This window comes from Bacillus rossius, chromosome 7, assembly GCF_032445375.1.
Source record: "Bacillus rossius redtenbacheri isolate Brsri chromosome 7, Brsri_v3, whole genome shotgun sequence".
Classification (NCBI taxonomy): domain Eukaryota; kingdom Metazoa; phylum Arthropoda; class Insecta; order Phasmatodea; family Bacillidae; genus Bacillus; species Bacillus rossius.
Genome location: NC_086335.1, coordinates 68518152 through 69094820, shown reverse-complemented (window position 1 = coordinate 69094820; position 576669 = coordinate 68518152). Strand labels below are relative to the sequence as shown.

Below are 576669 nucleotides of genomic sequence, written 5' to 3'. Positions count from 1 at the left end.
TCAGCGACGTGTTCACGACTGAACTTTTTACGTTCTTCCAACGACTCTTTGCCACGAGGAAGACTGATTCATAGAGACCTGAAAAATTCGCGGATTCATTTCGTGATAGTCTAGAATCAAAAACGTTTGCCCTTTTTACTGCGTGAGTGATTCGGCCACAGTTTTTCTGAACGACACTCGGCTAATGGAAAATTTTTCAACGAAAGAAGTATCGAATGAGTAAACGTCCCAGTTTGACGGGCGACACGAGTCAGTAGCCGATGAGCAGATGTAATTTTCCCGGCGTGCGTAGAGGATCGTGGAGTCTAACCTAAAGGTCATCGAAATCGCGAATTTTTCCGGTCTCTACTGATTTGAAACATGATTTGAAGTTATACTTATTTAGGCGCGTTATGAAGAAATGACGAGAGGGATTTTTTTTTTACGATGCGCTCGCACCATGCAACGAAATTTTCACAGGAGGAAAAAAAATCTACATACAATAAAAATAATAAATTATGCATGTGCTTTTAAATATTAAACTTTAGTGACTGATATTGAATACTGGTCCATATCATATGAAAATATTTATTTATTACGAATATTATTGATAGAAATTGTGTTTATAAACATTTCCAAGTGTATTTATATAAGTAAGGTTATGTTCCCGTATTTATAATTTATTTTCATATTAAATCATTACATCATTATTTAATAAATAATAAAAATTAAAAAAAAATAGAAAAAAAACGTTATGCATAATTATTGATTTTCATTATAAATTAAAATTATCTAGAAAATTGTACTAAATGAAATAATTAATTTTATACACATGTTTATGTTAATATAGAATACTAAGTATTTATTTTAAAAAAATAATATGAATTTGAATGAATATATAGGCCTACTTTAACAGCCGTATTTATAATATCAGTCCAGTCCTTTTATTATTTTATTTCAATTAATTATTTGCATTTAAAATTAAAGTTAGTCTTTTATCACGCCAAGAAAGTGTAACTTCTAACGCGCGCAGATACTTAAATACACGCTCCCCATTTTTTTTTGTCACACGACATTGCCGATTCATCCTGTATCTCATACAGAAGATCTAAATAACTGACCAAGAATAATGAATACACAAATGCACAGAAAACCAGCCAAAATCAGTCGTTGTTAAACGTTGAATGTATAGACAAACATAAAGAATTTTGTGGAAGAAATTGCTGTGATGTTGTTCTAATTCTCTCACGGAATTCTCTGTGCTGTCTGTTCATTTAATGTGTGCTGACATTGACTTATTTCCTGCGTGTTTGTGTGTTCAACTAACGTACATTTTGAATAAAGACTACCTCATGTAGCCGTTACCACGATGTGTCTTATAGAAAATTATTATATAGTTTTTCGTTTCAAGGTCCTTAGATCACAAAACTAAGGACAACTCAATTTTTTTTATAGATTCGACAACTAGCATGATCACTTCCTAACTGATACGTATAATAAAGTAATGGAAAAATCTTGATCGAGTACGTTATTGGGCAAAATCCGACCAAAAGGGTATAAACGGGGAATGTTTTTTTTTGAAAACAGAAAAATTCACCATAACAACCATAATATGACAAATATCGCATCCGTTTGAAAGTATCATAGCTCATAAGAGTTATAACAAAAAAAAAATTGTGAAAATAAATTTTTGATACGACCAACTACAAGGGCTGCATGAAACAGGGGTTGGAGGACAAAAAATATTCGTAACTCCCTTAGTAGGCACACTATCGAAATTGTTAAAGCTTTTTTTTTTCTTATAATTTTTATTTAAAACTTTTGTCTGAAACAATTCTTGATAAGACGAATCCTTACTGCGATGGGTTGAAAACAAAACAGGGGTAGGATTAAAAACAAAAACAAAATATTTCGGCACAGCCTAAAGGTGTAGGTAGATTTCTAAGTACCTATTTCTTCTGGAAATATTGTGGAAACTTCTATAAACTCCTGGGACATTTTAAGAACTTAATGTAGTCTACATAACATCCTCTATGTTTGCCAATATTAAAAAAAAAAGATTTATTTAACATTTTCTCATATTCCATGCTGCGGACATAATTTTAATGTTTTGAACTTAATGCATCCATAATTAAATGTCAGAATGAATTTCATATTATTCCAACTAAGGTAGTTATGCAATTATTTTTGAACTCAAACACTATTTTTCATCCATTTTACTAATACGTGTTCGTAGAAATTTTTTTTGGACAAAGGTTTAAGGTGATATTAAGATAGTTATTAATAAATTCCAACGAATTTTATACTAAGTAAGATGTTTTTTTTTTTTAAATTTCACCTCTGTTTTTACGGCAATAGTTAATTTCATAAAAAAAAATGTTTCAGTCAAAGGTTTAAGATGAAGTTTAGGTGTTCCACAATAAATTATAATTAGAGACCCGTGAATTTCACGGATTCAATGACCTCCAGGATAGACTCCAATATCCTCTACACACTCGGGCAAATGCCAACTGTTCATTGGCTGATGACTTGTGAGTCGTCTCGACTGGGTGGCCTGTGATTCGACACTTCTATGAGTGAGGGTCTCTAATTGGCCCTCAGTCCTCCAGATTAACAGTGAACCTATGTCAGAAGCAGCACTAAGGTATAATTATTTGAATTTTAGCATAACACGAAATGAATCCGCGAAATTCACGGGTCTCTAATTAAAATGGATTTTATAGTGTTATAGAATTTACTTTAGAGAAAACTATTCAACAATATTTGAAAAAAAAAAAAAAACATTAATTCGATAGAGTAGGTATATGGTATGGAATTTTTAGTTATTTTCTAATTTCACCACAGATTTTTTCAACCCCTTTCAGTAGGCCTAATGATTTGACTTAACACAAATTGTTTCAAACGAAAGTTTTAGGTAAAAATTTATAAGATTTGCAAACAATTTGAACGGATTTGATAGTGTACCTACTAAGGGAGTTTGTGAATTTGTTTTTAATTATACTGCTAATTTTTTTCAACTCCATGCAGCAATAATTTGTCTTATCGAAAATTGTTTAAGACAAAAGTTTTAGATAAATATTATAATATCTACAAAAAAATTTGAAAGAATTTGATGGTGTGCCTAAGAAGGGAGTTATGATTATTTTGTCCTCCAACCCCTGTGTTTTTTTTCAAACTCTTGCAGTAATGGCTGGTCGTATCATAAATGTATTCAAACAAAATATTATGGTATTACTCCTACGAGTTATCATTCTTTCAAACGGATGTGATATTTTACATATTATGGGAGTTACAGCGATTTTTCTGTTTTTCAAAAAACCTCCCCCATTTCTACCCCTTTGGTAGGATATTGCCCATTAGAGATTTTCCACTACAGTACTTTATTTTATGCATCTGCTTGGAAATTATTTGTGAAAAATTGCGACAGATATCGTGTCTATAAAATTGTGATGTGTGTATGTACGTGTGTGTGTGAGTGTGTGTGAATGTGTGTATGTACAAACAAACTAGCTTATAACCCGAGGCTTCGCTCGTGGCAACTTCAGGATACTGCTGATAATGCACCACGGTCACATATATTTGTGAATAATTACAATATTTTAAACTAAAAAAAAAACCACTTTGAATATCAGATACAGTGCACTCCCGATTATCCGCGAAATTAGTGGCAGGGCCACCGCGGATAGTGAAAATCGCGGATGATCCGCAAAAGAGCCGAAAATGGGAAACAAAAAAGGAAACATTTATTTCAACTTAAAAGTCTAAACATTTATGTACAGTAAAAGTTACAATCAACAGTACAAAATTTTAAATGATGCTAAAATTTTAGTATTTTACTGAATTATTAACATACAATACATTTCAGTAATGTGAACATAAAAGTGCTCAACAATACGACTAGAAACAAAGCGCGACAGACAAAAATAGCAACGCATGCCAGCCTACTGCGTGAGTTCCGAGAAGGCCTGTGGCGTTTTACTGTATACTGCACACAATACACTCGTCAGTAGAGTTCAAATTTGCTCACTTTTAATAAAATACAGATTTACATATGTGCTGTATTTTTTCGTAGCATGCGCGAATAATAGGGAGTTTACTGTATATCTAAAATTTAATTCATAACGTAACTATCTATATAAGGTTGCAAATTGTAATGTAAAAAGTACCTTGAGATTCGACAGTGTCCCGCCTGAGGCAGGGTCCGCATGGATGAAATGGGACTGGCGGCTGCCCTACCCGAGGTGAGATTAGACGGGGTGTGAATTAGTGCGGGATACGGGAGTACCCCGAGAAACTCAAGTGAACGTCATCTATTGACGAAGTTATAAACTAAACTGTTATTAGCGCCTTTAGTTCACTAGCAGCCGCGAGCTTTACTAAGCGGATGGGTTTCGCCACAGGAGATGGATGAGAAGGTGCCAGGCTTACTATATGACCGTGTGGCGGACATGAAGAAAAGACACAAACTCACTGTTTAAGTATACCTCCTATGGTTTTTTTTTAAAATTATTATTGAACTGAATATACACAATTTTCATCCCATATAGGGACGGAATTTCATAATTATACGTAGTTTTTTTATCACTCTCCGGGCCATAAACTATCTATGTACATATATGCAAACAATCATGTCGATCCTTTGCTCCGTTGCTACGTGGAGGAAGGATAAACAGACAAACACACCTACTAGGGATAGGGATTACGCCTGAAGCTGGGCCGGGGAGTGGACCCAGGACAGCAGGGGCCCGCCCGGGTCCCCGGTCCACCCGGTCCACCCGGTCCACTCTCTAAACCACGCACCAAGCGCCCCGTCGCTCTCAGCCGGTGTTGTGTTGCTGTTTACGGCCGAGCCGCGTCCACATTATACACTCGCCACACTCGCCACACTCGCCGCGATTAAATCAAATTAAATATTACTTTTATATAGGGGCAGAGAGGTCGTAAAGCAGCGGCCGGCGAGTTAACACGCGGATTATTACACCGCGCCAGGGGTGCCAACTGCGTGGCTGCCAGGGGTGCCAACTGCTTGGCTGCCAGGGGTGCCAACTGCTTGGCTGCCAGGGGTGCCAACTGCGTGGCTACCAGGGGTGCCAACTGCTTGGCTGCCAGGGGTGCCAACTGCGTGGCTACCAGGGGTGCCAACTGCTTGGCCACCAGGGGTGCCAACTGCGTGGCTACCAGGGGTGCCAACTGCTTGGCTGTCAGGGGTACCAACTGCTTGGCTGTCAGGGGTACCAACTGCTTGGCTGCGAGCAAGAGGTCAAGACCAGTTTTCACGTCCCACGCTCTGAAAATACATTTTTTGTGGCAACCCCGAAAACATCCAGTCAATGTATAGGTAGAACACACCATGTGTTTAAGTTCTCGCCAGTGACGCGTGACCACCCTATACCTCGGCAACGAGCAGACTCGCGTGTTCTCGTGTCCTTCATGTTGCAAGTCACTAGGTCACGAAAATTAACGTAGAATTCTTAAATGCCAGTTTTATTATGTATTTTATAACTTGAGAATACATTTTACTATTAATATTCCAAGGTAGTTTCACTATCATAAAGTTTCATTTGGCAGACCAATACGTTTGGCATGTATCATAATGTTCAAGAAAATGACTATATACGTGTTATATGTTGCTACACGAGGGTCCACCATCTTTGTATCATATTTCCGTTCATCTGCTTCCGTTCCATTTACAAGAAATTGCTCCTACCCAATGCCGTATACTAAGAGCTAAGATGTTAACACATAAAAAAAAAAAAAAAAAATCCTAGCCACCTCGTAAACACAATTTTGTTTTTGAAACCATAACATATCTGGTGGGCTCTGTAGTGACCATTTATTTTTGTGATGGCCACAAAACTATTTTTGTTTCCAGTCCGAGGGCTATACGTCTAATGACGTGTGTTTTGTCTAAATATACATAAGTATAATTTTTAAATTTAATATTTTACTTCAAGGTATACTTTACTAGTTTTGGTACATTGTATTTTTATTAATTTACTTTCTTTGTTTATAAATAATATCGGACTGTGCCTATTTTCTCTCAAAAATATTGTCATTTTCAACGAGAATATTTTTGTATTTTTTATAATTATTATTAAATAGAGCAGGGGTGCCACCAACGCAGGAATGGCGTACCGGAAGTGTACGAGAAGTACTTTTGTGTAAAATTCTATTCGCAATAAGTCATTATATTTAACTATTATTATAACCTATACATTTACTAGCAACCATAAATAAATAAAAAATATTACACAAACAAAAAGTTCTTCTATTTTAACAAAATAAACTTTGAAGTTATACTTCTAATGCGACTCCCAACAAGGTTGCGTTAAACGTTTAACGCTCCTGTGGAGGGGGAATAGAAAGAGAGAGAGAGCGAGAGTGAATGCTATTGTCAATTTTCTCCTTGGGGCGAACCCGTCCGCTTAGTCAAATAAACAGCTTTTATCGTTGAATGATTTCATGATTTATTTCATGAAAATCTGCTCTCATAAAAAAGTTAGTTTTATAGACATTCAATAGGCCTCTCTCTCTCTCTCTCTCTCTCACACACTCTCTCTGAAAATCAATCTATGAATCGTTACAAATTTATTTCCTTTATTTTTTTTAGTTTGATTTGATACAATATGATTTCACTAAAAATCAATTTTCATTTCCACGTTACGAAGTTTCACTTCTTCCGCGCGGAGGGACTCCACGCACTATTTTTGCATGCAATTAAAAACTATTTTTTAATGATGCCAAAGAAGTGTAACTTCTCACGCGCGTACCTAAGTACACGCACCCATTTTTTTTATCAACTTTTAATTCCAGAAACATTTCCTTTCTAAATATTATGACTTACACTTTTGGAACGCAGAGTACATACAGGTCGACCGTCCTGAAAACATCTGACACCAGAAGTGCAGTTATAATCTCGGCGATAAAGAAGCAGCGCAGGGCTAGAGTTATGTGCGCGGTCCTTACCGCTTCAAGGAGCCAGCAACAGTAAATCGCCTTTCAAAAGGAAACCAGTGGGACTCTTAAGAACACACTCTGAAACTGTTATTCAAGCCATAACACCGGATAATCGCGGTCTCGTTTACAGAAGACACGAGTTCATGATTCTGTTTTCTGGAACTGCGAGGGTCAACGAAACCATTATGAGTTCAGGATACAGCAACCGGTTCAATAAAAATGTTTATCAGCCAAACTTACAGTTCACTAATTAGACGCTAAATAGAATCCAACCGCACACCCTTGATTCAGCTTGAGATAATTTAGTACATTAAAGAACACATAGTGTGAATATTCTGTGAATTAGTTATCCGATACACATTTACAACATTTAAAAAAAAAATCAGCTTGCAATTTTATGAGTTCGAAGAAAAGCTTATAACTTTTCAAATATTATAATCGTTTCTTTCCATCAATTAGTGAAAAATTTGGTAAAATAAATGTATAACTGTATACATGCTTGCACATAGTGACTTTATGTAAGCTTTTGGACATACGCCATTGCTAAGCACATGTATGTCTGTAGAAGAAAACTAAAAAATACCCAAAAGACAAAAACACAAAATGAAACAAAACAATTGCTGTTGTTAACAGGATATAAACACCACATAATATTCCATAACAGGAATATGGTCAACAAACAAAGAAAAAACAAAGAAAAATGGACTAAGAGACCTAAAAAAAAAAAAACACAAATGGGTACGTGTTGGTTTGTGTGGGTAGTTGTGATCATCTGAAGAATGGATGGATATGAGAATTTGTGTTCCTGAGTATGGGCTATGTAGTGTATGGGTGGTAAGGGGTTTTTATTCTTTGTCTTTGTGTATTTTATTTAACATTAAAAAAAATAAAGTTAATAAGCAGCAGTTCAGGTAAGGCGGACGAGACCACCCGTGTACACTGTATCTTTCAGCCTGACGGAAATCCCCTCATTAAGGATTTTTTTTTTTTTAATTATTACCGGGCTCTAACAACGTGGATTTATTTCCAGGCCTGCCAATAATTTGGATAAGTATTTCAAAACAGAAGTTATAGCAGCAAGTTGTAGGGTAGGTCTCGCCTTTCAAGGCCGGATTACAAGAGCCCGCTGCCGTCGTCCGTCCGTCGTCCGTGCATCGGTCACGAGACCTGGAGCCAATCCGAGGGACTGACAACTTTCATCCGCCGGCCCGCCAAAAGATTGGCCAACTCATACTTCTGACGGGCGGACGGATGGATCGTATCTGTGGTTTCAGCTGCGACAGTCACTTGTCACCGCAATGCCTGCAGGTAGCCCAGGTGTCTTGTGTGAAAACAGCCTAAGATGTGCATCAAGTTCTGTCCCTGCCCGAACACGCCCGAACATTCACCTTCGGCCAACCTCGGGATTTGTTTTATTTTTTGGGCAGGAGAAATGAATTCAAATATTAAAAGTGGTCGGTTAGGTTAGCTACATTAAAAGACTTTAAAGCACTATGGACGGTTAGTTAGGTTAGTATAGCTACATTAAAACAAACAGAGAAATAAGTATAAATATATATAAAAATAAACCCGAGGTTGGCCGGAGGTGAATATTCGGGCGTATTCGGGCAGGGACAGAACTTGATGTACATCTTAGGCTTCACTTTGTGTGATATCATCGCGGTTCTTAAATCTAACGTCAAAACATATCAATCACGACTCTGAATTTTTTTCAGAGGATATGCTGTTAAGTACATACAAGAACAAGTCATAAATAGTAAACTACGTCGAAATAAGTCTCCGAGAGGGGGAAAAAACACGGATTGTTGGTAGCAATTACTTGGGAAAATATTTAGACCTGCAGAGGAAGTCAAGTTGCGAAAGGCTCTGGCTGGCTGCGCGGCGCGGACGTAAGGACGACGGACGGAGGCGACGGGCATTGTTATTCCGCCTTATGTACACTGAGCGGCGGCGGAGCGCAGTTGGCACCACTTCTCACGGCGCGGGCCGCGGGTTCGAGTCCCCGCCAACACACGAGCTTGAAGTAGCGAACCGCAACTCTTGTCGCGCGGACTGTAGAGCTGTGAAAATTGGGGGGAAATGAATTATGTCAACCTTGGCTCGATGGTGATGAACAACATCCAAGGAGTAAAGATTGTGTTGTGTATTGTCTCGGTGTACGCAGGTTACCGCTGTTTACCACCGCTTACCGCCGCTTACCACCGCTTACCACCGGCAACCACCGGCTACCACCGGTTAGCACCGGTTACCACCGGTTACTGCAGGTTACCGCTGGTTACTACCTCTTACCACCGGTAACCACCGCTTACCGCCAGTTACTGCCGGTTACCACCAGTTACCGACTGTTACAGCCGCTTAACCACCGGTAACCACCGCTTACCGCCAGTTACTGCCGGTTACCACCAGTTACCGACTGTTACAGCCGCTTAACCACCGGTAACCAGCGCTTACCGCCAGTTACTGCTGGTTACCGCGGGTTACCGACTGTTACCGCAGGTTACCGCTGCTTACCGCTGGTTACCGGTGGTTACAGCTGGTTTCCCGGAAGCACTACGAGGTCTGGGGCGTGGCTTGCAGCGCCTGGTCGCTGTAGCGGCAAGCTCTCCGGCCTGCGTGTCGCGAGGAGCAGTTAGCGACCAGGTCGCGTGTCGCTGCCTGCAGTCCGTCACCGCAGCCCGAGGAGTCACCAGCTCTGCGCTACTCTGCGCTACTCTGCGCTACTCTGCGCTACTCTGCAGCGTCACTGTGAGTTGTTTTTATATTTTATTTTACGTGATAACATCTTATAAATCGATGAACGCCGGCTGCACGCACGAAAAAGGCATGACTAATTGTCACGTTCCGCCTGAGCCGAGCGTGCAAGCGAGAGCGCGGAACAAGCGATAGAGAGGCACGATCGGCCTAAGCGTTCGGCTTGTGACGCATCCGTCTCTCTTCCACTCACGTTATCACGTAAAATTATCTTCCGTGAACCGACTTTACAGACAACCACCTCCCCCTTTTTTTTGTAAATGTAACAGAAATATTCATGTAAAATTACAGATATTTTATAATTTGTACTTTTACGTGAAAACAACTGAATGACTTCAAAACAGTGTTCGCAGTAATACTGGGTTCACATTATTACCCTGGCTATTTGTGCGTTGTGTAGTCCTAATACCTCCATTAGTTAAAGTTATTTGTAAGTGGTTCTCTGAATAGATTTTCACGATTTTTTTTATCTATAGCATTAGCCATTTAAAAAAAAAATCAAGATGAAGGTAATAACCTCCTTTAAGGTGAGGTCTCATACGCCATGATGCCTTCTTTTTCATTTTCTCGCAAATTAATACATATAGTTAAGGGTTATTTATGTAAATTTTACACTATACTTCACTTGAATTTGTTGATATATTGGAAATATTAAAAAAAACTATATTTACAAAGTGAGATATAATTGCAGTAGAATGTCGCGCATAACAATTACAGCCCCCCCCCCCCCCCCCCCCCCCGTGTGACGTTTTACATACATTATATAAGACTAAGAAAATATCTGATGCAAATATTTGGGACTGATCAAAAGAAAAAAATATATATATAGAGTTAGATTTACAGAAATATACCTTAAATTACAGTAATGACAAGAAAATAACAATTATGAGCAAACCTTTCAGTAGTAGCCAGTGATGTGTAACATCTAACCTGGATAACGAGCAAACTCATATGTTCTCATGTTGCAAAAACACTTACAATACAAAACTCGGAGACGAAATTTAACGTAGAATTCCTTAAAATATTGCCCAGCGTGATAAATATACGCAAAATTGGGTTTTCGACTACACTTCTTGATGCTACTCACTCGTAGTTTCCGCACCCGCCGCTAGAATTCGTTGTCGGAGCAGCTACGTCAACCATCGAATCATTTGATTAGCAGACCGAGTTTATAAACTATACAATGAAACGGCTCCGATAAAAGCGAGAAAAAATTAAAATTAAAAACAACTAAACACTAGCTTTGTATCTGAGTTTATACTTGGAATCTTATTAAAATACTGCCCAGTTTGTTGAAATTAGTTAGACCAGTGGTTTTCAAACGGTGGTTCGCGACCCACCAGCGGGGTCGCGGAAGGGTTACGGATGTGTCGCGACTCGATCCTAAAACTATCACAAACCATCGAAAAAACCATCAGAAAAGATAAGAAAAATCTAAACAATTCGAATGGTGTGCAAACACATATCTAGCGTTAAATAAATAACTGTTTTGCTACAAAGTACTTATATTTTGTCAAACCAGTTTCAAATCAGAACACAAATTGTTTATCAATAATAAATCGGTATCTTAAAAAAAGAATGCATATATAGGTATATATATGCAATATTTGATGGTAAATTTTATTCACATAAGGAAGGGATACGATACAAATAAGGTTTTTTACTCCACCATAGACCATGGAAAGGTGGGTCGCCAGCTGAAAAAGTCTGCGAACCACTGCGTTAAACAGTTAATACCATGAAGTTTCCCTTTGGCTTTGCGAACTCCAGTTCGCGCCGTCCGCCACAGATGGCAGCACCGTGGTCGCACACTCGGGGAGTCGCCGAGAGCTGAGCTGTTGCACGTGACGGGCAGCCTTCTTTTCACAGACGAGAGAGCCAAACGTCCGATCGTGCATCTTCGGTTAGTTTTTGTTCACTGTAAATAAATATGGCGGTGTTGATAAAAGGATACTAATGGTCAATTAGGTTAGGTTAGCTACATTATAAATACTTTAAAATATTGTGGACGGTTGATTTGGTTAGGACAGCTACATTAAAGATACGGAAAAAAATTATGAACTTCGGGGAACTTCGGGTTTTGGCTCTCTCGTCAGTGAACAGAAGGCTGCCCACGGTGAGACGGCAGTGACAAGGGAGCCCGTGTGTGTATGCGCGGCGCCAGGAGCGGAGAGTGGAGGTACTGGCGGCGATGGCTGTCCTGCGCCGGCTCGCGCTGCTGCTACTGGCGGCGCGCGCGGTCCTGTGCCCGGACCCCTCGCTGCTGGACGAGGCCAGGGAGCTCAGCGAGCTGCCATTGGACAAGCTGCTGCACGTGAAGCAGGCCTTCTGCCCCGCGCCGCCCGCCCAAGGTCAGCCCCCCCCCCCCCCCCCACAAGTCCGGCAGTGGCTGGCGGGTGTCTTCGGGATTTCAAGTGTATCTCCCAGTCAAAGGGGAGGCCGGAGATATAAATTGAAATTCTTGAAAACTTCGGTTACACATGACTTTTAAAAATAACTTAAGTGTAACAAAATCAACACACAGTGGATATATCACTTTAAAAAATTGCAAAACCAAAACTTAAAAAAAAAAAAAAAAAAAAAAAATTGAATTGACATCACATGGTATGTGCCGACTGGAGTAGATTTTGCGTGGCACCGCCAACTATGGTTTGTTTATTTATCCAGTCCTAGGGGTTATGGTTGGGGTGGGGGGAGTGACTCCCACAGGACCGCTGCTAGTCACTGGCAGTTCCCCCTCTCCCGGGGTAAGGAGGGGGGGGGGGGGGTTCATGACTCGATGGTTTTCGGGTGGCATGGAACACACAACCTCCCAGCTAAGGGGGCAGTACGCTCAATTAACGTGACTCTTTTATATATCTGTCTCGTAAATTTGAACGTCAAGCAACTAAGAATAATTATCGTTAGTAACGTCGGTAAATAAAAATGCTTGACGAATATTGTAAAGTTGATGCGTTACGGTATTTTGGGGCAAAGCCTCGCATCTGCTGTGGCTGGACATGAGAATAGAGAGAGCAGTGTAATTGCAATGGGCGGACTGGAGCCTGGAGCGGACCCCTGGAGCCCAGGTCCTCGAGGTCCTAGCTGCAGACCTTCAACACCCCCCACCTAGCGGGGGAACCACACATAACTTAGGAACACACAACTTAGAACAGTCATAACTTAGAAACTAGTAACTTAGAAACACGCAACACAGATCCACACAACTTAGAAACGTCATAACTTAGAAAATCACAACTTAGAACTATCACAACTTAGAAACATACAACTTAGAATTGTCATAACTTAGAAACACGTAACTTAGAGACACGCAACGCGGAACCACACAACTTATAAACGTCATAACTTAGAAAGTAATAACTTAGAACTATCACAAATTAGAAACACACAACTTAGAATAAGCATAACTTAGAAGATTCCTTCTTGTGTGTTTCTGAGTTGTGTGTTTCTAAGTTGTGACAGCACCCCACCTGGCGGCACAGTGCAGACACCGGACGAGGCTGCGCTGTGCTAAGGCTCTCCCCTCCCCAGCAGGCACGGGCCATGCTCGCCGACCTGCCCTGGGTCTACGCCACTGGCACAGCTCAGACGAGACACACGGAGCCGGGCTCGCGATGACGGGTGCACACGGCATGACGGTGCTGATGGAAGATCACTGCAGGCTGCCTGACGGGCAGACTGCAACAAAAACAAATACAAATACTTTTTTGGCATCAGTGCAGCGCGTGCACAAAAAAAAATACACAAGGGACGTAACATTCTGCAGGATTATAAATTCAGTTAAATGTCACCGTGGCAACATATTTTAAAAATTAATTCAATAGCGATGTCTGTAAACCTTAATACTTGTAGCTACAGCGACGATTTAAACTGCCTTAATACTACCGAGTATAAAGTTTAGATTATGTCGGCATAAAGAATGTCACATTTGAATGAACTGGTTTAATGGCGTTGGTAGTTTCCCGTTTGAAATTTTTATTGCATTTACCGAAGCGGTTTAGTAAGCCATAAAAACAGAAGGAGTGGTTAAGAATCTGTCGTTACTCTCGCCTTAGTTTACACTGTCCGAAATTATGGACGGAAAAAAAAAATATTCTATAGATTAAAATGACGCTTTCCCCTAACCAAAATTGTTAAGTAATGGTTATGAGGACTGAAAACCTGTTTTGAATGCTTGTGGGTTAACTCGGAGAGCAGTTGAGATACTGGTCGCAGTGCAGTAAACCTAAACCTAGGTCTGACTGCAGGGAGAACAGGTCGTCTGGTCCAGTGTGTGTTACTACTGGGAAGCGGTTTTGGCATTCCGTTTCAAAATCTCAAATTATATTTACCTGCTACCTCGCTATGGACGACTTGACGCATTTAATTTCTTAAATTGTGGTCTTTTCGTCTCGCTGTCATTAGACATGTTGACACTAAATGATAATTTTCATGTAAATTGGGGAGAGATTCATCTGCAGTGAGCAACCATCCTAGCATTTGCCTGGAAAAATTTCGAGAAATCATAGAAAACGGGAAAACAGAATGGCCGGAGTTTTATTTGAACATGGGAGCTCTCATGAGCGAGACTGAAGTTTTATATTATAAATAAGCATTAAATTCATACGTTTCATGGTGAAGTGTCAACAAAATCCACAGTGTTCATTTCCAGTGCTTCAAGTGCAGTGTTACGACAAAAAATTTCTACAATAGTTTACAAAGAATTAGGGGCTGTGAAGTAAATGAGGTTTGCGAGTATAACAGAAAAATAGTACTGTAGCAGGTTTAATTAAGGAAAGAGAGAATAGACCCCAGTACCAGCAACATAATGATCCTAAGCCACAGTAGTTCCACGTGTGTTGCTGATGGCTGTATTGACAACCTGAAAGGCCGAGGGTTCCTGCAGCCACGTGTAGGGTGAGAGTGCGTGCAGGGTGTGAGAGTGTGTGAGAGTGTGTGAGAGTGCGTGTGTGCTGTCCCAGGTGACGGCTCGGAGACCCCGGCTGCAGACAGCCACCGCCCAGAGGCCATGGCTCTGACGGGGGCGAAGGGGGGAGACTGGTCGGCGCGCGGCGCCCGAGGCAAGGCCGGCACGCCCTCTTTGTTTCAGGTGAGGAGCTGGTCCCTGCTGGTCCCTGCTGGTCCCTGCTGGTCCCTGCTGGTCCCTGCTGGTCCCTGCTGGTCCCTGCTGGTCCCTGCTGGTCCGTGCTGGTCCCTGCTGGTCCCTGCTGGTCCCTGCTGGTCCCTGCTGGTCCCTGCTGGTCCCTGCTGGTCCCTGCTGGTCCCTGCTGGTCCTTGCTGGTCCCTGCTGGTCCCTGCTGGTCCCTGCTGGTCCCTGCTGGTCCCTGCTGGTCCCTGCTGGTCCCTGCTGGTCCCTGCTGGTCCGTGCTGGTCCCTGCTGGTCCCTGCTGGTCCTTGCTGGTCCCTGCTGGTCCGTGCTGGTCCCTGCTGGTCCCTGCTGGTCCCTGCTGGTCCCTGCTGGTCCCTGCTGGTCCCTGCTGGTCCTTGCTGGTCCCTGCTGGTCCGTGCTGGTCCCTGCTGGTCCCTGCTGGTCCCTGCTGGTCCCTGCTGGTCCCTGCTGGTCCCTGCTGGTCCCTGCTGGTCCCTGCTGGTCCCTGCTGGTCCCTGCTGGTCCCTGCTGGTCCCTGCTGGTCCCTGCTGGTCCTTGCTGGTCCCTGCTGGTCCGTGCTGGTCCCTGCTGGTCCCTGCTGGTCCCTGCTGGTCCCTGCTGGTCCCTGCTGGTCCCTGCTGGTCCCTCAGTTGGTCCTTCATCTGGTCCCTGCTGGTCCCTCGTCCTTCATCTGGTCCCTGGTCCCTGTGCAACCTTTGATTATTGGCACCTTTATTTAAAAAGATTTGTAAAAGGGTTTCCTCGACACTAAAATGTTATACGAGTCAAAATATTCATATTAATAAGATGACATTTCAGTTTGTTCACAAATCACATTTATAGTTTAGCTCTGACTGCGGATGACTCTCCGATGTTGGTATGCAGGTAATCCAGGCCGTGTGGACTGTCTGGAGACAGCCCCCGGCATGGTGAGGTGACGTCATTGTGCTGTGCGCAGGACGCGGTGTGTTGACGTCATTGCTCTGTGCGCAGGGCACTGTGACCACGCTGGCGTTCCTCGCGTTCGGCGGCTACATCCTGTGCCTGGCCGTGTCTGCGGCGCGCGCCAACAGCGCCGCCTCGCGTGAGTACCGGCTGCTGGGCCCTGCGGTGTTGCCACGTGTACCTCCACTTCCCCACCCCGGCCCGCCAGAACACCCCAGTCCCGTCACTACTAGACTGTTGGCCAAGTGCCAGACAGTGCTACTTGTAATTCATGTTGTACATAATGACCAATTGTGTCGTAATTTAAATGTCATTTCATGCTAAAAAAAACTGCAATTAAAAAAAATCAATCTAATAAATTTTTTATTGTGTAAAATAACTATAGAGAAAAAATACAAGAATAATAAGAATGACCACGGAACCAGAATTTTGTCATTGCTACCTGGCAACACTGGGGCCGAGCTCAGCAAGGAGCGCTGTCTGGTCCAGGATGCACCGTATTCCTCTACTCATATACGTACCGAGGGTGAAACTCTGCGTTCACAGTAGCGGCTCTAGCGATAGTGATAAACAGATGAACTTATATAATAATTATGTTCTCATTCACATTTTTCTGCCTCGTACACGTGTCCTACAAACGAATCCACCGTGTTTACGCGAACCTGAGCTGCCCCCCCTCCCCCCGAAAAACGTGTGAGTGGGATGACGAGCGAGATTGGGACATCTCGTCGCTCTGTTGGCACCAGTGTCTCTGAGTCACGCTCACGTAGCGAGGGTGCCGGGCTCGATACCAACACCACGACACGACTTGACGAGTCGCGTCCGAGTGGCTCCGAGTCCACCATCCACATGGAGCTCCCGTAGCCTCTCGCCTCCGCCCTTGTGCCAGGACGTCTCACGAACAGCGAGGCCATCAGAGACAACACACAAACACACGAGCAAGGGAGATGGCCGTAGAGACCTGAACAATTCGCGGATTCATTTCGTGTTATGCTAAAATTCAAATAATTATTCCTTAGTGCTGCTTCTACCATTGGTTCACTGTTAATCTGGAGGACTGAGGGCCAATTAGAGACTCTCACTCATAGAAGTGTCGAATCACAGGCCACCCAGTCGAGACGACTCACAAGTCAGCAGCCAATGAACAGTTGGCATTTGCCCGAGTGTGTAGAGGATATTGGAGTCCATCCTGAAGGTCACTGGACCCGCGAATTTTTCCGGTCTCTAGAGATGGGGCATCACGCGGAATCATTTTGTGATACGCAACAGTTCATATGATTACACCGTTGCGCTCCTTGTACTGTTGGTTCGCCGTCTTCTGGTGGACTCCGGGCCGACAGAGACCCTCAGTAAAAATTCGCGGGTTCAATGACCTCCAGGATAGACTCCCAATATCCTCTACACACTCGGGCAAATGCCACCTGTTCATTGGCTGCTGACTTGTGAGTCGTCTCGACTGGGTGGCCTGTGGTGATTCGACGCTTCTATGAGTGATGGGTCTCTAATTGGTCCTCAGTCCTCCAGATTAACAGTTAACCAATGGCAGAAGCCGCACTAAGGTATAATTATTTGAATTTTAGCATAACACGAAATGAATCCGCGAATTTTGCAGGTCTCTATGTATGGCACGTGTGTATCAGTCGGTGGTGTGAAGCGAATAAGATGTTAGCGAGGTAATTCAAACTTTAATAAGAATTAAATAATGTGAAATATTAATGACACGATTTTTTTTATCATAGCTGGGTGTGTGTTAAGGAACCAAAAACTATTTACAAAATTTAAGTTTAGGAATTATTACTGTAGAATTTTTTTTCCTATATACGGTTTCATGATTACATATACAGCAATATGCAGGTAGTTTAACATTGACATTTATTTGACTCCATCATTAAATTAAATAATTATGAAATAAGCCACCGATAGTTTTAAATGCCTGATCAAAATGTTACCGGTTCCGGTAACTTTCTTCATTGTCTAGTTAGCTGTTACCCACGTGAGTTTATTTTCTTTGAAGAAGTATTTATTTTTATGTTTAATTAGAAAATACTCATTTTTATTGGTTTTTGCCATTTTGTTATAGTAATGTCGCTGGGCTGCTAAAATGAAACTGAAATCGTTTGCTAAATGTACGCCAAGTGTTGAGTGGGTTTAACTTACTGATTTGTCAGTGCACAGGTGGAATATTGAGTGGCTGCTCACGTTTGGCGTGGCTGACGTACACGAGGTTGCTGGTGCGTGTCTGTGCAGGCGGGCTGGGGGCAGGAAGGCGGCGGCGGCGGCGGGACGCCTCGCCGGGGGCGGAGCACATGCTGGCGGCGCTGCACACGCTGGCCGAGGGCTACGCCGCCTACCACGCCGCCCCCGCGCCCTGACGCCGCCCCCGGCAGCGCGACTTCAACCATCGCCGGGGAACTCGAGCCGCTCTCACAACTAATGATTAGGGACCGGAAAAATCCGCGATTTCATTTCGCGATAGGCTAAAAATACAAATAGTTATACCTCAGTGCAGCCTCTGTTATTGCCTCACAACTCACCTGGATGACTCTGGGCCAATGAGAAACACCCGACCAAAGCTGTATCGAATCACATGCTGCTGCGTTGGGACGTCTCACAAAACAGCAGCCAATGAGAAGGGTCACATTTGACCGAGTGTTTGTAGAACTATGGAGTTCATCCTGCAGTTCATTGAACCCGCGAATTTTTCCGGTCCCTACTAATGATGAACACATTCATTTATTTCCTCTTTCCATTTTCATTCATTTGACTACATTTCACTCAATTACACAGGAAATGTATCACTCAACAAAAGAAAGCTTGTGTGTGAGTGCATCTAGTCACTTTAATCTACGTGCGGTGTTATGACTAATGTAAACAATTAAAAAATGTAATAATTGGAAAATAAATAAATAAAAATAACAAGCAATTTTACATTAATTCTTATAAGGATAAAAGTTAAAAAGAGCAATTAATTTAAATACGTGTTGAAGAATAACATTGTTTGAGAAATATTCTATACATAAAACAGTCAAAAATTATTTTTTTAAAGGAGAAGAACGGTACATAAGTCACAACAGTATGTTATACCTTACTTAAATACTAAAGAAATCTCTTCATCAGTTAACTTATTCAGCCAAAGATTGAAATATATTTTTGTTTGTACCTCAGTGCGTAGTTCGTGCCTGACATTTATTTATCCCTCGATAGTGTTCTGTTTAGTTTTTACGAACATATCTTAGCAGTTATTTTCTTCTGCTCTTAATGCAGACGCAAACTGAAACCTTGCCATACAACCGAATAAATGATTTGTATACTTATTTGGACCAACATTAATTGGTGGTTCTATCATGCTTGACAATTATAAAGGGAACTCTTACACCGTGTTAAATAATCACAGAGGTAAAAATAATTTACAAGTTGCGTATATATTTATTTTTTCCCTCTCCGTAATTGCCACATCCTCCATGGGCCGTATCCTAGGCTTTGTTATCGCAAGCATTCACCATGCTACATGGTGTAAGCTGCTTGTTACAGGCTGATCTCCATGGGCCATGGTTCCCGACAGAAAGTATCTTCACAGTTGTTTTACACTCAGAAAACTTTTCTGTTCACGAAATTTTCCATCGTATCCTAATGACTAATTTAATAAGTACTGTTGTGAAGACAGAGATGTGTAAATTTATTAATTGTAAACAAAAAAAATTTGGTAACAATCAATATTTCTAGTGACATATTTGAACAAATGGTTAATTGGGAAATAACGTAGGCCAACTGAATTTTTTCAAAATGGGCAAAATTCAACAATATAAAAATGTATGTAGATACTATAAGAATTTTTAAATTGTATAAAAATGATTGTGAAATTCTGCTTAGAGAAATCGAGAATTTTCACGCAATTGAAGCCAATGTTTTTGCTGTTTTCCAATATTATTTATTGTGTCCTTATCTAAAACTAGCAGAATATCCGGCTAGTTAAAAAAAAAAATTAAAATATGTAGGACTTTTATTTCAAGAATAACTTAGGCATAAGATAAAAAAAAAACATATGTGTGCCGTTTGGTAGCTTTATAAATACCCGTGTGAATACGTCGACGTGAAAATAAAGGCTACTGTTTCTTGCTGTGCATGTAAACTCGGAGCTTTGTTGACGAAAACACCGCACAACGGACGCCAAGCAGCTCAGACAAAGCACACACAACAACCGTTACGAACGTCTCGAGACTAAAAAAAATTACTCGTACTCCTGATAGTTCAAAGTGTGTAGGACGAATTAAGCTATCACTTTCCCTTACAGCCACCATATAGTTACTTAAAAATTACACACCCACAGTAGTGTTGCTAGATTCACGTTTGGCTTGAGTGTATTATTTTTGTTTGTTTTGCATTTAACTCATCTTCATTATGCAAGCACACGGGGTGTTCCGTAGAGACGGCTAAAGTGTATAGAGCTATAATAATTACCGCCGTGTATACACCGAAAACATACAATAAGTCAGAAAGGTGTCGCGTTTATTTTTTTTTTTTTTACTCCGCCAGGTACTCACAGCCGCCTCGTGACGTAAAGAAGGCGCGGGAGGGGGTTGTAAATCACAGTTTCAGCGAGGGGTCGTTACAAGGCCCCACAGAGGGCATAACTAAACAGCTGACCCGCAGCGCCAGAGAGCATGATGCGGTGATTTGTGGGCGCAATGAAACACAACGTGGGCTTCTATCTCCCGGTCGGGAGTCAAGCACCGCCATCGCAGGTTCCTGTCTGCCATGCTTCTTCATCTGAGGACACGGGCATTACTGCGTCATTGGTAGTTCACTACGTTCTTGCGCGTAGGCATTGTATCAAGCTACACTATCTCTGCAATCTACACTAGTCCTGCAATCTACACTATTTCTGCAATCGACACTATCCCTGCAATCTACACTATTTCTGCAATCTACACTATCCCTGCAATCTACACTATATCTGCAATCTACACTAGCCCTGCAATCTACACTATTTCTGCAATCTACGCTATCCCTGCAATCTACACTATATCTGCAATCTACACTATATCTGCAATCTACACTATCTCTGCAATCTACACTATCTCTGAAATCTACACTATCTCTGCAATATAAACTACCTCTGCAATCTACACTAACCCTGAAATCTACACTATTTCTGCATTCTACACTATCTCTGCAATCTATACTATCTCTGCAATCTACACTATCTCTGCAATCTACACTATCTCTGCAATATACACTATCCCAGCAAACTAAATTATCTCTACAATCTACACTATCTCTGCAATCTACATTATCTCTCCAATCTACACTATATCTGCAATCTACAATATCTCTGCAACCTACAATATCTCTTCAATCTACGCTATCTCTGCAATGGGTGTGTCCAAAGCATTGTATTAAATAAACCAGTGTCATGTTGCCGAACGATGCTTAATTTGTTGCTCAAAATTACGCAGTTCAGCAAATACGTATTGTGTTCCTTTCGTTTCGTTCGTGTGAGTATGGCATAACCCAATCAAGTTTAATAAAACTGATGACGTAGTTTTGTAATCGGACTTTTGTCACCTTGGAAGCTAAGGAATTACCGAATCACTCCTGTTTTATTTTCCCAGTGTGTGTTTACAATGTGTATGGGTTAGAAATTGTTGAGATAAATATAATATAGGCTAATTATGTTTCTGCCTTATTTATCATAAAGTTTACTTTTTCAACATAAAATTATATTTCACATTGTAATTTAATTATGTACTAGATATAATACACTGATGCCAAAATCCGACTATTTACAAACTTTTTTTTAAGCAATATGTTTCGATATTAAACCCAAATCAAGTGCTAGAGCAGCACTCAATAACTCATGAATGATTACTAAATTGCAAACAATTTTTTTGTTCCAATACAAAAATCTAATTTCAACCTAACAGACAAATCCCTGAGGAATTCACACACATGCATAGGTAAATCCGTGTACACTTATGCAAATAATTTTTTTATAGTAGTGGTAACAATGAAATGTGAGAACCTGAACTTCCGAGTCACAAAATGTTTCTTTTGGGTGTGAAATTATTATGAAAACAATATTTTTGACACTATGTCAAGATGAAGGTAGACTTCCGAATAAACGGCATGCCACATTTTTTATACTTTTGGAATAAATAATGAAATACTAAAAATTACATTAATTTACAAATATTCTAGATTTTTTCACATGATCAGTTTATATATATATAGTTTTGTATACATTAATTCATTCCAGTTCTCATGAAAGTCTTCGTTACTCATTACCTCCAGTGAAGTCTTAAAAGTGAATATTTTAAATAACTGTAAGCATTAAAGAGTAAAATATAGTTTGAATAATATTTAGTTGTTATCAAAGTTAATTATTTTTTATATATGACAGTTGAACATTACTGTGAAGATTCGGGCAGTTGTTTAACATGTACTGGCAGGCTATAAGACAGCGCTTATCTGTCATCAGTGTAGCGTGGAGATAAGAAGGAATAAATACGTGAAATTAGAAACACAGATTCTTCGGGGAGGGGGGGGGGGGGAGGAAGGAGGGTGTGTATGTTTACACATACAAGTGAATTTTTCCAAAACTCAATTTTTTTAAAATTTTATGTTTTTAGCGATTTTCGACCACATTTACCCACTTATTTCAATTTATAATCATTACCAAATTACCATACGTGAAATGAGAAGTTTAATATTTACAACTCAATTTATAATTAAATTAAGTAAACTTTTAAACTATTTTTTGACTCACCATGTTCTTCGGTATTAAAGTGCATCGGGAAATCTTACAAGAACGTCTGTCTGGCTTCCGTTTGAAAACAGAATTATTTATTTATCTTAATATATATAAATCCAGTGTCCTGATGTTTGTTTCCAGTGAACTCTTCACCAAGTCAACCGATTTAGATGAAAATTGGCATTTATGTGTAATTTTTTCCAACTTGAGAGAAAGGATAGTTTTTATTTCGATTAATGGTCTTAATAATTTATAATTAATAATAAACTGATTATCAATGTTGATTGGTGTAATTAATCGTAAGTTTCATGATGGCGCCTTTAATCAGTTATGTACAGACAACTGTTGTACTGTCTGACATAAATATCTCATAGATGGCGCTACGTTTCAATTCAAATTTTATTTTTCTCCATGTTGTGCACATTTTCGTTGATAAATGTACTACGTAACCTCGCTTTTTTGTATTATTTTTGATTTTATTCTCACGTGTTTACAATTATTTATATCTATATTCAGCTGTCAATCAACAGATATAATAATAAAACAAATAATATTAGCTAGAGAATCAGAGTTCATCAAATTTGCAAGTATTAATTAATTATACCTTTCCTGCAAATTTTATAATCTATAGAATTTAAAACTTTATGTTAATCTGTTGAACTATTTCAGCGTATGTATTTCATGAACTAGGGTCCTTAACTATCTTAACTATTATTCAGCATATAGTCTCTATGGACTATTATCTGAACTCAGGTGTAGTCAGGTTTAATAATATTATAAATAATAAATATTAACAGTAGTTCTCTCTCTGGATATTAATTATTATGATTATTAATACACTATCGAGTATAAACTCTTTGGTTAAATTTAAATATGTATCTGGGTGCCACCCTTATGTAGTGTAGTACATAAGAGAAAAAAATATGAAATAATTTCACACTTTAAATCTATAATGGGCATGAGATTGGCAACATGTAATTTGAGATCATTAAGAAAACAAACATATACACAAAGAAATAATAACAAGGTAACATATGATTAAAACAAATAATCTTTAATCAAATAAAATATAGTTAATTAATGGTTGTACCAGTGGTATACTATTATGTTTTCTTAAATAACTGGAGGTATGTTGCACACATGATAAAACACAACAAAAGTTCATACAGTTCAAACTAATTATGTCTGTTGCTCTTAATTCAGAATCGAAAATTAGTGTAAAAAAAATAATAATGTTTATTATCTTCGTAATTTAAGTTAATTTTAGTATACCGCGGCTGAATTCAGTGTATAGTTGCGGTAGAGCATCATGAGAGCTCCGTCTCATTTCACCTCTGGGTGTAAGAACTAATTAAAGTGTAGATCAGGATACGTAATTGGCTTTAACAAATATTTATATCAATAGGTCTTTAATGTGTTCAGCACAAAATCAATGTTTATATGTCCGTCGGCAATATTAAAATACGTGTATGCAGAAAACAGTTCATTCAGGATAGCATCATGAGTCGGTATTTTACTCACGGTAATTCACTCCTAATTAAACGTCATATAGGACGTGCCCTATTTAAATAACATGTAATTTATACTCAAACGACGATTTAAAACATCCTAGTAATAGGATGATCTACTTAGGTCGTAGATATTTCTGATTTTTAAGGGGATTGAAACCCGGGCTATCTAGCCAACGCCGTCGTTATTCCAAGACTTTTTTTTGTTAATTTTAGTAATTACGCTTATCTTAAGTAACATTGCCTCTCATTGGCCGAGACACAAAGATCGTTGACTTGATTACCTCATAAAAACAAAATACAGACACTTAACAATACAACTTAATATGCTAAAATGTCTTAAATTTAAAACTTGATTTTCCAACAATGAAAGTTATGAAAGTTTTGTTATGCAAATTATGTATAAAAAGTTCAATTTGCCGTTTAAGTCAATTGCTCCCTAGAGGGGTCTTGCTAATTGAGGTTCAAAGTCACTTGGGCTACACCATAGAGTATGGTAGTCGTAGATATGTCCAAATACACAACAATAGAGCAAAACATAAAAATGTCAACAAATAATAATAATAATAATTAAAAAATGTTATTTATAATAAAAACAAAACACTTTCTGTGCGTGGGACAGTCATGTAACAGCACACTGTGTTAAATTTTGTCTTTTAAATCCTTTCTAAATCACTCAGCCACAGCAACGCGTGGCCGGGTCTGCTAGTCTTTAAAATTAAAATAAAAAACTGAGTCATGACAATTCAGTGTAAGTCTAATCATGTAGGCTAACAATGAAATCCAGAGACTTATCAGTTACTGACTGTATCAATGCGAAAGTGTTCGCAAGCTAACACGTGCTGATCGCTGGCCATAGAGCAGAGTGTACAAAGAGCTGCGCGCCACAGAGCTACCAGCTCTCAGACGCGGAGAGCAGCGACATTCAACTGTTTACGCCTGCACCGGAAGCGAGTGGCGCCGCCCCTGCGCTGCGTCTGGACGGCAGGTTCACACGAGCTCTCGAGTGGCGGGCTTCGACACGGCGCCGCGTGTTTGCAGTGCGTGTGGACCAGGCGACCTGCCTGCACAACTACAGCGCGACAACAAGGAAGATCTCACTGCCAGCAGACTGTCACGTGATGAGCGGTGTCAGGAAGTGGAGGGGGTTAGTAATGGAGCCGCTGTCCGGCTGATTACACCTTCGCGCTCGGCTGTCTCGCAGTCCGTATTACACGAACCGATCTACGTAATGGCTTCTACGTCGAGATTTAGATCACGTATTAAATCTGGCACGCCAGTGCGGGGACAAGCACGTGAGATTGTTTACAATGTCGCAACACATCTCAGTAAACAAAAACAGTTGTATAAATTGACGTACAATGTCTCTGAAACAACAAGTGCTGCAACAGGTGTCTCAGTATCAACAGTTATTATGCAACGTCTCACTGACGAGGAAATATAGTACACTCACTGGTGTTTCATATAAGCACTTTTTTTTTAAATAGTGACGACTTGTGAATTTTCACATGTTTAGTTGTAAGTTACTAAAAATATTGGATTACTGTAGCTATATCTTCAAACTTGTAGCTGACACAAGTAACTTACTACTAATTTTATACCTAGCTCTCGTTTTAGGTAGGTTACCTTTACAACACATTGTCCGTGTTCAGTTCTTCCTCTAGTGAGATAAAACCATGTAAGTGAACTAGAATTTTAAACTATGTTATGCATCAATCAAAAAATTATAACTGTTACCTGACTTGATGTAAGTTTTGAACATACGCCATTGCTAAGAACTTTTTCTGTTGAAGAAAAACTAAAAAATAAAAAAAAATAAAAAAAAATAAAACCCCAAAAAGACAAAAAACACGAAATTAAGCAAAAAATTGCTGTTGTCAACAGTTGACAACAGCAATTTTTTGCTTAATTTTGTGTTTTTTTGTCTTTTATTTATTTATTTTATTAACGCAAGCACCTCCCTGACGGATAGGCAACCAGCGCAGTGGCACCGGCGGACCGCTCAGGAGTTAGGCAACCAGCCACACCAACATCTGCAATGCAGATTCTGATTGGTCGTGACGCATTGCAGGCCGCGGTAGCAGGGAACGACACAAGTCACTGCAGAAAGAAGTGAGAAAAGTGTAATTTGAAATTGTTATTAGGGATTTCTGAGCCCCTATTCTGTTGTCCCGCGCGCATACACACGCGTGCAAGTCTTGTAATTCTTATTGAAGCTTATAAAGAGTTGTTTTTCTCTTGGGCTGTTTGCACGTCTATAAGTATTGTTATTAAGAAGTGCATTAATTAAATGTATCCTGATATCATTTTTTTTTAATCTCAGGTTTTATGTGTGTTCACCTTTAAATGCACGATCCGTGCTGAATATTTAAATTAAGCTCCTCCCCGTTACACCTTGATATCTTGTCCTGGCAGTTGATAGCCATGTCCAGGATCCTCTTAGTTAAGGCTTTGTAAAGGCTTTCAACCCTAACGTCAGAGATAGACTCGACAGAGAACCAGACGCATCGCGACGTCAGCACGGATCAGTCAGACGCCAAGAAGATCACGTGACGCCAGCGGGCTGCTTGGTGTCTCTGTCTGACGGGGAGGAGATCAACACAAGACTGAGCGGCGCCGGAGCGTGCCACGAGGTGCCACGAGCATGACCTGGCCTCGGACGAGTCCTGCAGGGAGGCTGGCAGACGAGGATCCAAGCCCTGCGACGAGGCAGAAGCAGTCGCCGGCGAGCCAAGCGCGGCTCCGGAAGGGGGGGCGGTGGGGGCGATAGCCCCTCCCGAGACCAATTTTATTGATAAGTGTATATTCATGTTTACTTAAATATTTAATTACATATGTTAAACTTTTATCTCATCAAAAGTTGCATGGAGCTACTAAGGTTCTGTATTTGAAACCCGTAATTTGTAAATAAATTTACGAGGCCAATATCTGACCACTTTCATTTTTTTTGCAACTACGACCTTTCTTTTGTGCGATGGCCCCTCCCGGAAAGTGATCCTGAAGCAGGCCCGAAACACCACGTGTCGACCAGCGACCACACCAGGGGAGAGGCGGCACAGGGGGCGGAGTGCAGCCGCCCAGCTGAAGAGGAGCAGCAGGTTCCGGGGGGACACTCGGGGCCTCCGGAGACCAGGGAGGTGTGGCCGAAGTCGCTGCTCCCGGTGAACTAGGGCTGAACCAGGGACGATGACGTCATCAGTGGCGGCGCATGGGCCGGGAAGGACTGCTGCGGCAATGCAAGGCAACTGACTACGTGTACCAGCAGTGGGGGTTTTAGTAAAAGAGTCCTATATTAAAAGTTAAATTTTGCAGTGAAAGAAATAACGGAAATATTTATCGTCTTTATTGGTGGGGAAGTTAATGTGGTACACCTTTCCGTACACTTAACCACTTTTATGCAATTACATAAAATAGTGGAATATTAAAAATTAAGCATGATATAAGCAGTTGTTGACTAAATATTAAGAGAACAAATTAAAATTTTAACTACTACTAAATACTACAAAAGAGTAAACCATAACTAATTTAATATGGTAAATCAATTTGAAGAAACAAATGACGTTTTGTTGAAAAGTAAGCTTTGGGCCCGTTAATCAATTAGCACAGTTTTTAGTAAAACATTATTTTTTTTACACCTATGTGTAGGGATGAGGGCATATATTTACACATAAATATAATGTTATTTGTTAAGCTGTAAACTGATTTAAATAGTATAATCCTAAGTGTTTAGATATCATCACACATAATTTTGTTTGTAAAATATATTGTTTGTGAATGCCTCCCTTAAGAATAGATACACGCAATTTTTTTGGCGAAATGTATTTTAATGACAAGGTTTAATTTTGAAATTTTATCCCGTTTCACAGGGTGCTGTTCACATGGATGGCTGTAATATATTTGTAACCCGAGCATGGAATGAGAATATACTCAGCATAATTAGCCTTGATACCTTTATTTCAGTTCATAAAAGAAAAGAGATACAAACCCGACCCTTCAGGTTCATCATGTTAATACCTAAGTGTTGATTGTCCGCCAATACGCAGACAACACTTACATTTGGGAAACTTTCTTCTTTATTAGGCGGTATTCAAAACACTTTGTTGCTGGTACACAACGTGAAGGAGAACCAAAAACAAGTGTATAAAAACAGCACTCATTCGGTAAACTTTCGTTAACACTTATTATTTACGTGCAAATCAATAAAACTTAAAAAAAGGTGTGAAAATGTCTGCGTATGCGTACCTGTGTGTGATGTTTACGTATCTGTGTTCGCGCTTAGTATGTATGTATACTTTTGATTAGATAACACGTAAATGCAATATTTTGGTTTAACTATGACGATAAAAGCAATTTTTCCCCCATCGGATGGATGAGTTGTGTAGTTTTGACAGCTCCGTAGAACTTACATCTTGAGAGACCTCTAAAAAAATGTACTCGCCAAAGATGTGTAACATATATGTAACCTCTGTAATGACCAAATAACACTTGTAATACTAAACTCGGGCACAGAATTTAACGTAGAATTCTTTATGCCGAGCATAATGAATGTACGCGTAGTGATTTTTCAACTAGATTTCATGGTACAGTTATCTTATTCAAAACTAACAAAATATTTTTGCAAAACTCCGTTCCCCCGGAGAAACCCCCGGAATGGCCACCGCATGGGGAGCCCAGGAAAAGAAACGGGCTCCCCATTTGGAAGCCACCTGGAAGGTTTTTTTCTGTTCCACCCACCGTTTCTTTGGTAGCCTGACTTGTTACAAGGGATTGTATTCCTACCAGAGAAAATGCCACCATTTCGTCTGGGCAATCCGCCTTGGAGGAGCCGGGGCGCGAACCCGGGTCCTACAAGTCACAAGGCAGGCGCTCTACCCCAGAACCAGAGTGGTAGAGCGACTATCGGCAGTCTTCTTAACACTGACATGATGTTATTCCACGAGTATACTGTAGTTGTGTTTGTCATTAACACGTGCTTACTTCTGGCAGTTAATTTGGGAAGTAATTATGTACCTATGTAGTGTATTGAACAAATGTGAGCGAGGTTTTCAGTATCGCCAATGATGTGTAAACTTCTAACATCGGTAACGAGCGAACTCATTTTTTCTCATCTTGCAAATCATTTTGTAATACGAAACTCTGACACATTTTTAAAAATATAAACGGACAAATAAAATAATAGATTTTTAAATACTAATATTTCTGGATGCGAATCACACGTATACTTTCACCGGCCGCCGCTAGAATTCGCTGCCTGTAACGTAAACGTTGCTTGCCACCATCAGACGCCGATAGCAATTAGCATTTTAGACAAGGAATTTTATTAATATAGAGCCCGGCTTGTTAAAATTAACAAATTCGTTAATACTATAAAGTTTCTCCGCACGTTTGAATTTATACTTCTATGAAGTTACTAAAATCTTGTCCTAAAACAACAATGTGTTTGTAAGTGGGTTTTTTTTTTTACTTAAAAGACTGTAATCAGTCTGTAAATACTTTATACCATCAAACCTTAACTTTATTGAACTGATTAACCATTATTATTATATTTAAAAAATAAAAGTAATTTTTTTTCAGTGACGTGATTTGAACCATGCCCCATGAGGTTGTAAAACAAAACGGTACTAAATATAAATTTTCATCCTAATCGTTACAACCGTTTCCGAGATGCCATTGTACAAATATGCATACAATAATTGCTCGTTTAATAGTATTTGATAATATGAGTCATGAAGTAAATGAATTATAGAACAAATATCCACATACATCCGACTCCTCAGTGGCGCAATTGGTTAGCGCACGGTACTTATAAGACAGAGACCAAGCTATGCTGGGGCTGTGAGTTCGATCCTCACCTGGGGAATGTGTATTTTTAAGCACCCGTTAATAATAATTACTACCTAAATGCACTACATTTTAACAGCATCGTGCTTATGACAAAAACATTTTTTTTGGCTCATTTAAATAATATCCCTCCCTTTTTTCCCACAATAATTTTTATTTATTTATTAAGCACTGATCAGCAGCATCGTTACAAAAAGAACACGTTTTTGCAAAACCAAGTACTAGTGATAAAACACACTTTTCCAATGAATAAAGCGTGATTAATGCATTCCTTTAAAGGCCCGCGAGGAAAAAAATAATTACACCTCTTTCACTAAACTGAACGGAAACATTCTTTTCTTCAACAATATAGGCAAATTAATTTTGTTAAATATCTGGAGTGAAAGAGGCGTCTTCGCAAGAGAGAGGATCTGACTATGGAGCACGTACATTTGTTGCAATCCAAGCTCAACGACTGCGCATTCCATTGTCACTTGCGTTCATCCAAGCCAATGCTTGAACGACCTTATCTGTTTCCCCCAATCCTATGTCTGGCATTCCACTTTTTTTGTGAGTGTTAGCAGTCCTGTTCTACCGTTTTGTCTGTTTGGGCGCGTAATTAACAACTAACTTAAAATTTAAATGCAAATAATTAATTTAAATAAAATAATAATAGAACTGGATCGATATTTCGGATGGTAAATTAAGTATTCAATATCAAAATAAACATGTTTATAATATTAATTATATAATTTAGTAATATTATTGTGATAAATTTGAATTAATTATTATGCTAAATTTTACTCTAATTTATAAATTTTAATTTTTTATTAAATAAAAATGTAATCATTTATAATACAGATTATACATACAGGAACATAACCTCACTTTATAAACTTTTCCAAGCGTATTTATATAACACAATTTATATCACCAGTAATACAATATATCTTTTTAAAATTATGTGGGCCAGTATTCAATTTAAAACCACATATGTAATTTTTATTTGAGAAATCCCACATATTGTAGCCATTACCATGGTGCGATTTCCGGAATTTTTTTCATATGTTTTCGTTTCATGGACCATAAACCCCAAAACCATCGTCAAATCAAAAGTTATTTTGTATAAAACACATTTATTTTTTACAAATCACTTCCAAACTATACATACAATCCCAGTAGTGGAAAATTTCGGTCGAGTTCATTAATGGGCAATATCCTTCCAAGAAGGGGTAGAAATTGCGAAGGTTTTTTGAAAAACAGAAAAATCGCTTTAACTCCCATAATATGGAAAATATAACATCCTTTTGAACGTACTATAACTCGTAGGAATAATAACAAAATCTTTCGTCTGGTTAAAATTTTGATACGACTAACCATAACTGCAAGGGGTTGAAAACGCCAGGGTTGGTGAGCAAAAAAAAAAAATCTGAACTCCAATCGTACGAATTATCTAAAACCTTTGGCAGAAACAATTTTTGATGAATCAAACTATTATCGTAAAAAAAAAAGTGTTGAAATTATTAAAAATATGAATAGTACTTCCTTGGTATCACATTCGTCGGGATTTACTTTTAACCATATTGTTATTCCTTAAACCTTTGTCCAAAAATAATTTTTATACGATCATGTATTAGTGCAAGGGATGAAAAATAGTGTTTGAATATCAAATAATTACATAACTATCTTAGTAGGCATAATATGAAATTCGTTAAGACATTCAATGTATCTACGCCTGTAGGCTGTGCAGAAAGGGATTGTTTTGGTATGTAACCTATTTTTCTTCCTGCAAAAATTTATTTGCATGGTTCGCGCGCATTGTAAAAAATTACTCTCATAATTTTTTTCATAACACGCAAGTATAACTGTAAAAAAATACACTCCTCCACAAATGCTCTAGAAATGTTCCATGATTAGAAAACGAGAAGTGGAGCATGCTGAAAATAGTTCCGGTGTGCACTTTGAATGCAAGACAATACCACATCTCTGTTGCCATGCACATCCGACTGGGTGCGAGCTACTGCTCACAGGACTCGGCTTCGATACCCCTGATTGTTATGCAACTGACGGAGCTCTCCTGCCAGGGAGCTGGTATAGCTCCACACATCCAGGGGTTCACGTCAACACCGATCAGCCGGAGGCATGCTTTCTGCGCGTGCAACCAAACCTTTCTTCTGCTGCTCGCCCATTCGTCGACCGTCTCGGCGCGAAAGGAAACCTCGCAGTACTGCGCAGTCGCATGACTGCCAGGATGGCATAGATCTCGCCAGTGAGGCGTGGATTGCGATGTATTTTGAAAACAAAATATGTAAAACAACGATCATTTCTTGAAGAAAAAAAAATTGGTTGTCTGTAAAGTCGGTTTACGGACGATAGTTTAACGTGACAACGTCATAACAAAACATTGATGAAATGATTTCATACTTTTATGAATAAAATTGAATAATGTTTAGTGAATTACCACTATTTTGTATGGATACAAAGAAGGAGTGAAATGAAATCTACAATTTAATTGATAAATGTACTTTTATTTGCACTCATTAATTCAAATATGTTTATTACTTTAACGAAAAGATTATTTTAACTATAACTTTTATACATGTCTGCTATTTAACTTCTTCCAATCTGTGTTATTCTGTTAAGGATAGGACGATGATAGGAAAAGTAGGAAACGAATGGGGGTGTTTTCAAGTTTAATGTTCCTGGAAAAAGTCAAATCGATGGTTGTTCCAATCGAGTGGAAGAGAGAGATAGATGCGGCGCAAGCGTACAGTGAGCGTATAACGGGACAATGAGTCATCCTTTTTCGTGCGTGCAGCCGGCGGTCATCGATTTATTAGACGTTGGCACGTCAAGAAATGGGGTCACGTGATGCGGCTTCCAGCGTGTTATTGAAAGTGAGATGAAGCAGGTGTCGAGGGCACTAGTGTCCGTGTGTGTTCCCGTGTGTGTGTGTGCGGCAGGGGTCAGGCACTGCGCGCCGGGGGACAGCTGACCCCTGTCCGGCTGTCCAGGCCCGGGGCAGTGCTGACGTCAGCGGACATGCCGCAGGCCGAGAGAGGGTCGTCACCACAACGTCGAACGTACAATAACGCCGAATGCCAAATTGACCGCAACGCCGACAGCTACAAAACTGCTGTGTACCACAACGCCGAAATATAGTAACGCCGACGCGAAAAATGTTTCTGTGGGGAAGGGGGGGGGGGGGCACAGGAGCAAAATGAACAACAACTGAATGAATTTGTGTGTGTTTCTTAAATATATCTTAACGCCGAATTACCACAACCTAACCTAACCTAGGCAAGCCTAACATAACCTAACCTTACCTAACCTAACCTTTGTGGCAGTCCTGCAATGACGTTTTTCGGCGTTAATGTATTTCGGCGTTGTGGTATTTCGGCTTTGTGGTACACAGCAGTTTTCTAGCTGTCAGCGTTGTAGTCAATTTGGCATTCGGCGTTATGGTTTTCGGCGTTATTGTACGTTCGGCGTTGTGGTATTTCGGCGTCGTGGTGCGTCCCCGCCTAGAGACCCCCGGAGAATGCCACAGCCGGATTGGAGGAGGGAAAGGAGTAATCAGAGTGTTTTTCCTGCTCGCGAGAATAAGGCCGCGTAACGGCGCGCCAAGTGCATGACGCAGACAGTAGCCCAGCTTCAGCGCCCCTCGACTGGCGACGACGGCTTCCTCAAGGGAGGGGGGGGGGGGGGAGAGGGAATTACACAAAGGTGGGCGGGAACAGCACCATTGCTGCAAAGTTAGTGCATTCTCACAGGAAGAAAAGCCAACCGCGCCACGAGCGAAGCTTGCTTGTACACTGTATTATATTTTTGTAAATGGAAAAGAAATATCCATGTAAAAATTACAGATATTTATAAACTTGTACAATCAGTATCACTACTAAAAAAAAAATAGTTTTCGTATTAATACTGGGTTGGGATTCTTACCACGGAATCTGAGATTTTGCGTTGTCACAGTACTTTCAATAGTTAAAATTATGTGTAAACCTTTCCCTGATTATCTTTCCAGTATTAACTGCGCACACTAACAAGCACAATAAAACGAAATAAGAGTCAAATTATCGAATATTCGATTAAATCCCACGTCTCGTCACCGAGGTCAAAACCAAACGGAAAATCGAGAATTTGTGCTCGGAAACACACATAGTGCTCGGAAACACACAGAGTGCTCGGAAACACACAGAGTGCTCTGAAACACAATAGTGCTCGGAAACACACAGAGTGCTCTGAAACACAACAACAGTGCTCGGAAACACACAGAGCGCTCTGAAACACAACAACAGTGCTCGGAAACACACAGAGCGCTCTGGAACACAAACAACGGTGCTCGGAAACATCTGAAGCAAGGACTGAGTGCTCCCGGGAAAGCACGCAGGGTCGGGGTCTCCCGGGATGACAGTGCAGTGTGTTACCACTGCGCCCTGCTCCCGGCCTGACCCCGGCCGGCTGGTCGCCAGGACCGTTATCCGGGCTGGACCACAGCCTCCCTGCTCCCCCTCCCCCCGTGCAGGGGCTCAGCAAGGTCGCGGCCGACTTCTGAGGCCGTCATGCGCTCCTCGGTACCACGTGGTCGAGTACCAGCACACCAGCTCCCGGCCGTACCGTCTGCACAGCTCCGAGGGCTGTCTGTTTGCGAACAGCTTCTGAGGAATACGCTCACGCTGAGGGCGATTGTTCGTATTTAAACTGTATTTTCAGGAGAGTGAAAGGTATTATCTTTGAAAGATTTGTGCAATGGGAGTGCATGACTTGACGTAAGCTTTTGGACATACGCCATTGCTAAGCACATGTATGTCTGTAGAAGAAAACTACAAAAAACACAAATTAAGCAAAAATTACTGTTGTCAACAGGATATATACACCACATAATATTCCATAAGAGGGATATGGTCAACAAACAAAGAAAAACAAAGAAAATTGGACTAAGAGAACGAAAAAACGAAAAAAAAAAAAACAACCACAAATGATGAATCAAACCCCAAAAAATCAGCACAACAGTTGAAACGAGACAAGTCACAACAAAAAAAAAACGAAAAGACGAAACAAACACAATAGTTATACGTCGCTTGTTTCTGTTTCGTGTTTCGTTGTGTCGTTCAGGTCATCTGTGCTTTGTGTCATCTTCGGGTTCCTCTGTTTGCCGCTGGGTTGTCCGAGGTTGTTGTTCGTCTGTAACTACCGTTGTTGTCGTCGTCGTCGACCCACTTGACTAATTCCTCCCGTGGGATTCTAGGTGCTGTCTGTACGTTTAGGATTTCCATTCCAACTGTAAAAAAATGGATGTAAATCATGTTAAAGTAAAAGTAATTTATTAAAAAAACATTCGTTGTCTGTAAAGTAGGTTTACGGACGATAGTTTAACGTGACAACGTCATAACAAAACATTGATGAAATGATTGCATACTTTTATGAATAATATTGAATCATTTTTATTGAATTATCACTATTTTGTATGGATACAAAGAAGAAGTGAAATGAAATCTACAATTTAATTGATAAATTTAATTTTATTTGCACTCATTAATTAAAATATGTTTATTACTTTAACGAAGAGATTATTTTAACTGTAACTTTTATACATGTTTGTTATTTAACTTCTTCCAATCTGTGTTATTCTGTTAAGGATAGGACGATGATAGGAAAAGTAGGAAACGAACGGGAGTGTTTCAAGTTTAATGTGCCTCGAAAAAGTCAAATCGATGGTTGTTCCAATCGAGTGGAAGAGAGATAGATGCGGCGCAAGCGTACCATGAGCGTAACGGGACACGGCGTAACGGGACAAGGTGCGTTACGGGACACTTTTTCGTACGTGCAGCCGGCGTTCATCGATTTATTAGACGTTTTCACGTAAAAATGATCTCGTTGGCTGAATTTGGCTCGGCGTGCTCGTGTTCCGTGTGTTGAGGCGCAGTGCAGCCGGCGACCAGACTCGTGTGCCCGGGAGGTAACTGTGACTGTTGCGGTAGGTAACCAGGGGGACCCCGGCCGGGGCGGGAAGTGTGTCGCCATTGGCCCGCCTGGAGGGGGGGGGGGGGCAGTGCAACTGGGGCTCGCCGTTAGTCCGCGATGATGGCCGCAGCAAACAGCGCGGCGCGGCGCCAACACTTCGGGACAACATCGTCGACCCTGCGGCCAGTTAGCAGTTACCCTCACACACCCTCCCGCTGCTCCACATAGCGACATACTCACGCGACTCCTTCCGTCCGTTCACGTGTTTCAACCTGTTTCATCTGCAGTCAGGGAGCTTTACTCCACGCTGTTCGAACTGCACGCGCGGCTGCTGTCTGGAGCGGATGTGAGTGTTTACACTCACCGCCAGGAGCGCTTGCGTCCCGGGCCATCGATTCCAGTCCCGGAGAAGACAACAAAGCGGACCACGAGTCCAAGTGCCCAACCCCCCCGCATGGTAGACTCTTTTCTACTCCGTCCAACTCTTCATCCAGACCATCCTCTGTCTCCTGTATCCTCCTACACTTAATGCATACCCGTTGCATCCCGCATGAAAGTGCCCAGGGTTTTCCCTGTGTCTATGCAGATTTTACCTGGCCCAACTTAACTAGTAGTTTAGACTAGAGATAAGAGTGAAGGGATTTAGTCATGGCATCAATCGCTGCCATGGCTGGCCAATCGCCTCCTAGCACACGATGCATGCGACACTCTCCCTGCATGGCTAATCCCAGCATGACTAGGCGTATAGGCTTCGGCCTGAGACGCACTTAGTCTCCCTCCCTAACCCGGACCCCTCCCAAACACACTTAGCTTTAGTTATGGTTAGGAAAAAAAATTGTACGCGCGACTTGCACTGCACTGTGGCAAACGAAGAATATTTCGGAAGCGACAACAAAATAGTATTACAGTGTACATGAAGTGGCTTACGAGTTACATCGAATTATTTTCTGTAACTCATAGCTTAAATTGTTTCAATATTGTGGCGAACAGAAACCGCATATTTACGAAGATATTCTTAAATATCGAGTGTGTGTACTTACTTTAACAATAAAAGTATTCTTCAAATGTTTGGGTTAACGTTTTTTCCTTTGTTTATTGATGGCTCTACACTGTTAAAAATTCTCACCTTCGCTTTACGCAGAACACTGGTTACAAATTTTCCAGGGATTTTTAGTGTATTTACAGACACTGAGATCGCTCTCTTTGAATATTAATCAAAAAGGATATTCTTTGGTATACTAACATACCTTTCAAAAACTTGTTAAGAACGATCTTTTCGTGTGTTTACTTTTGTTGAGAACGATACACACAACTCGGAAATCAAAATACGGTTTAGTTTCTACGAATATTCCGTTATTTGAAATTACGAAGAACTCTTGTTTTATTGACGTGACAACGTCTAATAAATCGATGAACGCCGGCTGCACGTACGAAAAATGGTCCCGTTACGCACATTTTCCCGTTTCGCTGTGTCCCGTTACGCTCATTTTATATTTCTCTTTGCTAACCTGAACCTCCTAGCATTGCGACCGAGTCCGTAGCGTAATTCTGTTTTCATGCATTTCAATGTAACATTTTCATTGCTCTTTGCTAACCCGTTCCTCCTAGCATTGCTGCAGAGTCCGTGGCGCAAATATATTATTTTTGACTGCATTTTGGTGTTGGGTAAGCTATTTTCCTTCACATCATCCTTGAAACACTCCCATTCGTTTCCTACTTTTCCTATCATCGTCCTATCCTTAACAGAATAACACAGATTGGAAGAAGTTAAATAGCAAACATGTATAAAAGTCATAGCTAAAATAATCTCTTCGTTAAAGTAATAAACATATTTGAATTAATGAGTGCAAATAAAAGTAAATTTATCAATGAAATTGTAGATTTCATTTCACTCCTTCTTTGTATCCATACAAAATAGCTAGTGATAATTCAATAAAAATGACTCAATTTTATTCATAAAAGTATGCAATCATTTAATCAATGTTTTGTTATGACGTTGTCACGTTAAACTATCGTCCGTAAACCGACGTTACAGACAACCAATTATTCAGGTTGATTCTTCGTCGAAAAGTACGTAATTTTACTGTAATTTCTAAAAACATGGGTTAACCAGGATGGTGTCAGGAGGACTGTGGCAGAAACACATACACGCGCGGTTTTCTGGTGCCTGTGATGGATTGTCGGTCTGGACTGTGTGTTCTCGTATGTCTGAAGTACCACTATGATTAATATAAATGTTTGCTCCAGGATAGTTTACGAAATACTCCAACATACATTTTATTACAATTACTGTAGGAAGATAGGAAGAAATGTAGTTTACACGTTGTAGATTCTGTAAAAGAAAATCTCATCGAACTAAATACTAGCTATTGGGTCCTTGCTAGACTGTCGTTGCTAAAGGGATCGGCGATACATTAATGCCACACCCATCAGTGTCAGAGATGTTGACAGGAAAGAAAAATTACAATATTAGTTTTTTGGGAAAAGAATTAAAATATGTTTTTTTCTTGTAGCAATAATATTAGATAGTAAGTTTCAGATTAACATTAAATTAAGTATAATTATAATCCGGATGGATAGAATATTATCTGGGATATCGATCAAATAAAAAATCGAATGCATCAACTCGACTTCAGCATGTCAAAACACACATTATAGTACGCTCTTAGTGGCCTCAACTCGCATGAAGTATCGACCTCCCTAGAGCCCGAGTCACGTCAGTCGAGGCGACACAAGACGGATGCCCGTCTGGTCCTTGTGCCCTGGAAGAGTGCTGGACATGATTTCCCCTGTGCATTCCTCGCAGCCAGCAGCGACGGCATCCCTGCCCCTGAGCGTTTGTGGTGACGCTACTACCCCGTCCGCCTTGACTACTTCGCTTCAAGTAGTCGGCGCAGCTGTCCGCGCTGGGCTTCACACGGCGCACTGTGGGCGAGTATCAAAATTGTGACGAACGTTTTTTGGTCCTACTTTTTTTTTTCGCCTTAGTACATATATTTTAAAAGAAAAAAATTGGTTGTCTGCAAAGTCGGTTTAACGTGACAACGTCATAACAAAACGTTGATGAAATGATTGCATACTTTTATGAATAACATTGAATCATTTTTATTGAATTATCACTATTTCGTATGGATCCAAAGAAGGAGTGAAATGAAATCTACAATTTAATTGATAAATTTACTTTTATTTGCACTCATTAATTCAAATATGTTTATTACTTTAACGAAGAGATTATTTTAACTGTAACTTTTATACATGTTTGCTATTTAACTTCTTCCAATCTGTGTTATTCTGTTAAGGATAGGACGATGATAGGAAAAGTAGGAAACGAATGGGAGTGTTTCAAGTTGAATATGCCTCGAAAAAGTCAAATCGATTGTTGTTCCAATCGAGTGGAAGAGAGATAGATGCGGCGCAAGCGTACAATGAGCGTAACGGGTCACAGCGTAACGGGACATTTTTTCGTGCGTGCAGCCAGCGTTCATCGATTTATTAGACGTTGTCACGTGAAAAAAAAACACAGAACTTTAGAGTAATATGTAAATATATTTTCTGCTCCTGGTGCCGGTGCGTAGTGGCAGTGACGGTGTCCGCCATCTTGTATTGTGATGACACGGTGGCCATATTTGATGACCTTGCCTTTGACATTTACTCGCAGATCTTTTACCTTGACCTTGAACCCGGCAGCTACGTGGATACCGACATCTTGTGGTTTTCGTCTGCTGGAGGTCGCCATCTTGTTTGAGTCTGCTCGAGACCACCATCTTTGATTTCACCATATTGTTTAATTCTGTTCTGCTGGAGGTCGCCTTCTTGCATTCCATCAACTTTGTTTCTGGTTTTTGTTCTTAGAGAGCGTCATCATCGCTCAGTCTCATGGACATAAGGTCGATGTTCCATTACATGCCAATGTTGTTATGGTCCTTATCGACATATTATTTTAAAAATCAAAATACATTAGAAGTACTGTGTTTCATACCATCACCGCTCGGACCTCTGGGTTGGAAGACACACGCCTTTGACTGCATGGCCATTGAGACAATTACTAGACTGAGAATTAAATAAGGTATAAAAAACACTCATATTCGGTCTTAAAATTTTTTTATGAATTCGAAGAAATAATAGTATCGCCTGTTCGAAACCGAGCCACAATAACTATTTCTTCAATACATGCCACCAGGAGCGCTAGTGTCACATAGTGCACACATCACCTTCTAGCGGGTGCCGCCGCCATCTTGTTTTCAGTACTTGCTACCAGGAGCATCAGTGTCATGTAATACACACGTCGTCTGCCAAAGTGTGGTGCCACCATGTTAAATTAATTATTATCCTCTATAGTGTAGTAGTATTTATTGCCTGGGTACCCGCCATCTTGTAGGCCATCTTGTCGGCCATCTTGGAAATCTATATTTATTAAGCCAGAAATTCGGAAAAAATTCCAAAATTCGCCGAGAATATCGGCAATATATTAAGTGATTGATTCGATCGATTTCAGTGCTTGTTCGATCCTTACTCGATCCAAAAAAAGATTATTCTAGGTAAAAAAAAAATTATTCAATTTAAAGTGGTGAGAAATTCTAAAAGCAGCTTAGGTTCCTAGTTCATCAGCCTCCAGTAAGCCGATGATATATTGATTGACATCTTTAAAATTCGTAATAATTAAACTAGAAATTTTGAAAAAAATTTAAAATTTTTTTTAAATATGGTCTATTCATGTAGGATTGACTTGATAGATTTACGCCCTTGCCGTGATTCTCGTTCACTGATAAGTGTAATTAAAGTTTAAAATAAAATTTAAATTATGTTTCCTATTACCTTTAGTGGAGTTTATTAAACATCCTCTCTACGAAAAACTACTCTATACAAGAAAACTGCCTGACGAAATAATGTTGTCGCTGTGCCTAGCATGAAGGTATAATTTTTCGATACTTGGAATACCTTGTTTGTAGCCAGCTACCCTTAGTTCCTTAAATATGGAGGGAACTTCATCGATGTGCGAGTATTTTGCTCCACGAACCGATGCCACCAACATTGTCAGACGATCGACCAATATATTCGGGTCTTCTTATGACTTGCAATCAATTTCTTCTGCTGCTGCTTCCATCTTACATGCAAGTTAATTATTTTTAAGATCTCTGAAGTTTTCCTTTTTAACATCAGCCTCGTCATCACCCCAGTGACCATCATAGGCTTGATCAGAATAATTAGATTTAACGCATCGTTTACATTGTTTTGGTCTCAGGGCTCCATAACAGCCATCGTTATTGCCAGGTTTATGTGTTTCATCACAGTGTTTGTTCTTGTCACTGTCAGAGTCACTGTTGCCATCATCGTAGAAGTCGTTGACTTCACCTGGATTACTGTAAGAATTTGAAATCGATGATGTCGAAGCTTCTTCATCGTCTAAAAGCTTCCTTTTTAAGTGTACATCATTTTTTCGAAAGTATGTAGGGTCCACTTGTGCCGGAAATGAGGTATTTCGACACTTTTTTATTTTACTTTTTTACTATGATTTTACATTATTTTTGGAAATTTTATTTTCCATATAAATTGGTTACAAAAGGGTGATTTACACTTTGTTGGGCTGGTGTACTCTACTTTGTTAAACTTTGCTGCAGTGGCCCGAGGCACCTTTTCTCAGGGGCCAATCTGATCTTTTGCAAGTCTAAAGACGACGTTAGCAGCCCGGATGACATTTCTCCCGCTTGCAGTCACGCCCGGGGCCTGTAACATAATTTCCCTGCATGACTAAATTTGCACACAACAGCTCTGGACGAGTGGTTACCACTTCTCAGAGCCCAGCTTACAGAAGCTCTTCCAGTCACGCATACGTCTTAGGTTCACTCATAGAAAGTCATGTTAGGGTGCGTTTTCCCATGCAGAGTGGTGTCGTTTAGTCCCCCCTTCTCCCCCCCCCCCCTAGCGAGTGGCGTCGAAAGTTCATGAACCCAGCAGGGCGATTTGCCTGAGTCAAGGCCGTTCAGCCTCCCGTTCTGCGGTGTGATTTGGAGACACCCATGCAATATAACGAGCTCCTTTAGAACTAACCACCTCGTGGCTGACAGAGAAAAGCCCCCAGCGCTCCCTGTGCACTTGAGATGGATACTTCCATTCCCCCTCTCAGTTAGGCCGCCAGAGCGCAGCACTGGCTACAGCATAAGAACACAGGCATCACCAGCTCGACCTGGCTAGAGTCGATAGGCGATTGTTTTCGGAGTTGCCCTCTAGATAGCGCAGTTATTGCGCGAACTTTGAGTTAACCACTCGGGTTGTGTTTTGTTTCTCGGTCCGCCTCCTTCGGGCACCTTCGGATATCTTCGGTACACCCCCGCACCCCTTCCTTTGTTCCAAGGCTGAACCCTGTTTTTAATTAAGACAATATCCGCGCGCCCCAGGACTTCTGCGCGCGACCTCTTCCTGGCTGGTCTACGGTAATCGTCCACGCGGGTTCCGGCGGAGATCGTCGCATTATGTAGTCAATATGCTACCAGGGATGAGATCCCTAGATTAGATAGTATAATAAATCCAGCCAGTAGTAAAAAGTAGAGTTATCTTTTCAGTTCTTCTTCTTCTATGTAAATTAAATTATGAAATTTTTCTACATCTACCGCTGCGAGATTCGGCCAGCCAAGACGTGGCACCGTCCAGAGTGACGGCAATCAACCACCCTGCTTTAGTGAGTTTTTTTTCTACTTCGCTAAATTAGCACCCCCAACCACACCCTTTTTAGGCCTTTTTGTCTGCAAACAGGTCTTATTCGCCAGAATGGATTTCTGTTGCAGGCAAGGTCCCAGAATCTATGCCATGAATCCAAGAATGCAAGATTCCGAGAAACGGTTTGGAGATATACTCCTACAGCCAGCCCCGGAGCTCTGCTAGTTTTTCTCGGGAGTCTTCCCAGCACCGTTTTTCCTGCGATGACCTAGGGATGACTGCTATGGTCCTCTAAGGCTTATTTCCTCACCTTTTGATCCATCCCCCACACAAATTGTCAACGATACGTGAGTGAAAACAAACTTAAAAGTGTCAGCTTACTGACCGATAGGAAGATGTGAACTTAAGTAACAGGAACTTACAAATTTATATTTTCTTCAAGACCAAATAATTTATTGTTTAGTTTGGGTAATGTCTTATGATTGAAACTAAAATAACTAATTTCACATTTTCACATTTATAAAATTAATAAAATGTATTTAATTTAATAATTTTATTTTGCTAACATGTAATATGGTTTCGGCCCTGTCCGTAGCATTATCTCTTTATATATGTGTGATCTGTCCTTTGAGTACTATTTTTGAAATTTAATCTTATGCAAGAAAAGAAAATTCTAAGGAATAAACCAAGATGCCTATAGAGATGTTTGTAGTATCTCTTTAACAAAAAACGATCCTCTTTCCCTCTCCTGTTTTAAAGGGAAAATCTAAATTAGTTTGTCTGGTCCCTCATTGCTCCCTCTGATGTTATATTTACTTAGTTTTTGTGCTCATACACTTCCAGTTCTTAATCAGTCACTTGGGCAATTATATTTTATATTGTAGCACAAGAGTCAGTTACAAAGTGGTAGCAGAGCGTGGTTTAGTTCGCATATACGCGACGGTTATGTATATCAGCATACCTTGGTGATTATTATAAGAAAAATCAAATTTTAAATTTTCATTAGTTTTGGTCTATCGGTAACCTTATTGTATGAAGAATTGTAAGTTGTCTCTGAGGCACATATTTTGCTTTGAAGTATAAAGTTAATTTTTAGTCCGTATTAGAGGCCATCTAGTGAGGCCATAATTCAGCGCGTGGCCCTGAACTCAGCCGGGCGCCTCCCCGTCATCACGTCTCATAGCGGAGCTTATCACGAAGTACGTGCCTGCGCGCTCGTGCGATACCTCCCTCCCCATCCCCTTCTGCCTTCCCCAAGGGCATGAATGTTCTCTCACTTTTATCAGTGATGCTATATCCATTAATTTAAGTAATCCTTAAACCGTTATATTCCATCATGACAAACTCTTTGTGGTGGCTTCGAACAGACATAAATAAGATGGCAACCTCCAGCAGACTAAAACAAAATAACATAATTCAGGATGGCAACCTGATTCAAGGTCAAGGTCAAGATCAAAGATCCAAGATGGCTACCGCGACTTCACAATTCAAGATGGCGAAAACCACCACCACACACCGGCACCAGGCACAGGAAATATATTTACATACTTACTCTTGTAACACCGTACCATGGAACAGTGTTACTTTAAAATAGGAATGAGTATATAATACTGTGTAAATATTGTCACAGATAATATTTTTCAAAAGTCTGAAAACAGTTTTATCGTTTAGCTAAGCATAAAAAGAGATTATAATATAAAAGACCAATTATCGCGAACAAGGAAGAAATGGAAAGTAATATTGCGTACTAATTACGTAATTCCAATTTGTGTCGGCAGGCCGTCAGGGAGACACGTGATCACGTGAAGATGGGTGCCGCCTGGCGGTCTCCCCGGGAACTACTCGCGGCCACGCTCCCCACGCGCTGTCTGCTGGCGGCTCTGGGCCTCTCGCCCGCACGAGGCTCACTTCCGCACTCCTGCTACAACCTGCTCTTCACCGCCGCCGTCGTGCTCAGCTGCGGCAAGGCCACCGTGGACAGGATCAACACGCAGAGCAGCGACCCTCTGGTGAAGCACTCCTTCATCGCGTGCACCTTGTGCTTCTATTCCACGGCGGTCGCCTACCTGCTGGTGCCCCTGCTCAGAGGTCACCAGGTCACCGAGTGCGTCTTCGCGCGGCTGGCCGAGGTGGACCGGCTCCTGGTGAAGCAACCCGCCAGGCTCTACCGGAGAATGATGATCATGCAAGCACTAGTCATTATAGGTATTCTTGTTATAAATTTTTCTTTATTGTATACAGACATGTTAATAAGTAAGATAAACCCTTTTTTCACTTCTCTGACCGTTAAAACAATACACTTATCATCAGCGATTTGCTCAGCTGCCGCATATTACATCACTCTTCTTATCATTCTGGCGTGGAATCGATACAAGATTCTGAACAGAGAACTGTGCCTTTTGTTTGAAAATGGCGATACAAAAATATTTAGTTTAACACCCAAAATAAACCCTTTATTCCTACGAGAAATAGCTCCAGTCACGAATAGAAATATGACAACGCAAAAAAAATTAGTTAATCTTAGAAAAGTTCATTACACTATATCTGAAGTTGTAAATTTGGTAAAATCATTGTATGGTGTGCCAATACTGCTTCAAGTAATTTCTAATTTCATCTTAGTCACGGTATTATTATTTTTCCTATTAAAATTCGCAGGTAAACACGAGAATACATATTTGCTTTATGTATCCTTTGTGCTTTGGTGTCTGGTCATTTTGCTCGCGCAAGCGTGCCTGACGCGTGCTTGCAACGCCGTGGCGACTGAAGCCAAGCGCACCGCCTCGTGTCTGCTGAAGGCCTCGCTGTGGGGCGCTCTCGGAACAGAAGAGCTGAAGGAAGTACAGTTGTTCCTGCAGGACGTGTCCTGCAACCAGGTTCAGTTCACGGCTTGCGACTACATTACCCTGGATTCTCGTTTCATGACTTCTTTCATTGGCACGATCGTCACGTATCTGATTATTCTGTTACAGTTTAGTAATTAAAATACTATGTGTGTAGCAATCCGTATTCGTGTTAGCAATTAGATGTGTGTTATTGTATGTTTGAAAATGATAACCTATGTTCAGTGATTCAATGAAAACAAATTTTGTCCTGGACTTATAATGTTTAACATTACTCAAATACTAAATAATATAAATACCTCGCTTTGTTTTTGTTATACAATATTAAGCAAGTTCAAAACCAAATTATGAGGATAATATGACGTAATTTGAATACCCCCTAACTTTCTTGGATATGTCCCTTATTGTGTCGTTAGTTGCTGTTTTAGCATTGCCGTAGACTTTGGTTTAGGCAATCCGCCAAGTACCCAGAATAAGTGTCATAGTAATGAAAAAAAAGGCTCCAATATCAACAACGGATATGAAGTCACAAGAGGCCTGTCATTGTCGCGAACATCCAGTAGTTCGTAGTAGAATGTTCCAGGCTGTCTCGACTGCTACTCAGGACGGGTATATAAGAGCCTTATTCGCAGAGCCGAGTTCAGTCGTCCGCCAGAAGAAGATCGATTCGATGCCACCCAGACGCTCTGACTCGCTGTATGACGTCATGCATTTACGATTGGTTACGACGTTACGAGGTACCCGTTCACAGAAGCCAGGTACGAGGGACTCGTTCACGGAGGAAACACGAGTGGACGCATTTTACACTCCACGTAAGGATTGATCGCACATGAACATGTGCGTGTGTCATAAAAGTGTTACCAAGGAAACTGTTGTGTGAAATGCATGTGCTTACGTTTACGTCTGCGTATAAGCTCTAACCCACACAGCGGAATCACCGTAAAAGCTGGGACATGTCAACCACGGAGAAGACTTCCCCCTGGGGTTTACGGACTTGGTATCAACTCGTTGCGGACAACTATTAATAGTTGGGCAACAGTTAAAGAAGTTAGAGGCAGGGCAATGTTGTTAGAGTCAGGGCTGTTAGAAGCAGTTTATTAGGGATAAATACGATATAACAATATAACAATCAATGGGTAGTGCTTCGGTAGTTCAGTTTGCAAAATGGCTCCCCAAACATTCTGGGTAAGCACTGGGAGCACACGTTACCGAGTGGTGACGCCAGTAACAGACTCGTTGCTGAACTCGCCGGCGAGTAGCCCAGGCGTCGCACGAGTAGCTTACAACTACTCCAGCGAGTGGGGGCTCGCTGCCTGTGGGACTGCATTGCAGGCAAGCGGCGGCGTGGTTTTATATGCCACATGTTAATTCTTGCGGTGGTCAGACCAGACTCTCAGATACACTGCCTTAGTAACATATTTTACGAGTAACACGATTTGATTAATAACTTATGTAATATCACTTTTATCGCACTGAATAAAATTTTGCACGGTTGCGAGTGTGTAATCTTTTATTGTGGACAATATATACCAGAGACTGGAATAATTATTTTACTGTTATGTATGACTAATTGTAAATAGTATAAGTTTTGTGTGTTAAAACATAATTAAAATAATTATTTGATTGTTTTCAACCCAAGCTGATAATGTTTGATATCTACCAGCTGCTTGGGATTCGATGTTTGAGAAAAATCTGAAAGTTTTGTGCTTTTGAATTCCGTGTATGCGCTATTCACCGTGAGTGTAAATGTTTTACTGGTAATGCATTAATGAAAACATATTGTGTGTTACAGTACATTTCGCATCATGCGAGCCTAACAAGTGTTGGGCAGCATTGAGTTAATGCGAAGCAAGATCCTTACTGTTTTATTCATGCTTGTTATTGAGAGTTTAATGCTGCTTGCTTTATTGAATAAAATTGTGTATGTGGCTCAACGCATCTTCACTTTGTTTATGAGTTATCACCAAACTCACACAGTTTTCGAAATGTAATAATGTAATAATGTATATAAGTAAATAACATCACAACATCTGACAAGTAATTGGTGCTTTGTAGTAAATCATCCCTGGCCATAACCCAGTCATAAAAAGGTCACAAGATAAATAAGATAAAAAAGATTATGAACACTCAGTTTTGTAAACAAGTGGTTCTGTGATCCGATTTTAATAAAAATTTTTATATTGGTGTGATATCTTCTGTACGCATGATTGTTAAGGCTTACTTTCCTGCCAAACGCCTTGGTTAAGGTCTTTTAGAGGTCACCAATGAACTTCGGACTTCAGGCGGTCCGCAGATTGCGTGAGCTATCTCCTCACTCCCGGATCAGTCACGTGCCAGTCAACAGCCAATGAGGAAGCTGAAGTGTATTCGGCCCATAGAGATGCTATTTCACGAGTCTCTGGTGCTGTGAAAATGAATGAACTTTTATTTTGTTTAAATTAGAAACCAACAAAAAACGAATGGACAACACAAGTAAATTAAAAAAATTAGATTAAAAGCCACTCACTTAGCTGAGTTAGTAATTCAACAGTAAATGAATATAGAGGTGGAACACAGTAGCAAGTGCCCAACTCCTGTTGCGCCTAAAAAAGTGACAAATTCTCTTTACCAGTTATCAAGGAAGTATACCAAACATGCTAATGATAAGGGGTGGTTTATAATTCTTGAAATAATAAGTATAGGTACACATTTGATTATGTAGGTACCTTAAAAATGGTTCTAAAACTTAGTAAATCATTATTTTTTTTTATAAATTTAAAATCAGAAAACATGTCTACACACAATATATAAAATAATCTAGAACATGCCTTAATTTCTTATTAGAAGTTCGGAATAAACATACTACAATATCAAGTAATTAAAATGATTTGGGTACACTATGAGCACAGAAAAATAACTTTTTCTTCGAATTCAAAAATGACCCTAGCAGTAAAATACTCATTGAGCAACTGGCAGAGATGAAAACGCAACATACAGCTACCAAAACTGTATAATTAAGATTTGGATAACAAATAATTGCATTTTAATATAAAAAAATAGGAAAAATTACAACAAAACAATTTTCATTGTGTTTGAAATTATTTTTAAAATAATTAAATTAAACCAAAAACGTAATGTTTGCAAAGCAATGTTCAGCTATTACTTCAAAGACATAGATGAGTCTTAGTAAGCTCCTTAAGGCATAAGTCTTATTTTGATTTCAGCTTTTGCCAAATATTGTAGGTTGAATTCTGACATACTCTATAGATTTAAAATTTTGTTGTCACAAGAGCCTCTATTGTAATATACATGTTTTTTTTTGTTCTACGCTAAACCCATCTATCATAGGTATGTATAATAGACAGTTAAAATTTGTTCATTTTCCGATGCCAAGTTCAGAAGTGGGTCATCATTTCGAATGTGTTGCAAATTGTTGGGTCAACTCTTATCCTTCTACGTATCTGACTTCAGGTTCGTTCAGGAAGTTTAGTCCATTTCCTAATGTACATTAGATGGCAACGTGTTTCGAGTCCACTTTGCTAACGAATAAGAATAAACCCCTGGATACTTATTGCCGCTAGTGATCAATCATTTGACACCGAATTGGAGTGGAAGCTATCGTCATCAAAAGGAACAAATTTGTTAAAGTTCCATATTCATAATAAATTATGCCAAGAATGATTTGGAGCGATACGCGCTGTTCTTCGAATTCGAATGGATCAACTAGACTTGAGGATTCTGAATTACGCATTATGTATTGCCTTCCTTGCCCGAAGTATCGCCCTCCCTAGAGCCCGAGTCCCGTCAGTCGAGGCGACACAAGACGGATGTCCGCCTGGTCCTTGTGCCCTGGAAGAGTGCTGGACATGATTTCCCCTGTGCATTCCTCGCGGCCAGCAGTGACGGCGCCGGTGTGGACACTTCCCTGCAGGTTGTCACGGCAGGAGCCAGCAGCGGAGCAGTTGAGCCACCCAATTGTATGTGTCACTTAGTGGTTTTTATCTCGGATTATTTATAAAAATAATTAAATAACTAGATAAAATATTTTTTTCAAATAATGCTTCTATTACAAATTTGACTCTTAAAACGTAATAAGTTAACTACGATTCGATTAACGTTACGTTATCATTTTTATGTTTAGCAAAATTTAAATATTAGGTATAAATAAAATATCAAATAGTGTGGAGATGGAAGGAAATTTTGCGTAACTACGTTAGTCACAAAAGGTTTTTTTTCCGTATTCCCAGTTGTGTGGGCAGGCCGTCAGGGAAACACGTGAACACGTGAAGATGGGTGCCGCCTGGCGGTCGCCCCGGGAACTACACACGGCCACGCTCCCCACGCGCTGTCTGCTGGCGGCTCTGGGCCTCTCGCCCGCACGAGGCTCACTTCCGCACTCCTGCTACAACCTGCTCTTCACCGCCGCCGTCGTGCTCAGCTGCGGCAAGGCCACCGTGGACAGGATCAACACGCAGAGCAGCGACCCTCTGGTGAAGCACTCCTTCATCGCGTGCACCTTGTGCTTCTACTCCACGGCGGTCGCCTACCTGCTGGTGCCCCTGCTCAGAGGTCACCAGGTCACCGAGCGCGTCTTCGCGCGGCTGGCCGAGGTGGACCGGCTCCTGGTGAAGCAACCCGCCAGGCTCTACCGGAGAATGATGATCATGCAAGCACTAGTCATTATAGGTATTCTTGCTGTACATGTATATTTATGTTGCTCTGATATTACTATAAGTGAGGGTGATAAATTTTTCTTTCCTTTAACATTATTAACGATGCATTTATGTGCACTTATTTTATCAGCTGCGCTATATTACATCATTCTTCTTATTTTAATGGTATGGCATCGATACAAGTTAATAAACAAAGAACTGTGCCGTTTGTTTGAAAATGGCGATACAAAATTTTCAAGTTTAACACCCAAAATAAACCCTTTTTTCAGACGGGATACTACAGTAGTAAATATTATAAATGTTGAAATTTCACGGCTACTAGAATTACGTCATCATAGAAAACTTTATTACTATTTAATTGAGGTTTGGGATTATGTAAAATCCTTGTATGGCCTGCCAATATTGTTTCAAGTTAATTGTAATTTTATTGTAATCACAGTGTACCTATATTTAACACTGAAAAACAAATTAGGAAATGAGAATACGTATGTGCTTTATTTTTCCATTTTGTTTCGGTGTTTGGTTATTTTGCTCGCGCAAGCGTGCCTGACGCGTGCTTGCAACGCCGTGGCGACTGAAGCCAAGCGCACCGCCTCGTGTCTGCTGAAGGCCTCGCTGTGGGGCGCTCTCGGAACAGAAGAGCTGAAGGAAGTACAGTTGTTCCTGCAGGACGTGTCCTGCAACCAGGTTCAGTTCACGGCCTGCGACTACATTACCCTGGATTCTCGTTTCATGACTTCTTTCATTGGCACGATAGTCACGTATCTGATTATTCTGTTACAGTTTAGCAATTAAAATAAAACAGTGTGTGGAAATCTGTGTTCATGTTAGCAAATAGGTGTGTGTTATGTATGTTTGAAAATGATAATCTATGTTTAGTGATTCAATGAAAACAAATTTTGTCCTGGACTAATATTGTTTTACATTACTTAAATACTAAATAATATAATTACCTCGCTTTTTGTTGGTTATACAAAATTATCAAGTACAAAACCAAATTATGAGGATAATATGAAGTAATTTGATCACCCCCTAACTTGCTTAAATGTGTACCTTACTGTGTCGTTAGTTGCTTTTTAGCATTGCTGAAGCCTTAGGTGTAAGCAAAGCACGGCGCCCTGTAAGCCTGTGTTATAGGCACACCGCCGTGTACCAAATTAAAAAGTGTCACAGTAATAATAAAAAAAAGGATCGAATATTAACAACGGATATTAAGTCATAGGAAGATCGCCATTGTCGCGAGCATCCAGAAGTTCGCAGTAGAATATTCCAGGTTGTCTCGACTGCTGCTCAGGACGGGTACATAAGGGCCTGATTCGCAGAGCCGAGGCCTGTCGCTCGCCGGAATGCCGTCACGACGCTACGAAACACTGTATGACGTCATTCTTTTTCGATTGGTTACGGCGTTATGAGGTACCTGTTCACGGAAGAACACGAGCGGGAGCATGATACACTCCACGTACGGTTTGCCGCACATGAACATGGGCGTGTGTCATAAAGGTGTTGCAGAGGAAACTGCTGTGCGAAATGAGTGTGCTTACATTCACGTCTGCGTAGAAGCTCGACCCTACACAGCGGTATCACCGTAAAAGCTGGGATAAGACAACCACAGAGAAGACTACCCCGGGGGTGTGCGGTGATGGGAATAACTCGTTGCGGACAACTATTAATAGTTGGGCAACGGTTGAAGAATTTAGAGGCAGGGCTGTGCAACAACAGTTTATTAGGGTTAAATACGATTTAACAATATAACAATCAATGGGTTGTGCTTCGGTAGTTCAGGTTGCAAAATGGATCTCCAAGCATTCTGGGTAAGCACTGCGAGCACACGTTACCGAGTGGTGACGCCGGTAACACACTCGTTGCTGAACTCGCCGGCGAGTAGCCCAGGCGTCGCACGAGTAGCTTACAACTACTCCAGCGAGTGGTGGATCGCTGCCTGAGGAACTGCACTGCAGGCAAGCGGCGGCGTGGTTTCATATGCTACATATTAATTCTTGCGCTGGTAAATCCAGACTCTCAGATACATTGCCTTAGTAACATATTTCACGAGTAACACATTTTGATTATTAACTTATGTTATTTCACTTTTTACGCTTTATAAAATTATGCATGGTTGTGAGTGTGTAATCTTTTTTTTTTGACAATATATATCAGAGACTGGAATAAATATTTTAATGTAATGTGTGACTAATTGTAAATAATATAAGTTTTGTGTTTTAAAACATAATTAAAATAAATATTTGATTGTTTTAAATCCAAGCTGTTAATGTTTGATAACTACCAGCTGCTTGGGATTCAATGTTTAAGAATAATCTGAATGTTTGTGTTTTTGAATTCCGTGTATGCGCTATTCACCGTGTGTATAAATGTTTTACTGGTAATGAATTAATGGAAACATATTGTGTGTTACAGTACCATTCGCATCATGCGAACCTAACAAGTGTTGGGCAGCATTGAGTCAATGCGAAGCAAGATCCTTACTGTTTTATTCATGCTTGTTATTGGGAGTTTAATGCTGCTTACTTTATTGAATAAAATTGTTTTTGTGGCTCAACGCATCTTCACTTTGTTTATGAGTTAGCACCAAACTCACTCAGTTTTCGGAATGGACAAAGAGATAAATACCTGAGATAATGTATATAAGTAAATAACATCACAACATCTGATAAGTAATTGGTGCTTTGTAGTAAATTATCCCTGGCAATAACCCAGAAATAAAATAGTCCCAAAATAAATAAGATTAAAAAAGATTATGAACACTCAGTTTGGTAAACAAGTGTTTCTATGATCCGATTTAAATTTAAATTTCATATTGGTGTGACAGCTTCTATTTGCATGATTGTGTTGTGAAGTTGAAGCTAACTTTGTCTCTGGAGATAGTGAAATTTAATAATTTTGTTTTGTTTAAATTAGGCACAAAAACACAAACTGCTGGACAACACAAGTCAATTAAAAAATTACGAAAAAAAGCCACTGTCTTAGCTTACTTAGTAAGTGAACAGAACATGAATATAGAGGTGGAACATTGTAGCTCCTGCCGCGCCTAAAGAAGTGACACATTCTCTTTACCAATCATCAAGGAAGTATACCAAAAATGCTAATGACAAGTGGTGGTTTATAATTCTTGTAATAGTAAGTATAGGTACACAGTAGAACATGTAGGTACCATAAAAATGGTTTTAAAACTAATTAATTCGTTCTTCTTTTGAATTTAATTATCAAAAAATATGTCTACTCACAATATAGAAAATAAATCTGGAACATACCGTAATTTCATATTAGAAGTTCGAAATTCACATTCTACGGTATAAAGTTATTAAACAAAGTTTTGCCTACACTATGAGCACAGAAAAATAATCTTTTTCTTCGAACTCAACAAGGTCCCTAGAAGACAAATGCCCATCGAGCAACTGGCCGAGATGAAAAAACAAGATACATCCAACAAACCTGTAAAATATAGATTTGTATAACAAATAATTGCATTGTAATAGCAAAGAACAGAAAAAATTGCAATCAAACTTTTATTTTATTTGAAATCAATATAAAATAATTAAATTAAAACAAAAACTTAATGTTTTCCCACTATTATAAATATTCACCTTAAAATTACGAATGCACTAGCTGCAAATTATCCAATTATATTCTTAACTTTACAGATACCTTCATAAATTTGCTGTTTTTACTTACATAAAAAAATAACAAAATTTTTAAACACCAATTGAAATACAAAAAAAAAAGTGTCTTTAATAGCACGTTTATCCGTGTTAATAACTGAACAAAGAATCTTGAAGTAGAAATTCTACGAAGTTCCAGATGTCTGGGTCTACCAAGAACCCTTTTATCATTTAATGTACAGTCGTTTTGTAAAATTCGTAAGAATACTGTAATTTCAAACAGAGAGGGATATAGGACTATTATTAACACGTATGAAGTGTGTGACTTGTGTGCTTGTTGCTTGTTGCTCGATCCAGAGCGTGGTGGTTCGCCGTTGCCTTCCGCTCGGTCCAGTACTGAACCCAGAGAGGAAATGTTCCACAAGTGTAAAATTCCAGACTCTTCCGGGAAACGAAACCGTCTCATTTGTTCCACTAACTACAAGGATTGACATTTAAACCAGACGGAAAATAGAGCATGGCCCAATTAAGATGATAGAAGGTTAGGTTGTATATAAGATTGCAGGAGAAGTAATACATATGAAGACAGACTATAAACGAAGACTAGCAGGAAGGGGAAGAGGGTGACAGTGATTAATTACCTAATTTTCAAATACTTTGTGTGGGGCAGAAATTACATGCTCCTCCTGCAAATCTAAAATTATAATAATAATAATTACAGAATGGCGACATGGATACTGCAACCCGAGAGAATCAACCTTGAAGTAGAATATACAAGCGGACCTATAGTTAAAGACTTCAAGATTAATTAACGGCCAAATCTGTTATACACACAGATGGTTCAGTTTAAGAAGAGAAATTGCAAGTTTTGCCAAAAAGGAGTTGTAATTATCTGCTAATCCAAAAGTAAAATATCATTTGCATAAACAATTATTATATATGAGACACTAAAATTTAGATAAGCTCCATAAGTTTACATGAAAAAAAAGATAGGTGTATAGCATGAGTCATCATTCGACCGAATAACTTCGGCTGAAGGATCATCACGAAAAAAAGTTGAAAACAGAATATGATATGGTATAAAGTTCTTCCTAACTTTAGTACATGTCTTTGAAGTTGGAGCAGAATTGCCAATTCATTGCAAATTAAATACAAAACAAAAAATAAGACGGAACACTTAATGTCTAGCTAAAGTTAAAATAGGCATTTTTAAAAAACCATTCAATGTTTGCTGTAGTAAATGATTTTATTGAAATAAATAGGGTTAACATCACGTCAGAAAATGTATGAACAAAAATACATTACTCACTATTATCACAGCTAAATCATTTGACGATTCAAACAAGTTTTACAATGATTATACCACATTTTTTAAATCAAGCAACATATACAAACAAAGAAAACAATCTTATATATATATATATATATATATATATATATCTATACATATATATATATATCTATATATATATATATATATATATATATATATATATATATATATATATATATATATATATATATATATATAATTTTCAAACAAAGCAAAGTTCAGGTATTATTCAAGGACGTAGACGAGCCTTATGAAGCTCTTTAACCTTAAGTCTTATTTTGATTCAGCTTTTGCAGAATATTGCTAATTGAATTCTGACTCACTATATAGATTTAAAATTATGTAATCACAAAAGCCTGTATTCATATATACATGTTAATTTTTGTTTTACGCTAAACACAATTATCATAAGTATGTATAATAGACAGTCAACGTTTGTTCATTTGCCGATGCCAAGTTCACAAGCGCGTCATCGTTTTGAATGTGTTGCAAATTGTTGGGTCAACTCTTTTCATTGTATATATCTGACTTCAGGTTCGTTCAGGAAGTTATGTCCTGTTCTTAATGTACATTAGATGACTACTTGTTTCGAGACCACTCTGCTAATGAATAAACCCTTGGATACTTATTGCCGCTAGTGATCAATCATTTGACACCGAATTAGATTGGATGCTATCGTCATCAAAAGGAACAAAATTGTTAAAATTCCATATTCACAATAAATAAGGCCTATGAATGATTTGGAGCGATACGCGCAGTTCTTATATATCAAATGGATCAACAAGACTTGATAATGGTGAAATACACATTATGTGTTGCCTTCCTTGCCCGAAGTATCGACCTCCCTAGAGCCCGAGTCCCGTCAGTCGAGGCGACACAAGACGGATGTCCGCCTGGTCCTTGTGCCCTGGAAGAGTGCTGGACATGATTTCCCCTGTGCATTCCTCGCGGCCAGCAGTGACGGCGCCGGTGTGGACACTTCCCTGCAGGTTGTCACGGCAGGAGCCAGCAGCGGAGCAGTTGAGCCACCCAATTGTATGTAAGTCACTTAGGGTTTTTTGTCTCGGATTATTTTTAAAACCAATTAAATAACCAGAAGTAAATATTTTTTTTAAATAATGCTTCTATTACAAATTGTACTCTTAAACGTAATAAGTTAACTACGATTCGATTAACGATACGTTATCATTTTTATGTTTAGCAATATTTTAAATATTACCTATAAATAAAGTATCAAATAGTGAGGACATGGAGGGTTATTTTTCGTAACTACGTTAGTCACAAAAAGTTTTTACCGTATTCCAAGTTGTGTCGGCAGGCCATCAGGGAAACACGTGAACCCATGAAGATGGGTGCCGCCTGGCGGTCTCCCCGGGAACTACTCGCGGCCACGCTCCCCACGCGCTGTCTGCTGGCGGCTCTGGGACTCTCGCCCGCACGAGGCTCACTCCCGCACTCCTGCTACAACCTGCTCTTCACCGCCGCCGTCGTGCTCAGCTGCGGCAAGGCCACCGTGGACAGGATCAACACGCAGAGCAGCGACCCTCTGGTGAAGCACTCCTTCATCGCGTGCACCTTGTGCTTCTACTCCACGGCGGTCGCCTACCTGCTGGTGCCCCTGCTCAGAGGTCACCAGGTCACCGAGCGCGTCTTCGCGCGGCTGGCCGAGGTGGACCGGCTCCTGGTGAAGCAACCCGCCAGGCTCTACCGGAGAATGATGATCATGCAAGCACTAGTCATTATAGGTATTCTTGTTATAAATTTTTCTTTATTGTATACAGACATGTTAATAAGTAAGATAAACCCTTTTTTCACTTCTCTGACCGTTAAAACAATACACTTATCATCAGCGATTTGCTCAGCTGCCGCATATTACATCACTCTTCTTATCATACTGGCGTGGAATCGATACAAGATTCTGAACAGAGAACTGTGCCTTTTGTTTGAAAATGGCGATACAAAAATATTTAGTTTAACACCCAAAATAAACCCTTTATTCCTACGAGAAATAGCTCCAGTCACGAATAGAAATATGACAACGCAAAAAAAATTAGTTAATCTTAGAAAAGTTCATTACACTATATCTGAAGTTGTAAATTTGGTAAAATCATTGTATGGTGTGCCAATACTGCTTCAAGTAATTTCTAATTTCATCTTAGTCACGGTATTATTATTTTTCCTATTAAAATTCGCAGGTAAACACGAGAATACATATTTGCTTTATGTATCCTTTGTGCTTTGGTGTCTGTTTATTTTGCTCGCGCAAGCGTGCCTGACGCGTGCTTGCAACGCCGTGGCGACTGAAGCCAAGCGCACCGCCTCGTGTCTGCTGAAGGCCTCGCTGTGGGGCGCTCTCGGAACAGAAGAGCTGAAGGAAGTACAGTTGTTCCTGCAGGACGTGTCCTGCAACCAGGTTCAGTTCACGGCTTGCGACTACATTACCCTGGATTCTCGTTTCATGACTTCTTTCATTGGCACGATCGTCACGTATCTGATTATTCTGTTACAGTTTAGTAATTAAAATACTATGTGTGTAGCAATCCGTATTCGTGTTAGCAATTAGATGTGTGTTATTGTATGTTTGAAAATGATAACCTATGTTCAGTGATTCAATGAAAACAAATTTTGTCCTGGACTAATAATGTTTAACATTACTCAAATACTAAATAATATAAATACCTCGCTTTGTTTTTGTTATACAATATTAAGCAAGTTCAAAACCAAATTATGAGGATAATATGACGTAATTTGAATACCCCCTAACTTTCTTGGATATGTCCCTTATTGTGTCGTTAGTTGCTGTTTTAGCATTGCCGTAGACTTTGGTTTAGGCAATCCGCCAAGTACCCAGAATAAGTGTCATAGTAATGAAAAAAAAGGCTCCAATATCAACAACGGATATGAAGTCACAAGAGGCCTGTCATTGTCGCGAACATCCAGTAGTTCGTAGTAGAATGTTCCAGGCTGTCTCGACTGCTACTCAGGACGGGTATATAAGAGCCTTATTCGCAGAGCCGAGTTCAGTCGTCCGCCAGAAGAAGATCGATTCGATGCCACCCAGACGCTCTGACTCGCTGTATGACGTCATGCATTTACGATTGGTTACGACGTTACGAGGTACCCGTTCACAGAAGCCAGGTACGAGGGACTCGTTCACGGAGGAAACACGAGTGGACGCATTTTACACTCTACGTAAGGATTGATCGCACATGAACATGTGCGTGTGTCATAAAAGTGTTACCAAGGAAACTGTTGTGTGAAATGCATGTGCTTACGTTTACGTCTGCGTATAAGCTCTAACCCACACAGCGGAATCACCGTAAAAGCTGGGACATGTCAACCACGGAGAAGACTTCCCCCTGGGGTTTACGGACTTGGTATCAACTCGTTGCGGACAACTATTAATAGTTGGGCAACAGTTAAAGAAGTTAGAGGCAGGGCAATGCTGTTAGAGTCAGGGCTGTTAGAAGCAGTTTATTAGGGATAAATACGATATAACAATATAACAATCAATGGGTAGTGCTTCGGTAGTTCAGTTTGCAAAATGGCTCCCCAAACATTCTGGGTAAGCACTGGGAGCACACGTTACCGAGTGGTGACGCCAGTAACATACTCGTTGCTGAACTCGCCGGCGAGTAGCCCAGGCGTCGCACGAGTAGCTTACAACTACTCCAGCGAGTGGGGGCTCGCTGCCTGTGGGACTGCATTGCAGGCAAGCGGCGGCGTGGTTTTATATGCCACATGTTAATTCTTGCGGTGGTCAGACCAGACTCTCAGATACACTGCCTTAGTAACATATTTTACGAGTAACACGATTTGATTAATAACTTATGTAATATCACTTTTATCGCACTGAATAAAATTTTGCACGGTTGCGAGTGTGTAATCTTTTATTGTGGACAATATATACCAGAGACTGGAATAATTATTTTACTGTTATGTATGACTAATTGTAAATAATATAAGTTTTGTGTGTTAAAACATAATTAAAATAATTATTTGATTGTTTTCAACCCAAGCTGATAATGTTTGATATCTACCAGCTGCTTGGGATTCGATGTTTGAGAAAAATCTGAAAGTTTTGTGCTTTTGAATTCCGTGTATGCGCTATTCACCGTGAGTGTAAATGTTTTACTGGTAATGCATTAATGAAAACATATTGTGTGTTACAGTACATTTCGCATCATGCGAGCCTAACAAGTGTTGGGCAGCATTGAGTTAATGCGAAGCAAGATCCTTACTGTTTTATTCATGCTTGTTATTGAGAGTTTAATGCTGCTTGCTTTATTGAATAAAATTGTGTATGTGGCTCAACGCATCTTCACTTTGTTTATGAGTTATCACCAAACTCACACAGTTTTCGAAATGTAATAATGTAATAATGTATATAAGTAAATAACATCACAACATCTGACAAGTAATTGGTGCTTTGTAGTAAATCATCCCTGGCCATAACCCAGTCATAAAAAGGTCACAAGATAAATAAGATAAAAAAGATTATGAACACTCAGTTTTGTAAACAAGTGGTTCTGTGATCCGATTTTAATAAAAAATTTTATATTGGTGTGATATCTTCTGTACTCATGATTGTTAAGGCTTACTTTCCTGCCAAACGCCTTGGTTAAGGTCTTTTAGAGGTCACCAATGAACTTCGGACTTCAGGCGGTCCGCAGATTGCGTGAGCTATCTCCTCACTCCCGGATCAGTCACGTGCCAGTCAACAGCCAATGAGGAAGCTGAAGTGTATTCGGCCCATAGAGATGCTATTTCACGAGTCTCTGGTGCTGTGAAAATGAATGAACTTTTATTTTGTTTAAATTAGAAACCAACAAAAAACGAATGGACAACACAAGTAAATTAAAAAAATTAGATTAAAAGCCACTCACTTAGCTGAGTTAGTAATTCAACAGTAAATGAATATAGAGGTGGAACACAGTAGCAAGTGCCCAACTCCTGTTGCGCCTAAAAAAGTGACAAATTCTCTTTACCAGTTATCAAGGAAGTATACCAAACATGCTAATGATAAGGGGTGGTTTATAATTCTTGAAATAATAAGTATAGGTACACATTTGATTATGTAGGTACCTTAAAAATGGTTCTAAAACTTAGTAAATCATTATTTTTTTTTATAAATTTAAAATCAGAAAACATGTCTACACACAATATATAAAATAATCTAGAACATGCCTTAATTTCTTATTAGAAGTTCGGAATAAACATACTACAATATCAAGTAATTAAAATGATTTGGGTACACTATGAGCACAGAAAAATAACTTTTTCTTCGAATTCAAAAATGACCCTAGCAGTAAAATACTCATTGAGCAACTGGCAGAGATGAAAACGCAACATACAGCTACCAAAACTGTATAATTAAGATTTGGATAACAAATAATTGCATTTTAATATAAAAAAATAGGAAAAATTACAACAAAACAATTTTCATTGTGTTTGAAATTATTTTTAAAATAATTAAATTAAACCAAAAACGTAATGTTTGCAAAGCAATGTTCAGCTATTACTTCAAAGACATAGATGAGTCTTAGTAAGCTCCTTAAGGCATAAGTCTTATTTTGATTTCAGCTTTTGCCAAATATTGTAGGTTGAATTCTGACATACTCTATAGATTTAAAATTTTGTTGTCACAAGAGCCTCTATTGTAATATACATGTTTTTTTTTGTTCTACGCTAAACCCATCTATCATAGGTATGTATAATAGACAGTTAAAATTTGTTCATTTTCCGATGCCAAGTTCAGAAGTGGGTCATCATTTCGAATGTGTTGCAAATTGTTGGGTCAACTCTTATCCTTCTACGTATCTGACTTCAGGTTCGTTCAGGAAGTTTAGTCCATTTCCTAATGTACATTAGATGGCAACGTGTTTCGAGTCCACTTTGCTAACGAATAAGAATAAACCCCTGGATACTTATTGCCGCTAGTGATCAATCATTTGACACCGAATTGGAGTGGAAGCTATCGTCATCAAAAGGAACAAATTTGTTAAAGTTCCATATTCATAATAAATTATGCCAAGAATGATTTGGAGCGATACGCGCTGTTCTTCGAATTCGAATGGATCAACTAGACTTGAGGATTCTGAATTACGCATTATGTATTGCCTTCCTTGCCCGAAGTATCGACCTCCCTAGAGCCCGAGTCCCGTCAGTCGAGGCGACACAAGACGGATGTCCGCCTGGTCCTTGTGCCCTGGAAGAGTGCTGGACATGATTTCCCCTGTGCATTCCTCGCGGCCAGCAGTGACGGCGCCGGTGTGGACACTTCCCTGCAGGTTGTCACGGCAGGAGCCAGCAGCGGAGCAGTTGAGCCACCCAATTGTATGTGTCACTTAGTGGTTTTTATCTCGGATTATTTATAAAAATAATTAAATAACTAGATAAAATATTTTTTTCAAATAATGCTTCTATTACAAATTTGACTCTTAAAACGTAATAAGTTAACTACGATTCGATTAACGTTACGTTATCATTTTTATGTTTAGCAAAATTTAAATATTAGGTATAAATAAAATATCAAATAGTGTGGAGATGGAAGGAAATTTTGCGTAACTACGTTAGTCACAAAAGGTTTTTTTTCCGTATTCCCAGTTGTGTGGGCAGGCCGTCAGGGAAACACGTGAACACGTGAAGATGGGTGCCGCCTGGCGGTCGCCCCGGGAACTACACACGGCCACGCTCCCCACGCGCTGTCTGCTGGCGGCTCTGGGCCTCTCGCCCGCACGAGGCTCACTCCCGCACTCCTGCTACAACCTGCTCTTCACCGCCGCCGTCGTGCTCAGCTGCGGCAAGGCCACCGTGGACAGGATCAACACGCAGAGCAGCGACCCTCTGGTGAAGCACTCCTTCATCGCGTGCACCTTGTGCTTCTACTCCACGGCGGTCGCCTACCTGCTGGTGCCCCTGCTCAGAGGTCACCAGGTCACCGAGCGCGTCTTCGCGCGGCTGGCCGAGGTGGACCGGCTCCTGGTGAAGCAACCCGCCAGGCTCTACCGGAGAATGATGATCATGCAAGCACTAGTCATTATAGGTATTCTTGCTGTACATGTATATTTATGTTGCTCTGATATTACTATAAGTGAGGGTGATAAATTTTTCTTTCCTTTAACATTATTAACGATGCATTTATGTGCACTTATTTTATCAGCTGCGCTATATTACATCATTCTTCTTATTTTAATGGTATGGCATCGATACAAGTTAATAAACAAAGAACTGTGCCGTTTGTTTGAAAATGGCGATACAAAATTTTCAAGTTTAACACCCAAAATAAACCCTTTTTTCAGACGGGATACTACAGTAGTAAATATTATAAATGTTGAAATTTCACGGCTACTAGAATTACGTCATCATAGAAAACTTTATTACTATTTAATTGAGGTTTGGGATTATGTAAAATCCTTGTATGGCCTGCCAATATTGTTTCAAGTTAATTGTAATTTTATTGTAATCACAGTATTCCTGTATTTAACACTGAAAAACAAATTAGGAAATGAGAATACGTATGTGCTTTATTTTTCCATTTTGTTTCGGTGTTTGGTTATTTTGCTGGCGCAAGCGTGCCTGACGCGTGCTTGCAACGCCGTGGCGACTGAAGCCAAGCGCACCGCCTCGTGTCTGCTGAAGGCCTCGCTGTGGGGCGCTCTCGGAACAGAAGAGCTGAAGGAAGTACAGTTGTTCCTGCAGGACGTGTCCTGCAACCAGGTTCAGTTCACGGCTTGCGACTACATTACCCTGGATTCTCGTTTCATGACTTCTTTCATTGGCACGATAGTCACGTATCTGATTATTCTGTTACAGTTTAGCAATTAAAATACAACAGTGTGTGGAAATCTGTATTCATGTTAGCAATTTTAAGTGTTTGACTGTAAATATCTAAAGTGTTAATATTTAAGTTTGATGGCTAAATTATAATTAGTAAAAATAATTCAGATTTGACTAAAGTCATTTATTACATTTGTTTTTAAAAATGTTTAAAAAGTAATCAAACATTTTATCTTGCAATCTTTAATTGGTTAAAAAATTAACTTAGTAATGTATCGATAAACTGTGTAACATTTGTAAAAACATACTGTGGTCTAAGGGCTGTCAAGTAATTGGAGCTTGACTTTTTTTTTAAACTAAAAAAGGCAATAATTATTACACATTTAGATAAATATTGATAAATAGATTTTAATATAAAATTACAAAAAAAATATCTGAGCCTATTGTAATCCAATCACATTAGTTTTGCCGCTTACACAATAATATAACGAAAGCTAGAACCTTCGAAATACGACAGGCTGGTTTGTTAACTTCAGGTGACCTAAAGATTTGAATTTATTTTATTGTGGCCTTAACGTCTCGTCAACATCTGTGCACTCGTACAGCCATTTTATTAGCGTAGAGTACACTCGCACAACCAGCTTATGCATTACTTCTCACAATCAATGTAGCTGTGTTAGCAATATATTATGAAAGCTACTATTTAGCGGGCGGGCCCAAATATGCTTCAAAAAACTAGGTCACTCTCTCAGCAACTGGAGTTTCTCCCCCGTGCAGAGCACAGGGGGTGCGGGGAGAAGGAGCACGGAGCACACCTCCACTATCGTCGCCCAGCCAGGCCACCAGGAGCGCCACCATGCCCTAGCACGAGTCGGACATCTACAGTGGACTCAGTCTCTGGGACTGGTGAGCCCAAAGTACACGATACTTCGGGAATCGGACTTGGCCCAGTCGCCGAGGTGGGACCCGGAGCGCAGTGCTGCGGAGAGCGACTCGGCGAAGAAGGTCATCGTCGGCGATTTGATCCGTCAACTCGCGGACCGAGTTGGGGACTCGTCGGGCGAGTCTTATGTGGAAGGTCGCTCTACTGTTTCGGGAACGCGTGGAAGGTGGACAGGTAGCACCCGAGGTCTGGAAATTCTCGCCGTTGATGTGTCACTTTTTTTCACTCGCTGAGCGAGTACGAGATAGTTGAGCGGAGAACGTGAAAGAAATACTCTTGGCTTACGTGTGTGTGACTGCGGTGGTCTTGGCATGTCATGGCAGTGTGATGATATACCCGACTTTGACTTTGTTCCCGACAGTGACTTCCAAACCCGACGGCAACTATCATTGACTTTGTGTACGAGTGTTGAGGTTGTTAAGCCCCCTGGTTTGAGTGCGACAGGGGCGGACTTGCATGACGTGGACGAAGAGGGCTGTGGCCTGTTCTTCGCTGTCGCAGTCGTCGGGGCAACTCGTTCCTGTCCGGGAGCGCGCCACTGAAGTCCGGCTGGAGCGCTGTTGGGGAAGCAGAGCGCTAGTCGGCAGGCGAGCTGGTGGAAGAGACAACTCGTCGAGCGAGCCCGGGACAGGACGCCAGTTTTCACCCCACACACTCGAGGGGTTTCATTTAAAGTTGGTAGAAGTTTTGCGGGTAAAAATATTAAATTTGAGGCGTTGTACCCGAAGTCTAAATGTTTGAGGATGTTTGTAATGCTGTAAATAGTTGGTTCAGTTAAATGTCATCTTTGTCCTCAAGTAATTTTAGCATTTGTTTGCCTCATATATGTTGTTCTTAAAATATTACTCGCTTGGCCTAGTTTCATTTAATGTATGCGAGTTTTCTATTCATGCCAATCTTGCTATTGTACATATTGAAGTCAATAATAATTTAAACATAATTATTCTTTTGGTTTATTTTTCAGAATAATAAGATTTCACTATATGTTACAGTTGATGTACGACTTGTTGGTAATAATCAAAATGTTTTTGTTGATAGACACATGATGTGCGTGTCCTTGAACAAGTCAAGAAACAAAGGACATGCACACAATACCAACTGAGTGCTTGAGATTTATCTGTTTGTCTTTGTAAAACATTTATTCGCAGATAATAAATTGTGAGTATCTCGCAAGCCAATTCTTTGGTTTTGCTCATAAACAACCCTTTCATGTTTCCCTTCCCGGGGGGCGACACAGCTAATGCGCAAACATTTTGAGTTATATATTTTTAGTCGCAAATATTACATTCTCCATTTCACTTTCCTACGGAATCTTGCTTCTTGGGCGTATTTTGTGAATTTAAATTCGAGTGTTATTTTGGTATTTAGCAGAGTGAACTCTGATATTTAATTATTTATTTTATACTGAAGTAACAATTACTTTAATTATTGTATTTTTGTAAAATATATTTATCTGTTTAAAAAGAATATCTCTTGAGATTATGAAATTATTATTGGCAGTTACCTTAGCAGCATACATGTTTGTATTTAATATATGTGTAAATTTATATATTTGTATTATTTTAATTGAATTCAAAGAGTTTTTTTAAATCTTAATGGCAGCATAGCGTTATTTTTTGGCTAGACCGAAAAAAAGGAAAATTACTTTATTTAAGTAAACATTCAGTTGAGTCATTATTTAGCATCTGCCGGAAAAAAGTATAATTTCAGATTTTTAGTATGGCAGCACCTGCTCTCAGCTTCACTTGCACACAGTCACAGGAGGAATCAGGCATCACTCTAAAACACTAAATCCCTGTCTGTATACTTATAGGTCTAGCAGTATAAACAATCACTCTTGTTCGTACAACACTGACGTCTTTTTGTGAAATGCATAAAAAAAATAATGCTTCTTAAGGACAAGCAAGCACGATAGTCTTATCAACAATCATTAACGTGGAAACGTAGAATTACTTTTGTAAATTTTGCAATAACGTAATTCTAAATGTGCAACACGTTTAATTTCATGTAGCAGAAAATATTTTGTCATCTAGTTTTCCCAAAATGTAAAGGTAATGGATCGGGGATGGTGAAGGGGATGCAACCAGCCAAGGACGGGTTGGTGGCGTTGGAACGGGCAACCAATGACCTTCTCTGCAATGGGATAGCGATCAGCAGGGGCGCGAATCTGTGGGATTGTCAAGATAAAAGGGGGGCGGGGTGCCTAGAACGAGAGGTTTGTGCGTGGGTTTTAACCGACACAAGTCATCTCTGGACACGTTGCTCTCGATATATTGTATATTCGGGGAATTAGCAGAAAACTTTTAAATGCACGGAAAGTTTTCACACGTAAAACGTAGTTTTGAAGTTTACATCGATCCACCCTGGTTCGCTCGCAGTCGCGCTCTTGCGAGCGCAAGAGAGGGGCGAGAGGGCGAGAGGCAAGAGGCGAGAGGTGAGAGGCGAGAGGGCGAGAGGCTAGAGACGAGAGGGCGAGAGGGCGAGAGGTGAGAGGCTAGAGGCGACAGGACGAGAGGTGAGAGGGCGAGATGCGAGAGGGCGAGATGCGAGAGGGCGAGAGGTGAGAGGGCGAGAGGCTAGAGGCGAGAGGCGAGAGGGTGAGAGGGCGAGATGCGAGAGGTGAGAGGGCGAGAGGCTAGAGGCGAGAGGCGAGAGGGTGAGAGGGCGAGAGGCGAGAGGTGAGAGGGCGAGAGGCTAGAGACGAGAGGGCGAGAGGTGAGAGGCTAGAGGCGACAGGACGAGAGGTGAGAGGGCGAGATGCGAGAGGGCGAGATGTGAGAGGGCGAGAGGTGAGAGGGCGAGAGGTGAGAGGGCGAGAGGCTAGAGGCGAGAGGCGAGAGGGTGAGAGGGCGAGATGCGAGAGGGTGAGAGGGCGAGAGGTGAGAGGCTAGAGGCGAAATGCGAGGGGCGAGAGGGGCGAGAGGTGCGAGGGGCGAGATGCGAGAGGGCGAGAAAGGTGAGAGGGCGAGAGGGCGAGAGGGCGAGAGGGCGAGAGGTGAGAGGCTAGAGGCGACAGGACGAGAGGTGAGAGGGCGAGATGCGAGAGGGTGAGATGCGAGAGGGCGAGATGCGAGAGGGCGAGATGCGAGAGGGCGAGATGCGAGAGGGTGAGAGGGGATAGAGGGCGAGATGCGAGAGGGCGAGATGCGAGAGGGCGAGATGCGAGAGGGCGAGATGCGAGAGGGCGAGATGCGAGAGGGTGAGAGGGCGAGAGGGCGAGATGCGAGAGGGCGAGATGCGAGAGGGCGAGATGCGAGAGGGTGAGAGGGGATAGAGGGCGAGATGCGAGAGGGCGAGATGCGAGAGGGCGAGATGCGAGAGGGCGAGATGCGAGAGGGCGAGAGGGCGAGAGGGCGAGATGCGAGAGGGCGAGAGGGAAAGTGCGCGCACGGCGCAGGCGCGACAAGGCGTGACGTCACAGCCGCCGCGCACCGCAGGAGAAAGTGCGACACACATGCACAACCCCGAGCAGAGCTGTCCGTGGGCGACGCTACCTCGACAATGGCTGGTGACTCGCGAGAGCACGCCGGAAGTATCCGCACATTCCTGCACCGACAGCTAGGCCTGCCTCGCGACAACAAAGGAGACGTGGAGCACTCGCCACGCCCCTGATCGCCCCGAGCCAGTCACAAACAAGCAGAGTGAGTGGTTGCCCAATCATCTGTCACCCGCCAAAGGATGTGACCATTGTTATTTGTTCTGGAAAATGCCTGAAGTTCGCGTGGAGCACTGCGGGCCAATGAAACACACCAGTCTGAACAGTGACAACTGCACGACCATCAAGCTGACGCGTCTCAGCGGTCAGGGACAACAAGCACGTGACTGCGGTACACCCTGGAGGCCCCTGGAGTTGCCTGTTCGCGACAGGACGAGGCGCCACGTGGTTAGGAGCCGCGCCGGAACAGTCCTCTGGTCCGCCAGCCACTCGAAGAAGAGGCTGTATAAGTTTCCCTTTGTCCTTTCCCCATAGACTCGTCTGATGCAACCGGGGTGGATATCTCATCTGTATTTTCCCGGCATTAACCTGGAGTGATTCCAATGGACCACGGAAGACCAGGATATCGATGGTCGACCCCGGGACCGGGGTGCCAGTGTGTTACCACTGCGCCTCCCGGTGTGTAGCGGCGGAGGGGACAAGCACATGCGCTTGTAGAGCAGGGCGGCGTCCGGCCGAGGAACTGGGAGTACCCGGAGGAAACCCCGCCGACCCATGGCCGCCGTGTTTACCTGCGAGGAACACAGTCTTCGCTCCCTGTTGTTTGATCTGGAGGGTGTTAGACCAGCGGCTGGGACCACCGACCCAGCATGGTCACCGTCTCAGCCCCGCGGACCCCGGATCTCCGCGGCGGGAGGAGAGCGCTGACCCCTGGAGCCCGCGGCCGGCCGCTGACCGCTACAGCCGGGGGGCTCGCTGACACAGCACAAGTCCGCCAGGACAGTCACGCTCCCTGGGGCCTCGTGCGTCAACACGCTTCCTGTCTCTCGAGGGTCGGGCATGTCACCGCAACACCGTCTGCGTGAAGTGGCGTGTATGGGACGCCATTCGTTCTGGGAGCTTCGGGTGTCGAGTCGACCCTGATGACTGGTGACGCGACACTTCCAAAGGGCGGCATATGAGGGGGCGAGCAGGGAAGTAGGCAATACATGAAACTGTATTTAATTAGTTGGGATATCCTTTCCGGACCTGTTTTCCGACTCGTAATGCATATACACTAGCTGACGCCCGGCATGTATTGCCATACCTCTTTCCTTTTTTTTTATAATTTGTTTGAAGTAGGCACACATCTACAAAGCATATATAGGTGTGTGTGTGTGTGTGTCTATAAATCTCAATACATTTCTCTTTATATCTTTATCTATCCATATCACTCACTGTAGCTCTCTCTTTGTATCTGTGTTTCTCTCTATAGGCATCTCCCTACCTATAGCTCTCTACATCTTTCTATACATCTCTCACTAAATCTACATATATGTCTGCAGTGTGCACACACTTTGTTTAGCGATAGAGAGAGTAATTAGACTTTCGGTCAAATGACTTTCGGTCTAGTGACTTGCGGCTAAGTGTCGCGGCCCGCACCGGCTGTGCCCCGTCGAGGCAATCCGCGTCTTCCTCGCCGCAGCCGTCACGTGTGGCCGTCGACTCCAGCCCCGAAGAGGGTCGCCTCTCCGGCATGGGGCTGCAGCGAGGTACCTGCCGCAGGCGCCCGGGGCCGCGTGCTCAGCGGCCGCCCGTCTGGCCTCTGCCGGGGAGACGGTGGTCTGTCGTACTCCGCACGCCTCCTTCACGTCTGCTTGCTGTCTCCGTCAGGCTGAGGAACCTCACACAGCTCTTGCGTTGGCCAGTGAGACAGCAGCTGTTGCATTGCACAACAATTTCAAACAAAACATTTTTTTTTCGTGATAAATAGTTATTGATCATGATTTATCACGAATAGATTTTGGATCGGTATAATTTACAAAACTGCGTAACTTCTTCGTATAGTAATGGTTGGAAAAATTATTATTTTTTTACATTACGTAGTTATTTTCGTACTACTCACGGACGTATAGAAATGCACCAGCTACCCCACATAAGATAACCAGACTTAGCCTTTGAGGTAATGCGTTTTACATACAAAAATTAGTTTTGGTTACGACTATTCTAAGTTGTGTGATTTGACGTTGTGTGTTTCTGAGTTGTGATACCTTAATTCACGTGTTTATCAGTTATTATGTTTCTAGGTTGTGTGGTTTGGCATTGTATGTTTCTAAATTACTTGTTTCTAAGCTATGGAAGTTCTAAGTCGTGTGTTTCTAAGTTGTTGCAGTTATATGATGTGTGTTTCTAAGTTGAAATACTTCCAAGTTGTGTGTTTCTAAGTAATGATGTTTCTGAGTTGCCAGTTCAGCATTGTGAGTTTCTAAGTTATGACAACTCTAAGGTGTTTGTTTCTAAGTTATTTTTTCTAAGTTACGAAGTTACTAAGTTGCGTGTTTCTGGATTATGTGTTTCTAAGTTATGTATTTCTAAGTTATTATCGTTATATCTTATGACAGTTCTAAGTTATGAGGATTTTTTCGAGAATGCTAAGTTATGACTGTTCTAAGTTGTGTGTTTCTAAGTTTTGTGTGGATCCCTCTTTGACCAACCAGCAGTTCTAACCACATAGCCACATGAAACTGCCTACTAAACAATGTCAAATGGATATCATTCCATCGTCGAACTTAACTGCTATGCGCCTATCGCTGTACGTTTATTTCCTGTTATTGGTTTTAACTTCTTGCTGGTCACCACATTGAGGTCTACCAAACGTTACTCAGATTTTTTGTCGACAACTTTTCATTTCATAACTGCCCTGCAACATTGGTGAATGATGTCTCATTGTAAAAAGTATTTGAGAAAAATTGCCTTACTTTAGTTCTCTTTATTCGTTTCATTACTAAAAAGGTCTAAAAGGAGTTTGTTAGTATTTAAAAAAAATTAATCCGTCGCAATTTTAAGGTAGTGTGAAAGTAGTTGCTAGCAGTTTCCTGGAACGAGCTACACAGCGCGAGTGTGTATGCATCGCAAGAGACACGTCGTGTGATTGGAGCCAGTTAGCACCGACACTGAGGGTGCAGCGACGTGATTGGAGCAGGGACGATTGCACTGGAGGTTGAAGCAGGAGTTCTCTGCCGGTAACCGAACTCCAAACCCCTTTCGCGAGAGACTAGTGATATGATCTTTTTTTATTATTTTTAATGTTTGCGTCGGTATTTGTTTTACCATTGAGCCGAGATTCCTCTAGAAATAATATATAGCATATTTATACTAAGTTCTAAGGCACTAAATTAGCCCGGGCGCAACGCAAAAGTAAAGCTTAAGTCATGACTTCACACCAGATATTTACACTAATGAATGGGTGCCAAAACATTTTTATCGCTTATTTACAATTGTATGGGCCAATACGAAAGTGCCATTTTGAAAGTTTGAACTTAAACAAAATATGTTTGGCGCTATTAATTTTTGTAGGTATTTGATCTTGGGAGAGAATAAACGTATTGTAATTTGCTTTTGTTTTTAAAAAAAGGGAGTTTCTGTAAAGTCGGTTTACGGACGATAATTTTACGTGGTAACGTCATAAGAAAACATTGATGAAAAATTGCATACTTTTTAATTTTCAAATATTATTTACAGTTTTTGGTAAATTTAATTTAAATCATTTGTTTTAATATAATCATGAACAATTAGTTAAAAAGCCCGCCTTAACCTGTTTGATATTATAGAAGCTTTTCTCGCACGGTGGTTGGCCGGTTCTTGCACGCTCGGCTCAGGCGGAACGTGACAATTTTTCGTGCGTGCAGCCGGCGTTCATCTATTTATAAGACGTTATCACGTAAAAAAAAAAGGACATGTTACTTTATGTTTGAGTTGATATTAGTTAAGTGGCGCGGATTGCATGCTGACATAATGTTGCTTATTAATTGAAACATGATTGGAGGGGCCACAGCCCACTCCACCCGGGCCGTGTGACAGCAAGGCAGAGGAGGCCAGACCTGCGCCGCTGAGCACGCGGCCCGCGCGGATAACTGCACCTACCCCCCTCCAACGCGGCGGTAGGCCGCTCAAGTAGGCCAGCGGTTATATAGCAAGTTCAAGGCACCGGCATCTTCATTTCTACTCTGGCGGCGAGACGTCAGACCACGCAGCGAGCAGCACCCGGAGGAAACCCTATCACTCGCAAGGTAAGTGCGACGCATCGCCCTCTGTGGTCCGGAATGTGAATTAGGCGTGTGGCAACGTCGGAGACGTGAGTAAGCAAACTGAGTGCTTCAAACATGTTACATATTTATTTTTTATTAGCATAACTAATAATAAATATGTAATATATGTCACCACCTTGCACCGGAAGGCTAGCCCTGGGACGTATGTACACTTCTTATAGCCAAGGGCGGATTCGAGTGCTGGCCAGGGGAGGGCCAAATTAAATTTTCTAACGCAATTTTAGTACATCTAGTACATTTTTATTTGTGGTTGAAAAGAAAGTCCTGTTATCGATAGCACTGCAGTAAAATAGTACTTTAGTAAGTTTGGAAAACTATAATGAGGAAATTGGAAGAGAAAAAAATGGAAAATTATTCAGGGTTCGGTATCCGCCAGTGCGCTTACATCTGATCTAACATGACACGCCCGAGTTGTACGCCGCTGAACATAGGCTTCGAAAACACTACTTCTTTTGAAAACAAATAGCTTTACTAAGAACTTTTTTTTATATTTTAATAAATTAGGGTGCCAGTTATAACGAGCGCAATGTTGTCTGTTGCGGAACTCCTGGAAGGCCTCTCTCTAGCTTGGAGGGAAGGTTAAGAACCGCGCGGTTATTGGACAGTCCGTCGCTTCAAACGACCAGCTGGTTTGAACCTAGTTTACGAAGGATGCATTCACCTTGACTGCTGGATCCGGAATCCAAGATCAGATCATCAGTTTAGTTCACGGAGATCACATCTTGTCTTCACTGACCATAACACAGACCTGCGTGCTGTCCTGTTCTTGTGACGCGTAAAGTGTCATTGCGTTAACAGCCATTCCGTTTCTCACCAGATGCGTCACTGTTTCTTACCGTGAGCCCACGAAGATTTTTTGGTGAGCAAATAAAAACTTCATTTTTGGAATGTTTTGCTAACTTACTTTGAAGCTGAATATGTGTAGCGAAATGTTGAAATGCCACTCACTGAGAAAAAATTTCACAGTGATCCTAGGCTGCTACTGAAATTTAGGTCTACAATGGGTGAACTGTTTCTTTATGACTTTCCGTGCCTATAAGTGTGACGTAAAAGCCTGCCTTCGCAAAACCTCTACAGTTCAGGGACTGCAGTAGTTGAGTTAATGCCTCGGCCGACAAGCATAAATAAAAAAAGTCTAAAACGTATACGACTTGTAAAGTGACGAAAAACATAGGCCCTATGCAAATTTAAGTTCCTATTTTGCTGTAAAACAAAACCTTAACTTTCATGCGGGAAAAGTGACCATGTTTATGATATTTAATTTTTATGTTAGTAAGTAAAGGTCTGCGGGCAACAGGCATTTATAGCGCGACCTGGTGTCACACTTAGAGCGCTCACTCGCTCTTACAGTCGTGGAGTGCGAGGAATACAGTGGTATGAGTTGAATTACTGTGAAGAGTTCAGTGATTTGAAGTAGAGTGGTTCTGGTCGGAGGTATATGGTTTATTACTATGAAGCCCTGCTTTCTCTTAGTGGTTATAGATGTGTCATGATTTGAAGATGTTTCGGCGAAGTCTTGCGTAATAGTTCATTGATCATTGGCTGCAAGGGGCCCGCCTCGTCAGGGGTGTATGTGTGTTAGTGATGCGGGATGATAAGCGCGACGCTCGCTGGTGATTCTAGCGCGGTGTCGCCTCTGGACTGGCGCGCAGTCTTCTCCCAGTGCACAGGACAACTGTGAAATTTGATCGGTGACCGTAACATAATTGGGCTGAGAAATTACGATAGAGGTGAAATGCAAGTCCCTTAAGTGCTTTCAAGAATCAGCACCGGTTGCTCTATGCCTAAAGATTACTCTGAAAACACGCCTAAAAATGCAGTTGTAAGACATAATTCGGAAACAAAAACTACTTGCCGGCCCTCAGCGAATTCTTAAATGCTTTTCGTAGACAGACCCAACTCGGGTATGTTGAGCAGTTTTGAAATCACGTTTTTTTTGACGTGACAACGTCTAATAAATCGATGAACGCCAGCTGCACGCACGAAATAGTGTCCCGTTACGCACATTGTTCCGTTACGATGTGTCCCGTTATGCTCATTGTTCCGTTACGCTGTGTCCCGTTACGCTCATTGTACGCTTGCGCCGCATCTATCTCTCTTCCACTCGATTGGCCTATGCGTCCGAGGAGAATAAAGCGGCAGCACACAACTTACATCTACACGTGAACTGTTTCGTCGACTGGTTATAAAGTGAAATGAAAAGTTAATGTGGTTTTCATTGCTTATTACAACAACAATTTCGGCAATAAAGGTTAATTATTCTTGCATTTAAAAATCTGATTAATATTATAATTTCAAGTATTTATTCTTTTATTATTAAAATAAAAATGATTCAATTTTATTAATAAAAGTATGCAATCATTTCATCAATGTTTTGTTTTGACGTTGTCACGTTAAACTCTCGTCCGTAAACCGACTTTACAGACAACCAATTTTTTTTTCTCCTGAAGCTATGCGTGGGCGGGGAACTTAACCCTTAAGGAGGAGACGACGGCGAGCGCTTGGCAACACCGCAGCGAGCCGCTAGCCGCGTGTCGTCACGGAGTTCCGCGTCTGTCGTGCATCGAGCTCTCTCAGTCCCGCGCTGGAAACAAGGTCACGCTCTTGAGGTCGACAGTCGCGCCCCTGGCGGCCGCATCGGGAACTCTTCCCCGCAATTGGCTGCCCTGAACGAGGCGGCACGGGGCTTCCAGGAGGTTCGCGCCCCACTTCCCGGTCAACTTGCGGGGCGAGCGAGATACAGAGTGCCACTCGATGCTTACAGCTAACACTCTCATTTCCTTCGGGAATCCGAGAACTGTGCGGGGTTTTAGAGGCGACCTAACAACCCGAATGCCGTTAAATATTTAAAAGTAAATGTTTGCAACCTTGATTATTTTTTTTATTTTGGTCATTCGTTGTTAGGAATATTAACCGTATTATGTTTATTTTTAATACAGAACAGCCAAAACACTGTGTTAAAATTGTTTAAACTACTGAAAACTCCATAGCCATAAAATCTGTTGCTTTGCAGCCATACTTATTTCATTGTTACCAAACTAATTCAACATCGGCATCAATTATTCCTAAGTATATGTTGCCATTATGATGAATACGCCACTCCGTTCATACACAATTCCATTAATTCTGAGCCATGAATGTTCGTAAAAATATTATTATTTTATTCGTGTTTAAGAATTTTATATTATTTCCCCCTCATATTGAAAACTTAATTTTTGATGTTGGCATCTCTCAACCGCGCAGTTTTTTTAGTGGCCATGTTCCGCCCTTACAGTTGTGCCTCCCTGAGTCTACTGGCGGACCGCGCATGATATAAGCTTTAACTCGATTCTTACAATCTAAATTTTCGGTTGGGTAATTTTTTTTAACAGTTTTATGTATTTTGGTTTAAAAATTATTTTTTTATTTTTTGGTCTCGTATTTTGAATTAAAAGAAATAGTTCACATCTTCACTCAGTAAATTTCTGGTCAATAACTTTTATGTACGCTTTACTCCCGAAAATATAACTGTTTAAGGCTATGTTCATAAACAAAAGAAAAAGGTAACTAGCGGACGGAACGAAACAAAGCGATTAATCGCGACTTGACATGTTAATGCAGGAATCGGAGGAGTTGCCGGGTGTGGGAGAGAGAGAGTGACACCCCCCTCTGCACGGTAATGAGAGTGGTGCGGCGCACCGCCGGGTCTGAAACGAGGAGCACGCTGGCCCGTCTCGGAGACTTGAACGAACAAGTAGCACAGGAAACTCGGGGCGCCTTCCTGAAGACGACCCAGGCGGATGCCTGCGAGCCGACACTCCCGTTATAACGGCCTCGCGACGAGAAGAAAAAAAGGATCGAAAGGAAAGCTCCAGGCAGCTCCGTGGCGACAAAAAATAACGCGTTTAAAAATTCCAGCGGTACATTTTTGGTATCGGCCTTCTTCGACGAAAAAAAAATTGGTTGTCTGTAAAGTCGGTTTATGGACGATAGTTTAACGTGACGTCATAACAAAACATTGATGAAATGATTGCATACTTTTATAAATAAAATTGAATAATTTTTATTGAATTATCACTATTTTGTATGGATAGAAAGAAGGAGTGAAATGAAATCTACAATTTAATTGATAAATTTACTTTTATTTGCACTCATTAATTAAAATATGTTTATTACTTTAACGAAGAGATTATTTTAACTATAACTTTTACACATGTTTGCTGTTTAACTTCTTCCAATCTGTGTTATTCTGTTAAGGATGGGACGATGACAGGAAAAGTAGGAAACGAATGGGAGTGTTTCAAGTTTGATGTGCCTCGAAAAAGTCAAATCGATGGTTGTTCCAATCGAGTGGAAGAGAGATAGATGCAGCGCAAGCGTATAATGAGCGTAACGGGACAATGTGCGTAACGGGACAATGAGTCATCCTTTTTCGTGCGTGCAGCCGGCGTTCATCGATTTATTAGACGTTGTCATGTTAAAAACTCGCGAGGAAGAACCGTGAAACGTACTGATTAAAATCAGTCCTCGCAAAAAAAAAAATCTGTATTTACAAATGTTTTCAAGCATACGTATTTAAAATTGTATTGCTGATCAACTTCCTGTTTTCATTACCGTCGTACGGTCAAGAAACACAGGATAATCAGGTTCGCTCGGAATAGCTGCTTGATGATGCAGTCCCACGACTATTACCACAGCTGTTACCACAACTACTACCACATCTATTACCAGCACACGCTGGTCTACCGTCATCGTTGTCAGCAACCCCAGGGCGAGTGACAGACTGGGAAATCGACCCTCGCAGCTCACCCCTGTGTGTGTGGCGCTAGTGCATTAAGGATGGGTTGGTCAAATATGAGATAGTAATTGATTGTAGCAGTTGTTAAGTTTTAATTCAAGGGATGATAATCTGAAATTATTTTGCCAAATATAATGATTTTAATTTTAATTTTAGCATCACTCATTGAATTTATAGTGTAGAAATATTTACTTTAAGGCTAGTTTAAGTGAAGGAAAGGGGATGGGTTTTTAACTTTAGTTATCTGCGCAGGGAACAAGCTTCGCAGTGAACAGTTTTTTTTTTAGTTATTATGAAGTCTATATCATTTATATCAGTGTTAGGAATGTTGTGAAGTACAAGATGTTGACACGTCTCAAAAGTGCGGGAACAATGAACACGTGACTAACGATAGTGTGCACAGGACTGCAGTAGCTCAGTCACCGAGTGACAGGCACTCTACTCGCCGACCCAAGGACTGCAGTAGCTCAGTCACCGAGTGACAGGCACTCTACTCGCCGACCCGAGGACTGGAGTAGCTCAGTCACCGAGTGGCAGGCACTCTACTCGCCGACCCAAGGACTGCAGTAGCTCAGTCACCGAGTGGCAGGCACTCTACTCGCCGACCAAAGGACTGCAGTAGCTCAGTCACCGAGTGGCAGGCACTCTACTCGCCGCCCCGAGGACTGCAGTAGCTCAGTCACCGAGTGACAGGCACTCTACTCGCCGACCCAAGGACTGCAGTAGCTCAGTCACCGAGTGGCAGGCACTCTACTCGCCGACCCAAGGACTGCAGTAGCTCAGTCACCGAGTGGCAGGCACTCTACTCGCCGCCCCGAGGACTGCAGTAGCTCAGTCACCGAGTGGCAGGCACTCTACTCGCCGCCCCGAGGACTGGAGTAGCTCAGTCACCGAGTGGCAGGCACTCTACTCGCCGACACAAGGACTGCAGTAGCTCAGTCACCGAGTGGCAGGCACTCTACTCGCCGACCCGAGGACTGCAGTAGCTCAGTCACCGAGTGACAGGCACTCTACTCGCCGACCCAAGGACTGCAGTAGCTCAGTCACCGAGTGGCAGGCACTCTACTCGCCGCCCCGAGGACTGCAGTAGCTCAGTCACCGAGTGGCAGGCACAATACTCGCCGACCCGAGGACTGCAGTAGCTCAGTCACCGAGTGGCAGGCACTCTACTCGCCGACCCAAGGACTGCAGTAGCTCAGTCACCGAGTGACAGGCACTCTACTCGCCGACCCGAGGACTGCAGTAGCTCAGTCACCGAGTGGCAGGCACTCTACTCGCCGCCCCGAGGACTGCAGTAGCTCAGTCACCGAGTGGCAGGCACAATACTCGCCGACCCAAGGACTGCAGTAGCTCAGTCACCGAGTGGCAGGCACTCTACTCGCCGACCCAAGGACTGCAGTAGCTCAGTCACCGAGTGGCAGGCACTCTACTCGCCGCCCCGAGGACTGCAGTAGCTCAGTCACCGAGTGGCAGGCACAATACTCGCCGACCCGAGGACTGCAGTAGCTCAGTCACCGAGTGGCAGGCACTCTACTCGCCGACCCAAGGACTGCAGTAGCTCAGTCACCGAGTGACAGGCACTCTACTCGCCGACCCGAGGACTGCAGTAGCTCAGTCACCGAGTGGCAGGCACTCTACTCGCCGCCCCGAGGACTGCAGTAGCTCAGTCACCGAGTGGCAGGCACAATACTCGCCGACCCAAGGACTGCAGTAGCTCAGTCACCGAGTGGCAGGCACTCTACTCGCCGACCCAAGGACTGCAGTAGCTCAGTCACCGAGTGGCAGGCACTCTACTCGCCGCCCCGAGGACTGCAGTAGCTCAGTCACCGAGTGGCAGGCACAATACTCGCCGACCCGAGGACTGCAGTAGCTCAGTCACCGAGTGGCAGGCACTCTACTCGCCGACCCAAGGACTGCAGTAGCTCAGTCACCGAGTGACAGGCACTCTACTCGCCGACCCGAGGACTGCAGTAGCTCAGTCACCGAGTGGCAGGCACTCTACTCGCCGCCCCGAGGACTGCAGTAGCTCAGTCACCGAGTGGCAGGCACAATACTCGCCGACCCAAGGACTGCAGTAGCTCAGTCACCGAGTGGCAGGCACTCTACTCGCCGACCCAAGGACTGCAGTAGCTCAGTCACCGAGTGGCAGGCACTCTACTCTCCGCCCCGAGGACTGCAGTAGCTCAGTCACCGAGTGGCAGGCACTCTACTCGCCGCCCCGAGGACTGCAGTAGCTCAGTCACCGAGTGGCAGGCACTCTACTCGCCGACCCGAGGACTGCAGTAGCTCAGTCACCGAGTGACAGGCACTCTACTCGCCGACCCGAGGACTGCAGTAGCTCAGTCACCGAGTGGCAGGCACTCTACTCGCCGCCCCGAGGACTGCAGTAGCTCAGTCACCGAGTGGCAGGCACAATACTCGCCGACCCGAGGACTGCAGTAGCTCAGTCACCGAGTGGCAGGCACTCTACTCGCCGACCCAAGGACTGCAGTAGCTCAGTCACCGAGTGACAGGCACTCTACTCGCCGACCCGAGGACTGCAGTAGCTCAGTCACCGAGTGGCAGGCACTCTACTCGCCGCCCCGAGGACTGCAGTAGCTCAGTCACCGAGTGGCAGGCACAATACTCGCCGACCCAAGGACTGCAGTAGCTCAGTCACCGAGTGGCAGGCACTCTACTCGCCGACCCAAGGACTGCAGTAGCTCAGTCACCGAGTGGCAGGCACTCTACTCGCCGCCCCGAGGACTGCAGTAGCTCAGTCACCGAGTGGCAGGCACAATACTCGCCGACCCGAGGACTGCAGTAGCTCAGTCACCGAGTGGCAGGCACTCTACTCGCCGACCCAAGGACTGCAGTAGCTCAGTCACCGAGTGACAGGCACTCTACTCGCCGACCCGAGGACTGCAGTAGCTCAGTCACCGAGTGGCAGGCACTCTACTCGCCGCCCCGAGGACTGCAGTAGCTCAGTCACCGAGTGGCAGGCACAATACTCGCCGACCCGAGGACTGCAGTAGCTCAGTCACCGAGTGGCAGGCACTCTACTCGCCGACCCGAGGACTGCAGTAGCTCAGTCACCGAGTGGCAGGCACTCTACTCGCCGACCCAAGGACTGCAGTAGCTCAGTCACCGAGTGGCAGGCACTCTACTCGTCGACCCAAGGACTGCAGTAGCTCAGTCACCGAGTGACAGGCACTCTACTCGCCGACCCAAGGACTGCAGTAGCTCAGTCACCGAGTGGCAGGCACTCTACTCGCCGACCCGAGGACTGCAGTAGCTCAGTCACCGAGTGGCAGGCACAATACTCGCCGACCCAAGGACTGCAGTAGCTCAGTCACCGAGTGGCAGGCACTCTACTCGCCGACCCAAGGACTGCAGTAGCTCAGTCACCGAGTGGCAGGCACTCTACTCGCCGACCCGAGGACTGCAGTAGCTCAGTCACCGAGTGGCAGGCACTCTACTCGCCGACCCAAGGACTGCAGTAGCTCAGTCACCGAGTGGCAGGCACTCTACTCGCCGACCCGAGGACTGCAGTAGCTCAGTCACCGAGTGGCAGGCACAATACTCGCCGACCCAAGGACTGCAGTAGCTCAGTCACCGAGTGGCAGGCACAATACTCGCCGACCCGAGGACTGCAGTAGCTCAGTCACCGAGTGGCAGGCACTCTACTCGCCGACCCAAGGACTGCAGTAGCTCAGTCACCGAGTGGCAGGCACTCTACTCGCCGACCCAAGGACTGCAGTAGCTCAGTCACCGAGTGGCAGGCACTCTACTCGCCGCCCCGAGGACTGCAGTAGCTCAGTCACCGAGTGGCAGGCACTCTACTCGCCGCCCCGAGGACTGCAGTAGCTCAGTCACCGAGTGGCAGGCACAATACTCGCCGACCCGAGGACTGCAGTAGCTCAGTCACCGAGTGGCAGGCACTCTACTCGCCGACCCAAGGACTGCAGTAGCTCAGTCACCGAGTGGCAGGCACTCTACTCGCCGACCCAAGGACTGCAGTAGCTCAGTCACCGAGTGGCAGGCACTCTACTCGCCGACCCAAGGACTGCAGTAGCTCAGTCACCGAGTGGCAGGCACTCTACTCGCCGCCCCGAGGACTGCAGTAGCTCAGTCACCGAGTGGCAGGCACTCTACTCGCCGCCCCGAGGACTGCAGTAGCTCAGTCACCGAGTGGCAGGCACAATACTCGCCGACCCGAGGACTGCAGTAGCTCAGTCACCGAGTGGCAGGCACTCTACTCGCCGACCCAAGGACTGCAGTAGCTCAGTCACCGAGTGACAGGCACTCTACTCGCCGACCCGAGGACTGCAGTAGCTCAGTCACCGAGTGGCAGGCACTCTACTCGCCGCCCCGAGGACTGCAGTAGCTCAGTCACCGAGTGGCAGGCACAATACTCGCCGACCCGAGGACTGCAGTAGCTCAGTCACCGAGTGGCAGGCACTCTACTCGCCGACCCGAGGACTGCAGTAGCTCAGTCACCGAGTGGCAGGCACTCTACTCGCCGACCCAAGGACTGCAGTAGCTCAGTCACCGAGTGGCAGGCACTCTACTCGTCGACCCAAGGACTGCAGTAGCTCAGTCACCGAGTGACAGGCACTCTACTCGCCGACCCAAGGACTGCAGTAGCTCAGTCACCGAGTGGCAGGCACTCTACTCGCCGACCCGAGGACTGCAGTAGCTCAGTCACCGAGTGGCAGGCACAATACTCGCCGACCCAAGGACTGCAGTAGCTCAGTCACCGAGTGGCAGGCACTCTACTCGCCGACCCAAGGACTGCAGTAGCTCAGTCACCGAGTGGCAGGCACTCTACTCGCCGACCCGAGGACTGCAGTAGCTCAGTCACCGAGTGGCAGGCACTCTACTCGCCGACCCAAGGACTGCAGTAGCTCAGTCACCGAGTGGCAGGCACTCTACTCGCCGACCCGAGGACTGCAGTAGCTCAGTCACCGAGTGGCAGGCACAATACTCGCCGACCCAAGGACTGCAGTAGCTCTGTCACCGAGTGGCAGGCACAATACTCGCCGACCCGAGGACTGCAGTAGCTCAGTCACCGAGTGGCAGGCACTCTACTCGCCGACCCAAGGACTGCAGTAGCTCAGTCACCGAGTGGCAGGCACTCTACTCGCCGACCCAAGGACTGCAGTAGCTCAGTCACCGAGTGGCAGGCACTCTACTCGCCGCCCCGAGGACTGCAGTAGCTCAGTCACCGAGTGGCAGGCACTCTACTCGCCGCCCCGAGGACTGCAGTAGCTCAGTCACCGAGTGGCAGGCACAATACTCGCCGACCCGAGGACTGCAGTAGCTCAGTCACCGAGTGGCAGGCACTCTACTCGCCGACCCAAGGACTGCAGTAGCTCAGTCACCGAGTGGCAGGCACTCTACTCGCCGACCCAAGGACTGCAGTATCTCAGTCACCGAGTGGCAGGCACTCTACTCGCCGACCCAAGGACTGCAGTAGCTCAGTCACCGAGTGGCAGGCACTCTACTCGCCGCCCCGAGGACTGCAGTAGCTCAGTCACCGAGTGGCAGGCACTCTACTCGCCGCCCCGAGGACTGCAGTAGCTCAGTCACCGAGTGGCAGGCACTCTACTCGCCGACCCGAGGACTGCAGTAGCTCAGTCACCGAGTGGCAGGCACTCTACTCGCCGCCCCGAGGACTGCAGTAGCTCAGTCACCGAGTGGCAGGCACTCTACTCGCCGACCCGAGGACTGCAGTAGCTCAGTCACCGAGTGGCAGGCACTCTACTCGCCGACCCAAGGACTGCAGTAGCTCAGTCACCGAGTGGCAGGCACTCTACTCGTCGACCCAAGGACTGCAGTAGCTCAGTCACCGAGTGACAGGCACTCTACTCGCCGACCCAAGGACTGCAGTAGCTCAGTCACCGAGTGGCAGGCACTCTACTCGCCGACCCGAGGACTGCAGTAGCTCAGTCACCGAGTGGCAGGCACAATACTCGCCGACCCAAGGACTGCAGTAGCTCAGTCACCGAGTGGCAGGCACTCTACTCGCCGACCCAAGGACTGCAGTAGCTCAGTCACCGAGTGGCAGGCACTCTACTCGCCGACCCGAGGACTGCAGTAGCTCAGTCACCGAGTGGCAGGCACTCTACTCGCCGACCCAAGGACTGCAGTAGCTCAGTCACCGAGTGGCAGGCACTCTACTCGCCGACCCGAGGACTGCAGTAGCTCAGTCACCGAGTGGCAGGCACAATACTCGCCGACCCGAGGACTGCAGTAGCTCAGTCACCGAGTGGCAGGCACAATACTCGCCGACCCGAGGACTGCAGTAGCTCAGTCACCGAGTGGCAGGCACTCTACTCGCCGACCCAAGGACTGCAGTAGCTCAGTCACCGAGTGGCAGGCACTCTACTCGCCGACCCAAGGACTGCAGTAGCTCAGTCACCGAGTGGCAGGCACTCTACTCGCCGCCCCGAGGACTGCAGTAGCTCAGTCACCGAGTGGCAGGCACTCTACTCGCCGCCCCGAGGACTGCAGTAGCTCAGTCACCGAGTGGCAGGCACAATACTCGCCGACCCGAGGACTGCAGTAGCTCAGTCACCGAGTGGCAGGCACTCTACTCGCCGACCCAAGGACTGCAGTAGCTCAGTCACCGAGTGGCAGGCACTCTACTCGCCGACCCAAGGACTGCAGTAGCTCAGTCACCGAGTGGCAGGCACTCTACTCGCCGACCCAAGGACTGCAGTAGCTCAGTCACCGAGTGGCAGGCACTCTACTCGCCGCCCCGAGGACTGCAGTAGCTCAGTCACCGAGTGGCAGGCACTCTACTCGCCGCCCCGAGGACTGCAGTAGCTCAGTCACCGAGTGGCAGGCACTCTACTCGCCGACCCGAGGACTGCAGTAGCTCAGTCACCGAGTGGCAGGCACTCTACTCGCCGCCCCGAGGACTGCAGTAGCTCAGTCACCGAGTGGCAGGCACTCTACTCGCCGACCCGAGGACTGCAGTAGCTCAGTCACCGAGTGGCAGGCACTCTACTCGCCGCCCAGAGGACTGCAGTAGCTCAGTCACCGAGTGGCAGGCACTCTACTCGCCGACCCGAGGACTGCAGTAGCTCAGTCACCGAGTGGCAGGCACTCTACTCGCCGCCCCGAGGACTGCAGTAGCTCAGTCACCGAGTGGCAGGCACTCTACTCGCCGACCCAAGGACTGCAGTAGCTCAGTCACCGAGTGGCAGGCACTCTACTCGCCGCCCCGAGGACTGGAGTAGCTCAGTCACCGAGTGGCAGGCACTCTACTCGCCGACCCAAGGACTGCAGTAGCTCAGTCACCGAGTGGCAGGCACTCTACTCGCCGACCCGAGGACTGCAGTAGCTCAGTCACCGAGTGACAGGCACTCTACTCGCCGACCCAAGGACTGCAGTAGCTCAGTCACCGAGTGGCAGGCACTCTACTCGCCGACCCGGGCGGCTGGAAGGCACGCATGTGGGTCGGCGGCGGGAAAGTGTGCCGTGTGACGTCACCAGGTGTGAACGACCTCCGCGCCGGTTTGTGGGTCAGTGGCTCCGGACACGCAGCGGCGGTCGCTTCCTCCAGACCCGGAGGCGGCCTCTCGACCGCCGACACCGTCACCGGGACGGAGGTCCGGCAGGTACACGCGGATGTCTCACTCGTCAAGACGTTTAGAAAGAGATGCGAATAGTGGTCGGAATGCGCCGCAGTATTAGTCCACCCGCCTCACAGCGGCGTTGTGCGGGAGAGGGAGGTACAGGCCTTGGCCCTGTATCTCTATTCACTCACTGGCGGCTGACTTCCTGGAAGCTTGTTTCACGAGAAGCTTGTGTCACGATATGACAAATGTCTCAACCGTATTGGCGATTATGTAGAAAAATAAGTTAAGACCCTGTTGTACTTTTGATGATAAAATTATTATATCATGTAATTTTTTTAAACAACTCATTGGAGGTTGAAAAAAAAAAGAAAAGCCCTCGTATATATATATGTATATATGAGAATTTTAATTTTTCGATATATATTTCGTTAATAATAAATCAAAGAGTCTGTTATATTAATCATTTGAAAACTAAGCAGTGTCATATAACAGTAACTTGCGTGTCGTTGGACATGACGTGTGGTGAGTGTGCTCGAGAGTGGTAGACAAGGAGGGGGGGGGGGGGGGTACCTAGCAGCGGTGTGAGAGGTTACCTGTGGGCAGAGAGAGGCGAGGAGGGAGCCGGTGGAATGCCGACCACCGTTACCCCTGGCCGTGTAGCGGTAGGCTGCCAGAGACCCGGAGGACACCCGCGGACATGCCCCACTGGGTGTCTCTCCGGGACCGCTCCGTGGTCACAGTCCCTCCGAACCGAACCACGGGTTCACCGGGTGTTTTGAGGGGTCCCAGCGTGATGTGGCAGATCGGGGAAGGCGCCAGCAGTGCTGAGAACACAGCCAACTGTCTGGTCAGCTGAGTGCGGTACAGGGGCTGAGGCGGCGACCATGCTGGGTTGATGGCCCCAGCCGCTTGTCATTGCCGGAGCCCTAACACCCTCCCGATCAACAACAGGTAGCGATCCCTAGCAGTTCTGTGATTTAAAAAGCTCTGGAATGTTTTAAAAAGAGAACAGGAAGATACTCCCACACTGCCCTTCAAGGGCGCATATCGGGAGGGGAACGTTGAGAAATGCCGGCCGCAAGGTCGGAATACATCTGTCCCTCCGAGCACGGCTCACTGGGCGCTTGTCGTCTTCGTGCTCGACCACGTCTGCGAGTAAACCAGCCACTCGAAATATACCACTTACCGTGCAAACATAGTCACTGTGCTGGAAAACCAATTTAAAAAAAAGGGGTTTGTCTGTAAAGTCGGTTTACGGACGATAATTTTACGTTTTAACGTCGTACGAAAACATTGATGAAAAATTGCATACTTTTTTTAATTTTCAAATATTATTTACAGTTTTTTGCAAATTTAATCAAAATAATTTGTTTAAATATAATCCCGAACAATTAGTTAAAAAAAAATCCCTCTTAACCTGTTTGATATTATAGAAGATTTTCTCGCACGGTGTTTGGCCGGTTCTTGCACGCTCGGCTCAGGCGGAACGTGACCATTTTTTGTGCGTGCAGCCGTCGTTCATCGATTTATAAGATGTTATCACGTCGACAGATTATTTATTTTATAAGTTGTGACATGCACACTAAACAGCCAACAGGTTTTTGTGGCGTGCGAACAAGCAACAACAATCACACACACAGACACATTATCCAGGGTCCACCTGTAGGCAGTCACCACGTACTGGCAAGGCACTACGCACACGCAGGCACTGCTGACAAAACAGGCCCCAAAAAACACATAAGCACAACAAAACTCTGCTACATATTAATCAAACAAGGGGGGAAAAAAAGAATTTAAATCACGAAACCGAATTGACGAACATGAAATAATAAAAGAAGTTCAACATTACAAAAAAAAAACATTTAAAACGTTTACTAATTATAATGTGATATACAGCAGTATTGAAACTCCATGAAGTTGTTTCGTCACCTCGAGGATCACGTTAATGAAGTAGCTACTCACTTGCACTTATTCAGTGTACGCTGTTCTATTTAATAACAAGCTAAGAAGTCTTCGGACAGCGCCACACTGCCGTCCAGGGGGAGGGGCAGGGGGTCTGCGCATGCGCGCGGGGTTCCGGGGGGAAACTCCCGGGGAAAGCGGAGCTTGTCTCGCGCGATGTGGGTCGCTTCGACCGCCTTCGAGGCCTGCTCGGTGTTGCCACTGGCGGGCAGTAGAGCTCTACCTCAGACACCTACTCTACTATCTACTCTACTAGTGTCGCTCAGCTCCGACCTCGAAGACGTACACCGGTCTCAGGGAAGCACTTCGCACCCCGAGTCGGCCGGACGTTGTCAACCCTCATTCTGTTGCGATGAACCCGCGGCCGTCGAATACAGACTCCACCTGAGTAACTCACACGTGTTTTTGTAGCTACATGTAAACATGTCTACGCTGAAACAGTTACAGTTACTAGCTCGGGGCGCGCAGGCAATTTGCACATCTACAAAGAACCCTAAAAGAGAGGGAGAGAGAGATAGAGAGACCTCACCTGGAATGTAATGAGCACCAGAGACGGTAGGCAGAGCAGAGAGTGATAAATGAACGTCACACGAACCTGACAGGATAACGTGGGCAAGGGACGGTCAGTTGCGGACCTGGAAGGTCACTGAAAGTTGTTTTTGGACGCTGCAGGGGGAGGCCTTTGTTCCGAAAATTTATCAGTGTTGCTACATGTATATGAAACCAGGGGGAATAGGGAAAAAGACTTGGAGATTAGAATGGTGAGGAAGTACTTGGAAAAGTCAGGTAAACCACCAAATATTTCTGTATTTTTTTTTCTTGTTACAGGAAAATTCAACCGAAAATACCATTTTCCGACAACTTTCGGGTACCTTAAAAACTGCTTAAACGTTTGTTGATCACTTAATTTAGTTGACTTTCCTTTTCCTGAAACCTTGGTGATTTTTACTGTGAACACAAAGGATTCAGGAAGCGTACATGCAAGTTCGATAGCCTAAATTCGAAAGCTTTAGGGGAAATCTATAGCAACTGTACCTATACAAACACGTGTATCTAATGGCGTTAATTTTGTTAAGGTGACACGTTAGAAAGGACATACGTCTTTTCCTCAAAAAAAAAAAGCGACGCCAAGTGAGCCGCGGGATAGTGTCGAGGGAAACTTGTCGACGCAGACCTGGGAGAGATGCAGACGCGAGGTAGCTTGTAGCGAGTGTCTGCATCGAGGCGGAGCGAGTGTCGCTGGGGAAGAACGGGGAAGGGCGGGGGAGGCTCAGATGGCGGCAGGCAGAGGACACAGCGGCCCCGGAACAAGGCGAGGAGAGAGCTGGTCCTCGGGAGAGAGAGAGAGAGAGAGAGAGAGAGACAATGGCGACAACCGGCGAGCGGCGAGCCGGCCATGCGAGACCTGGCACGTGTGTCTGCACTCGGAGGCGAGGACAGGCCGCGTCACGAGTGGCTGGGGCTTCCTCGTTCACACTCACACATGCACCCTCGTTCACACTCACACATACATGCCCATTGACACATGCGCACTTATTCACATTTACACATATATGTACATAAACACATGTACACTTATTCACATTTACACATATATGCATATTTAAATATATATATATATATGCATAAACACATATATTTGTATTTACACACGTACACATATATACATACAGTCTACGCATATTTAAACATATACTCGTATATACATTTAAACACATTTACACAAATTCATACAAATATACAAACTTACACATATACACAAAATATGTATCCTACATTAGTTACCTTATAATATTTCGTGTTCTTGCACATGATTGTAGATAAATTCATCATATAACCATATTTCATTGGTTTTTAAAAGGATTTTTCTACTAAAACTGAAAGGCGAAGTGTTCAGTCAGCCTAGTGTGCATTGGCCTGCAGGAAGTGAGGCAGGAGGTGTCTGGCCGGCAGGAAGTGAGGCAGGCCTGCAGGAAGTGAGGCAGGAGGTGTCTGCCCGCAGGATGACGACGAGGCGGCAGGCGGCGGGCTGGGCGCTGACGGCGCTGGTGGTGTGCTCTCTGGGGGCGCCGGCGCTGAGCTACCCGGGCCCCGGCTCGGAGCAGCTGGCGCAGCCGCGCAAGTTCGCCGAGAAGCCCAACAACCTGAAGAAGGTGGCCGTGGACCGCAACGACCTGGACGACGTGTCCAGCAACCAGGTGCAGGTGCGTGCCTCCCTCGTGCCTCACGTCTCGAGGTCCAGCAACCAGGTGCAGGTGCGTGCCTCCCGTAGCTTCTGAGCCTCACGCCTCGGGAGCACTGTGCAGCCGTCCTCGAGGTTCGACCTCAGGTCCTGCCAGCTCGCGCTGCAGCAACTCCTTCACGTGTCAAATATAATAAAATATAGGAAATTTTAAAAAAGTCGCCACCACTAGTGGCGGTCCCATGCGGGCGTGGGGGGCGTGCGTACCTCCCCTTACCCCTCACGATCTTATCCCATAATCCCTTCCAAATTGTAGAGTTAACACAATGTAATCAATCTATTCCATTCAGAACATCACCTTTGAAGTCGGTACGATGTTTTGTGTGCAAAAATGTATTATTTTACATTTTTTTAAGTACTTCTGTACTGCGCGTGATTTATATAATAATTAATTGGTACTGTAAAAAAATATCAGATAAATAGATAGTTTCAATAATGACTTTTCAAAACGTTAGAAATTCGTTAAAATAGTCGTTTAAGGAACTGGTATTGTTATCCCTAAATTTCATACTCTCCATTAAACTAGGAAGTATTACAAAAATGCATGGAAAATAAGGGTGTGATCTCCAATTAGTTTCATAGTATTGAATACATTTAAAACTGAATAGTGTAAACTTAAAATGCATTTATGAGTATAAATAAATTTCACCCTTTGATGTAATGAAATCTGCATCATTCATGTGAACGCAGTACAGTAGTTCACTATGACCTGAGCGAAATATATGCCGTGATTCTTAAATCAATAGGTCAGCCTGCGTGCCAATCGAATCTAGCAGGTTGGGTTCTCAGCTGGGCCTGAGACTCTTCCAGACGTGCGAACCTCTCCCCCCTCCAAAGGTAATTCAGGGCAATGTCTGTATTGTCTCTTCATCCGCACTGTGGAGATGCGTCATCATGACATCTCCTGGGTGCAGACCTCGCTCTGGGCAGAACACTGAGTGCCATGGACGAGATAAGCACGGCCTTGTGCACTGGCTTGCCGGGAGCAAACCTGTGTCTCAAAGTGCGCTACAGTAGATTGTCCCAGCGGCACTTGGTAGAGAGGCTCTAGAAGGTAGATTGCTCTACGGACTCGGCTGGTGACTGTTGCAGCAGCAGGAAGGCTTCTCGTGGAGCAACATGCTGGCTATGGTCATGGGACTGCTCTTCAACCCTCACCAAGGCCCCAACAAGTCCGACGGCATCGATACTGACACGGTACGTCTTCCAACCCTTCGCAGCACTTGGTTGAACCACGATGTGTTTGTGGCACAAGTGCCCGTCGTCCAATGTAGAAACCGCTTGGTCAGCGGGTTTCTGGGATGTCGGTCCTAGGTTAAGTTAGGAAAAGCATGATGACTTTCTTAGTGAAGAAAGAACAATATAAGTTGGTGAACTGTATGGCACAGCTCCGGTGCTAGCCCGGACAGCTGGCAGAGGTTGGACAGTCCTCCACCGGACCACGGGTTCACTGGGTTCCAGTGTGATGTGGGAGATCGGGGAAGGCCCCAGCAGTGCTGATAGGACACAGCCAACTGTCTGGTCAGCTGAGTGCGGTAGAGGGGCTGAGGCGGCGACTATGCTGGGTTGGTGGTCCCAGCCGCTGGTCTGATATCCTCCCGGTCAACAGCAGGGAGCGATCCCTCACAGTTCTGTTAACTAAAAGCTCTGGAATGTATTAAAAAGGAACTGGGATGTTACTCCCACCCTACCCTATTAGGGCACACATGTGGGAGGGGAACGCGAGGATGCCGGCCGTAAGGTCGGAACAATCTGTATGGCAAGATTCATTAAAATGAGTTTGAGGACCAAGCAACAGTGTTTTTGTGAGATCCTCGAGTCTCTGACGGGTCTAATGCCGCCGTAATGTGGTCACCGCAGGGGGCAGCACCGTCGCCGTGGGCCAACTTCATCTCGATGGGCCTGAAGATCCTTACCGCGATCCTGGGAGGCGGCAACGGCAGCGGCGATGGCATCGACAAGGTGGACAACGGCAACTCGCCCATGCAGGTACGAGCCCTGCAGCCCAGGGGAGACCACGCGCCATCCCCAGCACCTGTACAGACGTGCCCTCTTCTTGTCGCACTGTCGCTTGGCCCAGGGTCCGCTGTCTGAACCACCCGGTGCTGCAACTCGGGAGCTCCCCGGGGTTAGCTCACGTGCAAATATTACCGTTACCATTACTTTCGCTTCGAGTGACGCGATTCACACTACCTGTGAAACTGTTGCCAGCACCTTCTAGGTGATTGAAAGATTTTTGACCCGCAACAAAACAATGTTTCGAGTATATCTTTGGAATCTTGATACCCAAATGAGTATAATTTGCTGATTTCAAACCAACATTTTATTTTAATATTTAGCTAGTTAAAAAACTCAACAGTCATTTATTTCACCCAAACAAGCTTTATCTTGGTCTGTTTTAAAGATTTTATCCACAAACTTTGGCACCTGAAAATCTCACTGCGAGTGACATTGTTGGTTTTTAATGAACCACGAACCAGACATAGTAAATTGATTGTACTAAGAAAAAATAACTGAATAACTCCAGCCATTCTGCTATGATGAAAATCAGTAAATATCTAAATATAGATTTTTTTTTTAGATAAAACACACAGGAAAGGGAAAAATTTTCTCCAAATATGTTGCACATGTAAGTGGTTCTTCTACTAACATTTTAAATCTCCTGGATCAGGTCATGTCTTCGAAAGTTAATTTTATCTTCCACTTCTAACAATTGCTTGCATTCGCAAAACTTGGCTACTTACTTAGTTTATCTTATTTTATAATTGAGCCTTGCCAAAAATTCAGCGCAAGATTTTCATTTCTAAATCTTGGGAAATTCCTGAAGCTACCATTAGTATAGAAATGCACATGTATATACTAACAACTGAAAATTCAGATGTATTTTTTTTTCATACGTCTTAGTACATACAATAAAAATAATATGAAAATGACTGTTGTATGGTTAAGAAAATAATACAATTAATATTCTGTTCTTGTTCATTTTTGGAAACGAAATAAACATGACGATACGATTACAACTAGATTCAAACATGAAATACAGCAGTCACTTTCTTACCTGCAGCATCTGCACTAATATCGCCCACTAGCCTTAAATTTGTTATTAACATTCTGGGACCTCGAGGCTAGCCTTGGGTGTGCACAAAATTCATCCATAGATGTTTAAGTTTCCTGAGTTAAATTAAATTTCAATAAATAGGTGGGCAATGTTAGGCACAGGTATCTTATGAGCTTAAGACATAACAGCACAGGAATTAGCATAGAACCTAAATATACTAGCGAATTAGTTTCTTCCATCCTTGACATTTCTCACTGTATATTGTGGCACTTTTGAGACACCTGGTGGTGATTCCTGTACACATTGCGTTTGTTTGGTTGGTACAGCAATCCAGTGGCTCTCGCCCCATCCCGCATGTAAGGCTGATAAACCCTCTGCATTTTGCCCGGTACTGAACTTCGCATAGTGGATATTAAATGTGGCACTTTAAATGTATGCATATTGATGGAATGTACATACTTTTTTAAATTCAGATGAAGTAATTACATTCAGACTGGAATGAGATAGTTTTCTCTGCCTATTAAGGATTTTGAATTAATTAACATTTTAGTACCAACAATAGAAAAAATATCACATTAAGGGAGACCAGGAAATTTCATGAGTTTGTTTGATAATGAAATAAACTTCGAATAATCACCTTGTTTTATGGTTTCTTTGTGACTGGGTAGTGGCATATATGCCCTTACATCCCGCGTTGTAACACAGGTCCATGGTAGACTACGATCTTCCGCTTTCAGGATCAGAACTTCGTTCGACATCCCACATTTTCCAGCTGGATATGGCTTTTGCGGAACCGGGCAGTTTGCATAAATAAATGTACACGTTATATTGAACGAACTACATCGTATATGACAGAAAATGTTACCGCAATAGGAAACTCAAAATCTCTTGCGTGTGGGGCAGTGGCCCTCCATTAACAAGGCTCGACGGGGAAAAACATATGTTCCGAGTTCAAAGTGAAAAAGAAATTTGTGCACAGCATTCTAAACTTCAGTGAATACTAATTCCATAGAAAATTGTTCGTTCCTCAACTTAAAATTTAAAAACACTAGCAGGTCATTTCAGAATTTTACATTTCACTTAATCCTCTAGAAAATTAACTACAGTAGTAACGGCTGTGTTAAGAAATATGGAGGAGAAAATGGAAAAAAAAAAATCGCACGCTGTGTTATTGTCTTCGTTATGGAATAGAGTAGTCTTATTCCCATTTTCTGCCAATCACGACATGCAGTTCTTTTTTTTTTTTTATAAATGAAAGTCCAGTGATACAATAAATAACTACAAAATTTTGTAATGCCTAGCCTGTTACTAAATAAAAATATTTCTTACTCTGAAGTTACACTAATACCGCGAGTGCTCGGGCTGGAAAGTAGGTAGACGGTACGCATGCGCCGACTGCACGGTTGTCTCACTTGCTCTCACACAGAGGCTGGGTGAGGAAATTATTTAATCCTGTCGATCCTAATCAGGATAATGAGATAAAAATTTTAAATTAGCGTATTTTCACCGGTCCTCGATAAGTGTACGAAGTTTAGATTAAATCTGTCCGTTTAAAGTGGGTCAAAATCGAGTGCAAAGGAGTCGGTTACAAACATACAGGTGAAGCTAATATAAAGCATGTAAAAATATTTCTTACTCTGAAGTTTTTTTCCTTTTCAAACGAACTGGTGAAGTTCCCAGGTGGAGCTGTGAAACTGCTGACGAGATGACGGGTGGAGCGGCAACTACGGGGGTGGGGCACCGGGTGGGACCAGAATGCTTGGTTGTGGGCCGCACTGTAGACTAGTTCTCCCTCGCACAGGGCATCCTGGCTGCGGTTCTGTCGGCGATGCTCGGCACCAAAGACCCCGACCAGGTGTCCACCATGGCCAAGCAGGCCGGCGAGGTGAGTGGAGGTCACCGGTGCAGTCGGCACGCAGTCAGGGGGAGGACACATCCTCTCAACCCGATCCAACCATGGGGCTTCTCCATCATACGGGAGGACTCATTTCATTATTTCGTCCTGTGAGGTCTCACTACGTAGTCCTACGATGTCATCAGCATGGAAGGAGACACTTCTCTCCCTGCATCTCTCACGCTCTCACTCTGTATCAGTCCAAGAATGTGGTTCTTTGAATTTCTGCATGGAAAAATATCTTGTCCTACACCTTTCAGCAAAGTCAAAATATAGAGCTTTTTTTGTCCTCTGATGTACACAGTATGGAAGAACGCTCTTTTCTAACCTCTTATTTTTCCTTCTGCCCCCTTAATCCTAGTCCAATTATTGGGACTCCTTCATTCTTGATCAAATCTGGTACTGGAGGCTTTCTGTTTCCCAGGAGGTGTTGGTTTTGCCCTCTAAGTTGGAGTGCTTGCTACTTCAAGCTGTGAAAAACGTGCTATTCAGACATGCACCTCGCTTAACAATGGCATTTTGAATATCCGTAGAGTCATTTTTTAAAAGCTCAGCCACATCATAAAATACTGTATGCTGTTTGTGCACTTGTCATTTTCACAATTTTGTGCTGAGGATAGTGGAGTTATATCATGCAATTTTAAATAAAAGATCATTTATTATCGGGATTGTAGAAATAAATCATCAAATCTATTTAAGAACTGTATGAAGTAGCATGTACTTTTCCTTGTAGGGACATAACTGCATGGCTTTGTAAATAAGGCATGGACATATATTAAGAGCTAATTACTTCAAACTCTTTTTGAAAAACGTATAAGGCACTGCTTCATTCATCTTTGCAATATAAAAAGCCATGCAGGAATGGAACTTTGTAGATACAAAATAATAAAAAATGATCAAAAATGTTATCTTGCTTTTGCAAATATGTTCTTATATATTATATCATAACTTAACTTTAAGCTTTCTCACAAGAAGTTACCAAATCTAGGTTAAAACTTTGGAATGAATGGAAGTTAAACTTTTAGCAGAAAACTGTTTTTTTTTTCTCTTGACCAAGAAGAAATGTCAATGTTAGAACTGAATGTTTCATTAACTGTTTGAAGCATGATTAATACATTAGAATGAAGTCAGTTAAATTTTAGATAAAAATCTGCTACAGTTTGAGTTTTACCTTAAAAGACTTATTACCACAAACATGAAAGTTATTTCAGGAAACGACTGCATCCTAAACTTAATAAGTTTGTCTCTAAAAATATTGTATATTTTTCTCTGCCATGAAGGCAACTCATAGAAGATAATTGTTTTATTTGCTGGTGTCCTTTGACTAATTACAGTGAAACTTGTTTTAGAATATTACTTTAAGCTCAAATAGCTGTCTGAAATGTAAATGAAATCTGTTATGACCTTATACATTTCATTAAGTTACCATTCAAACTTTACTTTACAGCATTTATTAATTTTTTTTGGCATGGTGGGAAAATATAGCTGATGTTTTTTTACGGCTGTATGGAGAATCTCGCTCGTTTTGTAGTAAAACTGCCATTGTTTTCTCATTGGTCCTGCAGTTAAGTGCCGATCATGGTCTGGGGCGGCTCCAATGAGACTTCTCAGGAGGGGCTTTGCGCTCTAAGAAAGATACAGTTTCAAAACATGACCATGAAAAAGGCAGAGATTGGCCTCTGAATATTTACACATTTATGGTTTCAAATACTGAACATTAAGAGTTTCACACAACTTTTGATGAAAGAAAAGTTTAACTCACGAATTTAAGTATTAAGGTCAATATAAAAATATCATCCAAAATATAAATTTTAAAAAAAATTCAGTCTCGGGAGGGTCTATCCCTTCTCCCCCAATCCTTCTGGAACATGCTTGTCACAGTCATAAAGGAAACATTACCTCACAGAGCCGATCATAGAGAATATTGCAGCAAGGCTACATCTACGGGTCTTCCATTGGATAAATTAGTGCTGTCACAGCAAGTTAAGTATTAAAGTTAAACCCAAACTTACAGAAAGCTTAAAAATGCAAACATGTTTCACGATCTCCAAGCTTCGTGCCGTAAGTCTTTCATGTAACCCTGCAAGCTTGCCGACATGCCGACATGTTGTGTGGGAACGACATCAGTGGAAGTTAACAAAATCAGGCCAAATGTTTTTTTTTTTTTTTTTTTTAATAAATCGAAGTGCTGTTATATAGCGTAGATACTTGGACGATATCGAAAGTGGATGGAAGCATATTTGAAGCGATACTTGGCTACTGAGTAGAATATAAAGAGTTAAATGAGTCGATAGGGTAAGGATTGACGAGGCTATGCGGAGAGTTAGAGAAGAACCAGTTACAAGTTATTTTTTGAAAGTTAGCTGTACTGGTCATTGCTTGAGCAGTAAGTGTTTACCGAACATGGAAAGAGGAAAAAGGAAGGGAGAGATGTCAAATGTTTCGGATAACGCCGAGGAGAGGGAAAGCGCTGCAGTGTAGAGGCAGGAGTGTCCCAAAGCGAGAGAGACCTGGTCGATGATGCAGATATCGTGCATCGAGGCCAGGCGGAGCTACGTGTAGGTCTACTCGGGGTAGACCGCGCACCGCACAATACCGCAGGCGGGGGCTTTATTTAGTCTGCGCAGTGAATTCTCACGCCTCATCGCGACAGTGTCTGTCGTCGGACCAGGAGCTTCTGGGCGTCGCTGGTGTTTGGGCGGGGCTCGCAGCAGCCGCACCAATAATAAACTCGCGCCCCGCCCCGCCTCTAACCCCCCCTCCCCCTCCCCCTCTACCAGACCCCACCGTGGCAGCTGCACAATGTCGATCCTTGTGCTTCGTCACTTCCGATATCCATTCCCGCGCACCGGCCGTCAGCAGCCACGCACGCTCCAGGGGAACATCCACCTCCGTGTCCTGAAAGAAAAAACCCTTCTCAACCGACCTTTCCCGCCCGACACCGCACTTGCACATGCCAGTCGTACATCGAGTCAAATTTTTATTTGTTGTATCTATTCACCGCTTCATCCCGCTGAGCATTTTGCTCCGGGAGAAATGTGTCAACAAATTCACATACAATAACATTTTACATAATCATGCTGAAGCTCTTTCCAAACTATCAAATTTCTTTCCAACCTATCAGATTTGAACTTAAATAAGCAAAAATTTAAACAAAAAGTTACGCAACTCTCCAAATCCTTTGGTTGGTATACAAATACATCAATACCTTCATAACTCGCAGATCTTTCATTGCTGTTCCCTTCTTCACATATTCACTAGTTTTTTTTTTGTCAACCTCCACCTCCTTTAAACGTCCACGTTAGCAGCCAAACACTTATAAACTTCAAACATTCGACTTAGTAATAGTTGAAACCAAGATGACGGCTTTAGGTATGTAGTTGACGGGAGACCTAAGATGCACATGAAGTTTGGACCCTGCCCGTAACTTACCCGAACAATTCACCTTCGGCCAACCTCGGGTTTATTTTCATTTTAATGTAGCTATACTAACCTAACTAACCGTCCATAGTGTTTTAAAGTGTTTTAATGTAGCTAACCTAACCGACTACTCTTAATATTTTAATTCATTTTTTCCCGCGCAAAAATTAAACAAATCCCGAAGTTGGCAGAAGGTGAATTATTCGGGCGTGTTCGGGCAGGGTCCAAACTTTATGTGCATCTTAGGTCTCCCGTAGTGGGGAGTGTTCGTCAACAAGCACTGCAAGTGACAGCTGGGGAGCGGGCAGCACGGGGGCCCAGTGACACGCGGTGACTCTGTGTGCCTGCCTTGTGACAGTTCATCAACATCGTGGTGAACCTGCTGGACGCGCTGAAGACGTCCTTCAGCCACCGCTCGCTGGCCGCCAGGAACATCGGGCGCAAGGACTCCGTGGCCGAGGCGACCGTAGCCGGGCTGTCCTTGTTCAAGGTGACGTCACACACCCCTACCCCCTCCCCTCCTCCTCGTGTCCCTTGTGTAGAGTCGGCGACCAGGTACAGCCTTTGGCGCGACTTCTGGGTCAGCGTCACTTCAGTACCCAGTGAATCGTGGCTCTTCTCATGTTTACCTGGTCGAACAATCGACAAACCATTAAAAAAAGAAGCTAGTCTTCAAGTACTCCCAAGTTACATGTAAACATCTAACCTCGGAAACGATCAAATTCACGTGTGATCGTGAAGCGAATAAACTTGTAATACAAACCTCGGACACCAAATTCAACGTAGATTGCTTTAGAAACAAATGCCGAGCGTGATAAATGTATATTACGAGTATTCATTTTAGAAAAAAAATCTAAAAATAACTTTTCCTTTTTTAAAAAAAAATTGCTATAATTCTATTTTTAACAAGATGGTGCTATCGTTTTTGAAGTTATAATTATTTTTTAGGCACGTTGACGGTAAAATATTAGTATGAACAAAAAATGCAATGAAATAAGTGCGTATTACACAACAGAAATCAGACATATTGAAAGTTTAATGGGCATGATTGCAGAAACTGCTACAGCCACGAGCCGAAGTTGTCAATACGGCGGACCCCACGGGAGATGTACAAAGCATAATAGTGTGCCAAAGTTAACTTTATGGTAGTGAATGAATCCTGGAATACATTTTTTAAACTTGAATAGTCAGAACAAAATATAATGGACAACTTTAAATATACCTTTAATTTATTAGCCAGAAAATCTGTGTTGGGACAAACATGGCATCAAAATTATTTAAGAAATTTCTCTGTCGAGCCATAACATGCCATAGTAGTTAGAGACAGTGATGATGGATCCTGATGGACAGAAAGACTTGGTGTATAGTGCTCACAGCTTCACGTGGTCAACACGATGGATTCACGCCACTAGGGCAGCGTCAATGTCAGTTTCTCAAAGTGGCCACGCAGGGCAGAGTAACCAAGCTTTTTTGAAAGTGTTCGTCTCTCGGCGAGGCGACTCTATGGCGGCTGTGGCGCGTGCTTGCAGGGCTACGTGCGCACGCTGAAGACTGACGACGACAGCTGCATGCAGAAGTACATGTGCGAGGCGAACAGGGAGTGTTCCGACGACACGCAGGGCGCCATCTTCTGCCAGCTCGGCTCGTGAGTACAAGCGCGTCTCCACACAGCCAGGCTCCCTGCCTGCCAGGGGTGGTTTCCATAATCACCACCATTCTATAGTTTAGAGTTGTGATTTGAAATGAATTTATTATTAATTATGGTTGATTGTTCATAAAAAGATATTGTTCATTCAACAAGTGTTCACTGCCTTATCTGATATACAGTCTGTGTGTTTCAAAGACTCCTGCGTGTTGCACGCATGTGGACCAGCGCATGGGCAGGTTCGCTAGGAACAGCTGTCACAGCAAGTATGTACAGTGACGGGAGCACTCTGGTCCGCAGGTACGCGGCCAGCTTCATGTTCGAGCGGTCCAGCTCGCTGCCCTTCGACACGTACTACGAGGCTGGCCGGCGGGGGCGCAGCGGCGACGACTGCCGCCAGCTGTACCTCGCGTGCAACGAGGTGTAGCGGCGCTACTCCCCCCCTCCTCCGCCGCGGCCAGGGACTAGGCCCGCTTGTACCCCCGACTGCCCGCCGGAACACACCCGCGGGTGCACTCGGCGCCCGCCTTCCTGCAGGTCGCAGAGTCCGCGGGTCGTTCCGGCGCCTGGTTACTGCCCGTGCACACGTCCACACTCCCTGGGTACACTGTCACTGCCCGTACACACTCCCTGGGTACACTGTCACTGCCCGTACACACACACCTGGGTACACTGTCACTGCCCGTACACACTCCCTGAGTACACTGTCGCTGCCCGTACACACATTCACACTCCCTGGGTACACTGTCACTGCCCGTGCACGCGTCCACACTCCCTGGGTAAACTGTCACTGCCCGTTCACACATACCTGGGTACACTGTCACTGCCCATCCACACATACCTGGGTACACTGTCACTGCCCATCCACACATACCTGAGTACACTGTCACTGCCCATCCACACATACCTGGGTACACTGTCACTGCCCGTCCACACATCCCAGGGTACACTGTCACTGCCCGTGCACACATGCCTGGGTACACTGTCACTGCCCGTGCACACTCCCTGGGTACACTGTCACTGCCCGTACACACATCCACACTCCCTGGGTACACTGTCACTGCCCATCCACACATACCTGGGTACACTGTTGCAATTGGGGACATTACTCATTCCATTCCATAGCTTAATATCGTATAAAAAAAGCATTCGTGGTTTGTGGTGGTGTTAAAGAGAGAGAAAGAAAAAAAATTGTTCTGTATCGCGATTTCGAAAGCAAGGAAAAAGTTCGGTCTACTCTCACAGTGTGTCTACTGTCAAGTACCGCGCGGAAGTGATCAGCGAGCAATGGAGCAGAGTACTGGCTTGCATCCACCTTCGTCACGGGAATCATAACAGTGTACCTTCACAGCACTACACAAAGTACCAGGTTATCAATTTTCACAATCATCACGCATAGCATGAATCTGTTTAAACGTGGGTACCGCAGCAGAGAGAAAGCTGGATGTGAACGATAGTATTGAAATGAATAAAGCCTGAATTACTCTGTCCGTGTTTTGAGGCAGTATTTTTTTTTGTTCAAAGACAATACTTGTTCCCTGCTAGTTTCTGGCCAAAAAACTGTTACATAGACTGTAAAACTCAATATTTAATTTAATTTTAATAAACAATTGACATAAGATATTAGAGTTCCGTTATTGCTTTACGTGTACATTCTTTTAGTATTATTTATTTCTTAATTTATTAGTTTTTAATTTATTTTTAATGTAGTCACTATTATTCATTTAGGTGTTAACTGTTTACTTTACATCAGTTGCCAGTGGAAATATACTCATTACTTACTAGCATTTGACTGTACATACGAAACTGAACAAATCTTTCTTGCCCAGTAGGTACAGGCGCAAGACAGGTTACTTCTTTTAGGGCTTTGTATGCAAGCATATAGTGTTTCCACAGCTCAGAGCAATTTTTATTTTTTGCCAGCAATAAAAAGTAAATGCCTTACTTATATTTTTTTTCTGATTGACATAAATCAAAATAAATCATGAAAAAATATGGGGCTACGAATATTTTTTTAAGGGAAAAAATAACATCGTGTAATATGACCGCAAGAAACAGCATTGAAAATACAATCAATACAACTCAGGAATTGACAGTTTTTTAAAAAAATTAAATAAAAATGCATACGAATTATGTTTTTGTGCCGTTTTACTCAGCATACCGTTTGTGAATTATGTTAATCAAACTACTGTAGAGATACTAACATTACTAAAATCAAACTACTTGTTTCACCGGTAAATAATTGCAACGTTCTTGATGGACTGACTGCCTTACAAGAGAGTTACATGCTCAAAGACAGTGACGCCTATTCGCGGAAAAGTTTCCTCTGACGATAGCTAGTCTACTAACAAGCTTTTACGTTCTCGTCTTTAAGTAGATATATTTTATTTGTAATATTACGACTACGAGTGTTGTGTTTACGTATGTGTCGTGCGAGAGTGAATGACGATGCAAGAGAGAAATACAATGTTGTTAGGGAGTTTATTTTCTCAGTTGTACCAAAATAATTGTGGAATTTAAAGTGGAAAAATAATATTTCATTGGTGTGTATATACATTAAAGTTTAAGTTTGTAAACAGCAAATGGAATAAACTTTTAAAAACAAATAACGATGTTTTAATAATGTTCCTGTGGGAGAACCTTATGAAATGTGCCCAGGTGTTCAATACATCCCATCCCATTTCAACGTTGAAGATATTGTTTCAACACAACAAATATTCGTTTCACCTAGTTTAAAACATATTTTTAATTGTATTTCTTAGCGGAGGTTTAAGTACTGGCTTAAGTCAAGTATATGTTAGATTTGGAAAAATTAAACAAGTTGTTCGAAAAATTATATTTAACAATACACTAGATAATATAAAAAAAGAGATGAATATAACAAACATTATAATTTAATGTACACGAAATATTTACTAACACATAAATTAATTTTAATATTGTGCAAATGAAAAATTATTTCTGATGTAATATATAAGTACATGAAAAAATAAAAGGAATACTTTTGAAAAAAAAATATTGAAGTTATACTTTTTTAGGCACGTTATGGGATAATGATTTTTATGAAAATGAATTTTTACAATGCGTGCGCAGCATACAGCAAAATTTGACAAACTGAAGAAAGGTTACATACAAGTATAAACTATATATATGCATTTAAATAATAGTTTAACGATTGATATTGAATACTGGTCCGTATAATTAAAAACACTTATTTATTGTGAATATTCGTGATATAAATTGTGTTTATAAACTTTTTTAAGTGTATTTATGTGTATAAACGAGGTAATGTTCCCGTATGTTAAATTTATTAGCATTTTAAATTATTATTAAATAAATAATTAATATTAATAAATTATAAGAAAAAGGCATGTAGCATATTTTTGTTTTTCATTATTATTTAAATTTTATCCCAATTATTTGACTAAATTAAATTATTAATTTAATACTAGTATTTATATTTATATTGAATACAGAGTATTTATTTAAATTTTTAATTGGAATGAATTTATACTTTATCATTCATATTAACAATATCACTCCAGTCCTTTAATTATTTAATTTTTATTAATTACTAACTCATGCCTGGCGTGCATTGCAATGTCACTTTGTATCTTTTTTTTTTAAGTTTTTAAGTTTGTAAATCTCTCTGTAACTCAATATATCTCTTAAATATTCATCCCTCCCAGTTGCTCCCACATAAACAAGTCTCATAGAAGTGATATCCAGCTGAGAGCAATATGGATGAAGAAATAAATCTAAGAATAATATTTCATGAAGCACACAGCATTGTGATTTATTCACTGAACTTTGACTCCTAGTGTACAACTCTCCATGGCAAGTGGGTTATTATTCATTCATTATGAAATATTTCTCGACAAAGAAAGCCCTTCTTTAACTAATGAACCCAAGGAAAATATTCATGCGGTTTAAAATTACCCTAGAAATGGAAGCCATAACGCATATTTATGACTCTAGGCTGGGTGCGTAATTCACAGTAAATATTCAAACTAATTTTTCCAAAAAGATGGCAGGTTATGATATATGGTCCTATCAAGCCCAAAGATACTAAAAACACACGAATTTTAGTATGCCAGGTAGCTTTATGTCCAAGAATTGTTGTCTTCGTGCCAATATCCCACGTATGCCGACAGCACGAAGTCAAAATCGAGACAAAAAAAATTGAAGAGTATTTTATCTGGATCATTTCTAACTAAGGTATCTCCAGAGTATTAGTAAACTATCTCGGTTATCGTGTTCAAGTAATGAAGGTATGTATTCCACAACCCAAAACAATAACCAATTAGCATTGCTTGAAAATGACATTATAGTTTTTGCCAGATATAATTTTAGGGACGTAGAAGGTTAATTTGTCCAGAGATAATACAAAAACATGCAAAAATGTTCTGTTGTGCACTCAGCTGAATCTCAGTTTATTTTCAAATCATGTGAATAAAGATTCTGCCACGTTAGCAAACGACTCTACAAATCAGATATGATGTAAAAAAATATTTCTGACTATTGAGTAGATTAGCATAAATGGTATACAGAAAAAAATATATATATTGAGTATACATAGAATATATAAAGGTAAAGGTAAAAGTACACAAACTGTATGTGTTTTTTTCAAATTACACGAAAAATAAATGTAAAAATACACTCACGCCGGATGTACAAATTTCCACAAAATTTTAGTGCACCTCATACGCATAAATTAACCTCTTCCGACATGCATATATCTGATAGTGAGGGCTACGATTGAGAATGGTACTGTGCATTTTACTTTTTTACTTTATTCCGTCTCTAAAGTCATCATACTCAGCTATCAGACGAACACACTCAACAATGCGCTCCCAGTCAGTGCTCGCTTAATGCTCTACTGAAGAGACGTCAGCAGCATCACTATGGAATTATGAGCTCTACATTTTTTTTCCTAACCTAACTAAAAACTAAGTGTGTTTGGGAGGGGTCTGGGTAGGGAAAGACTCTTAAGTGCGTCTAAGGCCGAAGCCTATACGCTCTAATCATGCAGGTTATGAACCTTGCAGGAGAGGTAGCATGCATCATATGCTAGGAGGGGGATTGGCCAGCCATGGCTGCAATTGGCGCCATGACCAACTCCCCTCGCTGACTATTCTAAGTTAAAACTATATAAGTTGGGGCCCAGGTAAAAACTGCATAGGCACAGGGAAAACCCTGGGCACTGACATGCGGGATGCAAGAAAATCATGGATTAATTACAAGCAGGTTGGTTACAACAGAAGGATGGTTCCGGAAGAAGAGTTTGACAGAGTAGGAAGACTACTGAGCAAAAGGGCGGGAGCTTGGACGTTTTGTCCGCATTGGATTTGGTGGCACTGGTTGTTTGTCACACTTTACTTCAGTTTATACTGTCGACGAGTATTTTCCCGCTAGAGGCAGGGTCCGCATGGAGGAAGTGTAGCCGGACAGACATGTCGTTCCTGCCAGATTAATCTTATAGCTTATAGAAAAATTTATTATAGGTTATATATATATTGCTTAAAACTACTCTGGATATAATCCTTTTTCAAGGTTTGCAAGAGTAGTATGTTTTAATTGTAGTACACAAATTTTAATAGACACACACAAGATTATGTATATATTATATTATACAGTTTATATTATATAATAAAATAAATCAGTTCCTTTAATCTGACTTATTCAAGTTTCCAGGGTATAGCTTTTACGTCATCATTTTATTCTTTTTTTTAGAGAGATCTTGTTTGTATTGCTTGTTCAATATTCCTTATACATTTCCTTTCAAATACAAGAATTAAATTCAAATCCGACTGTTCGATTACGCATGCACAAGAAGAACAGCAAAGTGTGAGGGAAGATGAGATTACGGAATGAACTGGTGGGGGAAACAGGAGCACTCCGAGAAAACCCACACGCCCACGGCAACGCCCGCCACGTTTCCTACTTGCGAAAACGGGACTGGACCACACAGGGTATCGAACCCCGGTCGCTCCGGTGACAGGCGAGGGTTCTAACCACCCGACCACCACGGCTCTAACAGTTAACAATATGCATATTGTAAGTAATTTAATCTCAATTGAGTTACGTGAGAACTAGGAGAGCCCCGTGACATAGACCTTACGTGCATGAGACAGAGTGGTGCTGGTGCACTTTAGGAAAAAAAAACCAGCAGAAACAAAGATGGCGGACATTACATCTTCTAAGATGGCGGACATTACATCAGGAAAAAGTAATGATCGCGACTGTGACGTCGTTCAAGATGGCGGCACGACGGAGGTTGTGACGGTAGAGTGGAAGAAAGCGGCTGTGGTGTCGGGATCCAAGATGGCGGTGGAGTGGAAGAAAGTGGCTGTGATGTCGGGATCCAAGATGGCGGTAGAGCGGAAGAAAGCGGCTGTGGTGTCGGGATCCAAGATGGCGGTGGAGCGGAAGAAAGCGGCTGTGGTGTCGGGATCCAAGATGGCGGTGGAGCGGAAGAAAGCGGCTGTGGTGTCGGGATCCAAGATGGCGGTGGAGCGGAAGAAAGCGGCTGTGATGTCGGGATCCAAGATGGCGGCCCCCAGGGCTCGCCCCTGAGGCGCGGACACCGCTAGGCCGGCTAGCGGGGCTCCGTCACGCCCGGGAGGCGGGGAGACGCCCCGCCGGCTCCAGGCGTCGCGCCACTCCGCCGCTGGAGGCCGCTGCAGACATGTCCTTCCTGCCGGCCGTGTTCGGCGAGCGAGCTGCCACCTCGACGGCGCCCACCCTGGACAGGCTGGACTACCCGGTGGGGCCCGGCGGGTACCGGCCGCCTCCCAGGCTGCTGCGGCGAGGGGACCACGGGTGAGTCTCCAGCTCACGGGGACAAACCTCGCAGCTGTTGCAGTTTGGTGTCTCACGTTGCATTACTATGGCGTCTTGATACAGCATTTTGTGTTCTGCAATTTGCTACAAGTTAATACGTATTTTCAGTTCAATGTGGCGTTTCGTTTAAAGTCCATACCGGTGAAATTCTAGTATGTAACGAACGGTCTGAGCGCGGAACATACCTCGGCCAAATTTGGTGAGCCAAAAAAAGCTCTCAGCCGTCCCGCACGGTTAAGACACCGCAAGTATCAGGCAGTCATGATAAGCAAGGAGGTAGCTAAGTGCCTAATACTCTCTGTTACTTGGGAATCGCCGGCTAATGGCGGCGGTCGCTTTTCGTCGCCAGGCTTAACACGTTCGTCTGTCACCGGGTGTACATCATACTTTAACACGACAAACCCTAGGGTGCAGTGTGGCCAGGAACGTGAATCAATTTCCGGCACACCCGTCACGTGACGTGGCTCGCGGCGACACACCGCTGCCACTCCGCTCTTGTATCAGGCGAACATGTCGCGGCAGGAGGTTGGTTCGTTTCCCTCCGCGCCAGAGCGATATTCTGGCGCGTGCGCAGTAGCTGCTTACTGCTTACGTGCAAGGAACAGTTTTATTATTGTACGAATGCAATATTTATGCTGCACGTCCACCAGTAGTAAGAGGTGAAGTAGAAAGTAACCAGTCAAGTAGATTGTTAGAAGTGCAAATTGCTAACACAGAACTTCAACCCAAGGCCTTGTCACTATAATGATTGAAAGTAAGCATAAAATAATTACTTTGTTTCTACACGGTTTTAAAGATTATTTAAGGGAATTTTATTAAAAAAAATTTTTAACGACTAAATTAAAAAAAAAGTGCATTTGAATCACTAATAGATATTTGTAAGTTGTTGAAAGGTTACCTATCATCAGTTTCTTAGATGATAACCTAGTCCAGAAAGCAATGAAAATAATCTCTTCGTTAAAGTAATAAACATATTTGAATTAATGAGTGCAAATAAAAGTAAATTTATCAATTAAATTGTAGATTTCATTTCACTTCTTCTTTGTATCCATACAAAATAGTGATAATTCAATAAAAATGATTATATTTTATTCATAAAAGTATGCAATAATTTCATCAATGTTTTTTTTATGACGTAGCGTTAAACTATCGTCCGTAAACCGACTTTACAGACAACCAATTTATTTTATTGAGGACTTTACAAAATATCCTGTCTACGTTCCGCCGCTGCCTAATGATTTGCCCGGGCTTGCGACACGGAATTGAAGAGGACGTGTTAAACCAAAGTGTGGAAGAATTGGACTTGGGGTCGCACCGAAGGTGCACATATTGAACATTTGTAAGAAAAAACTAGGTTAGTTTACATTCAATTTGATGTATTATTTGTTGTAAATAGTCTAAATTAAACTTTTATAATATGCCGTTGAAACTGGGACATTAATTTATGGACAGCCTGTATTTTCCGCGTCAAATTACTGCGTTACTTTTAATAATGTTAAAAATATGTTTGATTACCGTTTTTAAACAAACGCACGTGTCAATATATATATATATATATATATATATATATATATATGATTTTGACAGTTCTCATGCACAGGAGACAAGAATCAGTTTATAATTTCTTAAGTATATGCTCTCTACGCTTATATTAAATACACGTGGCTTCACTAAGTTGGAACTCAGGTTTTGTGTCTTTTAATGATTTTATGATTATTACTTTTAATAAGTCTTTGGAAGTAAAGAATAATGCATTGCCAAGCTATAAGAGCTCAGAAGATTAAATTCTATTGGGTGGCCTTGGTAATAATAATATGATACGAAATATAATTTTTATTAAGAATATTTGCTTTATACTAACAACAGATAAGATGTATTATTTGTCTGGCACAGCAATTAGCAACAAAAAAAAATGTTTGTAATGCTTAATGAAATATTCTTAGGAATTGCAATAAAACATAAATAATTACGTGAAAATGTAAAAAAATGGCATGTCAAGCTCTTTATTATATAACTCTATATAGCATCTACATATACTACGTTCCTTTGCAAATTCAGTCTACATTCTGCTATTTGCTTAGTCAGGGTAAACTTTTTTTTACGAATTTCTTCATGGTCGCACATTATAAGTCAATTATATATGTTTTCGCAGCTGGATAATGCATACAATTAATTTGAATTCGCATTTTAAAACAAATTATTGATTATATTGGGTACGAATCAATTAACCTTAAACTCAAACTGGTGGGTTAAGTCGAGTGTGTAGCAACAAGCCTCGTGCTGGCAGCTGCCTTGCTGAAGCTGCTGTTTAGTTGCTGGCACACCACTTCACTTGCTTATAATAGATAGAATACAAAATAAGAATTGTGTTGTTAACAAAGGGGTAGAATGAAGACAGAGGGCACCATATGCAGAGTGCAGTCTCGCAGCCCCTGCGAGCGCTGTCACCCGAGACGCCGCGGTGTGTTGCGTGTTGCAGCTCGTCGGGCGGCAAGGGGAAGGGCGGCATGTCCAAGTCCGCGCTGTCGGCCATGACAGTGATGTCGTTCATGTTCTTCCTGCAGATGCTGGAGGTGAGTGCGCGTCTGGTGCGTGTATCGGCCCAAACACTCGCTTGTCTCGACACACACACACGTCTCACCCCTCTCCCGGCCTTCGCGTCAAAGTATCCGCGGTGTATCTGCTCGAAAGTCGAGAGAGTTTGTTTGACGTCAACCACGAAAGTCTGCAATCTTCTTTAAGAAATACAAATTTGTGTCTTTTTTTTTTGACGTGACGTCTAATAAATCGATGAACGCCGGCTGCACGCACGAAAAAGGATGACTCATTGTCCCGTTACGCTCTTTGTACGCTTGCGCCGCATCTATCTCTCTTCCACTCGATTGGAAACAACCATCGATTTGACTTTTTCGAGGCACATTAAACTTGAAACACTCCCATTCGTTTCCTACTTTTTCCTATCATCGTCCTATCCTTAACAGAATAACACAGTTTGGAAGAATTTTAAATAGCAAACACGTATAAAAGTTATAATTAAAATAATCTCTTCGTTAAAGTAATAAACATATTTGAATTAATGATTCAATTTTATTCACCAAAGTATGCAATCATTTCATCAATGTTTTGTTATGACGTTGTCACGTTAAACTATCGTCCGTAAACAGACTTTACAGACAACCAATTTTTTCTGTGTGACTAATATCCCTGTGACGGACATGAGCTAACGGGTGCTTGGGAGGGGCGCACCCAGTGTGCAGCTACTCGCGTCAGGAGCAGCGCCCCTCCTCGCCGACATCTGCACGCGCCACTGGCCAAGCGAGGCGCTCCTGAGTGTCCTGCCCCCGCAGGACACACTCGGCTGGCCAGGATCCTTGCACGAGTCCTGTTGCAGCCTCACGTCCTGACACGCTTCCTTGTGGTGCTTCAACCCTTTCCACTAAAGTGGACAATTTAGGCCTATATCTCAATTATACACGGAGTGTATTCTTGTCAACATTATGGTTGTTTTCTCCGTGTGCTCCTGATTATTCTTGTCAATATTTTGATGGTTTTCTCCAAGCGCTTCCGATTATTCTTGACAATATTTTGATGGTTTATCAAACATTGCATATGGGCTAAGGCGTACCTGCATTATAGTGGACTTCATAATTTATTGCTATGAAATAAATTTTATTAATTATTATAAAATAGTTGTACAGTAATATTACAATTATAGCGTATTATTATTACAAGAGTGTGACTGAAAGGGTTAAGAGGTTTGTGGTGCTATCTTGCGGCAAAAAAAATGTAATGATAGTCGTCTGGTTAGCCAGGCAACTGCGGGCTATACCATTTTATGTTCATCAGTTATTGAAAAAATAATTAACAAGAACGTGATAAAACTATAAACTGTCTCAAAAGAGATAATGTAATATGTGTGTATGCAAACAGTTGACTGCCAATGCACCATGTTGTATTATTGTCGAAACATTTCTGGATATCCTTTAAATGCCAATTTTTTCACTGAATGCAACCCATTGACAGTAAATGACGACACATACTGTGGTATGGTCTTACGGCATAGCAGATCGGGGAGGGAATGATTTCATGAAAATGATTACCCTCACCCCTTATCAAGATCCCAAAGTAAAGCCAATGTTGGTATATTGCTCCATACTTTTTTTTTCACCCTAACCAGCAGACAGTATAAAAACTCTTCTTAACTCTTATTTTTTAGATTGTGCTACTGAGACACACATTCGTCTATGGCATATATTTTCTCCGAAACTTAAATTGCTATGAATGATTAAGACCAATTTATTGGCTAAAATAGAGTCCTAGTTTGCCATAATCTTAGATTATTTTCTAATGCTCCAAACAACTTCTTGATCTGTAATACTTTTAATATCTTCATTAGTATTTTTTTACCCTCCTAAGTAACCACACCTTTGACATCTGAAATTGGCACAGATATAACTTTTCTAAGCAACATGAGAGCAATACATCCGTATATGTGGGGGATACTCTATGTGGCTTCTTTGCCAGTGTCACATTGCTACACCTAGGGAGTGGCCACATCTGCATGATTACATCCCTCCAGCTAATTGTTGCGCCATGTTGATTAGACGCCCAAAACATTGGATGAGGTGTACTATAGTGCAGAAACAGTTTGAAATGACTTTGTTTTAATGAAAGTGACGGTCTTTAATTTTGGAGATTCTAATTCATACTTACTGACCGTTATCAGACATTATAAAACACCATTATTGCAATATTTTGGGCGGAACAGTATGGCGATAGTGATGTTGAAAAGTGGCTTCAACTACTTCTCAGCATGCCGTATCCCAACAATTCCTAACTCAATGGCTATACCACCCACGAGCGTGGGCTATGAGCTCTCTTAAATAGAGGGATTGTGGCTTTGAGGTGATAAAAACAGAAGACAACCATCTTGGTTTCAACAGATTTTAGGCCAAAATTTTCTATCGTTCGAGATTTTCAGAATTTGTCTTCATTAGTATACATTTTAATGGCATACCTGAATACGATAGTGACTGGCTGCTAATAAACAATTTCTCTTATGAAGCCATTAGCATTTAGTGTTGAATTTATTTCTGGAAATGACAATTGTTATAATAATGCCAATAGACTGTTATATTCTACTTAATATGTGCCCGAGTGTAGACAAATTTTCAGTATTAAACGATGATAAATTGTTATGGCACAAAAACAGTTGAAATCAATACGGTACCTTTAGGACCCGCACACACCGGGGTCGTGAAGAGATGACGAGCGGCGAAGTGTCGTGTTGCAGATGAGCATGGAGAAGCTGGAGGAGAAGATGATGACGACGACCACGATGGCGCCCGCCGCCGCCGCCCCCGCCCCCAGCATCATGATCATGTCGCGGCAGCAGCGGGACGCGCCCGCCCCCGACGACACATACGTAAGGCCCTGGTTCCACCTGCAGGTCCCGCCATGTCGAGCCACCCGACTCATGACACCACGTTAAACATGTTTCGTGATCGGTCTCTAGCGAAACTTACAGAATAGTGAATTCGTATTTTTTTATTTCAACCTTTTAAAAAAAAAAGTTCAAGTAACTAATTTAGAAGTGAGAAATAAGGCAAGTTATTAATACAAATATTAATATCTTGAATATGTACCAAAATTTGCAGACAGAGTTTTACTAAAAATAAATTTATATTTTAACTGATATGTCTGTATACTTAAATGTGAACAATTAACAACCACATAAAAGTTTTAACACGAGTTTGAAAAAGCGAGATTGAAATGCATTCGGAATTAAACATACTAAATCACATTATAACACATAACGAACTGACCAATCCTAACATGGCTTCAGGTAGAGTGTTTCTCACATTCTGATAATTAACTTTATACCGGCTCACGGCATGCCCTTGCCAGAAACATGTTCATTGTGTTAGGTATCGCGGTGACGATGGGAGACAATTCAAGTTTTTTTTTCATTTAGGCCTATAATGCTATTTTCTTATCTGTATATAATTTTAAATATGCTCAAAAATATAATTTCCAATGCAGTTGAATTAAATTATTAAGAGTTTCTTTTTCACATTAGACATGGGTGGTATTAATTCTTCATGCATTTTAATGTTTAATCCGAGATGTAATTGATACATGTGTGATGTACTTCGCACAATCAACTGAAATGTGTAGAGATCTCTTAAGACTGCATTCAAAGGTTAGTGTAGTCAGACTGTTGCTTCAACACTCGCCCTCTTGCCAACTGATGTGTGTCTCAGGGGTTGGAGAGCCTGGAGGAAGTGCTGGCAGAACCGCCAGGCGAGGACAATGCCTCTGGTGGAGATGCATCCAACTACTCGGACTGGGACGACGAAGAAGTCGCGCCGTATAGAGACGCACACACCACACACGACGAGGACTCAGCACTGTCCGAGAAGATGGAAGCAGTTCATAGAGATATGAGGCCATCCAACGATATACAGATAGGAAATGGTGAAATATTAGAGCTGTCAATACACACGAACTCAGAACACGAAGATTTGAGTATGTCTAACAAAATAAACACTGCACATAGTGAACACTCAATACTCTCAAAAAATATGGATGCAGAACATGAGGTATATTTGAAGCCACCCAACATAGCTAAAGTTGGTGGAGAAGACTCAACACTGTCAAAGAAGATGAACAAAGAACATGAGAAACATTTGATGTCACCCAACGATATAGACGTGAAACATGGCGAGGCTTCAACTCTGTCCAAGAACGCAGAACATGAGAAAGACTTGAAGCCATCTAACAACATAGATATAGACCACAGTGAAGACCCAATGTTGTCCAAGAAGATGGATGAAAATCATGAGGAAGACATGGATCAAGCAAATGAAGACTTCGAGCTACAGTTGGAGGCCAGGTAACTAGCATTGTGTGATTATTGTAAACTGAATTACATTGCGCAGTTTCAGCTGTCTTTGTTAACTGCTAGTAGAAAAAAATATGGCGACAACCTTCATCAAAATTATAACTTTATAACTATCATCAATTTGAACCAGCTTAATAGGATTGCATAACAGTACCTAGAATGATGTTTTGAGAATTATCTTTCCCTGTACTTTCAGAAACCTGATACAGCTTTCTCTTGTTGACTGTTCGTCATACTAATGAATGCAATTTATTTTCTAAGTGATTCTGTTTTTGATGTGTAAACAGGTTAGCTCTCTGTATACGGCATTTGGTAGGAATAATTTCGTGAATGGAACGGAATTCGAAAGAACGGAAATGTGTAACTATGCTGCCGAAGTCATTTATCAATTAAATGTACCTTTTTATGGAGTTCTTAAGGTGAAATTTGAAGACTTCTGAGGGCTCTCATTCAATAGATGGCAAAGGTCTTTTAAGGATATTAAGAAGGCATACGAACCCTGGGTAGATAGGAATGTATTTATTTTTGAAGAGGGGAGGCTAAAGGGTAATCAATAAAATCTGAATTATTTTGAGATGTTAAAGTTCCTTCCCTTGAGTTTTTTCACTGGCTAGTCGGCCTGTTGTAGTGTACAGTGTACAGTGTTTGGGGCGAGCTGGAAGTAACGGCGGGTGGTGTGTCCAGCCCGGTGGAGCAGTCGGCGGCCATCTTGCCCTGCTCGGGGCTGCTGGTGTGTGCAGCGCGCCGGGCGGCGGGACGCGCGGTGGCAGACCTGCTCAGGTGCGTGTTCTAGGGCTCACACCACACAGCACGGTCACACGTCGCTCCATGTCTTACACCAGACGTGTCACGTACTTTTGCAATTTATTTTATCAACATCCAAACCTTTATTGTTAAATTCAGAGTGCTTTATCATTTACCGTCATTTTGGTTTATCCTCAAACAATGCTGAATGCATTATTAGTACAACATGCATTATCGCCTCATAAAAAGGACATTATAGTAATTAACTTATCCACTTACTACATGGTTTTTTTCCAATGTCGATATTTCTGATGTAATAATCCATCTTTCAGTATTCTTAAGAATAACCAAAATAACATTTTTATTTAATGCAAATAGGAACATGAGAGAATATAGGTACGTTCTATATTAGTTCTATAATAGTTCACATATTACTGAATAATTTATCATTTTCAATACAAAAATGCCCTCAATGAAAAATGTAAATGAGAATGGCTTTTCCTTTCATGTTCTTTGGATTCCTCTGCACATGCTATTCCACATACGTGGTCTCTCATCATTGCACAATCCTAACATCCCTGATACCTTCTTTCCGTAAGATGAATTTCCTGGTGGAACTGTTCTCCATGTTCCTTACTCACCTCTCATAAATTTGGTCTAAATAAATCAATATGGGAAAACAAATAAGGCCTTTTTGACAGACAGTCTGCACCCAAGCACACTAACTCTGTATCAAATTGTCAACTAGTTCCTTGTAATTTTCTATTATTTTGTTGCCCAGAAAATATTGCACTTCCTTTCGAAAAGCTTCAAAATATTAGGTTCATCAAGAGTCATTACATCTAAGTTCTTTAGATTGTAGCATCGTACGAATATGAGGTCCGGTAAAGATTCCACCTTTTATTTTTGCATCATATAACTTGGGACACATTTGTCTGATGAAAGTTAGAGCCTCAGAGTTGCTGTTAAAAACTTTGATGAATTTTTTGATTAGTCCAAGTTTGATATAGAGTGGAAGTAACAATCTTCTTAGTAGACACAAGAGGTTCATGTTTTACATCTCTCCTGGTGTAATGCTGATCGTCTGCCCTACTATCTCATAAGCAGGGGAAACAAGAATACTTTATGTAGTCACCTTGAAGCCCCAGAAGAAAACCCCAACATCTTGAAATCACCCCAAATATCCCACTTGTGGAATCCATACTTGAGTTTTTCCAAGACCAGCTGGTGTTTTCATGTGTTTCTTTCAGCTGAGTAGTATGAGCTACTGGGATGAAGGAAACTTGTTCTCATTGTGTAGACTTGTAACTGAGCTGTCTATAAACAGGCACCACTGGTCTGATTCATAAGCAATCTCTTTGTGTTAAAGAGAGCATTAACATTGCTGCAGAAACATAGATGTTCAGACATTTCATAGAATAGGAAAAAACCTTGGGCCATAAATGCATTTTATTATTTCCGTCCTTCGGCAAGCAAGTTATTTTCCTTAAAACGGGATGCAAGGAGTTCAGCCTTTGATTTGGTTGGTTCCAATGTTATTATTAGGTCATCCAACTTTTTTTTGAGTGAATAACTGTGGTTTCTTTCCATTGCTATCATCACTATTGGAGAACTGTCATCACTAGATTTTTGTACTTCAAATTCAGTATTAGAATGATCTGGTGGCAATGGAACCGGCAGCTCCTCAGAGTGTGGTACCAGATCAATTGATGGATGGAATGCTAGGATATGGAATGTTTTTTCTATTTTTGGTATTTTTGTAATGTGACAAGTAAACCATACATAAGTAACAGTTGTGATGGTTCGCTGGATCTATCCATATTCGAGGAACTGCAAACGGCATAGATTTTTTTGTTCCATGTAAACAACCCTCTAATTTAGACCTACAGCTAATGCAAGACACATGAGGAGCTAATGCAAGACACATGAGGAGCCCATGCAACATTTTTACCTCCAATTCGTACACCAAAATAAGCTTTGTAACCATCATAGAATTTTGTCCCAAGCACAATTGTATGTTTCACCTGTTTAGATCAGATGTAATGTCCAAACATAACAAAATGTGTCTGCAGGCAATTTACAATGTCTGGATGACATATTTAATTTAAAGACAACTACCAATCGTTTTTATAACCACAAAAATGCAACAGTATTTCACAAACAAGAGGAAGACTTGTATAAAATAGCTATATACACCGATATATTTGGATAGGACTGTTAAAGATGTCTTTACACTGATTTTACAAATGAGAAACACCACTGCCATCTACTGCTGATTGCTTTCTACTACGATTGTCAGGGGAAAAAAAGCTGTAAATTCAAAACTAATACTAAATTATTAAAATCCTATTATAATTTTTTATTTTGAAAGTATTGACATTTGAAAAGAAAAAAAACTAATGGTATATTCGTGTTCAGCTCGTTGATTTTATCCAATAAACACTAAAAAAAAAAAAGAACAATTTTTTGTTACATAGTGTTATGATATGAAAAAAATACACAAAAATTGGGGTTGATTGTGTCGGAGCACGGCCGCAAGTTTTTAACATGAATACATCTTGTGAATGGGTAGTAGTTTCAATCAACGGTCGACGATGTTGGAGACGAGTCTCATCAGAGGCATCGATGTTCATGGGATTATCACTAGCACTCAAATCACCATCAGCAATACCTGCACTCGTACTAGCCCGGACGACATCCACCATCTTAGCTTTCTTCCTCTACCTTGTTACACCCCTCGTGCCTCAAAATAGAATTATTTGGAATTAATTAAAAAGGAGCCTTGGAAACATGTTGGATAAAAAAGTTAAATAAATTGATTTACCAGAGGCGACACGAGGTGGGGAACAAACAAAATTTAGGAACTTCCTGTAACAAGCAAGGAGGAAGTTGGGGGATCGTTAAAATCAATAAATAAAAACTACACGATTAACTTGATCTATAGTTTCCCTGTTTTATTTGCCCTGATGAATTTTCTTGTTTCCATTATTTTACATACAATAGGTTTTAACAATTTTCAAAGATTAACAAAAGAAAAACGAAAATGGGCCGGCCCGCGCTTACTTAAACCAATTTACATTCTTAGTTTGAAATATAAACATTTGTATTATGAGTTTCACACCCAAAGTTGGATGGATCCGATGATTACATTGATAATTAGTTCTATTCGTTTTACATTTTCTTGAGAAAAACACTGGTCGCTGGTGGGTTGGTCATCCGCTTAAGATAGTTCGTAGCTAGGTAAGGGGGAAATGTTGAATTTACATTACCACCCGGGGTCTTCAAAACGATCACGTCGGGTAGTAGAAATGTTTCTTCTAATGTGACCCACGGAACAGGAAAAGGGGGGGGGGGGGCCACGAGATGGGAGCATCAGTCTCTCCCTGTCATCGACCCTGTCTGCAACAGTCCAAATCAAACCTGATTAGAACTTGTATACAGGCAGTCTATGGGGCAGAAAATGCCCAAAAAAAAATTTTAAGGAAAAAAAAGGGGGGGGGGGGGGTCGCGAATTATCACTCACCAAAACAGGGGAGTTGCCCAACATGCTGCAGTCGTGGAGTCAGCCAGGATCTGGAGCTCGCGAATTGCGCGGCAGGACGCGGATGATTTCTTCATAATAATGATTAAAAGAAAAAAAATTTTGAAGGCAAATAATTAGACTATGCAGACAGACTAATCTACTAGGATTGACTTGAGGGATAGCATCCCTTATGCAAAGCGACTACATAGTCGTTAGCGGTCGGATGAAGTCTTGCCGATTCGCCGATACTCGATGGAGATCTGTCTGCAGACGCGACGCGAGTAGATCTGTGTCGCGGCCAACCGCGTCTCGTAATTAAAAGTGCCCGCCGGCTCTTACAGGGGGAGGGAGGTCTGGGCCGCCGAACGATTCCGAACTTGCCCGAATGCGGGCGAGAAAAAAAACTCTAGCAGGAGTCTTGAAGTTGGCATCACTGGGCGACAGTAGAGAACTCTGTCGGAGGGGTCTGAGTTGAAAACAATCGACTCGCGCCTGGCGTCCATATAACTCAAGGGTAAGCAGGTGCTGCTCTCTGGCGCCCTAGATGGTAGGTTAGCGGAGAAGTTCGCGACTTGGTCGCTAGGTAGCGCTTGTGATCAGTTTTGGCACACTCGCTTTTGCGAGAAGACCTTGAGAACGGTCACTGTTGCCCAGGGGGTTACGACCGGTCATTGGTCTTACTTGGAACTGAGAAGGGGGGGGGGGGGGGGTAAAATGCAACGCTGATGGGAATCTACGTCCCGTCGTGGCTGCAGAGGAGCGAACATAACACTAACACGTGATGAAAAAAGCCAATCTCAGCTCGTCTCTGCGAACTGGTCGCCTGCAAGCTACAGGCTTGTTTATGCAGTTAGGGTCACGAAGAGAAATGATATTACAGGCTTGAGGCGTGACTGAAGGCGGGGGAAATGGTAAGCTGTCTGCCAGTCAGGGATTAGGCCAGCAAAATATCCGATACGCCGATGGGAAAGGGGCTTCAGAGCACTGAGACAAAGTTTAACTCAGAGGAGTACACCAGACTAACAAATTAAAATCACACTCTAGTAGAGCAAATAAAATTTCCACACAAAAATTTAAAATCATAATAAAAATTTAAAATATATCGTGTCGAATTTACTAATTAACGGCACAACCTGCAGGGTCTGGTCCGTTCAGCATCTTTTTGTGATCGTCACAGGCTCTTCTTTCTTCTAATCGTTGTTTCTTGCCATTCCTATTGTGTAAATTCGCCATATGCCTAGACAATGTTGACATTTTTTCCACACTATTCTCCGTAATTTGGTCTTACAGTTGTTACATCATAAACTTTTTAAAAACTCTTCTAATGTATTTTAAATAGTTCACTATTCTCTGCACAATATTAATTTCATTTGATTCAAATTGGTTGACGGGAGAATCCAATATCTGTTCTCAAAGTAGATGAGTCCACCCGGAATCACATTCCAGAAATTTGCCTGGCACTCGTAGCGACCTGCAACATTCCACTTTTCAAACTGGCATCCCGATTTATAAGACATATTCACGTCAAAAACTATTTACGAATTCAGGATGTAACGGTTTTACAATAAATTATTGTACATATATTTTGAGTAACTGATGTACTGGCTGAGCAGTAACGGGAACAAGGCTTGTCTAGTAACTGGACTGGGGTGTGTGTTGTTTGCGCGGACAGTGGCGCCATGGTGTGGCTGAGCGGGGACGACGAGAACTACGCGAGGAAGCTCGCCCTGGCCGCGGAGAGCGCGCGGGAGTCGGGCGGCTGCTCGAGGCACATCCAGGACTGCCAACATGGCGGCGAGAGCACCTGGCTGCCGCTGGCGGCCTCCGTCATCGAGAGCTTCACGTAGACAGTCGACATGCTTATGCATACCAAAAAGTGTGATTCTACACTCCAACAAGTGGTTATACATTTCGTCTTTTGACATTTCAAGTAACCGCAGATAATATCAACATTGTTCATACACTAGTAATTATTTTGAATTTTCATTTCGTACTCAAATGAATATAACATTCACTAGAGCATTACCTGAAACACTGATTCATAATTTTATCACGAAAGAAAATACGTAAAAATAGTTATTTAGTCCTAGCCGATGAACAAGTTGAAAATTGATGTTGAAAATATCATTCATAGAAATATAATGAGATGAATGCATGACAAGTTCGTTAAGGTACGTGTTTTTTTATGAGCTGACAGAATGATGGGCTGCGTTATGTTTAGGACTTCTATAAAAGTACTTCTCCGAGCTGAATCTACTTTCATAGCTCAAATTTAAAACTGTGAAAAACTGCCAGACTCTAAACATTCTCTACGATCTATCATGGTCTCCACATATTAACTGACAACAGCTATATAACGACTTTTTATTTAACGCAGTAAATTGTAAAAGCGCGAAGGACAGGTTTGCATGTTCCACAAAATAACGATAAAAAAATTGTTACTATTACAAAATTACGTAAACACAGATAAATAATTAACATATTCGAGTTAATAGCAATAAAATACACTTGCTGTATGTTGCATAACGTAATGTATCTTGTGTCAAAATGTGAGTTCCAATTAAATTTGAGAATCAAAATGTATGTAGCATTCGTTTAAGGGTGTTCAAGGGAGTCGGACATGTCATTAAAGGCAATGTTATGTGAGATATTAGTCATATATATGTAACAAGTATGTGTTAAGAGCATGTTTAATAACATTTCGAAACCAAAACTACTTCTATTAAACTTTTTAATTTAAGTTTTAATGTCCAAAATACATTCATACATATCGATATACTTATATTTCTTTTTAGTAATGTTTAAAGATATATTTATTGTAAATTTTTTCAACATTATCCTCTGAAGATTTAATTTGGTTAGAGCCAGAAGATTATTTTTTTTTATTCTATTAAGAATTATGGTCATTTGAACAGAAAAAAAATGGTTGCAGTTTACTTAGAAAATGAAATTATAATAGGGGTATTATTGAATCATATTACCAGAGGATACAGCCATGTCTGTTCACTTTACGCTGATACATGATTTGTATATATACGATGAAAAATACAGCTGTGGTGTAAGAATACATGGAGACGTGTGTCGCTCTCGCGCGAGTAACCGACTTCGTGTTTCGTTCCTGCGCAACCTTCGTCCCCGCGTGTCCGTCCACTGGCGCTCGTGGTGGCATTGCTTGGAACTACGTCCGGGAGCTCCCACCAGCCGCACCGCGTTACTGCGCGTTCGTCAAACACTACTATCGCGCGCATTTTGTGTTTTCTTTAGTGAAGTGCATTTGTTAGTCGTTGAAAATATTCTTCCGTGCGCCATGCCGAGGTCTAAACCACCTCCGAGCCGCTCTCACAAAAAAAAAAAAAAAAAAAAAAAAAAGCAAGAAAGCAAGGATCAAAAGGAATTTTTGGCTGGAGAAAAAAAGCTAAGGATACCGAATCTGAAAAACTTTCACATATTTTCATTGCGTGTATTTAGTTGTGTCTATTGGTATATCCTTAGACAATGTGTAGTTTTAAATGAATGTGTGCATTCCCACACTCTGTACTCATTATTTTTTATTTTCAGAAATATATAATCACCTACATCCAGCCCACAGTGGGGCTGTACACAATTTCTCTTTCAGTCGCCTCTACTTGGACCCTTGTGTCCTATTCCTTTGGTACCGCCCTCATGAAGTGATATCGGGACCTTGTCTCCGGGTTAGAACCTTTCGGCAGAAATTAACTTTTATCTACCTTTAAAATTCTAGCAGGAAAATGTCATAAACAATTATTAGATTTGTGACCTTGTAAACAGCGTCATGTAATGGTGGACTGTATCTGCTTTCGTGTGATTCTTCAGATGTTAAAGATTATTCATTCATTTTGCTTTCAAAAATTGCTTGCTTTAATTTTAAGTATACAGTGTAATTTCTTAAGTTTTAATTTCACAAGGAAGGTTATTTATGATCGTATTATATTTTTTGTGTTTGGAGTTATTTTAGGTATTGAGTTGATCGGGAGATTGAAATGTATTCAAAGTTTATAGTATTTCTTTTATTCTTAATTAACTGCACATATTATTTAAGTAAATGTAGGTGTGGGTTTTAAGTATAGTAAAAGGTTTCAATAACTATGACTTAATAAGTTTTTATTAAATAAAAATATAAATTAAGTATGAGACTTGTTTTATTGACGAAATGTAACATTGCAAAACCCAGCAGGTCTTTTAGTTTTTTAAGGTATACTAATATGTTTTATCTTATACAGAAGATTTGCTGATCATGTCAATCAAGGTCATGTTAATTAATATTTGCTTTACATTTTTACTTAAAATGTGTATTTACACTATTTACTAAATTTTTCGTATTTGGTTAGGAGAATGTTTATGGATAAATATTTTACAACATACAATTTAAATGATTTTTTTTTTTATGTGAAACGGCCCTCGTGTCGAAATGTGCCGAAATACCTAATTTCCGGCACATATGGATTTGTGTTATATTAGCGATGTTATAAAAGCTATGTGTCGTTTCTGCAATGTTGGTGCATGTGCTAGTGAAAGAATAGACGACAGGCAGGTGTGCACCGCGACTAGCCGGCGCTAAGACATTCTGAGGCCTACTGCATGTATTGTTATGATGGGCAGTTGAACCAGTGAACTCTGGGGACACACACGGGGAGACAGTAATTTCATCCATATTTTGTAACAACCAATGTATTTGTGTATGAAAAGTGTTTTGTCTCTCCATTTTCTCCCTCTGTGATTGGAGGAGTTGCGCCATCTTCCTCAATTTAATATTTAAATTAATATACTAATCATTTTAATTGGTTGTGCTAAAAAAATAACTGAAATAATTTTTTTCACATATTTAAAAATTGCGTTCTCTGTTTTGCAAATATTGTTTGATGTTTTTCTGCGATCTAATTATTCCAGGTTTCATTGCCAGTGGCCATTGTACTTTGTTGATGGTGTTTCCAGGATTTGGTATTTTATATGTTATTTTTGATGAATACTACCAGACAGCAAACAAGACAAAACACTAAGATGTGTTCATTATATTTGTTATTAATTTATACACTGATGATAAGAGTATTTTGTTTTATGATTAAAATTTGATATAGTATTTTGTTTTATGATTAAAATTTGATATAGATTATATTTTTCGTTTTTTTTTGTCTATTCAGTTGGAATGAATTTTGTGTGTTTAATTTTTTGATGAACGTTAACAGTCTTATGATTTATTTTGAGAATTATTTTACTGGCTCTCGTCCTTGAATACTTAACCATCAGTTCTCCTAGCTTGGATTAAGCTCTCAGTTATTCTTGAAATGTCATTTTAAAAATAAATAATACTTAGTTCTTTATCTGAATTCTGGTCAAATGAGTAACTTTCCGAGTGAATTGGTAATAATCATTACGATTTAAAAGGCACTTGAATTTAAGAATAGTTCTACTGAAGTAGTTCTAATATTTATCTATACGACTGTAACACTGCTTGGTCTGAATCATTATTAGTTAAAAAAAAAATTGTGTTGTACAATTAGGGATATCATATAATTTGACAAAGTACTTATAGTTAAGAAAATAAATTAATATTAAATTGCTAAAAACAGAAACACTCATTAAAAATCGTGCCAAAATCGTTTACATGAATCAGCCTACATAAATTTCGGGGAATACCTATATATTTTTCTAGTTTTCATTTGCTAGAAATAATATATATATATATATATATATATAATTTCGATTTTGTTTATTACTTTAGTCAGAGGAGACGTCAGACGATTTCCATAGTTTCAACAACGTGTGTATACACATAGTATACATACATACATACATACATATACATACTTTCAACAGAAAAATCGTAAATTTACAGAAATTTACCTAATTGTTATAATAATTTGTCAGTATATTCACGGAAATTTCAAGATAAATATTTACCAATATTTTCCATAATATAACAGGATTTTTTTTAAACAGCATACCTAAACCATAGTCGATCATCATTATATACTTTATCAACTTATATATATATAATTTATAGAAATGGGGCTTGTAGCTGATTATTTAGTGGGAAAATGCACGAGTTTGTGTGTTTTTCCATGATGAGGCTTCTACAACAATGGTACAATGGCCGATTGCCATCACGATGCTGCTATAACAATGGACGATGGCCTGGCTTGGTGTGGAATTTAGACGATTTTTTTATTGCGACGTCAAGAATAAGAAAAAATTCAACTTTTTGGAATTTTTCCGCCGGTCACGGGACGAGATCTATTTCGTGTGAAAATTTCGAGTTTCTAGCGTTTCGGGAAGTGGGTTAGAATTTTTATAGGTCACTTCAGTGAGTCGCACAAGGGGTTGGGTTGTAAATATATTTGGATTAAAAAATTAATGCATATAGGCCATACAAATTTTAAAGTATTAGCGTCACACCGCTCACCGAGTCTCAAACCAACGCAGGTTCTGCTCATCGCCGGAATTCGGTTACGTCTTCTGCTTTGTTTCAGAACATAAGGGATAACAGTAAAAATATTTCCATTGTATAAATATTTGTCAACAAAATCTGAATCAAATCATAGCTACCTTATGCTTGCAGGTTCCGTGATGTGTGTAATGTAGACAGTGCTAAGAGTTTTCTGTTGAGATAAATCAAGAAAGTGTTAATAATTTGATACAGAAATAACATAATGGTGATCTGAGTAATTTAAGTATTGAATCAATTTTATTTCTTCTTATATAATGGAACGGTTTTATCTACCATGTCTTTTCAGATAAATACGCCAGTCTTAAAAGAAATATGCACTGCATATGCATCGTGTCTTTGAGTTATAAAATGCAATACCTTATACCAAAATATTTTAGAACTATAAAATTTGTTTCCGCAATCATTGTTCAATCTAGAAACATATTGATATACTTTAACGTTGAATACAGACAAAAAGCTAAGAGAGTTTACACCTATATAAGTATAGCTGAGTACATGTGATAGATATATATAAGTATCGGCATGTGTATGAAGCAACAAGAAAGATAATCGAGAAAGGATATTAAATGGCAGCCATATTATTCGCTGTGAAAGTACGCCGTTGCTTAGCATGAACACGCGAAGCTACGCTCCGTGCTGGCACAAAAAGCCTGGCGGACACCAGGCGAATACGACCCGGCGAGGAGTGAGTTCTGGTTGTGATATCCCAGCTGTTTCTTCCGCCCCCTCCATCCTACCTTTGAATATATGTACTGTAAAGAAGCGCCAGCCAAGGTTAAAATTTCTAATACGGTTTGAGGTAGTTGGTTAATTCACCGCCGCAATCGCCACCATCTCTAGGGCATCGACTTGTGGTGGTCCCTAGCGGACAAGTGTCGAACTCTTCAAACACCCCTTCCCCCTCCCGTGGAACGACCTTGAGCTGCAGTGAATGATGGGTGGGGGGTGCGGGGGAATGACAGCGGGCGACAGTGCTGCGCTCTAACGTGTAAATAACAACCTAAAACGATACAGGGCGTTACGGCAGCGCACTGCAGCGGTGAAGTTCCCAAGCTGCACATCATACGCTCCTGAAAAACGTAAGAGTAAATCCTATCCACTCGCGACTTCTATACAGTATATATATTCAAAGATCCTACCTGCTGCCAGCCTACAAACGGTTAGCTAAACCCCCGCTTGGAGCGACAGGGGCGACATTCTTACGCGCATCGACCTCCCGCTGTTCAGGAGCCGAGTGACACAACCTCCCCCTTCGAAGGCCCTCAGGCGACTGAGCGCTCAGCGGTGAGACCCAGACTCTTATACAGAGTGCTATTAGGGTGTTTAGAGATCAGTTTTTATGCTATTTTGAGTGATGTATCAGTTTGAAGTCATTCGGAAGTGGGGACGGTTTTTTTGGACCACTGGAACACCCTTAAGGAACCGAGCAGACAATGAAAGCTGGTATCTGAATACATATTAGGTCTCCCATAGATTTAACCGATAAGATCGAAGATCCAGAGATCCCCAGATATCCCAATACAATATTGAACTTCCCACCTATCTTCTCTATCCCATTCCTTTTCAGAGTTTACTATGGTGGTGTCAGAACCTCGGACCACTACAGTACGGGGTCAAGACTGATTTTAGAATCCATACATACATACACACTTACACACACATATATGTATATATATAAATAATATGTTATGGGTAATGCCAGCCAGCGTTCGGCAGACCTAGGTGTACACGGGTAAACGTCGAACTCAAATTTATTTGAGTGAATATTCGGACTATAGTCAACAAACTTGGATAATTCTAAGTTAAGTTAACCCGGGATGAAATTAGGTTGACTTATTTTAGCATTATTCGTAACACACATATACACTGTATTAATGATACATTAAATAAATTATTAATTTCCGATCAGTCTGCAATCTAATTCGAGACCTCCGGCACTGACTGAGTGGTAGGGGGAGGAGAGTGAGGGGGGGGGGAGGGCCGGGTAGTGGTAGGAGAGGGGGGGGGGGGGGCTGAGCATACTCAGAGCGAGAAATCTCGCTCCTACATTCTTCGCAGGACGGCTCTGTTGAGCGACAGCGATGAAGAAAAGAAATCCTCGGGAACCAGGCACTCGTTAATAAGTATTTTCCTTTGTTTATCGCGAGGGGCGTTATTATTAATGAATTATAAATAAAATTTCGTGCCCGGGGCCACACTACAAAATATTAGAGACCGGAATAATTCGTCGTCCATTGTAGTCCGGCCTCCACTAGGTACCGGTCGCCCGGGCAAGCGCGCATCGCCTCCCACTATCTGAATGAAGGCTGTGATCAGACAGGAGGGATCTCGCAGCCCGCCCTCTGCGCGCTCCTTTGTTCCCGCACGTCACACCTGAGCGCCAGCGTCAGAATAACAATAACAAAACAAATTGTAAAGAGGGGTTAAGCCCGAGAATTGGGCAAGGCCCAATGTGCAGGGCGTTAAATGGATGCAAAAAATATGTATTGGACAGGTAAAACCCACTTAATGGCCCCCCGCCCACCCGGAGACACGTACGGTGTGCAGAAGAGCTCCAGAAAAGAAACTACGCTATTTGGAAACAGCTCGCGATACCAGACAATCATCTGCTCACGAAGAGCACTTGAGAATGCGCTGAGGGTGGATGAGTAATTCTGAGTCAGAAGAACCAGTGGGTGTCGCACTTATCATCCCGCCTCGCTGACGTTAACACACCTATGACTGGTCGGGGCCCCTGGAACTTCATAAATGCAAAAACCAAAACATTTCTGAGTTCAATTCAAAATCATTTGCATGGACGTGGGGCAGTTTGCAGAAGTTGATTTAACATCAACGTAAATATTACACAGTTACGAATGCGACAGACCAGACCGCAATGCCAGGTTCGGAGCTGGCTGGCAGCCCCGCACGGTCACTGACGTCACGCGCCATCAATTGACGTAAGGAATTACAAGCGTGCCTGGCCGGATGCCCACCCCTACCCCCCGCCCCCTCCTTCCGCTCCCCGCGGATTGTCATGGCTCGGCGCTGCTATCTACCGTTGAGCGGCCTTGGAAATTCCGCGGGGCCGCCGCGCGGAGCGGCGTGAATTTACGCCGCCCTTCTGGATTGTTCGGGCGTCGGGTCGGCGCGGGATGGCGCGACTCGTCACGGCCGCTCTCGTCGGTTCGAGAAAGCACGCCCAGGTACTTAAGCAGCGAATCCTCCGGCCCTCCGCGGGAGTTCGACAACGGAGTCCCGCGTGGGAGTGTCGCGTTGAGTACCGAGTTCCGCGACAGTTGCGGAGTTCCGAGCGGTTTCCGAGCGAAGGGAAGTGCGACATCGGCGAAGAGGGTGAGAGACCCCCCCCCCCTTCCCCCCTGAGAGTGGCGCGACGTCCCGGAGTTCGACTGGATCGTGAGAGTGCGGCGACCGAGTAGCGCGACACTGCTTAATAATTTGAAGTTCATACAAATTATCTTGCATATAAATATCGTAACTTCAGAATTAGAATTACGTGAATATGATTGTTACGTGAAAGTTCTCAAGACAATTGAAACCTTCGGAAATATTTTCGCAACTAAATTTGCCGACGAAAGCTTTTGCAAAATAAAATGGGAAGCCTCTCGCAGATATGAGGTAGATGACGTTGCTTCTTTACCAGCTGAGTTTGTTACGGCCACTTTTATGGTGTTTTACCACCTCAAATTATTTAAATGAAACAGTTTCGCTACAAAGGCAGAATTCTTTAAAATAATGCTGAACTTGAGAATACACAAAAAATAAATTGTTTTGAACTACATTTCTTGGCGCGAATCGCACGTAGTTTGCGCAACCACCGCTAGAATTCGCTTTAGAAGAAGCGGCTACGTCGACTAGTTTGCAGAGTGAAAATTGAAAACTATATTAACTAAACGGCTCCGATAAAAGCGACAAAAATACTTCAATGACTAGTGAATGTTATTAAAATAACTGTGAAGTATCCCTTTAACTTTGTGGATTACAAGCAACGCTTTTGCGAATTTTTCCGTTTTCCACGCGACTCCTGTTTCCAATTCACGAAATCATTGCAATGTCCGAGAGGTGAAGACGTTGCACGTCAGTAGTTGTGACCTGGGTCACTCTTGCCCGCTGGCCGTTGGGTGAAATGCGTCAGCGAGGCGGGATGATAAGCGCGATGCTCGCTGGTGCTTCTAGCGCGGTGTCTCCTCTGGACTGGCGCGCAGTCTTCTCGTCGTGCACAGGATAACTGTGAGATCTGAGCGGTGACCGTAACATTATATGGCCGATAAATGAAGATAAAGGTGTAATGCAAGTCCCTTAAGTGCTTTTAATAATCTGTATCTGTGGTTTTACGCCTAAAAAATTACTCTGAAAATATGCGTTTTAGCAATTTTAAGTGTTCTAAAAATACAGTTTGAAAACTTAATCCGAAATCAAAAAGTACTTTTTTGGCCCTCAGCGAACTCTTAAACGCTTTTCGTAAGCAGACCCCAACTCGGATATCTCAAGTAGTTTTGAAATCGCGTTGTTTTTTTCTCCTGAAGCTCTGCGCACCGCGCGCGCGCGCGCGTGTGTGTGTGTGTGTGTGTGTGTGTGTGTGTCCGGGTGGGCGGGGGCCTTAAAAGGAAGAACGTAGCGCGGAGTCGCGAGAGTGTGTGACGGCTCGCGTCAAATGGGCCACGTTGGAGCGAGTCCGCACGCGCTGAATCAGTTTCAGTTGCGCTGCTGAGACGGGGGGAGACGTTCCACAGGTGAGTGAATCTTTGCGGTCACGCCACAGCGCGTTTAAGCTAACGGGAAGCCTACGATTCACTCGTCTTTCTGGACATACCCGAATACTCACGTTGGCAAGCCTTTTTTTTTTCACAGACGAGAGAGCCAAGCCCGAAGTTCCCCGAAGTTCATGCTCTCTTTTTTTTTTCGTTCTATCTCATTGTATAAACCGGTGTGGCATTAAATTTTGCGGTCGATTAGGATAGGTTAGCTACATTATAAATACTTTAAAACATTGTGGATGGTTGGTATAGCTGCATTAAAAATACTGCAAAATCATTTTATGGTTGCTTAGCAAATAACTTTTTAATATGTAGCTATCCAGGGCTAGGAAACCGTTTACATGATTTCACAGTATCTTTAATGTAGCTATCCTAACCAAATCAACCGTCTACAATGTTTTAAAGTAGGTATTTATAATGTAGCTAACCTAACCTAATTGACCATTAGTTATCATGAGTTACAATGAACAAAAAAAAACCGAAGATGCACGATCGGGCGTTTGGCTCTCTCGTTTGTTGAAAGAAGGCTTGCCAACGTGAGTATTCGGGTATGTCCAGAAGGATGAGTGAATCGTAGGCTTCCCACAGTGCGTTTAAGCTAACACTAACGCGTTCCAATCATTCTCTCTCTTTTTTTTTTCTGAAGTGAAAACTTCTTTAGCCGCGTTGAGCTTTTTTTTTTTTGTAGGGGGCAAAACTTAAAGGGTTCCGACATGCTCGTGACGTGTTGCGCCAGACTGGCGAATCGCAGCGGCCTGTGTACATGTATACTCATATATACACTAATACATCGTATATACTCGACTGTATCATGTGCGTGTTGGACTCTGTTTGTATGGGTAAAATCTTGTGAGCTCGCATCACCGACATGCTGTAGTAGCAGTAAGTGAAGTTAAAATTGATTGCGTTGAGCGATTTTCTTTTGTTCAGTTATTTACGAAGTGAATGTTTATTTTATTTGTGAGTTAAGTTCATAGATTTTTTAATGTTAAAACTTAAATTTATTCTAATTCGAAGTTATTTTTGGTACGTGCAAAACTTACGGGTTCGCGTCACCGACATGCTAGTGACGTTTATATATATACATACACACACACACAGATATGGATATATAGAACGCTCCACACTCGACGGCCAAAGACGAAAATTACTCGCTAACGCGTGAAAAAATAGAAAAAGAGAACAAACGGTTTCGTCTCACTCGCACACTCTAATAAAGACAGATAGGTCCGAGAATAGCCGAAGACCCTTCGTTTGTGTTCAGTTCACACGTACGCTCGCATGCACACTAGCCCCACTTTTACAATTACGCTTTACTACTTTCTCTCCAATATTTCTCGCTCATGTTTGCAAATACGAAGATGGACCTGAGAACCTTTTTTTATGTATTTTTTAAATTCTCCGCAACATTTGTTTGAAACGTTTTTCGCTTAAACGCCTAAATTAGGAGAAAAACTGAGTCGAACCAATTTTTAACAACCCTTTTCTCTAAAAACTTCACGTCCGATTAAAAATAATAATAATAACACCATTCGATTCAGCATCCTCGAATTACCCTTATTTCAAGTTTTCAGGTCTGCTGGTGAAAAGTGCTTACTTTGCCTCTTGTTGACTGGCCTACGCTCGCGTAATGGAGGAGCCTTAAATTCCAACGACCCTCCGCGGTGCATTGCTGAACAAACTGCAAGTCTCTCGCGCAGTTTCGCTGTGGGAATAGCGCGTTACAAGTTAACATTTCCTTCTGGTTTAGAGACACTGAACTATTTTTAAGTTTACTATAACAAAAATTAAAGTAAATACATACTCAGTATTAAATAATACAACAAACACGTGTATAAAACTAATTATTTAATTTGGTAAAATAATCGAGATGAATTTTAATTAATAATAAAAAGCAATAAATAATTTATAATATGCACAAATTAAACGTACATACAGTAACATACACTTGAAAAAGTTTATAAACACTATTTCTATCACTAATATTCACAATAAATTAAGATTTTTTTTTATTTTCGTACACGTGAGGTCCACCGTCTTCCTGTGAAAATTTTCTTTGCAGGTGCGCAAGCATCGTAAAAATTCACTCACTTTTTTTTCATAACGCGCCTAAAGAATAACAACTTCAAAAGATCAAGCACCATTTGACTAGTTCCCCCCCCCCCCTTTTTTTTCCATTTAAGAGTAACTCAAAATCACTTTTTTTATGACCAAACTTCGTCAATACTAGCGATAACTACACTACTAAAAATTAAAAAAAAAATAGTTGTCTGTAAAGTTGGTTTACGATAGTTTAACGTGACAACGTCATAACAAAACATTGATGAAATGATTGCATACTTTTATTAATAAAATTGAATAATTTTTATTTTAATAATAAAAGAATAAATACTTGAAATTATACTAGTAATCATATTTTTAAAATGCAAGAATAATTAACCTTTATTGCCGAAATTGTTGTTGTAATAAGCAATGAAAACCACATTAACTTTTCACTTCACTTTATAAACAGTCGACGTAACAGTTCACGTGTAGATGTAAGTTGTGTGCTGCCGCTGTCTTTCTTCTCCTCGGACGCATAGGCCAATCGAGTGGAAGAGCGATAGATGCGGCGCAAGCGTACAATGAGCGTAATGGTACACAGCGTAACGGAACACTTTTTCGTTCGTGCAGCCGGCGCGGCGTTCGTCGATTTATTAGACGTTGTCACGTCAAAAATAGTTTAGACTGTATCGGTACGAAGCCGCAAATTTTTTAACGTGAGTACGTCGTGTAAATGGGAAGTTCAAAACTAGGCAAGGTGACGTCCGCCATTTTGGCTTTCAGAGTCTGCACCGGTGAATATCACAAGCTGTCCTTTCTTTAATCGCCGTTTCTTGCAATTACGATCGTATATATTCGCTGTGTGCCCCGACATTGTAATTTTTGGTACAATTTATTTCGTAATTTATTTTCTCACAGTTTTACCAATAAATTTTATTTTTAACCTTTCAAGCGTGGTTTGTGTTCTAATAACTCTTTATGCTGCTGGCCCCTAGTTGTGGTAGCCACTGTAATAAAACCTCCTTGCTCTATAGTATATGGTGTTCAACTCTCTCTAATTATTGGTGTGTTCTCACGGGGTTCTTGGCGCCTACCCTCTTCGCAGTAAATATCAGGAACGCTGCTACTGGATGGTCTGCCCAGACTGATAGTCCAGCTAGCACGTCACTGCCCTGTGTTACTGACCAGAGAGTAATTATAAAAAGAAAATTTGGTATTGTTGTGTGACTAGTAGAAATTTGCATATAAATGAAATAATAATAACTGAAAAACATATGATTTTAATGGGTTCTTGAATATGGGTGTGAAGTTACTGTTAACCTGTGATTAAGCGAGAACAACCAAGGTGTCAAACCTAGGTGTCGGTAATTGGATGCAAATGACGTCACTGGAACACATTGAATACCATGCCGGGTCTAGCTATACGTTGTCGGAGGCTTGAGGCTCTCTTCACAGGACCTCCAGGTGGTCTGCTGCTACACTGGAACACTGGATGCTGTAAGCTGTAATTAGCGAACTACAGAAGGTCTGAGGTAGCCGGGTATCTGCTGAAGACTCGACTTCCCTCTCGTCCTAGAAAGTCTGGTTTAATCTGGATCGGTCTCACCAATCGTCGTGGCCGATCGCACCTGGCGCTGACCTCAGTTGTCTGGAACCACTACGGGACGAAAACGGGACCGACGCGGAAGTTGGCACTCGAAGTCGCCGATACTCCCTATCTAGGACTTATTTAGTCCAGATACAATTCTCTCAACTCGTAGAGCGGAGAATTCTAAGTAGGACACGATCGCGGATGACGCGAATCTTCTATTTCTCGGGCGGCAACCAAGGCTTTGGTTCGCCCCAGCCCGAGAAACGTCTTCCCGCTGCAAGATGGCGATGGCGTCTCCCTTCTTCCTCCTTATAACTATTTACTTTTAGTCCCTAGCAACCAAGGGGCTATCGATATCAGCAAACAGAATAAACTGCATAGTGAAATAAAAACTTGGATGTTAGAGTGTAAGAGTATCGAACTAAGACCAAATGAATAAAGTTTCCAAAGAATAATTCTTAGAAGACCCTGAAGTTGAAAGTGTGTTGTCTATGGCAATAAGATGTGTTATATCTGTTATACCTTGGTTGTCCTCTTGTGCCGTTTCATGTTTTGGCACTCGTAAAATAGTAAAATTATTTTTGTTTTCTGTACCTAATAATTATTTTATATTGAGTCTTATAATGTTTACTTGTGTTTAATTACATTTTAAACCTAATTTAGTTTTTTTAATTTAATTTTATTAATGATATTTACTTTAAATTTTTTTATTATATTCCATTAAGCACACAATTCTATTTTTCGTTTGGCTTCAGTCAAAACCTTCCATTTGTTCGCCGGATGTTCTGTGCTAGCCTAAGAGTTTTTAGTAACGCCCGCCTGTCCGCCGTGTCCCGGCGTGCTGTCCACGTGATTGTCAGCAGTTGCTTGCAGTTTCTCCTCGCTCCTTCACGTGATTTCATATCAAAAATCTGTACTCTAGACCATTTTTTTTCCTAGAGCTTTTTTTTTAGTACCGTCCACGCAACCTGGTGGCAGTTCGGTAAGCTTCCGATGCTCCATTGTTTTAGAATTACTTACCCGCTTCGTCCGTTGTTCTCGGCATTCGCCAAGATGGCTCCAGTCAGTGATGGTGGTTGATTAATGTACTTTTTCGCACCATAGTTTTTTTTGGTAGACATCTCACGTAGAAGTGATGTTTTTATTTGGTTTTAAAAGATGACGTAAAGTCAGTGTAAATTGCTTCAGCCTCCGATTTCGGTAAGTCACGAGAAAGCATGAGAGAGAGTGAGAGTATTTTTTTTGTTGTTGCCTTTTTTATTTAATTTTTGTTTCTCTGCAACCTTATGTTGCAGGAGGTTTAACGTTTTGGATCCTCTTCAAGTTCTTTACGTTTTGGGTTATTCTTTAACCTACCTTCAAACATTATGAATTGAATCTACGTCCTATCGGCCCGGGAAGCATGGTTCTGCGCCGGCTGCTGTACAAGTTTTCGTCTTGAACATGTCACGGATATTTATCATCTTCAGCTAAGTCCGTTCCTTTTTTAAAATGAATTTTTATAATTGCTTGTCGTCCAAACGTTTCGTCACCTAACGCTTACAAAAGAAAAAGACTTTCGTCGACTAATGTTGGGCAAAAGATTTTAATTACCTAATGTTTCCAAAAAAGGACTTTAATTACTTAAATGAAGTATTTTTGTAATATGTTTTGTTTTGTTCCTGAATAAGTTTTTAATCTACATTGAAAGTTATAGACTCAATTAGTAAAATCCTAATTATGGATATAACATGATATTTAAATTTATTATAAAAACTAAATAACTAATATAAAGTAATTTTTAACATTATTAGCCTGTAATTTGGGTGCACCCTAGGTTTACTATTGATAACAAATATTCCATTTTAATGATAATTTTATGACTTTTGTTTACCTCTTCAGATGAGTCATTGTTTTTTTTGTTTAGCTCTAAATGTATTTTCTAACTAAATATATCACCACTTATAGATGAAGATACGTATGTTGTTGTCATTTACTAAACTAAGTTCCTCTGGACTTAAGTAATAATAATTAATGAGGTGTATTCTGTTGTGAAGCTGGTTTACCCTGACACGTTTCCAGTCAAGCATTTTACTTACATAAACAAATAATTTTATAATATCAATATTTATTTCATTATAATTTGGTAGCAGTAACAAGTCAAATCAAAATCAAATAAACTAATAATAAAAAACAACCAGTTGTCACACTCTTTACAATCAAAACAATTAAATACATAATATTCGCTCATGAAATATACAATTAATGTTATAATAATAAAAATAATAATCATATAACTGTAAACAGTTGTACTGGTTACAGTGTAGTTCTTTATTTTTATGTGCAAAATTTATTTTATCTCGTTCAGTTTGGCTAACGCGTGTGTCAAATATCAGCTGTCAAATTATATGAGGCAACCGGACACGATCGTTCTAGAAACTTGCCTAATACTCGTGCAGACTTATAAGTATACCAAATCTGTTTATAATGGCGCATGAAAAGCCATGAATATCTCTCTCTCTCTCTCTCTCTCTCTCTCTCTCTCTCTCTCTCTCTCTCTCTCTATATATATATATATATATATATATATATATGTCAAGCCCGGTTTATTTTTATAATGTTTAAAAATCCATCGTTATATTTTATTTTAACTTTGAGACTGGTATCCCGATTTATATAAGACGTGGTATTGAAGTCTAAAAAGCGAATTTTGCCGAATGTGATGTTTATGCTACAGGCCTTACCTAACCTACCGCTAACCACATAAAAACAACAAAAAAATCCGCCTCTTTCGTTTTTTCTCGTAACGGTTTTCCCCGTAAAAAAACTCTTCTCTCGTCCAGATCACATTCTAAAACAAATCGTGAGGCAAATATTTTACTGAACCACCATACGAAAGCTTTTTTGAACATATTAACCTAAATAAGTGTATATACAACGATATTTAACTAAATGAAATACAAAATGACTTTCATTGTATTTTAGCGCGAACATCAAATACTTTTCCTAATTTATATCTATAGAAGTATTGGTTTTAACGTTTAATTATTTATTTCTAGTTAAGTTAGTTTTTTAGCACTTATAATTTATATATATTTTTGCCCTTTTAGCTAAGTAAATTTTTATGTTAAGTTATAATTTTTTTTATATGTAGCGATTTATCTGGAAACAGGCTAAGAAAAGGAAGTAACTGTTAAGTTGGCAATACCTCACGTGATCCGAAAGCTACGAAAACTTTGTGGTTTGTTACAAATCGTGTTGTAGGGTATTTAGTATGCTTAAAAATATTATTTACATAAAATTTTAGCTTGAGATTTTTAATACTCATATATTACTTGGCTACCTGAGTTATAGGCACGAGTTATTATAAAAGAAGGGGGGTTTGAACTATTTTCGTGCCGTGTGCGCTGACGTCAATTTGGTCACGTGTGTTCACGCGTGCTTCCGGAGAAGCCTAAGATGTACATCAAGTTCCGTCCCTGCCCGAACACGCCCGAATATTCACCTTCGGCCAACCTCGGGATTTGTTTTATTTTTGCGCAGGAAAAATGAATTCAAATATTAAAAGTGGTCGGTTAGGTTAGCTACATTAAAACACTTTAAAACACTATGGACGGTTAGTTAGGTTAGTATAGCTACATTAAAATAAACAGAGAAATATAAATGAACCCGACGTTGGCCGAAGGTGAATATTCGGGCGTGTTCGGGCAGGGACAGAACTTGATGTACATCTTAGGCTACAAGAGTCTAGAGGCAGCACCGCTACTTCCTGCAACTGGCTGCAAATGCCGCACCGCTCACGCTCGTTCCGGGGCCGGCGGCGCGATTCCGCAACGGGAAGCCTTTTCACTGACGAGAGAGCAAAACGTCCGATCGTGCATTTTCGTTTTTTTTTTTTTTTTGTTCATCGTAAATAAATATGGAGGTGTTGATAAAAGGAAAGACCATAAACAAGGCAATGGTATTTATTTGTAATTGTTTTTAGAGGAAAATACCTAATTGAAGAAACTTACTTCGTGGATTTATATATTTTTCATACCGTATAAATTCTAGGAAGTCTTTGTCTTCCACAAATATTCTCGGGGCGCCCCATATTCCCTTGCAATTTTACGCAACTTGTAATTTTCATGTGAGGACATGATAACTAATAGTCAATTAGGTTAGGTTAGCTACATTATAAATACTTTAAAACATTGTGGACGGTTGATTTGGTTAGGATAGCTACATTTAAGATACTGTGAAATCATGCAAACGGTTTCCTAGCGCTGGATAGCTACATATTAAAAAGTTATTCGCTAAGAAACCATAAAATGATTTTACAGTATTTTTAATGTAGCTATACTTACCTAATATAACCAACCATACACTAAACAGTCTATGGTGGCTTTTTTTTTACTGGAGAGAAAAAACGCGCGCGTAAAAATAAAAAAATAAAAACATCCAGGGGGTAGGCGCTCCCGATCGGCCAACTTCGGAAAGGCTCGGCATTTGCAGCCAGTTGCAGGAAGTAGCGGTGCTGCCGCTAGACTCTTGTCTTAGGCTTGCCGTGCTTTCGTACGTTGGCGTGTTGGTGGGCCGGAGGGCGGAGGGTGAAGTTGACAGATAGCCAATGGCCGCCGCGGATGACGCGTTCGCTGCTTCGCGATTATAAGTGTGCGTTACGTTTCGGGATGGCAAACTGGACGGTTTTTTTCACCCCGAAGTGACGAGCCTTCAGAATCGGCGAGAGCGTTGACTTGCGTCCTACAGAACTGGGTGCAGTTGGTGCTACATCAGTGTGCTTGCTGCCCTGGAAAGCAAACACGCAAACACCCGGAAGAAGAAAACTTCTAGAAGCCACGAACTCGAAAGTAAGTGTTGGCCGGCCATTTCATATACAAACCCCCCCCCCCCCCCCCCTAGTGCTTTGCCTGATCGTGTCTGTTCCGAAGTATTTGTGATTTCACAAGTACACTGAAGAGAAAATCGACACGGTTTTTTTGTCTTGGTTTCGCTACGCCGTCGTGGAGTGTATTTAAAATTCCCCCCGGAAATGGACTTGAACGTAATGATCAGCAAAGAAAAGCCGCCATTTTCCGGACCTGTTTAACGGTATTTTTTTTAAATAAACATTTTCTTTTGCACACGCGAAAGTTCAAATGACTTGATTTAAAAAAAAAATCATGTATTTGTCTCCGCCTGGGCGTAATTAATTAATTCTTAATGTCTAGTATTTTAACAGGTTGCCGTAATGCTTGGTGTTTTTTTTTATATTTTCTGTAGTCATATTTTAGACGCAAGTTTATAATGGGTTTAAGTCTTATTAAAAAGTGTGTGTTTCAGAACTATTCAAAGCCATTTGCATTTTTTTTGCTGTAAGAGAAGTTATTTGTTTTATAGTAAATGTTAAAAATATAATTTTCAATTTTTTAAAATGCTGTTGCTTATCCGTACACCCAATTTTGTCTGCTGAGATTTTTTAACATAAATATCGATTTCAGGTATAGGTTTGCTGGCACCCTAGAATACTCTAGAGATAATTTTTTTTATTTGTGCGGCAGTTAGAAAAAAATCGGTTGATGTGTGCGACGCCATTGCGTAATGTAGATTCCCTCAAAGCGCTGCAGATTTTAGCACTGCCTCAGAGAAAGGGCAATGGTAAAAGAAGGTTTTCTTTACATTATCCTTGAGTTAAATACGAATAAATTAAATTTAAATAACGTCCTATGTACTAAGCATGATTTGCCTACACATTCTGGATGCAAGCCATACAAATATCCTGCTTCCGTCAACAAAAAACGTATTTGGAATGATTAAATGTGCATTACTCAATAACGTTCTATTACTGAAGCAGTTTTAGATGAAATTTGGATCAGAGGTAGGCCGTAATCTGGATTTAAGTAAAGGCTATGATATCGTTACGAAATTTCACTCCTAAGGGGCAAGTAATTATAAACATAAAGGGGCGTGGTCATAATTATTTCATAACATTCAATTCCTTTTAGGCTATCTTGGAAATTTGCTATTTTGTGAATCAAGGCGTAGGTACTCTTCATCTCTTTATAAGACAAGAATTCATTGAATTACAAATATGACATTTCATTTACAAAGATAACCCATGTTAGCCCAGGCCACAAAAAAAAAGTTACAACACTCATTACTCGCCAGACATGTGTAACATCTAACCTTGGTTAACGAGCCAATTCATATGTTCTCACGTTGAAAATAAACTTATAATATGAAACAATTACTCAAAATTTAATTCTTTAATTTTATGCCGAGTGTGGTAAAAATGTAAAAGCCATTTCCCCGTTTTAAAACTTGACTATAATTACTGTTAACAAGATGATAATAACCTTGCCTAACTGAAACGAACCTAATCCCAACCACCCAACCCAGTTTATGTTAGGTAAATATATATTTTTTATATTCCTACAGTTTTTCTCAAAGTCAATACATCTGATGCGCTTCGGGTGGTTTCGTAACAGCTACGATGCTGTTCTTCCGCACGGTGTGAGCAAGTGTGTAGTGGCTTCATTGTGGTATTCAATTCCGTGCGAAAATTTACTCACATACCACCAAGGACGGGGAGAAAAAAATTATTAAAAATAGCGCAACTACAGAAAGCACAGTAGTTTTCCTGAAAAAAAAGACCATTACGTAAGACATAAGTAATAAAAACATGCAAATTAATGTCAATCGAAAAGAAAAAAAAATCTGACTTGCGTCAAAAAACAGAATAAAAATAAATGTATGTTTAATTGTAGGTTATTGTGTCAATCTTGGTAATAAACATAAAAACATATTTATACGTGGGTCCGACCTATTTTCAAGATTTATGAGACTTCCCGGCAGAAAAAAACACCCTGATTACGCATTTCCGATCATTTCACTGCCGTTCCATTCACGAGACTACTTCTACCAAATGCCGTATACCGAGAGCTGAAATGTTTACACATCAAATTCGAAAGCAAAAAAATTGGTTGTCTGAAAAGTCGGTTTACGGACGATAGTTTAACGTGACGTCATAACAAAACATTGATGAAATGATTGCATACTTTTATGAATAAAATTGAATCATTTTTATTGAATTATCACTATTTTGTATGGATAAAAAGAAGGAGTGAAATTAAATCCACAATTTAATTGATAAATTTACTTTTATTTGCACTCATTAATTCAAATATGTTTATTACTTTAACAAAAAGATTATTTTAACTATAACTTTTATACATGTTTGCTATTTAACTTCTTCCAATCTGTGTTATTCTGTTAAGAATAGGACGATGTTAGGAAAAGTAGGAAACGAATGGGAGTGTTTCAAGTTTAATGTGCCTCGATAAATCAAATCGATGGTTGTTCCAATCGAGTGGAAGAGAGATAGATGCGGCGCAAGCGTACAATGAGCGTAACGAGACAATGTGCGTAACGGGACACTTTTTCGTGCGTGCAGCCGGCGTTCATCGATTTATTAGACGTCACGTCAAAAAAAAATTAGCCTACTGTAAATGTTTACGTTAGCATTATTGAATTCCGTAACAAGACGAACATAAATGGTTTACTTTACTCGGTACAAGACGAATATATATATATATATAAGTATATTTTTTTTTTTTACTTTTCCCGGATTCTATATGGCGAGGATAAAGCGAGTATCAGGTGTTATCATAGATACAGACGTGCATATATGATGCTGAGAGCAACAGAACGCCGCATAAATGAACATAAATCAAACGCAGTCAATTATGGGTACCACAGCGAATTATTCATTAAATTAAAATAAAATTAAAATTAAAATAAAATTAAAATTAATATAAAAAAAAAAAAAAAATTAAATAAAAATTAAAATAAAATAAAAATTTAAAGTAAAATAAAATTAAAATTAAAATAAAACATTTTTATTTAAAAACAAATTTGCACCAACGCTGTCGCCAAGCTACAGGCGTAGAGAGAGTGAGTGAGTGAATCCCATGCATGAGTGGTGGGGGTAAGTACCTGCGTACGCAGAGCATGTTCGCGAAGCATGACCTCACGAGAAGCAATGCAGTGGAAGCATTTAGCTGGGGGCTTTGTTCTACGAGGACGCATGGCACGCAGCGTGTCGGTGACACGTCTGGACGCATGTACGCACTCGTGAAACGCAAAGACCCCCGAACAGCTAAAACATGCGAGTAGCCGCGCTTCCGTGTAACCATCGCCGAGCGATTCATGCGCTCTACGCTTGTCACGCCCATGCAAGGTCCTGGTGCATGTGTGAGTGTGTGAATATCGACTGCATGAATGCTCAACTTTTTAAAGAAAGATTCACATAGTTGATTACGCGACGCGCGACGTCACACGATGCTAGTGCGCTGACGCACGTTGTCTTGCGTATTTTTTAGTTAAATATACGTAAAAAGGAAGAAATTTAAGTGTTGTATATGTTTTTTTTTTTTTTTTTTTACATTTTCCGTGGTACCCAACGTTGTCGGTTTAGACTTACGTTTAAATATTCTTTTTTAAAAAAATAAAGTTAAGTACAATTCAAAGGGAATATTATGTATATTATGCTTAACTACACTAATAGTTAACTTAAAAAATATGTATTATTTTACTTATTTGAAAAATTGGGTTGTTTACCCTCTCTATAAGACGGACTACGGACTGACTTAAATTTTTTTTTGTTTGGTAAAATAAAAATGATTTAAAATTCTTGGTAGTGTAGTACTGTAGCAGGAAATATATCCTTTAAAATGTGTCCTACACTCGGGTATCCTGCGAAACTTCGCGTCACACTCGATGCAGAAGGGGTGAAGTGTCGTGAAATTCTCTCAACGAGTATGTCGACGAAACAAGCGGTGAAAGGGTGTGAAAAAAAAATAATAATTGCGCTGTCATGGCGCGGGATTGAATAGATTCCGGTGGGTGGTCCAATTTATCTCCCCTCGATGGTATTCATCCATTTCGGTCTCCGTCTCGTGTCTCAACGTCTCGCGACGCGTCTTGATACTTCTGCGACAGGCTGTATCCTTAGAAGCGGAGTCTGTAGGCATGGTCCTCTGGCATATCTTCACCTCCGACCAGCAGCCGTCGTCCTAGCTGTTTCACTGTGGACACACTTATTATAAAAAAAAATGGAAGTAAAACCGTTTGATGTGTAATACTTCAGCTCGCCTTACACGGCATTTTGTGGGAATAATTTACTGAACGTAAAGAAAAATACGTACCCACGGTACTGCTTTATGTGGCTGGCGGCGCGAACTGAAAGTTCACAAAGCCAAAGGTAAACTTCATTTCATTAACTGTTTGATGAATTTTTAACAAGATAGGGGCGGTATTTTTTATGAAATTCCTTGTAGAAAATCAGGTTCTTAGCCGTGATTTATTATTTATTTTTTTTCTTTTATAGGAACCTTTTTATTATACAGTTTAATCTTTTCGTTCTGAAAATCGAATGATTGAATAGTGAGGTAGCAGCTCCTGCAACGAATTCTAGCGGCGGGTGCGGAAACTACGTGTGATCAGCGTCAATGAATGTAGTTGAAAAAAATAAATTGGCGTGAATTTATCAGGCTCGACATTATTTTGAAGAATTCTACGTTAAATTTCGTTTACGAGTTTAGATTTATATAGTGTTTTTGCAACATGTGAACACATGAATTTGCTTGTTACCAAGGTTAGATGTTACACATTTCTGAGGAGAACTGAAAAAAACTCTCTCCCCCCTTTTTTTTTAGATTTAATCTTTTACTATTACACCAACAATTCTCTCGTGATTAATGGCTTTCTAGAAGTGTTATGGATTTAGTTTATAGCATATTTTATTTCGATTAGTCTAACCATTACTGCAAGGGGTTTAAAAATTACTGGGTAGAATTTAAAAAAAATATATATATAACTCCATTAGTAGGTACACTATCAAATTCGTTCAAATTGTTTGTAAATCTTATAATTTTTTATTTAAAACTTTTGTCTGAAAATTAAAAAAAAATACGAACCATTGTTCCAGGGTGGTTAAAAAATAAAGTTGTAGAATTTTAAAAAAAGTCATAAATTACTTACCGTGTACACTGTTAAATCCGTTCTGTTTAATTGTAAAACCTTAAATTATCTACAGTTTTCGTCTGAAATATTTTTTATGTGACCAATCAATGTTACTAGGTGTAGAATAAACAAGGGTTGGAGGAAAAAAAATCGTAACTCCCTTCGTAGACACAACATTGAATTCGTTCAGATATTTTGTAGAGAACAGTTAAAAAAAAAAAGTTGAATACAAAGTTAGGCATAGAACTGTGAAGTGTACATTTTCTCTTTCTTTACTACCTGATGACTGACTTATTTAATTTGGTTACGTTTGTATAAAACTGCTGATAAAAAATTTATTTATATGTTTCTGTGAAAGTGTAACTCGTTGGAAAATTTTCCGATTTAGCAGAAGCTTTTCCAGTGAGTTACAGTAAAAATATTTCCACAAATAATTTTTTTTTTAACTGTTATCTCTAGTTGTAAGTCAGATGGAGGCGATGTCCTCCGAAAGTAGATCTACGATAGAACAAACGGGGCGGGGGCACCTTCAGGCACAGACACACATCGCTAAGGGGCTCCGAGCACGAATCAGGTTATAGGATTGAACATTACATCACAGCTGGATACCTCCCCCTCCCCCCCCCCCCTTGCTCGACCCTGACACGAGCCACTCTCTCCGGAGAATGATCGAATTACATCGAAGCTTTGAGTATATATACTGTATAGAAGTCGCGAGTGGATAGGATTTACTCTACGTTTTTCAGGAGCGTATGATGAGCAGCTTGGGAACTACCACCGCTGCAGGGCGCTGCCGTAACGCCCTGTATCGTCTCAGGTTGTTGTTTACACGTTAGAGCGCAGCACTGTCGCCCGCTGTCATTCCCCGCACCCCCCACCCACTGCAGCTCAAGGTCGTTCAACGGGAGGGGGAAGGGGTGTATGAAGAGTTCGACACTTGTCCGCTAAGGACCACCACAAGTCGATGCCCTAGAGATGGTGGCGATTGCGGCGGTGAATTAACCAACTACCTCAAAACCGTATTAGAAAATTTTTAACCTGGGCTGGCGACTTCTATACAGTATATATATTCAAAGGTCGAAGCTGCTGAGGTCTATGGAACAGGTGGAGGGGTGAAGGTGAATGAAGGTGTTGGAGGGGGGGGGGGGGGGTAAGGGAGCGTGAGAGGGTGCACGATGAAGTTATAAAGAAATCATAAACGATGCAACGCGGGTCCGTAGCGATGTGACCTTCGGCATGAACCTTCTTGTCCCGACGAGGCCCGACGAGGTACTATCTCCCCTCTTCCCATAGGCCGAGCCCACTCCACGATGAATAAAAGCATAACGACAATTTGTTTCGGACCGAAGCCCGGCCTAGCCTCAACAACCTCCACCTCCTGGGACTGAACCCGTCAGGGTGTTCCCAGGAGCACTAACTTTTCTTCTTTTCCTCCGGATGTCACCGGATGTACGATGGCATCTGGATGTTTGGCCTTTTGATGTTAACATATGCCGTGATTCGGATGGTTTTATACCATTTCTTTAGCCTCAACCAGAAAACAACTTAAACCTTTCTGTTTGAGCCGCCGTGCCCGCAGCCAGAATATAGCTTTGTCCAGTTGGTTATGAATCCTTGGCAATTGCATCAATGCTTTGTTAAAACACGACGGCTGTTGGTAAAAACACTACTGTCACTCCGCGTGGGGAGTAACATGACGACAATGATTTCCCTTCAAGCCGCGGTGGGGGGGTGGAGGGCATTAAGGCAACCTTGCTCACGGGCTACTTGGTCTCTTGTCTCACCACGCAGTCGCATGAATGAGCCGTCACCACGTGGCGCGCCTGATGCCACCTCTCGGTTGCCCGTGTGAACGAATAAGCCTCAAGAGGGGAAGTAGTTCGACCACGGCCATCACCAGCCTATTGGAACAAACGTTCCACTTTAAAAATAGCACACGTGCAGAAATTCTGAGCGTATCTGGTTTTGTACTTTAAAATGCAGCATCCACGTCAACAAAAAAAAAATGAGACAAAACAATTTGCTCTCACACCTTATCACCCGCAAACCTTCCCTCGTGACATCCTGTTGAAGTAAGGCACCGGAAGTGGCGTGTGGACAGCCGAGTCGCAGGAACATGCGCACGAAGCAAGGAACTATGTTGTTAGGAACACTAACCGCATTACGTTTAATGTAAATTTATTTATTTTTTCACTGCGTAACAACCAAAAACATTACTACCATAAAAATGATTTATCTTTTGTTACCTACAAATATTACAATCATGCATAGCAGCAAATTTATTAGTGCTGAAAATTTTAACGTCAGTTTCTATTGCAGAAAAAAAATAATTGCACACGAGCACATGCTTATTTAATTGATAAAAAAATAATTTAATTTCAGCATAAATTATCCCAAAGTATATAATATTTTGCCGTTCTAATCAAAACGCCACTACGTTAATACACAATTCCATAAATTCTTACCTAAGGATGTTCGTAAATATTATTATTTTTTATTTATGTTATTACTTTTAAGAATTGTTTTATGTTTCCCTCAAATTCTAAACTTAAATTTCGATGTTGGTATTTCTCAACCGCGCAGTTCCTTTGGTGGTCATGTTCCGCCCGTGCAGTTGCGTTGTGTGTGTTGTGTTTGTGTTTATTATTTTGTTTTGGTTGTTGTCAGTGTTGTGTGTTTTGTGTTGTTTTTGTTTTTCATGTGTTATTTAGTTTGTGTTATTTTGTGTGTGTTGTTTTGTGTGTGTTGTTTTGTGTGTGTTTTGTGTGTTGTGTGTAGTGTGGTGAGGATAAGGTGCAGTGAGTTTTGATGTGTTTGTGGTGTTTTTGTGTTTTATGTTGTATGTTTGGTGTTTTATCTTATGTTTTTGTGTTATGCGTTTTGTGTTTTGTGTGTTGTGTGTTCTAGGTGTTGTTTTGGTGAGTGTTTTGTGTGTTGTGTGTGAGTTTTGTGGTGAAAGGAATGTGGTGTGATGTGAGCGGAGTGTGATGTGATATTGTGGTGTGCGGAGTGTGGTGTAATATTGTGTTGTTTGGTGTGATGTGGTGTGTGGTGTTTGTTGTAGTGTGTATTGTTTGGTGTGTGATGTTTGTTGTGGTATTAGATGTGGTGTTGGTGTTTGATGTGTTGTGTGGTAAGGTATGTGGTGTCTCGTGTGTGTTTTGCGTTTTATGTTTTGTGTTGTGAATTTGGTGTCTTTTGTGTTTGGTGGTTTATGTTTTTATGTTATGCGTTTTGTGTTTTGTGTGTCTTGTGTGTTTTAGGTGTAGTTGTGGTGTGTGTTTTGTGTGTTGTGGTGAGTTTTGTGGTGAATGGAAAGTGGTGTGATGTGTGCGGAGTGTGGTGTGATATTGTTGTGTGTGGAGTGTGGTGTGATATTGTGTTTGGTGTTTTTTTTTTTGTTTTTCGTGTTGTGTGTTTTGCATTTTATATGTTTTGAGTTGTGTGTTTTATGTTTTATGTTTTGTGTTGTGTTGTGTTTTGTGTTGTTTTGTGTTGGGTGTTGTAAGTTTTTTTGTGTTTTGTGGTTTTTTTGTGTTATTGAGTTTTGTGTGTTGTGTGTGAGTTTTGTAGTGAATGGAATGTAGTGTGATTTTGTGTGCGGAGTGTGGTGTGATATTGTAGTGTGCGGAATGTGGTGTGATATTGTGCTGTGTTGTGTGTTGTGTGGTGTGATGTGATGTTTGTTGAGGTGTGTGTTGTTAGATGTGGTGTGGGTGTTTGAAGTATGGTATGGTGTGTAAAGTATGTCGTGTTTTGTATGTTTTTATGTTGTGTGATGTATGGTATTTTTGTTAGATGTGGTGTGTGATGTGTGTGGTGTGGTAAGAAATGTGGTGTGTGTTGTGTATGGCGTGGTAAGGTATGTGCTGTCTTGTGTGTGGTATGGTATGTGGTATGGTATGTGGTGTCTTGTGTGTGGTTTGTGGTGTGTGGTCTGTGGTCTGTGGTGTGTGGTCTGTGGTGTGTGGTGTGTGTTTTGTGCGTTTTGTGCGTTTTATGTTGTGCGTTTTGTGTTGTGTGGTGAGTGGTGTGTGTAGTGTGTTGTGTGTTGTGTGATGTGTGGTGTGTGGTGTGTGGTGTGTTTTGTGTTTTGTGTTTTGTGTTGTGTGTTTTGTATGGTGTGTTTTGTGTGGTGTGTTTTGTGTGGTGTGTGTTTTGTTTTGTATGAGTTAGTGTCTTATGTGTTTGTGTCTTATGTGTTTGTGTCTTATGTGTTTGTGTCTTATGTGTTTGTGTCTTATGTGTTGTGCGTGGTTTGTGTTGTATGTGTTTTGTGTGTTGGTGTTTTGTGTGTTGGTGTTTTGTGTGTTGGTGTTTTGTGTGTTGGTGTTTTGTGTTGTCTGTTGTGTAGTGTGCTGGGGTGTAAGTAGTGAATTTGGTGTGTGGTGTGGTGAGTGTTATGTGTTGTGATTTGGTGTGTGGTGTGTGGACTGATGTTTGATGTGGTGTGTGGTGTTTGCTGTGCTGCTGGATGTGGTGTGTGATGTGGTGTGTGATTTGTTTTGTGGGTGTTTTTTGTGTTTCGTGTTGTGTGTTTTGCGTTTCGTGTTGTGTGTTTTGTGTGGTGTGTTTTACATTTTAGTGTTTTGTTTGTTGTGTGTTTAATTTGTTGTGTGTTTTTGTGTTATGTTTATTTGTGCTGTGTGATTTATGTGTTGCATGATTTATGTGTTGTGTGTTTTATCTGTTGTGTGATGTATCTGTTGTGTGATTTATCTGTTGTGTGATTTATCAGTTGTGTGATTTATGTGTTGTTTGTTTTTTGTGTTGTGTGTTTTTGTGTTGTGTTTTTTATGTGTTGTGTGTGGTGTTTGCTGTGCTGTGGATGTGGTGTGTGATGTGGTGTGTGATTTGTTTTGAGGGTGTGTTTTGTGTTCCGTGTTGTGTGTTGTGTGTTTTGCGTTTCGTGTTGTGTGTTTTGCGTTTCGTGTTGTGTGTTTTGTGTGGTGTGTTTTACATTTTAGTATTTTGTGTGTTGTGTGTTTAATGTGTTGTGTGTTTAATGTATTGTGTCTTTTTGTGTTGTTTATTTGTGCTGTGTGATTTAAGTGTCGTGTTTTTTATGTGCTATGTGTTTTATCTGTTGTGTGTTTTATGTGGTGTGTGTGTTTTATGTGGTGTGTGTGTTTTATGTGTTGTGTTTTATGTGTTGTATTTTATGTGTTGTGTGTTTTATGTGTTTGGTGTTTTATGTGTTCTATGTTGTATGTGTTTTAAGTTGAATGTGTTTTATTTTTTATGTGTTTTGTGTTTTGGTGTTTTTAATGTTGTGTAATGCGTTTTGTGTTGTCTGTTTAGTGTGGTTGGTTTATGAAGTAAGTTTTGGTGTGTGGTGTGGTGAATGTTTTGTTTTGTGATGTGGTGTGTGGTGTGTGGACTTATGTGTGATGTGGTGTGTGGTGTGTGGACTTATGTGTGATGTGGTGTGTGGTGTTTTCTGCGGTAATAGATTTGGTGTGTATTTGTGTTGAGTATTGTGTGGTGTGTGTTTGGTGTTTCGTGTTGTGTGTTTTGTGTTGTGTTTAGCATTTTATGAGTTTTGTGTGATGTGTTTTATGTTTTGTGTGTTTTGTGTGTTGTGTGTTTTATGTTTTTGTGTTGTATGTGTTTTTGAGTTGTATGTGTGTTGTGGGTTGGTGTTTGTAGTGTTGTGTAATGTGTTTTGTGTTTTATGTTTTTGTGTTTTTTTTGTGTTTGTGTTTTATGTATTTGTGATTAAATGTGTTTTCTGATTATGAGTTATTGTTTTTGCTGTGTGTGCTGTGTTTTATGTGTTTTTGTTTATAGTTTTATGTGTTTTGAGTTTTATGTGTTTGTGTTCTAAGTGTTTGTTTTTATGTGTTACTGTTTTATGTGTTTGTATTTTATGTGTTATATGTCTTTATGTATTTTGTGATTTATGTATTTGTTTTATAAGTGTTTTGTGTTGTATCTGTTTGGTGTTTCGTGTTGTGTTTTTTGTTTGTGTTTGTTTCAATTTTATGTGTTTGAGTGTAGTGTTTTTTATATTTTGTGTGTTTTTTGGGTGGTGTTTTATGTGTTTAATGCATTGTGTGTTTTGTATGTGTTTAATGTTTTTGTGGGTTGGTGTTTTTAGTGTTCTGTACTGTGTTTTGTGTTTTATGTTTTTGTGTTATGTGTTTGTGATTTATGTGTCTTGTGTTTAATGTGCTGTGTGTTTTGTGTTTTTGTTTTATGTGTTTTGAGTTTTATGTGTTTGTGTTTTATGCGTTACTGTTTTATGTGTTAATGTTTATGTGTTTGTGTAATATGTTTTTGTGATTTCTGTATTTGTTTTATATGTGTTTTGTTATGTATGTGTTTTGTGTTGAGTCTGTTTGATGAGTACATGTTTTTTGGATGTGTTTTATGTGTTGTGTGTGTTGTTTTAATTTTTGTGTAATGTGTTTTGTGTGGTCTGTTGTGTAGTGTGGTGGGGTGTATGTAGTGAATTTGGTGTGTGGTGTGGTGAGTGTTTTTAGGTGAGAAAGTGCATGGTGTGTGGGCTGATGTATGATGTTGTGGTGTGGTGTTTTCTGTGGTGTGTGTGTGTTGCATTTTATGTGTTTTGTATTGTTTGTTTTATGTGTTGTGTATTTTATGTGTTTTTGTTTAATTGTTTTATAATGTTTTGGTGTTTTTAGTTTTTGTTGCTTTTTGTGTTTTGTGTGTTTTTGTTTTATGTGTTTGTGTTTTATGTGTTTTGATTTGTATGTGTCTTGTGTTGAATGCGATTTGTGTTGTATGTAATTTATGTTGTATGTGTTTTGTGTTTTTTGTGTTGTGTGTTTTTGTGTTGTGGTTTTATGTGTTGTGTGTATTATGTGTTTTGTATTGTATGCATTTAGTGTTGTATGTGTTTTATGTTTTATGTGTTCATGTTTTATTTTGTGTAATGATGTTTTGTGTTTTATGTGTTAGTGTTTTATGTGTTAGTGATTTATGTGTTAGTGATTTATGTGTTATATGTTTTATGTGTTATATATTTTTTATGTGTTATATGTGTTTTGTGTTGTAAGTGTTTTGTGTGGTAAGTGTTTTGTGTGGTAAGTGTTTTGTGTGGTAGTGTTTTGTGTGGTAAGTGTTTTGTGTGGTAAGTGTTTTGTGTGGTAGTGTTTTGTGTGGTAAGTGTTTTTGTGGTAAGTGATTTATGTTGTATGTGTATGTGTGGGGTTTTTAGTGTTGTGTAATGTAGTTTTGTGTTTTATTTGTTAGTGTTTTATGTGATAATGTTTTATGTGTTTGTGTTTTATGTTGTTTGTTTAATGTGTTATATGTTTTATGTGTTTTGTGATTTATGTATTTGTTTTGTGTTGTTTGTGTTATGTGTTGTATATTTTTTATGTTATTATGTGTTTATTTTTACGTGTTTATTGGTATGTGTTTATTTCTATGAGTTTTGTGTGTTGGTGTTTTTAGTTTTGTGTAATGTGTTTTGTGTTGTCTGTTGTGTAGTGTGGTGGGGTGTATGTAGTGAATTTGGTGTGTGGTGTGATTAGTGTTTTGTGGTGTAATGTGGTGTGTAGTGTGTAGAATGATGTGTTAAGTGTGTGGTGTTTGCTGTGGTGTTGGATGTGAAGTGTGATTTGGTGTGTGTTTTGATTTGTGTGTTTGGTGTTATGTGTGTATGTTTTGTGTTGTATGTTTTAAGTGTTGTGTTTTTTGCAATTTATGTTTTTATGTGTTGTTTGTTTTATGTTTTGTATGTTTTGTTATGTGATTAAGTGTTCTGTGTTTTATGTTTTGTGTTTTATGTTTTGTGTGTTTTATGTTTTGTGTGTTTTATGTTTTGTGTGTTTTATGTTTTGTGTGTTTTATGTTTTGTGTTATATGTGTTGTGTGTTTTATAAGTTGTCTTTTTATGTGTTGTATGTTTTATTTGTTGTGTGTTTAATGTGTGTTGTGTTTATTTGTTTTGTATGTGTTTTGTGTTGTATGTGTTTTGTGTTGAATGTGTTTTGTGTTGTATGTGTTTTGTGTTGTATGTGTTTTGTGATTATGTGTTTTGTGACTATGTGTTTGTGATTTATGTGATTGTGTTTTAGGTGTATTGTGTTGTATGTGTTTTGTGTTTTATATGTTGTGTTTTATGGGTTAGGTGTTGTGCATTTTATGTTGTGTGTTTTATGTTTTGTGTTTTATGTGTTGCATGTTTTATGCATTGTGTGTTATATGTGTTGTATGTTGATGTTTTAAGTGTTATGTTGATTTGGGTTTTGTGTTGTCTGATGTGTAGTTGTGTAGGGGTGTATGTGGTGAATTTGGTGTTTGGTGTGGTGAGTGTTTCGTGGTGTGATGTGGTGTTGGATGATGTGTGTTATGTATGTGTGTTTGTTTTGTGTTTTGTGGTGTGTGTTTGGTGTTTAGTGTTGTGTGGTTTGTATTTTATGTGTTTATGTGGTGTTCTTATGTGTTGTGAAATATGCGTTGTGTGTTTTATGTGTTTTTTAGGTTGATGTTTTAAGTGTTGGGTAATGCGTTATGTGTTTTTTGTGTTTTTGTTTTATGTTATTGTGATTTAATGTGTTTTGTTATTTATGTGCTGTGTGTTTTGTGTTTTATGTGTTTTTGTTTTATGTGTTTTGAATTGTATGTGTTTGTGTTCTATGCTTTTGTGTTTTATGTTGTATGTGTTTTATGTAGTTTGTGTGTTGGTGTTTTTAGTGTTGTAATGCATTTTGTGTTGACTTTTGGTTAGTGTGGTGGGGTGTATTTAGTGACTTAGGTGTGTGCGGGTGAGTGTTTTGTGGTGTGATGTGTGTGGTGTGTGGACTGATGTATGATGTGGTGTGTGGTTTTTGCTGTGGTTTTTGATTTGTTGTGTGTTTTTTGTTTCGTGTTGTGTGTTTTGCATTTTGTGTGTTGTGTGTTTTATGTGTTTTGTTTTATGTGTTTTGTGTTTTATGTGTTGTGTTTTATGTGTTGTATGTTTAGTTTTTAGTGTTGTGTTGTTTATGTTTTTATTTTTCTGTTGTGTAGTGTGGTGGGGTGTATGTAATGAATTTAGGGTGTGGTGAGTTTTGTGGTGTGTGGATTTTGTATGATGTGGTGTATTTTGTGGTGTATGGTGTTGGATTTGGTGTATTTTGTGGTGTATGGTGTTAGATGTGGGGTGTGATGTGGGTTGTTTTGTTTTGTGTGTTTTGTGGTATGTGTTTCGTATTGTGTGTTTTGAGTTTCGTGTAGTGTGTTTTGTGTTGTGTGATTTTGTATGTGTTTTGTGTATGTGTTTTTTGTGTTGTGTGTTTATGTGTTGTGTGTTTTATGTGTTGTGTGTTTTATGTGTTTTGTATTGTATGTGTTTTGTATTGTATGTGTTTTGTATTGTTTGTGTTTAGTGTTGTATGTGTTTAGTGTTGAATGTGTTTTATGTTTTATGTTTTCGTGTTTTAGTTTAGTGTAATGATGTTTTGTGTTTTATCTGTTAGTGTTTTATGTGTTTGTGTTCTATATTTTGTGGTTTATGTTTTTTGTTGTATATGTTTTCCTATGAGTTTCATGTTGTTTGTGTGTTGGTGTTTTTAGTGTTGTAATGCATTATGTGTTGTCTTTTGCGTAGTGTGGTGGGGTGTATTTAGTGAATTAGGTGTGTGCGGGTGAGTGTTTTGTGGTGTTATGTGTGTGGTGTGTGGACTGATGTATGATGTGGTGTGTGGTTTTTGCTGTTGTGTTTGATTTTTTTTGTTTCGTGTTGTGTGTTTTGTGATGTGTTTTGCATTTTGTGTGTTGTGTGTTTTATGTGTTGTGTGTTTTGTGTGTTGTGTGTTTTATGTGTTGTGTGTTTTTGTGTTGTGTGTTTAATGTATTGTCATGATTTATGTTGTGTTATTTATGTGTTTGGTGTATTATGTGTTGTGTGTTTTATGTGTTTTTGTTTAATTGTTCTGTGTTTTGTGTTTTATGTAATATGTGTTGGTGTTTTTATTGTTGTGTGATGCGTTTTTTGTGATTTATGTGTTTGTGTTTTAAATTTTGTGTAATGTGTTTTTTTATGTTTGTGTTTAATGATTTTGTGTTTCATGTGTTTTTTTTGTGTTTGTGATTTATATGTTTTGTGATTTATGTTTTTTTTGTTATTTGTTTTTGTGTTGTATGTGTTTTGTTTTGTATGTTTTATGTGTTGTATATGTTTTGTGTTGTATGTGCTTTGTGTTGTACATGTTTTGTGTTGTACGTGTTTTGTGTTGTATGTGATTTGTGTTGTATGTGATTTGTGTTGTATGTGATTTGTGTTGTATGTGTTATGTGTTGTATGTGTTTTATGTTGTATGTGTTTTATGTTGTATGTGTTTTATGTTGTATGTGTTTTATGTTGTATGTGTTTTATGTTGTATGTGTTTTGTGTGTTGGTGTATTTAATGTTGTGTAATGCATTTTGTGTTGTCTTTTGTGTAGTGTGGTGGGGAGTATTTAGTGAATTTGGTGTGTGGTGCTCTGAGTGTTTTGTGGTATGATGTGGTCTGTGGTGTGTGGACTGATGCTTGGTATGGTGTGTGGTTTTTGCTGTGGTGTTGGATATGGTGTGTAATGTGGTGGAGTTTTGGTTTGTGTGTTTTGTGTTACGTGTGTGTGTTTTGTGTGTTTTTTGTTTAATTGTTCTATGTATTACTGTGTTTTATGTATTATGTGTTGGTGTTTTTAGTGTTGTGTAATGTGTTTTATGTTTATGCTGTTTTGTTATTTTTATGTTTTTATGTGTTTGTGTTTGTTTTATGTGTTTGTGTTTTATGTGTTATTTGTTTTATGAGTTTGTGTTGTATGTGTTTTGTGTTGTATTTTTATGTTGTGTGAGTTTTATGTGTTTTGTGTGTTTGTGTTTTTATTTTTGTGTAATGTGTTTTGTGTTGTCTGTTGTGTGTAGTGAATTTGGTGTGTGGTGTGTTGAGTGTTTAAGGTGTGATGTTGTGTGTAGTGTGTGGACTGATGTGTTAAGTGTGTGGTGTTTGCTGTGGTGTTTGATGTGGTGTGTTTGTTTTGGTTTGTGTGTTTTGCGTTACATGTGTGTGTTTTGTGTTTGTTTTCTGGTGTGTGTATTGCATATTATGTGTTTTATGTGCTGTGTGTTTTATGTTTTTTATGTGCTGTGTGTTTTATGTTTTTTATGTGTTATGTGTTTTATGTGTTGTTTGTTTAAGTGTTTTTTGTTTAACTGTTCTGTGATTTGTGTTGTATGTGCTTTATGTTTAGTGTTGTGTAATGCGTTTTGTGTTTTGTGTGTTTGGTTTATTATGTGTTTAGTTTTATGTGTTTGTGATTTATGTGTTTGTGTTTTATGTTTATATGTTTTATGTGTTAAATTTTTATGTGTTTTGTGTTGTATGTTTTTTGTGTTGTAATTGTTTTGTGTTGTAATTGTTTTTTGTTGTATGTGTTTTATGTTGTATGTGTTTTATGTTGTATGTGTTTTATGTTGTATGTGTTTTGTGTGTTGGTGGTTTTAGTGTTGTGTAATGTGTTTTGTGTTTTCTGTTGTGTAGTGTGGTGGGTTATATGTAGTGAATTTGGTGTATGGTGTGGTGTGGTGTGTGTTTTGTGTTGGGATGTGGTTTGTGGACTGATGCTTGGTATGGTGTGTGGTGTTTGCTGTGCTGTTGGATGTGGTGTTTGATGTGGCGTGTGTTTGGTGTTATGTGTTTTGTGTTTACTGGTGTGTGTTTTACATTTTAGTATTTTGTGTGTTGTGTGTTATATGTGTTGTGTGTTATTTGTGTTGTGTGTTTTAGGTGTTGTTGTGATGTGCGTTTTGTGTGTGTTGTGATGAATGGAATGTGGTGTGATGTGTGTTGTGTGGTGTGAATTTGTAGTGTGCGGAGTGTGGTGTGATATTGTGTTGTGAGGTGTGTATTTTGTGGTGTGTATTTTGTTTTCGTGTATATTGCTTTTGCATTTTATATGTTATGTGTTGTGTGTTTTATGTGTTTGGTGTTTTTTTGTGTTTCGTGATTTGTTTATGTATAATGAGTTTTCTGTTGTGATTTTGAGTTTTGTGTTGTTTTGTGTGTGTTTTATGTGTTGTGTGTTTTATGTGTTGTGTGTTTTATGTGTTGTGTGTTTTATGTGTTGTGTGTTTTATGTGTTGTGTGTTTTATGTGTTGTGTGTTTTATGTGTTGTGTGATTTATGTGTTGTGTGTTTTGATTTGTGTTTTATGTATTGTGTGTATTATGTGTTGTGTGTATTATGTGTTGTGTGTATTATGTGCTGTATGTAGTATGTGTTTTATGTATTATGTGTTTTATGGGTTTTATGTTTTATGTTTAATGTGTTTTATGTTTAATGTGTTTTATGTTTAATGTGTTTTATGTGTTTTATGTTTTATGTGTTTTATGTTTTATGTGTGTTTGTATTATATGTGTTTGTATTATATGTGTTTGTATTATATGTGTTTTGTTATTTATGTGTGTTGTATGTGTTTTGTGTTGTGTGGTGTGTTTAATGTTGTGTTTTTGTGGTGTTTTTTTCTGAAGTGTTTTGTATTTTGGATTTTTTGTTATGTGTTTTAAGTGTTGTTTGTTTTATGTGTTGTGTGTTTTATGAGTTGTATGTTTTATGTGTTGTTTTTTTATGTTGTGTGTTGGTGTTTTTAGTGTTATGTTGATATGAGTATTGTTTTGTCTGATGTGTAGTGTGTGGGGTGTATGTAGTGAATTTGGTGTGGGGTGTGGTGAGTGTTTGGTGTTGTGTTGTGATGTGGTGTGGGGACTGATGTATAATGTGATGTGTGGTCTTTGCTGTGGTGTTGGATGTGGTGTGTGTTTGTTTTGTGTGTTTGGCGTTTTGTGTTGTTTGTTTTGTGTTATGTGTTTTGTGAATTGTGTTTGTATGTTTTGTGTGTTATTTGTGTTGTGTTTTGTGTGTTTTTTGTTTAATTGTTCTGTTTTTTATGTTTTACTGTGTTTTATGTATTATGTGTTGGTGTTTCTAGTGTTGTGTATTGTGTTTTGTGTTTATTGTCTTTTGTTTTTATTGTCTTTAATGTTTTTTGTGTGTTATGTGTTTGTGTTTAATGTATTTTATTTTTTATGTGTTTGTGATTTGTGTTATGTGTTGTATTTGGTTTGTGTTGTATGTTTTTTATGTTGTATGTGTTTATTTGTATGTGTTTTATGTGTTTTGTGTGTTTTTGTTTTTATTATAGTGTGTTGTGTTTCACGTTGTCGTTGTGTAGTGTGGTGGGGAGTGTGGTGAATTTGGTGTGAGGTGTGGTGAGTGTTTTGTGTGGTAGTGTTTTGTGTGGTAGTGTTTTGTGTGGTAAGTGTTTTGTGTGGTAAGTGTTTTGTGTTGTATGTGTATGTGTTTGGGGTTTTTAGTGTTGTGTAATGTAGTTTTGTGTTTTATTTGTTAGTGTTTTATGTGTTAGTGTTTTATGTGTTTGTGTTTTATGTTGTTTGTTTAATGTGTTATATGTTTTATGAGTTTTGTGATTTATGTATTTGTTTTTTGTTGTTTGTGTTATGTGTTGTATATTTTTTATGTTATTATGTGTTTATTTTCACGTGTTTATTGGTATGTGTTTATTTCTATGAATTTGTGTGTTGGTGTTTTTAGTTTTGTGTAATGTGTTTTGTGTTGTCTGTTGTGTAGTGTGGTGGGGTGTATGTAGTGAATTTGGTGTGTGGTGTGATGAGTGTTTTGTGGTGTAATGTGGTGTGTAGTGTGTAGAATGATGTGTTAAGTGTGTGGTGTTTGCTGTAGTGTTGGATGTGAAGTGTGATTTGGTGTGTGTTTTGATTTGTGTGTTTTGTGTTATGTGTGTATGTTTTGTGTTGTATGTTTTAAGTGTTGTGTTTTTTGCAATTTATGTTTTTTATGTGTTGTTTGTTTTATGTTTTGTATGTTGTGTGTTATGTGATTAAGTGTTCTGTGTTTTATGTTTTGTGTTTTATGTTTTGTGTGTTTTATGTTTTGTGTGTTTTATGTTTTGTGTGTTTTATGTGTTGTGTTATATGTGTTGTGTGTTTTATAAGTTGTGTTTTTATGTGTTGTATGTTTTATTTGTTGTGTGTTTAATGTGTGTTGTGTTTATTGTGATTAATTGTTTGTGATTTATTTGTTTTGTTATTTAGGTGTTTTGTTATTTGTGTTTTGTGTTGTATGTGTTTTGTTTTGTATGTGTTTTGTTTTGTATGTGTTTTGTTTTGTATGTGTTTTGTGTTGAATGTGTTTTGTGTTGAATGTGTTTTGTGTTGTATGTGTTTTGTGTTGTATGTGTTTGTGATTATGTGTTTTGTGACTATGTGTTTGTGATTTAAGTGTTTGTGTTTTAGGTGTTTTGTGTTGTATGTGTTTTGTGTTTTATATGTTGTGTTTTATGGGTTAGGTGTTGTGCATTTTATGTTGTGTGTTTTATGTTGTGTGTTTTATGTGTTGCATGTTTTATGCATTGTGTGTTATATGTGTTGTATGTTGATGTTTTAAGTGTTATGTTGATTTGGGTTTTGTGTTGTCTGATGTGTAGTTGTGTAGGGGTGTATGTAGTGAATTTGGTGTTTGGTGTGGTGAGTGTTTCGTGGTGTGATGTGGTGTTGGATGATGTGTGTGATGTATGTGTGTTTGTTTTGTGTTTTGTGGTGTGTGTTTGGTGTTTAGTGTTGTGTGTTTTGTATTTTATGTGTTTATGTGGTGTTCTTATGTGTTGTGAAATATGCGTTGTGTGTTTTATGTGTTTTGTAGGTTGATGTTTTAAGTGTTGGGTAATGCGTTATGTGTTTTTTGTTTTTTTGTTTTATGTTATTGTGATTTAATGTGTTTTGTTATTTATGTGCTGTGTGTTTTGTGTTTTATGTGATTTTGTTTTATGTGTTTTGAATTGTATGTGTTTGTGTTCTATGTTTTTGTGTTTTATGTGGTATGTGTTTTATGTGGTATTTGTTTTATGTGTTTTATGTTGTATGTGTTTTATGTAGTTTGTGTGTTGGTGTTTTTAGTGTTGTAATGCATTTTGTGTTGTCTTTTGCTTAGTGTGGTGGGGTGTATTTAGTGACTTAGGTATGTGCGGGTGAGTGTTTTGTGGTGTGATGTGTGTGGTGTGTGGACTGATGTATGATGTGGTGTGTGGTTTTTGCTGTGGTTTTTGATTTGTTGTGTGTTTTTTGTTTCGTGTTGTGTGTTTTGCATTTTGTGTGTTGTGTGTTTTATGTGTTTTGTTTTATGTGTTGTGTGTTTTATGTGTTGTGTTTTATGTGTTGTATGTTTAGTTTTTAGTGTTGTGTTGTTTATGTTTTTATTTTTCTGTTGTGTAGTGTGGTGGGGTGTATGTAATGAATTTAGGGTGTGGTGAGTTTTGTGGTGTGTGGATTTTGTATGATGTGGTGTATTTTGTGGTGTATGGTGTTGGATTTGGTGTATTTTGTGGTGTATGGTGTTGGATGTGGGTTGTTTTGTTTTGTGTGTTTTGTGGTATGTGTTTCGTATTGTGTGTTTTGAGTTTCGTGTAGTGTGTTTTGTGTTGTGTGATTTTGTATGTGTTTTGTGTATGTGTTTTTTGTGTTGTGTGTTTATGTGTTGTGTGTTTTATGTGTTGTGTGTTTTATGTGTTTTGTATTGTATGTGTTTTGTATTGTATGTGTTTTGTATTGTATGTGTTTAGTGTTGTATGTGTTTAGTGTTGAATGTGTTTTATGTTTTATGTTTTCGTGTTTTAGTTTAGTGTAATGATGTTTTGTGTTTTATCTGTTAGTGTTTTATGTGTTTGTGTTCTATATTTTGTGGTTTATGTTTTTTGTTGTATATGTTTTTCTATGAGTTTCATGTTGTTTGTTTGTTGGTGTTTTTAGTGTTGTAATGCATTATGTGTTGTCTTTTGCGTAGTGTGGTGGGGTGTATTTAGTGAATTAGGTGTGTGCGGGTGAGTGTTTTGTGGTGTTATGTGTGTGGTGTGTGGACTGATGTATGATGTGGTTTGTGGTTTTTGCTGTGGTGTTTGATTTTTTTGTTTCGTGTTGTGTGTTTTGTGATGTGTTTTGCATTTTGTGTGTTGTGTGTTTTATGTGTTGTGTGTTTTATGTTTTGTGTGTTTTATTGGTTGTGTGTTATGTGTGTTGTGTGTTTTGTGTTGTGTGTTTAATGTGTTGTGTGTTGTGTGTTTTATGTGTTGTGTGTTTTTGTGTTGTGTTTTTATGTGGTATATGTGTTGTGTGTTTTAAGTGTTGCGTATTTTAAGTTATGTGTGTTTTAAGTGTTGTGTGTTTTATGTGTTGTGTGTTTAATGTATTGTCATGATTTATGTTGTGTTATTTATGTGTTTGGTGTATTATGTGTTGTGTGTTTTATGTGTTTTTGTTTAATTGTTCTGTGTTTTGTGTGTTTTATGTAATATGTGTTGGTGTTTTTATAGTTTGTGTGATGCGTTTTTTGTGTTTTATGTGTTTGTGTTTTTAATTTTGTGTAATGTGTTTTATAATGTTTGTGTTTAATGATTTTGTGTTTTATGTGTTTGTGTTTTATGTGTTTGTGATTTATGTGTTTTGTGATTTATGTTTTTTGTGATTTGTTTTTTGTGTTGTATGTGTTTTGTTTTGTATGTTTTAATGTGTTGTATATGTTTTGTGTTGTATGTCCTTTGTGTTGTATGTGCTTTGTGTTGTATGTGTTATGTGTTGTATGTGTTTTATGTTGTATGTTTTATGTTCTATGTGTTTTATGTTGTATGTGTTTTGTGTGTTGGTGTATTTAATGTTGTGTAATGCATTTTGTGTTGTCTTTTGTGTAGTGTGGTGGGGAGTATTTAGTGTATTTGGTGTGTGGTGCTCTGAGTGTTTTGTGGTATGATGTGGTCTGTGGTGTGTGGACTGATGCTTGGTATGGTGTGTGGTTTTTGCTGTGGTGTTGGATATGGTGTGTAAGGTGGTGGAGTTTTGGTTTGTGTTTTTTGTGTTACGTGTGTGTGTTTTGTGTGTTTTTTGTTTAATTGTTCTATGTATTACTGTGTTTTATGTATTATGTGTTGGTGTTTTTAGTGTTGTGTAATGTGTCTTATGTTTATGCTGTTTTGTTATTTTTATGTGTTTTTGTTTGTTTTATGTGTTTGTGTTTTATGTGTTATTTGTTTTATGTGTTTGTGTTGTATGTGTTTTGTGTTGTATTTTTATGTTGTGTGAGTTTTATGTGTTTTGTGTGTTTGTGTTTTTATTTTTGTGTAATGTGTTTTGTGTTGTCTGTTGTGTGTAGTGAATTTGGTGTGTGGTGTGTTGAGTGTTTAAGGTGTGATGTTGTGTGTAGTGTGTGGACTGATGTGTTAAGTGTGTGGTGTTTGCTGTGGTGTTTGATGTGGTGTGTGTGTTTTGGTTTGTGTGTTTTGCGTTACATGTGTGTGTTTTGTGTTTGTTTTCTGGTGTGTGTATTGCATATTATGTGTTTTATGTGCTGTGTGTTTTATGTTTTTTATGTGCTGTGTGTTTTATGTTTTTTATGTGTTATGTGTTTTATGTGTTGTTTGTTTAAGTGTTTTTTGTTTAACTGTTCTGTGATTTGTGTTGTATGTGCTTTATGTTTAGTGTTGTGTAATGGGTTTTGTGTTTTGTGTGGTTGGTTTTTTATGTGTTTAGTTTTATGTTTTTGTGATTTATGTGTTTTGTTTTATGTTTATATGTTTTATGTGTTAAATTTTTTTATGTGTTTTGTGTTGTATGTGTTTTGTGTTGTAATTGTTTTGTGTTGTAATTGTTTTGTGTTGTATGTGTTTTATGTTGTATGTGTTTTAAGTTGTATGTGTTTTATGTTGTATGTGTTTTGTGTGTTGGTGGTTTTAGTGTTGTGTAATGGGTTTTGTGTTTTCTGTTGTGTAGTGTGGTGGGGTATATGTAGTGAATTTGGTGTGTGGTGTGGTGTGGTGAGTGTTTTGTGTTGGGATGTGGTTTGTGGACTGATGCTTGGTATGTTGTGTGGTGTTTGCTGTGCTGTTGGATGTGGTGTTTGATGTGGCGTGTGTTTGGTGTTATGTGTTTTGTGTTTAGCGGTGTGTGTTTTACATTTTAGTGTTTTGTGTGTTGTGTGTTATATGTGTTGTGTGTTATTTGTGTTGTGTGTTTTAGGTGTTGTTGTGATGTGCGTTTTGTGTGTGTTGTGATGAATGGAATGTGGTGTGATGTGTGTTGTGTGGTGTGAATTTGTAGTGTGCGGAGTGTGGTGTGATATTGTGTTGTGAGGTGTGTATTTTGTGGTGTGTATTTTGTTTTCGTGTATATTGCTTTTGCATTTTATATGTTATGTGTTGTGTGTTTTATGTGTTTGGTGTTTTTTGTGTTTCGTGATTTGTTTTATGTATAATGAGTTTTCTGTTGTGATTTTGAGTTTTGTGTTGCGTGTGTTTTTTGTTGTTTTGTGTGTGTTTTTGTGATGTGTTTTGCATTTTGTGTTTTATGTGTTGTGTTTTATGTGTTGTGTGTTTTATGTGTTGTGTGTTTTATGTGTTGTGTGTTTTATGTGTTGTGTGTTTTGATTTGTGTGTTTTGATTGTGTTTTATGTATTGTGTGTATTATGTGTTGTGTGTATTATGTGCTGTATGTGTTTCATGTGTTTCATGTGTTTTATGTTTTATGTGTTTTATGTGTTATATGTTTTATGTGTTTTATGTTTAATGTGTTTTATGTTTTATGTGTTTTATGTTTAATGTGTTTTATGTTTAATATGTTTTATGTTTAATGTGTTTTATGTGTTTGTTTTATATGTGTTTGTATTATATGTGTTTGTATTATATGTGTTTTATGTGTTTTGTTATTTATGTGTGTTGTTGTGTGTGTTTAGTGTTGTGTGGTGTGTTTAATGTTGTGTTTTTGTGGTGTGTTTTTTTCTGAAGTGTTTTGTATTTTGGATTTGTGTTATGTGATTTAAGTGTTGTTTGTTTTATGTGTTGTATGGTTTATGATTTGTATGTTTTATTTGTTGTTTGTTTATGTGTTGTGTGTTGGTGTTTTTAGTGTTATGTTGATATGAGTATTGTTTTGTCTGATGTGTAGTGTGTGGGGTGTATGTAGTGAATTTGGTGTGGGGTGTGGTGAGTGTTTGGTGTAGTGATGTGGTGTGGGGACTGATGTATAATGTGATGTGTGGTCTTTGCTGTGGTGTTGGATGTGGTGTGTGTTTGTTTTGTGTATTGTGGTATGTGTTTGGCATTTTGTGTTGTTTATTTTGTGTTTGTTTTGTGTTGTTTGTTTTGTGTTATGTGTTTTGTGAATTGTGTTTGTATGTTTTGTGTGTTATTTGTGTTGTGTTTTATGTGTGTTTTGTGTTTTTTTGTTTAATTGTTCTGTTTTTTTTTTATGTTTTACTGTGTTTTATGTATTATGTGTTGGTGTTTCTAGTGTTGTGTATTGTGTTTTGTGTTTATTGTCTTTTGTTTTTATTGTCTTTAATGTTTTTTGTGTGTTATGTGTTTGTGTTTAATGTATTATATGTTTTTATGTGTTTGTGATTTATGTGTTTTGTGTTGTATTTGGTTTGTGTTGTATGTTTTTTATGTTTTATGTGTTTATTTGTATGTGTTTTATGTGTTTTGTGTGTTTTTGTTTCTATTATAGTGTGTTGTGTTTCACGTTGTCGTTGTGTAGTGTGGTGGGGAGTGTGGTGAATTTGGTGTGTGGTGTGGTGAGTGTTTTGTGGTGTAATGTGGTGTGTAGTGTGTGAACTGATGTGTTGAGTGTGTGGTGTTTGCTGTGGTGTTGAATGTGGTGTTTGATGTGGTGTGTGTTTTGGTTTGTGGGTTTTGTGTTATTTTTGTATGTTTTGTGTTTGTTTTCTGGTGTGTGTATTGCATTTTATGTGTTTTATGTTGTTTGAGTGTTGGTGTTTTTAGTGTTATAATGTGTTGTGTGTTATGTGTGTTGTGTATTTTGTGTTGTGTGTTTTATGTTTTGTGTGTTGTGTGTTTTGTGTGTTGTGTGTTTTATGTGTTGTGTGTTTTTTTGCTGTGTTTTTATGTGGTATATGTGTTGTGTGTTTTAAGTGTTGTGTGTTTTAAGTTTTGTGTGTTTTAAGTATTGTGTGTTTTATGTGTTGTGTGTTTAATGTATTGTGTTGATTTATGTTGTGTTATTTATGTGTTTGGTGTATTATGTGTTGTGTGTTTTATGTGTTTTTGTTTAATTGTTCTGTGTTTTGTGTTTTATGTAATATGTGTTGGTGTTTTTATTGTTGTGTGATGCGTTTTTTGTGTTTTATGTGTTTGTATTGTATGTGTTTTGTTTTGTATGTGTTTAGTGTTGTATGTGTTTTATGTGTTCGTGTTTTAGTTTAGTGTAATGATGTTTTGTGTTTTATTGGTTAGTGTTTTTATGTGTTTGTGTTCTATATTTTGTGTTTTATGTGTTTTATGTTGTATATGTTTTTCTATGTGTTTTATGTTGTTTGTGTTGGTGTTTTTAGTGTTGTAATGTGTTGTGTGTTTTGTGTTGTGTGTTTTATGTTTTGTGTGTTTTGTGTGTTGTGTGTTTTGTGTGTTGTGTGTTTTTGTGTTGTGTGTTTTATGTGTTGTGTGTTTTAGTGCTGTGTTTTTATGTGGTATATGTGTTGTGTGTTTTAAGTGTTGTGTGTTTTAAGTTTTGTGTGTTTTAAGTGTTGTGTGTTTTATGTGTTATGTGTTTAATGTATTGTGTTGATTTATGTTGTGTTATTTATGTGTTTGGTGTATTATGTGTTGTGTGTTTTATGTTTTTTTGTTTAATTGTTCTGTGTTTTGTGTGTTTTATGTAATATGTGTTGGTGTTTTTATAGTTTGTGTGATGCGTTTTTTGTGTTTTATGTGTTTGTGTTTTTAATTTTGTGTAATGTGTTTTATAATGTTTGTGTTTAATGATTTTGTGTTTTATGTGTTTGTGTTTTATGTGTTTGTGATTTATGTGTTTTGTGATTTATGTTTTTTGTGATTTGTTTTTTGTGTTGTATGTGTTTTGTTTTGTATGTTTTAATGTGTTGTATATGTTTTGTGTTGTATGTCCTTTGTGTTGTATGTGCTTTGTGTTGTATGTGTTATGTGTTGTATGTGTTTTATGTTGTATGTTTTATGTTGTATGTGTTTTATGTTGTATGTGTTTTGTGTGTTGGTGTATTTAATGTTGTGTAATGAATTTTGTGTTGTCTTTTGTGTAGTGTGGTGGGGAGTATTTAGTGAATTTGGTGTGTGGTGCTCTGAGTGTTTTGTGGTATGATGTGGTCTGTGGTGTGTGGACTGATGCTTGGTATGGTGTGTGGTATTTGCTGTGGTGTTGGATATGGTGTGTAATGTGGTGGAGTTTTGGTTTGTGTGTTTTGTGTTTCTTGTGTGTGTTTTGTGTGTTTTTTGTTTAAATGGTTTATGTTTTACTGTGTTTTATGTATTATGTGTTGGTGTTTTTAGTGTTGTGTAATGCATTTTATGTTTATGCTGATATGTTATTTTTGTGTTTTTATGTTTTTGTGTTTGATTTATGTGTTTGTGTTTTATGTGTAATTTGTTTTATGTTTTTGTGTTTTGTGTTGTATGTGTTTGTGATTTATGTCTTTTGTGTTGTATGTGTTTTGTGTTGTATTTTTATGTGTGTGTTTTATGTGTTTTGTGTGTTTGTGTTTTTATTTTTGTGTAATGTGTTTTGTGTTGTCTGTTGTGTCGTGTGGTGTGTGTAGTGAATTTGTGTGTGGTGTGTTGAGTGTTTAAGGTGTGATGTGTGTAGTGTGTGGACTGATGTGTTAAGTGTGTGGTGTTTGCTGTGGTGTTTGATGTGGTGTGTGTGTTTTGGTTTGTGTGTTATGCGTTACATGTGTGTGTTTTTTGTTTGTTTTCTGGTGTGTGTTTTGCATTTTATGTGTTTTATGTGCTGTGTTTTTTTTTATGTGCTGTGTGTTTTATGTTTTTTATGTGTTTTATGTGTTGTGTGTTTAAGTGTTTTTTGTTTAACTGTTCTGTGATTTGTGTTGTATGTGCTTTATGTTTTAGTGTTGTGTAATGCGTTTTGTGTTTTGTGTGTTTGGTTTGTTATGTGTTTAGTTTTATGTGTTTGTGATTTATGTGTTTGTGTTTTATGTTTATATGTTTTATGTGTTAAATTTTTTTATGTGATTTGTGTTGTATATGTTTTGTGTTGTATGTGTATTGTGTTGTAATTGTTTTGTGTTGTAATTGTTTTGTGTTGTATGTGTTTTATGTTGTATGTGTTTTGTGTGTTGGTGGTTTTAGTGTTGTGTAATGTGTTTTGTGTTTTCTGTGTGTAGTGTGGTGGGGTATATGTAGTGAATTTGGTGTTTGGTGTGGTGTGGTGTGGTGAGTGTTTTGTGTTGGGATGTGGTTTGTGGACTGATGTTTGGTATGGTGTGTGGTGTTTGCTGTGCTGTTGGATGTGGTGTGTGATGTGGCGTGTGTTTGGTGTTATGTGTTTTGTGTTTCGTGTTGTGTGTTTAGTGGTGTGTGTTTTACATTTTAGTGTTTTGTGTGTTGTGTGTTATTTGTGTTGTGTGTTTTAGGTGTTGTTGTGATGTGCGTTTTGTGTGTGTTGTGGTGAATGGAATGTGGTGTGATGTGTGTTGTGTGGTGTGAATTTGTAGTGTGCGGAGTGTGGTGTGATATTGTGTTGTGAGGTGTGTATTTTGTTTTCGTGTATATTGTTTTTGCATTTTATATGTTTTGTGTTGTGTGTTTAATGTGTTTGGTGTTTTTTGTGTTTCGTGATTTGTTTTATGTATAATGAGTTTTCTGTTGTGGTTTTGAGTTTTGTGTTGCGTGTGTTTTTTGTTGTTTTGTGTGTGTTTTCTGTTCTGTTATGTGTGGTTTGTGGTGTGTGTTTTTGTGATGTGTTTTGCATTTATGTTTTATGTGTTGTGTGTTTTATGTGTTGTGTGTTTCGATTTGTCTTTTTATGTATTGTGTGTGTTATGTATTGTGTGTATTATGTGTTGTGTGTATTATGTGTTGTGTGTATTATGTGCTGTATGTAGTATGTGTTTTATGTTTTTTTGTTTTATGTTTTATGGGTTTTATGTTTAATGTGTTTTATGTTTAATGTGTTTTATGTTTAATGTGTTTTATGTTTAATGTGATTGTTTTATATGTGATTGTTTAATATGTGTTTGTTTTATATGTGTTTGTATTATATGTGTTTGTATTATATGTGTTTGTATTATATGTGTTTTATGTGTTTTGTTATTTATGTGTGTTGTTGTATGTGTTTTGTGTTGTGTGGTGTGTTTAGTGTTGTGTTTTTTCTGAAGTGTTTTTCATTTTGGATTTGTGTTATGTGTTTTAAGTGTTGTTTGTTTTATGTGTTGTGTGTTTTATGAGTTGTATGTTTTATGTGTTGTTTTTTTATGTTGTGTGTTGGTGTTTTTAGTGTTATGTTGATATGAGTATTGTTTTGTCTGATGTGTAGTGTGTGGGGTGTATGTAGTGAATTTGGTGTGGGGTGTGGTGAGTGTTTGGTGTTGTGTTGTGATGTGGTGTGGGGACTGATGTATAATGTGATGTGTGGTCTTTGCTGTGGTGTTGGATGTGGTGTGTGTTTGTTTTGTGTGTTTGGCGTTTTGTGTTGTTTGTTTTGTGTTATGTGTTTTGTGAATTGTGTTTGTATGTTTTGTGTGTTATTTGTGTTGTGTTTTGTGTGTTTTTTGTTTAATTGTTCTGTTTTTTATGTTTTACTGTGTTTTATGTATTATGTGTTGGTGTTTCTAGTGTTGTGTATTGTGTTTTGTGTTTATTGTCTTTTGTTTTTATTGTCTTTAATGTTTTTTGTGTGTTATGTGTTTGTGTTTAATGTATTTTATTTTTTATGTGTTTGTGATTTGTGTTATGTGTTGTATTTGGTTTGTGTTGTATGTTTTTTATGTTGTATGTGTTTATTTGTATGTGTTTTATGTGTTTTGTGTGTTTTTGTTTTTATTATAGTGTGTTGTGTTTCACGTTGTCGTTGTGTAGTGTGGTGGGGAGTGTGGTGAATTTGGTGTGAGGTGTGGTGAGTGTTTTGTGTGGTAGTGTTTTGTGTGGTAGTGTTTTGTGTGGTAAGTGTTTTGTGTGGTAAGTGTTTTGTGTTGTATGTGTATGTGTTTGGGGTTTTTAGTGTTGTGTAATGTAGTTTTGTGTTTTATTTGTTAGTGTTTTATGTGTTAGTGTTTTATGTGTTTGTGTTTTATGTTGTTTGTTTAATGTGTTATATGTTTTATGAGTTTTGTGATTTATGTATTTGTTTTTTGTTGTTTGTGTTATGTGTTGTATATTTTTTATGTTATTATGTGTTTATTTTCACGTGTTTATTGGTATGTGTTTATTTCTATGAATTTGTGTGTTGGTGTTTTTAGTTTTGTGTAATGTGTTTTGTGTTGTCTGTTGTGTAGTGTGGTGGGGTGTATGTAGTGAATTTGGTGTGTGGTGTGATGAGTGTTTTGTGGTGTAATGTGGTGTGTAGTGTGTAGAATGATGTGTTAAGTGTGTGGTGTTTGCTGTAGTGTTGGATGTGAAGTGTGATTTGGTGTGTGTTTTGATTTGTGTGTTTTGTGTTATGTGTGTATGTTTTGTGTTGTATGTTTTAAGTGTTGTGTTTTTTGCAATTTATGTTTTTTATGTGTTGTTTGTTTTATGTTTTGTATGTTGTGTGTTATGTGATTAAGTGTTCTGTGTTTTATGTTTTGTGTTTTATGTTTTGTGTGTTTTATGTTTTGTGTGTTTTATGTTTTGTGTGTTTTATGTGTTGTGTTATATGTGTTGTGTGTTTTATAAGTTGTGTTTTTATGTGTTGTATGTTTTATTTGTTGTGTGTTTAATGTGTGTTGTGTTTATTGTGATTAATTGTTTGTGATTTATTTGTTTTGTTATTTAGGTGTTTTGTTATTTGTGTTTTGTGTTGTATGTGTTTTGTTTTGTATGTGTTTTGTTTTGTATGTGTTTTGTTTTGTATGTGTTTTGTGTTGAATGTGTTTTGTGTTGAATGTGTTTTGTGTTGTATGTGTTTTGTGTTGTATGTGTTTGTGATTATGTGTTTTGTGACTATGTGTTTGTGATTTAAGTGTTTGTGTTTTAGGTGTTTTGTGTTGTATGTGTTTTGTGTTTTATATGTTGTGTTTTATGGGTTAGGTGTTGTGCATTTTATGTTGTGTGTTTTATGTTGTGTGTTTTATGTGTTGCATGTTTTATGCATTGTGTGTTATATGTGTTGTATGTTGATGTTTTAAGTGTTATGTTGATTTGGGTTTTGTGTTGTCTGATGTGTAGTTGTGTAGGGGTGTATGTAGTGAATTTGGTGTTTGGTGTGGTGAGTGTTTCGTGGTGTGATGTGGTGTTGGATGATGTGTGTGATGTATGTGTGTTTGTTTTGTGTTTTGTGGTGTGTGTTTGGTGTTTAGTGTTGTGTGTTTTGTATTTTATGTGTTTATGTGGTGTTCTTATGTGTTGTGAAATATGCGTTGTGTGTTTTATGTGTTTTGTAGGTTGATGTTTTAAGTGTTGGGTAATGCGTTATGTGTTTTTTGTTTTTTTGTTTTATGTTATTGTGATTTAATGTGTTTTGTTATTTATGTGCTGTGTGTTTTGTGTTTTATGTGATTTTGTTTTATGTGTTTTGAATTGTATGTGTTTGTGTTCTATGTTTTTGTGTTTTATGTGGTATGTGTTTTATGTGGTATTTGTTTTATGTGTTTTATGTTGTATGTGTTTTATGTAGTTTGTGTGTTGGTGTTTTTAGTGTTGTAATGCATTTTGTGTTGTCTTTTGCTTAGTGTGGTGGGGTGTATTTAGTGACTTAGGTATGTGCGGGTGAGTGTTTTGTGGTGTGATGTGTGTGGTGTGTGGACTGATGTATGATGTGGTGTGTGGTTTTTGCTGTGGTTTTTGATTTGTTGTGTGTTTTTTGTTTCGTGTTGTGTGTTTTGCATTTTGTGTGTTGTGTGTTTTATGTGTTTTGTTTTATGTGTTGTGTGTTTTATGTGTTGTGTTTTATGTGTTGTATGTTTAGTTTTTAGTGTTGTGTTGTTTATGTTTTTATTTTTCTGTTGTGTAGTGTGGTGGGGTGTATGTAATGAATTTAGGGTGTGGTGAGTTTTGTGGTGTGTGGATTTTGTATGATGTGGTGTATTTTGTGGTGTATGGTGTTGGATTTGGTGTATTTTGTGGTGTATGGTGTTGGATGTGGGTTGTTTTGTTTTGTGTGTTTTGTGGTATGTGTTTCGTATTGTGTGTTTTGAGTTTCGTGTAGTGTGTTTTGTGTTGTGTGATTTTGTATGTGTTTTGTGTATGTGTTTTTTGTGTTGTGTGTTTATGTGTTGTGTGTTTTATGTGTTGTGTGTTTTATGTGTTTTGTATTGTATGTGTTTTGTATTGTATGTGTTTTGTATTGTATGTGTTTAGTGTTGTATGTGTTTAGTGTTGAATGTGTTTTATGTTTTATGTTTTCGTGTTTTAGTTTAGTGTAATGATGTTTTGTGTTTTATCTGTTAGTGTTTTATGTGTTTGTGTTCTATATTTTGTGGTTTATGTTTTTTGTTGTATATGTTTTTCTATGAGTTTCATGTTGTTTGTTTGTTGGTGTTTTTAGTGTTGTAATGCATTATGTGTTGTCTTTTGCGTAGTGTGGTGGGGTGTATTTAGTGAATTAGGTGTGTGCGGGTGAGTGTTTTGTGGTGTTATGTGTGTGGTGTGTGGACTGATGTATGATGTGGTTTGTGGTTTTTGCTGTGGTGTTTGATTTTTTTGTTTCGTGTTGTGTGTTTTGTGATGTGTTTTGCATTTTGTGTGTTGTGTGTTTTATGTGTTGTGTGTTTTATGTTTTGTGTGTTTTATTGGTTGTGTGTTATGTGTGTTGTGTGTTTTGTGTTGTGTGTTTAATGTGTTGTGTGTTGTGTGTTTTATGTGTTGTGTGTTTTTGTGTTGTGTTTTTATGTGGTATATGTGTTGTGTGTTTTAAGTGTTGCGTATTTTAAGTTATGTGTGTTTTAAGTGTTGTGTGTTTTATGTGTTGTGTGTTTAATGTATTGTCATGATTTATGTTGTGTTATTTATGTGTTTGGTGTATTATGTGTTGTGTGTTTTATGTGTTTTTGTTTAATTGTTCTGTGTTTTGTGTGTTTTATGTAATATGTGTTGGTGTTTTTATAGTTTGTGTGATGCGTTTTTTGTGTTTTATGTGTTTGTGTTTTTAATTTTGTGTAATGTGTTTTATAATGTTTGTGTTTAATGATTTTGTGTTTTATGTGTTTGTGTTTTATGTGTTTGTGATTTATGTGTTTTGTGATTTATGTTTTTTGTGATTTGTTTTTTGTGTTGTATGTGTTTTGTTTTGTATGTTTTAATGTGTTGTATATGTTTTGTGTTGTATGTCCTTTGTGTTGTATGTGCTTTGTGTTGTATGTGTTATGTGTTGTATGTGTTTTATGTTGTATGTTTTATGTTCTATGTGTTTTATGTTGTATGTGTTTTGTGTGTTGGTGTATTTAATGTTGTGTAATGCATTTTGTGTTGTCTTTTGTGTAGTGTGGTGGGGAGTATTTAGTGTATTTGGTGTGTGGTGCTCTGAGTGTTTTGTGGTATGATGTGGTCTGTGGTGTGTGGACTGATGCTTGGTATGGTGTGTGGTTTTTGCTGTGGTGTTGGATATGGTGTGTAAGGTGGTGGAGTTTTGGTTTGTGTTTTTTGTGTTACGTGTGTGTGTTTTGTGTGTTTTTTGTTTAATTGTTCTATGTATTACTGTGTTTTATGTATTATGTGTTGGTGTTTTTAGTGTTGTGTAATGTGTCTTATGTTTATGCTGTTTTGTTATTTTTATGTGTTTTTGTTTGTTTTATGTGTTTGTGTTTTATGTGTTATTTGTTTTATGTGTTTGTGTTGTATGTGTTTTGTGTTGTATTTTTATGTTGTGTGAGTTTTATGTGTTTTGTGTGTTTGTGTTTTTATTTTTGTGTAATGTGTTTTGTGTTGTCTGTTGTGTGTAGTGAATTTGGTGTGTGGTGTGTTGAGTGTTTAAGGTGTGATGTTGTGTGTAGTGTGTGGACTGATGTGTTAAGTGTGTGGTGTTTGCTGTGGTGTTTGATGTGGTGTGTGTGTTTTGGTTTGTGTGTTTTGCGTTACATGTGTGTGTTTTGTGTTTGTTTTCTGGTGTGTGTATTGCATATTATGTGTTTTATGTGCTGTGTGTTTTATGTTTTTTATGTGCTGTGTGTTTTATGTTTTTTATGTGTTATGTGTTTTATGTGTTGTTTGTTTAAGTGTTTTTTGTTTAACTGTTCTGTGATTTGTGTTGTATGTGCTTTATGTTTAGTGTTGTGTAATGGGTTTTGTGTTTTGTGTGGTTGGTTTTTTATGTGTTTAGTTTTATGTTTTTGTGATTTATGTGTTTTGTTTTATGTTTATATGTTTTATGTGTTAAATTTTTTTATGTGTTTTGTGTTGTATGTGTTTTGTGTTGTAATTGTTTTGTGTTGTAATTGTTTTGTGTTGTATGTGTTTTATGTTGTATGTGTTTTAAGTTGTATGTGTTTTATGTTGTATGTGTTTTGTGTGTTGGTGGTTTTAGTGTTGTGTAATGGGTTTTGTGTTTTCTGTTGTGTAGTGTGGTGGGGTATATGTAGTGAATTTGGTGTGTGGTGTGGTGTGGTGAGTGTTTTGTGTTGGGATGTGGTTTGTGGACTGATGCTTGGTATGTTGTGTGGTGTTTGCTGTGCTGTTGGATGTGGTGTTTGATGTGGCGTGTGTTTGGTGTTATGTGTTTTGTGTTTAGCGGTGTGTGTTTTACATTTTAGTGTTTTGTGTGTTGTGTGTTATATGTGTTGTGTGTTATTTGTGTTGTGTGTTTTAGGTGTTGTTGTGATGTGCGTTTTGTGTGTGTTGTGATGAATGGAATGTGGTGTGATGTGTGTTGTGTGGTGTGAATTTGTAGTGTGCGGAGTGTGGTGTGATATTGTGTTGTGAGGTGTGTATTTTGTGGTGTGTATTTTGTTTTCGTGTATATTGCTTTTGCATTTTATATGTTATGTGTTGTGTGTTTTATGTGTTTGGTGTTTTTTGTGTTTCGTGATTTGTTTTATGTATAATGAGTTTTCTGTTGTGATTTTGAGTTTTGTGTTGCGTGTGTTTTTTGTTGTTTTGTGTGTGTTTTTGTGATGTGTTTTGCATTTTGTGTTTTATGTGTTGTGTTTTATGTGTTGTGTGTTTTATGTGTTGTGTGTTTTATGTGTTGTGTGTTTTATGTGTTGTGTGTTTTGATTTGTGTGTTTTGATTGTGTTTTATGTATTGTGTGTATTATGTGTTGTGTGTATTATGTGCTGTATGTGTTTCATGTGTTTCATGTGTTTTATGTTTTATGTGTTTTATGTGTTATATGTTTTATGTGTTTTATGTTTAATGTGTTTTATGTTTTATGTGTTTTATGTTTAATGTGTTTTATGTTTAATATGTTTTATGTTTAATGTGTTTTATGTGTTTGTTTTATATGTGTTTGTATTATATGTGTTTGTATTATATGTGTTTTATGTGTTTTGTTATTTATGTGTGTTGTTGTGTGTGTTTAGTGTTGTGTGGTGTGTTTAATGTTGTGTTTTTGTGGTGTGTTTTTTTCTGAAGTGTTTTGTATTTTGGATTTGTGTTATGTGATTTAAGTGTTGTTTGTTTTATGTGTTGTATGGTTTATGATTTGTATGTTTTATTTGTTGTTTGTTTATGTGTTGTGTGTTGGTGTTTTTAGTGTTATGTTGATATGAGTATTGTTTTGTCTGATGTGTAGTGTGTGGGGTGTATGTAGTGAATTTGGTGTGGGGTGTGGTGAGTGTTTGGTGTAGTGATGTGGTGTGGGGACTGATGTATAATGTGATGTGTGGTCTTTGCTGTGGTGTTGGATGTGGTGTGTGTTTGTTTTGTGTATTGTGGTATGTGTTTGGCATTTTGTGTTGTTTATTTTGTGTTTGTTTTGTGTTGTTTGTTTTGTGTTATGTGTTTTGTGAATTGTGTTTGTATGTTTTGTGTGTTATTTGTGTTGTGTTTTATGTGTGTTTTGTGTTTTTTTGTTTAATTGTTCTGTTTTTTTTTTATGTTTTACTGTGTTTTATGTATTATGTGTTGGTGTTTCTAGTGTTGTGTATTGTGTTTTGTGTTTATTGTCTTTTGTTTTTATTGTCTTTAATGTTTTTTGTGTGTTATGTGTTTGTGTTTAATGTATTATATGTTTTTATGTGTTTGTGATTTATGTGTTTTGTGTTGTATTTGGTTTGTGTTGTATGTTTTTTATGTTTTATGTGTTTATTTGTATGTGTTTTATGTGTTTTGTGTGTTTTTGTTTCTATTATAGTGTGTTGTGTTTCACGTTGTCGTTGTGTAGTGTGGTGGGGAGTGTGGTGAATTTGGTGTGTGGTGTGGTGAGTGTTTTGTGGTGTAATGTGGTGTGTAGTGTGTGAACTGATGTGTTGAGTGTGTGGTGTTTGCTGTGGTGTTGAATGTGGTGTTTGATGTGGTGTGTGTTTTGGTTTGTGGGTTTTGTGTTATTTTTGTATGTTTTGTGTTTGTTTTCTGGTGTGTGTATTGCATTTTATGTGTTTTATGTTGTTTGAGTGTTGGTGTTTTTAGTGTTATAATGTGTTGTGTGTTATGTGTGTTGTGTATTTTGTGTTGTGTGTTTTATGTTTTGTGTGTTGTGTGTTTTGTGTGTTGTGTGTTTTATGTGTTGTGTGTTTTTTTGCTGTGTTTTTATGTGGTATATGTGTTGTGTGTTTTAAGTGTTGTGTGTTTTAAGTTTTGTGTGTTTTAAGTATTGTGTGTTTTATGTGTTGTGTGTTTAATGTATTGTGTTGATTTATGTTGTGTTATTTATGTGTTTGGTGTATTATGTGTTGTGTGTTTTATGTGTTTTTGTTTAATTGTTCTGTGTTTTGTGTTTTATGTAATATGTGTTGGTGTTTTTATTGTTGTGTGATGCGTTTTTTGTGTTTTATGTGTTTGTATTGTATGTGTTTTGTTTTGTATGTGTTTAGTGTTGTATGTGTTTTATGTGTTCGTGTTTTAGTTTAGTGTAATGATGTTTTGTGTTTTATTGGTTAGTGTTTTTATGTGTTTGTGTTCTATATTTTGTGTTTTATGTGTTTTATGTTGTATATGTTTTTCTATGTGTTTTATGTTGTTTGTGTTGGTGTTTTTAGTGTTGTAATGTGTTGTGTGTTTTGTGTTGTGTGTTTTATGTTTTGTGTGTTTTGTGTGTTGTGTGTTTTGTGTGTTGTGTGTTTTTGTGTTGTGTGTTTTATGTGTTGTGTGTTTTAGTGCTGTGTTTTTATGTGGTATATGTGTTGTGTGTTTTAAGTGTTGTGTGTTTTAAGTTTTGTGTGTTTTAAGTGTTGTGTGTTTTATGTGTTATGTGTTTAATGTATTGTGTTGATTTATGTTGTGTTATTTATGTGTTTGGTGTATTATGTGTTGTGTGTTTTATGTTTTTTTGTTTAATTGTTCTGTGTTTTGTGTGTTTTATGTAATATGTGTTGGTGTTTTTATAGTTTGTGTGATGCGTTTTTTGTGTTTTATGTGTTTGTGTTTTTAATTTTGTGTAATGTGTTTTATAATGTTTGTGTTTAATGATTTTGTGTTTTATGTGTTTGTGTTTTATGTGTTTGTGATTTATGTGTTTTGTGATTTATGTTTTTTGTGATTTGTTTTTTGTGTTGTATGTGTTTTGTTTTGTATGTTTTAATGTGTTGTATATGTTTTGTGTTGTATGTCCTTTGTGTTGTATGTGCTTTGTGTTGTATGTGTTATGTGTTGTATGTGTTTTATGTTGTATGTTTTATGTTGTATGTGTTTTATGTTGTATGTGTTTTGTGTGTTGGTGTATTTAATGTTGTGTAATGAATTTTGTGTTGTCTTTTGTGTAGTGTGGTGGGGAGTATTTAGTGAATTTGGTGTGTGGTGCTCTGAGTGTTTTGTGGTATGATGTGGTCTGTGGTGTGTGGACTGATGCTTGGTATGGTGTGTGGTATTTGCTGTGGTGTTGGATATGGTGTGTAATGTGGTGGAGTTTTGGTTTGTGTGTTTTGTGTTTCTTGTGTGTGTTTTGTGTGTTTTTTGTTTAAATGGTTTATGTTTTACTGTGTTTTATGTATTATGTGTTGGTGTTTTTAGTGTTGTGTAATGCATTTTATGTTTATGCTGATATGTTATTTTTGTGTTTTTATGTTTTTGTGTTTGATTTATGTGTTTGTGTTTTATGTGTAATTTGTTTTATGTTTTTGTGTTTTGTGTTGTATGTGTTTGTGATTTATGTCTTTTGTGTTGTATGTGTTTTGTGTTGTATTTTTATGTGTGTGTTTTATGTGTTTTGTGTGTTTGTGTTTTTATTTTTGTGTAATGTGTTTTGTGTTGTCTGTTGTGTCGTGTGGTGTGTGTAGTGAATTTGTGTGTGGTGTGTTGAGTGTTTAAGGTGTGATGTGTGTAGTGTGTGGACTGATGTGTTAAGTGTGTGGTGTTTGCTGTGGTGTTTGATGTGGTGTGTGTGTTTTGGTTTGTGTGTTATGCGTTACATGTGTGTGTTTTGTGTTTGTTTTCTGGTGTGTGTTTTGCATTTTATGTGTTTTATGTGCTGTGTTTTTTTTTATGTGCTGTGTGTTTTATGTTTTTTATGTGTTTTATGTGTTGTGTGTTTAAGTGTTTTTTGTTTAACTGTTCTGTGATTTGTGTTGTATGTGCTTTATGTTTTAGTGTTGTGTAATGCGTTTTGTGTTTTGTGTGTTTGGTTTGTTATGTGTTTAGTTTTATGTGTTTGTGATTTATGTGTTTGTGTTTTATGTTTATATGTTTTATGTGTTAAATTTTTTTATGTGATTTGTGTTGTATATGTTTTGTGTTGTATGTGTATTGTGTTGTAATTGTTTTGTGTTGTAATTGTTTTGTGTTGTATGTGTTTTATGTTGTATGTGTTTTGTGTGTTGGTGGTTTTAGTGTTGTGTAATGTGTTTTGTGTTTTCTGTGTGTAGTGTGGTGGGGTATATGTAGTGAATTTGGTGTTTGGTGTGGTGTGGTGTGGTGAGTGTTTTGTGTTGGGATGTGGTTTGTGGACTGATGTTTGGTATGGTGTGTGGTGTTTGCTGTGCTGTTGGATGTGGTGTGTGATGTGGCGTGTGTTTGGTGTTATGTGTTTTGTGTTTCGTGTTGTGTGTTTAGTGGTGTGTGTTTTACATTTTAGTGTTTTGTGTGTTGTGTGTTATTTGTGTTGTGTGTTTTAGGTGTTGTTGTGATGTGCGTTTTGTGTGTGTTGTGGTGAATGGAATGTGGTGTGATGTGTGTTGTGTGGTGTGAATTTGTAGTGTGCGGAGTGTGGTGTGATATTGTGTTGTGAGGTGTGTATTTTGTTTTCGTGTATATTGTTTTTGCATTTTATATGTTTTGTGTTGTGTGTTTAATGTGTTTGGTGTTTTTTGTGTTTCGTGATTTGTTTTATGTATAATGAGTTTTCTGTTGTGGTTTTGAGTTTTGTGTTGCGTGTGTTTTTTGTTGTTTTGTGTGTGTTTTCTGTTCTGTTATGTGTGGTTTGTGGTGTGTGTTTTTGTGATGTGTTTTGCATTTATGTTTTATGTGTTGTGTGTTTTATGTGTTGTGTGTTTCGATTTGTCTTTTTATGTATTGTGTGTGTTATGTATTGTGTGTATTATGTGTTGTGTGTATTATGTGTTGTGTGTATTATGTGCTGTATGTAGTATGTGTTTTATGTTTTTTTGTTTTATGTTTTATGGGTTTTATGTTTAATGTGTTTTATGTTTAATGTGTTTTATGTTTAATGTGTTTTATGTTTAATGTGATTGTTTTATATGTGATTGTTTAATATGTGTTTGTTTTATATGTGTTTGTATTATATGTGTTTGTATTATATGTGTTTGTATTATATGTGTTTTATGTGTTTTGTTATTTATGTGTGTTGTTGTATGTGTTTTGTGTTGTGTGGTGTGTTTAGTGTTGTGTTTTTTCTGAAGTGTTTTTCATTTTGGATTTGTGTTATGTGTTTTAAGTGTTGTTTGTTTTATGTGTTGTGTGTTTTATGAGTTGCATGTTTTATGTGTTGTGTTTTTATGTGTTGTGTGTTGGTGTTTTTAGTGTTATGTTGATATGAGTATTGTTTTGTCTGATGTGTAGTGTGTGGGGTGTATGTAGTGAATTTGGTGTGGGGTGTGGTGAGTGTTTGGTGTTGTGATGTGATGTGGTGTGGGGACTGATGTATAATGTGATGTGTGGTCTTTGCTGTGGTGTTGGATGTGGTGTGTGTTTGTTTTGTGTATTGTGGCGTGTGTTTGGCGTTTTGTGTTATGTGTTTTGTGAATTGTGTTTGTATGTTTTGTGTGTTATTTGTGTTGTGTTTTATGTGTGTTTTGTGTGTTTTTTGTTTAATTGTTCTGTTTTTTATGTTTTACTGTGTTTTATGTATTATGTGTTGGTGTTTCTAGTGTTGTGTATTGTGTTTTGTGTTTATTGTCTTTTGTTTTTATTGTCTTTAATGTTTTTTGTGTGTTATGTGTTTGTGTTTAATGTATTATATGTTTTTATGTGTTTGTGATTTATGTGTTTTGTGTTGTATTTGGTTTGTGTTGTATGTTTTTATGTTGTATGTGTTTATTTGTATGTGTTTTATGTGTTTTGTGTGTTTTTGTTTTTATTATTGTGTGTTGTGTTTCACGTTGTCGTTGTGTAGTGTGGTGGGGAGTGTGGTGAATTTGGTGTGTGGTGTGGTGAGTGTTTTGTGGTGTAATGTGGTGTGTAGTGTGTGAACTGATGTTATGAGTGTGTGGTGTTGGATGTGGTGTTTGATGTGGTGTGTGTTTTGGTTTGTGGGTTTTGTGTTATTTTTGTGTGTTTTGTGTTTGTTTTCTGGTGTGTGTTTTGCATTTTATGTGTTTTATGTGTTGTGTGTTTTATGTGTTTTGTTTTTTATGTGTTGTGTATATAAGTGTTTTTTTTTATTTGTTGTGTGATTTGTGTTGTATGTGCTTTATGTTTTAGTGTTTTTAGTGTTGTGTAATGCGTTTTGTTTTGTGTGTTTTGTTTTTTATGTGTTTATGTTTTGTGTGTTTGTGATTTATGTGTTTGCGTTTTATGTTTTATATGTTTTTATGTGTAAAATGTTTAATGTGATTTGTGTTGTATATGTTTTGTGTTGGTGCTTTTAGTGTTATGTTGATTTGCATTTTGTGTTGTCTGTTGTGTAGTTTGTTGGGGTGTTTGTAGTGAATTTGGTGTGTGGTGTGGTGAGTGTTTTGTGGTGTGTGGACTGATGTGTGATGTGGTGTGTGGTGTGAGGAGTGATGTGTGATGTGGTGTTAGATGTGGTGTGTGTATTGTGGTATGTGTTTTGTGTTTCGTGTTGTGTGTTTTGCATTTTATGTGTTTTGTGTTGTGTGTTGTGTGATTTATAGGTTTGTGTTTAATGTGTTGTGTGATTTATGTGTTTTGTAATGTATGTGTTGTGTGATTTATGTGTTGTGTGTTTTATGTGTTGTGTGTTTGGTGTTTTTTGTGTCAAGTGTTTTGTGTGTGTTGTGTGTTTTGTTTTGTGTTTTTGGTGTTTTGTGGTTTATGTTTTTGTTATGCGTATTGTGTTTTGTGTGTTTGTGTGTATGTTTTGCGTTGAATGGAATGTGGTGTTTGTTGTGTGGAGTGTGATTTGGTGTGTGTTGTGTGGAGTGTGTTGTGTGTAGTGGTGTGTTGATTGGGGTGTGTTGAGTGGGGTGTGTTGAGTTGATTGTGTTGTGTGGAATGTGGTGTTATGTGGTGTGTGTTTTGTGGTGAATGGAATGTGGTGTTTGTTAAGTTGTGGATGGTGTGTTTTGTGTGTGTTTATTGTGTTGTGTGTAGTGTGTTTTTTGTGTAGTTTGTATTGTGTTTTGTTTTTTAGGTGTTTTTTGTTGTAGTGTGTTTTTTGTTGTGAGTTTAATTGTTTGTTGTGTTTTTTGTGATATTTGTTTTGTTTCATATTGTTTTTGTTTTGTGTTTTTGTTTAATGCATGTTGTGTGTTGTGTTTTTGTGTTTTGTGTGTTATGTGTGCTTTGTGTTTTTTGTATTTTGTGATGTGTGTTTTGTGTTAAGTGTGTCATGTGTGTTTTTTATGTTGTGTGGTTTGTGTTGTGTGTTGTGTAGTATATGTTGTGAGTAGTGAGTTGTGATGTGTCCTGTGGTGTGCTTTTGGTGTTTTTTGTGTGTGTTCGGTTTTTGTTTATGTTTTATGTTATGTGTTTTGTGTTGTGTGTGTTATGTTTTTTTGTATGTGATGTGTGTTTTGTTGGTTTTTGAAATTTTTTTTGTGTGTTATGCTTTGTGTCATGTGTTTTTTATATGGTTTCTGTTGTGTGTTGTGTAGTATGTGTTGTATGGTGTGGTGTGTGTAGTGAATTTTGGTGTGTGATGTGGTGTGTTTTGTGGTTTGTGCTTGTGTGTTTTGTGTTATATGTTTTTTGTTTTGAGTTGTGTGTGTTATGTATTTTGCATCGAAATTTGTTTCTTGTTTAGAGTTTTTGTGTTATGTGTGTTTTTGTGTTGTGTTGATTGTGTTTTGTGTTTAAGGTGTTGTGTGTTTTGCTGTTTGTTTTGTGGTGTCTGTTTTGTGTTGTGTTTTGTGGTGTCTGTTTTGTTATGATTGTGTTTTGTGTTGTGGTGTGTGTGTGTTTTGCATGTTGTGGTGTGTGTATTTTATGTATTGTTTTGTCTGTGTTTGTTTTATATTTTTTGTTTTTTTGTGTATTGTGATATGTGTTTTATGTATTTTGAGTTATGGGTTTTGTGTTTTCTGTGTGTTTTAGGTTATTTGTGTTGTACGTTTTAGTTGTTTGTTTGGTTGTGTGTTGTGTGTTTTAGTTGTTGTTTGTGATGTGTGTTTTGTGTTGTGTTTGGTGTGTGTGTTTGACGCTCCTTTGATGTTCGAAGGCGTTCGTAACAACTGCCAAAACTCATCCCATAATTAATGGGATGTGGAATACCCGTTAAGTTAAGTCTACCTACTGATCTAATACAAAATGTATTTGTGACTGGTATATCCATACGAACATAAAAAAATATTTACTAAGGACTACTGAACTTATTTCAAAGTGCTTAAATTTTTTTACTGGATTTTTTTATTATAACTACGTAACTATCATTTTTGTGCAAATGCATAGAATGGTTTTGATGTAATACGTTTAACCGTTTAAAATTTATTATATTAATGCCATTAATAAGTTCAACAGTTTACAAAAGAAAAGCTCGAGACTCTATGTGAAAATTCATAGAATAACATTTCCTAGCTTCCTATGAACAGAACCGACCTTACAGTGAATGGCATAAGAATTTAAAATAGTTTTAATTTATTGAAAGCTGCGTTGCGTTATTGCTAGAGACCGGAAGATATAGCGGTTTCCTCTCGCGATAGGCTGAAATTCAAATACATATATGTACTACTTATGCTTAGAGACCTGAAAAATTCGCGGGTTCAATGCCCTGTAGGATGAACTCCACAGTTCTACGTACACTCGGTCAAATGCCACCCACTCATTGGCTGCTGTCGTGTGAGACGTCCCAGCGTAGCAGCCTGTGATTCGATAAAGCTTTGGTTGGGCGTTTCTCATTGGCCCAGAGTCATCCAGGTGAATTGTGAGCCAATAGCAGAGGCCGCACTGAGGTAAAACTATTTGTATATTAGCCTATCGCGAAATGAATTCGCGAATTTTTCCGGTCTCTACTTATGCTGCTTCTGCTGTTGGCTCACAGTTAATCTGGAGGTCACTGATCCAATTACAAACACTAAACAAAAGAAGCAACCAATCACAAGCTACCCTGTTGACGTCTCACAAGTCGGCAGCCAATGAACGGTGGTATTTGCCACCGTGTCTACAGAGGTCTTAAAGAGTCTTTCCCAGAGGACACTGGACCGACGAATCTTTCCGGTCCCCAGCTATTGCACCTTGCGTAGTTCATAAACAGGTACTCTAAAATGAGGTTGTTCAATAGTTTGCATCTTACGTTCTTGCGTAGTTTATAAGCCAGGTCTAAGGCCCGTCGTATATGTGACACGTAAACGGAGATGGACCCTTGCGGATTAACTCGGCAGTGCTGAGCTCTCCCGTTTACGTCTAGAAGCCGATTACTTGGCTGCAGCTCTTCCGTTTACGTTGCTACGTGCGACCAACAGAAGCCTACTACTTGGCTGCGGTGGTAGCCCTGTTTGTTCGTTTTCTAAATGGGTTTTTAAAAAAATTGTTTTCCAGTACAAGGACGCCCAAAGCGAAGGGGGGAGAGAACTCCCGCGCGCCCGTGCAGCAGAGGAGAGACTGCGGCGTGGTTCGGCCGGCCGCCGCCAGGATGCGCGCGTGTCGCTCCGCGGAGCGTGACAGACGGGCGGGCCCAACTGACGTGACGTGACGTGACGTGACGTGCGTGGACTAGCGATGAGGAGCGTGCTGCGCAGTAGAGACCTATGTGGCTCCATCCAGGGGCGTAGCCAGGGGGGGGAGTTAGGGGTTCCACCCCCCCCCCTTAGCACCAAATCTTTAATTAATTTCTTGTTCACCACTCAAACAAATTTCATATTAAAATTAATAAAAAATTTACCATTACAATATTTAAATTTAAGAACCGAAAACTGCTAAAATAGCACTATTTTACAACCTTAAAATCCAAATTCTCCCGGGGGAGGACCCCCGGACCCCCCGCTTTAATACGGAGGGGGGATGCTTCTTAACACCCCCCATACACAAATCCTGGCTACGCCACTGGCTCCATCCATCGAAATAGTCAATCGAAATTGTCATTCGCCAAAACAAACATTGAAAAAACACACACGTCACAGATGGACACGATTTTCACAGTCCTGAAATCAGGGATTGATATCTGAACGCCTATTAGACTGAAACAAGGTATATACCCCGCTACCAGCGGTTTTTGCCAAGATCCCTAGCTGGTAATAGTTGTTTGCTCACCCTTGGTGGATGGTTTTTTTTTTTTTTTTTTTTTTTTTCAAAATTTTGTTTATTTCTTCCTTTGCGTAGTATGAAAAGTGAAAATATTATAAAAGCTTTGGAAAGTAAGGTGTGGAGCATGTTTGGTAGCCCGGGACAGATTGTGTCGGACAATGCCACTTATTTTACTAGTAAAAATTTTTAAGTCATATGCCTCCATTGGGGTATCAAACATATCACTACCAGTCCTTATTACCCGAATCCTAATTTAGTGGAAAGAATGAACAAAAATATCAAGATCGGTCTTACTATTTTTCTACAACGCAATCATCGTTTTAAGTGGGATAGTATCATCCATATTTTAAATTTGGCTTTCAATATGACTGTGTAATTTACGCCGTCAGAAATATTTTTGGGGAGAAATGTACCGCATCCTTTACTTAACTGCTGGGGTTTGCATCCGAAATGTTTGAGTACTCAAAGTCCTCGTCTGCAGGAAAAAATGTGGGGCGAAGCAGCTGATAATTTGCAAAAAAGCTAAAAATAAAATAAGTATATATTATAACAAAGGACGGGTGAATGATGAATTTAAGATAGGAGATGAAGTTTTATGTAAGCAATTTGTACTAAGTAATAAAGCTATGTACAAAACTGCGAAGTTAGAATATGATTATGATGGACCTTTCAAGATCATAAAGTTTTTGGGACCTGTAACCGCTCTGTTGCAAGACGTCGAAAGGCCTAATAAGATTTTAAAAAGGGGCCCATTTAAGCCACATAAAGAAATTTGTAAGGCGGGACCTAAATTCCTGATTTATTTTTGAGTACGTCTTGTTGGATCGAAGTGTCCAAGTTAATTTATCGATCCTAACTGTTGGACTACACCATTTCAATTTTTGCTAATATCATGTTTTTGGACTGAAACTAAAATTTGGATTTTTTTTTTTGTCTTAGCTTTTAAGATTTACCTGCTAATATGCAGTTATTTGTAGTGCTATCTAGTCATATCTTCTATGTGCTTTGTGATGTTAAGGTTTTCTAATCTTTTATATTTTTCTTAATCTTAACGTTTCCTATTTGCATATTTTTTTCTAGGTATCTTTTGAGCTAAGCAAAACATATTTTTAGTTACTAAATTTGTAAACGTAATGTTTGTCTCACTTATCAATTTGGCGTTTATCTTTAGCTAATTTATCTACCAAAGTTTTTTTTTGTTAGGGGTTGTTGTGGCCACCAGGCCACAATTATTATTTATATTTTATTTTGGCTATTCTGATTTTTCTCAATTATTTCAATTTTAAATTACCGTTTTAATCTTTAAAACTAAGTCGCAGTATTTTTAATTGTTTAATTTTTATGAATAATTCTTTTATTTATTATTCATTGTTTTGGTTTGATTCAGTTTCTTTAATACTGTACATCGATATTGGTTCTATGGCCGGCTACTGGGCGCGGTATCGTCGCTTCCCGGTCTGACGTCACCAGCCCCATAGTGCGGGAGTGGGGAGTGAGCTGTGAGCCTCGGGGAGCGATGGACTGCGAGTCGCCGCCGACGCACGTGCGGTGGAATTACGCCGCGGGCAGAGGTGTATAATGCTTCGACACAGCGCCAGGCAGTCCGTGCCTGGGTTGGCATGGATGGGGCCGTACCTCCAGCTGGTACGGAAGGAAGTGCCTCGCAAGAGAATACTTCGATAAGGTAAAGAGGCGACACGCAGTATTGTTCGGATTTGGCGCAAAAACTAAATTTTGGAAGCACTATTACAGTTCACGTGCATGTGTTAATTAACTGTGTCTGTGCTATCTACAATTACGTTAAGGCTGTTCAAGGGTAAAAAAAAAGTCTGAAATTTAATATTTACATTGTCCTGTCTGGAAACCATTGATTAAATAGTACATCTGAAATAACACAAAGTAATTAAAAAAATATTTATTACTTTTTTTTAATATTTAATCGTTTTGATATTATTTTTCCAAAACGGCAATACCGTCTATGTTTTAAAGGTGAATTTTTTTTATAATTGAAAAAATTGTATTTCTAATAGGCCAAGAAAGTTTTGTGTAATTTCGAGAAGTCGTTCTCAAGGGGAAAAAAAAACTTGTTGGCAAATTTTGTATCGAAAATTAGCAACATTAGTAGTACTCTAAAAACAAAATCAGTTTTATCTCTATCGAACATTACATTTTTAACATATAGCAGCATTCTTCCTGATTACAACGATACCAAGTTTATAGCAATGCGAGCTTTCTATTCATTCCGGTGCTGTTCCAAAGCAGCACGTGCACATCCTCTTCTGCGACGCGAAAGCTGCCATGGCGAGCGGCCCCTCCGCCGTTCTTACCTATCGGTGAGGTGGCGCTCCTCGCGCCACCTCTTGCAACTGCGTGGGGTATTTGAGAGGTGTCGGGGGCTCGCTTGCTGTATTTATTTTTCGCGGGCTTTTTGAGGTGCAGTGTTGTGATTGCAGTTGTAGCAAACAGCGGTATAGAAAATTAGGCTTTTCGTTGTCCTCGAGGTGTTTAACGATGTCAAAGGCTCGGCGACGGAAGCAATCACGGCCTTACAAACGGAGTAAAAAATCTAAAATCCAACGAGCTCTCTGGAAGAAAAAGAAATTAGCCGAAAATCAATTAACAATAAACAATGAAGTTACGAGGTAAGTATTTTTTTCTTTCAATCGGCTTAAAAATTACTGCATTATATATACATAATGTGTATTTAACGTGAATATTGTCTTCAACGTACTGGTATTGGCTGAGCATTTATCAGTAAAGGTTTTACTACGATAACAAAGGTTAAATACATACTATTTATTCCTTGAATCGGAAGTTACAATGTTGATAAAGATAACTGGATTCAAACTCTTTCGTTGCCTCATTTCAACAGTGATGTTATTTATTATTGTATTAATATTTTTAACAAATTTATATTTCACTATTTTTAATTGCCTATTTCAGGTACAAATAGTTTATATTGTCGCGGTCTGGAAATTTCAATATTCTTTTTTTTCTTAAATTTATTTTACTTTTGTTTCTCGTCAGGTTTACGTGTTGGTGTACGTGCACGTTTCCATGCTCGGCCGGTTGATTTCGACACGCGGGTATTGGAATATAGGTTGCTGCGACATTAGTTTACAGGCACCGCGGGCTTTTGCGAGGCTGCGTGGTTAGCTAATTCTCGCGGGTCGCTGGCCAGGGCCCGCTGAGAGGTTGCAACACGCCGTTCCAGAAAAACCCGCTGCGCTACGCTAGTCTCTTGTTTGTCGTGCTGTTTGTTCTGCTACGCGAGGCTTTTGTGTACTCGTTTCGAGGACTCTGTCCTGATTAGTGTTGCCATCTGGCGTCCGACTTTGGAAACGTAGACTGAAAAAAACAATCGAGCAGCGCAAGAGGGAGAGGGAGGGAGAGCTCGCTCGCGCCTGCGCAGAAGGAACAGGCCACTTCGCTTGTTTTTCATTTTTCCTTGTGGGGAGGGGGGACAGCCAGTTCCCCCTGGCTAAGTTTCCCGGCGTTGGTGTTTTTTTTTTCTTCCGGCTTGGCCTAATTTTGTAGTTAAAACCTCCTTCCAGGGAGGGGCCGAGGCTTTTTGCCTGGGGACCTCTCTGGAAGCCGGGTCCACGTCGGTTTGAAACAACTTTTCTCCGCCTCAAGTCAGAGGGTAAGTGGTTGGCCATGGCTCGTCCGCCACGATCATTTCCTGGACGATCTTCGTCCTGTACTTAATCTTTTAAGAAATAATGTAGTATTATTCCATCCCTATTATTTATTATTATTTGTTTTGGGAAAAATCGACGTCTGGTTATAAGAATGTATGTAGTGGTAACTGGGAAGTATACTGTTCCTCAGCGGAGCTGCGACGATGAGAGAACGGCCATGTTGTAGCGATAATTGTTTGCCGGCTGACTTCACTCTAATGTGTATTTAATGTATTTATTTATTCGTGAATCTATTTGTTAACTTATTTGTTATTAATTCAGGTGTTAAATTTTTTTTTCAGAGTTTGTTTATTGTGTTTCTAGTATTTATCCTAATAAATAAAATTTGTGCTTGAATGAACTAATCATGTTTCTTTTCAGTACATAAATTATACCCTACACTTCCTGTATAGGGAGAAGACTTGGTCTCGAGTACCATGCCTACCAACGAGCTACAGTACCACCCCCCCAATGTTATAGGTTATTTATTGTGTTGTGTATAGGTGTACGCGGGACGTCTGACGGAGTCACGTCACAAGTGGTGGAGGCGCCGGGTAGTCTCTTGTAGGGTTGTTTGTGCTTTATTTTTTTTTTCTCTTCCCTTTTTCTTTCGAATTTAATCATGTTTTATTCCAGACCAGTGGAAGCAGTGTCGTGTGGAAACACGCAGCAAAGGTGTTGCGTTTTGCTGGTCCACGTATTTTTAGTTTTAATGTTAAGGTTGTTTTGTTTAAATTTTATGAATAAAAAGCTTTGGTTTAGTTAAGTTAAGTCAGTGAGTCAGTCAGTCAGTCAGTCAGTCAGTCAGTCAGTCATTGGGTCGTTCAGGTCATCTATTAGGTTTTATTAAGTTTTATTTACGTAAATTCTAATGCCGGTTTAATGATTAATTAATTAATTTTGAAAATTATCATAATTAAATTTCGGTTAAGAATCTAAGAGTTTGTGTGGAGTTTTGATTTAGGAACGATGTTAAAACTTGTGTTAAGTAATGTTATAGACAGTGCTTGTTGCGGACGAGTAAAGTCATGTGTCGTGGAGCTGGCATGCTATGACGGACGCTTCGCTCAGCTATGCGCTGACCTTGAGCGGCGGCCGGCCTGGCGCGACACGGCTCGGCACGGCGCGGCAAAGCTCGTTCCGGCCCGGTGTTTACCGGCCGGCTGGACGTCAGACAGATAAGAGTTTCACAGTTATTTTTTTTAATGATTAATTTTATGTGCATCATTGAATACACCGTTTTTTTATGAGTTAATTTAATAATGTTGAAAGTAATAAATTTTAATAGCAGTTATTTATTTGTCATTATAATTATTTTTGTTTTGATAATAATAAATTTTTTTTTAACTTTGCGTTTCGAATGGTAGGAGGTACACAGTAGAATGGATTAGCTATGAGAAAAGTGTGAGGTTTGTTTATTTGTGTATGTTAAGGGAATGAACTCCAGGGGAACAGTAAGGCATTATTGTGTTTTTTCTTTGAGATGAGAGTTGTTATTGTCCAGCCAGTGGAGCTGAGCTGGGACAATTTGAGGTGTCCCTGGGAGAGTAGGGACTGTAGCGCAGACCCATAGGAGATGGGCTGGCTACTGGTTAAGGGTCGGGAGAACCCTGTGTTGTTAGTAGTTGGGGCAGGAGTTCCCCATGGTAGTACCGGAAGTGGCTATCCCGTATGGGATAAGGGTACCACTTCAATTAATTTTATTGGTGGGGTTAGAGTCTCCTGTTGTGTAGTGGGCCTATAGGAGATAGGCACTACAGCGAAATTTTTGGTTGTCCTGGAGGTAAATTCCCTGGGTTAAGTTAAGGAATTGTTCTTAATGTTAGGAAGTAGGGAAATGTGAATCATTGTTGGAGAGTGAGTTAGTGTACCTGCCTACGTATTAAATTAAATTTTATTGAATTAATTTATGAGAAAGTTTATTGTGTTAATGATAATGAAAGTGAGTTAATTTTTTTAAAATTGTTTTTGAGTAAAGTATTTTAAGTGATAAAGTTAAATAATAGAGTGAGTGGTGACAGTTATGATTGAGCATTTTTGAATTTTTTTTATTTATCCTACTTGGAATGTAATGTTTTAATTTGTTATCTCAACATAATTACAATTTAAATAAGTTTTTTTTAATACAGTGCCCCTTACACATTTACTGACACAAGTAATAAAGCATTTTTATTTATTTATAATTTTATTTTAATTACACGAAAATTTGTATTTAGCTTGTGATAAAGAGAAAACATTTTTTTTTAATGAGTTGTTTTGTTTGTGCTTGATTTTTATCGGTTTTGTGAAAGTAGTGTTACAGTACTCAGTTCAGTGGTGACCTGTGACTGGCTTCATGACTAAGAAGACTGAGCATGGTGTTGCGGGCTGCACATCAGAGTGAATCTGATGGCACCACCAGTAGCTGTTGTTTCGAGGTGTTGCTGTTTCCACCAGTCGAGAACCACCAGCTGATTGCTGCCTACAGCATAGCAGATGTTAAGGTGAAAGTATTTTTATTTTTGTTATCATGTTCGTTATGTATTTTTTTTATTATTTGGTTTAGGATGTTTAATACCATTTTTATTTCAGCTTTCGTGGTTTATTAATAACAGGCAGATTTTAAGTGAATAAAGAAAAGTATTTTTTTTTTGGCAGTCTAATTTTATGATGTTGATTCAGGAATTTGTTTTATTAAGATAGCAAGTTAAATAGTAAATAATGGTTAAAAGTAACAGACATAATTTTTGTTGATTTTGGCTATGGCCCTGGTTCGATTGAGTAGTTACTGTGTTAACAAAATTTCTTTGTTGATGATGCCAGTGTAGGAAGCTATAGAGTAATGTAATACAGACCCTGGAGGAATGGGCTGTAGCGTGAGGGCATGGAGGCCCTGGTTGTGACTGGGTTCGCAGGGTAGGCGACCCTTAGTAAATGAGAAATGAGCCTGGGGAATGTTGTGTCCTTTTGATGTAGCAGTGGCTACCAATGTAAGAGGTACGGAGGTGTAGAAGTGGTGGGCCAGGAATTGGCCCCACAGGGATGATTGGTAAAGCCAATCCTGCCGCTGAGAATTTTTTTTTTGTTGTTGTTGGGTTAGAGTCCCACTAGGTGTGTCCACAGGAGGTGGATGTTAGGCATCTATTGGATTTTGTTATTTCGAAAAAGTTAGAAGCATGTTGATAGTCATCGATTTCAGGTCGGAGTCATTCTTGGACCAGGTGCCAGAGGTCAGACCGTCAGAATAATTTAAATTTTGATTGATGAGATTATTGGTAAAATTATTTAGTTTTGGTATTGAGTTTTTTTCCATGTGGGTATGTTTAATATTTTTTTTTTAAGACTTTTCAAATAGTTAACCTATACCCATCTTTGTTTAGAATCGTTTAACTATTAGTGTTGCCCAAGTACAAAAGTATTTTCATTTGCCTATTTGTCGCTGTCACATTTATCAGGAGAACTTGTATGTCAAACTTAAGATACCTATTGTTCATGTTAATTCCAATTGGAAACTATTTCAGTTTGTTGCGGTACCTTTCCGCTGGAAAAATAACACTTGCCACTTGGAGCACGAGCCCAACTTTTTAGCAGTAAATAATGAGCAACTGGTGACCATTCAGGGTAGAAATTTGTTGGATTGTCGTCCCTTCGAAGACAGTTTATGTTTTGTTCCCAGATTTTCAGGTGATGCCATGGGAAGTTCTCTATGTCCTAAAGCTTTATTTCAGGGAGTGACTGCAGAGAAACTTGGTGAACTATGTGCTTACAGATGCCATTCGGGAACCCACCTCATGATTACGCAGGCTGGTCCTGAACGGTATTTTCTAACTAACCCTGTTGGTAAACTAGAAGTACAGTGTCTAGTAAATAAGAACCAAACCTTGTTCTTAGCTGCTGCGGATCGACCTGGCGCTGTGGACATTGAGGTCCCTTGCGATTGTCGCTTGTACATGAATGATGAGCTTAAAATATAGAACTTTATCCGTGTGATTTTCTTTCTAAAGCTAAATTCCAAATGATTCATGTGATTCCAGCTGCTTGGTCAAAATTAAAAAAATTAAAGATTTTACCTTTAACAGCATCTTCACACACAGTTTTTCCTTCATTAGAAGATTGTTTAGACGAGGATTGGCCTTCTGTTATTCCTCACTTGAATTTGGTCGTTTCACGTTCCTTTGCGAGGCCCGAAGAATTACAGTTGCGAGACCCGGTGGAAGTTGTAAGCTTTTTGTTAAAACATTTACAAAGTATTTCTTTATTTGTGATTGGTGGTACTTTATTACTAATTGTTGTAAGAAACCCTTACCTAGTGGGTATTGGTACCTTACCCCGCGTATCAGCTTTTAGTGAAAATGTCATGTTAACAATGGAGATAAGCATAACTGTATTTATACTTGGTGTCATAATGTGTATGATTCTTTTTCTGCTATGGAAATGGTTGTCACTCAAGTGGAAATTACGGAAAACTGAGGAAATCTCACCTACTGTACAGACTGATGTTGCAACTACAAGTGAAACCTTTAACTTACGTGAGAAATTTTCTGAGAATTGTCGATTAAAATCTAAGTTGGTTAGTGAGTCAGGTGAGGAATTTCATGTTTATCTCACCCTGTGTGATTAATTTAACAGAACTGTAGGTTATGTTTGATCTGTTCACCCCATGGAGGGCACATAGTTGTTAAACACTTTTGTGGTTAGGATTTATAATGTTTTTGTAATTAACTGTTCAGTTCAGAGGTTTTACTTTTTGTTTAAAGAATAAAAAAAAGAGACAACAATCGAGGATGAATCTAGGGGTCCAAGCAATTATTAATCTAGGGTTAATTTTTTTTTAATTATTTGTTTACGCTCGACTTTGATTTAACCTGGGTAGGGATACCTTGTTCCTGGTCTATCCCCTCCCCTGTCCAAACCGGTGTGCACTCGTGCCTCTGAAGACAGTGTAATTCATTTTCCACAGACTCAAGTGAGGCAGAGTTGTTAGCAACAAGTGTTTACGTTTTCTTTTTCTTTCATGAAGAAGAGACAGTGCATCGATGTACCACATCCAGAGACTTCAACGATTACGTTACATAAGTTATGTGAAGAACTTTCCTTCGCCATGTATGTCCTCCTGACTGAGGACCATGTGTTGTGCAGCCATTGAACTTGTGTGGGAGACGGACTACTGTTTCCTCCCCTGTTGTGTGGTGGGCTGCTTATAACTCATGAGGAGTTATACTGTGGAAGCCCCTTCCCAAATCGGTTGCTGTGTGTATGTGAACTTTCTGTCTTAAAAGAATGAAGAAACGGATCAGCATGGGGCTCGTTTTCGTCGACTTGTGCCGAACGAATAAATCAGTTACTCTCGGCCAACCAGTGACAATGCTATTTTTTTTTTCTGTTCTGTAGCTAGTAGCTGCAGAGGCGTGTTATGAAGATCTTGGACTTCACCTAATCCTATGGACATTTCAGGTTCCTTTCCTGATGTTTATCCTTTGTTTTCCTGACTTGTATAGTCCATTCCTTTTCTCTTGGAGGCCAAGCTCCCATTTTAATTTAGCTGTGTTTGTTTCATTTTATTGACATATTTATGATCATCTTTGTTGTTGTTGTTGGAGAATAACATGCCCCTGGACTCATCCTTGGTTAGTTATGCTGTTTATGGAACTGATAAAGATTAAATGTAGGGTGGATCTTTTTGTGTTAATCAGTCACTTTATAAAATGTAAACATTGTTTGCTAATTATTCAATAGGGTCACTTCACAGTTTTACTTAATGGAATAATTAACTTTTGTTTGTTATCAACCTTGTACTCACATAGTGTTTTGATATGACGTTAAAAATAAACCCTCCCCCCTAATTAACTTGTTGAAATAGGCTTGACAGTGTAGTGTATGTTCTTTGGTGAGATTTTGATACTGGTGTTGAAATGTTTGTTCAGTTTCACTGGGGAGACATCCCCGATGACATGCTGCGAGGAAGGCAGGCTGAGGGCAGAACTGCTCTGAAGGCTGGATCCTGGGTGTGAGCTGCAGTTCACACTTCAAGGACTCTTCTCTCCAGCTTCAACTAGGGCTGATCTGTCCACGGTTCATGCCTCTCCTAGTTGTATGTCGTACGAGTATTTTTACGATGTGCCAGCCACCATCGATTCTTACAGGAAAGAATTGTTTCCTGGGCTATTTACTAAAATTGTATCCTGTATTGGTTTAACTTTTTCAGTTTAGACTTTGAATTTAATTGTTGTAGTCAAACCTAACCTTCGTGCGCTGTCTTGTTCGAGTAGGCATTTAACTTATAAATTTTTTTTTGCCCCTTGGTTTTATTCATTGTTAGGAATTTTTTTTATGGCTTGTGGGGCACAAGCCCTTGTAGACCGGGGTAATGTCGCGGTCTGGAAATTTCAGTATTCTTTTTTTTCTTAAATTTATTTTACTTTTGTTTCTCGTCAGGTTTACGTGTTGGTGTACGTGCACATTTCCATGCTCGGCCGGTTGATTTCGACACGCGGGTATTGGAATATAGGTTGCTGCGACATTAGTTTACAGGCACCGCGGGCTTTTGCGAGGCTGCGTGGTTAGCTAATTCTCGCGGGTCGCTGGCCAGGGCCCGCTGAGAGGTTGCAACACGCCGTTCCAGAAAAACCCGCTGCGCTACGCTAGTCTCTTGTTTGTCGTGCTGTTTGTTCTGCTACGCGAGGCTTTTGTGTACTCGTTTCGAGGACTCTGTCCTGATTAGTGTTGCCATCTGGCGTCCGACTTTGGAAACGTAGACTGAAAAAAACAATCGAGCAGCGCAAGAGGGAGAGGGAGGGAGAGCTCGCTCGCGCCTGCGCAGAAGGAACAGGCCACTTCGCTTGTTTTTCATTTTTCCTTGTGGGGAGGGGGGACAGCCAGTTCCCCCTGGCTAAGTTTCCCGGCGTTCGTGTTTTTTTTTTCTTCCGGCTTGGCCTAATTTTGTAGTTAAAACCTCCTTCCAGGGAGGGGCCTAGGCTTTTTGCCTGGGGACCTCTCTGGAAGCCGGGTCCACGTCGGTTTGAAACAACTTTTCTCCGCCTCAAGTCAGAGGGTAAGTGGTTGGCCATGGCTCGTCCGCCACGATCATTTCCTGGACGATCTTCGTCCTGTACTTAATCTTTTAAGAAATAATGTAGTATTATTTCATCCCTATTATTTATTATTATTTGTTTTGGGAAAAATCGGCGTCTGGTTATAAGCATGTATGTAGTGGTAACTGGGAAGTATACTGTTCCTCAGCGGAGCTGCGACGATGAGAGAACGGCCATGTTGTAGCGATAATTGTTTGCCGGCTGACTTCACTCTAATGTGTATTTAATGTATTTATTTATTCGTGAATCTATTTGTTAACTTATTTGTTATTAATTCAGGTGTTAAATTTTTTTTTCAGAGTTTGTTTATTGTGTTTCTAGTATTTATCCTAATAAATAAAATCTGTGCTTGAATGAACTAATCATGTTTCTTTTCAGTACATAAATTATACCCTACACTTCCTGTATAGGGAGAAGACTTGGTCTCGAGTACCATGCCTACCAACGAGCTACAGTACCACCCCCCCAATGTTATAGGTTATTTATTGTGTTGTGTATAGGTGTACGCGGGACGTCTGACGGAGTCACGTCACAATATAGTTACAGTCTAGACTTTTTATAGTGTTACAGGCTAGGATGAAATTTAATATGAATTGCGATGCAGGAATAATTCTGCCGATGACAAACCATGGACGAAACCGAATTCTCATTTATAGGATTTCTGGATAGATATGTATATCGGTATGCAACGTGATAAAGCTCTTGAATTGTCTCAAATTTTCATGCAGTAAAAAAGCGTAATTACCATTGTAATAAAGCGTAGCTCTTTGTAAAGCGAATTTAGGACAATCAAAGTGAATAATTCAAGAGTACGTCAGAAATTGTTTTTTCATATATTTTTTGTAATAATAATGCATCTTAAAATATTGCATACAAATTAATTGTATTGATGCAGAACAGTATTTCTGAGCGAAATTGTATGCATCATGTGTGGCAGTGATGTTTCTGTTTCATCACAATTTATTGACTGCGAACAACTTGTTTCTTGCGTTAGATATAACAAATAGCCTATTAGTTTTTAAATTACTCTTTCCCAGGGAACTGAATACTCCAGCTATCATGTACGGGAGAGTGCGAGAACCGGATGCGTTGCTTAGATACAGCGATGTGAAAGGAGTAAAAGTTTACCCGTGTGGCATTTTTATTGGTGCTTAGGAACCCTTTAGCTCATCGCACACTACAGCGCGCCGCGCCGCGCAGCCTTGCGGAAATTTCCGATGGTTCTGGAGGGGGTCGCACACTACAGATGCCGTTTTCTGATTCCGCGCGCTCAGTTCCTTCAATTGTGACCTACAGTACAGGAGTACCGAGGGGCTAGTTTTGCTTCCGTTTAGTTGTGTTGTTGGTTTTCAGGTTTAGTTTACTATTTAATTTCAAAGTCATGAGCAGTTCTAAGGAGGAATATATGTTTCTATATTGTTTACTGGAATCGGAAGAGGAATGGAAAAGAGACAAAGGATGATGTGGGTTCACCCGATTAACGAGAAGAGAGATTTGCATGTTTTAGTTTCATATAACTTCATATACAACGTGACCCATCACCAATTTAAATTTTCGAAACTTAGGCAACATTAAACTAAAGGCCACAAAAAGGAGAAGGATAGCTTTTTGACTGATACGTTAGTTTGAGGTTAAACAAAATCTACACTTCTGTTATCTCAAAAACTTTTGTTTCCCGACCTGTTTATTTAAGTTTGAAAATTGAATCAAAGGTTAGCCCATTTATATAGTTAAATCAAAGATGTAAAATAAAGTAATCTATGCTTTAACTTACCTAAAATAGTCTTCTGTGTACACTAGATACGTACAGCCCGTGTGCAGGTCTTATAAAATAGACTCAAAAAAGAATAATGAACGAGAAGCACCGAAGAAACCCGGCACCGGAAGGTTATCTCAGCCCATATTGTCTTCCGTCTGTCACCAGACACGATAGCGCGCCGCTTGGCGCCTCGCCTCGCCCGCCTCCTTGGCGGAACAATTCCGCTCCGAATTCTCCCGGGAGTTCCGGCGCCGGAATAATTCCGCGGCGGACAGGGCGGCGCGGCGCGCCCAAGTGTGCGCATCGTCATTGCTTTATATGCGAAGAGTTCGGCCGGAATTTTTCCAGGGCGGCGCGGCGCGCTGTAGTGTGCGATGAGCTTTTCTAGCTGCAACACCGGATGGTCTGGTAGAAGATGATGGGTTGGTTGAGGTCAAATGTTTACCATCAGTGAAAGATAAGCTCCTAATGGAAGTTGCTAAGGAGAAAAAATCGTCACTCTGTTTAGAAATTATTAACGGAAAACTTCAACTAAAGAAAACCCACAAATATTATTACCAGGTGCAAGGGCAGCTAAATATCACTGGCAGACGTTATTGCGATTTCATTATTCTCACAGAAAAAGATTTTTACATACAAACTATTGAGAAAGATGAACTCGTTTGGATGAACGTCATGCTGCCAAAGCTAAAGACATTTTATTTACAATGCATGCTCCCAGAACTGGTAGACAGCAGAATAAAACGAAAAATGAAAGTCAGAGATCCACCTTATGTACTTGAAGCACAGAGAAAAGTTAAAAAAAATAAAGAAAAACCCAATAGTAAAGTTTAAAATTTATTATACATAAATTATCCGAAACTCATAATTAGAAAACCACACGGAACTTAATGCAACCATTATGCTATTAGATCTTTTGTGTAGCATACGGTCACTGCATAAGGATATATATTATGTAGCCTACAGTTGCAGGGACACACGTGCCAATTATATGCTGACAATACACCTTCCTCAGATCGCAGTAATAAGAAAATATGATATTAAAAACTATGTCATTAAGGCGCTGTAGTTTTTCATAGAAAGTCATGCCGATCACATTTAGAAAGTTTACCCTTGGTTATATATGCATATATACACACATACATTTGTGCAAAACTAATTTTTTTTAATCATTTGTCAAAGATGTGAGAATTTGTGCAGTCATATGATGTACAAATTTATGTAAGCGATTTTCAAAATTACGCAACGTTTGTCTACAAAAATATTTTGCTTGAATTTAACCTATGTTTATATTAAAATTTATGATACTTCATTTGAAATAAAAATTTCAAAATAGGTGAGGTATTGTTATTGATAAAGGTATAGTGGCAAAACATATATTTTTTTGTTGACAAGAGTATGCAATTCCGGCATGCGTACATACCACGAAATCCAGTATTAATATAAAATATGAAACTTTATCGAACATTGTTGTTACAGATAAATTGAGAATTAAAAATAGATCGTTGTAAATTACCATGGAAATTTATTTTTACTGAACGTCATTATTTGGAAATATAATGTGTATGCGCACGTTTTGGACTGCCATTTACTTTTATTTATACATATATTCTTTATATATTATACTTTACATTTTTCTGTGGTGATTTCAAAATTTTATACATTGCATATCACTACAATGTGCTAAACTCGGCTGTTACTTTTTTTTGCTTCTCTGAGTTCTTTTTCTGTAAGCGACACTGCTGCAGTGTTGTGTGAACGAGATACATTGTTGCAAAATTCCATTCCTGTTACAAGAATTTTTCAAATTACTTTTAAACATTAAAGATTCAATTACTATATTTGCAGTACAGATTATAAACTACTTGGAAGAAACTCTACTTATTTGTATGCATTTTGGTTACAACGGTTTTTTACATTCCTTTTTTTTTACATTAAAGCCGTAACGATTATTATACATTTTTTGGTACAACGTTTTAGAGTGATTTTGTTTTCTTATATTATTTTGAAAGCTTTGTGCCTGTAAGCCAACACTTTTACTGCTGGTGTGAACATTTTATATTGTTATTTTATATACTATGTGTTTGTATATTTTTAATCTGTATAGTTGGTGAAGTTTTGTTCTTATAGTGTGCATGGTCGTATGTGTACTATGTTCATAATTTTTTTCACCAATTACTCTATTAATTCGTCTATTAGTAGGAAGTAACTAACTATCTGTATTTTGTTTTGGTACCTTCTGGTAGTGTTTATGCATGAAAGTGATTTTATGACACATAAATTCTACTTCAAATACAAGTTCTAAAACAATTAACATCTTGTATATGTTCGTAAGTTTGTCAGCAGTGAAAATGTATAGTAAACAATGGTCGATCCGCATTAGATAATTTATTTTTAATCAAACCCATTATATTTTCCTTTGACTTAATTGTAATCATAGAAACGTATATCATGAAGTTCCAAGTCATAGTCAAACAATAAATGATACGTTTAACATATTTAACAATTTCCACGATTCGGCGAAACATACCGCGAGTAGTGACAATAAACATAATTACGCTTCTTTTCGCAGGCATAAAAATATATTTTTAGGAATTACTGTATAATTCATTAATATTACTATAATATTAAATTATATTTTCCGAGCAAAAGCAGTTTCTCAATTTATTTAATGTTCACAAATTTACTATATATGTACCTATATGTAAATATGCATGTATATATACTACACACATCATAGATCTATCTATAACATATTGATAAACGGTTTTCCATTTGAATTCAAACTAAAATCAACATATACATAACATTAATTGTCTTATTTGTTTTGTTATAAAATATGTAATATTTTATCTCTTGTTTGTGCCTACTATAGCCCGTCCCACTCTTAGATTGCAGTACACGGCTTATGGCGCGCGCTGTTGCCAAATCTCTAACACATTACGAATTTCAGGAGATGCTTGTCTTTGTAATTTGGATCGAACAAAAAGCATTTTAAGAAATCATATCGTAATTTATAATATTTTATACTATTACACATATAAATTTGTAATAATGCCACTTTTATGTAAATTTCAAATAAAAACTACCTACTGTAGACGAAATTTTCTTATAGTTTTCTTTTCTGTTCTAAAAATCCCATATATATATATATATATATATATATATATATATATATATATATATATATATAATTATATATATATCACATTTTAATGGGCCCGATAAATGCCGTATGTTTGGACAAGTCATGTCCAAAATGATAAATAAAATACGGTAATGGAAATTCTCGGTCGAGTAAGTTATGGGAAAAATCCGAACAATTGGTTCGAAATGGGGAAGATTTTTTGAAAAACAGAAAAATCGCAACAACTCCCATAATATGAATAATATCGAATCCGTTTTAACGTATGATAACTCGGATTACCTAATGCCGAAAAATGTTTTCTAAATAAATTTTTGATACGACCAGCCATAACTGCATGGGTTCGAAAAAAATTTTCACCGGACAAAAAAACGTAACTGCCTTAGTAGACACCTTATCAAATCTGTTTAAATTGTTTGTAATAATATCATTATTATTTTCCAAAACTTTGTCTAAAACAATGTTTGATAAGATGCTTGGTGAGAAGGATAGAAAAATAATTCAAAATTTTGTACCATGAACGCTATTAAATTCCTTCGTATTTATTTCATACATTTTAAATATTATGTTCAAGAATCGATTATAATATTTTTAGTTGACTAAGGAAGCCATGTATTTGAAATTGCTTGTAGGACAGAACCCCACTTATCTAAACACACGACCCTGTTTCCTCTTACGACGGCGGCAGCGCGCGCTCTTGTACTGATAAGACACATCTTTAACAGCCATTTCCACGGAAACTGTAGAAGCAATTGAGATGGAGCTGCTTTTAAAAACTAATTCAATTCATTGTGAACATTTTTCTCGCTTTCGTCCTCCATCTATCTTTAATAGAAAAATTTTTTTCCGCGGGTCAACTTTTTGATGTGTCAGTTTGTGAGAAAATGCATTTCAATATATAAAAAAAATTATTTAAGTGAAACCTGAACAGTTTTTGTCTTAACATTTGTTCGGTGGCGTCCTAAGGCATTAATTTACTAATAAAAAAAATCTGAATGAAATACACATGTAGGTTTTCTTTTTTTGATGTGAAACATATCGGAATACTTCAAAACAGTTCGCAGCGAATAAGTTATGTTTTTTAATTTTTTCGGACACTTAAAATATTGTTAAGTATTCAAAATAAGCATTGCCTGATGCGTATTTTCATTCTATACAATATGAAAAAAAGCTTGGTCCAAAAATTAAAATTTTAAATTTCGTTTGATATTTGGCAACAACGCACGAAGAAACAAGGACAGTGCTAACGGCAATCGGCGTGTGTTAGAGAGAGAGAGAATGCGCCCATTTACTTCCATACTGCAATCTAAGAGTGGGATGCTCTATATGCCAGGATAAGATTTATTGTGTCATGCTGTTCCTTTTTATTGTTTTTTGTTTCGTAGAACAATAAACCAGGAAACAAATAATACTCAATCCGTGTTTTTTAAGCCCTCTTTTGAGCTATGAATTTCGAGGTTTTTGTACGCTGCACTGAAAAAATGTTTGTAGGTAAAGTATAGGTATCTATGTCAAAATTTCGCCAAGAAAGGGTTTTTTTTTTTTTCCGTACTGAACTGAAAATCTTGTGAAATATATACAAAAAGAACGTTTTCATAATCAATTGAATCAACGAAACATTTACTTTTCCGTAGACTTGTAGTAAATACAACGCAAAGGTATTTATTGTCGACGCACGTGTTATTAAACTAGCAGTACATAGTGCCATAGCATTGGTTATTGAAATGGACCCAGTAGCTGATAACCTGTTGCAAGCAGAAGGGTTTTTTCGGAAGTGTTACGGGATATTTCCAGGATACGTCAAACACTGCAGCGCTGGTTTGCTGCCGATGTCACACCTGAATAGATACCTTGTTTGTTATTCATAATACACACAGCATATTCATATTTCGTTGGAGTTGTGTCGAACGTTTTGTAGAGATAATCAAACCTCAATAGTTATTTTGATTCTGATAAAAATATTTTTGGATTAAAAAAAAGCACGTGTAAACTAGCAGGACACCATCAGCATTAAAAATTCACGTTCCCATTGTAAGTATAAAATCAATTGCTAGCTATAAAGGATCAAAACTCAAGCCAGTAGACACTCCCTCAGATATCCCAAGGAGAAAGCGGGCACCTAGTTCCGTGGTCTGTGTTCTCCAGGGCAGTGGCGTAGCCAGGATTTGTGTATGGGGGGTGTTAAGAAGCTGCCCCCCCCCCCCCCCCCCACCCGCCGTATTAAAGCGGGGGGTCCGGGGGTCCTCCCCCGGAAAAATTTGGATTGTAAGGTGTAAAATAGTGCTATTTTAGCAGTTTTCGGTTCTTAAATTTAAATATTGTAATGGTAAAAATTTTATTAATTTTAATATGAACTTTGTTTGAGTGATGAATAGGAAATTAATTAAAGATTTGGTGCTAAGGGGGGGGTTTGAACCCCTAAAACCCCCCCCTGGCTACGCCCCTGCTCCAGGGCCATTCATGAAACCAGCAAAAGTTATTTCTAAGCCAAAAAGTAAAACGATGTAACTATAAATGAATAACTTATTTGACTGCTCACCCCACAACGGCGCCACCGCTTGACGAGGCGATTACAATGCCATCTCGTGTCGGGCAGTCCTACTAGTTTTAAAACTGCATAAGAATTCTACTATGGCTTGGAGACTTCTATAAGAATTATTTATATTCAATGGCAGTACGTAGTATTTTACCATGTCTGCAATTAAAGTGTTACACAGTGACTATGTTATCAGTTAAATGTCACAATTTTAATATCAGTTTCGAAACGTTAATGTATGTAGGCAATAATTGAAATTATTATTTTTCAACCAAAATAATACTCAACAATATACATACGAGCAATGGAGATCATGGGCCTCTCTGGCATACCTATAACATTTGGTGGGGACATCAAATAAATGTATTTAAATACTAGTCTTGGAGCTGCTGTCACTAAGTTCCAGGAACATGAATTTTCTGGGACTCTTCTGTGAGCTCATACAAACACATGCTGGGCATGATCACTCTCCAATTTAGTGACAAAATGCAAGTTTTATTTAGCGAAATATAAAAAATTCCACTAGTTTATTTAACAACACTACGGATGTTGACTATTAATATAGTGTGTCTTTTTCCCAATACTATGCTTTGTATGTAGTTTTTTATTTGACACGTAATCAACTACTATATTACATTACTGTAATTACAGGTATTTCATAAATATGAAAAAAATACAACTTTAGGATGAACTTGTAAATATTGGGGGGGGGGGGGGGTCCCCCGACCTACCCCCCCCCCCCCCTCCACCCGCCAGCGACGCCCGTGATGGAGATAGTGTACAATTTGACTGTATACTCTGTGGATCTGTCTTAGTGATATTTTAATGGTCTCAGTTGCCAGCTGTCAGGTTTTTATTTTTACAAAAAAATTACTTATAACAATAATTACATGATGACGTTTATTTTATTCCAAATTATTTGTACCAGCATGATATACAAAATAAAATATATAGGTGTTAAGATAATTTTATGGAAATACTCCGGTTAACATTTTAATAGTTATTACCATAAAATGTACTCGATGTATGATAATATCGTTAGCGGGAGTGGAAGTGTTAAAAAAAAAAATTATAAAAGTTATTACTACACAAAATGTTTTTCTCTACTCAGTGTCATAAACTTTCACACACTGTAAATAGTTGTTTTATTTTTGTTGGTTGTATAATTGTATAAACGGTTTTGTACTTTTCCCAGAAAAAACAACCATTTAGTCTATATTTATCTTACCAGTTATCCCAAAATAAGCAGGAAACAACTCAGTAGCTCAATTTGCAAGTATGATCACCGTTTTCCACGTGCAGCACACCTATCACTGAGGGGAAATGTTGAGTTGTCTGGTGCATTTATTTTTTATTTAAAATATATTTTCTTACTTAAAAAAATTGTCCATATGCCACTCTATCAGTGTTGTAGTGACAAATACAAAGAACTTTAATATTTTCAAACCGTCGTTGACGTGAGGGATAACTGAAGAAGACTGGTTCAGACTCACAGCGTTCTCCGCGTCTCTCAATCACCAAACATCCCAAGTGGTATTTGTCCGGAAACCCGGATTGCCGTGGAGAGATGTTGGCGTGCTATGTGTAACCAAGTGACTGACACATCAATGATACCTATAATTACTTTATTACATTAAATATATAATGTACTTTCGTGTCAGTTTGTGCACCGGCCTCTAAAAATAGTTATTGCATAAATCGGGTAACGTTAATAAAACATGATTTAAAAAAAAAGTCATTAAAATATTAGCATCACCCTGCTCACCTAGGCTACATGCGACGGCATCTACAGGGGTCTAGTGGGCTGTGAACTACTTGACAGAATAATTTCAGTCTTGCTGGAGATAAGTTTCGAAACAACGCAGCTTCGGCCATCTCGCCGCATTTTAAATGAGTCTTCTTTTGTTTTCAGAACATGAGGCAAATGACAGTAAAACTCTTTTGGTTTTATAAAGATCTAACAACGGATACTGAATCGATTTATAGCCATTGTAGCTTGCAGGTTTCGTAATGTGTTTCATGTGAATAGTGCAATCAAGTCTACTGGTGGGGAAAATCAAGGAAGTATTAATAAAGTAATTTGATGCAAAAATAGTCACATCGTTAGCCGTGTGATTTAAGTCTTGAATAATGTTTATTCTTAAATATAATGAAACAGTTCAATCTTCCAATCCCCCTTGGACAAGGATAATTTTTTTTAAAAAATTATTGCAGCAGGTTTTGTCTTGGCATATAAAATACAATAATGCATATTGGAAAATGTTACGGCTCTCATTCTGCAATATAAATGTATATTGATTTACTGTATTATTGGATGTAGACAATAAGTAAATAAAATATTTATGCCTCTATAAATTACATAAGCTTATCTATTGCACAGGCCGAGCGCATATGGATGAAGCAACATTATAGAAAATCTAGGAAGTATATGCGAAATGGTAGCTGTATTGTCTGCGGAGCAGGAACACGTGTGACGCCGCGCCCTGCTGGCCTGTGAGCCGGGCAGCGAGGACCGTCCGAGCCCGAGCTGTCACATCCTCCCCCTTCCCCTAGTCCAAGCCAGCGCGACTACCTGCTCCGGCTTTCAAGCAGTTAGGTTTCTCTCCGCTAGGAGTGACACTGTCCATTTTCTTACGCGCATCGCCTTTCCATTGTTCGGGAGCGGAGCGATACACCCTCCCCCTTTGAAGGCTGTCTCGCCACTGAATGCCCAGCGGCGCGACCCTGAGTCTTATACAGCGCTGTCAGGGTGCTCGGCCACAGTTTTCATGCTATTGTGAGTGATGTATCAGTTTGAAGTCATTCTGAAGTAGGGACGATTTTTGGACCTCTTTAACAGCCTTAAAAACACCTAGTTTGTACATAGCATTGTAACTGAGTAAATAAATTAAATACAAACATAATTATTAATACTAATTCTGTTGTCTGTGTGCCCTACCGCCTGCAACAATGGCCAGGTACCTATATGTGCCAAGGGATGTAGTTCGCGCTTCCAGTGAGGAAAAGGGCGGGCTTTGATGCATCAAGGTCCCCCCCCCCCCCCCCCCTTTTCGCAAGTAACAACTGACGGAACTCATTCCACTTCACTATTCAGGGAGAACCACACTTCTAAAATGCGGTGGGTGATATCTGCTCCCTCCCCTCTGCTAAGGCAACGTCGAAAAACGTATGTGTGTCACTTTTCATAATTCTATACACACAAAAGAACAAGAGGAGTAGATGGCAGAGGCTTCCAATTCAACAACACTTCAAGGCACTGGACCAATGCACCCTAAATGTTTTGTATTTTACCTCGGACATTTTAATTTTCAGTTCAATCAATTGCAACCACGAGCAAGTACAAATGAGCGTGGTACATGACACTGCCAGGCGTGGCAAGTGAAAGTATACGCTACTGTTCCACGGGTGGACACTAGTCTTGTTTCTGTTTTAGAAAACTATTGTGTTTGTTTGGTCTTTTTCGTTTCGTCGTGTTTTTGTCTCGTTTCAACTGCTGTGCTGAATTTTTTTGGGTTCAATATTTTTGTGCTGTCATCATTTGTGGGGTTTTTTTCGTTCTCTTCTGTTTTTGGAAAACTATTGTGTTCGTTTCGTCTTTTCGTTTTGTCGTGTTTTTGTCTCGTTTCAACGGTTGTGCTGAATTTTTTTTTGTTTGTATTCAATATTTTGTGCTGTCATCATTTGTAAGGGTTTTTTCGTTCTGTTAGTCCATTTTTTATGTTTTTCTTTGTTGACCATATTTCTGTTATGGAATATTATGTGGTGTTTATATTCTGTTGACAACAGCAATTTTTTGCTTAATTTGTGTTTTTGTCTTTTGTGTTTTTTGTATTTTCTTCTACAAACATACATGTGCTTAGCAATGGCGTATGTCCAAAAGCATACATCAAGTCATGCACTCCCATTGCACAAATCTTTCAAAGATAATTCCAAGTAACAAATAACATAAATATGATTAGATAAAACATAACCTGTTAAAATAATGTGAAGCTTGTATATGTGTTTTGCATATTTTATATATATATATATATATATATATATATGGCGATGGCTACCTATGCTCTGAAGTTGTGTGCCAAATAATTCTGTAGTGATGCATTTTAATGAAGAAACTGGGTGTCTAACTTGACTTTAGGATGGAATTACAATCTCTTCTATGCCACGATAACAGGACATAAAATTTATGTAAAATATAGGTGCCACCAAATAGTTAATTTCACAAGGAAAGTACTACATTAAATAATAAAAAAAGAGCCTTATAGAAGTTATGCTAACGAAAGATATGTAATTTCCGGTTTCACAAAATCAACAACTAGTGTCACATGGAGTTGCACTAAACATGACTGGTACAATTTTTATCAGCACATTAGACATTTGTGTACACAGAAATTTAAATGAAACCTTTAGAAAATACAATCTACAATTCCTAACGATATTAGCATCCAAATTCAAGTTTGAAATTATCCATCCTTTATTGTGAATATATCTTAACTATTGCACAAGTACTATGAATGTGCGCTATGCCTTTGAGCCAAGAAAGATTATGTTAATGTGGCCAGTCAATCTATAAAAGCATCTAAAAGAGTTTCCTCTGGGATAAGGATAAAGTTGAATTGATAGTTGCAAATAAACTAGCACAACTGAAAAAAAAACAAAAAAAAAAACGAACAAACCGAGGAAGGAAAAATGAAAGTAGATTAAACTATCGGACAAATAAAAAATCTAAGCAAGATATATGCAATCTGAATGCTAATATTTATAAACACAAAAATTTAAAAATTTCCTTACTCTAATACGCCGAGGGCGCATGAGTGGTTGTTTCCAGATGTCGTCTTCAAGCTGTATTGTTTTAGGAAAGTAAAAAATGGCTGAAACGAGTGTTTCATAATCTTTTTAATACACGGAACTCTCTGTGGAGATCCATGGAAGAACTTCAAGGGACTTGCATTACACCTCTATCTTGATTTCTCCGCCACACAACGTCACGGTTGCCCTGTGCATGACTCTGGCGAGGGTCGCGCTGACACAGACATGCTCTTGACTGGCGCGATGCGACCAGCACGGCAGTTGGGACCTCACGCACTGGCGTCCAGCGACGCACACGCGGTACGACCTCACACGCAGAGTTCAGTCAGGTCCCACTCCCACCTCGGCACCACTCCCACCTCGCCGCTTCAGCGACGGGTGGCCTAAGATGTCCATCAAGTTCTGTCCCTGCCCGAACACGCCCGAATATTCACCTTCGGCCAACCTCGGGTTTATTTAAATATATTTACTTTAATGTAGCTATACTAACCTAACTAACCGTCCATAGTGTTCTAAAGTGTTTTAATGTAGTTAACCTAACCGACCACTTTCAATATTTGAATTCATTTTTCCTGCGCAAAAATAAAACAAATCCCGAAGTTGGCCGAAGGTGAATTGTTCGGGTGTAATCGGGAATGGCAGAACTTTATCTGCATCTTAGGTCTCCCCACACGCACAGTTCAGCCATGTCCCACTCCCACCTCGCCGCTTCAGCGACAGTCCAGAAGAACAGAACAACTCCATTCGCCACAAGAACCCGGCGGTCCTTGTTACCACACGAGGCAACGAGTCTTCCACTTGAAACTGGAATGGCACGAGGTCGAAACGTCACCTAAAAAAAAAATACAAACAATAAAAATGATGCAACTACGACACACGATGCTACAAACATCAAAGAGACAGATTTACCTTCTCGTGACTACATAAATACACAATTGAGAGAAAAACTCACGCCTGCAAGACCCTGTTTGTATTTGTTTGAGAAATGAAGGAACATTACAAATAAGTAGTATGCTCTATTTTGTCAATTACAGCATGCTCGAAACCGATATCTAAGCAAGTATGACAGCTATAGCTGCAATACATAGTTGGGCAGTCCCATTAAACGTAAAAAAAAATCATACACGATCATCAAATGGTACGATCGTATTACCTCCATTATTTTAAGGTACACAAATATGTGCTTATGTTAAGAAGGACTCCCCATCCTTCTACAAAACCAACCAATGGGAATTTTTTCAACATATGTTCTATTCCACTTATGGTAAAAGTTGAAGATACTGTCAATATCATGCACACTACAGGGATTGTGTAGTTCACTCTAGCAATTGCGTCAGCGACAAACATCTTGGGTTGCCTGATGGTAACATTTAACTGCTTCTTGAAACATTTCTTGCAAGACTTCGTGATATATTTTTTAATTATTTTATGTGCGAAACGATGCTAGTCGACCAATGATAAAATAAAATCCCCCTTCGCACAGTATACAGACGTAGGTAGATTTCGAAAGATATTTAATTTGGAATATTCTAGGAACTTCTAGAACATTTAATGTAAATAACAAACTATATGTTCTCCAATATGATCGATGAAACATTTTTCCATATTTAAAGTAGCGAAAATGTTTCGAATATTTTTAATTAAATACACCGAGAATTAAATAACTAAGGGCCGGTATTATGACCTCCGGCTACATCTACAGGTTAGCTAGCCTTCAGGTTAGGCTAGCCGCAGGTTAACGAACGAGGGGTGTATTATGACCCATACTTAGCCTGCGGTTGGCTAACCGGAACCTGACGAAGCGTGTGGTGTAATAATGGGTGTGTTGGTAATGAAATAAACCAGAGTTTGGTAACGTTTGTTGCAAGACAGTTTTTTTTCTGGTAGAATGTTAGTCAGCTAATTGTTTGTATTGTGATTCGGAATGTTTACAGCTGCAGTAAAGAAATATGCCGCGAACTCTATCTTGCAACAGATATAATTAAATTAACCAAAAACTACTTCGACGTCAAACCTGCTTTGTATTAAACCATAATATTACAATTTACGATTCAAAACCGTGTGTTTTCAACTTTACTCTTTTATTGAAACTCATGATTTTGTTAGGTTATATATTAAGCCAAAACCAACGAAGTAATTCTATACAAACAAATAAATAGGGATGACATTTTTGCTAGAGAACACTTATTTCTTTCATAAATTTATTTCATAGTCAAATAATATAGACCCTGTTTCGGAAAAATACTTGTCGATTTTCATTTCACTGGTGTAGGTTTCATTTTTGTACTAATAGTTTCGTATCACGTATCCAAATTAATCCGATCCTGATGGAATTAGTTTGTGGTATAGGATGCTTGCTGTTTTAATTTAGTAGGTCGAGAGATCCTAGACATATTCACTGGTGAAATAATTATGATTGTAAAATGTATACGAAAGATATACATTTTTACAAGACCTGACATAATTTGTTTGTATCGTGATATGTTAGGTATTTTGAGTTATGTACAGGATTTTTCAGCATTCTAAATTAAAACAGCAAGTTATAATGTAAAACAAGACCAACATATATAAAGGGTCATGCCGATAGGATCAAGGGATAAACTTGGATACGGGAAACAGAATAATTCCAGTGCTTTTTTCGTTTTGCACTTGCGTGGCAGGTAGATAATAAGTACCTAAAGGTTTGTAAGATAGGGAAGGGATAATTGGGTAACATTTATTTTCACATTCAATTGTATTCATTGAATTAGAACCACGTCTGAAGTCGTATGAAGTGCATTTCATTCCCGGGACAGGTCCACTGTATTACGAATAAAAATTCACAGATACAACTTACACGAAAACACGCATTTTATAGGTAATAATAACCCTCGTTTTGCAATTTTAAAATTCACTTATTTACACATATTCTTAAGTAGAAACATTTAAGTTTATATACATGGCATACATTTATGTACTTCGTGATCAATTAAAGTCAAATAATAATACACGACTCGACGAGAATAGAAAAGCGTGACTACACTTTCATGTCATGTAATTTTTAATAAAACTTTGACGAATACGGCGAAGCATTTTATATTTAGTAATAAATTATTCCATCGCATCCTGCAAATATTCAATAGAATTCCTCAAATAGTCATCATCACTATCAACAACTAACCACGCCTGATACATCGCCATTTTATTTTCTGTTGCTTAGCCTCCGGTTCATCCACCCGCTAGGTTAGCCGGGACTTTAAATGGAAGGTAGACGTTAACTGGGAGTCATAAAACCGAAATAAGAGCTAGCCTGCGGTTAAATTTTAGCCGGAACTTTAGCCGGGGGTCATAAAACCGGCCCTAAGAATGAATTTCATACACATTCGAACACTGCAATTAGTTCGAAAGAATTTCTTAGTCGTAATAACAAAGTTTTTTTTTTAAATTTAAAATCCTTGCAGTAATAGTAGGGGAGACCGGGGCTGGTTGTAACAGGGGCAGGTTTCACGACATTAGTTCCACAACCAGTCACCAGAGAGTCTTCTCCATTTAGTCACGGGAGCGCCTGTAGTTGCTCTCAGTGTGAATTGCAACATATCGCCGGTCAGACACGATCGTTAGAAACAAGAAGAGAAAGACTGTTTTTCGACAAGTTGAGTAAATATTTCCCGTTTAATATTCATAATTATTGTAATTTGTGTTTACATTGTTTAAAAACTCTCTTTGGAGTACATACATATTCTAAACACTGGCTTTGCATATATGTTATTGGCATTTAAATTTATATATATATATATATATTATATATATATATATATATACTACTTTGTCAAAATGTATGAATTCTCTAGTAGTGTCATTTGGGGCAGGTTGTAACAACTCGAATAAGCTGTTACAACCAACCCCGTCGACTGTTACAACCTGCCCCGCCCTTAAGCTTTTGAAAGTTAAAAATAAAACCTATTGCACTTGTTGCCCTACAATCTACAGATACTATTTCGAGCAGGATTTATTACCTCTTGCTCGTTATCACCTTGATAGCTACACGTGTCGAATTTGCTTCCCACTGAAACTGAAATTTGGAGCGATGATATCAGCCGAACGATAATAGTTCGTAACCTTAACTGTGGCAGTGAATGCTGCAGGCAATTCTATTCCTCCCATGTTCATCTTTCCTAGAGTCAGGTATTCATATCACGTCATCAGAGATGGTCCAACAGGGTGTATATGTGCTGCAAATAAGTCTGTATAGACAACCGAAGCCGAGTTTTTCATTTTTCTTAAGCATTTTGTCGCTTGTGTTCGTCCTAGCTTAGAGACACCAGTCCTCCTACTTTTAGACAATCATCAGTCACACATATCTCCCGTATGTCTAAATTTTGCAAAACAAAATGGCATAGTTATGTTATCGTTCCCACCTCATTGCACTCATTGGCTTCAGCCACTTGATCAAAGTGTCTTTTTACCACTCAAGAGACAGACAAACACAGCAATGGATGCATGGTTAAGGAACAACAAAACCCCAGAGGCAACAGTTAAGTCGATGACAATCTATGATATTCCATCGATCTTAAAAATAGCTTTCCTGCTAGCTACAACTCCGATAAACATCCAACAAGGATTAGAAATATGAAATTTTTCCTTACAACAGAGACATATTTAATGATACAGATTTTGCTCCTTCGTTTGTGACGGACAGACCAAATCCAGACGTAACACCAAGTTGTTCACATGGTATGGCAAGGGAATCTCCAGATTATCAAACTCAAGCATGTCCTAATAATTCACTCGTGCCAGAATTGTTTTCCCCGGAAGCAGTCCAGCCACTTCCAAAATCCACACCGAGGAAAACAAATGGTGGCAGAAAAACAAGGAAAAGTGCCATTTTGACAGACACTCCGGAAAAGAATGCGCTGAAGGAAGAATATGAGAAACGAAGAAATCGGGTCTTCCTGAAAGGAAAGAAAAAATTACCAAAAATGTGCAAACGTGTTCAAGCTAAGCCAAAACTTCCTCCAAAACAACGAAATTCATTACAAAGTGACAGCAGCTCATCAGAGGACGACAGTGCATGTTTTTGTTTAGTGTGTTAAGAACCATTTTCTTCAAGCAAGTCTGGTGAGGAGTGGGTTCGTTGTTTGGACTGCCAATTGTGGTGACACTTTTCTTGTGCGAAAAAAATCGAAAAAGTATGTTTGTCACAACTGTCAATCAGATGGAATATTCGAGTAAGCATTAGGTACCTACTATGCATTCGTAAGACTTTTTCGTTCTGCCAAATATGTGAAAACAAGTATATGTTTAATATTTCCTGTATGGTTCGCAATAAATTGTAAATAATTCCTGGATTTCAATTTTTAAACACTTTTAAATACTGTTACAACCAACCCCAGGGTCTGTTACAACCAGCCCCAGAGCAGGGCTGGTTGTAACACTTTTCTCTTAAGCGGTTTTCCCAATGCGCAGCAAAAAATAGCAGAATTGTTTCCAAAATACTTGAGATGGAAGAAGGGCTCTTTCATAATTTTCACAGTAAATATTTTTCTTAGGTATTATATATGAAAAACAAAAAAAAATTAAATACAAAAACTGTTACAACCTGCCCTGGTCTCCCCTACTTCTCATCAAAAAATTATCAGCCAAAAGTTTTAGAAAATGTTTAGGATTTTTAAAATAATTTGTAAGGGATTTGATAGTATACATACTATAGGATATTTTTGTCCTTTAACCCTAGTTATTTCCACCCCTTGCATTAATAGTATCAAAATGTTCTTCAGACAAAGGTTATAACTGATATTCAGAAGTTTTTAAATAAAAAAAAAGAGAACGGATATGATAGTGCACATGGTACAGATGTTAATTTTTTTCTTTCTGTTTTTAAACCCCTATTTCTATAAGCCCAAACAGTGTTCGTCTTATCAAAAATTGTTTGACAATATTTATTAGGTTTACAAACAATTCAAAATGATTTGATAGTGTGGCTACTGTAGTGGATGGTATGTTTGATATTAAGTCAAATATGTAGAGATAGCATTATAGTTGTAATGTAGGTATGTGGAAAATTATCCATCGTGATGAAAGGAATAAAATACGCGGACGTCTTGAAAGAAAATAAAATTCGATTTAATATTTGGTAAACTGAACTCAATAGGGTAGATTGGTCGGAGCTGGTGACCAATGAGTAGCCTCTTCTCTTCTAGCTAGCTGGACTATCTGGCCCGGCAAAGGCTATTTGTCTTTGGCTGAATCAAATCAATTCAAATACAAAAGTTTTTTTATTAACACATACTTTACACTTTACAGGTTTGGTACTTACAATGAGACATCATAGCACTCAGTTCTCTTTTGCCTAATCTAAATGATATATGTATAAGAAATTATTTAAATAAACATGTTATGCATACAAGGAAAATTTAAAAAACCTTTCATATTTTCTTTTGGAGCCTTGTTTGGCTCAATGTCTTGGTTTGGAACTTATACCTAAAATCACATTTACACTATTTATTTACACATACTTACAAACACTTTGTCTTTTACTGTACATAAATATAATAATTTGCACTTTATAACTATATACATACATGCAGTGTGGTGGGCGTCCATGTCTATTCACTTCGGGTGAGCACTATGGTCGGTGTCTCTTTGACTGGTTGCACTTGTGTTGCCCAATGCGGAGCTTGGTTTTGGAGGTTTCCGAAGAGAAGTTCCCAGGATCTGCTAAATTTGTAGTCATCCTCCCTATTTGTGTTTAAAGAGTGCGTTATCTGCATTGTTTCTCGAACATATTTTCTTTGAATAAGGAATGTTAAATATGATGTTAATTTGGTTAAATATAATTATGTGTCTGGTGTTAATTTTGTGATTGATCGTGGTTTTTTTGTAGCCGCTGATATACTCTCTAATCCCGGTGATATAGATACACACACAAGGAAGGCTGAATTCAGTCGACAATCATCGACTGCATGTTCATCACTAAAAAATAATTTGAAAATATACATACGACGTAAGGTCTAAAGTAGGCTACTTTCTAATGTTAATAATACACCTTTGAAATTGGGATCTGCAAAACACTAAAGTAATTAAGATGGAAAACTAAACATAGGGATGTTCAAATTAACTAAATTCTACAAATTCCTAAAACATGACTAAATGATAATATTGAAATAATATGCGTGTTAATTTTTTTTAAGCAGATTATTGATTTACGTGTCAAAACTAACTTATTAAAATGTATTCTTACATATACCTTCATAGGCGTGTACCTTACGTAACTATCAGAACCCCGACTTGCAGCAGCTGTATCATACTGGGTGCAGTGCATGATTTACAAATGCTAGGTGTTGTAATTTATCGTTCAGATTTGGGAGACTACTAGCATGTCTAGGAAACAGCGGGGTTTACAGCAAAAACCCAATACTAGCATGTTATTTTAGGAAATAAATAATAATTCAGACGATTAGTGTTTCATTCAAAGAATGCCCCAGTTTTAAAATTTAATAGTATCAACTGTAAACATTGTAGTGTGTTGGTTCGACGTCACAATTAAAGAATAACTCAACCCCGTTTTAGATAAGCGCATGCGCGAATACTGCTGATTTTTTTTTTCTCGCTTGCAGCACGAAAGAATGGCTGTTTCTCCAATTAGCAGAGGGTGAACCTGTAAATGTTATTTGGCAAACAGGATGGAGCCCCTTCCCACTGGAATATCTTTGTACGAAAGTGGTTGAACATCTAAATGCCTGGCAGTCGGACTGGTCGTAATGGTCGAGACGACATAGCTCTTTTTCGCTAACAGTTTTTTAGCACACGCCAAAATGGTCGCACAATAATGTCACCCGATACTTGGAACATAAACAACACACTCAAATAACCTCAAAAATTTAAGCAAGTAAAATTAGATAACTATGATGGCGAGGATATGATTTGAATGCATGTTTTGAACTAAATAAATGTGAACTTGTGCTTGTGTTTCCATCAAACAAACTTAGCATATATTATTTTTATGATTAAATAATTTCAAATAAACTTTCAGGTGATTGTTTTAACATAAATAAGTTCATATTCTAATGTTAAAGTTAATATTTTAGTCTTTTGTTTTCATACAAGTTAGATATATTAATTTACACTTGCGAATACGGCTATCTTTATTTCCTTTTCGTTAGTTGAAACAAACTCGAACCATTATAAACTAACGATCTTTACTTCCTAAATTATGTTCAAGTCAATTATTTATCAGTATTGCAAGGTCCCTTTATATTTATTCCACAAAGATTAATACAAAATGCTTGTACATCATTTATGAGTTGAATATCTCATTCATCTCTAACATAATTACCACAAATAAAGAGCTACACATATCTTAAAAACAAAATTTTTCAATTTAACCGAAGCAAAGGAAGTTCGGAGGCTAAAAATATATTTTTATATTACTTAACAACTTCAGTTAAATTTTACTTGCATATTTGAACACATCGTTAAGACATTTTCATTATTTTAGTACAGCAAGGTATTTCATCTAACAGAAATAACCCGAAAGAATTAAAATAAAGCTAACTGCAAATGTTTTACCAAAATAGAAAGATCTTTAATTTTTTATTTTGAACAAATAATTTACCATTTTTAGGTACCCGAATGTGTTATATAAAGTTCATTTGTAATTTATATATAAAACTTAAGTTTCTACTAACATAAATAATTGCAAATATTATAACGAATGTTAAAATATTTTTTCATTCTTTATGAACAGTATTTGTTTACAAACTTAACTTGATATGATGCAAAAACAAACAAAATAAATAAAATGAAGCCTTGCTTAACTGCCTGAAGTTAGTTAAATCCAATAAATCTGTTGTGAAGTGAAAAAAGTTTAACAGTTGTTTAAAATGGTAGGGTAACTTAAAACACGCTGACATGGTGAAATTGGCCCTAAATTAAACTGTTATAATATACCACTGAAACTGGGACATTCGTTTATGGGCCCCCTGTACTCGATAATCTATTGCTTGCAGTAAACAAGTTGTTCAGTTGGGTTCAAAGGCGCACACTATTAGTGAAATGTGTTTCCAACCTCGCCTCGAGACGCAGGGCGCCACCATATGGCGGCCACGGGAACCAACAGACGTGTTTTAGCAGCCATGAATCAATCAGGAGTGGCTGCCAGGAGCAGGCCGAGGAAACTGGCTGCCACTTGCTTACACAAGCCCGGGCCGCGCGCCAACAAGAACACCGCCAGCCTCTTGCTCCCCGGCAGGGGCTAGCCAAGTGGCCAGACCCAAACGTCACACATTCACGGCTGGCTTTTAAATGCCAAGTGAAATCACGGGAAGATGGAAATTGCTGATCATTAACTCGAAGTAGAGAATTTTATTCTCCATATATTTGTCCTGCACGAGTTTAGGAACTGGATGGTGCACATTTAGAAAATGAACAAGCAATTGAACCCACCTGTGCAGATGAAGGATCAAACGACGAATACCCACATCACAAATCCAACGTCAATGTATTCTACACTTAAGCATGCACACTAAAGCTTCACAAACACGTGTCGGTAGCATGACAAAGGCGATGGTTCACAGTCATAGCCTCTTAACTACAAAATAGAATGTCCTTACCCTCTTTGAAGCTTTATTTTTTTTTCCGCCATAGTCCTGAGATGTAAAAAAAAATTGGTTGTCTGTAAAGTTGGTTTACGGACGATTGTTTAAACTGAAGTGATAAAAAAAACATTGATGAAATGATTGCATACTTTTATGAATAAAATTGAATCATTTTTATTGAATTATCACTATTTTGCATGGATACAAAGAAGGAGTGAAATGAAATCTACAATTTAATTGATAAATTTACTTTTATTTTCACTCATTAATTCAAATATGTTTATTACTTTAACGAACAGATTATTTTAACTATAACTTTTATACATGTTTGCTATTTAACTTCTTCCAATCTGTGTTATTCAGTTAAGGATAGGACGATGATAGGAAAAGTAGGAAACGAATGCGGGAGTGTTTCAAGTTTAATGTGCCTCGAAAAAGTCAAATCGATGGTTGTTCCAATCGAGTGGAATAAAGATAGATGCGGCGCAAGCGTACAATGAGCGTAACGGGACACTTTTTCGTGCGTGCAGCCGGCGTTCATCGATTTATTAGACGTTGTCACGTCAAAAATGAGTTCCATCCTTCTTCCGAGAATGCTCGAGTCGCACGTCAGCAGTTACATCGGTCCGTGGCGGACGAAATGTTATACAATCAATGTGACATGCATTATCAGCAAGCTTCAGCTACATCAATATGAATGCTTGTCCTAAAAATACTTTTAATTTTTTAGTGAACAACAAGACCTAAGTAATATTCTAGTACAATCAATACTTAGCAAATATTAAAATGTATTATAAATATATTTGCATCAAAGTTATACCTAGTAATTTTAGAGATTTAGACAAATGTTTGTACAAAATGCTTTACTCACATATTTCTGTCCATCACCAATCGATAACAAGATTGCTGTTATGTAGTGGTGAGTTCATGTCATATCCATCAGTCAACGAAGTCTAATGAAAAGAGACCAGGGAAAAGGTCGCTACGGGGAAGGGGTAAAATACATTTTTTTTTGTTGGGATGGTTAATTTTTTCATAGAAGAAAGTATGTTCTCAATTCAAAATTACTGTCTCTTCGGCTGTTGCAACTCGCCAGACCTGAACATCGCATGTCGGACATCACACCTGGGCGGTGTTCGTGCATCTCCGGTTTTTTTTTGTTCATTGAAAATAAATATGGCAGTGTTAATAAAAGTAAAGACCATAAACAAGGCAACAGCATTTATTTGTACGCCGCCATATTTTTCGTTTGCCCTGTGTCCGTCAATGTTTATTCTGGACAACTCATGATAACTAATGGTCAATTAGGTTAGGTTAGCTACATTACAAATACTTTAAAACATCGTGGACTGTTGATTTGGTTAGGATAGCTACATATAGATACTGTGAAACCATTTAAACGGTTTCCTAGCGCTGGATAGCTACATATTAAAAAGTTATTTGCTAAGCAACCATAAAATGATTTTACAGTATTTTTAATGTCGCTATACTTACCTAATATAACCAACCATCCACAAGTAAGTTTTAAAGTGTTTGTAATGTAGCTAACCTATCCTAATCGATCGCAAAATTTAATGCCACACCGGTTTATACAAAGAGATGGAACGGCGTATGACGTATGAGTAAGCTACATCCCAAATAAATACACCTGTTGTGGTATTGGGAAAAAAAGCGAGCATGAACTTCGGGGAACTTCGCGTGTGGCTCTCTCGTCTGTGAAATGAAGGCTTGACTCTTCGTCAAGCGAGCAAGACGTCTGGAGTACTGCCACCCGCGGGGGCTCCCCGCGAAGAGAGACAGATCGGTACGTATATACTGTTATACAATCATCATTATTAATATTTAATGTTCAGAGTTTTATGATTGGTCACATGGGGAATAAAAGGCCGGCAGACGTGTTCCCGCTCTGGTTCAAATTAAAGACACTCAATGGTTGCCAAGCGTGAATCAACTAATTAATGCATACCTACCTGCAACAATAAAACACATCACGAATCAATATTACGGGCGACGAGATTAAGAAAGGTATGTTCCAAACACGACATTTGTTGACAGATGTAAAATACACACACAAATTATTTATTGCACCAAAGACTCTTGTCCCACACACTATGTTAGTTATTTCGTTACTTGTCATTACTCGTACTGATGAGAATTTTTTCCTGTAAGATGATAGCACTCCCCAATTTTAATTTCAAGTATGTTCCCTTAGTGTTCGCAATTGCTTGCGCGACCGTTTAACAATTGTGAACAATGTTCAGTAGGCCGCAGTGACGTAGCTAAGGTGACTGGCGCCCCCTCTTGGATTAAAAGAGGGGGGGGGGGGGTTCCCCCTCCTGCTCCGTCGCCCCTGGCGGGAGCCATCCCTGCCACTCGCCTGCTACGCCACTGAGGGCCGGTTGTATGACCTCCGGCTAAAGTTCCGGCTAAAATTTAACCGCAGGCTAGCTCTTATTTCGGTTTTATGACTCCCTGTTAACGTCTACCTTCCAGTTAAAGTTCCGGCTAACCTAGCGGGTGGATGTACCGGCCGCTAGCTGCTTAACCGGAGGCTAAGCAACAGAAAATAAAATGGCGATGTATCAGGCGAGGTTAGTTGTTGATAGTGATGATGACTATTTGAGGAATTCTATTGAATATTTGCAGGATGCAATGGAATAATTTATTACTAAATGTAAAATGCTTCGCCGTATTCGTCAACGTTTTATTAAAAATTACATAGCATGAAAGTGTAGTCAAGCTTTTCTATTCTCGTCGAGTCGTGTATTATTATTTGACTTTAATTGATCACGAAGTACATAAACGTATGCTATATAAACTGAAATGTTCCTGCTTAAGAATATGTGTAAATAAGTGAATTTTAAAATTGCTAAACGAGGGTTATTATTACCTATAAAATGCGTGTTTTCGTGGAAGTTGTATCTGTGAATTTTTATTCGTAATACAGTGGACATATGCCGGGAATGAAATGCACTTCATACGACTTCAGACGTGGTTCTAATTCAATGAATACAATTGAATGTGAAAATAAATGTTACCCAATTATCCCTTCCCTATCTTACAAACCATTAGGTACTTATTATCTACCTGCCACGCAAGTGCAAAACGAAAACAGCACTGGAATTATTCTGTTTACCGTATCCAAGTTTATCCCTTGATCCTATCGGCATGACCCTTTATATGTTGGTCTTGTTTTACATTATACTTGCTGTTTTAATTTAGAATGTTGAAAAATCCTGTACATAACATATCACGATGCAAACAAATTATGTCAGGTCTTGTAAAAATATATTTCTTTCGTATACATTTTACAATCATAATTATTTCCCCAGTGAATATATCTAGGATCTCTCGACCTACTAAATTAAAACAGCAAGCATCCTATACCACAAACTAATTCCATCAGGATCGGATTAATTTGGATACGTGATACGAAACTATTAGTACAAAAATGAAACCTACACCAGTGAAATGAAAATCGACAAGTATTTTCCCGAAACGGGGTCTATATTATTTGATTATGAAATAAATTTATGAAAGAAATAAGTGTTCTCTAGCAAAATGTCATCCCTATTTATTTGTTGGTATAGAATTACTTCGTTAGTTTTGGCTTAATATATAACCTAACAAAATCATGAGTTTCAATACAAGAGTAAAGTTGAAAACACACGGTTTTAAATCGTAAATTGTAATTTTATGGTTTAATACAAAGCAGGTTTGACGTCAAAGTAGTTTTTGGTTAATTTAATTATATCTGTTGCAAGATAAAGTTCGCGGCATATTTCTTTACTGCAGCTGTAAACATTCCGAATCACAATACAAACAAACAGCTGACTAACATTCTACCAGAAAAAATAACTGTCTTGCAACAAAAGTTACCAAATTCTGTTTTATTTCATTACCAACACAACCATTATTACACCACACGCTTCGTCAGGTTCCGGTTAGCCAACCGAAGGCTAAGTATGGGTCATAATACACCCCTCGTTCGTTAACCGGAGGCTAGCCTTACCTGGAGGCTAGCTAACCTGAGGATTTAGCTGGAGGTCATAATATCGGCCCTGAGTAGGCGCGGAGTGAATGCGGGGCAGTGGCGGATCTAGAGGTTCACCTCGGAGGGGGGCACTCTAGGATTTCACAATAGCCAGAGAGAAAAATGACTTAAAATTACTACATTTGTATTTGATCTACTCACACTACACATAACATCCAACCACCAGATTTTATGATTCTACAAGAAATTCATTAATTATATAAAAATATTTTATTGGTTTCAGAAACAATCATTTTTGTCGGCAATATTAAAGTAGCAGACAACTGTTTTTCGGAGGGGGGGGGGCACTTGCCCCTGGTGGCCCCCCCCCCCCCTGGATCCGCCCCTGATGCGGGGCCGGGCGAGGCCAGACCGCCGCCGCTCGGCACGCGGCCGCGCCGCCAGCCACCCAAGAAGCGCGGTGTTTACGCCAGCGCCCGCTCTTAGCGGCCGGTTTACACTCGTGTACACAATACTAATAATGATCAGGCTGGCTCGTAACGACTGCGGCGGCCGGCGGGCGACCTTCTCCGAAATAACTGCGCTCCCCGCGAAGGGCGAAGGGCGAACACCCAACACTAAACACTAACACTCCCTCCCGCGCGAAACTGGCGGGGCGACTCCTCCCGTGCCTCATCATGCACCAGCTTTCCTGGGCCGACGCGAAACCACGTAAATAAACAGTACGCAGGCGAATACATTAGTTTAAAAACTAGTCATAGTCTACTGTAACCGAATTAATAGGAAGCATTCTGCACGATAAATAATACAGAATGAGTCTGAATACGACCCACAATAACTTCGAATGCATGTTCCAACACGCACGCAAACATTATGTATACGTGGATGTTCAAGACCAGTACTATACGCCTTTGAAGCTGAACAGGTAAAATTGCAAACAGGGAAAGTATTTAAAATGGAACACGAAGAAACCGGGTAGTAATGTTTGATTGAACAAGACTGAAAAAAAGATAATGAGTTTTCGAGAGATGCAGGTATCAAATTTAGAACGAGTTTTCACAACGCCTCACAGGTGTACAACGCGCACTACAGTTTAACGACATAAATCGGTCTGTATATAGTTCCTGAAAGATACTACCTTATTGAGCTGGTTCAACATGTAATTTCAACATTAGAAACTTCATCACGTTATTATTTTATTAAAAATAGCATCGGATACATGCAGGGTAACAATTTCTTGTGTGTCTGCGCCAAGACGAACGCTGTGCTATCTATACATTTCAATAAATATTCTCAAAATTCTAATGCTTATTTTTTAAATTGTCATTATTTTTATAACTATAAATTATAACAAAAATGAAGAATTGTTGAACAGTTTGATGTTTAGTTTGGAACTAAAATACGCCTAGTACATACCCCCGATGTTCCCGAAAGTTAACAGATCCGGCAGCACCTTGTTTAGGGACACATTTTGTTTCAATAGACTTCCGTTCCATTCGCGAAATTACTCCAATCAAATGCCGTATACCGAGAGCTAAGATGTTATACACATCAAAAACATCTTTAATACTGCGTAAATCCCAGGCAATGTCGAGCACTTCAACTTATATACATATAATACTTAATTTTAAAATAATTGGGTGTCTTAAATCAAAATTAAGTAAAAATGTAAGTACATGTAAATCCCCCCCCCCCCCCAAGACAATTTCTTAATAATTTGGTTTAGCAGTGCCATTTGTTTTCTCTGTGTGATTGTTTATAATAAACGGAAGCCGTGCGCCTTGCGTGATTTATACTCCCATCTTATGCTTGGTTAATAAACTAAGCAAGAAAAGCCACAATAGTGTATAATGAACCAAGTCGCAAGATGTCGCCAACCCAGTAAATTAAAAATTTGAAAGAACAGAATTCATATTTTTATCCCTGGATTCTTTTTGACATGTCATATTTATCAGGAAAAACCTAATAAATTGTCAATATTGATTTTTCACTGTATGAAAATTTATCAAGTGTAAACATGATGTATATAATAAATAGAACATCGTAGACTTCTAAGAACAAAACATTTACGTCTTAGAGAGATGCGTTTCTTAAACTTCTACAAGTACTTTAAGAAACGCATCTCTCCAAATAAAGCTGTCGAAAACGCAAAACAAAAAAGTTGTTTAAGTTGAACAATGCTTGCGCTGGGCTAATGGGTCGTTTATAAACATGTACCCGGTCTCGCACGAGTGAATTACTGCCAGTTGCACGCCAGACCTCTGGAAAAAATAACGTGAATGCGACGACACGCGTCCTCTTGTTCGCGCGCGCGCACGTGACATCCGGCGCGGTGCATCATGGGCGCCCCGGCCGCACGTGTGGCCGCCCTACTACCGGCGCCGCTGCCCAGAGGCGCGACACGTGGCCATTCCTCGAACCAGCGCACTTCCTGTCTCAGCGCGACAGACTAATACTTGCATCATTTCAGAGACACACAACCTACTGGTGAATACCATTTCATTGTCCAGCCTACATATTTCGAGAACAAATAGTTTTATTGTATTTTTATGACGTAGACGCTAGTTTGAGGTGATGGTTCATACTCTTGTGAAATAAAAGAAGTTAAGATTTTATAAAAAGAGGTGAAAAACTTGTTCTAATATCTCAAAATACCCCAGGAAAATAATGTTAAAAGTTGTGTTAACCCTTAAATATTTCAAATTTCTTTTGTAAATTATATATATATATATTTGCATAGTAATAATTTTAATATATTATTGTAATATTAATGTATGATTATTTTACAATTGATAAAAGCAAAATATAATTTATTTCATAGCCATAAAATATGATGTCCACCAGAATGTAGGATACACCTTAACCTACACATTTAAGGTTTGATAGCCGTGTATCATTGAGATATAAATAGTCCGCTTCAGTGGACGAATACATTGGAAGCATTGAATTAATTATTTTATAATTAATGAAAACATAACACCATGTATCGCTAGGGGAGGGACAGGTGCTACCTGTATTGTTTGCCGGTCTGCCTGGCCAGACCTATCAGCTGGCAGAGTTGATGCCCGATTTGGTTCAGTTCGACCTGAACGCGTTCACTGCTGTCTTAATTCACCTGCAGAATGTGCTCAAAACGTGCATAAAGCTACGGAAGTTGACAGACGCACTAGTATTTCAGTAGCAAAGCATACTCGCAGCACATAAACAATGGTTTACTTTAATTATTTCACATCTTCGCAACACCCAAGGTGATTCGAACAATAATAAAACAAGGACAAAGAGTAGAGCAAAAAAAAAAAAAAGCATAAACATTAATACACAAAAAAAGTCTTTAAATATAGAAATATGTTTAATATATAATAAATTATATTGTTTGTATGCATATTCTAACAATGTCCACAACTTCACTTATTATTTATCCTGATATAAATTTTACATATTCTGTAGAAATTTCATTCTACATCCAGTTTTTCCAAACTCATCACAAACACATGCACACTTCAAACCACCCTTCCTGCAACACATCAGCATCCAATTAGAATGCCAAATGGCGTTATCATCTCTAGAAAAGCTATTCCTGTAAAAAAAAAAAAAATGAATAGTAGAACCCAATATTTATGTTGAAATTATACCTTTGCGATCTTTAAATATCTTCATGGTAAATCATTACCTGTTCTTATGGTTCTAACAACCGAATTGTAGAGCAGCGAGCTTGATATAATTTTTAAATTTCTTTCGTAAATCTCTGTGCATATTACAGACAAATCTGCACAGGAAAGTTAGCCTATAGTTACAGATTGAAAAAAAAAATTGCTATACTGCTTTCATTTCCTTCTGAAATATATTTGTGACATTAAAAAACAATTAAATTAAAAATAAGTTTTTCAAATGTGTTCATACATTTCACAAACAATATTGAGCAAACAGTGCTATACATCCTTTCTTTAGGACTGCTCTCTCATGGGCAGATTGCATGTTTACATTTGGTCTGCCAATTCTGACAGTAAACTTCATGTAGAAATATATTAGTTTTTCTTCCAATAAATTTTATTTCAGGAATTTTTATCTCTTGCAATTTTCTGAAAAAGCATTAATTTAGGAGTATAAAAGATAAATTGGTAGTATTGGCGAGAGACAGCGTGGAATCGGCCCTGAATTTGGTACATTTGCATATAACTTTTTATTTTTAATCATTCAGTTTGCCAAAAAGTATAATTTTTTTTCCCATTGTCACAGTTTTATGAAGCAGTCTTGGCAGACCCACAATATTTGTTTTTGAATATGCCATCACTTCCAATGAGCCTAACAGGCATTACTGCTTGAAATGGTAGTGTTTTGTCAAAGAGAAGTCCCAAAGGAATTATGACTAAGCCCAGTTTCTGCGAGTGAATCCATTAACTTTGTTTTCAATTCCATATTTAGTTGCTTTGTTTACAGCAAAGGTTGAAATAAACCGTATTTCACTGCTTTAGAGTATGATGATACTCTCATTCAACATATATTTTTTCCCCCCCAAAATGTCAGATTCTTTGCTCTTTCACATTTCCACATAAGTGTTTTTTTTGTCTAGCGATATAGATGGATGTCCTGTATTTTTTTTTGTTATATCACCGCAGTCTCAACAATTTTTGTTTTTTCATCTATGTACTTAAAAATGGGTGTTGGTATGTACAATATAGATAAACTCCGACACTGTTTGACCGATCTTCATGAAAGTTAGCACACATGTTTTTTCATTGAGAAGGTTTTTATGCTGTTCACTAGATGACACTACAGCACATGAACTTCTACACCTTTCAATCAATCGTCATGTGTGAATTCCTTTTAATAACAGAAAATCATAGGTCATAGACATATAACCAGTCTGTGTGTTATTTCTCAATGTCATATAGAGAGTTTTGGCAACTTGCTATCCATCACATTGGTGAGACCCAACAGCTAAGTGGAGCTTGCGGCAGCTAGCGAACTAATGGCGCCAATAACAGTTTAGATTTGAAATTCGTTGTTAGATGGCATTGCCTTGAATTTTAAAAGAGCTGTCGTTTGGTGCATCCGTCAAGTATAGTTTGTTTGTTTTTCCTGTATACGTTCCTACACCATTTATCTGATTGCGATGAAACTTTGAAGAGTTATGTGTATGCCCGTGAAGGTTTCCGAGCCAGTACAACCATTTACAATAGGTAGCGCACAAATCGTTTAGACAAATGTGTGTATTTCATACAATTTACCAGCAGTACATGTGTTTTCGGTGTATGAGTGCGCACACATTACAGAATGGAATATGAAAGAGATATAAAGATAGATATACAAAGTGAGATAGAGAGATGGAGATAAGTGAGAGGGCTACTGGGGGAAGTTAACGTTAATAGTAAGGAGTAGCAACAATCAATAAATAAAGCAAAAGTTATAATTTTAATTGAACTTCACCACATACTGCAAATGTATCAGGTGTAAAATTATACCTATATGATTTTCCAATCCTCTACATAAATACACTCATATCTAATACATATACTCGGTTACACACTCATACATTTTGTAGTGTTTTCTCATTATGACATTAACAATCAACGAGAACTTTGTGCTCTATACTAGTAGATTTAATCATCAGTTTCGGAAACTGGTTCATACGACTCACAAGGTCCAATAGTAAATCCATAAGTATCACACAAAAAACTAACATAGGCTCTAATATATACAAAATGACGAGCAACTATATGACCATCCTTCTAGGTCAATTTCCAAAAACATTTTTAAAAATTTCTTAAGAACAAACATCTGGTGTCTATCCACTGCGCTCGTTTATTAAACAATGAATTTCAAACTTTTTGAATATCAAAGCGAAGCATGCACATTGTCAAAGATGTTACTATCAACTTTGTTTTTAAATGCATAGAACAATGTTGTCTTGTCTATCCAGTTCCAAGTATTCTGATATTGCAAAATTAACACATATTGTTCTTTAATTTAGTTCTGTACTAAATTTTTTTTTTTTTTACAAAGTTGAGTATTGTTTCTACAGTTGTCAACTTAAAAAAAATTAATACGACAAATTTTTTGTAAAAATCTTTAATGTGACATATTTGCAGGCACAGTTCATGTTGGCCACTTTTTCCACAGCACAGCCCTGCCCTATATTTACTATGATGTTAAAGATGATGCACTGATAATCAACAACAGCACATGATAATCTGAGTAAAAATTAAATAATTTTTTTTTAGTCAGAAATTTTTTTTGCAAGAGAGAAAAAAAAGACACATCATTACAGAATAAGTGTGTGAAATTGAGTGATGCCAACTTGAAAAAGTACAATCCTTAGTAGTAGATTACAAATCTTTCAACCCGAAAACCACAATCATCTATAAATTTTATGTTCAAAATATTGACTATTAAATTATGTTCACATCAATAGCAAGGAAGCTGTCAAGTCTCTCTCCCCAGCCCCAATATACTGCACTGCCAGCACTAAGTTTGCTTAGAGTTTATGATTTCATAACATCAGTAGTGTTTGTTTTCTAGAGGGTTACATTGCATACTTCATGACACATCATGATTTTTTGAAGCAAACCAATACTCATCTGCATTTATAGAGCAGCAGAATTCTAATTATTTTAAATACTATTCTACTGTATTTAACAATTTTTCAGCATTCCTGATAAATATAAGGTAATCTGGTAAAATTGTTTATCCAGCAAAATTGCTTATTTGGCATGTACGTTGTCCCAAAAATGCTGGATTTACCTTTTACTGTGGCCAAAGAAAAAAAAATAAGGAAAACACAAGCCACTGATCAAATATTTATGTTTTTGATAAATATTTCTGTATTTATGTTTTCCTAAACTAGAAAGGTAACTAATAAAAACCCCATGCCTTTAATACTTCTTGTGCTAAGTGTTATAAACTTAACAACATTTTTTGTTTGTGGTATATTGTATAACCTTTCTTCTCTCGTTAATTCCTTTAAAATTGTGGGGATTAAGGTAAAACATGAGAATTTTATGTTGTCTAAAATGCAATAAAAGTGACTTATTTAACAGCAGACCTGCCAACATTCAAATTTAAAAAATCATGAGGTCCTCGATAAAAATTTTCAGGCCCATAAATACAGGTTGGATATAAAAAAACAAAAAATGAGAATCTTTAAATTTAAGTGACATACCTGTACACATGTTACATGGTCCCTGCTTCAAAATTTATTTCAACAAATTATAGGTTGCAGATTTAATTTAGTTGAACATAATTTAGCGATGTCGTGTAGTGATCATGCAGGGCCGCAACTAAAAAAGATGTAAAATAACATTCTGCTCGTGTAACACTATTATCACTGTTCACAGCAAAATTATTTTTTTTTATTGGAAGCAATACACTTCACGTGTTAGTTGTGTTTTTTTTTTGTAGCGACATGTTTCACAATGTCTCCTCTTCCACTATGCGAGATAAAAAAAATCAGCACGGCACACGCTACAAAACGCAAAATTGCTTCCTTTACGTGACTGGAGTATTGATGGAAACTCGTTACTGTAAGCTTTCGTAAAACTTGTTTTGTAACTTTTACAAACAAAATCTTGGGGCCCCGAAAAATCGTGAGGAAATACTATTTTGGCGTGAGGGCGTGAGATGGACCTTAAAATCGTGAGCCTCACTCCAAAATCGTGAGAGTTGGCAGGTCTGTAACAGTCATTTAAACATTCCAATCTCGTACAAAGCATAGTCAGGGAACTTGTTCAATAGTGTTTACCTTCAATAGCATTTATCATCCCAGTCACTTGAGACCATAGTCACCGGAATGTTTTAAAAACCATTTACAGTGAAATATTTACTGCTGCATTTCCGAAATCTTCAGAGAAACACCCTTAAATGTTCCTAATTGCTAAGGAACTTGATAGTATATTCTGTGGCGATGAGTGCTACGAAACATACTTAGTCCTCCTCCTCCTCCTCCTCCTCCACAAATATGCAAACTATCCACTCAGGATTGCCAATACAACACAAGCAACAGGCAAATGTACAACAGCCGATTTTCCACTTACCTCCAGTCTAGCTGCAACAGTTTCCATACGCGACGGTGGCACTGTTTTATTATGTTGTCTAGCTAAGTTCCGTAATTTGTAACTTAAACCACTGAGTTATTATTAATAACATTTTTAATAATTGGAATGAAGTTTGTTCATTCATCACAAAATCAAAAACAATTATAAGACAAAACCAAATAAAGCAATAATCTGAAAAGTCAAATCAACGTGATAATCATTTCTGTACTTTTATTTAATGCTAGAGTTAAGATGATTGAAGCTTCATATGTTTGTGTGTGTATAAAAAGCAATATTCTATGACTTACCACTTTTTGGAATGACCTGCAAAACATTATTCTAAATTCATGATGAGATAATAGCCTATTTCATTAATAGCATTATACTGGATATAAAAAATTACTCAGTACACCAGATAATGGTAAAACTTTTTTTGTGAACAGCTTAAAGTAAGTGGTGGAAAATCTACGAGGGTTATTTTTTTTCAACCTCCGATCGGCTGTAATAAAAAAACGGAAAGGAATTGGGAAATTATTTTAATGTCAAAAGAAACGTACATCTTTACTCTATTTTTCCACATAATCACCGCGCAGATTGAGGCATTTGTCGTACCGATGCACCAGCTTTCCAATACCCTCTGCATAAAATGATGCCTCCTGCCTATTCAGCCACGTTTTAAACAGTGCTCTGCAGTTCATCATTGGTGTGCCCTTCTGCCTGTAAGAAACGGATGACTCCACGCAGCTCGCATTTCGCCGTACAGTTTATCGTTGCAGCCATGTTGACATTCCCATAACCAAGCTTCAACTGAGGTGTGAGTTGGCCGCTCCACATGGTTGGTGGAAGGGGGTAAACACTACGAGACGTGTCGATTCGTGTACGAGCGATTAGGGTATCGATTAATGGGCATGCCATGGAGAAATGAAACTGTAATCACACTGCAGGGAGCTGTTAAAACGTGGCTGAATAGGCAGGAGGCATCATTTTATGCAGAGGGTATTGGAAAGCTGGTGCATCGGTACGACAAATGCCTCAATCTGCACGGTGATTATGTGGAAAAATTGAGTAAAGATGTACGTTTCTTTTGACATTAAAATAATTTCCCAGTTCATTCCATTTTTTTTTATTACAGCCGATCGGAGGTTGAAAAAAAAAAACCTCGTACATAAATATATAACAGGAAATGTTTTTGATTTTCGAGTTCACAACCCATCTGTTCGGCTAAATTGGTACTGAATTATCATATTTTTTAACAGACATTACCTCTAACTCTTGACCTAATTATAGCCCTAGCACAACTGAAATCAAAGATTAGATAATATATTTTTGAACTATGAATTTTCCTTACCTCAATTAAAATAAATAAATAGAGGCCCCTTCACCATTTTTACTGCAGTAGGGCACAATTTACAATGACTTTGAAGTTTTGTAGAATAAGTCTTCCCTTTATGCAATTAAAATGTCAGGGGGAGGGGGGGAAGTCTTCCCTTCAAGCAATTAAAATTTCGGGCGAGGGGGAGGAAGTATTCTAACACTCAAATTTAACACTGAAAAATACTTAAGTGTTTGTAATCTGGGTGGACTGCTCTTTAAAAAGATGTTTTGATATCCCTAGAGTGTGGATTTTCCAACAATATTAATAATGACAGTTAAATACTGCTTTAGTAAAAATGAAATTGTATTTTTTATATAATATGTACTTCAAAGAAAACAAAACATTTAAGTTCTTAAAACAAGTACATAAATAAAGGCCCTCTAGGTTGCCTGTCAACAAGCAAATAAAATAGAGGTTAACAAAAAAAAAAGCATATAAATGTCAAAAATATTTAGAGTTTAAGAAACCGGACTCATTCAGTAGAAGAAACGGACAGGAATCGAGGAAGTTTTACAAAACTCCAATGCTCTAAGAAGAATCATGGTGACGATGAAGCCATATTCAGAAGTCTCTTGAAGATGGTGTTTTCTTTAGTCGCGGAAGCTCCCTCAATATTTGCTAAACTCCCTCATTTCTAAAGACCACATGCTTTCACGGCCATTGTCTGAAAATGCCAGGCCTGAGGGTTCAAGCTGCGTCGAAGGACAAAATTTCACCACTGTTTTGGTCAACATTGAGGTTATCTACTGAAGGTCTTGAAGATTCTCCTTCCTTTAAATACTCTCCCCTGAGAGGGGTGGTTTCTGATTGGCTGCAGCTGCAGCTGCACAGAAACCCGTGTTTGTCAGGGCTTCGGGAAAACTTAATTTTTATTGATTTATGGAGGAGTTACTAAATACAAAGAGTTTGAAGACTTAAACAGTTATACCAAAACTGTATACCATGTGATTTCATGCTTTCAGTACATGCAACGATTGACATAAATTTTTTTTCTTTAAATTCTTAAAAATCTTTAAAGTACTTGTTTAGTTGAAAACCTTTTATTAACAATTAAATATTGTTATTATAGTTCAAAATTAATACAAATCATGTATATAAAAAAAATATATTAGAAGCAAAATTATTTAAGATCCTACCTCCTTAACCAGCTCTTCATTGATCAAATGCCTCTCGAAATTGACAGCTTCTACATGATACAATTCACCTCTATTTATGGTCAGTTCACAAACCTGGAAGTCCTGCCTAGTGTCTTCTTTCTAAATGCTACGGACTCCCAACGTCAATCATGTTAGAGATTAACAAAACTCATACAAATATTGAAGACAAGCCTTGTGCTAATTGTTACTTTATTAAAAAGTATATAAGAAGATCCTTCAAGGATGAATAAATAATTGAATGAAAAAAAATCAGGTTAACATATGGCAGACATTGATGTCAATGGAGATGGATTGAAGGAAAAGAGGAAACAAGTATGGGCGAAGGGGGATGAATAAATGGAACATAAATGGAATCTAATAGTGGAGAAAACAGTCTCCAAGAGTATGCAGAGGAAAAAAAAACACTTCCAAAAAGAAATGTCTGCCATGATTTCTGCATGCTTTATACACGTGTCACACCGGTTTGGACACAGCCCTGTGTATGTTAACTCTGAACGCATCAAGCCACTGTCCGGCCGATAAACTATTTCACTCAGTTTGCTTATTATAAATGTAATTTAAATTGTCGAGTTTATATTTTTTAAATAATCTAACAAAGCTAATATATAACTTATTCTTCTAGTAAGTTACGCACTTTTCACATCATTTCAGTTCACGGATGTGCCCCATCCTTGGCATGATTCCATTATTAAAGGTTATATAATATAGTCGTTTTTATCAATGAGGGTTTATGTACATACAACATTTTACATTTATTTACTTACCAGGTGAATGAGTCATTATCTTCCAGCATCTTACATGTATTGAACATTTTTCCATGTTGATAAAACTAATCAGTCATCGATACCAACGAAAGACACTAAATATGCTCGCAATGTACATTGTTTGCTTGGAATGGTGTTCTCACCTGACAGTTTTAGGGACTAACTGCATTACCACAACAAAATATGCATATTCAAAATATACTTACCCGTCGTGGATAAATATCACGTTTGTTGTGCAGCAATCAACTAGAAAACTTCCTCTAGAGAGTGCCCTGAATTCAAAATACCCATATAGAACAAGTGTGGATAGATTACGAGTCCAAAATGAACGATAAGTGCACGATAAAAGCGAAACAGCACAGACATATAAAGAACTTGGCCATTCAAACATTCAAAATAAGATGTTGCCAATCAGGGACATGAGGTTGTGATAAATATACCAGAAAGTTTTTCTTTGTTTAAGTACCTTAAAATTTAGATGTAAAAACTACATCTAGGTAAGAATGGCAGAATATATATATATAAAAAAAAAGCGGATAACTACCAATAGTAGTAATCAGCATCAAACAAGCTTTACAATAAAATTGGACAAAAATGAAAGGTTTTTTTTTTAAATATCAGGAATGATAAATAAATATAAAAAAACCTGGAATGAAGTAAAAATATAGTTAAATGGACATTGACACAAAAAGTCTGAGGATCAATTTAATAAATAACTTTGGGTTGCATTAATTTTTAGACATGTAAAATATTTAACGACACAGTATACCTGAATTTCACTACATTTTAATATCAGATTCACATACAAATTTCAAATTGTACTTCCCCAGTTGATAGTTTCACGACACAAATCTGAATTCAAATATTTAAAAAACAGGACCAAATATTATTTGTAATCGAAGAATCATTTTATTTTTGTAATGCAAATATATTACATCAGTTGCACAAAAGAATGAAAATATACACTGGTGAAAAATGCTTGAAACCCAAGATTTAAACATAATCAAAAGCATTTGTTGTACCGAATTCTAAAACTATTCTAAGAGAAATGCTGTTCGCATGACATTGCAAACAAACTAACTCAGTCCTTAAAGTAACAAGTATTTCCTTAAACACACGTACACACAGATACAACGCAAATACACTAGCTACATACACTGGAGTTACGACAAACTATAATATGCAAACTGGAACTGCTCAGTAAGAAATAGTTTATACACTGTGACAAAACAACTCTTACGTCGACAGTGTAACCAATACACTTCACATTCATAGCACTAAAAAAAAAAAAAGTTCAAAATATGTCTCTAACATCACTTAAAATTACCAATATTAGCCATCTTAGAAGAATAACACTGTTAGGAATGTAAACAAGGTTCCCGATGTATTGTAAAGTCAGCATTCAAAATACTTTGTAATTATAAAATCAAACGATTATGTTGCAAACAATAAAACCACTGTTCACTTCAAGAACATTAGGCTACACACGAACACTAAGACTAATGAATGAAAACTGATCTACCTATGAGTTCTTAGTCACAAAATTGTGGTGAGGATCTCCCGTCCTCAGATGTACTTGGTCTGGGTGAGCGCGCCCTGGCCGAAGGTGGGGTCCGTCATGCGCGACCAGTCCGTCTGGCCGACCACGAAGCCGATGGCCCTCATCTTCTCCTGCTCGCGCTGCTCCTCCAGGTCGGCCCAGCGAACCTGCAACGCAAGGTCAATTGGCGCCCCAGACGAAAAACCTTAATGCTGCCCCCCTCTCCCCACCCCTCGGAACACCCCCAAAAAAAATTTTTTTTTCCATGTCTCAAAATACAACACGTAAGCCTAAGATTTTGCCAACAATAAAATGTAAGCAGGCTTGTGTTTTATTTTTTTACATATCATAAACAGGTCACCGTGGACTTTAAATAATTACTTATATCAATATAAACATTCCAAACAGTTACAAAAATCCATATCCATCTAGTTTCAATAATCGTTAAACATATCGTATCAGCTGTTATGTGTCGTGCTGCGCCGCCCCCAGCTACTTGGCGCCCTAGGCGGTTGCCTAGTTCGCCCGTGTGGACGTGCCGGCCCTGACCGCCGGGGCAGGGCCCACGTTCCGCGACTGTTCCGCTCCGCGGCTCGGCCCACCGTTTCGAATTCAACAAGTTGAAACATAAGCAGAATAACTTGTCGTGTAAATAAACAAAAATTTAGAATTTGATTGACAAGCGAAAAAAAAAAAAAAAAATTAAATACACATTTTAATCTTCATTACAATTATTTAAAAAGGGGGCGGGTTCCACGACTGCACTGCCAACTGGCGTTCCGCTCGAAAACTCGGGCCACCGTTTTAAAGTCGAGTTCACTAATAAATTTAACGTGTTGAAAAGGAAGACAAAAAAATTAATAAACATTTGGCAAATGAGCAGTACAATGCGTTGTGTAAATGAAAAAAAACTTAGAGTTTGATTGACAAACGAAGGGGGGGGAAAAAAGTTTTTAATCCCTTTATCTTTATTACAATTATTTGAACACATGATAAACTTTAATACTTTCTTTTTATGGCTTTTAAATATTAAAAAACATGGAGTCTACCAACTTAGAAATTTTAAATTTCTGGGTTTCCCCGATATTTTTTTATAAAACACGACAGGCGACCTGTTACGTCGAAAAGCACGGACAGACATGGTACGGTGGTGTAAACTCGACTGAGAAAACGACTGGGAAGAAAAGCCTTGATCTCTGGTGAGTGCATCCAGCCCAGTTCATTTTAGTCACCATTCTTTCACAATTGATAAGTTGTGCATGAAAAATAACCACCGCATGTAATCAACAGCCTAGTTGATAATTACAACAGCAACCCGTGATTGACAGTAACGTATGCATAGCATATTTCACAGTTGCATATAACTTGTATGATTGCTGATTGCCTCGGCTGCCAAGATAACCATCACAGGTGGCTGTTAAAACTCCATGGGGGAAGGGGTGGACAGAGGCCTGCGTCCGGATATTTTTCTGTCGCATCGCATCCTACGCATCAGTCACACTGCTGTGATTCCAGCAATGCACCTTCGCTCACAAAGACATTTACCATTGGCCTGATGACATAGAATGGGGGGAAAAAAATAAGTAGCTAATCCTCACTCGTCGTAAACTGGAAATGGATTACAAACATAACTTAAAATTCTCTGAATTATCTACAAATTCATCACTTATTCCCCCGTTAGTTCCCCGCCAAATCAAATCCCAGCCATTTTCCCGGTCTAATGGTTGGTAGACACCCTATTAAAACTTTTTTTTGAATACTTTTTAAAGGATGATTTCAAGCAAAAGACAGAGGAAAGATTCCTATATGGACCTCTTTCAAGCAATAATTGTATTAAATCCATGAAATGCTGACGTGTAACACGTTCATACCCTCTTTTTTCCTGGCGTTGTTTGACGCTTGTCATAATAATCCGTCAACTGCAGCCAATCCTCCAATGACTGAGGCTTATCGTCTCCCTTACACTTCTTGGCTAACCCATCCAGCCGATCTGCAAACAGGGAATAAATTAGCTCAGAAAAACATTATTTATTCTAACTTTTTATAAACACTAACAAAAAAAATAATTATCGAAAAAAAATACTTTTGATGCATTTAGTGAACACATTTTAACAGTAAATCAGGTAAATAAAATAGCAAATTTGTGAATCCACGGTTACTAATCAAAAGCAAACCAGATACTCCAGTAGTTCTGTTTTTACATTAAAATAATTCAATGCTGGAAAGAAACTATCTCTACTTAAATCAATTGAGACATTTTAACCTTTCAAAATTTTTGAATTTCTGGCATGATTACAAATTAAGATTAACCCATGTAACACTGCAGTATAAACTAATCTCCACCTCTAGTGGGATGGGGGAGGAAGGAAAGCAGTGAAAGTGGCACTTACTCAGTTTCTCTCCTGCGGACTCTAGCCGCTCCCACTTGCTGATGAACGGATTCTTTGAGAGCTCCTGAACACAATAACTCACAGGTGGTCATCAGTCAACACTAGTGGCCACTACAGCCAGCACATTACTCCAACAGCAAGCAAACACATTAATAAATAAAATAAAAACAAATGGTCGACAGGTCAGACCGTTAAAATATTTCTGGAAACTCCTTGCTGTAAGGAAAAAAAAAAATAAACGACAACTTTATACACAAAAACAAACCAAAACGAAACATAAAAATCATGATATCCTGAAAAAGCATTTTTTTTTTTCCATTTATGTACAGTAATAGCCTAAATAAGTATATGCTATAGTTCCAAGAGATCATATTTTTGGTAGAATTGCTTCCCAATTTATACATATAAATAAACACAGATTCCATCTATGGATCTCTATAGAGATTCACAAAAATCAGAGGACTTAAGATGCAATATTTTCAAAAAATTACTACAATCATCGTTAACAATTACAAAATTACAACAATCGTTTCAACTTTTCAACAGTTACTACCATCATTGTAACCAACACATTCCAAAACTTGAAACAACATTGTGGCATGCTTTAGCTTTGTTTCAGTAAATCCAGAGCACAAGTATTTAATCAACTGACCACACATGTCAGGCATGAAAAAGCAATTACCTATTTTATTTATTGACGTACCAATTTAATCATTTAAATATCAGTATATGCTAACATTCCCAATTTTCTGGATTTCCATTGAAATAATTTCCAACCTATACTTAATGAAGTGATAAACATGAAAAAAGTAAAAGTTCATTCATTCGGTGTCACCAATTTTTTTAAATAGTTTAGGCCCTTTGAAATCATAGACACGAACATTTAAGAAATGATGCATAGAGCCCAAGATTATTTGCAGCGAGGAGATTAGCTTATATGTGGAATACGCTTTCTTTAAAGTTGTTCGTTTTTTGACATCTTGATTATTTAAGTTTTATTTTAAAATACTGTACGTATCACCTTTCGTGTATAGCTATCTAAATAAATAAGGTTGAGATGAGACAGTGTATTGGTGGTAATGCGTTAAAATCATAACTTGTATTTCTTATTCATCTCTCATGAGTCATGCTCATTCAAATAGTAGTATGTGGGCCTATACTTGAATGTTGTATTCTTAAATCATCAAAGTATATATTGGTTATCAAGTCTGTTATAAAGAAACATATCGGTAATTAGATTGATGTCGGTTTAAATCTGTATCACCCATCGTTAATCTACATGTATAAAATAGGATGTTGGTATGTATGTATGTATGTATGTATGTATGTACGTATGTATGTACGTATGTATGCATGCATGTATCTATCTATGACGTCAATAAACTCGGACATCCTTTGACCAATCACCATGAAAATTGGCAAATCGAAGCGTTTTATGCTATCCATTTTTTTTTGTAATTCGCCCCTAGAGATGGCGCTACACCACATCAAATTCTACACATTCAACCGATTGCCATGGGCAAACAGAAAATCATAAGTCATAGTTATACAAACTGTAAATGTGTGTAATTTCTCTATGTCCACCACACTGTCAAACAGTGCTATCACCCTGTGTATTAGTTTAAATTACATAACAAACAGAATAGACTAAAAATAATGTTCATTCAAGAAAATTATTTTTAAAATGTTTACAGTTTATGCCAATAAATATAATGAAATCTTATCACTGTAAGTTATCTTTCATTATTCCAAATTTTTTACAATGCATTATAGATTCTAGGTAAAATACCAACCCTTCCTTTTTAAATATAAAAAAAAATATGCACATGCAGGACAACTTCTGCATCAATTTGGCTATAACTCATTCCAGTGCAGCAACTTCTATTCCGTTCAACCGATAACCATGAAAATTGGTATATTGCGATTTTTATTGTCCTTAATCCTCAATAACAACAAATAGTGATTGTGACAGTGATTAGTATTTGGTAGGTGAGTTTAAAATGGAATACCATTTTAAACTCTTTATAGATTCCAGATTACATACAAACCATCCATTTGAGATATATATAGAGGTAAGTAAATAAATAAACACTGGCAGGAAGTCAAAATCATTTTTAGTCATGAAATACACAGTAAATATTCTTGAAAGCATCCAAGGGCCTAGCATTACATCTTTAATCTTCATTTCTCCACCACATAATGTTACGGTTACTTCTCATATGTCATATATCATAGTTGCTATATGCAAAGTTCAGAGCCTTGCACTTAGAGAAGATATCGCACTACAAGCACCAGTGAGCATCAAACTTATCAACTTTCCTAACACAAATACACCCCTGACTAGGTGGGCCCCTTAATGAGCAGTTAGGTAAGGTACACTAAAAATACTGTGAATCGGTACGAACAGGGGGTTACGTCAAGTTGGCTGAATTTTAAACCGGTAATTCCTAATGATTTTACAGTATTTTTAATGTAGCTAACCAAACCTAACCAACCAAACCATCTAAAATATTTTAAAGTATATTTCAAATGTAGCTAACCTAATACAACCAACCATATAAGCAATATCACAGTTTTTTCTAAAAACTACATATCTCAAAAAATATATACATTTTATTCTATTTTATACAAATCTATGGAGTAGGCTAATATTTGTGGTTTATGATATGCTTGTCTCCAAGGTATACACGTATCTCTGGCATTACAAAGATGAGTGCTTAAAATGGTGAACCAGAAAATGAGAATGTATCTTCGCCACCAGGATTTTGATGCAAGCATCATTTGCACCTACCTATTTCAATGTTTGAGGGTAGCTTAAAAATACCTAAATGAAATAAAGTTTAAGGCTAGTGCAAAGAGTGTACTCCTCTTTTCTGTGTTTTTGAATTGTTTTTAATAACCAAAAAATTACACAGCAAATCTTATTCATTTTTTTTACCGAAACTGAAACTAAGAACCAAGGTTATTGATGTAAAACCAAACTGGTACAGATCCAACCAACCCAGAACTGTATAGCCTTAAAGGGCCCGCCTCGTCAGGGGTGTATGTGTGTCGGTGAGGCGGGATGATAAGTGCGACGCTCGCTGGTGCTTCTAGCGCGGTATCTCCTCTGGACTGGCGCGCAGTCTTCTCGTCGTCACAGGACAACTGTGAAATTTGAGCGGTGACCATAACATTATATGGCCGAGAAATGAAGATAAAGGTGTAATGCAAGTCCATGAAGTGCTTTCCAGAATCTGTACTGGTTGTTTTACATCTAAAAATTACTCTGAAAACATGTGTTTTAGCCATTTTCACTCTTCTAAAAATACAGTTTAAAAACTTAATCCGAAATCAAAAGTACTTTTCGGCCCTCAACGAAATCTTAAATGCTTTTCGTAAGCAGATCCCACTCGGATATCTTGAGTGGTTTTCAAATCGCGTTGTTTTTTCCTGAAGCTCTGCACACCGTATGTGTGCCCGGGTAGGCGGAGCCTTTAACAATAGGCAGTAAATATTTTATTAATGGATAAACTGAGCATCACACAACACAAAGAGAAACTTTTCACGTTAGTGTCACTCATCAATACTATCAATTTGAGCTGTAGGAGAGAAAAAACTTAATTTGAGATGTTGAAATTTATCTCTCTTGTTACAAATCTAAGACAAACAGCGTGATTCTTTTATAAATTGTGTCGATCAACTCGTGGCAGTCATATTTTTCTATAAACTTCCATGCTTCACAATGTTGAGATTTATTAGATATTTCAACTGTAGAACTGCTATATTTTGCGCTTCACTATTTATTAGGGGTCCTAACTATTACACTGTTTACGTAAGTTTCTTTATGAAAAATAATTTTTTTTAATCACATGTTTTAAAAATGGAATATCTCTCTCTGTGTGTCTGTCTCTCTTTGTGTGTTTGTGTGTGTGTGTGTTTTTTTTAGCTTTCCAAGCATTTTACATTCCAATAATTTTTAAGGTAGTGTATTGTAAGCATGCAAATCATAAGATTTCTTGTACAAACATAACTTCAGACCATAAGATCAAAATTATTTTATTTATGAACAAATCTTGATTGGAACCCTACATTTAATCTTGTGAATACTCAAATCTCAAGGATTCAATGAATTTGTAATATCTAAGATTCAGTTGCCCCATCCATAATATCCCTAATTTCAATGTAATTTGCATCAATTTCCTTGGATCCCTGTAAAGTGTGATAAAAATAAATTTCACTGTATGCTTAAATTTAATTGGAATCATATTTGACATTCATAAATAATTTTATATTAGAATTCAGTAAAGAAAAATAAGATTTGTGAAAGCCTGATGTAGACTCAAATATTAAAAAATATTTTTGCCACTGAAAACGTAATTCAATAGTGATGAGTTTTTGGTTTAATGATTTACATATTAAAATTGTGTTTATTTTAATTCTTTGTGAACCATCTCACAAAAATAATAAAAATAAGTAAAATGTCAAATTCCAATTGTTTTACAGTCTTTAAGACACCTATTCAAATCCCAGAGATATCCCCATTTTCCAGATTTTTCTCTGTCCACCGGACGCACAAGCAAATAAAAAGCAGAGATAACCATAAATTTTACGAAAATTTTAAAAGCAAACTACTTTAAAATGTAAACATGCACACCAACATATTAACTATTCATACGGTGTGTTCATTTAGCAATTTTTTTTTTTTAAGAAGTAATGGAACACACCCTGATTAGGTTGACATATTTTTTTACTCTGTAGGTTGGTTATTCTGCAACCAAATATTCTGTTTACATTTTTCTCGCGTTTGTTGATGGAAAAAAAAAAAAATTATGAGCATACAGAAATTGATATATTAAATAAAGATGAAAAAAAAAAACACAGTAACACGATGTACAAAATTATTTTAACACTGTTGTATGGACTGTCCAGTATATTTACCCGATTTTGCTCTTTGATATGTTAAAAGTCTAGTTGGATTTAACTTGGTGCGTGAAATGTTTTCATGAGTGGTTTTTATGAATAAAAACATTTGCCTTTATTAAGGATTACATGGTACTTTCGGGCAGTTGCGAATCCTGCCACACGCAAATATTCCCGTCTAAATTGTGCTAATAAAAGCATTTTTGTGGTTTTTGTCACCACAGAAAAAAATCTGTGATGAACCTTTTTCGTGTGCGTAAGTATAATGTTACAGCATCAAACAAATTTCTGTCAATGCTTGAGCAAGCAATGTGCTAGCTTAAAAATAACAAGCCATTTACACACACACTGCATAATGGATGTACAGAACAGTACTTGTCCATATTTGCCAGATTCAGCAAGAATTACTAAACAGTAATGGTAAACAAAAAAGAATCATGTAAATCAAATTGTAATAATAAAGAATAAAGACACAAAGAAATAAGTTTTATAATATTAACTAAAATTAAATATATATATATATATATATATATATATATATATGTGTGTGTGTGAATGTGTGTGTGTGTGTGTGTACGAAATTATAAATGGAAACATTTTACTACACCATACCAAACAAAATAGGTAGTTACACAAGTACAAAATGATTCCAAATCAGGATCAGGAAATTTATGAAAACATGCAAAGTTTCCATAAATGGTTTAGTCAAAATATACAAATGAAACATATTTATTATTTGTGGGTAGAAAAATATGTATATACGTATTTTTAATGCTCCAAGTTATATTGGAAATATGCACAAATGTGCAACACCTACAAAACATTTAAGCAAGTATATGTAGGTAAGAAGCAAAAAATCTTTTTTCAACATGCACAAAATTATTTAAGAAAACTATTATGAAGAAGAAAAAAAACTGGTTTAAAAATTCATGTAATGCATACATGAAAACAATCTCATCACAATTTTGGGACATTCAGATACGTTAACTCTTAAGTTAAAATATTTTTATCAATGTGTTAAATATTCAGTACAAAATGCATATTCAAACCCATTAAAAATAAATTATAAGACATACAATATTTTAATACAAATGTATACTTAAAACGCAACTTTTCATAAATAAATATAATAAGGAATCTCCAATTACTTACTAATACTGCAAATATAGATAATTTTGTATTAAAAAGGTTACTTGTCACCAGTCAGTCATCCTTAATTTCAATGAAATGTCAACCACTCATTACAATAATGTAAATATCTAGAAAAACTCTTGTTAAATTGGTTTATGGATGATGCCCTTGATGAAATCAAGAAGTTGAAAATTCATGGGTTCAGGTTTTACAATTGGTTTTTCATATATAACTGTTTAATTATATATGTATTACAAATTAAAGAGATGAGTGATGTAATAAATAGAAGGGAAAAACTTAGAAGAGAGGACATAAAAAAACTGGATTAAAAGCAAAATGAACTTAAAGAAAGTTTTAAAGTTACTTACAGATAAGCACCCCAGTAAATGGTAGATAAAAATTAACCAAAAGAGGCATTAAAATAAAGAAAAAGCAGTGAGAAGTCAAAAAACTGTGCAAAATATCTGTGTAAAAATCATGAATTTACTACTAAAATTTGGATTTCGAAGAAAAAACCTCTAAAAAAAAAGTGTAATTTTTTTACTTTCAGACATTTCCCATCATTCTTCAAGAGAGGAAATTTGGATACTTGAATGGATTTTAAAAGTGGCTAGGTTAGGTACTTTAAAAGTACTACAGCATTGTGTGAATGGATTTTTAGGTTGCTACATGCAAAATCATGTGAAATGGTGAGAATAGTTGGTTATCTATTGTCTACTGCAATATTTTAACATTGTAGGCATGCATGTTTTGTACAAATATTTGTACAAATAATGCTGTAAATAATTCACTAGAATCCTGTATTACCACTGATAAAGCCACACATCTCAATCCCTGTTTGGATACTGTATTCACCTGAATGGAAGACCGCACTAATACAAGACAAGGCCCACATTTTCCTCCTTTACCCAGGAGAAAACTATTTTTAAAGGTTTATACTACTAGAATTTGTTCAAACTTTGCAGCTGATACAGGTTGCGTGTATTGTCAATATTACAGGACCACTTACTTTTTTTCAAATTAAAGTTAAGTTGGCTATCTTTAATCGTACACCGGTTATTGTTTATGTAGCTGAAATAAATGGTATGTGAAGTAGCTTAGCATTATTTTAAAAGGCAAGCAGGAAAATAATATTAATATTAAGAATATAATCTTTATATCCCAATCCAAAATGAATTTAAATCTATATGCTGAAAGCTTGGTAAAAAAATCCTAGTCTTACAAAAGGGTGAATATGGAACTAATTTAACTTGACCATTTTTATAGATGGCATTGTGGACACTGAACACACAAACAAGGGTCTAGTTTCAATTCCAGTCCAGTGAAAATAATTTAGTTTTTCCATGGTTTTCTGAACTTACTTCAAGGTTAATGTAGATAGTGTATTCTTAAATATACACACACAAACACATCTACAGAGAGAGCAAGAACGGTTGGGGATTTTGTGTGTGTGTGTGAGAGAGAGGGGTGGGGGTGACACGCCTGATTATACAGGTCGTCGTGAATCTGACGTAGAATTGGAGGGGCTGAAACATACCTAGGGGTATGAAATGTAATATTCTCAGAGTTTATTTAAGCGACGACAGAAGAATGTTTATAATTAATTGTTTATGAGATGACTAGATAGTAGGGATGGGACGATTCCAAAATTTTCGATTCCGATACCCGATTATCGATTTCTTAAAAAATCCTTCAATTCTCGATACTCGATACTCACCTAGCTAACTTAATATTAAATAATTCTAATTCTATTTGCAACATTTTTTTTTTTCAGCTTTCAATACATATATCATGTAGCATACATCATAAATTCATATTTATCAAATTTGAGTACACAACTAAGTTATTAACTCATATAAATGTTTACATCATTAGAAGTTAATGGCTCATATGTCAAAGGGGTCAAACTTGTTTTGTAATACGGAATAAACTATAAAAAAAATTTTTAAGCTTTCCTTGAGCAGTATAAATTATTTTCATTAATACAACTTGCCTAACTTAGAGAAGAGTACAAATTAACTAAAAAAAATTGTGAAATTAAACAGTAACAAAATTAAGCAACTAGAGAACTAGCAAATGAAAGTGTTGTACTTGATTGTGGTATTTCAGTGTTAAGTTACATTTAAGAAACACACACAAATTCATTCGTTGTTATTTCGGCGTTGTGGTAACGACCCAACAAAATCTATAAAACACTGTTGACCAACTAATCATCATCGTCACACCATTCGAAAATGAATGATTGTTTACATTTTTCCGCTTTTTGGCGCGTTTTAAATTGCTTGTGCTGCCACGTACAGCTGGGTGACAAGTACAGAGCCTGGTACCTGGTTCGCCCATTATAATCTGCTTGATACTACGCCGCTGTTCCAACTATATACCAGCGCCCCCGGCTGACGTGGTATGGCCACTCACGTAAGGCTGTTCCAAACACCGTTCGCCCAATCATCTGCTTGCTTTTGTATTTATCCGTTGTCGCTGTTCCAAGCTGACGTCAGTGCCCCGAGCGGTATGCGTAGGCTTTAAAACTTCGCCTGTTTGTCATATCTATCCAAACATTATGCCTGAAAGGAAAATAAATGCCGTAGTTTTGCGTATTTTTACACTATATTTTTGGGTTTAACATTATAACGTGAGCGTGTGTAAGCTTTTGTTTGCTTTACATTTATGATTAATGTTTAGTGGCGGCCATGTTGCGGTGTTTGTTTACCAGTGACGAGACAAGTCTTTTACACAGTATTTAAACATCCTGTAAAAACATTGTGATTTCGCATTTTATTACTAAATTTGGTGGAAAAACAATGTGTTGTGGCGATTTCGCGTAAAAACTGTATTTTACGGTGATTTCGCGTTTATCGTCGTTTAATCGCGATCGCGAAAAGAATACGCCCGTTCCTAATACGCAGTGATAATTTTTTTATAAATAATTTTTGTACTTTGACTTGTTTATAACATCGACTAGACGCATATATTATATGCATCTAGTCAGTCATAACCCCACTCAAAGAGTCGTTAAATAATTGTATCTGACAGATTTGCAATGTTGTGAAATTAATTTTTTTTGCTACATACGGGAATCGACTTTTATCATCGATTCTCGATTATCGATTATTTAAGTAGAATCGGTAGGTATCGATGAAATTGGGAATCGGTTTTCCCATCCCTACTAGATAGTGATAGTCAAAGTATTAACAAGCTATGGTGTATCTAATAGAAATAGTGTTTATAAACAACCAGGTAATATTGAAATCAAGTTGACTTGGTAAATGCAAGCCATACAATTTCGTTCGTTTCTCCTGTATTTATTTCCAAATGGGAAGGTCATTGAAATTTAGTATGAAAAGATACATATAACCTTAACTATATTTGAATTTAATATTCAGACTGGAGAATAATTTGGTATGCCTATTGCATTCAAACTATAAATAAATAATAAAAAAAAACACATTGGCAAGTCAAAAAATAATAATTAAAAAAAAAATTATGGCAAAGCAGCCCACAAATATTTTTAAGCCACTTTATATGGATTGACACTGCATAATTTGGTGAATAATTTGGAAACCACATGTAAAGCCAAAATAAGTTTGGCTGGCCTAGGATTTAAATTAAGAAGAATGAGAGTCCAGAGTCTCATGTCAAAACTGTGTCAATTCCACTCCGTGATAGAATCAAAAATGCCTAAGACTACTGATTTAAGCTTGTTCGAAAATAGACAAAAAATTTTTTTTGATAAGACTTTGGACTTGGTGAATAATTTGCAGTTAGATTCAAACTCAAATTCCCTGATTTGACGTTCCCTGAATAGGACTTTGAAAAAATGGCAACCATGTACATATGATGCCCTGAAACATAACTAATACAATCAAATATAAATCATACAATGACCAGTTTATAACTCTTACTGTGTTTTTGTTAATTTTAGCACTTTTTATTACATTTTTAAAACATAAAGAAATTATTTTAATTCAATTTTAGGATTAATGTCAATTCATAAAAAAAGTATTTCAACAAAAGTTTTAAATATTTACCTATTGAAAGGTATTTCATATACTATCCATACTTTTGACTCCTTAAGTAAACATATATATTTAATAAACTAAAGATCATATAAATTTTATTATTACCTTTTGGTTTAGTCTTCAATGTCATCCTAAAAAAATTATAATTACATGTTAAGGTTGCCAATGCATTTAAATTTAATTCAAAATAGCTTTAAATGATTAAATTAATTTATATGGATTGTTTTCTGGTAATTATTTATTGTTGCGGAAGCACTAGAAAAAATGTCAATCATAAGCAAAAAAGCACATCAAGAAAATACGAATTCAAGTCCCAAACAAATATATTTGATGGAATAGGACCATTTAACCTTGAGAATCATTACAAAGAAGTTGTAACATTTTAGTGGTGTCGTCTACCTTCAAAGAATTATATCCAATAAAAATTTCATCTTGTAAATTGCCGTTTGGACTTAGCACGTCAAGTCATTCGGCAAGTCGAGGCAGTAGCATTGTCGCATCCGGTCTGCTCGTGAGAATCGAATGCGGGGCTTACGAATTTTGACATTACATCAATGCACACCTTTAAAAATCACACATGCGGCAAATAAACAAAATTAAAAAATAAATTCCCGTTTCCTTCCCCTCGGCAGCGAGGATCGTAACATTGTTCGTATTCTAAATAAGTAGAGTAATAAAACTTGAACGCCGGGTGGACCCAGGCAGAGTGCTAGGGGCAGAAGGCTCACCTCGTCGATGTCCGGGTCCTGCCCGGCCTCAGCCTTGTCCTTGTCCTTGTCCTTCTGCTCGTCTGCCTCCGGCTCCGCTGCCTCCGGCTGGTCCTCGTCCGGCACAGAGTCCTCCATCTCCACCTGCCACCAGCACACACACTGACAAGGGACCAACAGAGAAATAGACAAGGGACCACCAGAGAAATAGATGCAAGACTATCAGAAAAAAGTAGACGGACTACAAGAGAAATTGACAAGGGCTACCAGAGAAATAGACAAGGGACCACCAGAGAAATAGACAAGGGACCAACAGAGAAATAGACAAGGGACTGCAAGAGAAATAGACCACCAGAGTAATAGATAAATGACTACAGGAGAAATAAACTAGGTGAAAATTATAAAAAAGTCAGCAAAGAAATCATAAAAATAAATGTTCAAAAAATGACAGAAACAAAAATGGTCGGGAGAATTTGTATACCATTTAGGCTTAAAACTTGTGTCCACAGCAAGAGAGACTACACAAAATGACAAGAGACCAGCCACACTAGCACTAAGGGAAGAAATCATCAATGGTCTACTTACTGGCTGTTCAAGGATTTGAACCACAGTAATCTAGAATGAGAGGCCAGTGTCTCACCTTAGTGCTATAAGGTCACTTCAGTTTTTATATATATTAAAAAAAAGAATGAAAAGGAGAAAAGTGGGGGGGGGGGGGAGGGGGGGTTTAATGGAAAAGAGAACAGGCACACAAGAATAGAGGTATTGAAAAAATTAAAATTAATTTTACGAGAAAATTTTGAAGAGGATTATTGACATGGTGAAAAGGAAATGTGGAAAGAACATGCAATGAGGAATAGGGAACAGCTGACCTCGGTAATGGCCACAGATTGCAGAAGCGAGCGGACGTCTGCTCTGAGGTAGTGCTTGGGCGTGTCCTCCCACTCTTTCACGATCTTCGCGATGTCCTCCTCCGAGCGGCCGTGGATGTTGCGCTTCGTGCAGGTCGACACATCCATGTCCATCTCGCAGATGTACACCTGCCAACACCCCGTTCACAACGCTGCACGGCATTTCCCCACAACAAGCCACTTTCAAAACAAAATTATGTACCAATAATCACAGAAATCCATCTTAATACCAACTAGACAATTTAATTTACTTTCCTCAGATAGAAATGTTTTAGATATTTAATATTTAACAATTTTAAAACGTGTTAGTAGCAAGGCAATACTTCAGCACGTGTTTTAGGAACAAAAAAATTAATGATTACAATAAACAGCCTATTTTGATGCTGAAACAATTTAAAAACTGTACTGGCAATATCAGCACAAACAAACAATAAATGCTAATACCTTATTCTCGTTTTAAAATGGAGTACGGGAGGACGGGAAGAAAACAACACCCCTTCTACACTTACGATGGTAAGAAGAGTCCCACCTTACCTGAAAGCCTTTTTGCTTGGCATAGCTCCACATCTCCTCAAACTGCTTGACGTGGTCGTTCACGCAATCGACAATGATGAAAGGGAAGTACCCGTCATTCACAGTCTTCTTGAAGGCTTTCAGCAGCGAGCTGTGATAGTGCTTCTCCATGCCCGCTTCATATTCGTACTCCATTACCTGCAATAGGTAACTAATGGTCTCAGCAGCAAGTCATCACAGTTGGGAGCAGTAAACTATCATCACTCGCATTCTATAGAACTACATAGAGATCATCGCAACATTTATCTAAAGTTCTATAGCATTTAACCAGCAGAAGATTTGTATCATGCAAAATAAAATAAAAATATAATGCAACAAAAATTGCAGCAGCCTTGAATGAACAAGATGAAAACTAGACTTATAATGGGTGGAACAATTTTGGCCACTATGTTGCATGTGTCTGGTATGCAAATGGATGAGCTAAAAAAAATTGTTAACTTTCTACGATTTATTGATTGGCACCGGTTCCTCAAGGAAAATAAAATATAGGTAACCTACCCAAGAATTAACCTTACCCGAATAAGTGCAATTAAATCGAAGATGTACACAATACATACAGCTTGAATCAATCATGCTGACATCTTTCCACAGAAAATAATTTCTCACAAAAAAAAATACAGCAGTATTACAATGCATAATACCAAACCATTTTTTTTAACTGATGCAATTCTAATATTTAATCACCAATTCTTCTCACCTTGGTGGTGATCTTCCGACCAGTTTCTGGGTCTTTGCCCTCCTTCTCCACTTCCACCATGAAGTAGTCGTCGAGGCAGAGTATCCGAGGAGCAGAACCGCCCATCTCCACTTCCTTGTCCTGAGGAAACAACCACGAGTTAGCTCCCTCGCTGCACCAGTTGCGCAGGGCGAGACGCGACGTTGCCGGGTCGCGAGCGCACGCACCTTGATGAGCTTGGCGACGAAGGTCTTGCCGGAGCCCGGCGGCCCGCGCAGGACGACCACCAGGCGGGCGGGCCGAGACGCGCGCGCGGGTGGGCACAGCAGGTCCTCCATGAGCACGGCGGGGGCGGGGGCCGCGAAGCTGGGCGGGGGCGGGGTGTCCGGGGGCGGGGGCTGGTCCTCCCCCTCCGGGGCCCTGCGGCAACCAACCACGCGCTCACTCCCCCTACTCATCACTCCACGACGTGCTGGCGGATACCAGAGCGAGGCCGACAGCACTGTGGACTACGCAACACCCTTGAATACATATACTGTATAGAAGTCGCCAGCCCAGGTCAAAATTTCTAACAAGGTTTTTTAGGTAGTTGGTTGATTCGCCGCCGCAATCGCCACCATCTCTAGGGCATCGACTCGTGGCGGTCCCTAGCGGACAAGTGCCGAACTCTTTAAACACCCCTTCCCCCTCCCGTTGAACGACCTCGAGCTGCAGTGAATGATGGGTGGGGGGTGCGGGGGAATAACAGCGGGCGACAGTGCTGCACTAACGTGTAAATAACAACCTGAGACGATACAGGGCGTTACAGGCAGCGCACTGCAGCGGTGAAGTTCCCAAGCTGCTCATCATACGCTTCTGAAAAACGTAGAGTAAATCCTATCCGCTCGCGACTTCTATACAGTATATATATTCAAAGGTAACACCGACACCAAACCTGATGTTTGACAACTTTCAAAGAAGTTTGAATTCACACCGTGCAAATGTAACTACCAATACTTCATTTTTTTAACTGGCAACATGCAGGTTTTAATTCCCAAACAAAACCACTTCACTAACAGTACAAGATATTAAAAACGCAATAATGTACTTACGTAATTGTCAGCAGAGTACAAGGAGTCTAATTGAGGGGCCGGAAAAAGTAGCACGTTGTTACAGATGCTATTTCCTTGTGAATTTACAATAATGATATTTTTTTGCTAACTTCCAAAATAAATGCTATTTTAGCTCATTTTCTAAATAAATGCTTTTTATCTGCTAAATTAGTTGGAAATGTCATTCATTTGTAAAAATATCCTTCATAAACGGTACATAACCACTACAATTTTTAGACAGAAACAAAACAACTTGTAGATTTTCAGTGACCTAACTTAACTTTTATTCATACTTTACAGTTTGCCTAGGACACGTGCATGTATAATGCAATTATTTTAATTTACGTCTGTCACTTAAGACCTATCAGCACTTCAGTTAATGCACTAACACAACATGGACACCATCTTTGATGCAAGTTTTCACATATCACACATGCAAGGTGTATGGTTGTCTGAAATTAAAAAAAGCACTCTCTTGCATTTTTTGCTTTAGCGCGAGTGTCAAACAAACCACAGCAGTGTTGCCTACAGGTACTTGGCATTTTCAAGCATGTTGTGATTTTCTCTTAACTGTTCTATAAACCCGCATGATTCATGATATTGCCATCTTTGTGTGATGCAGCAAGTTACGGATATCCAAAATAACTTTACAATATAAACCCAACCCAAATAATATGGTTGATTTGTGTAATCTATGAATTAAACCTGCAATTAATGTTTGCTAGAATTATCCAAAACAATTTTTTAAAAAGTAAAGAAAGGCATTTTTTTTGGTTTTGATTTAGAAAAACTATCTTAATTAAAGTTTTTTTCTTTCTACAAAACTAGAGGGTTATTTGTAGGTACTGTATTTGTATAAATGAATGTTTAGTTTACAGTAATTTAAAATGCTAATTTATAAAAAAAAATAGATGCTAATTTTCCCAGCCCCAACCTTAATTCATAGATACGGACAGAACGATTCTATGAGCAAATAAATATAAGTTAAATTTATAATTAAAAACTTTCTTTCATAAGAAAAGGAAGCATTGTGTGGGAAACGCAAAACCAGTAACATCAAACAGTAAGTTATGGGCATATAAGCAGAACCATGTGTTCAATTCTGAAATACTGTGCAGTGTTGGGGAACACATTCAACAAAGTCAGCAGCTGACAAAATGAATGCCTACATTCAGGACCCTCTAGTCTCACTGGCAGTAACGTGCTGCAGTATTGGAAGGGAAAAGGAGTGTTTCCAAGGCTGCAGAAACTGGCTAAGCGATATCCAGGTAATCCCCCAGCTACTTTGTTTTCCGAGCATCTTTTCAGTACAAAATGACTCCTTGCAGACAAAAAACGAAATTGTTTGGATTTTCAAAAAATATCAAAAACCAAGTCTTCTAGGGGAAAAATAAAAACTTGTGCAAGAATTATTTTTGTATTTAGGAAACCACATACAAATGTTGATATAACCGTAGTGCTGAAATCTTATGTAGTTTTTGTTTTTTTTCTCTATAAAAGGATAACTTATCTTAGTTGTCACAAAACATATGAAATACTGTGAAATTAATCTTGTACTCACAAATTTTGTAAACCTATGATCCAGAATCAGAATCAAGCTGGGAATCGAGGTTAGGATCGATAAACTACATAATTGATTTGATATATATTTTGATAACCTGATTTCTTTAACAGCAATCTCCAGGATTGGTGGCATATTTTATTTGGTTTTCCATTTCCAATGACAAAAGTTACTAGGAGTATTTTTTATTCCAACTATTTTAGGTTTAAATATTATTATTATTTGAATATTAATATAACTGATGCATAAATAAAAATAATTTTAACCAGCAATTTGTTCTTAATAAAGTAGTTCACAAAATAAAGGTTTGTCTTTTTACACTATATGTAATAAGAAAAAATTAGAAATCCGGCTCCCCCCAACCCAGGCACACACTCAACAAATGGTTAGTCTAGCACAATGTAATGTGGTTAAATATAGCCTTTTCCCACATTATGCCAAGATCGTGAGGCAGAAGGAATTTTGTAATGCAATACATGTTTACAGCAAGGGCAGTAAAATGAGCGAGAATGAACAATGTTTAAGAGAACTATTTTCAAAGTACACTTGCTCACAGAACCGTGTGGTTGCTACCGTAAACCACCACCTGCAAATGGCCGAGGTTTTTCTCACCTATCATCACGCCGGGAGCTTCCTCTATCAGGACCGCTGGTGTGTCGATGCCGACTTCTCCATCTACCAACAGGCAGTGTCAATGATCGCTCACATGCTAACTACAGCGTCATTCCCGAGTACCACGTGCAGGAGTAAGCCATACAGTGTCGCTCTAATGGCCTCTAGTCTCTTATGGAACAGAGACTTCGTGTGTGGACAAAAAATATGCTGGGAAAATCCGAGCAAGCAGGATCAGGAATGAGAGGGTGCAAACAGAACAAATGAGATCACGAAAAAAGCAAGAATGAGATGGTATGGCCATGTTAAGATAATGAGGGAAAAAAGGCATAGAAAAATGACACAGTTGAATTACACAGGAAGAAGGCCTCAAGGAAGATCAAAGGAGATAAACATTTAAAGGCACAGAAATCAAACTAGCAAGAAACAAATGCTAAAGCATGATTAAAACTGAAATTAACTTAGCATACCGATAATAATTACTACTAATACTACTACTACTATTAACATAGGAACAACATAATTTAAAATCTTCGTATAGACTACACACACTACTATTATCAAGAGTGGATGACAGAAAATTTGAACTGGTGTGAAAGTTGATGAGCCATGGCTAGGGCCTGGAAAATGTCGGTGTTTTCAGTATGCAAAAAGCAGTACTTTCAAATTAGAAAAGCGGTGGTTTAAAGTCGGTATTTTCGTTATGCAATGGTAATTTTACTGGTATTTTAAATGTTGACTAAATTGTGCAGTTATTGAATATAATAGTTTACATATTTAATAAATAATCCATGTATACTAGGAATAGACTAATATGCATAATAACAGCCAATTAAATCCAAAACAGTTACACAAAACAGACACGTTGCTATAGATGTTTGCAAGTACAAATTTTTTTTTTCGGCTGCCGATGCCACATGCTTAGCCTACTTTAGGTGTTTGTCAATGGAATCTTTTCTTTCCCATGAAACTTTACAGTTGCAAAATTTGCACATCACTGTGCTATTGTCAGTACAATAAAACCCATGTTGTTTGCTTGCATTCAATAATTACGGTATTGGAATAATGGAGTGGAGGAACATGGGGTTGCCACTTGAACAAACCCCGGCGCACAAATGAGAAGAAACTTAGTGCGAACTATACCCGAGATCAATTTTTGGCATCAAAACCATACACGAACACAGCTTATGTAAAAATAAGGTAATTATGCTGAAACACAAGACTTGGGTTAAAGGATACTTTAACCTTGTGTATTAGTGATCTGCAAATAGAATCCCGCTGATGAGACCCCTCACGGTTTCCGGAAAAACGGACTTATAAACGGAATGGTCGCAATGGAGAATTCGGAACCATTTTTACCCCCCCCCCCTCCCCCCCCAAGTATATACAAATACATTAAAAAATTCGCCTTTGTTCGCATAAATTTCATATTCAAATAGTCTATGGTGTAAAAAAGACAACTTTTTAAATTCATATTACACCTCGGACTCCCATACCCCGAACAATGGGTTCCGATGAATACTCGTGCTAAGTGAATTCGCGTCATGCGAGTTCGGCTATGCTAGCCTGCTGGTGTTTTTTTTCGTTCAAAATGTGGCGAAGGAACTTGTGTGGATCAGGTAGAAAACATTCGGCTATAAATGAAAGATATAAGAATAATGCTATCCTGAAATGCTGTGACATGTTTTTGGAGTAGATAATCACAGCGACAGACGGACAGGATGCGCTCCCGCCCTTGCCGTCAGCGATGTTTATTTTGACAGCTCAAGCAATTATATTTTCCACATCCCTTCACAGCGTAAAAAAAAGAAGAAAAAAAAACACGTTGGAATGCAGATGGAAAAGTAACTATGCAGTAAAATAAATATATTTACAGCCCTGCTAAATTTTTATATTCAATAAAATTTGAGGTATTAGTGATTTTTCAGCAGAAACTGCTGTGTGACTAATAAACAAATTGTATCATAATAACTTAAACTTATAAAGTATATATTAACGGCGAAGGACAGTCGTATAAGCCCATTAAAATATTTATTTTACCGAGAATGGACTATACAACCTGGCTTTTGTCGCACGCGGTGTGGAAGGGGAGGAGGATGCTGACAGTTTCTCACCCAGAAGGTTGAAATAAGGGAGGGAATGTGTTGAAATGTTAGTTGGAAAAAAGAGGGGGTGTTTTTACATTGTTTGTGGCTCTGAGAGGGATGAGCCTTGAAGAATTAGCAGGGGATGGGAGAGATAAGCGTCGCGTCGCGTCACGTCACGTATGACGTCAAGCCGCCGCTAAAGCCAGCCTGGCCAGACGAGTTTCTTAAGCCCTCGCAGAAGCTAACTTACCACAGCGGATTTTCGTGCGGGCGGGTAAGATAACATGACAGCTGAGACTGCTTTTCGTGCGATAGTGGACGCGCCGAGCTTGGCTAGACACTGCCGCGTCGACAGTCTAGAGGGGTGGTATCTATTTTTAGCCGTCTTTTGTATGCCTGCCTGCTTACAGTACAGCTCTCGCCAAGATAAACGTGAACACATAGCGCCCAACAAAGTGTAACAGACTTGTTTTTCAGCCGATTTTACTCAAATTTTTGACTTTCTCTGCTCAAATTTTTCACGGTTTCTCAAAAAAACGGTTGTATAAACGGAATGGACGCATCAGAGGGGGGTCGCATCGGCGGGATTCTACTGTAATGGTACTTTTCGGGGATATATTCGCAGTGTAATATAGAAATGTTGTGGTTTTCGCGAATGTACTTACTTATCGCGTTTTCATGCGAAATTCGCACGAATTTTCGCAAAATTCGCGATCGCGAAAAATTCCAGGCCCTAGCCATGGCTTATGTCTGCATGCCAATTTGTTGCATTTCACACAGCAATATAACAGTACAAATCCATTACTAAAATAAACACTCACTTACCAGCCTGCCTCTAAACCACTCCTACTCTACATGCAACAAATATACAGAGCAAACAGTGATCATTTTTAAGAGAACAAGTAAAAATTATATAATATTAAAGATAATCCATTATAAAAGACGTAAAAACATGAAATTATTTTTATTAAACAATACTCACTCTTGAATTAGTATTGTCTTACTTTGAAATGATGGCATTTTATCACAAGTAAGAGTCCTTATCAACCTCTCCTCTATCACTATACAAATATTCTATTATACAGAATTCAGATAATTCATGAAACATTCTATATCTCATAATGCTGACAGTTACAAAACATTAACATCTAAGCATCACAAAAATACAAACTACACATCAAAATTTTACCAAAGAGTAACATTAGCTCAAGTGTAACACCAAATTGTGAATCGTGGGTTTTGTATCATACAAACTTTTGTTCTAATTTTTTGACGTGACAACGCCTAATAAATTGATGAATGCCGGCTGCACGCACGAAAAGGTGTCCCGTTACGCTCATTGTACGCTTGCGCCGCATCTATCTCTCTTCCACTCGATTGGAACAACCATCGATTTGACTTTTTCGAGGCACATTAAACTTGAAACACTCCCATTCGTTTCCTACTTTTCCTATCATCGTCCTATCCTCAACAGAATAACACAGATTGGAAGAAGTTAAATAGCAAACATGTATAAAAGTTATAGTTAAAATAATCTGTTCGTTAAAGTAATAAACATATTTGAATTAATGAGTGCAAATAACAGTAAATTTATCAATTAAATTGTAGATTTCATTTCACTCCTTCTTTGTATCCATACAAAATAGTGATAATTCAATAAAAATGATTCAATTTTATTCATAAAAGTATGCAATCATTTCATCAATGTTTTGTTATGACATCATGTTAAACGATCGTCCGTAAACCGACTTTACAGACAAACTTTTTTTTTTTTAATATTGTGTGTACGTATCAAATAAACAAATTACAAGTTTAGCCCTTCATTATTTCAAGGGGTGGAGTAATGTACTAAATGTGGAGGTGTCCACAGTTCACATCACTTTGATAGCAGCTCGGGACTCTGGAATACCTGTCGTCATCTCTGTCCTTGTCCCTGTCCCTCTCCCTGTCCCTCTCCCAGCGGCTGTCTCTCTTGCTCCCCGGCTCTGGAACAAACACCACGCCCGGTGAGCACTTCAGCTCCAACTACAAGTCTGGCTGCACGCCACCAAAACATCCACACACCTTCCACTTGAAGTCACGCTGCCTGCTCCATTTGCATGGCTTTAAAGTAACGTCAATTAGGCATGGTCTGAAGCAGCATGGTAATAAATTTCAAGCAGCGCTCTTTTTCATATTGTGTAAAACTAAACACAATACAAAACATTAATATTATTATAAATAAAAAATATAGCTTGCCCTTTCCCTAAAAGCTAAGGGCACCAGAAAATTGTAAATAAAACTGATCAAAAGTGGTGTTAAAATAAGGCAAAAGCAGTGCAAAAACTCGGTACCAAAACATAAAAGACACAAAAATCAGCATAAAAAAGTTGTTTCTTCTAAAATTAGGTATCAAATGTTCATTTCAGCATTTTATTTCCTTAAAATTTTATTTCCATATGTTATGAATTGAAACATAAGAATTCTTAGGGATTCTGAAGGAAAAAACCCTTTTCCAGACAATAATAAAAAATTCTAAAAGGCTTTTTTTACTTCCAGATATTATTTATAATTGTTTTTATGACGATGTTTTGATAAAGTAGTTTACCATTTTAATAAGTGGTTGCATTAAGTATATTAAAAGTACTACAACATTGGGTGAACAGTTGGTTAGGTTGGTAATTACAAAAATACTGTGAAATGGTGTGAACGGTTGGTTAGGTTAATTTACTTAGGTAAATTAAAAATTGGTATTTAATAATGATTTTCCATTATTTCTATTGCAGCTAACCTAACCAACCAGGCAAGTTTCTTTCTTTTCTTTTAACTATTCTAATCATAGCAACCAAACCTAACCATTCATTAAAATTAAAATAGTTAACTATTAGATGAATCACAGCATCCTTCTATAGAATATTTGAAAAACATGTAAGTAAATAAATTTTTTTTTATTAGTTTCATTTATAAAAGGATTCTGTGCTTCAGAATTACGAATTAAATATACAATTGATTATCTCTATAACTTTCATAAAACACAACTAAAAGATCAAATAACTTGCTGTTAAATTATAGAGACATTGTAGGTATGAACAGTACACCACATCCCAACATTAGGCAGAACCAATCTACATTGTGTGAACATTTCTAGATGTTTATTGTATGTTTCAAATGCTAAATAAAGTACTCGTTTACAACCATGCTTGGGAATTTTTTTTACTCCACCATTAAAAGTTTTAAATTGAACTTCTGAGAATGGTGTGATTCCAATCGCATGCATGTATTTACTAAGGTTTAAGTGCAGTGCTTTCTTTGAAAATTGTTGTTAAAAACAATTACATACATTGACACGTAAGCTAATGCAGTGGACTCACAGAACCAGAAAAAAGTAATTTCTTAACTTTACTGTAAAGATACATTCCTGTGTTTTCCTGAAAAATCATGTCTCACTTAGTTGTACTGGAAACCATAATTGCTTTGAACCATTAGAAGAACTCCTCATTTTTATGGACTAGAAAATTATCGAGGGAATCCAGTCCTTCAGCTTTTTAATTTTTTTTTATAATATTTTGTTTGGAGTAATGTAAAAATTATTTTGATTTTTTTTTTTGTGTTTTTGCGGGAACAATGCCTTTGATCAGCAAACTGATAGAGCAAAAATAACAAAACACGACCCCCCAACGTCAAGGCAAATAACAGTGACAACAGTGGAAACTAAGGTTTATATTGCCATAAACCAACTTTATCAAGGCACTAGAAAGCACCTGACTCGACAAGGATCGTCTACCACAGCAAGGAACAAGATAATGACGCTCACCTCTGTCTTCCCAACCGGCCCGGCCGTGATCTCGATCTTTGTCGCGGTCGCGGTCGCGGGGCCGGTCCGGCAGCTCATCTTTCCTCCATGGCTCGCCTGCGACCGAGAAGACACAACTGTCAGGAAACGCCTTCTAAAGATCCAATACCTACATAAATCTAAAAACGTTTACCAGGACTGGCTCACCTCTCAATGGGTCAGCAGCTGGCTTGCGGATCGGAGTGCCGTGGCAGTAGTCGAAAGTCTCGACAGGAGCAGCAAAGACCTCGGGGGCCAGCGTGCCTATGAAGACACAAAACAATTTTGTGATGGACTGCCCATGTCAAACTGAATATAAAACAGCCAGAAAGATACAAAATACATATCAAAGAAGGATTCTCTTCATATGAAAAAAGTGTAAATAAGAGATCAATTACACACTTGAGTACATTCTATGAGAGAGTCTATCAGTACTCGCCAAAGATGTGTAACTTGTAACGCCAGTAATGAGCAAATTAATGTGTTCTCATGTTGCAAATTCAGAAACAGACACAAAATTTTACGTAAAAATCATTCCATGTGCGATACATATACACTATTTGTCTCCAACTAAATTTCCGGACATGAATCACACGTGGTTTCCACACATACCGCTAGAATGCAGTAGCAGCTATGTAGACTTATTGAATGATTCAATTTGCAGACAGAAAATTTAAACTATATACTGAAATTGCTCTGATAAAAACAAACAAGACTTGAAAAAAAAACTCCAAATTTGGACCGGATTTTCAAAAAGGAATTTTATTAAAATACTGCCCATCCTGATACAATTCATCAAACAGTACTATCAGTTTCCCTTTGGCTCGTGTTATCCACCACAGATGGCAGCACCGTGGTTACACAGTTCCGAACCATGCGACTTCCGTTCCAATCAAGAAACTACTTCTACCAAATGCCGAATACTGAGAGAACTAAGATGTTACACATAAAAAAAAAAAGTATTATTTCTCTATGTCTATAGAGTATAGATAAATGGTAAAAGCTTGCTTCGTCTTATGTAATCATTCTAAGCTGAACTATTTTTCACAACTGTCAAGTACGTGCACTCGTTTATAAGTGTTGTTTCAAACTGCTGAGACAATTCTTTCCTCAAGATACACTCTACTTATACGGAAGCTACACAAGTTGAATGCAGGAAGACAACCTTTGACGGCGGGCGCGATGGGCTTGTGGCCGTAGTCGACGACGGTGGCCGGCTCCAGCGCGGGACCCCGCGCCGGGCCCCGCCCCCAGCCGGGCGCGTACCTGTCGTCCTCGTAGTCCGGCGGGAACCGCGCACGGTCCCACCCTCTTCCCGGGAGATCCTCACCAAAACTGTTCATGCAACAACGCAACCACATCCCCACGTCACACAGTTCCTTCCCCGTGCCCTCGACAGGTCGTCTGCCGGAGAGCAGAGCTAAACCAATCCACCAATCAAACAGTTAACTGAATGTTCCGCACGTTCCGACATTTAAAAAGATCATGATCTAATCAGACAAACTTGGACACCGACAAGCACAATATCTCCGGCAGTAGGGAAACGCCACTCCACTCACAAAAATGCAATTACTCAAGCAAAAACACTCCCTGATGCAAGACGCAGTGGTTCGCCATTCAAGACTGCCATGCGTGACAATAATGCTATACTGCAGATGCTCACGATGGAAAGCCTTTGTGGTCCAAGTTAAGCCATTACTTTGCACTGTTATTTACTGCATAAACATTTGTTATAATATTTTAATGGCCTAAACAATCATTCCACACGATGGTAGTTTATTAACAGTTCCAAGTATCCTCCATTAGTCAGCAGAGGGAAGTTAAATAGTCCTTTAAATTGTATTTGATAGTTCTTTAGTAAATAAACAGAAATGGCATGTTTCAGCAATGAGATTGTGTATTAAAATTATCTTCTACACAAATGGGGAATGAATTTATTATAAAATATGCTTATTTATGCCAGGCACTAAAATTCCTCTTATTTAGAATTTAATAACCTTAGCCCTTAACACTTTAAGTGTAAAATAAAGGTTCTAGTATATTTACCAAATTTCGTCAAACATAAGGATTCTTCTAGGTGAGGGAGGAAACTCACTTTCGGCCCCGACTGTAGCCGCCGGCCCAGGGGTCTCGAGCTGGGGGTAGGTCCTGGTCCTGCCCCGGGTCCCATTCACCGGACTGTGGGCCCTCTGGGCCCCTCAGGCTGTCGGGGTCGGCCGCGAGCGGGCCCTTGTCCGGCTGGGAACAGCGTCACATCTTCCAGCAATTAATTGTGCACTGCCGCACGCTCCGAGCAAGTAACACTCGACATTCACAACTGCACGTTTCTGTAACCCTGCCTGATGACTTGCCGAGAAGCAGCACGCAAAGTGCGACTGTCACAATGCAGCAGTCATCTACGAGTGACCTTGTCCCAGGTAAGTCACCTATAAGGGTAGTGTTTAAATGGGGGTTGTATCAATTCTCTTTTTAAATCTGTGTGCATAAAGCTGGAATGTACAGGACACTCAAGAAAAATAAAAGTAACAAAGCACGGCAAAGGAAAGCTGGTTTTCTCAGGGTAATTCATTCAGACCATATAATTACACCTCTAAAAAATAGCACACACAATTTACAATTTTACTTTGTTTTCTAAATATTCACCTTCTTATTTGTTTTTTATTTTTTAAAAATTATTAACAAAAAAAGCTGTGAAATAAAGTGTGTGTGTGTATGTGTGTATATATATATATATATATATGTGTGTGTGTGTGTATATATAGTATTTACTAAAAATAAGTAGTCTATAAGAAAAAACACACACAAACTTAACAAAACTGAAAACTCAAAATACATTATCAATATTACCCAGATCTGTATTTATCGTGGGCAGAAAAAGCACAGTTTAATCATGTTCAATTTATAGTAACCATACAGAGCATGCATATAGCATCTTATCCTTATTTTGCAGAGTTTATTTTAATGACAGTTCACACTCTCTTATCAATGCACATTATCTGCCACTACTGCTGTCCTAGTTTCAAAGTGCTCTGTTGCCAGATACAGTAGAACCCTGTTATAATGTTTTTCAAGGGAGCACAAGAAAAAAACATTATAAGCAGGAAAATGTTATAAGCAGGAAATTTCAATTTAGCTCTTAACAATGTTTGAGCTTTGTACCAATGGACTCACCAAGCTATGTAAACAACTTTAATGTTAAAACCAAAGATAGTATACTTGATACATGTATTTTCTGAAACAAGCCAACAATTTTTCAACTTCGTATTGTTCCCTGGTTAAATTTTGTTTTTCTTTAAAGATACACTGCCACATTTTTTGTAAAATTGTCTCACGATTCATGATGACAACATTAAGAGTGAGAACGTCTACTCCTTCGCCACCTGAAATTGTTTAATTTTGGTATTCCTACGTATGAATGAAAAAAAAATTATTTGTAAGCAATAGAAAACACTTTTAGTTATGCCCTTGCTCAATGGTTGGCAACTTAAATATTGTAGGACTATGTATGTATCTGAATACCCACTGGAATGGCAAGGAAGAGAAGAGTTGACTAAGGGTGCCAACTGACACGTAACTATGAACATTGTGTACCTTCAGTATATTGCATAAAATTGAATTTTAACAAACTTCATGTATTGTATGGCAGTGATTGTAAACATAAACATACATAAAGGAAACTTTTTATCGTAAGTGTTGGAATAATTTGATTTTAAAACATTTTTTCCCCATGTATTGAATGTTAGAAAGCAAACATTATAAGCAGGAATATACACTATTTATGAACGTTATATGCAGGAAATAAATACATTGTCCTTATAGGGGAAATATTGGGACTTTAAAAATATGACATTATAAGCAGGAAAACATTATATGCAGGAACATTATAACAGGGTTCTACTGTATATGCAACAGAGCGCAAAAGTTTTAGAAACAATTTTATAATAATAGCAATTAATTTTTTTTGTATACAAAACATTGTATTTTATGAAGCAAAATGTGGAATGATAATTTTTAGAAATAATATTTCTAATCCATTCCATATTTCATCAAGAGCTCATCTGATAATATTCCATTTTACTCCTTAAGGAGGCATAACTGAAAGATGCCATCTTATTTTCAACCATTTTTGTTAGTCAACAACTATTTTAGATCATAATATTTTTAATGTTGGCTCTGGTTTAGCACAACACATAATTTAATGGAATGTCTTATTAATAGTACCCAATTGCTACAAATCATTTCTCATTTGAAATAATGATAATAGGTGATTGTTGATTGGCATTGAATGACTTTTTTTTTCTCTTTCAGAATGCCTACAACTGTAAAATTACTACCAATAGACACATTTTTTTGGCTTTGGAAAATTCAACAAATAGAACATATAATATGTATATGTATATATTTAAACTCATATAATTAATAATAGTATACCAAATATTATTGTTAATGTTAACAAGCAGAGTAATTTACATATGGCAACAGGGTACTTTTTCGTGCAAAGTATGACTGACACAATCAGACAAAATGTTACAAAACCAGACAATACATATACTAAATTCAATAAACTTTTGTACAGTAGGCACTCTGTAATTCGGCATGTTCGGGACGAATGGATTGTGCGTGTAGTTTCAAAAAGAAAATCAAAGAAAAATTATTAATACAATATAATGGAACATTCTTAAAAGGAAGTTGAAACTAGCTGTTCCAAAGGAAAGAAAAAAAATTACTGTTGTCTCTTGGCAACACTTGCCCATGAATCTAATAGGCAAGATAAACACCGAGTGAAATAAAAACACCCAATCCACACATGAGCAGTCAAAGGGTTCTGGATCAAAGAATCTGCCCAAACTAAGACTGCCAGATCAAGAGTGCCAACTGTAATTATTTATATAATTAACTGAAACTTGTTCTCATAGGACACATCATCTGAAAATTACTATTTTTAAATAAATTCTAAACGATATATTTTAATATACAATTACAAAAGTAAATTAATAATTTATAATGAAAATAAAAATGAAAAAGTTTATAAATTTAAAAATGAAATTTAGTGTCTTTTTATTTAAACGTTAAAAGCAAGCTCTCATATGTAGTTATCCGATTCACATTATTAAAAATTTTACCATAACAATACCTCTTGCATTGAGCAAAAATTAAAAGGTATTCGAACCCAATGCTCGAATTCACTAAACAAAACTAAAACATAATCAAAGTTGAGTTGTATCAATTATGATTAGTCCATACACCAACCACCAAGATTCGAAAATTCAGTCTGACCAGTCACAAACCAACCACTGCGATTCGACTTTTTAGGTTTGTTGCTTACTAAATGAGCTGCTCAGTAACATTATCTCACTCATTGCTCTGTGCGAAACTATAGACAATGAGCTTCGAATGACATGAGCATCCTCAATTTTATTTGACTTTATTTGGATATATATATATATATATATATATATATATATATATATATATATATATATATATCTACGGTATAAACCCACGTACCACCCGCCCCCGGGTAACACCCGCACCCTTATTTTTAGAATGCCATGGAGGGAAAAAATGTTTTTATTGCAAATCGGCATGGAAAAAAAATAATTTAGTCGTGATTTCTTTTCCTTTCAAACAGTAACAAATCGTAAAAAATTACCAAAAAAGTACTATGCTACTTATTACAGCCTCGGCATTTGTGTTAAAAGTGTACAGAAGGCAGGCAACTGCAATGTGGCAACATCACGCGAGTAGAACATGGCATCGGCGCGCGCGATCGTTAACAACACGCCGTGTGTGCGCGTGACCTTGCCCAGATCCCAGCTGTTTACAGTTACAATCTTCCGCGTCCATTATCGTGCGCTGGGCAATGACCTCGTTCAAACAAATAAACGATAAAGCACGCGAGTCCTAGCCACGCATAATAAAAACTATTTTTATTACATGCATAATAAAGACCTTGTGCCTAAATGTGGCATATTCTACATAAAAATATAAATTAGGTTAACACAAATACGGCATTTAATTAGACTTTAAAAGTCACGTACAAAATCACAAAGAATAACATGTCACAGCCGTCGGCCAAGAACAGACTTAAACTTCCTCACAACTTGTCCACAGTGCTGCCAGTGTCGGAGCACTCATCATCGGAGCTCAAGCAATCGTTTTCCGTGCCGTCGAGCGCATTTGAAATGCAGCACTTTTTAAAACTCTTTACGGCTAATGTTTCTGGGATCGCAGAACAGTCATTTAGAATCCACTGTCGCACAAGATACAAGCTTGGTCGCCTTCTTCTCCCGGTCGGTGTCATTTCGTGGTTTTCGCTCGACATCCACTCTGAGTATTGCCGCTTCAGATGCATTTTAAACAGCCTATTGATACAGTCGTCAAGGGGCTGCAAAACTGAAGTTAATTCTCCAGGTATTACGACCTGATCTGTTCGCCCATCTTTCAGACGTTTCATTGTTTCTTCAGTTAAATGACCGCGAAAGCTGTCCAAAACCAGCATGCTTCATAATTTCAACAAAGCACCGGGTCATCATTCCCACACAAATTTAATCCAGTCCACAACCATTGCATGGTCCATCCATCCCTTCTCTTGAGCCCTCACAATAATACCATTAGGGAATTTTTTGTTTTTTTGGGAGTGATTTCCTTTTAAAAATCACATACGGCGGTAGTTTTTTTCCGTCGGAAAGGACTGTCAACATTACAGTGCACCACATTTTTTCACAGCCTCCAGTTAAGATGCACACTGTTTTTACACCTTTTGTTTCAAATGTCGTATCTGCAGGCATTTCAAAGTACACAGGTGTTTGGTCGGCGTTTCCAATTTGTGAAAACAAATAATTGTGTTGCTTCCGCAGCTGTAACACATGCCTCTGAAATGCTATTAATTTCTCATCGTAGCTTGTCGGTAAACGCTGGCAGATTGTAGTATGCCGCCTCATGGACAAACCTTTTCTTACCATGAACCTGCGCATCCAGTTCCTACTTGCTTTAAAGCCTTCACCCACGCCAAGTTCACGAGCAATTTGCAGCGCCTTTAGTGAACACATTTCCGTGATTACAGCGTACCCGAATTGCCATCTGTCCTGTAGGTAGTCGTAGAGTTTTTCCTCTATCTCCGGAAACTTTGCTACCGCACCACGGAACGCACGTCTATCGCCACTGGCCGAAAGCAGTTTGTCTTTACTTTTCCTCCAATCCCTCACACATGATTCGTCGACATCATATTTTTGCCAAGCAGCACGGTTACCGATTTCTTCCGCTTCACTGATTATTTTTAATTTTTCCACAACTGTGAAAGAACGCAACTTTTTACGATTCATTACAATACAATACATGCAGCCAACACACGTGTAAAACCACTGGATACTTTGGAAATGAGGATAGGACAGTGCGTGGGAGCGCGCGTTTGTAACCAGCAAAGCTGCAGTTTGACAACGCTGCGAGGAATGTGACCTGCTGCGAGGAATGTGACCTTGACTGTCTGCCACTTCCTTCTCATCCTTTTCCTCTACCCCTCTTGCCTATCGCAGCAACCTCCAGTCGCGCCGGCGTTATTTCGTCACCGTGCAAAAATGGCCCAAGACCCATGTAACACCCGCACCCTACTTTATCGAACCTGATTTTTTTCAAAAAGGTGCGGGTGGTACGTGGGTTTATACAGTATATCTATCTATATCTCTATCTCTATCGCTCTATCTATCTATCTCTCTATCTATCTATCTCTATCTCTATCGCTCTATCTATCTATATCTCTATCTCTATCGCTCTATCTTTCTATCGCTCTATTTTTCTATCGCTCTCTATCTCTCTCCCTCCCTCTCTCTCTCTCTCTCTCTCCCTCTCTCTCTGTGTGTATGTGTGTGTTTGTGTGTGTGTTTGTGTGTGCGCACGCGCGCGCATAAGATTTTTTCAACCACCCCCTCCCCAAAAACCCTTCCCAGGGTATGCTTATTTCCTTTACAATGCAGAATTATACTCAAGTTTGTTCCTCCAGAACACAGCATTTTCATACAACTAATAATAATTACAGGATCCATCCATTACATGTTAATTAAGCAATTTAAAAAGTTCTAAATAGTTTTAGTGATAATCGAGCCATTAGGCAACACATACTGCAGACAAAGAGAATGACTTGTTTTCCCCTTCAGAATAAAGCACATTCTAGTTTAAATATTTAATAGATACCATAATAAATTATAGAAAATTTCAAAACGCACACAAATTGCACGTTTAAAAATTTAAGATTAAGATTGCAAATTCCATTCTAAAGTTTCAGTAAAAATTTTACAGTTCAATATTTATTTATGTGAGCATGACTTTAGAAAAACCAATAATTGAACAAAGAAGTGTTCAGAAGAAATGATGACAGACTGTATTAAGTAAAAATGAAACATTTTCATATATCACGAATAGTAAAATCTCTCTATCCCGGCATTCTTTGTTTGGCAGATTCTGTAATTCAGCAACGATCCAACCATGCTGGTTCAAATATTTCAGAGCGCTTCTGGCGTTTGAATTCCCATGATATTTTTTAACAATTTTTGCTAGGTAACAACAATTAATTGTAAAGGGCTGTATTGCTGCTACCCTTATGGCTACATAGGAATTTAAGGGTATATAAAAAATATAGTGCCAATTTTAGACACAGGTTGTAACAAATAATTTTCAGTATTATCAAAGAATCATATATGATATTGATGGATTTTTAAAATCAGAAGTTGTGGAACTCAATGGTACAACTGCAAATGCAGTTTAGATGCATAAAAAAAAGTATTAATCAATAACTTCTGCACTACAAAATAAAATTAAAAAAAATACTTGGTACATAATTAAAATAGTATATGAAATGCCACAGTTCCAAAATAAAGAATTTATAAAATCATTCAGTGTCAAATTTTCAATACGTGAAACTTACTTCTAAATACAGTATGAAATTCTCTTCTACCACATAGATGATAATATCCAAATATATTTTCTTCCAAAGTATTTCATAAAAACCAGCACAGTAATAAATAGGATGAGGATTAAAATGGCTAATTATTGTTACTTCTTCAGAGACTCTTGTTGAGTTAGTGATGTTCCTAGGAACCAAGAAATACATTTTAGCTTTAACTGTTTATCCAGGAACTATGTGTAATTAAATAATTTATACTGGCAATGTATAACTGTGTACAATATTCAAATGTAAAAAGTACATTCAACATGATTGAAAATAAGATGGAAAAATTGATAGCTAGAAAATGAATAATAGCACCTATATAACTTTGGTATTTTGTACAATAATATACATTTGAAAATCACAGGTTCAAGAAAATTGTGCAGATTATTCCAGTGAGTTACAACTTTAAAGGACTGATTTTCAAGACCACTAACTTTGCAGTGTGATAACACAAAAAGGTCTCTGCAACATTGAATCCACCTACGGAAGTACTGACTTACTCTATGCAAGTACAGTAGAACCCCTGTCATACACTTTTCAACGGAGGGCACAAAAATGGTGTATGATGCGGGAAAGTGTATGAAAAGGGAATGGCAATAATAACATTTTTTTTCAATCTAGCATACCAGCACAATGTCAGATTAAACTTAAAATACATAATGTGTAAATAATTGCATTATATTAATGAAATATATGAATTCATCATTATATATACATATAATAAAACCACCATAAATGTAAAATACAGTCCATAATCAAGTAAAGCTGACATGAGAAACAATGGCCTTGCAAAATGTTATGAAGTCCTTTCTTGGAGGGGGGAAAAGTCACCAAGCCTAAATTAGAAATAAGAAAAATTAGGCTATTGTAAAAAGAAAATCAGAAATTTTTGCTTGTTTGTTTTATTTTAGAAAACATTATGCAACAGAACAATTTTCAATAAAATTTTAACTTGAGAAACGTAAAATACAAAACAATCCAATCGTAAGAAAACAATAACAAACTGGTATATTCAGTTCAAAGATTAATGAATGCACAAAATATGAGATCCGTGCCATGGTAAAGCGTGTGCACCATTTTCATAATCATTGCTAGTTTGCGCCACTAGTCTCGCTTGGTGCTGGCCATAGACGCTACTAGCGAAGTGCACAGTCTTCCTGATACTATCCATATCTATGGTGCGATAAAGTTATTTTCTTACGTTTGCAAAGGTAAACAATGAACGTTTTTCAAAATAAAAGCATTAAAACGTAGTTTTTAAGGAGGAATATAACAAAAAAAATTTGTGAATTTTAGGACTTTTCCGCTTCGAAAAAACGTATGAAACAGGAAATTAATGATTTTATATGTGTATGTTCCGGGAAAGTAAGCCATTGTAAATATAGTACTTTCGGCGGGACCAAAATTAATCGGCGTATGACACGGGAAAATGTATGAAACGGGAATGTATCATCGAGGTTCTACTGTATTACGAGCCAATGTTTTGAAGAGCGAGTGTTTTTAACTTTTAAAATAAAGGCTTAACAAGATTAAAATGCAGTACATGCATGCCCTGACAATTAAACCTCACTGAATAACACAATACAATTGCACTATGATAAGGTAAATGGAACTGATGCCAAACAAAACAATCTCAAACCATTACATGGACGAGATTATTAAATTGACTTCACCAACAGTCACACTATCTTCTTTCTACACTTAAGATTTGGATTCGGCAAGGCTTATGTCTGCTGTGCATGCATGATATTATATTTTTTGGCTATCTGTTTCTCCTTAGCCATTTGTTAACAGCACAAACCTAGGGTTCATTCAGGGGTTGTTTGTCTCTGACAAATAGTCCTGGCACCTCATCACAACACCTTGTCTGTTAAGAGAGGACTAACAACAAATCCAGGACGTGTAAAACCTCGACCCAATCCAAATAATCCCCTATTACCACATGGCCTAGCCTAGATCGAATCTACATGTCTGCGAGCTGCCAAAGTACAGTTTGTGAGAGGCTAGGGGGACAGTTTACCAAACTTCCTGAAATTCTTAATATAATACAAAAATTAGAATAATAAGAATACTCTGATTTTGATAATCTCCATTAAATATTTTATGTATAGCTAAGAAATACCTAACCATAACATCTGCATATAACATATTTTTTAAAATATTATTTTAGGGCTTAACATTTAAAATATGTACATACATAAAATGAATTTTCACTATTTTCAGTCAATCAATCACACATTGATACCTTATTGCTGATGGCTTAGTCTCACACAAGTTGTTTTATTTTCTTATCATTATTGTCATTAAAAGGCTAATATCTCAATAGCTCTCTAACACCAGAAAATAAGCGAGTGTTATCCAATAGAGGTAAAATGTCATGCAATGTCCCTAATCTTCACAGCTTGCAAATAAAGTTAAATAACATCTACTGGCAAAATTAGTCAACCAAACAATTGCAAAAGAGCTATCAATAGTAACGGCGCGAAAACCATATAACCAATATGGCATGGGAGACTTAGGCTTCCACCACCTCATAATGTTAGTAACACAAATACTTTCAGCATGCTACACTCGATCTAATCCAAGTTGTAGACTTACCTGCCCCTGATCGTCAGGGGGCGCTGGAAGAAACCTACTCCTTCCAGCATCGTCGGGGCCTCTAGGAAGCAGACCTCTGCCTCCACCGCCTCCTCTTCCACGACCTCGGCCTCGGCCTCGGCCAAAACTGCCTCCGTCCGAGAAATCCCGGGGAGGAGGGAAATCTTGCGGGCCCCCCCTCCTGAAGTCTGCCTCACCAAATTCTTCCCTACCTTGTGGGAATGCACCGCCACCGCCACCCCCAAAAGGTGGAATGTTCTCTCGAAGGCCATCGAATGGCCCTTGATTACCTTTCGGGCCCGGAAAGTTGCCCCTCGGTAACATTGTATCGAAACCTACCCTACCCGGACTTTCCTTCGGCAGCATGTTTCCTTCTCCATCGCCACCAGTTTTGGACATATCAAAACCTGTTTTCTGACCTTCAAATTGATCACTTTGTCCTCCGGAAAAATCTTTAGGTTTTTGCATGTCATCCTGACCTAATGGGCTATCTTGATGTCCCCCTGGAAAACCACCAACCGGACCAGACATTCTATCCCTGGGACCTTGGAATTCACTTCCAGGGCCCATGAACCTATCTCTTGGACCCAACTGTTGGTTACCACCAAAGTTTGACCCATCATTTCTCCACTGGTTCTGGCCACGACCTCTGCCTGCACCTAAATCTTGCCACGGCTGACGACCAGACCCATCCTTGGCTCCAAAGTTACCTGTTGGTTGATTGCTTCCTACCCACGGCTGATTATCAGGTCCACCTAAGTCTTGTGGGTTTTCATTACCACCACCAAATCCTCTGCCTCTTCCAGATCCAAATCTGTTATCTGTATCTTGAGGCCCACCAAAACTTTGATTTCTGAACCCACCTTGGTTTTGATTGCCTCCAAGACCAAATTGGTTCGAAGGACCTTGATTTCCACCAGGGCCAAATCGCTGGTTTCCACCAGGTCCAAATGACTGCCCTGGCCCTTGATTTCCTGGCGGAAAATTCTGATTCAAACCCGGACCAAACCTTTGATTAGATGGTCCTCGATTCCCACCAAAACCAAACCCTTGGTTTCTTCCAGGACCCGGACCCGGACCCGGACCAGGACCAGGACCAGGTCCAGGACCGGGACCGGGACCGGAACCAGAACCAGGACCAGGACCATCTTGTGAAAATGATCCAAAATTTCTTTCTTGGCCAAATCCCTGGTTGGGTGGTCCCTGGTTCCCACTTCCACCAAACCTGTTCGGGGTTCCTTGATTGCCACCTGGACCGAAACTCTGATTTCCATCAGGGCCAAATCCTTGCTGCAAAGGTCCCTGGTTGCCACCAGGAGCAAAGGATTGATTCTGAGGTCCATGCTTACCACCAGGACCAAATCCTTGGTTTGATGGCCCTTGATTACCACTCCGACCAAATCCTTGATTTCCTGGACCTTGATTAGCACCAGGGCCAATTCCTGGGTTTGGCCCTTGATTACCACCAGGACCAAAGCCTTGGTTTTGTGGCCCCTGGTTGCCTTCAGGACCAAATCCTTGGTTGGCAGGTCCCTGATTACGTGGCCCAAAGCCTTGATTCATTGGACCTTGACCACCACCTCCCATGAATCTCTGATTTTGTGGTCCTTGATTACCACCCATAAACCTCTGATTAGGTGGACCTTGGTTTCCACCGGCACCAAAGCCTTGATTTCCTCCTGGGCCAAAGCCAGGCTGCCCTCCTCTGTTCATCCCAGGGCCAAAATTTTGATTGGGTCCAGGGCAAAAACCCAAAAGGCTTGGGAGTGGTTGGTTTGGCTGTGATCCTGGACTTGTACCTAGCAGGCCTGGAAGCGGTTGGTTTGATTGTGATCCTGGGCTTGTGCCTAGCAGGCCTGGAAGCGGTTGGTTTGATTGTGATCCTGGGCTTGTGCCTAGCAGGCCTGGAAGTGGTTGGTTTGAATGTGAACCTGGACTTGTGCCTAATAGGCCAGGAAGTGGTTGGTTTGAATGTGATCCCGGACTTGCACCTAAAAGGCCTGACTGCGGTCCTCCTTGCATCCCAGCCAGCAGACTCGTTATTGATTGGTTCGGTTGTGGTCCTCCCAGAAGGTTTGATAATGGTTGATTTGATTGTGATCCTTGAGACCCACCTGGACCAAATTTCTGCATGCCTGGAGGAGGCTGGTTATAGCTTAAATTAGTAGGTTTTTCGTTGCTTTGCACTGATAAGTCACCCTCCTTCTTTGAAGGTGCAGGAGAAGCAGTGTCCTTAGAGGCATTGCTACCCTCTGGTGCAGTGGCATCCTTGTCCTTTTGCGAGTTAAGTCCATTCCCACTTCTATCGTCTACATCATGTCCCACTGACAAGTCTCTCTCTTTCTTCTCCTCAGAAAGCAAATCCAGCCCTGGAATACCATCACTGGAAGAACTTCTAAGGAAGTTGGAACCCTCGTCTTTATTCTCTTGCTGCGACTGTTCATCGTTTAGCGTGTCTGGCTGGGAATTTTCCTTGTCAGCATGCGGTTCTGTTCTGTCTTCCTTATTGCCCTCTGCACTGCCTGCCGCATCTTGCTTTTGTCCTTGCCCTTCCTGCGCTGCTTGGTTTGTTGAGTCAGCAGCTTGCTCCACATCCCCACTCGAAGGTTTATTTTGGGAGCCAAAGTCACCTACACCACCAAAATTTGGCACATCTCTGCAACAGAATCACACACAAAAATAAAAATCTAGAAAAGGAAGCAATAAAGCAGAAAATCCATTCTTTCAGTATGATACCAACCACAAATTTAGTCCTAGCATATCACAATACATTTAAATGTACAAAATTTTCAATTAAAATATTTTTGGATGAAGTGGAGGAGTTTTAAGATTATTTATGTTAGCAAAATAGAAGTTAGTTTTCTGGAACCTAGAACCACAATGAATTAGGCCCTAAAATCATGAAAAACAGCAGTATTTGCTGTAATTTTTTCATAAGGACTAAAATGTGAATGCCCTTGCAATTTGAACCACAAACTTCGTGTTGAATATTTTGCTTTGTGTATTCAATTAAGTTACTACAAAAAAATTTTAATTTTTGAACAGTTCTTATTGGTATTGGTACTGGTATTGAATTTATTTTTAAATATTAGAACTAGTTATTTTTCCTTCCAATGCTCATGGTAGTTTTCAAAAGTTTTCTAATGTTTACAATGCATACTATAAAGAATAAAATTTAGTTAGTTGTAGAGCAATAAGTTCTGTCAATGTTTTTAGCCTTATTCACAACATACTAGACAAATAAGTAATGACACTATCAACTATTTCCTCTACTAGCCAAAGAAACTGAATAAAATATGAGTGAAACATTTAAAAAAATTTATTTATTAAAAAAAAAAAAGGCTTACTTGAATTCATCTTTGGTTGGTGTGCCAGAATTTTCTGGAAATTGTTCAGTGCTCTTGCTGGGAGACCCTTCAGATGGTTTTCCTGCATTCTGGTCCATAGAAACATTCTCTGATGCCTGGTACAAAAATAAATGTTAAAACAGATGGTGGAACATAATTATCTCAACTTCACAACAATATTATGTAGGCCTGTGTGAATACAGATTATGAATCAAAATTGAATATAGAATTCAAATAGTACAAATTATAATTTCACTAAAAAAAATTTTTTTTCACATACAGAAAAAAAGTAGGGAAAGCAAAAGATAAATATGAAGTAAAACGGCTTCTGGAAAATTTGTTTGTAAATCTTTGAAGCAAATGTTCTACCTAGGGACTGGGTGACTTGTTTGTGGTCTAATTGTGGTAAAGTGGGGTGCTGATAAGTCGCGTTAAACAAAAACACAATTTATTTGGGCGTATTGTATCTTTGGTGCGACTTGAAATTGTGTGGAGATTAACCTAAAACTGAGGATCGAGATCCGGGAACAGATTATTAAGAACCGGAACCAAAACAAGAACTGGGGAAAACGGCACTAATTTCAAGTCACACCAAAATACAGTATGTCTTGAGTATATTAATACATGATTTGTTGGATTAGTTTTAATTGATGTAGGACTGCAAAGATAGTAAGAAATGCCTGCAGTTAATGGGTATTAATTAGACAACTTAGATGGAATTATCATCCCTGTCGCCTAGTGAAAACAGAACAAAAAAAAGGGTCAAGGGACCTCGGCACAAAGAACTCTTTTGTTTACACACTAAAACTTCCTGTCTGGGGCGTTATCTTACCGTCAGAGGAGGCTAGCACAAAGGGGTGTAGGGAGGTAAGGAAGACTGACTACCCATCGCTGTTGCCACTGACGATTTTCAAATATTTGCTAACACTCCCCCCCCCCCCCCCCCCCTTTTTTTTTTTAACTTGTCACATGAGGCTTAGCATAAAGTTATAAAGACGAGTGCACGTTGTTTGCTGGTTTGCTGGTAAGACCGAGAACCAGGGACCGACACATCATTAAATCAAAGTATGACTGAATACAAGTAATAAAATACTCATTTGTTTAACTAAATATTTGCACAGGCCTACCTAATATATTATGGCAAAAAGCAATATTTGACAGTTAAATATAACCATATAATCAAAACAATACGTAACGTTAAAACCGCATTCAATAAAAACCAAAATATTTTTTACCCAACTCACTCGAGCCAAGAGCAGTTTGACAAATCCAAATAAGTTACTTTATGTTTACCACCAAAGTATTTTTTGATACTTAAATGCGGCCACTATATTTCTGTTAACTTTCACTAGAAGGCAAATAGAAACGTGCACAGGTACTAACTTGCGTTACCTGGTCATCGGGGGTGCCCGCGGAGGCAGCGGCTGCTGCTGCCTTATTGGTCGCTTCTCTCTTCTTCCTCATCTGCTCGCGACGCTGAAGCAGCTGCTCGCGCCAGCTCTCCCACTTGGCCTCGTACTCCCGGTACTGGTTCTGCACATCACACACACCACACACAGACTGAGCACATCTGGAGCGAATATCATCCCACAGCAGCATAGTCCCAAGTATGTACATGCATTGGCGTCTAATTGCCCCACAATACACTACCAAAACATCTTATCCACGCGTTACTGACACAATAAATCATAAAAATTTAATAATTACGTTACATTATGTTTTTTGATTACAGTTTGTAAAACTCAAAAACCATGAACACAAACTCAGTCACCAATTCTTACAGCATATTTTTGGCAATGGTATATACCAAAACCAAAGCTTTAATACATCAATACCTCAAACTGCTGTATTATCGTTAGTGCTTGGCAACCTAAATTTTTGGGGGAAAACAGGAATTATCTGTCCCGAATTTTCGGGCCGGAATTTACTTTTTCCCCTTTCCAGATATTTCTGTAATAGTATACAAGCTCGTGGATAAATGCAGTATGTTTTAAAGAGTGGCTCCAAAGTTTGGATGTATGAATGGGAACATATAGGTAATCAAAAGATTTTGTTATTTCTTGACTCTTGCACTGCACACAAGGGTTGTGTTGATTCGAGTGTCTTCTTCCCACCAAACTGCACTAGCGAATAGCAACCTCCCGACAAGGGAGTAATTACTCAAGAAAAACGCTCGTTACAGGCATCAGCCAGTGCAATTATTTTGTTGGCAGATGAAACATGGCTGAAGTGAAATATCCTCAATGCAATTTAAAGACTGTGCTCGGTGTGGAACACCATTCCATCAGTTTCAATCACCCAATGCATCCAGAGGGCAGGTTTTGTGGCTTGTGGCAGGTTGCCTGCAAATGCCGTTGCAGAACACGATGGAGCCAAGATGATGATGTGCCTTCAAGTGAAAGGAACGTTGTGGAAGTGGACAATACAGAGGGCAGGTTTTGTGGCAGATTGCCTGCAAATGCCGTTGCAGAACACGATGGAGCCAAGATGATGATGTGCCTTCAAGTGAAAGGAACGTTGTGGAAGTGGACAATACAGAGGGCAGGCTTTGTGGCAGATTGCCTGCAAATGCCGTTGCAGAACACGATGGAGCCAAGATGATGATGTGCCTTCAAGTGAAAGGAACTTTGTGGAAGTGGACAATGCTAAAACATGTCCAGAGCACGATAAAGAAATCAGTCCCCAGTACCGAGCAGCTGCACGAAGATGAAGACCCCCGAGATAAAATGAACTTAGAATCCGCAAATAGTGAGCCTGTTGAGTGATTAAGGACCATTATTATATCATTTATGAAAATATTAAAAAGCAGGGGTCCATTTCAAACTCCAAATAATTAGAAATAATGGAAATATAGATCCATATATCCATCAAAATATTTGCCTACCTTGTCCGGATGATTGATATTCTGCTCTTTCCACTTGTTGAACTGCTCCTCCCACTGTTTAAATTGAATGTCAAAAGCCTTTTCTGCTTCAGAGAGTTCTTCAGGATTATCCTAAAATAAATCACACATAATTATTCCTCCACCATAAAGTTAATTTTTCTGTCAGCATTCACTATCAAAAAACTACAGTATTAACAAGAAACCAGACTAGCAGCTCATTCCATTCTAGTCGTGCCCAATATAACAAATAAAATAAATTCAAGCAAGCAAAACCTTATTTTTGATAAAAACTAAATTTTACACCAAATGTTTTAAGCTTCTAAGGTCAAAGCAAATACAGACAAATCTCACAACCCAAGAAATTTTGCACAAAAGTTTATAAACGTGTAACTTTTAGGCTGCATTGCTAGTGACTGCAAGTCTAGGCCTTTCCAAACTGCATTGTGGTTCAGACTTTTTTTTTAAGTCCGAGCAGAAAATATGTTGAGGTTACTACTTCATATGTAGAATGTAGATGGCATACCTATAAATAGGGGCACTGAAAGATGATACCATTTCTGCACGTAATTTTGGAAGAGACAAAAATTACAAAATTTTCTAAATGTTTTTACTTTTGCAATGCACAAATGTTTGAAGGTTTTACTCTCAGATGAAGAGATAAAAGAAAGTAATGTCATGGTGCCCATCCATTTGCAACCGTGCGAGAAGAAATTGATCTTTCACCAAAAAAAAAAAAAAATGTACACATACCAAAGAGCCCAAACAAATCTCAAACCCTTGGTTTCTAGCATGCAATCCACAGCAAGTGTACTCACCCGCTGCGCTATGGTCCTCTGGGCCGCGGCGGCGGCAGCGTCCTCGCCGGCCGGGGGCTGGCTGGCGGGGGCGAGAGGCTTGGGCTGCTCGTCCACAGGGGCGGGCCACCGGCCGGCCGGCTGCCGTCCCGACTCCCACGCGCCCCGCGGCTTCTTGCCGTCTTGGGGCGAGAACTGGGCGTTCCCTTCAAACTGCCTCTTCATGCCCTGGAACAGTACGCTTGCTACACTGCACTTCCCTCAGTTAGTAACATTTTTATCCTTACAATAAGGGATCATCCATTAATCACGTGAGGCTCGAAAAGGGGGAGGGGGTCGGGAAAAATCACGAAATATCACAAGGGGGGAGGGCGGGGGGTGTAGAGGGATATCACGTTTATTTATTTTTTCGCCAGATTTCTACTAAACCGAAAAGCGACGCGTGACCTTGACTCGCCATAGCCAGGCAACAATATCCCCGCCCGCCCGCCGCAACATGAACCACCCGGCTCGGCTTGCCAGTCGCCAGTAAGACTGTGATTTTGGCGCTGAATACATACGTAAATCACATATAAGCCTTTCTTTATTATTTTTATGCCAGTGAGAATAAACCTGCAACCTTAATGTGTGTCTGGACATTTTTATCACTGTGCTTAATTTTCCAGAATTAAATTAGATTATACCTATATTTAAAGATAATATTCTGAAATTTTTAAAAATATTTTGTACCAAAAAAATACATGTGATTTATTGTGGGGGGGGATGGGGGGGGGGGGGGCGGGTAGTCTGAAACCTCACCACAAATCACTAGGGGGGAGGGGAGGTTAAAAGTTTGCTAAAAAAAAACATCACGTGATTAATGGACGACCCCTAAGAGGTGTGCTAGAAGAATTTTTTTTTACTTTAGGAAAGGTCAAAACCTTTTCCATAAAAACTCTTGTTAATACAAAGTGTTTTCAAAGTCCCTAGATATTACATAGGAATTAGAGTGCTAAGTAGGGATGGGATTTTCGAATCTTGGATTCGTCGAATATACCGAATCCTATGGATTTGAGGATTCGTAGGATCCGAGGTGGGATTCGAGGTAGAATTCGAGGTGGGTTTTTAAGAGTTTTAGGTAGTAATTGAAAATTGTAGTGCTGGGCGAAGTTAGAAAACTTCGAACCGAACCATTACGTTCGGTTCGGTTCGAAACCTCTTAAAATATATTCGTAAAACCGAACGTTCGTTTAAAAAAAATTACGTTTTTCTAATTTTCTAACCCCCATTTGAGACCATTCACAAAACAGCACAACAAAATTCCATTACTTGTAATATTCCGACTTTTATCGCATTATCGTCACCTCAACAGTTTCAATCGCAGACAAAATAAAATAAAAATTTATTAATCGTCGCATAACTCCCATAGCATTTTTTCATATAGGCGCACTTTGTTTTTTGTTTGTTTGTTTGTTTTTGTATGCATTTCTCGTACTACGTAATATAAACTATCGTACAAATGCCAAAGGTATTGTATATTATACCTTTAACTATAGTGCGTGTACGAGAGTGTTGTAAAATCACCAAAGATTGCGTACCCCATACGTTAAACTAAAGCGCATGTACGAGAACTCTCGTATTTTGGCAAAACTAACGTGATCAAGTTAATACAAGACAAATGCGGTAGGAAATGATTACGTAAATTACGTATTTTAAATTACTGGGATGTATTTATTTTCTTTGGCCTTTTTGGTTATAACTAGCAGGTACTGAAAATATTAATTTAATCTTCTGTATTAAAAGTACTGGTCCAGTAAATTTTACAGTAGGGTACTAAGGTGACTAGCGTAGTCGCGGCAACCATCATTATTTCTCGTGTTTTCTTTTTTCCGACGCAAATTTCTATAACCACACTTCTTACGTTACGTTTACAATATTATTGTTCTTGAGGTGATTTGCGATGAGCAGGCTTACGTCGTTTAAGTTTTCCAATTGAAGAAAAGATAATGACGACCCAGATGACCCAGAACCACCCCAAAACATGTCTAAAGTTTCTTCTGACGAGCAGCATTCTTCCAAGAAAACAGCAACTGCAGTCAGCGGGTTTTGTAACGTAGATAGGTAACTTAATTCACATTCGACTTTTTTTTAATGTCCTATTAAAAAGTTTTACTTATTAAAAATGTTAGGTTATGTTAACCACAAAAAATATGTTATGTGGCCTTATGCTGAATGTTCGTCATCTTTATAATATTATATTTTTTTAAATGAAGGTTAGTGTACACTGAAAAAGGAAGATAGTTTTTTTTTTAATTTAGATGAAACTTCTTCATGAATTAAAAGTGTGTGTGTGTATAATTAAATGCAAAATGATTTTCTCTAAATTGTTTTCTTTCCTTCATTATTTATTGCATAAACTTAACTTATAAAATGTATTTGCAATGTTTTAATAAAGCTAAGTAAGCTATATAATGTTTTAATTTTACATATGGCTGAAGAACCTTTATTTCTCACCATTCTGTTAAAGACCAAAATGCTGGTTTCGGTTCATTTTAATTCAAAACAATTATTTCTGTATGAGGTTCGGTTCGGCTATGGTTCGATACCAGAGAACTGAGGTTCGTCCAGCTCTAGAAAATTGTATACCTAAACTATATTATAAAGGTAACGGAAATAGCACAAACATAAGATAAACTACGCTGCATTTTGTCAATTAGCATAACTACTCAATCATTTCCAACCTTCAATAATATAACATTTTGCAGAAAAAAACATAACTTTTTTTAAATGGTGTCTGTTATACAAACATATTTTATTGAAAACATAGGAAGGATAAATTTAACAGTGAATTAGACAGATGCAAACTTACGTGTGTGGTTTTTGAGGTTATTTGTCTCTATTTTATATCAGGTGTATACACTATGCACTTATTTTATAATTTTATAAATACACATGTGATTTTTTTAATACATAGGCCTATGTAATGTATTAAAATAAATGTGTGATTTTTTTTAATAACATGTGGTTAAGTTTAGTGTAGGACTGGGATTCGAGATTCGATGACAAACACTGAGGATTCGAACAAGGATTCGGATTCGACCAAAATGTGGATTCGTCCCATCCCTAGTGCTAAGTAATTTGTTTAATGCAAAAGTATTGTTATTATGAAATAAAAAAGTAGTTTGTTCCAAGGGTGGAATAATTACACTTATCAAAATATGATTACTATGTACAAATATGCCATTATAATTAGACAAGATTATATGGTTTTATTTTTAGTCCAAATTCATTTCATTTTTAATAACAGAGGATTTAAGTGAAATTATATTTTTTTTTACAAGCTGTTTTGTAATACTTACTCCTCCAGAATAGTACTAAAATTAACAGCTAAATTTTTATGATTTGGTAGAAGGCAAACCTATTACTGAATTTTAAATCAGAACAAACCTATTACTGAATTTTAAATTTTTTAAAATATTATTCAGTTAAAAATATTTATCTTTCTACTGGAGTTTTGGCGAACAAGTAAAACCTCTATCCATCGTATTTCAGGGAACCAGCACAAAATTATGATGTGTGCGAGAAAGGAACATGTCCAGACTTTGCTTTAGGGTAGAACTCAAGAGAAAAAATATGTATAAACAAACGACGATACTAAAACTAATTCAAACCAAAGAAACCTTTACTTACTAACTGGAATGAAAAGACCTAATTATGTAAAAAATGTTAACTTTCAAACTGGTGTTTGATGGTTAACAGATGTTAATGTTTTGCACACACATATACCGGGACAGGGTGGGGCATAGGAACCAAGTGTTTTTCAAATAATAATAAAATTGTTAGTATTTGCTCTAAAAATAATTCATTAGTAGAATTACATATGTCAGAACAAAGCATGTTAAAATATTCCTGATTAGGAACGGTGGAATGACAGAGGAAGATGGGAGGCATTTAACTTTTCTGACATGACCACAATGTGCAAGTTGAGATGATGGATAACTGGCGATGGATGTGACTATATGCTTGTAAATTTTGAAGATTATAAATTAATCCACAGATAAGAAAATATATTTTCTTCACAAATCATTCTTGACGTTGTTGGGACACACATGACTCTGTACAATATTAATAAATATTCTACTTGTATTTGACTACAAAAAAAAACTATCCACAAAGCCATAAAAGCTATGTACAGTAAAACCTCATACAACAAATTCCTTTATATTAAAATCCTCATTACGATGAACCAGTCGTTAGGTCCTGCCAAAACATTATATTGTAACTTTAAGAAACAAAATATATTTTTCACAGTTCCCCTCCCAAAAAAAAAGCTAAAGCGAAGAAGAAAAAAAAATCTTCGAATGGTTCCATTAGAAATATCATATTTTCCCCCCATTTGCATCTTAACAGCAAATAAAGAAATACTGCAGCCATCTTACAAGTGTCTGACCATAGAACTAATGACATACTGAAACACATTTTGAAGCTAGTGAAGTTTAACACATTGTACCAACCTAAACTAACAAAAAATTGCACTCAGATTAATTTATATGGCGAACGTCACCTTGAAATTCACACATATCCCACTTACACAATTTTACATCTGTGTCCTGTGAAAATGAGCGATCGTTGTAATGAATGCCAATATGTGCTTCGCATAAGTTTAAAGTTGTTTCCTAATTGTAAAATAAATGTTACTTGACGTGTTTTCTAGTTTAGAGATTAGTTTTTTTGGCCTAATTTTGTTTACTTTCAATTATGTATTTTTCGTTTTCAGATACTGAATAAAAAAAAAAGGCAATCAATATCTTCTACCACACAAAACTGAAAATTCTGTATGGTGTTGATATGTGTTCGCATCACGCGAAATAATTGACTGTACAAACAACGATTGCAACGGATTGCGTTACGAGACGAAAAACAATGGTGAGCGGGCCCGATAGCCACACTTACCATCACGAAAACACACGATGAACTGACTTCCTGACGGAAGTCCGACGCGCTGCCAACCTTGGCAGCGTTGCCAAATCTGGAACCATGGTGGCCAACTGTGAAGGGGTGGCACTGCTACTTGTGCAGCGCGGGAATTCAAATGTTCGAATGTTCAGTCTCAAATTTGTTGCACACGTAACGTCAGCAAAAATACTTAAATACCTATGTACACTATACACACTCCAAACATTCCGCCCACCTTGAAATGACCCATTTCAACACTACTCAAGAGGCAATGGGCACAACTTCACTACAGGGCGTTTTAGACTCCCAGAGGTGGTACGCACTGTAGCGACCCTAGGCACACCATCAGATCCAGGATGAAGATGCAGGACGCGTCCCAACTTCCATTGCAGGGGAGGTACTCTATCTTCCTTTATCAACACCAATTGGTTTGGTGTGATAGCTATCGTTTGATCTTGCCACTTCGAACGCTGCTGCAGTGTGTGCAGATATTCGCGGTGCCACCGGTGCCAAAAGTCTTGATGCAACCGCGATACTAGTTGCCAACGCTGCAGTCTGTTAAGTTGTACCTGTTCCAATTCGGGTTCAGGATGCGACACCAGCGGCTCCATGGTCAAGAAGTGTCCTGGGGTGAGAGCACGCAGATCATTGGGATCGGAACTTAATGGACAGAGTGGCCTAGAATTCAGTATGGCCTCCACTTGGACCACGACCGTGTAGAGCTCCTCAAAGCTGAGAATCTGTTCACCAATGACCCGATTTAAATGTGACTTGAACGCCTTAACTGCAGCCTCCCACAAGCCTCCGAAATGAGGAGCGGCTGGAGGGTTGAAGTGCCACCTCACTCCAAAAGGAGCTAAACAATCCACTATGGTCTGCTGATGCGATGAGGATGACAACATGCGTTGCAGTTCTGTCAGCTGGTTGTGGGCTCCAACAAAGTTCGTCCCGCAATCGCTATAGAGGTCAGAGGATCTCCCTCTGCGGGCGATGAAACGTTTGTATGCAGCAAGGAACACCTCAGTCGACAGGTCAGACGCCAACTCCACATGAACCGCCTTAGTGGTACAACATACAAATATACACAGATAGGCCTTCAACAGAGTGACTTTGCGCACACGAGCCAGTTTTATGAAAAAGGGGCCAGCGTAATCCACGCCGGCCTTCGAAAATGGTTTCACTTGCTGGACTCTCATGGCCGGGAGACTTCCCATGAGGGGTGTAAAAGTGGGTGGCTGTGCCTTGAAACACTTCAAGCAGCGGTGAACACAGCTGGTGATTGCCTGCTTATCTGAGAGAATCCAAAATTTCTCTCTAAGAATACTTTGAAGTGCTTGTATCCCGGGATGTTGATTGACGTTGTGATAGTGTTGTATAATCCTGCTCGTCAAGGGGTTTGATTTAGGAAGCAAGGCCGGGTGTTTGTGTTGAAACGGGAGCTTCGACTGGTCAAGCCTGCCACCCACCCTAAGAAACCCATCAGAGTCGAGGAAAGGATGAAGCTTCCGTATCTGTGGTGAGGTTCGCTTATTCTTTCTCAAAGAGGCCAGGTCATCTTTGAACACCATCGACTGAACTCGAAGTATCCAGAAATTTAAGGCAGTCTCCAACTCACGAGGACACGGGGTCCCTGATTCACGAGCACTTTGTGAGTGACGACAATTAGCAACAAAACGCAGAATATAGGCAGTCACTCTCAGTAACTTCATTAGACTGCTGAAACGTTCGACCAGTGAATCAATGTCTTCAGTATACAGAATAGTTGCCAATGCCAACGACTTCTTCTCCTGTTGGACCAAATCGGAAATGTCACTACACGAAGCACTTGCAGGCCATTCATCTGCAGGTAACGTCAACCATGCAGGGCCTGTCCACCAAAGGTGGTGGTCAAGTATCTGGGCAGGTAACAATCCACGTGAGCCACAGTCAGCAGGGTTGTGTTCTGAACGCACGTGCCTCCACCAACTTGAAGGGGTCAGGTCCTGAATCTCACTAACCCTATTTGCCACAAATGTTTTTAACTCATGAGATGAAGAGTGGATCCATGCTAGGGCTACTTGTGAATCAGTCCAGGCAACAATGGAGGTGAATTCAAGTTCCATTCCATGCACATTTATCATGTGACGAAGCAACCGAGACAAGAGAAGAGCTCCACACAACTCCAACCGAGGTAGAGACTGGGCCTTGACAGGGGCTACTTTAGATTTGCCAGCGAGCAGGTGTACCGTGATTGTCCCATCAACATCAACCACACGAAGGTAGACACTTGCTGCATAACCCAATTCTGAACTGTCTGAAAATCCATGAAGTTGATAGGAACAGCCCTGTTTTCCCCTGACAAGGCGAGAGATGTTGAGTGCAGACAGAAGAGGGAGCTGGCTGTTGAACTTGTTCCAGCTGTCTAATATGTTTGGTGGTGGTTTTGCATCCCAGTCGAGATTTTGAACCCAAAGGACTTGAATGAGACATTTTGCAAACATGCTGATAGGTGTCAACCAACCGAGAGGATCGAAAATCCTTGCCACGTTCGATAAAATTGTCCTTTTTGTCGCAGGGCAGGCGCTGGCTCGGACCTTGTATGAATATGTGTCGGAGGTGGGGTTCCACTGTAGTCCCAGTACCTTGATTACAGTGCAGCTGTCCTGATCCAAGGCTAACGGTTGGAGGGTTTCAATATCCTCAGCAGGAAGCCAATTCAGGAGTGTCGGATGGTTGCTCATGAATTTTCGGAGTTGAAATCCCCCTTTCGCTAAAAGCTTGATGAGCTCTTGCTGCATGGCCACTGCAGAGTCCACAGACGGCGCACCCGTAACAACATCGTCCACATAAACATCCGACAACAACACTCCAGAGGCAGTGGGAAATTGTTCTCTCTCATCTTCAGCCAGCTGCTTAAGAGTGCGGAGTGCCAAGAATGGAGCTGAAGACACTCCATAGGTCACAGTTTTCAGCCTGTAGTCCTGAACTGGAGCTGCGTCACTAGAGCGCCACACAATACGTTGATAATCCTGATGATGACGATGGACATGGATCTGGCGATACATTTGTTTTACGTCTGCCGTGAAAACTACAACATGTAAACGAAAGCTCAATAGTAGATTAAAAATATCTTGCTGCAATTTTGGCCCTGTTAACAAAGTATCATTAAGCGACACACCTGTGGAACTCTTGGCTGATGCATCAAAAACAACGCGCACCTTTGTAGTGGAGCTGTCTGGTTTCACGACAGCGTGGTGAGGTATATAGAAGGCATGGGCACAGTCCATTTCTGTCTCAGCGACTCTTTCCATGTGGCCCATCGTGAGATAATCCTCCATAAACTCGGAATACTTCTGCTTGAGGGCAGGGTCCCCTTTGAGACGTCTTTCCAGGCGAAGCAAACGATTAATGGCTTGAGGTCTAGAGGACCCTAACTCTGGCTCAGGTTGACAAAACGGTAACGCAACGCTGTACCGGCCGGTCTCATGCCTTGTGTAAGACTTCACAAACAGCTCTTCACAGTGTACATCCTCGGGAGACTGATGCTTCACAAGGGGAAATTCTTCAATCTCCCAAAACCTTCTCATGACATCAGGTAATGGGGGATGAGAGGTCACCAGCGAAACACAAAGGGATGTCATGTTGGTTGAAGTCTGTTCAATTTCCACCTTCCCCATCAGGATCCAACCTAGTACAGAGTCTAGAGCCACTGGAGACCCATCAATCTTTCCACCTTTCATTAAATACGGAACCAGGTCAGCACCAATAAGTAGGTCGACTGGACCAGGAGTGTCAAAGGCAGGATCAGGAAGGTGCAAGTGTGCCACAGATTTACGAACCCTATCAGACAACTTTGTACCTGGCACGCTACTGGTTATACGAGGAAGCACAAAAACATCCAGCGCAAACTGAGACGCTAAGATGCCAACTGGTGTGATAACAACTGAAACATAGGATTTGGCCACATTGACAGGGGTGTTGGATAAGCCCTGTATGGGCAAATGCGTCCCCCTTTTAGTTAACCGCAGGTTCTGAACACACTTCTCTGAAATGAAGCTAGCTTGGCTAGCAGTGTCAAGCAGTGCCCGAACAACAAATGGTGTACCAGTGCGGTCGAGGATGTTTACCTGAGCAGTTGACAACAGGACAGTCTTAGAACAGCTCGGGGCTGCGGCGGTAACGGCAACTGTCGCAGAATTAGCTTCTGTTGACAAAGCATTGAAGCCTTCTGGAGATGCACAGCTGCCTTCGGGTGGTTGCTGCTTAAAATGTAACAAAGTATGGTGGCGAGCTCCACAATGACGACATGCTGACGATGGACAACCTTTGGCTCGATGTGCAGGCGAAAGACAATTCAAGCACAGATCCTGTCTTTTCACAATGGTATACCTATCTTTAGGGTCACTTTGATTAAACTTACTGCATTTTACAAGAGCATGTGGGCCACCACACAGACCGCAGGTCTGTGAGGAGCTGACTAAACTATTCAGCGCTTGACCACGAGATTGCTTCCAGCCAGCGAATGGTGGAGAAGATTTTCTCATGGGCGGCTGCAGTCCTGACGACTTGCCACGTGACTGAGCAACAGCCTCCTGAGCGCGACAGTGCTTTTCCAAAAACTTTACGAAATCACTCACTGTAGGGAACTCATTAGTAAGCGACATTTCCCACTGTGTCTGAAGACAAGAATCTAAGCGCTTGCATAGGATAGGAAGCAGGATCAAGTCCCACTGAGTCACTGGCACATCCAGTGCCGTCAGGGCAGAAATGCTCTCAGTGATGTTTGTCAACAATTGGCGTAGTGCTTTAGGTGAGTCAGAGGTAACAGCTGGTGCGTGCAAGAGTGCATCTACGTGTATTGCCACGACAAGTCGCTTATTTTCATACCGCCCTGCGAGTAGCTTCCAGGCCACATCAAAGTTGGCATTGGACATAGTCAAGGAACTGATCATCCCTAAAGGCTCTCCACTGAGGGCAGATCTCAGATAGGCTAACTTTTCTACAGGGGAAAGCTCACTATTATTGGTGATAAGTGTACTGAACAAGTTCGAAAAGTTGGGCCATTGCTGTGGACTACCATCAAAACTTGGAAGTGATATCTTCGGCAGGGCCACCCGTGGTTTGCTCACCTGAGACTGTGGTTGGCTGGAGGGCTGTACCTTTGAGTCCTCTATGCCGGCTACAACGGCCCTGATTTGGAAGTATTTATCATCGAAAGCTTCCATGCGAGAAGCGTGCTCAGCTACGTCCACATCTGTTTCGCCGATGGCTGCTTCCACCGCGACGCAGTCAACTTCGAACTGCTCCTTTATGTTTTACAAGTCGCGCACTGTTGCAAGAAATAAGTTTCTTTGCGAGGGGTCCTCACGCGCGCTTTGAGAAAGGTCAAATGCCCGCTTCAGGCGACTCTCTGCGATGCGCACGCGTATCAGCGCTGACCGTTTATCCGCCATAGTAAATAGTCATGTAGTACAATGACTCAACACATAACCTAAAACACCACCACGTGAGAAGTATGCCGGTAAATGTTACCTCGGTGACGCACGAGTAACTACAGAGGAGACAAACTCAACGTTCAACAAAGCACAAAAGGTTAGAGAAAATTACATACCCAAGAAATTTGCCCTACACACAAAAACGTTCACCACGCGGCACACGACACGCCGAAACAACGAAAGCGACGCCGGCACAAATAGATCCGGCCCGGAGGACCAAATGTTCGCATCACGCGAAATAATTGACTGTACAAACAACGATTGCAACGGATTGCGTTACGAGACGAAAAACAATGGTGAGCGGGCCCGATAGCCACACTTACCATCACGAAAACACACGATGAACTGACTTCCTGACGGAAGTCCGACGCGCTGCCAACCTTGGCAGCGTTGCCAAATCTGGAACCATGGTGGCCAACTGTGAAGGGGTGGCACTGCTACTTGTGCAGCGCGGGAATTCAAATGTTCGAATGTTCAGTCTCAAATTTGTTGCACACGTAACGTCAGCAAAAATACTTAAATACCTATGTACACTATACACACTCCAAACAATATGGGAGGCAGAAATGTCTAGCTACCAAAATGATTTAGGCCTGCTTGAATAGTCATGACTTGAGGCAAAGTATTTATCAATTTGATTAACCTAATTACCTGAAAATATTTTGCTTAGATTTTTACTTACCTGACTCTGATGCCCTTAGCATCCCATATTCAACTCTATTAACTATAAAGTCTTTCATTTTTGTACTACATGTCACTTGTTAGTATTGAATTCACCTCAAAATACAAATGATATTATATATAGACTTGTTAACAATTTTAATATGTATGTTAATCACTTACAACCTACCAGAGAGAAAAAACTTGTTAAAAAAATTATTATTTCGGCATCCAAAGATTAATTATCTTTATGCTCTAATGTTATTACCTAAATTATTTAATACCAGATGTATTAATCTAAGGATACCAACTGTATTTATCCACATAATATAATATGTTCTGTACTTATACATTTATTACTCTCATGAAACATTTTTGTTATTTTAAGTACTTTTCAGAAGTTAAGCACTCATATGGATATTTGTATGTTATGTTGTCTTGTCTTTGTTTTTGTCCTACTATTTGTTGTTCTTATAATTTGTTTTGTTCTTATTTTTGTTCTGTTACTGTATTTGTTTTTTGTACATGTCTTACATGTTGTGCCCTCCGTTGGAGCCTTGTGCTGTTGGTGTGGCATGTAACAAATCAAATAAATAAATAAATAAATAAATAAATAAATAAATAAATAAAAAATAAATTATAAAGAACCTCACTACCAAACACACACAAAATGAGTCCCTTCAAAGTTTGTTAAACAGAGGTTTTACTGTAATATTTCTAAGCCATAGAAACCATTTCAATTCACCTGGAAGGGTTCCTGAGACTTTAAGCCTCCGGGAGCATCAAAGTTTGTTGGCGGTGGTGGCGGTGGTTTGTTGTAATTGTCTGGAGGTTTGCTGAATGGGTCAAACTGCTTCCCAAAAGTGTCACTTGGTTTCCCATATGGATCTGGTTGCTTTCCAAAATTATCTGGAGGTTTACCATATGGATCTGGTGGTTTTCCAAACAAATCATGTGGCTTTCCATATTGGTCTGAAGGCCTTCCATATTGATCAGGTGGCTTTCCATAAAGATCTGGTGGTTTGCCATATGGATCTTGAGGCTTGCCATAAGGATCTGGGGGCTTGCCATATGGATCTTGAGGCTTGCCATAAGGATCTGGGGGCTTGCCATAAGGATCTTGAGGCTTGCCATATGGATCTTGAGGCTTGCCATATGGATCTTGAGGCTTGCCATAAGGATCTTGAGGCTTGCCATAAGGATCCGGGGGCTTGCCATACGGATCTTGAGGCTTGCCATATGGATCTGGGGGCTTTCCGTACGGATCTCTAGGCTTGCCGTAAGAATCTGGGGGCTTGCCGTATGGATCATGAGGTTTTCCGTAAGGATCTGGAGCTTTGCCATAAGGATCAGGAGGTTTGCCGTAAGGATCTGAAGGTTTGCCGTAAGGATCTGAAGGTTTGCCGTAAGGATCTGGAGGTTTGCCGAAATGATCTGGAGGCTTGCCGTATGTATCTGGAGGCTTGCCGTATGTATCTGGAGGCTTGCCGTATGGATCTTGAGGCTTGCCGTATGGATCTTGAGGCTTGCCGTATGGATCTTGAGGCTTGCCATATGGATCTGGTGGCTTGCTGTATGGGTCAAAAGGTTTATTGAAGAGATCGGCCGGCTTTCCATAAGGGTCGAGTGGTTTTCCGTATGGATCTGGCAGCTTTCCATATTGATCAGGTGGCTTCCCATATGGGTCTAGTGGCTTGCCATAAGTGTCTGGAGGCTTGCCGTAAGGGTCTGGTGGTTTGCCATACATATCAGGAGGCTTGCCGTACGGATCAGGAGGCTTGCCGTAGGGATCAGGAGGCTTGCCGTACGGATCAGGAGGCTTTCCGTACGGATCAGGAGGCTTGCCGTACGGATCAGGAGGCTTGCCGTACGGATCAGGAGGTTTTCCATATAGATCGTGAGGCTTTCCATAGGGATCATGGGGCTTGCCATATGGATCTGAAAGTTTACCATACAGATCTGGAGGTTTGCCGTATGGGTCTTGTAGTTTTCCATAAGGATCTGGAGGTTTGCCATACATGTCTAGTGGTTTTCCATAAGGATCTAGAGGCTTGCCATAGTCTTGGGGCTTTCCCAATGAGGGTGGTGGCATACCGTACGTAGCACGAGCATACGGGTCCTGTTGCATGATTGAAGCAGTAACAGCAGCTGGCGTAACTGTGCTGGCAGGCATTGCTGCTGTAGCAGCAGAAATGGCAGCAGCAACCGCTGGTGTAGGTGCAGTCAAGGCAGCAGATGTACTTAGGGAGTCAGAAGCTGAAGTGGTAATGCCCACTTTTGTAGCTGGCACATCAGCAGACTTGATTGCTGCAGCACCAGTCCTGTAAACACACAAGTTACTAAGAAATCAGTTTTGTTTGCCTGTTTTAAGAATTTAAAACAATTTTTTTATTACTGTTAAATAAAATTTCAGAGAACTACTTATTTTTAGGTATTTATTGTTTTGATGGCAATTAAGGCAAATGAAAAGAATTGCAAGCTTATACAGCCTACCATATGAATCATATGTAAGAGATGCAACACATGTGTGGACTGACAAGTACACCTCTCTTCTTTTCAAATGTCATATTAACAGTAGGCTAAGTGAAATTCTGTAACGGTTGTCGAAACAGTTATCACACGTACTTTGCCTGTGAGTCACTGGTCTCCTCTGGCGGCGGAGGGGGCGCTGGAGGGGCGGGAGGTTTGTCCGAAGGTGGGAGCGGCGGTGGATTGTTCAGGGTCGTCGGTGGTATCACCGCTGCCCCAGTTGCTGCCATTGCATTCAAACTTTCTTGGTACTGGAACAAACATTGAATGCACACATACAAAAGTTCAGAACTTCATGATTAGAAAATAAATAAAACTACATTAGTGATTATTTTATATTAAAAAAAAAAGAATGATTTAAAACACAGAAAATACTACCTCTTATTCTATTACCAGCATTCTGAAAAGGATACAAATATATTGTGCCATCCCCTCCCCCGCCCTACTTAAATTTCTTTACTGCCATTAAGAGCATTCATTACTTTTTTCTTTTAGTATATTCACCATTTTTCCGAGGTTCCTATTTATGACATACAAAATCTGAAGCGCTAGACAAAACATGTCTAAACTTAAATACTTAGTTTAATATTCTAACAGAGGAACGTTTTCTGCATACTGAAATTGTATTGAGAATCTTGGAAGTACGAAATGAACAAATATCCTCAGGTCTTTATTAATGTTATTATTATTTTTATCATGTAATAATAATGTTGATAGTTATCTAGTAACACAGTTTGAAACCTAAAAGCTCATTTACAATAGAGTTTTTTTATACCTTAATTGATACATTCAATCATAACGCACTTTTGATCACATTACTTCATTTGTAAAATCATTAACTCGGTGAATGTGTGTGGGGTACAAAAGCACAACGCTGAGTTCCCAGTCTTTAGTTATATGGTTGTTGCACTTGAGCAAACATCTTTCTAGAGAATCAATTTGACCCATTCCTATGACAAAGTTAAGTCTGTAATAGAAGGAAAAAATTCAAATCACGATACTACGGCAGTACTAGACAGCAATTAAAACTAAATTGTCAAAATAAATAAATTCACTGCCAAAAAAATAATAGCTTCATTATTGAAACACAAAACATTCTAATGATTGAATTATAATAATGATAGCACAGAAATAGGTCGAATGTGAACTTCATTAATTAAAAACATATAAAATGAAAAACACCAAATGGAACCACGACATCTTCCCCTGCTCGTCACTGAAGGTACTCAGGAACTCACTTTGTCTCCGTACTGCTGCTGCCACTGCTGGAACTGCTGCTGCCACTGCTGCCATTGCTGCCAGTGCTGCTGCTGCACGACATTCCACTGCTGCTGCGAGTAGCCGGACATGTCCTGCAACACGGCGCCCTGCAGCTTCACTCTCCGACAGTCTCGGCACATCACCTGTCCGTCGCGTGCACTTACAACACCCACACTTTCAGCCTGGCTCTATTTCAGCTGCTGTCGACAACTGTGCTTGACAATACTGTACGGTTGAGGGCTGCAACCCAGATATTAACTTGAAACACCCACACGCTCTATTTCAGCTGCTCTCGACAACTGTGCTTGACAATACAGTACGGATAAGGGCTGCAACCCAGACATTTAACTTGAAACACCCACACGCTCTATTTCAGCTGCTGTCGACAACTGTGCTTGACAATACTGTACGGTTGAGGGCTGCAACCCAGATATTAACTTGAAACACTCACACGCTCTATTTCAGCTGCTCTCGACAACTGTGCTTGACAATACAGTACGGATAAGGGCTGCAACCCAGACATTTAACTTGAAACACCCACACGCTCTATTTCAGCTGCTGTCGACAACTGTGCTTGACAATACTGTATGGATGAGGGCTGCAACCCAGACATTAAAAGAATTTTTTCAATATAATATGTTTTGCAGGGTGTAAAAGGAACTGATATGGGAAAGGCACTGCAATGTTAATCTGCTATCTAATCTCCACCCCACCCCCACCCCCCAAAGTACCTCGTCAACCCAAGGCACACCTGACCCAGCTGTATAGCAGCAAGTCCTACAGAAGGAGTGAGGAAAAGGTTAGGACCCCAACATAGCAAAGATACAGAGTGAGTTCAGACATCTACTTCCTTTTCATAATTCTTAAAAAAATAACACATGCAACAATTATAATACTGGTTATCATGAAATCCAACTTGTTGGCAGTCTGCAGTCTGCAGTCTACATCAAGAACAGCCATTCTTAGGAAATCTCCATAATTTATCCCTCCTCCCAACCTTGGATATTTCTATTGTATCAAAAGGGGTGGTCATAAGGACCTTTTGTGCAAAGTTAATACTGTAATCTTCAACAAATGTAAGAAAAATACAAATATTAACAGAAACATCTAAGATTTTAGTTTGGAAAAAAGGAAAAATTGGCCAGATATAAAAATTTTTTGGGCCCGTGCTGAAATTTTGGACATTCATGTCACACAATTAGGAATTTATATATTAGTATATATGAGTGGCTTATTGGTGCTGGCATTAAAGCCAAAACACACAGTCCACCCCGACCTTTGTAAAAAAAAAAAAAATTAATGATCTTTTCAAGAAATTTCAAAGACTAATCAAAAACCTGCTTGAACAAAAATTATTTTCACTCAACCACATTATTTGAAAACAAACATGATAATATAATACCAGGTTACTTACTGTCTTTCCAAAGATTAAAAAAAAAAAAATCTAAATTAATTTTGCAAAATTGGTAGGTGATAGAACACGTCTTTAAAAATTTGAGTGTAACAAAATCAGTAACAATATTGAACACACAAAATATCTGATTTAATATTTACTCTATTATTTAATAGCTGGTGTTTATTTTCAATAATTGTATTTCTAATCGCAAAACATCCTACTAGAAGATCCTGCTTTTTTGAGAAAAGACTCTCGGCAGATGCTTAGGATACAGCAAAGTCTCTTTATTATTCTCTTAACAGGAATTTTAAGGGCTCATTTAAGGGCTCCACCTACCGGGGCACACATAAGGTGCGCAGAGCTTCCGGAAAAACGTGATTTCAAAACTAATTACGATATCCGAGTGGGGTCTGCTTAAGAAAAGCATTTAAAAGTTCGCTGAGGGCCGAAAAGTACTTTAGTTGTTTTTAAACTGTATTTTTTAGAAGAGTTACAATGGCTAAAACGCATGTTTTCAGAGTAATTTTTAGGCGTAAAACAACCGGTACAGATTCTAAAGCACTTGAGGGACTTGCATTACACCTTTATCTTCATTTCTCCGCAGTATAATGTTACGGTCACCCCTCGACACTGCGCTAGGACGGCAACTCACCGGCGTGGCTGGCATGGCGGGGGTGGCTCCGTAGTACGGGTACGCCATGGTGTAGGCGGCGGCGGCTGCGGCTGGCGCGGCGGCGGCGAGCGTGGTGGGCGGCTGGTAACCCGCTCCCGTGTACCCCACCGAGGCGCCCCACTGGTTCCAGGCCTGCATCCTGCGAGCACACCACCATCGCCCCCCGCCGTGTCAGCGACCGCACCCCCCGGGGCAACACGCTGCCCAAGCAGCCTTGCGCCGGCAGGCAACCAAAACTTACAACTGTCCCGGCGCCCCCGTCTCCCGTCTTCCCGTGTGCCAGCGTGCAACCAACAACACAGCTCCGTGTTACAAACACGCGTGCACCTTGCTCGGGACACAACACTTCATCTACTTACACCTTGGGCTCACGTCCTGTGGAGGGAGGAGTTGGTCATGCCCTGCAGTTCCGAATGATGGGACTGTATGAGATTTTGAAGTTTTACCGTAGCGCCAACTTGCTCAGTTTGACAGATTAAGTTGGTCCACATCTAGCTAATACCTTTGAGGAACTTGATTAAAAAAAATCTAATTACAGCCAAATGACAACACATTTCACATCAGTCAAAATTAACCAGAGGACTAATATCTCTTATTCATTCCTTTATCAAGGCCTCATGCGTTAACATTACCACTTAAATAATTTAAAAAGATATTTATGGACAGATAAAATTTGTAAAATACCTAAAGATGATATATACACACAAAAAAATCAGCCGGTAAATATTTTTTTTAGAATAAATATGCAACGGATGTTAATGAACCAAAATGATAAATAATAAATAAAGTCAAGGTGTATGTACAGTGTGCTCATGCCTGGACATACCTCTTACACTACAATTTCTAATATGTAAACAATGGGTTATTGTAACCTTGTTCAATGCCATTTTCATTTAAAAAAAAAAAAAAAAAAAAAAAAGCATTATGATCTCTCCAAGTCCAACATTTAGCACATTGGCTGCCTACCCAAACAAAGTATAAATGGACTAAACTTATTGTTAGAAGTCAACGCAACGGACTAATTCATGATTTAATATAGTAAATATATATTTCTTTAAGAGAAGATTTTCAACTTTATTTTAGTGTCACAATTTTGAAACAAATATTTTAGAATTTTTAGACCAGAACATAGTTACATAAATTAATCTGGGACAAATAAAAGTTATGTAGCGATGAAGCCCGTGACAGTAACTTGTGTGCTGGAAAGTTAGTTGTGGAAACAAATTTGTCTTCCTTTTGGTTAGGCAGTCAAAAGGTTACAATTGGGATGGAAAGAAGTCCCTCAAATGTCTTTTAAGTACAGCAATGCTTTATCAAGGTGTCTACGAATACTCAGTGAACCAATTTCAGAACCTTTTAATTATATATTCTTTTGTTATTTAACAGCCGTTTAACATCTACCCTATGTACATACCATAAAAAGAATTATATAATTTTTCGACTCATTTCTAATTTCAATAAAATTGATAATATTAATCTGTAAAAGTGTAGCTATATAATGTATTTTTTTTTACATAAGCCTTTCATTATAATGTCTATGTTTCGTATTTCTTTTCATGCATTTTATATTTTGATGTTTATTTTTAATAGTTCTATTTTAAACTTTATTTTTGTTTGTATTTTGTTTGTATTGTTTATATGTTGTCCTTGTATATATGTGTCGTGCCCACCGCTAAAGCCCTCGGCTGTTGGTGGGCATGTTACAAAAATAATTAATAAATAAATAAAAATAAATATTGCAGGTGCATTTTTATTTATAAGTAAAATTAAAAATGGATATACAATTCACAGTAACTTCCATATTTTTAAAATTGCTAAAATATTTCCAGAAGGAATAAATGTCTACACAATTAAAGTGGACAGCCTCCAACTATAAAAACTAAAGTGACGTGTAACAAAACCAAGTGCAAGTGCAAGTTAGCAAATGGCTTCTATGAATTAAGTTTCATGACTTCCAGGACAGTTACTTTATTCAAGGACTTTCCCACGACTTTCGTGACCTGTAGACAACGTATCCATGTGAAAATGTGATTTGGTCAATGCCAAAAATTCTCATTCATACGATTCTTGGCTTTCACTGACTTTTTGAAGTGATAACGTCTTATAAATCGATGAACGCCGGCTGCACGCACGAAAAATTGTCACGTTCCGCCTGAGCCGAGCGTGCAAGAACCGGCCAACCACCGTGCGAGAAAATCTTCTATAATATCAAACAGGTTAAGGCGGGCTTTTTAACTAATTGTTCATGATTATATTTAAACAAATTATTTAAATAAAATTTGCAAAAACTGTAAATAATATTTGAAAATTAAAAAGTATGCAATTTTTCATCAATGTTTTCTTATGACGTTATCACGTAAAATTATCGTCCGTAAACCAACTTACAGACAACCACCTTTTTTTTACCCCTGTTATGTTAGGTTGCCATTCAATATAAGTTTACAATATCCTACACCATGTCGACCCAGAAATACGTTTACCAGACTATGTTTCGGTGTAACGTCACTCATGTTCAGGAATATAAAGTTTACTGCGCATGATGCGGACTGTGTACCTGAGTTAGTTTCAGCTGCCGGTGCAGCAGCCGGGAAGCAAATCTCTGCCGGCTGCTACTCTTCTTCACACCAGTCGCAAAGCTTTTGGAAGAACAGACAAATTAACAACATATACTACAGATCACACAGAAAATAAATGCATTCACACCATTGATGTATTCAAATGTCATATATGTGGACATATACACACATACCTCACAAATCTTCGCACACATACAAGAGAAAATATTTAAAAATAAAATCTTTTCTGATGTTTCGTGAAACAGTCAAGACAGTCCTCCTGCATGTAGAAGCACAAATTTTAAGTGTCCACATATCCGATAAATTTTTTGAAACTACATAATGGATTTACTTTTCTGAATTTTAGATCAAACATATTAATGGATCCCTTAACGTAAAAAAATTACACATACAATAAGTAGGGAATTGCTTTGAGACAGTATTCCAGCTTTTGAAACAGCATGTCTTGAGCAACATAATTTGATCACACTTAGGTAGATCATTTTTGCACTTGGCCAATGAATACTATTTAAACTAAACCAACCTCTAATGGCAGAAATTTGTATTATTTTTCCTAATTTGATGTTGTCAGAAGTAATAGTAATTATGTGTCATAATGTTGTAAAGTTATAATTTTTAGACAGGCCTCAGATTTTTTTTCTCAAGCCTCACAATTCCCTGAAATGTCCGTAATTCAAGATGTGGAGATGTTATTTCATATTTTTTTAATAACAAATTATATATCCTTATTAAAAAAATAAAGCTTTCGACAGACTTATATTTTCTTGTTAATTGTTCCATTTACGGAAAAAACCAATCAAATTTTTGAACTATATTTTTAGTATATCACTAAACATGTTTAATACCTGAAAAATTTAAAGTCACAAAATAAAAAATTAAGATTTACAGAAAAATAAGCAATATAGGTATAATAAAAATATTAATAACCCAAAAATATATTTTGCATACTCTAAACTATAACAAAATTCATTATAATTCAGTAACATTAAGTGATATATTATGTGCTTTCTCATAAATTACACATACTTAATAAATCATTTATTTACAACTTTCACACATTTATACAGTACTAATAAAAAGTTATACACATTCCTCATAAGCATATTCATAAGAAATTAACTTAAACACAATAACCATTCATCCACCATACACAAGTATCTAGCGCACATACTGACATTATGTGCGCGTGCCCACACACACACATTCACTCACATATTCAAACACACGTTCACACGCATACACACACAGAGAGAGAGAGTGATTGTATTTTTACATTAAGTATAGGTTTATTAAAATATGCATGTAAGGTGGAAAAATTTTTTAATACTAGGTAAACAGCAAAGAGTTTTGAGGACTACAAACAATCCAGAAGTACGTATTTTGGCATCATAAAAATGGCAAAGCTTTTTGACAAATGCTGCAGGGGATATGAAGTAAATGATTTGTTACCTGGAATTTATTATTAGAAGCATGAATGTAAAACAATCTGATAGAGCTTAAGAAACACAATGTTACATTGAAAAATTATAATATATCCTACATTTTTGCTCCAAAACCTTAAAATATTTGGCAACAGTGCTTGCCAAAAAAAACAACTCAATGCAGCAAAAAAAAAAACATTAACAGCAGAAATTTTGTGTTAGAAGTCATAAGTAAGCTCCCATAACACAGCTCACTAAAAACTCTCAAAAATACAACTCTCTAGGCCCTCGTAAGCTGGTAAGTCAGAGTGACAAAGTGCTACTTGCTTCATTCACATCAACTTAGACCCACACATGCATCCAAAACATCGTTGTGAAATCGTTCTTTCCTCTGTCTTGAGGGTGATAACTACTAAAGCTCTCCCGTACTGATTCCAAAAACCATTACGTATATAAATTACAACTTCAGAGGCAGCAAAGACTAAAGACAATGAGGAAGTGTCTATTGGTGAGCTGAAGATTTCATCCTCTACTTTATGACCTGCATTTAACTCCAGCCATACTTACTGGCATTGCATCAAAGTAATATATAAGCTGAATATAAAAGCTGTGATCACTACTGTACTCAGAGACTTAACATAACACATGCACACACCTGTGGCATATCTTGCCAAAGAAAGAATTAAGGGTCACATTTTCTCGAAAAATAAGTTTACCAATTGTGGGTTTCTGTGTTCAAGCTGAAATATGTAAAACATCTACACAAAATATGTGTTTGCATTTCTAACTTTTCATGCTGCAGAACAAGTCTCCAACCAGAGTAAATGTGTATATATATTTCATCAAGATCAATTGGTGCACTTCATAATCAAAACTTAAATTATTACATATATAATTTTACATTAAAAAAACCATATCATATATATGTATATGGATAGTAAGAATTTACAAAAACTTTCACATATAAATGCTGAAACAAAATATACAATGAGACATGGTGGTACTTGTCACAATTTATACAATATTCCACTTGGCCTAGTTACAAGCCTGTTGAATGATCAATTAAATCCTTAGATTACCAATGTCAGATTTCAAACAAAAAGTTGTTAAGGTATAAACTTCAATGCCACACTATTCCAAGTAATATGCGTAAAAATTAGTTCATTAAGCTAATTCGTTTAATTCTATAAATAAACCAACTAAAACATATAACACACAAATAAAATTGGCAGATAAACGCACAACAGTATTTTCACAAGCACAACGATAACACAAATAAAATATAAGCTATGAAATGACCATAAATATTATAAAATTAAAATAATTCATTAATTTTGTATAGCCATTTCAAAATGACTGCAAAATTTTTTTTTATTTGAGAACTCAAGTCACATAAACAATTCAGCAAATACAGGCTCATTAGTTGCTAAGGCAATATAGCAAGCTGAGCTACAGATAAGTTATAAAACTACTGGTATCGAAAAAAAATATATATATATATAAGTGTTGTTTCACATTAGAAACACACATACACATATACATATGAACATCAAAGAAGTGAGGTACACAAGCATTACGGTGAAGTGAAAATTAATGTTGTATCGTAAGTTATAACAGCTCTCTGTATTCAGTCACTAATGCTAACTCTTTTTAAATAATAATCATTACCGTGCAAATCTGAACATGTCGAGGTCACAGACAACAATATACAGGTTATGTCATATTTCTTTGAAACTTGAGTGCATAATATCAACTCACGTTATTTTTAATTTATTTAGTAATTTATAAATATAAATATAGAATTTCTAATGTTTGTAGCCATTTGAAATCTTGAACATTTTAATTAGTAAAATAACTAATAACCTCACAGGAAAACATAAAATTTTGCACAAATTATTAGTTGTCATCGGTTATGCAGTATGTTTAGTTTTAAGATGTAGGCGCTGTGAGCTTTATCTAAAGTGTTGAGCCCTTTGAACAACTTAAGTGTATCATGAGCATAGTGAAATGCTCTAGAATATAAGCATTTTAAATATGTCGTAGCCATAGAATATTATGCGCATTGTAAGGATACTAGTGTTCTGAGTATTGTGTGCATCACCCAGTGTTGTGAACATGCTTTAATAATGTTGCAAGCATGCTCTAGTTGTAAGAATTTTGTGAACACAATGTGAGTGCTGTGTTTCTATGATCACAAAAAAAAGTACTAATGACAGACTTTCGAAAATGCTGACAGCATTTTGCCAACTGCAATCTGAAGTACTACAAAATGTATCATTCCAGTAATTTGGGAAAATTTCTTTAACTGGCACCAACATGTTGAGTCATCATTGATAGCCACTGTCTAAGGTGTTTCTTCATAAAACTATAAGTAGCAATTATAAAAACACGTTTTTCCTTGACGTGATTTATCAAAGAATGGTTAGTTCTTGAAAACTGCATGATCCAACTGGTTAATTGTAATAGATCAGAAAGAGGGAGAAAGAAAGAGAGAAGAAATGAGAGGAAAAGAGAAAGTGAGAAAGTGTATGAGACAGAGAGAACAAAGTGATCTAACAGAATACTTGTTTTATTTGTTTTATTTTCCTGGCTTAAAAGCTTCAATTATCTGTTTAAACAATGGTTAAATTTGACATTTTCCCAGAATTCTTATACATAAACAGAGCAAAGAAGTTAATTTGAAATGTGTTAAATATTAACATTTTATTTTAATCTTTGAATGTAGTGTTGTTTGGAATGTAAGAAAATATATTCAAGAACAGGGATGCTTGAATGACATGGTAAATTAATCAATTCCAAAATATTGGCTTCTGGATGATTAATTTTGACGATCAAGTTACATATTGCCAAGTTTTAAAGTACATATAGTATTCCGCAGGGAATTACTGTCAATTTGTAATAACTAATAGGAAAATAGATCTTTGCTTACTTTTTGACATGGATCATCTTTGGGCCCAAGTAAAAACCATCAAGTTGCTGAAATATCTTCAAAACCATAAGATTAATCATCTTACATTATAATATTACCTATAAACTTATTTGCAGATATATCAATTATATTTTATACTAGCAGAACACAACAGATGTCATCCTGCCAGTTTGCTTATTTACCTTTACACATCTCAAATAAATGGTTTGTTAGTAATCTGGAATCTATAAAGAGTTTGAAATGGTATTCCATTTTAAACTCACCCACCACATACTAATTAGTCACAATCACTATTTGTTGACATTGAGGATAAGGACAGTAAAAATCACAATATACCACATTTCACAGCAATCTGTTGAACTGTACATAAGTTGCAGCACTGCAGTACCATCTAGTGGCGAGTTATTGCTAAATGGATAGCACGAGAATATTTTCAGAGTTCAAATACCTATACATACCAATTTTCATGGCAATCAGTTGAATGGTATAGAAGTTAATGCACTGCATCACCACTTAGTGGCAAGTTATAGCAAAAATATTCAGTGTTCAAATATCTATGTATACCAATTTCTTGGCGATCAGTTGAACGATATAGAAGCTGATGTGCAGTCATAGCCAAATAGCATAAAAACCTTCTCCATGCAAAAACACTTTCATGTACCAACTTTCGGTGATGGGTCAAACAGTGTGAGTTTATCAATATCATACATACAAACATAAAATCTTTATATATATATTTCTTGTGTGCGTGTGTATGTCACTGAACTCCTAGACGGCTGGACCGATTTTGATGAAATTTTTTTTGTGAGTTCACGGGGATTTGAGGATGGTTTAGATTCACAATTGGATATTTTATCTCGATTCTGAGTTAAGAAAAAACTAAAAAAACACGCTTTAAAAGCAAAAAACTAAGCATTGTTGATAATTAGCCTCCATGGCAACGGGCTTTTGCATTGTTGTTGCCTTCTGCGTAAACATGGGAAAGGCTTTTGGTAACGGCAGTGGCGTGCCCAAGAGGAGGGGTATGTATAATGAGAAGATACAAAATGTCCAGCGTAGAAATACTTACCGCCATATCCATATCTCACAAAAAGTACATTTGGGCAGGACAATGTCTGTCGGGTCCGCTAGAGAGATAAAGAGAGATGCTTAGTATACGTTTAAAAAATTACATTATTAATAAATTAAAAACTTGATTGAGGCATTGCAACGCATGCCGGGCATTATCTTTGCTTTTAATACAAGGTCAATTCCAAAGACTTCTGAATGTACTTTTTTTGAGTAACAACCAGTGGTCGGGTTTTTAATTTAATTATAATTGTATTTGAATTTCAAGTCTGATTTTTACAAATATTCTTTTTGTGTAAAATTGTCATGTATTGTTCTATGAGTGTTGATCTATGTTTTATAAAATAAGTAAATTTAAAACTTTAATTGCTTTATTAGTTAACTTTGGTCAATACTATACTATGAGTAAAATACATCTATAGAAAATGTAAATGATTCTAGTACATATTATAATTTTATCACTAACTGGTTTAGTGTTATCACATGGACACATTTAATTTTTGTCTCGTTAAATATTTAGTACTGTCACACACTGGATAAGGCTTTTTCCAAGTAAGATTTAACATCTCTTAAAACTCACATTTGGAATATTGAAAAGAAAAGGTGTAATTGTTTTTAATCCCAATAAAATACTTACGTATCGGCTTTTCTGTAGAATGATAAAATTCTGAAATTATGTTTTTTAATACTAAAGGCATTCCTCTATTTACCCTGTAAACAGAGTTTCTTAATTCCCTCTGGTTTCTGAGAAATTACCATTTGTAGATCACATTAGATAGCCTATACGATGAAGCCGCCGTCACCATATTGTGCTTTAAATGCTTTGCTGATCCTATGGTTTTCCATTTGAAAAAAACATGTATAGTTTGCATTTGTTTAATGTGATGCAATAGAATGTTAATAATAATTTCAAAAATTTTTTATGAGATTGCCTACTGTGGATCCAAATCAAACCTTGACAGGGAATTTTTTTTCAGAATTATGGAGGTGTAAAGCAAGGGTTTCAATGCACAGTAGGGACTCACGTAATTGTAATTTTTTAAAATTATTATTTACATTCCATTGAGATACAATATCCAAATATAAAATATAGATGTTCTTAAATATGGAAAACCACAGGATCGGAAACACAATTAACGCAAGATGGCTGCTTCACTGAATATCCTTAAAAATGTATTCCACAAGACATTAATAGTAAACAGCAGCAATGAAAATCGAGTTAACATATATAATGCATAGCATAAAATGCAAATAATACCAAAATGCAGATCAAACACATGTTATAAAAATCTGATTTTTCACTTGTAATTAATATACAAGTAAAAATTAATGGAGAAGTAAAGGTTACCGGCAATCTAATAATTATTTAGCGTGAATATTTCAGACTTAAAAAAGTAGCATATGTTAAGATAGTAATGTGCTATATAGTTTGATTATGGTTCATCAAAAAGGAAAACTTATCAGAAAATATTCAAATTTCTTATAAAATATCTGCAGATATATGACTACCAATAAAATAATTTAGTAATAAGACTTGAATTGGTGAAGATTATAAAATGATGTGTAACAGAAATAATTTCATTTAAAGTTTCAAATTTTAACTTACAACACACAATTGCAATAAAAATCAGATAAAATTAACTAATTTCAGGTATCAAGTACACAAAACCATCATAAATATGTTGATGATTTTATTACTAGGAACATATATAAAACATGTGGCTTTTTGATGAATTCTTTCAAATAACATAATTTCAGTGGTATTATTTTAAAACATGGAGCATAATGCTCTGGGATATATTTATGAATATATACATATATATAAATATATTTGCACACATTATTTTACCATAAATTAGTTGGCTATTAAATGATTGTACGGAATTCAGTACTGGTACAATATCACATACTAATATGTACCATAATCGTAATTTTAAAATGCATAATAGTCCATAATAGTAATTTTAAAATTCATAGTAGTCAAGTGGGAAATAGAATTTTAGTGCAAATAGCCCACACAAAAAATACAATAAAGTCCAGGTATACTGTATTGTATACTATAAAGTTATGTCTTATAACATAACATGTCAAACAATAATTTTATTAAGATGATAAACCCTCAAATTTTTTCAACTTGGAAACTTAAAATGCAAAAAACCTGCACAAATTGCTTATTTTTATTTTATCTCTTAGGTTATTCAAATGATATGTTTATAAGTTTCCTGTCTGAACTAGATGTTTTATAAGATAAATAATATTTTACTTAATAGGTATTCAACTATAGTATAGAGTATGGTCTAATAATGTTTTAGAGAAAATATGGATTTTTCTAAATAAAAAAATAAAGTTTTAATATCAATTTAACAAAAAAATTAGCTGCAGCAGTGCACATAAGTTTGAAGGTCTTCAAAAAAAGAATTTAAGGTTCTTTTTAATATATATTAAGTTTGCACATTGATACATCAATAATTTTAGATAATAATATATTCAAAAGAAATATTATGCACTACAAAGTTGAGTGTAGGAAGCTACAAGGCAATACACACATAGACTTGCCTACATTCTAAACTCCATAATTTTTAAACACACTTGCTAAAAATATCAGCAGGCGCACTCACGCACTATGCTCCAAAATTGAATCATTCGCCCCCCGGTCGACTTTCACTGCTCAGAAAAGATCTCTTGGGAGTGTTTTTATCACTTTTTATATTGGTCAAGAGCAGGCAACAAGCAGTGTTGACTTTAGTTTTAATTGAGATAGGAGTGATACAAATAGAATGTCATGGCTGACAAGTGTGTTCCGAGTCCATTAGGATTTGCAGGATATTCTATGAAATTTTTTTACTTTGTGTAATTGTTTCCATTTCATTATGAGATTTTTTTTTTTTTTTTTTTTTAACATTATGGAGGGCACACTACATTTCACCAGCTCTCGTTAATTCCTGGCATCAAGTCATGCCTTGGCACCACCAAGGTCTACGGTTTTTGTTACCCATGTGCACTATTGTCCTTAGAAGAAAGAAGCACAAGACACAAAAATAAGGGTTTAAACATTGAATATGCTACACCTGTGACCTAACCATATCCCTAGTGTAAATTATTGCTCCCAAACACTTAGATAGGTCATGGCCAGTCCCTTAATTTTACGGAACGGATTTTGGTGTCCCATCCATGGCCGATCTGTCCCAAATTACTGTGCATGCACAGAGTTCACTTTTTCAGTGATTTTGTCTTTGGCCAGACCTGAGTGTGGCGGCATGAACTAGTACGTATTTGCTTTGTGAACATCAGAAGGTAGACGGGGGAGGGGGAGGTACCAAATGAAACTTTATGACAGCGAAACTATTCTGGAATATTTTGTACACTTTAATGGTCAAAACAAAAATGGTCGCAACTTAAAAAAAATACTTGACAAAATAAGCTTTACAGCTTTACAGCTTTGAACAAAAGCAGTATCTACACTATAACTATAGTGTGTATGTAGCCGAGTGATAAAGTGCATGGGTAACCAGAATCAAATACACCTATCCCTCACTTAGCACGGTTTCAAATTGTGCGAATTCATTTGGCGCGATTTTAATTTTACTGCCCCAGTCTCAAATAGCACGTCTGTAAACTTCAGTTAGCACGAAATCTCGGCAGGAAAAAAAAAAGTCGAGCACGACGCCACGAAGTCCGTTTCAACTTCTGTGAACATGTGCTGTGGATACATTAAGCCGAACAAGGGGGGAAGAGAATCGTGCGCAGGTCTGCCTACGGTATCGGCTGTTTTACAAATATCAGCTGTGGCAAGTTAAATTGCGGCTATGGAGTGTAAAGGACCAAATGTTTTTTACGTCCGCGCGTATGCCGCCGTGCCGTACCGTTGTCACCTGCCCACAGACCGGGCCGTGATCTCAGTCTAGCCAGTGTCAGGGAATTTACTCAAAAAAATGCAACGTTTGCCCATTCAGCTGCCGGGAACTGTACGTGCTTGATCACATCGCATCGCATCGTGTTCAAGTATTTGAGACAAAACTAAAAGTATTGCGGCACGCAAATTGTCATGAAGGCCACGCTTATGTTGGTCGCTCTTTAGTTTTAAGCAAGTCAACTGTGCGCATAATAGTACGAAATAAGGACTCTTACCAAAAGTTTATATAAGTCTGATGCTGTTGTTTGTACTAGCGGGAATATATTTGACATTAGATACCGGAACGGAAATGAACAGATTATTCACGTGGTAAAGGTTGTTAAATGAATGTTGCAATGAAAAAAAATAATCATTGGCCTGACAGGATTGGTGTGAACCAGGTGGTGATACGCGAATAAGCGCTTTAATTTTTGAAAAATTAAAATGTAATTATTCGGACAGTAATATTTGTTTACTGTCAGTAAAGGATGGTTTGGAAAGGTACGCGACGTGAGTTGAAAGTCACGCCCGGGTGGGCAAGTCAGCCAGCCGACTGACAATAAAGTACATAACCAAGTACCTCCCGTTACGCGGTGTTGTATTTGTCATACATAGTGCAATGGGAGGCATATAAAGATAAATGGTGTGACATATTTATAGTTGAGTGTTATTCAACGATTTTTATTATGTAAAGTATATTTTCCGACACAATTTTTGAACACATTAAATAAATTAGCCTTGCTATTTATGGAAACTAATGCTTCAGAATACGCGATTTCGAATAACACGAGCATTTTTAGGAACGAATTAGTCGTGCTAAGTGAGGGATAGGTGTACTCTCTAATCCCTTCAGTGAGGTTTCCTTTTTTTACCCTTTTCATTTAACTTATTATTGAAATTTGAACCTTATAACTCATGTAAAATATTTTAATTGTTATCTGAGTAATTGCTATAATAACTTTTAATACCAGGGTCATTCTAAAAGTAAAAACGTTTGTTTCTCTCATTTTTACTTAAAATGAAACAAAATTTATTTAAAAACATATATGATACCTCAGTAGCCACACATATTTAAACATTTGTCATTGCGTATCAACTTTTCTTCGTCTTGTGAATACTCGGTTATCGCCAAGTTGTTGAGCCAGACATTTAACACCCTCCTTCAGTTCACCGTCACGTCCATAATGGTTCCGGCAAAAAAAAATCCCTCAATTTGAGGAATTTTTATTTTTTCCTCAATCCCTGATTTGAATTTGTCAGTCACAATGGAAGGTCGGCCCGAGCGTTCTTCATCATGAATATTTGTTCGCCTGCCATTAAACATGATGTTCCATTTCTGAACTGACGCTTCATTTATCACAATACCAAAAACCTCTGTTATCTGTCTATAAATTTTTTAAGGCAGATCTTTTTTTACTTTAAAAACATATTACACTAAAAACATCACACTTGGGATCTTTGGTTTATTCGTACTACTGACAGAGCCTATAGCATACTTATGTAAATTTTTTTTATTCAATCCATTGCTATTTAAATAAATTACTTTTGTCCTCAAAATGTAGTTACATAGATTTCAAACATCATACATTACAAACAAAAAAGGGGTCATCAAAAGCTACAAGCTTCAGGTCGGCTAAATAAGCAAACCAAAACCTGCTTCAGATCTATCCTCACATATATACTGGATAATTATAAAGTCCGTAAATCATTTAAAAAAATCGGTACAATGAAATGGCTAAGAATTATGTAACAAATTATATACCACATGAAAGAAAAACTCTTAAAAGTTTTTTTTTCCACTAGTTATAAATGTTTTGTGTCCACCTTGCGTCACACGACACACATCTAATTGATAGTCCAATTCTGCCCATACCCGACCCAGAATATCAGGAGTGATGGTAAGAGCAGCTGCTACGATGCGGTGGCTCAATTCGTCAAGGTTCTGTGGTAGAGATGGAACATAAACACTATCTTTGATGTATCCCCACAAGAAAAAATCACAAGGTGTCAAGTCCGGTGATCGTGGTGGCCACGGGAGTAGCATTTGGTCAGCAGCCGCCCCACGGCCCATCCAGCGATGTGGCAACGTCTCATTCAGATAATCTCGTACCACATTGTGGTAATGAGGTGGAGCACCATCTTGTTGGAAGATGAAGTCCCTGCTATCAGCTTCAAGTTGTGGCATAAGCCACAATTGCATCATGTCGAGGTAGGTGATACCAGTGACAGTTCTCTCAGCGAAAAAGGGGCCAAAAACTGTCTTGTTTTACATGGCACAGAACACGTTAGTTAACTTTTGGCGAATCTCGGACGTGTTCGAGATTTGCATGTGGATTCTCTGTCCCCCATATGCGTGTGTTGTGTCGGTTGACTCTTCCGGAGAGATGAAAAGTGGCTTCATCACTAAAGATTAATTTGCTTGCAAAGTCATCGTCTTCAAGACGGTTATGCATGGCAATGCAGAACTGCAGTCGGAACAATTTGTCATCGTGGCTGATGGCTTGCAGAAGCTGCAATTTGTACGGCTTCACTCTTAATCGCTTACGAAGAATTTTCCACAATGTTGGCTGAGGGATGTTCAATTCTGCACTAGCCCGATAAGTTGACTTCTTGGGACTCCGCACCATCACGTCCTGTACACAATCCACTGTCTGTTGAGACACGCCTGGCCGACCTGACCGTTTGCATCACACAAACAGCCATCTTCCTCGAATTTCTTGTACCACTTCATTATGCTATTGTAAACTGGTGGTGTTTTGTTAAACTTGCCACGGAAAGCTCTTTGGACACTCACTACTGATTCGCTACGGGCATATTCAAGCACACAAAAGGCTTTCTCTGCCTGGTTCGCAGCCATTTTCAGCAACTACATGCACTAGCGCCCCTGTCGGTTGTTTTTTAAAATAGCTTTTTGGCGCTACATTCAAAAAAAACTTTGAGAGTTGTTCTTTCACGCTGTATATAGTTATGTTATTCTTTTCCATTTCGCTGTACCGATTTTATGAAATGTTTCACTGACTTTATAATTATCCTGTACTTACGTGCATAATACATTCAAACAACTATAATTACTGCAATAAGCTGCAATATTTTGTGGACATAAATTCAGCTACAAATATATATATATATATTGTTTGTATAATAAAGGTCACCTTTGTATATCGTTGAAAGAAAACTAAAATTATCATAATCAAAAAATACTTCTTTACAACCGAAAGTCACGTAATTAGACGTCCAATTATATAGCTGTGACAAAATGTGTAAAGCAAGAAAACCCGCAGAAGCGCAAAACCTTTATCGTACAGTAGGTAACAAAACAATTTTTGTTTTCTACGGGCAGAAAAACTGTATTACTGGCCAACCTCACTGATTGTAGTGGTCAGCTGTGTACGAGAGTTCTTGTGTCATTTCGTGGATTAGCTTATTTAGGATTAACATGCCAAACTAATTGAATATGTTATAGTAAACAACTAAAAACTTGATCTTGCGTAACTTGCAAAAGAGACAAAATCTGATTGGTTCCCTGCCAATCCACCGCAGTAAAACGTACAATATGTTTATCGTAATTGTGGAGTGTTTATATTTGTTTAAATGCATATGCACAAAATTAATATTTATTATAATTTTGCTGAGTTGCGCACGGTTACTAACGGGTTTAGAACTGAAATGTATCGAAAATAGTAATATTTATTCTCTCACACGCTGTGGGGGTCGAACGGTCGAAGAAGTCTGGTGATTGTAAAGAACTGACAGAGAAGACAGAGGGGAAAGCTTACTAAATTTCAAGGCAGGCAGTCGGCATCCTTCCCCCACCCTCCTCTTTCAGCCCTGTCGTAAACATGACCCCCCCCCCCCCCTGGGCGATATGGAATTCTGAGAAAAGTACCTTCTTTTCTCCTCCAACCCCCCCCCCCCCCAAAAAAAAAAAAAACACTCCATCGCTCATCCGTACACCTGGTGCTCTCAGGGCGACTGAAATGCTGCCACTTGGAAGGGCAGCCCTTCGGGATTTTTCTGGCAATGGTTTGTTTGTACAGCGACTGGAAGGGCAGCCCATCCAATTTCTGAAAACATGTTTCTTTAAGTGTTTAAATAATCCTGAAAACTTACCCCTTGGAAGGGTAGCCCATCAGGATTTTTCTGACAGTGGTGTTTTTGAAAGGTTTTCTGAATTGTTGTCCCTTGGATGGGCAGCCCTTCAGGATTTTTAGGTCACTTTACAAACTAACCACTGTCAGAAAAATCCTGAAGGGCTGCCCTTCCAAGGGGCAACAATTCAGCTCCCCCATGCTCTCTATCAAGAACTTTAGGAACTACGTGTATTGTGTTCTTTCGCTGTGCGCTCGAGAGAAACTCACGATCTTAGCCTTATTAAATGAACACCTTAAAAACCAGTGGGCATGGTGTTCGTACTTGACTGTGAACTTGGGCTGTTGGGTTGATGCATAAATGGTCTGTAGGAGAAGTCAAGCCAGGAGTTACATTTTATTAGCACAAGTTGGGAGGTGCTAACTATCGCAATGTCGATGAATGTTTCATCAATTTGACATGCTAGTTTTCTGTGTAACTCATAATATTGACATGCTAGTTTTCTGTGTTACTCATAGACTCAAGACATAGCTCAAATAAACGTATGCTGAAACTGAGTATTGTGTTTTGACTCTCGAGACAGTAATTTTTCTGGTAATCTAAGTAATAAAAAAGAGAAGTGATTGCTCAACAATTAAATTGTTTGCTATATGACAACAGAAGTTACAATTTGTATTTATAAGTTGTTTTATGCAAAGAGTAAATTTTTTAGCATGTTAAGTATGCTATGGGTGATAGGTTAGAGTTTCTGTGATAAAGAGATGTTCAGACTGACACTACTGCTGATAAGAGGATCTTTGTATATTTTTTGCATACATATACTTAATTACATACAAAAAAGGTTTTATTGAACAGTTAATTGCCAAGTGAATATAATTTCCTTTAGATTTAATGTTTCAGAATATTCATTAGTCATTAATTTCTGATTGAAGCATTTGTTTCAAATTATCAAAAACTAACTGCAACTTTATAAACATAAAAAAAAAGTTGAAAATGTATCTAGTTATTGTACATCTTTTAAGGTTAGTAAAGGCAGTGGTACAGACTATTATAATTATCAATTTAATTAATATGTACTCAATCAAAATTGATGAAAATACAATTGATAAATTGACATTAGCAGAAAATTAATTGAATAAGCTGCAAAAAATATAGATCTGTTCAATATATCACTTTAATTAAAAAAATTACCATACCAACTTTCTTTGTGAAGTAAATATTAGGAATCAATAATACAAAGTCTCGCCAAAGAAAGATTAAGCTTTATATTTACTAAATTCTTCAAATAAAAAAAAACAGCTAGTAATGTAAAACTGCTAAATCTTCACACCTTCTTAGCATTCTGAGTAAGAGCATACTCATATTGCATAAATGTTGATCATCATTTCACACACTTTTATTGAAGATGCTAATGTAAGTCACAATAAACTAATATAAGTCAGTATGCTATCAACATAATGCTTGTATAATTGTTTCCCCGCGAACAAAAAAAAAAGCACTTCTCTTTTAAGATTGTCTTAATGTTGCCATTTTTTTGACATTTCTTTGAAGTCAAAGAATGACTATACAGTATAAATTTATGTTATTTTGTAATATTTCCTCTCTTTTTTTTTTAAATGGAAATAAAAATCATATTCCAAAAGCATTCCCACGCTGCTCAGCTTCGAAAAACTTTCATTTTCTGAAAGTTCCTTATCTCATACATTTGTAGAGAAGCATTTCACAATAAGAGGACAAGTTTCAGATAATCAATAAATCACAATTTAAAAAAAAACAGTATAACATTCTAAAATACAGTTACAATTATCATTTCCTGGAACAACAAACAATATTTTACACATCACCAAGTTTTATAAATACTAGTTGCAATAGGTAGATCTTTCATATTTAGGTTTCATACTTAATAATTAAATGTTTTGTTTCGTACTCATTAAATGTCACTGCTCAGAATACCATCCTTTACAAAACAGTATTATAAAATCACCCGAGAAAAATAAAATAAATTGCCACAAATACCAGATGTTTGTAACTTCAGTCCCAATACTTCACCACAGCACAAACTTACAAAATAAATTATTAATTTAATTTCTTCAATACCAGCAGAATCAAACGTTAGTCCATAATCACAATCAAGCAACAATATCACTGGTCATTATATTATAGTTTTCCACGTTGCTTCAGTATTAAGACAAATTTCCCTTCATAAAATTCAAAATGCATATTTGTTTTAAAAACAAAAACTAAACCAAATACATACATACAAACAATTAGTGATAATCTTTGATTTCAGTTAGTACACAAGAGATCATGATAGAGAACATACTTTCAATTAGATTTCATATTCTATATATATACACATCACTTTGTGAAACAGTCAGAAAGAAAGCAAATTCTTGCAACTCACCAATAGAGGAATGGCAATGAGCACCAAGGGTTGCACTGACCAAAATAATGTGAAGGAAATGCTTACTGTGATCCTCGAACAGCGGCACTGACTTACCTTATGGTACACTACACACTCCAGATGAACTCTCCAATGTCCTTACACTGAAACAGAAAACAAGATTTTTAATAATACATATTGTGAAACCATCCCAGATACAATATGTTTATGTCTCTTTCATAGGAGAGAAGTCACGCACATTTGCTGCTAACCTAAAAACAAAAAAAAAACTTAATGACAATAATTATCAAAACTTAAAAACATATAAACAGCTTGTTATAGGCCTACATCCTATGTAGATTTTTGCATGATGACAATTTTGAAAACCTAAATATATATAAACTGCTTGCTATAGATATACTTATCTCCCACCCAGTTAATTTAGATTCAGTGTTAAGATCTAAAAAGTGAGATTCAGTCCCTCCTATGTTTTCATGCCAAGTAGCCACATCACGACCCCCTTAATAGTCACATGTTCGACCGTGAGTTGATGTGAACTGGTGCCCAGCACCATCTATTCCCAATCCTAACGACAGCACATCATCCACTGCATCTGTTTCCAATCCTAACGACAGCATATCATTCACTGCATCTGTTTCCAATCCTAACGACAGCACATCATCCACTGGATCTATTCCCAATCCTAACGACAGCACATCATCCACTGGATCTATTCCCAATCCTAACGACTGCACATCATCCACTGCATGTATCCCCAATCCTAACGACAGCACATCATCCACTGGATCTATTCCCGATCCTAACGACTGCACATCATCCACTGCATCTATTCCCAATCCTAACGACAGCACATCATTCAATGCATCTATTCCCAATCCTAACGACTGCACATCATTCACTGCAGCCATCCCCCATTTCAATCCCACAGGACAACCTGGAAGCAAGGTGGGCTGATTTTAAGTTTCAAATGAGAGAAGAGATGGACATAATTTAGAAACATTTTCCAGGGTGATACCGATTTCCAAATAACTTAAATCCAGTAATGTAATGTAATAAGTAAAAAATTACCAGGTTAGGCTAACTTGCACAAAAAGTATCTTCAAGAGAAATAAGTTTAGTTTGAGTTTAGACTCAGTCAGAAAAGATTTTTGTTAAGTTACTTTCTTACACAGCTGGTGACAACTGCTGCTGAGACACAATATTGAAGACAAAAGCGGAAAAAGTAACATTAAAATCTACGCATAGGACCGAACGAGTTGGTAGCATTAAGTACAGCTGCTTCCATGAAGTATATATCTGTAAACAAAACATGAAGCCTTTTTGTCTTCTCGTGTAAAACATTCTAGCCTAACCAGCAGGAACAGTTACTGAAAAATTAAAAACAAAGCAAAACTACTGCAACTTATTTTTTTTTTATTGTTCGTGGTAAGTCCTGTTATCAGATGTAATTTGCTAAATTCTTCAGCTGAATGGGAAACAAAGTTAGTCAGACAGCACAACATTAATTTCAGAACAAGAAGAACTTTAATATTAAAGAAAAAAATTGTGACAATTTTTTTAGTTCCCGTCTGTAAATTGGCATTACGATTGGTTAAATACTTTTCTATTAGTTTACCATTCATTTTAACAGATTAGGTTAGCTCAATTATACAATACTATACAATCCTGTTGCCAAATAAAGTTTACAGGTTCACCCTCTACTAATTGGAGAAAAAAGCATTATTTCACGCTGAAATAGTAAAACAAAGCAGTACTCGTACATGCAGTTGTCTAAAACTGTTTGAGTTTCTCTTTAATTGTGACCTTGAACCAACACTCTTAAAACACTTAACATTTGATACTATTAAATTATATAACTGGTACATTATTTTATGGACATATACTGTATTATGTACCACATATATATAATCTAATTTATATATTCTACCACAATCAATATTTGTTTCATGATTGATAACTTTTTTTTTTCAAATGATATACTTAAAGTAAAAGAAAAATCCATGTTATTTGCACAGGGACATACACTAGCACTTATATATTTTAGTTATTCATAAATAAAAGCTTTCATAATTTTGTGCTTCAGGTTACTATTCACAGCACAATGAACAATTTAATAAAATTTGTATGTGTACCTATAAATTCTACAAATATTAAATATATATTTAAATAATATAAACCCACTTGTTTATGTTCACAAGAACAATTTTAGCCAACATCAGATTATTGAGTGAGCTTGTTTTTTAAACCAAGATATGTTTTTTGTTCTATTATTTACTTTTATTTTAGAGAATATATTTTCAATGTGACAAAATTGTGTTTATTGCACCTCTGTACATTTAATTTGGCGTACCGATGACCAATCACACGACCTGCCGGACTGCTGACGGCCGTAAAGAAAAAAGTTGGCCATCATGACAGTGGCATCACAGCAGGCAGAGACACCATGTGCAATCAACTTTCAAAATTAGGAGCAGCAAATGGCACATCAGAAGACCACTAACTATTATATATGGGGCCTCTTTACAACACTGTTAATAGCTGTACCATATTACAGTGAATGAATAAAAAATTGTCAGAATATAGGCATTTTCAGATTTTTTCGGATGCACAGCTATACTAGATAATTATCCAATGTCACAAACAAATATTAGTAAAATGTTGTATTTTTGCAGTTGAAAAAAATTATTAGTTTTGAAAACAAATGTGAACTGAACAAATTCAACTGAGGGTAACACTATGCAAGCAATCAAAAAATTAGAAGACGAGCCAAAGGAACTTGATTAGTAGTAACATGCCATTTTATGATTACTTCGAATAAATTTATTGAAATATTTCATTCATTGAATTGTGAAGCCCACAGCTTTTGCATTCAATTGCAATGGCAAGCAACTCCCAAAATACCCTAGAACTCTTCTCCTGAACCCGTAACTAAATTGATCCCATTACAAATTTACTCCATTAACCAATTGTTCCTATGAACAGCTAAGATGTCACACTTTCCATCCTACCTCTCCTATAATTCGGAATATTTTATTTTTATTTTTTTAGTGGCTTAAAGCTATGCGCCAAGCGTCATTTCTTTCATATTCGAAGCCTTATATTTTCATATCGATCAAATTGCCGTACGTAAATGGACAACCATGCCGCACCCGGGACTCGAACCCGAAACCCCTCACACCGTAAACCGGTGTGCATCCGACTACGCTACGGTGGTCGGGTTGCAATACATAACAGATCCTTGATCTATACATGTCGTATAGTCAGGTATAGTAAAGCAAAATATATAGTAAAAAAGCCTGAAGTTTTTACTATTGTAATTACCAAATACCACTTATTTATTGTCTTTAATTCTGGTAAAACTCATTTATAAGTTTTTTTTGCCAGTTTTACGTTAAAATAAAATTTAAAAAAATTATCTTGTGCTATACACATGGACCATATAAAAGTAGCATTAAAAATGCCATTACTTAAAACTAACAATGAGCGTTTTCGTAGCCTTACTTGATTATCACTGTGCATAGGAAGAACATCATATTATGGTTACATTTGGTTTATAACTCTGTCCTAATAAACGTAATAAACAGCTTGTCACTCAAAACACAACACGAAATTACAGTACCAAACCGATCCAAAATGGAAGCAAATAGAATTATCCAATAATTTTGGCTTGAAAGGAAAACGGAAACCAAGGGGTCGACACCGGTCGCATGTTGCCAACATGAACTGTTATTTCTATTTTAAAAAATTAATAAAAGTCAAGAGAAAAAACTTACAAAATATAAACTAAACTACAGTATCAACAAGCCTTAAAAATACATACAGAGACAAAACATTTCATTTAACATAACTTCGATATGATTCCTAAATGGATATACACAACTGACGTCGTCTAACCGAAAGCCACCCAAAGCTCGACCTGCAACCGCTAGTATCCGACCCCGCTAATGGAAAGCACCCAAAGCCATGGCCCACGCGAGTCAGGCGAACACCGGAACGACAGATATAATCAAAGACCATGCCCTAATTTACCAGCTACCTCGACCCCAATTCATTATAAATCAAACACAATTTAATGGTAAAATCACGTTTTATTAAAAACCACGTCCAAGGGAAGTGCGACGTAGGAGTGCCCGGGTCAATCGCGTGTGAATTTACGTTAATACATTTGTGAGTACTCCCCTTGCAGCCTTCAGCCTAAATTAATTAGAGTATTGTGTAAAGTAATTATGATATCCCCATTTTTGTGTATAACCCGCCACTGCAACACTCAACAAGTGACGAAGAGTCTCCAGTGTGACTCGTATTATTCAAACTTAATTAATGTAAACTTGTTAAATCTAATTCTTAGAAGGTATCTGCAAATTAGGTTGTACTGTAACATTTAATGTTTTCACCAGATTAAGTTATTATTAATGTTTTATTTAATTTGTGTACTCTATGTCAGATATTTAATTTATTTAAAAACGGTAATTATTTTAAATGTATATCTACCAGAATGTTGTTCTATGAACTAAACAGACGTTTAAAATTGAACAATTACCGAGACCCCTCTTAAGACGTAATGACTTTGAAACGATAAACGGTAAAATTGACGTCGTTATTATTTAATGTAAATAATTATTTCAATATTTGTCAATTTAAAATGTATGAAAAATGTTGGGTTCCGCGCTATTGTTGCGCGCGGATTTGAGAAGTTTAATAGTAAATAATGTAACAGTTTTTGATATCGGCCAATCACGGGCCGCTATTTGAAATTAAGTCAAGCATTGTTAACTGACTTAATTAGAGATGGTTGAAAGAAGAATGTAATAGCCGGCTTAAACTAGAACTGCTTCGTGACGTCGATTAAAATAAATCCTACGAAATAGCTAGAAAGTAGTAGGCATCCTGGACTAAGGATGGTAATTATGCATTATTAGGGTGTAAACGTGCATAAGTAGGCTTTATCTAAAAATATAAAGACATTAGGAGTGATAAATATGTGAGTATAAGAATTGTAAGAGTCTGTCACTCCAATTCAATGCTAATCACCAAGTACCTCCCATACAATCGTCACATCGCTGCCTAAATGGAATATAAACATTGAGATTTGAATTTAAATAATATTGTCTAAGAGAAAATGACCCTTTTTTTTTAAATATAATCTATTTTATTTTTATACACATTTAACTTAACTCAAAGGTCTGATGAGCGAGAGACTCTGTGCTCTACCGACCAGTAGTGGATCCAGAGGGGGGGCTAAGGGGCTCAAGCCCCCTCCAAAATCATCTGGGTCCACTATTGTTTTAGTGTTTGCCTTGATAAAGCCTAGCCTCAGCTGGGCCAAGCCCCTCCCAAACCAAAATCCTGGATCCGCCACTGCTACCGACCTAATTAAACCTATCTAGCCAAGGTAATCATAAATAAGAACCCAAATTCAGTGAAATAAAACAGAGTAAAATATCGTCGAACCCGAAGCAAAAACTTTTGGTTGGTAATGAAATGTGCGCATCGTCACTCCTGTCATTTCGTAATTTTATGTGTAATGCGATGCTAATAAACAGTTAAGAAATTTGAGACTATTATTAAATATTAATAGTTGACATCGTACCGACCATGGCCTTTAAGCCCGTGCTCCGCACTGCCAGTACCGTATCCCGTTTTCGGAGCGCGCCCCTTGCCCAGCCGGATTGAGTCAGGCGAGCGTCCCGGGCGTGACCCCAATAGACAACAAACCTCATTAAAAGTCACCACGGCCACTGGCCTTAATTAAAATGCCCGTGACTATGATCGTGTCAGATTAGAAGAAATCCAACTGAAACAGCTCACAGTGAGACAATATGTTGATAAATTTACAGTCGCCAACTTGATGCCACAATTCAAATAATTAAATACTACTATAAAACAGTTGTTAAGCCTTAACCACACAATTACCAGGTGCTACCTTTTAATTGAGCACCTGGAACGTGTTTTTAGCTTATAATAGAGAAAATTAAGTTAATATAAGTTTTTTGACGCCGACTCACAAAGAAGAGAAAGTTTCACTTCCTTGCGAGGCGGCCATGTCCGGCAGACTCGAACCACTCCGCGCCGGGAACAGACGTGTGTCCGTGGGCAGCATCCAAGTTTTCTTTCTTCAATTATTTTATTCTGTACTAAATATTTAAATTTAAACCTCTTATTAATACATAGCTGCCCACGTCGACTCGGCGCGTATTTTACGGAACCGGGCCTATCCCGACCGTCTTCATCGTGATACCGCGCTGCAGATCGTATCACTCACGTAAGTGTTTCGCCGAATTTAGGAGCCCGCTCATAAAGCCCCCCCCCCCCCCCCCCCCCCGCAGCACCCGCTAATGTTCGGCGCTGGCCGTCTCCAGCGAGCATCGACCCGCGTCCCGCGAGACTGCCGCGGTAACCATTAGTGTCGCGTAGTGTTATGTTTTTTCTGTGTTAATTGTGTAACGGCTAGACGTCGCCAAGTGTTGGTGAGAGTGTTTTGTAGCGGGACTAGATTAAAGATAATTCTCACCAACTCGTGTATACTAATTTTCTGGAGTCTCCCGTACTCCACACGGCCGAGCGGCCTTCACAATCAAGAGAGAGCCATTCAGGGTAGATTCAAGCCGTGTACCTGGCGGGGCACGCGGGGGCAGAGTACCCACGATCCAACACCAACGGCCTAGCAGCCCGCTAGCCTGGCGCCCCTCCGGACAACAAGAGCACCGCGACGCCCGTAGCGCCCGTCAGGTACCCCCCGGGCCTTTCACATAGGTCGGGTGACGGCAAGTTCGGCGGAGGGATATGCCACACCCGGCCGGTATTCTTCCGCCGACGTAGCACTCGTTGCCTGGCGTTCGCCTCGTTGCACGAACTACACCTTGTTGCGCGCATGAGCGTGTTCGGTGCACACGCCTTTGCGAGACGTTGATGAGGCATAGTGGTCTATGCGACATAGAGGAGCATTGACGGTCGGCATCAGCATGACTCATTGTCACGTTCCGCCTGAGCAGAGCGTGCAAGATCCAGCCAAACACCGTGCGAGAAAATCTTATATAATATCAAACAGGTTACCGCGTGCTTTTTAACAAATTGTTCGTGATTATATTTAAACAAATCATTTAAATTAAATTTGCCAAAACTATAAATAATATGACTTGTCCCAGGCAGAGAGGAGGAGCGGGAGCGGTCCCCGAACAGGGGTCGCTGCCCAAGAGCAGGGGAAGATCGGGCAGAGGTGAGGAGCGGGAGCGGTCCCCAAATTAGGGTCGCTGCCCAAGAGCAGGGAGAGATCAGGAAGAGGGGGGGGAGAGAGTGGGAGCGGTCCCCGAGATGAGGTCGCTGCCCAAGAGCAGGGAGAGGTAGGAAAGGAGGAGCGGTCCTCCAGAGAGGTCGCTGCCTACCAGGGGAGGTAGGGGTAGGAGCGGTCCTCCTGAGAGGTCGCTGCCTAATTTTTTTTTTTTAATGGGGGACCCCCCAGGGGGTCCACCCCGCCAAAAAAAAAAGTATCTTTATTTGAAAAAGAGTAGTACAAAAGGTTATTTCCATGAAAGAGAAAATTTGACACAATAAACAATAAAAAACAGATATTTACAATATGATATACAAGGCACTGGGCCCCTCCCAACACAAGAGTCCTTGGGGGCTGGTGATTTATGAGTGGTGAAGTGTTTCTTTACATGTGTTGGTGAAGTTGATGATGGTGTGGTGGTGAGACCAGGCCCGTTTGGCTCGGGGCTGGCCTGTGCAGACGGCAACTGGGATGATGTTTCGGTGGGGTGGTCATGATAGAGGTGCTGGAGTACCGTGAATCATTGGTCCCGCAGCACATTCTTGTAGAGTTGCTGGTCCCCTGGGTTAGCCGCCGGCCCCGCCCACTGGGATGTCGTCTTCTTCATCTTCAGAGTCCACTTCTAGGTGGTCGGTAGTGAAGAGGGGTCTTCTGGGGTGTGGCGAGTCAAGGGGGGGATCGGCATTGAGTCTGATGAGGGGGTTGAGGCTGTATGAACATTTTTTGAGGAATTTCTTTGTTGATTTGATGATGATGTCATGGATGTGGGGGAGTCCGGTCTGCTGCAGGAGTTGTTGTCGTGAGGTGGAGCGGGGAAGTCCCAGGATGAGTCTGGTGCCGAGGAAATATGTTCTGGTGATGGGTCGGAGGTTGAAGAGAGATGAGTGAGTCCAGTTGGGGCAGGCGTACGTGAGGTGTGACATGACGTGTGTGCGGTAGACGGTGATCCTGTTTTGGAGGGAGGTGCCAGAGGTAGGCCGGAGGACTGGGGCGAGCTGTACCATGACTGCCCTGGCTTTGGTGCGGATGTTGTCGAGGTGTGGTATGAAGGTGAAGGATGCATCCAGTGTGACTCCCAGGTATCTGATGGTGGGCGACCAAGGGATGGTGTGTTGTTTGATTCTGGGGGGGTGGTCCTTGTGTGGGTGATAACGGGAGAAGAGGATAGCCTGTGTTTTGGTGTGGTTCAGTCCGATGCCGTGCGCAAGGAATTGGGTGTTGAGGGAGGTGAGTCCTCGGCTGAGGCGATCCCTGAGCAGCCCCTCGGAGACGGAGGAGGCGATGAGGCAGGTGTCGTCAGCGTACTGAACGAGGTAGGTGCCGGGAGGGGGAGTGAGGTCGGAGATGTGTAGGATGAAGAGGATGGGACTCAGGATGGCACCCTGAGGGACGCCAGCCTGGATGGATCGGGAGTCTGAAAGGATGTTCTCTACTCTCACCTGGAAGGAGCGATCCTCCAGGAAGGAGCAGAGAAGGTGGATGAGGTGCAGGGGGATTGCTGTGGCAGAGAGGCAGTGAAGAAGTTGAGCGTGAGGGACGGAGTCGAAGGCTCGGGCGAGATCTAGGAGTACCATGCCCGTGTGTTGCCGCCGGAAGAAGCCCTGCACCACCAGCAGCTCCACCCGGGCAATGGCGTGAGAAGTTGAGTGTTGTGGTCTGAAGCTGAACTGATGAGAGGGGAGGAGATTGTGGGTCGAAATGACGAGGAGGAGGCGCTTTAGGATGGTCCTTTCCGCAACCTTGGACAGGATGGGGAGGAGGGAGATTGGTCTGTAGGATGATGGGAGGGTCGGTGGCTTTCCAGGTTTGGGGATGGGGCAGACAATGGCTGTCTTCCATGAGATGGGGAAGTGGCAGTGGAGGAACATGGCATTTATGAGCTTGGTGAGGAAGACGATGGCTTGCCGGGGTAGTTGGCGCAGGAGTGGGGTGGGGATTGAGTCTGCGCCAGGGGCCGCAGAGAGATGGAAGTGGGATATCGTTGCCTTCAGTTCCCTGGGGGTGACCAGGGGGAAGGGAGGGGTGTCGGGAAGGGGGGGAGAGTGACATGGTGGGAGAGGGGGAAGGATTCATCGTCTGAGGAGTCAGAGGAAAGTGAGTTGTTGGTGGCCGAGGCGAAGGTGGTTTGCAGGTAGGCGGCCACCGCCTCGGATCTCTCCTTGGCGGTTTCCGCCACCCCTGCGGGAGTGGTGATGGGTGGGATGGTCGACGGGGTGGCTTTGAGCCTTCTGAGGTATGACCAGAGGGAGCCGGTGGTTGTGTAGAGGGAGGCGAGACGCTGAGTTTCCTGCCGGGCACTCCATTCCGCCGTCAGCCGGCGACACCAGCCCCTCAGCAGGAGGTACACCCTCCTGCCGAACGGGGATCTGGTGTCCTGCCAGCGAGCGCGGAAGCGGTTCCGGAGGGACAGAGCGTCTCTGATGGTCTTAGGGAAGGGGATGATGAGGGAGCGTGGTGGTGTCATAGGGACATGGGAGTGGGCAGCGTCCGATATTGCACGGGTGAGGGTGAGGGTGTTGGCGTCAATATCGGCAGGTGTGTTGAAGGGGGTGGTGAGGTCGAGGGATTGGGAAAGGGTGTTCTGGAAAGAGAACCAATCCGCTTTCTGGAAGTCGAAGCGGGGGAGGTGGGGGTTGGTGTGTGGTAAGTAGTGGAGTGAGCCAATGACGGGGATATGGTCTGAGGTGCCGGTGGTGATGGTGCGGAGGTCTGTGATGAGGGGGAGGGCCGAGGATAGGGCGAGGTCGATGATGCTGGGGTGCCTGTTCTGCTGGGCTGGGTAGAATGTTGGGGGGGGGGCATGAAGGGTGAGATGGGAGGTGCGGAGGAGCTGGCGGAGTGACCTGCCCCTCCTGTTGGCAGTCGTGCAGCCTCAGAAGGGGTGTGTGGCATTGAGGTCCCCCGCAAGCACGATGTGCACGTCGAGCCTGCCGAGGGCCACAATGTCGGCTGTGGGGAAGGGGTGCTGTGGGGGGAGGTAAAGGGATACAATGGTGAGGGCATAAGGGCCTCCGTGGAGCCGTACAGCGACCGCCTCAGCCGCGGGGGAAGTTTGGATGTGGCGGCGGTGGTGGGAGATTCGGGAGTGGAGAAGCAGTGCCACCCCCCCTCCCCGACCATCCCGGTCGGAGCGGTGGGCGGCGTAGCCGGGGATCTGGAGTTGGTTGGTGAGGGAGAGCCAGGTTTCTGAAAGGAACACGACATCGGGGGAGTGGGTTTGGAGGAGTTGGAGGAGGTCGGGTAGTTTAGGAAGGAGGGAGAAGGTATTCCAGATGAGGATTCTGAGGGGTGGGGGAGGATTCATTCAAAGAATGAGAGGAGAGCTTGGAGGAGGACTTCGAATTTCTCGGTTTTGGTGGGGGCTTGGGAGAGGGCAGTCATGGTGCGGCGGATGATGGGTAGATAGCTCTTTACCCAGGAGATGATGGTGTGGAAGATTTCGGTGAGTGAGGAAGTATCTGTGGAGGCAGGGGCAGGGGGGTTGTTTGTGGGGGCCAGGGAGGTGTTGGCTGGTGGAGTGAGGTGTGGTGTGGTGGTCGTATGTGGTTGTGTCCAGGCATTTCCCTTGAGGGGGGGAAGGACCGGGCTGAGGTGATGTTGGGTGGAGAGGGGGGTGCAGCGGTGGTGGTGGGGGTGTCAGCAGTGGTGCGGAGTGGGTGGCGTTTTGCGTAGGCGATGAGAGTGGGGCATTCAGGTGAGGTGGCGATGTGTGCCCCCTTGCAGAGGCAGCATCTCTTCTTGTCGGGGCCGGCAGTGCACTCCCGGGACCAGTGCTCCCCGGCGCACTTGAAGCACCGGACAGTGCGCTCGCACAGGCTGGAGGGGTGGCCGGGGGTCTGGCAGCGATAGCACTGCGAAACCCTCCCGGATCCACGGTACTTCTCTACCCTGACCACCCAGCCGCCAAGGTTTCTCATTTAAAGGAGTTGGGGTGCCTCCCCCAATTTGTTGGTGGACACCAAGAAGGGCTTGGTGTCCGCGTCAGGCCCCATCCTAAGGGGGGTCACGGTGGAGACAGGGTAGCCATCATGGAGTAATTGTTCTTTTAGTTCGTCGGCAGTCGTCGCAAGTGGTAGTCTTTTGATGACTACCCTGTCGCACTTTTCGTCATCACGTCGACCTGTGAACGGCTGGTAGCCTCGTTGTTTCAATGAGTGGAAGAGCGTCGTGTGGTCGTGTTCGTTTTATGTGTAGAAATAAGTTTTGTCCTTGATACTGGTGATGGTGAGGGTACCAGTCAATTGTTTTTGGAGTCGGGCGGCAGTCAGGAATGGTTGTGCGTGGGCTGGGACGATGCAGGAGATGGGTGACATTCTGGACCTTAGGGGAGGGCTGTTTTGGGATGGGGCGGGGGCGAATGAAGTAGAGGCCGGTTGATGGTCCTTTTTGACAGTCTGTCTTCGTTGTTGTTGGTGTTGTGGTGTTTGTCGTGCTTTTGTCGGGGGAGTGGGGGCGTCGTCAGCATCGTCTGCGTCCAGTTGAAGGTTGTCGGCGAATCTGTTGCTGGTGGCGATGGTGGAGGCGACAGATGAGGAGGAACCCATTGACTCCTTCCTGGCGCGTTTGATGGCCTTCTTGGGCCTCACGAAGCCATCCGCCATGACTACGTCACGCAGCGGCTGCGGTGCCTGTTGAGCTGGTGGTGGTGCCTGGTGAGCTGGTGGTGGTGGCCCCAGAGGGAGGTCCAGTAGGGCAGGGATCTGTTGTTGAGGTTGTTGTTGGTGTTGTTGTTGGTGTTGTTGGAGCATGAGTTGTATTTCGTGTTCCTGTTGTTGCTGTTGCTGCTGTTCCAGTATTTGTTGTTGGAGTTGTTGTGGTTGCAGGTCTTGTCGTTGTAGTTGTTGTTGTAGTTCTTGTTAAAGTTGTTGGTGTCGAGGGTCGGTTTGTTGTTGCAGTTGGTGGTGTTGTTGGCTGTACGGGAAATTGTGCACACTGCTACTGATTGGCGCGATGCTGGCTGTCGTGGTCGTGAATGTCGTCGTTGTGAGTGCAAGGGGGAGACTGGATGTTGGGATCAACCCATCCAGTCGTTGGAGTTCCGACACCTTGACACATGTGGATTGGGTCTTCCTAGGAGCCTCTGTGGGCGTCACTGGGCGAGAAAGTGGTTCGGTATGGTCAGGGACCACTGGTGAGGCTGTAGCATAAACAATGCTCGTTTCATTGGTATTGGTACAGTTTTTCTGTTTTTGACGGGCGTAAGTCCGTTTTTCTGGAGATGCGGCCAGATTGGGTTGTGCCGGGTATTCGTCTGAGTTCATTTCGGTGGTTTCCATTATTTAAAACTAAGTCCTGAATTTAGAAAAAATAAAAAATGTTTTTCGCCAGAATCGTCCTTGTTGTATGGTCACTGAGCAGACTCTACAGTTCGTCTGGAGTGACGCCAGTGTACTATCTGTCTAAATCGCGGTAAAATTGCGTGAAAAAAACTTGCAAAACAATAAATCGAAGCACTTTTTGTTTTTGGCACACAACATTGAATTAAAATAAAATTAACTGGTGGAACACATTATTTTCAGGTTTTGAGAAATAATTAAATAAAGAAAATAAGGCTTCGCAATTGTTCGCAGTTTATCACACAAAATAGTTTATAGATATATTAAGAAAATATTAGTCTGTTAATGGAAGCAGCCCATACCCTCGTGGGTATGCCGCAGTTGGCTACACTGAAGCACAATCTAACCCATTGTTGATTTATGGGTTAAAAATAGCAAATGTCAACTGTATAAAAAAGCGTTTTGTGAGCGAATTAAATTATAAAAACACTCACATTCATGTGTGTAGCTGATGGAGTTGTCCAGGCATCGTCTCGCACACGAATCGCACCCGAAAACGAATTATTTCCACTCTTTACTAATATGCATAAGTGTATTGTTTAGGTTTGAACCATAATTTATGCACATTTTTGAAGAAAGTGGCTTTGATAAGGGCATCGTTGTCTTACATATCAAGCAAGCATCATTTCGAAATCTATATTAGTTAATAAGTTATAAGCAAAATGAAAATAGCATTGAATTTTATGAGTTTAACGCGGGTTGCGTAGTGCCCCTGAAACACTGGAGTGGCCTCTTAAACCGACTTTACAGACAATTCCTAATTCCCCCCCCCCCCCCCCCGGCGTTTTAAACATTTGCTGAAGTTTAGAATTTGCATTGTGGAAACAGTTTGAAAAGACTATGTTCTATGATAGTTACTGTTTTTACTTAGAGAGATTATAATTCATACCTACTAACCATCTTCAGTTGTGATCAAACCTCATTTCCACTTTATTTTTGGCGTGATAATATGGAAATGCAAAGAATAATTTAGAATATTATTAATTAACTGCATGCCATCTCCTGGCATGTTTAATTCCGTTTGGCCGACACTATAATATTTTTAACAATTAATATTAATTTGGTCATATGATAGACGTTATCTTTGGTTTTTAATTTAGTATTATTATGAGCGTTGCTGTCGCTGTAACCCCTTTTCCATGTTTTGATTTATATTAACTTGTATCTATGGCAGCGGTTTCATATTATCAAATAGTTTATTTACTATTTTAGTTTGTTGGTGTTTTTTGTGGATGGCAGAGGGATGACTGCTGACAATTTTTTATGATTTTTTTTTTTTTAGTGAAGTTCTATATATCGAAATGAAAATGGATCGTGTTGATAAAATAATATCCATGATAAGTGATGTGGTTGTAACTGCATACAACTGCGGCGAGCCCCTGTTTACTAATCATACTACAAGGTGAACATATTTTGATTTAATTTAAATTTATTTAGATTTCAGGTGTTGGATTCACATTTTTACTTTTTCTGAAATAATAATATATATTTTTTTAAACTAACATGCTTTTGAATCATTCTATTAGATGGTAACGCCTAGTGATTCTACTAGTAGTTAACCTTTTTAACGAGTGTTTAGGTTATCTACATTACTAGTACCACAATATTGTTAAAATAGTCAGTTATTAGCATATTCTACATGACATGTTTAGATAATCAACTTACTCAAATTGATAATCAAACTTCTTCATGTGGAGAGCATTTGGTGATAGTGGTCGAGACCACCCAATGGGCCCAATCCCATTTTGAGCCAATCAGATTGTAGGGTGCGGATATAGATTGTTAATTTTCGGTCAACAGTCAGTGCGAGTGCAGTTGGAGTAGGTTGTCTTTTTTTGTTTCACCAATCCTACAATTGTTATTAAAAATAGACAATAGTGTCAGGAGTAGTCTAGATCCCGATACCATGAAAATATTGATGAAGTTACCAATAGGCTGTGCTGATGTCATTACAACCCCTACTTTCGTACAGGACAAGCACGGTAATTTGGGGTTTTGTTCCACTAGTACAACCAACAGCATCAGACTTACATAAATGTTCAATGGAGTCCTTATTTCAAACTATTGTGCGCACAGTTGACTTGCTCAAAACTAAAATGTGACCAACATAAGTGTGGCCTTCATAACATTCGGTACGCTAGTTTTGTCTCAAATACTTTAACACGATGCATTACGCTCTCACTTGGAAGCCGTGATTCCAATATGATTCAGACTGCAGGTGCTTGCGCACGTACAGTTACCGGCAGGTGAATGTGGAGACGTTGCTTCGTGTTGTGTGAGTTCCCTGCCACCGGCTAGACTAAAGTTCATTACGGCCTAGTCTGTAGCCGGGCGACAACGGTACAGCCCGGTGGCATACGCATACGCACGGACGTAAAAACATTTAGTCCTTTACACTCAATAACCGTGACTGAACTTTCCATAGATGATCTTTGTACAACAGTTGATAGCGTTGTCAAAACTGCGCGCACATTTCTTCCAACCTCGTATGGCTAACTGTATGCCACGGTACAGCTGTTGTTCACTGAGTTGGAGCAGACTTTGTGGCGTCATTCCAGAGTTTTTTTTTTGCCAGTAGCCATTTTGTGCTGACTGAAATTTACAGACGTGGTATTCAAGACTGGGGCAGTAAAATTAACATCGCGCTAAATGAATTAGCACAATTTGAAGATGTGCAAAGTGAGGGGTTGGTGTACTTTGTAGTGACTCAACTCTATATGCCTACATGTTGATCGATAAATCTTGTTATTAACTATGATGTTTGATTTGTGTATTTCAAACTTAATAATGTACCAAACTAAAGTGTGTGCCTAAGAAAATGATAAAATCAATTTCCACAATTAGCTATGAGGTCTATCACACTAAGTTTCAGTGTACTCGGAATGGATGCCTTATTTAAAAAAAAAAATTCTGAATAATTCCGATGCAACATTAATAATTATGTATTTTCAATGTTATTTTATTAACAATGTATTTTCCATTCAGTGATTCACAAAGGGATTTCCAACAGAAATACAACATATTAAGTTGTAAATAGATACAGCTTATGTCAGAAATAATAATGATTCCCAAGTGTTGCATGATTCTGTCAGTACCAAAAATGCATCCGCAAATAGATAATTCTTCAACTGTTAATCTCAAAATATGTTTACTTATTCTGAAACTTGTATTCTAAAATGAATATAATTGCATTCGCTGGCTTAGCTCAATGCTTGAAGAGTGGGACGTCTGAGTAAATTAGGCCTACTGGAATTCATGTGAACAATAAATTAAACAGTGTGAGATTCAACATTTAAGATAACTAATCTCATCAGGTTAAATAGTTATTTGAATCAGTTGGTAACAATTAGTATCAAAATGATCTGATTCAACCGAGAAGTTAACAAATTACTAATTCATTAAAATTAAAAGACATGAATTTAATTTAGCTTGACAGACATCAGGACAGTGGTGCAATAAGGCTAGCTGTTGTACTCTGCTGTACTGAAAACAGAACCACGTGTGTCAGTTTGACATTAGGACCTCTGGAGTAGACTCTGCAATGTTCCCCTCTTCTGTACCAATTTAAACTGGAGAAGAGTTATAATGTCCGCAAACAAAAACCGCGGTAGTATGTGCATATTGTAGCAGTTAAACGATAAGAGAAAATTATTTGGACCTTGCCTTATTCGTAGGGACATGGTTTATAATCCTAGCTTCACCCGTGCTGTAAATTGAACCTGATCACAAGACCCAGAGACTAGTATAAATCTGTTTCGCAGTCGGGGACAAGTGTTGTGTCAGCAGCATTTTTTTTTGTCTCGCAGTTTGTCAGCCGAGAAGAATGAGGTGCTGAAGAAAGTGGAGGAGAATATTTCCAACCCGTTGAGCTTCAAGGGTTTCGTGAAGCGCATGCAGACGTACAACATCAAGTACTGGTACGCGCACCGACATGCGGCACTGCAGTTGGCGAGAGGGGGCTGGGAGAACGTCAGTGAGTACGTCGTCCGGTGCTGCTTTTGCGACGCAGAAGAGGACCTCAGGGCTCTTGGTAAATCACACGCCACTCTCTTGCAAAAAATTAAGCATTTTTGACGTGACAACGTCTACTAAATCGATGAACGTCAGCTGCACATACGAAAAAGTGTCCCATTACACACATTGTCCTGTTACACTGTGTCCCGTTACGCTCATTGTACGCTTGCGCCGCATCTATCTCTCTTCCACTCGATTGGAACAACCATCGATTTGACTTTTTCGAGGCACATTAAACTTGAAACACTTCCATTCATTTCCTACTTTTCCTATCATCGTCCTATCGTTAACAGAATAACACGGATTGGAAGAAGTTAAATAGCAAACATGTATAAACGTTATAGTTAAAATAATATCTTCGTTTAAGTAATAAACATATTTGAATTAATGAGTGCAAATAAAATTAAATATATCAATTAAATTGTAGATTTCATTTCACTCCTTCTTTGTAACCAAACAAAATAATGATAATTCAATAAAAATTAATCAATTTTATTCATAAAAGTATGCAATTATTTCATCAATGTTTTGTTATGACGTCATGTTAAACTATCGTCCGTAAACCGACTTTACAGACAACCAATTTTTTTTTATGGATTGCAGATCAGAATTAATTTAAATGTGCTTTTTTTGTTTGTGTGTGTGTGTGTGTGTGTGTGTGTGTGTGTGTGTGTGTGTGTGTGTGTGTGTGTGTGCCACCCAAACAGTAGGAACCAGAACTACAAGGCAGGATTCGTATGACTCCATAAGATCCTTAAAAAGTTCTTAATTTATCTCTAATTAAAAAAGGGCCCTTGAAAGTTCTCAAATTCCACTAATAATCCTTAAAAACCCTTTAATAGACACTGATACTGTACAAGTAATGGGGAATCCAACTTGGCGGCAAACAACGCTGTGCGCATGCACAGTACGATCAGCAAATTTTGAGCTCGTGATTAGGTTTTATGTTTAAGAAATGTTCTGAATTTGTTTTTAATAACTAGCGTCTCACTTTTAAACTAAAAAGGTTTGTTTTACTGTCTTACTGTCTTACTTTGAACCTATAAAGTAAATGTAATTAATGTTCAAAATATATAATTTTTTTTTTTAAATTCTGCCCCTGTTTTTTAACCCCTTGCAGTAATGTTTTGTTTTATAAAATTTATAAACATTTTGAATGTATTAAAAATGCGCGTACCAAGGGAGGAAATTATGAATTTTTGTCCTCTAACTTTATTTCCCGTCTGTTACAGTTATGGTTGGTCTTATAAAAATTTATTTATACAAAAGTTTTTGGTATTACTCCTTTACGGGCCTTACCTATCAAATTCTTTATTATGTAGAATAAAGAGATCTAATTTGATAAGACTCGAATGTACTTAGACTCGTTCTGGTGTATTTATGTGATAAGAACAAAAGAACGAATCATTTATTTTAATTTGTGGGCGCCACAACTTCTAAGAAGTTGAAATTATGAATAATCATTGCAATTACTTCTGTTTGAATTAATTAGTAAGACACACCATTAATTAAAATATGTTTATTATTGTCCGGACTAATTCAGTGGTAGAGTGGGGTATGTCGTGGAAAAGTTCGTAAAATCTTGGATTAGCTAGTATATTAAGATTTCGTGAATTTTTAACTCAAGTTGTTCCTAACTTCAACAATCTGGTAATGTGTAAAACATTTAGTAAGGTATTTCAAGTGATCTTAATTATTCCCGCGCGTCAGTTTTGAAAGCTAGTAAGTGTAGTGACATTCATGCATCATTATTTAACTCTTTGAAGGGTGCGGGTCACCTCAACTAACCACCAATATGATACTGTTTTATGGGTGGTGGTTACTGTAGCTAACCACAAAAATAAAGTCGTTATGTGGGCGGTGGTTACTTCCTCTAACCACATTATTTTCGTGTGCTCCCTTTTACGGGTCGCGGCGATTCTCTCTAACCACACGTTGTAGTTGTCCTGCGACCCAACAGATGGCAGGAACAGTACCGCGCCACATTTATATGTCCTGTTTATTACTCGAGCCACCACTTTACTCAGACTCGCCATTGTTTCTTGCGTTGCTACGTATTATAGTGCTTTTTACTAGGAATTTTACTATTATATGTGTGGTAAGTGTTTGCTTTTATATTTAATGTGTTTATATAAATGTTTTAATAGTATTTGGGCACTTACAAATGTTCGTTTCTATTCCAGACAGCGTATTTGCATGTGGTTAGTGCTGCTAACCACTGCCCTCCCAGAACTTCAGCATAAATAACAGATCTAATATGCCTCGGCAAAAAGGTTTATCGGAGGATGAAATTTACCGTTTACTGTTTGAAGAAATACCTTCAGAAGAAGATAGTGTCATAGACTCCGATGACAGTTCATCTGATCCTACTTACATAAATAAGAATTTGAACAAAGAAAAAGTTTTCAACACAGTGTCAAGCAGCAGTGAATCTGAACAAAGTGACAGTGATGTGCCAAATGTTTCTAAAGTACTCTCTCGTACAGCTTCATCCAGCTTCGCAGTTACATGGACCCAAGATACTCGTGTTCTTCCAGTGCCTCCCTTCACAAAAGAAAGTGGTGTAGCAGCAAGAATAAAGAACAAAGCAAATATCAAGCCATTGGACCTCTTTTGTGAGTATTTTGATGAAACGCTTATCAACCATATTGTATTTCAGACAAACCTTTATGCTACCCAAACAGGAAAACAATTTGTCCCTACTGATGCATGTGAAATCAGGACATTTATTGGGATAAATTTATACATGGGCATAACCAAAAAACCAAGCTATAGAGACTATTGGAGTTCTGAACCTGACCTCGGTGAGAATTACATTTCTAAACTAATGACTGTGAAAAGATTTAGCTTCCTTTTGAGCCATCTGCATCTAAATGACAACACCGTAGCTCCAGACAGAAATAGTGTAAGCTATGACAAATTATACAAGCTTCGGCCTTTGCTGGATCATCTTTCGAAAAAATTTTTTGAATGTTACCAACCTCACCAGAAACTGGCAGTTGATGAGTCGATGGTAAAGTTCAAGGGGCGGTCGTCCCTCAAGCAGTATATGCGAGATAAGCCTATAAAACGGGGCTATAAGTCATGGATGTTGTGCGATGAGTCATCCTACAATTTGAAGTTTGACATTTACACAGGAAAGACATTAGGGGCAACAGAAGTAGGGTTAGGTGCAAAAGTTGTTCAAAATTTGTTAAGTGGTCTCGAAGGTTGTCATCACATTGTTTTCATGGACAATTATTTTTCTTCTTATGATCTGTTCAGCAACCTGAAGTCAAAAAGTGAAATATATGCGTGTGGAACAATAAACCCTAGAAGAAAACACCTACCTGCACTGAAGGATGAGAAACAACTTGAAAGGGGTGAATTTGATTGTCGTGTTAGTGAAGATGGAGTGGCTGTGTACAGATGGAAGGACAACAAGGCAGTGAACTTGATTTCAACATGCCATGATCCACTGGATGTTTCTTCTGTCAACCGCAAAATGAAAGATGGAACTGTAACAACCATCAAGTGCCCTCAGGTTTTGAAAGACTACAACTCACACATGAATTTTGTCGATAACTTTGATAGACTCAAATCAGATTATGCGATCAACAGGAAAAGTAAGAAGTGGTGGATGAGGTTGTTTTTTCATTTCATCGACTGTTGTGTTACGAACGCATTTATAATGCACAAGGAACTTCCTGTAGAACAATTTACAAACAAAGATTTTCGTCGGGAGGTTTACAAAGGGTTGCTAGCTCCAAGAATAGTTGCTGTGATAGCATCCACTCCATCTGGAAGCAAAGGAATGTCTCCAGTCGCAATCAAGACACATAAACCATTTGTAGACAAGAGTATTCGCCATGAAAGCAGCGGGCACCAACCGGTTCATTCAACATCAAGGAGATGTGCAGTCTGCAGTTCTAGGAAGAAACCAGTTCGTACTGTGTGGATGTGCACTGTATGTAAAGTGCCCCTATGCCTTAGAGCAGGAAAGGAATGTTTTAGAAGTTATCACAGTAAATAGCTTAACTGTTATGGAAGGATAAAGTTACTTGGAAAAGTGTTGGTTATAAACAAAACATTACTGTACTGTTTGTTACATTTGATTGCCTAGTGGGGCTGTGGTTAGTTGTCTAACCACTTTTCATGATCATAGATTATGATTGTTTACAAGTTATTTTAAGAATGTTTCACAGTAGTATACATAAAAAGTAATAAATATTTAAATATAAGTCAGTTGAAATTAATTCGTGAATTTTTTTTTCTCTGCCCCTGTCAGGTATTTTTTTGCTCGCCATTTCCGCCCTTCACAGGTATTTTTTCGATCAAAATTTCTGCCCTTCAAAGAGTTAACCAACCTGTGATAATAGTTCAGAGGTAACGAACTATGATTTACTAGATTCGCCTTCTCTCAGCCAGGAACTCAGCAATGAATCGGCTGTGTCTTCGTCCTTGGTACGCCCATTCGTAGTCTTGCACCTTCGTCCTGGGAACGCCTAGTAAGGACTAGTAGTCTTCGTACTGGAACGCCTTTCGTTGTTTCAAACTTCGTCCTGGAATCGCCTCTAGATGATGGTCTTCGTCCTGGGAACGCCTAGTCGTTGATCGTCTTCGTCTTCTTTCTTCGTACTGGAAACGCCTCTATGATTTCAGTCTTCGTAATTTATATTTGCAGTCTTCTTACTGGTATCGCCTTGTAGTCCTCAATTCTTCTTATAATTAATAATTCTTCCTTATTTCAATATCTTTCTTCAACTCCTTAATATTCTTCTTGTTTAATATCATTTCTTTATAATTATTCAAACTATTTCAACAGTTATAAATTCAATTACTTCAGTCATCAAAATCATGTCTTTCTTAGTCGAAGTTCCTATATCAAGTCTCTTTCTTTTTCCCTATTCCTTCCAAACGAAACTTTTATTAACGAGCTATAATTTTTGTTAAATGTTTTCCACCAATACCAGATTGTTTTACAAATATTTGTCATATAGTATTGCATATGAACTGTGAACAAAATCTATTTTATTAGTCAAACAAATATCATTACTTGAGCAAAGAAGTTTTTCCTTAAAAGATATAAATACAAATTACTGATTTTATGGTTCATAGAGAAATAAGCTGTGTAGTGAAGTGAAAGTATAAATATGCTACATTAATTTTGTTCATCCATCTTGTTATGTGAAATTAACAAGTCCAACCTTTATACTCCTACGAGTTTTATGTGCGTGTGCATATTTTTGTACACAAATTAAATTTCTGACGGACACCATGCTTGGGTGAGATATGTGTTCCACAGATAGTTCCGGACAATAAAGGCTTACCTAGAAGAATTGAACTAATCAACAAAATTATTATAATTTTTGCTCATACTGTTTAACATAATTGTTTTCTTGAGGTATTTTCTGATAATGGTGAAGGCGACAAAGTAAAGGGATGCTTAAAAATTCCTTGATTGTTGTTTGCACGGGAGGGTACGGACCCCTGTAGTTCTGGTTGGAGGTCACAAGGTGACAGAGCACACGACCTGTTATGTCAGCCTCGGGTGGGTGTGACTTCGCACAAAACAAGCCATTACTTAGTTATTTGTGAACCCAATGACCACCGCTGTTACAATACCCGATTTTGATGTGGATGAGTTTAGGAAGCAATGGTAAAATCTGGTATGGTTTAATTTTCAAGTAATAATATTACATTTAGAAAAAAATATATTCTAAAAATTTTTTTCTTATTTAAAAAAAAATAGCAGTGCTAAAATAGAATAATTACTCCCCATATTTAAACAGTTTTCAAGACATTACAAGAAAATCCCATATTTTTTTGTCTCTTTAGACCAGAGACTAGGTCAATAATGTATTTCATACAAAACATCTTAACAAAAAAATCAGTTAAAAAAACAATAATTCATCTAAACATGTAGCCTTGGCAATATATCTGTAGCAATAATAGTCCAGGCATTTTAGAGGAAAAATCGAGCAAACCTAAAAAAAAATAATGTAGTTTTGAAATTTGGCACAGACATTCCTTTGGGTGTTAAAAATTGATCCTAAAAAGTCCCCATCTCTCAGATGCCGGCTTCATACTTTTTTAAGGCAATAAGGGCGTAAGTGCCGAAATATGCATATCACGACTGTTGCACGAAAAATATTCATTCTAATATATCAAAATTTGGTCAAAATTTTAAAGTTAAGGGCCCTCAGTCCTTAATCATTTGTTTTTATTACTTTATACACCGCAAAAATTATCTTATAACCTAATTTATATTCAACTAATGGAAGTAAAATGTATCACTGTTCTATACAATAACCAGTTACATCAAATCCACCACTGATAGGCAAATATATACCTTAATAAACATTTTTCGTTATTTTATTAGCTTTGAATTGGTGGGTCAAACATGTGTATGCGATAATAATTGACTGACATATTAAGGATTACAAGGAACTGCTGCACAACAATGGGTTTTTGAGCAATTAAGTTAATATTGACTATAGCATTTTACCAGAAATAAAAATAATGTTGGTTTTTAATTTGGCACAGACATTCCTTTGGGTGTTAAAAATTGATCCTAAAAAGTCCCCATCTCTCAGATGCTGGCTTCATACTTTTTTAAGGCAATAAGGGCGTAAGTGCTGAAATATGCATATCACGACTGTTGCGCGAAAAATATTCATTCTAATATATCAAAATTTGGTCAAAATGTTAATTTTAAGTGCCCTTAGTCCTTAATCATTCGTTTTTATTAATTTATACACCGCAAAAATTATCTTATAACCTAATTTATACTCAACTAATGGAAGTAAAATGTATCACTGCTCTACTGCTACATTTGATCAAATATGTGAGACTTATGTTACATTCGTTCAAAAACATTTTTATGTGTCAGCAACTGTAGTGTTTGATGGTTATGACAAGTTAACCACTAAAGAGGAAGAGCGAAGGCGGCGTTCTGCAGGGAGGTCTTCCACCGATATTTCAATAGCTGCTAACAATGTTGTTACATCGATGCAAATTGACTTTCTGAAGAATGGCCATTACAAAAATGGGCTCATCAAATAATTAGTAACTTATTTTCGAGCTTCAGGTCATCACGCCATTCAGTGCTCAGGAGATGCTGATACCACTATAGCAGCTATTGCTCTTCAGTATTCAACAAGCTGTTGTGTAAAAGTAATAGCAACTGATACAGACATCCTTGCGATGTTGACTGCGAGGTCAGAAGAAGATGCATACATTGAAATTGTCCATCCACCCTCAAGCAAGACAACAGGAAAGATTTACAGTATATCAGCTATTCAGCAGGACATTGGTGAAATGAAAAACTATATTTTGTTTTGTCATGCCATGACCGGATCAGATACAACCAGTGCTTTCTTCGGTAAGGGAAAGAAGCACGCATGGAACATCATCAAGAATGATGTTTCCATTCGGAGAACAGTACTTGTTTTTACATGTCCACATGCAGACAAGATGATTGTAATTGCAGCTGGAGAAAATTTGCAATTGCAATGTATCAGGGACATGATAACTATTCCACTTTGGATGAAATGAGGGTATATATGTATACCTGCAAGATAGCAAAGATGCCTGTTAGTGCTTCTTTCCAGCTAGCCTCTCTTCCACCAACCAGTGCCGCATGTGAACAGCATTCTCTTCGGGTTTACCTACAGGTGCAAGAGTGGCTGGGCCATTCATTAGATCCTGTTGAGTGGGGATGGAAAAGTGTGAGTGGCACACTTGTTCCTATAACAACATCCCTTCCTCCAGCTCCAGAACAGCTCCTGAATTTGATATCATGTAACTGTAAAAGTGAATGCAGCTACAAATGCGAGTTTGTGCGGGCTGGACGTGTGCCAAATGTCGTGGGGCAACATGCACTAATGTTGTTATCAGTGATGGTTCTGATGAAGAGGACCTTTAATGGACTGGTTAATTTTTTTTTGTGTACTTCCATTAATTGATTTCAGATCAGGTTACATTTTTTTTTTTGCTATGTATTATGCAACAATAATGGATGTTAAATAACTAAGTGCCTTTTACTTCACATCTTATACAAGTTGCGATACAACTGAATGAATATTTTTCGCGCAACAGTCGTGATATGCATATTTCAGCACTTACACCCTTATTGCATTAAAAAAGTATGAAGCCGACATCTGAGAGATGAGGACTTTTTAGGATCAATTTTTAACACCAAAAGGAATGTCTGTGCCAAATTTAAAACCAAATTATTTTTATTTCTGGTAAAATGCTATAGTCAATATTAACCTAAATTGCTCAAAACCCATTGTTGTGCAGTAGTTCCTTGTAATCCTTAATATGTCAGTCAATTATTATCGCATACACATTTTTGACCCACAAATTCAAAGCTAATAAAATAACGGAAAACCTTTATTAAGGTATATATTTGCCTATCAGTGGTGGATTTGATGTAACTGGTGATTGTATAGAGCAGTGATACATTTTACTTCCATTAGTTGAGTATAAATTAGGTTATAAGATAATTTTTGCGGTTGTAAAGTAAAAAAAAAAACGAATGATTTAAGGACTAAGGGCCCTTAACTTTAAAATTGACCAAATTTTGATATATTAGAATATTAGAATGAATATTTTTCGCGCAACAGTCGTGATATGCATATTTCGGCACTTACGCCCTTATTGCCTTTAAAAAGTATGAAACCGGCATCTGAGAGATGGGGACTTTTTAGGATCAATTTTTAACACCCAAAGGAACGTCTGTGCCAAATTTCAAAACTACATTTTCTTTTTTTCAGGTAAAACTCTAAAATTCCTGGGCTATAAATCTTACTATATGGATCAGTAGGCATAAATTAAACAAATTTACTAAGCATACACAGGAGTAAAATTTTGTAATTATGCTCATTGTGGGTCCCATTCCAAATTTTGATAAATTACTCTTCATATTGATTATAATTTCTATCAGAGCCTTCGGGTAACTTTGTCTGAAATCCAGGAATAATTTTAATTGTTGCTAGGTACTGAATATTTCCTTACATTGTGCCTGGTTTATGAAATGAGTGGAACTGTCAATGCAGTTATTCATAGTAATATTCAAGCCCTTAGCTTAAATAATTTACAAAGAACTAAAAACCGCAAAAAAAAAGTTAATATTTATTTTCTACATATAGATGAAGTACATTACATGTAGTTCAAGTACACAGTATGTTTTGGTATGTAGATGACATACCTGTACATAGTACCTATTTAACCCAGATGTCACAGAAGAACAAGTTTCAAAAATAATAAAAAATATATACTTATTTACAGAATAATGTTAATTGACCAAGGAACCATAGTCTTGTGTGATTTACCGTGGTGTTGTAGCACCTGTGTGTTTTCACAATCTACCACCACACAATATCATAGAAAATAATATAGCAAACAGTAATATTCTTTTCATAGTAATAGAAGAATTTTGCTTAGAATATCACGTTATAAGCTACTAACAGAGAAAAAAATTGGTTGTCTGTAAAGTCGGTTTACGGACGATAGTTTAACGTGAAAACGTCATAACAAAACATTGATGAAATGATTGATCCAGAAGAAAAGGAAATATCATATTCGGCCTCAGACTGAGCCGTAATAGGTTTTTGCAGCAAAACTATTTAGGCATTAAAAATATTATATTCTTTGAGAAATAATTTTTTTTTAATTTTTCAATCTTTTGCATGATAAAATCTACCTCTGCATACTTTTATGAATAAAATTGAATCATTTTTATTGAATTATCACTATTTTGTATGGATACAAAGGAGTGAAATGAAATGTGCAATTGAATTAATAAATTTACCTTTATTTGCATTCATTAATTCAAATATATTTATTACTTTTGAAATTTTGCGTGCACCATATTTATTTTTACAAGTATAAAAAAAAATTTCACAACTGCCGTGTTTCGAACCGACAACCTTTTAGATGAATAGTTAAGTATGCTAACCACACACCCAAAGGCCATTATGATAATAAAGTTTCAAATGTTATACATATATATATATATACGTATATATATATATATATATATATATATATATATATATATATATTTATAAAAACTTTGTTCACGGTAGGGGTATAATATTAACACGATTTTATAACAAATACACATCCCAAATACACCAAACTTATTTATAATGTGTTACAATATTTTTTAAAACATTGTGCAAAAGATCCCGGGTGTAATTTGAATTATTATGTGTAACTGTAGAACACCATTGTTGGTTCAAAACGTATTTTAATTTTCAACATTACTTTTAAATAACCGTACCGATTGTGCTGAAAATCGGTGGACAATCGTTAAATGACATAATATTAATAATTCAAACGACAAAATATGATTGAAAAGTCAAATCGATGGTTGTTCCAATCAAGTGGAAGAGAGATGCCACGCATGCGTACAATGAGCAAACAGAACACATCCGTAGTGGGACATCCGTAGTGGGACACTTTTTCGTGCGTGCAGCCGGCGTTCATTGATTTATTAAATGTTGTCACGTCAAAAAAAATTCAAAATAATATTTAAAGAAAATGATATACTTTTTTAAAGTAAAAACAAATGTGAAATTTGTTGTTATGTAGTTCACTTTTTAAGTTGTATTTGTTATATTATCTTTGAAAGATTTGTGCAATGGGAGTGCATGACTCGATGTAAGTTTTTGGACGTACGCCATTGCTAAGAACTTCTTAGCAATGGCGTACGTCCAAAAACTTACACCAAGTCATGTGTTTGTTATGTTCTTTCCTTTTTTTGTGAAATGTACGTTGCTGTTGATGTGTTTGTTGCCAGTGTCCACGCAGGAGGAAGCTCTCCTGAAGCTGCTGTCGAAGCAGCACGCCTCCTTCTGCCGCTGGCGCACCGCGTCGAGCCCCGAGTTCTTCGCGTGTGCGCCCCACGTGCAGAGCTCACAGGGCCTCAGGAACACCGTCACGGCCACGGCGGGCCAGCTGGTGGCCCTGGGACGGGACCTGCCCAAGGTCCCCGACGTGGTGCTTCGGGCCATGGTGAGTGCCTTCCTTCGCCGCGCTCCCGGTGCTCGGCGTTGCATCAGTCAGTCATGCATTCAGCTAACAAGCGACTGAAATGAATAATAGTTTAAAAAAACTAAAAAAACACGCTTTATGTAGAAAACCAAACTAAAAGATAGAAAATAAATTCTAATAAATTTGAATTAATTATACTGTAAAAATTTTCTATAAATATAAATTAATAATAGTGTAAATAAGAAAATAATGTATTTTATTTAAAAAAAAGCATGGGGTGCTTTTTAAGATATTATCGAAATGATAAACCTTCTACTCATATGTCAATAAAATATTTATAACTGTTGACACCATGCATCCCACACTTTTTTTTTCTCTTCAAGAAAGTATATTGTTCACAATAATCATAACCCACACTCAGTTTTCTATGATGTCACAATATTTAGTAGGCTTTGTTTATATCGCGCCAAAGAGAAACTGAAAGAAAAGAGTTCACACTTGAGCGAAATGGTTTTCTTTATATATATGTCTTTGTTTCATTTTACCAATAAATTGACAAAAATCTTATTTTGCAAATTGATTAATGGAATAATCTGATCAAATTAGTGTAATGTCATCGGTCCTCGATAAATCTACAAAGTTTGAATGAAATCTGGCCGTTTAAAGTGGGTCAAAATCGCACCCAAAGGAGTCGGTTACAAACATACAAACAAACAAACAAACATACAGGTGAAGCTAATATAAAGCGTGTAAAAAGTTTCTGTATGGAAGTTTCACTGTCAGCACTGGGCAATTTCTATATGTACAACTGGAAATTTCATGTTTTCATTGTTATGTACTTTTGGTTTAAGCAAATGTAAAGAGAGTGTTTAAATTAGGATAATTATAAGCTATGCCAAAGAAAATTAATTACAACTATTGAGCCTATACAGTTACAACTATTTAATTTAATTATCAAGATAAAAAAAAATAGCACCGCTTTTTTACACCGCTTTTTGGCAAAAATTATACAGCTTTTTGGCCGAAAATAACACCGCCAGTTTCAGGTCTCTATCAATCACACACCCAAAAAAAAATTTGCAACTTCAGAATTTTGCTTTTGGGAAACATTTCCAATTTTTCAACAGTATTGATGTGTCTGACCTAACCCAACCAAAAATTATAATTACAATGTAAACTCTTTATAACGTCACTCGATTTAACGACAAGCTCCTTAAAACGTCGAAATTGCTTGGCTTTGGTTGGTTTACCTTGTTTTCCATACAATAATACACTCTATACAGCGTCATGCTCACTCTATTTAACGACAACAATACAGCATTATAAACATTAAGCAGTACTTTCTAAGTGGCCAAAGTTGATAAGAACTGCAGCTGTGTACATTCTTTTGTTTGCTGTTTTGTTGTATTATCTAGCACGTGTTTACTTTGACTGACGTACCGGAGATTCTAAGAAATTTTGTCTTTTGTTTTTGTATGATGAACTTGCACATGTTTACCTCGGTCACTAGACTTTTTTCAAGTTGTTACACGTTATCATTTTCGCAGTTGCTTACAGACTTACAAACTGTAAACATGGCAAGTAAACGAACATCTTTGTGTATTGCCGAAAAAGTTTTATTAAGCACTTGATGCAGTGAAACTATTAGTAAAATATTTTTATATAATCAAGATGATCCGGCAGTATCTCAAGATATCAGTAAAATACATAAGAAAATACAATTAAAATATTGGAGCAGCAAAAAACATCAGACGAAGATAACAGACTATATGCAATAAGTGTTGTTATTTATATGAATATTAATGTTCGTGAGTAAAATGTGTACTATATTAGTAAATACATATTATTATAGAAAAGTAAAATGATATCTTTTATTTCTCTCCATTTAACGACCACTCTCTATAACGCCGAAAAATACTCAATCCCTTAAGTGTCGTTATATAGAGTTTACACTGTACTTGAAACTGAAAAAATAGCCACAAAAAAATGTTTGAATAAAAACTCACAAAATTCACACCTGTATGAAATCAGGCTATGAACCCATTTGTAGAAATAATTTTTATAACATTGGAGATTTGCATAAAAAGTTATTTAAAACGGAAACAAATTGATATAATGGGTTCTGTGTTTTATCACAAATTTAATGCTAAAACGTAGGGGTGCAATTTTTATGAGAGAAAAGCATTTTTGGTTTGGGGTTGTTTTTCATAAAAACAAAACATGTTTTATTCAAAGTATGTTTAATTCAAAAGTAGAGTATACAAAATCACATCAAACAATTTAAATTAATTAGTCCTGCAACAAAAACATTTTGTTAAACTTACAAAGAAAAACTAAAAAAGTGAGCTGGAACTAACAAAGTGTCCCCATAAGTATTGTAATAGTACGCACTAACCACGAAAGAGTGAGGGTCTATCAAATGTGATTTTTAAAGAGGAAGTACATATTCCTGATTCCAGCTTGCATAGGTGCTCTTTTCTTTTCACTTGTAGAGGATAATGGAGCTTGGTTCACGTTTGAGTTGGACTTGCGACTGTTTTTCACTGAGGCGATACCTTGGACGTGGACCTGCTGGTTGGGCAGGATGTTATTGTCAGCACGAGAGTCCCGCTGAGTTGTAAGGTCAGCCGTCCGGTTGCCGTGCGAGCAGACCGCAGACGCGACATGGTCATGTTTACTGATGGCACTTGCTTTTGTTACAACTTGACTATATGACCTTTGAAAATCATTTTTACAATTTAGCTGTTGCTTTACTTGAACTAATTCATTTTTTTAAATCACAGATTTCGTTTCTTGAATCACTTAGAAGCATTTTTATTTACTTGATTCTCACTCCTCAGTTCGTCAATTTTACTACATAATATTTTAGTGAGATCCAATATTTTAGTTAACTTACTCGATTCCATTGTAGGAGGTATAGAGACGGCCGTTGAAGATTCCTTCCCGGTTAATAAACACTTCAGAGGAGAGTTTTTTTTTTATTCATATCTTCATTAGAAATGATGGTACAGGTTAAAGATTCATTTTACTGGGGCATTGGAAACCCCAGAAATTCCTGACATTCGTTTATTGACGAGTTAATCTTAAAACTATCACTATTTGTGTTGGAGAAAAAAGTTAGTAACTGCCAACGCGGGAGCGCACAAGTAAAGCGACCATCACCGGCAGACGTTCGACAGCGACAAGGATAGGTCTGTAACTACTCTATATGTCAAAATAGTAAATAAGTAAGTTGCCCATTATGGTTTTTTTTTGTTATAATTTTGCTAGTAATAAGGAAGTTTTTGTAATTTATTCAGATTGCTTTTTTTACAGTGTGAGTAATACAGTCAACTTCTGTTAATCCAAAATGTGCTTATAATTCAAAACATCGTTCGTACAGCTTTTTCTGGCAAAACTTTAGACTTGCATCTGTGGTCCCAAAATAATGATCAAAAAATGTTATATAAATTTCCCTATCCATCCACGCACCTTTTTTTTGGTTAAAATAATGTACTGGCAAATTGGTTTTCTCTATGCCTTCTAAATAATGTGGTTGTTTCGCTTTCCCTGTAACAAAAAGTTTGACTTCGTGTGAGCCAGTAGTGTTTGAATATTGCTGTCAACCTTTCTTTGATTGAATTATGGCCTTGCATTCTTCATTCCACTACAAAGTCTCATTTGTATTGGAAGGTACGTAGATAGTTCCTGTACTCCCTTTTCATCTACATAATAATTTTTTTTCAAACTGGATTTTCTTTGGAATCAAAATCTAAGCTATATTTACAAAATCTGGCCACTGCTCCATCACCATCACTTAGTTTTTCACCCATAAAGGTGGTTTTCCGTATACAGTGACGCTGTTCAAATCTGTTAGCCAGCCTGAAGATGCATTAAATTCTTCCTCGAGTCTTAATGCCTGTAGTAAAAAAAAGCTGTGCTTGTTTTCCACTCAGGGCTGATGTCTGTGTCCCGCCACTTGTTTCTGACTGAACCATTCCAACATTGCCTTGTCCTGCTCATTGTAGGTCGATGGTTTCATTGTTGTTCTTTTAACATAAACCACTTGTTGAATCAGCACTGCTTGCATGATTATGGACTAATAAGCTTTGTCTTGTCGCTCCCTACACCACGGATTGTCGTTTCTCCCACTCCCATGTTCATTAGATAGTTGTTTTGCTGTATATCCTCCCTCGAGCTAACTTATTCTTCCCAGTTTTTTGCTGGATTGTTAAAACAACACTTTTCCGATCCCCTGGCATTTTCGTGTAACACCGCAACGACCTTTCTGAAGAATCACTGGACAGTTGCATGCAGCGCAGGCCAGGGCTGAAGCACTAAGGGTGGTTGTCGCGGTGGAGAGAGAGAGATGCGCTGGTGACGCGGCGTGCACTGCACGGCTGTGGCGGCACCAAGTCATGCACGGCTCTATTGTAGAAGTACAGAGAATTTGCTACATTAGAATTTCTTTAATGTTTTTCTTATCATTATTTGTGTCGTAAGACTACGAATTTCTTGCACTTTTTGTGGATACATATTAGAAATATTGACTATTTAATAGGTGCCGCTGTTAATTTGCAATGTTGATAACCAACATGCTTATAATAGGCGGTTGACGTTACTAAAAAATTTGTTCCTAACATTTTATCGTTGAGTGCTTCTAATCAGAATTATATTTTGTTGCCTGCAGAAGTATTACCATTTTCTTTTGTTTTAATTTGATTAGTTATGTGTGCCTTTGATACTTGTGGTTCTTGCAGATATTTTTAGTGTGTGGATATCTGCTTCTATGGTTTTGAAACATTAAGTTTTTGAAATTAAAAAAAAATACTTTGTAGTTTAATTATTGTATGTAATTTTTTTTTTTTTTTCAGAAACTGGGTAATGAGACATTGGAACTCCTTGTTTGTGGTCTCTTGAAAGATGTTCCTGTTAATGACGTGTCAGTTTCTGCGGTAGTGCTCACGTTATGTGGATGGTGCCTCTCTTCCACAAAAGGCATTCTCTGTTGTTGCTACTGCGACAGAAGAATTGCTCTCAGGCATTGGATTTCTGTCCAAACATTTGAAGAGCAAAGGCGTCTCATGCTGAGTGAAAACAATGCATCGTTCATGCAGACAGGTTTTGTCGATGATGCCCAGGACAAAGAGGAAGGCAGTCAGTCACCGCTAAGTGAGCTGAGCCACGTGGACTCTGACTGGGATGACGAAGAAGAAGAACCAGAAGAAGAAGAAGATGGGGATGAAGAAATGGAAGCAGTTGAATATGAGGTTTATGACCAAGAAGCAGAACAGGATGATTTCATCACTGTAGATAATGAAATATATGGTAATGAACTGAATTCTAAATTGAAAAACAGTCAAAACAATCACATTCAAGAAAAAAAATATGAAGCGTTTCAAAATCATGATCAAGATGTAGAGATGGAAGAAGACTATGATGAACTTGAAGCACAGGAGTTAGTTGAAAGTAACTATAATGAGGAAGATGATGTGGATGACTACACAGATGACGAAATACCACCAAATGAGGATGGCCCTTATGATAACACCCAAGAAGTCGAAACCTCTGATGAAAGTATAATAAGTGATAACGAAGAGGACTTACAAGAAGAAAAAACAGCAAATTTAAAAATTCCTCACAAACAGGTGCAGTACCATAATAATGAAAATGAACAAAATGAAGAATATCACAATGCTGTTGAAAACCAGTATTCTAATTCTGCAAATGAGATAGGAAGTAGTGATGATGATGTACTTGTTGAAAATGATGTTAGATTGGAGGTTGAGGAAGAGGAGATTGAACATGAGAAGGGTGAAGAAATTGGTGATGAAGATGAAGAGAATGATGAAGATGATTGTGATGATGAGGATGATGATGAAGATGATGATGATGAGGATGATGATGACGATGATGATGATGAAGAAGAAGAAGATGAAGATGAGGAAGACTATGATGAAATGCCAGAAGATGGCAGGTCTCAAGGAAACGATTCTGATAAAGTCATAGAATTAAGTGACTCAGATGAAGAAATTGAGCCACAATCCAAGGAAAAGGTACAAACTATTCCAAGTCCCACTTCAGTAATGATGGTTGAAACAGAGGTTATTGTAACAGAGTTAGCCTCAGATGAAAATAAACAAAACAGTTGTGAAAAATTAAGTGATAAACCTGATACAAAAATTGAAGGTGTTGGATTGTCTGGTGATAGTAAAAACCAAGATCCTAAAAGTGTGAATTCTGAGAAGGAAAATATTTTGAAAATTAATGTGGATAAAGTAGAAAGTCAGGATGGTGTAACATTGTCTGAAAAGTCTGAAAAGCAGGAAAAAACTACTCTGAAACGTAAAAGAGACAATGAAAATGATATTGGACTTGAGTTAGATGCGAAGCGAAAGCCAATATCTTTTGATGATTGTAATAAAGAATCACCAATAGATGAAAATGGTACGGTTGTAGTAGCTGGTGACTTGGAAGATGATAAAAGTAGTATGCAGGTAGGGAAAATACCCTTGGATGAAGGAGCTGAAAAAAATAGTGAAATATGTCAGGATGATGACAATCTCACGACATCAGAAGCATACAAAAGCAGAGTGGTAGAAGAGAGAGTTACGTGCGAGGACACTCATTGTGAAGTTGGCGAGTTAAATGGCCTAAAGAATAAATGTGAAGAGGAAATCAGTGGCAGCACTGGCACTGCCGGCGTGGGAGTTACGGAAGTAAGCAATTCGGAACAAACCGAGATAAAGAGCACCGAACAAGAAGACGCCTCACTTGTTGCAACCCGAGGTGGAGGTGGTGAAACAGTGGTGATCACAGAAACAGAGTGCGTGCCAACAACAGCAGTTCCTGCGAGTGAAGTTGGTTCGAGTGCGGCGGTCGCCCGAAGCGAGGCCGTCAGTCCCAGCGACTGCGAGCCCGCGACACAAAAGCAGACGGTGCCTGCCGGCAAGTCAGCGGAAAACGGCCCCGGCAACATGCCGGTGCTGTCGCCGGAGGTGCGGTCGGAAAGCAGCGGCACGGGGACGCCCCAACCTGCGCCCGACTCGGAAGATGCAGGGGTCAACATGCCGGTCCTGGTGCGGGAGGTCAAGCAAGAGCGGGGGAAGGTGGAGGCTCCGGCTGCTCCCTCGGCGGCGCAGGGCGAGGGCAGCGAGAACAAGGTGACAGAGAGTCCCGCATCGGTGGAGGCATCCAAGGAAGACAGCACGCCCGGTGAGACCGGTCACTCGGTGGATGCAACAAGGTGTGTGACAGAGAAGTTACCGCACGCCGGAGAAGACAAAGTTGAGCCGGAAGCTGAATCAGTGGTCGGAGCATCAAGCTCGCAGTCCGAGAAGGCGAGTGAAGGGGCGTCGTGCGAGCCCAAGCCTCCCGAGGACGTGTGTCCGGAGGAGAGTGCAGGGACCGAGGGGAACGAGGCAGCGGGGCAGGACGGTGAGGCCATGGACGTGTGCGAGGCGAGCGAGCAGGTCGCCGGCCGGGGCACCAAGAGGAGCCGGGGGTCGGAGTCGGAGTCGGAGCAGTCCCAGCCCGCCGCCAAGCGGCTGCAGCCCGACGCGGAGGTGCAGAAGCCCCGGTCGCTGCTCGACCCCATCGCGGAGCACAGGTTCTGGTGCCTGTGGGCGCCGGCCAGGACCGCCGCGTCCTACCAGCGCAAGTGTGGCTGGGAGGTCGTGTTCCAGGATATCATGGACAGGATTCTCCAGCAGAGGCAGGAGCAGGATCACGCGGTAAGCCAGCTGTATTGTGTTTCTCAACATTTCATACTTTTCATTTATCTTTTTAAGCTTATTTTCAAACCTGGCTGTTTTTTTTTTTTTTTTTTTTTTTTACTTAAGCACTGATTAATTATTTACATTTGCACTTCAAAGTAATGCTGTTTGATTTGCGTGGTTTTGAAGTAACAACGCCAATAAATTACGCCATGATTTGAAGTAACACTTTTTTTTTCTTTTATGTGAATTTTTAATTCGGTGTGGGAACAATGGTAACAGCACTTGTGTAGAATTAAATACAATGCAACAAATTAATAATGTGACAGATCAAAAAACAATATATTGCTCTTTCCTTAATAGTTATTAGCTTCCTTCATTTCATATTTATCTCGGACAACAGCCTGATTGTTCAGCCGGCATGTATATTCCGCCATCCCGTATGTCAGCAGCAGCTCTGGAGAGAAAAGCCAGAAGCTTTCAGGGCTGGTTTATCTCACGCTCACTAGGATGTGCTAGTGGCAAATGATGGCAGACATATATTTAGTAAACAAGAGAGACTGGAATTACATTTACAGGTTTAATAATCATTGTAATACTAAAAAACATTAGTATAATTTTTTAAAATCTTGTCACATTTTAAATAAATCTCCTATATTAATAACTTTTTATTTTGTAACTCAGAAATGTTGTTGGAGCATCTTAGCAATGTTATGTCCAAGCCCTAATATGGAAACAATGCAGTCCATGGATTTTTTTAAAATTTAATTTTAGGTTGTTTCATTTTAAATGTTATTCAAATTTATTTAAATCTACTTCAAATGTATTTAGACGTATATTAGTACTGGTAATTGATTTTAACGGAGGTAGTGTTGTATTAAAAAGTTTGTCAGCAAGCACACAACCTGATTGGAAAACAAATTATGGTTCTTAATATACACACTTACGAAAAAAAACTTATTTCATTAGCACTCTGTTTTTCTTGAATGACTTAGGGCATTACTTCGAGGGATGGGTGTAAGCATAGTGGTATAAAATCTCCTATAATGTTTCATTATAACCATTTTTTTACACCTCTATTCACTACAAAAAAAGTTACTGTTGTTGTAGTAATCTCATGCGGAAGATAGATGAATATTAGTTGTACAGTACTGCAGTGAAAGATGTTTAATCCAACACTTTTGGGAGACAGTGATGCAGAAAATAACGGTTCGTTATATACAAAAATAAAAAGATGTTCTTTCTTTTTCATTTGAGAGTTTTATTGTCCGAAAGACGAAACAACTGAATCCAATCACTTTCAATATTTTGTTCACTCATTCAACACGTATATCTGCCTGTCGAGAAATTCTCGCAGCTCGGGCGATGAAAATTAACGAAAAATGACGTAGGTTAAGTCCTTCAGTAACATCTTACTGTAAGTACACGAGATCAGTGCGGCCTCAAACATGGCTGCACCCAGCGAAAAGGAATTTCGCCACGAGCCAGACGCCAACGTCGGTAGCAGCAATTTCTAATTTTAAAAAAATGTCCAAAAAGTTTCAAAGCAACAAATGATTAAACGGCATGGCTCGAACTACCAACGTTAAATTTTCTATTCCACAATTACTACATATTTTGTGAGAAGCCACCGAACGCGCCCTTCTCGTGTAGCGATCGACAGACGACTGGTCAGATCATGGCACTGTGTCCTTCACGCAGGGAGGGCAGTCACATGACCTCACCGACCAATCACACACATGCTTCATTCACACTAGCAATTACAAGCCAATCAGAACACAGAACATATCCACTGAAAACCATTTTCAAACATAGAAACAGGGGATTCACTTTCTCCTTCTCTCTCCAACACCGTGGGAGAGTAGTTCTCCTCCAGTTCCCACGCAGTGACAAGATATCGTTACAGTCTCTCTCTTACTGGGGAATCACTGTTTCTATCTCACTTGCACTTACAGGCCTCTTATGCCTCTCTCTTTCTACACATCACCCCAGACACAGTCCCTTGTTCTAGAATCATTATGCAACAGCAATCATAATACAAATTACTTGACAAAATTAAACTTATTGAAAAAAGTAGGCCAAAACAGACAAGAATCCAGTACGACGACTTATTTGTGAATAGTTACATAAAAAATAGTAATGATTGAAAATGTATGTTAAAATACAAAGTACATTCTTAAAACACACAGCAAGTACAAATATCAGCCCTAAAATACATAAAAACGGTAAAATATGCTTAGCGAGACTTTTTTAAGAAATGTTTACATTCATGAAAACAGTTTAAAAGAAAAATATTTAGGTAGGAGGGCAGGGGGTTTGCAAAGTTACAAGGACTAGCGAATTTGGCATATTTTTTAACATCATTATAGCTTTACTTTGAATACCAAGTGTGAAAATGTGGAATGTAACTCACTAGAAAACAGAAACACGAAAGTATTACTTCTAACTTGTAGAACATTACTTAGAGTAGTATCAAAGTTTATATAATTGTGCAAGAAAATACTTTTTAATTTCTTCGGGTTGTTACAATTCAGATCTCACTGGCTAGCAATGGCCTGAACTGCACATAATAAACACTTGAAAACATATTTCATCAGAATTTGCAGGTAGTCTGGTGTAAAGTTCTGTCTATGGCTTTTAAATAGCTCCAAACTATTAATGGTGGTTCTCAAATAAAAGAGTTGAAATGAATTAGAACTTCCATTCTTCCCACGACGAAAAAAACTTGTATGTCCTTTACAAGATAACTCCTATCTAAAAACATTCACTCCCTCCTGCCGATCGCCATTCATAGTCGTGTCCCTTCGTGAAATAATGTCCCTAGCCACCTTATCGTCTAGATACAAAAAAACATCATTGGGGCCTTTGCCGCATGTCTGGAGCATAATTTCTAATTCAAACGTCAGAAACTTGAAAAGAAAACAAGGTTAAAACTTAGTAGCGGCATGGGTCCGGCACCCAGACGTTAAATTCTGTGCCCTAGGCTCTCATCAAAAAGTTATTTGTGATCCGCCGAGTGGCGTGGCCTGTTGGCACAGCACTCAAGCAACGACTGAGACCACACGCAAGTACATCCACCACCAGGTGCGTTCCCTCATCAACCAATCACAAAGCAGCTATTACAAGGACACAACAGTGTTCAAATTTGTTAACCCTCTCACTGAGGCTTTTCCTTTAAAAAATAAACCACAAAAAATCACTGTCTTTTCTAATTGGTTGATGCAGCAACGTGATAACTTTCCCGTCTCCTGTGAGAGAGAACCTTTGCAGTTTTTCCCATCATAATAATTATGTGACAGAATGCACAAGAATATCTTAGCACAATAAAAAGTCTAAAAAAAATTTTGGCACCGCTGAATTACGCATCTCTCTCTTGTGCTTCATTTTATCAAGACAATACACAATGTTCAGAAACATAATTATACCATCCAAGTAACTCCAAACGTAAAATATAGTTATAAAAACAATTCATATTGAAAGTAAATAAAATACTGATAATTACAAATAGTACAAAAATAACCTAACAAAGATAAAACCAGTATGTTGGGATTGCTTTTCTGAATTAAATGTCACTATTACTTCCAATAATATTAAGAGTGATAAAATACAACTATGTCAAAACTAAGCCACTATGACCTTGGACCATATAATCAGCTGATATACGGCCTACTGGAAGACATTTTCATACGGAATACTTTGCAAAACTTGGGAGGGCAGGGGTCTGGAATGCTACGGATCGCAAGTAATCTGTAAACATGTAGCTTTTTGAAATGAGCCACCGTTCTCACATCCTTCCTCTAGTTCAGACATGGACAAACTTTTTAAGGGGAGGCCCAGATAAAATAAAAAAAATTATTCTAGGTGGGCCGGAAAAAAAATTGAACAAAACTTATTTTTATAAGTGATAAACTTTATTTTTGATTTTTACATCACACAAAAATTATATTATATGCTACAATGTTAAAAAAAAAAACTTAAAAAAAAATTACAAACCTTGATTATTCTTTAAAAAGAGTATGACAGATGGAACAGTGATTGAGCTTCTAAAAGTTGTTCATGATCTGGTAGAAACTGGTATGAGCTGATTCGCAGTAGTGAAGCTAAATGGTGGTCAGTCAATAAAAAAGGTTTCTAAAGCTGGTTTTGTGAAGCTTCTTAGGCAAAAATACCTGTTCACAGATGTAGGTGGATGCAAACATCGCAATTATCTTATGAGCGTGAGATTTCAGGTTTGGGAAACCTGATTAAGATAGGGCCTTTTACAACTCAATATTAGAAACATGAAAAATAGTTGCTTCAATTTGTGTGTTACATTGCAAATCAATCGGTTTGAGCTGCAATGAGAAGAAAACCGTTATTCCATTCTAGCTATGCAGAAAATACATTTTGACCTATGTGTAATTGTAGAGGTTTTCAAAACCATGTGCGGGCCGGATTGACTAGCCTGAAGGGCCGTACTTTGCCCATGAATGCTCGAGTTCACAGCTCCTAATGATGTCAGTTCCAGTTAAATTATATTTTCCTGTTTTTTCTTCTTCTTCTAACATTGTCCTTCCTCCTGTTTATTGTAGCATTTCCTTGTTCATCAATTTATCTGCCTCTTTCACTCCTTATATCTTTATCCAAATTCACATTTTGAAAGAATTTAATTTTCTTTTGATTCAAGTTTTGAAGTTCTTGCTCACATAATTGCACACTACAGTTTCATGACTTTGCTGCTCTCTCTGGTTCAATTGCGTTTACAAAAACTATTTTCCTATTTATATACTGGTTTGTGCTTACTTTTTAGTAAATATGTTAGCCATTACCACTATCCTCCATACTATGTATTACTTTCTACGCAAGTTAAAAAAAAATTTCTTTGCATTTTAATGTCTTTAAGTTTTATAGAATTGCTTATCTTTTTCCTTCAATTTATTTTTATTGTTTTCTCATTTCTTAGTGTTCTCGTTTGTTATTTCAGCACTTGTTTAAATACTTGCAAATGCTGTTCTAATTTTGGATCTTAATTTTTAGGACATTACTAGAAAGGTACGTCGAATGCAAGAACAAATATTTCCCTTGTGAATCACCGTGCGCTGTCACAAGGTTTCCACCCGGCTGGATGTCCGGGGTCATTCCAGGGAAGCTATTTGCGCTGGAGAAGACATGCTGCCCGCAGAACTGGCAACTCCGCCGTCACGACGGGTGTTGCGTGTTGTGGTCGAGTGAATTCAAACACTGCATAAGCATTGCTGGGACTGTGATTGATCTGTATTCATATATAGTTGATCGTAATGTTTATTGTTTTAATGATACTCCCTCAATTGAGAAGGAAGGTGCACCAACGTGTTTATAAATATCGCTTGAAGACTGTTAGCTTATAAGTTGGAACTCTTAGCTTAGTGTTTCTGGTGTGTTTATCTGGACCGAATCACTGAAGACATTTGTTCAGTGTTGCCGTACGCTACATTCTCTCAACGTGCTTCTGCAGTTGTAGTGGTTAAGTGTGTGGCAGGGTTGATACATTTAAAACGATATTGTGCTAACTTGAAATATGGGATGTAAATACGTAGTACCTAAGTGCAGACATTTTACTGAGTTTTAAAACATAAAGGTGAAAACAGCTTCTGAATGGGATTATGTAGATATGTTAGAACCCTCTTTCTTTGTTATATATCTGTGGAAGTAATACAGGTAATTCTAATATCTTGTTACATTAGTTTTTTTCACATTGAGTTGAGTATGTAATGTGGTGGTTTCAATTCACTGTCATCTCATATGCCTCATCAATCACATAATTCATACACCAAAACTGTTATCATTTTGGCAGCAATTCATATCTTGTTAAACCTGTGCTAATAAATATGAAAAAGTTTAGACCTTATTGAAATAGAATATTGGCTGTGACAAAAGTGTATTTGTGTTTTTTTTTTATCAAACAGGTAATCTGTACTAGTAATAATTTAAATAACTTTTGGTTTCTTATGATAAATCATTACTGGTATCTGTACATATCCAATTTAAGTTAAACATATGAAAGTAAAGGACTGCTTCTAAAATTCAGGGGCAGCATACAATTTTGAATAAATTGTAACTATAAATGTTGGCATTTATAAATGATATGTAAAATAATTAAAGCACATTTGCTGATTAGATAAAAATGACACACAAACCATGCAAGGTTTCATTTATGAACTGTGAAGTTAATAAGTAGCCAAAATTGCTAAATAAAACAGGATGACAGACATTATTAATCTTAGAAACAGAGATGATGTTCACATTTGCATTGGAAATGGCTGCCTTGTGCTCCCATTACACACACCTCTCTCTTTTCCTATTCATTGGTGCTATAAACACAAGCCGTTAACTCACTCCACTTTTGTTAAACTGCAGCGTCCAGATATGACAAAAAAAACCAACTAATTAAACATACAGACTCATATCTATTCACATCCAAACAAAAAAAATCAACCAGGGTTCGTACACCTCCTTAATATCCTTAAAAAGTACTTAAATTGTCTTTAATTGAATAAGGGTGGTTAAAAATTCTTAAATTTCATTTATAATCCTTAATCAAGACTGATTGCATACAAATAAGGGATAAGTGCTTATTTTAATGTCATTTGGTTGCCTACTTGGCGGCAAACAGTGCATGCGCAGTACAGTTATCAAATTTCGGGCCACGTGATTAGATTTAAAGTATAAAAAAAATTGTTTGTCTGTAAAGTCGGTTTACAGACGATAGTTTAAAGTGACGTCATAACAAAACATTGATGAACTTTTATGAATAAAATTGAATCATTTTTATTGAATTATCACTATTTTGTATGGATACAAAGAAGGAGTAAAATGAAATGTACAATTTAATTGATAAATTTACTTTTATTTTGCACTCATTAATTCAAATATGTTTATTACTTTAACGAACAGATTATTTTAACTGTAACTTTTATACATGTTTGCTATTTAACTTCTTCCAATCTGTGTTATTCTGTTAAGGGTAGGACGATTATAGGAAAAGTAGGAAACGAATGGGAGTGTTTCAAGTTTAATGTGCCTCGGAAAAGTCAAATCGATGGTTGTTCCAATCGAGTGGAAGAGAGATAGATGCGGCGCAAGCGTACAATGAGCGTAACGAGACAAAGTGTAATGGGACAATGAGTCATCCTTTTTCGTGCGTGCAGCCGGTGTTCATCGATTTATTATTTTTTTTAAATTTGTTTTTCATAAACCTTTAAACTAAAAAGGTGTGTTTTACTGTCTTACTTTGAACTTATAAGTGTAATTAATGATCAAATTAAATGTTAGGGGTGTAAATTTGAATTAGAAATTATGCTTATGTAATAAGCTTATAGCTCAACCAAATAGAGTTTCTTTAGGAGGAAAGTAAAACTGTTGAATATTTTTATCATTGTGATTAATTAGCTCTATTAAATTTTAGGGACTAGACAGCCTGGTGCTGGATGTAAAATTATAATGCCAGGTCATCAATATTGTAGAGGCTGAATCATAAAAATTGTGTTCAAGAAGTTGAACATTTTAATCAGACAGTACCTGGACGACCGAGTTTAGCTCGGTATTTTTTTTTGGTTGGTAAATTGGTTTTTTTTTTTTTTTTTAGAAATTATATTTAAATACGAATTACATACTGATGAAATATGAATAAAATTTTTCGATCTTACCGACATAATAATAAGCATTTTTTTCAAAGATCGTTTAGGCATTTTTAAGTGAACACATGAGTCAAAAAGACACAAATAATATAAGTAAACAATTGATTTTCTTGGTCTAACCTCAAACCAAACACTCATGGGCTTAGTGTTGCTTGACAACGCCATCTACTGGAGTAGCTTTAGTGTTGTTGTGTCGTTAAAGCAGTTAGTTGCTCCCAATTTAAAAAAAAAATTGTATTATTACTCGCCAATAGGTGTCAGGAAGAGTCATTTATGTTTAAGTTGATTATCGATAATAAAGTTGATTTTCGAAAATGCGGATAAAACAACATTTTCTAAAAATGAATCCTAGCTAGATCGATTTATCGCCCCCGAAACCACCTGCATGCTAAATTTCATGAAAATCGTTGGAGCCGTTTCCGAAATTCAGATTTTTTTATACGTATATAGACACCCACACACGCACAAGAATTTCTCGTTTAAAGATATAAGATTTTGATGGTGGTTAGCAGTAGTGAGCGTAATATCAAAATACACAAATAAGAAAATGGGTTGTTACGAAGTCTGTTTAATGGCTATCGCCTGGTGATAGTACAGAGTCGGTGCGAGAAGCGTGTCAGAGCGCGGCGGCGAGCTGCGCGGACGCCAGGCAGGCCAGCTGGAAGGAGGCCAGGCACTGGGCCGTCACGCCCTTGGTCACGTTGTGGCTCAGGTCCAGTGGGTCCTGCACGCACAGGGGCGACTTGAGGCAGAACCTCTCCCGCGCGCGCTGCCGCCCCATCCACCGCGCGAAGCCCGGCCGCGACATGCGGCGCCCGCTGTGGGGGCACAGCACCGCCTGGCCCAGGTCCGTGCCGCCGCAGAACTCGAAGAAGCCGCGCAGGAGCCGTGCCGTCGACGCCTCGTTCCGGGTCTCGGGCACGGCCGTCCGGTCCTGCGAGAAGCTGCAGTTCCAGCCTGGAACAGGAGAACAACAACCTTGCCAGCGCAGACTCATCAACTACTGTCGGCGGAGGGCAAACCACGTGCATGAAGTACCTGGGCTCCGGAGTGAGAAATGAACTGGTCATCTCACCCCATTAACTTCCCTGTATGATTGTGCTGTACAAGACAGATAGTCAAGTTGCTAGGCAAGTCAGCTCGAAGACACTCTGTAGGGATTTTATCTTAATGGTCAACAACTTCCCCCATGAATGTGAGAAATGCATTCAAGTATATTGTGTGGAATTGCGCCATGTGTACAAATTAATACACTCATATTTTCTAGAAAATACATGGTAAGCATGTGCAGTACATGCTAAATATTACTTAAACAAACAATACCTCGAATGAATTTTTCTTCTCCAGTGTGATGAGATTGCAGGAATTCAACAGTTGGCACAACTGGTTGTTCAAGCTGCTGCAGGTAAAATATCACCAGAAGCGTGAGTGCATAGTTTGATATCTTGGCCAAAGTGCCCAACCTGGTAGCCCTCGTGGTTTTAGCCCAGTGTCGCAATATCAAAATTAGCATCTTCACCCTCTCGTCAATCATGGAATAAAATCTGCAAAACAAATTTCACATTCCTCAATGAAATTCAAGTGTTATAAAGTTTAAGGCCATTTAACTTTATTGTAGCTTTTTTAAAAAATAAAAATACAATGATTCACTAACTGAATTCATTACTAAATATGTATCCTATAAAAGAATTGCTATTTGAACCTTCTCATGTCTCTTGCAGTAAACACTGTATATAAAACTGACTGTGTAATATTGAACTCAGCACCATCATCAAATTCAAAAATGTGAAACATCATTTTAATCATAGTAATCATATGTTCGGGAACTGGAAACCACATTCACCTAGAGTTGGTATTAGTTAGGCAGCTTGTTGAAAAGCTAACTGTACATAGCCTCTAGTTCGACAACAATTTTGTAATTGTTTTTTACAAAATGTTAGTGTGATATGAGAGAATCTGAACTGAAGTAGCTCGGGAAAATGCTGGGATGCTACAAAATTACAGAATATGTTTGATTACTTCCACAATTTACTTGATTTATATGGTGCATGTCTTTCTCCAACGACCTCATTGACTACTAATATAACAAAAATGACAATGGTACATTTAAAATGATGCTAAAAACCTGCTGTTCACTTCACAGAACAACTCGTACAGGACAAGGCTATTACTTGGCTTGGCTCACCTCACAAGCTGGGTGTTGTACACGCTCATTTCATTTACAAAATTTATGTCGCAGTCAATCCCCAGAGGGACGTACGTGAGCCTTACGATGGGCGTGCGGGCATATGGCACCTCCTTCAAGTTCCTGCATTCCTCGTGACTGCGCAGCAGCATGTAGCCCATCCTCACAAACAACCTCTGACACACCTGGTGCTCGTGGCTCTTCAGCTTGCTGCCGCCTGGGTGCAAGAATCAGCATGTCACAACCTTCCCACACCTGCAAGCTGGCAGTGGACAGTGTAGCCCATCCTCACAAACAACCTCTGACAGACCTGGTTCTCGTGGCTCTTCAGCTTGCTGCCGCCTGGGTGCAAGAACCAGCATGTCACAACACTCCCACACCTGCAAGCTGGCAGTGGACAGTGTAGCCCATCCTCACAAACAACCTCTGACACACCTGGTTCTCGTGGCTCTTCAGCTTGCTGCCGCCTGGGTGCAAGAACCAGCATGTCACAACACTCCCACACCTGCAAGCTGGCAGTGGACAGTGTAGCCCATCCTCACAAACAACCTCTGACACACCTGGTTCTCGTGGCTCTTCAGCTTGCTGCCGCCTGGGTGCAAGAACCAGCATGTCACAACACTCCCACACCTGCAAGCTGGCAGTGGACAGTGTAGCCCATCCTCACAAACAACCTCTGACACACCTGGTTCTCGTGGCTCTTCAGCTTGCTGCTGCCTGGGTGCAAGAACCAGCAAGTCACAACAATCCCACACCTGCAAGCTGGCAGTGGACAGTGTAGCCTATCCTCACAAAAAACCTCTGACACACCTGGTTCTTGTGGCTCTTCAGCTTGCTGCCGCCTGGGTGCAAGAACCAGCATGTCACAACACTCCCACACCTGCAAGCTGACAGTGGACAGTGTGGCCCATCCTCACAAACAACCTCTGACACACCTGGTTCTCATGGCTCTTCAGCTTGCTGCCGCCTGGGTGCAAGAACCAGCAAGTCACAACAATCCCACACCTGCAAGCTGGCAGTGGACAGTGTAGCCCATCCTCACAAACAACCTCTGACACACCTGGTTCTCGTGGCTCTTCAGCTTGCTGCCGCCTGGGTGCAAGAACCAGCATGTCACAACACTCCCACACCTGCAAGCTGGCAGTGGACAGTGTAGCCCATCCTCAAAAACAACCTCTGACACACCTGGTTCTCGTGGCTCTTCAGCTTGCTGCTGCCTGGGTGCAAGAACCAGCAAGTCACAACAATCCCACACCTGCAAGCTGGCAGTGGACAGTGTAGCCTATCCTCACAAAAAACCTCTGACACACCTGGTTCTCGTGGCTCTTCAGCTTGCTGCCGCCTGGGTGCAAGAACCAGCATGTTACAACACTCCCACACCTGCAAGCTGACAGTGGACAGTGTGGCCCATCCTCACAAACAACCTCTGACACACCTGGTTCTCGTGGCTCTTCAGCTTGCTGCCGCCTGGGTGCAAGAACCAGCAAGTCACAACAATCCCACACCTGCAAGCTGGCAGTGGACAGTGTAGCCCATCCTCACAAACAACCTCTGACACACCTGGTTCTCGTGGCTCTTCAGCTTGCTGCCGCCTTGGTGCAAGAACCAGCATGTCACAACAATCCCACACCTGCAAGCTGGCAGTGGACAGTGTAGCCCATCCTCACAAACAACCTCTGACACACCTGGTGCTCGTGGCTCTTCAGCTTGCTGCTGCCTGGGTGCAAGAACCAGCATGTCACAACCTTCCCACACCTGCAAGCTGACAGTGGACAGTGTGGCCCATCCTCACAAACAACCTCTGACACACCTGGTGCTCGTGGCTCTTCAGCTTGCTGCTGCCTGGGTGCAAGAACCAGCATGTCACAACACTCCCACACCTGCAAGCTGACAGTGGACAGTGTAGCCCATCCTCACAAACAACCTCTGACACACACTTCCAGTTGTCCGTTTCTACTTTATTCATTATTCACCTTCTCCCTCTCCTTCATCAAACGCCCCACTCTCCCACTCCTAGGTTTTTCAATTTTTTTTTTTTTTTTCTCTGAGTCATTCATTGCCTTACTTACCCCACAGAGCACTCCCACACCTGCAAGCTGGCAGTGGAGTGTGTTTCAGCTATTGGCCAGCTACACTCGTTGCTATACTACTGCATACTGTGTACTGCAACTATCATGGTCTAATGTAGCTGCATCCAAGTTTTTTTTGCCACTTCAGGCGTTTAATAGCGTATCAGATTCTGATGCTAATTCTGCGATTCTCAAAATCACTCTATATGGACACCATTTTTGAACTGTCAATTACACCATATGTTAATAACAAGAAAACAGGTACAAATATTTATTTAATATATTACCAGTGACAGATAAAACAAAAATTGAGAAGAATGCTGGTCTACGTTTATTTTTGGCAAATTAACTTTATGATTTCTTGTATGGTTGTTCTACAAATGTCAAATCACTCATCCAAACTACATTTTGTAGTAAATTAAGTTTTTAAACTTGATACCTGCTCGGATTTTAGTCACCTTGTTTCGGTGGTTGTGGTAGGTAAATGTCTCCAAATCTGAACAGAAGGTTCAAAATTTCAACTCTTTTCTTGTTTAACTGTAATTCAACTCCAACCATCACCTGTTTTGGAATGTTTTCACCAGCAAATCAGCAGCGGAGAGACATGAGAGATTTTTGTCCAGCCTTGCTGCCACTTAACGAACGAGGCGCACCTGAACATATAGGTGTGCTTCGAGGATTTGCTGAGAGTTGAGTTTACTATACCAATTAATAATGTGAACGTTTTAGAGGTGAATACTTAGCTTAAATTAATAGCTTTTTTTTTTAAATTTTTTACATGGTCCTTTGTCCGAAGCCTCTCAAATGAGGCTGTTAAATTAACCATGGAGAAGTTGTTTTGGTTATTCTGTGAAAACATGTATGGAGATTAAATTAGCATGTGGCACAAACAAAGAAACTCAGAATGCTGTTGCTGATGTCTTATGTCACTATTTCTTGAATCACCAATTAGGAAAAAAAATTTTTTTTAAGGTAATTAATATCTCCATTGCAAAAATTAATATCATAGTTAGTTTTCAGCAATGTTCCTTGCATATTATCATATTTTATCAGTTCTGTACTTTTTCTTTATACTGTTAATATTGTTGTGTCTGTTTTTTTTTGTGCCATCATGTTGATTGTATGTATTTTTATTGTTATTGTTGTCTTTGTTGTGCACATCCATGCAAACTCATTTCGAGTGTTGATGTGCATATTAAAATGTATTACATAAATAAATTGTGTACCTAGTTTCTGTGTAGACATATCCAAGCATTAAGTTTGTAACATTGAGTCTATTTACAGCCCATCAACTACCTGTTTACCCTAATTCATTAAAAATGGGGTACCGTACAGGAATCAAGGTGCTGCTTCTCTGTGCAAACCTCCCTTTGTCCACTAGTCCGACTACCCGGACATTTCGCTTATCACATCCCTGTTGGCCCTGACTCCATGGCGAACCACCAGCTAACTTTCATGTTTTATGTTCGTGCTTTTCTCGTCACTCTATCGACACTTCAGTACTGAACACTTACAAAACCAGCATGAACACTACCAGTTTTACGTGAGTAAAAAATTACATTACAGTAACCACATCTACAGCAAGAATAAGGAAGGGGAAGGGGGTAAGTAGCTACTAGTACTTAAATTTTATTGAAATTATGCACAAACCATACTCATTGTAAAATATACTAGGCACAATAATGCTGTAAGTCAATTTTGTTTACAAAGCTAAGAAAAAGAACAAAGAATGCTGTGCCAAGATTTATAGTCTACATTCTCTGCAGGCAGATGTTAAATACTTATTTGACAAAATCACTTACCTACATCAAGATAGACATCAATGTCATTACTCTGGACAGCAAATCCAGCCATCCTCGATCCAAAGATAACAATTTTACACTCTTGGAACACTGGTTGGAAAGTCTGCTGGAGCATGGCAATAATCTGCGAATTCTGGGTTGACAAGAATTCATTTCCAGAAAGACCAAGAAGTTCATTGCAGTGTTTGTTGAAATTCTTCTGTGACGAAAACATTGTTTTTATGCTTTGTGGTAACACACTGAATTCTAAAAAAAATTAAGAAATAAGAACATTTCAATTAGTTCAAATAAAATTCACTTGTTTTGGACACTTGCAGATGTTAAGCTTAAAAGGTTTTACACCTATTTTCTAATAATACTAATGCTATGGTTTTGTTGATATCTGTCCTGGACTTTCCTCAAATCACATCACTTGAAAATAGCAAAACTACTTTTGAAATAATTGAAAAATTAGATTTATCCAAAAATCATTGGCCCTACTGGAACAATTTTATCAGTTAAAAATAGAGAATAATGAAGGATTATTATTAAGTATATTTGAATGGTACCAGTGGCGTAGCCAGGATTTGTGTATGGGGGATGTTAAGAAGCATGCCCCCCCCCCCCCCCCCCCCCCCCATATTAAAGTGGGGTGTCCGGAGGTCCTCCCCCGAGAAAATTTGGGTTTTAAGGTGTAATTAAAGCTATTTTAGCAGTTTTCGGTTCTTAAATTTAAATATTGTAATGATAAAAAAATTATTAATTTTAATACCTATGAAATTTGTTTGAGTGATGAATAAGAAATTAATTAAAGATTTGGTGCTAAGGGGGGGGGGGGGTTTAACCCCTAAAACCCCCCCTGGCTACGCCCCTGAATGGTACAAAATATGGCAAAGTTAATTAGAGAAACAGAGAAAATATGACTGAACAGCAACTATAACAAAGTTATTAACTAGGGTTAATTGTAATATTTAAAATCACTCTAATACTGTTGAAATAGTTTATATTATAAAAATTGTTGAAGGTAGACGAGCCCACCAATGTATCTAACAAAAATTATTTTAAAAAATCCCATTCAGCACAGTCTACAGGTGTAGGTAGATTTCAAAGAACTGATTTCTTTTGGAAATGTTGTGGATACTTCTAAAAACTCCTGGATCATTTTAAAATCTTAATGTACATACATTCTGTGTGTTTACCAATATTAAAATAAAATAAAAATTGATTAAACATTTTCTCAAATTCCATGCAGCAAAAATATTCTGAAATGTTCTTAACTCAAATGCATCTAGTATTTCATATTATGCCTACTAAGGTAGTTATGCAATTATTTTTGACCTTCAAACTATTTTTCATCCCTTGCACTAATATGTAATTGTATAAAACATTTTTTTAACAAATTTTTAAGGTAATTCTAAGAAGGTAAAAAATAAATTATTACAAATTTGATACTAAGGCAGTTTTAATTTTTTTTTTATTTCAACCCTTGTTTTTATGGTAATAGTTTGTTTTATCAAAAATTGTTTCAGCCAAAGGATTTAGATCAATTTTAGGAGTTTTACAATAAGATATATCTATTAAAAAAAGTAATAACCTTTTTGTCTTTCTACCATTGTTATTTTCACCCCAGGTTTATTAACAGTAATGTTTTTCAGCAGTAATGGTTTATCTTACCAAAAATTGTTTCAGACAAATTTTTTTAGATAAAAATGATAAGATTTACAAACATTCTGAACAAATCTGGTGCGCCTACAAAGGCAGTTATGGTTGGTCGTATTAAAAATTTTATCATTAAATTTTTTTTTTTGGTATTTATCCTATGAGTTATAAAACCTTCTAACAGATGTGATATTTTCATTATTAGAGTTACAGCAATTATTATTATTATTTTTAAACCTTTCCCATTTCCACCCCTTTGGTCGGATATTGCCCATTAACAAACATGACCGAGATTTTCCACCACTAGATTTTATGTATTAGTTTGGAAGTGATTTGTGAAAAATTGTGCCAGTTATGTCCACAAAATTTTGATTTTATATATTTGAGTTGACAATGGTTTTTGGGTTTATGGACCATGAAACTAAAAATTATGATAAAAAAATTTCCCGAAGTCCCACCATGGTAACAGCTACAATGGGTAGTATTTCTTTGAAACTTTGATATCTACCTAAAATTCTTCTAATTTTTAGTGTAACTAAAAGAGGCATGACCCCGAACCTTATTTTGGTTCATGTTAAAATTCTAGGGTAAATTGATGCTCAAACAACAACCAAAAACTCTATTTAATGTACACATCCACTGAAAAAATAAGTAAGGGCAATATTTTACAGTAAAAAAAATAAATAAATTGGAAATCAGAATTACAGAAATGATTGGATACAAACTTTTTTTTCTGTTAATTCTATAATATGTTCAAATTGATGCTATTTTCATAGTGTTGCTATATGTGTATGCAAGATTTGAGCATGTTTTAATTTAATCTGAGTATTATAAAAGTGTGGACAAAAAAAAAACATTTTTAAATTTTACCTCTGATTTACCCCATCTCAATCTACATTACCTGTCAAGTCATGAAAATTCCAAAATGCCTGGTTGTCAACAGATGAAAGATAATTCTTGCTTGACCTGAAAACTCGGTTACTGGATGAAGAAACAACACTGTCTATGCGCAGGAATCAAGTGCCAGCTCTTAGTATTTCCAAATATGAAGAAATGTGACGTGTTACAACCGTGGAGAGTAGGCCACGTAGCAAGGAACTACAAGCACGTGCGGTCAGACAAACCACCAGCTAGAAGCAGAGTCTTTGCACATGACAAGACAGCTTTCATTCAACACCAATGTGATATGAATAATGAGGTGAGACGGACAATGAACGGTGGGGCATCCAGCCAAAAGACACTTCTGACATTTGTTGTTGTGAGTGAGACTTATTCTAGTACCAATATTAACTTGGCTATGAAAGGGAGAGGTAGAGTTTGAAAGACTTCTGAATAATGCTTGGACAGAAGCCACTATCAAAAATAATTTTGAGACAGAACCTAAGGGTTATCACTTTAACAGGGATAATGATAATATAAGATAATAAGGCTGAATATTCGAGCAAAGAAAGTTACCATGAGGACATCAATCTCCATACTATGCTTTTCAAGATTTCCAGATGTAATGAGCTGAATGTTAGCTGCAGTAATTTTAAGCTCTGGCATGAACGACTTGGTCACAAAAAGTAAATACCTAAATTCAGTGCAAAACACAGTACGTAGTGTTCAACTTCATAACCTATTTATGGTAAGCAGTATTTAGTTACTGTTAAGGCAACAAGGATTACAAATATGTGCTTCAGTTGCTTGAAGAGTCATGAAATGTAAGCATTAAAACTGTGGTAGTTTCCAAGGATGCTGAGTCTTCCATTAAGATGATAAACACATTACAGACCAAAAGGTATTGTCATAAAGAGGATTGTCATAGGAGGAAAAGTTGCACTAGCTACTAATGTAAAGTTGATGAATGTAAATCATGAGCAACTACTGACATATTTACCACGAAGTTTAACTAGATAAAAATTTGAAAAAATTCAGGACTGGATTGAGAGTTGTTGGATTGCAATTGGAAAGCTTCAAGAGAGAAATTCTGTACATGTACCGAAGGCTATGGGTTTTTGGTTGAAGTTGTTGTGTCGCTGATGTGATTGTTTTAACTGTGCTATGTACAAAATTGTAATACATATCTGGATAACCTTGTGTATGTTAAAAAAAAAAAGAAACCCTAGAAATAAAACTTATTCTATCCTTAAGAGGTTATTAATAATCTACTACAAGAGAAGAAGTTTTAATATATGGCACATGCCAGTTTTGTTTCTTGCATGTATGTAGTAGCTACATAAGACCTCTTACATTCTGCCTTGTATCACTTTCACAAAACTACTTACTGGAATAAATTGTTCTCATACAATCTATACTGAATTTGTTTTCATTTTCTTTATCATCTTCTACATTATCAAAGCTGGCTACATCAATTTGTGACAGTTCAGTGTCACTTAAAACATCAGTGTTGGCATCATCATCATCATCATCGTTGCAGATCGGAAGAGTTTTCAAGTTTTTGCACTGGGCTGCCTCCAGTTTGTCTTCGTCTGCCACTTTGTGGTTGGCCAGCATTTTCTGCACGCAGTAGTTCATGTGTGAAACGTGGTAGGTGTCGTTGACGTGGGCCCAAACGTCGTCCGCGGCCAGGGGCACGTCGCACTTGCACAGCACGCATCTCGCCTCCGTGCCAGACGCCGGCCTGAAGTACTCCCGGTGCATGCTCAGAACCTCGGGCAGCTTGGCAAACAGCTCCTGCAGGTTCTGCCTGAGCTGCAGCCTGTGCGCCTGCAACGAGAACGCGGCTCGGTGTGCCTCGGAGCGTGCGTGGGAGGCGTACTCGTCGTCACGCACCACGGAGTGACACAGCCGGCACGCCAGGGAGTCCCCCGACAGCCTGCGGTACCGCACCAGTCCCTGCCCCAGGCTGGAGACGTGGGCCTCGCCCGCCACGTGCCCCGGCACTTCCTCCAGCCCCAGGCACGCCACCCCGCACAGACGGCACTCGAACAGCGTGGGGTCCCCACGGTCGCCCGCCACGTTGCCCCAGTCGCCCTGCTCCTGGAGTCTGACCGTGAGCCACAACCGGGACAGAACGATAGTCCTCTCTTCCAGAGCCTGGCTGTGAAGCGTGCTGTACACGTGGTAGTCGACACCGTATGCACTCACAAACGTCGTGCACAGCTTGCAGAAGAAAATGTCTTTGCACATGTAAAGCAGGTATTTATACTCTTCATGAAATATCTTGTTTTGTAAATTTTCATTTTCTTCTTTAGTTGTGAGGTGCGGGGCAGTCTCTCTCAACCCTCCAACAGTATGTTTGTTCACACACTGAGTTGGTTGTTGTGGACATACTACTTCTGATGTGTTTTCTGTCTTGGCAATGCACGTTTCTGAATTAGGAAATGCACTGGCAGCCAGCTCTTCGCACGTTCCACAAACGACCTTTGCATGTTCTTTCACCAAATCCTCTTTGTGCTCTTCCTTCTTGATGTGCATCACTGCTTCGGCCAGTGTCACTGCACCAGTGCCGCACACGGAGCACTCCCACGTCTGGCCGTGCTGCACCATACTGTTCGCTTCCAGCAGCCGCCACAGCCCTCTGTTACTGCTCTCGTACCTCACTTTCAACAGCTGGTGCTTCAGCGACGTCACGTGGCAGAACATGTCCAGTTCGCAGTAGAAACATTTGTCACACAGCTTGCAATTGTACCGCTCCCCCTGGAGAACGCTGATGTGATCCCCCTCCTCGGCAAGTAGCTCCCGCACCTGTTTCACTTTGAGCAGCAGGTTCTTGTGGTACACGAAATCTAGGCGCCTTTCTTCCTTCTCTGTGAGCATTTTGTGCGACAGCGAGTTGAGGTGCGCGAACAAGTCCTCGTAGGTTGCCAAGTGCAGTCCACACAACTTGCAATGGAATTTCAGATCGTCCGTGACCATCACGTGCTTGATGGTGGCGGCGTCCTCGTCCGAGCAGCTCTTGGGGACGAGGAAGTCGATCTCCGCATCTACCGAGCTCCTCCACACGGCCTCGTTCTCATCGTCTAAATCTAACTCTTCGTCGGCAATCATTACGCAACCCCTCCTGACAGCTTTCACGTCCATCGCTCCAATCTGGGCACCACTGTTTGGTGGCAGAACTTTGTTAAGGACATCTGGGTTTGAAGCAAACAATTTCTTCACATCAGTGGAGCTAAAGGCGCTGTAAAGAGAATTGTTTAAACACGTTTCTCTTCTCACTGTTCTTGCTGGTTTCATGATTCTAATTTCATGATCACTTTCCTGGATAATGTTTGGCGAGACATCGCTTAGTGGATGTGCATCCTCCGATATATTCTCAATACTGGAACGTATGGACAATGCAAACATTACAAGTTCTTCAAATGAGATGGACTTTTCCATGTCATCATCAACATTGCACATCTGCAATATTTCCATGTCCATTTTGGAATCATATGTTTTACACCTTCCTTAAGTTTGCTGTCTGAAAAAGAAGATACAGCAACTAAACATAAAATACAAAGTAAAAACATTATACTACAGTTTCACAAAAAAATACACTTCAAATTTTTCACCATTCACAAATGTAATGTCTAAGGTAGCAAGCAACATTTCTTAAAATGTACAACAAGGTTCTTTAATCATATTCTACAGAAACTACTGGGGATTGTCATCTCAGGACATGGGATCTTGGTAACAGCAGACAGCAAGATATTTTATTTAAATATTTGAATATATAATTGGTTGATTTAATGACTGTAGGACCTAAAAAGGGCTACAAATGCATGTTATAGCCATGTGAACTTAAATATTTTTGATATGAAATAGTTAAATTTATCTTTGTAAGTTAATTTATTCTTGATTCAATGGAAAGAAGAAAATGCATTTACTCAATTTTAAAACATCAATTTTTGTCACTTTTTGAGGTCTAAAAATAGGACGTCTCTTACAATTGTTAAAATTATTCCCTTCTAGGACACACATAAGGTGTTTTAAATATTTAAAAATTGAGTGGGCCATACAATACTGAATACTTTTAACACTTCCAGGCAAACTAATTAATGTTTGTAACATGCTATCGATAAAGAACACAGAATAAGCACTTCTTAATGAAGGCCAAAGGAACTAAATAAAAACAAGGTCAAGCAGGATAGTCTGCCACAAAACTGGCTGAGCAGCCCTGCAAGAGTATTAAGGCACCTACTTAGAAAAACTAATGCACCTACAAATAAATGTGTTGCTTAAATTGAAGTACAGTAAGTCCTCGGTTTACGTCGGGGTTACGTTCCTGAAAACCGCGACGTAAATAGAAACGATGCAAAATGAGCCATGTTTCATGCCACCGGCCGGCCACGGCCCAAGGTCGGCCGGAAGGGGTAGGAGAAAATGCTGTGTCGTTGCGGGAAGTAGATAACACTTCTACGTGCGAGATACGTGGGTGGCCGAGCGGGCGGGCTGGTAGTATTGCATCACCGCGCGGAGAGCAGCAGAGAGAAGGAAGCGTCCCTCATGATGTATGATAAGGCGGTGAACGTGTAGCTTACACTACATAGCATAAATTAACTACCGAAGGAAACAAAGAATTATAAACTAATTATATACGGTGTTTTTGTTAAAATAAAGATTTACGGTCATTATAAATGACGTTATTGTGAATCGGCGACAACTTAAATTGAAACATGAGTACTCAAACATTAGCGACGTTAATCCGAAACTACGTAAATCGGTACGACGTAAATAGAGGACTTACTGTACATACATCTTACATTTGTAGGTGATTTCTTTAAAAAAAAAAAAAAAACTTCAGCATCATTTCAGACAAACGTCTTAAATTCAATGGTCTCTTGTATTTGAGTAAATAAATTATTTAACCATTCTAGTACCATATTACTGTTTAAAGATTAGTTGGTTTTTCAAAACTGTACTCTCCATTGTTTGTGTTGTTACATATATACATAACTAGCTGAAGTACCTGGCGTTGCCCAGACTAAACAACCCTTCGGAGCTGATTTATGGAAAACCTCATTCTCAGTTGATCTAGTATAACGAAAATCAAGTCTGTACGACATATGCTTGAAAAACAATAAATATTGATTTTTAAAGCCACTGAAATTTTTTTAATAGAGATGCAGAATGGATCAACAATACAAATGCTAATGCCATGGAGATTTTCTACCAAAAAATAGAATTTTTAATTTTAACGCCCCTGCAAACCCCTCTCCCAGAGAGCTGATTTATGTAAAATCCTTTCTTAGGAGATGTTTACGTAGTAAAAGTAATATACATGCCAAATTTCAAGTCTGTTTGTGTTTAAGTTCTGGAGAATTTGTGATTAGTAAGTCAGCGAGTGGTATTGCTCATGTATGAGAGATTTTGTGTGTGTGTATATTCTATAGAAGGGATTTATATTACACACATTTATTTGTGAAATTTAAGTCGTTTCAAAAAATTTAAACAACTAAAAATTAATTTATAGTTACTGCTAATAATGAAAATGCATATTTAATTAACAATGGACTTACTTATTAAACTTTTTTTGTATAGTAAATCTGAGCAACTCTGCTTTCTCAACCACGAACATGGATAGCACAGCAAACTTCCTGCTGCAATCTATTCTCACTGTGTTTCTCGCAGTTGTTTGGTAGATCATCCTAACCAATGTTCAAGAAAATAAAATGCAGTAGGTAGAAGGATGTGCCCTCCGCAAAAAAAAAGTAAACATGGTAATTTTAATAAAGACTGCAGGCTTTCATGGCCGTTGTCTGGAGTTGCTTGCCTTCTCGGATGCTGCAACAACCCTGAAGACAAGCAACACTATACTTTTAAAACAGAACATTTCGCAAGACCATAGTATACATGTAATATCACAAAGAAATTTAACAACTTTTAATTTCTTTAGGAAAGCCCCTAAACTCAACAAATGCACATAAATAACACCAGAATACCTGAGTAGTACAAATTACCAAATAATTCTGAGTAGAAAACACATCACCTCGTTAATCATTAGTAAATAAAATATTTTGGTAATTTTCTATAGAAAGTGCTCTCTGAAGGAGTAAAATTAGGAGAACTTTATTTGAAAATACTACTTGCCCGAAAATTTTCCTCAATTACTTTTAAAAGGTTCAAACAAATTTACAATAGCTATTATAAACGTAGCTAATCTATACTAACCAATGGGCAAAGCAGTTCAGCGGGTGGTGGGTAAGGGCAGGAGGGTACTGGGGCTGCTTGGCCGGACCCTGCAGGGGGCAGAGAGGAGGGGTGCGGGAATAGGCATAGGGTAAGGACTACTCCACATTGGTCAGGCCAGTGACGGAGTGTTCAGCTGTAACCTCGTGACTGAGGTGGAGCTGGAGAAGGTGCAGCGTAGAGAAGCAAGGTGGGTGATGGGTTTGTTGAAAGGAAGGGCAAGAGGGGAAAAATGCATAGCCCGGTAAATATGTACAGTCGCGGTAGATGCCAAAAAAAATGCTAAAAATCCGAAAACACTTTTATTCTGTGCTCTTTCACTTCCTCTTTTCAAATCAACCGGCGGAGATAAGAAATTCCAACTACTTTCGGAGATATAGAATTTTTTAATTTTCATCACAATACCTGCGTATTCATGCGGAAAAAAATGCTAACAATCCGAAAATACTTTTATTCTATGCTCTTTCACTTCCTCTTTTCAAATCAACCGGCAGAGATAAGAAATTCCAAATACTTTATGAGATATCGAATTTTTTAATTTAGCAATACAACGCCCGTTTAACCCTTCGAACGTCGCCATTTTTTATTTTGACGTGTGTTAGTGAATGCGTAATAAATAAAATGGTCGATTAGGTCAGGTCAGTTACATTATAAATACTTTCAAACTAAGCGGACATTAAAAATAATGTGAATTAAATTTAATGGTTCTTTAGTTTTAAATTATTTATAATGTAACTGACCTGACCTAACAAAACCCGGACAAATGATGAACATTAACAACTCACGTAATTTTTTTTACTTAATACTTGCGCAACAATATCCAAATAAAAAAATAATACTTTAAAATTAGAAACGTTAAAAACTCACCTAAGTTGGAGAAGGGTACATTTCCTTTGCCACTATAAGGAAATGATGTAGTCGTTCACGGCAGAAGTTGACCGATTAATTAAACATCATATTGAACAATAAATGCATAAATAATCACGTATTGGTTCTTTTGAATACTGACCAATCACGGAATAAATAATCACCTATTGGTTCATTTGAATACTGGCCAATCACGGAACAGTCACGTGACAAAATTGTCCAATAAGAAACATGATACTCATAAACAAGAAACCTTATTATCTATGACAAGAAACAATGGTGATCGCCGCATACTACGCAGGTATTGTGATGAAAATTAAAAAATTCGATATCTCCTAAAGTATTTGGAATTTCTTACCTCCGCCGGTTGATTTGAAAATAGGAAGTGAAAGAGCACAGAATAAAAGTATTTTCAGATTTTTAGCATTTTTTTTGGCATCTACCGCGACTCTACATATGATGAAATTTAAAAATTCGATATCTCCTAAAGTATTTGGAATTTCTTACCTCCGCCGGTTGATTTGAAAAGAGGAAGCGAAAGAGCACAGAATAAAAGTATTTTCAGATTTTTAGCATTTTTTTTGGCATCTACCGCGACTGTACATATTTACCCATAGCCCGACTGAGGTGATTAAAGAGCTAGGGTGGGAAGCATTAGAAGGGTTGAAAGGATAGTCAGACTGTATAAGGTGCTAAAGGAATAAGGGGGCTGGGAGCAGCTGGCATACACAGAAGTGGGCATAAAGGGTGGAAAGATCGCGGGTAGAAGCTCCAGAGGGACTGGAGGCGAATGGAAATGGATAGGAACTCTTATCTTGGCAGGACAGGGAGTGGAATGGGTTGGATGAAGAGATGCTAGGGGTGAAAGATGCAAAGGATCTGAGGAGAATGAGGGGGAGGGGGGGGTTATGTATTTAAAAGGGAAGAATCCTTGCCACCTGCTGAAAGCGTAATAAATTCAATTCAACAATGCACTTGATTTACAGTATTTTAAATGTCAATAACTTAACCTAACCAACTATTCAAAACGATAAACTACTTGTACATTACTTATAATATCGTTCGTAATGCAATTACAGAGAATCAACAAATTGAATGAGATATATTCATAAATAACGTCTTTAAAAATTGTAATTTATCAGAAGAGCAGGTAATACAATAACAAATATTAATTACACAATTACTAAAAGGAGACATTCGGGTTTTCAATGTTTTCGTGTCCTTTCTGACAAAAATAAATAAATACTCAAAACATTTACATATAATTAACGAAACATATACAAAAACTTTAAAAAAGGAAAGCTTGTCAAATGTTTGTAATTAAACAGTAAAACAAACAAATCTTTCAAACACCAACTAGTTTCCGAATTCGGAATCATAGCCAAACAGAGATTTGGAATTACCAATATGAAATAATATAAATGCAAAGGAATAAGTTTCCATTATTTTTGGCAATTAAAACATTTAAACTATTTTTAAAACTAAATAAATATCAGTTTTAAAAAAACACATAATATTTTGGATTCTATTGTGCTTGTAAAATGAGCTGTTAATAACTGGTATTCAAACTTTAATTATGCTAATTTTAAACATAGCTTTTTTTTCATTAGAATTGCATTCAAAATATTTTATTGTTACTTGCTGTTTCGGGATCAAGACCCGGGTTGGAACAAGGGGTTTATTTATATTCATGTCATTCACATTAGCTTTATAAAAAAAAACGTAAAATAGTTTTTATGAAATAGACGTAGATTCAAATCTTCTAAAATAAAATAAAAATAAAACAAGACAGCGTTTTTTTAAGACAGTCTTAAAATAGTCTCATATTTTGTGTTTCAGAGAGGGTATCCTGTCTCCTAATCGCTGAGACTGTGCTTAGGAGAACCGCGAGAACGCACTAGACTATTTTTGCCAAGACCACTACAAACATGTCTCAAGCAATTGATTGTACAGATCGCGTTGTAAAAAATTGCAGATTCTTTTGAACCTCGAATTTTTTTTAACTTAATATAAATCCTATATTAAGTACTGAAACAATTTTATATGTGTTTTAAATCAGTTAAGTGTTTGTTTGTGATTAGTGATTAAATTTTCAAGCACTAAACACTTTTATTTACATAGCTTTTACTAAATGAGTACAAATGATCTGGAAGACTATGCATTTAATAATGGTTGCCAGGATATATGAATTTAAAATATGAAAGAAAAATTGGCAATTCAAAACTGAAAATAAAATCTAAATCTTGTACCTGCAGGAACTTTAGTTTTTAATAACATATTATTGAATAATACAAATGATGTGCAAAACATATTAATAAATTTTATTTGTTTATCTAATTAAATATTTTTATATTATTGTTGGTTCTAATTTTATTTTAGGTTCTAATTTGATCAGGGTTCTATGGGTAGGTTACCCGCCTTTTTAAGTCAGTTTCATGTAATGTTCGCTGACGGTAGATTGATTTGTATTCAAGTGTCATTATTTTGTTACCTGAAGAGCTTTTTTCAAATTTTTTTTATTAAAATACAATATGAGCTATAAGTTAACTGAGGGGGCCCTGGCCGTACGTATCTTTGTATTTTGTGTTTTGGGTTTATTTGTTCATTGTAACAGGGTCACTAATGCCTTGTTTATTTCAATTTACAGACAATCATGCGAGGCGGCAACGTTGAGAACCCAGTAGTGCAGATATTGGTAAGCTGTTAGAATTTTTTTCAAGTGGGAATGGGGATGAGGTTAACAGCAGAGTTGGTTACAGACAGGGCCTACCCTGTAAGGCTTGTTCTACAGTGACTCGTAAACTCAGACGGATCTCACGAAATATTTCACTATTTGTCTGCTTTTTCCACAAGTCACGGAAATATTACAAATGTCAAAAGTATTTCCGTGCTAATCCGAGCGGGTTCGTGTCCACATGCGTGCTATTGTAGATATATTCCACGAGTTCCTGCTCTGTTTAAATGCCTTTGTTGGTGGGGTCTAAGGGGGTGGACCTCTAAGGGAAAGATGCATAGTGAGGAGAAATCATTCGTGGTTAGGCATTGCAGTGAGTTTGATAAGAGTTGAGATGGATGGATATTATTTATTGGAGCAAACTATTTTTTTTGGGATCATAAAAGGGTTGGGGGGGGGGGGGGGGGGGTTGAGGTTCCTTGCCATCAGGCTGTAGCTCAGTTGGAATGTGGTTGAACAATATAAACCAGTATTTTGTTGTGCACCTGCATTTTCCAGAAGTGTACTGTACTTATTTTTAAGTATTTTACTTTTTCTTTTACATATTTTACTCCATAGGCTTCTGCAGTGCAGACAATCAGCGAACTGTGCTAAGACCTTAAGAAATAAAGTAGACCTAGTGGCGTGCACACAAGCTAGCTTTTGTGAGTGACGTTTTGTGAAACATCGGGGAGTGGGAAGCAGTCCGGGTACGCTCGGCAATCGGCAGACATGTCGGCTCCTTGTGCTGGGGATCTTATTCCTCTCAGCTGCTCTGCGTTATTCGCTGAAGCACACTTCTCATTCATGTCATTATTCTTTCTGACTACCCTTACCAGCATTTCTTTGTCTCTCGTTCTGTTCATGACTCGTGCCTTCCAGAAACCTGTTCACTTGTATCTCAGTTTCATTGGCCTGTCTCCTCAGCCTCCCGTAACGCCCTTCGCCTGGCGAGCTCCCGCTGTCTTTCTCCCAGGCTCTCTGCCTCGTGTTGCGAGCCACCAAGCATGCCTGAAGTGTCAGAGCGTGGTTTCTATCACAACAGTACGTGAGTGTGTGCTTTAACAATGCTCTCGGATATTGTTTATCTGCATCATTATGAAGCTTTTTTTTCTAATAATAAATAATCTTAATTCAATGATGGAGTGCGGTGCAAGTTTGGTAAGACACTGGTAATTATTCGTCACATATCAATTTGTAATTTAAAAATAAATTAGAAAATGAAGATATGAACTAGTTGAGTTTGTGATGAAAAGTATAGAATTATGTACCAACAATATATTTGATTTTGAAATATACACATAACTTTGAGGAATATTGTTTTGTGTAACATGCCCAATTGTATTTTAATGTAAAAACTTTAAATAAAGTAAGCAGTGGAATTCTGTTTGTGATTTGAAACTGTACATTTATCTAAATATTTTTGATTTTGAGGATACACGTTATAAAGCTTTGATATAAACTGGATATTCAATGAGGAATATTGTTCACAGGATCAATTGTTTCGTCTCACATATCCGTTTGTTTTTTTAAATCAAAACATTAAAATAAAGGAAGCAGTTAAATGTGCTTGTGATGCGAAACGGTACCCTTAAAATATTTTTAGTTGTGAAATTATGAATTATAAAACTTAGATATAACCTGGATATGCAATAAGGCTCAATTACTAGACACGGGACTTGCATTCCAGTAGACCTGGGTTTGAATCCTGGGTCATACATCCAGATACGTGTTCCGTGGTTTCCTGAGCGTGCTCTGGCAATGCCGGGCCGGTTACCTGTGAGGTTGTCATGGAGTGAGTGCATGGAAAAAAGCCAATAAAAATCCAAAAATTTGTTTTTTAATGCCTGACTTATTTTCTAATACAGCCTAGTGATATTTCAAGTAGTTTACCGTTAACTTACTGTTTTGATGGCGGATAAGTTTATGTCAGCTACATTAATTACGTATTTTGAACTCATTACGTATCAAATATGTTTTATTAATGTAGCTGACCTTACCCAACTCACTTTTTTTTTTTTTTTGCAAGTATCAACAGCTTGTGTAAAAAAATGTAACTTGGGCAATGACTTAAAACTGCTGTCAACATGGGAATGTCTTATTTTACCTATTCAAAATGGTGGAAATCATATTCGTCTTTGAACATGCTGCTGAAAATTATTTGGTCTCAAGGTAATGAAATAATACAATTTTAGCTTTGCTGGTTTAGACAGTGATTAGAGCAATGTCAGGTAGTAAAAGAATTTTTTTTTTTTTTTTTTTTTTTTTACCTGTGTGTGTCTCCATGGTGATTCCTTCCCCAACTGCGATATTCCTGGTCTGTCGCCTGTGTTGTGTCTCATCACGACTGTCAAGAATACATTTAAAAAACACTGAACATATTTTTCTACTACTATGTTTTATTTTATCATGTAAATTTTGAAATAAGACTTTGTATTGCAGTTATTGCTGTGGGAAATTTCCACAAAAGGTACACCTAGTTCAAATTTCATGATTCTTAGACTTGAATTAATCATTAACTCGAAAGTTTACATACAGGCATGCACACGCACGCATGTGGAATACAGGAGGATCTAATTTTCAGAATAAAACAAAAGGTAATTTTTTCATATATTGTATTTATTTATTTATAATATTAAATGGTTAATGTGTAATATTAAATGGTTGGTTTGGATTTATAAGCTCTTGTTTAACAAAAAATGGTTAGCTTTATATATTATTTTTACTAACGTAACATTTAAGAAAATCTTTGAAAATCCTTAAATATCCTGGTGGTGGAAAAAAAAAAAAACCCTTGAATTTGATTTTGCCAAAAGAGTGTCCGCCCCGGTTGCGGACTGCTGACTACCAGACATTGTACACCGTTAATAAATAATTACACGAGGAAGCAAATAACACGAAAGAACATTAGTAAATTATTTATCAAGTTAAAAAAATAAACTGCCCGCATAAGGGTGCGTTCAGAAAGTGTTTGTGCCTTGCGCTGCTCCGTCATTGTTCGAGCTGAAAGAAAACAAGTCACTGGGGCGGGGGATTTAAAATATTCGATTAAAAATCGGAAGTTACGTTGACGGAGCTGTGACGAGAGGGGTGCCGGCAGGGGCACAAGCGCATGGGGGCGGAGGGCGTGGGCGAGCGGTTCCGCCTGCTGGTGTCGGACGGCCGCCACCTGAACAGCTTCGCCATGCTGGCGACGCAGCTCAACGCCAAGGTGACGTCCGGCGAGCTGGAGGACTTCACCGTCGTGCAGATCAGGCGCCACATCACCAGCATGATCAACAACACCGGCAAGGGCGAGAAGTGAGTCGCTGCTGCTGTGGGCCACTTGGAGTTATACAGTGCTTGCGCAGCGTGCCACAGAAATAGACAGCATGATGAAAGGCTTCATACAAAAAAAATGATATATATGCTTTTAAATCATATACATACTATAATCATTGATATTGAATACCGGTCCATATAATTAAAAACATTAATTAATTGTTAATATTTGTTATAGAAATTGTTTTTATAAACTTTTTCGTGTAAATAAGTATAATATATTTGCATTATAAATTGTATAACATTCAGCCTAGTTATTGTTTTTAATTATTAATTATAATTTATCTCAATTATCACTCAAGTAAATTATTTTATATACATGTTTATATTAATATTGAATAATGAGTATTTAATTTTTTTTTAATTTGATTAAATTCATATTTTTACTTATTATATTTATATCACTCTGGCATTTTACTATTTTATTTGTATTAATTATTTGCATGCAAAATTAAAGTTAGTTTTGTGTTACGCTAAGTAAGTGTAACTTCTGATGTGCGTACATAACTACACCTACCCGTTTTTTTTAGTTACCAATATTACGTGTAGTTTTCTCTCGGCAGCCGGCAAGGTAGTTCTTCTGTGAAGGATATCTTGTAGTGTGTGTTCGGCACGGAGGGCGTGACGCGCTGCCTGCTGTCCCCAGGCGTGTCATGATCATCCTGGACCTGACGGTGCTGACTCCCGGCTCGGAGGTGGGCACCAAGCTGGGCAACCCCATCCCCTTCACGGACACCAGTGCCGCCACTACGCCGGCCCCGAGCGGCGCCCGGCCCGCGCAGGCGCGGACGCCGACCGCACCGACCAGACGTACGTGCGCTCGTTGCGACACAGTAGCGAGCTGGCTAGTGCATTTGGGTTCAAATAACACTTCAAGTTGGTTTCTGCGAACAAATTTTCACCTGCAACTTGAAAATATTTACAGGCATTACTTCAAATTTTCAGTGTTATTTATTTGTAATGGAAACAAAGTTTTTTTAAAATATTTGTTTCTGCATTTTAAAACGAGCCACAGATCCTACCAAACTTCTTCACCTAGTATTAGCGATCACCCAGGGTTACGTTGTCTAGAAAACTAGCTGGAGGGAATTTTTGGACGAAGATAATATAGTATGTCATTCGTGGATAGGTGAAAAGTAAATGTTTGAAAACCTCTTCATAGTTTACGCTAACGAAAACCAACATTCCAACATCAGTAGCTCGGTGTGCTGATACTCTCAGCCCTGGATGTTGGTAGGCTTGGCTCTGTAGGGTGACTGTCGTGGTGGTCAGATGGTCGATCACTCCCCTCCCACCAAGGGGTTCCGGGTTCCACTCCCGGACTACGTTCGCAGGTTGGGAACCTGTTGGCTGTTGCCGGGAGCTGGGTTTTCTCTGGGTGCTCCAGCTCTGGCACCCATTATTCCATTAAAGCTCCAGTATCAAAGACTGTTGAAACATTTGCTTGAAGACCTGGAAAATGATTTAACTGTAGTCAAAAGCCTAAAGAAAATAACAACAAAGATGCCATTGTTGGACAGATCATGGAGTGACATGAAAGCATCTACACCGAATGCTGGAAAAACATAACCCAGCAAAATGATACTTCAGGGCTAGCTGAAAAGAGGAAAATTTTCGTACTATATCTGTGTTAACACAGCTTTAGCTTGTCAGAGTTTCCGTGGTCCACGTAAACTTGGTTAATTCAGACACCACTATACATGCATGCATGCATGCATGTCTAAATGTTTAATCAGTTCACAGTTACCTAGTCACAGTTGCCTACAGTCTGCATTGTCTGGATCTACACTCTGTACTGCCGTTGCTGATGTGCTCTCTTCGCCGTCAACCACACCACTGGCGACAGTAGTCGGTTGAGGCAGAAGGCACGTCACCAATGACATCACAGTTTGCAGTCTCATGTCACTAACCAACTTGTTGTCTTACTCGTTCAATATTGGTGTGGTCTACATCTCGCTTTCATAGTGACTTTTCACTTGGATGTTGTGTGTCATGCATTACCTCGCAAAGGGGACGTGCAGAAAGTGATGGGAAGGGTGTCGTGTTTCCAGCAATGGGAGTGTCTGGCGGCAACGTGTCGAGAGTGGGGGGGACGGGCTCGCCCGCCGGAGGGGAGAGGACTGTCCCCATCTCGGCCGTAAGCCCGTACTCCAAGTGAGTCCCGCTTCGTCCCTTACTTAACTTGCTTACCGAAGTCATTCCCTTAAATTCCCCATAAAAGAATGTCCCGGTTGTAAATTTAAATAATATCAACTATAAGCATTGCAAAGTGTTGGTTCAAGGTCACAATTAAAGAGTAATTCAAACAGTTTTAGACAAGCATATTCTGGAGGACTGTTTTGTTGTTTTCTCGCTCGCAGCGCCACCTGCGCAAGGTGGCGACTCCTGATCGTAAAGCTTTTTCTGTTCTGCAATTTCAGTTCAACGTGTTCAACGTACATTTTGTTTAAAGTTTAATTGTGATTCCCCATGTGGCTTCAATAATCTTCTGCAATGATTAAGTTAAAAAGAATTATTTAAAGTATGTTCACAGTACTGTGTGCTAGTTCCAAGTGGCCTAGGGATGCATGTCATTTAGACGGGTGTAAGGGAACTGCACAGAGCTGTTGGCATCGCGTCCAGGACGGTGACGTCTCGTGGGTGCTACTCCGTGTTCCAGCGCGGGCATCAAGGCTCGGGTGACGCTGAAGACGCCCATCAAGACGTACAGTAACGCCCGCGGGGAGGGGAAGCTGTTCTCGCTGACCTTGACAGACGAGAGCGGGGAGATTCGCGCCACGGGCTTCAACGACGCGGTGGACAAGCTCTACGACCAGCTGGAGGTACTGTTGGCTTCTGCGTTCTGTCTAGCCGTCCAGTGCGCTCGGGTCTCGGAGCATTGCAGGAGTTGGCTAGATGGTCTTGGAAAGTTCTTTCCTTGTTTGCATACAATATAATATCTAAGATTATGTATTATTCGTTAATAAAAGGAGACGGAACAAAATCTGATTAGGAATTGGTCGTAACAGCGCGAGAGGAAGCACTTCAAAGAGGGGAGTTAACTTAATCTTAGTTGTAAGAATAAATGTTGTAGCTAATGGTAAGGCAGTGTATTTCGGGGAAGTGCCCAGCTAACTGAATTTTCCTAACGGTTTTGTACTGTGAAGTGTTGGTCATCATGCGAGGGACGGGCAGTCTCGGCGGCTCGGCAATATGTAAGATTGGTTGTTCTAGAGAAGAATAAAAGCTGAAATTCGTTCTAGACGTTTTTATTGAGTAATTATCGTCAGTAGTTTCAAATCAATTGATGGCCTTAAACGTACGCACACATCTACCTGCAATAATCGTAGAGTTGCATGAAAAGTGTTTAGTGCAAGGAACAGTTGTCGTCTTAGCCGGGCACAGTTGTGATGTAGCTGGGAAGCTGGCTCGAGAGTTCAGACCCGGCTGGTGGGCTGTGTCGGCAGGTGAACCAGGTGTACGTCTTCAAGGGCTTCACGGTGAAGGCGGCCAACAAGCAGTTCAGCAACATCAAGCACGAGTACGAGATCACGTTCAACCACGGCACGGCGGTGACGCCGTGCGAGGATGACAAGGACATCCCCACCACCTCGTTCAACTTCGTGCCGATCAACAAGCTGGCTGAGGCCGACGGGAACACCATCGTCGGTACGATGCCGACTCCCCCACTGGAAACCTTCAGGATGCGATAGGGATGTGTGAATCCTTGATTTTCAGTTTGGTTCAAATCCGATTCGAATCCCTGGCAATATTTGAGATATGAATCCGATTCCAAATATTAAGCACAGAATAATTAAAAATAATTTAATTAATTTAAAAATAATGTGTGTTCTCTTTTTTCTAACTGTAACTACTGGCTATTATTTATTACACTGAGATTGAAATGTTTATAATTATGTAAATTTAATTAATAACAAACACTTTAAAATATGAAAACCAAAACGTACGTATTCGATTCTCCATCTCAATCATAATAAACTGCACGCCACAGGGAAATCTCAGTTTTATAAACTTTTCAGTAAACAAAACCATTTTTTCTCCAATAAATAGCCAAGACGTTTTTTTCTTGTAGGTATGTAATTGTTTTTAGTTTATAGTTTGCTAAACGACAAAATTCGTAATTATAGTTTAAGCTCTCAAAATCTCTAAATTCTTTTAATGTCACTGTGTTAATTATTTAATTTACGTATCTTTCTTTGATACATCATATTATAAACAATTACGTAATATTAGCCTAATTTTATTTTTCACTGTTAGTATTTTTGAGCCGTATTAAATTAATTTATAACTTTTGTGAATATTCGTAATACTGTTCGAATCCATGTACGTACAACGATTCCGGGTTCGGGTAATTGTGGATTCGAACCGTATCCGAAAATATCGGGTACTCGCACATCCCTAGAATGCAATTACAAAATCAGCTACGTTCCTGCACTGATAAAAATTGTGTTGCTCCCCAGAAATAAACAAAAAATAAAAAATAAAAATCTTGTGGTAATGTTAGGGTTGATGCTAGAAAATACTATCCAAACATTGCAATGGACACATTTGTAACTTTTTCTGTTACTATGCATAAACAAATGTTTGAAAGTTGTTGTGTTGTGTTTAATTGAGTTATATCTGACAAAAATCTGAAATAAATAAATAAATTAAATGGTAACATGCAATTATATTCCAAGTCCATTACAAAGTGGACATTTTAAGATGCTCCGATGTGCATATCTCTTTCCCAAGAACAGAAGATTTCATGTTCAACTTGAAACTAAGTTGTGAAGAACCGCTTGACTGGATGGATTTAATGTTCTCATATGTGAAATAATTAAGGTTAGCAGCTTTTTTAGATAAGATTTATTAAAATACTTTCTATATAAATGCATTAATAAGATTTTTTTATTTTTATTATGTTCAAACAAAAACCATTAGGTTTATTTTGTTTCTACTCCTTTATTCTTACATGCTATGTGATGATCGCAAATACTTACAAGTGCAGTATTCAAAATGTTTAAAAACGAAACATCTTGGCGCCCAGCACTACAAGTTACCAACTCCGTGGATCATTGTAGCTGACATTAGGGTCATCTTGTACAAACTTTTACAAAAAATATTGACTTACCTCAAAAGTTTCTCAAGTGAGGATCTCCCTGCATTCAGAATTCTCACCTGCCAAGACATTGGGCACAGACGTTAATGTTCGTCTGTGATACCAGTATGTTATGAAGAGCTCATGTAAGCACGTCTCCTGTATGTAACCAGATGTGATTGGTGGTTGCAGACGTCATCGGCGTGTGCAAGAGCGCGGGCGACGTCAACACGTTCGTGGCCAGGACGACCAACCGGGAGGTGAAGAAGCGTGACATCACGCTCGTGGATCAGTCCAACACAGCAGTGAGTAGCGTTCAGGCCTTCGGTGGTGGGGGGGGGGGGGGGGGGGGGGGGTGTTTTGTTTCCAGGGACTTTTCCCCTTACAGTTTGAAAACCATATTATTTATATTTTCGACTTTAGCACGGTTTCTTAGAATGAATTCGAGAAATTGCTACTTCGTTAAATCCAGGGTTCTGTGGTATGAATATAATTTTTAACTTATCTGAGTTGGTATTCCTTCTGCGTGTGCAGCATGCGGTACAGTAGAGTCGGTGGTTACCAAGGGTGTGTCGGGTACACCAGGGGTCACGGGAGCGAGCCGCGCTGACGTAACCACGTGGGGCCCGACAGGTGACGGTGTCGCTGTGGGGCGCCCAGGCGGAGGAGTTTGACGGCAGCCTGCAGCCGGTGGTGGCCATCAAGTGCGGCAAGATCAACGACTTCGGGGGCGGGCGCTCGGTGTCGCTGATGCAGACCAGCGCGCTGCAGGTGAACCCAGACATCCCCGAGGCCCACCGGCTGCGCGGCTGGTTCGACAACTACGGCGCTCACCAGGAGACCACCAGCATCTCCACGCGCTCCGCGGGTAGTTCCGGCGGAGGTGCGTTCCGCCCCGGGCCTTGCCCTGCTGCAAGTAGCAATGTCTAGTGTCTCCGAGTTATTGTGTATTCCCAGCAGGAAGAACAAACAGCTTTGCACTCTAACATTGATGATTAAAAAAGACAGTGTAAGAATAGGTTTCTTTTACTTGATGATCAAGAATTTTTTTTATCAAAGAAAATGTATACCTGTAATAATAAAAGTATATATTTAAAATCATTATTGCAATGCATAGTTCTAGTCTGTGCAATATATTTTTTTTAAATTTTAGTTAAGCCAGTGCTTTATGTCTACAATATAAAATTTTACGTTCCTTCTCTATCTGAAAAATATTGGCACATATTGAAGCTAAATCGGCAGATAGTTATATTAGCAAAAAAAAAAAATGTATCAACATAGCATGGCACTAGTTTTATGTTAAGGTTTGGTAGTTTAAGAAAATAACAGACCTTAGTTTGGATATTTTTTTTTTGTATGTTGGGGGATGGAAGTACTACATTTTTAAGTGGCGTGAAAAACTTCAGAGCTCCCAAAATTTTAAAAACTATTAGCATATATATATGTTTTCTTTACATAACATTATTCAACTTGAAAATTTGTTACTTAACTTATGATGTTAAATGAATTTTTGTGTACTAGAATGGAAAAAAAAATAATAATAACATTGACCTACTTTAAAGGTCAGTAGCAGCTTGAACCAGGTCTGTGGGGTTGTGGTTGGTTGCGATCCCTCGCAAGGGACGGTCCCTGGTGTAGAGCGGGGGAGGCGGTCCGGCGAGGACGGGGCCGAGGGGAGACCGCGTGGCGGTGTGGTTGTGCAGGCACGGACGGGGAGTGGATCACGCTGCAGACGGCCGACGAGTCGGACCTGGGGGCCAAGGACGTGGCGGACTACTTCAACTGCAAGGCCACCATCGTGATGATCCGCACCGAGAACACCACGTACCAGGCCTGCCCCGGCCCCGACTGCAACAAGAAGGTACTCGTCGCTGCTCCCCTTCAGCCTCCAAGACTGCCAAAAATTACCTGACATAAAACAAAATATAGCGTTAGAACCGAAATAACACTAAAGGAACGCCAATGCACCATATAAATACCGAAGTTCAAGTTAATAAACCGCAAAGCACCGAAATGCAATTAAAATCATGAAACTAATCACTTAATCAGCATTTTCAATCAAAAATTAAATTTAATGACAAATATATAATCTTTTAAATATTAAATTCAATGAATAATTTATTTGGCTTGATGTTTGTACCACATTTTATTCGCAAAAAAAAAATGAATATGTTTAATTTGATTTTTAATCTTGAAACTTATTATTTCTCATTTTTACATTACTACATTAGTAGATTTTTTTGAATTCAAAAAGACTTTAAAGATATATTTTATTTGTCCCGAATAATTGGCCATGCTTATTACAAATCATTATATTGTAAAGGTGCATAATGTATCAGTTAAAATGACTCAGTTTTGGAGAAATTAGTTTTTGGAACATTTAAGTCTTCTTATTTGTTCATGGAATATGCTATCTTTTTTAATAAACAGATTTCATAAAAAAAATTCGAACCAAAAACATTGAAATCTCCTTTCTTTAATAACAAAATCTGTCTGAAAATAGAACCATAAAATTTTATTTTACTCAACTACTTTGAGTATTGGTTTATTTGGTTTTTCAGAAGCCCTTTCTTCTCTCGTTCATCTAACAAACAAAAAAAAAATTATTTTGGAAGTTCGCAGTGCTTCAGCAAGAAGGAAGAAGGAAGGAAGGAAGACCTAAAAATGAAAAAGAATGAACAGGATGAGGTGTTAAATGCAAGGAAAAGAGCAGCACTCAAAATCAAGAGACTCAAAACGAAAAAAGGAAAATTGCTCGAAGAGAAAAAAGGAGAATTATTAAAAATAGAGATGGAATTGAAAAAACTGATGAAAAGTGTATAAATGGTTTTTAGTGCCAGTAATTAACCTAATGTAAAAAAATTTAATGCATAATACTTAAAATTTCAGGTCGTAAAGAATTTTTTAAAGGTCTCCAAAAGTCACCATAAAGTCACTGATTTTTGCTGTTGGAATGTGGTAGACACCCTGAACTAATTTTGAGTGAAAAATCGCTGGCACAGACGTATTTGCAGGCTGGTAAATTTTTTTATGTGTTGATTTCTTTCATAGGTTAATTTGTGAACAATTCATTATAGCAAAAGTATGTTTATTTCTCCATTTCTCTTCAGTGTTGATTCCAGTAGAATTGTGTTAAGCACTTGAAGATTATGGCATTTTTAAAACCTTTACAATGTCTGCCAGAGATAAATGATGTTGAGAGAGTAGCGAGAACGAATGTTCCGCGACCTTGTTCAGTTTTGCTGATGACCGGCGTGTGTGCAGGTGATCAACAACGGGAACGGGATGTATCGCTGTGAGAAGTGCAACTGCGAATATCCCAACTTCAAGCACCGTCTGTTGCTGACCGTAAGTTACCACCTACCATTTTATTTCTTCCATTGAATTGTTTTGGCAGGCTGTCAGGGTTGAATTCAAGCATGGGTTGAAAGTATTCAAAAAAATATTAAATATTAATGAATAATTTTATATTTGATTCAACTTTAGAATTAAATAAATAATTTTTACCCATTAGTTTTACTATTAAATGCAGCGAGCGAGGTGCATTCACAAATATTTAAAGAGAGAAGAGTGTAACATGATTGAAGCCAGACCGGTTTCACTCTTTTATCACGTAATCGTCGCAACCATATTTTAGGGCGTCAAAATTTGGATAAAAAAACCTCTCGTGTAAACGCGCGTGATGTTTTTGGTCCCGCTATTAGATGCTGAGCGCTTTGTGTAGGTATCTTTTCTGTATAAAATGATGTATTTTAAAGTACAAATATAATATTTTTTCAGAAATTACCGCGTACTTATTTAAATAACAGAAATACGAAGCTGTCTGATGGGTAAATTTTCTTTTAAAGACTTTTTAAATGTTATAATCGTCATTGTTCGGCTGTGTCGCCACAGTGTACTGCTTACAAAAATGTAGCCAGCGCTCGTTGCAATCATTAGTGTTTGGTTATGTTGCTTCCCGTACAGAGCGCGTACACCTAGTCGAATATCGATATCTCGCCGATTGCATGCAACGCGCGCTGTCTATGTGGAACCGAGTTAACTACATTTAATATTCCGCTCGCTCGTGGTGTTTACTACGGTAGTTACGCGTTCGTTCGGCTTGCATTTGGATCATACATTTTGTTTTTCTATTTAAAGTTGAAGAAAGGTTTTTGTTGCATGACTTATAAAGTTATTAAATAAAAAATTTTGGCGTGCTCTTTTATACTTCACTTTGTAAATAAATGTACTTTCCATGAATGGGTTTTGTTTTTATGAATACTTTATCTAACAAAAAAAAAATTTTCCCGCATAATCGTCACACCCCTACATATCAAACTTGATTTTAGAATAAAATGTGCGAAAATTATGCGAGAAAACATGGTAATTGTGAAATTTAGTTTCTTTTTCTGCAACATAGCATTTTTTTCTTGCATTTTACGTGACTGTTATGGTTACATTTTCTTTTTCATTTTACTGTAGTTGTTATCAGTTGTTCTTAATCACTTGTGAAGTGTGCCAAAAAGGTTTCTCTGGATTATTAAATTAAACTCAAAAAAAATATTCAAGGTATGTGAATACTAGTTTGATATTTGATTCAAATGAAAACAAGAAACAGCAATTGCAGAATGGGTAATTGACATTGTAATCATGGCCTTAAGATGATGGGTTTTCTCAGGGTACTCCTGTTTCCGCTGCCAAATGCAGTCCGACACCGCCCCCTCCTACTGTCCCACTCTTCCACACTCTGTCTGCCGACACGGCTAGGCCCAGTGCGAGCAAGTGCCTCCGTTGTTGCTCGAGGAACTGGTGCAACATGTACGGCACGGAGGCTGGGAATGGCTGAGCTGTTGTGAGATAGGGTGGACAATTAGTACCTCCCTTTTTTTCCCTCCCCGGCCCTTTGTTCGCCCCACACGACTCCTGTTACGGTAGTTGTAGCAGTGGGTTGATGCAAGAAATTGAGCCATTCATTTCAGGGTGGTGAAGAAATGAGGTATAAAACTGGGATTAATTTAACACCTTTTTTTTTTGATGCTGGAAATTGCACGGTTTTGGTCGTGGCAAGTGTGTAAGGATTATTTTGTGGTAAGGGAATTTTATGCTTCAGTGAAGTAAAATAAAATGGGTTTGAGTATAACACACTTGTCGTCCGTGCACCATTTCACCAACTGTGCCTGTGCATACAGCTCTTTGGTTAATTCATATCAGTGTTTCTAGACCACGGAAATTGAATGTGTTCAATTATTTCTGCTCCGATACCCACAGTATGTTTTGTGTGTAGTTCCAATTCAAATTTTTCAGCTTATTTTCTACTGCAGAAAATATTTATTTTTTAACTATCACACATAATTTCCTTGCTGTGTAAATGTGGTTGTTTTCATTACCAGGTACTTGTGTGTGTACAGTTTATAAGATATTTTGTCTGGTCATTCTAAGGTTTGACACGTTATGTTGAACTACGTTAATGTTACTCCTGTGCAGTGGTGATGGACGGAAGCGTGTTCCGACCGGTCGTGAACGGAGGGAACCAGTGAGACGGAGCGAGACGGAGCGTGCTGGTGTGTTGCAGATGTGCATCAGCGACTGGACGTCGAGCCAGTGGGTGACCTGCTTCCAGGAGACGGGAGAAGAGATCCTGGGCATGACCTCCCAGGAGGTGGGCGTGGCACACGAGAGCGACCCCGCCTTGTACGAGTCCATCTTCAAGAACGCCACCTTCAAGACCTTCGTCTTCCGCCTGCGCGCCAAGATGGAGGTCTACAACGTGAGTGGGCTAGCGACCACCGGTATACAATATGAGTAGACTGGCGACCGGTCTTTTGTAACAGCTCCACCAGTATACACTACGAGTGGACTAGCGACTGGAATTTTTGAAACGAGACAAACCTAGTGATCCACTGGTACACAATACGAGTAGACTAGCTACCTGATCTTTCGAAATATAACAAGCCTAGCACTCTGCTAGTACACGTGAGGTGTTTGTATACATAGGTTCTTTTATAAAACGAGGGTAGCAAGTTTATAGTAGGTATAGAGTATACAATTTTCCACTATTCTTGGACACAGCAAGTGGACAAATTTGCAGTGATGAAACTAAGTCCAGAGTTACTGTTTAAACGGTGACAATTTTTTGCGCAGGCTCACATGTAAAATGTTTAACTGCCTACCACATAGATGTGTAATTCATGCTCTGCAGAATTACGTTAACTTTGGAACAGCTGCGTTAATGCGAGGTTAACGGATTCAAGCCCCTTTAGACTTGTCGATAGGGCACACAACAAACTTAAGTATTTTGCCCGGGCAAGGAATTTTAATTAAATTTAGTCCAATACATTTATGCAGGGTTTTTTTTTTTTTTTTTTTTTTTATAAAAAAAATGCAGTTTGAAGCAAGATGTCTTGCCGTAGAGTATATGGTAGCTCCCAGCTTTAATCTGTAAATCTAAATTGTAATATAAATATGTATTGCATTTTTGTTTAATATTCTATTTGAGCATGGTAAAGTCTTGTGAAGAAAAATACATAGTGGGATTTGGTATATTTATAAGTTTATTTTATATAAAAAATTTACATATATAAATTAATATAAGTTATAATTATAGCTAGTGATATCTGATTAAAAAAACATTTTATGTGCTTAAAAATGGTAGAGTTGAATGATTATAGAAATTTAGTGGTGCACCGATATGACTTTACCGATTCGATTACCGATTATGATAGCAATAATCTGCAGATACCGATTCAGTTACCGATTATAATGAACAAATCTTTTTAAGTGTAATAATGCACACAAAAAATTTTATTCCCATGTGAATTTAATAACAAGATTAGGTAAAATTGAGAATACAGTTATAATAACAGTATAAAAATATATAAAATTTACAATGGGTAAGTTTTTGTTGCGGAAAACTAGCATTATTATCGACTACCACATAAGGTTGCATCGAGAAATTACAGTTTAACAATGTAAACATGTTTCTTTATTTTTTTCACTTGAGTTTATATAAAAATGTTTCCACACTTGACTTTTTTTCTCCCTACTCGCCATCTCACTATAATTATATAAAAATGACTCAAAACCAATTCTAGCACGTGAGATTTTATTTATGTTGACTGAATATATATAATTATAAATACTTTTTCACTTTTCACGTCACATACAATAACACAACAACGGATAATGTTACCAAAGACACCCATCACGAGCTTGTAAAATACAGTGATAAACTCTAGAAGGTATCGGGACCATGATTTTGAACCGCTACTACGACTTGAAAAGATTGATTGTCATAGAATCCACTGCAACTGCTTGTGGTATTTTGATTGCGTGCCATCTATTTTACATCTCTGGCTATAGGTAATGTACAAGGCCACTAAACTAAAGACAGAACAAAAGACGAAACGTAAATAAACGTGTAGGAAAAATGTATTTTTTATTGTTCGAGGCAATGAGATTTATTAAACTTAACGAAATATCTGTAATCGTGATATGACGGAGTTAGATGAATTTTATAATGTATACAAATATTACCGTATTATGTCCTAAAATGTGTAACAAAATATTACACGGTAAAAACCTACTTAATTACGCCGGGACGTAGATAATTGGCAAAGTAATCGTTAAGATAATCGGCGATTACGATTAATCGGAAAGTACCCATAATCGCCGATTACGATTCATCGGTATCCGCATCGGTACACCACTATAGAAATCGACTCAAATCCTGGCCGGGTGCAGAAGTTGTTACCTTTAGCTCGTTTAATAAATTAGTCAAACTTTTGTTCATGTATTTTTTTATTTTATTTCTGCTACATTTTTTTTTTAAATTAAAATATTCTGGATTCATATTTTTTTCAATAAATATTTTTAAGTTGTTTATTCAGTCATTAAAGTAATTTATCAAATATTAATCAATTTTTAAGATATGTAATGTGAATCAATATTTCTGTTCATTTCATTACTAAGGAGTTTACATCTGAAAGAGGTGGAAATACCTTGTGATACATATACAGTTTTGATAGGGACTCAGCAAACAGTTTGCTATAAAGTTTTTTTATTAAGATATTTTCTATATAGGTGTCCGGTTTTTAGCAGTACTCAATAATGTAATCTTGTACGGTAGTGTCTTGATTAAGTCAGCTTGGATTAACCGAGGTTCCGTATTATCTGAGCCAACCTGAAGCGCCATTATTTGCAAAGACTGTTCAACATTCACATGAGGACCTGCAAAATGATCCAGAGAGCTAGGACAGCACGTGGCGAGTGGCACCCCTGTTCCAGGACGAGCGGCGGCTGAAGATGAACGTGATGCAGGCCAAGCCGGTCGACCTGAGGGAACTGAACAACCGGCTGCTGGAGAACATCAAGGCCCTCTCCGGGGTCGGCAGCAAGCAGAGCGTCTGAACACGCTTGTGCCGAGGGGCTGCTACACCTCGACGCTTGCCGTGCGTTGTCTAGTGTTGGCACTCTAGGAGATTTTACAACCATGTCAATTTTGCTGGCATATATTAAGACAGTGTAACCCAGTTGTCTTTTGAACTTTCTGGTGGGGAAGCCTTCACTTCACGGACGGGAGAGCCACACCCGAAGTTCATGCTCGCTTTTTTTTTTCCATACCACAACAGGTGTATTTATTTGGTTTGGGAGGTGGAGGGTGGGGAGGAATTAGCGGGCATTTATTCTCCAAATGCATGGGTTTAACTCATAAGATGTCATTCTTAAAATTAGCAAGAAGTAATTTAAAGAATTATTCAGTAAATGAAGATAAAATGTTAACTTTTTTTTTTGAGTCAAAAGAAGCATAAGATAGGTTAGCTACATTATAAATAATTTAAAACATTGTTGATGGTTGGTTATATTAGGTAAGTACAGCTACATTAAAAAATACTGTAAAATCATTTTATGGTTGCTTAGCAAAAAACTTTTTAATATGTATCTATCCAGCGCTAGGAAACAGTTTACATGATTCCACAGGATTTTTAATGTAGCTATCCTAACCAAATCAACCGTCCACAATGTTTTAAAGTATTTATAATGTAGCTAACCTAACCTAATTGACCATTAGTATAGATCATTTGTAATTTTTATAAACATGTTGATACAGAACGATTCAGTATTCTAAAAATCAATCAAAAAAAAAAAAGCATAAAGCCTTACCTGAAAATAACAAGTTGCGTAAAATTGCAAAGGGACATATTTATTTACAATGACCAAACAAAAAACCCTGAAGATGCAAGATCGGGAGTTTGGCTCTCTCTGTGAAAAGGCTTCCCTTTCTTGTGGAGTTGTGTAAACAGCAATGTAATACTAATAAACCTATTTAACTTGGTTACAAATTCTTGCCTTCTTTCAATCATACCTATAAATTGACTGGTGTGTTTAGTCTGACAAACTAAATCCTTGTAAAAATTTTTCTATGGAATCAAATACCACTGTGAAAATTTGCTTTCGGAGCCCTTATATGAATTGAGAGTTACCCTATATTCAAAATATAATTTAATACAATTTGGACCTTGCAGCAGCATGTAGGAATCTCGTGAAGAAACCCATGTGTGGTAGTGTTCAGAGCTAGCCAGGACCATGCTGGAATTCGTTCAACCGAGTGGATCAGCATTCTCTCACTGGAAACTTTGATTTGTGGCATTAATTGGACGTTACCAAGCAAGTGTCACTAGGTTTCCTTGTTGCTTGCGTATAGTTAGGGACCCTTTTATTTTGCGAATGGTTTATTCACGAAATTTTTAGTGATGGGTCGAGACTCGAAAAATCGAGCGAGTCGAGTCGAGCCGGCGAAACTAAACTCGACTCGAAAACCGAGTTGATTAAGATCGTGTCCTCGAGTCTCGTCAAAGTTTAGTTTTTGGCTCGACTATAAAGTTGCACAATTTCCAATAGTGAAGGTACTTATCCGAAACCATGCACTTTAAATTAAAATAAAATAAAATGTATTATTTAGGCCTACCTAGTGGAAAACCTCTGATCCAACACTGAAAACCTTGAAAACGAAGTCGGAAGATTATTTATTTTCGATCGTTTATAACCGCAAACTGTGTATCCCATCCTTCAATATGCACTTAATATTTATAACTGCAACAAAATACCTTTATTTAACTATAACGGAATTAAAAAATGTTCTCTAGATTCAGTCATGAACAAGACCACGTTAATATTTGAGCAGCTTTGGAGGTAAATAATATTTACTACTAAACACTAGATAGCCGCCATTTTAACTCTTGGCCAATGGCCTACGTAAGCCATCATACAGCCAGGGAATGTTGCCACTTTGTCAAATCGATATCAACAATAATTGAAATCTCCAACCAGTTTTCCATGGCCGAACGTAAAATTGAGGCTGTTGAAGTTTATGTTTACACTTGAGTTTGCGTCGCCGGCGTCGTATTAATCATAAACGGTTTAGTATTAGTGGAATGGATATGTTTGTACGGCCTGGGACGTCACAAAGTGATGAATAGAAATCAAGAGCAGAGATTTGGGAATTTTTTGAAAAATTTGATCATCAGACAGCTAAATGCAAGTGCTGAAAAAAAATTTACAAGACTTAGTCATCATCAAATTCACGTTTTATTCATCACTTGGATGTGCATTTTCACTTAAAGCGTCCATATGAAGATTAAAAAAAAAAAAATACAAAAAATCAAATGTGTAGGGCAACCTTCAATAATTCAAAGTTTTCATATTTAATTACATATATTATATTGAGAAATATTTAACATATTTATTTCGCTCATCATTCTGCCACTTGAACCTCGCTAAGTTTGACTCATCTCGACAAATTTCCATGACGACGGCTCGAGTTCGACTCGAAGACAAATTTCTATGAGTTCGACTCGAGCTCGACTCGAAGATAAATTTCTTTGTTTAACTCGAACTCGACTCGATGCTGAAATAGGGTGACTCGACTCATCACTGGAAATTTTTATACAAGCATATAGGGACAACATACCAACAATGTTATTTTTATTGTGTTACTAACCGTTTATGCGTCACGTCGCGAAATTTGCCATTTTTCTAGTTTTGCATGAAATAGGGCTAAATTCCTCTATTTCACGAAATTTCGCACGAAATAGCCCATTTAAAATCACTATTTTAAATAGTGATGTGCGAGTCTCGGCATCATCGAGAACGAGTCGAGACAGAAATTTTCTCGATCTCGTCTCTAGATAATTTTTTTGGCTCGGAATTTTCGAGAATTTTGTAAACAAGAAATAGGTTAGGTAATATAATATATTGAGGCAGCATTTTGCGTTGCGTGTTGAAATAATTAACATATCTTAAACGTAACGTAGATCGAATAAAATAAAATATACTTGTTACAATAGTATACACGATAAATTATTAAAAAGTTAAAAACGAACAACTTCCGTTCACAAGTCACTACATGAAACGGTAAACGTAAACAATGAATTGTGCTGTGGTTATCACATTAAATTACAGAAGAAAATGATTATTTTCCGTTAATAAAACCAACATTAAATCATTTTCGGTATCAATATCAAGTATCAACGTAAAATGGTACGGTAAAAAATAAAAATATAAACATGACTGCAGAATTCTTCCGCGATTGCATTTTGTTTTATGGCCTTAGGTTATACACACGGCCAGCAGTATATAACAAGCAACATGATGTTTAAATTGCGGTCCGTATCGATAGTGACATATCGATAGTGGTGAATATTCAGACTTTAATGATCAAGTACCGTCCATGGCTCAAGGAAACTGTATAGACTATGGAGTCAATAACGTATGTTTACATACGACAGTAGGCAAATAAACTGTTGAGTGTAAAGGTAAAGTTGTAATTGCAATTGCAATTGTGGATACTTGATAAAATTATTGAATAATTATGGATGTTTGTCAGATTATTGAGTTTTACTTTTTTGGATCATATTATCCTGTTAACTAAAGTACAGATTTCTCGATCTCGACTCGATTCTCGAGAATTTTTAAATTTCTTTCTCGATCTCGTCTCGAATTCAAAAAAGTCTTTCTCGCACATGCCTAATTTTAAAGATTTGCGCACGGTCTAAGAAGGGGAGGTCTGGACACTCCCCAACCTGGCCAGCATGCAAAAGTGGCACACCTAATGTCTCCGTAGTTCCGCTCCGCTCCACCATCTGACGTGTAGCGCTGCTTGTTCTGCGGTGGTATTTTAAGCTTTGTTGTTATGAACAACTCAACATAATAATCATTTAAATTTTCATTTAAATGTTTAAAATGCATTAATCTCCAGATATCGATACAGTATCAAATTGGATGTGTTTATTTTTTATAAGTTTGGGAATTATTTCATAAATTAGGTCAATTAGGTTACGAAGTATAGTTTCCACATTGGCATTGGCGGGAACTTCATTGTGAGCAAGGAGCATTGATTGTTAGTAAAGAGAATAAGCGTATATTATTTTAATTGTGAAAATGCCTAACCTTTGTGTTGCACCTGGGTGCAAAACAAATTATCAGGCAAAGTCGGACGAGAAAGTTGCAATATTCAGAGTTCCCAATGATGACAATGTTAGGCAATTGTGGCAGAAAGCAATTCCATGAGACAAGTTTGTACTTAAAAGATCCCATTATGTATGCGAAAAACATTTTGTGGAAGACGACATTCTCACAAAAAAAGGAACACAAAGATCAGTTCGGAAACGTCATTGGAATAGTAAGTTAATTTTTATTATTTGTATGAATGTAGTCTAAAGATTACTTATTTTTGTATAGGCCCAACTTTTTTAAAAATGGAATGTATGATGTTGAATTTTATTAATGACCAGCACAACCCTGATAATACCTGTTTGTAAGTAGTTTGACAATTCACCATTTTTTATTAAAATACAAAATTTGCAAAACGAGTGCGATCTCTTCCTTAAAAAAATTATAAAAATCCCAAAATACTTTTATTCAGTGCTTTAAACTTTCCTTTGTTATCTTAAAAGGCGCAGATACGGAATTCAAACTCGTTTAGGAGTAATAGCAGTTTGTAATTTACATTACAATACCTGTGCATTCATGCGGCTATCAAAATTATTTTTGTTTGCTGTGTATGTGCGTCTTGTTTGTTTTCGACAACTTATAAAAACGTATATATTTTTTATTTGGATATTGTAAGGCAATGTAAATAAAAAAAAATAAAAAAAATACATCCCTACTATGCACCCAAGCTGAAGCGTCAACACTTGACATGAGACACGAAACATTGACGATGGCACTTATTTGTGTAGCAAATAATGTATTGAAAATGCAGGTTTGGTATTGTTATTCAAATACGTAAATCAGCCAAGTTATGTAATTTGATTCAGCCTTTAATTTAAAATGTTAAAATATAGTGTAATTATATTAAAATTCATTGCAGTGCATCAAATACTGTCGTAACTCTCTACGTTTGTAATTATGGAGTATAGGGCCACCATGGAAATAAAAAAAAGTAAAAACAAAACTTATTTTACTTCCTTACATGATTCCTGATCATTCTGCAAAACGGCATTGCGATATTTCCAGTAATTTGCATAAAAATTACCTTTTTAAACGAGTGTATTTTTTAAAGTTTTATAGACATGAACAAATTAGGTTCCGGAAATGTGGCCCTATGCCCGATTATCACGTTACTGTGCGTCCTCCGGCGATGATTTTAAACTATCGTTGTATCGTATATTATTTACCTCTTGTTTGTTTTTCACGAGAATTGACAATATCATCATAACGCCTAATGATATATTTCCACCGCAAGACACCTAGCGCTAGAGTTGAATAGCGGACGTCGAACGAACTATGGAGACAGTAAGTGGTCACTTTTATCTGGCGAGTGTCCAGACCTCCCCTTCTTAGACCGTGGATTTGCGCAAGAATATATTTACAAGTCAAAGATAAAACTACACGAAAATATTTTACAGAATGATGCCTAGGCAAATCATTTTATAATTTGATAATATACCTTAATATTTAAACGCCCTCAGGTTCAAGAAAACGGGTTTATTACGTTTATTAACCTAACAATAACACAACTGTTTTGTTTCTATTAGTTGGCCAACGGGTTACCTAACGGCCATAACAAGCCATAGACAAAGTACATAAACACTTTATCATTGCGACACCATGTTGAATTTTATAATTTTTCGCTGCAAATCTTTACTTTTTTTTTTAGAAACCCATTCATACGTAAAATAAAGTCTTAATTTTCTAGAACATTCACCATATATCTGAAGTCAATACCGAATTACAGTAATTTACAAAAACAATTTTACCAACATGGCATCCTTCCATACAAAATGCCTTGATGTATTGTGAACAAAACTTACACACTTTATCTCATCTTCTCAGAGACGTTCGGAGAAACAGATTTTTCTTTGGCTCAGAAACTCCGGACTTGTTTGTTTTCAAGTTGCTTGTTGTTGAATACTTACTTTTTATTTTTTTTTAAATTGAAAAGTGGATTTAGGTGTTACTCTTGAATTTATATATTCATACATTTATCTGAAACAGTAATTTATCTAGTATTTTGCCCACGAATGAAGCATGTAATTTAAACAAGAGTTATACAATTGCAATTCACCGTATCTAAATGTGTTAAAAGCGTTTAAATCATGCCGAAAATTGTATCAATTTGCAACTGTTGGATTTTATATATTTGATGCAAAGAAAAAATAATGATGTGCAAATTTTGCAACTTCCCCTCCATAAATATACTACGTGTTAAGTGAAACAAATTTTATTTACCACTTTATTAAAAATTTTGACTTTTTACACCGCTCTTACCAGGTTTTTTACACCGCTTTCACTAGTTTTTTTCACTGCTATTGGTAGTTTTTATTTACCATTTTTCAGGGTCCCTACGTATAGGCAAGCCACAGGTAACACCTTATTAACAAGCATCAGCTAACAGTAGTGACAAAACACCAGGATTAACCGAGATAGTCAAAAAATAAAGGTTACAACTTAATAAAATGTTTGGTGGAATATTAATTTTAACATCTTACAAGTGACCGTAACAAATTAAATATCCTTTTTATTGAAAATTGTGTACTTTGTCTAGTGTTCATTTTCCAACATCCAGCTACTGGGACATGTTTATTTAATGTCTACTTAATACAATTTTACTTTCTCTGAACAAAACTTTTAATTGCATTGTGGTACCATGTTAATAAGAATGTGTGTATTGATATATTAAAACCAGCAAAATTAAGGTTGGTGAAAAATGACTCATTTGGAACTACCAATTTAAATTACAAATGTTCCGTGACTTCGGAAGTTAAAGAATTCACCCGAAAATTGGTGAATTCTAGCAGCGCCCAGCACCAACTTGTGTCTAGGCGGCCATCTTAATTTTACTGTCCTTTGTTGGACACAAGCAAGGAGAAAGTTTCGTCCGCATCCAACCAACAAAAAAAAAAACTTTCATGTCCACGCTCAGAGCACAAACAAATAAGAAATGTATACAAATGGTCCTTTTTTTAGTCACTGAACAACAAAGTACCATATTTTCTTTTGTAAGCCCATCTAAGGTTTGAGCAAAATATTCACCCAACACATGGGATGCTGGGATCATGTGCTCGAGTCGGGAACTTGGGAACAAAGCAACCGTGCACACCCAGACATCCGGCAGAAGCACGGAGTCAGTCTTCCCGTTTCTCACGGGGGGGAGAGGCTTGTGCAGATATTAAACAACCAAACTTGTATTTAAACACTTTTATTACTGAAAGCATAAGATATTTGTCCCAATAATACATAACTCTGTCAGCATTTCTTTCTTTAAAAAACTTAACACATTGTGGAACAAGTACAGCCTGATGTGGAAGCAAGAATCAACCAAAACTTTACTCAAAGAAAATGGAAGCTGATTACTGTGATGTAGAAAGTGTGGCATGAACCCGAAATACTACATTTATTGATGCATAATCTCAAAACGAGTGAAGGCCAAACAGTACATGATGCGTAAAAAGTTTGTAATTTTTTTGTTTTAAATGCATGAGTAACATGAAGCTTCCAATTTTCTTTCCATTCCAGAGATAGCTTTCCATAATACAGTTCATTTTTTCCATATACAATCTTTTTACTTAACTATATATTTGAAACTGACTAGCTCTACTATTTAGTAACTAATAATTTAATTTTAAATTTTCTCTCTGAAATTACTTAAAAATACATAACTTTACCATATAATATACTTCTGAAGACAAAAGAACAATTAATGTTTGTCGCAAATGTCCTGGTCACACTGACAAGTGATAACCACGCATTTCACAGTTTGTAGTCGTTCAAAGGCGACAAATAAGCTTTATGGTAAAAATATCTCTTCATGTCTCACCTACACATTCAACATGGTGATCAATGGTCACAATCATCTGCTGACACCACTTCCAAAAGTAACACTGAAATTAATTCTTAAATGAAGTGTAAAATGCATAAAGTTAAAATTTTTTCAAACAATCTTAGTACATGTATATTGACTTAAAAATGTGTAGCTAAATTAAAAAAATATATAATTCACAAAAACAATAATACATACCTGCTATAAACAAGATATCAAAGCAAATAATGAATTCAGTTTACGTACGTACATACACAACAGTATTTAACAAATCTGCACTTTCATCCTTGGAGTCATGACTTACTTTCTAAACAGCAAGGAAGAAAATATTGCTCAACTTTTAAACATACGCACACTTAAAAGAGAGACGGGCATGAAGCAGTATGATCCACAGTAAGTTCACGAAGATTAACGTAACTGCATCAATCAAGCAAATTCAAGATATGACTTAAGTTGCTATAATTACAGCGTGAATTCAGCGCAGAGTCCACTTTGAAAGAAACACACTTTAAGGATACTGTTTGCATATGATCGCACTAAATATTCCTAACTCCAAAATCAACTGTTTTGTCTGGCAGTAATATAATACAACTTAACTCACTCTGGCTCCAACACAATTCTCAGCATGTTTCTTGAACCACACACCAGGAAATTTTAAAAATACAGCCACAATTCTTCTCTTCAGGGCCAAAAAGATGTATTGCGAATATGTATTTTGAAGTACGTCAAGTCTGGAGAGCACAACCTTCAGGCGACCAGCGATAAGACAGCTTGCAGGCAATAAATATTAAGGTGTCAAGATATTTCAAAACCATATGAGACGTAGTATTTAAATAACGCACGAATCAAACCGAGGCGCCCTATAGGTTCATGCGACTTCTCCATCAACGTCACAAGATGCCAACCTCGTGGTAGTTTCTTGTTCGGGCCGTCGGTGCATCCACAGAGCTGCCAGTCAGCGACAGAAGACGTGAGCCTCGATTTCATACGCTTAGCTGCAAGCACACACCACACACTGCTCAACGCCAACAGACAACTCCAACTCCAAACAGTGCTCACTGAATGCCACACACTTAGTACAAAGGCTCTCAGAGATTACCGTGAAAAGCAGCCAAAAATAGAGAAAGCTTATTGATGAGGTTTTGGGGGTGTGCCAAGCTTTGGAAAATCAAAGAATAATCAGACTTTTTTTTTGACTTGTTTTAAATAAAAAAAACAAGATTCAGAGATTTTTTTTGAGAGCAACAAAGTCTATTTTAAAATGGTTGTATGGGGTCATAAATAACATCTGTGGTATCTGCTAACTGCTTTTTAGCATGACATATTTTCAGGAAGATAATACAAACTACCAGCTGATTTTATTTTCCCAGCTGCTTCACTTGACTGACCAAAAGAAAAGTTGATACTGCAGACATGAAAAAATAACATAAGTGCCTTTTTAATGAGAACACATGTATTGAAAGAATAACAGAGGAATGTGATAAGCTTTTACTATGTTATATTTTCCTTCTTTTTAGTCATCACTATACTAGTATGATATACATGCTTCAAGAATATTCTTCACTGATCCTGCAACCTGGCAACGGAAACTGCTGCCAGCAACTTGTTGTGAGCAGATAACCGTTACTCCTAACTAGAGAGACCGCTATTCCTGCCATTTCTTCCAACCACATGCCTCCTCTAACAAACTGCAGTAAATATTCGCTAAGACTTGGGTGTTGGGGGACATAACTTACCTCCCCTTTATGGTTTTAGACTTTAAAGAAAGTGGCAAAATGTATCCAGCAGTGCACAAATGCAGGGGTGACATGTGACAAAGTGTCATGTCGCTGAATCTTTTAAAATTGCAGGCAACTGAACTAACTAAAGCGTTTGAACTCACAGGCCAGTGTTCTTAGCACACCCCTGGTGGTTATTGAAGTTGAAAGCTCATTAGATCAATTCAGCACCTTGATAAACATAAATATTAAAAAACTTGAATATAATGATGGTGAATAGCAAACAGATGGTTTTTACTTGAAACGACAACTCCACACGCTGAAACCCAAATTACAATATTACGATTTGGTCACCATTTAAGCACTAGTTATAAAAAAAATTTACTTCTGATAAGTGAAGTATTTTTATCTCCTAAGAAAATTAATAAAAAAATTATTTCCTCGAACACCTCAAGATACACGATTAAGGTACTGTTAAACATAGACAATATATTCATGAGTTCGAGAGTCAAAATGTATAATGTATAATAAGTAGAGACCCGGAAAATTCGTGGGTTCATTTCGTGTTATGCTAAAATTCAAATAATTATACCTTAGTGCTGCTTCTGTAATTGGTTCACTGTTAATCTGGGGTTATGAGGGCCAATTAGAGACCCTCACTCATAGAAGTGTCGAATCACAGGCCACACAATCGAGACGACTCACAAGTCAACAGCCAATGAACAGTTGGCATTTGCCCGAGTGTGTAGAGGATATTGGAGTCTATCCTGGAGGTCATTGAACCCGCGAATTTTCTGGTCCCTACTAACGAGGCACGTGTCCAGACTCGCGTGGTGCTGCGACAAACACAGCCAGAAACGGCCGAGCTCTGCGGACATTACTTTTTCTTGAGTGTGAAGAAGCTCCTCCTCTTGGGCTCGTCCTTGCGGTCGCCGGACGCGGGCAGGGTCTGGGAGCGAGACGGGCCGGCCGACCCCTCCAGCTCGCACTGCACCACGATGCGGGACATCCACTGGTTCAGCTCCTCGTCATCCTTGGCGTGGAACAGGTACTCTGCCCCGTTCGCCAGCCTGCCACACACGTGCAATCCAACAGTCAACACTTCTTCCTCAAGCTCTGAAGCTATCTGTCTTGACATCATCAGTTTCATCAGCAACACAGTTGACATTTCTCAAATACTAAAAAAAAATACAAAAGGTGTTTAATATCACACAGCACAGCTCCTTTGTTCATACAACGTTGAACCCTTTTCCACCTGAGGAATACGCAATCACTTGCGATATAGATTTGAATCCAAGGGATAGTCCACAACACGTCACCACACTACTTCTGCATTCCCAACCAGAATTGTGTGCACGGCACAACCGTTGTTCTCCGTAACGTTTGAACTCTCTACCGAACTTACCTAAGACATGATCCATACAAGACAAACTCTTTTCAAAAAAATAAATAAATAAATAAAAAATAATTGAATGGTCAAAATGGCACACAGTAATGGTATCCTTACTAACAACTCAAATTTCCTACACACATTTCTACCTAGTTTGAACACAACAATAGATTTTATAAAATTTATAAATCATATGAGGATTATTTTAAATAAAGTTTAAATATTTCTCATGAAGTCTTAAAAATGATATAAAAAAAACCTACAGAAATATCATTATACCACTGCTCTGTTTGGCTACAATAATAGTTTGAAGCAAATTTAAAATGAAGTCTGGGAAGCCAAGATGACGGTGGGAGGACGCATATCCAAGAGATCCGGAGAATCACATACTTGACCCTGAAGACATGCTTCCGCTTGACGTAGTCAGTCGCGACGACGGCCGTGCCGCCTCGCAGATCCACCGGGCTCTCGTTCTTGAAGAGCGACTCGGGCGCGGACTTGAAGGACTTCTGGTCCTTGTAGAAGAACAGCAGGTTGCCCCTCAGCACCACGTATATCTTGTCCCAGGACCTGCACACACACGCTACTTCAGACACGGCAACTGGCTGGCATTTCGTCAGCATTGCCCTAACGGTTTATATACCTTCGCAATTAGCACAACACAACTTTGCACCCTGCTAAATTTTTCCCTTTTTCAAACCTTCTAACAGTAAGTTGGTCGTGCAGCATAACAATCAAGATCACCTTTGATTTTCTTTCTTGCATGTTTGCCGACTGCTACTAGATGTTGGCAATGTTGATAAAGGAACCACACTAATAGTATACTAACATAACTGCAACGAAACCAAAATTACATTTTTCGTTTATGCTGCCTAGAGCTTTAAAATCAAATCACATTTAGACACTAAGTGAATATGTTGCAAGCGAAACGTCCACCAGTTGGTGGTGGAGACACAAACCTGTTGGTGGCCTTCTTGGTGGTGGACTCCCACTCGTGCTTGCGCACCAACAGTCCTTCGAACTGGTCGTCCTCTCCCCCAGGGCTCTGGCGCTCTGCGGCAACAACGTTTCACCTCTCACGACCGGCACTCTCGACACACCCGCCGCTACGTAAACTAGCACGCGAACAACAAACACTCTGCAATCTCACGGAACGACACTTTGCAAAGGTTGAAGCTGCCCCGCCCAATGACGTCACACACACACGGAATGCCACGGCATCGAGATGCGTACCCTGCCAGACCCTTTCTCACGTGTTCATCCGAGACAACCTTCCACACACACACACACTTCTAGCACACGTTCACCGGCTACAAGCTCTCGCCGCTAGGTCGCTACGCCGTCCACGAGCTACCTACCTGCACGCCGGGACACTCGGACACTCACCTGCGGCTCGCTCCAGGCTTGCCTCATCGTCGCTGTGCGCGCCCGCGCTCCGCGACGACGGGCTCTTGGGCAGCCCGGGCGACTTCTTCCAGCGGAAGCTCCTGAACGGGGACTTTGAGCGCGAGCGGTCTTTCTTGCGGTCCAGAGTCGAGGCGGGCGAGTCCTTAGCCCCCGCCCTCGGAGCTGTTACATTACGCACTGATGCCAATACGACAGTCACAACAAGCAGGAAGGCGACTTCAGGACGGCAGCAACACCTACTGCTACTTATAGATTTGGAAATAAAATGTGGTAGGTTTCGAATGGTGTTTGAAGAATTAATAAATGACCTTCCACAGAGAAATTGAGAAATTTTATCAGAATGACACTAACTTCTTAATTTTTTTTTTAAATAACCATTTATAAAAATAAAGTAATTTTTCAACAGTTAAATGTAACTGATCTCCTGAAGTAATATTTTAATAACCAAAATACATGTAGCAGAAAAATTCTGAAGTCGCCTTGAAACATCCCAACAAAACGCTACACACACAAAAAAGCTAAACAACATTACTATACATTCTGCAAACATTTACGAATTAGGTAACTACTACATAAACACTATCAAAATGTAAAAAAATAAAAAATACATGCAGAATGAATAGTTAGGTCATGCGAGCATTCGAACAAGCCAAACACATACTTCATAACTTCACATTTCATAAAACATTTGGAAGTTAATCATGCCACCAATTTAAGTGTTAAAAAGCTAAATGCACAAGCAAATTAAAATTATTATGTGTATTAATGCAAACAGCTCAATTAATTCACAAAGTCATGCAAAAAATACTGAAATTAAATAAAACTGCATTGCATAAAAAGTTTGGTTAAGATAATTTATCTTACACATGATACATTTTATGTTGGATGCAGTAATCTAACCCCTTAAAACTAAATTAATTTTGCCAATTTAGAAGCTTTAGAGGCATCAAAATTGCCAAAACTATTTTTAATAATATGACTGCATTAATTGTGGTAAGAGTTATTTCCATTTGTAATACAAGTTACCTTTATTTTTATGGTCCATAATACTGATCAGTGATTACTGTTTACTCTTAAATGGCTATTACTATCATCAAGTAGAATAGTAATGAAACAGTACACATCTTTTAATATCTCCCCCCCTTCCCCGAAGCATCAATAAACCTGAAGCTTTTTGCTATCTACCGAATGGAATACATTAATTATTGTGTTTTTCTATGCCAAGGTAGGAGAAAAAACTTGAAACTTTAGCTTCATGTTGAAGGTTTTTTTTTGTACTTTTATTTAATGCAGAGCTGTTCCAAAACCTCTTTCTCTGGATTGATACCAATTCCCAATATCCAACTACTACTACCAATACTCTACTACCATCACCGATACCTTCTACTACAAGCATCATTTACAATTTCTGCTAAACAATATGAATAAATAATTGTAACTTCATTATTTATTGTATGTCAAAGAATTTAAGTACTTTATTTTTACATTTGAATTCAAAATTTTTTTTAGTGAAACTATGTGCATCACTTTTAGGTAAACACTTTTATTTCTGTTTAATTGTAACTGAACAGTGCCCAAATTTAATAACTTTTCAGATTTGTCTTTACAAATCTAGTAAAATTAATTGAAATGGTGAGTACCTTCACCTGGTATAATAAAAGGGAAAAGTTTCAAAAATTAAATTACCTACATATTAAAACTGAAAAATGCCGACTTCTCTATCATTCCATTGATAGGCTTTAATATTACTTAATCATCCTTAATTAAAAAATATTTCTGAGATAAAAAAAACTGGAAAAAAAACTGGCCGAGAATTGAATATTGGTCTATTTCCGAAACCAGTACTGAGTACCAGAACAACCTGAATTTACTCCTTGTCGACAGTCAGGTCTTAAATAAAAAATATGGAAACACAGCTCGAGGAAAATGGAGATGGATCGACCTTGGTCGCTGTAGGGAGCCAACCAGTGCCTGGAGCGATGCTAGGAAACACGGAAACTAGTCAGGACGGCCAGAAAGGAATTTGAACCCCGGCCCTGCTTAATGTTAGTCCGATGCCTTAGCACAGTGCCTCCTCGCTACATCTCACTGAGGTAGATGATCGGGAAAAGTAAACTTTTGAATTTTTCAGCTATACAGATTTAACCTTTCGTGTTTCTCGATCTTTTAGATCTGTCCAAGGGAGAAATAATCGTGATGATGTGGTTACTACAATATAATAATTATACTATCACATAATGGATGTGCACAGCTTGTGAAGGAAAGCCGAGACGTGAAGCGCGAAGCCGCGGCGGAGGAGCGATACTTACTGGGCGAGACAGGCGAGCGTGGCGAACGTTGCGGAGAGCCGGCGAGCGAGACTCCGACCTGCGAGGAGGAGGGGAGCGCCTCCGGGGCTCGGGGCGGCGCGGGAGAGTCATGCACTGCATCAACACACCACTGCACTGCATTCACATGCACCATGCAGTCCTCGTCATCACACTACCGGTCATCATGCCCGCAAGTCCACTACGGCAAACGCCACGGTGTAGCAACTACAAATAACCTCGCGTCCAACACCAAAATTAACACCTACATATTGCAAGTATACTTTACTGCTCTTTTATAATAAGCTCTATTCAAAATATAAGGACAAAATTAACACTGAACATAACATCTACAATATTACTGACTAAGCTACATGCATTGTACAAAAGTAAAAATTTCTGATCATTTAATACTTGAGAAATAAAGTTATTAGCAACATGCTGAACAGAAAATTTTTCATACGAATAAACGAGTTACAATACAACCTGCGGTAACATTATTGTTATATTAGCTACATAGGTAACAAAATAAAAAATTTCAATGAAGAAACATTATATCAAAAATTCCTTTAAAGAAAATTACAACAGCAGCTTGTAGGAAAGCAATGTGGAAGAAACTACCTAATAAGAAATGACCAAAAATAAAATAACCTAAATACATACATATATACATTACTACTACATATTTACATCCAAAGCAGCACGGAAAGAAAACGTGCATACATGCAACATGCATAATGCAAAAAAAAAGCAAGCACAATAAGGATAGTGATACTTACTTGCCAACAACAGTGAGAACTGCCACCAAGCATAACACTTGCACCGGTGCAATCCTACATCCAGTTACACTTCACTGCAGAGTGGAAAATAGAAGCAGCAAAGAAGCTTTCTGGTGCCGAGTTCTTTGGAACTGGCCCAATGACCTTCCAAGAGCAAGAAGAGAAGCAGCACTCACCTCGCACACGGGCTGCCGCCACCAGCAAGCATCGGTGAGTCGGTGTGTTAGCCACCCCCGCCTCCTGCCCCCTGCCCCCACACCAGTGGACATGCACACACGAGCACACGCATGCGAGTGCTGACACTTCGCAGCCCCCATCCACTCCAGCCAGCCACTCACAGCCACATACAACACTACTTGCAGAGATTCCACAACTCTCATCAACTGCACGATTACATAGAAATCCTCAGTTATTCACTGCATTTTCTACAAATTCAGCCTTCGAACGTGTCTTGCAGAGGGGGAGGGATTGGTTTAAACAAAATCTCGGGATTTACGCTATTGCTGGTTCACGCTGGTTGTCAAATGTTTGTTCACGACACCAGTCCCGAAAACATTGCAAAAACTTGTGTTCATCCACATCATCAGTTTGATTCCGTAACCGAGTTTGTCTGTGCTGTGTTGTTTGAGTTGGTTTTTTCTGTATTTACTGTTCTTGTTGCAACCGTCATCGTTATCAGTCTACTACGTCAGTCTGCGCTGTCATTTTACAAACGTAATCCCTGCCACGGAATTCTCTTGGCTGTCTGACTATGTGACACTCAACGTCAATATTAGCTTGTTCTGAGTGTATTTATGAATTCAAATTTTTAGTCCATGTCTTGTTTCAACAACTAGTGTAGACCAGCAACATTATAACCATGATATAATGTTAGATAATTATTTGTATTTCCTGTTCAATAAGGGCCTCATGGTTACAATGTAAATGTGTAGAAAAAGAAAGCAAAACCTTGAGTTTTCTCTATTGTAACACAGTTAACTTTTAGCTACAAGCATGTTATTAGTATGCACATTAAATGTCAAATTAAATTTGGTTAGTGACTTATAAATGTAGCTCATAAATAAATTTACATAATAGGCAGAAAAGGCCCGTGTGAATATTTGAAATTTCTAATACCAAAACAAATATTTGATTATCTGGGGATTTCACATAGTTATAGTACTTTGAAATAAGAAATATTTGATTGTAATATTTATAAGTGTGTAGTGAAGCTGTTTCATTATGACCTCATCCTCCATTTTTTTTTAAAGTTGTAATTTAGTATTCATAACCATTAACATAATATAACCATTGATGTTGCATTAAAAAATGTTCATGTTCTTGTTCAAATAGGACTTTTAAAATATCACAAAAATTTCTCAGACTCTTGGTATTTGAATTAAAGTTATTCAAAAATAAATATTCACATAGGCCTACACACAATGCACCAAATCATTAACACTGTACAAGTGTCCATTCGCACACATCACCCCAGTTACCGACTGCTAACTAGCTGCAGAGTGTGCTATGTTAATTCTGTGCAAACATGGTAGCATCATGAAAAAGGTGCCCATTCTTTGAGTTAATACAGCAGAGCAGAACATCATTTCATAGCATAGTTTTGCACCTAATTTTGTACACCGGGCCACAGAAGTTCTCACAAGATAGGAAACTCAAATCACACAGAAAATATTAGTCTTTCACTCTTCACATAGGATTTTTAAAAAAGGCAGAACATTTTTAATGCATAGAGAACAGAGAAACATTCAACACCAACAAAAACACATAAAAACCTGAAAAGACCAAAAAGTGTTACACACTCAAATTCTGATAACTGAAAAAAAAAAAGTTTTAAATGCTTCAATTACTCAAATGTACATGACTAAATAAAATAAACACTACTGCTGGAACAACTAATCAAACCAAAAACAATATAAAGTTATGTACTTTATACACTGATAAACTACATCTAAAGGAAATGTTCGCAACCCAGCAAGTTATATTAGGCATATTAAATTAATAGCAATTAAACCACCCTAAGAACTACCAATGGGACCAACTCTCAGCTGTACTTTTAACTTTATAAGTATAAAATATTTTAGAGAGAATAACATAGAATTAATGTGGAAAAAATGATAAAATGCCATGGTGCATCTTCATGCAAATTGCTACTTTAAATACTAGTAGAAAATGCCTCTACAACAAAAAATATAAAAATACATTTAGTTTCTCATAAATGGCTAGCCATTACTTAAATGTGAGAATCTCCGTTACAGGCAACTAACAACTTTGATACACTTTCTTGTATAAGTAAAATGCTGATGTGCTGAGTATTGAAGTATTCCCCAAGTGACAACGCATTATGTATTTTATAATCGCAACAGACCGACTGAATTGAAACACACATGCCACTGGACAGGAACAATGCTTAGCTTCAGTCGCTCTCACGGCAGTCTGGGGACCCTCTGGTGGCCCGGCCCAGGTACGGGCAATGTCCCGAACACACCCACCCTCCAACCCTCCAACCCTCTCTCCAGCCTGGCCGAGCTCTGGGACGCCCAGGACGAGAGATGCGACTGGCCACCCTTCAGCCAACCAGTTCCCACCCCCACGCAACACGCGCAACTCACTCCGTTCACTCCCAGCTCAACGCCTTTCTGTGCAGCCCAGTTGTACAGCGGGACTCTTCCACCCTTCGAGCAGTTAAAGAGTTTATGTTTAAACCTTTAAACAGTTCCGAGACGAGAGGAAAACATTTTTTTATGGAAAATAAATACGACAGCCCAAAACATTTATTTTCTTACAAGTAGTTTTCGGTCAATTCCCAATCTTTTCTAATCTGAACCGCAAATTTCAATCCCAAAGAGTACTTTGAATATACCCCTCATATTTGAATCTAGGTCTTACGGGATGCAAAATAATATAATGTACAATAAATGAAAAATATTAACAAAGGTGTTTAACTACATATTTAAATTGTTTATTCATAAACAAAGTTTCCAGTACAAAAAAATATTGTAATTTTATTTATATAATTTATGTTAAAAGTATAGTACCTTGGGAAATGGTTAACAGGATAGGGATAAAAATAAAGATTGACCTAATAAACATCAGAGCTTATCAGTGTTGAAATTTTTAATTTACTTTATTTTCTCTCTTCAAATATTGTCTCTGTAATATTGAATTATCCGAATACGAAGGATTTAATGGTATTTGAGAATTAGATTGGCCTATCCCCACTTACAAGTCTATCTCAAGGATTTTCTATTGGCCATTAGAGCAAACTGCACAATGAGGTAAGCTAAGTATTGAGCATATAACGAATGTAACTCGCCCCGGGGCGGTAACAGTGGATCCTGCCTCCTGGCTGCTGACCATGCATCAAGGCATCCTAGATGGCGTGCTACTCGCGCAAGGCTGCCGAGGGGGAGCAGGCAACTCACGCCCGAGGAGACCAGACCAGAGACTGCCGTCGCAGGACCTGCAGAGAGCTGGACCCCACCCCGCAGGCATGGCCTCGTGAACCAGCGGCAGACACCAGAGAGACAACACTGCAACTCTCCCCAAGCACTCCCGTGATGAGGAGGCAACTTGCTGGTGGGTTACCTCAAAGTAGGTTTGAGACCAGCTGCAGCAAGTGTGGGAACGAAGAGTTTGATACTGTTCAAAGCACACCCAAATCATTACGCAAGACTCCCATAGGCCATTTGTTCAGCTCCAAATTACATAACACAACCTGCACGGTTCTAAAGAAACAGATCTGGTGAACTGTCCAGGTCAACTCGCCCTCCACATCACAACATACACACACTGGATGCAGCGGTGTGCCGACTTATCCCAAGTGTTCTGCAGAGCAAGTCCAACATGGCAACAATGTTTGTGAAAAACTTTCTATGCTGTAATTTTTTTTAAAATTAGTTCCTATGAATGAATTCAAAATTTAAACAAGTTTGATTTATTTAAAGTTGGAGGGGGGAAACTGTATTAATAAATTAAATTTTTTTTTTAAATAATTTTTTTTACTGTAGAGTTTTCAATGCCAAACACATTGTATTTAAAAACCCAACAACACTGTTAATGCTGCAAGCACTCCAGTGCAAAGAATATGTTTATAAGCCACATTATATATATATTTCATAACCATCTTTCTAAAATACAAATCTTACAGAACTAGCCACATGAAAAGTAGTACATGCAAAGTTCCCAAATCCGGCATTTTACCGACATGCAGAAATCTAAAAAAAAAATTATTTGTATAATACTAATGGATAAAATGTACCATTAATGTATGTGTCACTTTACTAATAAATCAAATTAAAATAAAAATATGTCTTCAGCAGCTTGGAGAAACGGTAAGATGGAATACAAGCACGCCACGGCTGCACACCACAAAGCTGCACTGCTGCCAACTGCCAACCGCCAACCACCACCGGCGTGAGTGACACGGGAAGGGGAGGACCAAGGTGACCCACATGCATCCAGCCAGGACCCGCGTCTAGGTCGTCTACCGCAGTGCTACCACCATCTGCACTCACCTTCCCTGGGCGCGGGTCTCTCGGCAGCCGCCGTCGCTCTGGCGGAGGGCTTGCGCGAGGCTGCAGGGGCGGGGGGAGGGGCGGGGCAAACAAGACCACAGTCACCACGTGCACAACGCCCGGCCGTCGGCACGGGGCGTGCACCCCTGCTGAACCGCGCTGCACTACCAATCACGCCTCACCTCGTACAAACCGACGACCCCCGCTCCTCCCGTGAGTGCCACTGTAGCTCGTATCCGATAGCACTTGTGCAAGTGATCACGCAAGTATGTACTACCACAGTCTCATTTAAAATGCTGCTACATAGTTAAAATTTCAAAAAACATACATAAAATAAAAAAATTAAAATTTTCTGCCAAAAAGGAAATGTTGTACTATTCATTTCTTTTCCCAAATATAAACTCTAGATGTACTGCATTGAAACTAGTAGATTTGTGCCGGTTCCCTACACATCTATACAATACCTGAGCACAAAACTTGTGGTTCAAGTACTAGTGGTATTTTAGTAATTCACCCCTATTTTTTTTATTAGAATGTGAAACTAAAAGAAAACTGATCTAATATTCAAACTTAGGTCCCTCCAAACACGAGTTTAATGTTATTTGGTTAATTCGTTTTTGCTTTACAGAATCGGAAAAACACAATAAAAAAAACATTTTAAGAGTTTCTTCATAATTTGGTCCTGGTTAGCTATGGGCATTAAGGCTAAAATGACTAGCAAACGAAAAATGTTCAGCAGAAGTGCATTCCACCCTGTTTACCAGTTTAAAGCACTTGCAGCACACTCGCATAGGAATGTCTGGTAAGTGCCTCAGATGTTTAAAAAGGAACAGACATGCTACATATAACTGATATGCAAGTTCTTTCATCCTTAAGTAAAACTATGATGAAACTGGCAATTTTCTGTAAATGGTACACAATTAAGAAACATCAGGCACTCATACTTCCTTAAAGTGCTGCCAGGCAGCTAGGAAGGGTAGATGATGAGTAATGGGGGACCAAAAAAAATATTCTCCAAATGTAAAATCAAGGATATATGAACAATTGCAACCATGCGAGTGCACCATGACCCATGGAAACACAAAATTAAAACATATGGATAGCCATTTTTACATCTGGGACAACTATAGGAACGTCGTCAGTAACTCTGGAAAAACTTTAGTACCAACAGGAGAAATCAGTATTCATAACAGGTGCTAATGCTATCAGGTTGGATAACAACTTAAAGGACGTAATGAATGATATATAACTAACAGGATCATTAATTTTAAATAAATAACAGTTAAAATTTGAATTTGTCTAAACAAAAAAGAACACGAGGTAAAGGGTCTCAAATTCTTTTTGCAAAATGCTCTGTTCGCAAAATATTAATATTCGGTACAGGTCCAATTCCACATTTCTTTTCGTTCAGATTCAGATTCCATAATTTCTCTAGATTCCAGGTTCAATTCCAATTTTAATTCCCAATCTTACTTTCTTTCTAAATGAAATTATGGAAATTTAAGTAGAAGGCTGATATTTTTTAATATGATGTTTAAGAATAAGAATGCAAAATTTAACACGTCCTTATAGAAAAATGTGATTTACAAATTTATCTCAAAAAGTTTTAAACTATAGGAACAAAACCTGACAATAAATTATCTACTAAACTGATAGTAAAATTTAATATTTAATAATAAGAGAATAGTTTAAATAGTGGCTGAAAAAAAAATTGTATTAATGTATACGAAAGCCGAAAGACAACAGACATAAGCAATAAATGTATAAACAAGCTGACGTACACTGAAAATGCAATAGTGCAATCTTCCAGCATGAACACCAGCATGGCATACACCACGATGTTGCCCCAGCATCGCACACACACACAAAGCGATGCGGTGGAACACTTAAGAGCTCGTGCGTGGCAACATGCTGCACGATACAAAAACATCGTCCGACGACTTTACTCATCCCAAAAAGCCTAAAAACGTATAGCTGAAACCAACGAAGTTAGCAGTGATACTCGTCAAAAGTTTTACAAACTTCTCGTGAAGTTGGGGGTACGCATTACACCCACCGAGACGCACCTCAGGGCCTCACCGACAGTCGACTAAGAAACCACACACCGCCCTCACGCTACCGCCAGCACGGCAGTCTCATTCTGAACTGGTCCCGACACGAGACTTGGACCAACTCGCAGCAAGTACTAGCCCAGGTCCCAGGCTTACCTTCTCGCGTTTCTGCCTCCTTCTCGCCGTTCACCTGCACTGCCTCCGCTTCCGGCGAGACTTCACCGTCCACCCTACGCACAAGCATGCAAGCATCAGCACGAACAGCAAGTGTAGGGTCTGCGAGGACTGTCTAGAATTCAAATCAAATAAATGTACATTCAATTCGACATTTCGAATCTAATAATTTTTTTTCAATTACTCGTTACCCATTCATTAGCACAGTTCTGATTAGCACACTATTTTTGTTTTTAAAGAAGACTTAATTCAAGGGAAAGGTGTATTCTAATCATTTATCATATGAATTTTATGACAGAAGCAAATATACTGCATATAATTACAGCAAAAATTGTGTAATGGCACCTCCAACAATGTACAGGGTTAAGAAATGTTTATGGCCTGGTTGCAGTTTCAACAGTTTTTTTAAGGCCAGCCAAGTAAAGATTTTTAGGGACTGACAGCAGTGAAAACGGCGTTAAGAACACACAAATATTGCTTGATAACTCTTCACATTTTTTTTTCTTTCAACCCTGGATTTCAGATCAACCACCTCCCGAAACCCTTTACTCTACAAAACATCAAGACTTCGATCATTAAGAAAATACAATCACTGACCAAATGAAATAAATCAACTGTTTACACTCTGAAGTGAGAGTAATACAAAACCACAATTGAACCATAAAAATGCTTGTTAAACATAAAACATAGGTACCCAGTAATTAAAATTACCGGAGAACTCTCAAAGTCCACCACTAAAACAGTTTAAAATACTGAACCTTCGACAGTAAGAGTGACACTCGCGATCAATGGGGATAGTGAACAGGCCCATGCGTATTTCCCGTCTGCAACTGGCTGCTGACAAGGACATGTTCACTGTCGCAAACCTCTGTTCGGTCGTTACCTTTCGCTCGGCTGTTCATCCGGCGAGCTGGGAGGTGGTGTCTGCTTGGCCGCTAGTTCCTCCTGTCTCTTCCTCTCCTCCTCCTCTTGCCTTCTCTTCAGCTCCTTCAGCTCAAACTGCAACCACACCGACCCCAACCGCGCACTGATCCACCGTCCCTCGCCCCACTGGCACATCCACTCCCGGCCAACACAGCTTAGGGAACTGCCAGTCGGCCTCTGCACTCATTCCAACCACTTTCCACAGTTACAACTTAACCCATCGTAGATTTCAAAAGATTTTTCCCACAGTCGCTTTAAAAAATCAGAAACTTGTAACCTCGAACTGAATTTTTTTTCCATCCAGATGAAGCAAAATGCACTAATAATTAACAGAACACAGCCTAAAAGGATATAAAACAAAGGTAAAAGAATTTTTTTTTCCTTCTTTCCCCTGTGCAATTACTGTACTTGGTCAACAATGTGGCCACTACTACGTATTATGTCTACAAATGTGTGGCAAACAAATTTAAATACTTTCAGAATGTTTTAGTAAAGATTTAAAAATATGTTAATTTTTATATCAAAGGATTACAAACGAAAATAAAATGAGCCATTGAATTTAAAACAAACTAAAGGACGTACACCATTGCTGGTTTACATTTGCACCAGATGTCATAAATGATATTATCCAGTGTGACCAACAATGATGTACGTCCATGAAGTTGCTTTAAATTAATCTTCTCCAATCATAAATCTTTCAAATACAGATTGAGAAAATACAATACAAAATTTTTGAAGACCCACAAGAATGTACAAATTTTTAAGTTAGAAAGCTAAAAACCTTTTAATAATTATTTACACGTAATTTAAATGGACAGTCTTTTTAATAGTTTAAATGTTAAGTGAATGGTGGCCTAATCTGTCTTGTTTTCAAATGATTTTCAAAATCCTGAATTATTTTGTCTATATTAAGGTTTCAGGCTTTGACATTTTCTGCACCACAGATATATGGATGTTCCTCATCCTGCGACTGCCTTTACATTTACATGTTCCCCGCACTATAAAAAAAAAACTTTTGTAGCATTAATTCACAGCCACAATGTAGCAGAATTTTAAACCATTAGCAAGCAGAACCCTATTTTAACATTTTTTCACAAGAGCAAAAGAAAAAAAACATATATGTAAGTGGAAAATGTTCTTTAATCTATGTAAACTAATTTTATGTCGGAAAAAAAAATTCTTTACACTATATTCCTACATTTTGATATTATTCACTCAGCACCATAATTTTGATACAAGAAAAAAAAACACCTACAGTATGGTACTCTGTAAAATATTTAACCGAAATCAAAGCAGAAATAGAAAATGCTTAACTTTTTTTTGTACCATCGCAGAATGGATGGCAAAGTAATATAATAAATAATACACAACTTAATGGCAATGAACAGAAGGATTTGTTACTTGGTTTTCCAAGACAAAGGTGCCAACAGACGCACAACTGTGAAAGTACCCATGTAACTTTGATATATTGAACATTTTTAACCTATCAGATGGAATAATTGTAAAAAATAGTTAAGTTTATAAAAATTTTCTTATTTTGTGAAGCAAATGTTGCTAATGTAAAAATACATAATCTGTAAAAAGTTATACTCATGACACACACTGTCCTTATGAAGGAAATATCAGGAATTAAAATAGATATTTTAAGTGAGAAAACAATACATACAATTTTAAATAAATAAAATTATATGCGGGAACATTATAACAGTGTTCTACTGTACATAAATTCACTTAAAAAAAATTCAAAAATTTTTTTTTTATGCAAGGTTGATTCTCAGATTCTTGCATGTAGGCTTTCAGGTTTCTATTGCGAACTGATATTTGTTTCACATCACAACTCAGACTGACCATGTGCATGAAGCTAGTGTGAGAGAAGAGAAGCATAAACTAAACAGAAAAACAAGCCATGGCTAATAACAAGAAAGCAACCAGTAACTATGGTCTGAAAAGACTTCTTCGACCCAATTGAGTTTTAGCCACAGAAGAACGACAGAGTTTAAATACAACTTATAAAGGCATTATGGCTAACACAAAAAAAAAAAAAAAAAAAAAAGAGAAGAGAAGTAAGCAATAGATGATGTGAAACATTGAGGATGTAAGATAAATATTGGTACAGCAATAGGTGTAGGAAGAAGTGTCATACAGATATATCTTGATAAACTTCAGACAGGCATGGCATGGATTGTAAGGAGAGCTGTACAACATTCATCACAAAACAGGAAAGCTACATTAGATGCCCAAAATAAGAAGTTGAAAATGTAAAAGCCAAAATAGTGCCAGTTCTGTAAATTTTTGAGTCTATTCAGATACAGATTTGACACTCATTTTGAAATTAATAACTTGGAAATTAATCTTTTTCCTGCAGCTAATATTTGTACATAAGGCATTGAACTGATTTGAAATAGGTCAAACACAACAGCTTTCATTTAAATGGTTCGTGTTCTAAAAACTTTCGAAACTGAAAACTTCACTCCCCGGTTGAAGGATCTTCATAGCGATTCTTAAAGTGCAGCAAGCAATCCATCATGCAGCGGAACAACGTACGTAGGTTGTATGTCCTTACCTGCAGCTCGTTAGCCAAAAAGTCAGCTGTGGCGCACGAGGCAGGGTGGTACAAGTAATCCCGAGCATGGCTGAAGGGGAGGGGGGAAGTGCTCAGGTGGATAGTTCTCCTACCAGCGCTACTGACGCTACTACGGCCCGAGTCCACGCCCCCACCAGGGCTCCTAGCCGGCCCCCGCACATCCCCTGTGTCGCTGTGGAACGTGAACATGTGATCCTGCAGAGACTTGGGCGATAAAAAGAAACCCACCGGCTCGTTTTCCCCCTCGTGGAGGCGGGGTAGAGTCGAGCCGTGGCTACGAGGCAAGCTCCCATCTCTGTCGTAATACGATGCACCATGACCGTCCAGAGTGTCTAAACCGTGCGTCAACGCAGAGATTTGGGAGTTGAGATCGGCCATCTCCCTTTCTTGAAGGGAAGTCTGCCTCATATACGCGACTGGAGATGTCTGAGCTAGGTCCACGCTAAACTGTGGGGCTGACGACACAGAATTTAGAGGCTCGAATTCATCCTGGAAACTAGACCAGCCTTTCCCCCCGTGCTGCTTGGAGTAAACAAGCTGCAAGTTGTCCGGTTCGTAAAGAGGGCTGTCGGGCTCGGAACCCCTGCCCCAATCAGAGCTCCACAAGAACGACCGGAAGCTGCTCGGTTTGCCGCCCGCACCCCTCATGGCGCCTGGAGGATACACGAGTCTGGTCCCCGTCGAAGTGAACTCGCGAGGATGCTGCCTGCGATTCGGGTTGTAGAACTTCTCGCTATCCAGAAGGATCTCCTTAATGACTCGCTCGTCCGTCTTGACTTTCCGCTTGCGGGAGGACGAGTGGCTAGCGCTCCGAGGCAGGACTACGTTACGGGCATATTCGGCAGGTGGGGTGGGAGGGCAGAAGTAGCTGGGAGGGTACGAGTGACCGTGGAGAGGCAGGACGGGAGCCAGCGACACCAACCTGCCACCACCCTTACACATCTGACGTTCATGCTACAACACCAACAAACATTCACATGCTTCACCAACATGCTGTTACCAACACCACACGTGCACATTAACTCCACTACCAACTAACTACTTGTTAAAATATATGACTACCTACTGAAAAACCAAGCTCTACAAATAAAATTTAACCAAAAATTAATTAAAACAACAAAGCTTGAAACAAAAAGCAAATTAGTTTAAATACTATGTAAAGCTTTTAAGTTTTTAAACAATAAAAGGCTTTAATAATGTGACTAAGAGCTGGGTATGTAAAATTAAATTAATAGAAATAACTTTAAGAATCCATTTGGACTTTTACATCATGCAAAATACCAAATTAAAAGTCTTTAATAAAAAGTACAGACATTTTTCATAGATACTTACAATACTAAACAGGTTTATGGACAGAATATCACAGAAAGGCATTTTAAGTGAGGAGTGGCTGAGACATTTATCTGCAATGCCATGAAACAACAGTGAGTAAGAGGACACACATTTGCTGCAGTTGCCAATGTTTACTCAGCAGTATCGTATCTTGAAGCTAGAGTCCGTACTTTGTCCTTGTACGGTTATAAAGTGACTCACGAAAAGACAGCACCATTTGCCAAGTACCTCCCATAAAACTATAAAATATGATAATTTATTATTTTTTTTCTTTCCCCATGTTCCACCAAAAAAACAAAGGAATAATTTACAAAAGCATAATCTTACCAGATTGTGAGATTCATCAAATAATTTTTTTTTAAATTTCCAAGATCTCTAGTCTAATGAAAGATGCCTGTTTTCACTAATACATTCCAGTCAAACTGTTACATTAATGGTTAACGCTAAAGAATAAGAACCAAACAACTAAATACCCAACTACAGACCACTTAACAGGGCAGCCTTCTTTTCACAGACGAGAGAGCCAAACGCTTGATCGTGCATCTGCGGGGCTTTTTTTTTTGTTCACTGTAAATAAATATGGCGGTGTTGATAAAAGGATACTGATGGTCAATTAGGTTAGGTTAGGTTAGCTACATTATAAATACTTTAAAAGAATGTGGACGGTTGATTTGGTTAGGATAGCTACATTAAAGATACTGTGAAATCATGTAAACGGTTTCCTAGCACTGGATAGCTACATATTAAAAAGTTATTTGCTAAGCAACCATAAAATGATTTTACAGTATTTTTAATGTAGCTATACTTACCTGATATAACCAACCATCCACAATGTTTTAAAGTATTAATAATGTAGCTAACCTACCCTAATCGACCGCAAAATTTAATGCCACACCGGTTTATACAATGAGATAGAATGGAAAAAAAGCGAGCATGAACTTCGGTTAGCTACATTAAAGATACGGAAAAAAACATGAACTTTGGGGGACTTCGGGTTATGGCTCTCTCTGTGAAAAGAAGGCTACCTCCACTTAATAGTACTGGGCAATGTTACGACTGTAACGGAGATAACCAACTTCTGAACACATCAGCAGAGGAATGCACGGAACACACGCGAGCACGCGGCACGGAGGCACTCACCGTCGTGAGCCGCTCCAGCGCGCTGAACCTCTCCTCCTGCGCCGCCGCCGACTTCTCAAACGCCTCGTGCTTCTTTATCAGGTTCTCCACTTCGTCGATCGTGTGCTGGGAACATTTACACACGTTGGCAACCCTTTACACGCATCGCACCAACGCAACACACCACTGAATATTAGTGTCAGAACCAACAGCATCGCTCCACAAAACATCTACGCAGTGGGTATTAGCGGTGTGCAAAGGCCATTTTTTTTTTCAATTAGAATCCAAGTCAAAAGACCTAAGTCTTCGATGAAATCTGGCCCTAACATCACTTCAAAAAATAGTTTGCTACATTAAGGCCGGCTTGCACAGTTGTGACTTGAGACGAAGTGGAGTATTCTTCCATTTGATTAACCTGCCAAGTTTTTTCTCAGACTTGACTCATCTGACTCTGCAAGCTGCCCTAAGAATGAATCAGATACTTCTATATACGTTTGAGTAAGCTATTTTATCAGCACATCATGAATGATTGATTAAGAATGATCTACGAAACATCAAGTTAACCAACTGTTTCTGAATAAAAAGCAACACTTGTAGTACCAAGATTAACTTATATGTAACTAAGCATCCACTTAAACATCTTTAAAACTGCTGTTGTGTAAATTCAAAATATGTCTGTTAAATGTAAAGTATACAGCAACCAATAAACAAGACATATTCCTTTAAATTTGGTACAAAAAATCTGGCTCTTTTTCTCTTGCTTTGTGTATGTTCAGCTTAAATGAACAAAAGAAAATTAAATTGATATTGATATGCACATAGTAGAATCTTACTCTGCTATATACATACATATATTGTGAAACTGCAGCTTGATTCTAAACAAACCCTTAGGAATAGGAATATGAACAAAATGATTGTACTGAAAGAATTCTCCCTTGTTAACAGCACTCTAATCCCCTCATAAAGAGGGCACTGGGTTGGAAAAAAAAAACCTTTTCTGTAGCTGACTAAATTTATAAGACGAGACAAAAGCAAGTATACAGGATGTCGCAGAACTCAACATCACGCCGTAAACAGTTGATAGGCCAATTAATGATAGTTCTGAATAAAAAATAAAATTGATCAAATTTGAGTAATGGGCATTATTTCTAATGTACGATAACTAAAAAGTTTCCTTTTTCCCACTAAAGTATAGCATAATTTTTTGAGAAAAGAAATATCAGTTTTATCTTTGATTATCTTTTGTGCTTTAAAATAAATTTTGTTTGCTCAAAATACATGTGTATTTGCATTGCATGATTTTCTAAGAATGAGAAATTAAGTAATTTAGTAAATTAATAAAATTTTTTGCAACCCGAACGTGTTTTCCCCCGTATAGCATATCGGTAGGGGCATGCAGATTTCGCGTAAAGAATTCGGGACTAAATGAAAGTTAGAACACTGTAGTATCGTCTGTGTTTCGTGATTGAGCGAGTTTCTTTCAGGCGCATATCGATTGTTACAACACCAATCACAGTGATACAGTGCGGAAGTAAACGCGTCCTGAGTGGCTCGGTAAAATTACAAATAGCCAATTACAAAGAAGAAACCACAGGTGTGGGTACACCTTGTTACAGTCTAATGAGTGTTCAGATCTTTTCGCGAAATATGCCTGCCCCTACACATCGGCGTGTCGGCGAGGCCAATAGGTGCGACGCGCTCACCCCCAGCTCCTGGCTGAAGAGGTACGGGTCCTGGGCCACCAGCCAGGCCTCCGCCACGGCCGCGTCCCGCGCGAACTGGTACACCTCCAGGATCAGCTGCAGGTTCTCCCAGCGCTCCTCCCAGCGGTGCAGCAGCGAGTTGCGCTGGTTGGTCAGCGACAGCAGCTTCTCCTTGATCTCCGCCGACGCGTAGTGGTTCCGCGACAGCAGCTCCTTGCCCAGGGAGATGCACGCCGTGAAGTTGTCCTCGCGCGCGTCGATCTCCGCCTTCAGGCTCTGGTGGTTGTTCATGAGCAGCTCCACTCCGCTCACATCCCTGCGCAGCGTTCGACACTGCCTCTCTCACACTCCATCTCCCAACCCTCACAGCTTAGTCTACAACTGCTGCGTCACTGATACTACCAATAAATATTTACTGTTGGCGCGAGTACTAACCTTACCGGAAGTGTATCCTTTCCAGGCATCATTCTATCTTGACATGATACACTTTTCAACTTGGGGCTGTTTTAAATGCTTTCAAATTCCATTAAATGAATAAAAAACATATTTTCCATGAGTAGCTGTTATATCACATCTTAAAAAATAAGGAGACCTAAATGGACTATGTGACTGATTAAAATTTTTCAAATTAAAATTCAATGCTGCAGACTACTTAATAAGAATTTTTTATTCAAAAACTATTTAACTTTATTTGAGAGTTCAATCCAAAATTTTACACATTCCTGCAATGTTCACTTATTTTTTGAGGTCTTATAAGTTATAAGAAAACTAATGCACAATACCCTGGTTTTTCTTTTAACGTCACTTCACTAGTTTTTTTTTCCAATCAAAAACTGAAGTGTGAAAAAAGCCTTTCGATTTAAGCAATTTAAGTGGACATCCTCAGAATATATATAATTTGCAACTAATTACTTAAGCGAGGTGTCAAAGAAAGCAACATTTAAATGAGCAAAAACCTGCTGGAAATTAAAGTTTCAACACCACAAGTGTTTTCGAAGTGAAAACTTCTACAGGAAGGTTCGGATAGGGAGAAAATTCATGCAAGTCGTCATTGACATGGTCACGTGACTGTTAACGATAACACTACATCTGTTCCTATTAGCATAACTTATTGCGCTTTTAAATCTTAAGTTTAAGATTACCGTGCAGTAAAAAGTGAGTATAAAATATATTAATATTCTCACATAGATATATAGTTTGAATAACGAAGAAAACTGAGTCTGTTCGGTGACTACAGAAGTTAAAGAATTCACCCGAAAATTGGTAAATTCTAGCAGCGCCCAGCACCAACTTGTGTCTAGGCGGCCATCTTAATTTTTACTGTCCTTTGTTGGACACACAAGCAAGGAGAAAGTTGCGTCTGCATCCAACCAACAAAAAGAAAAACACTTACATGTCCATGCTCCGAGCACAAAAAAATGAGAAATATACACAAATGGTCCTTTTTTAAAAGTCACTGAACAGAGTCTATGTAGCAATATAACCTAAAAATTATTATTTTTTTAATACTAAAATTACAATGCAAATAGTATTTTATAGTAATTTAAGAGTTATTTTACTAACGTGATAAAACAAATTTGTTGTGTAGTAAAATTTTTTCGTAAAAATGTTGGCAGTCCTCATGACTGCTTTGAAATTTTCTTTTTCCGAGACTTTGTGTGACCAGTCCTCCGGTGCAGTGGCGACCGGAGGCAGCGGCTCACCGGGGCTTCTCCGAGGTGTTCATCTGCCGCACCACGTCGTCCATCCACAGCATGAGCGTGCGCACCATGTTGAAGAACTTGAACAGGTCGCCGGTGTCGGCCAGCTTCTGGCGCCGGCCGTCGCACATGGCCTGCAAGTTGGCCCAGGCGCTCATCACCTCCGCCTCCCGGTTGGTGATCTCCTTGGCCTTGTCGCCCGCGTACGACGCCTGCAGCTTGGCCGACTCGTCCTGGATCTGCTGGACCTGGCGCAAACGACAGCCCGTTTCCTTCGCTCACCACCTGCACGACGACATGTGTTCACCCTCGGCAGCTGAATACAGGGACACCCTATCAAGAAAATCCCAATTAAAAATTTTTGCATTATCTATTACTCTATACAATTTTATCCTTCAAAAATAGGATTTCCCTGTTAATGTGTAAAATACATTAAAAATCTTTTTAATGAAGATTTATTGTTGTATAAAATGTTGTGTACATATTTTTAACTGGTAAATTAAATTAAAGAATTTATTGAGCTAAAGTAATTCAGGAATCTATCAGGCTTGATAAAACAAAATGTACTTGAGTCTTCTTTAGATACAATCCCCCATTTTCCTTCAAGAAGATAGTGAAAATAAATATAACTAAGGGGCAGAGCTAAAAGTAAATTCAAAATTCAACTAATTTTTGTTAAATTCAAACAAAAAAAATCTTAACCAATATAAAATCACAAAGAAAAAAAGAACTGTAGAAAATGTAGCATTTCAACCTTAAAAAATGCACTTCAATAGCAAATATATTAGTTAATACCAAGCGAGACCTTCAAGTAATCCAAAAATAGTTTTGAGCCTACATGAAACATATTGGCGACTCGTTACAAGCCTTCGAGCCCCTCCAGAGGACCTGTCGGGTGGTCCAGAGGTGTGGTTTTTTCCTATATTTTGTTGTATGATGCATACACGTTTTTGGATACTTTAGGTAATAAAGCCCTTGTACCATTTATTGAAAAGCTTGACTTGATTGTCGGGCGGTCGGGTGGGCACCCGGCGGCGCGGCGGTACCTGCGACTGCAGCGTGAGCAGGTCCTGCAGGAAGTTCTGGTGCTTGCGCTGCAGGGCGGACACGGAGCCCGCGTCGCGCCCCAGCTCGTCCGACATGGCGTGCTGCTTCTCCAGGATCCGCCCCAGCACGTCCTTGCAGTCGTGGAAGAACTTGTGCAGCTCCCGCGAGGCAGCCAGCATCTGCCGACACGGACCGCTCCCCATGCTTCCTCCGCCCCGTGCACAACATTCTCACAGCACAGCTGTACATGTTTATTAAATTACATTGCTGCATGTAACTGAATAAGCCCAGCAATCCCAACATTTAGATCCTAATGTAAGAAATTTCTTTAAATGATATAACATGTCACTAACTCAATTATTGAAATATACAACATGCACAAATTAATACAGCGTATTAATCTTCCTGGGCTGTAAAGAAAACATAATAAAAAAAAACTAACACTAAGATAAAAGAATAACAATGTTATTGTATAATTTTTTTAAAAATTAAATGGAATTAAACAACAGTGTACAAAATATTAAAATAACCTCGCTTTTTTGCTTTGAATTTGGTGAAAAATAACACTGCTTATGAGAAAAAATAACCTCCTTTTTTCCAGTTCTCTACCAATCGGTTATTATTTTAATCTTTGTTTAGGATTACAAGTAATCAAACAAAAGCACAAAAATATCCACGTTAAAAAATAACACAGCTTCAAAAAAAAAAACAAAATTCAAAAAAATATAACCTCCCATTTTTCAGGTGTGTTCTAAAATTAATTAACATCCCCATCAACAAAATCTTAATCCCCTTACAAAAACCAGTTTCTTAAAAACTTACAAGAAACAGTCCAAGAAAGATATTTACTTTGTTTTATGTTTATAATTATCACTAGTCCTCCTTCATACTATCAAGAATAAAGTGTACAATACTAGATCTTAAATAACCGAATGTCTTCTATTTTAAACGAGAGTATGGTTGACCACGTAAGGTAAAATTATTTTTAATAATTATGTTACAAATTTCCTTCAAATCACATGTTTTAGGAAAGATATGTAACCTGGTGACCTCGCGTATTGGCCGAGCAAGGCCCTCGCCACAGACCTGCGTCCTGGTGTCGATGAGCTCCAGCAGGTCCTGCCACGCCTCGTTGAGGCCGTCCTTCCACTCGGCGATGGTGGCAGAGTCCGAGTGGCCCGCCCCGATCAGCTGGTCCGCGATGCTGTTCACGGCGGCCACGCGCTCCGAGCCGATGGCCTCCGTGTCGCGCGCAAACTCCTTGAACCTCTCCCACAGCAGCTGCGCACACCCCCCGGCAAGCCGCCGTCAAGTACTACCCGCTTCCGAGAGCCCTGCCTGCTTCGGGGCGTTCCACCTTTTAGTATCGTGGCTTCATACTTATAACTAGAGACCGGAAAAATTTGCGTATTCATTTCGTGATATGCTACAATTCAAATTATTATACCTTAGCGCTGCTTCTGCAATTGGTTCACTGTTAATCTAGAGCAGCGGTTCCCAACCAGTGGGTCGCAACCCACTAGTGGGTCGCGACTCGATCCTAAAACTATCAGAAACCATCAGAAAAGATAAGAAAAATCGAAACAAATTGAATTGTGTGCAAACATACATCTATTGTTAAAATAAATAACTGTTTCGCTACAAAGTGGTTATATTTTGTCAACCATTTTCAAATCAGAACACAAATTGTTTATCAATAATCAATCTGTATCTTCAAAAAAACACACAACACACACACACACACATTATATATATATATATATATATATATATATATATATATATATATATGCAATATCTGACGGTAAATTATATGTATATACACACACACACACACAAGGAAGTGATACGATACAAATACGGTTTTTTACTCCACCATGGACCGATGGACCGTGGAGGCATTCCAAAACGGAAAGGTGGGTCGCCAGCTGAAAAAGTTTGGGATCCACTGATCTAGAGTAAGGAGGGCCAATTAGAGACCCTCACTCATAGAAGTGTCGAATCACAGGCCACACAATCGAGACGACTCACAAGTCAGCAGCCAATGAACAGGTGGCATTTGCCCGAGTGTGTAGAGGATATTGCAGTCTATCCTGGAGGTCACTGAATCCGCGAATTTTGCAGGTCTCTACTTATAACACCATAAAGTAGCTATGGCATGAATCAGGATCAACACCATGTTAAATGTTGTTATAATGTTAATGCAAACATTATACTAATGTTTCAACAAAGTAAGCTACGTTTCAACTCACACTTGAAAAATGTTTCAAAAAAAAAAAAAAAACCTTAAATGTGGAGTTCTAACAAAGATGTTCTAGTTATTAAATATGTACACCCAATCTGAAATAAATTGATCACACAAATCCAAGAAAACTACAACTAGCTTACAAGTACTTCAAAACACATTACTGAACTGACTGTTCAGACAATCATAACACCAAAAGAAGGAAAAAAAACATTATTTATTCTACATGACAAGAAGATAAAAAACAAATGGATGAGATTTTAAAATTTTAAGTTTTAAATAATTGCAGTTATTGTATCAAATGTTAAAATAAGCTGCAAAACTACCAATTTAAAGTCAAAAAGTGATAAGTAGGGACCCTGTAAAAACTTGACAATATTAAGACAATTTCAAGTCTCTCACAAAATTTTATCACTTTTTGTGGAAACAGTTTGGCGTGAAATACAGCTGTTTTAATGAGCACGTGGTTGGTCATAGATTTGCAACACAGGTAACATTGCAATAAAGTTTTTGATATCTCGAATGTAGTACATTTTTGATGTGCAACATCTTAACCCTTAGCCGGAGACGTGAAAATATTTGACATATCTGGTGACGTGGTGCCCCTCAGACCCCAAAATGTTTTGTAGAAGTTAACTGATTAGAAATTATTTTTGTTCCATGTAAAATTATTTAATGCATTTTTATACTTATTAATTAAATTAAAAAATAAATTAGTAAATAATTATTTACCAATTATAAAATACAATTTTTTCTATTGGTGCTTGCTCAAATAAATCTAAAAATGCCTATTTGTAATAATTGCTTTTTTAAAAAAAATAAGCAGATGGTAGCCTAAAAGTTTTATTTGCTATTCAATATAGATATAGTGACAAAACAAAATCTAGAAAACTTATATGAATAATAAGACTTTTTCATAAAATCTACAACAGATAAATTTTCCCAAAAAAAGAAATTACTTTTTTCCCCTCCAAATATTTTCCTTGCATAACCAATGCTTAAACCACAACAAAATATATAATCTCGCTAACTAGAAAGCACATGCATACTTATATATTTTGAAAATGGCATTTTTACATAAAATATATTAGCCGAACATTGTTTGAAAAAATTAAATTTGTACGAAAAGTCACTCTGTAGTAGAGTATTTGTTTGCTCTGCAATCATCACACATTGCTTTTCCACACACACATTGATCACTTAAGTCACTAAAAATATCTTTCAACCACTTAGAAATAGTTTCGTCATAATCTGGATCGCCCACACGTACACATGTTCGTTTAGAAGCCTTTTTATCACTTCTGAGATAGAAACATAACTGGTGACGTGGTGCCACTACGACCCCAAGTTATCTTTGCGACCTGATATCTAGCGCCAGACAGCGTAAACAAATCTGACACTGCAGGAGGAGACTATGTGATATCCAAGCGAAAGGTAGATGGCACCACAAGCAAGTGCCTTGAACAGCACATAGATGGCAGCAAGTTAAAGTTTTGCTGGGGTCACGGAGACCCCACGTCTCCGGATAAGGGTTAACACACTGTATACAGCATTTGATGAAGATTTCAAGTACTAGTTTAATGTTTTAGTACAGAGTTTTTTTTTTACCACTTTTGCCTTGCTTTAACAAAGCTTTTGGTAGTTTTTTTTTTTTTTTAAGTTTTCTGGGGTCCCTAGAGATGAGTAATTATTGTAGGCAAGTACGTACTTTATTGTAACTAAGTATTTATTGTAATTATTGTAGACAAGTACTTTGTTGTAAGTATTGTAGGCAAAAACTACGAAGACACACACAAAACATATCTGCTCATAACTGTAGTTAAAACAGTGCACGGTTGAACCGCCAGGACGGTGGAAGCGACTCACGGTGACGTGGTCGTAGTCCTGCCCCAGCTCGTGCGAGGCGGCCACCAGCTCGCGCTCCGCGATCCACTGCTCCAGGTCATCCACCTCGCGGTTCAGCATGAACAGCTGCAGCGCCTCGTCCAGCTTGGCGCGCCGCTCCCCGGCCAGGTCCTTGAGGCCCGCGTACAGCTTGTCCACCTGCGACTGCTTCACCGCGATCTGGTCGCTGCGCCCACCGCCACCCCCGCCGGGCATCAGTACCTCCTCCGCGACACTCGCAGGCGGACCAACATGCCTTCCACACTGGTTGTGAGTAGTGACACCAGGTAGAAGATTGTTAAAAAAAATATAAAATTTTTAAGCATTTCGATACGCATTGATTAATGCAAAAAGGAAGTGAGGGTATAAAAGAAGCAAGAGTGAAATGACTATCATAAACAGTAGCTATTATAATGAAATAAAGCATAAAGACAAAAACTTTAATAGTAATACAAAACAAATTATATACACAAATGATAATCCTGTGGAATAAAAAAGTTGGAGGTATGAAGCATTACCAACAAGAAATTAATGATAAGAAAAAAATTTTTTTGTAGAATGATTAAAAATAAGAACAGGAAAAGAGCTAAAACAGAGGAACGAAATGATAAGTGAGCAAAAAAGACACAGTTTGAGACTTGCACAAAAAGGAGGTAGAAGTGTGGGGAGAGATTGAAGAAAAGAGAGAGAGAGAGAGAGAGAGAGAAAGAGAGAAAGAGAGAAAGAGAGAAAGAGAGATAGAGCGAGAGAGATAGAGCGAGAGAGATAGAGCGAGAGAGATAGAGCGAGAGAGAGAAAGAAAGAGAAAGAAAGAGACAGAGAGAGGGGATGTTACCTGAGCTCGTGGCCCTCGCTGGTCAGCTGGCGGGCCGTCTCGCCGAGCTGCCGGATGGTGTCGGCGTAGTCCTCCACCGCCAGCTCCAGGATCTCGTGCTTCTTCATCAGGTTCTGGGCGGAGATCTCGTCCTTGCCGCGGTCCTCCACCATCATGTACAGCTCCTGCTCGCTCATCCACGACTCCGCCTCGTTCGCATCGAAGAAATACTGCAAGCAGAACACACCCCACGTGCCCCACTGCTAGCAGCTGTTCGAAGTACACAGGAAGAAGACCTCAAGGAAGACTGAGGAGATTGGAAGAACAGATAGTTAAAAGGAGTGCAGGAGAGAGGAGAAGAATCTAATAAGTGAAGAATGAGAAATGGTGGAAGTACAGAGTTATATGGAGGCATTTTACTTGGCTGACCCAGCCACAGTCTATGTTTGTAGCATATTTAAGTGTATGTTTTTTGCTTATTAAGAATTCACAAGTATGAAGAATTTATTTCCAGCAAGTTAGTAGCGCGAGTAAAAAACAGTAGTTAAAAAAACATAATAATCAAGCATTTGCGAATGAACGCTACTGCTCAGTAAAAAAATAATTTCAATTCATTTTACTCTGTTCGACACCGGGTCCACCGAAGAAGCGACTGTTTAACCTTAGGAAAAGGCGGTAACCTGCCATATTTGCGAGAGGAGGAGGCAGCAAGATTACGACATCCACAAACTGCACATTTTATTTTTGGTCCAATCTCGTTTTTAAAACAGATTATTTCGTTTTTTTTTTTAAATTTTTTTTATAAAGCCAATTTGTTATACTACACCTTTATAATGGTAAAATTTATATGCTGCAATTTTATGGTAAAAGTTATTTTTAACAAATTGGTCTGGTCTACAACAGATTCATTTAGAATGGAAATAAATAGCAAGCTTTTGTGGTTTAAAAATGATTAAGAGATGCACAATAAAATTAAACAAGTTTTTCTGATCCATGCACTTTGGTACAGTTTTTTTTTTATAGGAAATAAAGACATTCCTTGAATTTCAAACATCAATGGATTACTTAATTCCTTGACATAACTGTCATTTCAGTGCAATATGGTGTATTAACTTTAACTTATATGCCGATGTCAAATATGTTTTAACATGCTTTTCGACGTTACTTCGGTTTTATCGCAATTCACCATGTAATCTTGTCCCGACATTAGTGCTCTAGCAACCATTTAGAAATTCAATGCTGGACCATTTTGTTCAAGCAGTAAGCATGTAAGTAACGAGAGGCAAACACAAACAAAATCAATTTATTGGTAAACGCTTCAAATACCTGATCACAACTATCTTAAATTCTGTGCTATAGAAAAATCGTTTGCCCACCTAGGTTTCAGAGACACTAAAAGTATTTCAATGTCGTCAGGTGGCATTTAAAACCGGATTTAGGCATTCGTACCTGTTTAGACTTGTAAATATTGTGTTTAATTTAGTGTATAGTGTTTAAACATTTGAATTTTGAACTTCCCGCGCTACTTGCTAGCAGCGCCAAGTTTTTCAAGTTGGCTGCCTGCCAAGGTGGGTAGCCCTTCAGCTTCCGGCAACGAAGCAACAGTTGTTGTTCAACCATCATGGCGGTAAAATGTGCTATCGTGCACGCTTGCGGCCAATCGAGTTGTTTGCAAGTGCATCATCATTGTGTCATTTTATCAGGATTTTACAGTCTCGTACGTGTCGAGACGAAACAGTACCTGCTGTGCCTTCTCCGACTGCAGGAGCAGGTTGTGACGGTTGTCCACGGCGTCCTTGAGGACCTGCCACTTGTCCAGCAGCTCCTCGATGCGCGTCTTGAACTCCGGGGAGTCCTCGTGACCTTCGTCGATCAGCTTCTGCCCGTTGCTGCAGATGGCCTTGATGCGCGGCTCGTGGTTGTCAATCTCGTTGTTCAGAGACTGCGGAACAAGCACCACCCAACTTTACTGGAAACGACCCTTGCAAGCCACGTAAACCAATTCTGAACGTTCAAGCAACACAACCAACCTTATTCTTCTTCTTGAGCATGTGGACGTTAAACAAGCTGTTTCCGTAGTCCGTGGACGTGGCCTGAGGCATCTTCTCGGCTATCCACAGCTTCTCATCCTCGACGTCGCGGCGGAACTGTTTAGAAACAATTTCACAACTTGAATACCAATATGAAAAATAAAATATCCAAAAAACAAGCAAATCCTCTTTCAAATAATATTTACACATAGGACAACTTCAAATTTCTGTTTATTAAATAAGCAGCAATATCTTAATGAATAATAGATTGAAATTCCAAATACATCGTTTTATACTGGAAAAAATGTTAATAAGCAATACTCCAGGGGAAATAATAACGTACATCTTATGGAGGAAACTGCAGGACAAAAAATTTTGACCACATTGGATAGAAAATTGTATTGTATCAGTACATCTTAAAGTTTTATTTACTATATCTTCCCTCCTTGACAAAATAAAAAATGGTGTACAGAGATTTGTCCCGTGATCTTTGGAAAGGTAATTGATAACAGTCTACATTAAGCCCTTGGGGAGAAAAAAAAATCATGCGATTTATATGCGAGAATTTATTTTTCGCAAATTTTGATGCTCTTAAATAACACGACGACGATTATGCGGTACACATTAAAAAAAATTATTGTATTTAAAAAGTTACATACATAAAACATTAGTTTGGATATATTTAAAACAAGGTAAATATTTTAAGTTCTTTAAAAAAAGTGTGAACATAATAAATAGTTTATAAATAACCCTGTGCGTTGAAACGAAAGCTTGTCGGCAATCAGTGCTAGGATGCAAGATGTAAGAATCACCTGGAAGGCCTCTTTCTTCTTCTCGAGCTGCTGCTGCCGCTCCAGCAGCGGGGCCTTGAGCTGCTGGAAGCGCTCCTCCACCTTCACCTTCTTCTGCTGGATCTCGTCCATCTTCTCCGGGGCCGTGCGCTTGATGTACTCCGCCTGCTTCTCCAGCTCCGTCACCTGCTTTGCCTTCACCGCCATCTGCGTCTCGATCATCTGCAACGCCATCGCCGCGCCGTCGTGAGGCTCCGCCGGGGTCCCGCCGACAGGCGCGGAGGACTAGGCCACTACACACCACTTGGATCTGCTATTCGCGTCATTTGAACCTTCAAATGTGATGATGAAAAGATTTACAATATCTTTTTTTTGGTGTGAAGCTTTGAGTTAGTTGCGAAGCTTTTAAAAAAAATTGTAAGACTATAAGGGGCCACTTGCAGTGTTAGCTTAAGCAAAATCTAAGCCAAAGAATTGCGCGGTTTATTCAAAACGGAGAACCACTTCACTTTGCCTGAAGTCACGAATGTGCGAGCTGGCGTTGAGACTTGCTTCCCCCAGTTACGAAACCGAATTCTCCAATTTCGAAATTGTGCTTCGAGAGCAACACAATTTTTGGATACACGTCAGACAGTAAGTCAGATTTGTAAAATGTAAATTTATAAAAAAAAAACCTATTTCGAGACCAAATTATTATTTTTCTTCCCTTTTTCTAAGTGCTAATAAATTGTATCAATATATAGGGCTTTATGTGCTGCATGTAACTACAACAAAATGTTTACCTTGTAATTTTAATAATTTTAGTAATGGTACACTAGATTTTACTTTGTAAATAGAAATATTAATAAAAAAATTCATAACTGATTTATAATTTTTTTTAAGAATTTTATGTGACATTTGAAAATGCCTTAAGTGTGTCTATTGGCTATCTGCCATTGTTAATATTTAATCAACAAAATATTCATAAATCACAATATAGTACATTTTTTATACCTAGAAAATAATTTTTTATGCTATGATATTCATTTTATGTTATTTATGTCTAGCATGACTAAGTTAGTTGCTTAAAAGAAAATTAAAAGGTGGCACTCAGGTCTCATTTTAAGAATGCTCAATATTAATGTGCACGGCTAGGGGTGTTTGAAGCTTTGAAGTATAATATAATCTTGTTGACCGATTCAAAGTTAACACAAACATTCTTCAAAGAAATCATCAATATGTAATATGTTAATAGTCTTGTGGTTTTGTTCACAGATATATATAATCAGTTGTTTGTATTAATGAAAGCAGAACTGGGACACAGCGGCCCCCGCACCTGCTGCTTCTGCATGAGGATGTTGACGGAGGCCAGGTCGTTGCCCGTGTCCTCCGACTCGATCTGCTTCTCCAGGTCCGTCATCCAGGAGTCGATGTCGTCGCAGGTCTGGTGGAGCAGCACCTCCCGGTTGGCGTCGAACAGGCGCTCCCCCTTCCCCTTGGTGGCCGCCTCCAGGTCGTCGAACTGCTGGTCCAGCTCGCTGATCTTGGGGCGGATGAGCTGGGCCAGCTCCGGCTTCTCCTGCATCAGCTCCTCCGCGGCCTGCGGCACACACGCCCTCGTCACGTACCGCGTGCCCGCGGGGGTCCGAACCCCCCTCGACGGTCTACACATCATCACCCGATTGGCAAAAGGGTGAATGTTACATTTTTTTTTTTTACGATTTTTAGATTTATTTTGGTAAGATTCTTTAAAATTAAATACATACACATCTTGGCAAACGGACTACCTACAATAAAAAGTAAACTGGTGTTTTTTTTTTTTTCAATGTCTCTTATTGCCTATATATATTGTATTTGTTAATATTTTAACAGTTTTTTGGTTCCTCCTGTAAAATTACGATTTTGTAACATTCGTCCTTTTTGCCAATCAGGTGACGATATTGTGTGTACTCATCATATCAGTTTCCCGTCAGACTCTGCTCCGCATGCGGAGTACACGCCGGCCCACAAGGGTTAGGGAGCGTTCGGAATACATTCTGCACAGTGGAAGCTTTAAAGATTGTAACTTGTGTACTGGTGTAGTGTGTGGTTTTAAAGAACTTTTTTTAAAATTTAAGTGAACGTGTTAAACGACACACATTCAGATTCATACTACAGTAGAATACCGGTACAACGTACCTCATTATAACGTATATTTCACTTTAACATATTTTTTTTTAAGTCCCCGCCAAAAATCGTATCTTCACCATGCAAAACGGTTTCAGTTTAAAGTATCATATTTTCACTATAACGTATAATTCTACTAGTAGCGTGGCATTACTACACCAAAATTTACTTAAACTGGTAAATAAATTTCCAGCTAAATGATTAATATTGTAGAACAAGCATACACAAATACCACCGCAACAAATTATCTAACCTCTAAACCCTCAAAACAAAGTTATGAACAGTTGCGCGCACTACCATAGATTATACCGTACGTAGTATGCGACGTGAGCAACACAACACTGTTCAATACATCGAAACACGGAAGTTTGAGAGAAGTATTAATTATTTAGACAAAAGTGTTACGCTACGCTAATATACTGTTTGTCGTCTGTGCCGGGATTGTTTATTGTTATTGTTGAGTTTATTTTCAGGTTACGTTATTTAGACACCACATTGTATTTGTGCTACAAAATGAGATAAAGTGGGATAAAAAGAAACGAAAGCAATTCACGCTTAAGGAAAAAGTGAAAATACTCAGAGAACTAGACAAAGGGAATAAACAAGTCGCAGTTGCGAAGACATAGGTAATATGAGATAGAACATTTTGTTCAACAGAGCATCATTCAAGCTCAAAAACAAACTGAAATAACAGATTTTTTTATAAATAACTAAACTTAAGTTATACAAACACACCATTGTATAAACTGATGTCAGATGTTGGGCAAAAAATAATGTATTTTATAATATCGCTATTATTGTATTTTTTAATATTTTTTTTCTTTTCATAAAGATAATATGTATGTATGTTTCAGTACTAAGTACTTTCAGTACTAAGTACAAAAATTTGAGGTCCCTGTAAGTACTTAGTACTGAGATTCTACTGTAATTGAACATCACCGGGCGCTGTCGGACCATCATTTATTCCAACGTTTCGGGTAATTAAGGCAATGGTGACTAAACAAGTGACTTCAAAAACTTAAATACTAAATATCTTCTGATAATTTCTCACTACGGCACATGACAAATTACGGCCCTGCCACGCTTCTGTGTTGTTAATAACGAGACAGTTGTAGGGGGTACAGAAAGAAAGAGTAGATAATACTACAAAAAATGGCAAGGAGGAAGAATAAAAAATAAAAAAGGGATAAAGCAAATACACATAATAGGGAGAATATGTGAAAACGTTAAAACTAAGTACATGCAACTTAATCACTGCAAATAAACCCAGACAATAAAAGTAAACATATATATTTTCTTAATTTTAACAGTACTTTAAAAAAATCCCTTTTGGCACATTTTGAACTACTCATTTCTTCTGGAAACTTTCTGGAAACTTCATGGTAAAGAAGTTTTTTTTTCAACCCTTTTTTTTTTCAACTTCTACAATAAAAATCTGACAACAATAGTTTCCCCACACACACATACACACACACATGTATTTAAATTACCTGTTGTATTTTGACCAGCCGGTCCTTATTGGAAGCAATCTCCGCTTCGAACGCTTGATGCCTCGTCCACTTGCTATGAACGGTCTTGGCACTACGATAGGTTTCGTCCTGCGCAGTGATATTTTTCTCCTGCACCCATTCTCCCAGTTCCTCGCAATCCTGCAATAAAAAATTTAAAAAAATTAGTCCACTCTTTTGGACAGTAACAGATAAACATCTGGTATGTATAAATTGTTCCGATTCTCCACACAGGTATTCTTGCTTTATTTGAAAACAAACTTTACTTAGAAGTACTACTTAAATAATATTATACATTGAAGTGGCTCAAATATTAATCAATTAACTTTGGTGTTAAGTTTGAGTTTGGTTGGAAAGTCAGGCAGTCTCATTAATTACCGCACATCTGAAAATACGTTAGACAAGCGTGCACAAGTTTGACCTCTGGAAAACCATGTTGGCAAGACTGAGAGTGCTTGCCTGTAGGAACTGATGAAGTTGCAGCAAGTCCTTCAACTTGTCCATGTACTCCAGGGCCTTGTCTCTGTTGGCGTTGCGGCGGTCGTTTATGCTCTCCGCCTTCTTGTGCACTTTGTCCGCTGGAACACAAGGACACAGCAGTCAGATCGGTCACAAGGCACAACCACACAGCGTCAGGACCTCGATCTGGCCTCTAGCGGCTCGGCACACACTTGTGATCCCGCATCCCAAACATTTGATGGTTGCATTTAAAAAGCAAGCAAAAAAATTACTAAAACAAAAAGTGTACACCACCAGGATCTCAGATTTATTTTTAATTTTTTTTTCCTTCCACAATTTAATTGTTTACAATTTCCCCCACTTTTATAAACAACAATTTTATTTTTTTAAAACATGTTCATGTAAAAAAAATAATAGCAATAAACCATGTGAAATACCGTATTTACTCGCATATAGGTCGCGGCAATTTTACCAGATTTGATGGGGAAAAAATGAAGTGCGACCTATATGTGACGAACAATTTTTTTTTTAAATTTTTGAGGAATTTTTTTTTGCAATATTTTGCTTTAAAATGTGAAAAAGAAGTTTATATAGGTATAGGCAAATTTATTTACAATGTACACATACAGCAAAACCCCTTATTCACGTTACTGTTATTTACGTTTACCCGTTATTTGCACTATATTCTTCAGGTCCCGTTTAGTTCCCATTTAGTCCAATTCAATACTTTCACACAAATTACGACTCAAAAATCAAATCCATCCCGCTATTTACGTCACGTAACAACCATAAACAAACAGAAAATACTGTGGGTACTTTAAGAGTAGATAAGATTAGCTAGTAGGCCTAAAAACATCGTGAAAAACGTAAAGTTTATAGTCGGCAATAAACATTTTAAATCGCAAAATATACATATTTTATAACATGAAAAGTTGCTTTTATTTCTAAACATTTTATAATTTAAGCCTAGGCGTGTAAAAGTCCGAGTAATTATAGCAGGAGACAATCTAAAATGCACGAGGAAAAAACGTAAACCCACGAATGTATGAACGTGGCTGATTGTTAATTTCTGATACTGTATTTATGTCACAACTTAGCCGAAATACTGGTACGAGACAAACTTCACAAGATAAAATGAGCGGAGTCTTGGTAACTGTTTTATACGTATTTTATAATTTCGGAAGTATTGTACAGTTGACACATATTTTTTAAACTAACAATTTATTTCTAAGGATTGTAATTAATTATTGGTATCAAGACATCAAGATGGATGTAAACTTGAACATGTCACGGCAGCGAGAAAACTGGTGCGTATACCAATAAACTGGTATTAGAACTGGACAATACTGGTACACGGGAGGTGGAGCTTGTATTTTTTTCCGCTAAGCTCGCATCTATTGGCTGGCTGCTGATGGAAGGTCATGAGTCTGGGCGGAGCGTTGAGTGAGTTATACTGCGCATGCGCAGCTCAGTGACCAAAGAGAGCTGGCAGGCGCGCCGTAACAGCAGCTGATCGAGTACAATGACCTTTCTCCGCGCACGGCGCGGTAATGAATTACCGGTGCGACCTATATGGGGGGAATCTTAAATACCAAATTCAAGACCTTAAATAATGGGTGCGACCTATCTGCGATGGCGACCTATATGCGAGTAAATACGGTATATACTAGCATTTTTATCATGGGGAAAAAAAACCCTCACATTTTAACTGGACAATGAAAGATATGAAGACAAGATTTATCACTCATGTTGATTCTTTTGTTCTGAACACCACTGACAGTTAACTGATGCTGCGGCACAAAAAAATCCATGTTCAAGGCATTCAATTTGTTTTTTCAAGGTTTACTCAATTATCACCACCCTAGTACCAGGGTGACCGAGCTTAACTCAGTCTTATTTTCGTTTGGTAAAATTGTGGTTTTTTCAGGGAAAGACACATAATTACATAAACTAGAATTTAAAAATATTAAACATAAATTTTCATTCACATGGTTAAAGCCATTTCTGAGATGTCAATGTATAAAGTTATATATACAAGAATTGCTCATTTAATAGATATAGATATGACTTACAGCAGGCCTTATATTCTATATATGACCTCATTTTTAGTGTTTTGAAATGTAAATAGAGGAAGGTAGGTTTTTCAGAGAATTAAGATCATGCAACAAAAACTACTTTAAAAATTTGTGCATTTCAGGAAATAGTTAATAGTATGAACATGATTACGAAGTTTCACTGATTCAACATTTCAAAATAACGATTTATTTTTATGGTCATTGCACATGTCAAATAGGTATCACGTTTTACGAAAAATGGTGGTTCAATCTCATTCTGTAAATTAACCATGAACTCTTAATTGGCTCAAATTTGCAAATTGCAATCCATCCGCTACTAAAAAAATGTGCAACCAATTTCCGAGCTCCTCTACTCAAAGAGACTGCATGAAGTAAGCCCACCTGCAAAGTGACCCTCGTCACAGAGGCGTCCAGCAAACTGAACCACGCTGTTGATCTTGTCGTCATTAGCCTCCATGGTGGTGAGGAAGGCCTCGTGCCGCTTGATCAGGTTCTCCGCCTGCTCCAAGTTCGTCTGCGCGCACAGAACAAACAACTTGCTCACAGAACACTGCTACACGTACACGCTCTCACCATAAAACCATCCCACATTACGCATTGCCGTGTTCAGACCACCTGCACTCCAAGCATTCTCCAAACCCCAAACCCTATCCTGCTATTATTCCACATCAAACCTGACACTAGACCTCAGAGAGCTTCTTCCCCATACTAGTTCAGTAAGTCTTTGGTTATTTCAGTTTTCCAGCCGAATTTTACATTAATGAAAAATTTACAACTACGCTTTAAAAGAATAATCAATGGTGTGTATTAAACATGTAAACAACATAAATGTTCATTTTACGAAATAAGGTTGCAACAAGTATTACGCACCTTATCTAAAAAGATAATATTCTTAATAAAGTGTTGAGTCATGCTAACAGTTCAAGAAGTAAACTAGATTTCAAATTTAAATAAAATAAATATATTAAAATACAAATACTTCACATGAAATAGGTGGCAACAGGAAAAAAAACACGAAACTTTACTCAGTCAAGTCCATTTAACTGTGTGCCATTTAAATGTGAGCCCAAAGTTTTTTTTTTTTTTTAATTTTATAGTTTACTAGTCGCTTTAGTTGGGATTACTAGGTAATCTCGTAGCATGACTTGCGCGTGGCTACCGCGCAGGAGCGTACCGGAGTCTCGTCCTTGCTCAGCACGTGCTCCTGCTGGGACAGCAGCACCTCCGCCTGCTTGGCGTCGCGGTCGAACATCTGCAGGTTCAGCGACTGCGACAGCAGCTGCTGCCGGTTCTCCCACATCTGGTGCAGCTCCTCCCAGCCGTCCCGCAGCGCCTTCAGACGCTCCCGCAGGAACATGTACTGTGGGTCGTCCTGGGTCGACGGCTCCTGTTCCGTCCCAGCCAACCACAACACCATCAACACAATACATATCTCTACCCCAATGCTCGAGCCCACCGCACACGGTACAATATTTCCTACTAGTTTGCTTACTAGAATGCTTACTGGTTTCTGTACTGTGTATGCTACAAGCTGAAACACTATGTGCGCTACAAGTTTCTAGCTGTCTTACTAGTTTTGTTAAGAGAATATTTTCCACATCAAATTTTTATTATGATAATTCACATTTTTTACTGCATACAAACAAGGCTCTTCTTTGTATGCATTTATTAAAACGAGGAGTTGGTCACTATTCCACTTCCTTTCCGTCCACGTCTATCACGACATGCGCGCTTAAAAGTGTAAACAACCCCTCGTGTTGTTTTCGTGAGTTCTGATTGGCCACTCCTCAACTATTGGAGCACACCAAGCAACGAAAATAGGACGCAGTCTATTATGCAAAACCAGTAGCCCAGCTCGTACAGCTACTAGTATCCAGTTTGAATTTGAGTGAAGAAACTAGTAGTAGAGCCAGTATGACTCCTAGCTTACGATATTGTAAGGAATGTTGTACCGTGTGCGGCGGGCTTTAGAGATAGGGACCTAGAAAATTGATGAAGCATGGAATTCGTAAAACACACCACCCCCCCCCTCCCCCTTAAATTGTTGGTATTTGAGGATATGATTGGCCCATCCCTACTTAATATCAATTGCAAAGAATTAATTCAAGGAAAATGGATGACACGTCAAAAGAACGATTTGGCCAAATAGAAAAAGGTGGATGATCTAGGTTTTGTACAGTGACTGAGGCGTACAGCGCGAAACGAAAGCAGACACTAACGGCCGTGATGCGCTCGCCGTACTCCATCATCTTGCTGTAGTCCTCGGTGTAGTTCTGTATCTCCTCGTGGATGCTCTGGTGCTGGCTGAGCAGCTTCTCCGCCTCGGCCAGCGACGCGGGCGTGTCCTCCGAGGCCACGTCCGTCTGCGTCTTCGTCAGCCACGTCTGGAAGTGGTCCAGGTCGCGCAGGAAGCGGTGCAGGTCCCCCGCCTCCTCCAGCTTCGAGTCGCGCTCCTTCAGCTGTCGGCCACACAAACACGCACACGCTGCCTTCACGCCAGGCTAACAGGTAACCAACAAGTTGTGTGGTGGGGTTTTTATCTACTCCGGCAAAAATAAGTCAAGTTAGACTTAGAAGGCATTCTAAAAGACCTTTAACACGTTGCACACACAATTTTTTTGGGATACAAGTTCGCAAAAGCCCATAAAGAAGATTTACACAAATAAACTGGACTAAAGTAAAGCGGCTTTTGATATACAAGATGAAAAGTAATGTTATCATAACAGAAATTTAAAATGTTTAATATTTAAATACAAAAATATATCACGATAAATTTAACATTCAGAAAGTACTGTTATTACACCAGGAGATAAACCAAAGGGAGCTTGTACAGCTGTCGGGCGGGGTACAGTGCTGGAGAAGATAAATTAAATACATATTCGAAAAGTAGTTTTATTACACCAGGAGATGAACCGAAGGGAGCTTGTACAGCTGTCAGGCGGGGTACAGTGCTGGAGAAGATAAATTAAATATTCAAAAAGTAGTTTGTTGCACCAGGAGATGAACGGAAGGGAGCTGGTTAAGAGAAAGCAAGGATGCAGACACACCATCTGCGTGAGCTGCTCCCACATGAGCTGGATCTGGGCGATGCGCTCGCGGATGGCCGCCGCCTCCTCGGGGTGCTCCGAGCCGATGGAGTCCGCCTCCTGCTCCAGGGCGTCCAGCTTCGCCTGGATGGCCGCCAGGTCGCGCTCCATGCCCGACAGCCGGCGCTGCAGCGTCATGATGCCCGTCAGGTCCATCTCCAGGCTGTCCGTCGACTGCAGGATCCTCTTCTTGTCCTCGATCCAGGACACCGTCTCCCGGCACTCGATGTGGAACGTCTGCACGCCGTGCGCCGAGTTCAGCTCCTCCCGCTTGCCCTCCGCCTTCTCGCGCAGCTCCGCCCACTTGTGGTTCAGCTGCAGCACACGCGACTCTCCGTCAGACCATCAACTACACCTCTCAACCTCTCACACGAGCCAGTACTGCAGTTAGTTCGACACCTGTGCAGTAACTGGGCAATAGCCATCTACAAGCTATAAAGAAATAGAGAATTTTATTTATTTCAAACAAGATGTTGCAAAGTTAAAATTTGAATCACAACAGTAACAGTAAAAAAAAAATTTATGTCCGTACTAAACTATAGATTATAAAAGTTTACAACTCAAAAAAATTTTATACAAAATACTTTGATCAACTTTTAAGCTAAATAAAATTACATAAGTAGACTCCACACAACTCTAAAATTTTTCAAACTAAACAAAAAATTGCGTAAAAAAATTGTATTCTGATCAAGTACCTCAAACATACCCCTCAAATCAAATCAAGATGTCAAGGATCAAAAATTAACTAATGTGTTAAGCAATTCAAATATTTAAAGGTTAGTTTCACAAAAAAGTTTCCCGAATATATACATACAGCAATGTTAATCATATAATAAAATAAGATATTAAAAGTACAATATCTCAAGGATTAGTTTTAACTTCTAGGATATGTACAATGAAAAACACTACCTTATAGCCCTAATATACTTAAAGAAATTTTCCGTGTCAAATTTATGAATTTACTTGGATTCCTCCAATTTTTATTCTTCGAATCTATCTCCTCAAAGGATTTAACAGTAATCGAAAGTTTGTATAGATGTAACCATCCAATTTCCAATTAGAATCATAAAAGATTTACAGCGGAGTGTGCGTTAAACATACTGCTCCCAACACGGGCGCAGCAACTAAATTTCCAGGGGGGGGGGGGGGGGGGGGGCAATATACCTTTTTTATAAGAATCATCTATCCACCCTATTGAAGTGGGAGAAGGGGGGGGGGGGGGGGGGTCCGGAGGTCCTCCCCCGGAAAAAAAATTTTTATTTCAAGGTGGAAAATGGTGCTATTTAAGCAGTTTTGTTATCTAAAAAATTGATTACACAGCACTTTCTTTGCCCCCGTTTGCCCCAACTTCAAGGGTTCCGGGGGGGGGGGAGCAAAATTCCCTTGCTTCCCCCACCCCCCTGTTGTTGCGCCCCTGACTCCCAAAGACCCTACAAATTTTTAATTCCAACGACTTCCACACGAAGCCCACCTGGTTCTGCCGCGCCACGATCTGCTCGGAGTCCGGGTGCTCAACGTGCAGCAGCTGCCGCGCCAGCTGGTTCACCACGGCGACGCGCGACGCGTTGGCGTTCATCTCCTTCTCGAAGCCGTCGTAACGGTGCTTCATGATCTCCACGTCCTCTATGTCCTTGGCCGGGACCATCGTCTCCAGCATGCGGTCCTGGCGACGAGCGCAACACACACACTCTCTCAGCCCACCTCTCTCACACCAGCTTCCTTTACACGTACTGCATTCTTAATTCATTCAAAGTTCACATTTTCATTCTTCCAATACTTATTTTTGTTTTCTACCAAATAATTTCTCTATCCAATAGCAGAAGGTATCCCTTGCTTTATAATAAAAATTATATTACAGCATTGCTTAAAAAAAATTTAAATAAGTTGAATCAAAGGAACATTTTTATAAACCTCTGAAAAATTGGAAATAACTAAATACGTTGTTAGGAGAGACGAGATTTTATGGTTTTATTCTTAGATCAATTACATGTTTTAAACAGGAGATTTCAAAGGTAATTGTTTTTATTTCATACCTCGTCTTGATTCATGAAGTATTGTAAATTATTAATATATATGTAAAAAGAAAATATTTTTTTATTACTATACTTATTTCACCAAAATTGCCTAGTGTTAAAATGGCACATAATTCACTTTTACAATACAATCATTAGTAATAAGCATGTATAGAAGAGAACTTCTCAGGAAACTAAAACAATATTTGCAAATTTTTCTGAGTTTGAAAAATGTGCAGTCTTTTATTTAAAAACTTATAAAGTGTTACTAATAAGAGATCCAAAATCAAACTTAATAATTTTTTTTCCCCCGAATATATTTAGTTTATACAGTTTGGTAATAAAGTGATGCTAAATAAATTACATTTAATTAAATTTTTGTAATAAAAGATAAAATTTAAGTTATGTTAATGTGGACTGTATCGAGATGGTTTTAACCGACGATGCAACATAAATTATACAATAGCATCAGCCCGCACCATTGCGACCTACCGCCGTCACGCCGATCAAAACGAAGACAGTTTTTTTTTTGTTTCTCACTGCAGGGATGCCACTCTCATGGTTTATGGACGCCAACCCTTGCAGTGTTCCAACATGGTGCCAAACTGTAAAGAGCTGGGGCACGGGTGATTTAAACTGTCTCTTATCACTTGGTCCGGAACAAGTGCCACAAAGTCAACTCACAACACAGTTCTATGTACAAGAGTTCACGCTAAGTACCAAACAAGTTAAGTTTTTTTCAGAATGTTGATTGATTAAAGGTTTTTGGTTACATTTCGCTGCGGTCTTATCTAAATCGTGTCCCGGGCGAAGCATGGTATAGATGGTGAACGGAGGGAGGGAGGAGGCACCCACCTTCTCCCCTATCCACTGCTCGACGCCGTCCGACTCGCTGAGCAGCTTGTAGAGGGACAGGGCGTCGAGCAGGCGCTGCTTGCGGAGCTTGGCCAGCTCCAGCAGCTCCTTGTAGCGGTGGTCGATGCTCTCCAGCCGCTCCAGCACCTGTGCACAACACGCCACATGCCACACGCCCGTCACGAGACACAGCTCAACATTGTCAACTATGGTGGGCAACTGGGGAGAGGAACAAGTTCCTTCAATTACTGAGAAATCACACTATATCATGGTACCTTCCAGAGGAAATCTTTTAATGAAAAAAAGGCCCGATAGAAAATTATGCTATCTTAAAGTCTGTTCCACAGAACTACTGTACAAAGAGTTATTTTGGTATCATTTGGATAGGGCTACCGTGCATCTACTATATTTTATAAATATATTTTGAACACGAAAAGAGTTGTTCCAAAGAAGAAAAAAAACATTGTGGCCTTCCAGACAGTCACATGTGCTATTTGTACTAGCGAATTCTACAATTTAAAAAAGACAAAATAATGAAAGAAAGAATTTTAACATTTGTAAAAAAGTATTCACAGTTAATTTCAGATGCTATCTAGACTATTTAAAAAATTTTTTTACAGCAAACAAAATGTTGTATTCTTGATAACACCGGACTGAGAATCCCCCAATTCAATTCTCGCCTCTTTTCTAGTTTATGTACTATTTATAACAAGAATGATCTTATTTATAGACTCATTACAAACTACATATAATAGACACAACACCAAGTAAAATTCTCGTTATTACTAATATTTTATATATCTTATATAATTTTACTCTAAATTAATCTAACAATTTTATATATATATATATATATATATATATATATATATATATATATAAATTTATTTTTGTCGTACTATTTGTTTTGTACTAGTATTTGTTCTGTTATAGTGTTAATAATGTTACCGTATTTGTATTGTACTCGTCCCAAATGTTGTGCCCACCGTTGGAGCCTTGTGCTGTTGGTGTGGCATGGTACAAATCAAATAAATAAGGTCTTCCCTGATGTTCCGACCGACGGCCGCCTCACCTCCTGCGACCGGCGGTCCTGCTCGCCCAGCTGCTCAGCCTGCTGGTGCAGCGCCTCGATGGCCGAGGCGTAGTTCTTCAGCTCGTCCGTCACGTCCTTGTGCTTCTTCAGCAGCGACTGCACGTTCGCCTCGTCGCGACCCACGTCCTCGCTCGACACCAGCCGCAGCGTGTCCAGCATCCAGATGTCCACGTCGTCCGCGTCCGCGAAGAACTGGCGCACACGGCCGTCCCGTCAACCACGCCTCTCAAACACAGTCTCATCAAGGTGAGTTATATTTGCGTCAAATGCACATTAATTAGCAGACTGGGAAATAAAGTCCACGAAACACGCACAAACATTAATTTCTTCATACAACAAGCATCACAAATTTAAATGTAGTTATTCAGCAACAGTTACATGACTTATAATGATTATGTAGCAACAATACTAAAAAAAAATACAGCATGACTAATACGTTTGATTAGTTTTAGATCTACACAACAAAATTTACTTCATTCAAGAAATTTTTCAGTTCTAACAAAATCTTAATGACAAATATGAAAACTTGAGATTAAAACGAGGAGTTTCTTTTCAAACTCCGAAAAGAACATTAAGAATTAAGTTGTTATAAAAGTACTGGATTTTTTTTTATCCACTCATGGATTCAACCAATAGAGAGAAGGGAAACACATACACGCGTCACTCGTTCGACCGAGTCCTAGTGGTGGTCACAGGAGGCGGGGGGCGGGGGAGGCGGGGGAGGGGGGGAAAGAGGGGGGGAAAGAGAGGGGGAAATAGAGGGGGAAAGAGAGAGGGGGAAAGAGAGGGGGAGAGGAAGAGAGGGTGAGAGAGAGGGCGAGGAAGAGAGGGTGAGAGAGAGGGCGAGGAAGAGAGGGTGAGAGAGGGGGGAGAGAGGGGGAGGGGGGAGAGAGGGGGGAGAGAGGGGGGAGAGAGGGGGGAGAGGGGGGGGGAGAGGGGGGGAGAGAGGGGGGAGAGAGGGGGGAGAGAGGGGGGAGAGAGAGAGGGGGAGGGTAGAGGGGGAGAGAGGTGGATAGGGGGATAGGGGGGGAGAGGGAGAGAGAGAGATAGGCACCTGGTGGTAGTCGACGGCCTCCTCCAGGCGCTGCCGCCGCAGGGCCGCCACCTTCAGCAGCTGGTCCCACATGCCCAGGATCTCCTGCAGGCGGTCGCGGATGCGGTCCGCCCCGAAGTGCTGCCGCCGGACCAGCTCCTCCCCCACGGCCACCACCGCCATGAGCTGCGGCTCGTGGCTGGACATCTCCCCCTCCAGCGCCTTGTGCTTCGACAGCAGCAGGTTGATGGTGGTGAGGTCGTGGCCGATCTCGCCCTGCGACGCTATTTGCTCCTTCTCCTTCATCCAGTTCTCCTCGTCCGCCATGTCCCAGTAGAACTGCCACAGGCGGCGGGACTCCTCCAGGCGCGCGCGGCGCTCCACCGCCAGCCGCACCAGCTCCGCGTACGCGTCCTGCCGGCGAGCATAGTCACACGGGTGAGGGGCACGGGCGGAACAAGCCCATCGGCCAGGTGCAAAGTACCCGGCGTTTGCCACTAGCAAACATTTCTTCAGTTTGTTCAGACTATCCTACCATCATGTTGTCAATGACAGATTACTGGTACAGTAGAAAGGAGAAAATACGGCCAGGAAAACCTGCCATGAAGAGCAGGACTTTTAAAATGTAGAGGAAAAAAAAATTCAGTCGGTACTAAACTTTGGACTATAAAAATTAAACAATTCAAAAATTTTTGTACAAAATATTTTGATTAACTTTTAAGCTAAATAAAATTACGTAATTAGACTCCACATTACCTATTTTCAAACCATATAAAAAACTCCGTAAAAAAATTTGAATTCCGATCAAGTACCTCAAACACACCCCTCAAATCAAATCTAGGCATCACGGATCAAACAAAAAAAAATAATGTACACAACATAAAAGATGAACACTCACATTGTAGAAGGGTAAGAATCCTAGGAAATGTTAAGAGGGCAGCGGGGGTGGCAGTACCTCAAGCTGCTGCACGCGCTCGACGATGATGGCGGGGTCGCAGGGCCGGTAGCCCTCGCTGGTCTCCTGGTCCAGGAACCGCTGCGACTGCTGCACTACGGCCTTCACCCGCTCGCCCAGCACGTTGATGTCCGCCTCCACCAGCGAGTGCTTCTGCAGGAGGTCCTCCACGCCCATCAGGTGCTTGCCGTAGTCGTCCGACAGCAGCCGCATCTTCAGCTCCTCCATCGAGTCCAGGATGTACAGCATCTCCTGGAAGTTCTGCTGCAGCTGCAGGGACAGCTCCAGCCGCATGCGGCGCGCCCGCAGCAGCTCCAGCAGGTAGTTCCAGAGCCGCAGCACGTTGTCCTTCCTGCGGCACAAACCACACGCTCTTCACCACGCGGTACAACTAGGCCACGTGGTCCACTTCTTTTCACAAGCGCAATAAGGGTACCAAAAATGCCTTGTTAACTAGAGCTGAACAATCTCGCTCAGGCAATAAGTACTCATTAAATTTAATACATTTACTCTTCTACAGACTGCTTTGAAAATTAAAAGTTATGTATTCTAAAAAACAATATCGAACAAATTTAATTAGTTCAGTATGAGTACTTTTAAGCCTTGCAACAGCCATGCCTTAAAGTATAGGGCTAGAGGCCAAATATCAAAGAATTCCACCAAATTTAGAAGACAAAAACTGAAGTAACTGAAACTGCGATGGCGACGGCTGCCGCACCTGGCGTTGATGCGGTCGATGTCGTGGTAGTTCTCGGCCTCCAGCTCCTGGCTCACGGCCACCACCGCCTGCACGCGCTCCTCGTACGCGAAGATGTCCGTCTCGATGGCCTCGTGCTTCTTGGCCGCCGCCTCCACCGCCGCCAGGTCGAAGCCGAAGTTGTCCTGGGACACGAGGCGCTGGTTCTCGCTGAGCCACGTCTCGCGCATGCTGGCCTTGCGGTTGAACCGGGCGGCCAGCTGCTCCAGCTTCTCCTGGCGGATCAGCTCCTCCCTCAGCGCCAGCTCCCTGTCAACACCAGTCAACTTCTCTTTCAACTGCTATAGTGATGCTCGGAGAATATTAACCTGCAATTTTAACGTAACACACACTTTCACCACAGTGTTATTTACATTAAATAACAATTCACCACAAAATCTTGTCTTCATTATTAGTCAAATATACTAAAACCACAAGACTAAAAAAAAAAAAAAAAATTTGGAACTTTGAGCATTCTTTGAGGTTAAAATTTTTGAAGTACACTAGAGTCCAACTATTCTGGTTCATTTTCTTTTTATAATGGTTATATTCGTGAATATTTATTATTATTTTTACATTGAATACCTTTAAATATAATTATTTTTTTATCTAATATAATGTTTATTAAATTTTAATTTAAATTTAAATATAATACACAATACGTTGAGCTATATTTTAAACCTACAAACTGATGGGAGGATTAACAAAATGAAACTTTTACCCCGATGAACTGGATATCCGGGCGAGTGGGGTCCAGATTAGTGCGACCTAGTGTACATGAAGTTTTAAAAAAATGTGAAACTTGGTTCTATTGCAATACTGAGTCCATACGAAGTGACGGACGGATGGACGGCGAGAGGGTCCAGATCAGTGCGACCAGTGTACATGAAGTTATTGCAATACTGAGTCGACGTCGCCACTCACCGCTCGTGCTCCGCCTTCTCCAGCCGCTCCCAGGCCTTGTTGATGTCGGAGATCATCTTGCCCTCCTTGGGCGTGTAGGGCTTCTGGTTGTTGGCCCGCATGCGCGACTGCAGCGTGAACAGCAGCACCTCCAGGTTGCCCTTCTCCACGAACCTGCCGTCGCAACACGCCTCAAGTCACACCACACTAGCTTCTCAACTACAATATAGTACAATATTAATTACTATCAACACAAAAACAAATCCTTCAAGGTGTTCCAAAAACATCCATTACATATTAAGAAACTGTATATTACTTAAAGCTTTTTAAGAAAAGATAGTGGTATACTCTTTTTGAACAAATCTTGATATATATATTTTTTTGGTTATAATTGTTATAATTCATACATCAATAGCAAATGTATTTCAGATAATAGTGGCCTTAAGAATGCACCAATTTAATAGTCACCTTTTATCAGCCTTGTGTACAGTTTAAATAATTATATTATTTCTAGATTATTTTCAAATTCTAACAATTTTGATAGTAAAAGTTATTATGGTTAGTAATTTTTTTTGACTTTCTAAGTTAATAACATTATTGTACTCAATTTAATGTTTTGCTGCTTGCTATGTTACTATTATTTATATAATACGTTTTATTTGTCCTTGTGATGTGTTGTTTCTAGTTATTTTTTTGTTATTTTATGTAGTTGTGTGTTTATTCTGTATTTGTCATGCCTGCCGCTTAATTCCCTGGACTGTTGGCGGGCATGGAACCAGTAGACGCGGACTCGTTAGGAAATGATCGGGAGATGCCGCCACTCACTTGGGCGGCTTCTCGACGGTGCGGTAGTTGTTGAACTGCGCCAGCTGCTGCTGCACGCCGACCAGGGAGTTGGCGAAGTCGCGCTCCCCCAGCGCGGCGATGGTGCCCTGGATCCAGCGCAGCAGGTCCGAGGTGAGGCCCTCGTACTCCTGCACCATGCGGTCGTTCTCCATGGCGATGCCCACCACCTTGCCGATGCGCTTGCCCTGCACCGTCTCCTGCTTCATCTTGCTGAAGTAGTGGTAGTACGTCACCACGTACGTGATGATGGACTTCTCGTCGGGGTGCTCCACGAAGATGTCTGCAGTCAACAAACACATTCTGTTCCAAACAAAGTAATTACAAACAATTACACAATTTCGCTCCTCCTAAGTATAAATAATTTTCATGTGATCCTCTGAGCACGGTATAAATGTCACATCGAAGACTATTTTTCTGAACTAAAATATAAAAAAAAAAAAACAGCATTGCACTGCAAGTTATTAAAGAAAAAAATATTAATTTTTATGAGTCAAAGAGAGAAAAAAAACAACCAAAATTTAAAAAAAAAATTTCTATATAGTACTTAACTCCTACTCGTGATAAAACTCACTTGTAGTCAAAAACTTGAATGATTTTTGTTGTCTGTGGTTTTTTGTTATTTTTAGTGTAATCTCTCTTTCAAAGTCTGTACTATGGTTAACATAAATAATTTTAGCACTTCGCTGGTATTTCTACTAAATGAATAAAAAAAACTTCTTTCAACTAAAAAAAGTTAACTTTCTTATTAATTGGGCAACACTAAGTTAATGTGAGCATTACCATTACTCCCGTGGAAATTCAAGTGAGTTTACCTCTACGATAAAACTGGAATCATTACATTACTTAGTTTGAATTGCATCTAGAATTAATTTAAGTTCTTATGTTTCCTATCAATGTTTACATTACAATTTTTATTTTTTTTTATTTTGATGAATGTTCATTGCAGTTGTACATATTTAAATTTATTCAAAACAAATGCTATATAAAAATGCTCACAAAAACTGTATTTGTAATTGAAAATCTCTCAATACCTACCAGTATTAATGTTGAACAAGAACCATTATACAGGTTTAAAACGTTCTGGAGTAGCTTTGCTTTACGACCACTCAAGACCCTTGGGGGCAGTGTGTGTTTCGACTAATTGAAAATCTCTCAACACCTACCAGTATTAATGCCGAACAAGAACCGTCGCGCAGGTTTAAAACATCCTACGACCACTGACGTACCCTCTGCGTCCAGCAGCTTGGTGAGTCCCAGCTTGTCCTCCGCGGCCGTGAAGGCGTTGTTGAGGTTGTACATGGCGTTGGACTTGGACAGCTTGTCGAACTGTATGAGGTCCGGCCGGTGCTTGTGGATGATGGCGTTGAAGGCGAGGCCGTCGCGCCACGACGTGGTGAAGTTGCGCACGTTCACGTTGTGGTAGCCGGCCGTCTTCATCTGGCACCACAGCAGCAGCGCGTCCTTGGCCGACTTGGTCTCCTGGTTGTCCGTCTCCTCTATCGTGATGTCTTGGATCTGCACAGTTTTAAACAAACAAGGATGTCGTGAAACCCCAATACCACTAAATCCTGCCAGTAACTAAAATAAAACTTGCATATCCAAAAATACTTCAATTAAATTGCCCAAAGATCTTCAAATTTTCTGTTTTCAGAACAGTACGTTATTTTAAAAAAAATTAAAGGAATTTCTCCATACCCATACCTTTTATACTATTATTGAATATTTGGATCACCAATATATGTATAAATTTAATTCTGATTTCCGCATAATTATAGCTTGGTGTTGATTGTATTAAAGCCCTACTGTGTGTGTGTGTGTATTTTATTATTTATTTATTTTATAACTGATATAGGTTTATATACCGTTAATTTTGATTATTTGAACCAATTGTAATATGATTGTATGATTTGTATTGTTGATTTATATTTAACTTCTAGTGTATTAAATTGTATTTAACTTGCTCCATGTGCCTAATTTGGGACTAAACGGAGTGCATGAATAAATAAAAAAATTAAAAAAAAAAAAAACAGGACCACAAAATGAAGTAGAACTGCTTGTCAAGATATTTTTAATACCTAGTTAAAGAACTTATTCTATTTTTTCAATGCAAGTTAAAATACTTGAAATGTGATCAAAAACTTTCGTGGTTGTCTGAATTAGCTAGGATTGCGGGTTTTAACTGCCTCAAAAGACTGAAATAATCTCTGGCTGCCCTTCCGGTTGATGTTCCAGCCATCTCCGGGGCAGCAGCTGGCAACTGCAGTGTCGACTCAAAGAGAGTTCACCGTCTACACCCTCAGGGGAATGGAATCCCCCGGGCAAGGAACGAGCGCACTCGCCTGGAAGCGGAGGATGATGGTCCAGATGAGGCCGAGCGACAGGCGTGGGTTGCCGTCCACGATGTCGTGGGAGCCCATGTTCTCCAGGTGCACTCGCTGTTCCCGCAGGAACTGCAGCGCCTTGTCCACGTTCTCCAGGCAGTGGATGCGCATCTTGCCCTTGGTGGGGCGCGGCTGAGGGCAGAGCACACGGCTGCAGACCGCCGCCCTCCCCGACACGCCCACCCTCTAGCGCATTCAGCCCCCAATGTCCACGACATTCTTCATCAGTTTAACAAGTGCTTCAGAAAGCTCTGTACAAAAAATTTTATGGGCTTATATTTAGATTCTGGCCAAGCATAAAAATAAATGGGTGTGTGTACTTGTCATGTAAGCACATTAGAATTTATACTTACTTAGCGCAATAAAAAACTAATTTTGCTCGCAAATAATATAAATAAATTAATATAAGTATTGGAGTTACATTATAAATATGGTTGTTAAAGCATATATTCAAACAAATTGAAAAAAAAAAAAAATACTCAGCGGGGTGCAGTTGCAGAATAAGACATTAGTTAAGAGATTGGATTGTTAACAAAAAAAAATGGCCTTAATTACAGGACTTCAATACTTTCATAAATTGATGGAAGAGAAGTTAAGCACTTGGATTTAAATATTTTAAAGCAAACATACCATACATAATATAAATAAATTAAATAAAGTCTCGGGGAAATGCAATCACCACTCCTTTGGAGCCGCGCATGCACAGGGAATACTTCAAACTAAAACAAAATAAAATGAATTAAAATACACTGTGACAGAATGTTGAATCATGAGCGGATTAGGGGAATAAAACAAGGTGGATATCAAAGTAGTATACAAGATCAATCTGCGTGTGTGGTTTACTTGCAAGTTCTAAAAAAAAGTACAGTGTTTATAATTTCTTAAAAGAGGCTAGAATAATTTGGATAGGTGCAGCACTCAGACCATATCGTGGGCTTAGTGTAAAAAGTCGGTAAGTCCAATTTCTGGAAAAAGACTGTTAGTTCACTTACCAAGTTTTGCTTGCCTAGAATAGTGTTATAATGGACTTGCCGAAATAAAGCTAAAAGAAAACGTCTTTGGACTTCCAAACGTTTTCTTGGCGAAGATATTGCCCTTACAACTTTATCTGTGAAGTTAACTCATTTTCACAAAAAAAAGTGGACTTACCAACTTTTTCCACTAAGCCCACGATATAGAAGGGAAATAAATATCAAAAATTGTACACAGAAGCTATCCCGAGGAATGCTATGAAAGGTGCTACTTCGGCCAGAAACGGCCGCTGCTCACCAGTCGCTCCCCGGACAGCACCTCCAGCAGCTTCAGCAGCATCTTGCCGTCCCTCATGTCCACGTACAGGTCGCCGATGCGGCAGTTCACCCGCACCAGGTGGGAGTTCACCCATTTCTGGAAGGTCTTCTTCTGGACGCTCTCTCGTTCGTCTGCGGGAACACCACACTCGCCGATGCACTTCGCTTCGATGTGTACAACCCCGCAGTGCTCTTAGCTGAATACATTCAACCAGTGGCGTAGCTAAGGTGACTGGCACCCCTGGCCAGACTTGAAAATGGCGCCCCCTCTTGGATTAAAACAGAGGTGGGGAGCGTTCAGTAACCGCGAAACCGTCGCAGCAGCGCCTCCCCCCCCCACCCCCTGCTCTGGCGCCCCTGGCAGGGGCCATCCCTGCCACCCGCCTGCTACGCCACTGCACTCAACACAGAACTGTAGTCAACGAGAAACTCCAAGAGTATGCGTATACAACTTCTTGTAGACCTACACCTTTTATAACAATTTTTGCCGCACCAAAATCATCTCACTTCTACTTCTTTAAAGTATTATCCAGCGGAGATGAATAAAATTTTGTAATTTTCCAAAATAGCACCATGTAGTTAAATCCAAGAATTTTTTAAGTGCATGCAAATGCAGTACTTCCAGTGAAAGCAAACTACAGTTGTTATTGTGATACAGCATTGCACACAGAACAGAATGCTTGAAGTGGACTGCAATAATGTGATTTAATAATATTTCCTTTTGAATATTCACTTTCAATTTTGTAAAAGAGGGGGAAAAATGTTGGTACATTTGCATTAAAATAGTATAATGAATATAAACAAATTTTCCATTTCAAAATAATTATTCACCATCTGTATGTACATACTAAAATATGCTATGAGTGTAAACCTGAAAGGATTTTCTAGCTATTCACAAGTCTAGAGATGCAAGAGATAAGAAATGAGTATACAAGTTTTTCCTTTTCCTCCTACAAGAGTACCTAAAATAGAATGTAGTGATAAAAAATGCGTACATACACAGTTCAGCCTCAAAATGTTAAGCACAAAATCAGTATAAAAATGTTATCTAAAGATTTAAAATAGTGTTTAAAAGCTGACGTCATAATACATGAAGATGAGCAGTGTTTGATGGGAGCACCTCCGTAAGTAAACAGAACGTATAAAGGCTGGTGGACAGCAAGAAAGTGGGGGAAGCTTTAAAGCAACCCCCTACCCACAGTCCATTCATGCTGTAAGAGCTGCTTTAATACCCAAGGCACACTCTCGACAACGTACATCTCATCATGTAGCTGCAGCAGGGGTAATGAGCTTCTACGTATCATGTTACACTTTCAACTGCCCCATCCACTCTTTGATGAACTTCAAACCCACAAAAGTGAATTTATAAAAAAAAAAAATGTATTTTCAGTGCCGAACAAAATTTATGAATATGAATTGCTGTGAACATGAATACTAAATATAAATATAATTCAAACTGATACAAATTTAGCTTAAATTTTTTTTCTTTAGAATGGTAAATTGATTAAACATTATATATCTTTATATATATTATCTTTATATATATAATATATATATATCTTTATATATATAATTCATCCGTACGTGTGTGTGTCACTGAACTCCTCCTACACTGCTGGACCAATTTTAATGAAATTTTGTGAGTCTCTTTAGGTGGATTCGAGAATGGTTGAGATTTACAATTCAGTCCACTGGAAAATGTTTATTTAATTAATTTTTTATTTATAAATTTTTTCTTTGGATGGTTTAGGTTCACAGTATTTATTTATGTGTTGTTAATGTTTGGATGGGTTCTATGAATTGTTATTACATTAAAATTAAAATAGAATTGCTTATTGAGAATATTATATTATTTATTTAAAACAACATTTTAAATTGTTATTAAAAATATACATTGTGCAAATTTGTGAGGAACAGTATTGAAGTGAGTATTTTAATTGATTTTTCGTGATTTTAATGATGTATACACTTGCATTCAATACCAATCAACTTAACCTACAAATTTAAATTTAAATTATACGTTTTAAAGTGTAATAGAAAATATACATTGTTCAAAATATGTAAGGTGCAGTATTGGAGTATTTTACACGATTTTTCATTACTTTTAATTATATATAGATGTGCATTCAATAACAATCAACTTAACCTACAATTTTAAATTGTCAGTTCTCATTTTATTCTATGCAACTTATAATGCATTGAACGCCTCTTTGAAAATAAAAATTACTTATAGTAATTATAGTTTAAAGTATATTTAAAATTGAAGTTTTATATTTTTAATTTATAGTTTATTTAAAAAAAATTATAATTCTTGGATTTACAAAGTTTGAACAGGACGTCTGTCGGGTCCACTTTAAAGTGTGTGTTCAGGTGGATTCAAGAATGGTTTAGATTCACAATTCAATCCGATAAATAATATTTTTTAATTTATTTATTTAATTAATGTGTTTGTGGAACTTTGCATGTTTTACATTGGATCCTGTAGGTTTACATTGGATCCTGTAGGAAGCGCTATGATCGCGTTATCGAATATTCAAAAATATTTTATTTTTATTTCAGTTTGACCCGGCAGATGGTGCTGCAATTAGATTCAGGGAAATTTCCTGTAAATTTTCGAATTTAAAACGTTTGAACAGAACATCTGTTGAGTCTGCTAATTATATAAATCTATCACATAAAGAATTAATATTTAGACTTACAGATTATTATGTAATTAAGGGTAAAGAAAAATTTATTTACCAGTTAGACAAAATACTTTAATTCAAAATTAATACAGGCAACACATGCTAACCAAAATATGTTTTCATTGTATTTTTTTGCCTCCTTTAGAAAATAAACTTTAAAAGAAGTACGACTTTTGTTATATTTCTAAAAAAAAATATTTACTAAGGTTAGAAGTGAATTATTGTAAAATTTGGTTTTTTTTCTCAGTAAAATTATTTTACTGTTAGAAAATCCGAAACATTTTCACCACCAAATAAATCAGAATAAAAATTACCTTCAATTTTTTTAAGTGGTGTAATTTAGAGATATGTCTAATGCCCATTTTGATTCATGTTAAAAAATCAGTGAGAATTGGAGCTCAAACAAAAACTAAGAGACACACACTAAAAACTATAACGTAGAAAAACAAAAAGTTTTAAAGTAAAAAAATTAATACACTTTTACATTCTAAATGATTAAAATAATAGCAGCAATGCTTATGTTAATATTCTATTGAAGATATTTTTAAACAATTTTTATTGCTGCCAAATATATAAGCAGCATTTCGGCATACATGAAAAAAAAAGCAGCAATGTGTAAAAAATTAAATCTGAATATTTTATCTACATTTTAGCCAATATAAAAGTGTGTAGATCTACAATTATAAAATAACCCATTAATCTTTATTAAAGTTAAGTACTGTCACGTGAAGGAAAGTACTGTCACGTGAAGGAAAGTACTGTCACGTGAAGGAAAGTACTGTCACGTGAAGGAAAGTACTGTCACGTGAAGGAAAGTACTGTCACGTGAAGGAAAGTACTGTCACGTGAAGGAAAGTACTGTCACGTGAAGGAAAGTACTGTCACGTGAAGGAAAGTACTGTCACGTGAAGGAAAGTACTGTCACGTGAAGGAAAGTACTGTCACGTGAAGGAAAGTACTGTCACGTGAAGGAAAGTACTGTCACGTGAAGGAAAGTACTGTCACGTGAAGGAAAGTACTGTCACGTGAAGGAAAGTACTGTCACGTGAAGGAAAGTACTGTCACGTGAAGGAAAGTACTGTCACGTGAAGGAAAGTACTGTCACGTTTAAAGAAAGTACTGTCACGTGAAAGAAAGTACTGTCACGTGAAGGAAAGTACTGTCACGTGAAGGAAAGTACTGTCACGTGAAGGAAAGTACTGTCACGTGAAGGAAAGTACTGTCACGTGAAGGAAAGTACTGTCACGTGAAGGAAAGTACTATCACATGAAAGAAAGTACTATCACATGAAATAAAGTACTATCACATGAAATAAAGTACTATCACATGAAAGAAAGTACTATCACATGAAAGAAAGTACCGTCTTGTGAACGTTCAGTAATCACTTATTTAACAATGGAAAATAACTGATTTACTACCTAGCTAGAGAGAATTCCAAAGATGAAACAAAGCCAGTAACAGTGATAATCAGTTAAATAATACATTTAATTGAGAGCATTTATGCTATAAAAAAACAATTTTAAATGGTGTCTTAAACACCTATAACAAATTTATTACAGGTGGAGAAAAGTGGAAATTTTTAGTAGCCTGTAAATAGTAACATCATACTGCATGTACATATGGAAGAATCCATTATTAATCTTTCACAAGGTTTTCAATCATTAACCAAAATTATTTACGAGTTGAAAATCACGATGGGCTCGTAGTCAATGACATCAAACCTCTTAGCTCCATGAACATTTTCTCATAGAAGAGCTGCACCGGCTCCATCACAGACTGCATTGTCGTCATCACCCCCATCTTGCTGCTATGAGCAGCCCAAGAACACACCCCCGCTAGCACAAGTCTGTGCGACCAGAACTACCAGTGTGGCCTCCAAGGACCATCAGCAGTGACAGCACTTTACGGTCGCGTTTACGAAGGGAGCCCACACGTAGCCTCGATACGGCATTCCGCACTCTTTGCACGAGCCCACAGCTGCACGGGCCTCCTACAGTAGGTCTGCAGGCCGACTGGCGGCAATTAACAACACAGCTGGCTCGTCCCACTGTGATAACTCTGTGATAACTGACGTCCCGGGCAGCAGGCACATAACGCAGTTTAGCACCTGCCAAGAGCTGCAGCACTACACATCCTCTTCACTTAGGAGCAGTTCAAACTGAACTGTACTCTCCCCAAGATCACATTACTGCAAGATTTATTTCTGAAGGATAAAACATAAATTTCTGCAAGTTCATAAGACGTATAATGTTCGCAGGCTTTCACGGCCATTGTCTGAAGTAGCTGGGCTTCTGGGTTGTAGTAGTGTACTACTACTGAGTAGTAGGTAACTGCTCCTGATGGTGGCGACTGCAATGTCGACCGAAACGTTGGTGAATTATTTGCCAAGGACACAGCTACAACCCAGAAGCCAAGCTACTTCATTCTTAGGACAGATTTAAGCAATCAGGATAACGCACCAAGAGAATTGTCAGAATCAATGGATCCCAATAAGGTGAGCTCGCACTCTGGTACAACAAAACAAAATTAGGCTTCAGTAAAAAGTACCAAATTCAAAATATCTAATCTGTAATATTACTTGCTCTATAAGAAATGCAAACTCTTTATATCAATTTTTTTTCCCCCATAAAAAATTCAGCTATGTCATAAGAGAACAAAATGAACTGAGTGTTTTCCCTGTGTCTATGGAGGATTTGACCTAGGTCCAAATAAACAGAGCAGTGAAAATTAATTATGCCACCAATACAACTAGCTTGAAAAGATACGATGTCGCAAAACCAACGGGTATTGCCAAAAGCAATATTCATTATTTTGTCACACTGAAATTGACTGAAAATTACTTTATCATTTAACTTACGTTGATTGTACTTGTTTAATACTAATAAAATAATTTAATAATTACAACAAATAAATATTGTTAAATACTGATTAATTCTCTCATAATACTAGACAGTAATATTTATCTCAGGTTCTCTCTTTATAGATCCTTCATGGATAAAAACATTTTACAGAACTACAATACTATTGTCAAAGACACGGATATAATAATTTTTCAACAATAAAAACTGTCCATCTTCAGACACTAACTATCAAACACAGAGTTATAGTTCACCACTCTTTATATATAGAATGTGGCCTTCAGGTATTTCTGAGATATAAAGCCCTGTGTTATACCAATGAATAGCCGGAGTGTCTAGGGCACTACTATGTACCTGCCTCTCACCACAACGTCCCTGCCTCCAAGTCCAGTGGGTGAAATCTGATTTTTGCAGGCATTTTAGATAGTGTGTGGGTTTCCCAAGCCAAGTGCACAAACATATACGGTCTCGTTTCACAACACTCAGGACTGGCAAATGTCCGAGGATAGTAACTTCGGTTAGGAGATCCACGGTTCCTGCTCTGTACTCCAGGATCTCTACAAACAACTGGTGAACCAATCAAGATTTTTTTCAAGAAATTTTATTAATATTTTTATATAATAGGTTATTTTTAATTATAAGTTAAATTAAGTACAATATAAAATAATTCAACTCTTCATAGGAACATCCTTTTTTTAATTTTGGAAAACTAAAACCTTTTCAGAGATTATTTCCACTTCATTAAAGTGGTCAGTCACCAACTGCAGTGAAGTCCTGCTAATACAAAAATCTGGTTTATCGGAACAAGTATAAAGTGAAAAATAATTTCAAAAATCTTTAAATTTTTGTATTTTATTAATTATTTTTGATGTATTGACCTATTTTTTTGACATGTTTGGTTATTTACCTGTTGTAAATGGCGTGTTATAGGCTGAGTTAGGTGATAAATTAATGCTTAGAGATGTATCTTGATAAATACAGTTGCATTAAGCAATTATTTGGCTCATCTGGAAACATGGTTAGTCTGGACAGGTCTCAACCCCAATTGGTTCGGATTAGCAGGACTCCATCGATTTATATTTAGAATGAGACTATAAATGTGAGGCATAAAAAAACCAAATACAAGTTACCAAAAGTGTGCTGAAAAATAAAGTTTGTGACTAGTTCTTCAGTTTTGTTCCACTTAGTTACCTGTGACATATACACACTGGTATGCCGCCTCAAGACAGCCCCTGCCTCCATACAGCTATGGTTCATACTCTCTTCTCGTCAGGGATGTCAGAACGTTTTCATGAGTTTGATTTGGGGGGGGGGGGGGGGGGGGGGGCGAAAAGATGTTATCACACTTACCTCGGTCCTAGAGCGAAGGGTCCGGGGAAAAAGTTGGAATTTTAGATGCAAAATTGTGCTATTTAACGAGTTTCCGAACCAAAATATTAAATATACCATTCCAAGAATTTTATGACGTAGTATGTATTAAATACTACTCTGACAGTACATGTAGTACAATTTAAATAAAATACAATCTAGGAATTTGCAATCATTTTACAGTATATTGACAATCATATTTGATTTTCTAATCAATGTGATCACCAATGCAACGTTTGTAACTACTGGTTGAGAAAAATACTACTAGGACCAAAAATTTGTTCTGGGAAAAGGAGGGGGGCGAAATGATACTCTCGCCCCCCCCCCCATGCATAACAGCACGGGGGCGACTCGCCCCTGCTGCCCCCCTGTTCCGACATCCCTGCTTCTCGTGCAATCAAATAAAGAAGTTTTTAAGGACCCCTTTACTTAATATTCACCACTATCAAGGTGAAGGAAACTATTTGTAACTGCACAAAAATCCTTAATAAAATAATGATGTTTCATAGTTACGCACATAAAAAAATTTGTTGTTACAGTCTAGCTCCGATTTGTCCAGAATTATCCCGAGAATACATACATTACTCAAGCATTGTGTCCATCTGAAATTTACTGCCCCAACATTTAATCACTAATTACATTTTCTTTATAAGTTAAAAGTAAAGAGTGTAAAAGCCATGTTTTTTTTTTGTTTAAAGGCGATACAAAATACAGACTGTTAATTCATTTTTTTTTTTTACATAAATTCTAATCACGTCGCTCGAAATTCACCAACTTTACTGCACATGTGGAAAGCACTGCTTGCTGCCAAGTCAAAAACAGAATAATAAAATACCCACATTTATCCATTACTTTCACACTATTAAGTCTTTTTTTTAAGGATTATTAGTGAGATTTATAAATTTTTAAGGGACTTATCCAATTAAATTTTAATAGGGCTTATTCAATAAAAGACAAATTAATGAATTTGTGATAATACTAAGGAGACATACAAACCCTGACATTATTTGCAAAAAAATGTTTCAGCCTCGACTGACCTGCTAAGGCTTTGATCCTCGATCGTTCGAAGAGGCGCGACGATGAGTTGCCACCATCGTACTCATAGTCCTCTATCTCTTGCTGCAGGGTCGGGTCCCAGCGGACCAGAGAGATGTCGGTCGTCATGGCGACAACCCCGGGTTACACCCTGCGCACAAACACCGCGAAGCTGAGACATGCATCCACCTCGCTTATACATCACTACTCAGGGCCGGATTTAGAGGTCTGGAGGCCTCGGGGCAACAGAGGAGCGGAGGTCCCCTGGCCCCAAATTATTTTACAAATAAAATGAATTTTTTTCAATAGAGTTTTCCAATAAATAATATATTGTGAAATCAAGTAGATTCTCTTAGTATTTAAAAAAAACATACATAAATATAATCGGAGACAAGAATTATATGAAATTAAATTTTAGTGTTAATGATATTTTCTGTTAATATTGTGGGGGCCCTCGGTTTGTGGAGGCCCTGTCACTACTGACCTGAACCATTAGTATTTATAGTGCAGGACCTGAACTGCACAGCAAACATTTGTAACATTTTAGCACACCTACTGAACTCATCCAGTAAGTGCTGAGGGAGTGGACTAGCGAGGTATTGATCTACACACAAAAATACTTTAAGAAAAGAAAACCTTAAAATGTAAAACACAGATAAATATAATTTAAAGCATACATTTATTAATTTTATCAAATACATGGGTTTGGTAGATGCTATTAGCTTGTGTATGGCAGAAAAAATATAAATTACGAAAGACATAACCGAAACACTAATGTTCACTTCAACAAGAGTTAAATATTAACAATTTTTTTATATAAACTAATAGCATCAAAATTTAAAAACAAAAATGCCTTTTCAACATATTGAGAATTACACAACACTATGTTAAGACCAAACATATGTAAGACGTATGTAGAACATACTAATGCAGGAAAAATGTCAATGTTTTATCTCACTTCAGCAGGTAGATGTACTGTATTTCACGTGTTTTAAGCTACACGTTCCTTAAGCTGACTGAGGTGTGAACTGTCACTTAGGCAAGCTTCCACAGATACCGCCGAGCTGCCCACAAACTCAGTTGCCTGCCACAGCACTGCCAGACACTTGGGTAGAACACATTGTTGCTTTACTCCAGTAGTTTTGACAAACCCTCAACACAGTACACAGTAGAAACTAAAAATCCTTTCTTAATTAATAAAATAAGTAACCTCATCTTGATAGCCATCAGGAAAACCTCTGTGTTGACACAGGTGTTAAAAAATATTTTAAGGTTTAACAATTAAATGCATCTTTTGCAATACAAAGCAAAAGAAAAAGTTGGCTGTTCTATTTTTTTATTTTGAAGCCGAATACCTGTCTCTGCATTTATGAGAGAGACTCAAATGGCAATGGGCCTATAATTCATGGGAAGAAGGGGGGGGGGGGCGCACAAGTCTCACCCCCTCCTCCTAAATTCAAGCTTTGATGTAGAGTTAAATTTACAGTGATTAGCAATGGTGGTCCAAATACCATACCAGAAATACTAAGACTGCATATCTTGTGCTTCCAACAAGGTGCGTTCTAGCTTATATACGAGTTTCGAGAGAAAACTATTACACACACTTTATTAAGTGTTGGAACATTAACTAGGACACACACATCAATAACATAGTCTACACATGAAAGATACTCCTTCCCCCACCAACCCCCTACACCAAGCCAGCCTGCTACGGGGAACTCTGCACAGTTGGCAGCAGTTGGCAGCAGTTGGCAGCACCAAGGCTAGACGGCAGCGGCCCGACTAACCAGGTCATGGCCTTTCGTTGCACCGGCATTACGCTAGCGCCAAACCCACCCGCCCCTTGTAAAGGTCTCAACTCTCGTGACGTCACCACAATTGCGCCGTTAGTTCTGGTTTGATTGAGTCAGGGTACAATTGTAGACCCACTCGTCTTCAGCTTCGCGAACCTTAACGAAACGTTTTCCAAACAGCACGAGAGCAAGTGTCAAAACAGTCTAATTTACAATCAATTAGTGAACTTAAGGGAGTAGTCTTCACCATTTTGCAATTTCTAATATTTTTATACCGCTTGCAATCAGGGGCGCAACATGGGAGGGGTGGGGCAAGGGTATTTTGCCCCCCCTCTGAAACCTTGAAGTAGGGGCAAAGAAAGTGCTGTGTAATCAATTTTTAGATAATAAAACTGCTTAAATAGCACCATTTTCCACCTTGAAATACAAATTTTCCCGGGGGAGGACCCCCGGACCCCCCGCTTCAATAGGGGGGATCGAGGATTCTTTATAAAAAGGTATATTGCCCCCCCTTTGGAAATTTAGTTGTTGCGCCCCTGCTTGCAATAAAGCTTAGGTATCTGCAAAATTATTTGGTTTGACATGGAATGTGATATAGCTTTGACGTGATAAACGTCTTATAAATCGATGAACGCCGGCTGCACGCACGAAAAAGCATGACTGTCACGTTCCGCCTGAGCCGAGCGTGCAAGAACCGGCCAACCACCGTGCGAGAAAATCTTCTGTAATATCGAACAGGTTAAGGCGGGCTTTTTAACTAATTGTTCGTGATTATATTTAAACAAATTATTTAAATTAAATTTTGCAAAAAACACTGTAAATAATATTTGAAAATAAAAAAAAGTATGCAATTTTTCATAAATGTTTTCTTATGACGTTAATCACGTAAAAATATCGTCCGTAAACCGACTTTACAGACAACCCCTCCCCCCTGGAACACACACGGGTCGGTGTATTGTTCCGAGCTTGTGTCAACAGGGGGACTAGGTTCAGATAAAGGCTTCTCGGCGCAGATCAGGTGGCGGGCTGGCGGAAACAAGACCCGGCCAGCTCAGCCGGCCGAGACGAGGACAACAGAATTCTGCTGTGACGAGGGTGGCGTACAGGCATCACCCGAGCCTCCGCAGGGCAATGAACACGTGCTAACTATTTTTTACCCTTCAGTTTCTACCACAAACATTCCCTCTTGCAATGGCGGATCAAAGGTAGGGCACCAGGGGCAGGTGCCCCCCCCCCCCCCTCCACAACCGAAAAACCAGTTGTATGCTACATTAATATTGCCGACAAAAATGATTGGTTCTGAAACCAATAAAATATTTTTATATAATTAATTAATTTCTTGTAGAATCATAAAATCTGGTGGTTGGATGTTGTGTAGTGTGAGTAGATTAAATACAAATTTTGTAATTTTAAGACATTTTTTCTCTGGTATCTCTGAAATCCTAGAGTGCCCCCTCCGAGGTGAACCTCTGGATCCGCCTCTGCCCTCTTGTGTATATTATATATGTATTAAATACAGATGCTGATCACGGCACACTCCTGTATGGTACATTTTGAGCGTGGAACATCTGAGAACTGATTTCCGCGGACGTTACCGCCAGCCAGAAAGTTGGACACAAGTTGACCACAGTCTGACCAAATTCGCGAGTGTAATTTGGCCTCCAGGATGGACTCTACAGTACTGTGAATACTCCGGCAAAATTTCCACTTGTGAGGCGTCTCAACTTAAGTGCCCATGCTAAGAAACTTTTTGGTTTGTTTGAGGATCCCATTAGCCTCGTGTCATTCAGTGGTTCAGTCCCAGGGCGTTCTCGTCTTCAGCGATGCAGTCAACGGCGCAAGCTACATTCCATCCCTAATCCGTGCCCACTGACATTTCCCGAGTTCGGTCTCAACTTCGGCGTGGATGTGTGCAGTCATTTTAAAATTAGATCGTGGCGTGACGTCATGGACAGACGCCTTCCCACTCCTACTCCATCCCTCATTTTTCCCTATTACCCATTCTCCTTCATGGATTTCGGTTAGAGGCACGAATTCTTCCAAGGTCGAGTGCCATATGGCTCCCGTAGAAGGTATAAATAATTCACGCAATATCTGCGTCAGCAGCAGATGACAAAGTCTACAGAAGTTATCACAGGTGACCTTGTACGATTGTACCGAGGCAATACGAGCAAAAGTACTCTAGCGAAGCACTTCAAACTTTACAGTTACGCCCACGAAGCTTTTCGTGACCTCCTTGGTGTTGCCAAAAAGTCTAGTCTGATTCCTAAACAGTTTACAGAAACTACTAAAAATTTGATTCTTCCAAATTGTTAATAGCCACACAGGTAACCACAGAATGACCACTCTGGGTCATTTTGATTATTTGACCGCTATATTGTAAGGTCGTCGTGCAGTTTCCTAGAGACGCGAGTTCGACGATAAGACTGCACGCACATAAAGGCGAAGAGGGGTTTGCCGCGCGAGCCAGTGTCGCCCTAAGCGCTACCGGACCTCTAGCGCGGAAAATAGTGTCAGGCAATATTAATATTTAAGTGGATTCCCTATGCTATACCCAACATTAAGGAGAGAATTAAGCCCCACTATCGTTCATTTTTAATTTTTTTCGGCAGAAGTACAAAATTATAACCTCTAAAATGCCTATGAGGCTTTGTTTGTAACCTGTCTGCTCACACTCGTGATTTTTATAATGCGTGTGCAACACGTTTGAAAGTGTGATTGGGGGACGCGCCACAACGCCGAAATGCCAAATTGACCATAACGCCGACAGCTAGAAAACTGCTGCAGATTATCTGAAAAAAATGTTTTTTTTTTACTTCAAAGGTATGTAAATCTAATATGTGTATTTAAAACTGTGTATGTAAAACTGTATGTGTGTATGTATGTGTATATATATATATACATATAAACTGTAAATATGTATAAATTACATGTTCCATAGCCTTATGGTTTCTACCAAAAGAAGGCTCAATGGAACACAAATAAATAAATAAAAATAAATAAATACCAAAACGCCGTAAAATGTCTTTGCAGGACTGCCACAAAGGTTAGGTTAGACTAGGTTAGGTTAGACTAGGTTAGGTTAGACTAGGTTAGGTTAGACTAGGTTAGGTTAGACTAGGTTAGGTTAGACTAGGTTAGGTTAGACTAGGTTAGGTTAGACTAGGTTAGGTTAGGCTAGGTTAGGTTAGGCTAGGTTAGGCTAGGTTATGTTAGGTTAGGCTAGGTTATGTAAGGTTAGGCTAGGTTATGTGAGGTTAGGCTAGGTTATGTGAGGTTAGGCTAGGTTAGGCTAGGTTCAGTTAGGTTAGGTTATATTACGCTAGGTTAGGTTATAGGTTAGGTAAGGTTAGGTTTGATTGTGGTATTTCGGCGTTAAGGTACATTTAAGAAACACACACAAATTCATTCAGTTGTTACTTCGGCGTTGTGGTACACAGCAGTTTTCTAGCTGTCGGCGTTGTGTTCAATTTTGACATTCGGCGTTATGGTATTTCGGCGTGTTGGTAACGACCCGTGTGATTGTTGCACAGTGACGAAGTGGGAAGAGAAACCTCGGCCAGAGCAATGTGCCGGCCTCGTGGGAGCTGCGGGAAGCGGCCGAGGCTGATCAAAGCCCCGCGCGCCGAGGACATCAGCATTAATGAAGCAGCAGGCAAGCAGCGCGCCGGGTGTGGACAGTGACGTCAGGCGACCAGTATAGCTGCGGGTGACGTGAGGCCGTGCGCGCAAGTGTCTGCCTCCTCCTTCCCCCCCCCCCTCCGCCCCCAGGTCCCGCCACGACCCACACTACACGTCACGGTGCACTGCCGGCAGCAGGGAAGCCTTCATTTCACAGACCAGAGAGCCACACCCGTAGTTCCCCGAAGTTCATGCTCGCTTTTTTTTTCTTCAGTTCTATCTCATTGTATAAACCGGTGTAGCATTACATTTTGCGGTCGATTAGGATAGGTTAGCTACATTATAAATACTTTAAAACATTGCGGATGGTTGGTTATATTAGGTAAGTATAGCTACATTAAAAATACTGTAAAATCATCTTTTGGTTGCTTAGCAAATAACTTTTTAATATGTAGCTATCCAGGGCTAGGAAACTGTTTACATGATTTCACAGTATTTTAATGTAGCTATCTTAACAAAATCAACCATCCGCATTGTTTTAAAGTATTTATAATGTAGTTAACCTAATTGACCATTACTTATCATGAGTTACTATGAACAAAAAAAAACCGAAGATGCACGATCGGGAGTTTGGCTCTCTCGTCTGTGAAAAGGCTTCCCGTTGGCAGGCCATGGCTCATTCAACGCAGCACACCTACACAAAAACTGGGGCTTCGCCGCACTCCGATGTGCAAGTACAACCCGGACAAAACACATGACGCCGAGCACACGTTTTTTTATTCTTCGAGTGCGAACGATGGACGAACCACGTAACACGGACTGGTTTGATTTGTACCTTAATTTACTTAAATAAATAAAATGAAGTAAAAAAAACCTCAAAAAGCATCAAAAGAATCCATTTATAACGAATTAAGTGTACTTTAATAGAAACTAATTTCAATGATCAATGCATGAATTGTAACGAAATAAATCAATGCAAAGGACTGAAATGTGTGGAAATGTAATCTACTTGAACATATTAATAAAAAAATAACAGAAAATCTTAAACGAAACCAATGGAAATGAAATAAATCCACATATACCGAAATAAGTCAGAAACCTAATACATCATCTGTAATACTTACAGGGAAAGTGGAGAGGAGGGTTTATAGTGACTCATGTATCATCCCTCAAGGCGGTGTCTTTAAAAGATTTTCCCTCTAGAAAAAAAACATCACCTGGCACGCGACGCGGCTCTGCTTCCCAGTTCGTAACAATATTAAGGAGGCGCAAGAACCCAGTCAACAACCATTTGTACCATATTATCAATATCATCCACAGGGCTTCCGATAAAATTATCAGAATCACAAACAATCAGAAAATAAATATTTCCACGGTACTATAATATTTTTTAAGCTCTCGCCTTAGCATCCACCGTTTTTTTTTTTTTTTTTGCTAATTTCAGACTTTAGAAGCTTTTTTTGTGTGTGTGTGTGTGTGTGTTACCGACATGCTGGATCGTAATGACGCAGGGCCTTAACGCCGGTGTGACCGGGTCAAGGTCAGAGCCAGGCGCGACTGTGTATTGTGTGCTAATGTCCGGCGCCAAACACACTTGTCACAGGCTGTCCGTGCACACGAGTATAGTCACCGGCAATCGCCATGAATATCTTTTCATTAGTGATAAAACGTCCCAAACCATCACGTTAAAAAGCTACACGGGCCCAAGAGTATCCGAATATGTTCTTAAGAAACATTGAATATTAGGATTAGAAAATCGATAATTCCATTAACAGCTGTATAGTAAATGCTAACACTTCCACCCGCCTCAATGCAGATCACACTCGCTCCACGTGGCGGAGCGCAACTGGACAGGCAGATGAGAAACTTAACTACTTAAATAAATATGGATTCTTATATTTGACCGAAGATACCATTTATCAAATTTCATCCAAATCTTAGATGGTGAGGTGGAAAATGTATACATTAGCTGGATGATCTCGCAAGGAATGACCTTCCATATTATGAATGTAACTTGCATTCAAACATGTGTTAAAGATATTTGAACTAAAAAATTGGTTATGTGTAAAGTCGGTTTACGGACGATAGTTTAACGTTACGTCATAACAAAACATTGATGAAATGATTGCATACTTTTATGAATAAAATTGAATCATTTTTATTGAATTATCACTATTTTGTATGGATACAAAGAAGATGTGAAATGAAATCTACAATTTAATTGATAAATTTACTTTGATTTGCACTCATTAATTCAAATATGTTTATTACTTTAATGAAGAGATTATTTTAACTATAACTTTTATACATGTTTGCTATTTGACTTCTTCCAATCTGTGTTATTCTGTTAAGGATAGGACGATGATAGGAAAAGTAGGAAACGAATGGGAGTGTTTCAAGTTTAATGTGCCTCGAGAAAGTCAAATCGATGGTTGTTCCAATCGAGTGGAAGCGAGATAGATGGGGCGCAAGCGTACAATGAACGTAACGGGACAAGAAGTCATCCTTTTTCGTGCGTGCAGCCGGCGTTCATCGATTTATTAGACGTTGTCACGTCAATAAAAAAAAAGTAATTTTACAAATATACTTAGTTTATAATTTATGGAATTGCGTATTAGCGGAGTTTCGAATTGTGTATAGTGATAAAATATTACACTTCGGAATAATTTTTGACGATGTTGGTAGCAATGAAATAAGCATGGCTGCCATGTGCGCATGGAGACTGTGTGCAGGTGTGTATTTTCTTGCAACTGAAACTGAGGTTAGGATTTTTAACACACTTTGCGGCTACCACGTTAAAATATTTTTGAAACAAAATATATATATTCTGACAGTGTTTTGGTTGCCCCGTATTGCAAAATAAGTAGATAATCTTAACACATTTTAAATGATTATTTCCAGCAACGACCAACTAAAAATATAAATCAAGGTTGCCAACATTTACTTTCGAAACATTAACGAATTTTAAGTTGTTACGTTGCGTATGATTACCTCACAGTTCACCGATTTCAAAGAAAATAACAGCATCAGTTATAGCATTAAGCTCACAACTTCCGACTCAATATTAGAAGTTAGAAATATTCCACTGGCAACGGTTTATACATACACGATTATGCACAGAAAAGTTAAGAGCTGAACACTTCCCTCTAGCTGGTAATCAAAAACATGCATTAAATATTTCAACATTAAAGTAGAAGCTTGCAACTTCAATCAGTACCCACTGATTAATTTTACTGTAGTTTTATATTTTCATATGCATTATCTCAACTAAGATATCATCTTGATGACAAAGTTACGCTCGGAAAAATTTAATTACATTACTTATGTGCATAAAAAATGCGTAAAAATGGATTTTTGTTTTTGTTACAAGTTTAACAGAAATTAAACTATTTGCACTAAATTTATATACGTAAACATAATTTACGGTCCCAACACAGGAAGTTATGTGCTGTTAAGTACAGCTGTTTCGTGACTGCAATGCTAATTTTCTCTCTCCTGAAAAATACTGGAGTTGTGTGTAGTTAAAATAAAACTAACATGATGCATTAGATTTCTTCGATTTGAAATAAATGTTTTAAATTCTTTTGAGTTTTGGAGAAACTTCTACTTCCGTACAAATAATAAAGCATGGACGATTCTAGTGAGATGATTATAAAAAAAAAAGATATATCAAATAAAAACTTTGCTCTAGCGATGTTACTATCAAGTGATTTTTTTTCTAATACAAAAGCTTAGTTTCATCTAACTACACCGGCTACTCTGGCATAAAAAAAATGCAACTATGTTTTAATTTTTCCGGATGACCAGTTATCAATCTGCACTAATTCATAACTGATAATGCAAACATCATGACCGTAAAAAACACCTTATATTTCCCAAGCAATATTTATCTTTAATGATGTTCGCAGACTTTCACGGCCATTGTCTGAAGTAGCTTGCCTTCTGGGGTTGTAGCCGCGTCCTTGGCGAATAATTCACCGACGTTTCGGTCGACATAGCAGTCGCCATCATCAGGGAGCAGTTACCAACTACGGCTACAACCCAGAAGCCAAGCCAGCCTGCGCGGCGGTGTGTTCTCGCGGGGGTTGGCGGCCCTGCCGTGCGTGCCAGGCGTGCACGCACTTGTCACGACACGCGCGCGCCTGGCGGCCAGTCGAGACAGCCAGTCGCCTGCTGACACCCAGTGTTGCCAGGTCTACTGTTTTTGCAGTAGATCTCCTTTTTAAAAAATCTACTTTTCTACTGCTAAAAAGCGAAAAGTCAAGCAAATCTACTGCTTTTTCCTGCCTCAACAATTTTTTTATTAAAATTAACAAAAACGGCTTGAATTTTAACTAAAAAGTGTATATTTTTATGTTCTTGAGTTTTCTAGCCTGCAACAGTTAAAATTTTAGTGTCACACTGCAATATATCGATTTACTGCGAGATACATTTAAATCGAATCTCTGATAGTTACCTAAGGGACTTTCCCCTCGTTAGTGGTGTGTGGCTGTGGCATGAGCGTATCTTTTTCCGGGAGTTTCCCACCCCAGGCGCCCTTATAGGTTGAGATAGAGCTGTCGTCACTCGTGACTCGTCTCGTCCGTCTGTTGAGTGTCGTCATCGTGTCGTGTCACTGTCGCCTGTCGGTACTCTGTTTATCAGTCATCATATTTGTGTGCTTTGAAGTGAAACAGTTTATGTTACTGTTATTGTCTCGCGGTCGCCTGTAATAATTTCGGACGATGTGGTGTCACGGACAAAGTGTGCCGTTGTCTATTACGAATGGATTTTGATAACGCTGAATTTATTATTAATTATTTGCTATGAGTAAAAAGGTGAAGTATTCTCAGAAGTACAAACGTGAGTGGGAAAACGAAGAGTTGTTTAAGGGTTGGTTACAGTCTAGCAAGAAAGGATGCGGTTTTGCATATTGTAAGTCATGTAACTGTGATATTAGCATTGCTTCTGGAGGTAAAGGTACATTAATTAGACATGTAGAGTCTGATAAACATGTGCAATGTGGAAAGGAACTTATTGGTCAAAAAACATTAACTTCATTTGCATCTCAAGCAACCAATTTAAGTAATAAAGTCAAAGAAGCTGAAATTCGTCTTTCTGCATTTGTAGCAGAACACAACATTTCATTTAATATAATTAGTCACTTGACACCCCTTATTAGATCAGTTTGCCCTGATTCTGAAATTGCAAAAAAAAATCAAGTGTGGCCGAACTAAAGCAACTACCATTGTTAAACATGTTTTAGGGCAGGAAAGTAAGGAATTACTTTGCAATATATTGAGGGAAAATAAATTCTCGGTGATTGTTGATGAATCAACTGACACAAGTTCTACCAAACATTTATGTGTAGTCGTACGAGTGCATTCTGGAGAAGGGGTTGTAGTTGATGCATTTTACGATCTCATTCCTGTGAGTGAAGCAAATGCTGTTAACTTGCATAACAGCTTGGTACAGTCATTTGAGAAGGAAAATATTCCTTACAAAGAAAACCTAATCGGTTTCGCTGCTGATAACGCTAGTGTAATGATGGGTAAAAGACATTCATTATCTATTCTTTTGAAAAACGACATGCCCGACCTTTTTATAATGAGGTGTATTTGCCACTCATTCCATTTGTGTTCATCATATGCTTGTGCGAAGCTTCCAAGGGAACCGGAAGATTTGGTCCGTGGTATTTTCAATTATTTTCATTCAAGTTCTAAACGTATTGAATCCTTCAAAGAATTTCAAAGTTTTGTGAATGTAAAGCCACATAAGCTGTTGCATCCAAGTCAGACAAGATGGTTATCCCTTGAGTTAGTTGTATCTCGGGTTTTGGAGCAGTATGATGCCCTCATACTTTTTTTCACCCAGGCTGCCTTTGAAGATAAGTTATTAGCATCAGATGCCATTCTTCAAAAATTAAAATCACCCTTCAACAAATTGTATCTTGAGTTTCTTCAGTTTGTTTTGCCTATGTTCAATATCCTGAACAAGCAAATGCAGAGTGAGCAACCACAAATTCAAAATTTGAGGCCGAGTGTAGTTTCTGTATTAAAAACTCTCCTCGAGTGCTCTGTTAAACCAGAAATTGTAAGATCCATTGATGTAGATAAAGTTGATTATAAAGATCCTAGAGTTTTTCTGCCGTTGGAAAATGTCTATTTTGGGGCAAAATTAAATGTGTAAATGCAAAAGTAAATGTGTGTAAAAATAGGTTTACTAAATTAATTGTAAAGGAAAACTATATGTTTAGGATATCTACTTCTTTCTACTGTTTTTTCACAGTTCAATCTCCTGTTTTGGTGAGTGGTAGACCTGGCAACACTGCTGACACCACAGCTCGATACCGACCTGCCATCAGCGCTCCTGCCACCGCTGCTTTGCATCACGAATGCTTCAAGGAATTTCGATTGAAGCGCATCACAGTTTTAGACTATTCCCAACAATGGATTCAATACTGTTCGCCTATGACTTCACGGTATACCTGTTTTGGTATGGCCAGTGTATTGGAAACCAGGATAGCGATAGGGATTTGCCATATGACGGTTGATCGCGAGGTTTTAAACAAAACAAGACATCGGACCAATCACGTGGCGTTCTCGCTGGCCCAGCCAGTGACTGACGTGGGAGAAACTAACTGCCGAGACTTCAGACTTAGTTTATTTTGGTTGATAGCCACATATTCTGTGGCGTGACATACCGAAAATTTCCCACTCATTGGTATAGAACACGCTTGTTTTATTACAAAACATAATTGTTTTTTTTTTTTTTTTTTCGCACAGCTTAAATCTCTTTTACGCAGCAATTAGTGTTTAAATAGTAAAATTGGCATTATAAACCTAACATGTTTGCTAGTAGCCGCACTCCCTTGTTCTGTGCAGTGCCTGACGGCACCGCTACCTTCCCGGCACAACAATGTGTAGCGGGACTCGGCACAGTCTCTCACGGAACACGGGTCGAGCGCACACCAGCCCACTGACCCCACGACCACTCGCGAGTACGGTCGCGCGAGCGGGGTCGAAGGGCGCCCGGCTGACTGGCTGGACGGCTGGTCAGTGTCAGCGGCGAGAATAGCGCGCAAAGCACAGCGACTGGCCACGCCCACTTCCTGCCCGCTCGGCCATTCACACTGCTGCACGCGCCTTCCGTCCGCCTGCATCCACCACACGTTCAGGCACATGGGGAACCCTACCTTTCACAGACGAGAGAGCCAAAACCCGAAGTTCATGCTTTTTTTCCGTATCTTTAATGTAGCTATCCTAACCAAATAAACCGTCCACAATGTTTTAAAGTACTTATAATGTAGCTAACCTAACCTAATTGACCATTAGTATCCTTTTTATCAACACCGCCATATTTATTTACAATTAACAAACAAAAAAAACCGAAGATGCACGATCGGGCGTTTGGCTCTCTCGTCTGTGAAAATAAGGTTTCCCTGGCCCTAGTCGTCTATAGAGCGTCCCACTGCTAGGCCGCAATTTTGAGTCGGCAATATTTCAGGAGGTGTGTCGGTTGCTGGGATTATATGCAGCCCTACATCATGGCCGCAATTTTGAGTCGACAATATTTCAGGTGGTGTGTTGGTTGCTGGGATTATATACAGCCCTACATCCTGGCCGCAAGTTTGAGTCGACAATATTTCAGGTGTGACGGTTGCTGGAATTACATACAGCCCTACATACTGGCCGCAATTTTGAGTAGACAATATTTCAGGAGGTGTGACGGTTGCTGGGAATATACACAGAGCCTACACCCTCAGTCCGATGGCATGGTGGAGATGTTCAACACAACTCTTTGAGGAACACCTTGCCAAAATTGTGGCCGAGAATCAACAGGATTGGGATCAACACATCCAGTTGTTCCTGACGGCATATAGGTCTGTCAATCCATGACTCCACGCGGCAGACTCCTTGCCTCTGGAAGTAAATTTCTCTTTCTTACACACGCCTACCGCCGTAAGCGCTGTCGCTTCAGCGCGAGCTGTTGCCAATTATAAGTACCTGAAACTGAAGATATTGGATATTGTTTATTTATCAAGGAAACTTCACAATTTTTGTATGAATTCGAATCAATTAATGTGTGTGAATTGCTTCTTGTTTCAAGTTAAAAAGAGGCTATTTATAACAAAATTTATGAGCGTGAAAGTATGTATAAACTTAAAAGTTATAAACTGCTAAAATGGATTCTTAAAATGCTTCGCGTGCACTCAGAATCTCAAAAAAAAAATTTTTCCCAACACAGTCACGCACGTAAATGCCGGTATTTTGTTTAGATCGGTTATCAGCAGTACCTGAGAAACTAAAACCGAGTATGAAATCAAATATTGTCATAACCACACTCACAAATGGCCAGAGCCCAGCCCGTGAACAACTCGTCAAGAAACAGACTGACCACTCGAACATATGACAGCTCCGAAAGAGTAACTTCTGTAATGGAGCGCCCACAAACAGCAAAAGAACACGTACACAACTGTAAAAATTTCCATCGCGCAAACGCTATCATATCTTGAGGTCATAGATTCTTGCGAGACTTCCAAAGGTCAAAGATTCAATCAAAAAAGTAATTGAATATTGTGAGAAGTGCATTAAAACAAATTTGTTACCTTGCGATCATAAATGTTAACCAACGTAGTGCTCAAAGTCAAAATACAACCAAATACATGTGCAAAATCTTGCGTTGGCAGATTTCGACCCACTACCGTTGGCTTCTCCCAGTTATCCCACATACTCTCCATATAAGCCCTATGCACATTTTGTCACTTGGCATGGAATACACAATAGCCTAATATATTTTTCCCTTGCGAATACAATGGTAATATAATTCTAACCGCCTGGAAGAAATAAATTACCTCGTAACTAAAAATCTTGTCTCTCCCACGCCTCTTATTTACAAGAAAATAATTTGTTAAACATTTCAGGATTGCTGTGCGCTTGAGGGAAGTTAGGATTGAATATCCCTGGAAGAGATCAGATCTGCTGCGATGCACGCAGGCAGCAGAGTGCTGTTGCATTCGCACAGAGCGAGCTGGTATCTTATCGCGAGCAGAGCGCTGATAAACAATCGGGTGTCACAGCCATCGACGGGCGACTGAGATGTGTCCGACACGTTCCCAACCAGCAGTGACAACACATCCAACACACGTCTATGTCCATACCTAGAGCTTTAGAGCTTTACATAAATTTGAAACTTTTGTAATTGTCTTCTTCCAAAAGACAACTGGGAAAAAAAAACTTAAAAGTTAGCCAGTCTTACACTCGTTCCAAGACGAAGTACAATAAATTGCAGTGTAGTTAACATACAGCAAATACACGCAAGTAAAATATCCTAGGTAAATTTTAAATTATTAATTCAAATTATTTATTTAATAACTAAATAATTTATAATGCAAATAAATGTTCGTGCGGGAACATAACTTCACGTATGTTAATACACTAGAAAAAGTTTATGAACACAATTTTCAATCACTAACATTCACAATTAATGTTTTTTTTTAAATTAAATGTGGCTCCATTTAATTTAAATCAATGAAGTAAAATATTTAAAAGGACGTATATAAACGATATTTGTATGTAGCCCTTTTCTTTTTTTCCATCCTGTGAAAATTTCGTTGCACTCTCCCCATTTTCCATACCGCGCCCAAAGCAGTATAACGGGATGAGTGTACACGCGCGCACATTGGACAGTTGGCAGTCCTGCTCGGGTGAAAGCGGCTCGGTTACGTGTGCCACGGGACTTCCGCCCGCCGGCAGTCACGTGCTCACGTGAGCAGGCAGCGCCGGGTCGTGAAACACGGGAAGCCTTTTCACAGACGAGAGAGCCAAACACCCGATCGTGCATCTTCGGTTTATTTTTGTTCATTGTAACTCATGATTAATGGTCAATTAGGTTAGGTTAGCTACATTATAAATACTTTAATACATTGTGGACGGTTGATTTGGTTAGGATAGCTACATTAAAGATAATGTGAAATCATGTAAACGGTTTCCTAGCCCTGGATAGCTACATATTAAAAAGTTATTTGCTAAGCAACCATAAAATGATTTTACAGTATTTTTAATGTAGCTATACTTACCTAATACAACCAACCATCCACAACGTTTTAAAGTATTTATAATGTAGCCAACCTATCCTAATCGACCGCAAAATTTAATGCCACACCGGTTTATACAATGAGATAGAACGAAAAAAAAAAAAAAAAGGCGAGCATGAACTTCGGGGAACTAAGGGTGTGGGCTCTCGTCTGTGAAATGAAGGCTTCCCAATAATATTCTGTATTCTGCGCAACCCCCCTTAGCTGGCCATCAGCCTCAGATACTGACATTCCTGACGCCCCAAGATATTGTTACGCCTGGTTTGTAAAGTACGAAAGTATTTTTAAACGTGCAACTATGAGTTTTGGCTTGAGTTTCCGGCGGCCATATTTAAAAATAAGTGTTCCGAGAATTTTTTAATACGTAGACGCTATATGCAATAGAAGTCTGTCAACATTTCTTATTTTATACATATCATTATTACAGCTTTTAAATTTACGCGCAGTGAAAGAAAACGAATATCAAATTAGACTATTTCACTTATCGATTTGAATTATCAAAAGACGACAGGAGTAGAAATTATGTTTCGTACAATTTTACGATTTTAAGTTGTAGGGTTGGTGACGTCTTTCATGCTTTAGAGATTCTTGTGTTGGCTGCGTTGTTTACAAAACCACACCCACACGCCATTAGGCCTTCTTGTCACTCGTTTGGCTATTATAAAGTTATATTTTCCTGGGGGAAAAAATATTGCATAATAGTAATAAGTGGTAATTCCCATTTCGGTGTTTGTTCTAGGCCATGGCACAGTGGTTTGTGGTGCATGCTCGGTTTTCTTAACTTTTTTTATTTTTTTGTTTCGCAAACTGAACGTCACGTATGTTTTTTTTTTGTAACTTCACATGTTTATATGTATATACACATACATATTTATGGTAAAGCGTTTTTTTTTTGTTTTTGTGATTTATATAGTATCATAACCTCTGGTATGAATCTTTGGTGTGTTATATATATATAATACAAAGCTGTTGTAAAGTGTCAAGATTGTACTACAGTATGAAAAAAAAAATATTACAAAATTTAAAACAATAGCTTAACAACTAAAATTTATAAATAATGAAAAAAATAAGGTATTATATGGTGTTGATTTAGGAACAGAGACAAACTCCCAAGAATTTGTCGCAAGTGTTAACGTCTAGCTGTATCACAGAATAAACAACCAATTGTTTATTCTGTGGCTGTATGTAATATCTATGAACATGTTGGATGCGGGGAAGTGATTTATTTGGGAAGCTTACAACTCACGTAGTTTCGGTTCCCTGCAAGAATTTCCGAAGATTTCCGAAGTTTTGCGTTTTGGTATTAACGCCACTTCAGCCGCTAAATCAAAAGTTTCCAATGAAAACAAGCATGTTGTAACTGACCTAACCCTTCGATTTTTTTAATTTCAATTTTTGAGAGAAATCCGAAGTTGCACGAACGTGGTAGGGAACCGAAACAACGTGAGTTGTAGGCTTCCCGATTTATTTACACTTCCATTTTGTTTAGGTGTAACATAATGTAACAAACTAAGTGTTTATTTCGGCTTGTTTATCAACTTAATGTAATAATAGTTTTTCCGCACCGCCAATTGGGTGAGTTTTGTGCTGTATGTCCCTGGGTTGCAAATAGACAACTTAGTTTTTACCGATGTATTATATTTTGTGTGTACACATCGTTAGAACTCTACAAGGCCATTTCAACACTGAAAATTATTTAAAGTTAATAATAAAAGAAACAAGAGGACGTAAAAGAGCATAAAAAGCAAGTTATTTCAGATTTTTAACATTTTTTTTGACGATAATCCGTACACTACATATTTACCTACATAATTTTTGTTTCAATTATTGTTCTGAAATCTAAACTCATAACCAAATGTTTTAAGCAGTTAAGTTGGCAATAGTTTTGCAGTGTATGTTTCTGTTACTTGGTGTGTTGGTGTCATGTCGCTCTGTGGGCATGTTTTTTCGTAACCTAACTCATGTACGTGTTACCACAATTTTTTTTCTCAAGTCGTTATGAGTTAGGTTTCCCTTTCTGTTTGAATCTTGTTTAACGTTTGTTTTGCCCATCTTTGTTATAGGTCATCTGGGGTATGTATTTTATTATTCTTTAAGATATTTACTCGTTATCCTCATGTTTAGTTTTCATGGTGTTTCGTGCTATTCGTTGCACGTAATTTAATAATTGGTGTAACAAGATATCTTTAACCTGTAACAATATTTTAAATCACGTAAGTTTGGTAATTTGCTGTCGTTAATTTTGTCGTAGCTGTTTTAGTGTTTAAATTTTATTTACTTAAGCCAATAATTTTGTGTTCGTTTATATTTCACTATTTTTAACGTGTTTTGTTTTTAATTGTTTTGTTTCAGAAGGTTGCAGCAAAAGGTCAGTGGTTTTCTTCAGTCAATACCGATGTTGTTTTGATCTTTGAATTATTGTAAGCACCATTATTGAAAGTTTCGTAGGTTAAAGCATTGTATGTTTGCGATTTTTTGTTGTTCGAAGAAAGAGACTTCAAGAAGACATTAGATTTTTCTATTGTTTTGTTGACTTTGGCAAGTTTAGCCAGTGGGCAAACTTTTGGGAAATTCGTTTGCATTTTGCGGTCCTTAGAGCTCTTGAGCCATTACCATTCTGTAAGTGTTAAGGCTTCGCTAACACTTATCTTCGCCGACCTGTCATTTTTCTTATTAAATCCTATGTCTGCCATGGAAGATCCGATTGCTCATTTAATGATAGTTTTATTTTTGGTTAGTAATATATATTTTTTGTTTATTTTTAAAAATAATAATAAAAGTTTCAGTGCTATCTTTGACTCATTATTCTATTTCGTTTGTATGGTTAGTAATCTTTTAAAATTGAACAATAATCGTGGCTTCTAGTTAATTTTTGTAGGTTATGGTATGTTGTGTGGGGATGTTGACTGTGTTGGTGTTGAATGTCTTGTCTATCTTTCCACACAATGCAGCTGTATCATGTTGTGCCACACATTGCACTTGTAACTGTTGTTTAATGTCTTGATTCTAATAACTTTAGTTGGTTTAGCCACTTTTATTCCAAGTTTCCCCGTTCTTATTTTTGGTACTGTTCTTGTTTTGATTTTGTGCACTAGGTTTGTTGCTGCATGACATCTCTCCTGTGGGATTTCTGCTGCATGGCGTTCTCTAGAATGATTGCAGCTTCGGCTCGGTGTTGCTGTGACTCACCGTTTCAGCTACCTCTGGTGGATTTCTGCTTGGTGTAGTGGCATTGCCTTCATTTTGAGGTATGGTGTTGACTTTAATTTCTTCTCTAAAATGTTTCTTTAAAATTCCAGTCAGTTGTATATTTGGTTATGCTCTCCTTTGCTGACTTTTCTCGATTTTTTAAATGTGATTTCATTTTTCATGGTCAAGCTTCCTTTAGGTGCTAAATTTTTCTTGGGTGGCTGGAACATGGGACCTAGTCATTCACTTTTCGACGGTCATTTGGATTAATTTATAAATCTTGTCAGCGTAATACCGTGTTGGATATTTAAATATATATATATATATATATATATATATATATATATATATATATATATATATATATATATAAATCAAGATATGGTTGACTTCCAAAGACTATTGTTAGTATTTTATACCTATTTCATTTAATATTTTAATTCCAAATATTGTAAAGGCTGCGTGGTGAGCCAGTCGGCGTAGTTATTTATTTATATAATTTGTGGTACCATTGAGCCTAAGGTTCATGGGGGCTTCCTGCTCAGCAAACCTAGTCTGGCAGGGTTAAGTTGGTACAGTTCCCCTATGGACGGAAGGGAAGCCTACGATTCACGCCGAGTACTCGACATGCCCGAAGATTACCGAATACCTGCCTCCGGTGACTTCGGAATTCTTTTGTTTAGGTGAAAAAAACGCATTTTTTATTTTGCCGTGTGTTCGTGAATGCCTAATTAGTTAAAATGGTCGATTATGTCAGGTCAGTTTCATTATAAATACTTTCAAACTAAGCGGACATTAAAAATGATATGAATTATTTTTAATGGCTGTTTAGTTTTAAAGTATTTATAATGTAACTGGCCTGACCTAACAAACCGGGACAAAAGATGAACAGTAGGAACTCACGTATTTTTTTTTCTTATTACTTGCGCAACAATATCCAAACAAATAAATCTTAAGTTAATTACATCGCATTTTAATTTGATGACATTGCAAGACGAATGTAAAAGATGATAATGTTCGTATATTTACTCAAATATTAGTCTTGGTTTTAATGGCTTAATTTGTATTATTGTTATGAAAATTCCTACCTTTATTCGTTTATGTCCGGCATTTAAAACAGGCGTTTTTTCACCTAAACAAAAGAATTCAGAAGACACTCGAAGGCAAGTATTCGGTGAAGTTCGGGCATGTCGAATACTCGGCGTGAATCGTAGGCTTCCCATGGACCTTTGAATATATATATACTGTATAGAAGTCGCCAGCCCAGATTAAAATTTCTAATACGGTTTTGAGGTAGTTGGTTAATTCACCGCCGCAATCGCCACCATCTCTAGGGCATCGACTTGTGGTGGTCCCTAGCGGACAAGTGTCGAACTCTTCAAACACCCCTTCCCCCTCCCGTTGAACGACCTTGAGCTGTAGTGAATGATGGGTGCGGGGGGTGCGGGGAATGACAGCGGGCGACAGTGCTGCGCTCTAACGTGTAAATAACAACCTAAGACGGTGCAGGGCGTTACGGCAGCGCACTGCAGCGGTGAAGTTCCCAAGCTGCTCATCATACGCTCCTGAAAAACGTAGAGTAAATCCTATCCACTCGCGACTTCTATACAATATATATATATATATATTCAAAGCACGGACGGAAGGCAGGCACGGCGCCGGCGTGCTGATTCACACTCGACCTCGCCACACAAGGCCCGAGGAGGCGGAGTGGTCGGTTCCCAGAAACCACCGCGGCGAGGCGCGTCAGGCAGGCGAGTCCTCGCGAGAAAACAACATACTCGCCGCTTTCAACCCTTACAAATCCAATACCAGTGATTATTTTCCAAAACAAATGTTGCAGCCGAGCAACAAATCTGCGAACAATGACTAGTGGCGATTCTAGAAAATTGATCATAAACATTTGCTTATTCAGGATATTCACACCTATCTGGAAGAAATTTACCACACTTTCCTCTTTGACAAAACGTCAAATTTCCTGGATGTTTAGTATAAACTAGTCTATAAATGATGTTAGGAGGTAATTTAACTGATTTGTTAGTGACACTGACTGTGGAAGAATACCGTTACCAGGCGCCATTTTTTGTCTGTTGTTCGGTTCGTGTTTTTAGAGAGTTAGTTATGTGCGGAAATTTGGAGCAACTTCGGTGGTTGGTTGAAGATTACCGGGAACAATGGGTGTGCCGTGCACACAATACGTGTTGTGGGATGTAGGACTGGTGCGGTGACGTGTGTATGGACAATTCCGTGGACTTGCATCAGTCGCAATTATTTGCGTGATCCTCCGGTGGAAGCATGGATTCAACTTTCAACCTATGAGAACAAGGGAGCGGTACCGTTTGATGGTAAACACTGGATATAATTTAAAAAAAAAAAAAAAATATTTTTTAGTAATAAATAAAATTCATAAATTGCCTTGTTCTCTCTCCATTTTAATCTCGATCAGAACCTTGCATAAGACAAAAACACTATCTGAAAGAAAGAAAAAGTGCCTTCCCAACACGGGTGATGGTAAGACTGGGGGATGAGACTATGAGAGGGATGAAGGGAAGAAGGGGGCGAGACTGCAGCGGGGTGCATGCCGCAACTCCGTGCCCCGGTGCAGTGGGTATCGACCCACGGCGCCACTGCGGACCACCAAGGCCGCGCCCCCCTGCTGCCGGCCCCAACAAGTCCAGCGATTCACCTGCATCCGCACGTCCAGCAGGGTCGTTACCATAACGCAGAATGTCAAAATTGACCACAACGCCGACAGCTAGAAAACTGCTGTGTACCACAACGCCGAAATAACAACTGAATGAATTTGTGTGCGTTTCTTAAATGTACCTTAACGCCGAAATACCACAATCAAACCTAACCTAACCTAGCGTAATATAACCTTACTTAACCTAGCCTATCCTAGCCTAGCCTAGCCTAGCCTAACCTAGTCTAACCTAACCTTTGTGGCAGTCCTGCAATGACATTTTTCGGCGTTGTGGTACACAGAAGTTTCCTAGCGGTCGGCGTTGTGGTCAATTTGGCATTTCGGCGTTGTGGTGCGTCCCCCGTCCCGTCCAGCATATTACACTTGGATGCCGCACACTCGACGTTAAGTACGCTACAATCTTATAAATCATTAATCACTAGAATATTTATTTAAATACATTTTCGAGTTACTGTATATTATTACTAGAGACCGGAAAAATTCGCGGGTTTATTTTACGATATGCTAGAATCCAAACAACTGTACCTTTATATTGCTTCTGTGATTGGCTTACAGTTTATCTGAAGGACTTTGAGCCAATGGAAAACCTTCAAAAAAAAAAGTATCGAATCGCAAGCGTCCCAGTTGACAGGTGTCACGAGTCAATAGCCAATGAGCAGATGGCATTTGCCTGACTATGTAGGAGGTTGTGGAGTCTATCCTAGAGGTTATCGAAAGCGCGAATTTTTCCAGTCTCTAATTATTACACGTGTCTCCGTATTTTTTTTTAAATATCAAACCTTGAAAAGTTCAAACGCAAGTTGAAAACATTATATGGAAGCAGCTGTAACAAATGAACTTTTTTTTAATTAAGGCAATGCATTTCAGACAATCTTGAGGTTATAATTCCACCCGTCCGTCAAAAGTTTAAACATGGTAAAGTTTTGACGGACGGGCGGAATTTTTCGGGTCATCTGATTGGCTGCAGGTAACATGATTGTGGGAAATATCATTTGAGAGTCCAACTTCACGCGCACGCCAAGCCAGACACGATCACAGCTCCATGAAACACAACCACCACTACATACATGGCCCACTGGCTGATCCATGAGCCGTGAGCACCAACAGCAAATCACCATCCGACTGCTGAATGAATTGCAATTGAATAAAGATAACAGTTTGCCAACATTTCAATCTGTAAATTATACTCAAAATTGCTACGTATACACGAATTTTGAATTTTGCTGCTAGAATGCTTACTTGATTATTTCATAACAGATCAAAAAAATGGCATTACATAATGGAAAACGGAATGTGTGTAGATGTTGGTACTAAAAAGATCACAAAGTATATATGTACTAGGGTTTGTAGTGTTTTAAAATTTGGTTTACTGATTTACACATGCGAAGGTTGCCACCCTGGAATAATAGTGCTTTTCTCATCCTTACAAGTGCTAAGTATTCATTCAACAAACCGCTTTCAAAGCACAGTGACGTTATGTATGTGCACCACTTAGTAACTTCAAAATAGCTGTCCTGACCCCACCTTCACTAACATCCCATTTTTTTCCCTATCCGAAGCCTCCATACTATTAAATTTATGACGTGCTATTCTTTGTCCCGGTTTTAAATGCAATTGTAGGTATCAACCCCTGTTGTTAACTGGCGACATCAAAAGTAACAGGCGAGTTTACGCATACATATTTATATCACATATACCTATTCATTGCGGAAAAGTATAAGTCATGTACAAATAGCTTAATTTTCAATAGCTCAATGTTCTCAATTTTAAATTTGAATAATAAATATTCGCTGCAAGTCCGCGAAGTTTATTAATAACGCTGATAGTGCCTGTGATGTGCCAAGCGCAGTCAACCCTATCACTTCGTCTAACACACAATTCTGGTTTCCCCGTAAACGTCGACTTTATGGTAATGATTGATTAAACTGGCAGATACTTTTTGACGTGACAACGTCTAATAAATATATGAACGCCGGCTGCACGCACGAAAGTGTCCCGTTACGCACATTGTCCCGTTACGCTCATTGTACGCTTGCGCCGCATCTATCTCTTCCACTCGATTGGAACAACCATCGATTTGACTTTTTCGAGGCACATTAAACTTGAAACACTCCCATTCGTTTCCTACTTTTCCTATCATCGTCCTATCCTTTACAGAATAACACAGATTGGAAGAAGTTAAATCGCAAACATGTATAAAAGCTATAGTTAAAATAATCTGTTCGTTAAAGTAATAAACATATTTGAATTAATGAGTGCAAATAAAAGTAAATGTATCAATTAAATTGTAGCTTTCATTTCACTCCTTCTTTGTATCCATACAAAATAGTGATAATTCAATACAAATGATTCAATTTTATTCATGAAAGTATGCAATCATTTCATCAATGTTTTGTTATGACGTCACGTTAAACTATCGTCCGTAAACCGACTTTACAGACAACCAATTTTTTTCTATTTCCCTCGTGTCGCGAAGTTACTGCAAAGAGCGTTGGATTTTTTTTATATTACTTGGAGGGGATTTACAACCCCCTCCCCTAACCCTACCCCCACCCACACCCTGCGATAACTCCTGGTTTTGCTACGTCTAGTACGGAAGCGACTGCCTTCTTATACAAAATGTCAATTGCACAAAGTAATTAAAAATTATGCGTGGTTTCCTTTTCTCGTATAGCTATTAAACACAATTCAGATTAGTTTTAAAAGCCACATTACAGTGTAGTCCGCATATTCACACCGGTGTTTGTGCAGCGAGAAGAACGTCTAAGTCGTGTTACAGCTGCACAATTCGACACAAGAAAACTTTTATTACCACGAATATCAACTACGTAGCGTTCGTAATTCGGTAAGCTTCGTTAATCACGAAAAAAGCTTATGATAAACGTGCACCTTTTTATAAGGTTCACATGACCGTTGTAAAACACAGCATTGGTTTAACAACTTTTGAACACTTAATACCTGCTTTGATACCGGCATTTAATAAAATCGCCATTTTTTTGCCTCCAACCATGATAAAAGTAACAAAATCTTCAATGACTAAAAGCTTGATTGTTCACAGGGCTACGGAAATTGCTGTGGATACATGCACATCAGTGCTTGAAGAATGATCACTTCTCAATATCACCACTAAAATCTCACACGTGACGAATTGAAAGCCGCATACTTAAAACACAGCAACGCAGTCCGTCGCGGTGGATTCACCGTTAACTGGCGTGACCGGTTTCGGACAGGAAGGCTGCTCTGGGAACAGGGCAGGGCCGGGCCGGTGACAGCGATGCAAACAACAGAACAAGGCAGTTACCTGGCGCGATAATCCAGTGATCACTGTCTGCAGCCGTGGCAATAGTAGTGTTTCATGTCCCGACACGACACACGCCGACACGCGACACGCGACACGCGACACGCGACACACGACACTAGCGCTCGCCCGACACATCAGCGACTGGGACAGGAACAGTGTCTGCCAACCGCCGCGGGAAAGGAATGAACACGATAAAAAAAGAAAGAATGGGAGAGGGGTGGCGGTAACCGTCTCGCTACCAGTGCTGCCAACGTCAGCCGCTCAAATAACCCCAGCTGCCGGCAGCCCCGCCCCACTCGCTACTGAACAAATTCCCTAGAGCAGAATTACAAGGTGCGGGGGGAGGGAGGCAAGTTTTCAGCAGCGCTGTGCTAATTACTTAGTCTCATACGTGCGAAATATTTAAATTACAATTATAATAGTGCCAGACTGTAGGAATTCTGAATTTACAAACTAAAAACAATAACTGATCATACAGTTAAAAATAATTTGCTGACTCGTGATTGACTCTGTAGTTTCGATCCACAGGCAATATGAGTGCACGGAAGCCGTCCTAGCGGTAACTAGTAGCTAGTAGCTAGTAACGGAACGCAGCTTGCACAGCGAAGGGGAGATAGCGCGCGTGAGTCACTGCCCGACCCGGCGACCGCTGTCCAGTCACGAGGCCCCTGTCACATGCGCCAATCCCCGCCAAGGCAACCCGTGGGAAGCCTTCTTTTCACAGACGAGGGAGCCAAACGCCCGATCGTGCATCTTCCTTTTTTTTTTTTGTTCATTGTAAATAAATATGTTGATAAAAGGAAAGACCATAAACAAGGCAACGGTATTTATTTGTAATTGTTTTTTGGAGGGTCAGTTAATGTTTATTTTGGACAACTCATAACTAATGGTCAATTAGGTTAGGTTAGCTACATTATAAATACTTTAAAACATTTTGGACGGTTGATTTGGTTAGAATAGCTACATTAAAGATACTGTGAAATCATGTAAACGGTTTCCTAGCGCTGGATGGCTACATATTAAAAACTTATTTGCTAAGCAACCATAAAATTATTTTACAGTATTTTTAATGTAGCTATACTTACCTAATATAACCAACCATCCACAATGTTTTTAAAGTATTTATAATGTAGCTAACCTATCCTAATCGACCGCAAAATTTAATGCCACACCGGTTTATACAATGAGATAGAACGGGGGGAAAAAAAGCGAGCATGAACTTCGGGCAACTTCGGGTGTGGCTCTCTCGTCTGTGAAATGAAGGCTTCCCTGCTGCAAGAGGCACATCACTTTAATACGCTCCACCAGACACCGACATTCTTAATCGACTTCCGACCGACAGTCATCTCTGTCCACAATGACTTACTTTTTTCCGCAATGAATAGGTAATGTGTGTGTAAACTCAACTGTTATTTTGGAGGGCGCCAATTACCAACGTGGGTTGATATCTACAGTTGCATTTAACAGCAGGGACAAAGAATAGCACATCATAAATTTACCATGGAGGCTTCAGACGGGGGAAAAAAATGGGATGTGAGTGAGGGGATAATGAAAAGGGGGGGGGGGGGGGGTCAAAACATGAGCTCTTTTGAAGTTAGTAAGTGGTGCACATACGTACGTCGATGTGCTTTGAAAACGGATCGTTGAAATAACACTAGCGCTTGTGAGGATGAGTGAGGTACTACTATTACAACTGACAAAAAAAAATTAACTAGCATCTAGCCTAGCACCAACACGGGTTACAGCAAGTGTGCGGGCAGAGTCGCTCCATAGGCGGGTGTTTTTAGGTTCTTTTATGAAACTCTGAGTGGTTGTAGCGTAGCTGCTTGTTTACAAACTTTCGCCGACACAATACAGACTGTTCTAGAAACATACTCGTGGCTTTTAAATAAATACCAACGTCAAATACCAGCATAAAAATGAATGAAATACATTTAAAAAAATTAATTTACGCAAATAATAACATAGCAAACAAGGCGATAACCCGTAAAAAAAAATTATGGACAAGCGGCTTTGCTGAATAATAAAGTTCAATATTAACATAAATTATAAGACTATTAAGAATGATTCAACTAGGTCACCATGAACTTGGAACATATAATCAGCTGATACAACTGCGTTACTTAAAAAATTGGTGGTCGTAAAGTCGGTTTACGTACGATAGTTTAACGTGACGTCATAACAAAATCCTTGATGAAATGATTGCATACTTTTATGAATGAAATCAAATAATTTTTATTGAATTATCACTTTTGTATGGATTAAAAGGAGTGAAATGAAATCTACAATTTAATTGATAAATTTACTTTTATTTGCACTCATTAATTCAAATATGTTTATTACTTTAACGAAGAGGTTATTTTAAAAATAACTTTTATACATGTTTGCTATTTAACTTCTTCCAATGTGTCATTATGTTAAGGATAGGACGATGATAGGAAAATTAGGAAACGAATGGGAGTGTTTCAAGTTTAATGTGCCTCGAAAAAGTCAAATCGATGGTTGTTCCAATCGTGTGGAAGAGATAGATGCGGCGCAAGCGTACAATGAGCGTAACGGGACACAGCGTAACGGGACTAGGGCAGAGGTCTGCAATGCTACGAGCTCTCGGTAGGAGTATTCTCGTGGAAATAGAACGTAAGTCTTTGAACGGAAATGTAGGATACAGATGGCGGACCCACATGCAGCAACACAAACCCGTATATATGGTCAATTTCGTTATAATTAGGGCACATATACATACCAAACGAATCTTTATGGTGAAACTACCCTTGATTATATCTGGTAAAGTAAAATAGTCGTAGTAAAATGTATTCTCAAGTTTTAAAACATGTTAGGATATTGGCATTACATTATTGATAATACTTATCTCCTCCCAAAACCAAATTTGTCCCGACAGCTTAGTGGTAGAAAGTGCGCTTGTTAACCTGAAGGGGGTGGGATTCAAATCTCGCCACTGGGTATTTTTTTATTATTTTTTATGTTAAGTTTTTTAAAAAATTATGTCGAATTAGCTTAATAAGGTTTGTTTGTAGGAAGTATTTACAGACTGATTTCAATCGTTTAAGTAAAAGCAACTTTCCAACATACATAATGTGAGTTTTAAAATGTTTTACGTTCATAGTTGGAATTTGGCATGTCCCCCTAATGTTTATAAAAGTAACTCTACACGGTTTTATGTTCATAAACGTGGGTCTGCCATCTATCTTCCTGTGAAAATTTCGTTTCACGGTGCGCTCGCATTGTAAAAATTCACTCGCATCATTGTTCCATAACGCGCCTAAAGAAGTACAACTTCAAAAAGTTCGACAGTGAACAATTACACAGACTGGAACACAACGAGCCGCACCTATGACGCTGTTATCACTCCGTGCCTGATAACTGTGTTTGATAGATACCCCCAGATAACTGCACCGTGACGTGGCCTTCTAGACGAGTCGACAACTAGAGGAATACCTGCCTCCAGTGGCGGATCCAAGGGGGGGCACCAGGGGCAAATGCCCCCCCCCCCCCAAAAAAACCAGTTGTCTGCTACATTAATATTGCCGACAAAAATGATTGTTTCTGAAACCAATAAAATATTTTAATATAACTAATGAATTTCTTGTAGAATAATAAAATCTGGTGGTTGGATGTTATGTGTAGTGTGAGTAGATTAAATACAAATGTAGTGATTTTAAGACATTTTTTCCTCCGAGGTGAACCTCTGGATCCGCCACTGCCTGCCTCATTCATAGAGCACCACGATCTCGTTCACCTACTTTGCACAGGTCTGTAACAATAGATCTAAAAGTTTAAGAACCGGACACAAAATAAAGTAGCCAATCTGGAAAAAAAGAAAAAAAGAAAAAAACTTGGTACACACCAAGCCCGCATCGTTCACGAACGTTTACGCGAGTTTAGGCAAAAATAAGATTCACAAACAATTTGAACGGATTTGATAATATCCCTACTAGTTATGAATATTATTTTTTTAAATTCTACCCCTTATTTTTTTAATACCTTGCCGCGATGGTTCATCTAATCAAAAATTGTTTCAGACAAAAGTTTTAGATATAAATTACAAGATTAATAAAAAAATTCGTAAGAATTTGATGTTGCGCCTACGAAGGGAGTAATGATTTTTTTTTTTAGTCTTTCAACCCCTTTCATTTATGGTTGGTCGTGTCAAAAAAATTATCCAGACAAAATATTTTGGTATTACACCTACGAGGTATGCATGTGTATATATATATATATATATATATATATATATAAACTTTTGAGTTGACGATGATTTTGGGGTCTATGGACCATGAAACGAAAAACTATATAAAAAAATTTCCGGAAGTCTCACTATGGTAACGGCTACAATAGGTAGTATTTCTTTGAAAGCTACCTATAAAAAACCTGGAAACTATTCACAGAGTGTTACACTCAAAATGCACCACCGCTGACTGAATTCTGTTCCGCGTGTCACACATCTAACACTTGGCACGCCAGCACTGCGACAAAGGAATACTGAACCCACACATCGTACAGTCAATAGGTCAGGATTTCATTAAGGGGATTGGTGCACCAGCATCGTATTAAAAAAAAACAATATATTTGTTAATGATTCAGCTGCTAGAGAAGATTTGAACCATTCTGGTGTAAAATTTATTTTTTTATTTTTTTATTTTAATTAAGTTATTGCTGATTTTCGGGAATTTTTTAAATTCAAGCTTTATTAAAAAACTATAAAGAATTCAGTGGTAAAACTTTCGCAGATAAATTTTCAGACACGGGAGATATAACTGTGACCATTATTTTATCTGTAATCATTATTAATTTAACGTATTTACAATTTGAATTTTAATAAATAAGCTGCTACGAAATTACGTGATATTCATTTGCGAATTTAATAACATTCGCGTTTTCATTTGTAATTCAAACGCCTACATATATGTCGGCTGAATGATTGACTTTATTTTAGTCTTTAGCTTATTGCAGTCGGACCTAAAGTAAAAATGTAGCTGTAGAAATTTGAGCAGCGTGCAAGCTCGGATACGAGGAATTATGGAGCGCGCTGGACAGTAGTGACACCTTGCGACAGTTTTCCAAACTTTTTGCAGCTTGTTCCCACCCAGCCACAGCTGTCTGCTGTTTACGAAGGGGAGACGGGATTTCGCGGGAAACTGATATGAAGGTCAACGTACTCATTTTCAGTAGATAAGAGAACGTGTTTGGTATAGCTCGGCGTATAATTGAATGGTTATTCTCTGTTATTATTTAGCACAGTGATTTAGCTAGATGTTTTTTGTTGTAAGCGTGAGATTTATTCAGGAATAAAATGCAGAAGAAACCTCCACCAAGCAGCGTACACAAAAGAACAAAACTATCGAAAACCATTAGAGCGCTTAGAAAAAAGAATAAAGAAAGATACGAGATTATTTTATTATAGCTTTTTTTACCATTTATATTTATTTTTCAGAGTTACGTATGTACAACGCGATGGACGCGATGCGACAACAAAAAGATGTGTAAAATTTTAAACATGTTTTTTTTTTTTTTTTTTTTGGTTTTTTCAGCAATGCGTGAACCATTCATTAACTATACTCAACATGTATCCGTATAATTACGTTTGAGTTTTTTTTTATGACAGGCACCAATGTTAACAAGTTTATTAAGCCACAATAGACTTTTTTCAGAAAACTAAGTGTAGCAGAAAACACTCAACATAGTCTCACACAAAATCAGTTTACATGAATGCAGTTTTAAGAAGTAAGCTACGTAAATAATAGTTAAAAATTATTTAATATCTGCTGGTAACGTTTCCAAAGTATCAGCTTCGCCTTCATTCACGAACAATATTCGTGAGCTTATTTATTTATTATGCTGGCTATTCGTTGGTGACTGTTAGGACTGCAAAATTAGTAAATATTTTTCACCCTATCCTGAGTTAAATCTTAGTGTGCGCGGTTAGATGAGGACCTAGATGTGTCTCAGGCTTACGCCTTTACACTCTACTCATGCGGGGTATTAACCATGCGCGTAAGGGCGCGTTGCCATTGACCTGTAGGATAGTCTCAACAATCCTCTACGAACTCGAAAAATGTCACCTGCTCATTGCCTACTTGACTTGTGACAACTGTTTGTTGTAATGCCTGTGATTCATCGTTGATTTTGTTGAGGAGTTTTCAGTGATTCAGAGCCTCCCATTTAACTGTGGCCGAATTGAAGAAGCATGTTACATGCTTGAATTCATAGCGAATGGAAACCACAAATATTTACTGATGTAGTGGTTGGTAAAAAAAATATTATTCGTATCGCGTCCATTGCTTCGCGCCATTATGGCTCCTATATTATATGGATTTATAAAATATAACGATTCATTTACGACACTTAAGATAAGGTGTGTAGGATTTTAAGAATTCACTTGAATTAATATTTAAGAACATATTTCAGGATAACTTATGTAGACGCTCGTACAGACGGCACCGGTTGTGATGACTCATTGTTACCAGAGCAGGGGCCACGCATGTGAAACCTCAACACAACTCGAAAATCAGTAAGTGTTACATTGAAATGTGTCTGCTACAAATGTTCAGGAATTATAACTTTGAAATCGAGTAGAAATATTCCTGCAATCAGCATTAGGTATATTTTAATAGACATTGAAAGCGAATCATTAAGTAGCTTCAAAATCCAAATACCGGAATACAGATAGTCTGTAACAATACAGACCTCACAGACTAGATATGGTCCAGATTGTTAATACTAACACATTTGAAAAAAAACTGACTAGTTACTGAATATGTTGAAATTTTGTAAACCTGTTACTTTAGATGATTGGTGATGTAATAATGTCTCTTGGAAACTACATAAGATTTTAACTGCTTTTATTTCTCCATAAATTCGCAAATCACCATGGCAGCCATTTTACGATCATGATTTAATTCTTAAATTTTAAATTAGTTTATTTGTTGAGAGCCTGGTACAATGTGTCTGACCACTAAAGCGATCCGAGCCGCGTAGTGTATACTACTGCGAGGTTGCCGAAGTAGGCTCGGGTCTGGACGAATTTCGCTGTGAAGAAACAAAGGTTTTTAATACATGGAAAATTATCCCAAAGCCGAAAATTTGTACAGTAGTAGAATGAAAATTCTTAGTAACACGTCAAAAGTTTAAGTACTGCCGCAAACCTTGTGCGTCACACCAAAAACGGGCAGTTAAGTCCAAAATGACAATTTTATGCAACGATCCACAATAATGGATATTGCAAATGCACTTTATGGAGTAGACCGTCAGTATGGAACCCAAAATAATCTAGAAACATTGCCCTATCTGAGGATAGTGATAAAAAGCACAAAGTTTTAACATGTTTCTATAAAATATACCTTTTAAATCATTAAAGTTAACGAATTCACTTTCATTCAATTTTAAGAAAATATAAATACATCTTACATAAACTTAAAGAGCCCAACGTGGAAATCGCTTAAAGTAAACGTTGTTGCATATTTATTCATCTTTAAATTGGTATATTTTTTAAGTGTCTCATACAATTAGTCTGACCACTAAAGCGATCCGAGCCGCGTAGTGTATACTACTGCGAGGTTGTCGAAGTAGGCTCGGGTCGGGACGAATTTCGCTGTTAAGAAACAAACATTTTTAATACATGGAAAATTATCCCAAAGCAAAAATTTTGTACAGTAGTAGAATGAACATTTCTTAGTAACACGTCAAAAGTTTACTGATGAAACCTTGTGATCACACCAATAATGAGCAGTTGAGTCCTTAATGATAATTTCTACAATGATCCACAAAAATGTTTCGTAAATTTAATAACTTTAATACTTTTTTAAGCCGGTTCTCATTATGGCACCAAAGTAATATAAAAGAATGTCCTACATGGAAACTGTGATAAACACCTCAATGTTTAAACGTCCTATTATTAAATTGGTAATTTTAATCATAAAAGGTAAGAAATATATTTTTTTTCTAGAAATTTGACTACATGTTACATAAATATGTTGAGTGTAGCGTCAAAATCACTTCATAAATATTGTCTGTGTTTTTTTTAAAGGTTTTAATGTGTATATTTTGAGTGTCTGGTACAATAGTCTGACCACTGATGTATTTCAAGCTGCGTAGTGTGTGTGTACAGCAGTGTTAAAGTCGCTCGTGCTGGGACGTTTTTTGCTCCAGAAAACTAAGGTTTTTAATGTATGGTAATTCCAGACTGAATTTTACTCTGAAAGAATAAAAGTTTCCTAACTGCATGTGATTTTTGCTGCTTACGTAGATAAAAATCTTCCAGGATGCGATTTGCTTAGTTAAAAATGTTAGTATGATCGACTCTTTAATTTCTAAATTATAAATAAATAACAATAGAACTTCCCGGAAAGTTGTGATAAACTGACGATATTACGCGAGTAGCAGACCCGTACGTGACTACAGAGAAAGGCTATTTTCCTTGACCGTTAAGATTTCTGGGACGAACACCCTCTCACAGCTGGGGTCATAAAATACGGTCAAACTCTTGCAAAAACATCCACCAGCGCTCTTTGCCACTAGCAATTCAACGAAGTAAGCTAGGCGCAGCACTCCAATGAATTAACTTAGAAAAAAAATACTAAATATGTAATTCTATCAATACATTTTACAACACAACTTATGTTTTATTTATTTTCTGGAAAAAAATAATATTATCATACGAATTATGTTATAAAAGTGACAAAACTCAATAAGCACATTTACGGTGTATCGTTTTCTTCAATTGTTATGTAGTAAACTAATTTCATATAATTAAATATATATATTTTATAATATAGGCTACATTAAAATTTTGCACAGTTCTGATCTAAAATAATATAATGTATTAGAAATAAAAAATAATTATATTTTTTGGTATTAAAATATTTTTTAATAATAAAATTTTTGTAACAAAATACGAACACACATATATAAAAATAGAGGTCCTCTAGAATTTTTATTTACAAGTTCCAAGCAGAAATTGTTTATTGTTAATTTTATTGTATCAAAAATCATTCATATAAGAAAAAAGAATATGTATATCTCAATAGATGTAACATGAATACACCCTATCATATGCATTAAATATATTTTAAGTAATTCCTAAATAAGACCAAGTTTATTGAGTGTCGCAGTACGCAGCGTGTTTCAAAGCCCGCCGGCCGTGAAAGATCAGTACGGCCGCAGTACACTGCAACGCTCGGGCAGCTTTAATGAGGCAACTAATTATGCTAGACTCTTTATAAATATACTATCTTAAAGCTAAAAGTATAATTAAAAACATTTATTTAGACATTTTTTCTTATTGGGCTCTTCAAATCGGTGTAAATCGTATTTTTATCTGGGTGGCAAAGATAAAATAAATATATGTCGTGAATTAATCGCTTTATATCATATCTTAAATATTAAAAATTTTAATTTTTTCTAACATTAATGGGCGTATTACAGTTTCTAGATTATTTTGGTAAGTTTACGGACAGTCAAAATTAAAAACTGTATAAATGGGTAGTATTTTAATGGACTGATGCTGTCACCTAGGACTTAAATGCAAATTTTCGGTGATAACGCACAAGGTCTTCAGCGGTAAACTTTCGGTATGTTATCAAGCATAGTCAACTCTACCACAGTACAAAAATTCAGCTTTGGACAAATTTTTCACAGGTTGTCTTGGTTTCCTGGAGTAACATGAAAGTCTACGCGGGGAAGGGCGGCTACCTGATCCGAGAATGAAGGATAGGGCGAGATGGGAAGCGAAGATAAGAGCTGGTTGGGTGTCCGTGTTGGAGAGAGAGAGAGAGAGAGAGAGAGAGAGAGAGAGAGAGAGAGAGAGAAAGAGAGAAAGGCGATATTGTGGAAGACCTTCGAAAGATTCCCGCTAGATGGCAGGCCTCAGAGCTGCAACATTCGACAACCTCCCCTCACAGAAGCTCTCTCGCCACTAACTTGCCAAATCTCACCCGCTAGCTTATATACGTGCTGGCTGGCCGTACAGTAGTAATAAACAAGCATTTATAAAACACTTAAGCTCATTTCCAACAAATTCTGACGAATGACTGTTTTTTGTCCTGCACCAATCCCCTTAAGGGTGATTAGGCCCCGCCTTCTTGCAATCAAGCTCCCGGAGCAAAAAATTCCAGAGTTTTAACATGCCACGGCTCCGGCTACTCGTTAGAATTCAACCCTTGTGATTATCACGATAGTGTGGATCGCCCGCGTAAAGTAATAAGTAGAGACCTACAAAATTCGCGGATTTATTCGCTGATAGGCTAGAATTCAAACACTTATACCTCTTAGATAATTTTGCTATTGGCTTACTGTTCATCTGGACGAATCTCAACCAGTTACAAACCCCCAACCAAAGAAGGATCGAATCACAGACAAACCAGCTGAGACGATTTACAAGTCAGTAGCCAATGAACTTGCATTATTTGCCCGAGTGTACAGGGGTATGTGCAGTCTATCCTGAAGGCCATCGATACCGCGAATTTTGCAGGTCTCTAGTAATAAGTTGTTTCCTCACAGCGCTTACGGACTAGAGCCTGTTGGTATATATGTGGTCGCTTCAAGGTATCGAAGGTCTGGGAGATTGGGCTGGATAATGACAGCAAGAAGGTGTGAAAATGCCAAGATGGCTCCAGGTCCAGGCAGCATCCCTGTCATCCACCCGCGAGGGAACACGACCGCACGGACACTCGCGTCTGCATAACCCCCCCCCCCCCCCCCCCCGAGGGCCGACGGGCGCACCCCGAACATTAATTCATAACCAAACTGCGATAGACACATCTGTGACGTCAGCACGACCAAAGGCGCGGACGCGACGTAGAATGTTTTTATCAAATACAACTACAAACTAACACCGGTCAGATCTACACCATTGAACATATACATAATGTAGTTATTTGGCCGGTGGTACCATATTTTTTTTTTTATGTTCTAAATACGTTAGAAATGGTTTCAAGTGCAAAGCATATCTAGTGTTCTATTTTGACTTTTGTGGTTTATTTTTCATTATAATATCGCTTTTAATTGTGAATGTTCAAAATTATATTTTTACACAGGGTTACTCGCTGGGCTATTCTGAAGATTGCCTGACAATTTAATCAAAAACCCGGCCCAGCCATTTTGAAGTCCAGTGGAAACACACACACACACATATATTTACACACACACACACACACACACACACATATATATATATATATATATATATATATACATACATACATATATATGATGCAAATTCTCCCCCTTGCTATGATCTTAAAAGCAAAATATATATGTTTCTAATTAATTACTATTTCGTAACATTGAAATGCAATCTGATTGGTGGCCCTTTTTTTTACGTGATGTCTAATAAATCGATGAACGTTGGCTGCACGCACGAATAGTGTCCCGCTACGCTGTGTCCCGTTACGCTCATTGTACGCTTGCGCAGCATCTATCTCTCTTCCACTCGATTGCAACAACCATCGATTTGACTTTTTCGAGGCACATTAAACTTGAAACACTCCCATTCGTTTCCTACTTTTCCTATCATCGTCCTATCCTTAACAGAATAACACAGATTGGAAGAAGTTAAATAGCAAACATGTATAAAAGTTATAGTTAAAATAATCTGTTCGTTAAAGTAATAAACATATTTGAATTAATGAGTGCAAAATAATAGTAAATTTATCAATTAAATTGTAGATTTCATTTCACTCCTTCTTTGTATCCATACAAAATAGTGATAATTCAATAAAAATGATTCAATTAATATTCATAAAAGTATGCAATCATTTCGTCAATGTTTTGTTATGACGTTGTCACGTTAAACTATCGTCCGTAAACCGACTTTACAGACAACCAATTAATTTTTTTTTTAAGTTCCCGTGCATTGCGGAAGCAGCAGTGAAATGTCTCCGTCGTGCTGGTCGAGGACTCGCCACTCCACTGGTCGCCAGGCTGTCCACAAGGAAAAAAATATTTCGTACCAACTTAAGCGAGAAAAAAGTACTAGATTAGGAAAAAAAAAGTACCTAATTATAATTTGTTATGGTTTTTAACTATTTAGGAAATTATTATGACATTGCAATGCTCGAACTTAAATATCACACCACACACACACATACATTCCATAGTTTTTTTAAAAATAATTACGCTTAATAATAAAACATATTGGAGTTACAATAATATGATTATATTAAAGAAAAATGTACTAGATCTGTACTAAACCACTAGTACTAGATCTAGTACGAAAGTACTAACTGTGGAGACCCTGCTGGTTGCACAACTGGACTGCGGCCACACACACACGGCTGGTCGCTGGTAACACGAGCCGGAGAACAAGGCCGCCCAATGGACGTGTCCTGACCGCAGTGGCAGGCAGGAGCTGCCGCGACGAGACAGTCCCACACTAAGCACATCTTGTAGGCGCGCACTCGGGTGCCATATACCGCAACATCAATACACACCAATACTGGTTATTCCATTTTCTTGTCATCGCCATCGTTTAACGGATTTTCCCGTGAATTTATTCCGATACCTCTCTTGCATTTGCTGTTGGGGCACAAATTTTCCCACCTGATATTGATCAGTAGGTAACTGCTCCCTGATGATGGCGACTGCAATGTCGACCGAAACGTCGGTGAATTATTCGCCGAGGACGCGGCTACAACCCAGAAGCCAAGCTGCTTCATTAATTACCAAAATACGATAAACAACAACTTAAAACACTGTCTCGTTAACGTGTATTGTGTTTGAATACAATCTCACTGGCAGCCACCGACAGGCTAACACTTTGGGAACCACTCACTGCAAATACAAACATGAGTTTTCATATCGAGGTTTGGAGCCTGGCTGACACATGCAAGGAAGCTTGAAGGCTTGTCTCTTGTGGCGCGAACACTCGCGACACGCGCCTGCCCAAACAGAATCAAGCCGAACAAAGGAATGCGAGCACAACCGCGATAAAACACGCACACTTGCACGCTCAAACCCCCCCCCCCCCTTCCAAGGGTGGGTGGTACAGCACGAGCCTGCTGTCTCAGCTAGAGCTTCTTTCCACAGACGAGAGAGCCAAACGTCCGATAGTACATCTTCGTTTTTTTTTTTTTGTTCATAGTAAATAAATATGGCGGTGTTGATAAAATGATACTAATGGTCAATTAGGTTAGGTTAGCTATATTATAAATACTTTAAAACATTGTGGACGGTTGATTTGGTTAGGACAGCTACATAAAAGATGCGGGGGAAAAAGCATGAACTTCGGGTTTTGGCTCTCTCGTCTGTGAAAAGAAGGCTTCCCGTACAGCAAGAGCCTGCTGTCTCAGCAACAGCCAACAAGAAAATGGCGATTAATTAGAAATAGTCATCAACAGACTAATTAATTCAAACAGCCATACACATCGACTACATAAAAAAAAAAGAAACAAGCTAATATGCTGAACATTATATTTAAGTAATGAAAACTGTTCCAAGAAAACAAAAATCTCAAGTCACTACAGCGAGTGGAGCACAGACACGCAATCAAGCTTCTCTGATGTGGAGGAGCAGGCAACCATTTTAACTTGCTCGATGCTACTGAGATAGACAGACAGACAGACAATTCATTTAATCCTTGTTTTATGTCGTGGGTTGATAGAGGGTTTGGGTCATCGTATTTGCATGCCATTAGTTTTTATAGAATGTATACCGATATTAAATATATCCGCATTACATGTTGTGTTTTGTAGCAAATTGACGCCAGATAAATACAACACATTAAAGCCTTTCGCAGAAAGGCAAATATACTACAATAACATAATTTTCCAAAGGTTTCTCAGTAAAACTATGGATATAAACAAAAACCCGCGAAGCCGAGCCCAAGGCACCGCCACGAACTAAAAACGGCTCTAGAGTGGTGCTTCAGAAAAAATATATAACAATGTTTGTTGATGTCAGAATTATATTCAAGCTTCCTAAAAATTTTTTTTTGGGGGGGGGGGGGGGGGGGAGTGAAAATGACTACAAAAAATAATTGGTTGTCTGCAAAGTCGGTTTACGGACGATAGTTTAACGTGACGTCATAACAAAACATTGATGAAATGATTGCATACTTTATGAATAAAATTGAATCATTTTTATTTTAATAATAAAATAATAAACACTTGAAATTATACTAGTAATCAGATTTTTAAAATGCAAGAATAATTAAACTTTATTGCCGAAATTGTTGTTATAATAAGCAATGAGAAGCACATTAACTTTTCACTTCTGTTCATAACCAGTCGACGAAACAGTTCAAGTGTAGATGTAAGTTGTGTGCTGCCGCTGTCTTTCTTCTCCTCGGACGCATAGGCCAATCGAGTGGAAGAGAGAGAGATGCGGCGCAAGCATACAATGAGCGTAACGGGACACAGCGTAACGGAACAATATGCGTAACGGGACACTTTTTTTCGTGCGTGCAGCCGGTTTTCATCGATTTATTAGACGTTGCCACGTCAAAAGGATATTCTCAGGACAACTTTCAGGTAAGAAACTCCCGGTATGGATTCTCGAAAACACCATAGGTACGTGGACTACACATTCATCCACATTTCCACGCCTTGAAATATTAAGACGACTGCGCGCCAACTGAGAGCATTGCGCTCAGAGGCGACAACGCACTACGAGCACCAGCGAGAGACGCCCTTATCCCACGCCGGCCGGCCACAGCTGGGGGCTTGCTTGTCCGGGGTTTGTCCCAGAAGCCCTTGCGCGGTTCAACCTGGCTGGCGTCGGAACTCCGCGCGGAGATCGGCAGTCGCTTAAAAACGATCACAGTGAAATGAACTGTTGGGGGGGGGGGGGAGGGGATGGGATGGAATGGGAAGGAAATAGACTTCGAGCCAACTTCGGGATGACCAATCGATGACTCGCTGGTGATTACACTCCTCCCCCTCCGAGCTGAGCCGTCGGGCGGCAGGTCTCGGCAAGCAGAGCGGAACCAGCCCGACCCAGAATGCACCCGGCGACAAGAACAAAAGCCCCGCAGCACCGCGCTTCCCGGTCGACGGAGCCTGCGACCCCGGTGCAAGATAACTGCCTATAGTAACCTAACTGCGAAATAAATTAGTGATAGGTAGGGGCAGGCAATTTTCGCGAAAAAGATCTGAACACACATTATACTGCAACACGGTATACCCGCACCAGCGCGGTTTCTTCCTTGTGATTGGCGGCCGTCTGCGAGAGAAGTCGTTGCCTTGTTTGACCGAGCCACTCGGGACGAGTTTACTTCCGCACTGAATCACTGTGATTGGTGTTGTTACAATCGATATGTAGCTGGGAGAAACTCACCCCAATCACTAAACACAGACGACGCTACAGTGTTAACTTTCATCTAGTCTCTAAATCGTTTCGCGAAATCTGTATGCCCCTAGTGATAGGTCATTTTTATGATAATCACTTGGGGTAACAAATCTTTATTGCTACAAAACTACGTAACTGCGCTGAATATACATACGTAGCCGAGGCTGTTTTCGAAAAGGCAGGGCAAAAGACTCTTTTTCCCACCCTAATCGGTATTCCATTCTTTTCCCACCCTAATCGGTATTCCATTCCAAGTGAATATCGTCCAATATTTTTTTCTCTCCGAGCGGATCTTCTCGGGTGCACAGTACGTGGAGCTGGCAGCAGAGGGCGCGGGCGGTCCGGGGATCGATGTCGGGGCACCTGCCCCCCCCCCCCCCCCCAAGGAGGAAGGGCACGCGAGGTCGCCCACCAGGCGTCAAGGGCACGGCCGCCGCAGAGGGGGAGCTGTATTGTTGCCCCTTGGACGGGCAGGCCTTCAGGATTTCTTCTGGCAATGGTTTGTTTGTACAACGACTGGAAGGGCAGCCCATCCAATTTCTGAAAACATGTTTCTTTAAGTGTTTAAATAATCCTGAAAACTTGCCCCTTGGAAGGGCAGCCCATCAGGATTTTTCTGACAGTAGTGTTTTTGAAAGGTTGTCTGAATTTTTGCCCCTTGGATGGGCAGCCCTTCAGGATTTTTCTGACAGAGGTTAGTTTAGGTTAGGTTAGGACACTTTACAAACTAACCACTGTCAGAAAAATCCTGAAGGGCTGCCCTTCCAAGGGGCAACATTTCAGTCGCTCCGCCGCAGAGATCCGGCGTCCACGGCCAGGAGCTCCGGCAACTCCACACAGTCGCGACTCCATCATGCAACTGGCGCTCTTGTTCTCCTTCAAACTCCGGGAACCATGCGGGGTTTAGAGACTGCCCGACAACCCGCAAGTAAATGTTGACAACCTAATTTTTTTTTAATGGTCGTTCGTTACTGGGGAATATTACCCGCATCAGTGGCGTAGCCAGGATTTGTGTATGGGGGGTGTTAAGAAGCATGGCCCCCCTGTATTAAAGCGGGGGGGTCCGGGGTTCCTCCCCCGGGAAAATTTGGATTTTAAGGTATAAAATAGTGCTATTTTAACAGTTTTAGGTTCTTAAATTTAAATATTGTAATGGTAAAAATTATATTAATTTTAATATGAAATTTTTTTTGAGTGATGAATAAGAAATTAATTAGGCTAAAGATTTGGTGCTAAGGGGGGTTTTTTGAACCCCTAACCCCCCCCCCCTGGCTACGCCCCTGACCCGCATTACGCATAAGCTTATTTACTTTTCAATACGGAACAATTGAAACACTTACGTTAAAATGCTTTTTATCTTTTGGGTCAAACATTAAAAACTGCATGGTCGCACAGTTCAAGTGCTTAAAATCATACCAAAAGACACGCGAGCACGCATCCATGCCTATTTCATTGCTACCAAAACTAACTTAACACGGGAAAAAATTATTTCAAAGAATATTTCGCCATTATCCATTAATATGCCGCTCGGTTAATACTCCAACAAATTATGGTTTTCATTCTAATCTTTACTAATATGCATAAGTGTATTGTCTAAGTTTGAACCATAATTTATGCACGTTTTTGAAGAAAGGGGCTTTGATAAGAGCATCGTTGTCTTACATGTCAAGCAAGCATCATTTCGAAATCTATATTAGTTAATAAGTTATAAGCAAAATGAAAATAGCATTGAATCTTATGAGGTTAACGCGGGTTGCGTAGTGCCCCTGAAACACTGGAGTGGCCTCTTAAGAAGCCATCAGTTTGCAGGATGTTCCGGGCGGAACGCGGGGTTGACGACAGAAGGGCAGCAGCCTCACCTGCGGGCGGCGGGCCGGTCAGCTGGTCGCCGCCGCCAGGGGGCGGCAGGGTGACGTCACGCGGGCGAGCTACTGGCGCTGTGGGGCCCGGGACAACCCCCCACGACGCGACGAGGCGTCACTGCGCAGGCGCGCCCCCGGGGTCGATCCGCGCGGCGCCCGAGCCGCGCACCCATTGGCGTCCACCTCCCCCCCCCCCCACCCACAACCCCCCCCCCCATTGATTTTGGTGCGATTGTGTGTATGTTCCCTCCCCCCCACCCCTCCACAGAGCTGATGCAACAATCGTATCAATAACCCTTCAACCACACCAACACTTTAGCTCCATCGGGTTTGGGCGTTCCCGGAAATTGTTCCAAGCATAGATGAGTTTATCGCTCCTTTATTTACCACACTAAAATAAACGTCGCAAAAACGACTAGCTGATTACATACACCCAAAGAGTCTTTCCAACTACAAGCACTTTGTATTAAGCTGATGTACCTGTACGCCACAAGTTAAGCAGAATGTATGATCAATACGCATGTTGTTCAGAATGACACTTGCAAGCTGCACTATGTGTTCGTTGCTGAATGCTTACCCATTAACGTATGAGACCAAGTTGTTTGTACCTTTCCCTCTTATTCCCGACCAGCTGGCTTGGTGGCTAGAGCTCGTGGCTGGTGAGCTCACTGTGCTGCAGAAGGCAGCAGCGAACCATCGCCATATCACCCTGCCTAGTCCACCCTGTCTCACCATGGCAATGTTTCCTCTGGTCTGACCACCCCATCATTTATAATACCAAATACCATACAGCTATTTCAACAACTCTCGTTACCACTAGTGCCTAAAAGACCTACTCAGTTTGCTTTGGTTTGGTTTCAAACTCTCCATCATAGGTACAATTTTTGTTACATTGGGTAGTAACGACGTGACATAACACAGTACAGAGTTCCAAACCTTATGGTTCATTCCATTGTAATGGATTATTGTTTGTAGTTCAGTCGGTGATCATCACCTTATGTCCATAATTCGGAAGCTGTAACACGTAGGGAAAATAAGTACAAAAAAATTATGATAACGGAAACTAGTAGAAAAACAAATTAAAACGAACCAGGCATTAATGAAGATACAACAACACATGTTCGTAACAGTGTGTCTGAATCTGGTTAGCGCAGGAAGTAAGAAATTAGCGAAGATGATTATCGAGGTAAGCTGTTAGGAAATAACACACAAGTACATTGAAACGACAATGAGTTTCGTTGCACTGAATGACTATCTAGCGACACAATTACCGAGGCACTTTCACTGGGGAGCGCTTAGGGAAGTGGGGCACTGGGGGAAAGTGTGCCCCGCATGAAGGTGAGGACAGAACGAAAGAAAATGTCGGCCTGTGCAAGCGAAGATGAAGCGAGGGAAATAGCCTCGAAGTAAAGAATGTAAAAGGGAAGCCAAGGAAGAAGGTTTAGGTGCAAAAAGAACTTATACAATTCGAAGAATTGGGCAAAGTGCGCCTACTAAGTTTGGTTGTTTTGTCCAAGCTGTAGGAGTGACCAGAGGTGAAAAGAACAAGTGAAATAAGACACGGAAAACGGGAGAAGGAATAAGGGAATATTCACCAAGATACGTGGTTTACTGCTTGAAAACTTTGTGAACTTATGCTTGTGGCCAAGGAAAATATTACTCAATCTCAATTAACTGCAATTTTTCTTTTGCTTAAATTTCCCTCGCCCGTGTTTGCAACTTGACCTGAATCGTAACGAAGATCTCAAATGTATTTCGTTAATTTGAACACCATTCCTCGTTGTGATTCATCCAGGCTGGTAAAGCACGGCAACGCTAACACTAACACAGGGCCGAATGAACCTGTGAACATGGAAGTCGTTTCAAACACACACGTTATGCTTTCAAAGCAATGAATACAAATGTTAGATAACCCCTCAAATGTAGAATATCTTCGTGAATTTGCTGGTACCTACTTTACTTTCTTGAACATGGACTCATAAGCACTTTAAACATGTTCCTACAGAAAAAAATTAATTATTTCCATGTGCAAGTTTACCTTGATGACAAAAAAACTCGTAATCTAAGAAGAACCAGTTGTAGGGGCTACGAAGATACCTTCGTTTATTTTAGGTCTATCTTCGTGTAGGCATCTACTAATTAGCTGGCAGTTCGACCAGGCAGTTGAACCACGAGTACGGCTGCACGTAGAGCTGTCTCCAGAGCTCGCCCATGTAGCCAGTTATTAATATACCCAGGCCGGTATTAATACCCGCCGCCGGTCCCTTGCGGGCAACAACGTACTAACCGCACCTTCGACATGCTGCACAGCAGTGGTCGCAGTGGTCACAGTGGTCAACCTACTCTCCCACACTCAGCATCGCATTATACCCACCATATATTACTTTAAACACCAATACCATCTCCACATTGATTTTATAGTTAACTCAAGGCCTAATTAAGATTGACTAGACGTCACATATAACTTAATCCGAGTTTAAACATATGTTGCTGTAGTTTCTGCTGTTTTCACTAAGCTATTTACTCGGATTTAAATAGATGTACCTACGTATATATAATTTCTTTACTGCACGCTGAGTTGTATTTGTGTGTTATAATGACTAAATTGAGTATTTACTACGAACGTAATTTCAGATGAAATAATTTAACACATAAAAGCCAGCCAGAAAACTGTGGAAACATGGAAAAGTGCCTTGTTTCAGTCAAGAAGGCAACGAATGTCCGAAGACGATTCCAAAATGTCCAAACTAGCTTAAACAGAACTGTGCCTCATTGTCCCGCGTGTAGAGGCAGGTGATAAGGCACTAATTGCCCCCCCCCCCCTGGTCTCCGTACCAACGTACCTCGCGCGCAATGCAGTCCACTTATCCGTTGGAGGGGAAAAAAAATACAACCCGAAAACTGGTAGCGGAATAACGTTATTACACACTTGGGTCAGAAAAGTAGCTTTAAAAAAATTGTGTTAATAATTGGTGCTTTGGGAGTGTAGTGTGTGTGAGTGTGAGTGTGCGTGAGTGCGTGAGTGAGTGAGTGAGTGAGTGAGTGAGTGAGTGAGTGAGTGAGTGAGTGAGTGAGTGAGTGAGTGAGTGAGTGAGTGAGTGAGTGAGTGAGTGAGTGAGCGAGTGAGTGAGTGAGCGAGCGAGCGTCAGTGTGTGCGTGTGTCTATAAACACGATTATTTCGCGGATACTTGGGTAGCAGTTACTTCACGCTGTTGATGTACCGCCGGCACGTCCGCCCAAGGATGTGGCCTTGCTATCGACCAATGAGAACTCTTAAATGTTTCGACTCTTACGTAGGCAATCTGAGTCCATCGTGAAGTGGGGGGAGCTGAATTGTTACCCCTTGGATAGGCAGCCCTTCAGGATTTTTTCTGGCAATGGTTTGCTTGTACAGCGACTGGAAGGGCAGCCCATCCAATTTCTGAAAACATGTTTCTTTAAGTGTTTAAATAATCCTGAAAACTTGCCCCTTGGAAGGGCAGCCCATCAGGATTTTTCTGACAGTGGTGTTTTTGAAAGGTTGTCTGAATTGTTGCCCCTTGGAAGGGCAGCCCTTCAGGATTTTTCTGACAGTGGTGTTTTTGAAAGGTTGTCTGAATGGTTGCCCCTTGGAAGGGCAGCCCTTCAGGATTTTACTGACAGTAGTGTTTTTGAAAGGTTGTCTGAATTGTTGCCCCTTGGATGGGCAGCCCTTCAGGATTTTCCTGACAGTGGTTAGTTTAGGTTAGGTCAGATTAGGTTAGGTCACTTTACAAACTAACCACTGTCAGAAAAATCCTGATGGGCTGCCCTTCCAAGGCAGCATTTCAGTCGCCCCGTGAAGTGAAACGAATGCGGGAAATAACACAGTTGGGAAGGACGCGAGTCTCGGAGGGTCGGTAACGATCACTGCGACGCCGGCTGGCGGCCGTCCAGGAGACTGGTGCGACACATCGCAGTGCGGCGAGACCAGAGCCCACCTCCCCCTCCGCAACCACCACATCACGCCGGCTGGACGTGTACCTCGCCGAGGCTCGTGCACGCACATAACATTTACCAATATAATCAAACACAGCAAAAATTGTTTGTAAAGTCGGTTTAAGGACGATAGTTTAACGTGACAACGTCATAACAAAACATTGATGAAATTATTGCATACTTTTATGAATAAAATTGAATCATTTTTATTGAATTATCACTTCTTGTATGGATACAAAGAAGGAGTGAAATGAAATCTACAATTTAATTGATAAATTTACTTTCATTTGCACTCATTAATTCAAATATGTTTATTACTTTAATGAACAGATTACTTTAACTATAACTTTTATACATGTTTGCTATTTAACTTCTTCCAATCTGTGTTATTCTGTTAAGGATAGGACGATGATAGGAAAAGTAGGAAACGAATGGGAGTGTTCCAAGTTTAATGTGCCTCGAAAAAGTCAAATCGATAGTTGTTCCAATCGAGTGGAAGAGAGATAGATGCGTAGCAAGCGTACAATGAGCGTAACGGGACACAGCGCAACGGGACAATGTGCGTAACGGGACACTTTTTCGTGCTTGCAGCCGGCGTTCATCGATTTATTAGACGTCACGTCAATAATGTGCATACCTGCCAACTTTTCAAGATGAAAATTAGGAAGACATTTCAAAACGTTAAATTTTTTGCGTTAAAGACACGCAGCAATTTTTACTCCATATCACACAAATTACTGTGATTAAATATAATTATAGAAACAATGCCAAATAGCCTAACACAGCCATTAATCAACATAAATATACATAATGTAAATTAAGAAATGTAATACAAAAAATTATATAAATAGCAGGAGTGGGAAATACAAGTCTGGAAATGATGGCCCAACAATTATTTGCAGTTTTATTTATCAGCTAATATTTAAACAGTTAATTAAATTACAACAATTTTAATCTCCGTCCACAAATTAATCACTATTTAATTAAGCATACAAATATACAATTGACGCCTAAGACACGCTCGCGGCTCGCTTCGCAACAGTGTTCAAGTGTTCAAGAGTCCGCGACCGAGTGAACCTGCCGCGCCCACACAACTAAACCGTATCAGTAACTGCAAATATGTGTTTTAAACCCTACTCAACAGTGACCATTCCACCGCTCCAACCAAGTTTTAAAAGCGTTTCATTGCAGATTTTTTTTTTCAATTAGGCTACATACATGAAAACTTTAAAACTACACTAGAAAAGCTAACTTGACAGCTCTAATTCTGCTAAACAAAAATACACGTGGTGACAAGGCGAAACTGAATTCAGGAAATGGCAAGCCTGCAGATGTTACAGCAGTGACGTGATTGATTATCAAGTACGCTGATAACAGCCGAACACAGAATTGCCATCAGCGACTGATCAAGAGTTCTGACCGCCCTAGGCTAATTATGAGGACGCGCCCCCGCCAGGCGTGTGTGTTAAGGTCGGCCTAACAAGTAGTATATTAGCTCTGACTTTGTTTACTAGTGTGAAAAATTTTATATGGTTCATACTACCTAGAAAAGTTAAAATCGGGGAGTCCCAAGCTTTTTCAGTTTACAGCGCATTTAGTTTTAGTGTTTTTGTCTCGGTCTGGTTGAAATATGTAGGGTAGATGCAATGATGCTGGATTAATAGTGCATGCGAAGACACGATTTCAGCGCGGCCCCCAGATCCTCGCGCCCTAGGCTGCAGCCTAATTAGCCTAAGGGTTAATCAGGCCCTGATTGCCATTACTAGGATCCACTGCAAACTTGCCCAAGTTGCATTTGAAACACGTGCCAAGCTTGCCTTGTTCAGCACGGTCAGCACGCGAGGAACAGCGCTACTAAAAGTGTGTACGACGGCCGCCAACGAGTTGGCAGATAGCACCCGCCCGCCTATCGCCGACCTTGGGACAGCTTCCAGACCAGCGCCAAGAACGCGGCGAGATCGGGTTGGAAACTCGATAAACAATACGTCCACATTTTATCCTTCTATGTACGTACGCAATAAATAGTAAAAACATATATATTAAATCTGTACGGGAAAACAAATTATTTTTTTTGACGTGATAACGTCTTATAAATCGATGAACGCTGGCTGCACGCACGACAAATTATCACGTCCCGCCTGAGCCGAGCGTGCAAGGAACCGGCCAACCACCCTGCGAGAAAATCTTCTATAATATCAAACAGGTTAAGGCGGGCTTTTTAACTATTTGTTCGTGATTAAATTTCAACAAATTATTTAAATTAAATTTGCAAAAACTGTAAATAATATTTGAAAATTAAAAAAAGTATGCAATTTTTCATCAATGTTTTCTTATGACGTTATCACGTAAAATTATTGTCCGTAAACCGACTTTTTTTTTCATTACCATTTGGATCAGCAGCCATTACTTTTTAATTGCGTCTGCCAACCTTTTTTAGAACTTGCAGGGCTTCAAAACATTTTATTTAGCTAACATCACGGAAAGACATCGAAGAAAGCACGTCAATGCCCTCAACAAGTTCAAGAATGTCTCACAAAAATTTCGACCACAGAATATTACTTGCATCCAGTACGCCGGTGATCGCCCCGCCATGTTGTTGTAGTTTTTACAACACGTTATAGAGAATTAAAACAAAGTTATTTTCCTCATATTAAACAGTGAAGTGTAACGGGCCTTGCCCGAGACAGCAACAGATCTGGTATTGGTGTATATGTACACGTGAAACCTGTAACTGAACCAGTTGCAACAAGCACAAAGAGTAAAGAGTGAAGTTGTTGAGCCTCCTCCTGCTCATGAATGTATTCCCTACAAAAAGTTGTGATCAATAGTGACCTTATTGTGCGGGCTAGCCGAAGAGTGGATGTATGTACCAACCAACTACATTATTGCTTCCTGAGAATAAACGCCTCACGTTTAATTAACTTATAGTGTAACACGCAACAACTGGGCACGTCAATAACATAAAGAATATTATTTAAATGAAATATTATTTTAAGTTACTATCTCGGGACCAATGTAATAGGATTCACTGAGGCTCCAATTAAAAAAAAAAAAAAGGTTCAGTTAAGACTCGCCTAAAATCCGTTTACTTTGCTTAATTTTGCGATAAAATATTTTAATTCATTATTTTGCACAAACACTTTTTGAGTAAAAATATTCACTTACGTGTCTATCACAGAATTGATGAATTTGACAGTTAATTTTTACTTGTCAATCAAAGGAAAATGTCAACTGAAGCCTCTTCAAATAACAAACATGTTTGCAGTTACTATGTAGAATATCACACACTCGCAGCGATTACCCTCATAATTTACCAATTTCCGTTGCTCGTAATAAATTGGCATCACATCCTGTCGTGGATGACTGGGAATAACTTCAACTTTCTAACATTTAATTTAGATACTTGACTATCTGCCAGCCATTATTGGTTGATGGGGCGAAAGGAAGCCCCAAATGTTCTAAAATCACAAGCTTCCTTCTCCTCCTTCCAGAAAAATCAAGTTACCTAGGAACGTAACTGTCACTTTGAACCAATCCGTACTTCAAGTTCAAAACCGGCACCCCTGAAGACGTGGTTAAGATGTCAAATGTTGTAACACACGAACACGAAAACTGTTTCGAAAATTATTTATTTTAGAATGCTTAAAAAACAAACATTAACAATGGATAAAGTACAGAAATACGACAACGTAAATAGAAATAGTTTATGAAGATCATGGCTTACACTGTATTGACGGCATAGCTTTGCCATAAAAGTAGGCAGTTCGTAATTCACACAGAGAGACTATAAGATGGTCCCGAATCTGCGCATGAACCCTTCATTTGGAAACAAAACATTAGCTGAAATTCTACTGCGTAACCAAGTACTAGCAACGGGTATTTCATTTCGTTGATAATTAATAGGTGGATGTTCTTATGTACGCGCGTTTGAAGTTATACTTTCTTGGCAAATGATTAATAGAAATAAATTAAAAGGACTGCAGTGCTAAGTAATAATATAAATACGGTCGGTTAAGTGTACATTCAATCAAATAAGTTTTTTTAAAATAAAACTCAGTATTATATATTAATACAAACACATGTATAAATTATTTATATAATTTAGTACAATAAACTAGATAATTTTAATTAATAATGACAATTAATAAATATGCTGAATATTTATTAATGTTGATTATAAATAGGATATTAGTGTATTTATGATGCAAATAAATTATACATACAAGAACAACCTCACAAATGCTCCCATGACAACGGCCAGGAGACTACTAAACCTTCCACAGACACTCCCTGCCAGCGACAGTGGAAGCTTACAAGCAACCTGACATCGTTATACACACGGGAACATAAATTCGCTTGTATAAACAGACTGAAAAGTTTATAGAGACACAATTCATATCACTAATATTCACGATATTTGTTTTAATTATATACACCAGTATTCAAAATCAATCTCTAAAGTATATGCTTTAATAGCATATATATATAATTTTTATTTTTACTTAGCCTTTTTTCTTTCATCCTGTAAAAATGGTAAGCCTTCTTTTCACAGACGAGAGATCCAAACACCCGATCGTGCATCTTCGGTTTTTTTTTTGTTCATTGTAAAAGGTTAGGTTAGCTAAATTATAAATACTTTAAAACATTGTGGACGGTTGATTTGGTCAGGATAGCTACATTAAAGATACTGTGAAATCATTTAAACGGTTTCCTAGCCCTGGATAGCTACATATTAAAAAGCTATTTGCTAAGCAACCATAAAATGATTCTACAGTATTTTTAATGTAGCTACACTTACCTAATATAACCAACCATCCACAATGTTTTGAAGTACCGGTATTTATAATAATGTAGCTAAGCTATCCTAATCGACCGCAAAATATAATGCCACGCCGGTTTATACAATAGAACGGAAAAAAAAATTCGGGGAACTTCAGGTGGGGCTCTCTCGTCTGTGAAATGAAGGCTTCCCTGTAAAAATCCAGTCTCCTCATTTTTTTTCCCCTTCATGACGCGCCTAAAGAAGTGCAACTTGACAACTGCAGACTGCCCTGACGCCCAACAGACGGAACGCGCCCTCCACAGTTGGCAGCGCCGAGCCGAGGGGAAGCGGATGGCGGGAAACGGCCACAATCGTGATCGACAACAACAAAAACAAGAGCTCGCCGTGCCGAGAGCCACGGAGCGGAACAACCTCCCTCCCCCACCCACCCACGTGTTGTCACTGTCGAAGAAGGGGGGGGGGGGGGGGGGATGGGTTATTGCCCGAAGCAGGTCCCAACATGCAACTGCAACTGAACACATTTTTCTAGAATTCATTATGTAGGCTACATACTCTATCTCAATATCGTCTTACTTCGGCGACAGTTTAGACACGTTGTGTGTTTAAATAAAAATACAAACTAGTTCAGTGTCGCAGCCACATTACGTTAGGTTAATCTTTTTTTTTATATTTGGCCATGAGTCAACATATTTTGAACTGTTTTATTTCACTGAACCACTCACGAACGAAACATTAACACACTTTAAAAACAATTTAAGACATATTTATTAAACAGAACAGAAGGCATCTTCACGGATAATACATAAATATTTTTTTTTACGAGAATCTGTAAAATCAACTAACTGTCTTCACAGCTGTAAAGTTATTTCCTCAAAACATCCGCGGACGTTCCCAGAGGATGGACCTTCATTCCACACTCCTGGAACATTTCGCAGCTCATTCAGTGGGATGCTTTCTGAACTTCCAATCACTGCAGGTAGTTCATGTTCAGTGAGTTCATAATGTTGACTTTTTTTAATAACTGACTTTAACCTCGTCTGTCGTCCTTGCATAACTTGTATCTCCTAGTATGCTCCTTGGCTATTTTGCCTTCTCGATATCGCTCGAGCAGGTGTCACTCGCTCCTTGCAGCTAGCGACCAGACCACTGCTCCCCTGTCTGTCGCCACTACCTCGGCCACCAGCTCTAGCCAGCGGCCAGCGGCCCACCACAACATCTGCCGGCGAATCACGTGCACTCTCATGTCCACGACAATGTTTTCGGGTTTAAATTTTAATATTTTTTTTTCAAGAATAAAAAATAATATATCGCCAAGGCTTCACTGAAATTTCTGATATTTATTTACCCGCAACGCCTCAGATATGTTAGTCACTCTACGTTCTTCTAGAACCACGACGTATTGGACGCGATGCGAAGGGAAAAGTTACAACGTCAGCGCGACACAAATGGAAGAAGCAACCGATTCCCCGATGAACAAAATGAAAATTCCCCCCCCCCCCCCCAATTGCGTCACGAGCATGATGCCATTCAAATAACAAGTGTGAGGAAATTAGCTTTATAATATTGGTTTAACTGGTGCATCGACAGTAAAATTATTATTTGTGATTTTATTTGGGAAATCCGTTTATTAAATACGTTCACGTGCAATGAATTTTCGGGAGGGAGTGAAATATTAAATTTGGATGAGGTAGATTTTTTTCTTAATAACGTAATTTTGAACTAACGTAACATTAACGACTGTTAATATATATCTGTTTATTATCTTTGAAAGATTTGTGCAATGGGAGTGCATGACTTGATGTAAGCTTTTGGAACTACGCCATTTCTAAGCACTTTTTCTGTAGAAGAAAACTAAAAAAATACCCAAAAGACAAAAAACACAAATTAAACAAAAAATTTCTGTTGTCAACAGGATATAACACCACATAATATTCCACAACAGGAATATTGCCAACAAACGAAGAAAAACAAAGAAAAATGGACTAAGAGAACGAAAAAAAAAAAAAACACAAATGACGACAGCACAAAACAGCTGTTAACAGCAATTTTTTGCTTAATTTGTGTTTTTTGTCTTTTGGGTATTTTTTAGTTTTCCTCTACAGGAAAAGTGCTTAGCAATGGCCTATGTCCAAAAGCTTACATCAAGTCATATAGCTGTTTGTTTGTTGAAAAGGGCTTGCTCGCAGTAACGCCGGCCAGAGCAGCTGCAGGGAAGTGTGGACGGCAGCTTCCTGCCAGGTGGAGGAAGGGGGGGGGGGGGGGGGGGGGGGGGCGGCACGAGGCATCGATCCGTCCAAACATCCGCGACGGTCCGCAGACCTGGCGCAGGGCAGCGCGGCCCGGCCGGCGTGGCGATAAGGGCGACTCTGACTGGGGCACCGCGCGCAACGTCGCCTCTACCGTGCTTCTGGCACTTTTCACCTTCAACTTACGAAGAAGGGAAGCCCAAGATGTACATCTAGTTCTGTCCCTGCCCGAACACGCCCGAATATTCACCTTCGGCCAACCTCGGGTTTATTTATATATATATTTATATTTCTCTGTTTATTTTAATGTATCTATACTAACCTAATTAACAGTCCATAGTGTTTTAAAGTGTTTTAATGTAGCTAACCTAACCTACCACTTTTAATATTTGAATTAATTTTTCCTGCGCAAAAATAAAACAAATCCCGAGGTTGGCCGAAGGTGAATATTCGGGCGCGTTCGGGCAGGGACAGAACTTGATGTACATCTTAGGCTTCTCTACGAAGAACGCTCGTTTCATAAATCTACGGACACTTGAGTTCGCCTACTTTGAAAATGAATTCAAAGGAACATTCTTGGCATATTAACATAACATTCAAAACTGGTCGAGTCTACAGCAAGAAAACTCTCCTGTCCACGTGTGTGTACCTTTGTTTAGAACAAAACATACAACTTGAAATACGAAATACTGTGGTTTCTCCGAAGACTCAGGTATTTCAAATTACGAAGAACTCTTACTTTAAGTTAAATTTTTCGTTTATAGTCGGTATATTTACTGTAATTTATGACAGTGTAGGCGCAAGGCGCCCCTTAACAGGAGGCAAATCATCCCTCTGCTACTTTGCACATTTTTTTTACACCAATGTTCATACTTTAAAATGATAGCGAAAACCCCGTTGTCTCCATTTTAAATTTTTAAAACAAAATATATCATATTATGAAACGTTGCATGTTTAACAACAGAATTCCCATGATACTAGTAGCCAAATTATATTCTTGGAACACAGCAAGAGAAATACTGGACTTTTCCAAAACAATGTTGAAGAACATAGGTACAAAGTTTGTGCACACTTTATGCTGATTTATTTATATCCTCTAAAGCAGGGTGCCATTCATTACTTCGTTCTGCATGTTGTATTGCACGAAATCATGTTTTCGTAGAATTATTTTGCAACAGCGCAAAAATGGCTGTGTATGATTTTAGACACAGAAAGCGAGAAAACGCATCGACACGTATAGCGATTGATAAACGTCTATAATATAGCCCCCCCCCCCCCCACCTCTTCAACGCGCTTTCACAAGTAGGGCATTAATGGCGAGTAACTTGTAGCCTAATGCATGAGCAAATATTTCTAACCCGCATTTCTGACATTTAATTTAATACATATATTGGATCAAAAAACAAAATGTATTTATTCCTTAGATACTGAATCAACACATGAACAGGCTGAGTAGCCACAGCTGAAAGGTTTCACGCCGATAACTAGTGCTGATAACGTGTTTCTTCGACACCTGCACAGATCAGATCACGAGCAGAGCAGCAAACACATCACGAGTGTAAAAAAATAAATAAATTGGTTGACTGTGAAGTCGGTTTACGGACGATAGTTTAACGTGACGTCATAACAAAACATTGACGAAATGATTGCATACTTTTATGAATAAAATTGAATCATTAGGTGTTCAACCCCCCCCCCCCTAGCAACAAATCTTTAATTAATTTCTTATTCATCACTCAAACAAATTTCATATTAAAATTAATAAAATTGTTAGCATTACAATATTTAAATTTAAGAACCGAAAACTGCTAAAATAGCACTATTTTACACCTTAAAATCCAAATTTTCCCGAGGGAGGACCCCCGGACCCCCCGCTTTAATACGGGGGGGGGGGGGGGGGCCATGCTTCTTAACACCCCCATACACAAATCCTGGCTATGCCACTGCGCTCCACCACTTGCGGAAAATTCCGGCAGAGATTTCTATTTCTAAGGATGTATTTCTTAAAAACGTTCATATTTGCGCGATCGCACAATAATTAGTTACTACACAAGCAAAGAGACAGGATCTGAAGGTATTCGTACGTACCATGGAGGTGTGTCTCCTGAACAGCTTAAGTCGCTCTGGCTAGCAATTGGTTAACATAACAAACCATAGCGCTAATAAGCAAAAAATATAGTTTGTAAAACTAAAAAAACAAAAAACACGCTTTTATCAGTTACTAAAAAGTTCATAAATTATAGTCTTAAAATATGCGCTTTTGTCTGTAATGGAATAAAAAGGGTTTTAATAGTAGCAATTGAATAGTTCCACTATCCACCTGGATCCATCATCAGATCAGGTCGAAGGTACCAAATTATTGTACTGTCATCCGGATAATATATAACAGTTATAACGTGTGTTGCTCTTGCTCGAAAATAAAGTCTGGAATGTTCTGCGCCTTCTGCATGCTGCAGTGCGGTGTCTTGGCAGAGTATGGTGACGTCAGAGCAATGATAAAACGAAAAATTTCAGTTTCTTGGTGTGTTTCTACCTGTACTGATTGCAAGTGCCCGTTTAATTTAACCGCGATATGAACAGGTGTTTATAAGAATTCCGTTTCGAACAAAACTTGAACTTTAAAACCACTAAGATATAAGATATTATTTCCTTTCTTTCGTAACACGCTCAAGTCCAAATAACTACGCTAACTGTAACTGGTAGCACCGATCTAAACTGTGGTTATTCCTTCGGACTTGACTCGTGCCAGTTTGTTTCCATGCACCCTCTATCGTCCGAGCTCGAACAAGCAATGTTTGGCTCGTGCAATTGGTAGTTCGCGGTTAGTTTGTAGCGTGGGTTATTTTGAAAACTATTAAGATTAAGTTAACGCACAGCGTCGTCATTATTACACAGCATTACAACGTCGTAATTAAAAAAAAATTAACTCACAATGTTAAAAAGAAATTAGGTTAATTATTAGGATACGGGCAGTAGGGAAACTGAGGAGAGGGGAACCCTCCACGCTTCCCATTGGCGAATATTCCCGCACTGACCCGCAGGAGAACGAACCAGGACCGCGCCATCTAGCGAGATATGCAACCTGACACTTCTCAAAGGCCTGTCATAACTCTTGGATTCCCCCCCCCTCCCCCCCTTATAGGATCTTCTACCGAAGGACCAAGACTGTCCACAGTCATTTCCCGTCGTCTCCGCAGCCGCCCACGTGACAAGAGGAGCAGACGAGGTCATTTGTCAAACGGTCCTAACAAGCCACTCGCCGGGGCTGATGGGAACCGCTGCTTTCTCCAGACCCCCGCCTTCCACGTCTGCAGACCCGGGGGCGACGCTAATGGCACCTGCTGCTCCCAGACACAATGACTGTGCACTCAGCAACTCCTCCAACGAGGTTACGTAAGTGTCTTCCTTCCCCCCCCCCTCGACCCCTCACCCCACCCCCTGACGAGGTCCTTATTGTGCGATCGTCCGCACATTCCCTGCTTCACAAAGAGGGGACAAGACCAAACACGGCCCCGATTCTCGTCCCGAGGCCGCCCGAGCTCCGGCGACGTCCGCCATGTTTCTCCCTCGTCGCGCCTGCGTTCGCTGTCGGGGACGCACCACAACGCCGAAATGCCAAATTGACCACAACGCCGAAATACAACAAAGCCGAAATTCCAAATTGACCACAACGCCGACAGCTAGAAAACTGCTGTGTACCACAACGCCAAATTACCAAAACGCCGAAAAATGTCATTGCAGGACTGCCACAAAGGTTAGGTTAGGTTAGACTAGGTTAGACCAGGATAGGTTAGGCTAGGCTAGGATAGGCTAGGTTAAGTTAGGTTAGGTTATATTACGCTAGGTTAGGTTAGGTAAGGCAAGGTTAGGTTTGATTGTGGTATTTCGGCGTTAAGGAACATTTAAGAAACACACACAAATTCATTCAGTTGTTATTTCGGCGTTGGTGGTACACAGCAGTTTTTTAGCTGTCGGCGTTGTGGTCAATTTTGACATTCGGCGTTATGGTATTTCGGCGTTGTGGTATTTCGGCGTTGTGGTAGCGACCCTTCGCTGTCTCGTCGCCGTGCGGACCGAGTCCTGCATGCGAGTCTCGCTTGTTTCCTCCGACGGCGATACTTCCAGTAGGGGCGTTCAACTGATTACTTACCCTCCATCTATGCAACAAGACTAAAAAATCACAATAGTATAACAAAATTCAATTTTTCACGGTGTAATTTATTTTCACTGCTTTCGTTTTAGAGGATATTGAAATCCCCCACATTCCAGAAGACACGGGGTCAAAACCGAATCTCGCCCAACCTGATTACGTCTTAAAAGAGGAAACACAACCACTCCCCCATCTGGGATTGATGAGATTTTTGTAGTCATTTCTACAAGGAAATATCTGTCCTAATTATTGGCATTAGTGTGCTGTTATCGTCGTCGGGGAAATACGGATTGCTTTACGACAGCAGGGTCAGTCGAATCAAAAATACGATACGCATGGCCACAAATGTTATCTTAAACAAGGACTCCATGCAGGTGTTGTAGCTCGTCGAGTTGGAATTTGAAGGAAAAAAAAGGGGGGGGGGGGGGGGGTTGTCTGTAAAGTCGGTTTACGGACGATAATTTTACGTGATAACGTCATAAGAAAACATTGATGAAAATACTATTTACAGTTTTTGCAAATTTAATTTAAATAATTTGTTTAAATATAATCACGAAAGATTAGTTAAAAAGCCCGCCTTAACCTGTTTGATGTTATAGAAGATTTTCTCGCACTATGGTTGGCCGGTTCTTGCACGATCGGCTCAGGCGGAACGTGACAATTTTTCGTGCGTGCAGCCGGCGTTCATCGATTTATAAGACGTTATCACGTCAAAAAAAAGTCGCAAGCTGCAGTGACCAGTTTTAAAAGCATCCAAGATGGCGGGGCGTGACACGAGCTACAAGCAAGAGTACTCACCGCACTAGAGGGGCCCCACGCTGGACTGAGGGCAGCTAGCAACCTGCAACACCAACACTTCATTCACTCCAACAGATCTCATTGTTCCGATAAGTCTAAGATGTACATCAAGTTCTGTCCCTGCCCGAACACGCCCGAATATTCACCTTCGGCCAACTTCAGGATTTGTTTTATTTTTGCGCAGGAAAAATGAATTCAAATATTAAAAGTGGTCGGTTAGGTTAGCTACATTAAAACACTTTTAAACACTATGGACGGTTTAGTTAGGTTAGTAGGATAGCTACATTAAAATAAACAGAGAAATATAAATATATATAAATGAACCCGAGGTTGGCCGATGTTGAATACTCGGGCGTGTTCGGGCAGGGACAGAACTTGATGTACATCTTAGGCTTCCCTCATTTTCCAGCCGCGACTGCACCTAGGCTCTCGCCGAACAGCATTCAGAGGTTTATGTAATAGCGAGACAATTGTAATAAAAACAGACAGCACGTATCAAAATTACACTTGCCTCTACATTGCACACTATTAGAGCCAAGATTTTATGGTGTTACGAAAAAAGCTAATTTCATTATTAAAAGAGATTTATGTCTAATCATTAATAATTAAAACACATGTAATGATAAGTAAATATCGTACACTATTACAATGGTTAATTGCTTCAAACATTGGTGCTAAGATTCTTGAAATATTTACATAAAACAATATTACATACACTGATAAGGAGTTACCAAAAGAAACTGCAAACAAAACGTGCAATAATCAATAAAAAAATATACAATGTAAAAAAACCCTAAATCATCATACGTGATCATTCCCTTGTAGTGTTTCTATGCAGGCCTTTACCCAAGCTATATACAGCTTTCATTTACTATATAAAAACACTAAAAAATTTTTTTTACTTATTACCTAACATTTTAGGTTAAGGAGAGAGATAAATATTTATGAAATAAATCATACAAATCAAAGGCTTAAATGAGGTAATCAAGGTGAATTTTGCTGAATTTCGGTGTTACCTTTGAATATATATACTGTATAGAAGTCGCCAGCCCAGGTTAAAATTTCTAATACGGTTTTGAGGTAGTTGGTTAATTCACCGCCGCAATCGCCACCATCTCTAGGGCATCGACTTGTGGTGGTCCCTAGCGGACAAGTGTCGAACTCTTCAAACACCCCTTCCCCCTCTCGTTGAACGACCTCGGGCTGCAGTGAATGATGGATGAGGGGTGCGGGGAATGACAGCGGGCGACAGTGCTGCGCTCTAACGTGTAAATAACAACTAAGACGATACAGGATGTTACGGCAGCGCACTGCAGCGGTGAAGTTCCCAAGCTGCTCATCATACGCTCCTGAAAAACGTAGAGTAAATCCCATCCACTCGCGACTTCTATACAGTATATATATTCAAAGGTATAACCGTGCCTCTACACATTATGCATTGTTGGCCTCAGGACTTGGTGCTGGACTCGAGTGGCGAGCCACCACAAGGGCACAGAGGGTGGAGCGAGTAAGGGAAATGCCAGTCGAGAGCCGCGGCTATTGATTGGCGGACGTGGCAGCGGCGCGGCGCCACGACGCCTCCCCCTCCCCCCCTCCTCCAGCCCTCGACGGCCCCTAACACAGCTGGGCCGCGGTTGGAATCGATGGAGAGAGACAACCCGCATTCCCACCCGACAGCGGCGAGCTCCTTGTGGACCGATCTCGGCAGGAAGGATCTGGCTTGTGGACCGATCTTGGTTACCTCGTTACATTAATTGATAATTGCTAATTAACTATCTCAATTTAAAAAAAAAAATGTCAAGCGAGTCTCCCAGTACTCGCCAGAGATGTGTAACATATAACCTCGGTAACTAGCAAATTCATGTGTTCTCATGTCGCAAATACACTTCAGATACCAAACTCGAGCCTCAGGCACGAAATTTTAACGTAAAACTCTTTAAATAATGCCGAGCGCAATATATGCAAATTGTGTTTTCAACTACATTTCCGGACGCGAATCTCACGTAGTTTCCGCAACCGCCGCTAGGATTCGTTGTGGTAGGAGCTACGTCAACTATTGAAGCATTTTATTAGCGGAAGGAAATCATAAACTATATAATACTACGGCTCAGATCAAAGCGAAAAAAAAAAGACTTGAAAGAAGAAAAAAAAAAACTAAACCACGCCGGCTCTGGACTTGATTCTCGACAGGGAAATTCTATTAAAATACCGCCCAACTTGCTAAAATTAACCAACAATTAATACTATAAAGTTTCCCTACGCAGATGGCACCATACCGTTCCATACCGGGAGCTGAGATGTTTCACACCAAAAAAAAAAAAAAGTAAATTTTAATTATTTTGGCGTAACAAATTATTCTTTTTTTGTTTTAACGACTAAAACATTAAGTGTCACGTGAAGTGTCGAAGAAAGGAATGATACAACTCTTCCGACGGCACGCCATTGTTTACGAAGAAGAGAAAACTGGTTTCTGCCCCCGCCTCGATGCGCGCGGACTGGCCCCGGCCGCTGACGCCACCGTGTAATAGCGGCTCTCTGCCGTCACTACGAGGCGTTACGTCACGTTCCCCCGCACATCCCCGCGGCCGAACCACCCCCCCCCCCCCCCCAAACCCATTTAAGGTGAGCTGCGCGACCATCCAAGTAAACTAGTTCTTTAATAAAGCGTGTCGAAACCATCACGGAAATAACGTCCGTCAAATAATTTTATATATATATATATATTTTTTTTGACGTGACGTCTAATAAATTGATGAACGCCGGCTGCACGCACGAAAAAGTGTCCCTTTACGCACATTGACCCGTTACGTTGTGTCCCGTTACGCTCATTGTACGCTTGCGCCGCATATATCTCTCTCTTCCACTCGATTGGAACAACCATCGATTTGACTTTTTCGAGGCACATTAAACTTGAAACGCTCCCATTTGTTTCCTACTTTTCCTATCATCGTCCTATCCTTAACAGAATAACACAGATAGGAAGAAGTTAAATAGCAAAAATGTATAAAAGTTATAGTTAAAATAATCTCTTCGTTAAAGTAATAAACATATTTGAATTAAAGAGTGCAAATAAAAATAAATTTATCAATTAAATTGTAGATTTCATTTCACTCATTCATTGTATCCATACAAAATAGTGATAATTCAATAAAAATGATTCAATTTTATTCATAAAACTATGCAATCATTTCATCAATGTTTTGTTATGACGTTGTCACGTTAAACTATCGTCCGTAAATCGACTTTACAGACAACCAATTTTTTTGTAACTATCCAACCAGTATCATTATTACAAAATATATAATCAAGAGCACAAACATTGCCTGTATTTATTCAATCTAGTTCCAAACACACTGGATAACCAAACTAAGTTTGTAACTGTAAAAAAAAAAATCTCATACTACAATCTTATATCCCTGTTTCATCAGTAACAACATATTGTAAGCTAACTGCTGGCTTTCACGGATATTATCTAAGAAACAAATGGAACTTTTCGCTCTGCGTTCATTTCTCAGACCTGAAAAGTCAAGCTAGTTTACTAAAGAACAGACTTATTTTGTAATACATTTTAGTTACCTATATGATTTATATTTTAATAGCAGTATCACACGTGCATACGCATAATCCTTTCATGCGTAATTTTTATTGTGCCTTTTTAATTAATGTCATGCGTACGAAAAATTCGAGTATTTTTATAGGATAACTGTACCTTGACATCAATTTTGCCAATTGAAAAAAAATTGCCACGTAATAACAGCTAAGAAAGAAATGTTATTTTAGAAGCGTAGTTGCCGGCCGCCAGTTGGCAACCCTGCACTGACCAACAAAACAAGAGAATCAGTCTTTCCGGCAACGAGAGTATGAACAGCAGCTCGCAAACACCATTTGCGACTTGTAAGTATTATATAACATTTGTAACGTTAGTATTAATTTCTGTGAGAAAGCTAGGGTGCTAAACGGTTAGCATCTTTTATATTTTAACTATCTTAACGTCATTGTAAAACGGAAATCAAGATGGCCGGAAAGGGATTAGAAAACAGGCCGTATGTAATTCGAGTCCAGGGTTGCCACAACTTGAGTTTACATTTAGACGGACATAAACGTAGAAATGCGAGCTAAGAAATCCACTTGTCACTTCGAAATACTGAACGGCAAAGATATTAAACGAAAAAAAAACACAAGGGACCGTCATGGCGAACCTGACATTTTTCAGAGTTGGTTGGGGAGGGGATGGTGAGGGCGTAAGCATTCCCCTGAAAGTGTCGTGCGTCAGCGGCGAGATGGCAGGCACCCAGGCTTATATTTAACATGGCGCTGTCACCCCTTCCCCCTTTCTATGCTCGTTACCTAGCCCCCCACACGAGACACTTCAATTAAACAATCTGCCAACACCCGTGATTGGGCGAGGCAATACTCCCCACTTCACATCTTGACTGCAGTGTGGGCTGTAATGAACAACATCCTTGACTTACGACGTCTCTAATTTGAATCACGGTGTCTATAAATATCCGGTGAACCAAATTCACAACTTTTTCAGAACCATTAAACAAAATCTGCGTACTATTTTTTATACTACAACCGTTTAATATATATCACATAAATATAAGAAAAAATAATCATACGACGAATATATGCTATTTGAATGAGTGAAGGTTTTTTGATACAAAGCTTAAAAATATTTTCAGAGATAATTGTCACAAATCTAAGGGCAAGCTCTAACTATTTACATTTAATGTGAGACCATAAACCTAAGTGATGCTCCAAGAATCAAAACGCAAGTTAGCAAAAGGTTGTTGGCAATTAAAAATTTAGTTACTTCCAGTTTACATTTTGACTTCCGTGACCTGTAAACACACTGTTAATCCACAGTAACATAAATAATATTCTAAAATCAAATAAAGCCAATCAATGTTTGCGGTGATTACTTGATCATGGGCTCAACACAAAACGCCCACACAATACAAAATTTAAATAAGTGATCAAAGAATATGGATTGAAAGGAAGACGCCAACTTTGTTTCAACTTTTGTATTCTGACAACAATTTCACAGGATTTAATTTTCAACATATGACTTCGTTAGCACTGTGTATAATTTATAGGAGTGCATGTGAAGTCACTGGCGTTTACAATTAAGTATGGAATTACATTTTGGGAATAACTACAACTATAATAGTACTGTCAACACACACATCGTTGGTGGTTGTACTTCTCTTAAAATGTACTGTTCAAAAATGATAATGAGTCGATGCTAACATGGCATAAATCGGCTTCTATTTCTCCCACTTAAACCTGATTGATATTGTTATTCCCCACCATATGGGGAGACGCCGCGAGAAAAGGCGTGAGAGGTGTGCAACTACACCTGCGGGTGAATCACGCACTTCTAACGACACGTGGCGATGCTGACGTCACCGGGCTACAGGAACCGACGCCACACGTGGCCGCTGACGTCACGAGACACTGCACGTGCTCGCTTCTTCAGAGGGCGTCTACGAGACGTACTGCGCGAGTTTGGATGTTTCCATCACGTGACACTTCACTCGCGGCCTCTCCACGTCCGATTGTGAACAGAACAGTTTTGTAGGAGTTCGTAGATTAAACCAACTATTTTTTAGCTTCCCCTGTGTGTGTGCATAGTGCACTCGTAACACGAAAAAAAAACAACTGATTCTCAAGAACGTACGGCTGAGAAGTTTCCGTTGCGTTCTTGCCCAGTAAAAAAACCGAACTTCACAGACGCGCTTTCATTTTTTTGACGTATCGCCGGTGCACTAAAGACACACACACACACACGGAACTGCCAGACAAATCACACTCGTAGTTTTCGAGTGACGTCACTCGGCAGACTGACTCAGGAGAGGTCCTTACAACAGCTCCCTGGCGGCGCAAACTGGTGCTACAAGTACATACATGATTCACAACATTACGATTACGGTAATCATGACAAAAGTATAGTCTTTAAATTTTTTTTTTCTCCTTATACAATATTATGAGAAATAACCATATACTTGGTGATTCAAATTTCTTTAAAAAAAAGTTAATTATAGTTGACAGCAGATAATATAATGGATAATTTAACAATTTATATTGAATAATTTTTTGCTATAACACCTATTGCGTGTATTGTCAGTACAGAGGTGCCCAGTGTACGTCTCTAGATAATTTGATGTCTTGTTTCCACTTCTGTCTCGAATACGGGATATCTCACCCAACTCTAAATGGTCGCCATGGTGTCGGACCATCACGGCCGACCCATCTGCCATGAAAACGCTCATGTGGTGAGCTTGCGCCATCCAGTAAAATGAGGCGGCGCACCATCATGCTGCAAACACACGCGTTTATTTTGCGAAGGGTGCGTCCAATGATGGTGGAAATTCTTCCTTTATGGGTAAGGGAGACACACAGCATAACTTCTATAGTCTCAGTTTAGAAATTATTTTTATATAACACCGAAATCGGCTAGCTAAGAATTCAACTGGGCAGGTTAGTTCAGCTACGGGCGTGAATTGTTGCAAGTTTTGATCGTGAGTTCACATCAGCTGGAACGGACTGTATAGTGCATTCCAGCAAATCAGACTTCTGAATTTCCTTCAAGACAACTACACAAATTCAATATCAACAATAAGTACGTAGAGACAGCACACTAGGAGAGGTATTTTCAAATTTGGCCGTCTTCTCGACAAAGAATCAACAGAACGGTCCCTTGCTCGCCCTAGCGGCAGTCACGGAGAGGAGCGGAGACGAGGCAGAGGCTGGCTGGACCGGTTCCCGCGGCACGATGACTCAGCTGCAGTCATTCGTCCGTCGCGACGCAGCTCGCAAAGACGCCGTTGCAACGGAACGACCAACTAGGGTCGTTACCACAACGCCGAGTGTCAAAATTGACCACAACGCCGACAGCTAGAAAACTGCTGTGTACCACAACGCCGAAATAACAACTGAATGAATATGTGTGTGTTTCTTAAATGTACCTTAACGCCGAAATACCACAATCAACCCTAACCTAACCTAGCGTAATATAACCTAACTTAGCCTAACCTAGTCTAACCATTGTGGCAGTCCTGCAATGACATTTTTCGGCGTTAGTGTATTTCGGCGTTGTGGTACACAGCAGTTTTCTAGCTGTCGGCGTTGTGGTCAATTTGGCATTTCGGCGTTGTGGTGCGTCCCCCAACGGAACGACCAACTGCTTTACGGAGAGCCAATTAAGGGTAATGAGGCTCCGCCATTTTGGATTTTTTTCCATCTTTTTTGCTATGATTCTAATTTTGAACTCTTCAAACCAATTCTTTGCATGTCAATACATAAATCATATCTCCCAGACCTGCTATATACATTGTTGCAGGTTTGTAAGCGCCTCGAGAAAAATAACTTATTTCACGCAGGGGACTACAATAACACGATAATCACGCCAGTTCGCAAGTGTTGACTTCCGACAAAAAAGCCAAAAATAAACCTATGCCATGTCAAACAAACAAAAAATTGTGTGGAAGCTTTATTGCAAGTGGTATCAAAGTATCTGCAATTGCAAGATTGAGAGGCCTAAACTCCCTTAAGGGCGAGAGATATGACAAAGGATGCCATATTAATTTTAAGGAGATTTTATGTCATAATCATGTATTATAGTTAAATATTGGAAATTTGGCTTCGTAAGAACATAACTTTCCCTGGATAGTCATTGGTGTTTAATATTTAACTGAACTTTGAAAATGATTACAACTGAAATGCTACTGTCGACAGACACTATTTTAAAGCTTATCAAACATCTCAATGTGCCATACTTGCATTAACGAAGACAAATTTTCAATATTAATTAATATGAACGAAAAACTCTTGAAGCCAATACGGCGTATTTCTGTTCCTAGCTCTCCATCTTAGCCCAGGGATTGAAAATGAGAAAATATTATAATTATATTATGTCAGACTTTACACACATAATTTAAACATATTAAATGTTAAATTATGTTTAAATTTTATGGTACTTTGTGTAAAAATTCAGCTGATGCACTGAGAAATATTTTATGTAATTGCATAAAAAAATATTTTTTTTCAAAATAGTTCGAACATTTTATGTTTACAAACGCGTTCTCTAGCTGATCGGAAACTGGTTCAGTCCCCTCAATTTCGATTTCTCTGCAGTCGATTGTGACATGTCATGGGTAGTCTCAAGGATCTACATTTTTTTTTTACCGTGCCATAATTTCTTTTATGACGTAATAAAATATGACTGGAGTAGGTTTATACAGATGATGTAGGCTACAATACATTAGCTTTCAACTGATATCTGTTTTCGAGTGGATATACAAGCCTGTAATTTCTACAGTAATCGCGGTGGGGAGGGTGAGAAGGAGGGGTGGGAGCCGGGAGGTTCCTCGACAGCTGTGGGTGGCGCAGTGCGAGCTATCGACCGCCCTGACACCTGGCGGCGAGCCGCGACCCAGTTCACTCGTGCCTTCCCACAGTCTGCCTCACTCTTAGAGGGAAGCCTCCATTTCACAGACGAGAGAGCCACACCCGAAGTTCATGCTCACTTTATTTATTTTTTTCGTTCTACCTCATTGTATAAATCGGCGTGGCATTAAATGTTGCGGTCGATTAGGATAGGTTAGCTGCATTATAAATACTTTAAAACATTGTGGATGTTTGGTTATATTAGGTAAGTATAGCTACATTAAAAATACTGTAAAATCATGTCATGGTTGCTTAGCAAATAACTTTTTTAATATGTAGCTATCCAGGGCTAGGAAACCGTTTACATGATTTCACAGTATCTTTAATGTAGCTATCCTAACCAAATCAACCGTCCACAACGTTTTAAAGTATTTATAATGTAGCTAACCTAACCTTTTACAATGAAAAAAAAAAAAAAAAAACGAAATGCACGATCGGGCGTTTGGCTCTCTCGTCTGTGAAAAGAAGGCTTCCCTCGTAGAACGGGTTTCCCGAGGGAACTCTGCTAGGTTGTTATGTTTCCGAGGTTGGACGGCCCGCTCTGGCGCGGGAACCGGGTCAAAGCGCCCTGCACAGGGCTGGCGCCCAGGTCGCGGCCGGGATCGATGGGTCGACGCCCCCGCGCGCGGCCAGACTGCTACCGGCGCTTCAACAATCGATTAGTAAATCGATTCACCAGAGAAACACTAAGAAGCATTAAAAATCAGAAAAATTATTTTCTTACTTCTGTGTAGAGATGTTCTTAAAAAAAACTTCTAAAATAATGGGGGGAAAAAAAAAGGGGGGGGGGGGGGAGCCTGAAATTAAGCTCGAAAACTAATTAGCAAAAGCATAACTGAGAAACGCGTTTGATGTCCAAACTATGTCTTATGGAAAAAAATCTCTCTCTTTTTAAAAGTTTTCTTCTTATTGCATGCATGCCAAAATATGGACAGTATACAACATGCAAGCACTGTACACCCTCCCCCCCCCCCCTCACGAACTAAAGATTTGCGCCCCTGATTCCCACCAACAAAAAGAAAGAATTTGAAAACAAACAGCGCGCAAAGTGAAATCCGAAATGAAATCACTGGTCCGTCCCTCCTTACATATATATGAGCATTAATCAACAAATGGTGAGTACGAGTTACAAAATAGGTTTTAAAAAAGCAGTAGGTATTATCAGTTGGTTGAGCCCCAGCCGAAAGAGTAAAACCACTACTACGGGGCAGAGCTATCGTGGCAGAGCTGGGTCCCGGTGCGATGAAGCAGCGACGGAATGCCATCGACACGGCAAGGCAACTGCGAGTGCCCCTTCAAAAGCAGTTCGTTGGGACAAAACTGCGCCAGCACTTACACTAACTAAACAGGGTATGCTGGCCGGCGAGAAACTACCAAGTGTTAAAGAATTATATTTAAATACTGACATGCCATTGAAAATGGTTCAAAAGTAATGCTGTGGAAAAATAGACTTACAATTAGTTTTATAAGGTAAAGTTAAAAAATGGTCATGTTAAAATAGCCTACTCTTAATACTGGTAAATGAACATACACGTAACAGTAAATGAATGCTTTGTGTATGACTTTGGTTTTAACTATGAGTTTATGAGCAACAAAAAAAATTACTATAAAATAAATCAATCTACAACAATAAATAAGGCTACACTGAAGATAATAAGAATTATATAATTTTTTCCCTAAATGTTTTTAATTCCTAAAACAGTGAATACTACTGATGACAGAGGATGTAGCAAATAAAAACTGTGGAAATGTGATTAATTCAACTTTATTGTAAATATAGTACAGCTTGTCTTCATGTTCAGGTCTTTTCCAGTTAAGACCTTGAGTGCCATACACTGTATGTGTTTACTTCCAATTTTCTCTCTATTTTGTGCAAGACCATGCCTGGAAAATTGTTCTCATAGTATACTACCACAAAGGATTTTTTTCCACAAAAAGGAAAGAGGTTGCCTGAGTCTCATTTTTAAATTCTGAATCTGATATTTGTTTTGTTATAAATTATCAATGCTGTCATCTGAATATGTAAGGAAATTAAATCTGTATCTTCTGATGACTTACCTGATTTATACTTTGGTTTACTATTTTCTTTTTATATTCTCACTCCTCTTTCGTGACATCTTTCCTTAATCTTCACTTTTTTTTTTCATTTCGCTCTGCATCACTTAGTTCTTGCCACTTCTTTAAAATAATTGCAAACGGCATCTTCCTTTTCATTGGAATTGGTTCTATTATTATTTTTTTAGATCCATTTCCAATTTCAGGCCAGTGAATGTGTTCACACAAATCTCATCAGAGATAGGATTTTTTGATGGTGAAGGAAGAGATTCGCAATTTCTGGCAAGAAATTTTTTCAATAATTTGAGTACTGTTTGGGCTACTAATAAATTGTTCCTTCATTTGTTCACTAATGTTGGGATCAGATTTTTTTTTTTTAAGTATTATACTTGATGGCTTATTTACATCAGAACCAGTAATCAAGATCCGTTCAATATTATTAATTTCTAATTCAATGTCGAGGTTATTAGAACAGTCATAGTTTCTACTATCTTTGAATTGTGCTACACTTTCACAAACTATATTTTCCCCTTATAAGCTCTTATTATTTCTTCCACATTGAAAAAGGTACATGCTCTGCACTGCCTGCAGTTTAGTTGAATCATGCAATGGCACACCAACCCATGGGTGCCAAGACCAACTTCTTGCTTGGAATGTTCCTCAGAGGAATGCCACCAAATGTTTTCCATACCTTATTTGTGACTGGTTTGCATGCCCTACAAACTGTCATGGAATGTTATTTTTTGTCACAGATAGAAAAGTCCAACCAAATTTCCTGTTCCCTCCTATTTTTTATCACACAATATTTTCCCTCCATTTTTATTACTGAAGGCTGGAAGTTGAATACTAAGTCTCAGAAGATACTTGTTATGAAGCAAATTTGTTAAATGTGGTAAGATAACTTTCCTGTCATTTCACATTTTAAAGAATATACTATTCATATTAAAAATAATTGGTAAACCAATTGCATTTATAATCTTTAAACATATATTTTAAAAATGAGGTTTTGTTATATGCTTACAATTCTGTCTGGTAATGTACTTACACAATCTTTAAACAATGGAAAACTTGCTTTAACTAACATTTTTATAAATTTACAAGTGATTGGTTATGTTTGTAGTAAACATGGGCAAGACAGGTGCTCCAACAGATAAAGGAATGCAGAAAGTGGCAGAAGATACTTTCAGAAAGAGAAAGATAAATTTGGCATAGAGATTAAGAAAGGAAAAATTAAAGAGAGAATAGCAAACAAAATTTTTAGGTATTTTAAATTAAGAAAATATGAATGAGAAAGTAAAAAGGATGCACAGAAGAAAATAAGACAACAAAACTGCACAGATCATTAACTTCTTTCTCAAGTGCTATACATAAAGCAACTGTTTGAGTGAAAAAGGCATTACCTCATTTGCCAAGGAAAAGTGTTGAGATTATTGGAAAACTTGTTAAAGACTTTTTTCACCAAACAAATTGAGTAAATTTTTGGATGCAGCGGGGCTTAGCAAACTATAAAAATTAGTTGAATGTAAAATGATGTACATACCTGAGAGCCTTGTTAAAATTGTGTTCTATTCAGAGGTAAAAAATGCAATTTCACATTGAATGGAGAACAGATATCTTTTTTCCTGTCCCTTCTGTGATGTTACATTATTATAATTTTTATAAATTAATTCTGCACATATTAAAAAGTAAACCTGATGTCAAACCATTCCCTACCAACTCACATTTCCTTGCAAAACATTTTCCTACCTAATATTTATAATACTCGAAAAAATTATTACGATTGAATTGTTAACATGCCATCCTTCCGTAACAAAAATATATTGTGGCTTAACCCGTGTCTAAATGCTGGTTCACACTTACTAAGTTGGTTATTTCATTTTCTTGTCATTACTACTATCCGAGGGCTCTTGTATTTTGTGTTTCACCTCAAATTTTCTCAGGTATTTATTAAAGATAATCTATAATAATGGTAAAAAATTATACAAAGTGCTCATAGTAATGAATACTTGTGTGATCTTCAACAGCTCACAAATACTGTTCAGTTAATATCTGATGAGAAAATTTGAGACTACAACTTATGCAAGAGAACTATCAGAATAAATTTCCACAAACTGTAACCAAGCGTAATGACAACAAAATAAACTCTGCATGAGAGAGAGCCTTAGGGTACAAATAGTATGTCACTATTTTAAAAAGCATGTTCCTATTTTGCAATGACTATCAATAAATACAATACTTAAAAAATAAATTTACCAACTACTATTAAAAAAAACTTTTATGCAAAAGAAGTGGGTAAAATTAAAATAATTATCGTAGAAATATCAACAGGATATAAATAAGGCATTTGAAGTAAATGAGTCTCCCCAATCTCTTATCCAGGGGGTCCAACGTCTTCATGTAGAACTGTATTACGGAACAGCTGACGGCACTGCTCTGGAACACGGCCTTGGTCTGGTATTTGCTAACGCCTGTCGCCGGCTGAGTGTGGGAAGGATGCTGCGACGGGGAAGGCAGAAAAGAGGACGTGCTAATTGGCTGTGTCACTGAACTTGCGTGGGGAGCAGCCACATCCTCGCTGCCACCGGAGGGAGTTCGGCAAACGGCAACCTCGCCAAGACACGACACGACTCTGGCAGATTCAGTGGGCGTCTGTGAGCTGCGAAACACAATCCACTCAGGGACGTTCAAATTAAGTTTGATAATTATTCTTGTGCAGCCACAGTAAACCATACCCTGAAGAGTGTTCCTAGTGCAGAAGTTACTGTGCACAGTAAACTTCAGCGACAAAAACGAGCAAGAGTACACCTGGGGCAGTGCCAACCTAACAGCACTCATCTGCCAACAGTTCTAATACAAAGCTGCTTCATTCACATCTACTGGTGAAAACGAATTATCCTTCCTAACAGACAGCAACTAAAACAAGCTTGTTCAAGTTTTTAAAATTTATATCATAGTGCAATATACCTACCTATACACCAAAGTTTTTTTTATTGTGGTGAGGGGTGAAAGGGAGTACAAACAAAATGATTTTTTTTTTTAACGAAAAATATACTTGACATTTGGTTTGGCCTACAGAAATTTCTGACCTGTTTCAGTATTCTTGACTACAGACAGCACAATACTAACAGTTTTGGCTAAAAAAGAATTGAAAAAAAGTGGTCTACACATACCTAATCAAACAAAATTTCCACTGCAAAAATAATTGCTCACTCTAAAAGTGTGCATTTAACAAAATTTTCTCACCTGTTAAATTCAGCCCCAATGAGAATTCTCTCAAGTTACCATTTATAAAATTGGGAATTACGAGGTCGACTTCTTCCTCAAGAAAAAAAAAACTCTTTACTTTTGATTCTCACACAATTTGCAACATACCAGCTCCAGCAGATCAAATAGAACCTGGAGTAAAATTTTCCAAATGCAAAATTTTGATGTACAAGAAGTTACAGTACCAAAATTTCTACATATTGATTTCTCCCCAAGACTTCTCTATTTACAAACCACATGTTAACAACAATCTCAATTTAATAGGTACAATTATAAAACTAAATATGAAACTGAAGTCTACACACGGTGGTACATCCCGGGGAGCAGGGGGCCTGAACCCCCCCCCCCCCCCCCTTTCCCAGAAACTAAGTAGTACCTCACTGAGGGGGGGGGGGGGGGGGGGGGGGCTCTTGTACTTGCACAAGCATGACCATAAAAACCATGTTTTATGGAAAACTTTGTGTAGGTATATTATAGTTTTCTGCTATTACCTGCATTTAAGCCAAAATATACGAATGATCCAACATATAAGCACCTTTTCATCAGAGGTGACTTGTGTCCATTAACCCTAAGCACTACATATTTGCATTCCTGCCTAGTAGCATATCTATAATACAAAGTTTACATACCAATCATCACTGATTAAAGTCGTATCTAATGCATATTTGCAATGAATTAAATATCAATAGAATGAACTAATTTTACTTATTATTCAGATGCTAACTTTCAGGAAACAGTAAAGACATTCATTTTGAGACTTTTTATTTTACAATTTCTATTCATCTAAATCTTGACTATAAACAAACCACACCAACCAAACCTAGTTCTGTTGAGATGTGGAATCATCGCAGAGCGCACAATACCGGGCTCTAGGGAAACGCTCATGAGTTTGCACTGCTTACACCTCGCAAATGGACAATGAGTGGTTCTTTCAACACGGAGAGGAGAACAAGGCCCACTGCTGCAGGGACACGTGCCAATTGCTTGCGACGGTTCTAACGCGGCTAAAAAGTGCCGTGCCACTTTCCCACTGCCGCACACTGCACAGAAGTGACTGAAGAGCCACCAAAATTTCTTTATCAAAGTCACGGTTAAGCATAATGTGCAAATAAACATAAGGTCTTTACAAGTGAGTGCACAAAGAGAATTTAACAGAAAAATAATGTATCTGTTGATAAGCTAAACTGCTCTAAAAAGGCTACCTAGAGGGCTAGAATTTAGGTTTTTTTTCTAATCAGTATTTCAATGTTTTTGAAATAAGAAACTGAAGGATGAACCCTTGGATCTTAAGTTCTTAGGACTTGAAGAAAAAATTTGCCAGAGCTATACAAGTACCTATATCAGCACTTTACCAGGAGAGCCATAAAACATATGCTCGCAAATCACGCCACGCACTATAATACACCAGGGAGATAGTTTCAAATAATATTGTGTAATATGCCAAAACAGTAATATACATCTAGGTATTAGCAGCTAAAAAAAATGTTAGTTCCCACGTTTTAAGAGCAGATTATTTGGAGTGTAATATTAACCGAGTGTTAAAAGGAATTTTGAAATAAAAACTATAGTGTGCCAAATCATTAAAAAAAATCGGGAGGGTAGGTACCCAAATGTTTGGATAGCCCACTTCCTTGAAAACCAAAGTAAATATTTATTTCCTTTAATGGAATTATTTGTGAGGAATGACAGCATAATGCATTACACCAATCTGTCAAAAAATGCACATGTTAATGTGATGGGACTATTAAAACCTTTCATTCAACAGCAGATATTATTGTAAGCATAAACAAACACATTAAATACACTATTTAATCTTCTGGAATTTGTGTGCAATGAAAGTTATTTAAATCTAATTAATGTGCAGCATATTATTTTCAAATAGCACAGTAAAGCACTAAGATTATTGATAACCTCTGAAAATATATTCCAGTCTAGGTTAGAAGTCACCTCCTATGACTAACAATTTGAGGCTGGGTTAGGCGTGCAATTCACTTAAGTTGAATTAATTAAAAGAGGTTAGCTACTTAAAAAAAAAATTGAGCTCAAAAGATGTCAAACATTTCCTTCACAAGAAAAACTGTACAGTGTCTGACGTACTTGGATTGTAATGGATAATATTGATTTAATTTTGAAAGCAGCCTTGCATTACTTCTTAATCTTAAATTCTCATATAATGTCACTGTTACCGCTCAAATCTGTAAATTAATGTTCTTTGGTCTCACAATTTCATAGAGCTTCAGATTATCAGATACAATTCTACCGATAAAAGGTTCCCATTAGAAAATTAAAAAAATATAATAAAAATAATTTAAATTATGTTGAGTATAAGTAGGCCTACCAAAATAACAGACAAGAAATGTTCTAAAAAACATCATACAATTTTAAATACTGCACCACAGTAATATGACAACTTATTTTGTAGACATAAGCCCAGTTCACAGACGATTCTACATTTATCTTTAATAGCTAACAGCTAATCAAAAGAACGTGACATTAGTTCAAAAATAAATGGTGCAATGTGCCACTCCCCTCGCTGTACTAACATTCTTGCCAATCTCATTATATAATTACCCAATAACTAATAGGCATATATGTAATTGTATCCCGCTTTAATACAATGAGCAGTTTTGAATTGTTGCCGATTTAACTCAAATAACGATCAGGTGAAATTTCACTCAGGTCATCGTCAAATGAGAACATGACATTTTCTTAACACAGCATGTGATTGTAGTTAACACTACCACTTTCAAGCTGCAAAATATCGATGAGTAAGTAACTCAAATAAAATTTAAAAAAAAAAAATATAGCTCATTCCATTAATAGCAAATTATTATATTTGTAGTTATTGTTAACCGTAGTAATTGACAGTCCAAAGAATTTCCAAACCATCTCCAGAAAAAAAAAAAGTAGAATTTAAACTCGCCCAAGTAATCAAACTGCAGAATAAGATTTGATTAAGTGATTAAACGGGTGTAAAATCAAAAATCTAAATTTATCGTAAACTAGGGGAGCCCTAATTTGGCAAGCTAGCCGGCCATTTTAAGTACATCATACCAAACAATGTCACACACGTACTTTAAAACTCACCGACAAGAAAATACGTATTCTTTTCCTTCGCGCACAATCCACGGAAAAAACACCAAATACACTTTCGCCAAATTCTGATTTGCCTCGACCTCAGATCTCTCTCATCCACCCCGATCCCGACCGCTGTTGTGTTTCCTGCAGAAAGTGTTTACACATCCGCGTAGAAATAGTTCCTCGTGCACGCCATTTTGCTTAGTCGCTCAGCTTAAAGTAAAATTTTCTTATAATTTATAAAACAATTTACTGCGTGCGACACTGTATACGAATTAAGTGCTTACTTTAATGTTTAAATTAATACATGTGCGGATAGATACTTCAAATTTAAATCGATGATGTCATCGTTGACTTCTGCGTGTCTTGAATGAAGCACGTAATGAAAGTGGGCGTGGTTGACGGTAGTTTAATTTTACTTCGTAACTAACTACTCCGTAAATTTAGGGTTCGTTACTGTAGTAAAATTCCATAGTAAAGCGCTCAACCGTTTTAAATCTAATCTACATGTGAAATTTTTATATTGTAGGCCTACTTTTAATTTTTATATATCTACTTCCACATAAATGTTTTTTATTTTATAAAATACTCAGAAATGGTTACGTTTGGCTTAATCTGAAACTAACCCCGAAACCTTTGATTAGCCGCAGTAAAAAATAATAAATTGTGTATTTCAAATTCAAAACATGTAAGGTGTAACACGAGTAGCCAAATTTTTTTTTTGTTATTTTTAAAATAAATTATTTCTCTCAAAACAGGAGATTTTAGTTATTACTTTTTAAAAATTGTTTAAGTTTTGGTCTTTTGGTACACAACTTCAGTAAGAATTTAGTGCTAAATGAATTAAACTTTTTGAACTACACAAATAATAATCAATTTGTGATTCAATTTAAGTTTTGTAAAATGCTGATTAATTTCATGACTTAAGTCTTTTATCCTTTTATTTCCTTATGTTTTGACAAGCTTTGTTGATTTTACCGCAATTCACCATAGAATCTTGTCTGAACAAACATCAAACTTAATACCTTAGATAAGTGAATATACCAGCTAGCCACAGAGCAGAAAAAATGGCATCTATTCAATTGGGCTACACACATAGTTACAATTAACTACACCTGCATTGATCACACTTGGTTATTCTCGCTGCTTAATATAACTTTCAGAACAGGGGTGGACCCAGGATTGACTTATGGGGGTGGAGGGCACTAGTAACCTGGACCTAGTATAACACCTGTTTATTACTTCAAAAGTTATTATTATCCAGTGCATATTTTACCCAGGGTTGGGGGGTAGGGGGGAAGTGCCCCCCTCCCCTTTAAATCTACCAAGACTATTTCTTCATTAACCTTGAAGATTAATTTCCAGTAATTTCTAAATCCTGGTAGACTGAAAGATGAGTTTCAAATGTTTTGGCCATGTCTGCCAATCTACAGTATTTCTCAGAATTCAAAATAGCATGTTCAATAGCCATAAAGGAAATTATTTTTCCCTCTCCAGAAATAAGTATAAGGCATTTCAGATTTCTGTACGCATGTTTGCCTGCAATAAAGTTTGAAGAATGTGGAAAAAATAGTATTATCACCAGCTTCCTATATGGAGCCAGGTACTAACTTCGCTGTCACGTACCTGTAAGTACCATGTTGGGTACCCCGGTGTGTGTGTAATGAAATGTGCCATTCTGCAGTTTGCTTGGATATCTACACTGTGTACACATGTGCACATGAGTAACTAGTGTTGAGATAGTAGACAGCAGTTGGCAGAAAAAGATCAATTACACAATTTGGGTAGTCTTCAGAAGATGGAAAATCATTCCAGGGTTTTATTCCATCATGTAGGTTCACATGTCATCACAACACATCTGGCAAAGACATTTGTGATGGTAGCAACACTAGCCAGTGATTTAGTGCGGGCCGAAGCAAAGGAAACTGCTACAAAATAAAGCCAAAATGAAAAGAGAAAAAAAGAACTTATAAACGAAAATTGAAATGGACAGCCTGTCACTATACTAGTTCAAACAGAATCTTGCATACACCATTTTAAAGTGTGTACGACTATACACTACATCACCTGGGAAAAAATGTGTTCAAAGTCTTGGGTGACAGCAAATACACTACTCACTAGGTAATACAGGACAGCTCCTAGTATTTTGTTTGAAAACCTGGCAGACATAAACAGCATTGTGTGTCGTTTCTCCATGTCCGCCACACTGTCATATAGCGTTACCAATTTTGCTTTAACTCGTGGACAATATATCACCCTGTGTTCAGCCCGGGCAACGCCAGGTACTGCAGCTAGTATATTTATAATTTTATATTTGTAGTCACACCTCTTGCCGTCAGGTTATTTCTCACTCGCCTGTGTTGTTAGAATAGACCAGTCTGGTATTAGTCTCTAGTGTGTTTGGTGACAGCATACAGAAGCATATTTTCCCTTATATTACCATCACTGAGGAATTTCCATAACTTTTCCAAGTATTAAAGAATTTCTCTGATTTCAACTTCCCTGACTTCAAAAGACTTTACACAATGTGGAAACCCTGGGTTTGTACCAGGTTTTTAAAACACATTTTCAATTCCCTGAGATTTTTCTGTGTTAGATTTTCCCTGCCTGCAGAAATCATACCTAAGTATTTGTGGAATGAGGATAGGGTCTGAGGCTGGTGACTTTCGCAATATTCCATACGGAAGTTACCAAAATAATGCACCAAATACCTACCTAGTTCATAAAAAATTATCTATATATTTTTTTTTTTTGTGAAATGATCACTTACATAATGCAAATATATTACTGTAATATAAATCTAATGAGTATGTACATGATATAAACACAGGATTTTAACATACACTATTTCTTGTGCAAATCATATCAACCATTTCTTACATAATTACACATACAGTAAATTTATTAAAGTATTCTATGAACAAAAAAATATCAATAAAAAGTGTGACAAAATAAATAATTGTGTCAGCTCACTGCATTTTCTGCATTCTATATGCAATGGTTTGCTTGTTTAAACCAACTGATAAGTACCCATTTATTTGGTATTTAATTATTTTTTTTAAAATATTAACAGTCTTGACGGGTATTTTATATGGACAAGAAAGAACGATATCAACTTTTCATGTTCAAAGATACATAAAAAATTCAGTCACAAACAGTATATTCTTTACACTTTATAACAATGTTGATAGGAAAGGATGAACAAATTTTTCAAACATGAGATCTGCAAAAGACACATTGTCAAGACAAATGATTTTGGCTCATAATCAATAATATTGTAGGTAGAAACACTGACAACACAACTGTTGTAATGAAAACGTACAATTTTTCAAGTCTGACCTAAACATAAGATAGTCGCTGAGTGAACGTTGCTTTGACTTGGCAGGGTTCGTGTGGATACACAGGTGTGATTGGTCGCCCTAAGCTATCACGCTATCAGCCACGGGTGGGACTACAGGTTTGGAGGGGAGGTGGGGAGCGTACAAGGTGCAATAGCACCAGATCAAAGATTTTGTTTCCAATAACAACTATAGGTGTTTATTGGCAGTGTTTCTGGCTCATCACCTGCTTCCAAATGGCATTTTCATAACTTTATTTTAGTAGTGAATCAGTGATTCCTACATTAAATACAAGGTAAGAATAGTAACAGCCAGTATTTGGAAAATGAACAGTCAATATACAACAATTTATCAGTGTTACATAACCAGTCAGGAAAATCTCATTATTTTATGACATAGTTACTAATTTTATTATGTATATAAACAAGTCTTTATACTGATTTTGTCTCAGTTCTCATTAGAAAATTATATTTTTAATATTTTTTTTCAAAACTTTAAATTAATTATGCATAACGATGTGTGTCTAGGGTTGCGCAGATATTCAGTAGTCTTATCAATATTAAAAAACTCAGAAAACTTATTTTCAATTTTGATGATAAAACTTTATAATGGAAGTTAGTGACACAAAATACTTTTTCAGTTACATGATATTCAAAAAGCACAACCAACTTTCAATTATTTTTTATATGAAATTCTACTACTACTTGGAATTAATGATCTCAAAGGCAATTTTTTAAATATGTCCGATATCAGTTCCAACACAAAAATGTTAAGCGTCATTAGTATTATAGTACTTGCAAAATAGATGCTACAAAATAAAATTTTAAAAAAAAGTTTTTTTTTTTTTAAATTAGCAAAAACAAACGTTTTTTCAGGAAAATGCAAATAGTAACCTCAAGTACAAAAGTAAAACGTACTACCATCACATCAGATGCTGTGCATTTTTAAGTGCTTACTCGAGTGGTAAATAATGCAACCTTCTTCAGACTTACATATAAACTAATATTAGTTTCCATTTGCGCAAGTGCTGTTGGTATTATGAACTTGAATTTTATAGTATACAAATGCTAATTGCCAAAAAAAATGCTAGATCTGTAAAGTCTTAATGATCCAAAATGCTAAATCATAAAATTTAAATGCTTAACAGTTAAATTTTAAATACTATAAATTCACATCGCTAATAATATTAATCTAGCCACAATAGGATTGACTTTTGATTACCTTTGATTATGTAAGTAGCTATTGAGTTTGGGATGCCCTGAAATGCTTTTTAACTAAATAATAATAATTTTAATAATGATGATGATGATGATGAATGTAAGGTGATTTCCAATGAAAGGTGACCTCAGATGAAAGTGAACACAATTGCAAGACAACTTCAAAAACATAACGAAGTGCTGGAATAAAATAGGGATCTCAAATGAAACAAGACTCCGGTAGAAGACACTCAATTTTAAGGTGACCTTGAATGTAAAATGACTAAGGATATCTTACATCAAAGAAAATAACAAAAAAAAACTAGGATTAGTTAATGAATCGCTCTGGTCAAAATTTATTGCTTGAAATAACAAATTATTTTTAAATTCAGGCTCATGAAATTTCATAGTTTTTTTTTATTTTGGTTAAAAAATTAAAAATTATATTTATTTGAAAATGAATGTAAAATTTTCTACAGGTTTTTTGATCAGTTTGCGAAGTAGCAAATATTGTTAAATTGTAGGTTAAATAAAATATATTACATACATTATATTCTAAAAGAACACAGAACTTATCACAATCCTTGCTGCTGTAGAACAAATTAAATGACAAAAGAGGTTCCTATTTCCATCCGGAACAGACAGTTTCCTGATAATTTTTAACCCCCATCAAGCAAAGCAAAATAACAAACAAAATCATACACACACCCCACAAGCACATTAGCACTGTATGAAACTATCAACATATAGCTGAATGTGCAATCTAGCAAATCCTTCCCTTTCCCAATCTTCTTTAACAATTTAAGGTACGTCCCGCACCGCAACTGTCGGCTTACGTCAATACACCCATCCCTCCCCCTTTATTCCGCTCCTCGTGGCAGCCATGATGGCCGCCCGTCACCCGTGACACCTGAATGAATGCAGCTGTGGTCACCGGACGTCGCTGCAACGACCTCCAACGACTGCGTGTCCCCGAGAGACCACGATGAGCGTCTCATCCCAATGTCGCCCCGTTCTCGAAGAGGGAATTTCCGAGTATAGGGGCAAACCTCAGGGAAGGCATCTAAAGGGTTCACTTCAATTATACGTAAAAGTAAACTTAAATTATTTTCGGGAAATGCATGAGAAAAATAGTCTAAAATGATCAGAGTGAATACATCACCCTCCCCTCCCAAAAATGCATTTTCAATTTTAATTTTAAGTTATTAAACTAAACACAATTCAACTTAAAAAATGTATGATGTGTATGCAACAGTAAAAATAATACATATAAAATATTAAACATATAAATACAATTCTCCCTTGGAACTTTACAGAAGGAGATCTATGTATTTCCGTAGTTGATTACATACGCTTAAGAATAATACGGACGAGTCAAGTATTGCACTGTAGAATGTAATAGTCCGACCTTTATATAAAGTCTAGCCAACATAAAAAAGCAGTGAACTAAAAAAAATTTCATGTTTGTAAAAACAATGTCTCACCATGATCACAGCAAAAAAAAAAAAAGTACACTGACTCATTAGTGAATCATCTTGAGAGCCACGCCACAGCAATCTTGAGTTGAATACACTCCGGAACGCTAGGCGATGCCGACGTAGCAGATATCCAGAAGTCAGGTAGCAATATCTGTTGCTCTTCACTCACGCACTAATCAATTTGCAGGCTAAGATACTCTTCTTTCCTGACAGGAATAGTGAACTATGTCTCCATTTGGGTAGCGAGCAAAAGCACTGAAAACAAAATCATAAATAAATTATTTTACTAAAAATAATTTAGCAAAAAATATGAAGCTAATGAAATCCAGGGTACAAAATTATAAATCAACTTACATTAAACTGGATTTCTAGAAGCTGTAAAACATTTTAGTTTTTAGAATATATATACAAAACTTTTTTTATTTTTTAAATTTAATCTACAATTTAAAAAACTGTTTTTATATACATTATTACTTAGGCATTAACATGGTCCAGTGAATACAGAAAGAAAGAAAGAAAGAAAAAACAATTCAGCTTGGATCAGCATCAAGAAAAGCAGAACGAACGATGGCACAACAGCTAAAGGAAATGAACATCTTGACTTTCAAGGTCAAGTCCCATCACAAGGGTAATATATGTGAGGTTTCACTCTGCATTGCAGCAGGCATCTTCAGAGTTAAGAATGATTTGAGAGCTGGGAGGTGCTCTTCTTCAGGAGCCAATCACAAGAGGCCACCTCGAAAAACTACCAAACCATTATACTGGTTATATGATGGCAGCGGAGCCTATAATCTACTCACAGGTAATGAAGCTTGCAAACCACAACCGGCTAGTGCCGTACATGTTGTGATGAGTAAGAACCAAGATCTCCAAATTAAGTCCAAATTACCTTTGGTTCCCAAACCTCTTCTTGCACACAGGACAAATGTTGAACTCCGTCATAACCACGCACTGAGATTCATAGCTCATTCTGAGTTCTTGAACCTGTGCCGACAAACAAGTGCATTTTTATTTGCTTGCTTTATCAAATAAAATATAATTATAATTTACATTTAAAAAATTCTTTACCATTTAAAATTTCTAATTGAATACAAAAGTCATTTGGACATTTTTCTGCGCTTAAACTTTTACTGTGGTACAATTAAAAGTGAAAAATATGGAAATCCTGATATATTCTCACAAGTGCTGAAGCTCCATCCAGTGAGAATCATATTAACTACGATTCTGCAAACATTTGGTAATAATAAACGAATTGAAATAAAGTCGGTTTACGGACGATACTTTTACGCGATATCGTTGTACGAAAACATTGTTGAAAAATCGCATACTTTTTAATTTTCAAATATTATTTACAGTTTTTGCAAATTTAATTTAAATAATTTGTTAAAAATACAATCACGAACAATTAGTTAAAAAGGCCCGCCTTAACCTGTTTGATATTACAGAAGATTTTCTCGCACGGTGGGTTGGCCGGTTCTCGAACGCTCGGCTCAGGCGGAACGTGACAAATTTTTCATGCGTGCAGCCGGCGTTCATCGATTTATATAAATAAATTAAACTTTACGTTTACTTCATCGATTCAATATACGTATTCTGTAAACAAGATTCACAATTAACTCACTTGCAGGTGTTCGGCGTACAGCAAGCCCTTCAGCACTTCAGCTTTCCGCCTCTCGTTCAGCTTGTGCTGAAGGCTGGTCTCCAGGAAGTGCTTGATGCGAACCAGAGGCACCTTGTCCGGTAGCACCTCCAGCGCCTGAGAAACACACAACACAATCAATCTCGTATTCAAGGTTTTCTAAATATTTTTATAAACATTAAAATAGTAAACAAATTCACTAATTGTTCTATTTCTGTGCCAACGTATCTAATAATCACAATTACTGAACGATAGTAAATGAAGAAAATAATTAAATACCAAAAAAATAAAATACTAATATCATACAAACTGCTACAAATAATTCTATCACTTAAAAAAAAAAAAAAAAATTAATATTTTAAAATTAAAATATTTAAACAGAAAGAAAAAATATAAATATATATATATATATATATATATATATATATATATATGTTTAAATTTACATTCAATAGATATGTTACCAAATAATCCAGCTGTAGTCAAATAATTGTACCAAAAAAGTTATTTTACTTAAAGACGTACTTGTTTCACATTTTTTAATGCCATTACAGGAGCAACTGGATTGTAGAAACATTACAAAAGATCCAGGAAGTTAAAAAAAAAAAAAATAAATAAATCCAACATTTACCACACAGCGTAATTTTAAAAATGCTACCAGTAATCACATTTATTGTGAAATTTTCATGTTTATTACACTCCTATCACTTCATTTCAAAATCTGAGTTTTAAGATAATTTTTCCCTCCTACAGTACAGCCATGATATAATGTTTTTCAAGGGGGCATAACAAAAAAAAAATGAGCACGAAAATGTTATAAGCTGGAAATAGTATCAATTTTGCACTTGTCAGTGTTTAGAATTTTTAGCAATTTTTAAACAAATGTACTGTAAAAAAAACCACCAACTGGTACACTCGATGCTTGTAATTGCTTAACAAAGCCAACAATTTTTCACCTTGGTTGTGCTTCAAGTTTTTTTTTTATTAGTCTTCAAAGACACACTCCTACATTTTTGGTAAAACTGTCTCACAGTTCGTGATGATACATTTAGAGTGGGAATGCCCATTTCCAATTCCTTCACTACTCGAAAATGTGTAATTTAGGGATTCCTACCTACGAATGAAACAAATTAAAGTTGAATTTAAATTAGCGCCGAATGTTTAAAAACCGTAAGTTATTTATTTCGTGAATATTATTTAATTTTTAACCCTACCTACGTTCGGACTCGAGGGGTGGAAAGAAAAGTGTTGAGAGAACTGGGCTCCAACCCCTCGCTACTGGAAAGTAAGGGATTTGATGACGGAGGAGGTGTTTCGTGGAGCGGACTCGAGGGGTGGAATCAAGCTGAGAGAACTGGGCTCCAACCCCTCGCTACTGGAAAATAAGAGATTTGATGACTTAGGAGGTGTTTCGTGGAGCGGACTCGAGGGGTGGATTCAAGCTGAGAGAACTGGGCTCCAACCCCTCGCTACTGGAAAGTAAGGGATTGATGACAGGAGGAGGTGTTTCGTGGAGCGGACTCGAGGGGTGGATTCAAGCTGAGAGAACTGGGCTCCAACCCCTCGCTACTGGAAAGTAAGGGATTGATGACGGAGGAGGTGTTTCGTGGAGCGGACTCGAGGGGTGGATTCAAGCTGAGAGAACTGGGCTCCAACCCCTCGCTACTGGAAAGTAAGGGATTGATGACAGGAGGAGGTGTTTCGTGGAGCAGACTTGAGGAGTGGATTCAAGTTGAGAGAACCGGGCTCCAACCCCTAGCTACTGGAAAATAAGAGATTTGATGACTTAGGAGGTGTTTCGTGGAGCGGACTAGAGGGGTGGATTCAAGTCGAGAGAACTGGGCTCCAACCCCTCGCTAGTGGAAAGTAGAGCTGGGCCGATGCCGATCCCCGATCGTAATAATCGGCCGATTTTGTTAATTTTGCCGATCATAATGATCGGCAAAACGTAGCCGATTATTTGAGCCGATCATTGGTCTCCTACTGAAAACTTATAACATTGAAAATTTACCTATACCTAACAACTTTCCATATTTGTTTACGGTACTTTTCGGGAAGAAAATTTGATTATTCATTGAAAAATAATAGGATTTAATAATTTAAAACTAACCACACATGAAAAAAATATACCAATAAAGTAAACAAATACCATAAGTTTTATAAACATTGAACAGTTACATACCTAAGTATCAATTTCCACGTATATTTACGGTACTATCGGTAAAATAATTTTCCATTATACTATTTGCAAAGTTATTTATCATTTACGAACCGAAAACTATGTATTTGTTTACCATTTACGGTTAATATTACCGCAATGGCGAATGGCGACTGTTGTTTAGGTTGGTTATGTGACACCAGAGATAAGAGTGACGCGCGTCGCGCGACGGAATTAGTACGGATTAATGGCGCTAGTAGTCTCGTGGTTAGTCTACCTCTTCGGGAATTCATCTATTTAGTTTTTTCTCGCTAAATATGGCCTATTGAAAGTTTTGTTTAGCGAAATTAATATTCTTATCCTGTTTAGCGGGAAATAGAGCTTAACTTTCTGTTGTATAAAAACCTGGTTGATGAAGAGTTTTGTTTCCCACATTAGAACCTCGTTAATCCGTGACGCGCTAATACGGGAATCTGATAATCCGGGACGATTTAAAAGTGCAGAAAAAAAGAGAAGCTAAAATTGTCAGCGCTTAAAATTAACGTCACGCGGGCCGGCGGCCGGCAAACACTGCAAGCCATCGCATGGGCCGCCAAACTCTGCAACGCTGTTTGTACCGACCCTTTGTGTCGCCCCCCCTTTCAGCTGTCACATTTGTCACTCTTTAAACTTGAGGGGGATGTCCTGACTTCTGCTTCCCGTCTCCCGTTTGTTTGAATGTTGTTTCACGTGCTGCTGAGTTACTTTCCGCCCACCAACGCAGCACGGCAGGCGCCTGGCGAGTGACGTGTCTGGCTGGCATTCGGCTGGTCGAAGGGGTGGAGGGGGGTGGGGAGCTACCCAAAATTTATGTGTACAAGGTCAGCACGATCTTATCTTTCTCTCTTCGGCTGTTGTAAATGACCGTGAACTAATGGCTAGGCAGTGCCGTGTTTTTTTTTTTTAAGCCGAGACAACAATTCGAAGGCGGCCCTTACCGTTAACCGATTATCCGGGTTTATTATTATTTTTTTTTTTACAGAATTTCAATTATCCGGGCATCGGCGGGTCCCAATGAAAACGAATAATGGGGAGTTTACTATTTTTATCCATTTGCTGCCAAGGCGCAGTAAGCCTCGGGAGATGTTACGTCACATGACCTTGGCCTTAACCCATCAGTTTTGTCTGGGAATATTTCACCGTTTATAGTGATCCATCAAAAGCAACGTGTAATCAGAGGTACTTGAAAGGCTCTAATCGGCTCAGAAGATCGGCAAGATCGGCAGCAGATGATCGGCATCGGCATGATCGGCAAAATAGGTGATCGGCCCAGCTCTAGTGGAAAGTAAGGGATTTGATGACGGAGGAGGTGTTTCGTGGAGCGGACTCGAGGGGTGGATTCAAGCTGAGAGAACTGGGCTCCAACCCCTCGCTACTGGAAAGTAAGGGATTTGATGACGGAGGAGGTGTTTCGTGGAGCGGACTCGAGGGGTGGAATCAAGCTGAGAGAACTGGGCTCCAACCCCTCGCTACTGGAAAGTAAGGGATTTGATGACGGAGGAGGTGTTTCGTGGAGCGGACTCGAGGGGTGGATTCAAGCTGAGAGAACTGGGCTCCAACCCCTCGCTACTGGAAAGTAAAGGGATTTGATGACGGAGGAGGTGTTTCGTGGAGCGGACTCGAGGGGTGGAATCAAGCTGAGAGAACTGGGCTCCAACCCCTCGCTACTGGAAAGTAAGGGATTTGATGACGGAGGAGGTGTTTCGTGGAGCGGACTCGAGGGGTGGATTCAAGCTGAGAGAACTGGGCTCCAACCCCTCGCTACTGGAAAGTAAGGGATTTGATGACGGAGGAGGTGTTTCGTGGAGCGGACTCGAGGGGTGGAATCAAGCTGAGAGAACTGGGCTCCAACCCCTCGCTACTGGAAAGTAAGGGATTTGATGACGGAGGAGGTGTTTCGTGGAGCGGACTCGAGGGGTGGATTCAAGCTGAGAGAACTGGGCTCCAACCCCTCGCTACTGGAAAGTAAAGGGATTTGATGACGGAGGAGGTGTTTCGTGGAGCGGACTCGAGGGGTGGAATCAAGCTGAGAGAACTGGGCTCCAACCCCTCGCTACTGGAAAGTAAAGGGATTTGATGACGGAGGAGGTGTTTCGTGGAGCGGACTCGAGGGGTGGATTCAAGCTGAGAGAACTGGGCTCCAACCCCTCGCTACTGGAAAGTAAAGGGATTTGATGACGGAGGAGGTGTTTCGTGGAGCGGACTCGAGGGGTGGATTCAAGCTGAGAGAACTGGGCTCCAACCCCTCGCTACTGGAAAGTAAAGGGATTTGATGACGGAGGAGGTGTTTCGTGGAGCGGACTAGAGGGGTGGATTCAAGCTGAGAGAACTGGGCTCCAACCCCTCGCTACTGGAAAGTAAAGGGATTTGATGACGGAGGAGGTGTTTCGTGGAGCGGACTCGAGGGGTGGAATCAAGCTGAGAGAACTGGGCTCCAACCCCTCGCTACTGGAAAGTAAAGGGATTTGATGACGGAGGAGGTGTTTCGTGGAGCGGACTAGAGGGGTGGATTCAAGCTGAGAGAACTGGGCTCCAACCCCTCGCTACTGGAAAGTAAAGGGATTTGATGACGGAGGAGGTGTTTCGTGGAGCGGACTCGAGGGGTGGAATCAAGCTGAGAGAACTGGGCTCCAACCCCTCGCTACTGGAAAGTAAGGGATTTGATGACGGAGGAGGTGTTTCGTGGAGCGGACTCGAGGGGTGGAATCAAGCTGAGAGAACTGGGCTCCAACCCCTCGCTACTGGAAAGTAAAGGGATTTGATGACGGAGGAGGTGTTTCGTGGAGCGGACTCGAGGGGTGGATTCAAGCTGAGAGAACTGGGCTCCAACCCCTCGCTACTGGAAAGTAAGGGATTTGATGACGGAGGAGGTGTTTCGTGGAGCGGACTCGAGGGGTGGAATCAAGCTGAGAGAACTGGGCTCCAACCCCTCGCTACTGGAAAGTAAAGGGATTTGATGACGGAGGAGGTGTTTCGTGGAGCGGACTCGAGGGGTGGAATCAAGCTGAGAGAACTGGGCTCCAACCCCTCGCTACTGGAAAGTAAGGGATTTGATGACGGAGGAGGTGTTTCGTGGAGCGGACTCGAGGGGTGGAATCAAGCTGAGAGAACTGGGCTCCAACCCCTCGCTACTGGAAAGTAAGGGATTTGATGACGGAGGAGGTGTTTCGTGGAGCGGACTCGAGGGGTGGATTCAAGCTGAGAGAACTGGGCTCCAACCCCTCGCTACTGGAAAGTAAGGGATTTGATGACGGAGGAGGTGTTTCGTGGAGCGGACTCGAGGGGTGGATTCAAGCTGAGAGAACTGGGCTCCAACCCCTCGCTACTGGAAAGTAAGGGATTTGATGACGGAGGAGGTGTTTCGTGGAGCGGACTCGAGGGGTGGATTCAAGCTGAGAGAACTGGGCTCCAACCCCTCGCTACTGGAAAGTAAAGGGATTTGATGACGGAGGAGGTGTTTCGTGGAGCGGACTAGAGGGGTGGATTCAAGCTGAGAGAACTGGGCTCCAACCCCTCGCTACTGGAAAGTAAGGGATTTGATGACGGAGGAGGTGTTTCGTGGAGCGGACTCGAGGGGTGGAATCAAGCTGAGAGAACTGGGCTCCAACCCCTCGCTACTGGAAAGTAAGGGATTTGATGACGGAGGAGGTGTTTCGTGGAGCGGACTCGAGGGGTGGATTCAAGCTGAGAGAACTGGGCTCCAACCCCTCGCTACTGGAAAGTAAAGGGATTTGATGACGGAGGAGGTGTTTCGTGGAGCGGACTCGAGGGGTGGAATCAAGCTGAGAGAACTGGGCTCCAACCCCTCGCTACTGGAAAGTAAGGGATTTGATGACGGAGGAGGTGTTTCGTGGAGCGGACTAGAGGGGTGGATTCAAGCTGAGAGAACTGGGCTCCAACCCCTCGCTACTGGAAAGTAAAGGGATTTGATGACGGAGGAGGTGTTTCGTGGAGCGGACTCGAGGGGTGGAATCAAGCTGAGAGAACTGGGCTCCAACCCCTCGCTACTGGAAAGTAAGGGATTTGATGACGGAGGAGGTGTTTCGTGGAGCGGACTCGAGGGGTGGAATCAAGCTGAGAGAACTGGGCTCCAACCCCTCGCTACTGGAAAGTAAGGGATTTGATGACGGAGGAGGTGTTTCGTGGAGCGGACTAGAGGGGTGGATTCAAGCTGAGAGAACTGGGCTCCAACCCCTCGCTACTGGAAAGTAAAGGGATTTGATGACGGAGGAGGTGTTTCGTGGAGCGGACTCGAGGGGTGGAATCAAGCTGAGAGAACTGGGCTCCAACCCCTCGCTACTGGAAAGTAAAGGGATTTGATGACGGAGGAGGTGTTTCGTGGAGCGGACTCGAGGGGTGGAATCAAGCTGAGAGAACTGGGCTCCAACCCCTCGCTACTGGAAAGTAAAGGGATTTGATGACGGAGGAGGTGTTTCGTGGAGCGGACTCGAGGGGTGGAATCAAGCTGAGAGAACTGGGCTCCAACCCCTCGCTACTGGAAAGTAAGGGATTTGATGACGGAGGAGGTGTTTCGTGGAGCGGACTCGAGGGGTGGAATCAAGCTGAGAGAACTGGGCTCCAACCCCTCGCTACTGGAAAGTAAGGGATTTGATGACGGAGGAGGTGTTTCGTGGAGCGGACTCGAGGGGTGGAATCAAGCTGAGAGAACTGGGCTCCAACCCCTCGCTACTGGAAAGTAAGGGATTTGATGACGGAGGAGGTGTTTCGTGGAGCGGACTAGAGGGGTGGAATCAAGCTGAGAGAACTGGGCTCCAACCCCTCGCTACTGGAAAGTAAAGGGATTTGATGACGGAGGAGGTGTTTCGTGGAGCGGACTCGAGGGGTGGAATCAAGCTGAGAGAACTGGGCTCCAACCCCTCGCTACTGGAAAGTAAGGGATTTGATGACGGAGGAGGTGTTTCGTGGAGCGGACTAGAGGGGTGGATTCAAGCTGAGAGAACTGGGCTCCAACCCCTCGCTACTGGAAAGTAAGGGATTTGATGACGGAGGAGGTGTTTCGTGGAGCGGACTCGAGGGGTGGAATCAAGCTGAGAGAACTGGGCTCCAACCCCTCGCTACTGGAAAGTAAGGGATTTGATGACGGAGGAGGTGTTTCGTGGAGCGGACTCGAGGGGTGGAATCAAGCTGAGAGAACTGGGCTCCAACCCCTCGCTACTGGAAAGTAAGGGATTTGATGACGGAGGAGGTGTTTCGTGGAGCGGACTAGAGGGGTGGATTCAAGCTGAGAGAACTGGGCTCCAACCCCTCGCTACTGGAAAATAAAGGGATTTGATGACGGAGGAGGTGTTTCGTGGAGCGGACTCGAGGGGTGGAATCAAGCTGAGAGAACTGGGCTCCAACCCCTCGCTACTGGAAAGTAAGGGATTTGATGACGGAGGAGGTGTTTCGTGGAGCGGACTAGAGGGGTGGATTCAAGCTGAGAGAACTGGGCTCCAACCCCTCGCTACTGGAAAGTAAAGGGATTTGATGACGGAGGAGGTGTTTCGTGGAGCGGACTCGAGGGGTGGAATCAAGCTGAGAGAACTGGGCTCCAACCCCTCGCTACTGGAAAGTAAGGGATTTGATGACGGAGGAGGTGTTTCGTGGAGCGGACTAGAGGGGTGGATTCAAGCTGAGAGAACTGGGCTCCAACCCCTCGCTACTGGAAAGTAAGGGATTTGATGACGGAGGAGGTGTTTCGTGGAGCGGACTCGAGGGGTGGAATCAAGCTGAGAGAACTGGGCTCCAACCCCTCGCTACTGGAAAGTAAGGGATTTGATGACGGAGGAGGTGTTTCGTGGAGCGGACTAGAGGGGTGGATTCAAGCTGAGAGAACTGGGCTCCAACCCCTCGCTACTGGAAAGTAAAGGGATTTGATGACGGAGGAGGTGTTTCGTGGAGCGGACTCGAGGGGTGGAATCAAGCTGAGAGAACTGGGCTCCAACCCCTCGCTACTGGAAAGTAAGGGATTTGATGACGGAGGAGGTGTTTCGTGGAGCGGACTAGAGGGGTGGATTCAAGCTGAGAGAACTGGGCTCCAACCCCTCGCTACTGGAAAGTAAAGGGATTTGATGACGGAGGAGGTGTTTCGTGGAGCGGACTCGAGGGGTGGAATCAAGCTGAGAGAACTGGGCTCCAACCCCTCGCTACTGGAAAGTAAGGGATTTGATGACGGAGGAGGTGTTTCGTGGAGCGGACTAGAGGGGTGGATTCAAGCTGAGAGAACTGGGCTCCAACCCCTCGCTACTGGAAAGTAAAGGGATTTGATGACGGAGGAGGTGTTTCGTGGAGCGGACTCGAGGGGTGGAATCAAGCTGAGAGAATTGGGCTCCAACCCCTCGCTACTGGAAAGTAAGGGATTTGATGACGGAGGAGGTGTTTCGTGGAGCGGACTCGAGGGGTGGAATCAAGCTGAGAGAACTGGGCTCCAACCCCTCGCTACTGGAAAGTAAGGGATTTGATGACGGAGGAGGTGTTTCGTGGAGCGGACTAGAGGGGTGGATTCAAGCTGAGAGAACTGGGCTCCAACCCCTCGCTACTGGAAAGTAAAGGGATTTGATGACGGAGGAGGTGTTTCGTGGAGCGGACTCGAGGGGTGGAATCAAGCTGAGAGAACTGGGCTCCAACCCCTCGCTACTGGAAAGTAAAGGGATTTGATGACGGAGGAGGTGTTTCGTGGAGCGGACTAGAGGGGTGGATTCAAGCTGAGAGAACTGGGCTCCAACCCCTCGCTACTGGAAAGTAAAGGGATTTGATGACGGAGGAGGTGTTTCGTGGAGCGGACTCGAGGGGTGGAATCAAGCTGAGAGAACTGGGCTCCAACCCCTCGCTACTGGAAAGTAAGGGATTTGATGACGGAGGAGGTGTTTCGTGGAGCGGACTAGAGGGGTGGATTCAAGCTGAGAGAACTGGGCTCCAACCCCTCGCTACTGGAAAGTAAAGGGATTTGATGACGGAGGAGGTGTTTCGTGGAGCGGACTCGAGGGGTGGAATCAAGCTGAGAGAACTGGGCTCCAACCCCTCGCTACTGGAAAGTAAGGGATTTGATGACGGAGGAGGTGTTTCGTGGAGCGGACTAGAGGGGTGGATTCAAGCTGAGAGAACTGGGCTCCAACCCCTCGCTACTGGAAAGTAAAGGGATTTGATGACGGAGGAGGTGTTTCGTGGAGCGGACTCGAGGGGTGGAATCAAGCTGAGAGAACTGGGCTCCAACCCCTCGCTACTGGAAAGTAAAGGGATTTGATGACGGAGGAGGTGTTTCGTGGAGCGGACTCGAGGGGTGGAATCAAGCTGAGAGAACTGGGCTCCAACCCCTCGCTACTGGAAAGTAAAGGGATTTGATGACGGAGGAGGTGTTTCGTGGAGCGGACTCGAGGGGTGGAATCAAGCTGAGAGAACTGGGCTCCAACCCCTCGCTACTGGAAAGTAAAGGGATTTGATGACGGAGGAGGTGTTTCGTGGAGCGGACTAGAGGGGTGGATTCAAGCTGAGAGAACTGGGCTCCAACCCCTCGCTACTGGAAAGTAAAGGGATTTGATGACGGAGGAGGTGTTTCGTGGAGCGGACTCGAGGGGTGGAATCAAGCTGAGAGAACTGGGCTCCAACCCCTCGCTACTGGAAAGTAAGGGATTTGATGACGGAGGAGGTGTTTCGTGGAGCGGACTAGAGGGGTGGATTCAAGCTGAGAGAACTGGGCTCCAACCCCTCGCTACTGGAAAGTAAAGGGATTTGATGACGGAGGAGGTGTTTCGTGGAGCGGACTCGAGGGGTGGAATCAAGCTGAGAGAACTGGGCTCCAACCCCTCGCTACTGGAAAGTAAAGGGATTTGATGACGGAGGAGGTGTTTCGTGGAGCGGACTAGAGGGGTGGATTCAAGCTGAGAGAACTGGGCTCCAACCCCTCGCTACTGGAAAGTAAAGGGATTTGATGACGGAGGAGGTGTTTCGTGGAGCGGACTCGAGGGGTGGAATCAAGCTGAGAGAACTGGGCTCCAACCCCTCGCTACTGGAAAGTAAGGGATTTGATGACGGAGGAGGTGTTTCGTGGAGCGGACTCGAGGGGTGGATTCAAGCTGAGAGAACTGGGCTCCAACCCCTCGCTACTGGAAAGTAAGGGATTTGATGACGGAGGAGGTGTTTCGTGGAGCGGACTCGAGGGGTGGAATCAAGCTGAAAGAACTGGGCTCCAACCCCTCGCTACTGGAAAGTAAGGGATTTGATGACGGAGGAGGTGTTTCGTGGAGCGGACTCGAGGGGTGGATTCAAGCTGAGAGAACTGGGCTCCAACCCCTCGCTACTGGAAAGTAAGGGATTTGATGACGGAGGAGGTGTTTCGTGGAGCGGACTCGAGGGGTGGATTCAAGCTGAGAGAACTGGGCTCCAACCCCTCGCTACTGGAAAGTAAGGGATTTGATGACGGAGGAGGTGTTTCGTGGAGCGGACTCGAGGGGTGGAATCAAGCTGAGAGAACTGGGCTCCAACCCCTCGCTACTGGAAAGTAAGGGATTTGATGACGGAGGAGGTGTTTCGTGGAGCGGACTCGAGGGGTGGATTCAAGCTGAGAGAACTGGGCTCCAACCCCTCGCTACTGGAAAGTAAGGGATTTGATGACGGAGGAGGTGTTTCGTGGAGCGGACTCGAGGGGTGGAATCAAGCTGAGAGAACTGGGCTCCAACCCCTCGCTACCGGAAAGTAAGGGATTTGATGACGGAGGAGGTGTTTCGTGGAGCGGACTCGAGGGGTGAATTCAAGCTGAGAGAACTGGGCTCCAACCCCTCGCTACTGGAAAGTAAGGGATTTGATGACGGAGGAGGTGTTTCGTGGAGCGGACTCGAGGGGTGGATTCAAGCTGAGAGAACTGGGCTCCAACCCCTCGCTACTGGAAAGTAAAGGGATTTGATGACGGAGGAGGTGTTTCGTGGAGCGGACTCGAGGGGTGGAATCAAGCTGAGAGAACTGGGCTCCAACCCCTCGCTACTGGAAAGTAAGGGATTTGATGACGGAGGAGGTGTTTCGTGGAGCGGACTCGAGGGGTGGATTCAAGCTGAGAGAACTGGGCTCCAACCCCTCGCTACTGGAAAGTAAAGGGATTTGATGACGGAGGAGGTGTTTCGTGGAGCGGACTCGAGGGGTGGAATCAAGCTGAGAGAACTGGGCTCCAACCCCTCGCTACTGGAAAGTAAGGGATTTGATGACGGAGGAGGTGTTTCGTGGAGCGGACTCGAGGGGTGGATTCAAGCTGAGAGAACTGGGCTCCAACCCCTCGCTACTGGAAAGTAAAGGGATTTGATGACGGAGGAGGTGTTTCGTGGAGCGGACTCGAGGGGTGGAATCAAGCTGAGAGAACTGGGCTCCAACCCCTCGCTACTGGAAAGTAAAGGGATTTGATGACGGAGGAGGTGTTTCGTGGAGCGGACTCGAGGGGTGGAATCAAGCTGAGAGAACTGGGCTCCAACCCCTCGCTACTGGAAAGTAAAGGGATTTGATGACGGAGGAGGTGTTTCGTGGAGCGGACTAGAGGGGTGGATTCAAGCTGAGAGAACTGGGCTCCAACCCCTCGCTACTGGAAAGTAAAGGGATTTGATGACGGAGGAGGTGTTTCGTGGAGCGGACTCGAGGGGTGGATTCAAGCTGAGAGAACTGGGCTCCAACCCCTCGCTACTGGAAAGTAAGGGATTTGATGACGGAGGAGGTGTTTCGTGGAGCGGACTCGAGGGGTGGATTCAAGCTGAGAGAACTGGGCTCCAACCCCTCGCTACTGGAAAGTAAAGGGATTTGATGACGGAGGAGGTGTTTCGTGGAGCGGACTCGAGGGGTGGAATCAAGCTGAGAGAACTGGGCTCCAACCCCTCGCTACTGGAAAGTAAAGGGATTTGATGACGGAGGAGGTGTTTCGTGGAGCGGACTCGAGGGGTGGAATCAAGCTGAGAGAACTGGGCTCCAACCCCTCGCTACTGGAAAGTAAAGGGATTTGATGACGGAGGAGGTGTTTCGTGGAGCGGACTCGAGGGGTGGATTCAAGCTGAGAGAACTGGGCTCCAACCCCTCGCTACTGGAAAGTAAGGGATTTGATGACGGAGGAGGTGTTTCGTGGAGCGGACTCGAGGGGTGGATTCAAGCTGAGAGAACTGGGCTCCAACCCCTCGCTACTGGAAAGTAAAGGGATTTGATGACGGAGGAGGTGTTTCGTGGAGCGGACTCGAGGGGTGGATTCAAGCTGAGAGAACTGGGCTCCAACCCCTCGCTACTGGAAAGTAAGGGATTTGATGACGGAGGAGGTGTTTCGTGGAGCGGACTCGAGGGGTGGAATCAAGCTGAGAGAACTGGGCTCCAACCCCTCGCTACTGGAAAGTAAAGGGATTTGATGACGGAGGAGTTGTTTCATGGAGCGGACTCGAGGGGTGGAATCAAGCTGAGAGAACTGGGCTCCAACCCCTCGCTACTGGAAAGTAAAGGGATTTGATGACGGAGGAGTTGTTTCATGGAGCGGACTCGAGGGGTGGATTCAACCCCTCGCCACTGGAGAGTAAAGGGCGGTGGCGGGCCTACCAGGCTGGGGTTGATCTTGCTGGCGTGCTGCTCCAGCAGCAGCAGAGCCATCTCCAGGTCGGGCTCCCTCTTCACGGGCGTCTGCACCTCCAGCGAGCGGTTGTCCTCGGGGCAGATCAGCATCCGCATGAGGATTACGTACACCTCGTCCGCGCCCGCGCAGCCCAGCTTGTACACCTGCCCTCACGCACGTCACCGTTCAACCGTCTTCAACCCAAACTCTATCACTTCATTTTTTATTCAACATTTCAATTAAATTTATGTTTAGATATACAGCAAGCTCCCTATTAACCGCGCATGCTACCGAAAAAAAAGAAAACACACATATGTATATCTGTATTTTATTTCAAGTGAGCAAATTTGAACTCTGCTGACGAGTGTACTGTGTGCAGTGTACGGTAAAATGCCACAGGCCCTTCTCGGAACTTACGCGGTAGGCTGGCATGCGTTGCTATATTTTTGTCTCCGTCGCGCTTTGTTTCTAGTCGTACGGTGGCTTTAATTAATGTTTCCGGTTTTTGTTTCCCATTTTCGGCTCTTTTGTGGATCATCCGTGATTTTCACTATCCACGGTGGCCCCGCCACTTAATTTCTCGGATAATCGGGAGTGTACTGTATTCATTACCCATAGATACCGGATGTGGGACTCGTAAAAGAAAATTAAAGTATCGTCGCATGTATGAAGCAAAAAGTTATTCAGAAATTTCAATTTTTTATTTTGAACATAATATACGTGCTTTTAATATGAAACCAGTATTCTTTGATAGTGAATTATTTGATTTTCTCTTTTTCTTTACATTTACTTTAAAATTAGTTATTCTTGGACTACTTTGAAGAGTGAAAAACCTTGTTTTACTATACTGTTGTTAAATTTGATTAGAAACATATTTGATGGTATTGAATAATTTATTGTTTTTTTGTTTGGATGTTAAAACATTAAACAAGGTGATATGAAACAGCATCACTACACAAACAATTACATGCTACTAGCAATACCAGGCAGAAGTTGTCTTGCCAGTGTTTATTTATTTACCTCTATATATCCAAAATGGATGTTTTGTATGTAATCTAGAATCAATGAAGCATTTTAAATGGAATTCCATTTTAAACTCACTAAATATTAACCACTGCCACATTCACTATTTGTTGTCTATGAGGATTAAGGACAGTAAAAATCACAATATACATAAAAATTTTCATGGTGATCGGTCGAACAAAGTTAATTTGCTGCAGCACTATCTAGTAGGAAGTTATAGCAAAATAGACAGCATAAAAATTTCTCCATGAAAAAACACTCAGAGGTGCCAACTTTCGTGGTGATCTGTCAAACGGTGTCGGAGTTTATCGTCATATGAACCAACATCCAATTTTATATTTAGATTGACAAACAAATACACGTTATTTCGAAACGATAGTAGGTATTTGAAATCAAATGGATAAAACATAATAAATCCCCCCACAAATGTGTTTTAAATTATAAATTTAAAATATTCTGGCGGGCCTACCAGTTGGCAGTAAGAAGGAAATAGTTGCTTGCCTTATCACAGTACTCCATGGCACGCGCCACATCTCCGAGCACACTGATGTATATAGACAACGCCTCTCGGTGCTGACAAAGCCTTCCTAGGATGATGGCTCGCTCTTCAAAGAGACCTGGGAACAGTGTTTCAGGACAAATTATGCTTTTGAAAGTGATTAGGCCTTCTTCAGTAAATTTTAATGTACAAGTTAATGTGATACCTAAAAAAATTTTTTCTACCAAAATAAAGGTTGCAAGATTTAATTACTATCTTATAAATACCTGAGGGTCACACAGGTATTTAATTTTTTGAAATTAACTTTCTTCCTTCACAGTAAAATGAGCCACACATGGAAAAGGAGATAGGAAACAAACCCTCCATCATTAACATAGTTTATAAAACCATGCATTTCCCTTGTTCTTCCCTAGTAAACTTATTGCAACTGACCCCATCCCAAAACTCTTTCCATAATTCCTTGTAAATTATGTGCTAACGTCCGCTCTGGGACTTATTGTACATCCTTGCAGTGCTGGGATGGTTGTGACGCATAGACAGAGACAGCATAAGTCCGTTTCAGCATTTATCTTCTTCTGTGTGGACTAGCAGAGACTGCGAACGCAGGTACGGTGGTCGCGATCAGCAGGCAGTCGTGCGAGCGAGGGGGGGAGCGGTGGGACTAGGACGGAAGAGCACGGTCTCGAGGGAGAATAAAGGAAACTTGCGAACGCAGATACGGTCGTCGCAATCAGCAGGCAGTCGTGCGAGCGAGGACGGAAGAGCACTCACAGTTGTGCGGGAAGTGCACCAGCACGGTCTCCGGCGTGTAGTGGACCGAGGTCTCGAGGAAGAAGAGCAGCCGGTTGCGCACCTCCCGGCCGGCCTCGCGCTCCGCGGCCGTGTCGCTGGCCAGCAGCTGCTGCGCGCGCTCCCTGTACTGGTGCACCAGCGCGTTGTGGAAGATGGGGTTGGCGTCCTCCCAGCCGTTCACCACGTGTTCCTGCCGCCAATACACACTGTTGGATTTGTAAATAGTGCTTATTCATATTAACTAATCCAAAGTGTTGGACGCTTCAAGATTCAAATATGGCGCCATTTTGCCGCCATTACCTCGAGCGATCCTGGTGGCCACCAGGAAAGACCCAGTGGTTCATCTGGTACCAGTGTCATCGAACGTCCGGCTATCGTTTTTTTTGGACTTTCATATTATCTGGTAACAGTTTCAGTACGAAACACACACCGACCCCGCTAGCCGCGGCCTGGCTCCCTGCTACTGACCGGCCCACGTCTCTCGACACACATACACCACACAGAACAAGTATATTCAAGAGACCACTGGCAATGGTCTACAATAAGGACCCCTCCGGCATCTGTCTTGAATGACTTCACGAAACCATAAGTCAGGATGGCCGGTCCAGGATTCAGACCTGTGTCGTATGGAATGTGAGTCCACACTCTTCCCACCGTGCCAAATGCTCCGCGGTAGAAGAAGGAAATGTGTGGCCATTTCTAATGTCGGATTTGTTTTAGTTTAGTCAGTGTTTGGCCCATACACCACATTCAGTAAACCAAGCATCTAGGCCTATGCGAATATCAGTTTTTTTTAGGTTTCGAATCAAATATGAATTTGAATATAAAATTATTGGCGAATATTGAATACGAATAGTAAGAATGAGAATTACAATCGCACTAAAGACATTTTTTTCACAACTTCAGAAAATCAGAGAAATATTGCTTAAGTGAAAGGTTGACTAAGTTAAGTCGACTACAATAATTATATGGAAAAATTTGTTAAAATATTTAATTTATGAAATAACTTTTTTTTTTTTAATTGTGCAGCTAACTTAATCTAACTTAACCTAAACAACCAACCTTTCATTTCAGTGCCTATTCGCCTTATTTTCACAACCTGATACTCTACCTACATTTTTATCCAGGGAATTTTTGCGAACCGCAAAATACAGTGAAATATATTGCAATCTGTTTTACGACACAATTTAATTTTTTTTTTAAATATAATAGAACAGAAAGAAAAAAAAAAATTGGAAAACATTATTTTCACACACTACACATGTCCTCTGTATTTACACACAGAAGAATTAACATCAATGCTGTTGCTGCTAATTCCGATCCAAAAAATACAATTTCTTTCCCAACCAAATCCCATCCAAAAGTAAAAAAAAAAAAAATGCTATTCCCATCCACCTCTACTATATATAACAAAATTATATTAACCCCCACTTTAACAACTTTTTATAAATATTTCTTTAGTCTACTGAATCTGCTGGCTAGTTTATCATGGTCCCTTGTCAGCAGTAAATATCAAGTCAGACTCACAAACAAAGGGTTCCAGACCATACAAAATGGTTTTGGATTAATAATTTTTTGTTTATTTTTAGTCAAAGCCATAACGAATACTTTGTGAAGCTTACTCATCTTTATTACCTTTTATATAATCTTATCTGAATTTTAAAAAAAAATTAAAAATAAAGCAATAATTTACTTTAAGAAAGGGTTGGCTCATATAAACCACATTGGTTTAAATCATGGTTTAAACCAAACGGTTTATACAAATTTTTTTTTTAAAATAATGTATTTTTAAATAGACTAACCTAATCTTTTAAATGAAAGGTCAAATTCCAATCCAAAAACACAAAATTTTGCTTATTAATGTTTCTTGTGATTTACAAACATAATTTACATACTAATCAAGATCTTATCATTTAAGTTATCTGAGTAATTTGTAAATTATACTCAGCTAAATACTCCTCTGAAATTTAATAAATTAGTATATTGTAGTCAGAGTGAAAGAGAGGAAATAAGTAAATTTATTAAAAAAAAATTCCTTATCTGTGGGTAATATCAGACTGTACTTACTGTAAATCCCCATTCTGCGGGAAACACCCATTCTATGGAGAATACTCTTACTGTGGAGGAAAAACCCTTTCAGTGCAGATTTGCAGGACTTCAGTTCTTTGATGCCATAACTTTCCTGATTCAACATGAGTGGCATAAATTGGGGTGTTGTGTGGCTTTCAGTTGAAAAAGCTGAGAACCGAAATAACTTACGTAATAAAAAAAAATTGTGGTTTAAACCTAAAAAAAACTGGTTGTTTACTGGAAAAAAAAAAAAACTGCTTTTATTTCTCAACCCTGCTTTAAGAGCTGTTTAAAGTATCCCACACACCTAATCATGAAACACATCTCACTACACGCATGTGTGCACGCAAAAATGTGCCACACTGCCACGGGCAGTGGAAGGGGTGGGGATGAGAAGGGGGGAAGGGAAAGGGTGGAAGGGGAAGGGTGGAAGGGGTGGAAGGGGAATGGTGGAAAGGGAAGGGGGGAAGGGGAAGGGTGGAAGGAGAAGGGGGATGGGTGGAAAGGGGAAGAGGTGGAACAGGAAGGGGGCAGGGGAAGTGTGGAAGGGGAAGTGTTAAAGGGGAAGGGTGGAAGGGGAAGGGTGGAAGGGGAAGGGTGGAAGAAGGGGGATGGGTGGAAAAGGGGAAGAGGTGGAACAGGAAGGGGGCAGGGGAAGTGTGGAAGGGTCGAAGGGGAAGTGTTAAAGGGGAAGGGTGGAAGGAGAAGGGGGGTGGGTGGAAAAGGGGAAGAGGTGGAACAGGAAGGGGGCAGGGGAAGTGTGGAAGGGTCGAAGGGGAAGTGTTAAAGGGGAAGGGTGGAAGGAGAAGGGGGGTGGGTGGAAAAGGGGAAGAGGTGGAACAGGAAGGGGGCAGGGGAAGTGTGGAAGGGTCGAAGGGGAAGTGTTAAAGGGGAAGTGTGGAAGGGGAAGGGTGGAAGAAGGGGGATGGGTGGAAAAGGGGAAGAGGTGGAACAGGAAGGGGGCAGGGGAAGTGTGGAAGGGTCAAAGGGGAAGTGTTAAAGGGGAAGGGTGGAAGGAGAAGGGGGGTGGGTGGAAAAGGGGAAGAGGTGGAACAGGAAGGGGGCAGGGGAAGTGTGGAAGGGTCGAAGGGGAAGTGTTAAAGGGGAAATGTGGAAGGAGAAGGGGGAAGGGTGGAAGGGGAAAGGTTGGAAGGGGATGGGTGGAAGGGGAAGGGTGGCAGGGGGTACGGTGGTGGGGGTAGGCTCACCAGGTACGGGATGACCAGGTGCTTGTGCGCCCTCAGCAAGAAGTCGAGGACGCGCGGCCGCGGAAGCTGCTCCACCTCCTGGATGTCCTCCGTGAATATTTTCAGTCCTTCCTCCGGATGCTTCTCCAGCACCCAGCCGGCAAAGTCAAAAATTAGGTTCATGTGTTCCTTCCCTGGCACAGGCAACAACATGTCAAACAGCCGGGCTCCCCGGGTGCGCCCACACGTCTGCAACCTCTCAAGTCATGCACACACATGCCCCCGCAATCTGATTTAGCTTTCATCATATATTACATACATTACTACATGTACTACAGAAAACTCTTCAAGCCGCGGCAATTATATTATGTAACCAAACACTATTGACTTACGTGTAAATACAATAAACATAAAAAAACAATTCCTAATTTTTTTTATTTATTATGCAGCATTCAACACTAATTTCTAGGCCTATGCAAATATCAGTTTTTAATTAGAATCAAATACAAACACAAAATTACTCGCGAAATCGAATGTTGAATTTGAATAGTAAGAATAATAGAATTCCACTAATTTTTTTTTCATACCACATAACAACTTCTGGAAAATTAAGACAAATAATATAAAGTCAAAATTTTGTTAGGTTGAGTCCGCTACAATAATTATACGAAAAAAATTCGCTAAAATATTTAAATTATGTAATAAAAAATTGTGTTTTAATTATGCAGCCTAACCAATCTCAGCCTAACCTATCCAACTAACCTTCATTTCAGTTCCTATTCGCCTAATTTCCAGAACCTGCTACTCTTAAAGTTGATCCAGCACATTAACACAAACAGCAAAATACCATGAAAACTAATTCAAACAATTTCACAAAAAAAAAAAATTTAATTTTTTTTCCATACAGTAAATATGAGCTCATATTTACATATTTAAACTCTAGTTAATCACACGTTTTCATTGTTAACACAGTCAAATAATTTTTTTTTGTTCGTTCAGCAATATTATAAACAAAATTTATGCTAGTTTCATTTGGAATCTTAAACCATTAATAATGTTTTTTAAATATATGTTCTTGCAAATACAGCAAAGATGCTGCTAATGTGTCACATGTTGTTAGAATGACTGTAACTATAGATTGATATGCCATTTAAACTGTGACTTTTTTTTTGGACTCAGCAATGGAGTGTTCGTGTTTTGTGGTATTGTATTCCATGGTTGTTGATGTTTATTATTTTTTTTTTCCCATTGTGATGTGTATGACAATATTTGGTGTGATGGAAAAATACAAATATTTTATTTTAAAGCTTAAAATTAATAATATTACATTTTTTATATCGTTTAAGTGATTTTTCCGTTCTGTTTACCGAGACAGTAGTAAAAAAAAACTATAAATACTTGTTACATGTTTAAAACGTTGCTTATTGTTCATGTTTTAGAAGTCACATTAAAACATCCAAAAAGGGTATTTATATCGCACAAATGATTTAACCTCAACAGTGAACGTGGGTGTACGACAAATTCAGGAGGCATGCTAGGTCAAATATTTGCAGGGAAACGAATATTCGTTATTTTGAAGTGTTAGTATTCGAGGTCGAATCGAATACGAATAGCATATTATTCGTATTAAAAAAATTTGAATATCCGCACAGGCCAAGTAATTTCCAAGAAATAATAAATATATTTCTACACAATGGTTCGAAAAGTAATTTCCAAGAAATGAATCCGTTTGCGCACAGTGACTCGGAAAAGGGACGCGGAGGGAGCGGGGATGCGGTACCCAGGTGCTGCAGGTACTGCACGGTCTTGTCGTGGCCGCGCAGGCACGACTCGGGCTGGTCCGCCTGCCGCCGGAGCAGCTCCAGGGCCTTGCGGTGCAGCCCCTTCGTCTGGTACAGGATGATGAGCTCGCTGTACTTCTGGTGCCGCGTCAGCGTCTTCTCCGTCTCCTGCAGGTGGCAGTGGTTCAGCCGCAGCAGCGGGGCCACCAGCGCGTCGTTCGTCTGCGGAAACGCCCTCCGCCATCACTCGCGGCGAACCCCGAGGGTTCCCCCCCCCCCCCAACCCTCTTTAACACCACCACAACAACAACAACACACCACACAATCCTTTAACGGATCCTCCACTCTGTTAACCCATTTGCATCCACTCACTTTAATGTTAGACATACCATGGAATCCATAAACCTTTTTATATATTACTATTATTAAAGTTATTTTCTATTTTCATTACATTTTTATTCTTCAAATAAAATTTCAAAAATAGTTTAAGTTTCCATGATAATATACCTCTGTTATAACAATAATAGCTACTCTGAGGGGTTATTTTCATTCTAAAGGGATTTTTTAAAGTTTTTCGGGCAGATTAGCCATTTTGCGTACCAGTACGCCTATGGTGTTATTGGCCAGAAAAACAGCTGCGTACTAGTACGCTTGTAGATGCAAATGGGTTAACTCTGTAATGAAATAAGACAACAGAAGTTTCCATAACACTTTACTGTTCCAACACCACAACACGACCGAACGCCCAGCGGGCCATTTCTTTTTACAAAAACAACCAATTCGCAACACGGAAATTTACACCAACTTTACAATACTAAAAAAACACACTTACAGACTGTAACATATACAAAACACATTCTTCAAAACATAGCACTAGATTCAAGCAAAGGTTCCTGCGATCTCCAAATTTACACTTGACACCTTTTAGATCTTTTTTGGAGTTTTCTTCATGCTATAAATTGTAATTTTAATATTTAATTTTGTAAATATTTTACGACATATATAATGATAATACAATGATACAGGGAAACTAATTTCATGGAAAAAAAAAATTTCTAGGGTTGAATGTTTTAATGATTTTGTGATGCTTCTACATTCACATCTCTTACTCAAGAACAGAAATTTTCATGCATGTTCAACTTTAAACAGTTGTGAATTACTGAAAGATTGAATGGATTTACTGTTTTCACCATTTGAGATTATGAAGTTCTATTTAATATCTAAAAATATAAGCATCACTGACATTTTATTTACTGTGGTGTATAGTTGCTTATTGTTTCCATCATAGTGAGAATTTTTTTTTTTTTTTACACACTTCCCTATTTTTAAGTTTTCCCAGTTTTTACAAAAAAATTTTCTTGGTACCTTGAAATATGTAAACATGAGTTTCTACTTTATATTTATATAATGACAGAAACGAGCTCAAATCTGAGAATATTACATTCTACACTAACGTATTCACCTGAAGGTAACATTTCAGGAGTGTCGTATCGATGATAGATAACAGCTGCTGTGTGGACTTGTGATTGAGGTTTACTGGCTTCTTCGTAGGAGCATTCTTCTTGTTGTTAGGTTCTCCAAACAACTTGTGCCGAACCTAAAACACAATTATTATTAGTAGCATTTTCTTACTGTTCCGGATAAAATATCTACAAGGTACTGTACATGAAATCACAATATTTTGCACACACTTTACAGCGTACTCTCATATTTACATTATCGCAGTTTTCTTAAAGTAAAATTAATTTTACATTCATTTTTTCAGTGATCTGAAAATGTCACAAATGTGGCAATCTTAACATTCGAGAAAAATATTTTCCAGACATGTTCTCAGTTTGCTTTCATACAATTTTTTAGTCTTAATGCTTTTGTGGAAAACGTATGTGACCTGCAGGCTAAATTTAAATTTTGAGAATTGGGAATAATTAGGAAAATATAGAAAAAATTGGTTGTCTGTAAAGTATGTTTACGGACGATAGTTTAACGTGACAACGTCATAACAAAGCATTGATGAAATGATTGCATACTTTTATGAATAAAATTTAATCATTTTTTATTGAATTATCACTATTTTGTATGGATAGAAAGAAGGAGTGAAATGAAATCTATAATTTAATTGATAAATTCACTTTTATTTTGCACTCATTAATTCAAATATGTTTATTACTTTAACGAAGAGATTATTTTAACTATAACTTTCATACATGTTTGCTATTTAACTTCTTCCAATCCATGTTATTCTGTTAAGGACAGGACGATGATGGGAAAAGTAGGAAACGGATGGGAGTGCTTCAAGTTTAATGTGCCTCGGAAAAGTCAAATCGATGGTTGTTCCAATCGAGTGGAAGAGAGATAGATGCGGCGCAAGCGTACAATGAGTGCAACGGGACACCGCGTAACGGGACAATGTGTGTAAGGGGACACTTTTTCGTGCATGCAGCCGGCATGGAACGATTTATTAGACGTTGTCACGTCAAAAGGAGAATGGGCATCGACATCACAGCGGGATACTGCAGGCAGATCTCGTGGAGGGGCGGGCCCACCTCGGTGAGGAACTCGATGAGCGCAAGCAGCCCGTTCTCGAGGTCGCGGTCCTGCAGCCTGGGCGGGCGGTCTGCGTCCTGCGCGGGCCGCGCCTCCTGGGGCAGCAGCTCCGGGAACAGCCGGATCACGTCGTACGGGTCTGCGCACCACCACACCGTGCTACAACCCTCCACCACCGCAGACTAGATTATACGGTTTCCAAACAGACGATTCCTGGGCCATTGTCTTTAATTTCATTAAAGCGGTTTTATATAATACCTACTTACTCCACCAAAATAACAGTAACCGTATTTCGGGGTTTTGGGGTACCTAAAAACGGCAACCTATTCATTTTATTCGTTTCATGAATTAAGTTTTCCAGATGTGTACATGATATGTATTTACTCTAATTAATACATACATATTAAAAGAATAACAGGGGAACTGTATTAGAAAAAGTATAAAGATAAACTTAAATAAGAGTTTGCCAATGGTAAAAGTTTTTAATTTACTATTTTTCCTCCATTTTTTTTTTTTTTTTTTTTTTTTTTTAAAAAGAATATTTTCCCCTGAATCCTGAATCTTTCTGAATACTGCATATTCGGTTGGATTCGACGATTCGACCGGCCCATCCCTAGTCGACACTAAAACGGCCGGACTCACCTGTCCCAAGTTTAAGGAACTCTTTCATGGACTCGTGGAACTGCTTGTTGTAGAAAAGGTCAAAGGCATAGAGTGTCTGAATCTGAGAAACGTTCTTTGACTTTTCTTCTTCAGACTCATCCGATATATTCTGTAAAAAGACAAAAAAAAAATTCACAGAGACAAATAATATGTAAAACAGAGTGAAAAAAAATTAGGCGGTAACACTAATACAGATTTTATGTGGCAAGACCACCCCCCACCCCAAAAAAAAAACTTTAGGCTTGATAACATTTTCTTACCTTCCTAAAAAAGGAAAGAAAAAAACATTTCTTTGTAACTTTTTTAGTGTTATGTGTTTATTAAGACGTGTTAACAGTTTTGCTAATTTACATCACACAATATTATCTCAATCTTAAATATTTTATATTATTATTATCTTTGAAAGATTTGTGTAATGGGAGTGCATGACTTGATCTAAGCTTTTGGACATATCGCCATTGCTAAAGCACATGCATGCCTGTAAAAGAAAACTACAAAAAAAAAAAAAAACAAGAGACAAAAAAACACAAATCAAGCAAAAAAAAATTCTGTTGTCAACAGGATATAAACACCACGTAATATTCCATAACAGGAATATGGTCAACAGAAAAACAAAGAAAAATGGACTAACAGAACGAAAAAACCCACAAAAATGATGACAGCACAAAAATATTAAACTCAAAAAAAAAAAATAATAAAACAGCAAAACAGTTGAAACAGGAGACGCACCGTCAGCTTGAGGGCCAGCTGGAACTGCTTGTCCTCCAGCAGCACGTGTATCTGGCGGCTGAGGGGCAGAGCGCGCAGGCACCACACCTGCCCCGTCGAGGCCAGGTACACCAGGCCCTGGCGCGCGCGGTACGCCAGCCGCACCTTGCCCGCGGCCACCGCCTGGATCGGCAGGTTGGGCTCGATGGTGCGCACCTCCACGCCCTCGGGCAGCACCGCCACCAGGTACGGCTCGTCGTACGCTGCAAACCCAACCACACCCCGCTCATTCTCTCTCTCTCCGCCGCCTGCAGCGCGCGCGCCAGCTCCCGTCCGCGAGATCACGCGGCCGAAACAACACACAGGAACATGCCGACACCCCACCTATCACCAACTCGAGGCACCTTACGATGGAAATAAATTCAGCATATCGATGGCTTGGAATGAAAACCTTGCATCTCATAAAATGCAAATTTTACAGCAAAGACAAAAAAATTTGTGCTACTGATACACGTGGTTTCCTTTTTTTCCCCAAGATAGAAAGCAGCAGGATGCACATTTTATTTCTTTCAGCCAAACATTTTGTGAGATACGAGGTTTTCCACCCAAAAACATAAAAAAAAAACCTATTTTCGTCCAAAAATTTAGATACGAGGTTTTCATCCTAAGCCATCGATATGTAACACGCCACTGACTGTACGACGCATTGCGTTTCCTAACCTCAAAAAAAAATCACGACGACAAAAAAAAAAAAATCATCGGGTAACAACATTGGACAGTGAACACGCTAGCGTCCAGCTGGAGTCACGCACTGGCGGTCTGCAGCACCCACCGATGTCGACGGGCACGTCACTCCACTTGACAGCGTACTTCTGCGTGGGGTTGCCCTTGGTGTCCATGAAGATGGACTGCGTGTCCTTGCCGAGGGCGAAAGTGTCGTCGGACAGCTTGGTGATGCTGGGCTCCAGGTGCTTGCCCGTGGGGAACAGGTCTTGCTGCGCGCCGGACAGCTGCGCAGACGCACACGCTCAGGCAGTAGCACTCGTTCAATACACACTCACAAGGTATGCACACAAAAAATTGGTTGTCTGTAAAGTCGGTTTACGGACGATAGTTTAATGTGACAACGTCATAACAAAACATTGATGAAATGATTGCATAGTTTTATGAAGAAAACTGAATAATTTTTATTGAATTTTTACTATTTTGTATAGATACAAAGAAGGAGTGAAATTAAATCTACAATTTAATTGATAAATTTACTTTTATTTGCACTCATTAATTCAAATATGTTTATTACTTTAACGAACAGATTATTTCAACACTAACATTCATACATGTTTGATATTTAACTTCTTCCAATCTGTGTTATTCTGTTAAGTATAGGACGATGATAGGAAAAGTAGGAAACGAATGGGAGTGTTTCAAGTTTAGTGTGCCTCAAAAAAGTCAAATTGATGGTTGTTCCAATCGAGTGGAAGAAAGATAGATGCGGCGCAAGGGTACAATTAGCGTAATGGGACACAGCGTAACGGGACAATGTGATTTACGGGACACTTTTTCATGCGTGCATCCGGCGTTCATCGATTTATTAGACGTCACGTCAAAAAATCTATTTTAAAAAATTTTATTCCAGTCACACAACAATCTACAGCAGTTTCATAATTTCACCATGACCTCTATAAATACTGTTGAAGTGAAAAGCACTAAATCCTCTTTTTTTAAAATAAAATTCTTTAAAATATGTAAGACTGTATGTATGGTCGACAGTAAAATCAATTACAAAACTGGACACACAATTAAACAATTTAGAATTTTTTGAATTGATCAGTAATAGTAATAGCTAAAGACAAGATTATATGGTGAATTGCGATTTAATCGAAATAACACCACAAATCACGTCGATATACCACATGAAACCAAAATGCAAGTTAGTATACTATTTAGCATCGAAATAACTAAAAACATGAAATCTATCAGCAATTTGACAAAAACTTGCATCAAATTTTAAAAAAAATGTAATCTTTTATTATGATAAATTTAATGAATGTAATTTATTTAGCACAAATTTTGTACCAGAATGTATGATACAAATGGAGTGGGAAAAAATTTATATGATATTATTTAATCTTGCATCACTTACATTAGTAACAAAATTTTTACATTAATGAAGACACAGGTTTCAAACACACAAAACTTTGTTGATTTATTTTTTTTATTTTTCTGAGTAGTTCTGGTGTAGACATGCTTAATACTAATGATTTTACTATATAAGTGCATAAAGTGCCAATAAAAATGAGAATATTTTGGTGAAATAAGTAGGTATAAAGTAATATTTTCATTTCATATTTGTTGACTAATAGTACATTTAAAAAAAATAAAAAAAATAACACCGAAATTAATTGTTTTAAAAACTAAATTATCTTAAAAAAAAAATTATAAATCTTGTCCCTACTAAAAGTTAAAGAGACCTGAAAAAAAAAGAAGCTTATTTTTTCTCAAAAGCTGTGTTATCTCTCACAAAATCAGCAAACCAAAAGTAAAATTACTTTATTTTTTGTGCACTTTTATTTGACTGCATTTAATATTTAAAAATTAAAGCATGATATTATCATAAAAGTTCTATTTCATTATTGTTTTATCTTATTACATTTAAAACTAAAAGCGCATAAAAATTCAAACTGTAAGTGTTGACTTGTCATCAAAAGACAGCATAGTGAGCACTTCAACATAGATATAATAATAAAACAATTTCAAAGCATTGATGAGGACTACCGACAGAAGTGAAAACTTAAAACTATAAACGAACAGTTGTTATTTTTGTATAACCAAATTAATTTTTGATAAAAATCAGAGACTTTTTCACAATTTTTACAAAAAAATATTATCACACAACAAATTTGTTTTATCACGTTAGTAAAATAACTCCCAAATTACTATAAAATACGCACTGCATGGTAATTGTAGGTATTAAAATAATAAATAATGATGTTCTTAATTTTTAGGTTATATTGCAACAAAGACTCGGTTTTCTTCGTTATTCAAACTGCATATCTATATGAGAATATTAATATATTTTATACTCCCTTTTTACTGCATGCACACATTCAATTCGCATATGCACAACACTGATGTACGGGGACTGAAGACGCGTATTAATAAGATATGTAATGGTATATGTCGTGTGCATTACTGTCACGTGAACACGCAGATGACGACTTACATGAATTCACTCCCTATCCAAACCTTCCCATAGAAGCTTCCACCCACCTGGAGCAGGGAGTACTCGCCCTTGAAGCCGACGCACAGGGTCTCCTGGCACCAGGCGAGGGCGCGGGGGATGTCCGGCACGGTCAGGTCCTTGCGCAGCGTCAGGAAGGTGTTGTTCTTCCAGTAGTAGAGCTGCAGGCGCCGCTTCACCACCGCGCACATGCGCACCGTCACGGAGGTCTCCCCCGTCAGCGACTTGTGTCTCTGAGCACCAAGGGCACGCTCGGGAACCCTCCTCGCCTCTCTCGCGAACCAACCCAACAGTTACTACCTTAGCACAGTTCCCACTAACGTCTCTTATTGGGGGGGGGGGGGGGGGGGGGGGGGAGAGGGGGGGGATAGGGGGAGAGAGGGAGGGAGAGAGATAGAGGGGGGGAAAGAGTGGGATAGAGAGAGATGGAGAGAGAGAGAAATGGAGAGAGAGAGAGAGAGAGAGAGAAAACCCACACACATTTTGACATCTAATTTTGAATGTACATAAAAAGGAAAAAATAAATTCTGAATTTGCACACAAAATATAAAAAAAATTGGGTGTAAGACAGAGAAAGATATAATACACTAAAAATTTTTTTCTTCCATATGACAATGGCAACATAATTATCAAAACTTTCTTGTAAAACCAGTGATATTTTAATTTGAATTATTCACGATTTCCTGCAATATCCTAACGATGTTGTCGATTCTAGTAGTGAACTTCCTCAGTGAACCATTTGCAAGTAAATCAAAACATACACTGACCAAGATCCAAGATAACACTGCCAGATGGCAGAATGGCCAAATAATTTTAGTAGGGCAAAAAACCTGAAACACAGAAAATGATACTCGCATCTCCTTGCCTAAAACTTGTTAGTAACACCTGATTGGTTGTTTTGACTATCTTGGGTGCCATTTAATTAATTTTTTTGTATATATTTTTTAATGATTTTAATGGTTTTGTAATTTTTACTTTATAAGTATTTAATTATAGTTAATATCTTATTATGACCAATGTTGTTAAAAGTACTCGGAAAAAGTAATTGGGCTCAATTACAATTACTGTGGTGACAATGTAACTAATTACAAGTAAAAATTACTTTACATAAAAGTAATCAGTAAAATTACAATTACAATTACTTTCCACTACCATTTTAAAACTGACTTACCGATTCAATTTTTTTACACACTGTTACATTTATAAACATACATATATGTTTTGTTAAAAAAAATTATTTCATGTAATGATTAAATATATTATCTTTAATTAAATGAATAATATTTGAGGACAAACATGCTTGAATAACTTCAAAAGACTTCATACAAGTAGCTACCTGTAATAAAAGTAACACTCTTTAAATTCTGGAATTGACCTTACAAAACAATTGCATTTTAAAGTTCTCATCAAATATATTCCTTCTCTTGATGGCAAAAACATCTTTACCAACAGTAAAAAGACGCTCAACGGCAGTGATGTGTTAAATTTTAAAAATGCAGATTTTAGGATAGGGTAATGTTGGATACACTGCAAGTCACTAGCACTACAAGCGTAAAATTATAAACTTTACTAATACAAAAATGTATGTTCTTCTTGTTCTTAACTGTATTCATTATACGTTCCGAGAATAAAAGTAACGGCAAGTAAATATAAAGTATCGATTACCTTAATGTAACGATTACAATTAATGTTATGTATTCCGATTACAAGTACGAATTACATTTTTTAAATGTAATTCCTTACAAGTATAAATTACTTGAAAAGTAATCGTTACAAGCAGGGCTCGATTTTAGCGCCTGTCCGCCTGCCCGGGACAGGTAAAATCTCGTCCGGGCAGGCAAAATACAAAAGGCAACTGTCCGGTGGACAGGTGCAACTTGTGACGCCGAGGTTATTCGCACGCACTAATGCAGCAGAGGTGATTAATAACATTTATGCGACCGCGACCGCAAATAAAACATCTTTGACAATATCTATAAATAAACAATAATAGCTGCGCTTTTGTGACGGACGACTCTGGCTATTGTATACCGCGGGAAAAAAAATAGGTTTTGTACAAACCGTGCTGAAATCTTCTGAATCATAATTCTTAAAATCTTACGTTCACGTCATGATTCACATAACATAGTCGTATTCGTATGCTAGAGATGCAAAACGTCTCACACCGATTATGTATGTTTTTGTTGCCATGTTTTAATATTAATTTCGTTGCAGTGCAGCCAACAATTACGTAATTTACCGTTGTTTACTTTCAAAATATAATTTTTTAAATTTATTGTCTTTATAAATCGCGACTTTACTAATTACTTGCTCTACTTTAATATAGTTTGTTAACAGAAAAGCGTTTTCGCGTGGTTAACATTTCACGGCGTACTCCAGATGCAGGTGACAGTGGCCGCAGTGACTGAGACTGCTTGAAAATTCGCCTGTCAACTGTTGCATCAAAAAATAAACATTACTTGTTTACAGAGGACACTGTAATCTTTTACAGTTTATCTTGTTACGGCGATTGTTTAAGTATTTAATTAACTGCGTTACACAATGTGGAAATTCATTACTGGTGCTTAAAAACCACCAGAAAAGAAAAGAAAAACGGACGAGGACAAGTCAGAATATAATGTTAAATATGACAAAATCGCCCGGTCCCGTACCTTTTTAACGTCTTGGTGTTCCGAGTTTCTTTGGTTCGTTACGACACAGAAACAAAACAAATGTTTTGCAAAGTCTGTGAAACGCATTCAAAATCATCTGGATCAGAAGTCTATAAAGACAGACTGGCGAAACTGTCTAAATGATGATACACTGTCTGCCCTCATGCGTGTTCAAATACAGTCACCTTCTGAAAGTGAGTTTGATCCAGCACCAGCAATAAATCTCTGATATCATAATGTTCAGAGAAAACGTTGACCCTTTCAGCCTCCTTATCGAAGATGTTCAAGACAGAATCAGCCAAGTAATTCGTGCAGTGACTCGTCTGAAAATGATGATTAAATAAGGATGTTAAGTGTGTGATAAAAATAGGTGCAAAATATAGCAAAAATCCTTTTTCCTCACTTTTTCAGCGACTTTGAAATTTTTTTTATTTGGGTAAAACAGCGGACAGGCAAATTGGATGGCGGACAGGCAAATTTTCGATTACACCTGTCCGTTGGGCAGGTTAAAATATTCCTTAAAATCTAGCCCTGGTTACAAGTAATCCGATTACTTGTAATTCGTTACTTAACAACACTGATTATGACTTAGTTTTACTACTATTTTGTAAATAAATATATTTCATAGTTATCTATTATTAAATAATCTTTTTCTATTTTTATTTTATATAATTATATATGTATTAAATAATTACATTTCCTGCCCTCCATTAGTAAATTCAGGTTTTGATAAGCAACTAAGGGGTTGCCAACAAACAAGTGAAAACAAGCTAAAAAAATGAATTTTAAAAAGAGACATTATGTTCTATTTATAAACTAAAATACACATGCATTTTCATTGCAAGGTTTTCTCTGAATGAGTAATTTTGGGTAATTTATTAAATTTATAATTTTTTTTTTTAAAACCAAGATGTGTTTTCTCCTGTATTAGTTCGCAATCAATGAATCAGCAACAGTTGTATCAGCATATCTGCAAAATTATGTCAGAATAATTATATTTAGTATTTTTTTCAAATTGAAGTTTACATTATTGTACTCTATTAAATTTTATGTCTTGCTACTTACTATCTTCCTACTTTATACAAATAATATTATTTGACATATTATATCTGTACTAGTTCTGTGTTTGTATGTCTTGTCCTTTTTGTTTTACATTTGTGTGTGTACTTTGTATATCTCGTGCCCACCGCTAAAAACCCCTGACTGTTGGCGGACATGGAACAAAATTTAAAAAATAAATAAAAATTGTGGTCCATCAACAAAAAATGCCAAACATTTTGCCTGTTGTTATTTTTAGTCAGTGATCCATAGTCACATCATTCTTTGTTTCGTTTCCTACAATAATTATTAGGTACAATATTTATACTCAACTCGATTTGCTTTAGCTCTCTTACACTAAATTAGGTATGATTTTCATTAGGTTGACGTTACATCCACGAATCGTGGGAAGAACGCTTATCTTCTCCCAGTCGTGCGTGATGCCACCTCTCTTATCAGCGGGCATCCAGTGCCCCTTGCCACGGAGATACGGGTGGCCAGACTCAGAGCCAATATTTACCGCACCTTGATGTCGAGGGTGAAGAGCGTGGCCCCTCGCGACTCCTGGACCACGGTGACCAACGGGAAGTTGATGACAGAGATGTCGTGCACGCATATCACGTTATCTGCAACAATTTCAACACTGCAGTGTTCTGCATTTTGCACTCTTATGAGATTAATAAAGGTGTTAAAAATATTTATACGTATAGTTATAATTTACCTTTGAAATGGATAAAATTAATCATGCATATCGTACAGTCTGTCCATAAAAGAACGTCCAAGTTCCATTGGTATATTATTTCGCGTAGGTGGTGCTGCAAGCGAGGACACAAACAAAGCAGTACTCGTACAATCGCTAATCTTAGAAATGTTTAAGTTACTCTTTAGTTGTGATCATGGGATGTCAAATAATGCATTTAGTTATTTTATAATTATTAAATTAGATGAATCATGAAGCAAAGCTCTATTCTTCGTCAAAGTCAAGATGAATCATGAAGCTATGCTCCACTCCTCGTCGCCTTTTGAATATATATACTGTATAGAAGTCGCGAGTGGATAGGATTTACTCTACGTTTTTCAGGAGCGCATGATGAGCAGCTTGGGAATTTCACCGCTGCAGGGCGCTGCTGTAACGCCCTGTATCGTCTCAGGTTGTTTTTGCACGTTAGAGCGCAGCACTGTCGCCCGCTGTCATTCCCCCCGCACCCCTCACCCAACATTCATCACAGCTCAAGGTCGTTAAACGGGAGTTTGTGCGTCACAAAACTGTAGGGATGAGAGGTAGGTAGAGGGTGGGTGGAGGACAACGCGTGTTTGAGGGAGGGTGGGGAAGGGGTGTTTGAAGAGTTCGACACTTGTCCGCCAGGGACCACCACAAGTCGATGCCCTAGAGATGGTGGTGATTGCAGCGGTGAATTAACCAACTACCTCAAACCATATTAGAAATTTTAACCTGGGCTGGCGACTTCTATACAGTATGTATATATTGAAAGTGGTCGGGGCAGGCGAGCGGGCGTCGGGGAAGCGCACCTGCGAGGCTGACCAGCAGCTGGTAGTCCGGGACCACGTCCAGCTGCTGGATGGGCTTCTTGCTGAAGGTCTTGTTGTAGCGCAGCAGCTGCACGTCGTGCCTCTGGTCGCCGTGCTGCCCCGCCACTCGGTACATCAGCAGGTGGCCCTGGCGCGTGCCTATCAGCAGGTTGTCGTCTGCAACACAACCCCCACCCTGCTCTCCACCTCCGCCTCCCGAGGACACGCGCAGGTCCACAGCATCGTTCCCTCCACCCTGCTAGAGTTACTCAGGAACACAGCGATGAATGATACAGCTCAAGGTACTCCTCTGTGAATACCACAACATTACCAACCGGCTGCAACTTCGGGAATCAAATAAAAGGAAAAAAATTTTTTAGAAAAATCTGAGAAAAAATTAAATACTATCAACCACAAAATCTTTAGCAGTAGCCGAGCTATAAACCTTAAATTTCCTTTTTTTTTTCACATTTAGAAATTTACTGAAAATCATTAACATATTTTAAATTCTTTGAAAAGTGCTGGCTGCAAAAGTTTTTGATATCTAGGAAAAAAAAAAAAAAACATTTAGTTTACTGACTTAAAATAATAATTGTAGCAATTATGGTGTTGAAATAGCAAATACATGTTCACAAATGCTACATAAATATTGTGTTTGAAATTTAAAATTATTTTTTTGGAATATTACTGCCAAATTTGGGTACCACCTTAGTTAAGATGCAAGGTTATAATTTTAATGTGCCACAAAAGTTCCGTGGTCACATTTGGTGAAAGACACCTTAACAATGATGTCATATCACTACTGACAGGGCAAGCAGAGATCCAAAATCAATATGCTGGAATATGGCAGTGTTATATTTGCTTGCTGATTGTGAGTTTTACATTCCCCACCCAAAATGTCATTTCTTCATGCTTGTACTATAGAAATGTGCAATGTATACATCTGGACAACTAATCGAAAAATGTGTTCATTATAATAGATAAGTTCACGCTAACTTTTCTTCAGAAACTTTATTAAGATATTTGCTAATAGATATGCCATATATTTTTAATAAATAGTGATCAAAATAAAACTACCACTTTTAAAAAAGACAATATAAAGATTTTCATTGGACAGTAAAAAAAGCACACATTTCAAAAGCTACAATAAATAACTGGATCTCTTTCAAACTGTCTAGATTTTTAAGATGATTTTATAATTGATTTACTTTAATTAAATAATAATGCTTAAAGTATTTTATTTTAACAGGGGCTTTGATAATCCCAAAAAAAATAATATAATTTTCTCCATTCATGTGCCCACATACAGCAATAAAATAACAATTTGTTGTTGTTGTCCCAAGCACTCGGTACCGGGCGGCCAGATAGAGCTAAGTTCCGCTCAGTTGACATTTGTACTATCTGCTGGCATACAGAGCATGCTAGTACCCTAGCGTAAAATTTACGACTAAAATGTATTAAGAAAGAGTCAAATAAGTTGATCACACACACACACACACACACTTGACAGTCAAATATCTATGACATCCCAATGAGTCATCCCATGGCAAACCTACTAAAAATCCGTTTTGCAATAATACTGAAGAATCTAGGGTGCTTAAACTGAATGAAAGAAGTGAGATTTAAAAGATGTTTAGTAGAAGCTTGGATCTAAAAACAGAAAAGGAATTTATCAAGAAGGCCCCCAGGGTTCAATCAATATTTAAAATGTGTAACTAAGTATTTAAATTACACCAAAAGCAAAAATTTAACAATATTTGAGTACTTACCATAAGCTGCAATCGATTCAATATGAACAGTTAATTTCAATAACTGCGCAAGTTCGTATGCATCATGCATTCTTGTTAGTTGATACTCATTCAAAACCATAAATGATATAACCAGAAATCAAGACCAAAAAAAATAACCTCACTGCAAAAGCCATTATTTTAAAAAAATTAACTCATAATTTACCAATTTAAATCTTGACATCTTTGCCCTAACGCACAAAAACCTTACACACCCTTATCACGTCTTTACACCAAACGCCATACTTGTTGACAGTTTTAACGTTTAAAGTGCCTCTTTATCAGTGTTGCCAAATTCCGTGGGCTAGAATTCCGTTCCAGTAGCAAGAAATATCCGTGTTTTAAAAAAGGGCAGTTAGAGACATTATAAATGCCATACTGGGTTAATCCCTAACTAATTAAATTATTGGTGATTTTAGTATTAGATAAAAATATTCTAGTCATTAAGAAATTGTTTTGATGTTTAAAAAAAAATATTTTGAATCGTGGAAAATGCATATTTTTATTTGACATTGTCCGACCGAAGGCCACCATAAAGCCCGACCTGCAACCGCCACTATCCGACCCCGCTAACGGAACGCCCTAGCCATGGCCCACCCGAGTCAGGCGAGCACCGGAATATGACATAATACAATAGACCCGAGTTCAACGAGCCCACTTGCTGGGCTAAATTGGAATATTCTCGGTCGCTCCGACCGTTACACCCAGACCAGTACATAAGGCCGCCAAGCAGGCTGCCAGGGGCAAGTGTGGTAACGAATGCTGGGGATGCCTTGTGCATGCCATAAGACAAATAAAAGACAAGAGGGTGGGAGACGACTTTCCCCCCTACCCATCAAACTCTTAATGACCTCCCCCGCGTTAAGGGATTTCCCATTGATGATCAAGAGGCGGCGGCCTGTTTCTTTGTATATCACAATTCACGTTACCAGGTGCATCGACGTGCGACGGCGTCCGAAGACCAGCCCATCACCACAGAGGAGGGCGTCGGGGCGCTGGTCAGAGCAGCGAAGAACCGTAGCAGATGATTGATGAGAAACTCACTTTTTTAGGTGATTATACTTGCCAAGCGAGTAGGGACCCCGTCAACGACTTACACACCCAGTCGATGCTGGTGCTACCAGTGACGCCACGGCTCGATCACGGGCTTGAGTCCAATGCCCAGGACATGCTGCTCGCTGCAAAGCGAGTGTTGAGAGAGACGCCGTGACCGGCGAGGAGCAACAGGACAGCCCAAAGTCATGAGTGGCTACTCGTGAGACTTCAGACCAGGCACCGGGAGAACTGCCCGGACGAGGGAGCAGCCGGCGAGTGCCGTCCACTGGAGGGGTCATCGACGAGCCACATCAGGGCTCGCCATGAAGCACCGGACGTGGGTGACGTTGACGCATCAGCCGGGATCAATGCCTGTTCCTCGGTGCCTCGACACGACACAACCCAAGGCTGATGCTTGCCCTGAAACCAGCCTCACTTTCCGGCGAGCAGTGAACCCGTACAAGAACACAGTTTCTCAATAAAAGTTTACTTCCACTTGAGAGCCAAGCTGTAACATGGTCTATGATAATTTCTTATTGAATTAAACTTTTGTTGTAGAACTTTGAATGGTGGAAGTCAATATTTCCTTTTTAAATAATTTTGAGAATGATTGAAAGTTATATTTTTTTGTACTAGGCAGATTATTAACATCTACCTTATCACTTTTGATGTCTTTAATCTTTATTTGCATAACTTTGTATGGGGATGCAAACATGACTCAAGTGCCAATGCCAAAAAACGTGAAATGTTATTTGTCATAATAATGGAAGGTACCTTTGTTCATAGGCACGAATGGTTTCAAATGATTCAGGTGGCAATCCTGGATATTTCTCCTTTAGTTGATCATTTTTTTAGTGTCATCATTGGTTTTGTTTTCAAGTTGTATAAAATTTATAAAAAGAACCTTTAGTGCTAATGACTACAGAATGTTTCATACAGCATGTGAACCAGTGGCGTAGCGTGGGTGGGGCGGAGGGGGCGGCCCGCCCCGGGCGGCAGCCCGCGGGGGCGGGTCGCCGGTGAAGCGGGTTGAGATCTGATCTATGATTCATTCATTACATGTGTCAGACACACTATAATGTTACATTTTTATCTAACATTTTGCGCACCAACTATTTTTTAATATTTATTTAAAATAAAAACTGCGAAATCACTGACAGAGCTCTTTATAACGTTTGTTTGTTTACATACGAACGGCAACATCGCATCACGCCGCGCCGCCCGGCGCGCGCGAGCCGAGTTGAGCGGCACTCCTTATTATGTTAATTACTCATACAAAATCTTTTGTTTCACGCGTCGGCCCGTGTCGATGCCTCTCTTTCGCACTCATTGAATTTAGTACTACGCATTGTACTGTAAAGTTTGACCTTAACCCAGGGCAAACCAAACAACTTCCGCAAACCGGGACACAGTAAAACTCCTATATTGCCCCGTACCGCGAGCGCAGGTAAACCCAAAAAAATATTAAAACCGAAACTAATAGCAGTCTTAAAAATACTAATAAGGTTGCGAACAGTGAGATGGGGCAGCAAGTTAAAAAGACGCAAAATTTATATGACAACATTTAATAAATATATATATCATAAAATCGTTTCATCACAAATCGGCGCATCCATCATAAAATACATACCCTATTACTACTTATAAAAAAATAGCTATATAATAATACTTGTTGGATTTGTAAATAGTGCTTACCCTAGATTTATGTTAACTAATTCAAGTGTTGGACGCTTCAAAATTCAAATATGGCGCCATTTCGCTGCCATTAACTCAAGCGATCCTGGTGGCCATCAGGAAAGACTCAGTGGTTCGTCTGGTACCGGCGTCATCGGACGTCCGGCTATCGTTTTTGACTTTCATGTTATCTGGTAACAGTTTCAGTACGAAACACTTGGTCCTCCGGGCCGGATCAATCCGCTAACCGCGATTACTGAGCTATCGGGCTCAGTTCTAGTTACGTGGAGAGATTCGGAGTGTTTGTTTGCGTCGTTCATTGTACCGAGTCTCCTTTGTCCGTCGTTGCCCCGCCATAAAAACGTGAACTGGTTATCATCTTAATGTGCTATTAGCTTCCAGTGGAAGGGAAGATAACAACTGAGTGCGTAAGGGAAGATAAGAACTGAGTGCGTAAGGGAAGATAAAAATTGCCTTTATCACACTGACGGTGTTGGTGCTGACGAAGCCTTTTGTGTCGTGCCGCACTATTATTTCTTATCTTTCCACGGTAACCAGATACTGATAATGACCGGTCTGCTATAAGATTGCGTGTTTTCTAAGACTGGCGGTGAAAATGACTTTGAATTATTAAGTAGACCGTTAACATAGATTTTGCCAAGTCTTTGTTCGGCATTACTACACATATCGATACAAAATCGATTCGCAGGACATTGAAAATCGATTATTTAAACACTACTCGGTTTAGAATCGATTTTAGTTATAAAATCGATTTTATAAACACCACTCGGTTCAGAATCGATTTTTTGCTGAAAAATCGTTTACATTTAAATTTTTAGTTGGTGCTTCCATTTTTGACTGAGTGTACTTAAGTAGAATAAACACAACCATGACTGACAGTGTTTCAGCTCTGGAGCGACGTCTGGAGCGTGCCGAAAACCGATTACAGCGTGCCGCGGATCTGGCCAAAAGGGTTACTACAGACACTTCCAAGCAGTCATTATTCTTTGCAACCTGTCGGGACTTATCTCAGCTTCGTAATGGGTTTGAAGATGACCATTTGGCTTATGAATTGGCATGCAAGGAGCAAGTTGATTTTGATGACACAAGGCATACAAGTAGGCTAAATCACTTCGACGATCTTTATTATGAAGTTAATGCAATCTGGGACACATTAGTGCAGGATTCTAAGAACCGGAACAAAGAAACACGTAATCAATGTGCAGCTGGGTCGTCACCCCGTCTGCCAGCTATTGATTTACCCCACTTTCAGGGTAATCCAACAGAATGGCTCAGCTTCTCAAACCTGTTTGAGGCTCTAGTTGTAGACAACAGAAGTCTCACCAATGTAGAGAGACTATCTTACCTAAAGTCATCTTTGTCTGGTGACGCGTTGGCAGTAATTCAGGCATTACCCTTGACTGATTCGAACTATAGTATTGCTTGGGAACTACTGTCTAAGAGGTACAGTAACAAGCGCTTGATTGTTTCATTGCACATTGAAGCAATTATGCAAATACCATCTGTGTCATTAGAGGCCCCAGCATCAGTGAATAAGATGATGTCTCTTCTGGCAGAGCACATTGCGGCATTACGAGTGCTGGATGTCAATGTTGAAAAATGGGACCCGCTGTTGCTGCATATCATTGAAGCTAAGCTGGATAAGGTTTTGCGTAACCAGTGGGAGCTGTTTATTAATGACAAGGGAGCAGAGTTACCCAAGCTTACCGAGTTTTTGTTATTTTTAGAGGGTTATCGCCGTGCAGCTGAGTCACAGCTAGTGACATCTGGGAAAACCTTTAAGAGCAAGTCGTCTATTTATTCTAAGCCAGCTTCTAGATATGTGCAACATCAGTCATTCGCAGGAAACACTGTTTCCAAGTCAGTGAAGTGTGTCATATGCAGTGGACCTCACGAAATCTACCAGTGCCCCAAGTTCCTTGAGTCATCCCCAAAGGAAAGGTATCAGATGGTGAGGTCAGGAAACCTCTGTTTGAACTGCTTGCGAACGTCTCATCATGCAAGTGCATGCCTTTCGTCTTCTCATTGTCGGTCTTGTGACTCTCGACATCACACACTACTTCATTTTAGTGACATGCGACCACAGTCACCAGACCATGATGGTGTGAATGCGTTGTGTGCTTCATCTCCTGGACACTATTTGGCTGC

At 39.1% G+C, this 576669-nt stretch overlaps 8 protein-coding genes, 1 long non-coding RNA gene and 1 other non-coding gene across 38 annotated transcripts; 5 read left to right on the top strand and 5 right to left on the bottom strand.

The window, feature by feature from the left end:
- The first annotated feature begins 29750 nt into the window (after positions 1-29750).
- Trnai-uau (transfer RNA isoleucine (anticodon UAU)) lies at positions 29751-29840 on the top strand. Its single transcript is given in 2 exon segments — positions 29751-29788; positions 29805-29840. It is a non-coding gene; the product is annotated as a tRNA-Ile (tRNA).
- Positions 29841-71220: 41380 nt separating this feature from the next.
- Positions 71221-100500, top strand: LOC134534478 (uncharacterized). The gene is made up of 8 exons (XM_063372956.1): positions 71221-71289; positions 87638-87839; positions 88970-89074; positions 89738-89866; positions 92737-92820; positions 96608-96739; positions 97779-97894; positions 98195-100500. The coding sequence occupies exons 2-8, from the start codon at positions 87639-87641 to the stop codon at positions 98319-98321; spliced, it is 894 nt and encodes a 297-aa protein (XP_063229026.1). The 5' UTR covers positions 71221-71289; position 87638; the 3' UTR covers positions 98322-100500.
- A 9006-nt stretch (positions 100501-109506) lies between these two features.
- LOC134534617 (uncharacterized) lies at positions 109507-117755 on the top strand. Its single transcript, XM_063373102.1, has 5 exons — positions 109507-109599; positions 110031-110162; positions 111001-111632; positions 112326-112421; positions 117581-117755. The coding sequence occupies exons 1-5, from the start codon at positions 109507-109509 to the stop codon at positions 117753-117755; spliced, it is 1128 nt and encodes a 375-aa protein (XP_063229172.1).
- An 84288-nt stretch (positions 117756-202043) lies between these two features.
- LOC134534300 (protein PRRC2A-like) lies at positions 202044-311024 on the bottom strand. Of its 3 annotated transcripts, none has more exons than XM_063372665.1 (26): positions 310869-311024; positions 307464-307510; positions 291543-291624; positions 288968-289127; positions 286898-287011; positions 285756-285910; positions 283876-285451; positions 272083-272289; positions 271268-271378; positions 269767-269916; positions 268384-268499; positions 265037-267692; positions 255590-255732; positions 254660-254829; positions 253663-253758; positions 253477-253572; positions 251593-251668; positions 247597-247659; positions 244560-244752; positions 244354-244473; positions 243618-243794; positions 243045-243212; positions 242194-242316; positions 231414-231477; positions 230895-231013; positions 228373-229190 (listed from the first exon to the last, which is right to left on the bottom strand). In XM_063372665.1, exons 4-26 carry the CDS (start codon positions 289124-289126, stop codon positions 229050-229052), a joined length of 6993 nt encoding a protein of 2330 aa, XP_063228735.1. In that variant the 5' UTR covers position 289127; positions 291543-291624; positions 307464-307510; positions 310869-311024; the 3' UTR covers positions 228373-229049. The 3 variants fall into 3 exon arrangements, with proteins under 3 accessions (XP_063228737.1, XP_063228735.1, XP_063228736.1); XM_063372666.1 differs by having other exon boundaries at positions 269776-269916; XM_063372667.1 differs by lacking the exons at positions 228373-229190; positions 230895-231013; positions 231414-231477 and adding an exon at positions 202044-203420.
- A 10095-nt stretch (positions 311025-321119) lies between these two features.
- LOC134534301 (uncharacterized) lies at positions 321120-350290 on the top strand. Its single transcript, XM_063372668.1, has 5 exons — positions 321120-321375; positions 323780-324003; positions 334777-334991; positions 339824-342682; positions 347681-350290. The coding sequence occupies exons 1-5, from the start codon at positions 321275-321277 to the stop codon at positions 347729-347731; spliced, it is 3450 nt and encodes a 1149-aa protein (XP_063228738.1). The 5' UTR covers positions 321120-321274; the 3' UTR covers positions 347732-350290.
- Positions 350291-350871: 581 nt separating this feature from the next.
- On the bottom strand, positions 350872-367653 carry LOC134534302 (uncharacterized). 7 transcript variants are annotated; one of them, XM_063372670.1, is made up of 7 exons: positions 367632-367653; positions 364457-364732; positions 360281-362418; positions 356376-356621; positions 352505-352721; positions 351643-351863; positions 350872-351276 (listed from the first exon to the last, which is right to left on the bottom strand). In XM_063372670.1, exons 3-7 carry the CDS (start codon positions 362376-362378, stop codon positions 350936-350938), a joined length of 3123 nt encoding a protein of 1040 aa, XP_063228740.1. In that variant the 5' UTR covers positions 362379-362418; positions 364457-364732; positions 367632-367653; the 3' UTR covers positions 350872-350935. The 7 variants fall into 7 exon arrangements, with proteins under 7 accessions (XP_063228740.1, XP_063228744.1, XP_063228743.1 ...); XM_063372674.1 differs by lacking the exon at positions 367632-367653 and adding an exon at positions 367170-367380 and having other exon boundaries at positions 364457-364585; XM_063372673.1 differs by lacking the exon at positions 367632-367653 and adding an exon at positions 367178-367380.
- Positions 367654-368372: 719 nt separating this feature from the next.
- On the top strand, positions 368373-386427 carry LOC134534305 (replication protein A 70 kDa DNA-binding subunit). The gene is made up of 13 exons (XM_063372678.1): positions 368373-368557; positions 368641-368688; positions 371807-372006; positions 372674-372837; positions 374079-374181; positions 374687-374849; positions 375474-375675; positions 377300-377412; positions 377741-377990; positions 378811-378968; positions 380372-380455; positions 382662-382856; positions 385373-386427. The coding sequence occupies exons 1-13, from the start codon at positions 368525-368527 to the stop codon at positions 385493-385495; spliced, it is 1836 nt and encodes a 611-aa protein (XP_063228748.1). The 5' UTR covers positions 368373-368524; the 3' UTR covers positions 385496-386427.
- Positions 375260-378955, bottom strand: LOC134534306 (uncharacterized). Its single transcript, XR_010075481.1, has 2 exons — positions 378663-378955; positions 375260-378017 (listed from the first exon to the last, which is right to left on the bottom strand). It is a non-coding gene; the product is annotated as an uncharacterized LOC134534306 (long non-coding RNA).
- A 6343-nt stretch (positions 386428-392770) lies between the features above and the next one.
- Positions 392771-530089, bottom strand: LOC134534298 (spectrin beta chain). Of its 21 annotated transcripts, none has more exons than XM_063372644.1 (41): positions 529866-530089; positions 513021-513063; positions 455243-455391; positions 447276-447427; positions 445965-446138; positions 444852-445140; positions 443605-443905; positions 442801-442953; positions 441859-442146; positions 441141-441492; positions 440207-440599; positions 439132-439344; positions 438060-438206; positions 436664-436855; positions 435154-435507; positions 434326-434565; positions 433281-433493; positions 432488-432620; positions 430032-430150; positions 429555-429713; positions 427235-427498; positions 425941-426141; positions 425129-425245; positions 424840-425040; positions 423120-423328; positions 422267-422471; positions 419242-419436; positions 418155-418334; positions 417112-417356; positions 415409-415724; positions 413727-413831; positions 411234-412208; positions 408630-408745; positions 407729-407802; positions 405522-405581; positions 400232-400345; positions 397902-398084; positions 397475-397568; positions 396906-397085; positions 396007-396195; positions 392771-394402 (listed from the first exon to the last, which is right to left on the bottom strand). In XM_063372644.1, exons 3-41 carry the CDS (start codon positions 455367-455369, stop codon positions 394399-394401), a joined length of 8226 nt encoding a protein of 2741 aa, XP_063228714.1. In that variant the 5' UTR covers positions 455370-455391; positions 513021-513063; positions 529866-530089; the 3' UTR covers positions 392771-394398. The 21 variants fall into 21 exon arrangements, with proteins under 21 accessions (XP_063228714.1, XP_063228712.1, XP_063228717.1 ...); XM_063372642.1 differs by having other exon boundaries at positions 529878-530089; XM_063372647.1 differs by lacking the exon at positions 400232-400345 and having other exon boundaries at positions 529878-530089.
- A 5533-nt stretch (positions 530090-535622) lies between these two features.
- On the bottom strand, positions 535623-572051 carry LOC134534304 (vam6/Vps39-like protein). The gene is made up of 17 exons (XM_063372677.1): positions 571774-572051; positions 570005-570181; positions 569000-569100; positions 564815-565018; positions 562377-562554; positions 561566-561807; positions 560816-560945; positions 560173-560312; positions 559092-559226; positions 557629-557851; positions 555870-556042; positions 552571-552781; positions 551802-551917; positions 550265-550441; positions 537502-537636; positions 536770-536864; positions 535623-536135 (listed from the first exon to the last, which is right to left on the bottom strand). The coding sequence occupies exons 1-17, from the start codon at positions 571871-571873 to the stop codon at positions 536069-536071; spliced, it is 2604 nt and encodes an 867-aa protein (XP_063228747.1). The 5' UTR covers positions 571874-572051; the 3' UTR covers positions 535623-536068.
- Between the last annotated feature and the right edge of the window lie 4618 nt (positions 572052-576669).

What these genes read in the sequence shown, in the direction of transcription:
- LOC134534478 (XM_063372956.1), top strand. Translation starts at nt 87,639, where the DNA reads ATGACGACGAGGCGGCAGGCGGCGGGCTGGGCGCTGACGGCGCTGGTG. An exon ending in TGGCCAAGCAGGCCGGCGAG is followed by an intron (nt 92,821 to 96,607) that starts GTGAGTGGAGGT and finishes GCCTTGTGACAG; the next exon opens with TTCATCAACATCGTGGTGAA. An exon ending in CCGGGCTGTCCTTGTTCAAG is followed by an intron (nt 96,740 to 97,778) that starts GTGACGTCACAC and finishes GCGTGCTTGCAG; the next exon opens with GGCTACGTGCGCACGCTGAA.
- LOC134534617 (XM_063373102.1), top strand. Translation starts at nt 109,507, where the DNA reads ATGGCGATAGTGATGTTGAAAAGTGGCTTCAACTACTTCTCAGCATGC. An exon ending in CCGCCCCCGACGACACATAC is followed by an intron (nt 110,163 to 111,000) that starts GTAAGGCCCTGG and finishes TGTGTGTCTCAG; the next exon opens with GGGTTGGAGAGCCTGGAGGA. An exon ending in GCGGTGGCAGACCTGCTCAG is followed by an intron (nt 112,422 to 117,580) that starts GTGCGTGTTCTA and finishes TTGCGCGGACAG; the next exon opens with TGGCGCCATGGTGTGGCTGA.
- LOC134534300 (XM_063372665.1), bottom strand. Translation starts at nt 289,126, where the DNA reads ATGCAGGCCTGGAACCAGTGGGGCGCCTCGGTGGGGTACACGGGAGCG. An exon ending in AGCTCCCGGCGTGATGATAG is followed by an intron (nt 244,753 to 247,596) that starts GTGAGAAAAACC and finishes TGGTTGCCGCAG; the next exon opens with GGCCCCGGAGGGGGAGGACC. An exon ending in CAACGCCAGGAAAAAAGAGG is followed by an intron (nt 229,191 to 230,894) that starts GTATGAACGTGT and finishes CTTGCGTTGCAG; the next exon opens with GTTCGCTGGGCCGACCTGGA.
- LOC134534301 (XM_063372668.1), top strand. Translation starts at nt 321,275, where the DNA reads ATGAAAATGGATCGTGTTGATAAAATAATATCCATGATAAGTGATGTG. An exon ending in AGAGGACCTCAGGGCTCTTG is followed by an intron (nt 324,004 to 334,776) that starts GTAAATCACACG and finishes GTTTGTTGCCAG; the next exon opens with TGTCCACGCAGGAGGAAGCT. An exon ending in ACGTGGTGCTTCGGGCCATG is followed by an intron (nt 334,992 to 339,823) that starts GTGAGTGCCTTC and finishes TTTTTTTTTCAG; the next exon opens with AAACTGGGTAATGAGACATT.
- LOC134534302 (XM_063372670.1), bottom strand. Translation starts at nt 362,378, where the DNA reads ATGGACATGGAAATATTGCAGATGTGCAATGTTGATGATGACATGGAA. An exon ending in TATGAGAACAATTTATTCCA is followed by an intron (nt 356,622 to 360,280) that starts GTAAGTAGTTTT and finishes AATTTTTTTTAG; the next exon opens with AATTCAGTGTGTTACCACAA. An exon ending in AGAAGAAAAATTCATTCGAG is followed by an intron (nt 351,277 to 351,642) that starts GTATTGTTTGTT and finishes CTCCTGTTCCAG; the next exon opens with GCTGGAACTGCAGCTTCTCG.
- LOC134534305 (XM_063372678.1), top strand. Translation starts at nt 368,525, where the DNA reads ATGAGCTATAAGTTAACTGAGGGGGCCCTGGCC. An exon ending in CGACGGGAACACCATCGTCG is followed by an intron (nt 375,676 to 377,299) that starts GTACGATGCCGA and finishes TGGTGGTTGCAG; the next exon opens with ACGTCATCGGCGTGTGCAAG. An exon ending in AGCACCGTCTGTTGCTGACC is followed by an intron (nt 380,456 to 382,661) that starts GTAAGTTACCAC and finishes GGTGTGTTGCAG; the next exon opens with ATGTGCATCAGCGACTGGAC.
- LOC134534298 (XM_063372644.1), bottom strand. Translation starts at nt 455,369, where the DNA reads ATGACGACCGACATCTCTCTGGTCCGCTGGGACCCGACCCTGCAGCAA. An exon ending in TCCTCATGCAGAAGCAGCAG is followed by an intron (nt 426,142 to 427,234) that starts GTGCGGGGGCCG and finishes ATGGCGTTGCAG; the next exon opens with ATGATCGAGACGCAGATGGC. An exon ending in TGCTCACGCTGCAGTCGCAG is followed by an intron (nt 417,357 to 418,154) that starts GTACCGCCGCGC and finishes CGTTTGCGCCAG; the next exon opens with GTCCAGCAGATCCAGGACGA.
- LOC134534304 (XM_063372677.1), bottom strand. Translation starts at nt 571,873, where the DNA reads ATGGTTTTGAATGAGTATCAACTAACAAGAATGCATGATGCATACGAA. An exon ending in GTTCCTTAAACTTGGGACAG is followed by an intron (nt 560,313 to 560,815) that starts GTGAGTCCGGCC and finishes GGTGGTGCGCAG; the next exon opens with ACCCGTACGACGTGATCCGG. An exon ending in AAGAGGTTTGGGAACCAAAG is followed by an intron (nt 536,136 to 536,769) that starts GTAATTTGGACT and finishes TTTTGTTTTCAG; the next exon opens with TGCTTTTGCTCGCTACCCAA.